The sequence below is a fragment of the Mustelus asterias genome, chromosome 5 (genome assembly GCF_964213995.1).
Source record: "Mustelus asterias chromosome 5, sMusAst1.hap1.1, whole genome shotgun sequence".
In the NCBI taxonomy this organism is placed as follows: Eukaryota; Metazoa; Chordata; class Chondrichthyes; order Carcharhiniformes; family Triakidae; genus Mustelus; species Mustelus asterias.
Window position 1 is genome coordinate 92,087,274 of NC_135805.1, and position 576,716 is coordinate 92,663,989.

Below are 576,716 nucleotides of genomic sequence, written 5' to 3' on the forward strand. Positions count from 1 at the left end.
TAGCCATGTATCTTTCTCACAATCATTACTAACACACTGAAAAGCTTTTTAATTGTCCCAAACTTTCCAATATCTGAGTGAATGAAGAATTACCAACATACTGTGCCTAGTTCTCTCAAAGCGGGTGTGACTTGGCTTTGTCTGACAATCCTCCACTATAAAGAAGGACTCTGAGGACAGGTACACTGCTTTCAGAAGAGGCCTGGTTCAGAAGTCCACATTTCCATCCGAGTCTGATGGTGATTGCCACTCCTCCGATGATTCAGCCCAATATGTTAACTATTCAAGGGCAATTTCTGAATGATGCATAAGCCATACACATTTATATTGCTACTTTAAAGTAACTAACTGCATCTTGAAATATTCCCTTCTTTGGCTGCCAGTTGCAGAACATCATAGCAGGTTAAATGCATAGAAATTAATCATACATATGCACTTACAGTGCAGGCCAGAGAGCTGTATCTTCTCAGATAGCACCGTTGGGTGACCTGAATTACATTGCCGGTTCCAACATTGCTTTCCAGTCGGAGAAATCACAATTTAGTAACTGAAATATTATTAAAGCCAGTGGGAATGTTAGGTTTCAGCTAATATTAAAGCATTAAATAACATTGTGAAATAATATAACTTTGTGATGCTCTCAGCATCATTACTGGCACCAATGGATTTCACAGTGGGAATCCTCCAATCTGATGTGCCTGGGAGGACCTACAATTAATGGCACATAGGTCAAAGTTCAGGAGAGATGCTATGTGCTCCCCTGCTTGAAGCAAGGCATGATGTGGAGATGCCGGCGTTGGACTGGGGTAAGCACAGTAAGAAGTCTCACAACACCAGGTTAAAGTCCAACAGGTTTATTTGGTAGCAAATACCATTTGCTACCAAATAAACCTGTTGGACTTTAACCTGGTGTTGTGAGACTTCTTACTGAAGCAAGGCAGCCATGCCTACAGATACCACTAAACAATTCAGCAGCCTCTTGATGCACCTGGCTGACTCCCTACACCCATATAAAGTCTACATTTGATGCTATGCTCATGAGCTGATCTAGGAAAATTAGGTTGGCATGGCCAAATCAACATCCCATCAACATTTGTTATCAGTAACGCTTTTGTAGTCCAGTGGTCTTCAAACATTTTTGATTGCAGGGTCCTTTTCAAGTGGATTGGTGATCACGGCTTTCCCATTTAAATTATAACACTGTTTAATACTCATAATGTGGTAGTGCTGCATATAAAGAGTGTTTTAATTGTTTTTCTAAGAAATTAAGTATTTACTTACAATGAGCTGAGACTTAAATATTTAAAATACTCTCTTTCTTGAACTCACCAGGCATCCACCACCAGCTCTGGTAACTGCAGCTCTATCTGGTGAATTTTGTGTAACTCTCAGTGCTTCTCCCTGTACGGTCCTCTCCGAGGTGCGACAGCCACCCCTCTCTCTACTGCACATGTGGTGGCCACTTCCATGTCCCGTCTCACACCAAGTTCACCTCCAGCTGCTGCTTGTTCGCTTACTCGGGGACCCCCTGGAAAGTCTCTGTGGATATCTCGGGATCACCATTTTGAGAACCACTGTTGTAGTCAATCTATTTGTGAGCATTTCTAGCAGTTTTCAATTCAGTGAGTGGGGTGCTAGAAATTCATAGAGTAACTAGATGCTTTAAAACATTTCAGGTTGATTTTGCCAAAAAAATTGAATAATTTCCAAGCTTCAGTTAACACTTTAATGGGTTTCTTTTGAAAAATTGTGAACCCATGTATCCTGTTCAATCCTTTCTTTTGCACTAAAACCTGGGCCTTTATTTTTTCAAGTCCGACTGAAAAATGTTCCTTCTGTAACTGCACTTAGTTTGACCTTTTCAAATTAAATATATGGTGATCTATCTTTCACTGTACCTCTCATCCCTGAAGTTAAAAATTGTCATTAATTCACCAATAATGTCAGGAAAGTTTTCAGAAAAGGACAATAGGAACAGTTAAAAACACAAACATACCACAACAGTAGAAATTATATATTCTTTTAAAGATGTGCAAGTTGTGAATAATATTTTTTTGGGGGGATTGTGTTCCCTGTTAAAAAACAGTTTATTGGTTCGTTTTAGGCCTAGGTTACAACGTAAAGCAACATTATATACTATTTTATGAGGTTACAAGGGCACACAGGGACCACCCTGCTTGGGAGCTATACTCCTGACATGAAGCACTGCTAAAGCTTAGGCTGAGAAATGTCAACTGCCACCTTACATATTTATGTTGACTCATAAACAGGAAGCTGGTCCCGTCCGTGACATTGCTGCTTTTTATATCTAAATCCCCATTTGAAAAATAAAGAGCCGAGGAGGACATTCGCAGCAGCTGCATTATACTTCCAGTGCCAAAGCAAACAGCATCAAATTAGCAAGGCATGCTGAACAAATTAAGCACCAAATGCAAATACAGTGACTGATAGAAAATGTCAGGGCAGCCAAAATGTCATTGACGCTTTAGTCCATTCTTTTTTTTAAAAAGTGGGTGTTTATGTTGAACTCAGTGTGCCGACAATAGCATTTGTACATTTTCTGTTAGCTGTGAGAAAAATGATCTTCTGCAGCATAACTTTTATAAAGTGGCTTTCGGTCATACGGCATAAAGACAGCTCTGACACTGTATAAAGTCAGATCTTCACTGAGAGTTTCTGTTTCACTTTGAGTGGTTCAACGATAAAAAACAAAAACAAATTTCAAAACTTCTTTTCCTTCTTTGTTATGGCATTTTTACAGATTTCAGACAGTGACAGGGTGCCGCAAACTGTGAAGAAAGTTGAGCTTCAGTGGTAAAGAGCAGTGCCATGGGTGTAACTTGTGTATTATCTTACTCCATGTCAACGTCTTGACAATGTGCAATTGTAAAGTTTATGTGATGAGGAAACACCCAGTTTTTTTTTCTCCCAGAGTGCTTTGTAGCCAAAGGGATTAGTGTCTTGAAAATAAGACAGTATTGCTATTGTGTTGTATTCTGTGAAGTTGTTTAATCTGAAAGGAAGTTAAAGTCAGGATTGTAATCTTCTGGGTACTGAAAGCCAAGTAGAGAAAAGGTTGACACTTTGTGGATATTGTTAACTTGCTTTGCATTCAAGCACTATTTAGAAGCACTAACGAAAAATTTAGTCAGCAAACAGCCGTAGGCAGCTAATCTGTCAGATAATGCTTATTTATAAACTGGCAGTCTTCCTAAATCTTAAAGCTTTCTGCGGAGTCAATGCCATATTTGAGGTGCAATGTCCCACATATTTTTCCCTCTTAATTAAACTAATGTGTCCATTAGAAATCATGTTCTGCAAGTGAATGCCTGGACAGGCAATTTTATTTTGATATTTGAAAGTGAAATTCCTTAAAGTTTTCTTTTAAAAATTGCACCAACTTCAGCTCTGCTCCACACAGTCTGAAATTAAGATAACACAACACTGAGGCTGGCACAGTTCTTACAGAAAAGTTAAAAACTTTTCCTGTGTTTGGTACGTAATCTCATTTAATGCTTTAATGTTTCAGTTCTGAAATAATTCTACATAAATTTCCCTTAAAGATGCATTGGAATATTAACATATCTAACTGGATAATTAACTTTTTTTAACAGAATCTGAGATGCCAGACATTGTTAAAGATCTCATGATTATAAATTCAGATCCACAAACTGTGGTGGTGATGTTGGGAAAAGCATTAGACAGGAAATCAAAAATGCTTATTTTTTTTATTCATTCGTGGGACATGGATGTCGCTGGCTGGCCAGCATTCATTGCCCATCCCTAGTTGCCCCTGAGAAGGTGGTGGTGAGCTGCCTTCTTGAATCGCTGCAGTCCGTGTTCTGTGGGTTGACCCACAATGCCGTTAGGGAGGGAATTCCAGGACCCAGCGACTGTGAAGGAATGGCGATATATTTCCAAATCAGGATGGTGAGTGGCTTGGAGGGGAACTTGCAGGTGGTGCTGTTCCCATTTATCTGCTGCCCTTGTCCTTCTGGATGGAAGTGGTCGTGGGTTTGGAAGGTGCTGTCAAACGATCTTTGGTGAATTGCTGCAGTACATCTTGTAGATAGTACACACTATTGCTCCTGAGCGTCAGTGGTGGAGGGATTGAATGTTTGTAGATGTGCCACTAAAGTGGGCTGCTTTGTCCTGGATGGCGTCAAGCTTATTGAGTGTTGTTGGAGTTGCACCCATCCAGGCAAGAGGGGAGTATTCCACCACATTCCTGACTTGTGCCTTGTAGTTGGTGGATAGGCTCTGGGGCATCAGGAGGTGAGTTACTCACCGCAGTATTCCTAGCTTCTGACCTGCTCTTGTAGCCACTGTGTTTACGTGGTGAGTCCTGTTGAGTTTCTGGTCAATGGTAACCCCAAGGATGTTGACAGTGGCGGATTCAGTGATGGTTACATCATTGAATGTTAAGGGACGGGGGTTAGAGTGTTTTTATTGGTGATGGTCTTTGCTTGGCATTTGTGTGGCGCGAATGTTATTTGCTACTTGTCAGCCCAAGCCTGGATATTGTCCAGATCTTGTTGCATTCGAACATGGACTGCTTCAGTATCTGAGGAGTCACGAATGGTGTTGAACATTGTGCAATCATTGGCAAATATCCCCACTTCTGACCTTATGATGGAGGGAAGGTCATTGATGAGGCAGCTGAAGATTTTTGGGGCTAGGACACTATCCTGAGGGACTCCTGCAGAGATGTCCTGGAGCTGAGATGACTGACCCTCCACAACCACAACCATCTTCCTATGTACCAGGTATGACTCCAACCAGTGGAGAGTTTGCCTCCTGATACCCATTGATTCCAGTTTCGCTAGGGCTCCTTGATGCCACACTCGGTCGAATGCAGCCCTGATGTCAAGGGCTGTCGCTCTCACCTCACCTCTGGTATTCAGCTCTTTTGTCCATGTTTGAACCAAGGCTGTAATGAGGTCAGGAGCTGAGTGACTGGCGAAATCCAAACTGGGCGTCTCTGAGCAGATTATTACTGAACAGGTGCTGCTTGATAGCACTGTTGAAGACCCCTTCCATCACTTTACTGTTGATCGAGAGTAGACTGATTGGACAGTAATTGGCCGGGTTGGATTTGTCCTGCCTTTTGTGTACAGGGCATACCTGGGCAATTTTCCACATTGTTGGGTAGATGCCAGTGTTGTAACTGTACTGGAAGAGCTTGGCTGGGGGAGCGGCGAGTTCTGGAGCACAAGTCTTCAGTACTATTGCCAGAATGTTATCAGGGCCCATTGCCTTTGCAGTATCCAGAGCCTCCAACTGTTTCTTGATATCACATGGAGTGACTCGAATTGGCTGGAGACTGGCATCTGAGATGCTGGGGACTACTGGAGGAGGCCAAGATGGATCATCCACTCGGCATTTCTGGCTGAAGATTGCTGCGAATACTTCAGCTTTATCTTTTGCACTGATGTGCTGGACTCCTCCATCATTGAGGATGGGGATATTTGTGGAGCCTCCTCCTCCAGTGAGTTGTTTAATTGTCCACCACCATTCTCGACTGGAGAGCTTAGATCTGATCCATTGGTTGTGGGATCGCTTAGCGCTGTCTATCACTTGCTTTTGCAATTTGGCATGCAAGTAGTGCTGTTTAGTAGCTTCACGAGATTGACACCTTATTTTTATGTATGCCTGGTGCTGCTCCTGGCATGCCCTCCTGCACCCTCCATTGAACCAGGGTTGATCCCCTGGCTTGATGGCAATGGTTGAGTGGGGGATATGCTGGGCTATGAAGTTGCAGATTGTGCTGGAGTACAGTTCCACTGCTGTTGATGGCCCACAGCGCCTCATGGATGCCCAGCCTTGAGTTGCTCGATCGGTTCAAAGTCTGTCCCATTTAGCACAGTGATAGTGCCACACAACACGATGGAGGTTATTCTCAGTGTGAAGGCGGGACTTCGTCTCCACAAGGACTGTGTGGTGGTCACTCTTACCGATAGTGTCATGGACAGATGCATCTGCAGCTGGCAGATTGGTAAGGATGAGGTCAAGTATGTTATTTCCTCTTGTTGGTTCCTTCACCACCTGCTGCAGACCCAGTCTAGCAGTTATATCATAGAATCATAGAAACCTACAGTACAGAAAGAGGCCATTCGGCCCATCGAGTCTGCACCGACCACAAACCCACCCAGGCCCTACTCCCATATCCCTACATATTTTTTACCCACTAATCCCTCTAACCTACTCACCTCAGGACACTAAGGGCAATTTTTTTTTTAGCATGGCCAATCAACTTAACCCGCACATCTTTGGACTGTGGGAGGAAACCGGAGCACCCGGAGGAAACCCACGCAGACACGAGGAGAATGTGCAAACTCCACACAGACAGTGACCCAAGCCAGGAATCGAATCCAGGTCCCTGGAGCTGTGAAGCAGCAGTGCTAACCACTGTAAAGCTTTCTATATCCTTTAAGACCTGACCAGCTCAATCAGTAGTGCTGCTGTTGAGCCACTCTTGGTGGTGGACATTGAAATCCTCCACCCAGAGTATATTTTTCACCCTTGCCACCCTGAGTGCTTCCTCCAAATGTTGTTCAACATAGAGGAACATTGATTCATCAGCCAAAGGAAGACAGTGCGTGGTAACCAGTAAGAGGTTTCCTTGCCCATGTTTAACCTGAAACCATGAGACTTCATGGGGTCCAGAGTCGATGTTAAGGATGCCCAGGGCAACTCCCTCCTGACTGTATGCCACTGTGCCGCCACCTCTGCTGGGTCTGTCCTGCCGGTGGGACAGGGCATATCCAGGGATGGTAATGCTGGTCTCTGGGGTGTTATCTGTAAGGTATGATTCTGTGAGAATGACTATGTCAGGCTGTTGCTTGACTAGTCTGTGAGACAGCTCTCCCAATTTTGGCACTAACCCCCAGGAAGGACTTTGCAGGGTCGACAGGGCTCTTTGTTTTGCTGTTGTCTTTTCCGGTACCTAGGTCGATGCCAGGTGGTCCGGTTTCATTTCTTTGTTGAGACTTTTAGTGATTGTTACAACTGAGTGGCTTGCTAGGCCATTTCAGAGGGCAGTTAAGAGTTAACCACATTGCTGTGGGTCTGGAGTCACATGTAGGCCAGACCAGGTAAGGACAGCAGATTTCCTTCCCCGAAGGCCATCGCTTCCCTTATGATAAAGGAACATCTGTAATGATGAGTGTGGTGACTTGAATCTGCACATAGTTTGGGAAATCAAATTAGTAACAATGCCATAGAGGAAGAATTCCCGGAGTGTATATGGAATGATTTTCTGGGCCAATACATTGAGGAACCAACTGGCATACAGGCCATCCTGTGCAATGAGGAAGAAATAATTGACAATCTAGTTGTGCAAGGCTCCTTGGGGATGAGCAACATAATGTGCTAGAATGCTTGATCAAGATGGAAAGTAACATAATTGATTCTGAGACCAGTGTTCTGAATCTAAAAAAGGACACTGCAATAGTATGAGTTAGTTATGATGAATTGGGGAATGTTTCTTCAAGGGATGACGATGGATAGGCAATGGCACACATTCAATGAGCACATGGGTGAACTGCAACATTGTTTATTCCTGTCTGGAACTAAAATGAAATGGGAAAGATGGCTGAACCATGACTTACTAGGGAAATTAGAAATTGTATTAAATCCAAGGAAGAGACATAGAAATTGGCCAGAAAAAAGAACAGACTGGAGAACTGGGAGCAGTTTAGAATTCAGCAAAGGAGGACAAAGGGATTGATTAAGAAGGGAAAATAAAGTATGAGAGTAAACTTGCGGGGAACATAAAAACTGACTGTAAAGCTTTATATCAGTATGTGCAGTGAAAAAGATTGATGAAGACAAATGAAGGTCCCTCACAATCAGAAACAGAGTATGTGGAATGGGGAACAAATAAATGGCTGATCAACTAAATGCATACATTGATTCTGTCTTCACAAAGGAGGACACAAATAAAGTACCAAAGATGTTGGGGTACACATGGTTTAGTGAGAGGAAGGAACTAAAGGAAATCAGTATTAGGAGGGAAATGATGTTGGGGAAATTGATGGAATTGAAGACTGATAAATCTCCAGGGGCTGATAATCTACATCCCAAAGCATTAAGAAAGTGGCCCTAGAAATAATGGATGCATTGGTGGTCATCTTCCAAGATTCTATAGACTCTGGAACAGTTCAAACAGATTGGAGGGTAGCTAAAGTAATCCCAGTATTCAAAAAGGGAGGTAGAGAGACACCAATGGCTTGCTGGGCCACTTCAGAGGGCAGTTAAGAGTCAATCATATTGCTGTGAGTCTACAGTCAGACCAGGTAAGGATGGCAGATTTCCTTCCCTAAAAAACAGCAGGAAAACCAGGTGAGTTTTTACAGCAATCCACAATGATTTCATGGTCATCATTCAAGATTTTTATTGAATTCAAATTTCACCATCTTTCGTGATGGGATTACAGAGCATTACACTGGGTCTCTGAATTGCTAGCCCAGTGACATTACCATTGCTCACTCTCTCTCTCAATCATTTACACCCATGGGCAACGACACCCGCCTCCCCCCGCCCCCCCCAACCCCCGGCATATGGCTCAGCAGGCAAATTCTCTCTCTCTCTCTCTCTCTGTCTCTTCTCCCAAACCAATACCACTTTTTCCCTGAGGTCATTTGCTTCTGCCAGTATTGCTTCTCCTCCAATCACAGACTGCTTCTCTCCCACATTTGCTGGTGATAGGCTCACTCGTGAACCTATCAGCAGCAAATGTGGGGAGGAACATCTTGTGGTTGGAGGAGCAGTTCCTTACAGAATCATCCACTGCGCTTGGCAGCATTTTGCAAACTACTTGTGGGGCCACATTGGGGATTTGGCCGTGTATTGGACAAACATGAGTTAAAGGAACATGTTGCTGAAGTTATGCTTGGCAATCAAACCACTAAAACATTTTTTTTTCAGTTTACGAAATAAAGTTAGGTAATGATGTCAAAAATGCTTTGCACTGCAGTATGGATTACAGTATTGATTTTTCTTGCCTGATTTATAGCTGGAGAACTCTCAATTCTAGTATCTTTAAAATTGTTTGGAATGAAGGATTATCAGAGAACAGGGCTCTCTGATCCTAGCAAAATTGAGGTCCATATTTAAGTTACAAATATCTCTGTTAACACAAATAAAAATGTGTCACTAAACCACTCAAGTCACACATGCACTGTGAAAAACATTATGTTTCACATCCTCCAATGAGTGATAACAATAAGCACCTGCGGCATATTTCGGGCGTTGCACTTATGAATGTATAACCAGTCCTGAAGTTTAACTGAAGCAGCAGCTATGGACATATTGGAGGACCACATGTTTCACTGTAACAGACACCAGAATCCTACTGCCCTGCCCATTACAGAATCGGAGCGGGCAAGGGGTGGACAATGGAAATGTACATTGACCTTGGGCAGGATTTTCCGGCCTCGGGTCAAGTGAGGCCATAAAACCCCACCAATAGGAATTCCTGTCAGTTTAGAGTGAACAGCATTATTCTTTTTTCTCCCATGCTACCACATCTTCTCTGGGAGGCTCTTACATAAGACATAGGAGCGGAAGTAAGGCCATTCGGCCCATCGAGTCCACTCCACCATTCAATCATGGTTGATTTCAACTCCATTTACCCGCTCTCTCCCCATAGCCCTTAATTCCTCGAGAAATCAAGAATTTATCAATTTACATATAGACTCATAGAATTCCTACGGTGCAGAAGGAGGCCATGCAGCCCATCAAGTCTACACCGACTTTCCGAAAGAGCATCCCACCCAGGCCCTTCGCTCCACCCTATCCCTGTGCATTGACCATGGCTAATCCACCTACCCACACATCTTTAGACACAAAGTGGCAATTTAGCATGGCCAATTCATCAATTAATATAAGGCTATAGTTCTGTGGACATGGGGCTCCCTCTGTTATCTAACCTAGCTGGTCATTCCCCATGTTCGAGCCTGGATGGTTACTGTTAGAAGTTATTCATCCATTACAGCTAAGCTGATTTTGATGCCCATCCACATACGAGTGTCTAATAATGCTTATATGGCACGAATCAATTCCAGCCTCCCAGACTGCCTGGATCCACTACAGTTTGCCTACCGATGCAACAGGTCCACAGCAGATGCCATCTCCTTGGTCCTGCATTCAACCCTGGAACACCTAGATGACAAAGACACCTATGCCAGATTCCTATTCGTTGACTGCCGCTTAGCCTTCAACACCATTATTCCTATGGATTCTTATCTCCAAGCTCCATGGCCTGGGCCTCGGCACCTCCCTCTGCAACTGGATCCTGAACTTCTTAACTCACAGACCGCAATCAATAAGGATAGGCAACAGCACCTCCTCCACGATCATCCTCAATACTGATGCCGCACAAGACTGTGTTCTCAGCCCCCTACTATACTCCTTATACACCTACGACTGTGCGGCCAAATTCCCCTCCAATTCGATTTTCAAGTTTGCTGACAACACCACCGTAGTGGGTCAGATCTCAAACAATGATGAGACAGAGCACAGGACTGAGGTAGAGAATCTGGTGAACTGGTGCAGCAACAACAATCTCTACCTCAGTGTCAACAAAACGAAGGAGATTGTCATCGACTTCAGGAGGCATAGAGGAGGACATGCCCCTGTCTACATCGTAAGAAGTCTCACAACACCAGGTTAAAGTCCAACAGGTTTATTTGGTAGCAAATACCATAAGCTTTCGGAGCACTGCTCCTTCGTCAGATGGAGTGGAAATGTGCTCACAAACAGACAAAATCCACATACACTGTTTGAGAGCACATTTCCACTCCATCTGACGAAGGAGCAGTGCTCCGAAAGCTTATGGTATTTGCTACCAAATAAACCTGTTGGACTTTAACCTGGTGTTGTGAGACTTCTTACCGTGTTCACCCCAGTCCAACGCCGGCATCTCCACATCATGACTCCCTGTCTACATCAACAGGGACAAAGTGGAAAGGGTCGAGAGCTTCAAGTTTTTAGGTATCCAGATCACCAACAACCTGTCCTGGTCCCCACATGCCGACACTATAGTTAAAAAAGCCCACCAACGCCTCTACTTTCTCAGAAGACTAAGGAAATTTGGCATGTTAGCTACGACTCTCACCAACTTTTACTGATGCACCATAGAAAGCATTCTTTCTGGTTGTATCACAGTTTGGTATGGCTCCTGCTCTGCCCAAGACCGCAAGAAACTACAAAAGGTCATGAACGTAGCCCAATCTATCATGCAAACCAGCCTCCCATCCATTGACTCTGTCTACAATTCCCGCTGCCTCAGCAAAGCAGCCAGCATAATTAAGGACCTCATGCACCCCGGACATTCCCTCTTCCGCCTTCTTCCGTTAGGAAAAAGATACAAAAGTCTGGAGTCACATACCAGCTGACTCAAGAACAGCTTCTTCCCTGCTGCTGTCAGACTTTTGAATGGACTTACCTTGCATTAAGTTGATCTTTCTCTACACCCTAGCTATGACTGTAACACTACATTCTGCACTCTCTTGTTTTCCTTCCCCATGAACGGTATGTTTTGTCTGTATAGCGCGCAGGAAACAATACTTTTCATGTATGCTAATACATGTGACAATAATAAATCAATTAAACTCAAAATTATAATGTCATTAAACTAAGTAGCTGTGGGAACACTAATTAATTTCCATCCTTAACCCAGGTCACTGAATTCAATTGTAGAACAATTGCCATCATCTCAGTTATGAACTGCTAACTGAGCACAAATTGAGCTATCAGAGAACTGTATTTCACTCACTGTTCCAATAGAAGAAGCTTGTGAAACTCTTCACATCAAAGTATTATCCAGTGAATTCACAAAGAACTTTGCAGCAAATCTACTGCAGTTTTTATACTTTAATGTGGTTTTATCGGAAATCTGGGTGATGTAAGATTGTCAGTTCAGGTCAAGTGATGATATTCTCTAAAGAAGGAAAGGATGAACATGGAATGAAGGAGTTACCTGAGAAGTATTTCTGCTTCACTGCCATGTCCTCATCAGAAACAGAGAGGAAACCCCTTTATATATGGAAATGAGGGGTGGAATTTAATACCCTCCCCTGGAGTGAGTTTGGTGTTGAGGTGGCATGTAAATGGGTGGGGATCCTGCCACCTTCCAGATTCTATCTTGATTAATTCCGGGGGTGAAGGCTCATGGATGACCTCACTGCCCCAACACCAATTGAGGTCCCTTAGTGGGCAATTAAATGCCCAATTGGCACTTAATTTGGCTGGCTTTCCAAAAAGGGGCAAACGCCAGGGCTCCCACTGTCTCTCCAGTCAGCCAGTGAGAACTCCATCACCTCTGTTAAGTACCACCCGAGGTTTCTGCTTCACCTTTGGTGAAATTACAGTGAAGAGGACAAACAGCTGGAGACAAATTCACAGCTGATATCAATTGAACTGCATCTTTGCAATCATCTGATTACATTTTTTTCATTGTTTCATAACTTTGGGGAATGAATAGAACAGTGAAATAAAGTTGTGTTCTTTCACCCTGGAGCAACTATTCTGTCCATTCCAGCTCATGAGGCTTTCCAATAGAATAACTCTCAAATACAGCTAACTTAATTGCTATCCATCGAAACCTACAGAAATTCCCTAGTTTATAAGAATCTCTGACACTTAACTGCAAATTTATAATCAGCAACTGCTTACTCTTGGGTCACTGAACAGCCCTGGCTGGATTCTGATGGGAGGTTAATGGTGAAAGTGCTAATATAATCTGAATGATGTAAACAGTTTGCTGGGTAAAATATATGCATTATTAACTCCAAAACATATGTTGGATGGTAAATACCCAGAAGATTCCTGGATGAGGAGTTTGATAAAGTGCTAAAAGATCCAATGGGTGTCTTTGCTGAATGTTTTGTCAGGCTATCAATCTTAATATTTCTACATGCTGGAGGTTGTTGTGATGCCTTCATGAAGTAAAATTCAGCTCTTGCTAATCTCTTCACGGAGAAAATTTACAGATATTTACTTGTGTTTTCTCTCAGTGTTAACCATAGGTGTGAAATATCGATCGATAGAGATTAAAAACAGGATATGTATGGCTTAAAATCATTAAACCCTGAACAATTAACAGCTTCCCAGCACTGACATGGGTGACCACCTCTCTCACCGCCCCACCTCCCCCTTGATTTCTGTGTCTGTGCACTGTTGGAGAACAGAGACCACTCCATCTGACGAAGGAGCAGCAAGCTCCGAAAGTTTATGGTATTTGCTACCAAATAAACCTGTTGGACTTTAACCTGGTGTTGTGAGACTTCTTACTGTGCCCACCCCAGTCCAACGCCGGCATCTCCACATCTTATTAACACAACAGAAATCCCATGTTGAGTTTATACATTCTATTTTCTACATTCATGTAGACACGTAGCCATATGTTTAAAGTCCAACTTCTCCTGGCAATAACAGGATCCCTTTCCCTGTTTCATTAAAGTGAGTCTTCCAATTCCCGTTTCACTCAACCCTTTATCAAATAGATGCCCCATTGTAAGGTTCTGACAATGATTCCATCGTCTCTCACTTTTCATGATCCTGTGTTTCCCCGGACATGAGTTCCATCTTCGTTCACACTTGGGTTGTTAACCCAAGGTCTGATTGACTCTGAGAGCTTGTGAGACTGCAGTAAGGCTCGCTGCATTTCTCCTTTGTGTTCGGGTGTTAAAACTCACACCTGACTTTGAATAAATCCCCATGGCAATCAGATCATGAATTTATCACCTGACAGATTACAGCACAGCTTTACACCATCCCCCCACCCCCTCCATTCCATGGAATTTTGTTTTACCTTTAAGTTTAAAACACAACCATCTTTCAAAGTTGCAGTCCTAGCATACTTAATTGGTTTTGGAACAGTTTGAGATGCCTGGAGGAATGGATATTTCTATAATGTTGTGTGATTTCAAGAAAAAATTAGATATAGCTCTTGGGGCTAAAGGGATCAAAGGATTTGGGAGGGAAGGCAAGATCAGCCATGATCAAAATGAATGGCAGAGCAGGTTTGAAGGGCTAAATGATCTACTCCTGCCTCTATTGTCTATGTTTCTAAGGAGGGAGATATATAAATGCAAGATAGATTTTCCTTCTTTCCATTTTCTTTCCTGTTTTCTTTCTTTCAGACTTGAACGGGGACAGATCCTTGGCTGCCATCAAAATTGATGAAACTTGACTTTCACACCCATCCCCTGGCCTCAGTCATCAATCTGATTACCCTCCTTAGTTCTAACTTGCTGTATGGAAAACTAACAGAGATAGTTGCCATCGTGTTGGCTGCAGCTAGCTGAGTTCTGCTGGCAGAATCACTTTAATTTACACAGCACCACCTGGCATACTGTGGTGGACCTCAGTTGTGCCTTTGTCCTATATGGACCACCGTTGTGTGTCCTTGTCATACCTGGACACATCCCCTTCCAGTTTGGTTCCTCCCCTCGGCACCTAGTATAAAGGTGGCTGTCTCCTCCCCCTTGTTCAGTCCAGGTCGGTTATTTGTTGGGATCTGCTCCTGATTCTGTTGTGAATAAAAGCCTACACTTGTATTGGCACACCGGTAGTCTTTCGCCTTATTGATAGCGCATCAATTTTATTCACAACAGTTGACCAGCATGGAGCAGTTTCTAAAACCCGACAAGTTAGCATTAGACCCTCAAGAGGTTGGAGCCTCTGATAAATTCGATCATTGGCTGGACTGCTTCGAAGCATTCGTCGACACCGCTACGGCCATCGACACCGACGACGCTAAACTCCACGTTCTCCGCGCCCGGGTAAGCGAAGCTGTCTATGGAATCTTCCGGGACGCTGCTATATACGCGGACGCTATCGAACTCCTAAAAGGGCAGTTCCGAAAGAGCCCTAACGTAGTTTACGCCAGACATCTCCTAACTACCCGCAAGCAGCAGCCAGGAGAATTGTGCGCCCAATTTCTGCGCGCCCTGCGGGTCCTAGCTCGAGCTTGTGACTGTAAGGCTGTTACAGCAGCTCAGAACACGGAGGACCTGATCCGCGACGCCTACGTTGCGGGCATTGAGTCTACATACATCCGGCAGCGCCTGCTGGAACAAGTTGACCTAGATCTCCAAAGAACAGCCACGATGGCTGAAACGTTAGAAGCGGCCTCTCACAATCTCGGGTCTTACCTTGCATCCCGCTCCACCGACGGCTCCACCGCAACGGCTGTTCCGGCGGGGCCCAAATGTTACTTTTGCGGCCTACCCAAGCACCCACGGTGTCGCTGCCCGGCGAAGGACGCGATTTGCTCCGGATCAGGTAAGCTAGGCCCCTTCGCTAAAGTCTGCCGGGCAAAGCCGCTTCCGAAGCCTCATGGCGCCACGTGTGTTCCGCGGGCGCAGCCATCTTTAATGCAGGCGGCGGCTGCACGCAAATCTCCATCTTTAATGCGGTCACCGGAAGTGCGGGAATCGCCATCTTTGATGCGGTCACTGGAAGCGCGGGAATCGCCATCTTTGATGCAGTCACCGGAAGCGTGGGAATCGCCATCTTTGAGACTGGCATCAAGACGCGCTGAGCAGGAAGCTTTATCCGTGACGTCATCAGACGGCGACGAAGACGGATTCTTCTTTGATTCGACAGTGACATCGATTTGCCTGGACCAGTCGCAGCCTCATCAACTCTCCAAGTCAATAATGGAGATCAAGGTAAATGGTCATGCAGAAAACTGCCTGTTCGACTGTGGGAGCACAGAAAGTTTTATACACCCTCGCACAGTGCGTCAATATGCCCTTCCCGTGCGACCCTGGAGCCAGACCATCTCCATGGCCTCAAATTCCCACTCAGTGGAGGTCCTCAGGTGCTGCTTGGTGACGCTGACGGTACAGGGCACAGTCTACGAGCGTTTTCGGCTCCTCGTGCTGCCGCGACTCTGCGCAGCTGTACTGCTGGGGTTAGATTTCCTCAGCCATCATAGGAGCGTCACCCTGCAGTATGATGGCCCTTATCCCCCGCTCTCCATCTGCAAGGCGCCGTCACGGCAGCGCCCCTCGCGCACCACCTGCAGTCTCTCGACCCTCAAGATCACCCCCCCCGTTATTTGATAACCTCACCCCGGATTGTAGGCCTATCGCCACCAAGAGTAGGCACTATAGTGCGGATGACTGGGCCTTCATTCGGTCCGAGGTACAACGGTTGCTCTGGGAAGGGATTATCCAGGCCAGCACCAGCCCCTGGAGGGCGCAAGTGGTCGTAGTTAAATCGGGAGAGAAACACCGCATGGTGATTGACTACAGCCAGACCATAAATAGGTATACCCAACTAGATGCGTATCCTCTTCCCCGTATCGCGGACATAGTCAACCGCATCGCGCACTATAGGGTTTTCTCAACGATCGATTTGAAATCGGCTTACCACCAGCTCCCTATCCGCTCGGAGGATCGCCCATATACTGCCTTTGAGGCGGATGGCCGCCTCTACCAGTTCCTCCGAGTCCCCTTTGGTGTCACCAATGGGGTCTCAGTCTTCCAGCGGGCCATGGATCAAATGGTAGACCAGCACGGGCTACGGGCCACTTTCCCATATCTGGATAACGTCACCATCTGCGGCCATGACCTGCAGGATCATGATGCCAACCTACAAAAATTCCTTCGTACGGCCACTCTCCTGAACCTCACATATAATGAGGCGAAGTGTGTTTTCCGGACACGCCGCCTCGCCTCCTTGGGTACGTGATAGAAAATGGTGTCCTTGGCCCCGACCCAGCCCGTATGCATCCCCTTATGCAGCTTCCCCTTCCTACTACCCTCAAAGCACTGAGGGGATGCCTGGGCTTCTTCTCCTATTATGCCCAGTGCGTTCCCCGTTACGCGGATAAAGCCCATCCGCTCCTAAAATTGACCTCTTTTCCCCTGGCGGAGGAGGCCCGTCGGGCCTTCGACGACATCAAAGCGGACATCGCGAAGGCCGCGATGCACGCTGTGGACGAATCCATCCCATTCCAAGTGGAAAGTGATGCGTCTGACTTTGCCCTAGCCGCCACCCTTAACCAGAGGGGCCGTCCGGTGGCCTTCTTTTCCCGGACCTTACAAGGCCCTGAGATTTGACACTCCTCGGTCGAGAAGGAGGCCCAGGCCATCGTGGAAGCCGTCCAGCACTGGCGCCATTATCTTGCAGGCCAACGATTCACCTTAATTACGGACCAGCGGTCAGTTGCCTTCCTGTTTAACACCAGGCAAAAGGGCAAGATTAAGAATGACAAGATCTTGCGGTGGAGGATTGAGCTCTCCACCTACAGATATGACATCATGTACCGGCCCGGGAAGCTCAATGAGCCCCCAGATGCCCTGTCCCGTGGATCATGTGCCAGCGCGCAACTAGACCAGCTACAGTCCCTCCATAATGACCTCTGTCATCCGGGTGTCACCAGATTTTTCCATTTTGTCAAGTCCCGTAACCTGCCCTTCTCCCTCGAGGAGGTCCGGACGATTACCAGGCAATGCAGGGTCTGCGCTGAGTGCAAACCGCAGTTCTACCGGCCAGGTAGGGCGCACCTTGTAAAGGCCACTCGCGCGTTTGAGCGCCTTAGCATTGATTTTAAAGGCCCCCTCCCCTCCTCTAACCGCAATGTTTATTTCCTGAATATCATTGATGAATACTCATGTTTCCCTTTTGCCTTCCCCTGCTCGGACATGACTACGGCTACAGTGATTCAGACCCTGAACAAGCTCTTCACCCTGTTCGGCTTCCCAGCCTATATTCATAGCGACCGTGGGTCCTCTTTCATGAGTGATGAGCTGAGGCAGTACCTGCTCGCCAAAGGCGTTGCCTCCAGCCGCACCACTAGCTATAACCCCAGGGGCAATGGTCAAGTAGAGCGGGAGAACGCAACCGTCTGGAAGGCCGTTTTATTAGCGTTACGGTCTAGGGGCCTTCCAGTCAGCCGTTGGCAAGACGTCCTTCCGGACGCATTACATTCTATTAGGTCACTCTTGTGCACAGCGACCAATACGACCCCTCACGAGCGGATGTTCTCTTTTCCCAGGAAGTCCTCCTCGGATACTTCGCTCCCGGATTGGCTGATGTCCCTGGGGCCCGTCCTGCTTCGGAAGCATGTCTGGACCCATAAGGCAGATCCCTTGGTCGAGGAGGTCCAATTGCTCCACGCTAATCCTTAATACGCTGACGTAGCATACCCTGATGGGCGGGAGGACACGGTTTCTGTCCGTGACTTGGCACCCGCGGGTGCCCCTGAGGTCACCACGTCCTTCCGCCCCACGGTCCCTGGTGTTGTCCACTCGGAGTTTGCTACGCCTCTTCCTCCCTCAGTCCCTGTCCCCAATGTAGTCCGCCCAGAGCCTGTTGCGGCCCCCCACCCCCTAGCTCCAGTTCCCACTGTTCCCCATACGCCACCAGGGCCATTGCTCACTCCTCTCGCCCCTATGTTCAGCTCGCTTGAGTCGCCGGAGCCGTCGCCACGCAGTTCCCGACGACTGGACGGGACGACGAATCGGTCCGCTTCACACCAACTGGCGCCTTCTCTCGACGCTCACTGTACGGAGCCTGGGCCGACATCGCTCCCTGCTCGGACGACTCTGCGACCTGCGCTACGACGATCGCGACGGCGGATCAAGCCACCGGTTCGTCTGGACTTGTAATATTGTTTCCACTTCCCCCCGTGTTGTTTTTTTTAAAGGAAGGGATGAATGTGGTGGACCTCAGTTGTGCCTTTGTCCTATATGGACCACCGTTGTGTGTGCTTGTCATACCTGGACACATCCCCTTCCAGTTTGGTTCCTCCCCTCGGCACCTCGTATAAAGGTGGCTGTCTCCTCCCCCTTGTTCAGTCCAGGTCGGTTATTTGTTGGGATCTGCTCCTGATTCTGTTGTGAATAAAAGCCTACACTTGTATTGGCACACCGGTAGTCTTTCGCCTTATTGATAGCGCATCACATACAATGATTGATTAGCTTCAAGAAAAAGCCAGCATTAAGTTAATCAGATCTTCACAGCTCTTGTTTGCGCCATATTGTTCATCGAACTAGTCTTTTCTGGGAATGGCACGAAGTCTCACAATACCAGGTTGAAGTCTAACAGGTTTATTTGGAATCACAAGCTTTCGGAGCACTGCTCCTTCCTCAGGTCACTCCATTCCTGGGAATGGAAGAGGCTTTGCATACATGAAGCCCTAAACAAATTGAAGGATCTGAATCATCGTCCTGTGAAGGCGAGGGTACTAGTTCGTTGGCACAGAACATCCTTGATACAGCCTGACCTCTCTAGGCAATGCACTGGTCCTTGCATTAGTCTTCCTCATTTTCTTCAGAGAAGCTAACGGCATTCCCATCTGAGAAACTCATGGTGGCACTGTTGGAACTGTAGGGGGAAGAAAACCATAGCAATACAAGACAAAGATTGACAGATTTTTTATTAAGTATGGGTATCAAGGGAAATAGGTCAGAGGCAGGTAAATGGATTTGAGTTACAGATCAGTCGTAATCTAAGTAAATGGCAGAACAGACTCGAGGGACTGAATGGACTACATCTGTTCCTATGTTACAAAATCTCTTGAAAATCTGAGCAGTGGTAGAAAAATAAATCAATTTAAGGCCTGAAAATTGATCATTGAATTTTCTTCAATGTTTACATCTGTATATAGATACATTCCCCTGCAAGCCTGGACAATAGTTATATCTGGATATGAAAATCTTTCAGCATGATACACACTGGCATGTCAGGATATTGGGTACATGTTGAAATTATGTCATCAACCTTCACTTAAATATTAGAGTCAAGTTCTCACCTGTTTCAGTTGGAGTTTCTTACCCGTTCATATTCATTATTAAAAACGCATGTGATGCACAAAATTTCTGATCTCCACACAACTTTCTAATTGAGTTCATCCAACTTCTGTATGCTTGGAAAATGCAGAAAAGAAATTGTGAACACTGCACTTGTAGGAAATAGTTCCTTCATATGGGAAAATATATACGCTAAACTGAAAAAAATCCTGTTTGAAATAAGTTTTAGAGTCAAAGAGCGGAATTTTCTGAGACCTGTGGGTACTGGCCTGGGAGCCAGGAAGACTGGCAAATTGACGGGAGAAGCGCAGGAGGGGAGGTCAACATCATTCTGCTGCCATGCCAGCAGTTGGAAAGATGGCAGTTTAATCAGCTGCCAGAAGGCCACTGAACCACTTAAGCAGCAAACTAAGGGCTATTTGCATCCTGGGACATTTTGCCTGAGTTAGGAGCGCCCATTGCCATTTGGGGAGACCACCCATTGAAAACTGGCAGTCACCCGGTGGCAGGATATCCTCCTTTACAGGTTCTTCCGGACCCACAAATGGGCTCTTCTAACAGCAAAGGCCACACTCATGGCAGCAATGATATCCCTAATTGCTGGTGTCTGGCAGCCTCACCCCAGCTTCTGCCAATTCACTCCAATGTTTTTTATGGTTGCCCAGCCATTGAGATCCCATTGGTGGGCCAACAGCTCCAGGAAGCTGTTAATTGCTGCCCCGGGACCTGCCTGCCAGCATTGAAATGGGGTCACCTCCTGCTTTCTCCCTGTTGGAGGGACTTGCCAGCAATCAGCAAATCTTACAATACAGAAGGAAACCATTTGGTCCCTCGCACTTATGTCAGTTCTTCAAAATAGATATCCAATCAGGCACATGCTCCTATTATTTCCCAAAGCTCTACCCATTGGTTTCCTTTTCAAATTTATATCTGAACTCCTTTAGAAAGTTACAAATGAATCTGCTTCTACCACCCTCTCTGGCAGTGCATTCTCCCCCACAGAACCATTTTGGTTTCTGGATAGAACTGCTTTTACAGTGGGTTAAATTAGATTAAAACAACATATGCTATCATTTACGTTAACAGGCAAATTTTGCTCATGAAAGTGCCATTCCAAAAATATCTAATAATAGCCAAAGCAATTTTTCTAACTATGAGTTCACATACATGAAAAAATGCACTCTTTGAGCAAGTTACTGTTCCCATGGAATGTTCAGCTAAACTATGCCAAAAGAAATACTTCAGGGTCTTCCAAAAATAATTCCTTTCCAGCCTCTTAATCAATAATCTGTTCTAACAAATGACTAATTTAATAAACTAATCATGGAGTACTTGCGGTTCACTTGAGTCAAAGTGCATGCGGATGTAACTATTCACTAATTTCTACTTTTTGAGCAATAAGGATGTACACTTGTCGATTTGGCTATCAAAATGGATGTGAAATGTTCATCACAATTATGTAACTCGCCAGAAGAAAGATATTGAAATTCTGTCATCTGTTGGAACCAATGCATGCAATGAAGGGTGTGTATTCCAGCTTGGAACCTTCTACAAAAAAGCTCATCTAATGGAACACATCCGAAATAGTTGGAAAACCGTGCACCGTATATGCATTGATGAAATTGATGTTTAGCTCATTTAAGTGGCAGCAGTCATTGCCACATCTGATTCTGGAAACTAGAGGAGGGAGGTACATACTCCAAATTGTTACTCATTTACAAGATGTGGGGATTATTGGTTTGGCGAGCATTTATTGTCATTCCCTAACTGACCGTCAGAAGGTGGTGGCGAGCTACCTTTTTGAACCATTGTTTGATATGGTATAGGTACACCCACAATGCTGTTTGGAATTGTGTGGTAGGGAAGTTGTTGGAGAGGATTCTTAGAGATAGGATTTATGCGCATTTAGAAAGGAATAAACTCATTAATGATAGTCAATATAGTTTTGTGAGAGGGAGGTCATGCTTCACTAACCTGTGACTAGAATGGTTGACGAGGGAAGGGCCGTGGATGTCGTTTATATGGACTTTAGTAAAGCGTTTGACAAAGTCCCTCATGGTAGGTTGGTGCAAAAGGTTGGATCTCATGGGATAAAGGGGGAGGTGGCTAGATGGGTGGAGAACTGGCTTGGTCACAGAAGACAGAGGATGGTAGTGGAAGGGTCTTTTTCCGGCTGGATGCCTGTGACTAGTGGTGTTCCGCAGGGCTCTGTATTGGGACCTCTGCTTTTAGTGATTTATAGAAACGATCTGGAAGAAGGTGTAACTGGGGTGATCAGTAAGTTTGCGGACGACACGAAAATGGCTGCACTTGCAGTAAGTGAGGAACATTGTCAGAGGCTACAGAAGGATATAGATAGGCTGGAAATTTGGGCAAAGAAATGGCAGATGGAGTTCAATCCAGATGAATGCGAAGTGATGCATTTTGGAAGAACTAATGTAGGGGGGAGCTATATGATAAATGGCAGAACCATAAAGTGTGTAGATACGCAGAGGGACATGGGTGTGCAAGTCCACAGATCCTTGAAGGTGACGTCACAGGTGGAGAAGGTAGTGAATAAGGCATATGGCATGCTTGCCTTTATAGGATGGGGCATAGAGTATAAAAGTTGGGGTCTGATGTTGCAGATGTATAGAACGTTGGTTCGGCCGCATTTGGAATACTGTGCCCAGTTCTGGTCGCCACACTACCAGAAGGACGTGGAGGCTTTAGAGAGAGTGCAGAGGAGGTTTACCAGGATGTTGCCTGGTATGGAAGGGCTTAGTTATGAGGAGAGATTGGGTAAACTGGGGTTGTTCTCACTGGAAAGACGGAGGATGAGGGGGTGACCTAATAGAGGTGTATAAAATTATGAAAGGCTTGAAAAGGGTGAACGGTGGGAAGCTTTTTCCCAGAGGGTGGTGGGGGCCTGGAATGCGCTGCCGGGCAAGGTGGTGGAGGCGGACACACTGGGAATGTTTAAGACTTATCTAGATTGCCACATGAACGGAGTGGGAATGGAGGGATACAAAAGAATGGTCTAGTTTGGACCAGGGAGCGACGCGGGCTTGGAGGGCCGAAGGGCCTGTTCCTGTGCTGTATTGTTCTTTGTTCTTTGTTCTTTGATTGTGTAGCAGGATTTTGGTCCAGTGACACTAGACCAGTAACAGTCAAGATGGTGTGTGATTGGAGGGGAATTTGAAGGTGGTGGTGTTCACATGCACTGGTTGCCCTTGTCCTTCTAGGTGGTAGAAGTTCCAGGTTTGGATGGTGCTGTTAAGGGAGCCTTGGTGAGCTGCAGTCGTGCATCTTGTAAATGGTACACACTGCAGCCACTGTGGTTCAGAAATGAAGGGAGTGAATGTTTCAGGTTGTGGATGAGACACCAATCATGTGGGCTGCTTTATTTTTGACGATATAGAGTTTTTTGAGGATTTTTGCAGCTACATTGATCCAGGCAAGTGGAAAGCATTCCATCACACTCCTAACTTGTCCCATGTAGATGATAGATAGGCTTTGGGAGGGGGTTACTTACAGCAGAATTCCTGGCCTTTTACCTGCTTTTGTAGCCACAGTAAGTTTCTGGTCAATGATATTGATATTGTTTAGGTGACATTGAATATCAAGTGGAGGTGGTTGGACTTCCACTTGTTGGAGAAGATGATTACCTGGCACATGCAGAGCAAATGTTACTTACCACATGTTAAATCAGGCTTGAATGTTGTCCAGGTCTTGCTGCATGCAAGCACAGACTGCTGCACTTACTGAAGAGTTGCAAATGGTATGAAACACTGTGTAATCATCAGCAAACATCCCCACTTCTGATCTTATGAAACAGCTGAAATAGCTTGGGCATGGGACACTACCCTGAGGAACTCCAGCAGTGATACCCTGGGACTGAAATGATTGACCTACAACAACCGTGACCATCTTGCTTTGTGCTGGGCATATCTCTAGACTGTGTAGAATTTTCTCCCTGATTTTCATTGATTTCAGTTACATCAGGGCTCCTTGACACCTTGAGCTCAAAGGTAGTCACTCTCATTTCATCTCTTCTGACAATGTTTGGATCAAAGCTGTAATGAAGTCTAGTGTTGAGTAGCCCTGGAGAACCCCAACTGGACATCAGTGAGCAAGTATTGTTGAATTAAGTGTCAAGTGACTGCACTGAAAATGACACCTTGCATCACTTTGTGATAACAAAGAACAAAGAACAATACAGCACAGGAACAGGCCCTTCGGCCCTCCAAGCCCGCGCCGCTCCCTGGTCCAAACTAGACCATTCTTTTGTATCCCTCCATTCCCACTCCATTCATGTGGCAATCTAGATAAGTCTTAAACGTTCCCAGTGTGTCCGCCTCCACCACTTTGCCCGGCAGCGCATTCCAGGCCCCCACCACCCTCTGTGTAAAATACGTCCTTCTGATATCCGTGTTAAACCTCCCCCCCGCCTCACCTTGAACCTATGACTCCTCGTGAATGTCACCACCGACCTGGGAAAAAGCTTCCCACCGTTCACCCTTTTCAAGCCTTTCATAATTTTATACACCTCTATTAGGTCACCCCTCATCCTCCGTCTTTCCAGTGAGAACAACCCCAGTTTACCCAATCTCTCCTCATAACTAAGCCCTTCCATACCAGGCAACATCCTGGTTAACCTCCTCTGCACTCTCTCTAAAGCCTCCATGTCCTTCTGGTAGTGTGGCGACCAGAACTGGGCGCAGTATTCCAAATGCGGCCGAACCAACATTCTATACAACTGCAACATCAGACCCCAACTTTTATACTCTATGCTCCATCCTATAAAGGCAAGCATGCCATATGCCTTATTCACTACCTTCTCCACCTGTGACGTCACCTTCAAGGATCTGTGGACTTGCACACCCATGTCCCTCTGCGTATCTACACCCTTTATGGTTCTGCCATTTATCATATAGCTCCCCCCTACATTAGTTCTTCCAAAATGCATCACTTCGCATTTATCTGGATTGAACTCCATCTGCCATTTCTTTGCCCAAATTTCCAGCCTATCTATATCCTTCTGTAGCCTCTGACAATGTTCCTCACTATCTGCAAGTGCAGCCATTTTCGTGTCGTCCGCAAACTTACTGATCACCCCAGTTACACCTTCTTCCAGATCGTTTATATAAATCACAAATAGCAGAGGTCCCAATACAGAGCCCTGCGGAACACCACTAGTCACAGGCATCCAGCTGGAAAAAGACCCTTCCACTACCACCCTCTGTCTTCTGTGACCAAGCCAGTTCTCCACCCATCTAGCCACCTCCCCCTTTATCCCATGAGATCCAACCTTTTGCACCAACCTACCATGAGGGACTTTGTGAAACGCTTTACTAAAGTCCACATAGACGACATCCACGGCCCTTCCCTCATCAACCATTCTAGTTACTTCTTCAAAAAATTCCACCAGGTTAGTGAAGCATGACCTCCCTCTCACAAAACCATGCTGACTATCGTTAATGAGTTTATTCCTTTCTAAATGCGCATACATCCTATCTCTAAGAATCCTCTCCAACAACTTCCCTACCACGGACGTCAAGCTCACCGACCTATAATTTCCCGGGTTATCCTTCCTACCCTTCTTAAATAACGGGACCACATTAGCTATCCTCCAATCCTCTGGGACCTCACCTGTGTCCAGTGACGAGACAAAGATTTGCATCAGAGGCCCAGCGATTTCATCTCTCGTCTCCCTGAGCAGCCTTGGATAGATTCCATCAGGCCCTGGGGATTTGTCAGTCTTTATATTCCCTAAAAAACCTAACACTTCCTCCCTTGCAATGGAGATTTTCGCTAACGGGTCAACACTCCCCTCCGAGACACTCCCAGTCAACACATCCCTCTCCTTTGTGAATACCGACGCAAAGTATTCATTTAGGATCTCCCCTACTTCTTTGGTCTCCAAGCATAATTCCCCACTTTTGTCCCTGAGAGTTCCGATTTTTTCCCTGACAACCCTTTTCTTCCTAACGTATGAATAAAATGCCTTGGGATTCTCCTTAATCCTGTCTGCCAAGGACATTTCGATGAGCGGCAGGCTTATGAGATGGTAATTCACTGGCATGGATTTATCAGGTAAATGCTAGTGTTATACTTTTATCAAACAGCTTGGCTACAAATAATTCATGAGCACAAGTCTTCAGTACGACATCTGGGATGTTGAGAGAATCCACAGCCTTTGCTGGATCCAGTGTCCTCTGTATTTCTTCATATCCTGCAAGATGAATCAAAATGGCTGAAGACTGGCATCTATGATAGTGGTACCTCACGATGAGGCAGAGGTGGATCATCTACTCAACATTTCTGTTTCGAGATGGTTGTGACTTCTTCATTGCATTCACAAGCTGGTTCTATTATCATTGAGGATGGGAATTTCCACACAACTTCCTCCTCCCATTTGTTATTTTAACTGTCCACCAACAAATATGAGGCAGGACTTCAGAGCTTTGATCTGATTCATTGCCCGTAAAACTGCTTCGTTTTGTTCTCAGCCTACAGTTTTTACTGTTTAGCATGTATGTAATCCTATATTGTACGATTATGTTATGTGACAGTGACAAAGGTATACTTTCCCTCCTTGCCCTTCTCCACTTGTCAGCAGCTTTTGACGTGGCTGATCCCATTATCCTCCAAGCATATTGCCCTTGGTCCCATCATATGGAGACAGTATTGGTTTTCATATGTACACTGCTGACACCCTTCTCTTCCTCACCACCACCTCTCTGAAACCCTTAACTGTTGCTAAATTGCCAACTACTCATCCCACGTACTGGCTGAACAGAAATTCCCTTCAATTAAAGATAGAAGCCATCGGTTTCAGTCCCCTGCTCTAAATTCAGCTCCCTAGCAAACAACTCCCACTGTCTCACTGGCAGTCTGTTTGTAACTTTGGTGTCACATGTGATCCTGAGATGAGCTTAAATCTCATATTTGTGCCATCACTAAAACTGCCTTTTTCCACCTCCATAATGTTGCCAGACATCACCCCTGTCTCAGCTCACCTACTGCTGAAATCCTTATCCCATGTCTTTAATTGTTACATCTAGACTTGACTATTTCAACATCCTCCTGGCTAGTCTCCCATGTTCTGCCCCATGGGCCCCAGTCACACTCCCATAAACTTGATATTATCCAAAACTGTGCTGCCCATGTCAGTTCCATTTCCCTATCACCCTTGTGCTCACTGAGCTAGATTGGCTCCTGGTCAAACAACATCATGATTTTAATATTTTCCCCCTGGTTTTCAAATCCCTCCTTGCTGGCATTTCCTTATCTCTGTAATCCCCAAACCCAGCACTCTCAGATCTCCTGCACGCCTTTAATTCTGGCCTCTTGTGCATTCTCAATTATAATTGTTCCACCATAGGTATCTATGTCTTCAGTTGCCTAGGCCCCAAACTCTGAAATTTCCCCCCTGCACTTCCCTGCCTCTCTACCTCACTATCCTCCTTTAGACACTCTCTAAAATCTACCTCTTTGACCAAGCTTTTAGTCCTTGGTATTGTACTTAGTTTTATTATTCTCTTCTGAAACACCTTGGCATATTTCATTCTGTTAAAGGTGCTAAGTTGATATTGTTGCAGTAGGAGGTTGGCACCTCATTTTTAGGCATACCTGTTGCTACTCCTGGTATACTGTCCAAACTTTTCTTTGAACCAGGGTTGGCCAAACCCCCACAACTGCAGCCAAGTGCGTTACATGACCTTGCTCTGGCCTCTGATGCTCCAACCGAGTTGAGAAATAGAGACCACCAGTGCCCACTCTTCTGAAAGTACTTCATTAGAGTTGACTCAGGGGTTTAGCAGGGTCAATTCTATCAAATTCAAAACAATCAGCATCGCAAACTATGAATTAAAAGTTACATTTTGTCTGTAAATGATTAGTTTGAAACTAATCCACATTGTCTTTGCTGGTAGTTCAATGCTTAATTCATGTGAGTATTTTAGAAGCTGTGTTCCTTTATATATATAAGATAACCCATGTTGAAACATATTGCATATAGAATAGTATAGAGCCTTGAGTTTATTACACTGCAGATAATGCATCTTGGAGCATGGTTAATATGCATTAACAGATTCAAAAAAAAGTTGCAAGCCAGCAATACCTTGATGTGATCAGGCAATGTCATCAGCCACAGAGTTACAGCTCAAGTACATGCATTAGACCCAGTTGCACAGGACATATTCTCTCCTACTACTTGCATTAATTACTGGTGATTTTGAATTTTGCAGTGTCTTGTTAAATTGTGACAAGTATCAGAGTTCTGTAATCAAAACATATGTGAGTCATAATTTGTTTTGTTGCCATGGTTATCAACATAGGAGTGGATCTCCTGGCCATGTAGGAATCACATCAACAACACCCTGCACAACTCACACATGGAGAGGGTTTTCCATGTGTTGGTCAGTGCTCTCTTACATATACTTCAATCTTCTATCATGAATATGATATTATTAAACTTCCATGAAATGCCTGGTTCATAGCGTTCACTCATTCCAACCATATGATGGCTAAATTTGCTGACATATTTTCAACTAATCTTTTGGCAGCGAAGCATTCTCTTCTTGAGCAACACCAAAAGGACTAACCAGACAGAGCACCATATAAGGGCAAAGCTACATATCTGTACATTGAAACCATGTGGGAGAGCAGCCAAAGTTAACTTTCTCTTTTCATAATTCTGTCTCCTGCTAGGTCAGCGAAGGTAAGACACTCTCTTATGACCACATTTCTTTTAAGGATAAATAAAAATCAGTAGCTGTCACCAAAAAAGAACTCAAAATTGCTCAAGAGGCCAGAGCCAGAATTTTCCAATTCTGTGATCCCCAGCCTGCACTTTTCTAGCCGTTCATTATTAAGGGGGCTGCCAAATCGTAAGCTGAGGAATGCAGAAGTGGAAAATCCTGGTCTATATGCCAGAACTCACTGTGGTAAGCAGGTATGAGACCTTTTTTGGTCATTCATTCCTGGAATGTGGGCATTGCTGGAAAGGCCAGCATTTGTTGCCCATCCTTTCATTCCCCAGAGGCAATGATGCTGAGCTGCAGCCCATGTGGTGTAGGTACACCCACCGTGCTGTTTGAGAGGGGCTTCCAGGGATTGGACCCAGCAACGGTGAAGGAACGACGATATTTATCCAATCAGGATGGTGCGAGTTGAAGGGGAAATTACAAGTGGCTAATCTTTAGCCTCCTGTTATGCATTGTCAGTGACTTTTTTTCAAAGGAATAATTTGAGGAAATTTCCTTCTCTGCCCCACCCCCCCCACCACATTGAATTATTTTTGCTTTGTTACAACACAAATGCCTTTGTTCAGCAGAGTAATTTGGAAAGGGTCAGTGCATCCTACATAATAGAAGCAAGAAATGCCCGAAGAATTACAGAAAGACACGTGCATTTCAAAGACTCGATGAAAAAATGCACTTGCTTCCATAAAATATGTCAATGTGACAAATTTGTTCATTGCTGCAATAAACCAGATCAGCAGAGGTCACAAAGACTATGCAAAGCGCACATGCATGTTAAAGGCACTTGTGGCTGCAGACATGAGGTAAATTCACATAATATGAATGAAACTCCTAATCAGATAATTACAGAAAATTTGTGTTACTATTTTATAACTGAACATTGCCATTCTTTCAGTGTTAGCAGACCAATTTGCCAAGTGCAGATAAATCTTTTGAATCAGATTTCTGTCATGAGGAAGATGATTGTTCTGACTGTCTGGTATGTCTACAAAAAATGTGCAGGAACCATTGAATATTGCTCCCGATTAGAGAGTGATGAACAAGAGCAAGAAGCTTTATTGAGGATATGCCATGGTAGATTTTCAACTAGCAGTCTGGACAAAAAGCTGACATTGCGGATTGGCTGTTTATTCAGGAAATGAAAATCAGCCAATGTCTATCAAGTTGGTTTTCTCGCATTTTACCACACAGCCTCAGATACAAAACGGAAACTTGAGGGAGAAATTACACGAAGGGGATTGGGAGGTGATGGGAGGGGAGAGAAGAGGATGTTTCCCCTGATTGTGAATCATTGCTTTGGCAGAAGAGTCATGGAAACCCTGGAAAAATGTTGTACATGATAAAACATTTACAATAGTAACTTTATATGGACAGCTAGCTGACCTATGCCAAGAGTTCTGGCTCTATGAGTGTGCAAGCATTTGTTACACATGGTAAGAAAAAGTTTGCCTCATAACTTGCTCTGTGAATACTTTCAAAATCATCCCAATGATAGTCGGGGCCCTCTGTTTTGGGGAAGTTTACCCAAGCATGCTGCAACTCTTTTTATCATTATCTGAAGAATTTGTGAGATGTTCCTCTCTGCGCACCGAACATGGATAAAGAATGGACCACTTTTAATTTCTACGAGTTATGCTGCAACTTGGAAGTGTGGGACTTTGAATGTACCGAATGAACTGTGTACACAGATATACAGATCACTGAAAGTGGCAACGCAGGTAGAGAAGGTAGTCAAGAAGTCATACAGCATGCTTGCCTTCATCGGCCGGGGCATTGAGTTTAAAAATGGTCAAGTCATGTTGCAACTTTATAGAACCTTAGTTAGGCCACACTTGGAATATCGTGTTCAATTCTGGTGCCACACTACCAGAAGGATGTGGAGGCTTTGGAGAGTGTATAGAAAAGATTTACCAGGATGTTGCCTGGTATGGAAGGCATTAGCTATGAGGAGAGGTTGGAGAAACTTGGTTTGTTCTCACTGGAACGACGGAGGTTGAGGGGCGACCTGATAGAAGTCTACAAGATTATGAGAGGCATAGACAGAATGAGGAACAGGAACCAAGGGAGAGGTTGAGGAGAGGTTGTTCTCATTTGGAATGTACTGCTAGATGGTGCAAGCAGATTCAATAATAACCTTACAAAAGGAAATAGAGTGCTAATACTGGGATAGTTCCTTCAGAGACCCAGAACAGGAAAGATGGGCTGAATGGTTTCCTTCATTTAATGGCTTTATACCTACATTATGTTAGGTAATTGTCATGATATTGTAAGGTGTGCGTGTGTTTGGCAGATATCAGGTGCAATCTTCTCAGAGGCTTTTTCCCAGGGTGGAAGAGTCAATTACTAGGGGGCATAAGTTTAAAGTGCGAGGGGAAAGATTTAAAGGAGATGTATGAAGCAGATTTTGTACACAGAGGGTGGTGTGTGCCTGGAACTCGCTGCCAGGGGAGGTAGTAGAAGTGGGTACAATAGTGACTTTTAAGGGGCGTCTTGACAAATATATGAATCGGATGGGAATGGAGGGATATGGTCCCCGGAAGGATAGGGGGTTTTAGTTGAGCTGGGCAGCATGGTCGGTGCAGGCTTGGAGGGCCGAAGGGCCTGTTCCTGTGCTGTAATTTTCTGTAGTATCATCTATGCATCTAATTGACACTCTCTCCTTAACTCAATGTGTTGGTATAGCAGATATGGATATACATTTATATGAGGGTAAATGTGGTGTAATTCACTCAATAGATGTGGGCTGAAGATGTTTCACCTGAGAAGATTTAAAACGTTATTAATGAATATTAATATTGACATAAACATGCACTATTATGACCTTGGAGATTCTAACATGAGATTTGTTCATTCAGCTTCTCAATACAAATCCTTAAACACAAGGGAATAAGGAAGTTTCTTCCATGTGAACAGCAAGGAATACAACAGTGCAGATTATGGTGAATTGAGGCTGCATCTTATGAAAGGACTGTTCAGAAATACATGGCTGATGACAGGAATATAATCGTAAAATCTAGAATCATTGGCGATAATGTTTTGGGACTGCAGCTAGCATAGATTCATTGCAAGTATTCTGCACTGGCTAATGGCAATTGCACATGGACACCATTTAAACACTGGTGCTAAAATCCCCCAAGAACCAACCTTTCAGCATCTTGCACATCCACAACTGAGGAACAGGAACCAAGGGAGAGGTTGAGGAGAGGTTGTTCTCATTTGGAATGTACTGCTAGATGGTGCAAGCAGATTCAATAATAACCTTACAAAAGGAAATAGAGTGCTAATACTGGGATAGTTCCTTCAGAGACCCAGAACAGGAAAGATGGGCTGAATGGTTTCCTTCATTTAATGGCTTTATACCTACATTATGTTAGGTAATTGTCATGATATTGTAAGGTGTGTGTGTGTGTGGCAGATATCAGGTGCAATCTTCTCAGAGGCAGCCAATCAAGACGTCATCTCCAGGAATGCTGTCCAAGCAGGGATAGTGGGTGGCCGGAGGATGCATGAGGAGAGCCTGAAGTGAAGGATAGTCAGCAGATCTACTGTGGGTTTTTCGTGCCACTGAGGTGAAAGGAGAGGAACAGGGTGGCACAAGATAGAGGTGCCATACTGCTAATGGAACTGCAGGCAATTCGCCTCACCCTGCACTATGTGGACATGTTCCTGTCCTACCCGCTCTAATTGCTTCTCTTGTATCTGGTGCATCACTTTCCAAAACACGAATTGCTTCCTCCTATTTGCTAATAATCAAGAGTTTAGGAAAGAATAGTTTCATCAACACACTGTGATGGGCAAAAACCTGTAATGCCACTGCTGTACTAGCAAAGACCTTAAACAAAATAATAGGTAGGCAAGATCACATGCTTGTAATTTTTCTTGTACGCATTGTGTACATGCAGAGCCTGATTCCCAACCTCCTTGATGGCCAGTGGGAATACTGATGCCCCGCTGGATCTCAATACCCCACTAATCCTAACTGCAACATTGATACAATCTAAGCCTGATTGCCAGACATGGTTTCACTTTGTCTTTTGCAAACCACAATCATTTTGAAGAAATCACCGGCTGTCAATCAGGCTTAGATTCTGTCAACATTGTGGTCAGGATCTATGGGGTACTTGAGATCCATTTACGCATGAAGGGAATTGAACATAAACACAGGTGGCTGGACAGTGATAGAAATCCATTGTGCTATCAATGAAATCTTTCTCAAAGCATTGCACGTTGATTTTTTTTTACAGATCAAAGGATTCCATTGGAATGGAAAGGGTTTCAATGATGTCAGTTTGGTGGGAAGCCTCAGAAACTTCAAATCAAATCTGTGTGCATACACTGGGGCTGAATGTACAGCTTTGCAGACTAGAACCTCCACCGCCCAATGAAATTGACATCTCCTCTCTGTCAGAGGACTGCTCTCATCTGCAGCTTCTGACAGGGAAAAAGGAAAATCACGATGGTTAGCACTGCTGTTTCACACTGGTGGGACCCTAGTTCAATTCCAGCCTTGGGTGTCTGTGTGAAGTTTGCATGTTCTCCCATTTCCTCCAGGTGCTCCATTTTTCTCCCACAGTCCATAGATGTGTAGGTTAAGTGGAGTGGCTGTGCTAAATTGCCCCTTAGTGTCCAAAGATATGCAGGTTAGGTGGATTAGCCATGGAAAATGCATGGAGTTATGGAGAGAGGTTGGAGAGGAAGGTCTGGGTGGGACACTCTTTTGGAGAGTCAGTGCAGACTCGATGAACTGCCTCTTTTTGCAGTGTAGGGATTCTATAATTCTGTTACAGAATAGACTGCTGCGATGATTGCCAGGTGACTGGGTGGCATGGAGGTTGAAGTGACCAGGCAACTTCAGAATTTTCACCACTGACAGGTAGGAATATAGATGTTAATTACGGGGCTGCCCAAAATCACCATGATGTGGAGATGCCGGCGTTGGACTGGGGTAAACACAGTAAGAAGTTTAACAACACCAGGTTAAAGTCCAACAGATTTATTTGGTAGCAAAAGCCACCTTTTGCTTTTGCTACCAAATAAACCTGTTGGACTTTAACCTGGTGCTGTTAAACTTCTTACTAAAATCACCATGCCAGGGTGATCTTCAGGCCTGCCAGGGAGAGTGGTGAAGTCAACCCTTTGCCTCTAGTCCAAACCTACCCAACCCCCAGGACCCATGATGGACCTTTCCTCTGCAGCCTGGCAGCAGTACAGGGGTAAATGGCCACTGGAATGGCCCCTCAGGGCCCAAGACACTAGGCCACGGTGTCAATGTCAGGGTGCCAGGGGGGCAGTGCACCATTGACATTGCCAGGGCACATGGCCTGAAGGGGGGCTGAGTAGGGGGTCTGAGGCAGATCGGGACCTCAGTGGGTATTCTGAGGGGGAAGGGGGCTTGAGTGGAATGTCTTGGGGAGGGTCATCGGGTTGGGTAACCCTCATGCCTTTGAGGTGTTGAGTGGGGCTGACCCATTATCGATGGGTGGGGTGGGAGGATGCCCCTCTTTTATGAGGGATTGGTGGTGCTCCCCTGGTCAGAGGGGGAAGAGGGTGGTGGGAGGGAACGATTCCAATTTACTTTTTTGGGGGTGGGGGGTCCAGCTGTTTCCGAGTGCTGAGATCGGGCTGCCCTGTAAAAAGCCTGGCCCGGTCTCGGAACTGCAGGGCTGGCCGCCGGGTTGCTGGAAATGAGGTTATTAGCATCTTTCAGGTGGGTGAATCTCCCATTTCTCTGCCAGTGTGGATACTTTGCCTCAAAACGGGAGAATTCGGCCTGCAATCTTTTACACTCAGGTGCAGTAATTAGAAGATCTGCTCGAGCAGATAGCAAGCAATATGTTTCCCAAGTACGTCATAGGCCTCTGATTTGCATACCTACAGACACTACCACCTGGTGGGTGTCTCATCCATCCAGTGAGGGGCCCGAAGCAGCTCCAGGATCATCAGCACAAAGAGGCCAGTACGTTACACTCTGATCGTATCGCTGCTTCCGCTCCATTTACACCAGGGCGCCCCACACTAAAATCTACCCTTAAGTGCTTGCAGCATGTCCCTTTCTAAGCTTCAGCACAGATGACAGCAAAGATTGGTATCTTTTTTTTTCAGTTATGTTTGTATCTAATTCCTCTGGGAACTCTGAGGAAATGAAATGAGGCCTTTAATATCCTGAAGTACTGTAATATACGATGGTTCAGGTTACAGTTACAGAACTTGACCATCACATTATGAACCACAGTGTTGAACAAGAGGTTGGAAGGGTGACTAAAGTGACTGATCAGTTGAGATGTGCTTATATTACTTTTTTCTTATTTCATCTTACATCCACCGAGCAACGTTAACAATGTGCTGCAGCTGTAATAATGCTTAAATGCACACCATTGTTCCGAAAACAAATTGCTCTTTGTAGGTAGATACCGTTGAACTACCAGTTTCACATGAATAATTTGGGGCATATTTGTTTTTCTTCTGTGAGCTGATGATTCTGAAATTGGGTACATGATATCACAGATGAAAGAGGTTTGGAGGAAATGTCTTGGTACATTCATACAGGGAAGCACATCAAAGAATACAGTGATATCTCTGAGCTTGATTACACCAATATAGCTAAGCAACTCAGTGACATTTTAATTGATGTTGGCGCAAGGATAAGGGAGCAACGGAAGACAGAAAAGGACAATGTGGACATCAACACCAAGAAGAGTTTTCTTCAGGCAATTATCTTTGGAAATAAATCTGGAATAATTTGAGGTTGGAAATGAGTCCAAGGCTGCAATCCAATCACATGATTAAAAAGTGAAAAGGAAGCTCAAATGGGTATGAATGGATATTATCTGCAGTCCTTGAATAGATCTCTGTAGAGGAATCACTATTCTCTATTATTGTTGATAATATTCATGAAGATTTTTTATTTTTTCAACTAATTTATATATCTTCCTATTATTACACATGATGCCGATATTGTTTTTACATTTGAAGGTTAGAAGTTCTGCAGTGTGACTTTACGATATAAATAATTAGCATGTTTGTGTGAAGTTATTTTAGCAATGATTTTGATGAAGAGTCAACTCACTGGGCTAGAATTAACTTCCAAGGATTGCCAATCACAGTCGGAATGCCTCTCCGCTCCTTCAAATTTACCCTAGTCGGGAGCTGCATATGTCTCGCTCAGACTACTGACCTGGGCCTGGTGAGATATGTGTATGCAACAGCTCCAGACACTCTCCAGTGCAGCACAGCAGCTCCGGATTCTCTCCAGGGCAGTGCAGAGCTCTGGTGTAGGGCAGTAGCATTGGGAGAAGTGAAGCCCTGTCCCCTTTTTAGGTAGTCATTATGTGGAAATGCTGGCGTTGGACTGGGGTAAACACAGTAAGAAGTCTCGCAACACCAGGTTAAAGTCCAACAGGTTTATTTAAATAAACCTGTCGGACTTTAACCTGGTGTTGTGAGACTTCTTACTGTGCTTACCCTTTTTACAACACCAGATGCCATAAAGCCTGTAGGTTTAAAAGTTCCAGGCAGATTCAGAAGTGGGTAAGTGGGTGAGGGGTTAGGGTGTTCAGGGGAAAGGGTCGGCTGGTGGTCAGGGAGAGGAAAACTCCGCACATTCTCCCTGTGTCTGCATGGGTTTCCTTCAGGTGCTCCAGTTTCCTCCCACAATCCGAAAGACGTGCTGGTTAGGTGCATTGGCCATGCTAAATTCTCCCTCATTGTACCCAAACAGGCGCCGGAGTGTAGTGATTAAGGGATTTTCACAGTAACTTCATTGCAGTGTTAATGTAAGCCTACTTGTGACACTAATAAATAAACTTTAAACTTTAAGTTTAATATAGATGACCATAGGCATTCTGAAATCTTCACTTAGATGCCTGGAGACATCAGATGAAGTCCTACAGTAGAGCACAGCAAGGGTGTTCAGAATTTTAGAAGCTCACTCTGTCTTCTTAATGTGTGTAGAGAGGGTTGCTACTTACTAATGCTGGGGAGGATGATGATGAAGTCAAGGGTGATGGCCTTTCATTTTCACATCAGGATAAGGAGAGAAGGTGGAGCAAGAGATCCATCGGCATGTGGAAAGGAGGCAGCAGCTTGTTGCTGATAAGTTGTGAAGTCAAATAAAGATTCTTCCTTCATGGCCCTTCCCCTATATCCCTAAATGATTCTTTAACACCTGCATTCCCAACAGCATCTCTACCAAGGGTCTGCCTTGGCTCTCACATCTCATTCAGAAATGCATTCTCGAGATTTGAGCAAATAATCCAGGCCAACTCTTCAGTCTTGTACTAAGGGAGTGGACATTAGTGAAGATGATTCTTTTCAGATAAGACATTAGATGGAAGCCCCCATCTACCCTCTCAGCCAGCCGTAACAGATCCCATAGCATTATATCAAAGAATAGTAGGACACCATGGTATCCTGGTCAATATTTATCTCAATCAACACCACCAGTAATGGATTATCTGGCCATTTATCTCATTTGTGGCACTTCTTTGTGTGAAAATGTGCAGTCGTATTTCATGCATTGCAACAGTGATTACGCTAAAGATCTTCATTGACAATAATTGGGCCAATCCAGATGTAACAGCCCGATTAAAATGCAAGTTATGTTTTCTTTACCTTACCTCAATGTTAAACATCTCACCATTTCACATTCCCAACATAGTCCACAAAGAAACATACATCCAGAAAATTAAACAATGTGAAGTTTGAGTTACTTAATTCTTACTTTCCAGCACAATATTTTCCAAATGATTGCAATCATTTTGAACACTAACTATACTTATTTCTAACCACTGTGCCTACTCATTGTGCCAGACAACTTACTCATTCTGGTTCCAATTAAGTCTTGGAAGCCTGTCAAAGTATAGTGCTAAGGTTGATCCTTAAGGCATCAATTGAGGAAGTGGTAGCAAGCACACTAGAAATCAATAATGTCTTTAGTTCTCTGTCTTAATGCCTGGTCATTGCGAATACCTCTTGGACTGCCATACTCTCCAGTGTGTTCTGCATATTGATGGATTTCCAGCATCATACCACAGACGCTCACACTTACCTGTCATCTCAGCCATGTTAGTGGAAATCATTTCAGTGGATCGGAGGCTGGTTTGCGTGATGCCTGCATATGAGAGCAACACTTTTGAAGCATTGGTTTCTTGGAGGCTGAACCCTGATATCCTGACCCTGGCATTCTTCATCTAAGAACAGGCATTTGCCAAGATTCTGAAGAGAGATGTCGAATTGCTTCATGCTGTGAAAATCTGTCTAACCTCCTAATCTTTTGATTTGATTTGATTTATTATTGTCACATGTATTAGTATACAATGAAAAGTATTGTCTCTTGCACACTATACAGACAAAGCATACTGTTCATAGAGCAGGAAAGGAGAGAGTGCAGAATGTAATGTTATCGTCTTAGCTAGGCTGTAGAGAATTATCAACTTAATACGAGTAGGTCCATTCAAAAGTCTGATGGCAGCAGGGAAGAAGCTGTTCTTGAGTCTGTTGGAACTTGAGCTCAGACTTTTGTATCTTTTTCCTGACGGAAGAAGGTGGAAGAGAGTATGTCCGGGGCACATGGGTCCTTGATCATGCTGGCTGCTTTCGACTCATAGAATCCTACAGTGCAGAAGGAGACCAGTCGGCCCATTGAGTCTGCACCGACCACCATCCCACCCAGCCCCTATGCCCATAACTCCTAGCTAGTCCGCATGACACTAAGGGGCAATTTAGCATGGCCAATCCACCTAACCCACACATCTTTGGACTGTGGGGGGAAACGTGCACCCGGAGGAAACCCACGCAGACACGGGGAGGATGTGCAAACTCCACACAGACAATGACTCAAGCTGGGAATCAAACCCAGGTCCCTGGTCCTGTGAGGTGGTAGTGCTAACCACTGTGCCACCATGCCAAAATGTAGACAGAGTCAGTGGATTGGAGGCTGGTTTGCGTGATGGACTGAGCTCTGTTTATGGCCCTTTGTTGTTTCTTGCGGTCTTGGATAGAGTAGGAGCCACACCAAGCTGTGATACATCCAGAAAGAATGCTTTCTATGGTGCATCTGTAAAAGTTGGTGAGAGTCGTAGCGGACATGTCAAATTTCCTTAGTCTTCTGAGAAAGTAGAGGCATTGGTGGGCTTTCTTAACCATAGCATCGGCATGGAGGGACCAGGATAGATTGTCGGTGATCTGGACACCTAAAAATTTGAAGCTCTCGACCATTTCCACTTCATCCCCTTTGATGTAGACAGGGTAGAAGACTGTGTACCAAAGAAGCAAATCCGTGTTTCCCAACCGGAAACCATGGATGAACAGGGATAGCCACTGCTTGCTGAAGTCCAGGCCTGAGGCGTTCAAGTCAGGCGACTCTGACCTATACAGGAAATCCAGATATGATTTACAGAGATCCATCAGAGATGCCAAATGACAATACCAGGCCAAGCTAGAATCCTAGGTTAGCCACATGGACTTGCACCGCCTATGGCAAGGTCTGCAAGACATAACAGGCTACAAGATGAAGGCATGTAGAATCACTGGCACCAATGCACCCCTCCCCGATGAGCTCAACTCATTCTATGCCCATTTTGAGCAATAGGTCAGCAGGAGCATGCCCTCCACCCTGGAAGCCTCGGACAAACCTGTATCCGAGATCACCATCGCAGATGTCAGAACAGCCTTCTCGAAAGTCAACCCACGGAAAGCAACTGGCCCGCATGGGGTACCCAGACGAGTATTCAGATCCTGCGCAGACCAGCTAGCGGGGATATTCGCAGACATCTTTAATCTCTCTTTACACCAATCTGACGTCCCTATCTGCTTCAAGAAGATGACCATCATCCCGGTACCAAAGAAAAGCCAGGCAGTATGCCTTAATGCTATCATCTGGTGGCTCTGACATCTATCATTATGAAATGCTTCAAAAGGTTAGTCATGGCATGAATCAATTCTGGCCTCCCAGATTGCCTGGATCCACTACAGTTCACCTACTGCCGCAACAGGTCCACAGCAGATGCCATCTCCCTGGCCCTGCACTGAACCCAGAAACACCTAGATAATAAAGACACCTATATTAGACTCCTATTTGTTGACTACAGTTCAGCCTTCAACACCATTATTCCCTCTGATTGTAGGGCACAGAAGCAGGAATGAGCCATGTCTCTGTGAAATAGAGTAGACAGCAGTCTCTCAGTTCCCTTTGAAAAGTGAGTCTGGCTTTAAGTTCATCTAGCTTGTTTTCCAAAGATTGGACATTTGCCAGGAGTAAGCTGGGGACTGTGTTGTTTCACTCTCACCTGCAGGCCTACATGTTTCCCGCACTTTCTGGAGTGACTGAGTAATCTGCTCTATATGAAGGTTTCTCTTGGGTGCTGATAGCGCTCCAAAGAGCAATGGTGGAGTTGGTGAGAATAGGTCAGGTAGAGTTCAGCTTTAATTAGTCAACTGCTTCTTGGACTGGTTGTCCTCTTCCTTCAAACCAGAATATCAACAGTGCAAAACACTTCTTTCATTATGTAAACTTTTGTTTAACACATTATAATCCCACAAGTGTAATATTTGCAGATCTTGGCTCCCGTTAAATAATTCACTTGGTGATTAGAGGAAAGGAATGTGAGTTTGCACTTTGGTATGGATTTTACAAGATGTGGTTTTAGAAGTTGCTTGTGAATAGTATAGGTAATCACCTAGTTAATGACACAAAGAGGGCATGATCAGTAATGTGGTAAAAGTCTCTCAATCTTCCAAGATGTACATGGAAATGGTGGCTTTGCTTACCATGGACAACATTGTAGAGTTACCAAACCTCTTTCTGCACTGTATGGAAGTCTGTAAGGTGTCAGATGTCACACTGACTGATTCTGCGACCTCTCTTCAAAATGCTTGTACCACTTTCTTAAGGAATTCCTAGTTCTCAGTCTCCAGGGGTTTGTTGAGTAAATGATTCCCTGACACATCAGAAAATCAGCAGACTCTTACTGCCGCTAAACCCTTCAGTTTCTCAAGTTTTGTGATCTAGTTCCAGAATTCACAAAAGAATGAGGCATTTCAATCAGTATTTTATCTCTGTAACCCCACACCATGTAAGTAATGCAAGTCACTCCAGGAAAAGCAAGAGTGAGCCAGTATAGAGTAAAGGTTTAATGACTATGTTAATTAGACAATGATGTCAATAATGATGTAAGGATGACATCAGGGTCAGGTGACCAAGAGAACAAGGTAGAACGATCTGTGTCCAGAGATCAACATATTTACCATAAGATCTTGGATGTAAATAGTTCTGAATAAATAGTTTCAAGCAAAAACTATATACAGTTATTTCTAAGTCACTCATAGAGTAAGTGAAAGTGCATTAAAACATAATGGGAGTGCTGGAGGCTGCAGTTTAAAAAACTAAGACTACAGATTGGTAACCCCTGGATGAAGATTTTGGAACAGCACAACTTGGCAACAAACAAGAACAAAAATAAAACATATCTTGGTAGGGGACAGTGAACCATGCACAATCCAGTGACAGCAATAGTGGCATCGAACAGCCACTATCCCCTATAACACATCGAGGCTCCACAGCAAGGAAAGAAAATAGGAGATCCAGAGGCAACTGTCGAAAGAATCCAGACAGTTTTGGGCTTTGAATAAAAGGCTCAGAATACTATGTCTGTACCTTTTTACATGCCTTAACTGATGATGTCCTGGCAAGACAAGGAATCAAGGAGACTGTAGCATCCTACAAGGAAGTTTGGAGGGCCTGCAAGAATTACTTGAGCCTTAAAAAGAATCTGGTAGATGCAAACAAGGAAGCCAAAGGCTCATTGATTCATTTATTAATGACTTGTATCAAATGACCAATAATTAGAATGATGGGGGCTTTAAAGCTTGAAATGAGCCAAATTGCGACTGCGCTGTGGTTGGCATGCTCGTTGGCATGCTGCGGATATTTTATGATCCAAGTAGGATTTAACATCAGAGAGGACTGAACATTTTGCAAGGCAGACATAAGGTAAAGTCATAGAGCACACTCAGCAATGGTCATCATACTTTGTAAAAACACCAAGCAGGGTCCTCCAAAGAAACAGGTCGCTGTTACCCTTTAGAAGATGTAAGGAAACTATCATTAAAATATTACCATGATGGGACTGACAAGGCGGACTCTACTACCAACCCCCCAAATTTGATTCTTGGTGGGTAGGGTAAAAGGTTAATGGTTATGTCAATTAAACAATGCTGTTAATGATAATATAAGCATGGCATCGGGCTCAGATGACCAACAGGCTCCATGAGAGCAAGAGACATTCGGGATTTTATGGCCTTGCTTGGGCGAGATCGTAAAATCCCGCCTGAGGCCATCGGAGAATTCCGTTCTGGGAACCTGAACTCTGGTAGAGTTTAGGTCACTGTATCCAGGGATTACTGCATTAAACACAAGGTCTTGGGTATAAATATTTCATTATTTTCATTTCAGGAAAAAAACTACATACTGATTATCACCAAGTCACTCGTAGCGCAAGTAAAACCATATGAAAACAACCAGTCCCATCATTATAGTTGGTAAATTCCTAAATGTTATCCCCCTTTAGAAAACAGAAACAATTATGTCTGAAAGTGATTCTAGGCTTATACATAATTCTATAAATGTTCCAAAACACTAAACAGAAACTAATTAACTTGATTATTTTTCCTTCCAACAAAAGACACAAAGTGATAAGCCACTGTAAAGTGTGAACAACCTTCACCCTTTTGGTCACAACAGGGGGTAAGAAGATTTTGGATAACTGTAATAGAATTACCACTTTATTTCTATGGAAAGTGACTCAGCATTCTCGTACAGGTCGCATGATAATGTGGCTACTTTGCCTTGCCTGCATTGCTGCAGATCACAGAAGCTTCAACCCAGGGATAGGTAGAGAAATGTATCTAAAAACAGCAATTGAACTGCTGTAAAGTAATTGGGCAGTTAAAATTGCCACACCTGCAGAACAGAAATAAGGAATCTTCCCTCCTCTGTAAACATGATTCCACCTACTGAACTCACCTGTTTGAGCAACCTCTGGCAATTCAGCAGTGTAAGTCATCGCAGCTGCAGTCAACCCTTCAACTTCAAAAGCTTCACTTCAGGCAGCGCAACATCTCAACTTCAAAAATATCAGGCTTGCACCAAGTATGGACTAAACTGATCCAATTTTTATAAAAACTGCTTTATCCTAATCTTAACACAAAACCGTGTATGTTAGTAACTACTTTTTCTTATGGAACTTCCAGAGCAATCGGTTGAAATTAACTAAGTTCCATTTCTTTCTTAAGGGAAAAAGTTTTGCTGCGGAGTTATTTGAAATTGATTTCTTACTCAATGAATACACACACACATGCACGCATGTGTGCAAGCATGACTTTGGGAAACATCCATGGCCTAGGTAAGGAATGCTGCATTTTGCATCCGCTAACAAAAACATGACAAAGCATTTCAACAGCTGTAAAATTATGCCGACATTATAGAACCCCTACAGTGCAGAAGGAGGCCATTCGGCCCATCGAGTCTGCACCGACCACAATCCCAGCCAGGCCTATCCCCATAACCCCACATATTTACTCTGCTAACCCCCTGACACTAGGGTCAATTTAGCATGGCCAACCCACCTAACCCCCACATCTTTGGACTGTGGGAGGAAACCAGAGCATTATGTCTGAATATTATTGTCTGCTATTTTAAAGCATTTTATTTTCATGAAGCAAAGTTTTGAGGAATAGAGCAGAGTCTGAAGATGAACTTTGATGTAAAAGATTGCAACATAAAATAGAAAAAAAACAAGAATTCTTTACTAGCAATGAATGCAGTTCCTCCAATTCCCGATGTAGCCACCTTTTAACAAAATAACTCCCAATTTAGTACAAGCAGTATTACAGGTGATTGATCAATTTCTCAGTCAATTCTGTCCCATGTTGTAGTACCAAAAGGCGGTCAGCACACCAGCATAGAACAGAAAACGATTTCACTAAGCTGGTGCTACATATCCAGCTCATGCATTACTCTCATAATGTGTGAAAAGCCATCTCCTCCTTTAAGCACTAATTATGCTTTTCTTAAACTAAGCAGCCTATTGCCATCCCTCCCATTTGGCACTGAAATCATGTCAACTGGTTTCTGTAGGTTATATTGGGCTGTTGTGATTTAAAATATGCAGACTATTACCAAGCCAAAAATCGACATGTATAGCAAAAGCAGACCAGTGTATGCAGTCAATGCCATTAAACTGCTACAGCAAAAAGGAGCATAATTTCCTTTATACAATTTTTCACTGAATATTTTTTAAAGCTTATGCTCTCTTCTTGCTGAATAATTGAAGAAGGGTGATACTTGTGTAAGTTATCTATCCCTTACTGGAGTAGAGGAAGTCCCCATTTAGGTTCCTGGAGTAAAGGAAGTCCCCATTTAGATTAGCATCATTTCCGCTATAAGTCGCAGATATACCGGTGCCGGTATACACACTCAGTGTCAGGACTTCCACGTGAGTGTCATTTTGGGCTGGGGGCTATGTACCGTCACATGACCCAAATGGCACCATTTTGGAGTGAGTGTAAGAAGGGTCACTCAATCACACCTGAAGCTGACTTTTTCTTAAAGCGCTACAGTACAGTTTTGTATGAAGAATGTCTGTTGTTTCAATCTCTAGAGTGACTGATAACTTTTAAAAATGGATTCGATCTTCCAGTTTTTAACTGACCAGATTTCATTTTCAAAATGTTTACTATAACAAATGACAGAATATCGATTGACGAAACAATATTTTCTTTTCATAGGCAACTTATACCTTAAACTGCAAAGAACATTTTCCTCTATACTTATCACACATTATTCTCCATGAAATTACAGTCCACAGTTACTCCCAGTTTCTCATGAGTTCTCAATTCCCTGTTTTGCTTTGTAGTATCTTCAAGTGACAGGCTCCAGGCACTTTCCTCAATTTTCAGGGAATGTCTGAAATCCGCCCCCGCTAGTAAAGCCTATTCTGATTATCCTTCTTTCCCTGCCCAGGCTGGGATGAATCTCACAGAAATCTTAGGTGGCTGGAGGATGTGTCTCTTCAAATAGGCACTATCTTCTCCTGCATCTAACTGTGATAGTTCACAAAGTCAAACAGCCTTTTCTCTCTCGTGACCAGTTTTTAAAGTTTTTATTTATCAGTCACAAGTGGAGATGGGAGAGGTTCCGGAGGTTTGGAGGATTGCAGATGTGGTCCCTATATTCAAGAAAGGGAACAGGGACAGCCCGGGAAATTACCGACCGGTGAGTCTAACCTCAGTGGTTGGTAAGTTGATGGAGAGGATCCTGAGAGACAGGATTTATGATCATCTAGAGAAGTTTAGTATGATCAAAAGTAGTCAGCACGGCTTTGTCAAGGGCAGGTCGTGCCTTACGAGCCTGGTTGAGTTCTTTGAAAATGTGACCAAACACATTGACGAAGGAAGAGCGGTGGATGTGGTCTATATGGACTTCAGCAAGGTGTTCGATAAGGTCCCCCATGCAAGACTTCTTGAGAAAGTGAGAGGGCATGGGATCCAAGGGGCTGTTGCCTTGTGGATCCAGAACTGGCTTGCCTGCAGAAGGCAGAGAGTGGCTGTGGAGGGGTCTTTCTCTGCATGGAGGTCAGTGACCAGTGGAGTGCCCCAGGGATCTGTTCTGGGACCCTTGCTGTTTGTCATTTTCATAAATGACCTGGATGAGGAAGTGGAGGGATGGGTTGGTAAGTTTGCTGACGACACCAAGGTAGGTGGTGTTGTGGATAGTTTGGAGGGATGTCAGAAGTTGCAGCGAGACATAGATAGAATGCAAGACTGGGCGGAGAAGTGGCAGATGGACTTCAACCCGGATAAGTGTGTAGTGATCCATTTTGGCAGATCCAATGGGATGAAGCAGCAGTATAATATGAAGGGTACCATTCTTAGCAGTGTAGAGGATCAGAAGGACCTTGGGGTCCGGGTCCATAGGACTCTTAAATCGGCCTCGCAGGTGGAGGATGCGGTCAAGAAGGCGTACGGCGTACTAGCCTTCATTAATCGAGGGATTGAGTTTAGGAGTCGGGAGATAATGCTGCAGCTTTATAGGACCCTGGTTAGACCCCACTTGGAGTACTGCGCGCAGTTCTGGTCACCTCATTACAGGAAAGATGTTGAAGCCATTGAAAGGGTGCAGAGGAGATTTACAAGGATGTTGCCTGGATTGGGGGGCATGCCTTATGAGGATAGGTTGAGGGAGCTTGGTCTCTTCTCCCTGGAGAGACGAAGGACGAGAGGTGACCTGATAGAGGTTTACAAGATGTTGAGAGGTCTGGATAGGGTAGACTCTCAGAGGCTATTTCCAAGGGCTGAAATGGTTGCTACGAGAGGACACAGGTTTAAGGTGCTGGTGGGTAGGTACAGAGGAGATGTCAGGGGTAAGTTTTTCACTCAGAGGGTGGTGGGTGAGTGGAATCGGCTGACGTCGGTGGTGGTGGAGGCAAACTCGTTGGGGTCTTTTAAGAGACTTCTGGATGAGTACATGGGATTTAATGGGATTGAGGGCTATAGATAGGCCTAGAGGTAGGGATATGATCAGCGCAACTTGTGGGCCGAAGGGCCTGTTTGTGCTGTGGCTTTCTATGTTCTATGTTCTAAGTGGGCTTACATTAACACTGCAATGAAATTACTGTGAAAATCCCCTAGTCACCATACTCTAGCACCTGTTCAGATACACTGAGGGAGAATTTAGCACGGCCAATTCACCTAACCTGAGCATCTTTGGACTGTGAGAAGAAACTGGAGTACTCGGAGGAAACCTATGCAGACACAGGGAGAACGTGCAAACTCTATGCAGACAGTGACCCAAGCCGGGAATCAAACCCGAGTCCCTGGCACTGTGAGGCAGCAGTGCTAACCACTGTGCCACCATGTCACCCTGGGTCAGTGACTATACAGAACTGCTTTCTGTCTGTGACGTTCACTGATTTGTTGGGAAGCCTGTAATCTGCTCCCTTCTCCATGGCAATGTATAACACATTAACCCAGCATCCGGGTATAAATGCTATCCATCTCCTTTTCATCTTAGAAGTAATTGGATAGTTTACAGCACAACTGTTTACAACCAGATACCTATAAGACCTTTTTGGGATTTTGGGAGATTAAGGCCCAGATTTCCACTCGCACTTCAAAAAGATTGATTTCCACTAGCAGTGTGGCTAGCTTGAGGTGGGAAATTTCCGAACTCACCAGGCCTATTTTGATAGAAAGGCCCACTCCAGTGTGTGTTATGTAATGGCACTCCAGGAGTTGTCAAAACAATTCAGGCTTCATTAGAAACAAAAGGTATTTATTGATAAAGAGAAACTATGTACAGGGATTTGAAGCCCAAGGCTTCTCCAGTCCTTACTACATGGCTTCCAGATATATTCTGTCCAAGAGAGGACTTGAGTCTCTCGGGTGCTCACTCACTCAAGTCAGGTGATCCTGTTCTGCTGTGCTGCCTTAAAGATGATGTGGAAATGCCAGCGTTGGACGGGGGTGGGCACAGTAAGAAGTCTCACAACACCAGGTTAAAGTCCAACAGGTTTATTTGGTAGCACAAGCCACTTCATCAGGTGAGTGGGAGTTGTGTTCACAAACAGGACATATATAGACATAAACTCAATTTACAAGATAATGGTTGGAATGCGAGTCTTTACAGGTAGTCAAGTCTTAAAGCTACAGACAATGTGAGTGGAGAGGGGGTTAAACACAGGTTAAAGAGATGTGTATTGTCTCTAGCCAGGACAGTTAGTGAGATTTTGCAAGCCCAGGCAAGTCATGGGGGTTACAGACAATGTGACATGAAGCCAAGATCCCGGTTGAGGCTGTCCTCATGTGTGCGGAACTTGGCTATCAGTCTCTGCTCAGTGATTCTGCGTTGTCGTGTGTCGTGAAGGCCGACTTGGAGAACACTTACCCGAAGATCAGAGGCTGAATGCCTGTGACGGCTGAAGTGTTCCCCAACAGGAAGAGAACAGTCTTGCCTGGTGATTGTCGAGCGGTGTTTATTTATCCGTTGTCGTAGCGTCTGCACGGTTTCCCCAATGTACCATGCCTTGGGACATCCTTTCCTGCAGTGTATCAGGTAGACAACGTTGGCCGAGTTGCAAGAGTATGTACCTGGTACCTGCTGGATGGTGTTCTCATGTGAGATGATGGCATCCGTGTCGATGATCCGGCACGTCTTGCAGAGGTTGCTGTGGCAGGGTTGTGTGGTGTCGTGCTACCAAATAAACCTGTTGGACTTTAACCTGGTGTTGTGAGACTTCTTACTGCCTTAAAGAGACTGACACCACAATCACTACATTCCTCCCCCTTTATTTTTTTTATACAACCTTCAAAATTGATTTACTCAAACCCACATTCTAAATAAACATTATACACACAAGTTAGACATTTGAAAATTGCTGTAGTGATTGCTCAGTGATTTGATCTTGAGGTTTGCATTTAACGTAACATTTCTATTAGAAGGCTTCAACTATGCGTAGTTCCAAATATGGTCTTGCATGGGAATCTTCCATACAGTCTTGCTGCTTTCCAAGTCCTGTCCCAGACTCTGCACCGACCATAGACTACATATTTATTTATTCATTAATTAGTGTCAAAAGTAGGCTTACATTAACACCGCATTGAAGTTACTGTGAAAATCTTTTAGTCACCACATTCCGGCACCTGTTCGGGCACACTGAAGGAGAATTTAGCATGGCCAATTCACCTAACCAGCACGTCTTTCGGACTGTGGGAGAAAACCAGAGCACCCAGAGGAAACCCACGCAGACACGGGGAGAATGTACAGACTCCACACTGATAGTAACCCAAAGGCTGGAATCGAACCTGGATCCCTGGCACTGTGAGACAGCAGTGCTAACCACTGTGCCACCTCCAACTCTCCGTTAATCCCTCTGGGGTGATCACTCACTCTCGGTTCCCACTGGTCCCTCAAGCCAGATGACCCACTTCTGCTGTGCTGTCTTGAAGAGACAGACACCACAATCACTACAGTGTGGGATAGAGTCAGGTCTGTTGACCTCAGAAACAGTGTAGACAGATCTGGTTGTAGCAGAGCGCCAGTTTTCCTGGGACTTGGTCTCAGTTGAATTGTGCCATTTTGTGCCCTCTAACCTTCACCCCTTACACATCCCATCCGCCTCCATTTACAATATTTACCAGGTATATTATATAAAAGCATATCTGAATTCCTAGACTCATAAAAGGATTATTTTAATTGGATTCTGTTTTGGCAACTGGAACAAAATGTTGAGTTTGCTTGATTGACACCTTTAAGTGGTTATGACACGTGCTTCTTTCTTTCAATGTTTCCTCTTTTGTCAATGTTTCAGTTCTATTTGTACAAGATTCGGAGGTATGAAATGATTGAAGCCTCTGTTATTAATACCTTAACAGCTTGCCTGGCTGACACTTTAATAGCATTGTACGAACAACAATTTTTTTTTCAAAAGATTTGTAAATGGATTTCTTCTGCAGTCTTTTCAAACTGAAATTTTGCTTTCTGTTTTCTTTAAACTTTTCTGTGTGCCTTGGTGCTCAGTGTCATCTCTTCATCATTTCCAGGGTTTCAGAAATCTATTTTTCTCCACTTCTGAGACCATGATTCATGTAATGAAGAAAGCAGCATTCGGTCAGTGTTTCTCAGTGAGCGACTTAATTGAACTGACTGTTAAGATGTCTGCTTGCAGAGACTGCCTCATGGGCAGCTGGCAACTGACTATGGAAAGCCATACGTGGCATATGGACTGATTGCATTTCAAAACCCAAACTAGAGGCACTTGCTGCAGATAAATTGCTCTCCTTGGCTCAGAGCTTGGGAAAACATACTGGATGCACTACTTACTCTTCAGGTGTCTGACCCTGCATTCTCCTGATTAATTTTGGAGCCCCAAATGTGACCCTTGTTCAACTTTGCTGCAGGTCAGAGAGGCCATTTTAAAGTCAGTGGGAGAGGCATTTGCTGCAGACTACAGTGCTGTCTTTGGCCCAGAGCCTTCTTTTGGTAAAAGTTACACGATCTTTCTGGAGGAAAGAGGAAGCCAGCATGTCCTGACTCAGCAGTCTTCTGATTAATTCTGCAGTCCAGAACATGACCCTTGTTCAACTTTGCATTGGTTAGGAGGCAGAGAAACCATTTTAAAGCTATTTGGGATTGTTTTAAGTTTGTGATTTAGTGCTTCAATCCTATGGACTCACTCTTAAACATGAGTCAACAATGCCCAGCAAGTGATTGTAGTGAGTCTGCTGCTGCGAAAAAAAACCGATCACTTATCAATGAAATTGGAGGTTTTTAAACATTCTGAGAATAAGCGGTCGATATTGGCATAGTGCCTGACCTATCCCTACACTGGTGAGAACAATCTGTGTTAATGCTGACAAACTAAACAAAGTGTGCAAAGTGTTACACTTTTAAGTAATAGCAGGGTAAGTCAGACTAGAAGCAGCATCATGAAGAATATGGAAAGACTCTTGGCAGTCTGGATCAAAAGCCATAACCAACGCAAAGTTCTTCTGAATGTAATGATCATCCAAGCAAAGGCTAAATGTCTGTTTCATGGCAGAATGAGCAGGGTGAGAGTTCACATTTTGAAAATTTCAATGTCAATCATGGATGTTTCAACCATTTCAAGAAATGTTCCTATCTCCACATTAAGGTGACTAGTGAAGCCACTAGTGCCAATGCAGAAGTGCAATGAATCACCTCCCTGTTTGAAGATAATCATTAAAAAAGATGGCTTTCACCTAAAGAAGGCTTTATTGTTAGTAAGACAGGGCTTTATTGGGAGCGTATGCCATGGAGAGCATACCTCTCTAAAGAGGAAAAGATGGCACCACGACTTAAAGCTGCCAAAGATTGCCTGACTGTTCTGCTTGGTGGGAACCTTGCAGAAGTTTCAGGTTTAGGCCCCTAGTTGTGCACCACCCTGAGACACCAAGGGCTTTGAGGGTTATTTCAAGAAATATATGCACATCATTTGGTGTTCAAATATGGAAGCCTGGATGATGGTGGCAGTCTTTCAAGAATGGTTCTCTCTACTCCATCCCTGTTTGGAGGGAATATTGTACCTGAGAAACTATCACCTTGCTCCTCTTGGATAATTGTCCAGACCACCCTAATAACCTTGATGACTTATCCAAAAATGTGTATGTGATTTTCCTGCCGCCTAACATGGCTATGGAACAGGGTGCAATAGCACCATTCAAGCCTTACTACCTGTTATAATATAAGTTCTATAGATGTCTCAATAATGAGATCTTGAGGCTTGTACATTTAAACATCAACCTATATTGTTAATCTTTAACTATGCACAGTCCCCAGCTATTGTCATGCATGGAGATTTTTCCATGTAGACTGCTTCCAGAGTGTTTCTCTGAGTCTATTACCATGTGACTCATATTGTGGGAAGCGCTATTCTCCATTTCCACAGTAACCCTTGCTCCGCCAAATGCCTTTACATTACAATGACATGCAGGCACATGCATGTTTCCTATAATATTGCCCATGTTGTACCTCCTTCTAGCTCATCAAGGCAACAGATGGTGAGAATGCACCAAGAATCATGGAATTTTGGTGTGTCTATAACATCCTCAAGAGTATAGACAATATGGCTGATTTGTGGGATGAAGTCATGCTGCCATTTCTGAATGGTGTGTGGTTGGAAACATGGCCAAGTGTGTCAGCCATTGGAAGATGATGTGTGCAGTTCGATAGGTCTTATTAATATAATTGTAGTTTTAGGTAGTTTGACAGTCGGTACTTATTAAGTCCTAAAAGCCATAAGCATCGAAAACAAAGGTCCAAGCTCGGAGCTGTCACCATGCTTGCTTCTACAAACAGCTCTGTCCAATACCAGACTGACAATGAGGAGCAGATCATGTCTTCTCTTACATCAGTGTATGCGTGGTATTGTACGCAGTCTCACTTTAACACTTTACGTGATAGACCCTTATACTACACCTCGCCCAAGTCTTTACCCAGCATATTTACAAGTTACAAAAACATAAAATGTTAACATTTCATTATCCCTGTTCTCTCTCCACAGAACCTGTCAGACCTGCTGAGATTTTTCAACATTTTCTGTTTTTGTTTCAGATTTCAGCATCCACAATAATTTACTTTTATCTTTGTATTTGCAAGTTACTCCAGTTTACCCCATGTATTTACATCCTCACTGCTACCCCATTTACCTCACTAAAGTTTCTTAGTGCATAGCGTCAAGTAGTCTGGAGGCCTGATAAACCTTCCATATCTTGTCCTTGCTATTATCGGAGGAGTGGTAAACTTTGTTGATTTGGAGGTTATTCTGGCATCTGGGTATCTTTCATTCTCTTTTTCCATTCTTTGGCATTGAATCACTCTTTGCTGATTCCCCAATTGTAGTGATAGATGGTGATTGGTTTATCCCACTATTTGCCGGCCATCTCCATAGTGTTTTTCTCTCTTGTGCGGCTTGCAGTGATGCACACTGGGTTGGAAGATGGCTCTTTCCATTGTGAGAGTGTAATTGGGGGTAAGATCACCTTTGCATTTGGCTTGTGCTGTGCTGTCGTTAATGGATTACAGCTACTCAGTTTCAGCATCATGCTACTGGGATTGCAGTGTCTGTTCCATGGCCTCAGGGTTTATTTTTCGAACTGGTGCTGGGGCAGGGAGTTGAGGCTCTTCTCATTGTTGACTATCTTGACTATCATCTACTCAAGGTACCACGGTAACCATCTGAGTGGTTGGCTGGACTGACCAATGAGAGGTTTCTGGCACTCATATTGAAAGTGGACAAACCTGCTCTTCTAAGAGAAAAAACAATTCAGAGTTGAAGTCCCAACCAAGAGAATCTTTCCTGTTGGAGCTTTGGGAACCACATTTCATAGAATCATAGAATCCCTATAGTGCAGAAGGAGGCCATTCAGCCCATTGAGTCTGCACTGGCTCTTCGACAGAGCATCCCACCCATGCCCTATACACATAACCCCAGGTATTTACTCCGCTAATCCCTCTAACCCACACATCCTGGGAAACAAAAGGGCAATTTAGCATGGCCAAGCCACCTAACCTGTACATCTTTGGATCTGTATGTAATTTATGTATAACTTACAATGGTGCTTATCTTGCCATCTTCTGCTGTTTTGAGGAGATTCAGGGCTACACAGGCACAGAGAAAAAGACTGGTGATGCATGACATACATCAGCTCAAAGATTAGTTTACCACCTTACCTTAATGGTTCCAGAATTATACCTATGACCGAAAGTCAGATTTCTTTGGGCCCAAAACATGGGTGTCTGTTGTTTGTAGCCAGAGGTCCCTCAGCCACAATTCTTTGTCTGTTGGACCAGAACACTGGCTCCCATGTCCAGTTTAACATTTGTGAGACGGTCATTAACCAAGATGTCTGCATTCCATAATGAAAATCCAGGATCTTTGACCTCGCCCAAGAAACATGTTTGTGCATCTTCTTGGTGAGCTGTCTCAATCTCGTAAATCCTCTTGGGATCCCCTGTGCACTTTGTGATTTGGCTTTGCACAGTCCCCCAAAGTGTCTTATATAGTTACATTGAAAGCATCAAGCTGAAATTGCTGGACATTGATCATGTCTGTGGAGCACGCTTTGTTCCACAGCATTGGCATAGTCACTCTATTGGCCAGTTAGACTATTGCTTCCCTTGCCTCTGCTTCTGTGCTGTTTCACTAACTGGACATTGGGGCTTACTTTGTACCCTTTTCTCCCATTTTCTCCCCTTAATATGGATCTGTGCTGCAAATGAATTTCAGGTTGCCTGACAATCTGGATGGCTGTCTCAAGGGTTAGATCTTCCTTGGCGTGAAGCATTGTTCAAGACTGCAATGTCCACCAGTCCTACAACTATTCTATCACTGATTAGCTCATATTTCAGGTCATTGTAATCACAGTCTTCAACTATTCTCTACAATTCATTAATGAAGGAGTGGATAAGTTCTCCTGACTGCTGGGGACATTTATTAAATTTCAAGGATTTTGTTCCTTTTGAGGTTAAAATGAGCATTGAATAATTTAAAATGTCATAAAAGTTTGCAGAAGATTCACTGATTCCTTGTCCAGCTATTACATTGTTGGCTATCAGGCCTACCGAATAAAGTAGTGTGATAACTTGTTTAGCTTCTGTCTTTTTATCCAGAGCTGAAGCAATCATGTATCTAAGGAACAAGAACAGAAGCTGCTGGAAAAACTCAGCAGGTCTGGCAGCAATTGTAAGGAGAGAAACAGAGTTAATGGCTCGAGTCCTTTGGCTCTTCGTCAGGACTCTAAGGAATCTGTTTCTCCAGAATTCCCAATTTTGTGATTGATCTGGGTCTTGGATAAATCCTAATTGATCTGGAAGAGTGGATTTCTCATCCAATGTTAAAAGTTCTTTATTCAGCTTTCAGAAGTTTCTGAAAATCCAGGATGCCCCTGCTGCGCACTGCTTCACAAAATATTTTCCCATGCTTGCCAGTTTTGGCAGGCTCCTGCAGTAATGGCATTCACAATCTCAACATTTAATTTTTTTCAACTGGCTGCCTGGATCGATTGGTTAGACTCTTGCCCGTTTTAAGTGAAGTTAGGTGGTTAAATAGTTTGCTCTACCAATCATGTCCTAAAAGGATCGAATTTCATACTTTTGCTACTGTCAATTTAGAATGGAAATGATTGTTCAGTTTATTTTAGTTTATTTATTCGTTTCACAAGTAGGCTTACATTAACACTGCAATGAAGTTACTATGAAAATCCCCTAGTTGTCACACTCTGGCACCTGTTCGGGTACACTGAGGGAGAATTTAGCATGGCCATTGCACCTAACCAGCACATATTTGGACTATGGGAGGAAACCGGAGCACCCAGAGAAACCCATGCAGACATAGGGAGAACATGCACAATGACCCAAGCCGGGAATCGAACCTGGGTCCTTGGCGTTGTGAGGCAACAGTGCTGACCACTGTGCCACCGTGTTACCTTTATAGTGCAATGTTCTTGCATCTCAGAAGCTTGAGCTAGATTCTTTCAATGCTGCCTACTCAGTCGCAATTCATTGTTAATTATTTCTTTTCATTTGGAGAGGTTTGCCGCCATGTGTTCATGTGCTGACTCAGGAATCAGGATTCTCAAACTCTGACTTAAACGGCAATTTCTGACCACTGCAGTTTTTAATTTTTTTTTCGAAGAACAAAGAATAAAGAACAAAGAAAATTACAGCAGAGGAAAGAACTTCGGCCCTCTAAGCCTGCACCAACCATGCTGCCCGACTGAACTAAAACCCCCTACCCTTCTGGGGATCATATCCCTCTACTCCCATCCTATTCTTGTATTTGTTAAGACGCCTCTTAAAAGTCACTATCGTATCTGCTTCCACTACCTCTCCCGGCAATGAGTTCCAGGCACCCACCACCCTCTGTGTAAAAAGCTTGCCTCGTAATCTCCCTTAAACCTTGCCCCTCACATCTTAAACCTATGCCTCCTAGTGATTGACGCTTCCACCCTGGGAAAAAGCTTCTGACTATTCACTCTGTCCGTGCCCCCCATAATCTTGTAGACATTTATCAGGTCGCCCCTCAACCTCCGTCGTTCCAGTGAGAACAAACCAAGTTTCTCCAACCTCTCTTCATAGCTAATGTCCTCCATACCAGGCAACATCTTGGTAAATCTTTTCTGTACCCTCTCCAAAGCCTCCACATCCTTCTGGTAGTGTGGCGACCAGAATTGAACACTATATTCCAAGTGCAGCCTAACCAAGATTCTATAAAGGGCAACATGACTTGCCAATTTTTAAACTCAATGCCCTAGCCTTCTTGACTACCTTCTCCACATGCGTTACCACTTTCAGTGACCTGTGTACCTGTACACCCAGATCCCTCTGCCTATCAATACTCTTCAGGGTTCTGTCATTTACTGTATATTTCCCATCTGTATTAGACCTTCCAAAATGCATTACCTCACATTTGTCCAGATTAAACTCCATCTGCCATCTCTCCGCCTAAGTCTCCAACCGATCTATATCCTGCTGTATTCTCTGATGGTCCTCATTGCTATCCGCAATTCCAACTTTTGTGTCGTCCGCAAACTTACTAATTAAACCAGTTACATTTTCCTCCAAATCATTTATATATATTACAAACAGCAAAGGTCCCAGCACTGATCCCTGAGGAACGCCACTTGTCACAGCCCTCTATTCAGAAATGCACCCTTCCACTGCTACCCTCTGTCTTCTTTGACCGAGCCAATTCTGTATCCATTTTGCCATCTCACCTCTGATCCCGTGCGACTTCACCTTCTGCACCAGTCTGCCATGAGGGACCTTGTCAAAAGCCTTGCGGAAGCCCACGTAGACAACATCCACTGCCCTACCCTCATCAATCATCTTCATCACTTCCTCAGAAAACCCAATCAAGTTAGTGAGACACGACCTCCCCTTCACAGAACCATGTTGCCTCTCGCTAATACGTCCACTTATTTCCAAGTGGGAGTAAATCCTAAATTGGCCTTTCACCAAACACCTGGCAACTAAGGTCCACTTCCAAGCAACTCCCACAGCAACACGTCTTCCCCTGTTGATTAAGGTCAATGGCAAGATCCTGGAAAAAATGGATCATTCTCCATGTGAGCCTCCTCTTGATGAAAACAGATGTAGACAATGAAAGTCATCATCACTCCAACGTGCCAAGTCAGCCTTCAGCTGACTGTGGACAAGTACCCGGATCTCAAACCTGAGACTAAGGTCATGGTTCACTAGGCAGCAGTGATCCCTGCACTCCTACCTATGTTTCTGAGACTTGGACAACCTGCAGCAGGCACCTTGAAGTATCACCAATGATGGCTTTGCAAGATCTTCCAAATCTTGTGGCAAGAAAGGCAGTCCACCAGCGGCATCCTCTACCAAGCCAAACTGGTCAAAGTTCAAGCACTAATCACTCAAAACCACTTCCACTGAAATAATAGAATCCCTACAGTGCAGAAGCAGGCCATTCGGCCCATCGAGCCTGCACCGACAACAATCCCACTCAAACCCTATCCCTATAACCCTACATATTTACCCTGTTAATCCCCCTGACACTAAAGCACAATTTAGCATGGTCAATCAACCTAACTCACACATCTTTGGAGTGTGGGAGGAAACCAGAGCACCTGAAGGAAACTCATACAGGCATAAGGACAATATGCCACATTCTCAGACCGACAGTCACCCAAGGCCAGATTTGAACCTGGGTCCCTGACTCTGTGAGGCAGCAGTGCTAACCATTGTGCCACCATGCCGCCAAATGCTTTAGAGATGTTTTTAAAGCCTCCCTGAATAGGTCAAACATCCTCACCAACTCATGATAACTGACTGAAATGGAGGAGGTTCATTTGTGAAGGCAAATCAAGAGATTTTGTCGGGAACAGGGAAAAGTGAAATCAGTGCTTTGGAGAGAGTCCACAAACCGCTAAAGAACACATCTACCTGATCTTCCAAGCAACACTTGCCCCACATGTAGCAGAGTTTGCAGACTGCACATCAAACTGATCAGCTATTTCAAGACCCATCAAACTGGAGTGGCAACAAGTCATCCTCAATCCCTAGGAGCTGCCAAAAAAAGATCGACTGACAAATGCTATCTCATTTAAATTTGTACAGTATTTCTTTTATGTTTAGTGATTTTTAAAAATTTCACAAGTTATTTCAGCGAGCAATGCACAGCACAGTACATGTATTACAGTTTTTTGACTTGTACATTGGTTTTTCTGGGCAAGAAATTCCAAAAGGACTTAATTCCAGTTTTTAACATTGATTTCTGTGGGAACCTTGATCCACTTAAACGTCTTTCACTTAAAGACGTGATTTTAAGGAGCACAACTGGGACTTTAAGTGAGGAATTAGTTGTATTGTAAGTACAATGAATACTCAGAGAAAAGCATCATTAGATGGTAAGGTCACCTGGATATAAGGGATCTGCAAGTACACATGTTCGCACAGATGTTAGATAAACTCTTCGAATTGCAAAAGACATTTTGTAGATGGAACCTGGCTAAGGAGAATGCATTTCAAGGTTCCATTTCTGAATGCGTTATCTTTTATTCAAATACTGCATCTTTTTGCTTTTGCCGACAAGGTGTGGAAACTGAGGCATGTCACTTTGGCAGCGACAAAGCTGTGTTCTTCTACACTACAGGTATCATTCTTCACATAGATCCCTGCGGCGACCTGACCGCATTCCAATGTCTCAGGGAGCCAAATGAATGGAAGCTATTTTCATTTCTTTCATTGCTTTAAACAGCAAAGACAAAGTACTGGTAATTACGCATCAGACTTTTTTTGGGGGCTGCTGAGTAATTGCTAGTATCAAGTTAGTTCCAAATTTTTAAAGCCAGCTGCTAGCACATTTTAAGAGATAATATTCACTTACAGATTCTAATGTCTGTTGCATAGCATAATGTTTCCAAACCCAAACAGTCTGCTCAGGGAAGTCCAAAAACATCACTTCACCATGTATATTTGCCATTAAAGCATATTTGTAATAATTAACCTGTTAAAGACTACCATGACTATTCCTTTAGGTAAACTAGATTGCAAAAGGTACACTGTGAAGGGCTTTCTCAGTTGAATATTTTATGCCAAGATTTTCCAGCCGCGCTTGCTCCAAGATCGGAAATTCCCGCCTTAGGTCAACAGACCTTTGCATGGTCCTGTCCCGCCCACTTCAATCCCCGTGATGGGCGGGATGGGAAAATTTCATCCATATCTTTCCTGCAATAGAGATACAAATAAGATATGGTTTAAAATTATTAACATAATCTCATTCTTTCAAAATGCAAATAATTTTGATTAGCCATTGTGGGTAGCGGCTCTCATTTATATAAGTAAATTCATGGTCAAGAGGGAGAAATTGCAGGCATTGGTTTAATATAAAGCTACCAGAAAAAGTAAATAGCCTTTGTGACAAAGGATTGGTTTCAAATGAAATTGGAATAATATGGAAGTAACCAAAGGTTGCATGATCCTCCTGTATATACAACAGGATAAAAGGCAAATAACTTGTACTCTGTTTTGAGACAAAGCATAATGAGGCTGTTAGACAAAATGCCCTAGGGTTTGACATGTTCTACATTTCAGCTTTTTACCAAAACAGCTTGTACTTACGTAATGTACATTGACCCGCTAATAGATCACACTCTTGTGTTTTTGTTAAGTTTTGTGACTGGATAAGATACTGTTTTACAGCTCACTGGGTAATTCAGTTGTCTTGGGGAATTGTGAAAGAAGTGTGAGAATATGTTTCAAGCAGCCCACATTTTTAATAAAAATGTTGGTAGTTTACCAAAAGGTTTAATCATTTAGCTAACTGCAGCCATCTGTAAGGAGCACAGTGATTACTTAATAATTCAAATCACAGAAGCATCAAATCAGGGAACATGAGGAACAACTCGATTGTACATAGCCTAAGGAAGTCTAGCTGAAGGTTCAGAAACCTGATTGCAACTGAATAATTAATCATTGCTATTAACCACTAAACTACATCAACTGGGAGATTTCTGGAATCCAATCTGGAGAACTATGCAGCCTAAAGAAACAAATCTTTACTGTTACTCCAGTGGCTACCACTGAATTGCAGGTAACTATCACAAGCTAAATATGCCCATAGATTGATTTAAAGATGTGCACAAAAGAATCATCATCAAAAAATAGCTTTAAAATGAAATGGATCTAAAGACTGATCTTTACAACTATGTAACTATTATTTTGTGTATTCCTCATATGCCTCTTTTTTTTAAATTGAACTTACCTTTTACTTTTCTTCAATTTTCACTGTAAAGACGATATCTTTTGCCATAATAATTGCTTAACTGGTAGGTCTTGTGCAGGTGCACAGTGGGACCTTGCGCACAAATCTTTTTTTCTGTTTTTAGCTCTGTGAGAGTTTGCTTGTTTTTTTCTTTCAAGTACTATGTAGACAAGGTTTGCTGATGTATATAACTTGTGTATGACACTCTGCTAGTGGTCGTTCCCATGCTCCAAACCAACCCTACAACCAAATTTGACAGCAAGACTGGTCTGATATGGGCCATTTTAAATTAATCCAAATGTGGCATACTTCAAGTTGTTCTATTCCTGAGTTAGAAAAAATATAACTCCTCTTAACAATTTTTTGACGTAGTTGGAGTTATAATAAGAAAGGGATCAGAATTGTTTTGCGTCATATGTGCAACAAATGTACAAAATTGTTTACATGAAATTCCTCTTGTTATTTAGCAAGGCCATGAACCCATTTGACATCTCTTTAATTTTATTAAATGAAATCTCTTCTGTTGGCACAACTTTCATAGTACAGGAATCAAGGATGCAAGGACCAAAGAAGGATGTGAGCCCCACCAGCACCCACCTCTGGGAAAGCTTAATTCCTGCACCTTATTTGTATGTTTCGTCTCTAACCCCTGTCCAAACCTGACAGGAATTATCTGAGTGCTACAGATGACAACAATAATTTACATCAAGAAATCCCTACAATGCAGAAGGAGGCCATTCGAGCCTGCACTGACAACAATCTCACCCAAGCTGTATCCCCATAACCCCACGTATATACCCTGCTAGACACTAAGGGGCAATTTAGCATAGCCAATCAACCTGGAGTATGTGAGGAAATCAGAGCACTCGGAAGATACCAACGCTAATGCGGGGAGAACATGCAAACTCCACACAGACAGTGACCCAAGGCCGAAATTGAACCTGGGTCCCTGGAGCTGTGAGGCAGCAGTGTTAACCATTGTGCCACTGTGCTGCCCATATCCTTTAACATAATAAAATATCACCAGGTGCTTCATAGGAGCATTGTAAATCAACATTTGACACTGTGGGCCCTATTTTACCATTTTGGTTCTAAGTGCTGGGCGGACTTGAAGCTGGGAGTGTTTCAGATCTGACTTTCAGACCTGTTCTCCGGCGCGCCCATACGCACTCTGCCTGAAAAAATACCAAATAAACCTGTTGGACTTTAACCTGGTGTTGTGAGACTTCTTACTGAAAAAATATCAGCAGTTCTGAATCACGTTGCACAAGCCTGTGGACTTAACGCGCCCAAAATCTTGCAGCTGCGATCGGCGCCTCCAACTGCGCATGTGCAGAAAAAAAGGATAGAATGCGCCTCCCTTGCCACATTGCCCCTGGGCCAGATAATGTTTCCCCACCCCCCAACAGACATTGCCTCACCCCCCAACATTACTGACCCCCTTAACCCCCCACCTTCTCCGCCCTCCAGACCGATCACAGGCCCCCCCCTCCCCCCCCACTGATCACAGGCAGAGTGGCAGCAGATCCCCCCTCCTCCCTCCACTGAGCACAGGCAGAGTGGCAGCGGACTCCCGCCCCCCACTTCCCCCTCACTGATCTCAGGAGCCCAACCAGTACAGCATTAGAATTGCTAAATCTAGAGATTAACTAAAGTACAAATGAGGTTTCAGCATTAGACGAGGAATGGATTTAAGCAATGTTACAGAGGTAGTAATGGAGCAAATATAGAGAATCAAAATACTTGATGGGAGGGTGGTAGTGAGATGCCAAACTGACTTAAACTCATGGAAACAGGCCATGTCTAGGTAAGAATGAATTGAGGACATCGGCAAGGCCACAATCAGTAAAGACCGAGGCAGTGGAGTGTCAATGTAGGGCCATGAATAGAACACCTGACTTTCCTGATTTGCCAGAAACCTTTAAAACGTTTTAAAGAGCACTGACCTGCACTTTGATTCTTGCTGCCTTCAGCATTTGTTGGAGGGCCAGAGACTGTAGTTACGCATGCAAATAAAATGCAATGTGTGCCCCAGTTACATCACTGACACAGTGACTCAAATTACAACCCTCCCACAACACACACTAGTCCTCTGGGTGTCACAGATTAGGTAGGATGATCACAGGCCATGCGGGTACTGTGGCCAGGAGATCAGAGGAGGGGAACTGAAGACTAGCATGGTGGTCGGTGATCATGGGACCAGAAGTGGTGGTGATTTTGGAAAATACTATTGCTTTATAATTCTGATGCTCAGAGTTGGTTTTCATGGAGGCAGCTAGAACTAGAGTTGGCTGTCTCGTGTATAACCAAAGTTACAGCAAGAATCAGAAGCCGGCATTAAGTCCCTTATTTGTTTATGCAAACAATCTAATACCTGCTTCAGACGTGGGTGAACAATGTTTCTCGTTTGTCCTTCATAAAGTTGGTACCCTGCACTCTGCCTTTAGAAAGTGTGCACAAACATTTCAGACCAAACGTTTGATCCTTATGTGGCCACATAGTTCCTTCAAAATGGATACTATGAGATCCAATTTAGCTGCCAGCTAGCCTTTATATTTCTGACAGTAGTTACTATTCCATTGCCACCTTAGATCCTCTCCTCTGTCTCCAATTGTCAGTGACTTCTTATATAAGCAGTGTTGCTGTTGTTATGATCCCAGACCTGGCTACCAAATTTTGTTAAGATTCTGAATATGGTTCCCAAATTTGTTATGATCTGGTTAGGAGGCAGTAACTTTCTTCAGTTAAAGTGGATGAAATTTACCCTGGGTATTTACTGAGAGAAAAAAGTCACAAAAGTCAGCAAAATAAACAATCTACACTATTTATCTTACACTCTAACATTCAGAGTCAACATTGTTGTCACATGCCTTGAAGAGATATCAGCATGGCATCACTCGAAGGGAAATGTGTCCTGTTAATATTTCTCAACATCGTTCTACACCCTCTGTTCTGAGGCAGGGTTGATTATATCAAACTTGGAGCGTTCTGTGCCTTGCATATTATAATCTCCTGTCAACCGACTATCAATCCCCAGATGCAAAATTACTGTGGCCCCACACCTAAAACACAAAGGAAAAAAAATTCAAAACCATATTTCATCACACTGGTCTCTGTCCACTCTCTGAAGTGGAGATGCTGGCGTTGGACTCGGGTAAGCACAGTAAGAAGTCTCACAACACGTTGGCCGAGTTCTCACTCACAGTGAGAACACCATCCACCAGGTACACGGTATCTACTCTTGCAATTCGGCCAACATCGTCTACCTGATACGCTGCAGGAAAGGATGTCCCGAGGCATGGTACATTGGGGAGACCATGCAGACATTACGACAATGGATGAATGAACACCGCTCGACAATCACCAGGCAGGAGTGTTCTCTTCCTGTTGGGGAACACTTCAGCGGTCACGGGCATTCAGCCTCTGATCTTCGGGTAAGCATTCTCCAAGGCGGCCTTCACGACACACGACAACGCAGAGTCGCTGAGCAGAAACTGATAGCCAAGTTCCACACACATGAGGATGGCCTCAACCGGGATCTTGGGTTCATGTCACACTATCTGTAACCCCCACAACTTGCCTGGGCTTGCAAAATCTCACTAACTGTCCTGTCTTGAGACAATTCACGCCTATTTAACCTGTGTTTAACCCTCTCTCCACTCACTTTGTCTGTAGCTTTAAGACTTGATTACCTGTAAAGACTCGCATTCCAACCATTATCTTGTAAATTGAGTTTGTGTCTATGTATGCCCTGTTTGTGAACACAACTCCCACTCACCTGATGAAGGGGCAGTGCTCCGAAAGCTTGTGGCTTGTGCTACCAAATAAACCTGTTGGACTTTAACCTGGTGTTGTGAGACTTCTTACTGCACTATCTGAAGTGCATAGTAAGACTGACCAATTCAAATTAGACTAAATTTGACAATTTTCTGATTTAATCTGCATTAGTAATGTTCTGATTGTTTTACTCCCATACTCAGTACTATTGAAGGTGATGGAGTGAAGGCTATTTTAATCAGTGCAGTGGTCACCTCTGACCCAATGAAGTTGTCATGGTCTGCTCTGCTCCAAAATATTGAAAATGGACTGAACTCTGAGAGTACAGTTGTTTGTAAGCACATGGCTGTACTTGGAATATAATATGAGTGAAGGATTGTTTTCAGGTTACAAAAGAATCTGAAAAAGATTACATTTAACGCAGATATTATTTTATCAGTTCAAGCTTAATAATGAAATCTGCACCTTTGTTGGGAATGGTCACATACTCAAAATAAAAAGTTGAATTGATTCGAAGCTCTTGAGGCTAATAGTTATTTTGGGAAATATTGTTGTGATGATTGAGAGAAAGGCTACAGTGAATACAGTAAAAATCTTATCATATTCAGCATTTAGTATACAAGTGGCTGCTCATCACATTAGCCAAACCCTCCTACATCTAGAGCAGCAAAATCTGGACTTAAGTCTGTTTTGTCCGTCAGAATTCTGAGCACATCCTTGCACACACACGAACTGTAATTTCCCCCCATCCACCTCCCCGCCCCCCCGCAACTACCCAATTAACCCAACCGTCCACAACACCAAAACTGACCTGACTGGTCAGCCATTCAACTGTTCCCTCCCTCCCTCCCTCACTTACTCACTCACCCACATACTTACTCACCCACACACTCACCCACCTACCCACGCATTCACTCACATCCAAGCACTCATTCAACCAGATTTTTTACCCACTTACTCACCCACTCACTCACGCAATCTCTCACCCATGAATTCACCCACTCATTAATCGCTCTTTCATTAAAAGACTTGAAACCTTTAAAATCTCCCCTGAATATGGTAGTTCATGCGACATAAAGAGGGTGTATCCTCTCATACCATCCAACCCTCCTCTGCTTGACATACACTGGGACAGCTGCACTGACCCATTTCAGCTTCAGCCAGGATCAGGGGTCCCAACTGAAAATGGGCAACTGTGGCAGGGCACAGAAATCTTTGCAGGCAGTAGTAACACTCTGACTGAATGATCTATGCAGGCAGTAGTAACACTCTGACTGAATGATCTTTGCAGGGAGTGGTAATACTCTGATTGAACGATCTATGCCATTGATTGAAAATGTAGACACAATGCATAACAATAGGAATTGATACATTCATCAGCTGTGGGAAAAAAGTATTTACTTGGCTCCCTTAATACTTCAGGAAGTTCTGACACAGACATGATGGACCAAATGACCACTTCTTATGTTGCATGATTCTCTGATCCGTCCCTAAATATTTTCATAGAATTATAGAATTCCTACAGTGCAGAAGGAGACCATTTGGCCCATAATGTCTGCATTGACTCTCTGAAAGAGCATCTTACCAAGCCTACCCTCCCATTCTGCCCTGTCCTATCTGTGTAACCCCACACATTTACCATGGCTAATCCACCAAACCAATCCATCTTTGGACACTAAGGGCGTGATCTTACGGCCTTTTCCCGCCCAAGTTTCAGTGAAGTGAGGTGGTACGATCGAGTGAGAGGCGAAAAACGAGAAACGCGCTCAGTTTCTCACTGCCCTGATCATATCAGCCCTGTTTTGCCGGCAAAATCGACTTTGCAGCCTTTCTGGGCGCAAAGCCAATTTAAATATTTATAACATAATTTAAATGTCATTAGAGAGTGCTGGACACTATTGTTTCTTCTGAAATGTATTGATCAGTGCACCCTTTTGACCTTACTGCTCCCCACCATGTTCATAACCGTTGCACCTTTATGTGTCCCATACCCTTTGCTTCTCCTGTGACGCCTGATTGAAAATCACAAACTACTGCTCAAAAGACTGTTAATAAGCTGTGGAGTGAGCTCAGTAATTGGAGGTGTGTGAGTTACTGGCCTCCATATTCTGCCCTCCCTTTGAAAATCTTGTCACGTTTCGGAGGCATGGGGATCTGGCAACATCATCTGACAGTGAATGCCCACATTCATGCTCACCCTCAGAAGCAATAGAAAATCCAGCCTGCTGTCTCTCAGCTTCTCGCACCTTAGCTTCCTTTGGGTTTCCCTCTATCATCTTCAATTCTCACTCAATCTATTTCTCTTTTTGAATTGGAGGTGGTCAGTTGTATGGCAAAATGCCTCACAAAACTATTCTCCTTCTCACCATCTTGTTGCTCCCAACACTATTCTACCTTATCCTCTTTGAATTCTTACCTTCCTTTTGCTTCACTGTCAATCATTTCAACTTTAATTTTCATCCACTCGTTCCACTCATTCCCTTTGAGGTGGGTCCTTCAGAGTCAGAGGCCAACTTCCTCTCAACAAGTGCAAGTTTTATTTTTATTGATTTATTCTATTCTTCCCCTCTCTTCCTAAATCTTTCTCTCAAAAAGGCTCTGCTTACTTTCAGAAATCACTCCTTTTAATAACTAAAAATGCAAAAGAAACTGCCTGTAAGCATTGTCCTTTATTTGTGACTTATTGGTTCTCTCTATATCCATCCCATGGAGGCTGAAGATTGGATTCTGTAATAGACAGTTGTGTATGATTTGCAATGTGCTTTTCTGATTGTTGGCTGAAATAGAGATAAAACACGGCTGAGGGTTAATCAACTTCTAAGTTCATTTTTTGGAGAAATTTGAAGTAAAGGGTAAATGAAGAAAATATTGGCTCACAACTTCTGGTATCCGGATAATTGGAGGCTGAATGTATGACCCAAGATGCATATCAATGCTCTACGGAAGTCGTGGTGTGCGGACCTCCATGGGAATTATCCAGGCAGATTGAACTTCTGACAGACGATTCCTCTGCTCTCCGGGACCCTCCGAAAAAGTTTCCAACTCTGAATGAAAGTTACGTACCTGGATAGTTAACTGGGAAATGTTAAACAGGAATATGCTAGTCAATTCCTGGGTAACTATACAACTGATATCCCAGTTACTCACTCACTCTGACTCCCTCCAGGCGATGGCCTAGTGGTATTATCATTAGACGATTAATCCAGAAACTCAGCTAATATTCTGGGGACCCGGGTTCGAATTCCACCACAGCAGATGGTGGAATTTGAATTCAATCAAAAAATAATCCGGAATTAAGAATCTACTGATGACCATGAAGCCATTGTTGATTGTCAGAAAAACCCATCTGGTTCACGAATGTCCTTTAGGGAAGGAAATCTGTCATCCTTACCCGGTCTAGCCTACATGTGACTCCAGAGCCACAGCAATGTGGTTGACTCAACTGCCCTCAAGCAGCTAGGGATGGCCAATAAATGCTGGCCAGCTAATGATGCCCATGTCCCACGAATGAATAACTTTTAAAACAGAAGATACAAATGTAGCATAAAAATGCAATTTTCTCACACATGCTAAAATGGTCAATATAAACGTTACCTCAGTAAAGGTTTGGAGATCTTCCTGTTTTTCAGCTAGGAGTTCAAGAAATGTATATCATTGCCCTGGAAAAATAGTTACAGTGCACATGTTCAGACAAATGATCCATATTCAGTTAATGTAACAGAACATCCGATGAAAGGTCATTATTATGAAATGATAACTCTGTTTATCTCTCCACAGATGCTGTCAGACCTGCTGAGTATTTCTAGCATTTTCCGATGTTATTCTTTAAGTCCAGGGTTCATTCTGGTAAATTTGCATTTTAATCCTTCCAAGGTGGTGTTCCAGTGCCTAACACTGAATGCCAGATGGGGTCTGAGTTAAACACTGTACAAATGAAGCATCACTTCTTCACGTTTGAATTCTAAATGAACTTGAGTTCAGACTGACTTCTGTCAAGCCACGAGACCCCTTTAAATGCTTACTTAATTTTGATAGGCATGGCCGAATGGATTGCTCTCGGAGGCACCATTGCTGTTGCTGCAAAAATGGTAGCTACAAAAAGGTAGGTTTTTTTTTTGCAGAGAGCCTATTCTTAAATAATCAGGACAAATTTGAATCAATTATCTGGACCAACTACCTTGCATCAATAACCAGGATTATAATGCATTAATAATTATGATTCTATCCCATTAATAATAAGAATCCTATTGCATCAATAATGAGTATCCTATTACATCAATGCTCAGAGTCCGACCACATTAATAATCAGAATCATTTAACAGTCTGCTGCCAATTGCATCAACAGTCAAGATCTTATTGCATAAATCATCTGTGTCCTGGTACATTAATAATCAGGATCCTATTACATTAATAATCAGGACCTAATTACATTAATTACACGGTTCCTATTGCATTAATAATAAGCTGCCTATTGCTTAATAATCAGGAAATTATTGCAATAATCAGGATCCTATAAAATTAATAATCAGGATGCTGTGAAATTAGTAATCAGAGTCCAAATGCATGAATAATCTCTATCTTTTTCATTAATCAATGGCCCATTGCATCAATAATGTGCATTCCATTACATTAATCAGAGTCCTTTGTCATTAATAATGAACAACTCAACAAGTTGTTCTGGCGAAGCCCTGACAAAGGGTCGAAACATCGGCTCTATTCTCTCTCCACAGATGCTGTCAGACCTGCTGAGTTTCTCCAGGATTTTCTGTCTTTGTTTCAGATTCCAGCATCTGCAGTATTTTGACTTTAACGCGTCAAGTGAAGCCTCCCTGCTACCCTCTGAACAAATATACCTTCCCCCCTCCATCCCCTGCTCTTGCCCAACAGCTCTCATATTTTCCAAATTTCCACTAATGTGTCACACAAATGTCTGAGGCATTAAAATGGGGTCACACTGACAAAAAAGTTTGGAAAGCACTAGGTTTGTGTTTTCAGATTTGATCCATGATGAGGAAAAGGAGGGTGCAACTACATGTATGGTAAATATAGGAATCCAGAAGGTAACATTAGAGGGTCTTTAGCCCTTGAAATTTTCCAATAGAATCAAACATTCGTGCAGTGTATGTAGATGAGAATAGGGAGGATGAGAAAACTGACCACAACACCATGGTGCAGGGACCCATTCAATTGTGACCAGTAAAAAGGAAAGTATTTCTACTAGGGGGGAGTATAGCTAAAAGGTAGATACTGTTCTCTGCAGTTGAGAACATGAGTCCAGAAGGCTGGATTGCATGAGTGGTGCTGGGATTAAGGGTGTCTCCCCAGGGCTGAAGATGAACTTGGAGTGGGAGGGGAATGATCTAGTTGTTATGGTCCACATGGATGTCAATGTAGGTAGGTCTAAGAAAGAGGTACTGCTGAGGGAGTATGAGCAATTATGAGCTAAAGCAAAAAACAGAACCATAAAGGTAATAATCTCTGGATTACTACCTGAGGCATGTGCAAAGTGGCATAGAGTAAATAAGATCAGAGAGTTAAATGCATGGTTTAAGATTAGTGTGGGAGAAATGGGGTTTAATTCATGGGGCACTGGCAGCAGTACTGGGAAGAAGGAAACTGTACCATCGGGGAGGCTTTCACCAGACCCACACTGGGACCATTGTTCTGGCAAATCAAATAACTGGGGCTGTAGAGAGGGCTTTAAACTAAATAGTGGGGGGAAGAGGGAGTTAATGTGAGGAGTTAATTGGGAAGTTAAAGAAAAATGAAAATAACATGAAACAGAGAGTCAGAATAAATGGGTCATTTGCAGGTTAGCAAACTATTTGTAGCGGAGATTTTTTATTCTTCAATGGGATGTGGGTCACTGGTTAGGCCAGCATTTATTGCCCATCCAATTTGCCATTGAGAAGGTGATGGTGAGCTGCCGTCTTGAAACACTGCAGTCCATGTGGTGTAGGTACACCCATAGTGCTATTAGGAAGGGTGTTCCAGGATTTTGACCCAGCGACAGTAAAGGAAGAATGATATAATTGCAAGACAGGATGTTGTGTGATTTGGAGGAGATATTCCAGTTCATAATGTTCACATGCACCTCTTGCTCTTGTCCTTCTAGATGGTAGTAGTCATGAGATTAGAAGGTGCTGTCAAAGAAGCCTTGGTGAGTTGCTGCAGCGCATTTTGTAGATAGTACACACTGCTGCCACTGTGCGTAAGTGGTAGAAGGAATGAATTTCTAAGGTAGCGTGTGCCAATCAAGCGGGCTGCTTTGATCTGGATGGTGTGAAGCTTCTTGAGTGTTATTGGAGCTGCACTCATCCAGACAAATGGAGAGTACTCCATCACACTCCTGACTTGTGCCTTATAGAGGTACAGGCTTTAGGGAGTCAGGAAGTGAATTAATCCCCACAGCATTCCCAGAATTTTGATCTGTTCTTGCAGCCACAGCATTTAACTGGCTAGTCCAGTTCAGTTTCTAATGAATGGTAATGCCCAGGTTGGTGATAGTGTCACAGGGATCAGTGTTGGGGCCTCAGCGATTTATGATATATATTAACGACTTGAACGAAGGGACTGAGTGTATTGTTGCCAAATTTTCTGACCACACAAGATAGATAAGAAAACAATTTGCAAGAAGGATACAAATATTCTGCAAAGAGATAGCAGTAGGTTAAGTTCACGGGCAAATGTTTGGCAGATGGAGTATAATGTGGGAAAATGTGATGTTGTCTACTTTGGCAGGCAGAATAGAAAAGCAGCATATTATTTAAATAGAGAGAGACTGCAGTATGCTGCAGTGCAAAAGTATTAGGGGCGGCCCGGTGACACAGTGGTTAGCACTGCTGCCTCACAGCGCCAGGGACCCGGGTTCAATTCCTGGCTTGGGTCATTGTCTGTGCGGAGTCTGCATCTGCACGTTCTCCCTGTGTCTACGTGGGTTTCCTCCCACACTCCAAAGATGTGCGGGTTAGGTGGATTGGCCATGCTCAATTGACCCTAGTGTCAGGTGGTTAGTAGGATAAATAAGTAGGGTTATAGGGATTGTGGGCGGTGCAGACTCGATGGGCTGAATGGCTTCCTTCTGCACTGTAGGGATTCTATGATTAGGTGTCTTTGTACTTGAAATATGTGACAGAATTCATGGTTCCAAACTTTTGGAACTTTCATAGAATAGAATCCCTTCATTGCAGAAGGAGGCCATTCAGTCCATCAAGTCTGCACCAACCAAAATCCTACTCAGGCCCTATTCCCGCAACCCCACTTACTTACCCTGCTAATCCTCTGACTCTAACGGACAATTTAGCATGGCCAATCAATCTAACCCACAGATCTTTTGACTGTGGGAGGAAACCGGAGCACCCAGAGGAAACCCACGTAGACATGGGGAGAATGTACAAACTCCCCACAGACAGTGACCTGAGGCTGGAATTGAACCTGGGTCCCTAGCGCTGTGAGGCAGCAGTGCTAACCACTATGCCACAATTCCTCCCATTTTAAGAGAGTCCCTAAATGAGAAAGGAAAATGAACCTTCCAGTGTCTAGGGAAAATTAGACTGAAACTGAAATTCGAAACCAAAACTTCTGGGAATCTGAAACTGGTTGAAACCAAAAAAGGCCACAGAGACTTCCAAGTTCGGATGATGATCCCAGAGATTCAGTATAGGCAGGTTGCAGGAGATGGAGGCTGGATCCAGGAGCTGGGGAATACACAGTTGCTGCATCTGTTTCTGTTACTTGAAGATAACATGAGTGGATCGACCGCATCAAGCCCATCGTAAGCAGAGTTAAGGGTGTCCTGTGGTTGTGTGGCATTTTAGTGATTTCAGGGAAACCCGCGGTGAGGGTGCATCATTGGAGGGGACCATAAGATCCCATTGGCATGAACAGGCAAATAATTCCTGCCAGTGCCCATGGAAATTGACTTGGTTGTATGCAGCTGTCAGCTGGGGATCAAGCTAAAGAAGAGGAGTTGGAATTCTTTGTGGCAAAGACAGAGTTTGAAATTAAATGGATGACATCTGTAGTGAGTGGACTGCCGCATAAGTTCATTAAATATCTCTTATCTCCGCCATATAATGTGCAATTTATACTTTATAATAAACAACAATTTTCCTGTTAATTGATGTTTAATTTAAGTTGATTTTGGGTCTGATTGTCACACTAAAGGTTTTAAAAGTGTCCACTGGTTTTCTCATTGGGGGAGTTTGGAAATTCGGTTCTTTTGGTTTGTTTATCTTCACGGGGATCGTAACAATCCCACAAGGTTAGCATGTAGGTACAGCAAGTAATTAGGGGAAGCACATGGAATGTTGACCTTTACTACAAGGGGAATAAAGTATAAAGTAGGGAAATCCTGCTGCAGATGTACAGGATATTGGCAAGATTGCACCTAGAGTACTGTCTACTGTTTTAGTCTTCTTAAGGCGGAATATCCATTTAAACAGTTCAAAGAGGGTTCACTCGGCTGATTCCAGGGATAAAGGGGTTTGTCTTTATGGTAAAACGTTGAGACTTATACTCATTGGCATTTAGAAGAATGAGAAGTAATCTTATTGTAACATACAAGATTCTGAAAGGGCTTGACAGGGTAGATACTGAGAGAACATAATCCTTTGTGGGGGTATCTAGAACCAGAGGGCACAGTTTTAAAAGAAATATTCTCCCATTTAAGATAGAGATGAGGAGAAATTTCTTCTCTCAAATGGTTGTTAGTCTTTGGAATTCTTTTCCCCAGAGAAAGGAGGCTGGGTCATTGAATATATTCAAGGCTAAGTTAGACAGAAATTTGATCAACAACATAATAATGGTTATAGGGAATCAGCAGGAACATTGACTTAAAGCCACAATCAGATCAGCCATGTTTTTATTGTATGGCACAGCAGGCTTGAAGGGCAGAATGGCCTAATTCTGCTTTTATTTCTACTGCTTAGCAGGATTAATAATGTACTTCTGTGATCCCCTTTAAGAGGTTGTTGCAATGCTTTACTGTTCCGGTCCAAATCCTCAGAGGCAGCATGTTGCATGATTAGGACAATTCTTCATACATAATTAAGGTCAAATACACAAGTTCAGGTGAGTATGACAATTGAGGAAACTCATCCTTTTTACCCAGTGTTCCACTTTTGAGGTTTGCGCTTTTATCTTAACTTTCCTGGCATTCAGGAGTTTTGTAGATTCTATAGCATACCCTTACTACTACAGATTATTGGGGCATGTTCAAATTTCCACATAACATGTTTCTTTTTAAAATTGCAACCGCTTTATCAGCATGTTAGGTCTAGAAAATGTTTTTTTATTCATCCTATTGGGAAAAGGGTTGATTTATGAGAATGGTTTGAACTGTAACATGTCACTTTTTTGGAATGAATTTTAGCTAGCTCTCCAACAGAATCATTCATTCTTCATCTTTGTCTCTTTCTAAACTACTTCTCAGTCATAGAACAGCTGGTCCATATCTCCCTTTCTCTCCAAACCCTCCAGAGTCCCTGGCTTCTTCAATGCCTCTCTTCCTATTAGTTCTTCGTAACATTCTGGGTAATATTGTTTTGTTCCCAACATTCATAGAAAAAGTGTATTTCTCCCCCATTGAATTTGTCAGTCTGGTAGACTGTACTATCTCTCGGCACTTTCTCAATTCTCTTATTCATGCAGTTAGTTCCTGAAGGAACGCCTGAAATAACACAATATTCCCACATATACATGTGTAACCAAGAATTTGGGGATTGAGTGGACACAAACATAAATCAAAAAAAGTCTAGAAAAGCATTTTCATCAAATATATTTCATTGAATATACTTGCTGGGAGAGACAACATAACTTAGATTGCTTTTCTGGTGCCACACCTTCTCAAATACATTTAGATTATCAGAAATGTATAAGTGGTCAAAGGTATTTACATATAAGAGTTGGTTTTAACCCAGCTGATTCATCAGAATTTTGATTTTGATTTGATTTGATTTATTATTGTCACATTATTAGTATACAGTGAAAAGTATTGTTTCTTGCATGCTGTACAATCAAAGCATACCATTCATAGAGAAGGAAAAGAGAGAGTGCAGAATGTAATGTCACAGTCATAGCTAGGGTGTAGAGAAAGATTAACTTGGTGCGAGGTAGGTCCATTCAAAAGTCTGTTGGCAGCAGGGAAGAAGCTGTTCTTGAGTTAGTTGATACATGATCTCACACTTTTGTATCTTTTTCCCGATGGAAGTAGGTGAAAGAGATTTTGTCCGGGATGCGTGGGGTCCTTAATTATGCTGGCTGCTTTTCCGAGGCAGCGGGAAGTATAGACAGAGTCAGTGAACCTGGTGATCGGGTAGTTAAGATAACTGGGGCAACTTACTCATACCAATCTTTCTACCTTCCCTTTTATCAACTGCCAGTTGTATCAGAGAATCTGTCATTTTAACTATGATGCCCTTCTTACCTTAGGTATCAAAGATTAAAATCTGTACTGGAGTTTTAAATCATATTTGGCGTATGTGAAAGAAACGTAAAACAACAGTGTTGTCATAGGGATTTTTATATTAAGAAGTTTTCATTAGACCTCAGATTCTGCTGGATCAATCAGACCTGCTGGCAAGTTGGCTCAAAAAGCATGTCAGTTTGTTGGAAACATAGCTCAACAGATCCTGTCGGATTAAAAATTGTTGGCTCACTCTCATGTTGGGAAACACAAATTATTCGCTGAAGGCAACATAAAAGTTTGTTCTCCATTGAAAGCCTCTTTTCTAGGTTGAACTGTTGCTATGCCGAACAAACCAGTCTTGAACAAGAACAAAAATCAAAAATGTAGCGTCAGAGATTCTGATATTCTGGCTTGCTGTGTATTTCCAGCATTTTCTCGTTTTGTTTCTAATTTCTACAGCGTTTCTTCTTCTGTTTTATAAGTAATTAACACAAATATTCACAAAGAGTTCTGTGACTCCACTTGCACTATTCTCCTCCTTGCTCTCAAGTGTGCTTTTGAACTTGAAAGGTAAAATCTTACCAGAAAAATGGCAGAGTGTCGGTCCTGTTGTGAATAATGAAGTGTTTCCCGTCCACAGAGCTGTTCTGTTCAGGTCGAATCGTATGCCTCACTAGCGATAATGTCTTTGCCCATGAGTATCATGCCGCTCCAACGGGGTGTTCCCTCTGATTCACCTGCAACAACTTAAGTACTGCAAGCATGGGGGAGCTCCACTGGTTGAGCAGCTGAATATGGAGCTCCATACCTCAGTTTCCCAGCACTTGTTCCACAATGACTGTGGGAGATGGCAGGCAAGAAGGCAGCACCGTGTTTTCAGCAGGGGGCCTTTACAAGGATGCTGGATGGAATGGAGCAGAGGTGGGACACCTTCTACCAGTAGACACCTTCCAGCAGGGTCACCACCCTCGCCTGGGCCTCTAGTCAGTGCAAGCTCACTCCAGAAGAGGACGAGGCATCAGGGTCAGAAGAAGATGAATAATCTTCTTCGCTCAGTCTCCCACTGGACCCCCATACACACTCCTTGCACCCCCAACCCTTTCTCTCACACAGTCACCTTAGACTTTACCAACATCAGGCACCAGGTTCCTCCCTCCCTCCCAGGAGAGTGATGTGCAGGACATGCACTCCATGGCAGGAGATGTCCACACCATGGTGCAAGGCTTCGATTACATGGTGCAGGCACTGGTGGGAATCCATGAGTGTCAATGCCAGTGTACAACTGGGCTTCTGGATCTCACTCCAGCTTGCCCACCATCCCGGGGACTCTAAGGGAAGAGGATCGGCAGGAGTAGACCCAGGGGACCCGAGGTGTCTCTCGCCCACCTGACACACCCCTCCCTGTGCTGGCCTTGCTCTGCTGCAGTGTTGGCTCCATTTCCTTGGATCAAAGATGATGGAACTCTTCCAATTGGCCTTGCACTCCGAGCAGGGCTGCTATCGTCCCTTCCTGATACTTACGACTCTGCCTTTGCAGCTCCAGCCCCTGACACTGAGGAGAAAGGTAGTCAAACATCCATGCTGGCCAAAAGCAGGCCTGGACCCTCCAGGTCCCAGCCCCCCAGGGGATGCCTGCCAAGGTCATCTCAGGCAAAAGGCCGTGGAAGTCATCAGGCTGCCTCAACCTCAGCTGTGGATCCTGAGGATAGACCTGGACATAGTGGGAGGGTCGAGAACATTAAGAAACTGTCGGCACTTAATGGACACAGGTGAATATCGGCATTAGTGTAGATAGGTCACCATTTTGTTTTGAATGTTTGGCAATAAATTTCACTTTGTTAACCCACAGAGCCTCCACCGTAGCTATTCATGCCGCTAAACTTGGGGGAATCACTGCGCTCACCCGCCACCTCACCTCTGTGGAGTGTGAGAATGCTGGATGCTAATGAAAGCTCGTGGCTTTTGCTACCAAATAAACTTGTTGGACTTTAACCTGGTGTTGTTAGACTTCTTAGAGTGTGAGAAGGGCAGTGCTATGTCCCTCTAACCATCTTGCCAGCTTCCACTAAGGAAGGGCACTCCCTTAGCTGCGATATGCTGCCTGCACACCAGCCTTTACAACTTTGTAGAACAAGGGGCGCCCTGACATGAAGGGCACAGGAGGTCTGCTAATGACGCCCTCCTGACCCCTTTCCCCAAAATGGCGATTTCAGGAACCCCCACCCCAGGCCCTGAGTTGACCTTATCTGTATTCCCCGAGTCCTCTCCAGTGCCCCCTGAGCAGTGCACACTGTGGAGGGTGCTGACTACCTGAGCACTCACCTCCAAAATTCCCCTTGGAGGTGAAAGTGTCAGGTTCACGCTTATGTAGACCTATTGCCAATGGCGCCGACGTGATGTAACGGCGGTGCCCATTGAGTATCCGGTGACGGGGGCATCCTGGAGAGAGAGAGAGAGAACTAATGACATGCTAATGTATTAAAATGAGTTTTTTGCAGTCCCGCATGTTTCACATCACTCCAGTGGTGGGAGGCTGGGAAGATCGCAACTCAGAAACTCGCTGGCACGAATCACGCTCTCTCTCTTTGAGCACGCACCACCATTCCTGCAGACAGAAAGTACGGGCTCAAAATCACCCCGAAGCCTCTCTTCTGAAGTGACATGGTTATGATTATGTCTGCAGCAGCCTCGCAAAATGGGTAATAGTAAATTAGCAGTATGTTTTTCTCTCTATCCGATTCACTAGTGCCCAGTGTGCACAATTGTCTAGGGCTGTGGGGATAGAGTAGGGGAATTGGGACTGATTGGATTGCTCTATTGAGAACCAACACAGATTGAATGGCCTCCTTCTGTGCCATAACAACTCGACAAACTGAGTTTTCAATTGATGGTAGGGGTGGAAATGGGACGAGTGCAATTTGAATATGTGTCCTTGGATTCTAGCTCTGGATCTTATTGCCTCCAAAATTAGGTGCAATTTTCCAAAGGAAAGCAGGAAAGATGGGACGCGATTTTCCAGCCCACTTGCTCCAAAACCAGAAAATCCTGCTTGAGGTCAACGGATCTTTGCATGATCCGTGTCCCGCCACTGTGATTCCTGTGGTGGGCAGCACAGGAAAATTCCGCCCATGGTATCTGGAACCCATTAAACCTCCAATTAAGGACCTGTCAACTTAGTTGGGGAACCAATTCACAGAATCACAGAATACTACAGTGCAGAAGAAGCTATTCGGCCCATCGAATCTGCACTGACGCAAGAAAGGCCTTGACCTGCCCACCTAATCCTCTTGCCAGCACTTGACCCATAACCTTGAATGTTATGGCGAGCCAAGTACTCATCCAGGTACTTTTTAAAGGATGTGAGGCATCCTGCCTCAACCACCCACCCAGGCAGTGCATTACAGACCATCACCACCCTCTGGGTAAAGAAGGTTTTCCTCAAATCCTCCCTAAACCTCCCACCCCTCACTTTTAACTTGTATCCCCTCATAACTGACCCTCAACTAAGGGGAGCATCTGCTCCCTATTCATCCTGTCCATGCCCCTCATAATCTTTAACACCTCAATCAGGTGGCTCCTCAGTCTTCTCTGTTCCAGAGAAAACAACCCAAGCCTACCCAACCTCTCTTTATAACTTAAATGTTCCATCCAAGGCAACATCCTGGTGAATTTCCTCTGCACCCATTCTGGTGCAATCACATCCTTCTTATAATGTGGCGACCAAAACTGCACACAGTACTCTAGCTGTGGCCTCACCAAAGGTCTATTTTGGGATTTTCAATCAGCAGACAGAGGGATACAGAGGCGAAGCTGGCATGCACACAGCAGAGAGTTGGCAAGGCTAATGGAGCCATTTGTCAACTAAGATGGACAGTCATATTCAGCTGCTCAACCAGTGGCATAATGTTGCCATCATGAAGAGTGATGCTGGAGCTCAGTGACTGGAAATGGGGACAAGCTACTCTGATATTGGGCAGAGCAATGAGATGGATTTCGAGCAGCTGTATCCTTCTGACCAGGAGACTAGAAGGAAACAACAAGTGGCTGCAAGGAGAAGCTAACGCTACCCACGACAGTGCCAAAGAAGGTTGCATCTATCCAAGCAATTGGTCTGAGAGATTTGTGCTTGAGCACACAGTGACCAGATGCCTCATGGCCCTCATGGCAGTCCCTTACCGTCACCCTGATGTTCCAAGGATCAGCTATGGACCAGGATAGCACTTTACAGTCGGTCACTGATCAGACTAGAATGACTGTATTGCATGCTTCATTCCAGAGATCAGGGATTTAAATCCATTTTGAGTTAGATTGGCCAATGCAACAGTGCCAAAAGCAGTTTAATCTATCCAAGTGGATAGTCTGAGAGATTTGTGCGACATGCACAGTGACCTGATACCTCGTGGTTATGGAACTTTGCTGCCAGTGTTGGATTCCCTCAGAACCAGAGTACCTTTGATTGCAACCACATAGCTACCCTAACACTGACTGACCAGTGGAAAAGCTTCCACTGAATGAATGTGCAGCTAGTTTGTGACCACAGGAAGTGCATCTTTCAAGTCTGTACTCAGTTCCTGAATGGTTCTCATGATGCCTTTGTCTCTTGATGCAGCACCACTTAGTTCATTGAAGCATTTTCTGCATATCTTCCTCGTGATTCCCCAGCTGGTGGCCTCCATTGCCACTTCTATCCATGCCTTTTTGATCTTTCTTGGCACATTCCTTCTTCTGGATATTGGGATCAGAATATCTCTTCTGTCAGAACCACTTCTGTTAAAGCCGCCGTTAACCGTGGAGCCATCAGGAGATGCCTGTCCATAGAGTACTGTCCCTCTGCTCCTCCATTGCTTCAGTGAACGGTAAACCCAGTCACAGCTGCCATTTGTCTTTTCCAATGTGGCTAATTGAACATCAACCTCAACCCCAACTCAATTATGTTCTTTATATTTCAAGATTGTGCCACATCATTGATGTTAATGCAACGTGAGGTTGGAACCCTACAATGATTTTAACTTCTCATCCCGCTGGGAAGACTGGGTAACATTGACCCCATTGTTTCTTTGAATCGTCCTGTGTGAAGCACAGGCTGTGTTTTCTGGTTCTTACATTCTGGTCAAGACGAAGCTGCTTTTCATGGTTTGTTTTATGTATTCCCTAAAATACCAAAAGTGGAACCACACAATGTCTTCTTTTCTCATGACAGAGTTCCCAATTTATATAATCATTCATTATAATTCACTCACTCAGTTGCCCTTTTCATAAACATTCAATAGCTGCAATACCTTTATTTAACTGCAGCAACCCTCCACAGTACAGTCACCATTTCAGTTCAATATTGACATTTTTAGTGCCTTTGAGACAGGGAATACTGGAAGGCAGTTCAATTGTATTAAAGGAGTAAACTTTCCAGGACAAATTAGGAGCAGGAACCCTCGATTTGGATTTTCACCCCCCCACTTGGGCAATGTTCAAACCAATGGTAGGATTTCCACTATTGTGCCAGGTAAGATCAGCTAACTCAAAACAGACCAGTCTCTCTGCTTCATTAGTGTAATGTGAAGTGGACTTATCCAATGAGCTATTTGAGGGGCATGTATAAGCTTTCAATAACACCACCGAAAAATGTATGTCAAACTTGTACTCTGTATATGTCTGATATTGATATTGTTCATTATAACAAGGAGATTTTACTGAAAATAAGGATGAATTTCCTGTTCGTTCACTGCAACAAGGATAGAAGAGCTGTAAAAAAAATCCCCAGACAAATGCCATGAATGGTGTTTAAGCCATTCTGTACAAAGTTTCCATGGGTCTTCAGCTGAAGTTACAGTGGATGAGCAGGAAAACCAAAACAGAAAATCATTCCGATATCTGGTAGCTACAATGTTGTGTATATTGCAGACCTTGATAACTCCTGTGCTGAACCAACTCAGCTTCTCCAGTTTGTGAAAGTATTTCTTTAGGCATTGCACAATACTGTTGTCTGCTTGATGAATGGAACAGTGTCACATCCACATTCTACCTCTGTCACAACTCAATAGAGTTGCAGAAAGGTTTCCATGTCCCCCAAAAAGTTAAGGATCAAGTGTAAATCTATTACCATAAACTAAAAGCTAGCATATTTTTATTCCTGGTCAAAGTTGTAAGATACTATCTGGAATTTAGTCTATTAATTAGACATTCTGAAAGAAATTAAGTGAATGTAAATAATTTCTAAAATACTGTTTAATTTACTGAAAATGTGCAGTAATTGTGTTGACTCTTATCTAAACTGTGCGATCTACTTACTTGCTGGTTTGGGAGGTAAATGAACTATTTGGCTGCTTGTCCTGGCAGCACTTTAAGTGGAAGAGAGCAGTAAGAGAACATCAGGAAGACAAAAAAGTGTTTACTTAAATCAGAGCCAAACTGTGAAGAGATTTTTTTTTGTAGATCATAACTTGTCAGTGACAACTATAGACTGCTACTAGTTCATTCTTTATGCTTTTCAAGTAGCATTTGGTTCAGAATTTAACATCCTCTCTTGAAAAAAGGTCATTAACAGAAGACACACAATGCAATATTTTATGAAAATAAAAATGTGCTTCTTACCTTGCAGATGATGTGTCATTCTTAAACTGAACCTTTCTTTTTAACATGTCAGTTTTATTAATACATGTAGCTCGGAATTTATAAAAAGGTTGTGCTAGTTGCAGAACAGATTATTTTTAAGAGAGTTTGGGATGGATTCTCTGACCTCGTTCACAGCCGGGATTCTCCCGTCCTGCTGCAGTGAATGGAGATTTGGCTGAGTGCCAAATTCTCTGTCCTTGCTGGCAGCAGCGGATGGATGTGAACCGCTGGAGAATTCCAGCCTTCGAACGATGTGAATTTGCAGTTTGGATGTATCTTACATCTCAAAACAACAATAGCACCTTCAATACAGAAACAAAGTCATAAAGTGCTTCACAGGAATATCATTAAAGAAATAGAACTGAATCAAAGCAAAGGTAGGGTTGTTAATGTCCTTTAGGAAATGAAATCTGCTATCCTTATCTGGTCTGACTTACATGTGACTCCAGATCCACAGCAATATCAAAAGCAAAATACTGTGGATGCTGGAATCTGAAACAAAAACAGAAAATGCCAGAAAATCTCAGCAGGTCTGACAGCATCTGTGGGGAGAGAATAGAGCCAAAGTTTCGAGTCTAGATGACCATTCGTTAGAGCTGAGAGCAAAGAGAATCAATTGACCACTTAATGGACACTTCTTAGCACCTTCTCAGCCTTCTGTATCCTCATTTACATTGCCTTTGTCCCATTCCAACCTCCCACGCCACAAAACCAACCCTCATAGTATAAATCTCTGCTGATTCTCCTTGCTCTCAGCTCTGACAAAGGGTCACCCAGACTCGAAACATTGGCTCTACTCTCTCCCCCACAGATGCTGTCAGACCTGCTGAGACTTTCCAGCATTTTTGTTCCACAGCAATGTTGTTGATTCTTAACTTCCTTCTGAGATGGCCAGCCACTCGGTTCAAGGGCAATTAGGGATGGGCAACAAATGCTGGCCTTGCCAGCGACACCCACATCCCATAAAATAATTTTTTAAAAACCCTCCAAAATTGTCCTGGAATCAACAGGAATTCAATAGTAATTGCCACGGCTCTGTTGCCCAGGAACAAGGTTATTGGGGTAAGTAAAAACATTCTTCTCACGCTTCATGCATTTTATAATATTGCAGAAGGGAAAACAGCTGTTTCAATCACAGTTTGTGCGATTAGGTAATGAAAAATTTTTTTGCTTTCCAATTGGTGCAGGTAATGCGGATGAATGCGTTGGACAGCCAACAGCGGCAGTGTTAGGGTGGGTCATTCAACCTGCATTAGCAATCCTTGTCACACAGGATAACATTAGGATCGATGACAAAAAGCTTGGCCAAAGAAGTATGAGGAGCATCTTAAAGGAGTAGAGGAAGGTGACGAGGTGGAGAGCTGTCCGAAGGAATTTCAGATTGTAGGCTTAAATGGCTGAAAACACAACCAGCAATGGTGTGGCAAAGGGATGGAGGTATGTAAATGAGGCCAGAATTGAAATGTTGTAGGACTGGAATAAGTTACAGATGATTCAGGGGGAAGTGCTGTAGGCTGGATACGGTTATAGAAATGGGAATGAGTGAGGCCTTGAAGGGATGTAAACACATGGATGAGAATTTTAAATAGATGGTGTGAATAGTATGAATAGGCGGTGTAAATAGGTAATAATAGGGCGGCACGGTGGCATAGTGGTTAACACTGCTGCCTCACAGCGCCAGGGACCTGGGTTCAATCCCAGCCTCGGGTCGCTGTCTGTGTGGAGTTTGCACATTCTCCCCATGTCTGCATGGGTTTCCTCCAGGTGTTCCGGTTTCCTCCCACAGTCCAAAGATGTACGGGTTAGGTTGATTGGCTACGCTAAATTACCCCTTAGTGTCAGGGGGATTAGTAGAGTAAATAGAGGAAATAGGGCATGGGTGGGATTGTGATCGGTGCACACTCAATGGGCGAATGGCCTCCTTCTGCACTGTAGGGATTCAATGAATGTAAATGAAGCAATATGGTCTTGACCAACTCCCTTTGATATTTAGTGGCATTAATGTTCCTATCATCAGTATCATAGGCCTCAACTTCGACCAAAAATGCAACTGATCTGCTACATAAATGGCATAGCTACCTGGGGAGATCAGAGGCTGAGTATTCTGCAGTGACGCATGAGAATGGTAGAACACTCTCAACTTTCCTGGATAAACGTATTTCCAATAACACGCAAGCAGATTGACAAGATCTAGAAAACAGGAGTCCATGAGCCTAAATATATCCTTCCACCACTGCCAGCACAATGTGGCTGCAGTGTGTACCGTCCAACAGTTCCTCCCAAATCTGTGACATTCTCCATTTAGAGGGACAAGGCATTAGATACATAGGAACATCACCACCTCAAGGTTACCCTCCAAATCACACATCATCCAGACTTGGAAGTATATTAATGTCCCTTCCTTTTGTTGCAGAATCAAAATCTTGGAGCTCCCCCACTAACACTATTGCACCTCCACAACAGTGGTTCAAAAATATGGGTTCCGCACCACCAGGGTTACATATTAAGTGATCCAGAGCAGTTCCTTTTAGGACTGTTGGTTAGACTGCTCAATGGCTGGTCCAACTCAATGGAGTATGCATGATGCACCCCCTGCTCATTTCTATGTTTAAACTGTTGTGGTCTTTTGTTTATTCCTTAAAGGCACATGTATATCAAATCTGCCATTTTTCCAAACTAAAGATTATATCCTTAACAGATCAAAATCTATTGACATGGCAGCAAAAGAAAATAACTTTGGGCGTGATTTTACTGCCTGTTCTCGTCACGCTCCCGCTGCAGCAAAGTTGGATAATTTGGCAGCAAGCCAAATCTCTGTTCCCTGCAGCAGGATGGGAAAATCCCGCCGGCGTGAACGGTCGGAAAATTCCGGCTTTTGTGTCTTAATATATCATTATACAAAGCAGTATGATTACAAGTTTCTTAAACATACTGACAATTAATTTGTATGTTCAGATTTAGCTATGGCTATCTTGGTTGGAGATTATGGTATGTTTTCACAATCCTGGTTGTTGGTCATGGTACTGTGTTTGGATTGCAACTTAGACCGTGTTCCAATAGAATTACTTGTGTTTTGGGATGGGGTATTGTTCTGATTTGACATCCGCTCTGCTGCACTGGTGGTGTTTTCACTTGATAAAATCTTGGTTCTCGCCACATGCATGATGATTCCCATTAGATACCATGTGTCATCAGTTAGGTGTTGAACTCAAACTTTATATTTGACTTTTAGGGTAGGCAATTCATTGGCCATATGCCAGTTGTGGTCATCTTTCATTCTCCTGTTTTTCAATTAATGCATCTCATACTCCTGGGGGCATTGCCAAGTGAAGACTGGGAAGGGATGTCTGCATTTGTCTGCCAAATAGTAATTCTACAGTGGTTCTGCTGTAGGAATGTTGGGAATGGGTATGCACGTTTGGCTCAAACTGTGTTGCATAGCCTGTTGGCTGCTGATGTGCAACAGAGTTAGGTGGTTTTCTCCTGGCGCTCCTTGTGGTCTGTACTCCTCATCATTGTTCTGAAGATAATATGAATGGTGACCAAGGATAGATCCCTACACTCTGATAGGTGTATAATCACTGGGGTTGTGGTGTCCTCTATATGAAATATCTGGCGTGGGCATGGTGAGTTGTCACAACACTTGAGTGTGATGGATCCCAGAGATGGAACCTTCAAATCAATGTACGTGGTGAATTTGACATTAGCTGGTTGAACCATCTCTTTCCACAGATGTTTACACCTGCACCAGTTTCTAATATTACATGTAATCTATGCTGTCTCTGCATTTATGTGCATATAATCAGGATGGTGGTAAAACCTTCTATTGGTACCAGTGTGTCAATACATTCTTTGATATTCACCATGTAGAATGCCTGTTCACTTCATGTATCAAATTTCTTGTCATCCTCATCATCTGAACTTATAACTTTGCTCGACATTTTGTGGATCTTACCTTGACATTGTTTGCACACGCTTGATTAGTTAAAATGTTGTACCTGTGTGGCCTCTGATTGTGGCGTCTCATGATGATAAACTTGGTTGGCCTTTGCTTTCTGCATTAGCACTTGCAGTGTCCTCTAGTGCCACATGCCTTGCATACAGTACTAAAAGCTGGGCAATTTCTGGGTGCATGTGTAAGGCCGCACTGCCTGCATTGCTTATCTGCATTGTCTATTCTGCTAATGTTGGATGAACTACACAAAGCCTGTAGACTCTACCTACCTAGTAGCATGGCTTTGTACTTGTGTCTGTTTGGTAATACTGCTTGCTTCTATGGGGGCAGATGCTATCACAAGCTTGATTGTTTGTCACCAGCTCTGTCACTGTAAAGTCACAGGCCAGAATTCTTCAGCTGTTCACACCTACCACCACTGCCAGCGAGAACGGAGAATTCTGTATTCAGCCAAATCTCTACTCACTATAGCGGGACCGGAGAATCCCAGCTGGGGGGGAAGATTGGATAATCTGGCCCACAATCACACCCCTTGTTTCTGCATTTATTTATGAATTGATCGATGGCCTCTATGAGTTGTATACAACAATACATGAATTCCAGACGATGTATTCTGAACTTGAGCTTCACTTGCAATTGACATTTAATTATTGATCATGGGCAGAATTCTCTGGCCATTCATGCCAGCGGGATTCTCCCATCCAGCTGCAGTGAACAGAGATTTGGCTGAGTGCCAAATTCGCCATCCTCTCTGGAAGCAGTGGCGCAGACTGAACAGCCAGAAAATTCTGGGCCATATTTTACCTGGACTTTTGTTATCGTCTGACAAACCTGAAATGTTCAGTTTTGTGGAATCCTTCAATGCCATTCCCCTGCCTTTTCCTCATACTCCTGCACATTGGTTTGATTCAAATAATTACCTAATGCCCTTTTGAATGCCTCAATTGAACCTGCCTCTACCACACTTCCAGGCAGTGCATTCCAGACCCGAACCACTTGTTGTGTGAAAAAGCTTTTCCTCACACACATTTGCTTTTTTTGCAAATCACTTTAAATCTGTGCCCTCTCATTCTTGAACCTTTTACAAGTGGGAACAGTTTCTTCCTATCTACTTCGTTCAGTCTCCTCATGATTTTGAATATAGAACATAGAACATAGAAAGCCACAGCACAAACAGGCCCTTCGGCCCACAAGTTGCGCTGATCATATCCCCACCTCTAGGCCTATCTATAGCCCTCAATCCCATTAAATCCCATGTACTCATCCAGAAGTCTCTTAAAAGACCCCAACGAGTTTGCCTCCACCACCACCGACGTCAGCCGATTCCACTCACCCACCACCCTCTGAGTGAAAAGCTTACCCCTGACATCTCCTCTGTACCTACCCCCCAGCACCTCAAACCTGTGTCCTCTCGTAGCAACCATTTCAGCCCTTGGAAATAGCCTCTGAGAGTCTACCCTATCCAGACCTCTCAACATCTTGTAAACCTCTATCAGGTCACCTCTCATCCTTCGTCTCTCCAGGGAGAAGAGACCAAGCTCCCTCAACCTATCCTCATAAGGCATGCCCCCCAATCCAGGCAACATCCTTGTAAATCTCCTCTGTACCCTTTCAATGGCTTCAACATCTTTCCTGTAATGAGGTGACCAGAACTGCGCGCAGTACTCCAAGTGGGGTCTAACCAGGGTCCTATAAAGCTGCAGCATTATCTCCCGACTCCTAAACTCAATCCCTCGATTAATGAAGGCTAGTACGCCGTACGCCTTCTTGACCGCATCCTCCACCTGCGAGGCCGATTTAAGAGTCCTATGGACCCGGACCCCAAGGTCCTTCTGATCCTCTACACTGCTAAGAATGGTACCCTTCATATTATACTGCTGCTTCATCCCATTGGATCTGCCAAAATGGATCACTACACACTTATCCGGGTTGAAGTCCATCTGCCACTTCTCCGCCCAGTCTTGCATTCTATCTATGTCTCGCTGCAACTTCTGACATCCCTCCAAACTATCCACAACACCACCTACCTTGGTGTCGTCAGCAAACTTACCAACCCATCCCTCCACTTCCTCATCCAGGTCATTTATGAAAATGACAAACAGCAAGGGTCCCAGAACAGATCCCTGGGGCACTCCACTGGTCACTGACCTCCATGCAGAGAAAGACCCCTCCACAGCCACTCTCTGCCTTCTGCAGGCAAGCCAGTTCTGGATCCACAAGGCAACAGCCCCTTGGATCCCATGCCCTCTCACTTTCTCAAGAAGTCTTGCATGGGGGACCTTATCGAACGCCTTGCTGAAGTCCATATAGACCACATCCACCGCTCTTCCTTCGTCAATGTGTTTGGTCACATTTTCAAAGAACTCAACCAGGCTCGTAAGGCACGACCTGCCCTTGACAAAGCCGTGCTGACTACTTTTGATCATACTAAACTTCTCTAGATGATCATAAATCCTGTCTCTCAGGATCCTCTCCATCAACTTACCAACCACTGAGGTTAGACTCACCGGTCGGTAATTTCCCGGGCTGTCCCTGTTCCCTTTCTTGAATATAGGGACCACATCTGCAATCCTCCAATCCTCTGGAACCTCTCCCGTCTCCATCGACGATGCAAAGATCATCGCCAAAGGCTCCGCAATCTCCTCCCTCGCCTCCCACAGTAACCTGGGGTACATCCCATCCGGTCCCGGCGACTTACCAACCTTGATGCCATTCAATAGTTCCAACACATCCTCTTTCTTTATGTCCACATGCTCGATCCTTTCTGTCCACCGCAAACCAGCAGTACAACCACCCAGATCCCTTTCCACCGTGAATACCGAGGTAAAGTATTCATTAAGCACCTCCGCCATTTCTAACGGTTCCGCACAAACTTTTCCCCCTTCACCTTTTAAGGGTCCTATGCCTTCACATCTCATCCTTTTACTCTTGACATATTTGTAGAAAGCCTTGGGATTCTCCTTAATCTTACCCGCCAAGGTCTTCTCATGACCCCTTCTCGCTCTCCTAATTTCCTTCTTAAGCTCCTTCCTACATCCCGTATACTCCTCTAAATCCTTAACACCTCCTAACTCTCTGAACCTTCTGTACGCCTCTCTTTTCTTATTCACCAGGTTCATCACAACCTTCGTGCACCACGGTTCCCGTACCCTACCAACACCCCCCTGTCTCATCGGAACGTTGTCATGCAGAGCTCCAGACAAACATTCCTTGAAAATCCTCCACTTTCCTTCGGTACTTTTCCCCAAGAATGCCTCCTTCCAATTTACCCGTCTAATTTCCTCCCTGATGACACTGTATTTCCCTTTACTCCAGAGAAACACTTTCCTAGCCTGCCTGATCCTATCTCTTTCCAATGCTATCGTGAAGGAGATAGAATTATGATCGCTATCCCCAAGATGCTCACCCACCGAGAGATCCTCCACCTGTCCAGGTTCATTAGCCAGCACCAGATCAAGTACAGCCTCTCCTCTAGTAGGCTTATCCACATACTGTGTCAGGAATCTCTCCTGGACACACCTAACAAACTCCTCTCCATCCAAACCCCTAGCCCTAGGGATATTCCAATCTATGTTTGGGAAATTAAAATCTCCCATCACGATAACTCTGTTATTCCTACATCTCTCCAGGATCTGTTTCCCCATCTGCTCCTCAACATCTCTGTTACTATTGGGCGGCCTATAGAAAACACCCAGCAAAGTTACCGACCCCTTCCTGTTCCTAACCTCCACCCACAGAGACTCCGTAGTCAATCCCTCCACGGCGTCCACCTTCTCTACAGCCGTGACACTATCCCTGATCAACAGTGCCACTCCCCCCCCTCTCTTGCCTCCCTCCCTGTCCTTCCTGAAACATCTAAAACCCGGCACCTGAAGCACCCAGTCCTGTCCCTGAGACATCCAAGTCTCCGTAATGGCCACCACATCACAATTCGAAGCAGCAATCCACGCTCTAAGCTCATCCACTTTATTCACTACACTCCTGGCATTAAAATAGACACATCTCAGACCTTCAGCCTGAGCACTTCCCTTCTCCATCACTCGTCTAACCTCCCTCTTACCCTGTCTACATTCCTTATCTATTTGCGAGCTAACCTCCTCGCTCTCAGTCCCCTCATTTCGATTCCCTCCCCCCAACCTTTCTAGTTTAATCTGCATCCAATGTCCTCTTAGCCTTTTTCTCTCCAAGGAGGATAGTCCCAACCTCTTCATCGATCCTCATAACTGATGTTTCTCACCTTGGAACCATCTTTGTAAACCTCTTCTACACTCTCTCCAATGCGTTCGCAGCTTTTCTATCATGTAGCTAATATTCCAGCTGAGGTCTAACTAGTGTCTTGCATTCATTCAGCATAAGTTCCTGGCTCTTGTACTCTGTGCCATTATTAATAAAGCTGAGAATAATATAAGCTTTATTAACTGCTCTCTCCACCTGTCCTGCCACCTTCAATAATCTATGAACATATACTTCCTGCTCTTGCACCCCCTTAAAAATGTTACCCTTTATTTCTCTGCCACCTATCTGCCCACTCCACCAGCTTGTCTATGTCATTTCAAAGTTCTACACTGTCCTCCTGACAGTTTACAATACTTCTAAATGTTGTATCATTGACAAATATTCAAGGATAGTCAACATTTGGGAAGGGCAGACAAAAAGTAAAAGAAGGTGCTGTTGTGCTGATTATGAGGGTTGGGATCAATAAATTAAGTCTCAGATCAGAAGACCAAAATGTGGAACATGTTTGGATGGTGCTAAGAAACAGAAAGGGACAGGAAGCATTGATAGGATTGCTTTATAGGTCACCAAACAGGAGTTGTAGTGTGGGACATGGTATTAAACAGGAGATTAGAGAAGCAAGGATAATAGAGTAATCATGGGTGACTTCAGACTGCACATAGACTGCATAAACCTAATAAGCACTAATGCTATGGAGGACAAGTTTATGGAGTGTGTTAGGAATGTTTTTACTAGAGCAGTATGTCGAGGAACTGATTAGAAAACAGGCTGCTTTAGATCTATCATTATGTAACGAGAAAGGGCTAATTAATAATCGTGCTATAAAAAACCTTTAACGTTGAGTGACCATAATATGGCGAATTGTCCATGTTGTTTGAAAAGTTCAATCTGATTCGATCAGAGATTCAATCTCAATCGTGCGACATGGGTGTCACCGGCTGGCCAGCATTTATTGCCCATCCCTAGTTGTCCTTGTTCAGAGGGCAGTTGAGAGTCAACCACATTGCTGTGTGTGGTGAACCATCGTTGGTTCCCACTGGATAGTACTGAGCCAGGGGCTGGCCAGTACTACAAGGATGTACATATGTTACTGTTGGGTTGTGCTATTGTTGCTGTTGGGGTTAGGGTGGGGTTGTCACACCTTTGTATTGTAGTGTTGTGGCACATCCCAGTCGGGCTCCGCCTCCTGGGAGAGGTATAAGAGTCCCTGCTCTGGCCGGGACCCCTTCAGTCTGGGATAGTGTATATAATTACTGGCTGCTTCATTACAGTAAATAAAAGCCTTTCATTTACCGAGCTTCAGGCCTCGTGTTTGAGTAGCGCATCACTGTGGCTCTGGAGTCACATGTGGCCAAACCAGGTAAGGACGGCAGATTTCTTTCCCTAAAGGATATTGGCGAATCAGATGGGTTTTTCCGTCAATCGACAATGGTTTCATGGGCATCGGTGGATTAATGGGACTGAAGGTTGATAAGTCCCAGGAACTGGTTTTCTGCACCCAGAGTTTTGAAAGAGGTAGCTATGGAGACAGTGAATGCATTGGTGATTATCTTCCAAAATTCTATAGATTCTGGAACAGTTCCTGCAGATCGGAAGATAGCAAATGTTACCAGAGATAAAAGCAAATTACTGCGGATGCTGGAATCTGAAACAAAAATGGAAAATGCTAGAAAATCTCAGCAGGTCTGACAGCATCTGTGGAGAGAGAATCAGGCCAATGGTTCAAGTCTGAGCAAATGTTACTTTTTTGTTTATGAAAGGAGAGAAAGAGAAAGCAGGGAACTACAGACCTATTAGTCTTACATCAGTAGTAGGGAAAATGCTGGAATTCATTGTAAAGGATGTAATAAGTGGGAACTTGGATAATAATGATCTGATTGGGCATAGTCAACATGGAGTTATGAATGGAAAATCATGTTTGACAAACGATTGGAGTTTTTTGAGGATGTTACAAACAGAACTGATAGGGGGAGGGCTCTGCGGGTGTTGGCGGATGTCATATATTTGGATTTTCAGAAAACTTTTCATAAAGTTCCCCACAGGAGGCTGGTTAGCAAAATTAAAACACCTAGGACAGAAGGTAATAAACTGGCCTGAATTATTGATTGACGAACAATCAGAGAACAGAGTAGGAATAAACAGGTAATTCTCATTTGCTTGTCAAAAAACAGTTCAGCGAATATGATGCCACAAATGGGATAGGGAGTTTCTAGCTTTATAATTTATTCTCGTATGCTGTCAAAGTCTTCATATTAAGACATACCTTCTTCATTAAAAATATGCCCTCAGCAAAATCAAGAAACAAACCCATCTGCAAACCCAATTCTAAGTTGAATACCCCTACTTCTCAAAACGTAAGCAATGTTAAATTCCTTTAACTCAAAATAATTATCCTGACTGGTTAAAAGGAATACATGTTGCCAACAAACCTAACAAGGCAGGTTTCATATCAACTCCAAGCAAAGGAAACTCAAACTTACATACCCAGATCAATCTCCTGACATTGTGGCCTTAAAGTTCTGTGATTAACATTCACACTTTAAGAATTGTGATACCAGTTAGTGATTTTCTTTCTTATCTTCATTGTTCACGTATCTACATATTCAGTCTGTAGAAATATATATTTCTGAAGTGACCTTTTTACATCCCATTACATCTCTTTTTAGCTTTTTAAAAATTGTTACTAAGTTTTCAAACCTTTTATCTGCTTCTCCGAGAAAGCAGTTGGCAGATTTGATTTATTTTCCTTTGATATGCAGTCCAATGAGTGGCTTCTCCGATTTGACCAGGCCAATTCTGACATAGAATCACATCTGAAATGCTATTCTATCTTACATTTTCATAAACTAATTGATCTGTTGTGTATTTCATGTATTTTCATATTACTTACAGAAGTTCAAAGCTTAATTTTTGTTAAAGAATTGAAAAGAGTTAACCCTCTATCCACCAGCGTACAGAGGGGGTGAGCTGATTGAGTGTCCATACCATTATCAGGTCAAATGGCCAACACCATTACTGCGACATCAGAAAACCTCAAATATGGTGAACAATTGAACAGGGGAGTGAGGAGCTCAACTTCAACATGCAAATGTTATTTTGGAATGAGTGAGGGAGGGCAGCCTCCTTATAAATCTTTCTCTACTGGTGCTGTTGGAGAAGAGAGTACATAGTTTCAGAGAGATGCCTTGGACTTGTATTGGTGTGTCTTTGTCTCACATACTGACTCCGATGGAGGAGGTAGAGCTGGAGATCGCAAGGGTACCATCGCCTCAAGTGATGGGCAATCCTGAAATGGGTTTCCTGAAGAACCCATTTTCCATCAAATTAAATGGCAGTGGGATTCATCAGATATGTATCTTTGGTAGAAGGTGAGTGACAAAGTTATCTGTAACTGCTGGGAGCCACTCAAGTGAAACATTGTTGTATCAAGGGGGCCGTTGCAGCTATGCCAGCCTGCTGATCACCATGAAGCTTTGAACAGCCCCAACAAGCTTCCTGCAATGCATGGGCAGAGGGCTCCTCTGGCACATCTCCTGTGCCCTTGTCTTTCTCTTTTTCTTCCTCCTCCCAGTCCTGCTGCGAGGAAGAATGGCGCTCCAGATCCTTATCTAGCTCCAGACCTCTTTGCATTGTCATATTGTGCAGTAAACAAGGTTAACTCTCACAGGATCCAGGGAGAGGTAACCATTTAGCTTGATGACAGAAGACAGAGGGTGGTTGTAGAGGGTTGTTTTTCAAATTGGAGGCCTGAGATCAGCAGTGTGCCTCAGAGATCGGCGCTGGGTCTACTGTTATTTGTCATTTATATTAATGATTTGGATGAGAATTTAGGAGGCATGGTTAGTAAGTTTACAGATGACACCAAGAGTGGTGGCATAGTGACAGTGAAGAAGGTTATCTCGGATTGCAACAGGATCTTGATCAATTGGGCCAGTGGGCTGATGAATGGCAGATGGAGTTTAATTTAGATAAATGCAAGGTAATGCATTTTGCTAGATCAAACCAGGGCAGGACTTACTCAGGTAATGGTAGGGTGTTGGGGAATGTTATAGAACAAAGAGATCTCAGAGTACCAGTTCATAGCTCCTTAAAAGTGGAGTCACAGGTGGACAAGGTGGTGAAGAAAGCATTCAACATGCTTGGCTTCATTGGTCAGAACATTGAGTATCGGAGTTGGGACATCTTGATGAAGTGGCACAAGACATTGGTAAGGCCACACTTGGAATACTGTGTACAGTTCTGGTCACCCTATTATAGAAAGGATATTATTAAACTAGAAAGAGTGCAGAAAAGATTTACTAGGATGCTACCGGGACTTGATGGTTTGAGTTGTCAGGAGAGGCTGGATAGACTGGGACCTTTTTCCTTGGAGTGTAGGAGGCTTAGGGGTGATCTTATAGAGGTCTATAAAATAATGAGGGGCATAGATAAGGTAGATAGTCAACATCTTTTCCCAAAGGTAAGGGAGTCTAAAATTGGAGGGCATAGGTTTAAGGTGAGAGGGGAGAGTTGCAAAAGGGTCCAGGGGGGCAAATTTTTCACACAGAGGATGGTGAGTGTCTGGAATGAGCTGACAGATGTAATAGTAGAGGCAGGTACAATTTTGTTTTTTTAAAAAGCATTTAGACAGTTACATAGGTAAGAGGGATGTGGGCCAAACATGGGCAATTGAGAATAGCTTAGTGGTAAAAACTGGGCGGCATGGACAATTTGGGCCGAAGGGCCTGTTTCCATGCTGTAAACCTTTATGACTCTATGAAACCACAATATGAGACACCATACTGGCTCATGCTGGAGAGCGCCACCCAACTGGTCAAGGCAACAGAAGCACATCAAGGTACCAATGGTTTGCAGGTTGATGGATCTGATCGTAGCACATCTTTGAATCTGTAGCTGTGCAGTGGACGGTCCAGTAAGAAGTCTCAACACCAGGTTAAAGTCCAACAGGTTTATTTGGTAACTTTAACCTGGTGTTGTGAGACTTCTTACTGTGCTTATCCCAGTCCCACGCCGGCATCTCCACATAGTGGACTGTCACCAGGATCCATGTCTCTGGAGATAAAGGCAACATGACTGCTGCCCACAAACTGAGAATACAACAACTCACTGTTTACAAATACAAGTCTCTCAGTCCTCGCAAAGGCAGATCTGTGCCATTGGGCATAATTCTCTGCTTCTTAAATACATCGATCAGTGCATGCACTAGCCTCATGGATCCCTGCTGTGTATATGACAACTGCATCCTTACTGTTAAAGACATCAATGAGCTCCACAATGAGCTCATGAATCTTAATTGGAGGTGTGCAGGTTGGTGGCTCACCCCTCCCCACTTCTCTTTAAAAATTGCATTGAATTCCTGAGCTGTTGAAATCCAGTAACACGACCCAAGATCACAATTTCTGTACATTCCACACCCGACCTTACAGCAGTCAAGGACAGACAGAAAGCAAAACTAAGAGGAATGAAGTAACTGTGGTCTCACTAAAGCCCTCTTCAATTGTAGCAGCACTTGCTTATTTTTGTACTCCAATTGCCTTGCAATGAAGGCCAACATGCCACTTGCCATCCTTATTGCTTGCTGTACCTGCATGCTGCGTGCAGGATTTTCCCCCGCATTGCACGATGTGCAGACGTGAAATCTGATGTTTTTCTCAGCAGCGGCAATGGTGGGTTTTTGAGCCATAACATCCTCTTCCCCCTTCATTAATTATGCACATATACAAAACATACTGGAAGTTGTGGCAGGCTGTTAAACCTCAAAGTGAGATGGTCATTGCCCAGCATTTGTGTGGCATGAATGTTACTTACCTGAGTAAGCTCAATTCTGCATGTTGTCCAGGTCTTTCAGTATGCTGGCTTCATTGTCTGAAGACTTGCAAATAGAACTGGAACTGGATGCAAGTATAACCCAAATTTAGATAATGTTCCAACATGTGTCAATAATCTATTGGAAATCACTAGTTGGCAAAACAGGGTTTGGCTAACACTGTTCCCTTCATATTTCGTAGTTTGCAAATAGTCCAGACTAATGGGAATACAAATCTTGTCTCCTTGAATTGTAATTGGGTACAAGTGAAATTAGTTTTGGATGTTTGAACTCAGTTTCCAACAAGCCACAGCTAAGACTGATAACAGCTGCAATATCTCACCATCAGAGTCAGGTGAAATTCAATCAAGCGTTAGATCCGCAGGAAGATAAATGTTGATTTATAATCACTGACTTCTGTCCACCCAAAATAAAATTTCAGAGGCCATGCATTAATTTATATCCTAGGTTACGGTACAAAGATGTAAAATCACCAGGTAGCAGCAGTGAATGTGTAATTATGTGAATTACATGTAATTATATAATAGATTATTCAAACGAATATAAAAAAGCTGGTTGCACGGCCAAGCATGCCTTGCATATCAACAGATATATACTGTATACTAACTCTTGCCCGATCCCTATATTTGTATCTCCTGAGATGTGCTCATCATTGGGAAGAATGTCAGTGTTAAAGACTGGATTACTGTTCTACTGTTCGCACCAAGTGACAATTCCTCTCACGTCAGGGTTGTGTTAAAACTACTGAGGAGTTCTCATTCCCTTCTGTCCCAACAAATATTCATAAACTCAACCCCAGCAAAACTCCCTCACAGACCTCTCCATCCACCCCCCGTATTCCTCGATCCAGTCATGCTTCTGCTACATGTCGGTTGTTTGCCCCTGAATATTTTGAAGTGGTTGTGCCTATGGCCCACATGGACCTCATCCGCGGCTGGGATTCCCCGGTCCTGCTGCTGTGAATGGAGATTTGGCCAAATGACAAATTCTCCGTTCTTGCTGGTAGTGGTGGTGGGGTGTACGACACTGGAGGATTCTGGCCACGGATTTCACCCATCCCCATCTTGAGGCCAATTACACTTCTCAACCCTCCATGCACCCTACCCTAGTCATGTGTATGAGTGCCAAGCTCCCCCAATACAGACCTAGCCCTGTAGGCCCTTCTCCTGCGATTAGCACCCCTTCCCCAGTGGACCCATAGCCCTGCAGCCCATTAAAAGCCATCCTTGCTCACCGCTGATGTGGTAGGTAGATACTTGCCTGTGATGCGGCAAAAGCGATGCGGTGCCACCTGTGAAATCTGGTGATATTTCCTGCAAGTGCAGGAAACGTCAAAGCAGCTAAGTGCTTTTCAGTTCCTCTTTTGTGTAAACTGGCCAGAGGGTTTAAAGTATTTCAAAGGCTCTTAGCTTTCTATGAGGACTGAGAGACTTGAAATAAATAGTGTTAAAATAATAGGGCTGAATGAACAGTGTGGAGAAGGGAATTTGCCCCCCCAACCACCACCACCACCTCGTGAAAATTAGTGACTTCTGTCAGTTAGGGGACTTGAAAGGGATCTTCTCAGACCCACAGCTACCATTCTGTTGAATGGAGTGTTGCAGTGAATTGGAAGCCTTCCAGCTGTCTAGGGGGCGCGGAGATTAAAGTGACCAGGGAACTTCAATGCTTTTAGAGGAGGGAGACAATCATGAGTATTTTACCCCAGGATGGATGTCTGAATTCACCATCCTAAAACTGAACAACACCTTCCCAGGGCTAAAAGAGGCAGTCCAGCCACAGGACCCCCATCTGGAAGGAATGGCGAGGTCAGTCCCTTGCTCACCCAACCTCCAGGGTCCTTGGGGGGCCCTCCCTCTGCAGCCTGTCAGCGGCAGAGGGGCACTTGAACACTGGACCTACCCCCTTGATGCTGCTGAGATGGGCTGGTTAAAAGGCCCACCTTGGTTCTCTGGGATATCATCCCAGTTGCTTTGTTAAATATTAGGAACTCTAGCCTTCATCCCACACTTACCCTGACTCCTACCCATTCCCTTTCCCCCATCCATGACAATTCTTGCCAACCCATGCCCCTATACACCCCTACACTCTAGAGACCCTCTTTGGTATCAAGTTAACATTGTAAAAGGTGAAATTCATAACACAGAGTTGAGCTTCAGGAACAGTTTTCTCTGAGGTGGAGATGTTGGCGTTGGACTGGGGTAGGCACAATAAGAAGTCTCACAACACCAGGTTAAAGTCCACCAGGTAATCACTCACCTGCCGAAGGAGCACCCCCCCCCCCCCCCCCCCCCCGAAAGCTCGTGATTCCAAATAAACCTGTTGGACTTTAACCTGGTGTTGTGAAACTTCTTACACAGCTTTCTCTCTGACCAGTGCCATCCCTACACCACTGACCATAAAATGCAGGCCATTATTTTGCCCAGCCATCATAGGTTCCCAATATTTCCACAAGTAAACACAATTGAACACAGCTGCTCAGTTACTATCTTTTGAAACATTGCATTGAACATAAATGTCAAAACCATTTGAAATGCGAATACCCACGTATAAATCGAATAGCAATTTTCATCTTGTAATCTCTTGAAAGTGACCCCTAAAGTTTTGACACTTAATATTTGTCATTTATTGTGTAAATGTAAAATGATAATATAATTATAGGTTTTAAGGTGTAAAATTTCCCTGATGCCATTTGACTTAGTGTTGGCAGCAATAAACAAAATACATCCAGAATCAGCTAGAAAAATCTCAAGAATCACTTTCCAATGTGAACGTGATGTCTAGAAAAAAAATTCTGAGGAAAACATTTGCAGCAAAGTATATTTAAAAATCTAAAAATAATGCCATGGATAATTTCCTTTGCTCCACCCTCATTCTTGGCATCATTTGAAAGCATTGTGAATGGATTGCACCTGATGCATTGTCAAACATCTTTATTTCTTGGCCCAATTTCACATCCATAGTAACCTAATTTGTTCATTATTAAATAATTGCATATCTGAGACTGTAAAGGAACATAATTTGATTTGACTACTTTTTAGGATTAGAAACCTAAAAGAGACAGCGATGGTTGTCAGTCACAATTTCTGGATCCATCAGTGTGATTTTTTTTGCCAAATGGAGAATTTCTCAGGGAGCAGTGGATAAATCAGTTGAAGCAAAGGTCTCTCCAGCTCAACAGATCAGAGAGTTTCTGCTCTCAGAGAGTTTCATTTTATTTTGTGAGCCATATGGGCTGCAATTAGAAACTATATAAGAGTACAGGACTTTATGAGTTAAGTTGATTATGTGGTCAATAAATTTCTTTTCACATTTCGTAGAAAAGAAAATTCACAAGATGAATGTACAAAAGTGCTTAACTGGGAAACATTACAAGCTGTGTTGTCATCCAATGCAATAAATTCACGCTCTATAGTCATGCCAGAGTACTTAATTGGTATTAAAAACATAAAGGGTGAAAATCCTCTAGGAGGATTAATCGTAGCATATTCCCACCCAAGACCTTTGCCAATGACTCTTCCAAAGCTGAATTGGTTGCTGAGACAGATATCGGTGGTGGGGGGAGGGGGGATTCTAAGTGTCAAATTTGCATAAAAACTGGAGTAAATCCCACTGGTGTTTTCAGCGGGATTTTCAAACTGAATCTCCCACTCTTGAGGGATAAGAAAATCGCTCCTCAGATGTCCACCTAATTGCTGATGATACATGCTATTATAGATGGGGTCCATTTGTGTGATTTGGCTGCTTGATGCACTGTTTTTTTGCACCATCATATTCCTACCTTTGATGTGCCCTAAAAGATCATGAGCATGGGAAGTTCCAGTTTTGGTAGTTCTTACCCATCCTACATAGCAGACCTTTGTAAGAAAGTATCCATCCCTTACAAGGTTCTCTGGAATCCCTATCATGGGTCTGTGATGGGGTGTATCCAGGTTCCAGTCCAGTCTCTGACTCTTCATGGGTTGTTGTTAGGATCTCTGTTCTTCCTGGAATATATTACTGATGTAGAATTTGATTCGCAGGGCATAATTTGAAAATTTGTGGATGACAGAAAACGTTAAAGTATTGTGAACTGTAAACAGGATAGTGCTGAATTCCAAAAGGACGTAAATAGATTATGGGATGGGTTACAAGCAGAATGTGAAATTTAATGCAGAGAAGTATGAAGTGATTCATTTTGGTCGGAAGAATAAAAGGTACAAAATTAATAAAATAAAAGGTACAATTCCAAATGGGGTGCAGGAGCAGTGGGACTTGATTGTATATGTACACAAAACATTGAAGATTGCAGAGCAAGTTGAAATTGCAATTAGTAAAGCATGAGTTTAATTAACAGGACTCAGTGTACACAAATAAGGAATTTATGACAAACCTGCTGATGTTGAACTGATAGTAAGTGGCTCAGTGTAAACACATGTTCTACAAAATGGCCATTATTCTATTTTAAAATACAACCTTTCATTAAGAACATAAGAACATAAGAAATAGGAGCAGGAGTAGGCCATCTAGCTCCTCGAGCCTGCCCCGCCATTCAATAAGATCATGGCTGATCTGAAGTGGATCAGTTCCACTTACCCGCCTGATCCCTATAACCCCTAATTCCCTTACTGATCAGAAATCCATCTATCCGTGACTTAAACATATTCAACGAGGTAGCCTCCACCACTTCAGTGGGCAGAGAATTCCAGAGATTCACCACCCTCTGAGAGAAGAAGTTCCTCCTCAACTCTGTCCTAAACTGACCCCCCCTTTATTTTGAGGCTGTGCCCTCTAGTTCTGGTTTCCTTTCTAAGTGGAAAGAATCTCTCCACTTCTACCCTATCCAGCCCCTTCATTATCTTATAGGTCTCTATAAGATCACCCCTCAGCCTTCTAAACTCCAACGAGTACAAACCTAATCTGCTCAATCTCTCCTCATAATCTACACTCCTCATCTCCGGTATCAACCTGGTGAACCTTCTCTGCACTCCCTCTAAGGCCAATATATCCTTTCGCAAGTAAGGGGACCAAAACTGCACACAGTATTCCAGCTGTGGCCTCACCAATGCCTTGTACATATGCAGCAAGACTTCGCTGCTTTTATATTCTATCCCCCTCGCGATAAATGCCAACATCCCATTTGCCTTCTTGGTCACCTGTTGTACTTGCAGACTCAGTTTTTGCGACTCATGCACAAGGACCCCCAGGTCCCTTTGCACAGTAGCATGTTGTAATTTTTTTCCATTTAAATAATAATCCAATTTGCTATTATTTCTTCCAAAGTGAATAACCTCGCATTTGCCAACGTTATACTCCATCTGCTAGATCCTTGCCCCACTCACTCAGCCTGTCCAAATCTCTCTGCAGACCTTCCGCTTCCTCCACGCAATTCACTTTCCCACAGTCAATGACATCAATCCCCTCCTGTCTGATATAAACCCCACAGTCACTGACACTATAAGAACATAAGAACATAAGAAATAGGAGCAGGAGTAGGCCATCTAGCCCCTTGAGCCTGCCCCGCCATTCAATAAGATCATGGCTGATCTGAAGTGGATCAGTTCCACTTACCCGCCTGATCCCTATAACCCCTAATTCCCTTACCGATCAGGAATCCATCTATCCGTGATTTAAACATATTCAACGAGGTAGCCTCCACCACTTCAGTGGGCAGAGAATTCCAGAGATTCACCACCCTCTGAGAGAAGAAGTTCCTCCAAAACTCTGTCCTAAACCGACCCCCCTTTATTTTGAGGCTGTGCCCTCTAGTTCTAGCTTCCTTTCTAAGTGGAAAGAATCTCTCCACCTCTACCCTATCCAGCCCCTTCATTAACTTATAGGTCTCTATAAGATCCCCCCTCAGCCTTCTAAATTCCAACGAGTATAAACCCAATCTGCTCAGTCTCTCCTCATAATCAACACCCCTCATCTCTGAGAAAAATTGAGAAAAATATTTCTCAAAATTTTGAAGTTAAGGTTCAACTAAAGTTTAACAGAAATAGTCCAGTGAAAGAAAAACACTTTTTAAAAAAGTATTGTTTGATTGCCTAAATGCTCAAAGCCATGAATGTGGGGTAATTTTAACAGCCTCCGCACTCATGGCAATGTTGTAACATTCTGCTTCTGTAGTTGTGGAACAGAGCTACAAGTTTTAAAAATAACCCTGGGGTATAATTTGGTCTTTGAAGATAAGTTCTTTTAAAAAGCTGTCATTATAAATCTATTTAGAAATCGTGAAATTTGGAACAGCATGGCAGAGGTATCTCTATGTCTTTGTTTAGTAACAACTGAGACATTGCTTTTCACCTGACGGCACTGAACAAAAACATAGCACTCATCAAAATTACAAACCTACTTTAATAAGTACACCTGACATGGCCATTTCAGCATTTTGTACCGGTTATCAACTGTAATAAGTCCTCGGAGGCAGAAGTTTCTTCACCAAAATCCCTTTCTTTACAAGTCTGACAACAGCATACAGAGTGCGTTCAGTTAGTAGTCTGCACTAGGAGTCCCAGAGGAACTGACACTGCTGGTTAAGTACAAAGCAAGAGGCTCCCTGATTGGCCCATCAATTTGGCCGTTAATCAGGGATTCCTTTTGATACCAATCAAGTAAACGAACTCAAATTAACTTAGGGACAAAGTAAAAGGGGCAGCTCACCAAAAGGAAGGGGGGAACAGCTCGAACCAAAAACAAAGTCGAAAGGAAACTTAAAACATTAAATCATAATGTGATTTTCGGGGTTTATAATACACCCCAGCCCCTGCGGTGCCCAGCGGGCACGGAAGGCGTCAACTGCGCCCGTGGACTCCGCATGCTCTCCCTCCAGGGACATCTGGCTGCGAATATAGTCGCGGTAGAGGGGCAGCCCTTAATCAGGGATTTCTTTCAACACCAACCAAGTAAACAAACTCAAATTAATTTAGGGACAAATTAAAAGGGGCAGCTCCCCAAAAGAAAGGGGGAACAGCCCGAACCAAAAACAAAGTCGAAAGGAAACTTAAAACATCAAACCAAAAGGTGATTATCAGGGTCGATAATACACCACAGCCCCTGCGGTGCCCAGCGGGCGCGGAAGGCGTCAACTGCGCCCGTGGACACCGCATGCTCTCTCTCCAGGGACATCTGGCTGCGAATATAGTCGCGGTAGAGGGGCAGCCCTTAATCAGGGAGTTCATATTCTAACAGGCCCATCTCAATTGCCTGATTAAAGTTGTTAGAACAACAATTTTCAATAACATTGAATGATGAACAGAATTTCCATTTTCCAGTTAAGATTACAACATATAGAACATAGAACATAGAACAGTACAGCACAGAACAGGCCCTTCAGCCCACAGTGTTGTGCCGAGCTTTATCTGAAACCAAGATCAAGCTATCCCACTCCCTATCATCCTGGTGTGCTCCATGTGCCTATCCAATAACCGCTTAAATATTCCTAAAGTGTCTGACTCCACTATCACTGCAGGCAGTCCATTCCACACCCCAACCACTCTCTGTGTAAAGAACCTACCTCTGATATCCTTCCTGTATCTCCCACCATGAATCCTATAGTTATGCCCCCTTGTAATAGCTCCATCCACCCGAGGAAATAGTCTTTGAACGTTCACTCTATCTATCCCCTTCATCATTTTATAAACCTCTATTAAGTCTCCCCTCAGCCTCCTCCGCTCCAGAGAGAACAGCCCTAGCTCCCTCAACCTTTCCTCATAAGACCTACCCTCCAAACCAGGCAGCATCCTGGTAAATCTCCTCTGCACTCTTTCCAGGGCTTCCACATCCTTCTTATAGTGAGGTGACCAGAACTGCACACAATATTCCAAATGTGGTCTCACCAAGGTCCAGTACAGTTGCAGCATAACCCCACGGCTCTTAAACTCCAACCTCCTGTTAATAAAAGCTAACACACTATAGGCCTTCTTCACAGCTCTATCCACTTGAGTGGCAACCTTTAGAGATCTGTGGATATGGACCCCAAGATCTCTCTGTTCCTCCACAGTCTTCAGAACCCTACCTTTAACCCTGTGATCCACATTTAAATTAGTCCTACCAAAATGAATCACCTCACATTTATCAGGGTTAAACTCCATTTGCCATTTTTCAGCCCAGCTTTGCATCCTATCTATGTCTCTTTGCAGCTACCACTCCATCTGACGAAGGAGCTGTGCTCCGAAAGCTTATGGTATTTGCTACCAAATAAACCTGTTGCACTTTAACCTGGTGTTGTGAGACTTCTTACTGTCTTTGCGGCTACAACAGCCCTCCACCTCATCCACTACTCCACCAATCTTGGTGTCATCAGCAAATTTACTGATCCACCCTTCAGCCCCCTCCTCTAAGTCATTAATAAAAATCACAAAGAGCAGAGGACCAAGCACTGATCCCTGTGGCACTCCGCTAACAACCTGCCTCCAGTCCGAAAATTTTCCATCCACCACCACCCTCTGTCTTCGATCAGATAGCCAGTTACCTATCCAATCTGCCAACTTTCCCTCTATCCCACACCTCCTTACTTTCATCATAAGCCAACCATGGGGGACCTTATCAAGCGCCTTACTAAAATCCATGTATATGACATATGGAAAAGAATATGAGCTAAAGAGAATTTGTTATTTCCCCCATTATTATTACACTTCCAATGTAATTTAAAATGTAGAAAAACATTTAAAAATTCTATTCTGATTGATATTTATTTGAGATTACATAATACCAACATATTGGCCAAGCCAAATTAAACATAGAAAATGTAAAAAACTTAGGAACAGAAAACTTACATCACAGGAGATCATTTAGTTCATCATGTCTGTATCAGCCAATGATTGGAAACCTAATTGGACCAACCATATAAATACTGTGATTACAAGAGCAGGTCAGGGCCTGAGAATTCTGTGGTGAGTTATTTATTTCCTGAATATCCAAAGCCTGTCCATCATCGACAAGAAGTCAGGAGTGTGATGGAGTACTCTCCACTTTTTTAAAGTTTATTTATTAGTCACAAGTAAGGCTTACATTAACACTGCAATGTAGTTACTGTGAAATTCCCCTAGTCGCCACAGTCCGGAGCCTGTTCGGGTCGATGTACCTAACCAGCACATCTTTCAGAATGTGGGAGGAAACTGGAGCAAACCCACACAGACACGGGGAGAACGTGCAAACTCCACACAGACAGTGACCCAAGCTGGGAATCAAACTCAGGTCCCTGGCACTGTGAAGCAGCTGTGCTAACCACTGTGCTATCGTGCCTGAATGAGCATGGCTCCAACAACAGTCAGGTACTTTGACACCATCCAGGAAAAAGCAGCCTGCTTGATCGGCACTCCACTCAACTCCTTAAATATTCATTCGCTCCATCACCAGTGTGCAGTGGCAACAGTGTGTACCATCTGCAGCATTCACTACAATTATTTGCCATAGCTGCAACCCCACGACCCTCATGACCTAGAAGGTCAAAGGTAGGAGATGTCAATGGAAATTCCCCTCCAAGCCACACACTGTCCTGACTTAGAAATATATTGCCATTCTTTCACTGTTGCTGGGTTAAAATCGTGGGACTCCCTTCCTAACACTGTGGGTGTATGTACACTACATGAACTGTAGCAGTTCCTGAAAGCAGCTCACCAACACCTTCTCATGGGGATGGCTAGTGATGCTCACATCCCACGAAAATAATTTTTAAAAAGAGCATACCAGCGAAACATAGAAAATAGAACATTTACTAATATAACCATCACTATTTATTTGCTATGTTATTGAACTCTATCCCTGTGTGCACGTCCTCCCACCACCTTAACTTTATTGATGGCACATGGTTTGTTTTAAATGCACAAGATTCAGATTTGCATCTGGCTTCTGAAGACTTAAGTGCTTTATTTGGAATAACAAATACCTATAAAAATAAACAAAAGGAAATGTGTGGACACAATGGGGAAATGTATGGACACAAATTTGAATATTTATCTATCCCTTTGTCCTGTTATAGGTATGTTCATGGACGTGCAGTGAATAGTCCAACTGTTGTTGGACCACAGCCAAGCTACAACTAATGTTATATATTTGTTCTTGTTGGCCACACACTAAAAAGCAGAACATTGAGTTTCGGAATGTAGGGTGTTAAACGAGATACCACGGTGTGTATACGTGCATAATTATATTCAGCTTTCCAAGCTTATAAGCTTTATTACAACATTTCCTTTCCAAGCACAAAATACCCTAATGATGGTTGTTTGTAGCCAAAGCATTTTTAAAATAAAGTTTTATCATCTGAGCTTCGAGCTAGCAAAAACTCATTATATTTGCCAGCCCAAAGTCATTACAGGTTGTTTATAAAGGGAGGCTTGCCATCAGGACCACTTTTAACAAGTTAAATGGTTGCAAAAAATTATAATTAACTGCAATGTACATTTGTTTTGCTCCACTTCATTAACGGTTTTGAATATTTTTGGCTAAAAAAGAACTGAGAAACTGTAATTGAACCATGGTATGTAGGTGTTAGATGGAAAGGCATAATTAAGGCTATAGATTTAGAAAAGTTACTGAGCCCCACTGTGAGAAAACTGCATTATGATTGTATCATTATGAATGTTAACTCTGCTCTCTGTCAAGTTCAGAAATTCCGCCAATCCCCTATACTAAGCTGATAGTATGAGTGGTATGAATTTATTGTCAACATAAAAGCAAAATACTGGGGAACCTGGAAATCTGAACTAGGAACAGAAAATGTTGGAAAGGCTCAGCAGGTCTGGCAGCATCTGTGGAGCGAGAAACAGAATCAACTTTTCAAGTCCACACGACTGTTTTCAGGGCTATCACTGACTGGAATTTGTCAAGCATCGTGGCTGCATCAATAGGGTACCTTTGTGTTGGGCTTGATTCTGCCAACATCAAACCCTGTTGTCCTTAAAACTATCAAAAGAGTTTTTAGTTCTAATTTTAATCCCTAATTTTGTTATGCCTGAGATCTTACAGTTTTATTTTAACCTTTCCTGCATATTGTCAGGACCAATTCTACCTAGGCATCTAAGAATCTCCAATTACTTCAAAAATATTGGGCTAAAAATTGGCCTGTTGGTGGGTGCTGGGAATGTGATGTGCAATTGCCCATTGCCTGATGAAGTGATTGTAATAAGCTCACGGAGGCAGAAGTCCCTTCACCAGAATCCCTTTATTTACATTTCCAACAGCAGTACACAGAGTGTTGTCAATCAGCAGTATACTCTTGGGAGTGGCAGAGGAACTCACAAAGTAAAGTCTCCCTGATTGGCACATCAATTGGCCCTTTAATCAAAGAGTTTGTATTCCAATAGGCCAACTTCAATGGCCTGATTAAAGTCATTACTGTGATACAGGCATCATGTGAACTTCATACTGCCTGTTCATCTCCATCGTCGTGGTGTGCAGCTCAGCGTTAAGCTTTCTGGGGGTTGCATTTTTAGCAGGGGGGCCATGTTTGTGTGAGGCCCACATCAAATAAAACTAGCCTGCACTTCTTAAAGCCAGTCTGCACCTCTGAAAAGGGTGTTGTGTTCTGGTTACAGAAGCTGCTGAAATTGTGGCACTGCTTCTATGAAGGGAGAAAGAGGAGTAATGAAGCAGCAGGCCAGAGCAAAGGTTTCCAGGTTTTCCTGATGCAGCACAGAAGGCCTTAGTTGTGGAGGTGAAAGGAGGCGCAAGCTGATGGAGGGATTTTCCACTCCCCCATCTTTACTGGATGGGAATGGCAGAACGGACGAAGAATCGAGCGGGAGTCCCAAGACAGCTTTTATGCCAGCAGATTGTCTCCTCCCTCCCCCACCCCTGACAATGACTCTTAAAGTTGGGATCTCCACTTACATCTGATTACAAATGCAGATCAGATAGTCTCCACATGTTGGACTGTCAATTCACATCAGCGTGCCATCTCGCCAATGTGAATCATGACAGGTCCCCCATGATGTGCACCTGGCGAACAGAACCTGCCAGAGGCACACAAGTAAGTACAGCCCCAGGGTGGAGAGGGGAATGCCCAGGCAGTGTGCTGGCACAGCCTGGCACTGCCCCCTGGCACTGTGCCAGAGTTGTACCAGGGGGAAGTGTCAGGGATTCCATGTCTGTAGGGGGAGGGGAATCCATGTCCATGTGTGGTGGAGGGATTTCCATGGTTGGGGGGGTGCAATTCGTTTTTCCTACTTTTATCTTTTTGACATTGGGGTGCCCCTTCCGATCAAAATCTAAGTTGCTGGCGGGACAGGCTCTGATTGATTCACAGCACCCACCCTTCATTTGTTTTCTAGAATGTCTAACAATATGGCGGGAAAAGCACAGCCGGCAGGCTACTCTTCGCTGTTTCTGCCTAGGCTGACACTCTGTAAAAAAACGATGAAAATTCCAGCCCATCTTTCTGCAGGGACTCAGACATACACTTAGAAAGAAAATGGGAGCCACAGGAGACTGACCACAAAGACCTTGTCTACAGTGCTCACAAGAGTGGTCAAAGTCAGCGAATACATTTTCAAATGTCTTCCTCCTTCTACCCAGCCACTGCCAAGCTCACACATTGCTCAATGCCCATGATTTCATCATCTTTCAGTTGGCTGCTACTTTGCTGTGCTTGTCACTCTCCGTGCTCACCTGCTTCCATCTTGAACCTCCTGCTTTGGCCTGCTGTCTATTTCAGGCCTGAAAATTGGTCTAGTTCAATTTCAGACCACACTGTTTCAATATAACAGGAACGACTCTGCTCTTCCTGCTTCCACATGGAAATACATTATTTAAAAATCCTGTTTGTTGCCATCTGCTAGGCATGCTGTGTAAATTTATGTAGGCAAGGTGCTCCCTCCAGTTCGGTCTGCTCAATTTCTGGAAGACCTCCTTAAAAAATCATTAGGCGACTCATTAATACATGTCGAAAACCTGTTTAAAGTGACTGCCTGATACACTGGAATTGGTCTCGTTGGACATACTTCCTGTATCCATGGGAGACAGAGCATAGTCTCATAGAATTAATATTTTGTGGTACCAGAACCCTGGCCCCACAAAGGAAAGTGAACAAATCTGCCTCGAATGTCCCTTTCTGCTTCCAATCCTTTTTCTCACTTGACTTTACCTGGTTGGAAAACCACAGTAACTTCCCCACTCAGTTCATAATTGAAAACACAGTTATGTGCTACATGATATATTAAACTACCCTGTATATTTAGAGAAGGAGTCCACTAATATCACTGGGTGCCCTTAGAAGAGCAGGTTAAAATTGAAGTTTGCAAGAGCTAAGTTGAGACATCAGGGATAATTAAGTCACCCAGTAAATTTTGACTGCCTACATGTCTGGTTTTCACTGGAGATATCGGGTCAGAATTGATCCTGAAGGTATTAAGCCAACTGTGAGACTTGCCTAAGGAGATATACTAGTCTATCACTATAACTTAATGGCACAGATTTGTTTAAAAATAAGTATTATTGAATAATTGACAAGCACTTACTGACCAGAGTCATAAATGAATAAAGGCCACTTGGGCAAGTTATTTGAAGCTATGATTATTTACTGAATGGTACTTCAGCATAAGTTAAAGCTTAAAATTTAGGGCATAAAAACTGTAGGAAAAGAATGAGACTAAGGGTCATTTTCAATCTTGGCCAAGGGACTCACCTGTGAAGAACAAATACTGTACATTTATGTGCAAGAATGTTTTGCTGTGTGCTGTTAGTGGGCAAGGCTTACTTGCTGCGAATACAAAGTTCAAAATTACATTGTTAAGAGAAAAGGCCAATTACTTTTTTCCCATTTTTTTGAATACTTTCAGTTAAAATGATCCTTTGTTTTACCATAATAATCCTAATATCCAATGTTATGACAAATGAAAGGTTAATTTTACCTGGATGAATTCAAAATATAGGATAATATGGTAAATCAAAGGATAATTTTAGCTGAAACAATTTTTAAAAATAGGAAAAACAATTATTCTTTTCTATGAAGAAATAAAAACCACTTCTCAGTCAGCAAGATGATGCACAGTTGAGAACAGTGGATGCTGCTGCCTATTTTACAAGGCCAATTTATCCTGTGGCCGAGATCTCATAACCCTTCCTTATCTATAACGGTAAGTTTACGAATGTGCAGCCCAACTGAAAAGGATAGGGTATTTTAGGGAGTGTACTTGTGATTTTTCAATGTGCACTCTTGCTAGGCAAGACTCCCAACTGGAAATATACATTCAAAACATCATTTCTTTAGTACAAGTTTGGTACATATTTCTTCACTATGCTTTCTTGCTCAATCTGTAATGAAAATAAAATATTTTAAATTAATTGTATGTTCAGATACAACATATTCCCATGCGAGTAATCAAGGCAGTGGGTTCTTCAGTGCTTCCTGTGCACACATAAATCAGTGACCCATACACTGCCAGTCTTAAACTCTCCGTCTATGTGCAAAATGTGAAGGGACACAATGAATGCCTTGTACTAAAATTAACACAGACTTCTTCAACGTTCATAAAAAATTCCATTGTAATGAAAGTCAGAAAAAGAAACTCTTTGAAATTAAAAGCTGAAAATGAAATAAAGTCAAAATTAGTATAGATAGCCATTTATAAATCATAATGCTGGATCCAGATGCACAAATCAAATTTGTGACCAGCAGTCCAATGTAGCCACAGGGAGTTTCCAAATCAATCTGAAGTCAGGGTTAAACCTATTGAGATTGAATGTACAAACTCTCTCTTTGAAGTAAATTGAATTTAAGAAGTAACGTAGGAAGAGTTTGAAGAGATAAGATCATTTTACGTTTAATTTAAAGACAGAAGCAGTTATTTTTAATGCAATAAATAATGCCCCACATATTTTCTAAACAGTGACTAAAATCAACTCTCATATTGCCATGTTATTTTAATAGACTTCACAAAGTTCAATAATACATCCCATCCTCAGCTTCCCTTGCTGGAGGTATATGAGGCTGTCTTCAATAATTTTGAAAGCTCACAGTATTTTCATTTCGAAAGGTTATTATCCCAGATCATCATAAGAGTTGCCATGAATCTTGCAGGGTTTGTCTTTTATTTATTGATGGTTTGCATTTTCCTACAGAGGTAGATCATTGAAAACTCATCAGTCATCCATGAACTGTATGGAAACAATTAAATGACTGAAGTATTTTATTTAAAGCACATGTACATAGCAAAATATACAGAATAATAGCAAGAGAAATTATAAGCGTACCTTGTATACTATTAAATGCATACCATTTATGACTTTTCTTTTCATCTCTCTTTCTCTTTGATTTTATTTCTTATGCTGTATATACTTATCTCAGATTTGCCTTTGACTTTATCTGTCTTTGCCAAACAACCTTTTTTCTGTTGTTGTTTGTTGTCTGTTGTTTACTACCTCAATTTATTTTGCTTGCTTTCCAATCACAACATGTTGTGGCCTCAGGATGCTCTGTGATATGTTGTAAATGCAGTGATTATTATTTGAAAATGGCCATTAATGTTTTCAGGTAGCAGCTCGCCGAATGGCTTAGTGGCTAAGTATAGTACAGTGGAACTGAACCATACAAGTAAGAGTCGACAAAAAGGGGCTGAGCTGTCTGTTCTGAGTCAGGTTAGTGGAATAAACACTATAGCTTCACCATCCCTTAAGTGAAGGTGCAGTGGGTGGGAGGAGGAAGGTGGTGAAGGGAACGGGGATTAAATTACATGGAAATATGCATGTGAAGATGTCAGGAATTTTCAGAAACAGGCTCCATTGTAATTTTATTCACTCTTATTTTCACATCTCTTCTCCTCCGAATACAGCCCAACAATAGCAAATTTTCCCAAGCATTAGTAAACATCCACTTTCCCAATCCTCTCCAATCAGAGACCAAACTGTACTGTATCTCCTAGTATTTAAATCCACGCACTCAGCACCCGTTACTACCTTCAAAATTAACACACAAAACATTCTGCTTTTTGCAGGCAAATAAGTGTCACCTTTTCTATGGCTTTTTTCACACTTGATTTGATTTATTAGTGAGGTGGAGATGCCGGCATTGGACTGGGGTGGGCACAGTAAGAAGTCTCACAACACCAGGTTAAAGTCCAAAACTTTAACTATTGGACCACCGACCACCGCACCCCCCCCCCAAGCTGGGAGTGGTTCTCACCAGCGGGGTTCACAACTGTTCCCCACTAATGGGGAACAGGCATCCACACCCCGCTGGTGGAGGCCATTGAGGCCCCCCCGGAGGTCAGAGGAGGCATATCCCATGGGCAGTGCCAGCCCAATAGTGCAAGGCTGTCACCCTGGCACTGCCCAAAATACACACTGGCAGTGCCCACTGGGCACCTTTGCACTGCCCACTGGGCATCAGGCAATGCCAAGGGGTGGGGCCTCTTAGGGAGTGGCAATCAGGGGGTGGGGGGGACCTGCTGCCACTCTGCACTTGAATAGGTGGGAGAAGGAGGGAGGAAGGCAATCGGGGCTGGTCATTGCGCGGGAGGGAGCCTGGTCATCGGGTGAAGGGTTGCGTTGGGGCTGGCCATAGGCGGGCGAGATCAGAGCTGGCCCGGGGGAGGGGTCCAGTCGGCAAGTGATCGGGAGGGTAGGGAAGCCAGGAAGGCCAGTGATCAGGAGGGTTCCCGCTCTGATGGGTTGGCGCATGCGCAGTGGCTCACTCTGCACTGTGCTGCTGGTCCCTCAGGCAGGATGAGGTTCCGCCCCCTGCTTTTCAGAGTGAATCACGCTGAGGCACTCTGCAGTGCTCAGAGTGTCGGAGATTCGTTCTGATAAGTATGTCCAAAAAACAGGTGGGAATTTCTCCCATTTTCCTGCCCGTTGGGACCTAGCTTTGTTTCGGGAGAATGCCGGCCCATATGTGCAGTAAGTGTCTGCAAATCGAGGAACTCGACTTCAACATTAATGAGCTGTAGTCCAAGCTGTGGACACTGTAACATAACAGGGAGGAGAAAAGATACCGAGACACTTCGTTCCAGGAGGCAGTCAGACTCCTTAGGCTACATACTTCAGATTTGGTCCATTGTCAGGAACAGGAGGGTGTGACTACAAATGTAATGGGTACGGGGATCCAGTAAGTTGCACTGCAGGAGCCGTAGCCCCTGCACTTGTCCAACAGGTTCAATGCTCTTGCAACTTATGTGGATGAGAATTATTTTTCACAGAGAGCAGTGGAAGCTGTGGCATTGAATAAATTGAAGATTCAACAGATTATTTTATCTACAAGTGATTCAGGCATTATGAAATTTGGCAGGAAAGTGGAGTTAAGGTTACAATAAGATCAGCCTGGATCCTATTGATGGCGTAGCAGGCTTGAGGGGCCAAATGGCCTATTCTTGTGCCTGTTTCTTATGATCGAATGAGCTTATTGGCATGCTGGGGCCTGTCAGGTATTAGGCATGATGTGGAGATGCCGGCGTTGGACTGGGGTAAACACAGTAAGAAGTTTAACAACACCAGGTTAAAGTCCAACAGGTTTATTTGGTAGCAAAAGCCACACAAGCTTTCAGAGCTCCAAGCCCCTTCTTCAGGTGAGTGGGAATTCTGTTCACAAACAGGGCATATAAAGACAGAGACTCAATTTACATGAATAATGGTTGGAATGCGAATACTTACAGCTAATCAAGTCTTTAAGAAACAAAACAATGTGACTGGAGAGAGCATCAAGACAGGCTAAAAAGATGCGTATTGTCTCCAGACAAGACAGCCAGTGAAACTCGGCAGGTCCAGGCAACTGTGGGGGTTACAGATAGTGTGACATGAACCCAATATCCCGGTTGAGGCCGTCCTCGTGTGTGCGGAACTTAGCTATCAGTTTCTGCTCAGCGACTCTGCGCCGTCGTGTGTCGTGAAGGCCGCCTTGGAGAACGCTTACCTGAATATCAGAGGCTTGGAGCTCCGTAAGCTTGTGTGGCTTTTGCTACCAAATAAACCTGTTGGACTTTAACCTGGTGTTGTTAAAGGTATTAGGCAGGCAGAGGACAGCCACCAAGGTTGTCCCAGGTATTGAAAAAGTTAAAGTTTATTTATTAGTCACAAGTAAGGTTTACATTCACACTGCAATCAAGTTACTGTGAAAATCCCCAGTCGCCACACTCCGGAGTCTGTTCGGGAGCAGGAAGGTCAGCAACCTGCCCCACCACAACCAGCAGTAAAAGGGGAGAACCATATGGGTCCATATGTAAAAGAATTAAGGAAACATAGATGTACTTCACCCTCATCAGTATTCAGAAAAGTAATGAATCTCTATCTGAATGTGATGATTGATGTAATAAATGTCTCATACGGTTCTTGAAAGTTTCCATCCATATTTGGTGACTTTCTAGCAGTGCAGGAGAGGCATGTATGGATCCAAGGGTTACCTGATGTTGATTATGCGAGATGTGTTCATCTTTTTCACAATGCAGAAGAACCAAGTGAGTCCCATGCTGGGAGGGATAACCCCTCTAGTGGCTCCACCACGAATCAATGTCCGCCCTACCTTTTTCTGGGAAGGAAAGTGAAAAGTCTCAATGCAAGCTTATCGAGTGCCTCATTGTCACCTTTTAGAAGCTGCTGAGGCTCCAAACCTTGAAGTTACCCGTACACCAATCAAAAAATTCAGAGGGGCCCATAAAATTAGGCTCAATTATTTTTTTAAACAGGGTGGGCAATTCTCACAGCTGGAAGACTCAAGCAGAGGTTGTGAAATGGGCTCCCTGCTGGGTGCCACAGCCTCTGCGAGTCTCCAGCCGCAGGATTTCTGGCACCGTCCATGCCAGAAATTGGTGTGGACCTGTATAAATTATTTAAATGTTCATTTCCCTATCATTAGTGGGCCCGAGAGTGAGGTCTCTGGGCCTGCTACAGTCTCTCCCCACGCCAGGGGTGGTTCACTGCAGAGGGATTTACAATAGCTCCCCACTTGCGGGGAGCTGGTGGCCTAATCCCGTTGGAGTGAAGGAGAGCCATGGAGGCCCCTCCTGGAGGTCAGGGGTAAGGAGGGTGCCTCCTGGGCATTGCCAGCTTGGCAGTGCCAGCCTGGCCCTTGGCACTGCCTAAAGGGCAAAATGACACTGCCCACCGGGCATCAGGCAGTACCAAGGGGGAAAGGCCTAATGGGGTGGTGGGGACGGGGCATCTGGGGGTGGGGAAGATTGGTGGAGGTGAGGGGTCTTGCTGCCACCCTGCATTCGGCAGTGACAGAGGGAGGAATGCCAGCAATTAGGGCTGGTCATCGGGATGAGGGTCGGCCTACTGGGGGGTGGGTGGGGGGGAGGGGGGGGGGGGGAGTTAGGGCTACTGTTGGGGGGGGGGTCGGGGGGAGATCAGGACTGGCAGGGGTGTGGGGGGGTCAAGGCTGGCCAATCACGTCTGGGGGGACCAGCAATCAGAGTGTGGGTCGCACAGCTAGTGATGCGGGGTTGGCCAGTGATCAGGATAGTCAGTGATCAGGAGGCCAGCAGTGCAGGGCTACTGCGCATGGGCCAATCTCAGCGCTGACAGATTGGCGCATGCACAGTGGCCTGTTAGGGGCTATGCTGCCTGCCTCTCCAGCGGGAATAGGCCCCATTCCCTGATTTTTAATGACATTCACGCTAGTGCAGTCCACAGCGCCCAGAGTGTGGGAGATTCATTTTGAAAGTCCCGCTGAAAAACCAGCAGGATTTACTCCAGACTTTATGCAAATTCAACACTTAGAATTTTTCTGGGAGAATCCCAGCCCTGAACTGCCTGTTAGTTATTTGTTTTCAAAACACGAGTGTAGGTCCTGCGAGGCTTGAGATACACCGTAGCATCCCAACATGATGACTTTGGGTCTGACCTGATGCCATCTCACACTGAAGGCCTCCATTCTTCACCACTATTGCCATCCATATTTTCAGCAAAAATTCCATTGGTTAATTTGAAAGGAGAGTTTGGGGCCTTGTTGGTGGGAAGAGAAGAGGTGAAAGGACAGTGATTGCAACTCCTGTGCTTGCAGTGGAGGTGGTGATTAAAGAATGCACCAGGAGGTTCTGAGGGAACAGTCCATTTGAAATTCTGAAAGAGGAGGGGAAGGTGCATTTGGTCGTGTTGTCATGATGGAGGTTGTTGGGGGTGGACGGTGAGGACAAGTGGCACCCTTTTGGAGGAGAAGTGATTTGATTTGATTGATCATTGTCACATGTTTTAGGATACAGTGAAAAGTATTGTTTATTGCATGCTATACAGACAAAGCATACCATTCATAGAGAAGGAAAGGAGAGAGTGCAGAATGTAGTGTTACAGTCATAGCTAGGGTGGAGGGAAAGATCAACTTAATGCAAGGTAAGTCCATTCAAAAGTCTGATGGCAGCAGGGAAGAAGCTGTTCTTGAGTCGGTTGGTATGTGACCTCAGACATTTGTATCTTTTTCCCAACATAAGAAGTTTGAAGAGAGTATGTCCAGGGTGCATGGGGTCCTTAATTATGTTGGCTGCCTTTCTGAGGCAGCGAGAAGTGTAGACAGAGTCAATGGGGAGGCTGGTTTGCATGATGGATTGAGCTACATTCATAACCCTTTGTAGTTTCTTGCAGTCTTGGTCGGAGCTTGAGCCATACCAAGTTGTAATACATCTGGAAAGGATACTTTCTATGGTGCATCTGTAAAAATTGGTGAGAGTTATAGTGGACACGTTGAATTTCCTTAGCCTGCTGAGAAAGTAGAGGCGTTGGTGGACTTTCTTAAGAATAGTGTCAGCTTGGAGGGACCAGAACAGGTTTTGATGATCTGGGCACTTAGAAACTTGAAGCTCTCCGACCATTTCCACTTAATTCCAACAGAAATGGGACAGGGGCATTTCCTCCACTATGCTTCCTGAAGTCGATGACAATCTCTTTCATTTATCTGACATTGAGGGAGAGATTATTGTCGTGACAGCAGAAATGCCAAAATGGTACATACATAATGGAGGACCCTATCAACCATGGTGAAAATGAATCCTCAGTTGAGGGAAAAAGAAGACATATCGGAAGCTCTGGTATTGAAGGTGACATCATCTGAACTGATGCAATGGAGACAGAGTCACTGGAAGAATGGAATGCAGTCCTTACAGGAAGTGGGATGAGAGGATGTGTCGTTAAAGTAGCTGTAGGAGTCAGTGGGTTTACAGTACATCTTGGTTGACAGCCTATTAGCAGAAATGGCATTAAAGAAATTGAGGAAGAGAAGGGAAAAGTGAGAGGTGGCTGAAAGTGAGGGGTGAAGCAAAGTTATTGAAATGTACCAGTCTCTTTTAAGAAGTGCCTTACACAAAAAGCGAGAGATTGACAGAGAGATTTGATTTATTATTGTCACATGTAATAACATACACTGAAACGTATTGTTTCTTCCGCGCTATACAGACAAAACATACTGTTCATAGAGAAGGAAATGAGAGAGTGCGGAATGTAGTGTTACAGTCATAGCAAGGGCATAGAGAAAGTTCAACTTAATGCAAGGTAAGTCCATTCAAAAGTCTGACAGCAGCAGGGGAGAAGCGGTTCTTGATTCGATTGGTACGTGACCTCAGGCTTTTGTATCTTTTTCCCGAAGGAAGAAGGTGGAAGAGAGAATGTCCGGGGTGCGTGGAGTCCTTAATTATGCTGGCTGCTTTGCCGAGGCAGCAGGAAGTGTAGACAGAGTCAATGGAGAGGAGGCTGATTTGCGTGATGGATTGGGCTACATTCACGACCTTTTGTAGTTTCTTTCGGTCTTGGGCAGAGCAGGAACCATACCAAGCTGTGATACAACCAGAAAGAATGCTTTCTATGGTGCATCTGTAAAAGTTGCTGAGAGTCATAGCTGACATGCCAAATTTCCTTAGTCTCCTGAGAAAGTAGGGGCATTGGTAGGCTTTCTTAACTATAGTGTTGGCATGGGGGGACCGGACAGGTTGTTGGTGATCTGGACGCCTAAAAACTTGAAGCTCTTGACCCTTTCTACTTCGTCCCCATTGATGTAGACAGGGGCATGTTCTCTTTTGCGATGGGATGGGATGTTTAGGAAGAATATTCCAGAGTTGTTGGGCTGGAGGACATTATAGAGATAGGGAAAAAGCAAGGCCATGGGGGGTTTGAAAACAAGGATCAACATTTTAAAATTGAGCCTGGCCTTTAGTCAATGTAGGGGAGAGAGCACAGGGTAAACCAGGCTGGGAGCGAATTAAGAGATGGGCATCAGAGTTTTAATGGGCTCAAGCATGTGGATAGTGGGAAGCCAGCCAAGAGGTCATACAGCACCATACCAGCTCCTGGCTTTGAAAAAGCTTGTCTTTTCTTCCTAAAATCACAGCTCAGCAATTTTTTTTCTTTTTAAAATTATTTATCCAATTCTCTTTTGAAAGTTACTATAGAATCTGTTTCTATCCCTGTTTAAAGCACTGTATGAAGTTTAACAACACCATGTTAAAGTCCAACAGGTTTATTTGGTAGCAAATTCCACTAGCTTTCAGAGCGCTGCCCCTTCGTCAGGTGGAGTGGAGAAATGCTCACAAACAGGGCATACAGAGACACAAACTCAATTTACAGAATAATGATTGGAATGCAGTCTTTACAGATAATCAAGTCTTAAAGATACAAACAATGTGAGTGGAGAGAGTATTAAGCACAGGTTAAAGAGATGTGCATTTAACCTGTGCTTAATTCTCTCTCCACTCACATTGTTTGGCCTCTTGAAGTATGATGGGCCTCTTGGAGTATGAGCTCCCTGATTGAGGTAATGATTGCCTGCTCATTCAGGGACCTTCACCTGTGTATGTAATGAGGAGTGTCACGTCGACTGACACTCAGGGTTCTAATTTAGTACCTGAAACATATTTTGAAATAAATAAAGGAAATCTGGTGAAGGGACGTGGGCCTCTGAGGAGTTATTTCAATAACAAGTTATAGAAAATGTTTAATCATTCATATATTAATAGAAATACCATCAACCTCAAATGGTGAAAACAAAAGAATATTTACACTTTGGGCGCAGAGGGAGAGCACGGCTCTCACGGTCAATGCTGTGTACAATCAACACACATCTCACTTCACTTGCTCTTGGTTTACGTGCATATCGCTTCTGTTCTGCAGGCAGGAAAAACATACTACCTGGACAGAAATCAGCAGAATGGGGCAACACTGCACTTCGGCAATGGTCAACAAAATGTCTCATGGGCTGCACTCAGAACCCAGATGGGCCGCATGTGGCCCCCAGGCTGCAGGTTGCCCATCACTGCTTTAGATTGTCAATATTTTTGGTGGTCTAATTAGCTTGTGGTACAGCTTAGGAAGATCAGGAAACTTGAGAGATAGCCATAAATTCTGCCTGGCCAGTCTCACCACCACAACATGCCATTAAAAACACTTGTTATCCCCTTAAACACATTCTTTAATACACTATAATGTCGGACAGGATAACCTTTGTTGTGAAGTGAAATTTGATTTCCATCCCACAAGGTGAAAATTGTGGTAAATTATGAAGCGTGTAATAGCAAGTGAGTTAAATATTCCACTCCAAGTAAAATTACAAAGTTGCCATTACACAATATGGGTGGTTTTATTTATTTCATTGTTACTTTGAAAGGAAACATACATTTTAAATAACTAAAACACAGTGGGGATTAGTCTCTTCTTGGTAGACATATGTTTCAGAGTATTTCTTGGTACGTGAAGTCCTGAGAATATTAATATGTTGGCTGCTGGATCTGTCCAAGGAAATGCATTTAGAAACTGATAAATTACAGCACAGAAGGAGGCCATTCAGCTCCTTATGTCTGTGTCGGCTGAAAGAAAATGTCCAACATATTCCCACTTTCCAATTCTCAGTCTGCTTTGTAAGTTATGGCGCTTTAAGCACACGTCCAAGAATGTTTTAGTAAAACGTTGGTTTCTGCTTCTATCTCCCTTTCAGGTAGTGAGCTTCAGACCCCGCTATCCACTGAGTAAAAAGTTTCTTCTCACCTCACCTCCAATCCTTCTGCCAATTACAATGAGTATACGTTTTATAGTTATTGATCTTTCTGCGAAGGAAAATTGATCCCACGCACCCCAGACATTCTCTCTTCCACCTTGTTCTGTCAGGAAAAAGATACAAAAGTCTGAGGTCACGTACCAACCGACTCAAGAACAGCTTTTTCCCTGCTGCCATCAGACTTTTGAATGGACCTACCTTGTATTAAGTTGATCTTTCTCTACACCCTAGCTATTACTGTAACACTATATTCTGCACGCTCTCATTTCCTTCTCTATGAACGGTATGCTCTGTCTGTATAGCGTGCAAGAAACAATACTTTTTACTGTATGCTATTACATGTGACAATAATAAATCAAATCAAATTAATATCCCCTCAATCTAAACACACTATCCCCTCACTCTCTGCACCCTTTAATATCCCACCCAGTCTAATCCCACTCTCCCACTCGCTCCCCACACTCTATAATATCCCCCCCGGTCCAATTGCACTCTCCCACTCACTCATCACACCCTTTAATATCCCCACAGTCTAAACCCACTCTCCCCCTCACTCCGCACATGCTTTAACAGCCCACCCAGTCTAATCCCACTCTCCCCCTCACTCCCCACACCCTTTAATATCCCACTTAGTCCAATCCCACCCTCCCCCTCACATCCTTCTCCCTTTAATATTCAACCCAGTCTAATCCCACTCCCCCCTCACTCCCCACAGCCTTTAATATTCCATCCAATCTAATCCCACTCTCTCGCTCACTCCCCACACCCTTTAATATCCCACCCAGTCTAATCCCACTTTCTCCCTCACTCTCTGAACCCTTTAATATCCCACCTAGTCTAATCCCACTCCCTTCCTCAGTCTCCGAACCCTTTAATATCTGACGCAGTCTAATCCCTCTCTCCCCCTCACTCTCCACACCCTTTAATATCCCACCCAGTCTAATCCCACCCTCCGCGTACCCCTTTGGATCCCACTCTCACCCTCATTCCTCGCACCCTTTAATATCCCACTGAGTCTAATCTCACTCTCTCCCCCACTCCCCACATCCTTTAATGTCTCAAGAACAGCTTCTTCCCTGCTGCCATCAGACTTTTGAATGGACCTACCTCGCATTAAGTTGACCCTTCTCTACACCCTAGCCATGAGTGTAACACTACATTCTCCATTTTCTCCTTTCCTTCTCTATGAACAGTATGCTTTGTCTATATAGCGCGCAAGAAACAATACTTTTCACTGTATACTAATACATGTGACAATAATAAATCAAATCAAATTCTTTCCTACATACTCTATCCAGGCCCCTCATAATTTTATGCACCTCAATTAAATTATTCCTCATGGTTAAAGCTTTCCATTCCTGGTAATATCTTCATCAATCTCCCTTTATACCCTCTCTAGTGTGATCATATATTCCTATATGTGGTGACCAGAATTGTACGCAATACTCTCGTACTCGGTCTGTGGCCTAATCGATGCTTTACACAGTTAGACCAAACCTCTTTGCTCTTATATTCTATGCCTCAGCTAATCATAGAGAGAATCCAGGATGTCTCTTTCCCCACCTTATCTACATGTGCTGCTACCTTCAGGGATCTCTGGCCCTATACTTCAAGCTTCCACTGTTCCTCGACACTTCTCAGTTTTGTACCATTCTTTATATACCTGCTTGCTTTATATTCCCTCCCATACGCATTTCCTCACAGTTCATTAGATTGAACTCTATTTATCACTTTTCTGCCCACTTGTCCAGTCCATTAATTGTACCTTTTTATAGTTCTTAGCTTTCTCCCTCACACAGCCAATTTTTGCATCATCTACAAATTTCTTAATCTTGTCCCATGCGTTTAAGTTAAGTCATTGATATATATCACAAACAGCAAGGGACCTAGTACTGAGCCCTGCCCCATCATAAAATACCTTCCAGTCACCGTGGGGCAGCACGGTGGCACTGGCACGGCACAGTGGCACAGCGGTTAGCACTGCTGCCTCACAGCGCCAGGGACCCAGGTTCAATTCCAACCTCGGGTGACTGTCTGTGTGGAGTTTGCACATTCGCCCCATGTCTGCGTGGGTTTTCTTCGGGCGCTCTGGTTTCCTCCAATAGTCCAAAGATGTGCGAATTAGGTGGATTGGTCATGCTAAATTGCCCCTTAGTGTAAGGGGAACTAGCAGGTAAATACGTGGGTGTTACGGGGATAGGGCCTGGGTGGGATTGTTGTCGAGGGCAGCACGGTGGCACAGTGGTTAGCACTGTTGCCTCACAGCGCCAGGGAGACGGGTTCGATTCCCGACTTTGGTCAGTCTGTGTGGAGTTTGCACATTCTTCCCGTGTCTGTGTGGGTTTCGTCCGGGTGCTCCGGTTTCCTCCCACAGTCCAAAGATATGCACGTTAGGTGGATTGGCCATGCTAAATTGCCCCTTAGTGTCAGGGGGACTAGCTAGGGTAAATGCATGGGGTTATGAGAATAGGGCCTGGGTGGAATTGTGGTCGGTGCAGACTCGATGGGCCGAATGGCCTCCTTCTGCACTGTAGGATTCTATGAAAAGCACTCACTGACTATTACTACCCTTAGCTTTCTGCCACTGAATTAATTTTGGATAAACTTGTTACTTTCTTTTAGAAATGTGTGATTTTACTTTTCCTACCATGTGGGACCTAGTTAAAACAAAAACATTGCTAAATCCATGTAGACCACAGCAAAAGCATTACCCTCATGGACCCTCCTTGTTACTTCCTCAAAAAAATTCCTATAGTCAAGTACGACTTTCCTTTACAAATCCAAGCTGCATTTGTTTAAACAGTCTGTAAACAGGCTATTATAAAGCACCTTCAACATAAAGCCACACTTGGAATACTGTGTACAGTTCTGGTCACCCTATTCTAGAAAGGATATTATTAAACTAGAAAGAGTGCAGAATGCAGTACTAAGATGCTACCAGGAGTTGATGGTTTGAGTTATAAGGAGAGGCTGGATAGACTGGGACTTTTTTCTCTGGAGCGTAGAAGGCTGAGGGGTGATCTTATAGAGGTCTATAAAATAGTGAGGGGCATAGATCAGCTAGATAGTCAATATCTTTTCCCAAAGGTAGGGGAGTCTAAAACTAGAGGGCATAGGTTTAAGGTGAGAGATACAGAAGTGTCCAGAGGGGCAATTTTTTCACACAGAGGGTGGTGAGTGTCTGGAACAAGCTGCCAGAGGTAATAGTAGAGGTCGGTACAATTTTGTCTTTTGAAAAGCATTTAGACAGTTACATGGGTAAGATGGGCATAGAGGGGTATGGGCCAAATGCGGGCAATTGAGACTAGCTTAGGGGTATAGAAAATAAAGGACGGCATGGACATGTTGGGCCGAAGGGCCTGTTTCCATGCTGTAAACCTCTATGACTCTATAATAAAACATCCCAAGGTGCTTTACAGAGGCATGATAAAGCACAATATGTCACCAAGCCACCAATTAACTGGGACTGATAACTACCAATATTAGGAAAAGGATAGTGATTTCTGCATTTTTCAGTAAATCAGGTCAATGTTAATGTGCAGGTCCATGTTTCATTGGCTTTGTGATGTGTTAAGCATATTAAAATCACATTGTACCACCTAAGTTGGGTAATATCAAGTTGGTTGGAAATTTTGTCCTAATTGTAAGTAACATTTTTCAGCTGGCCAAGGTTTTTCTCTGCTCAGTATCATGTTATTGAAAGTTTCATTCATGAGGATCTGCATGCTAAACTGTACAGTCACCAGATGTCTTTAGAAACATTACAGGCTGCATAAAAGGCATTTTTGAGATAGATAGTGGGTGTTTCAATTTTCTTCAGAATAAATCTGGTTGAGCTGTAATATTTCTTAGCGTGCGAAATGAATCTTCCTTTTGACTTTTTTTTGAATATCTGAATCATATATATTAAAACCATGGCAAATCTAACTATCCCATAAGATTATGACAAAGGAGTGATGGTAAGTGATAATTTGAGATTAATGAACAGCACTGTCATAGAGTAAATTGCTGAAACTTATTGCTGTCAACCAAATATTATGGTATTAACTACTAGCCTGCTAGCAGGTACAGAGCAATGGCAATGTTTGTAAACCTTCTACAGAAGGAGAGTCACGCAGACTCGAAACATTAACTCTATTTTCTCTCCACAGATGCTGCCAGACCTGCTGGATTTTTCCAGCATGTTCTATTTTTGTTTCAGCTTCCAGTATCCGCAGTAGTTTGCTTTTATTCTCCCCAGATGCTAGGCATTATTTTTACCCCATACTACTGAAATTAACAGCCCATCAAAACCTGAATTTTGATAATCAAATTTAAGTACATTATTTGTTTGCCCTGCTGCCTTCCATTTCTCCACCCTCGCACTGTTTTCTGTCTCCCTTTCATTTAATTAATGAATTGAAAGAAATAATTTATGTGAAATGTTATAATAATAAAGTTTACTTGATTTACCATCTAAAGGCAAAAACTGCTACAATTTATACATTGCTTTAATGCTTCAACTTTTCCATTCCACAATTACAATTTAAATTATCTTGTATGTATCAATCTAGAAATACAATCCAACAGCGGATATTTGGGTTAATTTTCCATAGGTCTGCCCTGGTTAATTGATCTAAGATCCTTGGCCTCAATCTACTTTCCAATACTTCTTCTCAAGGACAACTCATTGTAGAGAAGAAGCATTGGTCTAGAAATTCGAATGGGTACAAAGACCGATAATTGTTCTTGAACAGAAAGATCGACTGGTCGCCTGAAGCCATTAACCTAGAGGAAAGTTCTCAAATATTGAGTTGCTGCATTATCTGAAACTTCCCTCAAGCCTTTAAAAGTATGGCAAGTGGGAGTGTACATCTCCCACCTGCCACACTGACGGTGAAGTGTCCAAAAGCAACGGGCATGATGTCATTGAATCCTAGGCCATCAGCTCTACAAAAAAGAACTGTTAAAACCCAGCACTAAAGTTCGAGCAGACAGGTGAGCCTGTCTTACGGTGCATGATCATATCCTCAGCAATAACTCTTGCCTGCAGGAGATTGTGATTTTATCTCTGGTTTTGTCCTCTTCACATTTGCAAATCCTTCAAAAGTTTCTTTTTGAAGAAGTTCCCAAAAAGTAGTGTGTGAATGAAATGCAACCAGACTGAATCTTGTCAATACCAATAAGGATAAAAAGGAAAACTATCTTCTTTTTGGGGCAGCACGGTGGCATAGTGGTTAGCACTGCTGCCTAACCGTGCCAGGGACCCAGGTTCAATTGGGTGACTGTGTGAGTTTGCACGATCTCTCTGTGGCTGCGTGGGTTTCCTCCAGGTGCTCTAGTTTCCTTCTACACTCCAAAGATGTGCAGGTTAGGAGGATTGGCCATGCTAAATTGCTCCTTAGTGTCTAAAGATGTGCAGGCTAGGGGGATTAGTGGGATAAATGTATGGTGTTATGGGCATAGGGTAAAATGCCCAGTCAGAGAGTTAGTGCAAACTCGATGGGCCAAATGGCTTCCTTCTGCACTGTAAGGATGCTATGTTCAATGAAGAAGATTGAAACTATAAAAGCATGGAATTTAAGTTAAGTAAAAGAAATAGAAACAGTATGGAATAGAAATGATTCTAGACTTGTTTTGGGGTACAGACTCAGTGCTGTGTTATTTGGGATACTTGACTCTTTGCAGCCATCCTGGGAAGGGTGTTGAGGCAGGCTACAGGAGGGGAGCAGAGTGGAGGTGGCTGGTTGGCTAACACTACTCTGGCTGAATTGGAAGGGCATTTTTGTTATTTCTGCTCCACTGGAACAGTTATTCTTAAATATATTTCTTTTCAAAACCTGCCTTTGGTTGTCTGTTGCTGGGACTGCTGAAAATACCCGAGCAAGGCAAGCCTTAATCAAAATGCTTCACCCACTCATTTGGGAAGCATTTCTGACAGGGGTCCCCATCAAGGATCGTGGCAACTAACTACATATTTAAGAGGCTTAATGTTTGTTTTAGGCATCTGTTTGGGGATTGGATGCAGGCCATCACACTGCTAAATTGAAATGCTTATTGCCCAAATTATACTCAAAACATTGGGCAAAGTTCAGCACAACTTTGACCCAACTTTTTTTAAGGAGGCCAACTAAATGGAAGAATGAATGAATTGCAGAATTATTGCAAAATGGTTGTGACAGAATTAAAATATTGATCTTAGTTGTCAAGATTATTCGCATGTTTATATTTCACTCTGCTTAGGTCAGTGTGAAAATTAGCATTGCCCAGTTAGGCAAATCAAGTTAATCAAACATAGCTGAATTTCTTTAAATTAGACACCTTATTGGCAATAAGTAAATTCTGAGATAATATTGGATGGGAATAAGTAACACTGACATTTTTTTAAACGGCTTGGTTTGTGGTGCTGCATAATTACAAATACAACCTGAAATATTATAATAGCTAATAAAGCAAACTGGATCCAAAAAAATGATTGTACCATTATTATTCTCACCGTTACTACTACAACAGTAACAATGACAACAATCGCAATAACCTCACTTTCTCCAGATACACATCTACAGCTGCAGGTTTTCCCTCAGATGGTGCGGTGCAGTTTCAATCACCACACCATAGGATCAAAATAGAATTGCTTAGGCCCCGCTAATTCATCTGAATGGCATAATGTTCCTCTAATGAAAGCATGTTCCTTTTTTCAACACTTGTCATTAACATTATTGATGCTTTAGCCATTGTTCCACTTAGCCGACATGTTATTTGGCGAATATTATGTTCTGATTCTACTGCGGAAATTACAGAATGTTAAAAGTTATGCACAAGGCCTAACCTTGAAGTGCACAGGGAATTCTGGAAAGGCAAGCGGAAGTGGACTATAATTTGTTTTGAATTAGTCAGTTAATATCCTAAAAATGCCTATTAATTACAATACTATACTTGAAGGAAAAATAAGTTGGATCTGACGTAAGTTGTGCCATTGCTCATGGAAAAAAGATCATCATGAAGCAATCAATCAATTCACCTTTGATTAAAGACAGACTGACTGCGGGATTTGTACAAATGCCATTATCATCATAAATTGCTTATTAGAAGCTGTGCGGATGGCATGTTAATTCTGTGTGTGCTTCTTTAAATATATGCTTCTTTGAAAATGTTCACCCCCCTTGATAATGAAGATTTACAATCTTGGCTTTAACGAGATGACATGAAATGCAATTTCTAAAATTCCACAAATGTGTTGTAATGAATTTTTTCTTTCTAAGCAGTTTTGATTGAATTTGTTTGATTATTGAAGTAGACATTCACAAAAAAGTGTATTTAACACAACTGCGTCGGTTACACCAAAGTGTTTGATCAACATAAAACACTACACAATCCAAATGAGAAATATACAAAATAAAGATGTTCCTAAAAGTGTTATAATAAGTGTTTTTTTCCCAAAGGCAGGCCCTTGGTGATTATTCACTGAACCACAGCAAATTGCTGTGATATTTTATTATGGGTGAAGAGGAAGGCACCGAGCCTACCTCAGCTGGAATAGGCATCAAAGCCTGTGCTGCTCTTAATCTGATCCAAACACTCCCTGCCTCCCTGAAGGTTCATCAAGTCTGCCTCCTCATTCTCACCCTGTGCCCACCCAGGCTCTTCATCAGATCCATCTGTGGAGTCTTCCTCTGAGGCATGCGGAGTTGTCTCTGAGTCCTCAACCTCAAGTGGGTCCTCCCATTGCCAGTGCCAGATTGTGCAGAGTGCAGCACACCATGACAATAAGCGACACTCATTCTGGAGGGCATCTCCAGAATGGTTCAGGCAGCAGAACCTCATCTTCAGTAGCCCTACTGTCCTCTCAACCACCGCCCATGTGGAGACATTACATGATTGTATCTCTCTTCCCTCTCTGTCCTAGCATGCCGGAGTGGCATCATGAGCCATCTTTTCAGTGGATACCCTTTATTAACCTGCAACTAACCATCAAGTCTGAAATCGCAAAACTGAATCAACTGCTAACTCTCACCTGACCTCTTACCAACTCATACAGCCAATGCTCCAACCCCCTTTGATCCTATCCTTGGATAAGACAGTAAAAAAAAGAATGGTCGCTGTCTGTGATGTCCATGCACCAATCTAAAAATGGCATGGGCAATGTAAAATTCCACTCTTAGCTTTTTAATTACCTTATCTGGCTGATTAATTGTCGGTGGGCGTGCTGCCAACTCCCACTCATGCCCACCATCCAAAATATCACACAAATGCACAATGACTTCAGAATGCACACTTGACATCTTCTCGTGTGAGTTCACATTCTTCCAGGTCTGCTGAGTGCCCGAAAATAACAGGTAAAAATCTGCCCTTTGTTTTCACTGCCAGAATGGTAATCTGTGAAGCAAAATGGCCATCATTTTAGAACCTGCATGATTTTCATTCCACGACTGCACTACCTACTCTGCCAATCGTCAAAACAGTGATCAGGAGCTACAAAATGTTACCCCCTGCCCACTGACCACTTGGTCTTTGAGTGGCCTCTTTTCTCTTAAGGACCACAGAATAATATTTCTTCAAATAGCTGGCTGGGAAGTAAGGCCATCCTCAGAATTCACAATCCAAATCCAGTTTATTACAGCTCAATCCAGACAAAACTATCAACTCTGAGCCAAGCTATTGGGAGTGAGTGACCAACACAAGTCAAGACTTCAATGAAGACATCAAAATAAATACGAGACAATCCAATCAATTTTCGTATTATTGTAAAATGCATACTTTTTGAATTGTCTGCACACATTCATGTCACTTCACTTCCAGTTGTCATACTTTTGTCACATATTTTATGTATTTTTTCTCCCCTATTCCTTTATCCTTAGGTAAGACAAGAACAGAAAAGCATAATTTTTGATCCTCCTTACTCCATGTCATGGTAACTAAGAAACATACCTGCCAGTCTCTTGAAAGACCGTTGGTTCGGCCACTGTAGTATCTGAAAAAGTAATCAGCAAAGTAGAAATAAAAACTAAAATGTTGTAAAAGCTCTGGTTAATTTTAATCAATTTCATGAAACTGTCTGGAACTCGGTGCAAGTGCAACATTTCAACTTTGAGATGAGGTCCCTGATTCTTTTGACCAGTCACTGGCCGGAATGGATTTAGCAGAGGTTCAGACACATATGTAAATTGTATGTGGACCTTCTAACTATATATCTTTGTTACTCCTTTTAACATTTCTATAATTGTACAAGGATATTGAGTATTGGCCACAATGTGTGTAAAGTTCAACTTGAGTAACACACCCCTTACTGCCGCACCAGCATAATATTATGGTGCCCGACTTCACTCATGCAATGTTTCTGTAAGGGGGTTTTTGCATTTTATTTCCTCAAATATCAGTTGGCTTGTGTTACAAGCTCATCAAATTCACTTTATTTAAATCCAATAGCATTGGCTGAGAGGAATTTATTTTATCCCATCAACCTAGGTACAGTGATGCCATTGCGATACTCTAAATGATTACCACACACTCTCCTTTTCCTCTATTCCCTGTGTTAAAAAAAAATTCAAAGCTATTCCATCGATTTGATATTTCCCATTCTCCATTTCAGAAGCGATCATATTAAGTACTGGCAAAAGAAAAATGTGAATATTAAGGCAATAGGCTTACTTTCAAAGGGCACAAGTCCTGTGGCAAGGTGACAATTATTTTTAGTCAGTAGTAAGTCAATATTTAAAGAAATAATGTAAGCCAAAATCTCAGCTCTGGTGAGTTGCGCACACAGGTCATGAAAATTCGATTACTACTTTAAGATGTGCAAATTTGTGCATTACTTTAACTTATTAAATAATATGCCATAGTTGCTGAAGAATACGTCGTTGTCACACCTTCTGTTAGCCCAACCTTTCATTATAAGATAAGAAATGAGTTCAATGGAATTGTTTAGAAAAACTATTGATGCATCTGGAAAAGAGACAAAAAATCTTTAAGGAGGCTACAGAGAATCATTTAAATGTCAATTGTAGTCAAAAAGTAAGGCCAAGGCCTTCCTTCCTGTTAATGCCATGATAGCAGTAGTAGTCAGAAAGAAGAAAAATACCCTCATCTACTGTTAATTGGGCATTAATGCCCAAAAGATGGACGGATGACGGGGGAAACCATTATGCCTTTCCATTTTTCTGATTAATCAGGAGAACCACCTTGACCTGTATGCTCTCAGCCAGTTGGAAATGAGGCATTGCTGGCTCTGGTGCTGGAGAATGAGATGGATCAAATGTCTGTGGGAAACACTTTTAGATTAGTAATCCAGGGACAATCTAAAATAGAACATCTAATTTGGAAGCGCGTTCATTTCAAAAGAATGAGAAAGGATCGAGCTGGGGTAAGTGGAACCAAAGACTGAAAGGAAACAGTGTAATGGAACTATGATAAGCACTTCACAGAAAAGTGGTGGACAGGCTTTGGTAGGTGATGTGAATCACACCAGCACAGAGATGTTATGAACCATGGGTGTGCTCATGGTTTGGAAGCAGGAACTATTTGAAAGGTAAATACACAGTGAGTTGCCTACTTCACTTGTCATATCAAATGTTGTGGCATAACTTATGAATGTTTTTACTACAAAGATTAATCTCAGAACTTTCTTTTGAAAAAAAGTGATCCTTAATTAACTGGATTGTTAGGTTGTTACTCCTGACAACGAGGAAGTTGCGAAGGGAAAGAAAGCAAGTGAACAGTGGAAAAGTTTTCAAATGCAATGGAGTACATTAACCTCAGGATAATATGCTCTTTTACATTGGACACTATTGATCTGACACAAGATCTGACTATGTGAAATTTCTCTATTGCTTTAATATTTTCCTTGAAGTTCAGTTCAACCTTCTGTTTGGCATTTCAATGCATTTGGCTAAATCAAATATTCCAGAATATTTGCTGAGCAGCATTCATTGTCACAGTTGTTCATTGGAATGTCAATATGAATGTTTGGCTGTCTTCCAAATTACTATTTGATTCTGCTCAGAGGCTTTGTTGATACAGCTATCAAAGGAAATATGAGCATGTCTATTTTGACAGATTTATGAGCTTTTAAAAGGATAATGGTTTTTATGGGACTTTCAAATAAATTTCATTCATTTTGACAGATTTATAAGCTTTTTAAAGACTTTCAAATGTTATTATAGGGCTGGTGAGTTCTGTTTATCATGAATATTATGTGAGTCAATTGTAAGGGTATGGGATTGTGGGGAGGCGAGAGGGTGAAAGAGATTTTTTTAATTCTTTATTTGTGATGTGGGCATCACTGGCAAGGCCAGAATTCATTGTCCATCTCTAATTGCCCTTGGCTAGAGTAGCTTGCTGAGCAATTCCAGAGGGCTTTGACGAAGGATCATCTAGACTCAAAACATTGGTTTTACTCTCTCTCCACAGATGCTATCAGACCTGCTGGATTTTCCAGCATTTTTCTGTTTTTGTTTTAGATTCCAGCCTCCGCAGTATTTTGCATTTATTCCAGAGGATAGTTTGGACTCAAACACATTGCTGTGGATCTGGAGTCACATGTATGCCAGACCAGGCAAGGATGGCCGATTTTCTTCGCTAAAGGACAATAGTGAATCAGATGGGTTTTTGCAACAATCAATGATAGTTTCACAGTTACCACTTCTGAGATTAGCTTTCAATTCTATATTTTTATTAATTAATCAAATTTAAATAAAACGAGCTGTTGTGGTGATCTGAAAGGATAGTTTAAAAATGAGGACAATGAGACAGGTTAGCAGCTGTTCAACTGACATGCAGGAAAGTGAATCAATTATGCCCATTCATGCAACAATGCACATTTTAGAAAGAATGAGAGGGTCCTTGGGAGGGTTTTAAAAGGGATTTACTGGAACAATTCCAGGAATGAGGGATTTTACCGACAAGGACAGTGTGGGAAATCTGGCATTGGTCTCTTTGAAACAAAAGAGTTTGAGGAGTGATTTGATAGAGATGTACAAGATAATCACAGGTTTGGATAAGGTCGACAAAGAAAAACTGTTTGATTATCTGTTTGTGCAAGGACACAAGGACACAAATTTAAACTTTTGGAAAAATAATGCAGGGGAATGTCAAGGAGAACTTTCTTATACAATGAGTGATAATGACCTGGAACATGATCAATGATTTCGATCGGAAATTGATGGAAATAAACCTGCGGGCTATGGGGACAGAGAGGTGGCATATTATAATTGTGGCAGAAAGAGGCACTAAAAGAGTGAATGTAAAAAGGATAAAGAGGAATTAAGGAGCTCGACAGGGACCAACAGAACCCTATTTAACAAAAGTTGATTGAGGAACTGACTCCGCGAGTCCAGGAACTGGAAACATCATAGAGAAAGGCCCATGCCATTCCGGGCAGGGTTGAGACCCAGCCTGAGTATTTGTGTGTTCAGACATGAGCCAATATGAAACCAACATCACCATGTGAAAACTCAGGGCTTGGTACAGGTACATCCTGTGAAAGCAGATTGTAAAACGGGAAGTGTGAAGGTGATGGGCCTAGTGTTGCATTTCCCAGGAATTTCACATGGAGCAACACTGATTCCCATCCACAGGGTGGAAAATATTGGAGTTCTGAAAGGAGATAATCATGTACAATGGCATGTGACCCCACCTTATGTGGTGAATTTGGATGATTATGTGATGGGAGCTCATTTGGAGGGGTGTAATACTCCCAAAGACAAGGTAGTGTGCCCCCTCCTATAGGTTGGAAAAGCATGGTCAGTTGACACAAAAACAGAAAATTCTGGAAAATCTCAGCAAGTCTGACAGTATCTGTGGGGAGAGAATAGAGCCAACGTTTTGAGTCAGGATGACTCTTCATCAGAGCTGGTCAGTTGACATGTAGGTTCAACTTTACTGAAGTAAATTGCACCACGGAACCTGTAAAAACAGTCTGGAAACCCTCTCAAGCAGTCTACAGTGGAGAAGGAGAATACTGTATCACTGAAAATAAGAGAAGATACAAACATGGGCAAGATTTGAGGTACCCAATATCCCAATCTACCTTTGTGTTATTCCTGAGAAGCCCATATATATTGGAAATAGGGAAACCGAATATTTAGAGCAATAATCGTATTGTGGTTAGAGCACAACAAAATTTAAAGGGAAAGTTGAGGGCATATGTGGAGAATTTTGGATACAAGTATCTCCATTGCCCAATCGCCTCACGGGCTTACAGGAAGCAACTGATAAATCACAAAAGCATCTTATCAATTACAACAAGGTTTTCAACATAGCTTTAAAAAGGGTTATGAGTATTCTAGAGATGGTTGGGTGAGATATTAAGAATGATATTGAAATACAGCTGATAAGGATAATATCGCATGTTTTGGTAGTTGTACAACCTATGGTGGTAACATATTTAGGGAATTTACTCCCTCCTCGCCAGTGAGATCTTCCAGTGCCACCGAAGGTGACCCCCACAGTGGGTTCCCCTGTGTCGTGTTGGGTGAGCCACGCAACATGTCGTAGACATTAGCTGGACTGGAAGTTCCTGTTGGCAGCCAATGGCGAGCCATTTGTGCCGGCAGAAAACACTCCGCGAGGGGACTGGAAAATCCTACCCATTGTATTTGAATCATGTCAGAGATGTAGAAGAAGGAAAATGAAATGAATGATAAAAATGTTCAGAAGAGAATGGGAAGAGGCTTCTGAATCGGTGTAATATGTTTTTAAAGCAAATGAATGTTCTCAGTAGAAATTATACAGTTAATGTCAGGGATGCTGTAAGGCGGCTTATGTACTTTTAACAAGTGATATCTATCTTTACTCTGCCACAGTACACTAAGGGTTAAAATAAATTCTGCTTAAGTGTTAGTGCTGCGTTGCATTGATTGTAAATTGGAAACTGATTGTGTTGTAGGCTAGGGTGCAAAAGGGCAGTGGTGCAAAGATGAAACATCAAACTAAGGAGATACAAGACTGAATAGACTTTTGGGACTGAGTGGGTGTGAATAAAGTTTATTTATTAAAGTTTATTTATTAGTCACAAGTAAGGCTTACATTAACACTGCAATGAAGTTAGTGAAATTTCCCTTGTCGCCACGTTCTGGCGCCTGTTTGGGTCAATGCACCTAACCAGCACATCTTTCAGATTGTGGGAGGAGACCAGAGCACCCGGAGGAAACCCACGCAGACATGGGGAGAACAAAGAACAAGAACAGTACAGCACAGGAAACAGGCCCTTCGGCCCTCCAAGCCTGTGCCGCTCCTTGGTCCAACTAGACCAATCGTTTGTATCCCTCCATTCCCAGGCTGCTCATGTGACTATCCAGGTAAGTCTTAAACGATGTCAGCGTGCCTGCCTCCACCACCCTACTTGGCAGCGCATTCCAGGCCCCCACCACCCTCTGTGTAAAAAACGTCCCTCTGATGTCTGAGTTATACTTCGCCCCTCTCAGCTTGAGCCCGTGACCCCTCGTGATCGTCACCTCCGACCTGGGAAAAAGCTTCCCACTGTTCACCCTATCTATACCCTTCATAATCTTGTATACCACTATTAGATCTCCCCTCATTCTCCGTCTTTCCAAGGAGAACAACCCCAGTCTACCCAATCTCTCCTCATAGCTAAGACCCTCCATACCAGGCAACATCCTGGTAAACCTTCTCTGCACTCTCTCCAATGCCTCCACGTCCTTCTGGTAGTGCGGCGACCAGAACTGGACACAGTCTCCAAATGTGGCCTAACCAGCGTTCTATACAGCTGCATCATCAGACTCCAGCTTTTATACTCTATACCCCGTCCTATAAAGGCAAGCATACCATATGCCTTCTTCACCACCTTCTCCACCTGTGTTGCCACCTTCAAGGATTTGTGGACTTGCACACCGAGGTCCCTCTGTGTTTCTATACTCCTGATGACTCTGCCATTTATTGTATAACTCCTCCCTACATTATTTCTTCCAAAATGCATCACTTCGCATTTATCCGGATTAAACTCCATCTGCCACCTCTCCGTCCAATTTTCCAGCCTATCTATATCCTGCTGTATTGCCCGACAATGCTCTTCACTATCCGCAATTCCAGCCATCTTCGTGTCATCCGCAAACTTGCTGATAACACCAGTTACACCTTCTTCCAAATCATTTATATATATCACAAATAGAACGTGCAAACTCCACACAGACAGTGACCCATGCTGGGAATCGAACGCAGATCCCTGGCGCTATGAGGCAGCAGTGCTAGTAACAGGTACAGGGAAATTGTCACATACCTGGTCAAAGAATGCTGAAGACAAAGGAAGGTGTGGTCATTAAGGAGCAGGAGGCAGACATGTAGGCACTGCCAAGTTGAGACTGGCAAACATCAATCAGCTTTAAATGGAGAGCCCACAGAGACATCGGTACTGCAGTCAGGAAGGGTGACCTGTTCAGTCACCGGGGTCAGAGAAACTGTCAGCGGACTGACCGACCGAGAAAAGCTACAGCACACAAGGATACTAAGCAATTGCTAAACAATTGGTGATTGTAACATTGTAAATTGTTACAGTTGGAAGAAGTTGTTAGGAAAAGGGAATGTCACATATGTTGGAAAGCAAATGCCTACCATTATTATTCTGTCATTATTAAAAGTAAGGGGCCTGACTCTGATAAATTGGAAATCCTAATTGAGAATCCTGCTTCAGCAAAATACTGGAGCTTCGTCAGGTTTATTTCTTGCTATTCTCCATGTGGCTGTTGGACTGATAGATTGATACATTGTTACTCAGCACATGACTTCAGTGCGACAGAGAATATGACACCCGGGATATGTATTCACATCACAATTAGTTCCTAGCTCTTTTTGAATAATATAACAATATACACATTCCTGGGCAGATTTGCTTGGTAAGTTCCAGGCCCCAGATTTCTCATGATCAAGGATGCAAACAGACTCTTTTAGCTTCAGTTAGTACAAAGGTCTGGCAGCAGCATCAATTTCCACCTCCTGCACTAGGCTTTGTGTTTTGCAGTAATTGTGTTAATGGCACCAGCAGTACAAGAATAACTGTATATGCCTGTGCTATGTATTTGAAAGAGTGGCATGGTTGCTTTAAGAGCCAGTCACATTATTTTTTTTATTCATTCACGGGACATGGGCGTCACTGGCTGGCCAGCATTTATTGCCCATCCCTAGTTGCCCTTGAGAAGGTGGTGGTGAGCTGCCTTCTTTTGATGGTGATGTCATTAGGGTGTAGGACAGACTATTATTTTACTTTTAGTATGTACTCTGTACGAGAACATCTTTCAATAAACCTTGTTGTTGTTAGTTTGAATTAGATGTGCAAACCACATATTTTGTTTTTGTTCAAAACCCACAATCCTTAAAATAGTTAGAAAATAACAGCCTGTCACCAAGAAATTCACTAGTTCCTTGGTATGAGAAGCAAAACTCATTCTGCCAACTTTACGCTAGCCTGGCAAAGTAGACAACCATGACCATGTTGCTTTAGATAATCACTTATGGATTTTGCTTGCTGTTTGTTTAGTTATTTAGGGGGTTGTATTAATTTAGGACTCCCTAAATTAATCTTGTAGTCACTAAACATTCACCCTCATGATTAGTCCAAACAGTACAGTCTTGGAATGCAGGTAATGATGATCCCAGTGCCTGGGAATATCCAGTTGCCTGGCCATAGCTATTGGTAGTTGGTCATGTGGGCTGGGGAGCAATGGGTGTTGATTGTGGTGAATGTTCATACACAATATGCACGAGCATCATTTCAGAGGCCAATACTCTCCAACAGGCATAAAAAGGCCCTGAGGCCACAATCATAGCTGATTCCATAGAACTATAGGATCACTACAGTGCAGAAGGAGGCCATTAGGCCCATCAAGTCTGCACCCAATCCTTCAAAATAGCATTTTACCCTAGCCCAATACCCACCCGATCCCCATAACCCCACGCATTTGCTTTGGCTAATCCACTTAACCTACACATCTTTGTGACACGAAGGGACAATTTAAAATGGCCAATCCAGCTAACCTGGCCATCTTTGGACTGTGGGAGGAAACCGAACCATCCGGAGGAAACCCATGCAGATACGGGGAGAGCTTGTAAACTCCACACACTCACTCAAAACTGGAATTGAACCTGGGTCCCTGGCGCTGTGAGGCAGCAGTGCTAACCACTGTGCCACCCAATTCCTTGACAGAGGTTGGTCTTGACTGAAAGCAGACCTTTGGAAACAAGTATTGATTCATCCATCTCTATCATTATTACTACAGTGAGGAAACCATCAGGAAGGTGGAGTCTGGTATGATCACTGTCTGCTTTGTAGCTTGTAGGTAGTAGAGAAGAATGAGAACAATGTGATGGAGGTGTTTGGCTCACCAAAGAAAAGCAAGTCTGCACCTCACCGACCACAATCCCACTCTGGCCCTATCCCCATAACCCCATGTATTTACCCTAGCTAGTCCCCCTGAAACTAAGGGGCAATTTAGCATGGCCAATCCACATCCTTGAACTGTGGGAGGAAACTGGAGCACCCGGAGGAAATCCATGCAGACACGGGAAGAATGTGCAAACACAGAGAGTGACTCAAGCTGGGTATCAAACCCGGGTCCCTGTTGCTATGAGGTAGCAGTGCTAACCACTGTGCCACCATGCCCTCCCAAAGGTGCCTCCGAAAGAAAGGAGAGACAATTAATGCTTGACTGAAACAGGAAACTTCATTCACAGTATCGCTGCCTGATGGATGTTTTAGTGTCAAATCCTCATTTGGGTGTGCACCACTGATCCCATTGTCAGTGCAGGCATGATCTAACTTCTCTCCGACCAGACCCATGGCTCTGTTCTTGAAGTCTGTGAGAACCTTGATCTCAATAATTCCACTCTGGTCTAGAATCTTTCCTTATTGCAAGCTAACTTGTTCTGCATGAAGACAGATGGGGAGAGTGTAAGCAAGAGGCATGTGAGGGCAGATGATAAGGATGCCTGGTATGTGTGTTTGGTGAGTGAAAGTCTGGACAGGATTAGGATGCAAACTCCAGAGGATGAGGCTAGCTGGAGATTTGATGGTGAGTGAGAGTGAGTGATGTTTGTTGTCCCTTAAGATGGCAGCAAGTGTGAATGAGTGATGGGCTTGTGAGTGTAAGTTGAGAATGATGACTTTCCCTGGTGGAATTGAAGAGATCATTCATCTTCTTCCTGCACTGGATGGCTAAGCAGGACATTTGCACTGACCACCACTGCGACCACCACCCAAGCCACATTGGTCACCTTGGTACAAGTTCTGTGGCCAGAGCAGGGGAAGAGAACATCATGCTGGGCCTCGACTACATCCATCAAGCACATTAGTGAGATGTTACTGAATTTGAGCAGAGTATGCTTTCTGCCTTTGGGAGCCATATTGTCACTGAAGCTGTCCTCGTCAGCAGAGACTACAGACACTGTTCGGGAGTGATGTTTAAAGATAGCACTCAGAGTTAGGGAGTGCTGAGTTCATGGTGGAATCAGCGATCAGATCCACTTGCCAAAGCAACAGCACATTCCCTGTGGGTAAAAAATTGATGCAATCTGATAGTGTGAGAAAACCTGCCATTACAGCTGGCGGGTGGCCCACCATTTTTTTTTTAAGAGCCACTAACGTGTGGTTCATGGAAAATCCTGGCCAAGGTTTCTGAGCTAAAATATTTGGCACTCCCCGCTACTGCTTCCCTTTAATTGTACCCTTGCCTTTGAATGCTACTTTAACATTACCTTCATCACCGTTGTACTGTCTACACATGTCCACATTTGCACCTGATGCACCGCTAATGAGCTGACATTGAAAAAGACAGGTGGAAATAGTACAGCTCCTTTTAAGTTCATCTAAAATGTCACCAGTAGTTAAACTGCATCCATATTGGAAAATATAGGTTAATAATTCTGGGGGCAGTTTAGTAATACACCCGAACACAGTAACCCACTCCAAGGTTCCTGGAGTCACCTATATGCTATGCCACAATGGAAGACTCACTGAATATCATAGTGCACATTTACATTGAAGTTTTTACATTGAACACTATGAATTGAATAATATAATGTATTAAGCAACTAAAATTAAAGTCCATTGAAGTCATTATGCAAAACTTCAGCAAAATAACGGGAAATGCCCCAGTGCAGACCCCTGTACATTGTAATTATGGAGTTTAACAAGCTGTTGCCATGATCTTTTACAACTCCATTGCCATAGACCCTCGTTAGAATTCAGTTTGGGAAATGAGCCAAAACATGCATTGTAATGAGGATTCAGTTATAAGTAAGGTTCATGGACTTCAGCGTACCAGCTGCATTAAATCTGCCATTTTTTTATTGCGAGGAGAAGAGATTTTCGTTTCCTGCTTGATTTAAGTTGTTTTTGATTAAAAAGGGAGCAATTTATTTAAAAATCGATGACGGTCGACCAGGTAGAGAACCTTTAAACAAATGATATGCACCCCACCCAAACATCTGCTGGACTGTTTGTGTCCCCCTTATGCAAAGTGCAATGTTTGATTTAATTTTGATTTGATTTATTATTGTCACATGTATTAACATACAGTGAAAAGTATTGTTTCTTGTGTGCTATACAAAGCATACCATTCATAGAGAAGGAAAGGAGAGAGTGCAGAATGTAGTGTTATAGCTAACGTGTAGAGAAAGGTCAATTTAATGTGAGGTAAGTCCATTCAAAGTCAAAATGTTGCTCTTATTTGTACTATAAAAACAGCTGTCTAAAGCGTTCAGTTCAAAATCTGATTACGATTGATATGCCAATATGTCAACTTTACTTATTTACTTTTTATAAATGGGATAATTGCAGTAGAATATCTTGAAGGAGATTTTCATTGGTTCCGGTATCAAGTTGAAACTGCCTGGAAACATAGGATGAGCAGAGACTTTTCAGACTGATGTTTTTAATTTGCGATCAATAGGCTTCACTCAACAGATTAGACAGAACTTAATCAGTAGAGCATCAATATGTCATTGAGTCAATATGTTCTTAATTTAAGGATGGGTTTATAAGTTTCTAGAATCTTTATATAGTTTCCAAGATCAATCCTGTTGTGCATATCACTTAACATTTTTGAGACTATTAAGGTTGGCTGTAGTTTCGCGAACCACAATTCTTTCTTATTGTAATATAACACAGAGAGGCCAGAGTTTTACATTGCTCGGGAGGGCAGGCATGTGCCTGACGCAGAAGTGCGTGAAATCGCATGAAAGAATGTTGGGTGCACATTCCGATGTCTTCACATATTTGTACGATATTTTGGTCAGCAGAAACACGCAAGAGTCAGAAACGTGCCCACCGCCAATCAAGCAAGTAATTGAGCCATTTGAGGGGCCAATTGAATGCAATTTTACGGTTGGCAGGCGGGACGATCGGCCAGGTGGCCTTTACATTTTAGCTGTAACCTCGATCCAGGGCAGAATTAGATGTCAGGGCTGAAATAAAATTTTAAATGGTGTCTGGACACTGAGGTTTGTGCTTGAATGTGCTGCCCAGACACTTTTTACAGCGCTTCTCCATTGCAATTTCTTTTTACAAGACTGTAGCTCCCCGAGACAGCTCCACAGCAGCGTCCCCCAGAGGGAGCGTATTGGAAACACCAGCCCGCACCCTCCCTTCTCCCAGCACCCACCCTCATTCCAGCCTCCCCAGTAATGCTGAGGCTTTCCCGCTGTGTGTTTCATGTTGGCGAACCAGCGTGAAATCGTGTTCTGGGGCCAAGTGAGCCCACAAGCATATTTCAGGCCTGTTTCCAGTCTCGCCGAGCGTGTATGCCCATTGGGCGATCATTTCCATGTCAGAACAGGATCAGCCTGTTCTGCCAAGTCACTGCAGCCCGTGCACTGATCAGTACTGTCCAGTTATGCATCAAGGATGGCCACTGGTGGGAGATGGTGAAGATATCACTGCTCACATTGAAGGAGTCATGAAATGAGAAAATGTTGAAGAGATAACTTTTGATTACATTTTGGGACTCCTAATATCTGTAATCCCTCATCCCTGGAATCATTCTAGTGAATCTCTTCTATACCCTCTGCACCCTTTATTGTCCTAAAGCCTCGAGAATCTTCCTTCAGTCTGGTCAGAATTGAACATGAGACTCTAGTTAGTGCCAAACAGTTTCTTTTTTAAAAAATGATTATCTATTCTTTCATGGGATGTGGGCAAGGCCAGCATTTGTTGCCCATCCCTAATAGCCAGTGCCTTGCTAGGCCATTTCCAAGGGCGTTTAAGAGTCAGCCACATTGCTGTGAATCTGGAGTCACATGCAGGCCAGACTGAGTAGGGAGGGCAGATTTCCTTCCCCGAAGGACAGATGTGAACCAGATGTGTTTTTACGACAATTAAGATAGTTTAATTGTTCAGCATTACTAGCTTTCAATTCTAGATTTTATTCATTGAATTTAAATTCCATCAGCTGTCACAGTGAGAATTGAACCCATGTCCCCAGAGTACTAGACTAGGCCTTTGGATTCCTAGACCAGTGACATTAGCACAATGCCGCCATCTCCTCTATTTGTAATGTTTCATAGTGTTTTAAACACCTCTACTTATTCCGCAAATAATCTAAATTGTAAATATTCTTGATTCTTTTGAAGAAGTTGAAAATCTTCCCTTCCTCAGGGCTGTTATCTCCCGTAGTTATCAACACAAGAGTTTTTGTTTGCTCCGGCAATGTTTGTTGATTTTCTCATCGGCTGCCTTTTAATGATTGGAAGATCTTTGTTTGCATTTTTCCCCATGGTTTAGATCATCCTACAGAAACTGCCATTGCTACATGTGTTTGATCTTCTGGAAATCAGCCTGGCCTCACCTTCATTCCAGAGGCCGAAAGTTGATCTACCATTTGAGCCTTTCCAAGCTTCTTTGAAGAGGTTGTAGTTGGAGCCTTTAGCAAATAGAAAAGATGACAGATAAGGCATTGTTGTACGGTAATTCATTTTCCCCGTGTTTATAAAATGGAAACCACAGAGTCAAAAGAATCAAGAATTTATATCATGGTCAAAAAACATTGGATGGTGCAACCGTAATTCAAGAACAACGAGCTTTGCTTTTTTTACCATCTAATTCCAGGTCAAACATAAGGAATTATGACTTTCAACTCTTGCTCAGTGTGCTGCCTCTGTTTGAGTTAAGCTGATTTACTTGCATCCACATGATGGATGAGTGGTATAATATGTACTGAGCATGTCTAGTTTCCTGGCAACACAAAGGTACCCTCACAGGACAAACAGAGTTTCTGCTTTATTTCAAAGATTTTAGCTCCAAATGAAATATATTTTGCAATCGGAAAGCTGAACAAAATCTATTCCCCTTTGCTGGCACACACCTCATTTTGAGTACAAAGATTTAGAGCTTCGAATGCATATCATATCAAAGATGTCAAGTTGCTTAAATTTCAGTAGATTTTTGCATTAATTGTACAGTCCATGTAATAATTTATCATTATGCTATCATGTCAAATGTTGTAATTTTTGAACAGTGTTAAAATTAGGTGAATGGAATAAAGTTCCTCAAAACTCCATCTCAAATAGAAATATATTCACAGCTACATAATAGTTTTAGTTATATCTCCCTGTAATATCTAAGATTTTTTCGTGCAAAATTGAAATTCAAATATAATGTAGCATTGATGTTTGGCATCTCCCCATGAAGTGCTGCTTTATACGAGAGTGATAAACCTTAAAAATGTTTAATACCTAATGAAGTGTTGCTGAACTTTATTATGAGTGGCTTTCTTTAAATTTAACTTTGCTCAGAGAAAGTAATTGCATGTAACAATTACTGCAAGGAGGTTGGTGGATGAATGCAAATCCAACTGTACATGGATTGCCTAGTCACATGAAATAAGACCCACATACACCAGATCCAATGTATATTATTTCACTCAGTCCCTACTACATTTGAAATGGGGAGTCCAAACCAGCAGAACAAGAAGGAAGTAAACAGATGCTAGTCCATCTCCTATGCGCCCAGGGATTGATAGTGACTGTTAGTATTTAAGTGAAGCAGGATAGAAGGCAGTGGATAACTGTACAAGCTGCACTGATGCAATCCAATCCACAATTTCATAGCATACCTTTTGACCTCATTGAGCCACAGCAGGAACCGGCAACTCATGGGCCCAGACCAGATTTTTTAATCCATAGTGCACTACCTGGAGTTATAGTACCATCTTGAATAGCTTCTGCTTAGATTAGATATGATTGAGTTTATCTTAACCTGATTATCCATCCCAGGCAAGTTCTTGTATGTGTGCAAACCAAAATGCACTCACAATTAATCATGCCTTATGAAGATGGATACCATATTCCTCTAATTCTAACATCTTGTGCATCATGAATTTTAATTACTCCACTATTGGTGGCTGTGTCTCCAGTTGCCTAGTTCCTTCAAGCTCTACAACAGCCTCCTCACAACTCTCCATCTCTATATCCTGTTTTTCTCCTTAACTTAAGACATTGCTTATGGCTTCTTCTGCGCTGTAGGGATTCTATGATTCTATGAAAACCACACTCTACTCAGACATATAATGTGATGCTATTTTAATAGTTATTTTCCCATAAGTGTTTGTTTTATATGTATCATGCATTTATAAACACAAAAGACAGAATTTTCTCATTCCACCTGCCACGGTAATTATAGTGGTCAGGACAGGTCAGATCCATTGACTTCAGGATTTTCCAGTTTTAGGGAGAGTGCAGCCAGAAAATCCCGGGAAAAGTATGAGACAGATATTGACTCTTTCTGTGGTAAGTGTATGCAAGGTAAGTTTGGGCTCTTTGTTACAGTAGCCCTAATTCAATTCTTTGTCGTCCAGCATGTTCAATCAGTTCACAGTGGGCAGCAACCAAAACTCTGTGTAATTAAGGATTGGGTCTCAACAGAAGTAGAATACCAGTTCTCTCTGTTTGTTTATCTTCAGTTGTGGATTTCAGACAAGTAGTAGACACATAGAGCTGAAGGAAGTGTCAAATGTAGCTGAAGAGACTTTTTATAAACTCTTCTTTGTTGTTAAAGATAGTTTCTTGGAAAATGGAATAATAATATGGAAAGATATTTCAAATGTTGTCATAAAGTTACACAAAAGTAAAACCAAATTGCATTTGATTGATAAAACCAGACTGTTTTTAAGCATAATGAAACATTGATGTGGTGGCATTTGGGAGCAGTGTGCTGTTAACTGAGGGAAAGTGAACCAGCCCTTAAGCCCAAATTAAATGGATTGCTTCTGTCAATTATCACCAATTTCTTCAAATGTTTGAGAATGGCAGTTGGCAAGAATGCATTCATTCTTTCTAGTCATAATGCCCAGAGTGAACCGCAATGTTAACTTGTAGGATAGAATACAGATTTCAGGCTGCATGTTTGAAAGCAGGATACTGTGAAAAATGTACAATAAAATGATCTCATTTCATGAAGAACTTATCTTGCTTTTCAATTCATAAGTGATTGCTATGCCCAGAGAGTCTTGTACAGCAATCAATCATATGGTCAAGCGAGTCAGTCAGAACAGGATGTTTTCCCTACAGCATAATCAGAATACAGGGGGAAACACACCAAAAGCAGTGATTGACATTTAACCCTAATAATTAATACAGTCCACAGAAAAGAGTGAGCTACAGACCCATCTTGTGGAATTGTTTATTTGTTTATATATTTTACCGCATGTCTATTGTCTGCAAAAATTCTACTTTTAATGTAGCATAATTAAACAGAGATCTTTTTGAAGAAAGGAACAATATGGAAAGCAGTGTACATTCGAACGCATCACTTATCCTATAAGTTGTGCCATCAATATCGTGAAGGAGTCATAATATTGTGTTTGGACATGCCAGGTGTGAAACTACAGGGCAAAAGATCGGTAAACAAAGTATGAAAGAGGAAAGTTAAATAACTTGTATGAAGTATTTCTAAGTGAGAAGGCATCATTGAATAAATCAATAAACCATCAAGATTTTGTAAGTCTGAAACAGTACATTTAACCATAAAAACTGGAAGTGTTGTGATGAATATCTATGAAATCTGAAAGCAATAAGTTTTTTAAAAGGTTAAAGATCTATTACTTGGGGGAATCCCCAGTGAATGATTGCAATCACACTGACTTGACTGAGTGAAGTGTCGACCACAATTCCACTAGTCCCAATTATCTATTGATACATGTGGAAAAGGTCTTGTTTGAATCATCTTGAACTATGAACATGTTAGGATATTATCATGGCAATAATGAACCAGTATATTTGAAAGGCTTTGTATATATATTCAGGTAATAATACAGTTCACAATAGTACTTATCTAGACTTTGCTGGAAGGCTGGCAACATGTGAATGATGAACGCCATTATTAACGTGCAAATTAGCCAGCAACATGTGGTGATAAAGAGACACTTCATCAATTCTGAATTGCCACAAGGTGCTGACCAATTTGTATGGCTTTGCCATTAGCTTTGCAAAAATAACATCTTGAACTTAATCTCTTATTGACTTTCATAAAATTCCTGCATTTGTGCATTAATTGCACATTAAACTCACCACAGAAAATTAAGTCTAGTAATTAACAAAGGTCCTTTTAATGCTAAGATAGTTGTTAATGTTTGCCAAACAAAATCTATTGCCTGAAAAATGAATGATCATAAGCATGGCACCATTCTTCGAGCATGCGAATATTTTAAAATGTCAAATTTCAAATGTTTACATTTTTCTTGCAAAATCTCCATTCCTCAATCTCTTAATTCAATCTTTCTTTGCATTTTTTTTCTGTCCCTAAATTGACATTGAATTCACCCCCAATTTAATCCACCCTCCTTCTTAGTCCTTCCTCTGTTTATATTACAATCCTTTAATCCCATTGATTATGCAGGTACATTGTTAGTCATATTGTTCACCAATGTCACAACTGCTGTATCAGCAGCTATGTTCCATTATCTGCTTGCACTTCCAGCATCTTAAGGCAAAAAACGTTAAAACATGAAAGTAGTTGAACAGCACATGTCAATTAATACCCTGCTCCAGCACAACCTGGGCCATTACATAAGAACACAAGAAAGAGGAGTAGACCATATGGCCCATCAAGCCTTCTCTGCCAAACAATGTAATCGTAACATATTCACACCCACACCGCATATCCCTTAATTCCCAGAAAGACAAAAATATCCATCTATTCCAAATTTAAATATATTCAATGATGGAGTATCCACAACCCCTTGGTGCAGAGAATTCCAAACATTCACAACCCTTTGAGTGAAGTAATTCCTTCTCACCTCAGTCTTAAATGATTCATCTCTTATCCTGAGGTCATGCATTTCAGATTCGCTAACCAACAGGAGCAATTTCTCAGCCTCCATCTATGAAGCCCCTTCAGAATTTTGTAGGTTTCAATGAAATTGCCTCTCTTTCTCAGAGAAAATCAGCCTAATTTATTCAGTCTCTGATCTTAGGACAACCCCCTAAGCTGTGCCACCTCTAATGCAAGTATATCTTTCCTTACATGTGGAGACCAAAATTGCAAACAGTGTTCCAGATGTGATCTCTTCAAAAGCATTATACAATTCTAGTAAAATGTAATTTATTCCTGTCCTCCAAACCTCTTGCAATAAAAGCCAACATACCATTTACCTTCCTATTGTCTTGCTAACTTTCTGCATTCCTTGTATGAGTACACCCAAATCTCTTTGAAAATTAACACTTAGAAGTTACGCATTTTTAAAAGAATATTCTGCTTTTCTATTCTTATGACCAAAGTGAGTAACTTCACACTTCCCTGCATTATACTCTATCTACCATCTTTTTAGTATATCAGATGAGATGAAGGAGCAGTGATCTGAAAGCTCGTGGTTCCAAATAAACCTGTTAGACTTTAACGTGGTGTTGTGAGACTTCTTAATGCACCCACCCCAGTCCAATGCCAGTATCTCCACATCATGGCTACCATCTTTTTGTCCACTCACTTAAGGCTGATTTTGTATCATCAGCAAACTGAGATATTTTCTCTTCTCATCTATGACATTAATATGCATTGCAAATAGCTGAGGCCCCAGCACTGATCCTGTGACACTCCATTATTCACTGCCTGCCAACTTAAAAAAGCCCAGTTATGCCCACTCTATGATTTCTATCCTTTAACCAATTCTCCATCCATGCTAAAATATTACCTTATCTCCATGAGCCCTATTCTATTAATTTTTGTGTGATACCAAATCAAATGTCTTTTGGAAATCTAGGTATTCTACATCTACTGGTTTCTCCTTTATCTACCCGACTAGTTACATGCTCAAAAAATGCTCATAAATTTGTCAAACAGGGATTCCCTTCAGTAACACAGTCTAATGTAACTCACAATTATAGATGAAATAATAAAGTATGGTTTCGTAAAATAATTCAGTGATCACCAGAATCAGTGGAGTCAGAGGTGGTGTCCGGTCTCACAGGCCCCACTACCATTGCAAGGGGAATTTGGCGCTCAGCCAAATCTCCATTCATAACAGCGGGACTGGATAACCCCAGCCGCATGCAAGGTCAGAGAATTCCAGCCCTTATTTCAAAAGATGGAACATTATTTCCATAGAGAAGATATTGCAGATGCTGCAAATCTCATATACAAAAAGAAAATTCAGGAAATACTCGGTAGGTCCAGCATCTGTGGAAAGGCAGAGTTACGATTTCAAGTTAATGACCTTTCATCAGAATTGATCCATCAGAATATTTTGGTCGTGCTTTTTTTTTCTCTCTCTCAATATTTTAGCCTTTCATTTGTAAAGATTACTCCAGTTTCGTATTACCACAATAACTCATTTGTAAGAATTTGCATTTTTTTGCAGCCAGAACTTTTATTTAATAAACCACTCTGCCAGGACATTCAGTGCAACACTTTAAAAATTCTGCTTCCCATATCATCTTGTTGGAATATTTCCCATTTCTTCCATGCAAAAAGATGTCACTTGCATGGCTTAAGTGGAATGTCTCTTACCACTGATTCAATCTTCATTATGATTGTCTCAGAAAATTGGGTCGAAGCAGCTGATCACATTTTTCCAGAACCTGCCAAAATATTTTTCTCCTGATATCTGAAAAATATTCCCTCTGCTGTCTGCATTGATAATAAGGTTGAATGGCACAATAATAATGTCATAAATAAAGAAATAGTATGCAATCTATACTCTGTTTAAGATCAATGTAGAGGTCGAGTTTTATGAATTCCTCTCATAACTGGATTTTGGAAAGTATACTCTAGTTTCATATTACCACAGTAACTCGCAACACTAGGCATAGACTTTGTGGAAGTTAATATTATTGATCTAACCACAGCATGGAACAATTTTCAGAATCCTGCTTGTTAGGGTGATACCAATTAATTGATCCCATCTTGCGTACATTTCATCTTACATGCATAGGATTTAGCCTCATGGTCAGCAGATGAAAGCAGTTTTCTAATTCTATTGGATTCTCTCTTCCTTTTTTAATGTAATATTTCTACTACCATCGATCACTATCACTATGGGGTGGCACGATGGCACAGTGGTTAGCACTACTGCCTCACAGCGCCAGGGATCCGGTTCAATTCCCAGCTTGGGTCACTGTCTGTGTGGAGTTTGCACGTTCTCCCGGTGTCTGCGTGAGTTTCCTCCGGGTGCTCCAGTTTCCTCCCACATTCTGAAAGATGTGCTGGTTAGGTGCATTGACGCGAACAGAGGCCGGAGTGTGCCGACTAGGGGAATTTTACAGTAACTTCATTGCAGTGTTAATGTAAGCCTTGTGACTAATAAATAAACTTTAAATTTTTACTTTTATCATTGCATGTGAGCAATTGTTAGAGTTGCCATCCCCAAATGTACAATCAATCAATCTCCAAAAAGAACAATGGAAAACCAATAAACTAAAAGACAAAGGGTGGGATTTTCCGGCCGTGTTCGCCCCAAAGCTGGAAAATCCCACCGAGATCAATGAACCTTTGCATAGTCCATGTTCCGCCCACTACAATTCCTGTGGTGGTTGGGATGGGAAAATTCCACTCAAAGAATCCTTGCAATAGAATATCAGTAAAAGACACACAAAGTTTTATCTTAAAGATGGAACTTCCAGAATGCAACATGGGACAAACTGAGTTCCTCGAAATGGACGTGCAAGTTATTTACATGAGTGTCCAACAAGTTGATGCAATGCACCCAGTGTGTTTTCCACTATTGAGTGCTGGTTTGCTATTCATTTTCAGCCCACACTGCTGGCTAGCAGCAATGCAAAACAGAGAGCCAAATGAGTCTTTGTACATACCCTCTCCTTTAGCAAGTTCTCAGCCGTTCCTCTTCATGGTGACACATGGAAACTGGGACCGAGGGTAGAGCTTCTGAGTGGTACCAGGAGGATGGCCCCCCCAGATCTGCAGTGTGCAGGCTGACTGGCATGAGAATCTGCTCTGGCATTCATGAACCAAACTCCCAGCTGTGGGCAAATAGCACCACTGCCTTATGGATACCTCAGGAGAGTTGACGGTTAAGGGAGTAAACATTGACAAAAAATGGAGTGAATCCCAAAGGATTTTAAATAGGTCTGAATATGCCATCCCACATATTGTGGCAATCCCCACAATCAAGCCAGTGCCAGACATAGTGTTTTATGTTCCTTTGGACACAATCAGTGATGATGAGAGGGAGACCCTGACATTTGGGCAGCATAGACCCTCCATAAATTTTGCCCAGACTTGTATCCTGGAGAGGAGTGCCCAGTTTCACTGCATGGGGCAGCAGTTAAGAGTGATAACCCAACTTGACTGGCATAGAGAATGGGTGCCACAAGCTGTCTCCAACAGTGGGAAGGACTTACATATCGACTGGTCAGCAACCACCCACCTCAAGATGGACAGCAAGGCGCTGACTCACCTCGGTCCATCTGCCTCAATAGCTTCTTGGAGCTGGAATTCATTGCACCAGGCAAACAAACAAAAAGAAAGATAATGCCAATTCTTCAATTGGTAAGCTGGAATGTCAGGACCATACGTACAGGACTGACAGATGACTTGCAGCACGTTGATAAAATGTGCCAGGCCCCTGTGATCGACATGGATTTTGAGAGACTGGACATTGAGAAGCAAAGGCAATGAGACTAGGCGCATTGGGAGTGGATCGCAGACAGAAAAACATTACACATTTATCTGGCAGGGGAAGAGTTCAAGCTTCACTGTAAGGAACTCACTACTCTCAACGATAGAACCCACCACAAATGGTTCAGAACATGTTTTCTCCATCTGCCTCTCAACTCAAATAGGACCAGCTAACCTCATGGGTATCTGTGCTCCAAAACTATTCTCCACGACAAAGGCAAAAGACCAGTTCCACAGGGAGCTTGATTCTGCTATCAGCAGAATGCCTCTGTCCAAACCTCCTTACCTAATGGGGTATTTTAATGCCAGAGTGGGAACAGACCATGGGGCATGACCCTCCTACCTCGGTCATCATGGTTTGGGAAAGGTAAATGAGCATGGACTATTGAACTTTTCTGCTACCTTGAGTTTTGTTTAACTAACATCTTCTTTCAGAACAAACCATACCATAAGGTGTCCTGGAGACATCAAGATCAGGGCATTGGCACCAACTGGATCTGATCATCAGGAGACATGACTCTCTGAACAGTATTCTCAACACACACAGCTACCACAACACTGGCTGTGATACAGATCACCCCTTGCTGTGCATTCAAGTGAGGATGCAACCCTTGAAGCTTTTTCATTCAAAGCAAAAACGCCATCCTCATGTCACTATCACCCAGACTACCTACCCAGAAATAAAACAAATGTTTAGTGATTTAATTGAACAGGCAATCTCTGGCACACGGAGTGCAGAAGCGAAATGGAACATATTTACCGTGACCATCTACAATACCGCACCCTCAACATAGAAGCAAGAGAGGAAATTGCTGACTGGGTCAAGGCTAACTTCAGAGTACTGGAACCTTGCACTGAAGCCAAGCAGTCCACTCTCACTAGTTACAAGAAGACCCTGAATGCACTAAGAGCCACTTAAAATAACTTCCAACAGACTGCTTGGCGGTGCGCCAACACTTACAACTTTTCCAGAATATTCAGATATCCATTAACACAGGGAATGCTGGAGCATATACGAAGGGATCAATAAGGCAACAGGCCTATCAGCAAAGAAAATGGCTGTTGAAAACAAAGGCAGGCGAGGTCATCACTGACTATAAAAAACATTGGAGAGAGAGTGGAACATTAACTTAAGTTGTACTGTAGGAAGAAAACTCTAGACACCATAGAAAGCTTACCTATCATGGCAAAACTGGAAAACCCACAGTGGAGGTGCTATACTGCCTTAATTCATCAAGCACAAGAAATCATCACTCCTGCAATGTTTGCACAAACTTCTCAATCTCTGCTGGAGAGAGGGGGCAGTGCCAAAGGATATGCAGAATGTAAATATTGTGACCCTGTAGAAGAACAAAGGTGACCACAGTCATGGCAACAACTATTGAGGTATCTTCCTGCTGGGCATCATGGGAAAAGTATTTACCCATGAGCCATTATCAGAGTGAAGATCCTGGCTGAATACACCTACTCCAAATAGAAGCAAATTACTGTGGATGCTGCAATTTGGTATAGAAGCATTGGGTTTCATTGGAACGTTGCAACAGCCAAGGTCGGACATGTGGACATGAGAGTAGTGTGGTTGAAATAGCAAGTGACATGAAGGTGACCTGCAAAGCAGTCACCCAGTCTGCTTTGGTGTCTCCGATGTAGGGTAGACCCTATTGGGAGCAATGAATGCAATGGACCAGATTAAAGGAGGTGCATGTGAAGCACTGCTTCACCTAAAAAGATTGTTTAGGAGTTTGAGAAGCTTTGAGTTGAACAACTTCAGTGCATGAAAATTCTCTTCCACAATCACCCCATTTCTATTTATTTTACTTTTCTTAATTTCATTTTATTTATCTTATTTGTTTTTAAATTTTCATTTTTTCCATCATTTCATTTTTCCACCTTTTAAAAAATCTTCCTTTCTATCTTTTTCCCTCCACTGCTGTCTCTCCTCCCCCCACTCCACTAGGGCCACCTGTTACATGTCTCCTCAGATTGTCCTTTGACACTCTGCTTACCTTTGTTCTGCCATTTACAAATTCTGATCTATTAATGGCCGCTTAGCCATGATCACCACCATTTACATTCCCTTTGTCTTTTCATCTGTCAATCCCCCACCGCTACAGTATAAATCTCATCCTATTTTCTATTGTCTTCAGCTCTGAGGAAGGGTCATCCAGACTTGAAGCTTCTCTCTCCACACATGTTATCAGAGCTGCTGAGATTTTCCAGCATTTTCTGTATTCCTATTCCAAATACCAGCGTGATTTTAGAACTGGAATATCTACAATTGGCATGATTTTCTCAGTTTAGCAGATAAAAGAGAAAAGCTGTGAATGAAGCAGATCACCATCTATTGCCTTCATCAATATTTAACCAAGGCATTAGACCATGTCAGCAGTGATGTTCTAGTTAAGCTGCTGGAGCAAAGTAGCTGCCCATTGCAGCTGCTCAGTCTGATTTTCTCTTCCCATGATAACACGATGGGTGATGTCAGCAATGATGGGACAACATCAGAACCTTTTGAGACCCGCAGAGGGGTCAAACAAATGTGTGTTCTATCACCAACACTCTTTGGCATATTCTTCTTTTTGCTGCTGCCACCATCTCCTTTCAGGTCATCTACAGAGTAGGTCTATTTACATACCAGAACTGATTGGCAGTTTGCCTAAGATAAAGGTGTACAAAGTCCCCAACAGAAAATTGCTCGATGCTGATGATGCTGCGCAAATATTCATACTGAGAAACAGTAACAAATAGGCAGACTCTTTCATCTTTGTAAAACATCGGTTCGACCCTCAGAATCAAGAAGATAAATGTCATGATGCAGGATGTTGCCATACTGCCACCTATCAGCACTGACAATGTGAGGCTGGAATGTTGTTACTAACTTTGCATATCTAGGCTTCAAAATCACCAGTAATGTGTCACTGGATGCTGAAATTGACAAACACATCGCAAATGTTGCTGCTATTATATTGAAGCTGAGAATAAAAGTGTAGAAAAAAAGCAATCTGACTGAATGTATTGAACAGTTAGTCCACCAAGCATTTGTCCTGAGCACTTGTTTTCCAATGGTCAGATCTGGACAACGTATAGTAGGCAAGGAAAATGCTGAATAGTTCTGCCTTTAATGTATCAGACGTAACTTCAATATCTCACTGACTCAGAGGTCCTGGAGTATGCTCATCCCATTAGCATACACGGACTGCTAAGCTTGCAATGAGTACACTGGCTTGGCCATGGGTGGATGATGGCCATATACCCAAAAACTTTGTGTACACTGAATTAACCACTGGATCACAACCTCCTGAGTATCTGTTCCCCATTACAAGGCCATGTGCAAGCTAGATACGAATATGATGGACACTGAGACATGATCACTGATGGCCATGACCTCTGGAGGCTGACTCTTTGGAGGAGCACTGGAAGAAGCCAGCAAGCAGGAGAAGCTCAACTGGCTGAGAGGAGGGTCCAGGTAAAATAGAGACCAGCAAATCATACACTTACACAGTGCATTGTCTTCCTCTGCAGCAAGTAGGCAAAGGCTACCATGTCAGAGTGGGGCTCCTGAGCTACAGCAGCCGATGCTTAACAGAGTTGACCAGCACAGTACTAACCATCATCTTATGAGTAAGTAGGCTGTGGGTGGGATTGTGATCGGTGCAGACTCGATGGGCTGAATGGCCTCCTTCTGCACTGTAGGATGAATTCTATGAACAAGTGTGGTTTACAGACATGATGCACAAGACAAAATATGCCATCAAATCCTCCACTCGTTCCTGGATGGTCAGAGCTGACGTCACCAAAACACCAGTCAACTGCACCCTATCTATTCTCAGTGTCACTCTGAGCAGTGGTACCAGGTATTTACTGGTAAATACATAAATGGAAAACATACCATTATGCTCAATGTGAGTCCTAGAGAGCTAACGAGCCTGGTAAAATTAATCGTAGGAAGAGCAAGGTTAACATGTGTAACATTTGGTTTCATCAAAACCTACTTATCCTTTTTTCAGGGGCTATTGACTGGGAGGAAGAACATTTCTGACTGGTATTCCTTTCAAATGGGAGTTCTCACAATGTACTAGTAGAATCTATGACTATTCATTTACTATCATTCAATGCAGTATAGAGCTTCCTCAAAATTTTGACTGTCAATATTAGTGAACAAAATGAGTTTGTGTGATACTTCCCATCATCATAATACAGCCAATTGAACTGACATTTTGCATCAAATAGTGAAATGTGAAGTTTCCATTCTGACCCCTCTATAACATTGTTTATTTACTAATTGTAATGCTCCATTCAGCCAATGAACAATAAGATACCATTTTATTCAGATGCCTTTGATGTTTATTAAAAAGTGGCAACTAATGACAAACTCTTCAGTGCTAACCTGTTTATTTTAAATGGAGCAGCCCCCCTGCTAAAAGACCAGATCAAAAAAAGGTTATGTGAACACATGAGGCATTAAGCTATTATTGACGATGGTAATTTGTAGGCTTTTATCTCTGTATTTAGAGGTTTACTTAGCTTTTAACATATTAATTTGATGACAATGATTGACTTCTCCTTAATTATCAGTAAATGGGGTATGATTTCTGAGAATAGGCATGTATATGCTGGAGTTTTTATTGAACAAAGGTTTTCTCCAGCATTCAGCTTTCATTCATGTCAAGACAATCACTGGCATGATAAAAAGCCTCGACGTACACATGTTTTCTCATTCATTATTGCCTAAGTAAATGATACGAATGAGCCATTTCCATCCTAATCATATCGTTGCGCAGCTTTGAGAATGTAACAAGACTTGACACTTTAACTGAAAGCAGACAGTTCATGTCAAAAAATTCTGAACTTCCTAAACTCTGTCTGGCCTTTGCATTTGTCAGCAAGTCAGCTTATCATGTGTATTAAAATGATGCAGAAAGCTAAAGGAAAAGTTGCCATGGCTTGAGTCCCTTGGTGATGTTACATTAAATCTTTCTTTTGGCTAAACATTCTCAAAAACTAAGCAAAAACAGGTAATTGAAGAGTTAAGTTGATTTCAAATTGTTTTTGTTTTTAATGTAATTGCCTCTAAAGTTACTATATCAATGAATGCACAATGTGAAAGAAGGGGACAGATGAATAAGAAAAAATAAGTTGACTGAGACATGTTTCAGGTTTGCTACAAATGGAATGAAAGGCTGAATGAGAAGTGTTATTTTTGAGAAACAGTCATTCAGTGCTACCAGCAGGAATGATGACTTGAAGATCTAAACGGGACAGACAGAAATTATGCCGTTGATTTTTGTCCCAATTAATAATACTCGTAGCCTCGAATTGATGTACTGTTGACCTTGACTCCGTGTTCCCCTGCCTCCCCAACTTTCAGGCTGTATTTCTGGTTTGGTTCCAGAGAGAAGTCATCAGATTTCCACCACCCCCTGATTAGCATCTCACCCGTCTGCTGATTCAGTGTTGGCAGCTCATCAAGATTAATCAGATAGAACTGATCATGAAAATGATCACAATTTTCCCCATTTTCATAGTTATTGAGGGAGGTGGGGGGAGGAGGGGGGGAGGGGGGTGGATTGTTGCATGGGGGAGATGGGGCTGCTCTTCCAGTCACCTCCGATTCATAAAATCAGCACATGAAAATCCCCTTCTCTTTGTGCTTCTGCAAAGCAAACGAAGAACCAACACTTAATTGGAACCTTAACAGAAATGAGGTAGGATCTTTTTCAAAAAAATGTTTAATAAAATAGGCTAATATTATTGGGTCAATTTTCAGTGTAATTGTCTGGATGATAAGATGGTGGAACAATTGTCAAACAAGGGGTGTGAAGTATAAAAATAGGGAAGTCCTGTTACAACTATACAGGGCATTGGTGATGCCACTGCTGGGGTACTGTGCATTGTTTCAGCCTCCTTATTGAAGGAGGGATACTTGCATTGGAAGCAGTTCCGGGAATGTTCACTCAGTTGATTCTTGGGATTAAGGGGGTGTCTAATGAAGGAAGGTTGAGCAGGTTGGGCCTATACTCATTAGAGTTTAGAAGAATGTAGGGTGACCTTACTGAAACATAAGATTCTGAAGGAGATTGAGGGGGTGGATGCTGGGAAGATTTCTCCCATCATGCGGATTTTAGAACAAGATGGCAAAGTTTCAAAATCAGGGGTCTCCCATTTAAGACAGAGCAAAGAAGGAATTTCTTCTCTCAGAGTTGAGCCTCGTGCTGGCAAGTGGGATTAGGTGGGCAGGTCAGGGCATTTCATGCGTCGGTGAAGATTCGATGGGCTGAAGGGCCTCTTCTGCACTGCACTATTCTGTGATTATACTGTGAGAGTATCATTAATCTTTGGAATGTCTACCCCCAGTGAGCAGTGGAAGATGGGTCATTCAATATATTCAAGGCTGTGTTAAATGTTTGATCTCTGAGGGAGTCAAGGGTTACTGGCGAGAGGAGGGGAGGGAGTGTAGTGAGGCAGGAAAGGAAAGTTAAGGCCTCAGTCATATCAACCGTGATCTTTGGAATAATGCGGCAGGCTTGAGGGGCCAAATGGCCTACTCCTGCTGCTAATTCTGATGTTCACGGCCAGGAAGCCTACCTTCATTTCATTTATTCCACAGTAGGGAATTAAGCATCTTCTTTAAAGGGCACACAATCTGTTCCACGAGCTTATTGATCTAGTGGCAATGTTGAAAACCCCTCAGTTTAATTGATGTGGAGCTGTCTCAAATGGCTCCTTAAAATTGGGTTGCCTTTCTCATGGTAAAAATATATACCCATAATACTAGCAATAAATTCAAAACTGGTTGCGTGCAGGTGGTAACCAAAGTGCCGTGCCAAAGACCTGAGAAAGTTGCTGCTAAATTCTAATCTTTACCAGCATTTATACCTGGTGTGCTGCTGATGGGAGATTGCTGTCCTTGGCTGAGTAATCAAATGAAGCACAGAACACATTTCATGGATGGGAAGAAAATCAGAAAGAACCATCATACTCCTGTTGGTCCAAATAGGAATACACCCAATTGTGGGAAGATCCAGATACATCATTGCCTGATTACAGGATGTATAAATAGAGAGGTGCATTGGATTGTTAGAAAAAGAGGCTGGGAAGTCAGGTTGCTGAGACATGACTTTCCTTTGTAAGGCCTCAGTCCAAATCCAGTCCAGACTAATGTAATGAACGTCTCCTCTGTTTTCTGGCTACAAGAGACCTCTGTGAAGTGAGTTTGGACCGTCTCAACTTAAATCTGAATGGTATGGACTTGCAGCAAAAATTGACCCTAATTTGGCACTAATTGGAAATCTCACACAGTGAAATCATTAGATAGCTAGCATTAGAAGTGGAAATAAAATCACACAGTGCAGCGGGAGCTGCTCATTTGTAAGGCACATTGTTGAGCAGAGGAAAAGGTGTTTTACTTGGCAGCTGGCTGTGCCTAAACCCCACCTGGAGAGCTCCATGATGGGAATGGAGAAAAAATGTGCTCTACTTCCAAGCATTCTTCATCTTGATGACTACAACATTAATTTTTAAAAAGCTGTATTCAAAATAAAAAGAAAAATATAAAAATGACACAAAGGAAGATTTTATCATAAGAGAACTAATGATCTAATTGAAACCTGTCACTCATAAAACAGATGGAACATCTGAAAGAACAGCCACCGATTGTAATTAAATATAAAAATATATCAGAAGGTACTCCACCAACTGATAGAGTTAATAAAGCATGAAAGCAGTGGAGGAATATTAAAACCAGTATGATATATCCAACCAATCCAAATGATCACCCGAGGTATCTTTTGGCAAAATACAGCATGATTTCAAGGAATGGTTGCATGACAATAACAATTTTCAATACAGAGTATATTTGTGTCTAAGTTCCAATATTTCAATTCTCTTTTAATCAATGAAGAGGTTTTAATTGTAATTTTCTTTACAATCGAATTTTAAGTCAGAATGGTCCTTATGATTGTTAACCCACTTTTGATGTGTTAATCATCTATTACTGGTGAAATATTTTGTTTCGCCCCCATCACCATTCCCACCCTAGGCCTCGAGGGGTGGGATCTTGAGCCCACTCTCTCCATTTGCAGGATCAGCAGGGGCTCAGGATCTGGCAAAACCCAGAAATCGCAAATCTCACTGACGAGATTGCGAAATCTAATTTTCACCAAACTTTGTCGGCGACGTAATCAGGTTCACGCCCATCATGGGGAGAGGGACATGACCTGGCAGTGCCAGTCTGGCAGTGCCAATCTATGCTGAGGGTGGACCCAAGTGGGAGTCTTAAGGGGAGGAGAAATCATTTATTTGTGGGGGTGGGGGGCAGATATAGAAGTTGGTGATCCTGGCGATGGCTGTTTGTGTGAGGGGTTGGGGAGAAGGGGTCCGAATCCAGCGATGTTCGGGGGAAGGCAGGGGGGTGGAATGGGGTGGGTGCTGACATTGACTGTGTGGGGAGCGGGGTGCCAGCATTAACTGTCTGGAGGAGGGGTGGGTGCCGACATTGACTGTGTGGGGAGCGGGGTGCCAGCATTAACTGTCTGGAGGAGGGGTGGGTGCCGACATTGACTGTTTGGATGGGGGAAGGAGTCTGTTGCTGGTGATGTTCAGGGGTAAAGGGGGGGGGGTTGTGCTGGCATTGACTGTTTCCTGCCCTTCAACATGATGGCATGAAAGATGCCCACCTGTTTGCCTTTGATAGTGTCAGAGATCTGGAGAGAAAACCCGCCTGGTTTTGAGTCAGTCCCGACATTTTCGCCCCCTAGATATTTATATGGCTGTACTTCTCTGGCCGTTCATGTTCTATTGCCACTGCCAGCGATAACGCAGAATTTGGCACTAGTCAAATCTCCATTGACAGCAGCGGGACCGCAGAATCCCAGCTGTGGGTGAGGTTGAAGAATTACAGTCATAATATTTAATATTCTGTGTCCTGGTAGCTGTGATAATTTAGATTTTATTCTGTGTCCTGGTAGCTGTGATAATTTAGATTTACATTTAAAATTAAATGCATATCTAGAGGGCAATGAAATTACTAAAAATATCTATTGAATTATTTTAAAATTGTGTACCTTGCACAGTTGAAAACTAATAGAATAAAAATAGCCCGTTATCACTATTGTTGTGATATGTGCAGAAGGTATGTCATTTTTGTGCTACTCAGAGGCTCCAAGCATTTTTGCCATCTATCCTCAATAAAAAATTATAAAATGCAATAAGCCCAGAAGATTCTGATCCAGTAAATGAATTGATTGTGAACCACTTCCTCGCCACCACCGAAAGAACTATCATGAATTTCACTTTCCAACAGACATCCCTATTGCTCTGATTCAGTTTTCTGCCCTGACACCTTTAATATTGCTTCCGCATCTGTGTGAAACCTTTTCCTATTCTTCCGACTTTTACTTCCAACTTCCTATGAACATCCTGGTGTGTGCTACTCACATTTTAAAGTTTTAAGTTATGTTATGAATGCAACCTATTTTAATCATTTTATAATGTCTGTTTATGTTTCTTACCATTAAGAGTTTTTTGTTCTGATCTTTGAAATAAAAGGGTTGTGTTTGTCATTTATTTCACTCATTTCTTTCCGTTCTGCACTGTTACATTATTCCCTTTTCATTTAATCTTAAATGTAAGATCGCCTCAACCTGGTAATGCAGCCTGCTATGTGTCACTTGTATAATTCCTAAAATCATCTGCCACATGTGTCTCTGTTTTATTCTATGACTTTTGCCTTAATGAGTATTCTAATGTAGCAGGTGGTTTAAATTGGACCAGTTCTGTAATATAAGTTACTTGTCATACCCATAAATTTCCTTTTGCACAATTTTCAAAGAGGGTGGTTATTTGTCATACTCATAAATTCCCACATGCACATTTTCCAAAATGGTCATTCCTAGTAATACAGCGATATAATTGCACTGACAAGATTTACGTTGTGAAATTCTAGCACTCAACAATACATATGAGACCCATTGATTTACCGCTATAACTATTTATAATGGGAAATAGCAATGCAAAACATATATTATAAATTTGTGATAAATTGCAAATCAAAAGCAGCTTTGTTTCTTACAGAAAGTTAGATTTTAATTCTCTACATATCGTGAATGTAAGTAGTGATACCAGGAAACTGAACATGATTGAATTTGTCTCCTGTAAGGTGCTGAAATTGTTGGTTTTAGATGTGATGTGGGAAACATTTTCCATAAAAATAAATCTAAGTTAGAAAATCCAGATTGGCAGAAAATAGACCAATATGCCATTTTCTGTCAAATGCCTAAAACTCCAAAAATTCAATTTGATTAGAAAATGTATCAATAGCTGGAAAATAACAAGTTGATTTACTAACATCGTAATTCTGATAACAAGTTTTTCTTGATTTTTTTTGTCCTCCAACATTCAAGGTAATTGCTTTCTCTCTGCTGCCTACTCAGGACAGCAAACTTGAAAAAGAAATGATGGGTAGATTTTAAGCTTGAAAACTTCCAGTGAGGTTCAAACGAGCTAGTGTGGCCACATATGTTAACAAATGAAGACTAAGGGTGCAACTTCCAAAATAAAAGATGGTAGCTGTTAGTTAGACAGAAAGGTACAGAGGTCAACCAACATTTTCATACCAATGTATCAAGGCCAAAGTTAATAAAGCAACAGAAAAGGTGCACAGAAGCTTTCTGTTCAAGTGAGCTCAGAGACAGATTTTCTTGCCATACATACTTGCTGGTAAAAGATGAATATGTTCTGATCAGTCGGGATGGCATTTGCAGTGATCTAATACCAGAAACTCTCATTCAGATTTTGTTGTCAAAGATTATCTTGTCCAACAACATCAATAGGCTGCTTTCTTAAAGCTCAACTTGATAAACAGCAAGTAAAAGGTATTTGTTTTTTTGATCATTGTACACTTCCCTTAACTTTGAGAATAATCCTAGTGTTTGTATCAAACTCTAGTGTTTGTGAAGCAGTACCTTGTGGCATGAGGGATGGGCGCACAGAATTTTTAAAAAATTATACAGATTATATCATTATGTATTGTTGAATGATTTGTTTTATTAATTTGTGTTATAAGGAACTTGCTGCATGGTGGTCTCATAATCCCTGACAAAAACAAATTTTATTGAACAATGGCAACAGCAAATGAAAACCAAACAAAACCCAGAACTAAATTAATAGTTTCTGGGACATGAGAAAAATAGTCTTCAGCTTTCCCAAGTAGCTTGATGGATGAATGTCCTGTGTAGTATGATACTAAACGATACAATTTAGAAGGTGCCAGCTTTGATTTTTGGCATTTTCTGGTGGTTGATTTGAGGGTGGTAATTGAAAGATGATCATTGCTTTCAACTGACCTTGAACTAGCAATAGGTGCCTGCTTTTGGTCACTTTCAGAGGTCCCTGCTTACAGACATGGACAGGAGGACAGGATCCTCACTGATACTTAAACATTTGAATCACCTGAAATCAATACCACTCGGAGGTGTAGTGAAAGCTAATATGAAACTTTCCCAGAAAGGTCACTTGCTTTAGGATAGAAATAAAGAAAAATGGCATAACTGGTAAAGCTATAAAAAGCTATCACTGCAGCAAGATTTTTAAATGAACCTACAACACAAGACTAAAGATGGCACATATTGTAAGCCTTTCGAAAGATATGTTGCAACATGGATAAAAAGACAACAGCAAACATTAGAAATCAGAAATAATAAACAGAATCCAAATAATGTACAGAAAGTTGATCAGAATTGGAAAGAAAATAGGTCAAGTGGTTTAGATATAAGCCTTCATTGAGGGATTGGCTTGTGTCTGCTTCTCTCAGAATCTAACGTAGTGGCTAAATATTAAATAGAGCATGGAAATCCACATAAATATGTTAGCGCTGAAGGTTCACAAACTCAAATCAATCCAATGAAGTTTTAAATTTCTTCCTTATTCAACAATAGTTACAAATCTAGAGGTGGAAAATAACACCAAACTAGCTATATTTATGATCTAAAACTTGTTACTCAGGTAGTTACATCATGGGAATTATTTTGTTTTATTTTCAAGTAAATATGTTCAATTTTCAGAACTATGCTAAGAAAGGAATAGCTTACACTCAGAATTGGATTTACAGACCTGTAGATTAGAGCATCCTGGAATTATTTATGGGGTAATGAGGTGACTTTCACTTGTTTTATGAGTCTCTTTGTAGTAAGTATTATATTGTCCAGGAGTGGTATTGAAAGTTTCAACAGCTTCTGGTATTCTGTGCCGCATCACCTTACAGTTGGCTGAAATTGTTTCTGTATCGCATTTCCTTTGGCATGAAGCTATAAGCCTCATTTCATATTACGGTTTACAATGCACAGTGCGTGAAACCCACTACATAACAACTTTAATGTCAAAATGAAAAATGATAAAGCAAAAATTAATAACAACCATATGTTTCCGTCCTCAGTTGTCATTTTTTTTTTCACCAGGTAACAACTTACGTGAAATTAATTTCTTAATCTATCTTGTGAAATTTATGACAGGAGTACGTTGCAAAATGTTTACAATGTAAAAATATTTCGGGGGATAAAAGATTCAGCCTGCAGAGAGAAAAGAATTACAAATAAGGTAAACGAGAGTTTTTGTTTAGCTGAATTGTGTTATATTATTCAAAGAATGCCACAAGGGAAATATTGCTATCAATTGATGATGATACTGCAAAATGATACTTATATGTAGATCACTACTTGCTCACTTTATTAATCAAAATTTTGATGAAGCATACGCACTATGATATAAATTGCCCTAACTTTCTTCCAAAGATGGGATGCACTTCAATGAGTTGATTGAGCTTTTCACATGTGATTATTATATTGTTTTATACTGAACAGAGATATTAAAACATTTGCTTAACCATTTAATACAGTTTCAGTAGGAATTTTAGCAATTTAAAATACAATTTGAATTGCCAACCTTTCCATAAATGTGTCCAGTTATTTATTTCTGCAAACTTAATGAAAGAAATTGGCTCAACAATGTATGCATATTTATTCTGGCTTAAGCAAATTTAACCGGACAACATTTAAATTTATTTGTTAGATAACATTTACTATAAAGTGCGATGTGTGAATTTAACAGCTTTAGTTCCATGTAACAGCAGCTGGTTAAGTTAAACTAATATTTTTTTCTGAAATTGGCCTTAGGGTTTGGAGTACCTTATGAAATAAAACAGACTAAAGCTTTTATACAACATCAACATTCCTACAGCAGGATGTTATTTTAATATTATAAATTCATGTTCATTTAAAATGCAGAGCGTTGTAATTACTCATATTCCACCCATTTGTAAAACAGAAGAAGAGGAGTTGTTTGGAAGGAATCAATATTTCATCCATAACAGCAACACACTTTTACCTCCGTTATAACTTTAATCTGACCTTGTCACATTCCTAACATGCAGCTAGTTCTTTTAACACTGGCTAACCATTATTAAATGCAGATATGATAAAATTTGATCGTCAGTGTAGGTTTGCTGACCAGACGGTGATACTCCATGTACTATATTTAATTTAAGGCAGTTTGTTAAACAATTCTATACCGATCTCTGGAAAAGTAATACATTGGAATTTTTAAGCTATTGTTTACAGTTAATCACCATGTTCAATATTTTCCACTGTTTATTGCTGTTAGAAGTACTTTGAACCGAATATATTATATTACTCTGAGTAAAAGTAAGTTATTTAAAGCAATTTTCTCTTAATAGCAACTTACTTGACAAGCGGCAAAATTTTGGGGATTTGATAACTATTTTGATAGCTGTTCATTCTCTTTTTTTTAGCAGTAGATGTATAGCTGGAAGCTTCTGAACTGACTGTACTTGCAGACCCTGTACATTGACACAGCCAGGAGATCGGTGGAAGTGGGCTTCAAGCGTTTAGCTCACTTGACTGGTTCAGATAACTTTATAAACTGCAAAACTCAAGTGTTTTACCGCCCTCTTCTAATCACTCCCAGTTAAACATGTATTTAGCTTCATGAGGGCACCCCTTGACTATTTACTTACTCTATTCCATCTGATAAATATACATGACAGTTCAGAAGCAAATGAAAGGGTTTACTATAGTGTTATCTTGATGATTCAGTGTAAGGGGGATTCCACAGGGTTATAGATATACTGGATCAGATGAAGTGATATAAAAACAGTTCCGTTTATTTTCCTCACCAAGTATGAAACACATCTAGATATAAAGGAAAGTGAAACTAGTTTGAGATTAAGCCAATCTGTGCACAATTTTGGTGTCACATTTTACCTCGGCATCTAGTCTCATGTTCAGTAAGACTGCCTTTTCCAACCCTCCAGAACATTATCCGACTTCACCCCAGATTCCGTTCATCTGCTGCTGAAACCCTCATTCATCCCTTCGTTTTTCAATTCTTTCACAGATGTGGATGTCGATGTCTGGACGTGTTGTCCATGTCACAACCTGCACAAAACCTTGGTACCCTTTCACCTACGTTCCCCCACCCCCTGTATTTGCTGACCTATATTGGCTCCCAGTCAGGCAATGTTTTGATTTTAAAATTCTCATCCTTGCTTTCAAATCTCTCATGACCTCAGGCCTAAGTCCTCTCTACCAATCTTTTCCAGCTACACAACCCTCTGAGATATTTGTGATCCTTTAATTCTGGTATGAGTATGTCCGATTTAAATCACTGCACCATTTGTGGCAGTGCCTATGGGCCCTAGATCTAAAATACATCTAGAATACCCTCCCTACAACTCTCCACCTCTCTATCTCACTTTCCTCCTTTATGATATTCCCATACCTACCTTTTTGACCAATGTTTTGGTCATCTGACCTAATGTCTCCTTATGTGACTCAGTGTTATATTTTATTTCATAATGCTCCTGTGAATAACACTGGACATTTTATTATATTAAAGATGCTGTGAAAATATAAGTTCTTGGGATGTGACCATCACTGGCAAGACCAGTATTTATTGTCCATCTCTAATTGCATTGAGAAGATGGTTTATGTACATCCACGTTCCATTCGGTGCAGGTAGGGAGGGAGGGAATTCCTGCAATTTGACCCAGCAACAGTGAGGGAATAGCAATATAGCTCTAAGCCAGGATGGTGTGTGGCTTGGAAGGGAACTTTATAGGTGGAGATGTTCCCATGCATCCACTGCCCCTGTCCTTCGATGTGGTGAAGGTTGTAGTTTGGAAGGTGGTGTTGAAGGAGCCTTGGCAACTTATGCGGTGCACCTAGTGGATTTCTTAATTACCTAAAAATATTGACCATCAGTTGTGGCAGCTAACCTGCAATAGATATTGGCTGGAAATCTCCGACCTCGCCCACGGCTGGGATTCTCCCGTCCCACTGCAATGAATGGAGATTTGGCTGAGCGCCAAATTTTTTGTTCCCATTGGCAGTGGTGGAGGGGTGAATGAGACTGGGGAATCTTGGCCATCATTATCAAATTGAATAACATTTGCAGGAGAAAGTTAAATGTTATCATAAACCATAATTCTAAGGTCAAATACATGCAGATGAAAGTGTAACATGTTCATATGGTGGTCAATTCTTTATTTTAAATTATTTAAACTATTTAAATTAAAAGTGATTAATTTTGAAATTTAAAATAGAGGACCAAGAAATTATAACAGAACATATTAATAATTGAAAGGTTAATATTTGTTTTTTGTAACTTCAGGACAATATCCATTTTGTCTGTACCGTAGAAACACAGGGATGTAAAAATACAGTTCAGCATCTAGGTGGATTTTAACCTTTGGAAATAATTCATCTGCATCTCTGCTTGCAGCTTATTTTGGAATAATCATGGAAATCTTGCCATCAAGCCTGAAAAATAATTCAAGAATGATTCTAGGGAAGAGAGAAAAAAAAGAGAAGGGCCTTTCTGTTATTGAGGAATTAAAAATAAAAAAAAATGTCAATGTTAACTCCACGGTGTACACACGTTAAAAAAAAACTAAAATTATCTGCCAAGGAACCTATAAAACATATTCAGGCTTAGAAACCACTGGGAACATGACTTTTCCCCAAATCAACTCACTATCTCAAATTTTAATACAGAGGAATAAGGGTACCTTGCATCAGCAGCAAAGAAACATGGCATCTCACTCCTGTAGTACACAATTTCTAAAAACATTTTTGACTCCATCCTCAAAGTTACAAAGCCAATGCTCAGAGTGGACCAGGCAAACCCAAATCCATTCCTTTCTTGCTCCAAAAACCAAATTCAAATTCCAATTGAATCCAATTCATGGTCCTCATAAAAGGGACAAATGAGATCCAAGCTGACAAGATGAGGCATTGCATCCCATCTTGGGCTTGGTGAGATTAATTCAAATGTTAATTTGCCAACTGCTCTGTTCTGCGACTGACCACATCCCCCACACAGTTTAGGAGGATTTACTGTAATAAATCTTTTGTTTCTTCTCACAACCTTCCAAAAAATACTGTGATAGATTTGAGTGCCACCGTAGCTGACGTGTCAATACAGCCTGAGCTCACATTATTGAATTTTACTTCAAGCTTTTTCTGGCTTTCCAACAAAAACTTGGCAGCATTTATTATATGTTCTTTCTTTTTATTATGTAAGAAATGTAATACGTATTTTCAACTTTTTTATTGAAATATCAAGATTGTTCTTGATTGCTTTTGTATTCAGACTCTTCTGAAAGCCAAATATTTGCAATTATTTCAATTTAAGATATTTTAGGGTACATTTGAATTTGGGTTGCCTGGCACTAATGAGGGTAAACAGCCCAGACATTGGTTTATCACCCTATTCATGTCACTCCTCTGGCAGCAACCCACCTTAAAAGTGCCTTCTGCTGGATGGGCCAAAGTTACTGCCTATGTCGGGCAGTAAGTCCTTTTAATATGCAAATCAGAATCCTATGACATTGAACCCCTTTTGTGATTTTGACAGAGAACTGGGAGATGTCTGTCCTCTGAACTCCACAGGAATCCATGTTGATTTAAACTCTGCTATTCCCTTCCCATCCTGTTATCAACATCCCACCGCCACCAACACACCCCCCCTCCCCTCACCCAGTCTGTGCAATGGCAGGGCACTTGTCATGCACTTCAGGGAAAAATCTTGAGCCCATGCTGACTGTCCGTTCAAATGCCGGCAGTTCTCAAGATCCGAAAGTTGCAGATCTCGCCGGCGAGATCACGATCTTACATACTCCCTGCCCATGCCAGCGATGTCATCAGGTTCACACCCGAGACAAGAGCCTGTTGTGGGGGTCTCCCTGGGGCCGTAAAGATGAGTAGAGCCCCCAGGAGAGAGGGAAATGGCCAGGCAGTGACCTAGCAATGTCCCTAGCACTGCTGAATGACACAGATTGGCACCTCCAGTTTCACATCAGGTCCATACCAACCTGGCAGTGCCAACCTGTGCCATGGGGTGGGCCCCAGTGGATGCCTCATGGAGGATGGGGGAGGGGAGGCAGGGTGATACATGAATTCATTTGTATGTGTTGGTGGCCGGGAGCAGACGGAGGAACAGGGGAAGGATCAGGGTTGGGGTTGTGGGGGGGGGGGGGGGGGGGGGGGGGTGGTGGGTGGGTGGCTGATGATTGGGAGGGGGGGGTGGTGGGTGGAAGGGGCCGACGATTGGGGTTGGGTGCAGATAGGAGCTGACTCTGATCGGGGGTGGGGAAGGGAGCCCCTGAGACCTGCATGGTGGACTGGGTGGGGAAGGGGTGCGGTTGGGAGGGAGTTTATTGTTGTTCTGATTGAGGCGCCCTTTAAAGATGGCACTCCGATCTCAGTGCAGCTGAGTTTTGCCAGAGTGTTGAGGTCCTGCCCCTCTCCTCCACCACCCCCCCCACTCCGCGTGCCAGCATGAAACATGCCCCCTTGATCTTTTTGGCAGCGTGTGATAAGATCTGGAGAGAAAGCAGAGAAACATGTTGGTGTTCTCACCGGAAACAACACTCTGCTATTTTCTGGTGAGATTCCCCCCATAGTTTCTGGAATGCATTGGCACATGGACTATCCTTTTCTCTAAATGACTATTCACGTAGTGTTAAACAACATGTAGAAAATCCCTTTCTGTGTGTCATGTAACTTGTAGAAATGAGTGGATTGCAATCTGAAGATCAGCGTTTTACTGCCTCTCGCAAACAACTGTTCAATATGATCATTAATGATGAACAAAGAGATGTCGATTGCTGTTAAATGCTGACATCCTTCACTAACTGTGTTATAGTGGACGACAATGAATCTCTTTAGTTTAGAAATCCGAGGAGATTCATACTTTGAAGAAAGGAATATGAGATTTATAGATAATCATTAATTTAAGAGCACAGGAGTTTGAATGTGAAGTTTAGCACTAAAAGCTGTGGGGAATGGCAACTTGTAGTATTTAATGAAGCCAATCCAGTTCATCACCAAAATAGCCACATTGTTAGAAGCAGCAAATATTACCACAAACAGGACAGTTTCAGCTTTCCTGCTCAGAAAGCTGTTGATTTAAAATTGCATTTCCAGACAGTCAAACAATGGTCAAGCAAATGTAATATCTATTCCCCTGCTTCTGATTTATTGCACATAGGTTTCTCCACTCCATCTCATATAAAAACCTCTGACACTTAACAAATAAATTGTCATCCACAGATTTCTGGCTGAAGTTTGACACTTACATATTATGGATGTGTGCCTGCTGGCACTAGACTGAGACAGCCAACAGTTAATTCCATTTTTGACCTTTAATAATTGTTAGACATATTTGGACTATATTAAAAACAATTGGGGTGAACTGAACTTTCAACAATTTTTTTTATAATGTTCTTTATTGCCTAAATGGCTTCACTTGAGACTTAGAAAAATAAGTCAAACAATCCCCTGTATGTTATTGGCAAGGTGTTACCAGAAAATAATTGGGAACTCTTAACTACTCTGCTTTACAAGACCAATGTTCCATTTATATTGTTTAATCGTTTCAGTTTTACAATCTGATATAGGCCCCTGCGATGCTGAATTGGACCCATGTATACAAGCCAGTATTTCTGGGACCAGAGGTTATCTCTTTAGCTTGTTTGAAGCACATAACGTGTAAATAAAATGCAATATTTCTAATTCCTGCCATGAAGTAAAAAAAGTGAAATACTGGGTGGAGTTTAGTGTCTCCTAGGAGCTGGAGAGCCTGTCACATTCCCAATTCCACCCCCCACCCCCACCCTCCCCCAAATAAGTCTGGGACGGGAAGGATCAAGAATAGCTTTCCTGACTGAAGGCCAACTGAAGTTCCTACATGGGTGCTCCCGGTGAATCATAGAATCCTACAGTACAGAAGGAGGCCATTCGGCCCATCGAGTCCATACCGACCCACAGTCCCAGTGCATATTGTGTATACACAGTATACTGGGAGATCAGGGCACCCACACAATATCACCCCTGGAGCTCAGCAGGCAGCCTCACAGATGAGCTGAGACTCCATTCCCCCACCCACTGGTGAGATTAGCATTACGGCCTCTGTATTGCACAAAGTGCCATAAATTACCAATACTTTCTTCGCTGAAAGAAACAATGAGAAAACCATTGCCAGGGTGCCTGGTGGCCACTGCCAGGGTGTCCAGTGGGCACTGCCAGGGTGTCCAGTGGGCACTGCCAGGGTGTCCAGTGGGCACTGCCAGGGTGTCCAGTGGGCACTGTCCAAAGGGCACCACCCAGCCATGGCCCCGACCTTTTAACACATAGAATTTATTTTGAGAAAGTTCTGCTCACTATCTGAGTATCTACTCTGGACAACTGGCCTGTTGATGTGAAAGCTCTTTCGTGTATGTATGATCACTCACATTATCACTATCCAGCCAATCTGGTATTGAGTATTAAGTATTCTGGTCCTCAGGAAGTTAAACACAATAAGCTGCCTCATTTCCTTCTATCAGCTGTTCAGAGTCCAAGGTTTTATAATCAATTCAAAATTAACTGTGTGGAATGAATCTTAATGGTTTGGTTGAAATATTTGACAATAGTTTTTTTACTTTCATGACCGATTACCTTACCAGGGCCTTTTCATTATCCATTGCCCCTCTCTTGTCTGCATAATTAGATTCTATCATATGTGGTCTAAAATGATGCTTCGGTGTTCTTTGAATCCTTGCCAAGACCTCAGCCATGATGAAAGTCCACCTCTTTGCATGTGAAAAATTCAAATATACAGAAAACATTGTAGCACCTTTTAGAGCAGGACTAATCAGGCAGCACAGAAGGCAATTTGGGAGTTGACCCATAAACTAATTGATAGGGACTAAACCCGCAACTCCCACCACAACAGGTCCACAGCAGACACAGTCTCCCTGGCCTTACATTCAACCCTGGAACACCTAGATAACAAAGACACCTATGTCAGACTCCTATTTATCAACTACAGCTCAGCCTTCAACACCATTATTCCTATGAACCTCATCTCCAAACTCCATGGCCTGGGGCTCGACTCCTCCCTCTGTGACTGGATCCTGAACTTCCTAACCCACAGACCGCAATCAGTAAGGGTAGGCAACAACGCCTCTTCTACGATCATCCTCAACACCAGTGGCCCACAAGGCTGTGTCCTCAGCCCATTACTATACTTCTTATACACCTATGTCTGTGTGGCCAAATTCTCCTCCAACTTGCTTTTCAAGTTTGCTGATGACACTACGTAGTGGAGGTCGGATCTCAAACAATGATGAGATGGAGTACAGGAAAGAGATAAATAGGCGAATTTTACCCTTACACCCTCCACGGGATTCAGAGCGGGCGAGGGGCAGACCATGAAAGGTCCATTGACCTCTGGCGGGATTTTCCAATTTCAGGGTGAGTGTGGCCGGAAAATCCCGCCCAGAGAAACTGGTGAACTGGTGTGACGACAATAAACTCTCTCTCAATGTCAACGAAACGAAGGAGATAATCATCAACTTCAGGAAGCATAATGGAGGACATGCTCCTGCCTACACCAACAGGGATGAAGTAGAAATGGTCAAAAGCTTCAAATCTTTAGGTGTCCAGATCTTCAACAACCTCTATGCCGAAATTATAGTTGAGAAAGCCCACCAACTCCTCTACATTCTCAGAAGACTAAGGGAATTTGGCATGTCTGCTACAACTCTCACTAACTTTTACAGATGCACCATAGAAAACATTCTTTCTGGTTGCAGCACAGCTTGGTATGGTTCCTGCTCTGTCCAAGACCATAAGAAACTACAAACGGTCATGAACGAAGCCCAGTCCATTACTCAAACCAGCCTCCCACCCATTGTCACTGTCTACACTTCCTGCTGCCTCCCAAAAGCAGCCAGCATAATCAAGGACCCCAAGCATCCCGGACATACTCTCTTCCACCTTCCTCCATTGGGAAAAAGATACAAAAGTCTGAGGACACATACCAACTGTCTCAAGAACAGCTTCTTCCCTGCTTGACTTTTGAATGGACCTACCTCGCATGAAGTTGATCTTTCGCTACACCCTAGCCATGACTGTAAGACTACATTCTGCACTCTTTCCTTTTCTTCTGTATGAACTGTATGCTTTGTCTGTATAGCATGCAAGAAACAATACTTTTTAGTGTATACTAATACATGTTACAATAATAAATCAACTCAAATCAAATCAAACCCTCCAGCAATGTGGGTTGGAATTTCTGTATGAACACCCCATTCAACTCACAGCACATGGAATTCTCTGGCCTTTGGGCATGGCGCAATAATGGTGAGAATCATTATTAGTCTCCACCACTGGAGCCCTGGTGCAGTGGTTACGCTGGGAGGCTCGGATGGCCAAGCAGTGCCCATCTCTAAGACAGGAATGCAATTGGCCATTTGGCTCCTTGCTTCTGCCCTGCCATTCAATAAGATCATAGTTGCTCTGATTGTAGCCTCAACTCCACTTTCCTATATGGCTCCATAACCCCCAACTCCCTGTTAGATCAAAAATCTGTCTAACACAGTTCTGAATATATTCAATGTCCCAACCTCCATTGGAAAGATAATTCCAAAAGCTTACGACCTTCAGAAAGGAGAAATTTCTCCTCAACTCAGTCTTAAATGGGAAACTCCATGGCCAAAGTTTTCCAACCATTCACGTGCCGTTGTTGCTGCAAGTGAGGTTGGAGAATTTGACACTCAAAATTCTGGCCCTTATTTTTAAACTGCATTCCCCACAAAGAAAACATCCTCCCAGTATCTATCCTATCAAGCTTCCTCCGAATGTTAGTAGTTTGATAGTCACCATTACAAAGATTAACTTTTAATTACAGATCTATGAATTGGTTAAATTTAAGTTCCACCAACTGTTATGGTCGGATTTGAACCCTTATGTCCAGAGCATTAGCTATGCCCCTGGATCCTGAGCTCACTATATTATCAATACATCCTTGTTAACAGTACACGATAGAACATGACAGTGTCCTGCAATACTTTTTATAGATTTCACACTTTTCATGAGTCTCTTCTATCAGCTGTTTATACCTTTCATCAACTACAAAACTTTGACAAGTAGGATGAGAAATTTGTCCATGTCACTTTAAGACAAAATGCTTTTTGACCCTCTGATTCTTATCACTGAATACTATTAATACTTGTTTCACACTCTGACAATGAAACAATAGTGTTCAGACTGGGTGAACTACGATTCACTAACTTTCCAAAAATAATTCCCTTATCATGCTCCATGTGCTTTTTATAGGTTTACTCAACAGCGCAAGTATCTCATGAGAGATGGCATCAGTATTTAGAAAATGGCTTACTTCAGCTATTTTAAACAGAATTACAGTTCTCTTTAGTAATCTCAATGAGCTGTCATTACCGAACCTAAGGCAAGTCGTACTTTAGAATTCCTTTAACCTCACTACTTAGTGAATTAAGATAACATTTCAAACAATCTGTTCCACAAACTGTCAAAATCGAAGCACTCTCCAGCACTGGAAAGTGCTGTGAAAACCATACTATCACGTAGTGTATTTTTCTTTTAAAATTTGGAAGGACTTTGCATTATTTGGACACTTGGATTTTTTTTAAGAAGGTCATAAGTTCACCTTGGACTGTCAACAAGCATACCTTTTCATGTCACTTGTTTTAATTGTTGGGAAAAAGACTGGTTTAAAGGCATAGACTTGGTGGTTACTGGAAATCACCTGACAGAGGAGCTGTAAGTTTGGAACCTATTGTTTTTGAAGTCAGTTTTGGGCAATTAGCCAAGGCTGCCCTAATTCACCCTCTCCCTACCTTGCCTGGAATTCTGTGAGTGGTTATCAACTTGCAGCCGGAGAATTCTTATCTGAGTATAACTTGACTACACTTAGAGACCTGCAGAGCTGAGACAAGAATTTATCCAGCTCTAAATTCTCCTCCATGCTGAAAATCGCAAAAGCAGCACAGTGGCACAGCGATTAGCGCTGCTGCCTCACAGCACCAGGGACCTGGGTTTGATTCCCGGCTCGGGTCACTGTCTGTGTGGAGTTTGCACATTCGCCCCGTGTCTGCGTGGGTTTCCTCTGGGTGCTCCGGTTTCCTCCCACAATCTAAAAAATGTGCTGGTTAGGTGGATTGACCATGCTAAATTCTCCTTCAGTGTACCCAAATAGGGGATTTGCACAGTAACTTAATTGCCATGTTAATGTAAGCCTACTTGTGACTAATAAATAAACTTTTTTTTAAGATTGATTGTTGAGAATGTCTGGACAGCAACTTCACACAAGGGAGATCCAGATCGACAGCGTCAAAGCCATTAGACTTTATCCTTTATTTTATAAAGCGTATCCTCCAAACCCATTTCTGTACAATCCATTGTTTGTGTGTGTGTGTTACATTTAAAACAGATTGATAGTTATACTTCCAGAGTAAAGTTGTATGTTAACCAATTATTTCAACTTGTTTAAGAAAGTAGTTTTGTTTTATAATAAATTGATCATTCTGAGTTTATAGAACAAAACCTAGTTGCTTTTATTCTTGGGTCTAACATCAGTGAAGGTAAATAATTGGTCATTTTGGTGAATGAACTAAACTTTTAAGCTAGTGGAGCTAGATAAACTGCTCAGTTCTCCCATCCCAGTCCAAACAAAAGTTAAATATATCCAAGATTAGCACATTCATCACAGGACTAAATCTCCTTGTGATCAGTATAATTTGTTTAGATTTATCATAATGTTCATCCTCTTCTTCAGAATTATCCTCATCGTTTTGAGGTCCCTGCCTCACTGTTTTGGGTTAATCACATTGAGGTACTTTGAGTTACTGCTAAAGCACTTATTAACTGTTCTTTGGACATTCCTGGGACTCATTCACCTATTATTGCTGTTCCAAAATTGTCATAGCCAGATTTTCTAAAAGTGTTTTCATTCTTATTTTGCCTGCCTTTAACTGTATTTCTGCCCACTGTATTGCCACCTCATCCAGTATCTAGACCCGTCTGAAATCTGGCAATCCTCGAATCTTCTGTTCTTTTGTCACCATGGAATGTTCCATTTGTTCTGTGAAGACAAGAGGAAATGAATGTTTGCCCAAGATTCTTTTCAAAGCAGCAGACTCCTGATCCAACAGGGACTCCTTCTCCGAGAACGGAATAGCAGTTCAAGCTGATAGTCTGTCCATATGAGACACCTTAGCACAATCCAGCCATGTAAACATGTGTACTGATCCAAGCATCCCCAAAATGAATTTTGTCAGACAATATTCTTCCACGGAATGACCATCTGTTTTCCAAAACCTGTCAAAGTCTGACTATGCCTCACAGGCACTTAACAGATTATCTTTCTTGTAGGTTTCATCCAAGAACTCTAATAAAAGGTCCAAACGTTCACCACTATCCAACTGACAGGCATCCAAGTCACAAAATGCTTCACTTCTGACAATAAGCAATAAAGCCAAGCCATACCTTGTTTCCTGCTCAGTAGAGATGTAACCCCATGTCCATATATTCACTTCGTCCTTCTTCTGGCCGTATAGTTCATACTCTGAGAATATTAGCGAGTAATCATGCCATGATAATTTATACATGCTTTCCACCATTTTTCACAATGGCTCCTGGACTTGTACCTTTCGGTCTCAATTTGTTTTGTTTCCTTGGCTTTCAACCATCACATTTGGGCACCAATGCTCTGCTGCCATGACATAATCCAGGAAGCCAGATTGTGAAGGGCCAATGTTGGCTCACTTTTATACTTACTTACAAAGTTACAAATTACAAGCATACACCTTCTAATCCAGCAACTACATTTTCCGTCTTTGTCCATTTACATGGATTCAAGTGAATCACTGGTTAATGCTCACCATCTGCATGTAATTCAACACAATTAATATATATTGCCTTCTTGAACTGCTACAGACTCTGTGGTGTAGCTACATCCAGTGTGCCATTAGGGAGGGAGTTCCAGAACTTTGGTACAGTGACAGTGAAGGAATGATGATATATTTCCAAGGCAGGGTGACGATCGGGTGTTTCCAGCCCGTAAATTCAAAAATAGTTTTTCACCACACATAATGCCATATTTGTTCCATTTTGCATGCATTAAGTAGGTATATCCCAGCAGAAAGCATTAAAGTATTGACCCTATGTTTTCTTTCCTTTGTACTCAGCTTATATTTACATCAACAGAAATATCAATGTGCATTCATATAGCATGTTTGAGATATTTCAAGGGGCTTCAAAAAGAAGTGGAATCAAACAGTGAACTCCAAGCCAAAGAGATTGGTGCTTGAAGGGGTAACCTAAAGCTTGACTGAAGAATTTGGTTTTAAACAGAATGCATAAAGGAGAAAGAATCACACAAGAGGCCAGAGTCAGAGGAATGCAGATTTTGGGATCAGGCCATGAAAGGATTTATTTGCACGCTGAGAATTTTAAATGCACAGTTTTGGGGGCTGAGAGCCAACGTACAATGTGATTTGATTTGATTTATTATTGTCACATGTATTAGTATACAGTGAAAAGTATTGTTTCTTGCGCGCTATACAGACAAAACATACCGTACATAGGGAAGGAAACGAGAGAGTGCATTACAGTTATAGCTAGGGTGTAGAGAAAGATCAACTTAATGTGAGGTAGGTCCATTCAAAAATCTGATGGCAGCAGGGAAGAAGCTGTTTTCGCGTCAGTTGGTACATGACCTCAGACTTTTGTATCTTTTTCCCAATGGAAGAAGGTGGAAGAGAGAATGTCCGGGGTGCGTGAGGTCCTTGATTACGCTGGCTGCTTTGCCGAGGCAGCGGGAAGTGTAGAAAGAGTCAATGGATGGGAGGCTGGTTTGAGTGATGGACTGAGCTTCGTTCATGATGCTTTGTACGTTCAGCAAGGACAGTGATTAATAAACAGACTCAGAAATAGCTGAATTAGTTAGTGATTACAAAGAGGAGAGGAGGGAGGCCAGTGAGGAGAGCATTGGAGTAATGGAATCTGCAGATAACGAAAGCATGGATGAAAGTTTCAGCATGCTATGAGCTGAAGCAGAGTCTAGTATTGCCTTGAGTCAGGTGATGTTATGGAGGTGGACATAGGAATTCTTGTGATGGAGGGGATATGGGGTTAGAAGCATATCTGGAGATTGAATATGATGGCAAGTGTGCAACTAATCTGGTTCAATGGTCGGCGGGGTGGTTGGAATTTGTGGGAAAGGTACATGGTTCATGATGGGGTCTAATGTCTATAGCAATGGTCTTTTCATTGATTAGATGGAGGAAACTATGGTGCGAATTTTCCCGTTTCGCCCACCACGGGAATCATAGCGGATGAGGGGTGGACCATGGAAAGGTCCGTTGACATCAGGTGGGATTTTGACCTATCTGATCAGAGCTACAGATCTCCAGCAATGACTATACTCGCTTTCCCATACTGTTACCTCTGGACTCCACAAAGAATCTATCCTTGGCACCTCCTCATCCTTTGTACGTGCTACTTTGTGATGACAACAAGTAGCTTCCACATTGACAGCAGCTGGAAAATCCCACCCAATATTTCATCCAAGAATGTTTGTCAGATATAAAGCTGATTTTTGATGCTGGTACAGTGAGTGGAATGATAAAGATAGATGCTATCAATGTGCAAGCTACTTGTCATCAAAAAGTAGCATGTAGCAAAGGATGAGGAGGAGCCAAGGATAGATCCTTTGTGGGATCCAGAGGTAATAGTATGAGAAAATGAATATGGTTACTGCTGAAAATCTGTGGTTCTGGTCAGATAGGTCAAAATTATTCAATTCTAGTTTCTTGTGCCCCACAATTTTCATCAAGCTACCATTAATGGCGTTGTTTTTAGCTGCCCATAAACTCTGGAATCCCATTCAAAGATTTTCAGCCTGTCTCTCCTTCTTAGACATACTCTGTAAAACCTCCATTTCTGGCTGAATTTTGATCATACATCCTAACTTCTCCTTATGTGACTCAGTATTCAATTCTGTCTGATAATTATTCTGTGAAATGCAGCGGGATGTTTTACAATGTTAAAAGTGCTACATAAATGCAAATTATTGTTTTTGATAAGCAATTTACTGCTATGTGGTGGCATCAACCTTTCAGATCAAAGTCTTCTGATCCACTTCTGATGAATTGTTCCATGTTTGGGCTGCACGGTGGCACAGTGGTTAGCACTGCTGTCTCACAGCACCAGGGACCCGGGTTCGATTCCCAGCTTGGGTCACTGCCTCTGTGGAGTCTGCACATTCTCCCCCTGTGTCTGCGTGGGTTTCCTCCAGCTGTTCCGGTTTCTTCCCACTGTCCAAAAGGTGTGCTGGTTAGGTGGATTCGCCATGCTAAATCCTCCCTCAGTGTACCTGAATAGGTGCCGCAGTGTGGCGACTAGGGGATTTTCACAGTAACTTAATTGCAGTGTTAATGTAAGCCTACTTGTGACACTAATTAATAAACTTTAAAACTCTATATTTAAAATGAAACTATTTCCTACAGAGTTGAGCGCTAAATGAGTTGTAATTTTAATTAGCATACTGGCTGTCATTTTATCCTTCTTGAGCACGTTCCAAAATCTTGGTTAGAATGAATAATCCTTTTTTTCTAGTTTACTTGATCTACTTTCTTTTAATCTGAATTTATTTCTGCATTGAGGGCTTTAAGCAAACCTGGGAGGAGAAATGATGATTTGACTTTCTCGGGTAACAAATTATAGATGTATGGTACACAATAATTACAGTGTATGATATTAGAGAGAAACAAAATGATCCAATTCATTTGTGAAGGTTCTCTGCCACATTATTAACTTAATCAATTCTATTGTTGAGTCATATTTTACTCAGTATTGAATTATGAAAGGAATGTCTAAACTCTTTAGTGAATTCAACAACAACAAATTGAATAAAAGCAAATTACTGCGGATGCTGGAGTGTGACAAAGGGTCATCTGGACTCGAAACGTCAGCTCTTTTCTCTCCTTACAGATGCTGCCAGACCTGCTGAGATTTTCCAGCATTCTCTCTCTCTCAACAAGTTGCATACCATATTTACATATAAAAGTAAAGGCTACTTTTTTAGTCAAAAAGACTTTTACACGAGTAATATTTTCAAGGGGTTCAAATCCACCCTCTCCCACCATCTTGCTATCGCACAGTTGCCAGGTTGGAGACCGTAACCACCAACCCCACCTCCAAAAGTCATGAGACAAGAATTATTTTCATTATTGAATTTTTATTTAAACTGACGTGCAACAATTGTCTTCAGTCGCAGTACAAGAGGTTTTCTCTTCAGTAACCTGGTACACCATCCAGGGCTGGCTTTGAAATCGGCAATATTTAATTTCTTGGCCAGTTTCAGGGCAAAGATTCAGATAGAGATCCACAAGAAACTGAGAGTCCACTCTGGTGATTTTAATTGAAGCTTTTTGAAACTTCATTTACCAACCACGACCACATGCTAGGCTTTCCTCCGATTGACAATTTATTTCTAGGCATCTGTCTAAGCTGTGTAGAAAGTTTCCTTCAATTTCTACCATTCTCCGATAACTTGGAATTCTCTAGCTTTCGTGCAATTACTTGTCTGTTTTACATTCGCAAAAAAGGCATGTATCAGGTTTCTAGAAGAACTAAAGCAGGGGCAGAGTCAGGAAATATTATGAGAAAGAAAATAGGCCATTTTACTGATGGCAAAGAAATGTGTTCAAAAGTAATTTCTGAACTCAAAAATGACACCAAGATTAACACAATCCTCTGTTTGTCAAACAAGATAGTTATAAAAATATATGAAGCAAGGTTTTTGTGATATTTGTCCTAATTCTTCAATTTGTTCATCTTTAAGTGTAATAATAGGCAGGTTCTTCTGAGCATCAATGGGATATTTCTCAGCCACAGAGAATTGACAGGGACAGGGGGGATCAATGACCAGGGAGTGGAGCTTGTGACAGGGACCAAAGGCAATGGCTTCAGCCTTTCCCATAGTTAGTGGGAGGAAATTTCCGCTCAATTAGTTCAGGATGTTGAACAAGCAGTTTGACAACTTAGAGACACTGCAATGGTCGAGTGGTGGTGCAGCTGGTCCATCTGGGCGATGTCAACTGATGTGCTTTTGTACAATGTCACCATCAATTGTTGATTAGATAGATAAAAATGAAACCAGTCGACTGCAGTCTCAACCAGCTGGACAATGGTGGAGAGATTTTCGAGGAGGATGATGTGGTCGACTATATCAGAAGCTGCAAAAAGGTCAAAAAACTGTTAACCCTTGTCAGAGTCACACAAAATGCCATTTGTGATGTGGATAATGATTTCATGATAGATCTATTAAATGGTTTGATGAATCATTGCAATTTTTTTTGTGGAACTCAAATAGGACAATTGAAACTGAGCCGGATTTACAAAGAAATCTTGTGCTTTTTTTTCAGCTCATGATATTTCTAAATTAATTAGGTGCTGCATGCTGGCAAAAAAACCCAGAAATACTTGCTGATGGGAAAGATTTTAACTTCACACTTGAGGATTAATGCGATTCAGTCCGGTACTTCAAGCAATTCATCCAGAATTTCGTATTCCACATCAAAACTTGACTAGCGAGAAATGCAATCCTTCTAAGAAGGAGGAAAAAGCTTTGAAGAATATAGATTGATGGCGGTATGTGTAATTACTAATGATTTGCTTTAGATACTTGTAGATTAAAGAAATGGCGAGTATGATGAATGAACTGAAATTAACTACCCAACATCCTGACTCTGATATTAGGTGGTAAGGGCATTGGAAATATCTAGAAAGTGAAATGCAACCTGGTACAACAACAAAATATAAAACATAATGCTACCTAAAGAGTTAAAAGCAAAACTAGAAGAAGCAGGCAACCCAAACAAAAAGGATGGCAGCTTGATTGAAGATACAAATGACAAACTCTAGGGAGCTGAACATTTTAATAGAGACAGATTTTCAAGAGATATGAGAACCACTAAAAACAAGCTGCAACACTTATGGGAGAGTTTTCCAGTTGTAAAGAAAGGTCAATGACTGGAAACGTTCACTCTCTCCGCAGATGTTTTGAAATCCATGGGCCACAGTTTCATCCCCAATGCCAAACTATCAATGTCTCTTTGTAACTCGGTTTGCTGTGTGCATATTGGCTGCCATGTTCCTCGCATTGCAGCAGTGACCACCTTCCAAAAAATGCTTCACTTGCCTTACTGAATTTTGAGATGTTCTGAGGTCATGAATGGCGCTGCAAAAATGGATGTCTATCTTTTTATGCTCCGGTCTACTTACTATACCACCAATTATTTGTGTCATTGACAAACTTGGATATGTTATGTTAATTAAATAATTAATAAATATATTGAATATTTGAGGCCCCAGCACAGATCTTTGTGAAACGCCATCCCCTCGTTAGTCACTTCCTTTGAATTTCAGTATGTTTCTATTATAACTATTCTCTGCCTTCCACTGCTTAACCTATCACTATTTTGCCTTCAATTCCATGAACTTTAACCTGTGGTAACAGTTTCTTACATGTAATCTTATAGAATGTCTTCTAGAAATCCATATAAAGTACATCCATTGATATTCCCTTATCCACCATTTTAGTTACTTCCTCAAAAACTCAATTTGGTTCATCAAGCATGACCTGCCCCTTATATATTATACATGTTGGCCCTCAGTAATCAATTCAAATCTCTCTAAGTGCTGACCTTAATTATAGATTCCAATAATGTGTCCCCAACAGAGGTTTGACTAACAAATCTCTACGTTTCAAAACTGAAAGGACAATTCTGAGTTGAGAGAATGTTGGAAGATTATGACCGAAGCATCTGCAATTTTCTCACAGATGACTGCCCTTTTCTTCAAATATAATTGTAATACAGACCCAGATTTTGTGATAGTAATGACAGCAAAACTGCCATTCTCACCATTCTAACTTCGCACATTCACAGTTTAAAATGGAAATCCAGAAGTTGCTTTTGGTGATTTTCACTTCTCTATAGGTTGCACTGTTGAAGTTCCCACAGACTGCAATCAAATAGAAATCACTCTACTGTTGACAACTTGCACTTTTGCACTGATAGTCTCACCATAAAATGATGTGTAACTGGGTCTTAAATGGGCACAGTGAGTTCACAATAACTGCCAAATAATCATTCTGCCCCTAAAAAAAACTAACTTTATATTTGTGGAAAGTCAAATTTCAATGGAGATACATGAAAGATGCCAAAAGACAGTACCGGACCAAGCTAGAGTCCCAGGCTGCCCACACAGACTCACACTGACTATGGCTGCAAGACATAACAGGCTATAAGATGAAGACATGTAGAATTGCTGGCACCAACGCACCCCTCCCCGATGAGCTCAATCCATTCTATGCCCGTTTTGAGCAAGAGGTCAGCAAGGGCATGACTTCCACCCCAGAAACCTCGGCTGAACCCGTATCCGAGGTCACCATCGCAGACGTCAGATCAGCCTTCTCGAAAGTCAATCCACGGAAAGCGACTGGCCTGGATGGAGTTACCCGGACAAGCATTCAGATGCTGCACAAACCAACTGGCGGGGATATTCGCAAACATCTTCAACATCTCTTTACACCAAACCGAGGTCCCTATCTGCTTCAAGATGTCGACCATCATCCCTGTACCAAAGAAAAGCCAGGTAGCATGCTTTAATGACTATTGTCTGATGACTCTGATATACATCATTATGAAGTGCTTCAAAAGGTTAGTCATGACATGAATCAATTCCGGACTCCCAGATTGCCTGGATCCACTACAGTTCACCTATCACCGCAACAGGTCCACAGCAAATGCCATCTCCCTGGCCCTACACACAACCGTGGAATCATAGAAAGAATCATAGAAACCCTACAGTGCAGAAACAGGCCATTCGGCCCATCGAGTCTGCACCGACCACAATCCCACCCAGGCCCTACCCCTACCCGCTAATCCCTCTAACCTACACATCTCAGGACACTAAGGGGCAATTTTAGCATGGCCAATCAACCTAACCCGCACATCTTTGGACTGTGGGAGGAAACCGGAGCACCCGGAGGAAACCCACGTAGACACGAGGAGAATGTGCAAACTCCACACAGACAGTGACCCAAGCCGGGAATCGAACCCAAGTCCCTGGAGCTGTGAAGCAGCAGTGCTAACCCCTGTGCTACCATGCCGCACAATATTTGGATAACATAGACATCTATGTCAGACTTCTATTTATTGACCACAGCTCAGTCCTCAACACCATTATTCCTACAAAACTCATCTCCAAACTCCATGGTCAGGGCTCAGCTCCTCCCTCTGCGGCTGGATCCTAGGCTTCCTAACATACAGACTGAAATCAGTAAGGATAGGCAACAACACCTCCTCCACGAACATCCTCAACACCGGTGTCCCACAAGGCTGTGTCCTCAGCCCCTTACTATACTCCTTATACACCTATGACTGTGTGGCCAAATTCCCCTCCAATTCGATTTTCAAGTTTGCTGATGACATCACCGTAGTGGGTCCGATCTCAAACAATGATGAGACAGAGTACAGGAAAGAGATAGAGAATCTGGTGAACTGGTGCAATGACAATAATCTCTCCCTCAATGTCAGTAAAACAAAGGAGATAGTCACTGACTTCAGGAAGCATAGTGGAGGACATGCCCCACCTATATCAATGCGGATGAAGTGGAAATAGTCGAGAGCTTCAAGCTTCCAGGTGTCCAGATCACCAACAAACTGTCCTGGTCCCTCCACGCCGACTCTACAGTTAAGAAAGCCCATCAATGCCTCTACTTTCCCAGGAAGCTAAGGAAATTCGGCATGTTCACCAACTTTTACAAATGCATCTTAGAAAGCATCCTTTCTGGTTGTATCACAGCTTGGTATGGCTCCTGCTCTGACCAAGACTGCAAAAAAATACAACGGGCCATGAACGACACCCAGTCCATCATGCAAACCAACCTCCCATCCATTGACATTGTCTACACTTCCTGCTGCCTCAGAAAAGCAGCCAGCATAATCAAGGACCCACACTCTCTTCCACCTTCTTCCATCAGGAAAAAGATACAGAAGTTTGAGGTTACGTGCCAACCGACTCAAGATCAGCTTCTTCCCTGCTGCCATCAGACTTCTGAATGCACCTATCTTATATTAAGCTGATCTTTCTCTACACCCTCGCTATGACTGTAATGCCACATTCTGCACCTTCTCCTTTCCTTCTCTATGCATGGTATGCTTTGTCTGTATAGCACGCAAGAAACAATGCTTTTCACTGTATATTGATACATGTGACAATAATAATAAATCAAATCAAATCAAAAGATTAGTAGGGTAAGTACAGGGATAAAACATTCAATTGGAGGGGCGATGCAGACTAGATGAGCTGAGTAGCCTCCAACTGCACTGTAGGGATTCTATGATTCTAAGTGCAGCTACTTAATTTATCAAAAGTAGCTGAAGAATAAGAGCAGCTGGTAAAGTAATATACAATATGTCTCAAAATAATTAACACTGTCCTGCCAAGAGTTCTCTTGAAATTGCAAAGATTATTGCATCAATTTTAAGGGGAAGATTTGTTTTCAGAAACACAATTCCTTGTTTTAAAGACAATACCATTCAAGAAAGGATGTTCAACCAACTTGACCGGCATCGTGTAACTTTTTCATGGATTTACTTTTCCTATTTTGAAGTTACATTTGTACTTGGAAATGCATCATAATATCACCATGATACTTTTCACTGTATACTGATACATGTGACAAAAAGAAATCAAATCAGATTAAATCAAAATTTCTCCATTCAGAAAATCCACATTTATATTTCAGTTTTCACCTTAATCCCATGCGTATGTCCCAATCATGTATTTCTCCCTCTGTAAAATTTATTTGAAAGTGAGGATTGTCAATGCTTTTAATTTGTTTTTTTTGTCCCGGCTGAGAACATTTCAATGTGATTGGCTGCTGACTGGCGCCATCATAATTGCTAGATCCTGGAGGCTCTCTTAGCTTGACAGCAAAGACAAACTGAGATTGGCAGAGAGGAAGTTCATGCCACAGTGATCGTTAGATCACTGTGGGCAATGTTTCTCAAGGTCATTGGCGAGTGCTGGCACTTTGCCTCGACTACAAAGCCTGTGCCTTTTTTGCTAATTTTGATATCCCTCAAAGAATGAGTTCAAAAGGATCATGTGGGCCTTCATTAATCTAAATTAACATGTGATCTTGTGGATGTAATTTTCAGTCTAAACATTGTTTCACAAAGAGAATGCTTCTCATGCGGTTATCGATAGATCTTTTCAAATTCACGGCAAAAGTGACTTGTATTCAGATCCAAGAAGACCTTATTTTGAGTACACTGGCGGACCTTGATGGTGTCAGACTATAGAATCAGATGAGTAATTTTGAGGTTTTTAGTAGCTTGTGAATATATTGCTCTGAAGTAGCTTGGGTTGTGTGGTAACTTGACCACAAAAAGATAATCGAACACGTTGTGATATTCAATCTTCATTACTTATAAAAATATCTTAATACAGAACAGCATGGCTCAGAACTGGAGGCAGCTGGTTGCACAGGTCCCTCATGGTAAGACTAAACCCATGAAAGCCTGTGCTACTGATGACGCCACTCATGCATGCTCATACCTGCTAAAGACATCAGTATATACATTCAACTAGGAAGATGCTTACTATAACACTCGATAGACAAGTTGATTATTGGACATGGCACATGTTTTCACTTTCTAACAATTAATAGATCAGATGTAAGGATATAAAGGCAGAATTACAGTTTTCTTTTAGTGAAAAGATTATCAGAAGTTCTAGCTATTGAAAGATTTTTTGCATATGAATATGGATGGAATCTGCTGAGTTGAAAAGGAAAGGTTTTAACCTGATTTTAACCAAACTCACCCCAGTATAAATTGGATGGGTTTGCAACACGCACTTATTTTAAATTAATTGGCGATAGCATAGCTATGACTTGCTGTAGAATATAAAGAGGCTGCTCTTCCACCATCTCAACCAAGTCTGTTTTAACATTTTGGGGGAGATTTTCTGGCCGCACTCACTCCAAAACCGGAAAATCTCGTTCAAGGTCAACGGATGTTTGCATGGTCCGTCCCCTTCCTGCTACAATTCCAGTGGCGGGCAGGACAGGAAAATTCCCCCCTCTTGATTGTGTTACTGCCTTTTACTGTGTTGAACCACTCACTGAAGCTAAGGGAAGGCAACACTGTATAGATCTTTGTTGCCGTATAAATCAGTCAAAAGGAGCAATTTCTTTTTAATAAGCAAATTGACTTTGCTGTTAGTTCTGTATTACTGCAATTAGCTTCATTGACAAAAATAGTCTTTTGAAATTCCCTCAGTGATGTCTCATGTAAAGGGTATAGCTGCACCCTTGAATTCATTCTTCCTGGGAATGAATATCAGAAAATATATATACATTGTACTATATAATATATTTCCCTCATTTACTTGTAGTTTTAATATGACCGCCCATAAGTGGGTGGATATATCCTGCGTTGGTTTTCAATTTTGGAAGAAAAGCTAGAAATAACATCAGGAGGACAAGAGAACCGACGAATGGCTTCCTGCCTGCTTCTCCTCCAGCTATCCACCCAGAGTATGTTGGTCTTCTGCTGCAACTGGACAAGAAGTTCAGTGGCACCCCTGCATCAAGGCAAGGTAAGGATTAGTTTGTGTCTCCTTTTGTGGAAAGGGGTAAATGGAGCTCAAGGCCTTGGAACTCCAGTGGATTCAGACGGTCAACTGCACAGCTGCAGCTTTTTTTCTCTCACTGTTAAGATTTTTTTGTGCAATTTTTGTAAGTTAAACTTCCATGACTGAAATTTTGGAGATCTGGAGGACTATTTTGACAGTGTTAAGAAATCACTGGAGAATTATAGCAGAACTGATTAACAAAGTAAAAAAAAATCCAATTCCTGAGCAACATTACTGGTGTAAGATCAGTCAAGGTGGCAGGATAACTGCACAATAAAGATTTTGCACCGGCCCCAGCCTCAGCAATGACATTAAACAGATGCAGCATAAGGAAATCTGTTTCCCATTACACTGGGATGTGCAATGATTTATTTGCTTTTTCTTGCAAAAGGCTTTAGTTCCTAAAAGTTGTACCTACTTAGTTGCCTTGTTAACTCCCCCACAGGGAATTTTATTAAGGGTCTTTGTACTTTCTGGGTCAAGAAGGTAAGCTTCTCTACAAGTTGAAATTCTTGTTAATTTTAATTTATAACATTTGCCTCTGTAGAATGTGTTTTTTGCCTTTATTTTATCTTAATGCAGAGCAGTTCCAACCTCTCCAATAACTAGGGCTTATCTTGTCCTGATACGGGGGATGCTACTGGTGAAGCACATCTGCCTCAGTGTTCAAGAATGGAAAGTATGAATGGCCTTTGGAAATCTACCAAATCAGAAAAAGAGGGAAAGGATTCACTTAATTTGTTTCACTGAACAATACCGATGAGAAATAACAATGCAAGACAATTCAAATCATATAATTACACATACCCTTTTGATCTGCAACAGTAATTAAGTAACATTTCAAAGATATAAATGACGCTCGTAATGACATGATCATATTTACGTTTAATAAACTGTGATTCGGTTAAAAAAAAGTTTCATAGCAAGCAATGTTCCAATACTGCAGTACTGTAATAATTCAAATCACCAATCACAGTTCATCAACCCTTGTGTAGGAAATGAGCAGATATTCAGTGATGCACAACAGGCAACTTTTGATACTGACCTACTTTGATGTTCTCTTACCAAGATAATGACACTTAATACACCTTGAGAGGAAATTCATTACATAATATGCTTTGAGAATGTTTCGATAGGAAAGGCATTACTAAATATTATTCTTATTTTATTGGCAAAGGCAAGATACAGCCACACTGGCATGCATTTGGTCCCAGGTCACAGATCTATTCTCTCAGTTGGAAAATGGTAACGTACACAGGGAATTTTGAAAAGAATGAAATAACACCATAGAAAAAGCAAAAGTAATGCAAGTAATGACTGTGTGAATAGTGTGTGCAAAATCTTTCATAAATAAAGCTCGGGGCATGAATTGCCAAACTTCTGCTGTAACCTCTTCAAGCACATTTCCAAAGTGTTGTTATAATTTCTGGATACTGGAAGAGGGAGGCCAGCGAGAAATCTTTTGAGAGATCGAGTTTGGAGGTGATAACAAAAAATATTCAAGTCTCTGCCACATTGGCCACTCTTATATTTTCTCACCGCTGCTCAGTTGGATAGAATTGGTTTTGATTATAATGATGTGGGATGAAACTGAACTTTGAGTTCTGAAAATGAGATTTAACCTGAATCAGGAGGGGTAGAATATAAAGTTAAATGCCATCCTTACCTCGTTTGGCCTAGCTGTGACTCCAGACCCACAGTACTGTTGTTGACATTTAACTGCTCTCTGAAATGGCCTAGCAAGCCACTCAGTTGTTCCAAACCACTAGAGTCAAAAAGGAATCAGACCAGACAGAATACCCAGCATTGACTGGGATACCAGAAATGACAATGGCACACTCAACCCTGTTGTCTCTGCAAAAGCTTTCTTATTAACATCTAGGGACTGGTGCCAAAATTTGAAGAGTTGATCCACAGACTGGTCAGGCAACAGCCTTGCAAAGTCGTACTCAATGAATCATACCTTACACAATGTTGCTGACATCACCATCATGATCCCTAGGTATGTCCTGTCTTAGTGGGAGGGCAGATCCACCAGCAGTGACAGAACTGTGATATACAGTCGTGAGGGAGTTGCCCTGGGAATCCTCATCATTAACACTGTCATGGCATTAGGTCATATATGTGCAAGGAAACCTTCTGCTGATTTACACCATTTGCCCCTCCGTGCACTGCCTCCCACTTCCCTTTCCTTTAATCTCTTGGCTGATGAATCAGTTTGAACACCAAGTAGGAGAAACGCTGAGGGTGCTAAGGATGCAGAAGTACTCTGAGTCGGGATTTCCATATCTGTCATCTAGAGTGACTCAGTAGCATCAAGCTGGCTGAGTCCTGAAGCACAAGGCAGCTAGACTGGGTCTGCAGCAGGAGGAACATTGTCAGAGGCTACAGAAGGATATAGATAGGCTGGAAATTTGGGCAAAGAAATGGCAGATGGAGTTCAATCCAGATAAATGCGAAGTGATGCATTTTGGTAGAACTAACGTAGGGGGGAGCTATACGATAAATGGCAGAATCATAAAGGGTGTAGATACGCAGAGGGACATGAATGTGCAAGTCCACAGATCCTTGAAGGTGACGTCACAGGTGGAGAGGGTAGTGAATAAGGCATATGGCATGCTTGCCTTTATAGGACGGGGCATAGAGTATAAAAGTTGGGGTCTGATGTTGCAGTTGTATAGAACGTTGGTTCGGCCGCATTTGGAATACTGCGTCCAGTTCTGGTTGCCACACTACCAGAAGGATGTGGAGGCTTTAGAGAGAGTGCAGAGGAGGTTTACCAGGATGTTGCCTGGTATGGAGGGGCTTAGTTATGAGGAGAGATTGGGTAAACTGGGGTTGTTCTCCCTGGAAAGATGGAGGATGAGTGGTGACCTAATAGAGGTGTATAAAATTATGAAAGGCATAGATAGGGTGAACGGTGGGAAGCTTTTTCCCAGGTCGGTGGTTACGTTCACGAGGGGTCATAGGTTCAAGGTGAGGGGGGGGGAGGTTTAACACGGATATCAGAAGGACGTATTTTACAAAGAGGGTGGTGGGGGCCTGGAATGCGCTGCCGGGCAAGGTGGTGGAGGCGGACACACTGGGAACATTTAAGACTTATCTAGATAGCCATATGAATGGAGTGGGAATGGAGAGATACAAAAGAATGGTCTAGTTTGGACCAGGGAACGGCGCGGGCTTGGAGGGCCGAAGGGCCTGTTCCTGTGCTGTATTGTTCTTTGTTCTTTGTTAGGGAACCAACAAGAAGGAAAGCCTACTTGGCCTCATCTCAGATTTTACCTGTTGCAGATTAATCTGCCCATGACAGTATTGGTAGGAGCAGCCACTGCAGTCCTTGTGGAAGTGATCAATCCCATCTTCACACTGAGGATACCCTCTATCGCTTTGAATCAATTGAGCGACTCAAAACTCAACATCCATGAGGCAGTGTGTGCCATCAGCAGCAGCAGAATTGTATTCAATCCTGGTTTAATGAAGAATGATGGAAATCATGACAGAAGCAGGCATACCTAAAAATGAGGTGCCAACTTGGTGAAGCTACAATACAGGGCGCATACCAAACTTGCATACCAAACAATGGAGGCAGGATGCAAAAGATAAAGCTCAGCAATCCCACAATGAACAGATAAGATCAAAGCTCTGCAAGCCCTGCCACATCCAGTGGTGATAGACAATTAAACAACAGTGTGAAGGAAGATGAGGCCTCACAAGAATCCCAAGCCTCAATGGTGGGGTAGTGAGTACCTCAGTGCAAAAGACAAGGCTGAAGCATTTGCAACATCTTCAGTCAAAGATGTTGAGTGAATAATTTATCTCGGGCTCTGCCTGACGACCCCATCTTTACAGATGCTCATCTTCAGCCAATTTGATTCACCCTATGTGGTATCAAGAACTGGCTGAAGACACCATATATTCTGAAGGCTATGGGCTCTGTCAACATTCCGTCAATAATACCCTAGGCTTGGGCTCCAGAATTTGCTATACCCCTAGTTCCAGTACAGCTAAAGCACTGACATCCACCTGACAATATGGAAAATTTACCAGGTGTGTCCCATTCACAAAAAGCAGAAGATAAACCTAAATTAAAAAAAAAAGTTTATTTCCTTTTCCTTGAGTGTTTGTACAGTTTTGATGCTGGTGAAATAAATGGACCTTGTTTTTTTAATCTATGTGTTCAGGTCCCATGTTACAAAAGGATTGAGTGGGGATGTAGGAGAAAAGCAGGTGGAGCCATGCACACATTTGGACATGACAGCATTCTTCAGACATTACACTATATAGAGATTGGCACGAATCCTAAATGTGCTTCTAGTTGCGTAGACACACAACAGTGGCATGTTCATCACTGGGCCTGTCCTGACCCCTCAAATGTTGATGAGATGGTGGGATCATTTACATCAGTATGTGTCAGCGACAGGCTTTGATTTGACGCAGTACATTTGCTTTGCACTTGACATGCACCCAGCAAGTAGGGCAGGCTGCAGCAAGGCATAATGCTGGCACTGCAGGGATTTTTCCCTCTCCTTTTTGGTGCTTATCCAGAATGGTGGTTTACAAAGCACATTTTGTTCCAAGGAGAAGAAAAAATAATTGAACTAATATTACTTTGTACCACAAGTAACCGTGCTGTTTCCATGAAATATTTTCCAAATTCATGCAGCTGACATGACATCACATTTTGATTGCAAGGACTGTGTTTCTCCCTGAAAATTAATCTGAACAGAATGTTCTGAATGTTCACATTCTAGATGCAAATCGCACAACAATCAATATAGAGAATGTGCAGAGTGCAAACATCCTACATGCATGTTACAATCATCCTGTTTTAACTGCAACAAGTGTCGTTAGGGCTGTGAGGCTTTGAACCAGGTTGAGGTCCAGGCCTTCCTTACTTGCAGCCAGTGGGCTGCAGGCACCAAACTAAATCCCACCCCCCCCAAAGCAGATGCCTTTTGGGGATAGGGGGGATGGGAGGGTTTGGTTGTCCTCGACACAGAGCAGGCCAACAGTTGGAGCTTGCTGTTGGGACTGGAGTGAGGCACAAATGACCCGGGGATGGCAACCCTAGGATAGAGTGGTGACCTGAGATAGACTGGCCTGAGCCACAGATTTGTTTTGGGCTTTCATGGGGAGCAGGAATGTTTCTCCTGGTCCATTAAAAAAACAAAACAAAACAAAAAACTTGACTCCCTTTAAAGACTGTTGGTTATCCCCACTCAACACCAGTACAATGTATGAAGGGCGTGAGGTGCATCAACCCTGCTCTTCTTCAGGTTTTGTCATGAGATCCTATACATTCACTTGCACTGGTAGGATGGGCCTTACTTTCATGTATTATGCTACAGATACGACCTCCAACAATGTAGCTCTCCCCCATTGCTGCACTGAAGTGTCCAGATTATGTGCGAGATTCCCTGGCCTTCCAGCCACGTGTTTCCCACTGGTGGGAGGTGACGCATTGTTTGCCAGTGGCAGGATTCTCTGGTTCCGCCTCTATCAATGGGAATTCCCATTGACGTCACCCCATGCCAGCGGGAAACTCGCGGCAGGAGTGCGCTGCCCGCAGGACTGGAGAATCCCGCAGGTGTGAACGGCTGGAAAATTCTGGCCTACGTGTTCAAATTCTGAAGTCTGGTTTGAACACAAGCTTCTGACTCAAAGGTAAAAGTGTTAGCAACTTAGTCAAGTTGACAAGTAATGTCCAGCAAACACACATGGGAATGAGAAGTAAAATTGAGCATGTTTTGACATCTTCTAATTCATGGCACAAATGACATGAACATGGCTACAATGTATAATATCCATCATTGAGCTCGGGACAAAATTAATCTGTATTCCACTTGGGTTTCATATATGTCAATGTACTGTCTGCTCCTATAATAAAAGCAAATTACTGCAGATGCTGGAATCTGAAACCAAAAGGGAAAACGCTGGAAAATCTCAGCAGGTCTGGCAGCATCTGTAAGGAGAGAAAAGAGCTGACGTTTCGAGTACAGATGACCCTTTGTCAAAGTTACAGAGAGCTTTGACAAAGGGTCACCTGGACTCGAAACGTCAGCTCTTTTCTCTCCTTACAGATGCTGCTAAACCTGCTGAGATTTTCCAGTGTTTTCCCTTTTGGTTACTTTCTGCTCCTGTGAGTTTGTGTACTGTTCTTATTCAGTGTCACAATCAGATGGTCCTTTTCTTAGCATCAAACCAAATGCATGTGTTATTTTAGATTTGTAACACCACATGATTTCAAAATTTTATGAATGTGGAAGTAAACTTGTGTCCCTTGTTCAGAGACTCCTGATTGAGGGACCTGGAATCGGCAATGGGGGCCCACTGAGAGCCAACTCCCGCCCTTGCTACTAATCCCCCCTCACTTCCATCCCTCATGACCCCCACCTTGCAACCCCCCATCACTCACCTGTGGTCTGGGGTCCAGCGATAATACTAGGCCTTGGGTGGCTGTCATACCAGTAGCAGCCACCACCTCCCCATGGCACTGCAGTTCAGTGGAGCAGTTAGTATCTGACTGGTTGGCAGCTCTTGGCAGGTGGGACTTTGATCACATGATAGGCTCACCACTGTCCAATCGACCGCTTAGTGTCACTTAATTTGGTGAGCCTTCCCTGAAAGAGGTAATGCAGGGCTCTGGTCATATTTCCAGCCAGTGAATGAGACTCCTTTTGTATCTATTAAAAAACAACCAATATTTTGGCGATGTAACACTTGGTAACAAACTAAGGTGTTTATGATAGGCAGCCCTATGATACCTTGATCAATAATCTTAGCTAATCAAGGGCATGGTGTGTTGGAAGATTGTTCAACTTCATGAAAAAGGATAATCATTGCTGACTGAGATACTGTCCCCGACCAATGTCTGCAAATGAGTACTTTCTAGCTAATAGCGCTGTAGAGCATGAAAGAATCCTGGTTAATTTTTCCCCTCCCTGTCATATGAATATTGAGGGTGTATTTAGTGTCTCCATTGTTGTCTTGGCTGTGATAAACTAATTGAGTTGCTAAAGAATCAAACTAACAGCCTGTCAATGGTGCAGTGCCACAGATTTGGCTTTTGGACCTCGTCCGATACTTCCCATGTATTCTTAACAATTCCCTGCTGCAAAATATTTTTTTAAAAGGAAAAAAGATATATTTCCTGTTCTTTCTTTCTGATATTATGATTCTGCTAATGTGAAGGGTACTCATGCATTCATAACTCGGCAAAGTGCACCAACCATTACATGAGGATAAAAGAGCAGCTTCAGTGTGACCAGTTTTGGCAGTTGTGTTTCAAAAAGAAAGCAAGAGTTTTTAATGCTGCAAAAACACTGTGGTAAATACACAAGATGGAGCTCGGATTGCATTTCAAATCAAACTCATAACCCTACCTAAGGTCTGTGTAATCTTAACTGTAAAGCAGATAATTAATCAGATAACTACAGGAATAAAAGTCAAAAAACAATTCGGGGAGTAATGGATTACTTAAGTGGATTCAAGTCAGTAATATCTTACAAGTGGTTCAAATGACATTGCATATAAGAGCAAAACATAAAGGGATTTGTAACTATCATACAAAACCAGATTACAGACTTGAAATCACTCTACAGTGCACATTATAGAATTGGTGGCTATTTTAAAGTCCAGAGGATAATTTTCCATCTATTTTCTCTTGATCCAGTGAGTATGATATTGGCACTGAAGGATTGCCAAGTAAAATGTAAAGATCTGCTTTCTTGAGTAATGATCGTCAATTCAAAGTTAATAAATAATAGCTACAGCACCTATTCCATTTTGGATAGCTATAATTACATAGCTATAGATGTATCATACTGGAATGTGCAAGTAACACAGTTCAAAGTTATCACTATAATGACTTAGAATCAGAATGCCATAAAATTCCAAAGGATGGAAAATGGTCATGCACTCCATCATGTATATGTTCAAACCTAATCCCTGCTCTCTCCCAAACACCTGTATCTTTACTTCAATTATTTATCTAATTCTCCTTAAAAGATCCAATAGTCTGTAACTCAACCTCTCCCTTTGGCAAAGTATTTAATGCTCTAATAATGCTTCACGTAAATAAATTTAACCTCTTAAAATCTAACCTCATTTTGCATTTCCTGAATGATCATTTTAATTGGTAACTAACTGATGCTGGCTACCTAGGCAGCAGAAATAGTGGCCGCGATTCTCCCAAAAGTGCTGAATTGGCGGGAAAATTGTTCTAAATCCCAACTGTTTTCTCAGTTCAGCTTCTCACTTGAATCTCCCCGCTCTGTGCACTGCAGAGGTCCCAGTCGTGAATCTCATTAAAAAACCCAGGGGCGGGGCCTACTCGCGTCAGAGTCTGACAAATCCGGAGCTCTGCGCATGTGCAGTGGTTCCAATCTGTCAGTCTCCCCGTTTGCTGGCCAGCTCGATCACTGGCCAGCCCGGGACCTCAGCAGTGCTGTCCCTCCAGCCCCTCCTCCCCCCTCCCCCCCCCCCCCCCCCAACGGCCTGTTCACGGCCCCCACAGCAATTCCTGGGCCAACCCTGACTCCCCCGTCCTGGAGTGTCCCGATATACAGCAACCCGCCCCCGGCAGTGGCGATCCCCCCTCATCCCGGCAGACCCCCCACCCTGCTGATCCCCCCTGGGGTCAGACCTCCGCCCCCAAGAGGCAGGCCCCCCCAGCAGACCACCCCCGCCCCCAGCCAGTGGCAGATTAACCATTAGGCTGTGTAGGCTTAAGCCTCGGGACCCAGAAGGGAGGGGGGCCCGAGAGCAAAAAAAAATCACTAACTGCTCAGGTGAGCGTTCATTTTCGGCACTGAAGAGGATCAAAATCTATTTGTGCTCAACAATGAGCGATGAAAAACTTAGTCATCAGGCACTCATGCACATTGAATCAGACGTGCTTCGATCTGTTGATTTACATGCTGTTATCGACACTTTTGTAAACCAAAAAACACGGAAGCTTTTTAAAGTACAAATGTAAAGAAAATGAAAAATAAATGAATAAAAGGGTTGTAATTGAGTCATATAACTTTATGATATTATACATGTTGTACTTTATACATAGTACAACGATATAAGTTATCTAACGTCACTTAATGTCACTTTATTCTATTCAACGAAGAGTGGGGCAGGGGGCAGGGGGCAGGGGGCAAGGTCAGGGGGCCTTACTAAAGCTCAGCCTAGGGGTCTGGGTGGTACTTAATCCGCCACTGCCCCCCGCCCGCCCCAATCACTGCCCTCCCTCCATCCCAGACCGATCCTGTCTGCAGAGTGGCAGCAGGACCCTCAACCCCCACTGATCACCCCATCGGCCCCACCCACAATAGGGCCTGCCCCCTTGGCACTGCCAGATGCCCGTTGGACAGTGCCAAGGTGCCCCCTGGTCATGGGCACTTTGCCCCTTGGGCAGTGTCAGGGGGCAGGCTAGCACTGCCAGGGTGCCCATGCCCACGGGGCACTACCCCCGACTCCCTGGCAGGCCCCGATTGACCCCCGCACTCTTCATTCTGGCGGGGTCTCCTGCTTGTTCCCCAAATGTAGAGAGCTAATGTAAACCCCACCGGAATGAAGTTACTCCTGGCGGGGTGGGAGATTCAATCGGGACCCGAAAGTTCCTGATAATTAGATTTAATATACATTTAAAACATATTAAAAAAAGATTCAAATTACTTACCTGCCTTCCCGCTGGTTTCCAGCGTGGTCTGACCGGTGACTGTTCACCGGCTCTGGGAGATGCACATGCATTCCCGCCGCATGCGCAAATCCCGGAACAAGGCCGGCAACGCGCATCTCCCACCGCAACCCGCCAGAAAAGTTGTGGGTCACGATGGGAGAATCGGGGCCAGTATTTCACTATCAAAATCTTTCAATTTTTAAAAAACTGATTAAATCTCTGTATATCAGCGGATGACGAATCTCTACTTTGGCGAAAATAGTCCATTCAATTCACGTCACTCCATGTAACAATATTACTGAATTAAAGAAAAAGCTGGAAAGACTCAACCGGTGTGGCAGCATTTGTAGAGAGCAAAACAGAGTTTGTGTTTCAAGTCCGTATGACACTTCAAAGCTGAAGAAGGGCAGAAATGTAATTGATTATATAGTTGAAGAAGGTGGAGCAGCATAGAAGGTCAGAGATAGGTGGGAGCTCAGGAGAGATGGACAAAGATGTCATGAACACCAGACAAAGGGAGTGTTAATGGTAATGTTAAAGACTAAAGAATGTACAAATAATGGCATTAAAATGTTTCTCTCTCCACAGACGCTGCCAGACCTGCTGAGTCTTTCCAGCATGTTCTGCTTTTATTTTATATTTCCAGCATCTGCTGTATTTTGCTTTCATAATAGTTACTGAATTCTACCCTTATCCTGGTGAATCTACATTATCATTCACTAAGGTTTTAATATTACTTATATAATGTAATGTACAAAACTGCATGCAGATCTCTGGCCAATGTTTTGTACAGGTACAACATTACTTATTTACTCTTGTTCTCTGTGCCCTATTTATAATACAGTAAGAAGTTTAACAACACCAGGTTAAAGTCCAACAGGTTTATTTGGTAGCAAAAGCCACACAAGCTTTCGGAGCTCCAAGCCCCTTCTTCAGGTGAGTAGAAGGGGCTTGGAGCTCCGAAAGCTTGTGTGGCTTTTGCTACCAAATAAACCTGTTGGACTTTAACCTGGTGTTGTTAAACTTCTTACTGTGTTTACCCCAGTCCAACGCCGGCATCTCCACATCATCCCTATTTATAAAACATAGAATGATGTTGGCCTTTTTTAAGGATTTACCTATCTGCACTCATTTTTATAGAATTATGTATTTAAATCCCAGTGTCCTTGCTCAAACAAACATAGGTCAGAGGAACAAGAATAGACCATTCAGACTGTTGAGCCTATTCTGCCATTCTATTAGATCCCGTCTGATTGGAACTCAACTCCACTTACTTATATTTTCTTCATATGCTTTGATAACCTTACTTAACAAAAATCTTTATCTTTTCAGACACTCCTTCAGAAAACTCTGCAAGATTTATTAATTGTGAGCAGCGTATAATGAATCTGTGTTGACCCTCTTTGGTTAACACACACATTTTAAAATGCAAGTTAACTCCATCCCTTCCTCAGCTCATTCGCTGCTGAAACCTACATCCATTTCTTTGCTGGGTTGTGGGGGAATTAAAGAAATGGTTACCTGACACACAAAATGGTTACCTGGCACACAAAATGGTTGCCTGGAACACAAAATGGTTGCCTGGGGTACACAAAATGGTTACCTGGGAAGGGACAATAAACAGGCACTGGCTTTTAGCACAGACAGTTACTTAAAGTTAAAACATGCAGAAACCGAAATGCTGCAGGAAGCTAGTCAGAGCTTGAGGCACTTTAAGATAAGGGCAGACCCAGAACAATAAGTCTGATAATAAGATCAGCCACAGATGGGAACATAAATACATAAATGCAACAACATCAGCCACTGAATGTATAGATCGAAACCAGTCATTGATGGAGGAAATATATCCATTCTATGAACAATGCTATGTTTACTGCCCATGTCTGCACCTGTCTGCTTGTAACGATGTGTTAACTACCGATGTCCGTAATCTGCCTACTCAACCTGTAATGATGTGTTAAACGGCTAATGTCCGTACTACCTATTGTCTAAAAGGTATAAAAATGATCAACTGCCATTGTATAATTGAGAAGGTAGCTGCCAAGTACTGCGGAGTACCAGCGCTTTCTCCCGAAGCTTCGTGTCCGAAATAAAACTGTATTGTTGAAACCTCCAAGTCTGACTCCGGTAGTAAATTTCCCACAACAGTTGCCTCAGGACTTGACCATTTCCATGCATTTCGCACCAAGTGTGTTGTTTGAATTCTTGCTATATTGAAAATTCTGCTCTTTACGCCCCTACAGAATGACATGAATCTCTTTGAGACTTTCTGAGTACCTAGACAGACACAATCAATCCTTATTAGGAGGCCGAGTATTAAGTTCCAGAGCTAAAGATTCCAGAAAGTTAACTTTTTTCCTTGGTAGTAGAGTTTCCAAACCACCGCACTTGCATCAGTCGAGCGTATCTTCAAGAATTTCAGAGTTTTCCCAACTGACCGGTCTGTTACACGATTCATTCTTTGGGAACAAGTTGCTGCTTCTGTTATTCTACAGTCCCATGGCATAATTTATATCAGATATTGAGCAGCCCAGACTACTGTTTATAAAAGGGATGAATCATCTTCACTTGTGAACAAATATAACACAGAATGGAATCTGTGTGACCTGATTCTGTTATTTTGTAAGATGACTTCCCTCATGAATGCTTCACAAAAAATGTGAACAGGCTCATGCGTATTTATATTTATATTCCAAGTTTATTGTCTAATGATCAAGAGAGTGACATCAACTTAAAGAAAATGTTACGAGTTGTCAAAACTACAGGTGTTTCTATTTAATTCTCCTGGTTCCCTCATTTTCCCTCCTGCAAGTGTTGACTCATGGCACAACTCTGGAGGAATCAGTTAAGCTTTTATACCTCCATCAATCTTCATTCTTGAAACTAGAAAAGTGGGGCGCATTTCTCCTTGACAATTCTGCTTGAAAGCAGATGGGATTCTGGTGCAGAATTATGAGAAATTTGGTGGTGAGGCCTGCAAAACCATCCCGACTGGGAGTTCTTCTCCCCTGCTCTTCACCAGGGCTGCCTCTGGCTGAACATTTCCAATCTGCTGCATGCAAAGAAGGTGGGCCCTGCGAACTTGGACAATTTATTTTCTGTCCATCACATTTATCATATGAAAAGTGATATTTTGGGTCACAGGAAATGTCATGGAAATCATAGAAACCCTACAGTGCAGAAGGAGGTCATTCAGCCCATCGATTCTGCACCGATAAAAATCCCACCCAGGTGCTATCCCCGTAACTCCACACATATTTACCCCGTTAATCCCTCTAACCTACACATCCTGGGACACTAAGGAGCAATTTAGCATGGCCAATCAACCTAACCCGCACATCTTTGCACTGTGGGAGGAAACCAGAGCACCCGGAGGAAACCCACACAGACACGGGGAGAATGTGCAAACTCCACACAGACTGTGACTCAAGCCAGGAATCGAACCCAGGTCCCTGGAGCTGTGAGGCATCAGTGTTAACCACTGTGCCGCCCAATGTCAGAAACAGTCTTGAATTCTCTCATTGCAGGAAGAGAATCTTGTGGCAGTTTCCGAGTTCCCCAAGTCCAGTCCAGCTGCTGAAAGACTCGGTCTTGGCTGAATCTTTCAGGGAGAGCCTTGATTCTGACCTGCAGGGCTCTCTGAACTTTAACGGGTGTGATCACCTCTTTTGGTGCTGCAACAGTTTTCATGCTGTCGCACTATTGGGATACTCTGCCTGGGACTGACTGGCTCCATCTTGACAGAATGAATTTGGCTTGAACCTATACATGTACCCCGTCCCAGTGAAATAAATGGATTGTGTTTTGGCAGGGAGAAGACCAGGCAGAAGAAGCACATAGAAACATAGAAAACCTACAGCACAAAACAGGCCCTTCGGCCCCACAAGTTGTGCCGAACATATCCCTACCTTTTAGGCCTACCTATAACCCTCCATCCTATTAAGTCCCATGTACTCATCCAGGAGTCTCGTAAAAGACCCTATTGAGTTTGCCTCCACCACCACTGACGGCAGCCGATTCCACTCGCCCACCACCCTCTGTGTGAAAAACTTCCCCCTAACATTTCCCCCACACCTACCCCCCAGCACCTTAAACCTGTGTCCTCTCGTAGCAGCCATTTCCACCCTGGGAAAAAGCCTCCGAGAGTCCACCCGATCTATGCCTCTCAACATCTTATATACCTCTATTAGGTCTCCTCTCATCCTACGTCTCTCCAAGGAGAAAAGACCAAGCTCCCTCAGCCTATCCTCATAAGGCATGCCACCCAATCCAGGCAACATCCTTGTAAATCTCCTCTGCACCCTTTCAATCTTTTCCACATCCTTCCTGTAATGAGGCGACCAGAACGGAGCACAGTACTCCAAGTGGGGTCTGACGAGGGTCTTATATAGCTGCATCATTATCCCTGGACTTCTAAACTCAATCCCTCGATTGATAAAGGCCAGCACACCATACGCCTTCTTAACCACCTCCTCCACCTGCGGGGCCGATTTTAGAGTCCTATGGACCCGGACCCCAAGGTCCTTCTGATCCTCTACAGTACTAAGAGTCTTTCCCTTTATATTGTACTCCTTCATCCCATTTGACCTGCCAAAATGGACCACTACGCATTTATCTGGGTTGAAGTCCATCTGCCACTTGTCCGCCCAGTCTTGCATCCTATCTATGTCCCTCTGTAACTTCTGACATCCCTCCAGACTATCCACAACCCCACCAACCTTCGTGTCGTCGGCAAACTTACCAACCCATCCCTCCACTTCCTCATCCAGGTCATTTATGAAAATGACAAACAGCAAGGGTCCCAGAACAGATCCCTGGGGCACACCACTGGTGACCAACCTCCATTTAGGAAAAGACCCATCTATACCCACTCTCTGCCTCCTTTGGGCAAGCCAGTTTTGGATCCACAGGGCAACAGCCCCTTGGATCCCATGCCCTCTCACTTTTTCGAGAAGCCTTGCAAGGGGGACCTTATCGAACGCCTTGCTAAAATCCATATCTACCACATCTACCGCTTTCCCTTCGTCAATGTGTTTAGTCACATTTTCGAAGAACTCCACCAGGCTCGTAAGGCACGATCTGCCTTTGACAAAGCCATGCTGAGTATTCTTGAGCATACTAAACCTCTCTAAATGCTCATAAATCTTATCCCTCAGGATCTTCTCCATCAGCTTACCGACCACTGAGGTTAGACTCACCGGTCGGTAATTTCCTGGGCTATCCCTATTCCCCTTCTTGAAAATAGGAACCACATCCGCAATCCTCCCAATCACCACTGTGAGTCTGTTAAGCTATGAAGACCATTGCAACAAGCCCAATCCTGTCCACCCTCAATGTCCACATACATGCACCTTGCAGCACATGACATTAGCTAGCAACAAGGTCCGGGAATCCTGGGCAATTTTTCCTTCCCTACTCTAAGTATGTCATTGTAGTGTCCCTCCATCACTTTAGCTGAGATCAATGTGCTTATCGTAGACTGGGGCATTTCCAGTCCTAATGAATCAGCTTCACACTGTTACATTTGCTAATGGAACGAGTGGATGTGCCATTTTGGATTTTCATTGTTTTTCATTCTGTTAACATTTTTACGGTTCATGTTCAAAATTGATGTGTCTCCAGTTCTGAAGACCTGTTATTCAAATGTTGCCACGTCTAAACACTTTTGCGTGATTGTCAGAGTCTTTTGAACTGGTTTAATTAGGACAGATGTAAATCGAGTCTCCACTCCAGATCTTTCTGTTTCACAGAATATGGCAGATTGTTGAAGTTCGCTTTCAAAAACTTTTACGATGTTGACACTTAGTGGAGGAGAGACGTGTTCCATTCCTTGGAACTAACACCATTCACCCTCCTGAGCACAAAATATCTCCACTATGGCAAATCTTTTTAGTTTAGATCAGAGATTCCAAGACTGTTGGAAACATCTTCTCATTAATTTTCCCACTAGATACTTTGAGGAAATATTTGTGTCATAATTTTAACCACATGGGACACTCCTAGAAGTGGTTGCAAAATTCCTTCATAATTATTTTGTGGTCATTTTTCGTGCTTTTTTTAACATCCCAATTATGAATTATTTTTAGTATAATTATTGAGAGCATTTTTTTTTACATTTTCATCTTTAAATAATTATCAGTGATCAATCCACATAAGTGCCAAAGGAAAACTGCTGGATTGGGAAAGATGGAAAACAAAATTGCAGAAAAGAGAGACATTTTGCCAAAGCTTTTTGTTTGCCCTCTTCAGGACAAATGCCAAATTTCAAACAGTTGCAACAATTTATGCGAAAAAAAGGTGCTGATTGGTTGGCATGTCAATTCTCATTGGTTGAAGCATTTTTATAGAAAAAACCAATGGGAAATGATAAGCTCCCTAAACACTTGGGCAATTCAAAAAAGACACAAGACTTGAACAAATTTCTTTTGCTTGCAGAATACCAGAACCAGCATATGAAAATATGTATTTTCTAACAAGCATAAATGAGCCACATTACAAGCTCAATTGATTACCTTAAATTGGTTCTTTGGTGTAACTATTAGCACACTGCACTAAGATTTTTTCAGCAAGTGCTGCTCATTCATGGAATCACATCTAGCAGAAGATTTTTTGTTTTGAGTTTTGCAAGCCGGTTGAATATGGTCGGTACCTTTCCCATTACAAATAACCAAAGGAACATGCAATACAATTTGATCAGCGAAACACTGGGGCATATGCCCTGCACTGGCACTGAAATTCATTCATGATGTTGCTCATGGCAACATCATGGGGCGGCATGGTAGCACAGTGGTTAGCACGACTGCTTCACAGCGCCAGGGACCCGGGTTCAATTCCCGGCTTGGGTCACTGTCTGTGTGGAGTTTGCACATTCTCCCCATATCTGCGTGGGTTTCCTCCGGGTGCATCGGTTTCTTCCCACATTCTGAAAGATGTTCTGGTTAGGTGAATTGACCTGAACAGGTGCCGGACTGTGGCGACTTGGGGAATTTCACAGTAACTTCATTGCAGTGTTAATGTAAACCTTACTTGTGACTAATAAATAAAAAACTTTTTAAAAAAACAATGTTTTTTCTGTCCCTTTGATCAGGATAGCTGTGAGGATATCTTTGAGGCACTCTATTCAAAAAAGTGAACACTGATATTAATTAACAAATGATTTTTATTATAGCATGGCATTAAATTATACTTTCTAATACATTGTAGAATCTCATTAGTGATTAGAATTAGTTCCAATAATTTAGTATTTAGAATAATCCTAATGTATCACTTCAAAATAAAGCTCTCAGTGTTTATCCGGTAGGAAGAATCTTCCATTGGCAAGCAATAATAAACAAAAACCAACTTCTCAAAGTAAAGGTTTAATGAAGATCCTTCATTGCACAATGGCTTGGGCCAGGCCCTAGGCCACACAAGCCCCCAGCATTCCCATCTGTTTCCAATTTCTACCTGGTCAGCTGACAACCACAGCATGTTGCCATTGGTTACATTGTAACATTCAGCAGAATCAAACGTCGGAAGAATGACGACTTGAAAAACCACCTAAGCACAGCATTAGTGTTCAAAGTCCAATTGCTCAGGACTTTAACAGCATTGATGGCCAATCACAGTCTCATCATTGTTTCAGTAATGTCGTGTGTACTAATTCACTATTTTGATATGAGCTGTGACTACACAGTACAGGGTTTGCAGAGAAATTTTGAGAAATTGCAGGCCTGCAGCACTTCATTCCCTGTTTATAGACTTTAATGGAGGGAAAATTATCAACATTGTGCCCACAGTTTCAGAAGGTGTGCCTGCTGATAGTGCAACATGAGATATCACCCTTTGTGGTAGCCTGGGTTGTTTAGGAGCGGAGTATAAAATCATAAGAGTATAAGACTTTGGATTAGTTTCAATATGCAGCTTGAAGTTTAATGGAATGCTCCATCATGGACTCCATGACACAAATAGTGGATTTTCACAGTAACTTCATTGCAGTGTTAATGTAAGCCTACTTGTGACACTAATAAACTTGAACTTGAAACTTAAAATACTTGCGTGAGGAAGGTTTATACAATTGTTGTCCCATCTTCACAAAGAAGCAAAACACTCACCCAACTTCATAGGCTGCACTATTATTCCATGATTCATCAACTTTGGGGGTAACTGTAATTGGAAGTATTCCTGGAGGTTACAGGACATGACTTGGCCCATGCTCTTGCCATTAGTTGGCTAAATTGTCAATCCTTGTGACATTCTGCCTTCTTACACCAATTGGCAGCAAGAAGACTCATCACCCAATTGGATAATGCTTGATTGTCAGACAAACAGCCTTTTTTTCCCCCGTTGCCAACATGTTTATATCTGATAAAGGGAAATGTTCAAAGAAAATGACAAAAAACAATGGGCAGGATTTTCTGGCCCCATCTTCTGCTCTTGCCGAAGTCAGCGGAGATTTGAGTGGCTTGCCACATATGCCACAGGGGAACCTATCATAATGGGGTCGGAAAATCTTGGGAAATACTTTTTAATGATTCTCTGATTTTTCTTCAGGATTGCACACACACTGTCCACGGGATTGACCTTCAATTCCTGGAGACTCCAGGCCAATCCTGGTGGGTTGGAAACCCCATTGAGGGTAATTTTAATAAGCAGGAGGAGGTAGGCGTAGTTGCGGACGCAGGGTGAAATTCCTGAAAAGTGGTATCAGATCAGAAACCCGACGTCATCCACCAACTTCCAGGATTCAGCTGAGCGGGCCCTGAGGTGAATGGGGCAGTCATGAAACTATTTCAAATATTCACAGGTCCAAATCGGTAGGCACAATTTTATGGCCGCAAAGCAATGGATTCAGGGACGGAAAATGCGTCAAGCCATTCAAAAGTTCATTGATGTCAAGACTGAAAAATCTCGGCAACAGGAGGGGCTGTAAAATTCGAAGCAGCATGCCTTTTCATCCTAGCTAAACTGCGAGGCACGAGTTCTCTGATCTTTCTGTTTCGATGTGGAGATGCCGGCATTGGACTGGGGTAAGCACAGTAAGAAGTCTCACAACACCAGGTTAAAGTCCAACAGGTTTATTTGGTAGCAAATACCATAAGCTTTCGGAGCACAGCTCCTTCATCAGATGGAGTGGATATCTGTTCTCCAACAGTGCACAGACACAGAAATCAAGAATACTAATTAGAATGCAAATCTCTACAACCAGCCAGGTCTTAAAGGTACAGACAATGTAGGTGGAGGGAGCATTCAACACAGGTTAAAGAGATGTGTATTGTCTCCAGACAGAACAGCTAGTGAGATTCTGCAAGATCAGGGGGAAAGCTGTGGGGGTTACTGATAATGTGACATAAATCCAACATCCCGGTTTAGGCCGTCCTCATGTGTGCGGAACTTGGCTATCAGTTTCTGCTCAGCGACTCTGCGCTGTCGTGTGTCGTGAAGGCCGCCTTGGAGAACGCTTACCTGAAGATCCAAAGCTGAATGCCCGTGACTGCTGAAGTGCTCCCCCACAGGAAGAGAACAGGATCGCAACAGACACCTCCAGACGCTGAAAGATGCCCTCATAAGAACAGGCGCTCGACTCATCGATCAACAGTTCCGATGCGCCACAGCGAAAAACCGCACCAACCTCCTCAGAAGACAAACACAGGACACAGTGGACAGAGTACCCTTCGTCGTCCAGAACTTCCCCGGAGCGGAGAAGCTACGGCATCTCCTCTGGTGCCTTCAACATGTCATTGATGAAGACGAACATCTCACCAAGGCCATCCCCACACCCCTACTTCTTGCCTTCAAACAACCACGCAACCTCAAACAGACCATTGTCCGCAGCAAACTACCCAGCCTTCAGGAGAACAGTGACCACGACACCACACAACCCTGCCACAGCAACCTCTGCAAGACGTGCCGGATCATCGACACGGATGCCATCATCTCACGTGAGAACACCATCTACCAGGTACACGGTACCTACTCTTGCAACTCGGCCAACGTTGTCTACCTGATACGCTGCAGGAAAGGATGTCCCGAGGCATGGTACATTGGGGAAACCATGCAGACGCTACGACAACGGATGAATGAACACCGCTCGACAATCACCAGGCAAGACTGTTCTCTTCCTGTGGGGGAGCACTTCAGCAGTCACGGGCATTCAGCCTTGGATCTTCAGGTAAGCATTCTCCAAGGCGGCCTTCATGACACACGACAGCGCAGAGTCGCTGAGCAGAAACTGATAGCCAAGTTCCGCACACATGAGGACGGCCTCAACCGGGATATTGGATTTATGTCACATTATCAGTAACTCCCACAGCTTTCCCCCTGATCTTGCAGAATCTCACTAGCTGTTCTGTCTGGAGACAATACACATCTCTTTAACTTGTGTTGAATGCTCCCTCCACCCACATTGTCTGTACCTTTAAGACCTGGCTGGTTGTAGAGATTTGCATTCTAATTAGTATTCTGTAACTTGATTTCTGTGTCTGTGCACTGTTTGAGAGCACATTTCCACTCCATCTGACGAAGGAGCAGTGCTCCGAAAGCTTATGGTATTTGCTACCAAATAAACCTGTTGGACTTTAACCTGGTGTTGTGAAACTTTTTTCTGTTTCTTGCCAGAGTGTAGGAGGCAAGAGGGAGTGATTGCTTACAGAAACTGAAGTGCCGGGAAAGCTTTAAATACAGAAACTGGCAAGCTTGTGGTTAGCCACAGTGAATGGCTTGTGCTGACAGGATTACTTCTGTCAGCTTGCAATCACTACGTTTCGAGTCAATTGCAACTTGTCAGTTATTTTCATGGGCGGCACAGTGGCACAGTGGTTAGCACTGCTGCCTTACAGTGCCAGAGACCTGGGTTCAATTCCGGCCTTGGGTCACTGTCTGTGCAGTGTTTGCACGTTCTCCCCGTGCCTGTGTATGTTTCCTCTGGGTGCTCTGGTTTCCTCCCATGGTCTGAAGATGTGCAGGTAAGGTTGATTGGCCATGCTCAATTGCCCCTTAATGTCAGGGTGTTTAGCAGGATAAATATGTGGGGTTACGGGGATAGGACCTGTGTGGGATTGTTGTCAGGACAGGCTTGATGGGCAGAATGGCCTCTTTCTGCACTGTAGCGATTCCATGATTCTATGTGCCTTGCATTGTACTCACCTCCATCTCAACTGCCTTGCTGTCAGCTTTCACTTCAGCACGGGAACAATTGACTGCAGTGGTACCTGAGGAGGAGCAGCCATACCAGCAGCACCCGGAGCACCAACGTCGACAGCAGCAGTTGTCTTCTCTGCAGCCACATGCTGCTACACAGGACAGAGCTGCAGCTTAAAGCAGATGATATCACCAGTGCAGGATAGGCCGGAGGTGATCTTCCTGAAAATGTCAGTGCACCAGTGCCTCAGGAGACTCGGGCTTTCTTGACATGTGTTTGCTGGTATCTGCAACCTCCTGGAACCAGGCCTCCTCCCAGGTAGTCCAGGTGGGCACACATTGCCAGTGCCTGTTATGGTCACCACAGCTCCACATTATTTTGCCACCAGCTCCTTCCAGGGATCTGTTGGTGACATCTCCCAGATTTCACAATCTACTGCCCACAAGCACATCAGCCAGATCACAAATACAATGCTGTCACCAGGTCTCTGGACCACCTCATTTCTCCAAACGCAATGTTTAGTACTTATGTCAACTTGCTGAACCCCAGGCCGTTCTCCTCCATTGCGATCAATGTGGCAATGGCTGCAGATCCCAGTTCTCTGCCTCACCCTGGAGTGCATGATGAATGAAGAAGTGTAATGAATGTTGGAGATTGAATAAAACATATTTGAGGATGGAGATTCTGAGGAATGGTGCGAGAGGGCAATGGGATGAGAGTTACTGTGAGTGTTGCTGTTGGATGGAGATTTGACGAGTTGCTTGGAGAGAGAGGAAGGTGTGTAACTGCAAGTTGTGTTAGAGGAATGTATTTGTGGTGAACCATCGTTGGTTCCCACTGTGGGATTGTTCTAATGTTGTTGTTGGGTTGTTCTAATGTTGTTGGGTTGTTCTAATGTTGTTGTTGGGCTAGGGTGGGATTGATACACCTGTGGTTGTTACTGTTGTGGCACATCCCAGTCGGGCTCCGCCTCCTGGGAGAGGTATAAGACCCCCTGCTCGGGCGGGACCTCTTCAGTCTGGGATAGTGTGTTAAAGTTCTGTTAGTTCCATTGTTAGTTAATAAAAGCCTTCTTTTACCGAAGCTTCGTGCCTCGTGTCCAATTGATGCGCATCAGTATTGTAGGAGAACATTGAGGAAGTGATGGCTGCCATCTGAGAGTGACCTGAATGAGCAGTGAACCCAGACACTGACACTACACGTTTGCTGCTCACTGCCTTTGCTATCATCTGGAATGACTGCTTCCTAAAGATTGATAGCCTCTCCGTCCATCCTCCGGGAAGAGGACTTTTCTCCTTATTCTCACTGCCTGCACCGTGACCTTCAGGAATGAAGTGCGAGAAGTGGGATGCAGCCTTCCCACTTCTTCCTCCTATCATCAACTGTTTGATTCCTTCCACAACGAGATTTCCTGCAGCCATTCAGACATCTGCTGAGTACCTTTAAACAGAGAATCTTGATTGACAGCTCAATCAAGACCACATCCGAACTCTCTGATTGGCTAGGGAACCCAGAAATGGGATCTGACAGCAATGGCTGAGTTAAACAAAGCGTGTTCCTTCAGCATTCAGGTTACCGACACACTTCAGCTTGTGTGTCTTCGCTGGAGCTAAAAGTTCACAATTCTGCCCCTGGTGCCAAAATTCCTGGAAATACATTCCACTCATACAAAAAAAACTTCCATAATCTACACCCTTCTGATTCCGAGGAAATTTTAAATAGAATGCAGGGATTTTAATAATCAATTTTGCGAAATGAAATGAAGGCAGAAACAGAATGTTTTGCTTAATATCACATGAATCACATGATATTGTGAATAGGATCTGATTGAACTGAGTTTAAATTACTTTTAAGCCCTTGAAGCCCTGTTTCCATAAAAAATGCAGTGCACCCCATTAAAGAGAGAATGGATGGCAAATCTGAGTGAGAAAAAGGTTAAATTATGTCCACTGCATAGTTAGATGTTTTATAGTTGAGTTTACAGCCTCAGAGTTAAAATGGTGTAACACTAGAAAGTACTCTCAAATGAGTGGTGACATTCTTAGGCGTCATTTTATGAGACCATGTTTTTGCTAACAGACATTTCACGCACTGGTCGAGCAGATCAGGAATTTGGCCACAGGCTATCTCATGTGCAATGCGGTATGGGAACTTTTGGGCAAGCATTGCAAGTGACCAAGAAATCATAGTTACTGCCTGCCTACAGTTTTAGCACGCAGAGCCAGAGGGCAAGGCCTGCCACTAGCAGCACTGATTGGTAAAATTACCCTTTATAAGTCAACTTTGAAGGAAAACTGAGCAGTAACAGGCACAGTATTAGGTTTGCAGTTTCAGCAGAAATCACATAACAGAGAAATATACTTTCAGAGTGTTGGCAAAATGTGCCTCCCAGATCCAAATGTTCAGAGATCAGTTCAAGAAAATCAAGAAAGGGGTTAATAATGGAGATAAAATGTTCACCTCAGAAATTTCACTGTCAGAAAAACTGAGCTTTTAAATGGCTTCACAGCAAACACCAAAAATTCCAACAAATCCTCAACTCAGTACTCAATTATTCTTAGTCAAAACTGTGGGCAGAAAATTCCTTTGTACCTAATATTGCTTCCGCTTTCTGTAATTATAAACTTAATTTATCCTTGATGAAAAAACAATGAGTTTGATTAGCTATTAGCAAAACAGAAGGCTGATTATTGATGTAAGGCTGGAGGAAGTTTTGATTTTCAGTCTTAAAGGGAAGTGACTAAGAGGAGACCAGACCGAACTGCGTGAGACAGTAAACATATCGAAAAGGGAAAACCCCATCACTCGTTCAAGTTAAACTGTTCCAGTTGGACAAGAGAACACAGGTGCAAACTGACTAAAGGCAAATATAGGATTAATGTCAGGAAATTCTTCACACAAAGTGATTAATGTGTAGAATAGACTTTTGGACAGGTTCATGGAAGCAGCAATCCTGGCAGCATTTAAGAAGCAGTTAGATGGGGTGACTGTCGTTGGATCAGCTGAATAACCTTTCTCATCTAGTCTATCTCGTACTCAGAGGAAAAGATCTGAAGGTGACACCTCTATCTTAATCATTTGTTAAGATATAAGCAATTTCAATTAACAGAAGTTTAGTGGTAAGTAGAATGAAGTATTTTGTCAAAGGAGAACACTTCAAGAAATGTGACTGTCTGAATTTCTGATGTGCCTCACCGGTAAAGCCAGCTCATCCCTAATTGTCCTTGAGTGGGTGTTGGTGAGCTATCTTCTTGAATCACTGTAGTCCATATGGTTTAGGTACAGCCACTGTTTTATTGGGAAGGAAGTTTGAGTGTTTGACTCCAGCAACTGTAAAGGAATAGCAATGAAGTTCCAGATCAGGACGGTACGTGGCTTGGAGGGGTTGCAGGTTCTAGTGTCCCCATGCACCTACTGCCCCAAAATTTCTAGCTGGTAGAAATACAGGTTTGAAAGAAGTTGTCAAAGGAGCTTTGGTGAATTGCTGCAGTGCATCTTGTATATAGTACACACTGCAGCCACTGTGCGTCAGTGGTTCCAAAATGTTTAAGTTGGTGGATGTGGTTTCGATTTTTTTTTGTCCAGGATGGTGTCAAGCTTCCTGAGTGTTGTTTGAATTGCATTTTCCAGGCAAGAGGAGACTATTCCTTCACACTCCTGACTTGTAGATGGTGGACAGGTTTTGAAGTCAAGAGGTGAGTTACTCGCCACAGAATTCCCAGCCTCTGACCTGCTCATAGCCACAATATTTAATGGCTGGGCCAGTTCTGTTTCTAACCAGTGGTATCCTGCATAATGTTGATAATGGGGGCCTCAGCCATGGTAATTCCATTGAATATCAAAGGGTGATGGTTAGACTATCTTGTTGAAAAAGGTTGTTGCCTGACAGTTGCGTGGCATGAACGTTATTTGTCACTTGTCAACCCAAGCCTGAAAATCATCTGGATCTTGCTGCATTTGGATATTTTGCATTTCAGTATCTGAGCAGTTGTGAATGATGTGGAACATTGTGCATTCATCGACGAATATCCCCACTCTGACCTGATGATGGAAGGAAGGTCTTTGATGAAACAGCTGAAGATGGCTGGTTACCAAGCCTAGGAACTCTTTCAGCAATGTCCTAGTACTGAAAATATTGGCCCTCAACAACCATCTTATTTTGCACTAAGTGTGGCTCAAACCAGTGGAGAGATTTCCCCTTGATTCCCATTGACTTCAGTTTTGCTACACTCAGTCAAATGATGCCTTGATGTCAAAAGGGAGTCAATTTCACCCCCCTTCATTAGTTCAGCTCTTTTCTTCATATTTGGAACAACGCTAGAATGTGGTCAGGACCTGATGCAATAAATTGCAATTGATGTTACAGATGGAAAGAAAAAATAACTTGCACTTACGTAAGGTCCTTCATAATCTCATGGCCTCCAAAAGCACTCCACAAGCAACAATGTTTTATATGTAGTTATCCTTACTATGTATAAAGGCTTTAAGAAACCATTCAAGTAATCTTCCCACATTAGATCTGACCTTATCGCACTGAAAAATTATTTTTAAAACAATAAAAGATAAATCCCTTTGCATGCAGAGGAAGGACAGCAGATACAAATAATTTATTCAAAAAGACGTTTGGGAGCAATATAACATTGTCAGAAGATGACATGATCTTAGCAGAATAATTGAGAGTGGACCAACAAAGTCAACAGGGAAATAAATCTTTTTGCAAAGGCCTCAATGAAATACTTCCAGAATTCAGTTACCCTGCCTTTTTATTTCTTGCCACAACCTCCAGTTTGTCACTCTGAAGCTCCTGTTTACTGCTCCTCTCCTGAGGTCACAAGCCTCTGGTTTTTCAACCAAGATATATTAGTTGCAAGCAACATGAGAGAATGAGCAGGAAGCTGAGTCAAATCACTGGAGCCACACCAGATTCATTCTTCTGTTGGTGCTGCTGATGTTAAGGATTTTGCCGCCTTTTACTGCAACAGGTAGAATCCTTGGCTTCAGCAGTAGATTTGCATTGGGGAGTTTATTTGGAAGTTACAAATGCAAATTAGTTTCTCACCATCAAATATTCCCATATGTTTGGAAGAATGCATTTTAGTCCAAGAGCAGAATTTACCCATTTTTCGTTTAAGTGTCAACTCAGGCAGGGAAAATGGAGGGTAGCCCATTGACTGGATATCCCTGTCATATATTTACACTCTACAAAAAAAAATCTAAGGAGTAGGTCTCAGGATGTCACACTGGTGATGTTAAAAATGGAAACCTACTCCTGGTACCTCCCCCATGGGACACCTATTTCCATGCCTGGTACTGCATGGGCATGACTCATTTCCCCCCAGGGCTGTACTCACCCGTGCATCTCTGGTGGTTCTGATCGCAAGCTGCACATCGTGGGGGACCTGTCATGAGGATATGCCATCGTGAATGGACAATTTAATGTGGGGGACTATCAGGCGTAAACCTTCATATGCATAGTTAAACACATACAAATGGGGATCCTGACTTTAAAAGTCAGGCAGGGAAATCCCACCAGCATAAAAGCTGATTTCGGACTCACGCTTGATTCTCCACCCCCTCTGATGTTTACAACACCAGAAAACAGGAGCAGAAAGTCCCCCCACTAAATGTGCTGATATGCAGAACACCCATTCAAACTAGCCACAGAAGGAAGGAAAACAGTGTCCAATTAAAGCCAGCTCTGCAGCAGATGGAGAATTTCCAACTATTAAGTCACAGCACCAATGGAGGAAGTAGTATTGTTTCCACCTACTGTTCTCACTTACCTAATTGTTGGTTAATGCCACGATGGCGGCACAGTGGTTAGCATTGCTGCCTCACAGTGGCAGGGACCCGGGTTCAATTCCCGGCTTGGGTCACTGTCTGTGCGGAGTCTGCACGTTCTCCCCATGTCCACGTGGGTTTCTTCCGGGTGCTGCAGTTTCCTCCCACAGTCTGAAAAGATGTGCTGTTTGGGTGCATTGGCCATGCTAAATTCTCCCTCAGTGTACCCAAACACCAGAGTATGGCGACTCAGGGATTTTCACAGTAACTTCACTGCAGTGTTAATGTAAAGCTATTGTGACAATAAGTAAACTTAAAACTTAAGAAAAATAGGCTTCTTTTTCTATGTCAACAACCTGGAGAGTCATACAAGTAAACTTACTTCCTCCAAATTTGTACCTAAAAACAAGACGCACACAATAGAATGCAAATTGTTTCATGAGTAGGATGAGCATGCAGCAACTGGCCTGGCTACTGTCTCCTCTTCTTCCAATGACATGGTGGCACAGTGGTTAGCACTGCTGCCTCACAGCGCCAGGGATCTGGGTTCAATTCCCGGTTTGGGTCACTGTCAGTGCGGTGTCTGCATGATTTGTGTCTGTGTGGGTTTCCTCCAGGTGCTCCAGTTTCCTCCCACAGTCCGAAAGATGTGCTGGTTAGGTGAATTGGCCATGCTAAATTCTCCCTCAGTGTACCTGATCAGGTGCCAGGGTGTGGTGACTCACGGATTTTCACAGTAACTTCATTGCAGTGTTAATGTAAGCCTACTACTGATACTTAAACATATTCTTACAATCACAAACAGTACAGAACAGATGCCCTGTTACTCTGCTTGCTGCTAGATGCTCGAAGTTAAAATGACGACTATTCATTTGGTGAGGTTCAAAATGATGTTATCTTGGGTAGCATTTTAACTGCTGTGTTTCCAGTGTGGAATCAATGGTTTCAGTTAGAATCCCACTGTCCGCTGAAGAATGCAATACCCTTTGTCCTCTTTGTGTGTGCTGCCAAGCGGTTCTAAGGAGTGGGAAGAAACTGTGGGAATATAGTTTTACCTTTTCTGGTCTCCAATGCTCAGGTAAATGTGAGGACTAGGGTTTCTTGGTGCCTCACGAAGAAGAGGGATCTCTGTACAGGTCTAAACTCTCCTTGTGAAGCCTGAAGGAAAGTGTTTCTGCTAATGGGGACTTAAGTAATTTTGCCATTGTTTTTCATGATTGATCTTACCTCATATCAGACTGCGCTCAGATAAGAACAAATAGATTGTACGAAGGCAATTATCTACCACAGTGGATAAGAACTGTCACTGAGGAAATGACTACTTATTTTCTCACATTAGAGACCAAACAACTGATAGCACAGGAAGATAACTTCTTTGATTCTGATCCCAGAAACACAACCACTCTTACGTTTCTCAGATATTGAGAAAAATAAAAAGTGCTTTGATCTTTCTTTAAAAAACTTGGTCAAATCAACGTCAGGGACAAAAACAATCTGATGAAGTCCAATCTACAGGCAATCAAAGTCTCATGATATACTTGATCAATTTATGAAATACAGATCAGATGAATCACTGTCTGTTTTGCCACTTTAAGTAAGAGAATCTGCAATGATTAATGCCATGATAACTCTCTAATCATGGATTTTTTGCAAATGAAGCCACCGATAACATTGTTCAGACTTGGAAATTAGCATTAATGTAAGAAATATTTCTCAAGGAAATTTGAAAGAAATAGTTATTGAGTAAAGGTTACGATCAGTGAAGAATAGATGAAACAATGGGAGAAACCTTGAGCCTGCGTTCGCCGTCTGTGAAATGGTTGGCGGGGGCTCAAGATCCTGAAGTTACGGTTCTTGCCTTCCCTGTCCCTCACCAGTGATGTCATCAGGTTCACTCCTATAATGACCTTCATGTCTTCATCAGATGGTCCTCATGAATCCTCTCAGTGCTCATTTTTACCATAACCAGTGCAGACTCTCACAATTTGGTGGATCCAGCAAGACAGATAATTGGGTTTTCACCTGGTGATTCACACTGTAGAAGTGAGGAAGAGCAGAAAGTTGTGGCAGGGATAGCTTTGGGGATTGTGTGTAAGTGCACAGTAATCACCAAGCTCTGTTTATATCTGTACTCCGGAGATCTACAAATCATAATTACTGAGTGGTAATAGAAGGCCCATGATGTACTAAATGACCTTCCAAACACTGCCCACAACAGCAAAGAGAATGAAGGTGTCCACAGGCATGACTGAGTTGATGTCGCAGGACATTGTGAAGAAGTCTTCATCTATGGATAAAATGGCTAACATCAATTGTGGTACTTTGAATCTATGCAGGCCTTGACTATGCTGACCTTATGCCAACATATCTGATGTTTTATGTAGGATGACTGATACCTTAGACTTAGCCTTACAGCATCTCACTGATATACACCAAGCTGCTTTCCAGTGGCTAATCCATGAAAGGTATGATGCATAAGGAGAAATAAAAGTGAGGAATCCACTCCATGCACTCCCACTCCTCACCCTTTGCCCTCCTTCACTTAATCTGCACCTAACATGCTGCCTCTCACCCAATAGCCAAGCTGCAGGTGGTAGAGTCATTGACAGTGCTAGCATGTGATCCAAACCCCGAGGCCATCAGTCAAGAGCATCTCAGGAGACAGAGCAGAGATCTAAACTTTGCTGAAGTGACAGGGGTTGCACCATGTTAGAGCAGTAGGAAAAGGAAGAATGAAGCTGTGTGGTTGCACACGAGTTGTACATGAGTGTATGAGAAAAATATTGGCTCAAATTTTACAACTGCTTCCCCCAGCAGGCTCTTCCAGTCCCACTGACAGTGATTCCCTGCCCGGGCTCCTTAACGGGGGAGAGTGCGAACATTGGGAAAACCTGTTGACAGCGGCGGGACAAGAAGATCCCACCATCGGCCAATGGTGGGCTGTCTCCACTGATGAAAAACATGCGCGGGGCGCAGTTGATCACACCCGTTATTTTATGAAATTTCTGTTTTTAGTCGAATCACATGAATTTTGTTACTTTCCACTACTTTCCCCTGTTGCAAATTCTTGGTCACCTATTCAGTTGCTAGTTTATAAATGAAGAGATATGAATTGACAGGGAACGATGCGGTAATGAGCACTGAGTTCTTGCTTGGTAATAGGACTTCTTTTTGTCAGTGAGATTGGCAGGTGGTTAGAAACCTTCAGATTTTTCATGAGACTACTTCCGTATAGAATGCAGGAACAGCTGTTTAAAACATTATGTCAAACTTCGTGCATTCAAATCTAGGGTGTGGTATTTTCTGTAGCTATAACCGTGGGAACAGAGCACAATTAATTACTGGACTAAGCAAAATGCTTCATCTTCTTCAAAAAAAATTATCACCACTGTAAAAAAAAAGAAACAGACCTATTTCACATCAGAGAACACAGATAAAGATGAAAAACTTCTCCCATTATAACAACGTCAAATCTCCAAAAGGAACAACAAAAATTTTGCAGGGAAAGTTTCTTAAAAAAGCCCACATATCTAGGGCTGGATTTCTGTGTGGGGCTGGATTTTTGTGTGAGAGATGGGCATTGGGAAAATTCCCGACTCCACATACATTTCTCTGTTAAGGAGGCCCCTATTCACCACATTTCATAGAAACATAGAAGGTAGGAGCAGAAGGGGGCCATTTGGCCCTTCAAACCTGCTCCACCATTCATTACGATCATGGCTGATCAACTCAATAGCCTAATCCTGTTTTTTCCCCATAACCTTTGATCGCATTCGCCTCAAGTGCTATATCCAGCCACCTTTTGAATACATCCAATGTTTTGGCATCAACTACTTCCTGTGGTAATGAATTCCACAGGCTCACCACTCTTTGGGTGAAGAAATGTCTCCTCACCTCCGTCCTTAATGGTCTACCTTGAATCCTCAGACTGTGACCCTTGGTTCTGGACTCCCCCCCCCCCATTGGGAACATTCTCCCTGCATCTACCCTATCTAGACCTGTTAGAATTTTATAAGTCTCTATGAGATCCCCCCTCATTCGTCTGAACTTCCTTTCTGGGGAGGCAGGCATAGGATAGAGTGGGGCCTGCTGCTTGAAGAGGATGGCCTGAAGCAGCAATAGAGGCAGGCAGATCGAGAGTCCAGCAGGATGGAACATCCACCTCCATTTACTGGGATGTCAGCCCAGTTGTAATGATGAATATCAGATCCTTAAGCCCTCACCTCATTGCTTCTCCATGCCCCATGCTTCTTCCACGTCTGCACATACCCCCATGCTCCCTCCACTCCCCTCTCCATACCCTCTCATTTCTTCCATGCCACTTCAATGCTTCTCATGCATTCTCCATACCCACTTCCCAATATCCATTATGTACACAATCAATGAGACATGAGATAAAAGCATATGACTATGGATGCTGGAATCTGAAACCAAAAGAGAAAATGCTGGAAAATCTCAGCAGGTCTGGCAGCATCTGTAAGGAGAGAAAAGATGATCCTTTGTCAAAGCTCGAGCTTTAACCTTTTAATCACTTAATCTTTCATAAACAAATACACAGTAAAAAAACTCTTCAAAGAAACAGCATCAGTTATAGAAATGTCAGTCAAACAAAGCTTTCCCTCCCTTATGAGATGTATAAACATTGCTGATTGGGATCTAAGTATATTCTTGGAGCCAGCCAAGCATTTATAATGAGGCCACCTGTTGAACCTGTCTTTGTTGATATAGCTGTCAAATGGCCTCATTATGAATGCTTGGTTAAGCTTTGAGATGGCTATTGTACTTAGCTTCAGGTCCCTCCATAGCCCCACTGCAGTTCATCTGAGTGATTGTTGGCAGCCATCCAAGATCCCCTTTTCTGACTCTCTGCCCTCAATCACCCTGATTAAAACTTCACCTCCATGATTTCACAAGCACAAAAAAAACATATCTTTGACTATGCTTTCAAGTTGTCGCCATGTTTCTTGTTGACCTGTCTTGGTGTCTGCTTTACTGAACATCCACAGCCCTCTGGGTAGAGAATTTCAAAGATTCACCAGCTTCTGAGTGAATAAATTCCTCTTCATCTCGGTCTTGCAAGCTGTGCCTGGCATAAATACCTACCTTTTATTTTGAGACTAGCCCCTAGTTCTGGACCTCCCAACCAGAGGAAACATCTTGCATCCACCCTGCCGAGACCTGTAAGAATTTTGGACACTTCAATTACCTCTCATTCTCATTCATCACCTCTCATTCTTCCAAACTTTAGAGAACACAGGCCCTTTCTCCTCAATCTCTATTCACCGGACAATTCTGTTGCAGGCAATTCATATCATCCTCACTGTGTCATTCCCCCAAGTTTGGTATCATCAGAAAATTATAAAATTTTATTGGAGTGCACTTGTCTCCTTACTTAAGGGATATGTTTACAATAGAAGCAGGTCAGAAAAGGTTCAGTATACTGATTTCTGGAATAAAGGTGTTGGCTTTTGTGGAAAGGTTGAGCCTATACTCATTGAAGTTGAGATGAATGAGAAGTGATGCTATTGAAACACGTAAGGCTCTCGGAGGGCTTGACAGGCTGATACTGAGAGGATGTTTCCTTTGTGGGAATCTAGAACAAGGCAACACAGTTTACAAATAAGCAATCTCTCATTTAAGATATAGATAAGAAGGAATTTCTTCTCTCAGAGGCTTTGGAATTCCACAGAGGGCAGTTGAGGCTAGGTCACTAAATTTATTTAAGGTTGAATTAGACAAATGTTTGACCTACAAAGGAACCGAGGATTATGGGGGCAGGCAGCAAAGTGGAGTTAAGGCCACAAACAGATCAGCCATGCCTTTTGGCCTGACAAGATCATGCTGAATGGGCCGAATGGCCTAATAATATTCCTATATTTCATGATCTTGCAACATGAATACACTGTCAAAATACTCTCGCAATTTCATCTAAGCAGCATGTCACGAGCTTATTTCTATTTTGTTTTCAATCTATTTCATCACATCTTTTGGTTTATGTCTGCCAACTTGCATTATTCTTTGCACAAAACATTGAGTTAATGATGGCTCTCTTTAAGTAGATAATAGGAAATGCATCTTAGCAGTAATGTAATTTACTGTCTGAATCCCCTCCCAACAAGAAGTGGCTGCCAGTCATTTTGCATCCCTCCCTGATGGCTCTTTATAGTAGCAGCTATTTACTGCTATTAAAAACCCATCTCTAAAATTGGTAGCAGGAGGTCAGAGGCTCCCAAATGCTGTTTACGGTTTCTGCATCCATGTAAACAGCGTTGGCATAAAATCTGAAGATAGAATTGGCACAAAAACATAACCACTGCAAAAGTCCTCCTGTTCCTATTTATTCATGTTGTGAAGTGGTTTCATCATGCCTTACTAGTATAGAACATCCTTCGTAATTGGGAAACTTAATGGAATCAAAGAAAAAGCTTCAACAAAGAGCTATGAGGGATATTTTCCACTTTTGGAAATTTAATTAATTTTATCAGTGTTTCATTAATTTAACCACACGGGATTAAAAATGCAAATAACTTTAATTTTCCACTGGCTGAGTTTTTTCTCTGGGAATTTGTGAACGTAACTAGTGAGGGAGGAGTTGCCTCCAATATTCTTTACTTCTTTCTTCTCAAGTATCTTATACAAAAGAGTAAGTATGGATATTAATCCAGCTCTGGATTAGCTCTATGAAGCAAAGCAGCAAATTTGTTGTCCAGAATTTAGGGTCTAGACAGTTGGAAGCATGGCCACCAATAGTGGGGCAATGGGAGTAGGGTATGTGCAAGGGGACAGATTTGGAGTTCCTGCAGGGCTGTGGGGCTGTGAGAAACTTCAGAGATTAGGATGAAATGAAGCCATTGGAGGGATTTAACAATGGGAAACCTTGATGTCTCCAATTTTCCATGACAGCATGAAATTTACGATTAAACAGCGATTTGGACTCTTCAATGTTTACGATGAACTTTGAAAAATGCACCTGAGCCAAGTGCTGTTGGTTGGTTCAGTATTATGTAGCTTCAAATTTCTAAAGCTTGTGGATGGTAGTCCAGTGATCTGGTGGAAGTTGGAGGAGAGTGCCATCATGGTTGTGTGAGTCGCCTGTAATAGCATTAACAATTCCAGGCAGCTCTCTCCACCGAATGGCAAAAGTGAACCATTTAACAACTGCCACAAAGTTAATGCTGAACAAGTAGTCTTCCAAAGTTAACACATCTTCATTGCTGAAATGACTCCAGCTGAATGGGGCAGTCTGATTGGCACTTACAAAAAAAGCAAACCACTTTGGATGTCAGAAATTTGAAAACATCTATTTCTAATTGTCACCTAATCATTTTAATTTTCTCCAATGGAAAACTGTTGCATGTCTGAATGCTCCTAAACTAACGATAGCAAGTTTTGGAAGGTGAATCACAGAAATGCTACAGCTCAGAGGAAGGTTATTTGTCCCATTTTGTCTGCACTCGCTCTCCAAATGAGCCATTCTTCTATCTTCTCCCCATAACTCTGCACTTTCCTACTTTTCAAACAACAATTGATTAATGCTGCCTCCACTAGACTCTTAGGCAGTGCATTCCAGACCTTAACCAATTGCTGCTTGAGTAAGTTTTTCCTCGTATCACTTTTGCAAATTACTTTAAATCTGTGCTCTTTTGTTTTCGATCCTTTCACAACTGGTAACAGCTTCTCCCTATCTCCCTGTCCAGACCCCCCATGATTCTGAATACCTCGATCAAATCTTCTCTTAGCCTCTTCTCCAAGGGAAACAGTCCCAACTTTTTCCAATCTATCTTCATAATTGTGTCAATCACTGGTCTCTTTTTTGGGGGAGTAGAGGTTTGGAAAACATGAAATAACACAGAAAAGGAAAATTAATCTCTATTTTACATTACCTCACAGTTTGATGCCTATCTCTGACATCAAACAAGAGTGGAAATCATTCCCTCTGGACACATGCATTGGATCAGAGACATCACAGACATAGTCCCATTTTTCACTCCTTGAAACATAATGAAACACTAACATGATGCATCATCATGATTCCCCTTGATCTAAATAAGAAAATAAAACTGCAACTGATAGAACTGTTGGAACAATTACATAGCTTTAGTACACAATTCCCTCTTTCTGATGAATGAATGCACTTTAAAACTAGAACAGTCTCCTTCAATTGTATTATCTGGAAACAGAAGCATAATCTGACTGATTTCAAGATGTATGAAATGCTACTATTAGATTTAATCAGAGGTGGCTAATCATTATGGTAGAAGATCAAATGGTTCTGTTGAAACTGTTGCTACACTTTATTTGAAGTAGGGCAGAACAAGTGATAAAAAAACATTATCTAAAGCAAAGATGCTTGAATTTTGTTGATCATTACAAACAAATTACCCTTACCAAAAGTGGAGCCTTGAGCTTTTAATTAAATAGCTGCCCTAATGGTGAGCTAATATTGAAAACATCTAAGCAGCTAATGTCAGACCATTAACAAATGGTGTAATAAAGTGGTTTGTTTGTTTGGAAAGGGTGTGTTTTTACTCCCAAGTCTTCTGGAGAAGCTTTAGGAATGTGTGATGGTAGCCACTCCATGCTTTATCTCCTGATAAGGCACTTCAGCATCATCTGAGTGACAAAGAGTTTAAACAAATACTTGCAACTGTCCCATTTGTTATTTGACATGAGGCAGTTGAACTGAAATGCAGTGAAATATAAAACTTGTTAGAGAATAAAAAGCAACGCACAAGAAGTGATTCAAACTTAGTGTCCCAGCTCCTTTCAGACATTTCACTGGTTCAAATTGCTGCTGCCTATTAAAAAGATCTCCTGTAAAGGACCGCTCAAGTAACGTATCACATAGGTAAACTATTAACTGAGCTTAATTTTCAAATACAACAAAGAGCCTTTTGGTTTAGGACTCTTTACGATTTTGATTAATTTTAACTGCACAATGCAGGTACAGGATACCACTCACCTTTTTTTAATCTTCACATTTGTGGCACTATTTTAGCAATAATGCATCAAACATTCATGCAGTGCAAAATTTCTTGGATCTCAGCTGTTAGCGCTTGGATTAATTTGCTTTTTAAAATTATGTACAAGTTTTGTGTTATCAATCTACCACTTTGCCTATACCTCTCAAAATATAGATGTCTTTATGGTACTCTGTGCTACACACCCATATATCAAATTTAGCAGGTAGTCTAACCATCTGCATCAGCTGATTTTTCTGTCTGTCCAGCAGGCCATCGCCAAGATGCCTGGATCCCATGCAGAGTATTTTTGGGGGGACGGAAGGAAAGAAGAATCTGAGTGAGTTTTGCCCTGGTTCTGAGAGGTGCAGGGCCTAAATATACCAACAACCCTGGCTTTGCAGAGATAGGGCGCAGTGTTTAAAGGGTCCCCTGATCTGAGAGTGAAATCAAAGACACTCCTCCCTCTCCCATGGCTATCACAAACACCCCATCCCTGATTGAAGGCATGCTTTGCCAACCCTTACCCAACAATGATCGCCAGCATCATGGCATTGGGGCCTTCCCAATGGGCCCCCCTCAAGCCCCACTACTCTCAGTCTCAAGGCCTCCCCCCACCCCCAGGCAATGCCTCTGGCACCCTGGTTGTGCTCACCTGGCAATGCCCACTTGGCACTGCCAAGGTGCCAGGTGGCACATTCAGGTTGGCACTACCAAGTGGGCACTGCCTAGTCACCCAGGGGCTTAAATGACCTCTGAGCCCCCCCCCCCCCCCCCCCACTCCGACTAGGCTATCATGCCTGGTCTCCATTTATGGAGACCAATAGTGATTCTTGCCAGGTTCCCGCTGCGCCCAAGGGTTGGAGAATGTCTTATTTAAATATGCTGATCTGATTTCCACCTTTACTGGGCGGGAACCAGATTACGTTCAGGCATGGTGAGCTGGGAGGATTCCAACCGGGTTTCGCACCGACACTGAATGTGCTAAGCCCCTCGCCCGCATTCACCGACCCTGCCCTGCTCTGACGCGATCTGTGCCGGGCAAGGTGCAGCCGGAAAATCGCGGTGCTGATTATTATCGTCACCTAATAGACTCAAGATTTCTAACAGTGCAACTCGCTGATTTTTTTCAATGAGTGTTGGGTTATGATTTAATCATGAAAATTTGAGGGAATTGATGTAGGGGTTTATCTGAATGCTAATCCTTATTATTTAATACGCTCTGCTGCAATAAATAAGAATCTGGTACTTCATCTTTTCCCACTACTAATTCTGCCTTATCCCATTATATGAGTGAGCAATGCAAATCACAAGATAGATCTGCCAATGTAATGTGCTGCATTTTTAGATATTTTTCAATCAGGCAATAAAAGCATGCAGAGAATTGAAACATTTCAAGCAGTGATATCCATATTTTTCTTTATTGAGTAAATTAAATGTACATTTTTAAATTTAATTATGGGTCCGAACATCAGTTATAGGTCAGATTCAAAATTGACCCTGTAAAAAGTCTTACCTGATGAAAGAGCAGTGCTCCGAAAGCTCGTGATTTCAAATAAACCTGCTGGACTTTAACCTGGTGTTGTGAAACTTCTTACTCTGCCCACCCCAGTCCAACACCAGCATCTCCACATCAAAATTAACACTGGTTTAGAACCAGATGGATTAATGAAAAGCAGTAGAAAGAATCTGTAAAAACAAAGTTAAGTCCGACGAACTTAATTCAAGTTTTTTGAGGAAATAACAGAATATATAAATAAAAGAAATACAATGACTATGGTGTGTATGTAGCCTTTCAAAACGTTCCTGATAAAATGTTGCATAGGAGGTTTTTGATAAAATTAAAGCAGACTATATCAAAACGAATCGCAGCATGGACAGGAAGTTAGCTAAAGGACAGTAAACAGAGAGTAATGGCTAATGACGCTTGTCAGACAGTATGAATATAATGGATCCTCAGGGGTAAATGTTGCTTTTCTCCATGTAGAAATTATTCTAGACTTCGGTACGTGGATGCAATACCAAAATTGATAGAAACCATAAATGAGCCAATGTTCAGTTTTTAAAAAGTGGACAGTTGGTCGGGGCAGTGCCACTAATGCCCAACTAATGTAACTACTGTTAGGCTTGGGACTTTTTGAGTTGAAGGCCTCAGTAATATATAGGTAGCAAAGTTCATGTAGAAATCCAGCATTCTGAGGTAGCTTGCTAAATAGGCTAGAAATCAAACAACTCCTGTGCTTTTTTTTCCCCATTCTTTGTCTGCAAACTAAAAATTATACATTTCCTTAGGCCATCACTGAATGACCTCCAAAAGTCCCTTTAGCTCAACTGCTCAGCCCCTAAATGGAACATTGGTGATACATGTGGCTACCACTTGTAACTCAAAATTACGATCAGAGTCTGATGTACATCTTAGAACTCTGATTTGCATACCTAATTGGGCCTCTCGGCTTTAACAGACGGGCACTATGGTAACATTCTCAGGACCCCACCCTGGATGACAGTAGCCAGAGCACCATCATAGACAGGAGAGTAAATGACCATTTTCAGGCCTGTACCATCCCATTTAAGCCAAGCAGAGGCAGTTAAAATTGACCTTGAAATTAATGATGCAAAAGACTTCCGCAAATTGTGGAATTGTAGTGAAGCTCTGACTAGAACCTGGTTGAAATTTACCAACTGAGCCATTAAGGAAAAAGTATCAAATTTGATCATTAAATCTGATTTGTTATCTGTTGTTATCAAATTCAACTTTGTCATAAAGATTAATCAGAAATTATGACAAAATGAGCCATTAAAGAAACAATAAAACCTGATTCATTTCATTCTGATTGATCACTGATGGCAAGCAGTTTTAGTTGTTCCTCTTGTATTACCTGAATCCCCATAGCCAGAGAGGGCAAGGATTACTCTGTCTCTGCCCATCTAATAACATTGATGAAAGTATAAGAGCATAATATGGCTTTCCTATTGCCTCCACTGGGGTCTGAGAATTAAGTTTACCATTATTATATTTTGAAGCATTAAGTGTGGTTTCATTATAACGTCATTCTTAATGGAATAAAACGTCCCAAAACTATTTGGCACAGCCCATAGTTTTAAAACAGTAATAGAACACTTTCATGAAGTTCACTGGAAAATTGCTGGATCATTAGGGTTTCCTTATGGTAAATATTTTTTTGTTAAATCCTTTGTGGATTTTATAGTTGAAGCAAGGAACAGTTTAAAGCCAGTAATTTGACAGGTCCCACTTGGTATGGGGCTGTCAATCCAGCCTCTGTAGAAGCCACTATTATACTATATTTGGCAAAAATACTCATTGATGTTGATTACATCCATCTGAAATGTAACATATCAAAACCACTTTGGAATTGGCAAGCTAGCGCTATAGCTTTGAGGAAGAGCTGGAATTACCTGTGTTGACCTAAGAAGGGAATAGACCTGTACACAGTTAGCTGTTGTATCGAAACTGCATGTTATCCCCAATTAAAAATTATAGGCATTCAAAGATTATGCTGCACAAGTAATTGCTGCATAATGTTCATAACTGTCAAAGGATTTTGGCTACCCAGTTATGACCTGCTCATATTTCTTGAAGGAAATATGTTGGTCCTGGTAATGGTTGCCAATCTCAGTTGGGACGTCAGGGGAAATAATAACTAAGAAATGAATAAAATAGGGAAAAATGGGTTTCGGTACAGTAATCTGACAATCATTGACCATCTGCCTGAGATTACTGCAGTATTAAAAGCCTCTGAGAAATTTTACTTCCATATTTTCCTTTCTTGCTTTCTTTTCACTTTATTTTTTATATTCCTCTATTGTCAGTTTACTCCTATCTAAAGAGTTCATTAACTTTGTCTTAGTGAATTGTGCTCCATATCCTTCAATAAGCCCTATAGTAGGTAATTCAGCATGGGCAGAAAACTGGCAATTGCAGATTGGCTGCCCGTTATACAGCACGTTGGCTGCTTGAAGCCAATGAGGAGGGAGAATGGATGAAGTCCATATTGATGGATGATCATCTAATCTCCCCTATGCCACCCACTGAAAATGAAAATGACTGTCATAGTATTGTCCTGGCCTTGTTAAAGAGCATAACTCGCAACTACCCAAGTCTTAATTAAATATTTTTCTTTGCACAGAATGTATTGCTACAATCTCCATCGAGACCGACAATTTCTCAAAAAAGGAATTCAAATTTCCACTTAAGAGCTAAAGGGATGATAAAAGAGTTTTCATTTTAAGACATTTTCTGTAACAAAAAAAAACAAAAGCACTGTTGACTAGATACTAACATTGTTGGTAACATGTACTTTAAACCACATGAATGGACTACATCCCTTCAAAGAAAACATTCTTCACAAGTATAAATTGTACTTTTTTTTAAAGTAGGCATTCAATTCTCCCAGAATTATTCTGAAGTGATTTTTAGCTCACAAGGGTTTACTTCTGTTCTTTTCCTTTCTCAGTCTGATAAATTCTAACCCCAGAACTGACCTTCATGGTAAGAATATTCCTGGAGATTGTCCCTCCAGCACAAGCAATGGGAATCTTCCAGTGTCATTGTAAATCTTCAGGTCTTTTCAATCCGAGCACAAGATTGCACCTGCATTTTGATGCGGTGAACCACAGAGACATTTGGCTTCTAGTTGCTCTCTCTCTCTCTCTCTCTCCCCTCCCAATGCCTGTCCCTGATATACAGAAATATTTTCATACTGAATTCCTCTGTGCCCTTCCCATGTCAAAACCCATTGCCATGGCAATGTGAATCACACAGACCTTGTATCCAAGCTGATTAGTTGTTTTTGAGAGCTTTACTCTCTTTCATTTTGGAACTAAATGGACAGTTTGAAGCACAATTGTTTTCAACCTGACATTCTCAATGCTTTTCTGGGACTTGAGAGACTCACAGACTATCCACAAGCACAAAGGCTGCCGTCATTGTCTCCATGTGTAAATAACCTGTACCTTCTTACTAGTAAAATAATCTCGGCCTCCTTTACTCTCTAAAGATTAAACTCCCCAGGCTTGCTCTCAGGCAGATCATATGACTCTCTTCATTTGACCTTGTATTAAAAACACAGTCCCAAAACATAACAATCTTATAAGCCTCATAATTGTAATAGTAAATATAGTATAATAACTCCAGGAGTCGGCTTTAAAGGAACCTTGCTTTATTGCACAAAATAAAGCAAAGCAAAGCAAAAACCACAAGCCTGTGGTGAACATAACAGGTCCCAACCGGGACAACGGAATAATGGACCCATTCAGGGGCCTGCTTTATACATGACTCAGTATGCGAGCTCCACTTGGTTAGGTAATCATTAGTCCCCAGAGAGATCATATTCAACGAGTCCTACAGGAAGGTCAATCAGTGATTCTCCATACAAGTCAAGGGGATTATCACATATAGGATGAAACGTAGGAGTGACAGTCTGAAGTTGAATTAAATTAACTTCAGAGAGCAAGGTGAAATTTTTCAAAAGCTTTTAGCTCAGGCGATTGAGTGGATTGAGCATAATGGAGCAGTATATAGACGAAATGTGAAGGAAATAGACCTGATGGGTTGCCTTACATGGAGTAGAATCCATAGAATTCCTACAGTGCAGAAGGAGGCCATTTGGCCCATCGAGCCTGCACCAATGACAATCCCATCCAGGTCCTATCCCCATAACACCACATATTTACCCTACTAGTCCCCCTAATACTAAGGGCCAATTTAGCATGGCCAATGCACCTAACCAGCACATCTTTGGACTGTGGCGAGAAACCGGAACACCCAGAGGAAACCCACACAAACACAGGGAGAACGTGCAAACTCCACACAGATAATCACTCGAGGCTGGAATTGAACCCGGGTCCCTGGCACTGTGAGGCAGCTGTGCTAGGCACTGTGCCACCATGCCGCCCTACTCATACTTATACACAAAGCTTCATATTAAAAACTACTCCCTTTTGCCCTTCTCAAAACATATTGGAGGTAAAAATAACCTTCAGTGAGTTCATTAACAATGCACATTTGGATTACAAATTCTACCCTCGGGAACCACAGAGCACAATTTTGCCTGTACTTTCTATCCACTTATAAATGATAATTTCAATAAATTTGGCATGCACCCACACAAAATAGTGAACTTACAGAACATTTATATATAATGTATAGATATTTATGTAAATCCTTCCTATAGTTAGTTCAGTTCCCTTTCACTTGAACCTTAACCTTTTGAACTTTAAGATGAGAGGTCACACGACACCAGGTTACATTCCAACAGGTTTATTTGAAATCGCAAGCTTTCGGAGCGCTGCTCCTTCATCAGGTGAAGTCACTTCCCCGTGACTACAAAAGCTTGTGATTTCAATATAACCTGGTGTTGTGTGACCTCTCATCTTGTCCACCCCAAACCAACATCAGTATCTCCACATCATTTGAACTTTAAGGTGCACAATGTGTATGTATAGATATTGAAAGATTTGTCCTACTTTGGATTCTACCTGGCAAATTTGATTTCTCAAGATGGTGAATTTACAAGCTACTCCTGAAAATAGACAAGCGATACTCCAGATTACCTGTCCAACCTTTCACCTTGCATCACACATCCTCAGTCAATTGTTTCCTTCACATGGCCATTCCAAGTCTGTTCGATCAGAATCTTGATTTTCTGAACATCTCCGACTGTATTTATCTCTACTATTCTCAAACCTGCTCTTAATCAGCGATAGTTATCTAGTTTTGTTTTTAGAAGCAAGATACTGTGGGTGCTAGAAATTTATTCTGTCCACCTCCCCCTGCCCCACAACTATATAATTCATCATATTTCTGTCCCTGTAGAAAGGTCATATGGACTTGAAATGTTAACTGTGTTTCTCTCTCCACAGAGGCTGCCAGACCTGCTGAGTTTATCCAGCATTTTCTATTTATAGTTCATCTTTAACATGCGTAAACTGCAAATAAGCCCAGGAAGATTACAGTGCTCTGTGCCATGTGACTTTGTGATAAGCATTCATAATAGAGTAACAGGTCTACTCTGATATCAGGGGTGACTTCCTTATAGCATTAAATGAAAGTGCCAAATTGTCCAAAGAAAAATAAGCACAATGAAAAGAACTGAACAGTTTGGGGCCCAAAATATATATTCCTTCTTACACACTTCCTCAATGTGTCCAGTAGGGCTGCAGAGTAAAGCGTGATAATTCGGACAGTACCCAGGAATTCAACCTTGGCTGCCACTTCCGTAGGATTATGTTGAGATTGGAGCCTCCCTTCATATAAGGATGAATGTCACAGTGAATAGCCTGGAAAGGGATATCCCATTGGGAGTTTCCTTTCTGTCAGCCCAGAGGATCATTAACGTATTGATAGATTGAGAGAAGCCAGTTATACTAGATTGTCAAATGATAGATAGAAAAGCCTCCTCAGTACAAACTGGAAGTTGCCATCTTACCAGTCCACATATCCTCTGTCACCAGGATATACACAAGTGGTATGGTCAGCTTTGGTAAATTTAAATGAGATGGCCTCCTGCCCAATCCTGCATCTTTTGCCAAGGTTTTGCTAGCCGATGAATCCTAGCATTTATGTCAGGATCAGCAGTCTGAGGAGTTCCAGCCATTTAATTCAGCTTTTCTCGATCTCCACCCCCCTCCCCCTTCCCATTCTCTCTTACTAGTTAAAATCAGTTTTGACTGCATCATAATCATTTCAAAGTTCCAGATTGGATTATGGTTTTTGTGGTAGCTTTATTATAGTTGGGAAATTTCTCAGGTCTGCTCCCATTCCACCCATGTTGCTTTGACAGGAATTGTTTACATATGTAAATAGGGTTTTGATAAAACTGCTGGAAAAGCAACACTGGTGAAGTGAGAGCAGCTGTGAGGAATTTCCTAGCCTATACCAATTAATTTAGCCACATGCTTCATAAGTGGCTTATGTGGTTCTCTTAAATTTCTGATAAATGGTCATGCTAACGCAGACAATTGCTAGAAGAATCACAGAATTGTTACAGTTTAGAGGAGGCCATTTGGCCCATCGTATCTGCACCAGCTCTCCAAAGGAGCGTTATGACTTAGCGTCATTCCCCCACCCTTTCCCCATATCCCCACACATTGTTTATGTTCAAGTAATCATTTTAATGCCTTCTTGAAGGGCTCAATTAAACCATCTTCCACCACACCTCAAGCCAGTGCATTCCAGAGCTTTCCTACTCCTTCCACTTTCATATTTGGTGAGTTCTTACCTTTTTGGTAAAAGTACCTTTAAAGATGGATGGATGGATCACTTTGCCTGTTGTGATCTAGTAATCACGTAGGTAACAACCCTAACGTCTGTTTAAAGTAGACACCCTGGATAGTCACAGAACCCAGCAACCAATATGCCATCAATAGAAGATGTATTATTACCAGGCTGCTGTCTGGAAAAAAAGCACAGCACAATCCAACTTTGAGGCCATTTATTTCCCCTGTCATTTAGTTAAAATTAGGTAGCTCTTTTTCACACAAAGCATAGTGAAAATCTGGTACTTTCTTCTTCAAAAGGCTGTGGATACTGCATCAACTGAAATTTTCAACATTGAGTCTGGTGAATTTTTGTTAAGTCAACACATGGAGGGATAAGAAGCAAAGGTGGATAAATGGAAGCTGCAGATCTTCCTGCATGCCTGGGGTGAGGCTTTCCCGATGGGGCACTCTGTAGCCCATGAAGGGTCACCCCCGCTGAAACCAGTTGCCTGCTTGACTAGCCCCAGTGAGCCCAACCATACTCAGCTTAATTCTGGAGCCATTTTGCTGCCCCTACCTGGGTGCAGTCCCAGCAGTGGCCACCCCTCCCAGTGGGGGTGCTGGAACTGAAGAATTGCCAGCCCTCCAATTGGCTAGCAGCACTTATAGGTACCACCTTTGCCCTTAAAGGGATGAAAGCACTGACACTAGACAGCTGACTGTCTCATGGGCATGGAATTGCTGCGGGTATGGCCAAGGCATGGCTACCCCTGGTTTATTAGCCCATCGTTGCGGCCACGGTTGCCAGCATTAAATTCAACCATAAGAGTGGAAACCACCACATTTCATATTATAGAGCTGTGAATTAACCTACTAGCTGCACAATCAGATGACCTTTCATTTATAATGTAAATAACTGCAGGAGATTTTAATGAATATTAACTGAGGATATGGGTATAAGGATTATTCCAATCAGGCTTGAATACAATGGATGAACACAACAGTACTGTTACTGTCATTTCCAGCTATTAGCCTCCAAAATCATCAACAACTCAAAGTCAGTAAAGCGCACTCGCACCTAGACCACTATAATTATTGTACCTTGTGCACTGTACTATCAATTGTAATGTATGTCAATAGGTGGTGTGATTAATTAACAAAATTAAAATGACAAGTAATTTCACCTTTTAATTGTGTTATTATAATATTGCCTATGATTTTGTGTACATGATAGGTCACATTAAACGCTGACTGGGGTATTTTCTAACACAAATCTTCTGAGAAAGCAGAGGTAATGGGGATTAGCACTTCATTTTAGATATAAGTTAGCTAGATATAGAAGCCTAATAAAAATGCTTTGGCAGACAAGAGGTTCATAATTTATTGCAGGTAGCGATAAGCAAATTGTGAGTCTTGATTTGAATTATGTGGCGTTGATTGCTGCTAGTAAATGTTTCCTTGATAGAACTGAACCTACATGAAGAAAAGTCTGAGGATAACTTGTTTTAAAGGAAACCTCGATTTGACCCTGGAGACCCAAGAGTGATAAAGGTGATCAATCTGATAGTAGTTATTTTAAAAGCAATGAGTTTACACAAAGGTCCCCACTGTTCCCTCACACACACAAATATATATATAACACTGATCTCATGGTAACCTCTCAGTAGAACTGTTCTGAGCACTTTGATCTCAGGGCTTCTTGTATGACTGAGAAATGTGGTCTGCAGCCTGAGTAAACCATACATAAGTAGTCGAACACACAAAGTGGCTGTTAAGCTCGATCCTGTTTGTGAAGCATAGTGTACACTAAGGTGAAACGAGCACACATGAACCTTGACCAAACAGTGTCTCTACCTAAGTATTAAAGGAGGATTAAGCATTGCCGTTGCTGGGTTGTAGCCTTTGAAATCAATGGATGATTTGTGACTATGGTGAAAAACAAAGATTAATACAAAGGCTTCCGAACAATTTTATTTTTGACCATTTCTGATCTCAGACAAGTTTGTCATTAGTCCAATTGCAAATTTAGCAGCAAGATGTTTTTCCCCTGATGATGTATTGTTATAGATGGAGCAAATAGAGGAAGTCAATAATAATCATTTTCTTTTTTTCGCTGAAGTCCCAAGTAGTGGCTATGTTTAAATCTTATGAGTAGCTTTTTTTTGTTTTAAATAATGGTGAAAGGTTCTCAACAAATGTCATCTTTTAAATATGCAGAAAGCCATGGTATGTACACAATTTGCCACCATGAACACTATAATATGGGAGAATTTCCTTGGCATTATTTTTTTGCCCATCTTCTGCTGGAGCTTCTGCAGATGACTGGTGGTGATGCTGGAGAAACACATAAATGGCTCTTAATCAGCAAATTACACCATTTCTTTGGCGATCTCCCTTTGAAATTGCTAGGAAAGCTCCAGTGAAAATTCCAGGCAAATATTTTAAAAATCTATACCACTTATTCCAGCGATTGTCACATTCAAAGGGGAGATCAATGGGGACGAAGTAGAAATGGTCGAGAGTTACAAGTTTTTAGGTGTCCAGCTCACCAACAACCTGTCCTGGTCCCCCCATGCCGACACTATAGTTAAGAAACCCACCAACGCCTCTACTTTCTCAGAAGACTAAGGAAATTTGGCATGTCAGCTAAGACTCTCACCAGCTTTTACAGATGCACCATAGAAAGCATTCCTTCTGGTTGTAACACAGCTTGGTATGGCTCCTGCTCTGCCCAAGACCGCAAGAAACTACAAAGGGTCATGAACGAAGCCCAGTCCATCACTCAAACCAGCCTCCCGTCCATTGACTCTGTCTACACTTCCCGCTGCCTTGGCAAAGCAGCCAACATAATTAAGGACCCCACACATCCCGGATATACTGTCTTCCACCTTCTTCCATCGGGAAAAAGATACAAAAGTCTGAGGTCACGTACCAACCGACTCAAGAACCGCTTCTTCCCTACTACCATCAGAAATTTGAATGGACCTACGTTGCATTAAGTTGATCTTTCTCCACACCCTAGCTATGACTGTAACACTGCATTCTGCATTCACTGCTTTCCTTCTCTTGAGCGGTACATTTTGTCTGTATAGTGCACAAGAAACAATACTTTTCACTGTATACTAATACTTGTGACAATAATAAATCAAATTATGTATGATGTCACTGATTTCACAAACTGCATTACTGATGCTGTATATCACTATTGTTAAGAAAGTCAGACTTACCTGTGAAGACAGGCATTCCAATTCCTGATGATCCTCAGAACTCATTGGTATGCATATGCTTGGAGCAGGCTGCACATGTGCAGTTCGGTATCTTCATGTTCTTTGGGCCCAGGACAGGCCCTACATACCTGCACATGAAAACAAAAGGAAAAACAGCACGAAAAATCTGGGTTAGGTGACGGTGCGGAACACCACAGTAAGTGTCCCGGAGGAGAGACCAGGGAGGGGGTCAAGGAGAGGTCCCAAACAAGAGACAGGACAGGAGCAGGTCGCAGTTGAGTTAAGAAAAGGAGAAACTGTCTCCAGTTAAAGAAAGAGCTGTGGGGAGTGATGCACTATCAATCAAGCAAAGACTAGTTTGTATGCGAGAACAAATAGGCTTTTATTAGCAAAAGACTTGGAGCACACCCATGCAAGAGTGTACTGGCAGGCAGGAAGGCGGTTTGAAGTGTGTATACTTCAACGCCAGGAGCATCCGGAATAAGGTGGATGAGCTTGCAGCATGGGTTGGTACCTGGGATTTCGATGTTGTGGCCATCTCGGAGACATGGATAGAGCAGGGACAGGAATGGTTGTTGCAGGTTCCTGGGTTTAGATGTTTCAGTAAGTGCAGGGAAGGTGGTAAAAGAGGGGGAGGTGTGGCATTGTTAGTCAAGGACAGTATTACGGTGGCAGAAAGGACATTTGATGAGCACTCGTCTACTGAGGTAGTTTGGGCTGAGGTTAGAAACAGGAAAGGAGAGGTCACCCTGTTGGGAGTTTTTTATAGACCTCCGAAAAGTTCCAGAGATGTAGAGGAAAAGATTGCAAAGATGATTCTGGATAGGAGCGAAAGTAACAGGGTAGTTGTACTGGGGGACTTTAACTTTACAAATATTGACTGGAAAAGCTATAGTTCGAGTACTTTAGAGGGGTCGGTTTTTGTCCAATGTGTGCAGGAAGGCTTCCTGACGCAGTATGTAGATAGACCAATAAGAGGCGAGGCCACATTGGATTTGGTACTGGGTAATGAACCAGGCCAGGTGTTAGATTTGGAGGTAAGTGAGCACTTTGGTGACAGTGACCACAGTTCGATTATGTTTACCTTAGCAATGGAAAAGGATTGGTATATACCAAAGGGCAAGAGTTGTAGCTGGGGGAAAGGAAATTATGATGCGATGAGGCGAGATTTAGCTGGCATAGGTTGGGGAAGGAAACTGCAGGGGATGGGCACAATTGTAATGTGGAACTTGTTCAAGGAACAGCTACTACACGTCCTTGATAGATATGTACCTGTCAGGCAGGGAGGAAGCAGACGTGTGATGGAACCGTGGTTTACTAAGGAGGTTGAATCTCTTGTGAAGAGGAAGAAGGAGACTTATGTTAAGATGAGACGTGAAGGCTCAGTTAGGGCACTTGAGAGTTACAAGTTAGCCAGGAAGGACCTAAAGAAAGAGTTAAGAAGAGCCAGGAGGGGACATGAGAAGTCTTTGGCAGGTAGGATCAAGGAAAACCCTAAAGCTTTCTATCGGTATGTCAGGAGTAAAAGAATGACTAGGGTAAGATTAGGGCCAGTCAAGGACAGTAGTGGGAAGTTGTGCGTGGAGTCTGAAGAGATAGGAGAGGCACTAAATGAATATTTTTCGTCGGTACTCACACTGGAGAGGGACAGTGTTGTCGAGGGGAGTACTGAGATGAAGGCTGTTGGACTGGATGGGATTGATGTTCATAAGGAGGAGGTGTTAGCAATTCTGGAAAGGGTAAAAATAGATAAGTCCCCTGGGCCGGATGGGACTTATCCTAGGATTCTCTGGGAGGCTAGAGAGCAGATTGCAGAGCCTTTGGCTTTGATCTTTGTGTCGTCATTGTCTACAGGAACAGTGCCAGAAGACTGGAGGATAGCAAATGTTGTCCCCTTGTTCAAGAAGGGGAGTAGGGACAACCCTGGTAATTATAGACCGGTGAGCCTTACTTCTGTTGTGGGCAAAGTATTGGTAAGGATTATAAGAGATAGGATTTATAATCACCTAAAAGGAATAATTTGATTAGGGATAGTCAGCACGGTTTTGTGAAGGGTAGGTCGTGCCTCACAAACGCTATTGAGTTCTTTGAGAAGGTGACCAAAGAGGTGGATGAGGGTAAAGCGGTTGATGTGGTGTATATGGATTTCAGCAAAGCGTTTGATAAGGTTCCCCATGATAAGCTTTTGCAGAAAATACGGACACATGGGATTGAGGGTGATTTAGTGGTTTGGATCAGGAATTGGCTAGCTGTAAGAAAACAGAGGGTGGTGGTTGATGGGAAATATTCATCCTGGAGTTCAGTTACTAGTGGTGTACCGCAAGGATCTGTTTTGGGGCCACTGCTGTTTGTCATTTTTATTAATGACCTGGATGAGGGCATGGAAGGATGGATTAGTAAATTTGCGGATGATACTAAAGTCGGTGGAGTTGTAGACAGTGCAGAGGGAAGTGGCAGGTTACAGAGGGACATAGATAAGCTGCAGAGCTGGGCTGAGAGGTGGCAAATGGAGTTTAATGCGGAAACGTGTGAGGTGATTCACTTTGGAAGGAGTAACAGGATTACAGAGTACTGGGCTAATGGTAAGATACTTGGTAGTATGGATGAACAGAGGGATCTGGGTGTCCATGTGCATAGATCCCTAAAAGTTGGCACCCAGGTTGATAGGGTTGTTAAGAAGGCGTACAGTGTGTTAGCTTTTATTAGTAGAGGGATTGAGTTTCGGAGCCAGGAGGTCATGCTGTAACTGTACAAAACTCTGGTGCGGCCGTATTTGGAGTATTGCGTACAGTTCTGGTCGCCGTACTATAGGAAAGATGTGGAAGTGTTAGAACATAGAACATAGAACATTACAGCGCAGAACAGGCCCTTCGGCCCACGATGTTGCACCGACCAGTTAAAAAAAAAAACTGTGACCCTCCAACCTAAACCAATTTCTTTTCGTCCATGAACCTATCTACGGATCTCTTAAACGCCCCCAAACTAGGCGCATTTACTACTGATGCTGGCAGGGCATTCCAATCCCTCACCACCCTCTGGGTAAAGAACCTACCCCTGACATCGGTTCTATAACTACCCCCCCTCAATTTAAAGCCATGCCCCCTCGTGCTGGATTTCTCCATCAGAGGAAAAAGGCTATCACTATCCACCCTATCTAAACCTCTAATCATCTTATATGTTTCAATAAGATCCCCTCTTAGCCGCCGCCTTTCCAGCGAAAACAATCCCAAATCCCTCAGCCTCTCCTCATAGGATCTCCCCTCCATACCAGGCAACATCCTGGTAAACCTCCTCTGCACCCTCTCCAAAGCCTCCACATCCTTCCTGTAATGTGGGGACCAGAACTGCACACAGTACTCCAAGTGCGGCCGCACCAGAGTTGTGTACAGTTGCAACATAACGCTACGACTCCTAAATTCAATCCCCCTACCAATAAACGCCAAGACACCATATGCCTTCTTAACAACCTTATCTACTTGATTCCCAACTTTCAGGGATCTATGCACACATACACCTAGATCCCTCTGCTCCTCCACACTATTCAAAGTCCTCCCGTTAGCCCTATACTCAACACATCTGTTATTCCTACCAAAGTGAATTACCTCACACTTCTCCGCATTAAACTCCATCCGCCACCTCTCGGCCCAACTTTGCAACCTATCTAAGTCTTCCTGCAAACTACGACACCCTTCCTCACTGTCTACCACACCACCGACTTTGGTGTCATCAGCAAATTTGCTAATCCACCCAACTATACCCTCATCCAGATCATTAATAAATATTACAAACAGCAGTGGCCCCAAAACAGATCCCTGAGGTACACCACTTGTAACCGCACTCCATGATGAATATTTACTATCAACCACCACCCTCTGTTTCCTATCCGCTAGCCAATTCCTGATCCAATTTCCTAGATCACCCCCAATCCCATACATCTGCATTTTCTGCAGAAGCCTACCATGGTGAACCTTATCAAACGCCTTACTAAAATCCATATATACCACGTCCACTGCCTTGCCCCCATCCACCTCCTTGGTCACTTTCTCAAAAAACTCAATAAGGTTAGTAAGGCACGACCTACCTGCCACAAAACCATGCTGACTATCACCTATCAATTCATTACTCTCCAAATAACTATAAATCCTATCCCTTATAATTTTTTCCAACATCTTGCCGACAACAGAAGTGAGACTCACCGGTCTATAATTCCCGGGGAAGTCTCTGTTCCCCTTCTTAAACAATGGGACAACATTCGCTAACCTCCAATCTTCTGGTACTATACCAGAGGCCAACGACGACCTGAAGATCAGAGCCAGAGGCTCTGCAATCACTTCTCTTGCCTCCCAGAGAATCCTTGGATAAATCCCATCCGGACCAGGGGATTTATCTATTTTCAGACCCTCCAGAATATCCTGCACATCCTCCTTATCAACTGTAATACTGTCTATTCTACTCCCTTGCAACCCAGTGTCCTCCTCAGCTATATTCATGTTGGAAAGGGTGCAGAGGAGATTTACCAGGATGTTGCCTGGTATGGTGGGAAAATCGTATGAGGAAAGGCTGAGGGGCTTGAGGTTGTTTTCGTTAGAGAGAAGAAGGTTAAGAGGTGACTTAATAGAGGCATACAAGATGATCAGAGGATTAGATAGGTGGATAGTGAGAGTCTTTTTCCTCGGATGGTGATGGCTAGCACAAGGGGACATAGCTTTAAATTGAGGGGTGAGAGATATAGGACAGATGTTAGAGGTAGGTTCTTTACTCAGAGAGTAGTAAGGGCGTGGAATGCCCTGCCTGCAGCAGTAGTGGACTCGTCAACATTAAGAGCATTCAAATGGTTATTGGATAAACATGTGGGTGATATTGGAATAGTGTAGATTAGATGGGCTTTAGATTGGTTCCATTGGTCGGCGCAACATCGAGGGCCGAAGGGCCTGTACTGCGCTGTAATGTTCTATGTTCTATGCCGATGAACTGGTCCAGAGACTGAGGCAGGGGGTGGGGAGCAGTCACCTTTATACCTGGAACAGGGGGGAGGAGTCCCAGGCCGGGCCGGCAGGGGCATGTCCAGGCATGTCACACACACACACACACACACACACACACAGGCAATAAGCTAACAGTGGCTTACCACATTCACCCCCTGCTTTTAAAAAAAGAGTCCGGCAGGGGTGAGGTGGGTAAATTACAAATTTACAAATTTAGTCTCTCTGGGGGCTTGATCTACCGCTGCGACCGCCGTAGTGCCGGTTGTGGTGTCAGTTCCGGTGGCCGCGGTGTTGGTTCAGGCGCCAGGCCATAGTCGTTCGAGTCGTCTGTAGTCCCTTCCGATTGTCGGGTGTGTGGTGGCGGCTCCTGGGGATCAGGCTTGCTGTATACGGGGGTTGAGGGTGTGGGGTTGTGGGTCGTCGTGGTCCCTGGGGCACCTGGGGGTTTGTGCGCTGGCACCTGCGGGTGCCAGGTCTCGAATAGAGACCGTGTCCTCCCGCCCATCGAGGTACACCACATAGGCGTATTGGGGGTTGGCATGGAGGAGTTGGACCCTTTCGACCAGGGGGTCCGACTTATGGGTCCTCACGTGCTTCCGGAACAGGACAGGGCCTGGGGACGTCAGCCACGATGGTAGTGAGGTCCCCGAGGAGGACTTTCTGGGGAAAACAAACATTCTTTCATGAGGGGTAGCATTGGTAGCTGTGCAAAGGAGTGATCTAATCGAGTGAGGTGCATCAGGGAGGAGCTCTTGCCAGTGAGTGACTGGAAGACCTTTAGACCTCAGAGCTAGTAAAACGGCCTTCCAGACTGTCACATTCTCCCTCTCTACCTGTCCGTTCCCCCTGGGTTGTAGCTGGTGGTCCTACTCGAGGCTATGCCTTTGGAGAGCAGGTACTGTCGCAGCTCATCACTCATAAAGGAGGATCCCCGGTCGCTATGGATATAGCTAGGGAAACCGAACAGGGTGAAGAGGCTGTGCAGGGCCCTGACGACCGTGGCCGAGGTCATATCCGGGCAGGTAATAGCGAAGGGGAAACGTGAATATTCGTCAATGACATTGAGGAAGTATATGTTGCGGTCAGAAGAGGGGAGGGGGGCTTTGAAGTCGACACTTAGGCATTCGAAAGGGCGGGTGGCCGATAGAAGTGCGGCTTGCACTCCGTGCAGACCTGGCAGTGTCTGGTTATAGACCTGACTTCCTCAATGGAGTAGGGCAAGTTACGGGCTTTAATGAAGAGAAAAAACCTGGTGACCCCCGGGTGGCAGAGGTCATTGTGAAGAGTCTGCAATTGGTCTATTTGTGCGCTGGCACATATTCCCCGGGACAGGGCGTCTGGGGGCTCATTGAGCTTCCTGGGCCGGTATAAGATGTCGTAACTGTCGGTGGAAAGCTCGATTCTCCACCTCAATATTTTATCATTTTTGATCTTGCCCCGCTGCGTGTTATTAAACATGAATGCAACTGACTGTTGGTCCGTGAGTAGGGTGAATCGTTTACAAGCTAAGTAGTGGCGCCAGTGCCGTACAGCTTCCACTATGGCTTGGGCCTCCTTTTTGACAGAGGAATGTCGAATTTCAGGGCTTTGGAGGGTTCGTGAGAAGAAGGCCACGGGTCTGCCCGCCTGGTTAAGAGTGGTGGCTAGGGCGAAGTCAGACGCATCGCTCTCCACCTGGAACAAGATGCATTCATCTACAGCGTGCATCGTGGCCTTCGCGATGTCTGCTTTGATGCGGTCGAAGGCCAGGTGGGCCTCTGCCGTCAGGAGAAAAGAGGTGGATTTGATGAGCGGAGGGGCTTTATCCGCATAATTGGGGACCCACTGGGCATAATACAAGAAGAAGCCCAGGCATCTCCTCAGTGCTTTGAGGCTAGTGGGGAGGGGGAGTTCCAGGAGGGGACGCATGCGGTCGGGATCGGGACCGATGACCCTGCTTTCCACAACACAACCAAGGATGACGAGGCGGCGTGTGCAGAATACGCACTTCTCCTTATTATAGGTCAGATTTAGGAGTGTGGCGGTCTTCCGGGCGGATAGGGAGCTGGTGGTATGCAGATTTTAAGTCGATGGTGGAGAACACCCGATATTGCGCAATCTGATTAACCATGTCAGATATGCGGGGAAGGGGGTACGCGTCCAGCTGCGTGTAGCGGTTAATGGTCTGACTGTAGTCAATGACCATGCAATGTTTCTCCCCAGTCGTAACAACTACTACTTGGGCTCTCCAGGGGCTGGTACTGGCCTCGATGATCCCCTCCCCTAGGAACCGTTGTACTTCGGACCTGATAAAAACTCTGTCTCCAGCACTGTACCGTCTGCTCTTGGTGGCGATGGGCTTGCAGTCGGGGGTGAGATTTTCAAACAGTGAGGGAGGGGCGACATTAAGGGTCGAGAGGCTGCAGGTGGTGCGTGGTGGGCGATCTAAGAACTGCCGATTGCAAACTGAGAGCAGGGGAAAAGGCCCATTATACTCCACGGTGACGCTCTGAAGGTGACTCAGGAAATCTAGCCCCAGGAGTACGGCAGCACAGAGCTGTGGCAGCACGAGGAGCCTGAAATTTTTGTACACTGTGCCCCGTACATTCAGGGTCACCACGCAGTACCCGAGGACATCCACCGAGTGGGACTTTGAAGCCACGGAGATCGTTTGCTTCACTGGCAGTACTGAAAGGGCATAGCGACTCACTGTGTTAGGGTGAATAAAACTCTCTGTACTCCCACAGTCAAATAAACAGTTGTAGTGTGACCGTTTACCTCGATGTCCATCATGGACCTGGCGAGTTGGTGAAGCCTGGATTGGTCCAGCGTAATTGGCGCCACCATTGGATTTTGCAACGCAGCTGACGGTGTCCAAGATGGCGGCCCGCACGGCTCACACGCGGCTGATGGCGTCCAAGATGGCGGCCCGCACGGCTCACACGCAGCTACCGGTGCCCAAGATGATGGCCCCTGCGGGTCGCACGCGGTGTTACTGGGCTTGGAGGTCGATTTTGCCCTGCATACCTTCACGTAATGGCCCTTCTTTCCACACCCGGAGCAGATCGCATCCTTCGCTGGGCAGCATTGTCGGGGGTGCTTCCTCAGGCCGCAGAAGTAGCACTTCGGGCCTCCGGAGACTGCGGCAGCGGTCGGGTCATTGGTGGGACGTGGCGTGGTGCAGGCCTGCGGCCCTCCTGAGTACAGAGGTGGCGGCGACTGCGGCGTCCACGATGCACCCCCGTGGTCGGGGATGTAAGCCTCGAGATTACGGAAGGCCACCTCTAACGAGTCGACAAGCGCCACAGTCTTTTGTAGGTCTAGCCCACCCTGTTCCTGCAGTCGTTGTCAGATATAGTTTGACCTGATACCCGTGACATAGGCATCACTGATTAAGTCCTCAGTGTTTTGGGCGGCTGTTACGGCCTTGCAGTTGCAGGCCCTGCCAAGTGCTCGCAATGCACGCAGGAATTGATCGCTCGATTCTCCTGGCTGTTGTCTGCGAGTAGCCAGAAGATGCCTGGCGTAGATTTCATTAGACTGTTTGTTGTACTGGCCTTTTAAAAGTTCGATTGTGTCCTTGTAAGTTTCAGCGTCTCTAATCATCGAGAATACTTGATCGCTTACCCGGGTGTGGAGCATGTGTAGCTTGTCGGTTTCGGTCCGGACGACGGAGGCGGAGGCAGTGAGGAAAGTTTCAAAATATCGCAGCCAGTGATCGAAACTGTTAGAGGCTCCTATAGCTTGAGGATCCAATTCAAGTCTATCGGGTTTTAGTATCTGCTCCATCCCAAAACTTTTGCGAATAGAATTGATGCACTATCAATCAAGCAAAGACTAGTTTGTATGCTAGAACAAATAGGCTTTTATTAGCAAAAGACTTGGAGCACATCCATGCCGATGAACTGGTCCAGAGACTGAGGCAGGGGGTGGGGAGCAGTCACCTTTATACCTGGACCAGGGGGGAGGAGTCCCAGGCCGGGCTGGCAGGGGCATGTCCAGGCATGTCACACACACACACAGGCAATAAGCTAACTTTGGTTTACCACAGGGAGTAGATTTTAAGTAAACTGAGCTCAGAAGAAGCCCTGGTGATTGCAGAGGATTCAGAAGAAGCACTGAAGATCCAAGAAGGCAACTGAAGGTTGGTGACTCTGTGTCGTGGGCCATAAAGGTAAAAGTACCCCTTTGGAGCAGTGATGTTCTGCTGGGCACATCCAAAATTCTGAAATCGAGCTTTAAATCAATGTTTGAGAGACATCTGGCTACAATCCCCCTTGGAGGAGGGGGTAAAGTCACAGTGCTGTTCCAGTGGGCAGGAACGTGAAGGAGTCACCTTTGGGGGAAAAGTATTTGGATAACCAGCAGAAAACTGGACATCTGGTGGCATTCCCTGATGTGGAGATGTGATGCTGGGGTAAGCACAGTAAGAAGTCTCACAACACCAGGTTAAAGTCCAACGGGTTTATTTGGTAGCACAAGCCACGTGCTACCAAATAAACCTGTTGGACTTTAACCTGGTGTTGTGAGACCTCTTACTGGGCATTCCCTGAGGCAGTGGGAGCTCTAGGACTGTGAATGGAGGAGTCCATAACTATCATGACTCCACATTGTCCCAGGGGCTCAATGACTGAGAGAGTCTGATCAATCTCATGGAGAGACTCATGCAGCAGCACTCAGAGTGGATGCAAGAGTGGTAGTTCAGCAAGGGTACAAGCCTCCCTCAGTAACCTGGATCAGTCCACTCAGAGTATGAATACTGACATCCATGGATTATATGAGGAGCTGTGTAACCTTAGCAGGACAGTCAAATTGTTGGCACAGTGGTTGCTGGAATGGATGACTGCTGCTACCCTAGCAGCCAGCCCTATCAACCCCACCTGAAGGTCAACACAGGGCTGTGCAAGTCACTGAGGAAGGTGAAAGTATCAAAAGATCTTCAGAACCCTTATCTTACTCCACCTCCCCAACCCCCTCATCTGCTGCACATATGACAATGACCACAGCTGCCCATGCAGCAATGCAGAGGCCCAGTCAGAGGAGGTCTGCACAATGAGGCAGGTCACCACACTACTCATTGCCATTTAGACAAAGAAGTGACTTTCCTCCCTCCTCCGAGGAGGATTGTGCACAAATTGACCCCTCATTTACTGCCATAGGTATTCATATGAGGAGGGCAGGTTGTAAATTACTTACTACCATCGTGTTTTCAATATGTTGAGGGCCATGATCATGGCAGTGAGGGTTTCAGTTGATGCATATTATCTCCCTTGTGGGAGATGGGCAGTCCCTTGAGTAATTGGGCACAAATTTTAGGTGGGAATATTTCAGCAGGAACTTTCTGATGTCAATTGTGATATTGGTGGTTTTTAGAATCTATTTGGCATTAGGACACATCTGGTGATGATCTTGGGTCAGCCTAGCTACATGGCCATGCCTCCCAGCTGCTCTGCCACTTACAGCTTCCTCATCCTCACCCTCATCTTGGAACCTCCGGAATAGACAGACTTCCTCCAACTCCTCATCTTCCTCCTCGTCAGAGGTTGGAGCTCTGCCCATAGGATCACTGTCATCGATTTGTATATCCCTCCACTATGCATTGTTGTGCAACATTACACACCATTACGACCTTGATACCTTTGCTGGGACATATAGCAGAGCGCCATCTTAGCAATTGAGGGACTTTTGTTTTATTCATTATGTGGCATGGACGTTTCTGGCTGGTCATCATTTATTGTCCATCCCTAGTTGCCTGAGGGCAGTTGAAAATTGTATCCACATCTTGAATTGAGGCCTAATGGCAACATGGATGCAATCAATAACACCCTGTACATGAGAGAAACCTGCTGAATGGGCAAAGGTCATGACTCTGCATCTGAAACACTAAATCTATCAGGAAATTAAAGTGCTGTCTCACGTGAGGAAACAGGGCATCGGTAACAGCCTTAATGCAGCAATGTGCTGCTGACTGGGATAGACCAGACTGATCTCCTGATGATCCTGAGGCATAGAAATTGAGAGTCACACAGCCACCGGCAGGACATGGGGGTTGATAGGTTGTGGCTTGAGTTGCTGCTGGACCATGTGACATATGTCTGTCACCACCTCACGACTTAGCCACGAAGTCACCTTCAACATTGGTTCTCCATCATACTGAGGTTGGACGTCCAAGGTCTGTACACCCTTCCCACACCTGGTGGTCCTGCCTCTCCTCCTCCTCCTCCTTCCTGGTGTATGTGCAGCAGCCTCTCCTTCCTGAACTTCTGCCTTCCCTCTGGCCTCCAGCTGCTCACAGTGACTGGTACCTATGGTCCCTATGTGCGAGGGTGCTATGCCCATTGCTCTGTTCCTTCACACAAAGCGCTATGCATCCTTCTACATCACAAATTTCCTCCTGCCACCTGAATGCATGAGTAGCAGGGGCAAAAATAATTGCCCTGTAAGACTCAGAGCCCTATCTTGAATTAAAAGGAAGACATTTATAATTTGTTTCGTGCCACTTCTGGGACTGTGAATGAAATTTTAAAGCAAATTCCACAGGGGTGCTCTACCACTTCGTAGCCCCTCCCCCACCCTGACTACTCAAAGAAATAGCCCATGTTCAGACCTGCTCTTACCAGGTCTACTTTGCACACTTTGGGCTCCACATTCCAAGGCTACCAAAGTCCAAATAGAGTGGAAGTAGCTGATGACTTAAATAGCCAGCCACCTCTGTAAAACAGGCATGCAATGCATCCCACCCCAATCTCCCAAAAATGGGAAATGTCATATTCAAGGCAAGACATGGAATTTTCAGAAAGTTCTACTTTTGTTGTCACAATGAAGAGGTGCCCCATCGTGGTGAAAATCTAGGCCCATGTCTCTGATTTTCACAAAAAAAATCAATTTTTCAACCAAGTTTGAGGCTTTCAGTAATCATCAAATCAGTTGTAAATGTGGATTGGGACCTAAAGGAATGAGTTCAGTTAGAGGATGGGAAAGACCATTGCCAGCAGTAATCAGATCAATAACAAGCCAAAACTGAGCTCTGCTACCGCCAATCAATCAGACGCTATTTGACCTCAAATAGGTCAAATTTGGTTGCAAATGAATTGATTCCGATTTTTTTTAATGAATCATTCATGCGACATGTGCGTCGTTGGCTGGCCAGCATTTATTACCCATCCCTAGCTGCCCTTGAGAAGGTGGTGGTGAGCTGCCTTCTTGAATCGCTGCATTCCATGTTCTGTGGGTTGACCCACAATGCCGTTAGGGAGGGAATTCCAGAATTTTGACCCAGCGGCCGTGAAGGAACGGCGACATACTTCCCAGTCAGGATGGTGAGTGCTTTGGAGGGGAACTTGCAGGTGGTGGTGTTCCCATGTATCTGCTGCCCTTGTCCTTCTCGATGAAAGTGGTCGTGGGTTTGGAAGGTGCTGTCTAAGGATCTTTGGTGAATTGCTGCAGTGCATCTTGTAGATAGAACACACTGCTGCAACTGAGCATCAATGATGGAGGGAGTGGATGTTTGTGGATGTGGTACCAATCAAGCGGGCTGCTTTGTCCTGGATGGTGTCAAGCTTCTTGAGTATTGTTGGAGCTGCACCCATCCAGGCAAATGGGGTGTATCCATCACACTCTTGATTTGTGCCTTGTAGATGATGGACAGGTTTTGGGGAGTCAGGAGGTGAGTTACTCGCCACAGTATTCCTAGCTTCTGACCTGCTCTTGTGGCCAGTGTTTACGTGGTGAGTCCAGTTGAGTTTCTGGTCAATGGTAATCATAAGGATGTTGACAGTGAGGGATTCAGTGATAGGAACACCATTGAATGTTAAGGGGTGGTGGTTGGAGTGTCTCTAATTGGTGATGGTCATTGTCTGGCATTTGTGTGGCGCGAATGTTACTTGCTACTTGTCAACCCTAGCCTGGATATTGTGCAAATGACATGTTATGAGATGGCATAAGTTTTTCTGAGAATTATAGCTACAGATATGTCTGTTTAATATTTTTCCTTAAAAGTGTAAGTTTTTCGGGCAACACCATAGCATATAAGGACTGTAAAACACACATTGGCCATTTAAATGGTATAAGTGGCCATGTTTGGCTGCAGAAACTGGCTGTTTTCTCCCAGCAGGCTCAGCCCTGCCTATGTGCAGAAAGGGTGCTTCCAGTCGAATTCACAAACGGTCAGGGTCCAGACAGGCTGCTGATTAGATTAACTGAATCACAAAGGGAGCAGATGACGTCACCAGACCAGACCCGCATCGAGATTGGAAGATCAATACCAGCCACAATGTACCCGGATAAGATACAATAGATAGGATAATGGGGCTATCCAACATTAAGGAGAAACCCATCTCCATGATGGGAAAGCAATCTGTAAGCCCCGGTAAAGTGATTAGGAACATCGATGGGCCATTCATACTGGACAAGGCAGTCTCAGCCATTTGTGATTTCAATAGACTGTGCTATCACTGAGGCTGATAGCGATCTAGGACTTTTGTTCTTGCAGTTGCTGGTGGGGGCGGAGCTCACGGGACTTTTGAAATCTGAACTTTAAAAAGTGTGGCTTCGCAGCCATTTTTCTCTCTTTTCTCTTCGGACCCGCATGGCAACTCTCTCACCCTCCTGAACCACGTTGCAGACAGAAGTTTTCCAGCACACAGACAGCCCAGAAGGTCAAGGTCGGCTCAACTGAGTATTTCCTAGGAATTCGTGTAGTTCCCGAGGATAATATAGCAGTGGGGGCTTTTGTGGGAATGGTGGGTGCATGAACCTTTTCATAGTATAAGATATTGCTAACACTGTTTAAAGTTAGAATTTACATTGTGCCCGTTAAATTTTGTCCCCATAGTCATAGTTATAGAGTATAAGATACCTATACGTTGTTTTCTGGTGTTGATGAGGTTTAATTTTGGTGTTTAATAAAAGATATATGATTTGAACTCGATTGGAGCCCATCTTGCTCTTTCATTTTCTCATCAGCTATCTCTGGTCAGGTCACATTTTAATATCCCTTACCATAATTCCGGAGTCGAGAACCGAGGGTACTCTGGGCAATTCGAACCCGCCCACTCAGGAAAGGCTGCCAGGTAGTGGATAGGCAGCAGTTTCCTTTTCTCTCTCTTGGGAGCGCTACTCTAGTGAAGTAGGCGCAAGGTGGCCGTTGTTCCATCAGCGAGAGAGGGAATCACTCGGGCATTGGTGGGGTTTGGGTAACGGAGAACCAAACCTAAAATAAGCCCACGAGTGGAGTTAAAAAGAGGGAACCCACTACAAAAGAGCCCTGTACAACAAATAGGAATCAAATTTGTCTCAGTGGCAGCACTTTTAGTCTGAGTTGGAAGATCTTGGATGCAAACCCAACACCAGAGAATCGAGTACATAATCCAGAAAATTGAATGTTGGTGTAAAATAAAATTTCAAGAGGGTTAAATTTGCACCAGTAACATGTATAACATGTCTTCAAGGCTTTCTGAGCAATTCTCCTATGTAGCACCATCAGCAAAGAGAACACAGGGAATATTTCAAAATCATCTTAATACAAGAAGGAAGTTATGTGTGTCGCTAGATTTAAATGAAACATATAGAGCAAAACAAAGCCTAATTGCTTAACAGGTCACGTCCAAGCAAAATTAGGCTCAAGAAAAAATATCTTTACAGGCTTAAAGAAAACAGATGTTGAGGGGGGAGAAGGTCAGATATCGATTTCAGCTAAAAGCAATAAAATTTGCTACCAGACCAGGCCAAAGGACATAGGGAAGAAGATAGTGGATAACTTTACCTGGAGTTAGAGGGCCATTGAAGGACAGATTTAGGTGGCCTTCAAGATATGATAAGATGTTTAATTGTCATCAGCTTCTCCTGCAGAAGATGTTGAGATACCAACAATGCATCTTAGGGTTAATACTGGAAATGAAAGTGTTTAAGTGTATGCAGATATAGTCCTGATTAGAAGAAGGAATGTTAAAACAGTTCATGCTGCTGGCCATAATAGCATCCGCCTGACGGTGCTCAAAAAATTAGAAGTTGGGCCCTCCGTGTTTAGGAATGTACTCAGGAACTGGAGGTTAGCCTTTATGGTGTTGCTATTTTATAAGGGTAACTATTCAGAATTTGGAAATAGCGGGCCTATGGTTTGAGTTTGTTTATAAGCATGATGCTAGAAGCAATGATTAGAAATACATTTTATGAGCATTCTGACAGTGAAGATGTTGTTGGAGACACGTGATGTGGCTCTTGGAAAAGAAGATCATGTACCACCAAACTTCTTAAATGTTTTGAGGAAGTAATTGGTTTGGTGGATATATGTTGTCCAATTGAAATTTTCTACAAAACATAATATTCCACCTGCTCCCACTCTGACCTCTTTGTTCTTGACTCCTATACTGTTCTAATGAATCTCAACAAAAGCCTGTGGAACAGCACCTTGAGCGGGAACATGGACTGTTTCCTGCTGTGAAAGCCAGTGGGAAAACACACCATAGCTTCGGGCCCAACCTCATTGATTATGCAACTGAGTGTTTTGTGTCATATTCTGTTATGGGGCAGACCTAATGGCACATAGTCTGCCATTGTGTCTGGGTGCCACATTGAAAAGGTGCCCAACATCACTGATTGACTCCTGAAGAAAGAAAGTGGACGTGCGGCAGCATTCTGAGACTGGAAGATGGACCTCCGCCAGGACACCGAACCTGCAAAGTCCACCTGCAGATGTTTCCCCCACCCACAGCTGTGGTATTCTGGGATGTGGAGGTGATGGTGATCTTCATTCTGAATGCTGGGGGTAGCCCCAGGCATTGTTCAGGTGAGTCCCGACATCTGTATGCCACATTGTTCCAGACATGTTTTGCACCAGCATGTTTTCCCACTGGTGTCACAGAAACCTTTAGCATGGGTGGTCGGGACTTCATCTGCATGCCATCAGCAGGATGCAAATCAGTTTCACACTGGCCTCCAGTGGGTTTCCCGATCTGCCATGGTGGGCACCGGCAAAAGGTCTTTCACCAAGTTAACGCTGGCGCAAAAAGTAATTGTTGGCCCTCCTGCTGAATTCTCCCCTCCCCCACCTGCCATTGAACCCATCAGTGGGGGAGGGGGAGAATTCTGCCCCTCATCTTTTGCTTAAATATTTCACAAACTTCCAGGCTTAACATTTCCTCCAATGGATCAGATCTTAAACATTGCTACTATTTTTTCAGACAACAGAGTCAAATAATAGATTCTACAGTTACCATTTACATCTTTTCTAGTCCCATCTCTTGTTTTACACTTGCACCATTTTCCTATTTGGCATTTAGCTCACCTTCCACTCTATTATAGACTTTCCATTGTGTGCTTTCCTCTCCTTTTGCCGCCTTGATTGTGTACCTAAAACCTGTTACATCTCCAACTTTTTCCAGTATTGGCGGAAGGTCATCAACCTAAAATGTGAACTGTTTCTCTCCCTATTTCTTTTTCCAGCAGTTTCTGTTTTTATTTGCCATTGTACATTTCGATTTTCAAAGAACCTTGGTAAGTCTGGACACAATATTTACATAGTAGGATAGAATCTTCTGCAATGTTCCCATTATAATTTAGTTCTGTGCGACCATTCTTTTCAGTCCTTTTCAATTTATTTACATGATGCATTGTTCTCATGCAGTAAGGCATGTGTGGTGTCATACAGGCTATTGTGTGACTGTACATCCATGCAGTTCAGCGGGAACATTGGGCCTGTGGGATTAGTCAGCATTAGATAAGGAAATGGTTGCAGTCATATTATTAAAGGCAGTGATTGTGAATGGGGACCAAAGCAGGAAATATCAGGTTTTTTTCAGTATGACCATTCATTACCTCCACCACTGTAAATGGGCAGAGATCTTTTTACGCCTGTTTAACCTATTTGTCTGTAAACAATGGGCAGAATTTTCCCAAAATTGCAGAGTGCGGGAGCAGGTGGGAAAAGCTGTGTAACTCACTGGTTTCGCAACTGCCTTTTCTAGCCGGATCAAACATCTTGCAATTTCAAAATGCTGGCGAGAATTACACAACTAACTAGGGGCCTAAACTCACCAGCAAACCTTGGATTCAGAGAGCAGGGCACTAGTTTTAAAGGGTGCCCCGATTTCTAAGTAAAGTTAAAGGCATCCTCCACCTCCACGGACATTGCCATTCCTCTCCCATAACCCCCCCTTCATGGACACTGGGACTCCCCTTGGTCATGGGGAATACCCCCAACCCTTACACTTAGAGGGGCAAGCCACCCCCCACTGAAAAGCAGGGAAACAGGGCCCCACCCCCCCACATAAGGTACCCCCCAATGGCACTACACAGAGGGCCAGCCCCTAGCAGTGCCAATCTGACAGGTTGGTACTATGAGGGTGACAGGGGTAACGTTGGGTTGGCACTGCCAGAGTGCCAGGGGCAATGCCATGTCCCTCACTACCCAGGGACTATATTCACCTCCAAGCCCCTGGCGTAGTCATCACAACTGGTTTTCATTTTTGAAAACTAGTAGTGATTCCCGCAGGCGTGATGTCACGCCAACTGGGGCGGAGCATTCAATGCTCCAAGAAGCAATGGTATTTAACTGTTTAATGATATTTTAATTAAGTCATTTTCATGGCAATTACGTTCATGCTGGTGGGGAAATGCGGAAGATTTCAAACTTAGATCTCGCCGCCGCAAATCCTGTTAGGGTCCTCTCACGAGAGTTAGCAACCATAACAGGATTATCGCCTGCAGAAAATGGTCCCTGAGAATCATACACAATATATTTTTTTTAACTAATGAATGGATTTCAATGAAAATTGGTACCCAGACAGGGTATGGTCCAAGAAAGAACTGAACAGTTTTTTGTGAAGATGCAGATTTGGATCTAGATTTTAGAAATTTTTACACTGGGAGAAGGAACAAATTCACTCTTTCTTTCAAAAGAAATTTGTGGGTCGCTTTATTGAGAATATTATAGATTGTCTCAACTGTCAAGTGATTTAATTTGACACAGCTGACAAAAATATGAGCAGAGTTTTCAGCGCATATGGATATGGATTGGCCTGAACCCTCAAAGGTGAGATGGAAGCTATGAATAAAATGATTTATTTTTCAACTTTGTTGTTATGGAGCATAATCCAGACATGGAAAAGACTCGAAGAAGAACAGTATTATTGTGATTATGTTGAGTTAACACAGCATGGTGGAAGTGTACATTCTCCTGAGTGCCCTCTTCACTTGTTGGAATTTAATTCAAAGAATTGTTTTCAGTTATATTGATTCACCCATATTTCACTGAATTAACCTAAAATTAAAGTACTTTAAAAATTCAAAATAGTTTTGTTAAGTCAATATCCCCCCCAATCAATACAATCTCTGTTTGTCTTTGGCCTATTATGAGGTATGGCACAGAGGCAGCTCTGATACAGAGCCAGTTTGGTCTTCGCAGTTAGCAATACACAGTAAGTTGCGATTATTGTAAATGCATGCTGTAAAGTGTTCAGTTCACGAATAAGCATAATGAATGTGCTGGACTAGATTTCAAATGGAAAAAGATGTGGGGTGAGATTCTCCGGCCTCCCAGCCGTATGTTTCCCACCGGCGGGAGGTGGCACATTTAAAACTAATGAATGGATTTCAATGAAAATTGGTACCCAGACAGGCTATGATCCGAGGAAGAACTGAACAGTTTTTTGTGAAGATGCAGATTTGGATCTAGATCCTAGAAATTTTTACATTGGGAGGGGGGCAAATTTGCTCTTTTTTTCAAAAGAAATTTGTGGGTCGCTTTATTGAGAATATTATAGACTGTCTCAACTGAGATTCTTTGGTCCCGCTGCTATCAATGAAAATTGCCAATGATGTTGCCCCATGCTGGTGGGAAACCTGTGGGCAGGGGTGCACTGCCGGTGGGACCAGAAAATCCTACCGGCAAATCAGAGTGGATAAATCCCCAGGACCGGACAGGGTATTCCCACGGACCTTGAGGGAAGCTAGTGTTGAACTTGCTGGGGCCCTGGCAGACATATTTAAAATGTCAGTATTCACGGGGGAGGTGCCGGATGATTGGAGGGTGGCTCATGTTGTTCCATTGTTTAAAAAAGATTCCAAAAGAAATCCGGGAAATTATAGGCCAGTAAGTTTGACGTCGGTGGTGGGCAAGTTATTGGAAGGTGTGATAAGGGATAGGATCTACAAATATTTGGATAGACAGGGACTTATTAGGGAGAGTCAACATGGCTTTGTGCGTGGTAGGCCATGTTTGACCAATCTATTAGAGTTTTTCGAGGAGGTTACCAGGAAAGTGGATGAAGGGAAGGTGGTAGATGTTGTCTACCTGGATTTCAGCAAGGCCTCTGACAAGGTCCCTCATGGGAGGTTAGTTAGGAAGGTTCAGTCGCTGGGTATACATGGGGAGGTAGTAAATTGGATTAGACACTGGCTCAATGGAAGAAGCCAGAGAGTGGTTGTGGAGGATTGCTTCTCTGAGTGGAGGCCTGTGACTAGTGGTGTGCCGCAGAGATCGGTGTTGGGTCCATTGTTGTTCATCATCTATATCAATGATCTGGATGATAATGTGGTAAATTGGATCAGCAAGTTTGCTGATGTTACAAAGATTGGAGGTGTAGTGGACAGTGAGGAAAGTTTTCAAAGCTTGCAGAGGGATTTGGACCAACTAGAAAAATGGGCTGAAAAATGGCAAATGGAATTTAAGGCAGACAAGTGTGAGATATTGCACTTTGGAAGGACAAAGTAGAACGTACAGGGTAAATGGTAGGACTCTGAAGAGTGCAGTTGAACAGAGGGATCTGGGAATACAGGTACAGAATTCCCTAAAAGTGACATCACAGGTGGATAGGGTCGTAAAGAGTGCCTTTGGTACATTAGCCTTTATAAATCGGAGTATCGAGTATAAAAGTTGGAGTGTTATGGTAAGGTTATATAAGGCATTGGTGAGGCCAAATTTGGAGTATTGTGTACAGTTTTGGTCACCTAGTTACAGGAAGGATGTAAATAAGGTTGAAAGAGTGCAGAGAAGGTTCAAAAGGATGTTGCCGGGACTTGAGAAGCTGAGTTACAGAGAGAGATTGAATAGGTTGGGACTTTATTCCCTGGAGCGTAGAAGATTGAGGGGAGATTTGATAGAGGTGTATAAGATTTTGATGGGTATAGATAGAGTGAATGCAAGCAGGCTTTTTCCGCTGAGGCTAGGGGAGAAAAAAACCAGAGGGCATGGGTTAAGGGTGAAAGGAGAAAAGTTTATAGGGATTATTAGGGGGGGCTTCTTCACGCAGAGAGTGGTGGGAGTGTGGAATGAGTTGCCGGATAAAGTGGTAAATGCGGGGTCACTTTTAACATTTAAGAAAAACTTGGACGGGTTCATGGATGAGAGGGGTGTGGAGGGATATGGTGCAAGTGCAGGTCAGTGGGACTAGGCAAAAAATGGTTCGGCACAGACAAGAAGGGCCAAAAGGCCTGTTTCTGAGCTGTAATTTTCTATGGTTCTATGGTTCTATGAACGGCTGGAGAATTCCGGTCCTGAAGTTGTATCAATGTCTCCACTGTAATGTCAAGTTCAAGTATCTGCATTCTTTTAAGACAAAATTATTTTTGGCTTGGAAAGAAAATTACAAAGTCACGAAGTGCAGGAAAACCTAGCAAAAATGCCATTAAAAAATGTTTTTAATCTAAAGAAGCGGGGCATATCCTCAAACTCTGAAGAAAATAAATTTCATGTCTTCAGCATTCACTCTTCAGTAAATTTGGTATCCATCACTACATACGAATCTTGCATAGTTTACACTTTTTTGATGGAAGGTTGTGTTTTCCTGTAGCTCAAGTTATGACAAACATGCTGCAATTTGGTCTAATGCCTCTGCCTTCATTTTTCAAATTCATTTTCAGGCAATGGGTATCGATGACAAGGTTAGCATTTCTTGCCCATTTCTAGTTACCCTGGGGAAGGTGGGCCTACCTCTTTCATTGCCTCCAATATTATTCTGAGTCACAGTCCTTTTGCTAGCCATGAACTGGTGTCCAGCAGAGCTCTATATTTCCATTATTTTAATGTTGTCTTAACAAAAACATAGAGAAATTCCACCAGCTGCGCAGGGAACTGAGAAATTGGTTCTCCTGTGATCTTTTACTGAATAATAGAAACAATTCCAAGCTTTGGCATTCCCAGTCTCCTACAATTTCCTGAGATGCACTTCCTGCAATCACTGCTCTCCTTCCCCTCTCCCACAAACGTTGGACCGGAGAATCACCCAAGTGTGTTTAATCAAAATGCAATGGAAGCCTATAATACACATAAAAGTCGAGATTTCAATCTGCAAGAGTGGGTTCTCATCAGGAGCACATGAGAGGAATCAAATGGTAAAACTGACTTCCATATGGAGTTAAATGTACTGCCAATGTGAGACTGTGTGACTGAGGTTAAAGAGATGTAGTTTTAATCTTATTCTTAATTCTGCAATCCTTAAAATGCCAAAGAAAAAATGAAAATATTCAGAATAAACACGAAGAGGGAATTAATTTTTCAACAGTCCCAATGACTTGGAAAGGACCAAATAAACTGATGTTGTGTTAAAGAAAGGAAGATTTTAGAAAAGAGCAAATAGTGTGGACGAGATGTTCCAGCCCTTCCCGCCGATGAGATCTTCCGGTCCCACGAAAGGCAGCCCCCCCGCAGCACGTTTCCCAGTAGTGCCGTAGACATGCCAAAATGTCGTAGACATTGGCTGGGCAGAAAAATCCCTTAGTGGCCAATGGAGAACCACCTTTGCCATCGGAATACAGGCCGTGCAGGATGGGGGGTTGGAAATTCCACCCACCATGTCTAATATAAATGAAATGTGTCATAATTAGTTATATTTCTCATAGGAGGTTAGTCTGTCTCCTGCACCATCACAAATGTGATGAGGCTTGGGCAGTTAGACTGGTTTAATCAGCTTCAGCATAAAACGGACAAGGTACCAAGTTACCTGCAGTAATTTTCTACAGTTCGGTAAAGCTTTACCAGTGGAATTTGGTCTGATTTGGTTGGATTGTTGCAGTTAGTTGAGGCGCAGCCACGACAACTCTTGCGTTCTTGGCAGCAACCTGGAGACCTGGCTTCAGTCAGCAACCCTTGTTCCAGCCATAACTTTACAGAGGACTGGCAGCCTGGCCAGGTCCTTTCTCTCTTGCAGAGTGTGGATTCTGGCACAGAGTAGCCCATCCCTCATCAAGTCCAGAGATTTAGTTAACTTTGGAGTGTACTATATCCAGCAATAAAGGATATATTTTCTCTGTAGTTTAACAAGGCAGGGCTATAATATTCCATCAGTCGGTTGATGCAGCTGTCAGAACTTGTAGTTGTTGATGATTGAAATTAGGGCCAAGTTTTGTTCACGATTCCCTGGATTGAAATATTTAGCTAATAGGCAAGCCTTGTGCAAGGATCACATAATTAAAGTATTTTGTTTAAAGGCAGCAGTTTGAAAACAAATGTATTTTCTAGTTATATGATTTGATTTGGCCGGAATTTTCTGGCCATTCACGTTGGCAGGATCTTCAGGTCCCGCCAGTGGAGCGTTCCCACCATGGGATTCCCTGTGACAAGGGGTGAATTCAACAAGAACCCCGTTGACAACGGTGGGACCAAAAGATTCTGTCGCCGGACAATGTTGGGCCAACTCCATAGAAATCATAGAAACCCTACAGTGCAGAAGGAGGCCATTCGGCCCATCGAGTCTGCACCGACCACAATCCCACCCAGGCCCTACCCCCACATATTTACCCGCTAATCCCTCTAACCTACACATCCCAGGACTCTAAGGGACAATTTTTAACCTAGCCAATCAACCTAACCCGCACATCTTTGGACTGTGGGAGGAAACCGGAGCATCCGGAGGAAACCCACGCAGACACGAGGAGAATGTGCAAACTCCACACAGACAGTGACCCGAGCCGGGAATCGAACCCGGGACCCTGGAGCTGTGAAGCAGCAGTGCTAACCACTGTGCTACCGTGCCGCCTACTGCCACTGCCATGAAACTGCCACTGCCATGAAATGCACGGCAGGTTGCGTGGAAAATCCCACCCCTGAAATGCAGAGCAATTAAGGTGGGATTTTCCAGCCCTTCCTGCAGGCAGGATCTTCCCGGGGCAGTAAATCCCACCTTAAAGCTATGCAACAGGACTTGGTAACAGAGAATAAAATTTAAGGAGGAGAGTGTTACTGAAGACAAAACAAAAAGGACTGAGAATTGAAATTACTCTCAGTGGTATTTATAATACCTTTGTAAACATATTGGTATTAAAACAATCTGTGTGCTATCTTGTTGTGCTTATTCACTCATTTGTAAAGTCTAAAGTTTATTTATTAGTGTCCCAAGTAGGTTTACATTAACACTGCAATGAAGTTACTGTGAAAATCCCCTAATCGCCACACTCCGGCGCCAGGAGGGAGAATTTAGCCTGGCCAATGCACCTAACCAGAACATCCTGTGGACTGTGGGAAGAAACCGGAGCACCCGGAGGAAACCCACACAGATACAGGAAGAACGTGCAAACTCCGCGCAGTGACCCAAGCCGGGAATTGAACCCGAGTCCCTGGTGCTGTGAGGCAGCAGTGCTAACCACTATGCCACTGTGCCGCCCTGTGCCGAATGGATTCAGGAGGGAACTCCAGTAGCATATAGAGATGCAACATACAAATCCAGCTGAAAATATGTTTCCATAAAGTAAAACTTATGGTTATCATGTACACTTCTCAAAACCATGGACTTCTCATTTGATAGCCAATGAAATACTTTTGAAGTGTAGTCACTGGCCGCAACCTTTCAGCTGTTTACTCAGGTGGGATCTTCTGGTCTTGCCGACGGTGCACCCCCACCGTGAGTGCCCGGCGGCATGGGGTGGAGTCAATGGGAAATCCCAGTGACAATGGTGGAACTAAAAGATCCCACCGCTGTTCAACGACAGGATGCCTCCTGCCACGAGAAAGACATGGAGGGAGGCCAGAGAATCCCCCCACTGTTGTAAAAAAAAACATGGCAACCTTTTTGCACACAGTAAACTCCCACAAACGGAAATATAATAGATAATCTTCTTTTGAGATGTTGAGGGATATATGTCAGTCAGGACATCAGAAGTAACTTCCCTTTTCTTCTCCAATGCCATGGGATCTGTTGATTCCAGCCGAGCAGGCAGATGGGACCTCAGTTTAAAAGACAGCACCTTGGAGAGTGCAGCACTCCCTCAGTGCTGCATTGGCGTACCAACTTGGGGCGGCACGGTAGCACAGTGGTTAGCACTGCTGCTTCACAGCTCCAGGGGCCTGGGTTCGATTCCCAGCTTGGGTCACTGTCTGTGTGGAGTTTGCACATTCTCCTCGTGTCTGCGTGGGTTTCCTCCGGTTTCCTCCCACAGTCCAAAGATGTGCGGGTTAGGTTGATTGGCCATACTAAAAATTGCCCTTAGTGTCCTGAGATGCGTAGGTTAGAGGGATTAGTGGGTAAATATGTAGGGATTTGGGAGTAGGGTCTGGGTGGGATTGTGGTCGGTGCAGACTCGATGGGCCTCTTTCTGTACTGTAGGGTTTCTATGATTTCAACCTTGATTTTTGTGCTCAAGCTCTGAAGTGAGACTTATTTTTAAGCTAAAAATAGTTTAAGATCAATGTGAGGAATTTCTTGTCAGGCCCACAACCTAATGTCTGAATATCATGATGCATTTCTAAATACAAATGTAATCTTCAAAATAGAAAAAGTGAATCCATGAAAAACTTACACAATGCCAGTCGAGTTATTGAACATTCTTTCTTGAATGGTAATGTCCTTAAAACAAGGAATTGTATTTCTGAAAACAAATCGTCCCCTTAAAATTGACTGCAATAATCTTTGCAATTTCAGGAGAACTCTGGGAGGACAGCGTTAATTATTTTACGGGCGGCATCGTAGCACAGTGGTTAGCACTGCTGCTTCACAGCTCCAGGGACCTGGGTTCGATTCCCGGCTTGGGTCACTGTCTGTGTGGAGTTTGCACATTCTCCTCGTGTCTGCGTGGGTTTCCTCCGGGTGCTCCGGTTTCCTCCCACAGTCCAAAGATGTGCGGGTTAGGTTGATTGGCCATGCTTAAAAAAAAAATTCCCTTAGTGTCCTGAGATGTGTAGGTTAGAGGGATTAGTGGGTAAATATGTAGGGATATGGGGGTAGGGCCTGGGTGGGATTGTGGTCGGTGCAGACTCGATGGGTCGAATGGCCTCTTTCTGCACTGTAGGGTTTCTATGATTTTACTTTACTAACTGTTCTTATTCTTCAGCTGTTTTTGATAAATTAAGTGGCTGCACTTAGAATCATAGAATCCCCACAGTGCAGAAGGAGGGCATTCGGTCCATCTAGTCTGCATCGCCCTTCCAACTGAGTGTCTTATCCCCATACTTACCCCACTAATCTTTTGATTTGATTTGATCTATTATTATTGTCACATGCATTAGTATACAGTTGAAAGTATTGTTTCTTGCGTGCTATACAGACAAAGCATACCATACATAGAGAAGGAAAGGAGAAGGGGCAGAATGTAGTGTTACAGTCATAGCTAGGGTGTAGAGAAAGATCAGCTTAATATAAGGTAGGTCCGTTCAGAAGTCTAATGGCAGCATGGAAGAAGCTTTTCTTGAGTCAGTTGGTACGTGAACTCAAGCTTTTGTACCTTTCTCCCGATGGAAGAAGGTGGAAGAGAGAATGTTCGGAGTGCATCGGGTCCTTGATTATGCTGGCTGCTTTTCCAAAGCAGTGGGAAGTATAGACAAAGTCAATGGATGGGAGGCTGGTTTGCATGATGGACTGGGCTTCGTTCACAACCCATTGTAGTTTCTTGCAGTCTTGCTCAGAGCAGGAGCTATACCAAGCTGTGATACGTCCAGAAAGGATGCTTTCTAAGGTGCATCTGTAAAAGTTGGTGAGAGTCATAGCAGACATGCCGAATTTCCTTAGCTTCCTGAGAAAGTAAAGGCGTTGGTGGGCTTCCTTAACTATAGCGTCGGCGTGGAGAGACCAGTTTAGGTTGTTGATGTTCTGGACACCTAGATATTTGAAGATTATTGTCGTCACATCAATTCACCAGATTCTCTGTCTCTTTTCTGTCCTCCATCTCATCATTGTTTGAGGTCTGACTCACTACGGTGGTGTCATCAGCAAACTTGAAAATCAAGTTGGAGGGGAATTTAGCCACACAGTAATAGGTATATAAGGAGTATAGTAAGGGGCTGAGGACACAGCTTTGTGGGCCACTGGTGTTGAGGATGATCGTGGAGGAGGTGTTGTTGCCTATCCTGACTGATCGCAGTCTGTGGGTTAGGAAGTCTAGGATCCAGTCGCAGAGGGAGGAGTCGAACCCTAGGCTAGGCCACAGAGTTTGGAGATGAGTTTTGTAGGAATAATGGTGTTGAAGGCTGAGTTGTAGTCGATGAATTGGAATCTGACATAGGTGAGTTTGTTATCGGGGTGTTCCAGGGTTGAGTGCAGGGCCAGGGAGGTGGCATCTGCAGTGGACCTGTTGCGGTGATAGGTGAACTGTAGTGGATCTAGGCAATCTGGGAAGCCAAAATTGATCCGTGTCATGACTAACCTTTTGAAGCACTTCATAACGATGGACATCAGAGTCACCAGGCGATCGTCCCCTTAACTTACATATCTTGGGACACTAAGAGGTAATTTAGCATGGCCAATCCCAATCCACATAACCTGCACACCTTTAGACTTTGGGAGGAATCCAGAGCACCCGGAAGAAATCCTTTTAGACATGGGGAAAATGTACAAATTCCACACATTCACACAAGGTTGGAATTGAACCTGGATCCCTGGCTAACCACTGTGTCACCGTGCTGCCCATGTTAATCTTTGTTTCAGAGTTCCAGACAGTTTGTCGTCCTGGTTGCAGTGCATTATTCCAATGGCAATATCAACATTGAAAGAAATAATTTTAAAACGCTTTATTGATCTCATGCTCAAAGAGAAAAAGATACTGGCTGTATATTATTTATTATGAAATCTAGACCTCTTTAGATAGTTTTAACCTTTTCCTGCTTCCTGATTTATTTATGTGTTTCAGAGCTTTGCTAAAGAAAATAATTTCCAGTGTTATTAAAAAGAAGAAAAAGAAGGAAACACAAACACATGACTCCTTCTTCAACTCACTTGAGGCAAGCTACGCTAAGGAAAATAATTATGTGCCTGAACTGTTGACAAGGTGTAATATAATAAAATTTTGATGATAACTCTCACGTTGCAGATTTGGGATAGTTCAGTGCACAGGTCCAAATTTAAGTATGTCCCAAGCTGCCTCTGCTTATACCATATTTCACTTTGTAGAATTGTCTGGACTCAGATTGAAATTCTTGACCCCCTGCAGCACATCAACAAGTTAACCTTTTAATGAGTATTTGAACAAATAATAGCGCACAACTTATGGTGAAATGTTTGTGCTGTTTCTACCATATGTTCTCAACGCTGGAGTTTAAACTTCTCCCACCCTATGCAGTACATGCATTAGAAAAGGTCGACATTTTAGATGCAGCTAAGTAATTCTCTGATATACACAGACGTATGAACGTTAATATTATAATGTGGGAAAATATTTTAAGTCTATCACTTTGTGGTGAACCATAGATGGTTATCACTATGGGTACTTGTACATATGTTACTCTGCTTGCTGTTGGGGTTCGGGTTGGGGTGTTCTACCTGTTGGTATTGTTCTGTGGTACACTCCGGTTGGCTCCGCCTTCCAATAGGGGTATAAAGGTCACTGCACTTCCTAGTGACCCTTTGGTCTAGGATTGTATTGTTAAGCAGTATGCTCTATTCTTGTTGCTAATAAAAGCCTTTATTTCCCGAGTACGATCGAGCATCTCGAGTGAATTAATCGTGCATCACACTTTTGTTTTTGTGAACCAGTAGATCCGTCATGTTTATGGTGAGTTTAATGACAATAGGACTCTTATGACATGTAATATACAATGCATTATTAGAGACATTGGTTTACAGTGAGAGAATGAATCACATTCAGCATTCATTACAAGGATTGTTGGAATTTTTAATGAGTGGTTCAGGGATTGAATTCCACCAAAATCATTTTGTGAAAACAATAACATAATGGGCCTTGAGTATTCTTGTCTTCTATTTTTTTACCCTTTCCTTTTTTAAAGCTGGGGATACGTCTGATGGTGCGCCATTGGGTCTTGCTGGAGAATTCCGGCCTTTGGGCGGGATTTTCTGATCTCATTCCTGCCCCGCTGCAAGTGAGAATGGAAAATTTGGTGTTCTGGACAAAAATCCATTCACTTTCACCTTCACCAGAGAATCCCAGCCACAAATGAGGACAGAGGTTTTCGAGATTCAACTCTGTTTCTTCATTATTGCCCATACTTAGTTGCTGAGGGCAGTTGAGAGTCAGCCACATTCTGTGGCTCTGGAGTCACATATAGGTAAGGACAGCAGATTTCCTTCTCTGAAGGACTAATGTCCCTAAAGGACAGTGGTGAACCAGATGATTTTTTCCAACAATTGACAATGATCATCAGTGGATTCTTAATTCCAGATAGTTTTTATTGAATTCAAATTCCACTATCAGCCATGGCAGCATTCAAAAATGGGTCCCCAGAACATTAGCGGTAATAACGCTACGCCGTCACCTCCCCATAGATATGATATGTAGCTGGATGATTCTCACCAGGCCCCTTAACCTTCATGAGCAGGGCACTTGGATTCAAGAACTGAGCACTATCACCTATAAGTTCTATAAGAGAAACTTTATAAAGAATATAACGAAAGATCAGAAGGCGACTCAAAGAAGTGAATGACTTTCTTCTGTGCAAAAAATTTGTGCAATTTTATGACCTCCCCAGCAATAAGATATTGATGTTGCTTCTGTTGTGTTATGGTGCCACCACGGAGCAGTATGTTGTATTATATGTTCATTTGAGGTCTGTACTATGAGATGTTGTGCTTTGTATGTTCAAGCATGAACAATTTATTCTTAAAGTTTAACTATATACAGATCCCAGTTACTGCTGTCATGTATTCTGCTGCTCTATGCAGGCTGGCTCTTTCTAGATTGTTCTCTCTGAGTATATTACCATCTGACTTTATACATCATACTGCGGGCAGTGCTGTTCTCCACTCCCATGTTAACTCTTGATGTGCTAAGTGTGGTAAACCACTGTTAGCTTATTACCTGTATATGTGACATGCTTGGACACATCCCTGCTGGCCCTACCCAAGACTCCTCCCCTCCCTGGTCCAGGTATAAAGGCGACTGCTCCCCACCCCCCTGCCTCAGTCTGGACCAGCTCATCGGCATGGGTGTGCTCCAAGTCTTTTGCTAATAAAAGCCTATTTGTTCTTGCATACAAACTAGTCTTTGCTCGATTGATGGTGCATCACTAAGCATCTTTACATTACATTAGCATGCAGGAACACGCAACATCATGCAACAGCTCCATGGTTGTAAGTGTAGCTCCTTGAGTTTTCTTATAGGCTTGTCTTTGGAAAAGACAATGGCTGAAAATATTGCAGATGTGATGCTCTTCCCACTACAGGGTAATACCTCAAATCTCCCTGACTTACTTCTGTTTCTATTCCTCCTCCTCCTCCACATGCTCAGCCCTCTGATACACTCCTACTGTTCTGCAGATTAAAACACTCTATATCAATCACTCAATATATTGTCTCCCAATGCTTTCACGCTGGACCTCTGGTGACTCTCACTGCTGGTTTAATCATCACTCTCCTAGCAGCCATAATCAACACGATGTGGTGTAAAAGACAAACATGTGTAAATTTGCTGGTGTGCTTGAACAAGCTTCCAAAAAATGTTTAGCATTGGGTTTGCGAATAAATTTCTCCCCAGAGAAAACTTAGGAGCATGTACAAAATAACTGCATTTGTCTCACTCACATCATTACAACAAGTTAAGTTACACTGCTGGGGCTAATTTTAATCGGAGTTGTACAATGGAGAGTTGGCAGGAACAGTGCACCCAGCATCTACCTGTTCCTGTCGCGAGGTGCATGTCATTTCGAGGTCTGGGCCTTACTTAGATGCAGCTGGTGAACTGTACTTCAAAATTGCTTTTGGGCTGTTATATCCATTATGAGAGCCACATTTCCACACTACAAATGGCTTCTTGCCTGAAACAAATAAAGACTTTAATTGGCATTCTCTGGTCTTAACTAAGTTACCAACCAGTGTAAATAGGCAGTATTTTAAATTCATTGCTGGCAAGGCCAACATTTACTATTCATCCCTAACTAGCTGAAAAGGCGGTCATGAGCATTTTGTGGACTGCTTCACAATGAATATCTATGGACATACATATTATGGGAGCAGGATCATGGCTTATTTGATTGTAGCCTCTACTCCACCCCCACCCCCACCCAACCTGATCAGTCAAGAATCTACCTAACTCAGCCTTAAAAATATTCAATCACCCTGTCTCCACTGTTCTTTGCGTAAGAAAATTCCACATTCTAACAACTCTCTGAGAGGAAACAATTTTTCCTTATCTCTACTTTAGATAAACCCCTTATTTTAAACTGTCCCTTAGTTCTTGTCTTTCCCATAATGGGAAACATTCTTTCAGCAACCACCCTGTCAAGCCCTCCTAGGATCTTACATGTTGCAATAAGAAAACCTCTCAATCTTTGAAACTCCAGTGGATACTGGCCCAACCTGTCCAACCTTTCCTCATATGATAGCCCCTTCATCCCATGGATCATTCGAGTAAACCTTCTCTACAATGCTTCTAATGCAATTATATCCTTTCTTAAGTAAGTACTCCAAAACTGTAGCCAGATGTCTTACCAATGTGCAACTACAGCAAAATTTCCCTACTTTTATATTCCATTCCTCTTGCAATAATTGACAACATTCCATCTGCCTTCCTAATCCCTGCTGTACCTGCATACTGACATTTTCAGATACAACCAAATAGATTGCTATTAGTTAGTTCTGATGGCAATTAACAGTAAACCATGCTGCTGTGGGGCTGCAGTCACTTAAAGGCTAGACTGGGTAAGGGCAGCCAGTCTTCATCTGGTAAGGACGTTAGTGAATGAGACACATTTTCGTAACAGTCCAACAGCTTCATAGTCATATTTCTTTGCACTATAATCAGGCCAATCCCCATTTATGCCAGCCTGTGGGGACTTTTAAAATCGAGCCCACTTATCGCTAATACACAGAGAAATTTCAACCTAAAGGATATTATCAAATAATAAGGAAAGAAAATGGTCGGGTGAACAAATCTTCGGTATAAATGTTGAAAAAGTGAAAAGCAACTTCCTCATGCAGATAATCAGCAATTGTTTGCAAAGTTTTAGAATTCTTAGGTTCATCTTTGCTCATTGCTTTGCTTTTAATGAACTAAGACTCAGATGATTACCTTTTCATTCATTACTGTCTAAATCAAATGTTATACCTGTTCTAAATGTGATAACAGTTGATCCACGTGGTACAATTTTATATCAGGTAACACATTCTGTACTTAATCAAAATTATTATGTAAAACAGCACCAATTTAGTTCCATTTGCTACTTTGAACTTTACTCAATCACAGCGTAATCACAGGATTTACAGGCCAGTAAAAGCCATTGGAAATTATCTACGAAGTATTACTGACAAAACACACTCAACAGGAACGATTTGGAAGATATTACACTGTAACAGCATATCCATGATGAATTTTAAATAGTATAGGCCAGTGAATGAATCCTGGACTTCATTTGAAGGCACCATGAAACAGCAGCCATCTACTTATACACAACAGTAGAAAATTATGGGATGTCTGGCTTTCATCAGACAGATACAAATGCCAGAAGCAGAAGCATAAATACTTTGTTTGTAAAAATGTCTTCAACTTGTGAATATCATTGTAATTGTTATAGTGTATCTAGTTCCAGCATGAGAGGGCCTTATCCGCACTAAGAGCCATGTCATTTTAGTTGAACTAAAGGTTTTTTCAAAAGGGGGTCAGATGTGTCGGCCATCAAGCACAGGCTCCACGATCTGGGAAACTTTTGATCTGACATAAATTTTAAGAGGTCACAGTGGTTGATTGCAGCAACAATTGATGACAAGCGCCATGTTATGCAATTTCTAAAAACCCATTTGCATCTGTGAAACACAGCTCAGCTTAAATTGTTTGCCTGCAAGCAGCAAAGGGGCTGTACATTTGCCAATTATTATGTTTAATGAATTGCAAAAACATGTCGGTGGTTAAATCTTCAAAGTGGTTCAATCATCCAAAGGCACAACACGATTTCTTCATAGGCAGCTGATCCATTGATAAATATTCATGACTACTGTTGTAGGGATTATTAATCAAATAGCAATTGTACCCACAATTATAACTGTAAAAATGACAAATGGATATAATTGCACTTACTTCCGACATAAATGCTGAGTACTAAATAATCTCAGGTGAATGCAATATGAATGTAATTTTACAACATCTTACCCGGTGCAACTAGATCAGAAATTATAGTTTTTTAAAAATCTCTGGTTATAAAGGTTATTCAATTGTTTGATTATCTGGCCATCTGCTGTAAATTTTTTTAAACCTAGAGTAGGTCAGTCGATCCAAGTAAAATGGAAACTTTAGCAAGCTTACACGACAACACACAAAACACGCAAAGGGCAACTTGTATTGCATAATGAATTTCTTGTAATTTATAATAAATTAACTTCCTTTGTCTAGTTTGTATTTGTATATTAGCACAAGCCACAGATGCATAGCTCTGAATGACTGAGAAGCTACACTATGTGGCATGGGACCAAGTGATGCAGATCATTAAGTGACGCAGTCCTTTGGTCCCTAGCTTTTGTTCAGCTGTGCATTGCAGAGTGCCTGAGTGTGAATCTCGTTAAAAATCAGTGAATGGGACCTATTCCTGGTGGAGAAGCCGGCAGCATAGCGCTGAGCGGGCCACTGCACATGCGCCAATCTGTCAGTGTGGAGATCGGCACATGCGCAGTAGCCCATCCTGCCGGCCTCCTGGTTGCTGACCAGCCCCGAGAGCCTGCATCACTGGCCGTGTGAACCCCCTCCGATCAGTGGTATCCTGAACATGTCCGGGTCAGCCCCAACAACCAACCCGGTCCACCTTGATCTCTTCCCCAGCCCTGATCTCCCTGGGAATTACCACTATGCCCCCTGGGCATTGCCCAGGGGGCATAGTGGTAATTCCCAGGGAGATCAGCCCCCCCTTTCCCCCAACCTCCTGGGAGTCCATGGCCTCCTTTCACTCCAGCGGGGTCAGACTGCCAGCTCCCCATTAGTGGGGAGCCGTTGTAAACCCCGCTGGAGCAAAATACTCCTGACAGGGGTGGGGGGCGGGGAGAGACGCTAGCAGGCCCGGAGATTTCAATCTCGGGCCGCCTAATGAGATTAAAATCACCATTTGAACAATTTATTCAACTCTGCATCGATTTCAGGTGCGGAGCTGACGACGCCAGAAATCCGGCGGCCGGAGACGCACTCAGTGGGAAGCACACTACAAGGCCTCCATTTGACTTTCCTGGCCCACTGTGCTGCTGGGAGAGTCAACCCTCCTGTATGTTTTCAAGAAGGAATAAGATGTAGCCCTTGGGGCAAAGGGGATCAAAGGATATGGTGGGAAAGCCAGCATCAGGCTATTGAGTTGGATGATCAGCCATGATCATAATGACTGGCAGAGCAGGTTCGAAGGGCTAAATGGCCTCCTCCTGCTCCTATTTTCTATGTTTCTATGTTTTTGCAATAGCTCTGCTTCACCAGGTTAATGCCCCAAAAGCAAAGTTGAAAATGATTCCCACTGTTTTCAGGAGATGACCTGAGAATAGAATCCACAAGTGCATGCGGACAAGTTTATGTTCAACCCCATTCAGACTTGCAGTCCTGCAGCTTTATTTTTCTACTTTTTTTCTGCTTCTTACACTTGGGTATCTTGCAGTTAATTATCAATTGCCTGATTTCACTGGTTTGACAGCAAAAAACTGATTCTCCTCAATGCAATTCCACAAATGAAAAGAAACTCAGTCCATGACAGAGAACAAGAAGGTTAAGCCCAAACAGAGGAAAGATTGGGAAAATCTTTTAACTGGCTAGATGTACATGTTCAACCTTAGAAACTCAGGTTAGAAATACAGAGATGACAGAATCTCTCACAAACTAGGAGGATTGCAGCATTGGCTAGTATATTTGTCTGCAGGTGAAAAGAAAGCTGTAAAGCCAATGGCGTGTTGCAAGTGCTAAGGAATTTGGTTGTTTCAATTAGATATCTCTGTGGGGAAACTCAAGCTCCATTGTGTTTTGGCTTGTAATGAGTAATGAACTGTTTTGTATCATTTGTGACACATACCATGTCTTTGTTGAAGAAAGCTGTAAAAATAATAAACAACATGAAATCCTCGGAGTAGGATGTCAATTCGCGGAATGTTGATTATAAAAAAAGTTACTGATACCACTAATTAAATTATCATTGCCACAATTACGTAATTGCTGCACCAGGACTATTCTGTTCCGTAAAGCAATACGTACAGCTTTAGATTAATGACATGCAGTCAGATTGTTTGATGGCAGCTTTTATTGAGATGGACAAATTGAACGGAATCTTTGCACCATAGAGACAGGTTTCCCCCACATCATCCATATTTCACAGATGTCGGTCTTTAGCCAATTTGATTCACTTCTGTGATATCAAGAAATGGATGAAGGCACTGGATACAGTAAAAGCGAAGGAGCCTGACAAATATCCCAGTTGTAGCACTGAAGTGTTCGTGCTCCAGAACTAATTGTGCTTCTAGCCAAGCAGTTCCAGTACAGCCAAAACACTGACATTGACTCAACATTGTCGAGAACTGGCCATCTTTCCTGTCCACAAATAGCAGGCAAATCCAATCCAGCCAAACCTCACCGGTAAACTCTCAATTATCAGCAAAGTTATGGAAGGCATCACAAACAATGCTATCAAACTGCACTTACTCAGCAATAAGCTTCTCACCGATGCTCAGTTTGGCTTCTGCCATGGCCACTCAGCTCCGGATGTCAATTAAAATCAATGGGAATCAGGAGGAAAACTGGTGGAGTCATGCATAAAAAAAGATGGTTGCCGTTATGACGCTGAGGGTAACGTTCCCACCTGAGTCAGAATACTTCTTTGACTTGACCACAAAATGTAGACTGACACACGAGTGTAGAAGTGAGGGAGAGTTGCCCCACTCTGCTCTCTCAGGTGAATGTAAAGGATCCCTTAGAACAAGGAGTTCTCATTGTCCTGGCCAATATTTATCCTTTAATCAGCATCACTAAAAATAAATAATTGGCATTGTCACACTGCCATCACTGGAACCTTGCTGTGTGCAGATTGGCTCCCACATTTCCTGTACTTCAATAGTGACTACATGTTAAATGTATTTCATTGGCTATAAAGTACTCTGGAACATTCTGAGGTTGTGAAAAATTGTACGTAAATGCTTTATTTCTTTTTATCTTCCTTCTGCTGCTCTGGATATTCCCAAACGCCCCACGTCCCATTAGTACCACCGGCACCTTGAGTGCCAATAAGTGGACAGGAGTCCAGGTTGCTCAATCTTCACCTGGGCAGCTGGTCATGGAAATGGAAATGAGATCTGCCAGTAAAATTGAGTGGGCCTCCTGCTCCCAGGAGATTAAAATTCACCTCAGGGTAGATTTTATAAACTTGTTTTTCCAGCACAATTCGAACTCAGAGGTTGGAGGGACTCACAAGATTTTGTATTCACTCATTTAAAGGTTATTCATTTCAATGGATGGAAAGCACGCCAATACGAACCAATGTCATTATATACCACTGACATGTGAAAAACATAATTTAAAAAGCTGATTCATAAAATCTCAACTCATATCTGGTACAGAGTAAAAGTTTAATATTAATATTTTCCCAGTATTGAATTGATTTGATTTTTACATTTAGGAAAAAAGTAATTTATATTGAGTAGGATTAATGTTTTCATGTAATTATCATGATATTTCTTAGATGCTAATGCCTGGAAATTTAATTTTGTCTGGAAGTGCACTGTTTTTTTATTTATATTTCCTGTTGTGTACTATTTTCACGTGGTAGTTGTTATATTTGTAACCTTTGTTACAGGATAAAAGAATAGAAAGCACATAGGTTTTGGATGTAATAACAGAACAGGTTTACCAGATAGCTGTTCGTTCCACAGTGGCTGGATCTAGACTGAATGAGGCCCGCAAAATGTCACAGACTGACCACTTGACCAAACCCTGAAAGGGACCATGCAACACACAATAATGCTAACATATAACAGTAGTGTGTGACCATAAGCTGTGTTAATGCAGCACTAAAATAATTGTATGCAACCACGCTGACCTGTGAGCAATCAAAGGAAATTAAAATATTTGGTAAATTGTTTTGCAAGTCGGTTATTCAAATAACAATTATCTTCAAATGTTTTGGTAGCACAAGTAGAGATACAATCTAAGCATTATAAAATATAAATAGAAAGTGTTGGGTATTAGTAAATAACTAGTTCCCTTCATTGCACTTAGAGAATAAACTGTACTCTGCTTGCGCTGAGATCTGATTGAAGTTAATGTGTGTTACACATGAGAATGCCTTCATTGCCCACTATCACAACCTTTCCTTATGTGTCTCAATCAGATGACATATAATAGCAAAAGTTAATTCAAAGCAAAAAAATCACCACTGTAGTGACAGAAATGTTCTGATATGAGTAGGAAATTATTGTCCACCCATCATCTCCCTTCTGAGCCTCATGTTAATAATCAGTCACTACTTTTTAACCTTCCAAATGATCTCTATTTAAGAGGTGTTTTTGTACTCATCCTGGGTCACTGAGACTTGACTGACTCATCTTGTCAGTTCCCTGACCTTGCTGTCTTTAGAGCAGTTAAGTATTTTCTCTAATCTCTTCCCGTTGTTATACTCTTTAATTGAAAGTGATCCCCTCTGAACTTTTCTGACATTGGTTAAATCAGTGATTGAAGGGTTTTGGATCAGCTTCAGTTCCAATTCTTGACTGACTTTCCTCACACTATAAGCCATAAGGGCATCAGGACAGGGGCTAATGGGCCAGAGGTTCAGTCCTCACTGGGTAAGGACGCACCAGCAGGATGTGATAAGGGTCAATGCTCTCAGTGTGGGGGAGAAATGGATTACCAACTTTCAGCCTTTCTCACATGAATAGCAATGAAAGAACTGTTCTTTTTTAATTGGTTCACTTTGGCTTTTATTTTATCATTCTCCCTCCATAACAAATGTAACGCTCAGTCATCAACATGCTAATCAGAAACACAAACGTGTTCTCAAGCAGCTACCAGATCAGCTGCTAAGAATCTCGATAATGATTGCCTTTGAATAAAAATCATACATTAAGCCTTATTAACCTTTATATCTTTGCACTTCCATCAATGTGCTTAATTAATGATGACTTTTCTTTGCTATTTCCCAGAAATTGCATCACCCTTGTTAAATACATTAAATCTCACTTACATACAAAATGACTTTCCGCAAATTACAAAGATGTGTTGGTTTATTCTTAATTACTTTTATAACAGATTTTTTGGGAGACATTTTTTGTGGCACAATGGTTAGCACTGCTTCTTCACAGCACCAGGAACTTGGGTTTGATTCCCAGCTTGGGTCACTGTCTGTGCGGAGTTTGCACATTCTCCCCGTGTCTGCGTGGGTTTCCTCCGGGTGCTCCAGTTTTCTCCTACAGTACAAAGATGTGTGGGTTAGGTTGATTGGCCATGCTAAATTGACCCTAGTGTCAGAGGATTAGCAGGGTAAATATGTTGGGTTACGGGAATAGGGCCTGGTTGGGATTGTGGTCAGTGCAGGCTCGATGGGCCGAATGGCCTCCTTCTGTACTATAGGGATTCTATGATTCTGATACATACAAAGGATGGGAAATATTTTATAAAATTGGACCCTTATAGATTATTCATCAATCCAAGAGCCAAGATTAATGTTAGTTACATCAAATTTGATGTAACAACGAAGAGCTTCACAGGACCTATTACAATTAAAAGTTACAGTAATTAGATTAATTCTTACACAAGTCTGTTCTATGAAAAACAATGCATAATTCCTAGACCATTAAAGAATTGGTTATGTTATTTTAATAGCAAAAAGAGCTTGAGACAGTTTTCCACTCTCTATATCTTTCAGCAGCGATGTATTGATGAATTGATGGTGTGCAGAGAACTACGCATGTTTATTTGATTGTTGTAATAATTATGTAAAAAATGCAACATAGGATATATAAATTGAAGATTTACCTTGTACTTGCCTTTCTCAATTTTTGTAGCCATGACATATGTTTAGGGAAACTTGTGCCCAAAGGAGACCCAATGGTGTTGCTGCACTTCAATAAAAAGGTAATTTTGGCTGCACAACTACTAATCCCAATTTTATCCTTCCCTTAATAATTAATTTCAGACTGGCTCATAATTGCTGAAAGCATTTTTTATTTAGCATATATATGACATTAATGACCATATATGGAGCTGAGTCGCACATAGATTTGATTAAAATGTAGAAACTTGAGAATGGTTATAGCACAAAAGGAGGCCATTTGGCCTGTTGTGTCTGTACTGGCCCTCTGAAGGAGCAATTCACCCAATGCCACTCTCTCTCATCTTTTCTACGTAGCTCTGAAAATCTATCCTTTACAGATAATGATCAAATTCCCTTTTGGAAGCGTCAGTTGACCCTACCTCCACCTCACTCTCAGGCAGAACAATCCAGGTTCTAACCACTCACTGGGTGAAAATGTTTCTTCATGTTGCCATTGCTTCTTTCGTCAATTCCCTTAAATGAGAGCCTTCTGGTTCTCGATCCCCTCACCAATGGGAACAGTTTTTCCCTATCGACTCTGTCCAGACCCTCATGGTTTTGAATACCTTTATCAAGCCTCCTATTAATTTTTTCTCCTCCAAGGAGAACAATCCCATCTTCCCCAATTTTAATTGAAGTTCGTCAGCCCTGGAACCATTCTTGTGAATCTTTTCTGTACTTCCTAATATCTAATATCTTTACATCCTTCCTGAAATGTGTTGTCCAGAACTGGATGCAATACTTGAGCTGAGGCTGAACCAGTGTTTTATACAGGTTCAATATAATGTCCTTGCTTTTGTACTCTATGCCCCTATTGATAAAGCCCAAGATGCCACGTGCCTTATTAACCCCACTCTCAACCTGTCCTGGGGGCAGCAATGTTAATTTGGAACTCTTTCCACTTGTCAGTTCTAATTCAAAATTTCCACAGGCCCTGAAGGAGCAGCGATGGGAGGAAGCCAGGCATTCTGAGGAAGCAGCATCATATAATTCCTTCACACCCTCCATCTCCTCGGATATGCAAACCTTAGTGAAACTTCCAATTCAGGTGTCTGTGCTGTCACATAGTGAGCCAAACGTCACAAGTGAGCATGAGCAATGCTGAAAACAAAACAACAGTGGAACATTCCATCGAAGGCAGTAGAACCCTCTAATCTCTGCTCTGCCTAGGATTTGGGGACAGCCACAAAGAGTGCCATTCTGTAGCGGCAGAAGAAAATGTGTCCCATACTTCCTGATTTCCCAGGGTCAGATTTTGGGGAAGGGAGATACTCAAAGATTATCACAGCACCCTTTTTAGAATTGTACCCTTCATTTTATATTTGTCCCTCTGAGTTCTTCTTACCAAAATGAATCACTTCACACTTTTCTGCATTCAGTTCCACCTTCCTATTCCACCAAACCAACCTGCCTTTATCCTTTTGAAGTTTTACACTATCCTCCTCAAGGTTCACAATACGCTTCATATCATTCACAATTTTTGAAATTATACCCTGTGAAAGAAGATCTAGGTTATTGATATATAATAGGAAGAACAGGGGTCCTACCACTGATCCTGGGAATTCCATTATAAATTTTCCTCTAGTCTATAAACTAACTTTTTTGTTTCCTGGCACTCAAACAATTTGCATCCATATTTATTCCATGGCCTCTACCTTTGCTCACAAGTCTATTGTTCAGCACTTTCTCAAATGCCTTTTGGAAATCCATCTACACCATATCAACAATATTACCCTCATCGGCCCTTTCTGTTTCCTTATCAAACAACTCAAGCAGTTTTGTTCAACGTGATTTGCGCTTAACAAATCCAGACTGGCTTTCCTTAATTAACCCACATTTGCCAAAGTAGCTATTAATTTTGCTCCAAATATTAAATAGATTCAAGACAGTTGGTCAGGAATGAAACAGGACATAAACCTTTTCCTTGTAAGTTAGTTTATTCACAGGATATAGCATTACAGATCTCCACGTTATAACTAATAACCCAGTGTTCTGGCTGACTCCCTTTATATGTTGTTCTCAAAACAAAGTCCGTCATCTTTGTATCTTTAAAAACAAAATCAACCAACCATTAGCACTGAATTATCATTTTGAGAAGCTTCTCCAGCACCGAGGTTAAACCAACTGGCCTATAAATGCAGGGCTCATCTTTACACCTTTTTTTGAACATGAATGTAAAATTTCCAGCCCTCTGGCACCACCCCTGAGTCTAAGGAAGATTGGAAAATTATGGTCAGTCCCTCTGCAATTTCCATGATCACTTTTTTGGTATACCTGGATGCATCTCATCCACTCCTGATGTGTTTTAACTTTAAATACAGACAGCCTATCCAATACCTCCACTTTATCAATGTTAAGCCCTTCAATTGTCCAAACTACTGCCTCTTTCACCATGATTCTTCTTCCTTCGTAAAGACAGATGCAAAGTATTGATTTAATGCCCCATGCTTCCATGCATAAATCCCATTTTTGTCCCAATTTGGCCCCACTCCTCCTTTTACCACCCTTTTAATATCAATATATCTACAGAAGACTTTTGAATTCCCTTTTAAATTAGCTGCCAGACTCTTCTCATACTCTCTTTATTTATTATTAGTGTCACAAGTAGGTTTACATTCACACTGCAATGGAGTTACTGTGAAAACCCCCCAGTCGCCATACTCTGGCACCTGTTCGGGTACACTAAGGGAGAATTTAGCACGGTCAAAGTACCTAACCAGCACGTCTTTCGGACTGTGGGAGGAAACCGGAGCAGCCGGAGGAAACTGACGCAGACATGGGGTTATCATCCAGACTCCGTCCAGTTACCCAAGCCAGGAATTGAACCCAGGTCCCTGGCATTGTGAGACCCACCCGCTCCCCCCCACCTCCACCTCCAATTTAGTTTTTCAAATCCCTTTCTGAACCTTCTATATTCACAGTTATCAGCTGATCACACTCTTTCTGCACAACTTTATCTCTTCTGTCATCACATGACCACTGGATTTGTTTACCCTACCAATCCCCCTCATGGGAATATACCTGAACTGTGCCCGAACTATATTTTCTTTAAATGCAGCCCATTGTCCAGGTACAGTTTTGCCTGCTAATCTTTGGGCCAGATTTTCACAGATTCCTGGACACTCGATGGACCTTTAAAAATAGCAGGTGAGTCCCAGATTCAAAACTCCTGCCGCCATTTCTGACAGATCCCATTTTCACCAGTCGGGAATAGTGAGATTGCCGTGACTCACACATAAGGCAAACCCGAACTCAATAGGCTGCTTGAACTCCATGCTGAGTCCAGAAAGGTATAAAGTGCCTATGTTGAGCTTCACTGGACAACACAGCAGGCCAAGTACAGAGATGTCAGCATGAGAGCAGGGTGGAGAATTAAAATGACAGGCCACTAGAAGCTTGAGGTCACACTTATGGACTAAATGGGGGTCTTCTGCAAAGTGGTCAACCGATCTGCATTTGGTCTCCTCAGTGTGGAGTAGGCCACATCGTGAGCAGTGCATAAGGTAGACTAAATTCCACAAAGAATGCGTGAACTGGGATCGTGGATGATGAGAAGAGGTAAAAGGCCAGATGTTCTACGTCCTGTGAGATAAAGGCAAAATAGTGCGGATGCTGGGATCAGAAACAAAACCAGAAAATGCTAGAAAATCTCAGCAGGCCTGACAGCACCTGTGGAGAGAGAATATCCTGACTCGAAACGTTGGCTCTATTCTCTCTCCATTGAGATTTTCCAGCATTTTCTGTTTTTGTTATAACTTCTGTGTTTGCACGGAAAGTTGCCTGGAGAAGAGGACAAGGTGTTGGGGGTGCTTGAGAACCGGATCAGGGTATCACAGAGGGAATGGTTCCTTTGAAATGCTGAAAGGGGAAATAAAAATGTGTTTGGTAGTTGCATCACACTGGAATTGGCAGAAATGTTGGCCTGGAAACATACACCTTTAAAAGATTTCTTGTAAACAAAATCCAGGAACTCTTGTTCTTCTCCCCCCTTTACACTGCTTCCATCCCAGTTTATTTTCAGATAATTACAGTACCCCATTATAGCTATTCTACAATTAGAACAAAGAGAACAAAGAAAATACAGCACAGGAACAGGCCCTTCGGCCCTCCAAGCCTGCACCGACCATGCTACCCGACTGAACCAAAACCCCTTACCCATCCGGGGACCAAATCCCTTTATTCCCATCCTATTCATGTGTTTTTCAAGACGCCCCTCAAAAGTCACTATCGTACCTGCTTCCACTACCTCCCCCGGCAGCGAGTTCCAGGCACTTACCACCCTCTGTGTAAAACATTCTTGCATTCCTCTGTAAGTTCCTTGCAAATTTGTTCCTCTGCATCTTCCCCACCAGTTGGTAGCTGAAGAAAGCTAAAATATTCAGTGAAAAGGCAAAGTAAGTCTGCAAGGAAGTGGGAGGAAAATCAGGGAGTCAGTCGGCCCACTCAGCCATATCATAATTAGTGCTGGGTTAAGTGAGTCTAATGGTAACAAGCAACTAAGTGTAATAGAAGTCAGAATAAAAAGCCAACTAAACTAAAACGAGTAATTCAAGCAGTTTTATTTTGCTGCCACACTCACACATACTTAACAAACATTTACATGCAAAATACTGACTTGAGGAGGTAGTAGGCAAGGGAATTAAACAAGGCAATTGCCCATAACAGGAAGCATGAGCAGGAAAAGAAACACTGTCTGTCAATGGACGATTAGATGCAGCTCCACATGCTTTTATATTGAGTTTAAACTCTTTAAGAACAATTTGTAATTCTCATTTTGGAAAAACTAGAAGTGATTGCAGAAAACTATTGCATCTTGAGATAGATTTCCATTCCAGACAAATATTAAAATTAAAGTATATTGATTCAAATCAGTACTTAACTGGGGAACTCAACATTTCAACTTTAACAAACATCTAACAAAGATTTAATATTGACTTGGTGAGCTTGCTTGACAACCATGGTGACATGGTAACAGTTGGAAAATAACACCAGTCTTTGAAGCTTCAAAAGAACTCGAAGGCTGGGAAAAAATTCCTCAGATCTGCTCCGATTCTGTTGGAAAAAACTTTAAGGTTCCAATTACACTTCTAATGAAGTAAAATTGCTAGGGGTGAAGCACCCTATGAGGACTTCCCCAGGTGAAGATGAGACAGATATCCAAACAAAATCATATACAGTCTAAAATATAGGATCTGTTTGTATCTAAGTTTTAAAGTGTCCCTGTGCTCTGAAGTAAGTACACACCTCATGCTGTGGCTGCTTTTTGCAATTGAAAGTTTTCCTTGCATTCTTTACGCCGCAGAGTATTTTTTAAATGCTTAACTAGTTGCAAGTGGCTGCCTTTGGAGTTCATAAGCTCTGCCAGGCAGCAGCATAGGCCTCTCGACAGCAAAGAATATAAATTGAAAATAGCTTGATTACAGATTGATGAAAGGAATTTATTGCCTGAATTTAAGCTGATGTTTACTGAAAACACAAATTTATGGCAGGATTTATGGGACAATCCCTGCAGGGCCATCCGTGGCCTCTAGCCCTGTTGGTTGGTTTTGTGTATAAAGGATCTAAAAGCTTTATGCCCTGTGTAATGATTTAATTACTGTTAACATAGTCAGAAATAAAAGCTCAGCAGGGAAATGGCAATGCCAAATATGGAATGTTGAGGCAAGAGGATAGATTAATGATCTGTGAATTTTTGATAGTTCCTTGGTGACATTTGTAAGAAATGCATCAAAGGACAGAAAGCAGCAATTAATCTGTAAATTCTATTGAGGCTTGAGAGTAGAGATTGTATCAAACTGTCCCAAATAAAATCAAAGAAAATAGATAAAAAGTAACTTCTTTTTAAAATTATTCTCAGCTTAATTACACTAATTGCGCAATGGTTTAACTTTCATTTCAGTTTTGATATTGTTGTACTACATTTAGGTAAATCTAATGAAATAACAGGAATTAAACCCAATTTCTGTTCAGATTGAACATGGTCTTGTGTACAGACTAATACAGCAATAATATAGCAATCTGATATGAAATTCATTTAAATGTTTTAATATCTCTGCTAAAATAGTTAACCATAAAATATTGGATGAACGCAAGCATTTATCTATTAACAAAGGCTTTGACAAAGGGTCACTGGACTCGAAAAACGTCAGCTCTTTTCTCTCCTTACAGATGCTGCCAGACCTGCTGAGATTTTCCAGCATTTTCTCTTTTGGTCGGTGTAACCATTTTGTTTCTCAAAGTTGGTGATAAATTTTAGAAAGCTTTAATTCCCTCCAAAACATAGTTGCCGGAATCCTCTGCTATCGCACACCCTGTTACCATTGCCAGCGAGAACGGAAAATTTGGCGCTTAGCCAAATCTCCATTCACAGCAGCAGGACCAGAGGATCCCAGCCGCAGGCGAGGTCGGAGAATTCCAGCCTGTGTTTCATAGAATGGGCTAGGAACTAAATCTCGGCACTAGATGGCTGGAAATGTGTACTAGGCTGTAACTCAATCAAACAACTGCGATAAACAGTAAGAATTAAAACTTAAGTAATCTGTGAATGTCACCAGAGAATTGAATTATTGCCTGAACTTGCTGCCAGAACTCTCTTCAATCTATAAAGATGAATTTTAACAGATTTGCATCACTGCAAACTACATGAACTCCATGCTTTCATGATGCAAACCATTTTTCCAGCTTAAGTTTTGTTATATTTTACAACCCTGTCTTGATATATTGCATGAGAGATTCCCTTGGCAATTTTTCTAATTGGCCATGATAATTTAACTGAAAATTGTTGGACACCCTGGTTAAGTGGATAAACATGATTCAAGCCAATCTTCTGCTAAAGTTACAATGGTTGATCAGGATGAGATGCCAAACTCTTAAAGTTAAAGTTCATTTATTAGTCACAAGTAAGGCTTACATTAACACTGCAATGAAGTTACTGTGAAATTCCACTAGTCGCCACGCTCCGGTGCCTGTTCAGGTCAATGCACCTAACCAGCACGTCTTTCAAACTGTGGGAGGAAACCGGAGCACCTGGAAGAAACACACGCAGACATGGGGAGAATGTGCAAACTCCACACAGACAGTGACCCAAGCCAGGAATTGAACCCGGGTCCCAGGCACTTTTAGGCAGCAGTGCTCTCCACTGTGCCACAGTGCCTCCCCATTCACCCTAGGGCCATAGAAGTTCCTGATTTTGTTACTTCACTGTTGACATTAAACAAAGCCTTTCTCTAACGTTGTTTTTCATGTTCAGCAATAATAGAAATGGCACTATTTTTAAAAAATATATTTTGGCAACCAACGTTAACGTAAAAACCTCATATGTCAGAAAAACCCTGGATCAGGTACAGTTAAAGCTCCCTCTGCTGTGCCCTGATAATGTACCATGACTCCAATATAAGACTGCACGACATTGATGGAATTTGTCCATTTGTTTCAGCAATGTTCCTAAGAAAGGCTGCAAAATTGCAGTTTGATGCTGAATGTTGTCTGCTTAGAATCCCTTCACTTTACCTCAACTTATGATTTTTGTGTTTCAAAAGAAACAAAAAATATTGGAGGCTGAATGTGCCAGGCAGCACATGTGAAGAGAAACAGAGTTACTGCACCACCCACCCCCTGCCCCACAATGGAGGATTCTCATGTGCTGGAGGTGACTTACCATTGGTTGTCGGTGGGATCTTCCAGTCCCGCCAAAGTCAATGGCAATTTGCATGATGGGGAATCCGCAGCGGGGGTCCACTTTGGCAAGACAATATTTCAGGTCAATAATCTATCACCAAAACTGGATAAATCTAGAGATGTAATAGGTTTTAACTAGGTTTAGAGACAGGGAAATGGGGGAAGGAAAGAACAATGGAATGCCTGTGATGAAGGTAAGTGAGATTAAATTAAAAAAGGAATGATGGTGCAAGGCAAATAGTGTGATGGGACAAGAAAGTAATAAATAGGAAAAGTCTCGAGGATATGTAAATGGCAATAGCAGAATTAGTACCAGCAGGTATTGTCTGAAACAATAAGGGTAAAGATTATGAACTGAAATCGGTGAACTCAGTATTGACTCTGGAAGGTTGTAAAGTTACTAAGTGAAAGATAAGGTACTGTTCCTCAAGCCTACGTTGGAAGTGTAGGAAGCTGAAAACAGATCTGTCATTCTCTGGATGGTTGTGTCCCAACAGTACCTCCCAAGGTGCACTGCAGAACCCCTCAGAAGTCCCAATGTACTGACTACAAAGGAATTGCCCAGGATGTATGAACTTTAGATGCACAATTCACCTGTGTCTGCATGGAACCCTCTGAAACTCTGAGTTAAATTCAGAGGGCACGATCTTATGAAAAAAATTCTATGTGTCATACAAGTGAGAACCCCACCGACTAAGAACCCCGGCCCAACTGACCACCCAACTTCCTCAGACCCTCGTTTACTTCCCCAACCTCTCTACACTCTGACAACCCCCTGACTGCCAACCCAACCCCACAGCCCCAACCCCACTACCCCAACTCCCCCTTAGCCTTCTGATGTACCTAACCTTTCACCCACTCTCTTACCTGCTCTACCCCTTTACCCACTTACCTTATCCACTTACCTCCTTCTCTCTGTCAAAGTGGCTTGCGGACATTTAAACTTACCAGCTGGTGCCTTAAAAAGGAGATATGGTTTCCTGTACCAAGAAGAGCGAAGTCCTGAACAGGTACAATCCACATTTCTGAGGAGACCTGGTATGGAAGTCCAGGTGAGAAATGTGGAACTCTGGTCCAAGGTAAATAAATAGAAGAGGGGAGGCAATCCAACAGTGATTGTCACTCCTCACAAGATTCAGCTCAGATTTCAGAGTGAGAGTGTGGAGGAGAATTAAAATTCCCAGTGACTGGAACTTTTGGTTCTGATCAAAAGTGTCACATATGAACATACAAATTAAAAGCAGGAGTAAGCCAATCGACCGCTCAAGCCTGCTCTGCTATTCGGTAAGATCATGGCTGATCTGATTGTAACTTCAACCCCGCATTCCTGCCTACCCTGATAACCTTTCACCTCCCCATTAATCTAGAATCTATCTGGCTTTGCCTTAAAAGTATTTAAAGACATTGCTTTCACTGCCTTTTGAGGAAGAGTTCTGGAGATTCATGTCCCACTGAGAGAAATGATTTCTCCTTATTAAAAGTGTTCTGCATAGTTTGCAGTTTTCCGCTGTAAGTAGCTTTATGAGAGTAAGTGACTCAATATTATTGGAATTTTATTCAAATTTATTAAGTGATACACCTGCCACATCTTTGAATGAAACTTAAGAAAATACCGATTATATTTGCTTCCCCACAGATGCATTAACAAATGCAAAACTACTTTTCTACATTCCATTTATTTGCCAAATATCTAACAGTCCTTTGAGTATGGTAACTAGACGATGACAATGATAAAAGTGGAATTAAGATGGGTTAGGGTTTGAAAATATGAATGTTAAAAATATTTTTTTCTCAGTGGAAAAATAGCAAATATATCTCCTAAAATTCCTGGTTGATTTTGATATTTCTGGTGCGAAAGCCACTCTACTGATCGGCAAGGCGGAATAGAAAACATTCTTCTTGGTTTTGTGCGCAAAACTATGCAGCCATGGGGGTGGGAAAGTTGGTACGCAGTGCCACCCTGCCCCTCAATCCCTTCCACAACCCACCCTGACAGTTACTGCAATCTGCAGTCATTTCCCTCCATAGGCTGCATTGGTAATTGTCCAGTTTTCTGGATCACCCTTGGATATGCTGATGAACTGACTTTTTCCTTTAAGATGGGGGGGCATGGACAGTATCAGTCAACATGAGTCCCAGCTGTAGTGGGCAACACTGCCATAAATAGTCTGGTGAAAATTCAGGGTCGTACTATCCACTGTATATTTACCATATCAGTTCGAATTTGAGCAACCTGCGTTCATCAGCACTAACTTAGTTGTACTGATAGATAATGATCAAGGTCGCTGACAAGTCGTGTTGATTTTTCTTCTATGGGATTCTTTGATTGTTGTTTTGTGAATCTTGTTCCTCAATTCCTTCCACCTTTCTGCAAAAGATATTAGTCAATGGCTTTAATAATGCTAACATCTGCCAGGACTATCCTTTGGAAAAAAAAATCAATGAAGCTAAAACAACTTCTGGTACATCGCTGTAATCCGTGTATTTCATTGCGTTCGTTTCAAAGCCAGTGGCGCTTCTCTGCAATCAGATAACCATTTGCACACCACTTCAGCTTCATTGTGTTACTGCTCTGTAACACTCTGAATCAAATTTATTGCTTGTGAGTTGTTGGGTCAGCCCACTGGCGAAATATAAATCACATCCCATGGCTCTTCATAACTCATTTCTCTTTTATTCTGCTTCCATATTAGAAGACATCTATACTAAAATATTTTGAGGAGACTGAAATACAGGTAGATTCAAAGGTTAAGACCTTTGTATGGAACCAATTTTATTGCTTTGGTTTTCTTCCAGGAATTAATCTCCATGGATTTGGAGATTTTGCTGGAACATGCATTTTCCCTAAATAGTACGGGGGAGAGGCAATTGGGTTTAGTTTTTATTTCACTTTGGCTATATTCCTTGACTCAGCATCACTTAATTTTGTCATGGTAGTTATTGAATGATTAATTATTCCCCAGTGTTATTATAATATTTATGGCTTCTAATAAAGTAGATTTCATGCAAGCAAAATTGTGATTGTTTAATTTAATGTCAAATAATCAAAACCCAAATGCTTAGGAAAGAATAATAGAGATTTGCCTGAAGTATTTGTGAGTTCAAGACTTATATTTATTAAAGGGTGTATGGTATGTTTGTCTTAAAGTCGCTGTGTTGAAGTTTTTATTCAGGTGTCGTTTTTTAAAAATGAAGATTTTGAACGCGATTATTAACACACAAACTTGTTGCTCTAGATCACAAGACTTAGTGTCTACCTGTCTGCCATTGCTGAGAAGAAAAAAATCAGACTTGCAGTTATCTGGACATTTGTTGCCTTAGTTCACAATCATGAAAATAATTGATATTCCTTTAAATCCTGTTGCACATGTACCTTTAAATCAATGAGTAGGGTTTCATTTTTACAATCCACTTGTTCTTTGAATTATAAAACACAGAATAGGCACACAGAACTAAGGCTGTTCATGAACCAAAGCCATGAACATGCAAATCTGTTACACTTTGTCATTTGGCTTAAAGTCTCCACACCCTGTTAAAAAGTGGATAACATAAAAACTAACCAATCGCATTGACATCAAAGGATCTCGAAGACACACCTGCTTTAAGTAAAAATGAGCAAATTGAATGTGGTAGAATACATTCAAATACTTAGGCTCAATATGATATGGTTTAATGATGCTTATAAAAGCAGCATTAAACTATATCATATTGTTCCCTTCTAAGCTACTCACCATCCTGATTTGGAAATATATCGCCATTCCTCCACAGTCGCTGGGTCAAAATCTTGAAATTCCCTCCCTAATGGAATTGTAGGTCAACCCACAGAACATGGACTGCAGCGATTCAAGAAGGCAGCTCACCACCACTTTCTCAAGAGCAACTAGGAATGGACAATAAATGCTGGCCAGCCAGCGACACCCATGTCCCATGAATGAATAAAAAAAAGCATCTTAAGAATTAGTAAAATTATAATTAATTCAAAATCTAAGCCTGTTGACATGAATCTACAGTTGAAGTAATTGCTTAATAGCTAATACATTATCACTTTTACAGTTTTCTGTTAAAGAAGGTTTTTATGTGTCTACACCCTAGCTATGACTGTAACACTACATTCTGCACCCTCTCTTTTTCTTCTCTATGAATGGTATGCTTTGTCTGTATAGCACGTAAGAGACAATACTTTTCACTGTATACTAATACATGTGACAATAAATCAAATCAAATGTATATATCTCAAACCAAATTTATTTGGTTGAAATAATTTAAATTAGAATCTTTCAATAATAAGTAAACATTTTCAAGCAAATTTGCTGTCCAATGCTTTAGACTGGCTCCTTTTTCCTCTGAGTTAAATTTAATTTGTGCATTTTCATAGGTTTTTCATTCTAACAGAATTGCTGCATAGAATTCAAACAGATTAGTAGATTGCTAATGAATGTTACCTTACAGTTGTGAAAACATGAAAATCAGTTGATATTAATGCAGGTTTCTGCAAATAAATGGCTTTAAAAATCTGCCATCAGCTAAGTATGGAATGACATTCTGGTTGTGATAAGGTCAACAAAAGGCACTTTTGATCAGAAATGTGGCAGAGTTAACTTGTCAGAGTTTTATCTGTGTGAAGTTGATTATATAAACCATGTTCAGTGGATGAGAATCTCCCAGGTCAGCTGTAAGATGATCACTCCCCAGCTCCTCATTCTAAATGTTTTTAATTGTCTTCAGCCTAGTAAACTGAAACCTGAAGAAACCCAGGTCTGTGATCTCTGAGACCTCCAAAACAAACCTAATTCTCACTGATTTGCTTTAGGAAGTAACTGCTTATTTACCCCATAGTTAACACCCTGTTGCTGACTTAAGTAAGATAAAGTGAAAAAGGTCAGAAATTGGATCAAAAAAGACCAGACTGCCTTGCATGGTCACTCCCTAGGCCTATTTTCTTTTGCAACAAATGGACTTTGGCATGTCTATATAGTCAACAACACCAGTATAATATTTAACTTGGAATGACCCTTTTTTCCTCTCTTTCTTTGGTGCCATTTTTATTTACTTTATTAAAGAATCTATAATAAGAGACCTGAGCCACAAATACAATTTATTTTAAAATGATATCTGCATGATATTTTTTCCACAATTCATCCATTTCTTTCAGTGTAATTTCCATATATGTTTCACCCGAGGGGAGAATGGGTCAATTCAGATATCAGAGCAAACAGATGAAGATAGCCTGGAGATCTCCTCGTATTTTCTTTCACGTTCATTTCGGTTCTTGATGCCACACTGACACTCTTAAGTTGAGCATCCAGATGAACTGCTTATGAAACGCCAATACTTAACACTATACATCTGCCTTTTCTTATAATCTTCCTGTCCCTTGTCCCCTGAAGATGCTAATGCAACAAGAAAAGATTTTTTTTAAAGTCAAAAACAAAAAAAAAGAGGCAGCTTTGAGCAAGTCAAAATGCCAGGATCTGGAAACTGCTCGTCGTAGCGATATTGTGGTATGGGCCTCGCAAGCCACTCAGTTCAAGAGCAATTAGGGATGGGCAGCCAGCCAGCGACACCCAAATCCCACGAAATAATTTTTTTAACTGTATGGTAAGTCATGGAGAGGGGGGAGGTGGTGGGTGAAGATTGTTTCATGAATTGGGAACAAGGGAAGCCCAGGACGATGGCACAGTGGTTCGCACTGCTGCCTCACAGTGCCAGGGACCCGGGTTCGATTTCCAACTTGGGCGACTGTCTGGGTGGAGTTTGCACATTCTCCCCATGTCTGCGTGGGTTTCCTCCAGATGCTCCAGTTTCCTCTCACAGTCTGAAAGACGTGCTGGTTATGTGCATTGACCATGCTAAATTCTCACTCAGTGTACCCAAAAAGGCGTCGGAGTGTGGCGACTAGGGGATTTTCACAGTAACTTCATTGTAGTGTTAATGGAAGCCGACTTGCGACACTAATAAATCAACTAAAAAATTAACAATAATTTCCATTCTAAATTGGCAGTAGCAAAGTTTAAAATGAGTCCTTTTAGGATATGACTGATGCAGCAGACTAATTTGCCACCTAAGGTGAGGAAATAAAAGTAATGGAAATGTACAGTACACAGATGTGAACTTCCCAGTAACAGTAATTATGAACATGAAGGAAATGATATTCAACACCTAGGAGCCTGACTGAGGAACTGGATAGACTATCCAAGGTGAAACATAGAACATTACAGCACAGTACAGGCCCTTCGGCCCTCGATGTTGCGCCCACCAGTGGAACCAATCTAAAGCCCCTCTAATCTACACTATTCCAATATCATCCATATGTTTATCCAATAACCATTTGAATGCTCTTAATGTTGATGAGTCCACTACTGCTGCATGGGCAGGGCATTCCACGCCCTTACTACTCTCTGAGTAAAGAACCTACCTCTAACATCTGTCCTATATCTCTCACCCCTCAATTTAAAGCTATGTCCCCTCATGCTAGCCAACACCATCCGAGGAAAAAGGCTCTCACTATCCACCCTATCTAATCCTCTGATCACCTTGTATGCCTCTATTAAGTCACCTCTTAACCTTCTTCTCTCTAACGAAAACAACCTCAAGCCCCTCAGCCTTTCCTCATACGATTTTCCCACCATACCAGGCAACATCCTGGTAAATCTCCTCTGCACCCTTTTCAACACTTCCACATCTTTCCTATAATACGGCGACCAGAACTGTACGCAATACTCCAAATGCGGCCGCACCAGAGTTTTGTACAGTTGCAGCATGACCTCCTGGCTCCGAAACTCAATCCCTCTACCAATAAAAGTTAACACACTGTACGCCTTCTTAACAACCCTATCAACCTGGGTGCCAACTTTCAGGGATCTATGCACATGGACACCCAGATCCCTCTGTTCATCCACACTACCAAGTATCTTACCATTAGCCCAGTATTCTGTATTCCTGTTACTCCTTCCAAAGTGAATCACCTCACACTTTTCCGCATTAAACTCCATTTGCCACCTCTCAGCCGAGCTCTGCAGCTTATCTATGTCCCTCTGTAACCTGCCACTTCCCTCCGCACTGTCCACAACTCCACCGACTTTAGTGTCATCCGCAAATTTACTAATCCATCCTTCCACGCCCTCATCCAGGTCATTAATAACAAACAGCAGTGGCCCCAAAACAGATCCTTGCGGTACACCACTGGTAACTGAACTCCAGGATGAATATTTCCCATCAACCACCAGAAGAAACTGCGAAAATAGTTCAAAATTGTAAAGCACTGCATACGATGTAGAAAGAATAGGGTTGATGATCCAAAGGTTCTTCTGATGCTTCATAATTTTCTTTTTTTACATTCTTACCATATCACTATTGGTCACAGTTTAGAATTTTCCCCCAAAATGGAGGTAATGCACAATTAATTCCGAACAAAAGAATTCATGCAGTGTTGATGAACCTCTTCTAATCAGCGCTGGATAGTTATCTGGTTAAGTACTGTACTGAAAATTATAACGAAATAGGTAGAAAGAGGTAGTTAAAGTTCACATGAAATACAATGATTCCCCTGTTCATGGAGAAACAGATGAGTCATTTGCAGATTAATACTGGTATGAATTGAACAGAATGAATCATAATTGTTGTTTGGTTACTTTCAGAAATGAGTGATTCATTTCATTTGAATTTTTTGAATGTTTTACCCTGTAATGGATGATTTCCAAGGGAAGCTGAAAGGCTTGACTTGAACATATGGTTGACTAGAACCTATGACTAAAACAGTGGCACAGTGGTTAGCATTGCTACCTAACAACCCCCAGGGCCCAGGTTCAATTCCAGTTATGGGTGACTGCGTGGAGCCTGCACGTTCTCTGTGTGATTGCGTGGGTTTCCTCTGGGTTCTCCAGTTTTCTCCTACAGTCCAATGATGTGCAGATTGGGTGGAATGGTCATGGTAAAATTGCCCCAAGATGTGCAGGTACGGGGATTAGTGGGGTAAATATGTGGAGTTATGGGGATAGGGGAGTGGGGTGGGCCTGGTTAAAGATGCTCTGTTGGAGAGTCGGTGAAGACTCAATGGGCCGAATAGCCGCCTTCTGCACTTTAGGGATTCTATGATTCAATGATCACACAAAGCTCTGTGCTAAGACAACTGAATTACAACATTTAGGTCCTGGCCTTTGAAGAGGTTATTTGATGGGCTAAATGGTTTCTTCACGCTTTGTGGCTTGATAATGGAGATTGCTGAGATGGATTTTTACAGCTGGAGTTTTTACAGAGGTTATGGTGGGCAGTTGGGAACTGGCTGTTCTCCCATTTCTCCTGCCATGACTTTGGCAGAATGCCTGGTCAAAGGTTAAAATGGCTGCTCATTCCTCCAGGGATTCCACTGATCTTCTGCTGAAGCGCTGTGGCAAATTGTGAGAACCCTGCGGGAACTCTTCATCTCAGCATTCTGCGTGAACTGGGGCAAATGAAAAACATTGACTAAATCTTAAGTCAATGAGAATGGAATGTGTAATAAGATGGTCTCTATATTAAGGTTATTTTCATGGTGAGAATGAACATTGTGGAAATGAACATCACGGACTCAAGTGTGGGGGTTGGGGCACCCAATTTACAGTCCATACAATCTCTGGTCTAATGACTCATTAACAGTCTAAAATAAAAATAGAACATGATATATATCTCAACAGTATGATTTGAAAGAGAAAGACAGATGAACATTTCAGGTGCCGAATCAAACATTTGAACCTTCTTAAATGAGGAGTGCAGAGAACAGTATACCAAGGTCAAGGGTTTAAATGTAGCCACCACATCACAACGAAGCAACTACTGGATTTAATAGTTTATTCTAAGTTATGTTATTTTAAAATGCTGCATCTGATTGTACTGTTCTTTGGCAGGTGTGCCAGTATATAAGAGGAAACCAAGGGTTCCAGCCATGGCTGTTTCCCACCAGCCAACCGTGTAGGTGAGCAAAGAGACGTGGTAGTGCCAATTGAGATGGAACAGAGGACCCATGGTAGGATATTATGACATTGCCAAACATCTGAGTGATGAAGTATTGAAAGTATGCAGTAAGTTCAGAGAAAGCAGGTCTTTTCTGTTGATGAAAACATGTACTTTCTCTTGTTCCAAATGTGCACAGTTTATATCCCCTAAGGATCCTGGGAAACCAGACAGTCCCAAGAATTCCAGTTATGAGCACTGTCTGTGCCTGTATGCAGATGTGTGCAGGGTAATGGCTGGGAAAGGAAAGTCGAGTACATTGTATAATCAGGTGCAGTTACCAAAACTGTGAAACCAGTATGAAAATAGGTTTATGCACATGTACACTGTAATATGTCTCATTAGACTGACAACATGCCAGAAATGCTGTTAATGAATTGTAATGGTCATTATTAGGTAAGTGTTTTTTTTATAGCGATTACATATTCTTTGCAAGATGGATTACTATAAAATCATAGCATTTAATTTTCTTTTCTGTACTATTTTTAGTGCACTGGTGAATATGTTTTACCTCAAAATATTCTTCTTCTTGAAGTGTTCTGCTGAAAGCAGGCCTGATCCACAGTGTCACAATATCTACTGTGGGTAAGACAGGGAGGCAGGTCCAGAATCTAGCCCAGCTGGAGCAAGGATCAAATCCCGTTCTGTGAGCACCAATCTAATCCACACCGGCAGTCCAGCCAGCAGAGCCTCATGGCGCCCAAGAAGCCCAAGTTGCTGTGGCAAAATGTACACTTACATGCATGACGTAGCCTGCAGCTCTGGGTAGTGATGGTGGAGGCTCCAAATTCTTTCCATCACATGACCAACTAGGAATCTCTCCTGCTCTTATGCCCGCCACCAGCATACGTTCTGAGGATTTATAGGTCATCACTAAACCTGTTTCACTGCATCATGAACAGACCTTCCTTGGCCATGGAGTCCTGGCCAGAATTTAACATTCCACCTACCCCCCCCCCCCCCCCCCCCCCCCCCCACCACCCGCAACATCCCCATGCATGCAATTGCCCTGCCCGCTGCTACCTGGTAGTGATTTTACACTAGCACGGGCAGGGCCTCAGACAAGAAGCATGCCCTTGCCCCAGTCAGGGTCCTTAAGTGGCCACTTAATGACCATTTCCACTTCAGCCACAATTTCGAGGTAGGCGGGTAGATGAATGCTTGGGGTGGGAGAATGTAAATAAAAATACTTGGATCTCAGGTGGGAAGGTCCTCTTAAGGTCCAATGACCTCCAGACCACCCTCCCCCACTGCTAGCCAATCTCCCAAGATGCTGATCATCCCTCTTGCGACCCTCCCAGGCAGTTCCTTCACTTCCTGCCCTAGAAACCTTGCCACTTACCCGGGCAACTTGTTCCTGGGACCGAGTGCCAGGCAACTCACAGCAGTGTCTCCTCCAACCACTGCAGTGCTGTGCCTGGAGGGCCTGGAGAGCTGTCAGCCAATCCCTGATTGGCTGGCAACTTTCCAAGATGGGACTTCCTCCCTAGTGAGGAGCCCACCTTATGACAATCAGTGTTCATTAGAGCGTAAAATGGCAGTGGGGCTGCTGGAATCAGCTGGGCAGATTGATCACTTATGTGGATTTAAAATCTTTGAAGTGCTTCATGGCAGAAAATTATTTTTCTCTGTCACGTGCGAATAAGTGAGAGCTCTCAGATTGTTTGAGGTTTTTTTATTTATCTCCACATAACTCATGAGTCTGTGAATAATGGATACTTGGTGAGTGGCTACATAGACGACATGGGATTTGAGGTGGCATGGAGTTGGCATGGCAGTATGAGGTGGAATGTAGGCAGCATGGAGTATGAGATGGTATGGAGGTATGAGGGTCCATGGGGTGTGTGAGGGGTATGAGGCAGCATGGTGGTGATGGGGAGGTGAGGGGTGAGGCAGTCTATCAAGTATTTCATAAAACTGGGCTGAAGTCTCAGAGAGGTGTCCTTCTAAACAGCCCAGCTTAGCAAGAACCCACCTTTGTAGATCTGATTTGATCATGACCCCCCACACGCATCCCTCAACCACCATCACTCTTCTGTGCATGTGGAGACCTCAGTGGTTAGCACTACTGCCTCACAATGCCAGGGACCCGGTTCAATTCCCGACTTGGGTCACTGTCTGTACGGAGTCTGCATGTTCACCCCGTATCTCCATGGGTTTCCTCCGGGTGCTCCGGTTTCCTCCCACAGTCTGAAAAATGTGCTGGTTAGGTGCATTGGCCGTGCTAAATGTACCCGAACAGGCGCCAGAGTGTGGCGACTAAGGGATTTTCACAGTAACTTCATTGCAGTAAGCCTACTTGTGACTAATAAATCAACATTACTTTTTACTTTACATTTCCATGGAGTTGGGTCTGCTGAGTCAGGAGAATTCCCATTTCCATGGCGAAAATCCATCCCATACCTTTAATGCTATTGCAATTTGTCTATGTTAGTTGTGACAAACAATACATGATTGCCAGAGAAATCATTCAGTAATTGAATTCTGTTGACACACTGGGAGAAAGTCTTTGAGCATGTTGGAATATCACTCCTATAAAACATGTGAGTGAACTCTGTCTAACTTTAAGACTTCATCGATACCTTAAACTAATTGCTCCCCATTTATTACTTTTTACTTGGCTTTTAATCCCTGGAGAGTCTTTCAATTGATCATGGTAAGTAGTATCAGAGAAATGATAGGACAGACACTGCTCTTTACACTTGATACCATCATCATGCACCCTTGGGGCAAACACGGCAGATGTCTGAAGTGGACTCAAAATTCCATCAACCTTGCTTCAATCATGAACCTTAGGCTCGTCGGACCATCCCTACTGGATGCATTCCCGTTTCCATCTTGGAACAACTATTTTTGGGGTCTGTAAACCCAGGTGACAATCTGTGCTGTTGAACTACTCAACAACCTCGAGGCTGGCTGCACCTGGAGCCAGTTTATTGGTTCCTCAGGGAGGAAAGGGAAATTATCCTGTTCACAGCACATAACATTGTTTTAGAGCAACCCAAAAAACAATGGAAACACACATTCCAATCTCGGCAGCCCTGTACTTTAACACTGATAACCGTGCACTGCTGAAAATTGCAAATAAAAACATGCTGACAACGCAAGATTAATTAAATAGAGCTTAATCAGGGCGAGACGTTATGGTGGATGAAGAGGGAAATCAATCCAGAATCCAATCCTATTAATTTGAAATGCAGTTCCCAGAGGTGTAAAGAGAATATGCAATAGAATCATAGAGGTTTACAGCATGGAAACAGGCCCTTCGGCCCAACTTGTCCATGCCGCCCTTTCTTTTTTAAAACCCCTAAGCTAATCCCAATTGCCCGCATTTGGCCCATATCCCTCTATACCCATTGTACCCATGTAACTGTCTAAATGCTTTTTAAAAGATAAAATTGTACCTGTCTCTACTACTACCTCTGGCAGCTTGTTCCAGACAGTCACCACCCTCTGTGTGAAAAAATTGCCCCTCTGGACACTTTTGTATCTCTCCCCAAAAACCTTAAACCTATGCCCTCTAGTTTTAGACTCCCCTACCTTTGGGAAAAGATATTGACTATCTAGCTGATCTGTGCCCCTCATTATTTTATAGACCTCTATAAGGTCACCCCTCAGCCTCCTACGCTCCAGAGAAAAAAGTCCCAGTCTATTCAGCCTCTCCTTATAACTCAATCCATCAAGTCCCGGTAGCATCCTAGTAAATCTTTTCTGCACTCTTTCTAGTTTAATAATATCCTTTCTATAATAGGGTGACCAGAATTGCACACAGTATTCCAAGTGTGGCCTTCCCAATATCTTGAACAATTTCAACAAGACATTCCAACTCCTGTATTCAATGTTCTGACCGATGATACCAAGCATGCCGAATGCCTTCTTTACCACTCTGTCCACCTGTGACTCCACTTTCAAGGAGCTATGAACATGCACCCCTAGATCTCTTTGTTCTGTAACTCTCCCCAATGCCCTACCATTAACTGAGTAAGTCCTGCCCTGGTTTAATCTACCAATATGCATCACCTCGCATTTTCTAAGTTAAACTCCATCTGCCATTCATCAGCCCACTGGCCCAATTGATCAAGATCCCGTTGCAATTGGAGATACCTTTCTTCACTGTCCACTATGCCACCAATCTTAGTGTCAACTGCAAACTTACTAACCATGCCTCCTATATTCTCATCCAAATCATTAATATAAATGACAAATAACAGTGGACCCAGCACTGATCCGTCAGGCACACTGCTGGTCACTGGCCTCCAGTTTGAAAAACAACCCTCTACAACCACCCTCTGGCTTCTGTCCCGAGGCATGGTACATTGGGGAGACCATGCAAACGCTACAACACCGGATGAATGAACACCGCTCGACAATCACCAGGCAAGAGTGTTCTCTTACTGTTGGGGAACACTTCAAGGGTCACGGGCATTCGGCCTCTGAACTTCGGGTAAGCGTTCTCCAAGGCGGCCTTCATGACACATGAGAACGCAGTGTCGCTGAGCAGAGACTGATAGCCAAGTTCCGCAACATGAGGATGGTCTCAACTGGGATCTTGGGTTCATGTCACACTATCTGTAATATCCACAACTTGCCTGGGCTTGCAAAATCTTGTCCTGGCTGGAGACAATACACATCTCTTTAACCTGTGCTTAACCTTCTCTCCACTCATATTGTCTGTTCCTTTAAGACTTGATTACCTGTAAAGACTCACATTCCAACCATTATCTTGTAAATTGAGTTTGTGGCTTTATATGCCCTGTTTGTGAACAGAACTCCCATTTATCTGATGAAGGGGCAGCACTCCGAAAGCTAGTGGTTTGTGCTACCAAATAAACCTGTTGGACTTTAACCTGGTGTTGTGAGACTTCTTATTATGTCATGGAGCCAATTTTGTATCCATTTAGATACCTCACTCTGGATCCCGTGAGATTTAACCTTATGCAACAACCTACCATGCGATACCTTGTCAAAGGCCTTGCTAAAGTCCATGTGGACAACATCAACTGCACTACCCTCATCTACCTTCTTGGTTACCCCTTCAAAAAACTCAATCAAATTTGTGAGTCATGATTTTCCACTCACAAAGCCATGCTGACTGTCCCTAATCAGTCCTTGCGTCTCTAAATGCCTGTAGATCCTGTCTCTCAAACTACCTTCCAACAATTTACCCACCACAGATGTGAGGCTCACTGGCCTGTAGTTCCCAGGCTTTTCCCTGCAGCCCTTTTTAAACAAAAGCACAACATTTGCCACTCTCCAATCTTCAGGAACCTTACCCGTGACTATCGATGATTCAAATATCTCGGCTAGGGGACCCGCAATTTCCTCCCTCGCCTCCCACAATGTCCTGGGATATACTTCATCAGGTCCTGGGGATTTATCTACCTTGATGCACTTTAAGACTTCCAGCATCACTTCCTCTGTAATACGTACACTCCTCAAGACATCACTATTTATTTCCCCAAGTTCCCCAACATCCATGCTTTTCTCAATAGTAAATACTGATGAGAAATATTCATTTAGGATCTCACCCATCTCTTGTGGATCCACACATAGATGACCTTGTTGATCCTTAAGAGACCCTACTCTCTCCCTTGTTACTCTTTTGCCCTTTATGTATTTGTAGAAGATCTTTGGATTCTCCTTTGCCTTATCTGCCAAAACAATCTCGTGTCCCCTTTTTGCCCTCCTGATTTCTCTCTTAACCACCATGGAGAAAATATTCTCCTTCACTTCTTGGACAGTAAACCTACAGCCAGCTCAATGCCTTTTTTTGGAACCCACATGATTTCAATTCCCCATTCTTGTCCCCAATGTGTCACCAACTTCCCTGATTGATCATACAGGATGATGTACATTTGATTTTATTAATATATGTTTGGATGTTGGCAGATTGTTCACATCTTGGGGTAAAGGGAACCAAAAGGATATGGGGGGGATGGGGGAGAGGCAGGATCAGCCTATTGAGTTAATTATCAGCCATAATCATAATGAATGGTGGAGCAGGCTCAAATGACTATGTCCAATGTGACATAAACAAAAGTTGAACATCAACGATCGTCTGCAATCAGCTTCACCGCTGGAAAAACATCACAAAATGTCAGTTCAAACAACTTGATTCTGATAAAATAAGGGCCGGAATTGCATTGCAAGCGAGGACAGAGAATTTAGCGCTCATCTAAATCTCCGTTCACTGTAGCAGGACCAGAGAATCCCAGAGGATCTTGTATGTTTCAATAAGATCAACTCTCAATCTTCTAAATCCCAATCAATATAGACCTAACCTGTTTAATCTTTTCTTATAAAGTAACATCATATCCTGCCTTCTTTATCACTTGCTGTACCTGCATACTTTTCCTGATCCATGTACCAGCACACCCAAATCCCTCTGTACTGGTGAGTTCTGCAATCTCTCTCCATTTAAATAATATGCTGCTTTTCTATTCTTTCTGCCAAAGTGAACAAGTTCACGTTTTCCATCTATCAAATTTTTTCCCACTCACAAAAGCTATCTGTGCTCCTTTGGAGACTCCTTTTGTCCTCTTCACCAACTTACTTCCCTACCTTGTAGCAAATTTATCAACTATGCATTCAGTCCCTTCATTCAAGTCATTGATATAAACTGTAAAAAGTCGAAACCCCAGCACTGTTCCTTATAGAACTCTTCTTGTCATGTCTGGCCAATTCAAAAAAGATCCATTTATTACTTAATCTTTCTTTCCTGTTAGGTAATCAAGCCTCTATCCATGCTAATATGTTACCCTCCTTTACCATAAACTCTTGGTTTGCCTTTGATGTGGCACCTTGGCAAATGCCTTCTGGATAGCTTTCTATCATACTCTAATTTTTCCCTCCCTATTAATTTTTAGTCATTCTTTGCTGTTCTTTATATTGATTGTAATTTTCTAACCTGCCACTTATTTTTGTGGAATTATAGACTTTGTATTACAACTTGATACTATTTTAACTTCCATTAGACTTTCTTTCTCACTGGAATGTATTTTTTCCAAGTTTTCTGAAAAATCTCCTTAAATGTTTACCATTGCATCTCTACTGACCTATCCCTGAACCTAATTTCCCAATTCACTTCAGCCAACCCTATCTGCACATGTTCATAATTGCCCCTATTTAAATTTAAAACACCAGTCTTCGATCCATTTCCCTCTTCCCTCGAACTGAATGTGAAATTCATCATGTTATGATCGCTGCTACCCAGGAACATCTTCTATATGATGCCATTAATTAATCCTGCATCACTGTACATTGATGTGGAGATGCCGGCGTTGAACTGGGGTGAACACAGTAAGAGTTTTAACACCATCTACCAGGTACATGGTACCTACTCTTGCAACTCGGCCAACGTTGTCTACCTGATACGCTGCAGGAAAGGATGTCCCGAGGCATGGTACATTGGGGAAACCATGCAGACGCTATGACAACGGATGAATGAACACCGCTCGACAATCACCAGGCAAGACTGTTCTTTTCCTGTGCAGTCACGGGCATTCAGCCTCGGATCTTCAGGTAAGCGTTCTCCAAGGTGGCCTTCACGACACACGACAGCGCAGAGTCGCTGAGCAGAAACTGATAGCCAAGTTCCGCACACATGAGGACGGCCTAAACCGTGATGTTGGATTTATGTCACATTATCAGTAACCCCCACAGCTTGCCTCCTGGACTTGCAGGCTGTCCTGTCTGGAGACAATACACATCTCTTTAACCTGTGCTTAATGCTCCCTCCACCCACATTGTCTGTATCTTTAAGACCTGGTTGGCTGTAGGGATGCGCATTCTAATCAGTATTATGTAACTTGATTTTGTGTCTCTGTGCACTGTTTGAGAGCACATTTCCACTCCATCTGACGAAGGAGCAGCGCTCCGAAAGCTTATGGTATTTGCTACCAAATAAACCTGTTGGACTTTAACCTGGTGTTCTTAAAACTCTTACTGTGTTCACTGTACATTGACAGATCTAGTATACCACTATGAATGATAAGTTTCTTCCAAATTTCCGATTGGGTTTGTTGGTAACCATCTTATGTGGATGGCCACTAGTTATAGTCTGTGGGATCTTGTGGCGCAGTGATAGTGTCACTACCTCAAGCTCTTAGTTCAGATTCCACTTCAGGACTTCATGGCCATGGAAGGTGTGTTCTCAACATGGTGAAACAGGTCAACTATTAGCTGGTAAATCCTTCCAATTCACCTGGTGATGGGTGTAAGAGTGAGAGAATTTCCTGGTCAGCCATTTTGCAGAGGGCAATGGTAAACCACTGTAGTACTTTGCCAAGCATAATCATGGAGCAATTTTATGGAAGTCCATGGTTGACAATGCCCTCTTTGGTCAATGTACCTGTAGGAGAGGTTATACTCTCCTCCACAAGAGGATACATTCTCTCTCTATCCGTTCTATCAAAACCTTTCATAATTCTAAAAGTCACTATTTTATTGCCCCGCAGCCTTTATTTTAGACCTGGCCTGTCAATCTTCTTGTGATATGATTTGCACACATTTCTGACATAATCTTTGTAAATATTCTCTGCACCATCCCCAGTGCCTCTTTATCTTTCCTATAATATGACAACCAGAACTGAACACAGTATTACAAGGTTTGATAAGGGTTTAACATAACTTCCCTACTTCTCAATTCTGTCCCTCCAGAACTAGTGCTTGTCTTTTTTTATTTATGGTCTTGCTAACCTGTTGTGCAACTTTTAGTGTTAAAGCAAAATACTGCCATGGCTGGAAATCTGAAATAAAAACAGAAAATACTGGAAAAACTCAGCAGATGAGGCAATATCTGTGACAAGCAACAGTATTGATTTGATTTGATTTATTGTCACGTGTATTAGGATACAGTGAAAAGTATTTCTTCGTGCGCGCTATACAACAAAACATATCATTCATAGGGTACGTAGGGGAAAAGGAAAGGCGAGGGTGCACAATATAGGTGTTACAGTCATAGCTAGGGTGTCGAGAAAGATTAACTTAATATAAGATAGGTCCATTCAAAAGTATGATGGAAGCAGGGAAGGAGCTGTTCTTAAGTCAGCTAGTATATGAACTCATACTTCTGTATCTTTTTCCTGATGGAAGAGTGTATGTCCGGGGTGCATGGGGTCCTTGATTATGTTGGCTGCGTTTCCGAGGCAGCGGGAAGTGTAGATGGAGTCAATGGATGGGAGGCTGGTTTGTGTGATGAAGTGGGTTTTGTTCACAACCCTTTGTAGTTTCTTGCGATCTTGGTCAGAGCAAGAGCCATACTAAGCTGTGATATATCCAGAAAGGTTGCCTTCTATTGTGCATCTGTAAAAGTTGGTGAGAGTCGTAGCGGACATGCCAAATTTCCTTAGCCTCCTGAGAAAGTAGATGTGTTGGTGGGCTTTCTTAACGATAGCGTCAGTGTAGAGGGACTAGAATAGGTAGTTGGTGAACTGGACACCCAGAACTTTGAAGCTCTCAATCATTTTCACTTCATCCCTATTGATGTAGACATGGGCATGTGCTCCACTAAGCTTCCTGAAGTCATGCCGCCATCTCCTTCGTTTTGTTGACATTGAGGAAGAGATTGTCATCGCACCAGTTCACCAGATGGTGGGTAATCAATTGGAAACTGTTTTTCTCCACAGACGGAGCATCAGTGATAGGTGTATTTGTATTAATGGATCTGTTCCACTATCCAACCCAGACTTGCATCTTCCAATAAATAAGTAGCCTCCCTATTGTTCCTGCCAAAATTTACTACCTATGGTGAATTTCTTTTGGCAATTATTTGCTCATTCTGCAAGTTTATTAAAGCCCTGCTGGAATTGCAGTCCTCCTCAATCTTGACTAATCTATCTAATTTGGTGTCTTCTTGGTGTATGAAGACAGTTTAGTCATCAGTGGTAATGGTGGCAAAATTAAAATCAGAACTTTTAGAGTGACCACCTCTTACTCCTTTGCTGCTTTCAGTGTATGGATGAGAACGCAGATAGTTACAGGGTGACATTCACAGTATTAAACACATTTGGCTGAAGCCATCTTGAAATCTGTGATTTAGTGATATTATAATGAACAACCATTTTTAAAAACAGACTTCTTGTCCTGTAGTATGCTGCTGACATTACTCATTAAATGGGGCTGTATGATATTGCATTCCTAATTTATTTCATGGTTTGCGGAATAAGGTTAAATGCCCCATTAAATACAACTGCCATGATTGTGATGTACAAGACGTCATGCCAATAATAGCACACATACATTAGATAAAACATTATAGGTATTCTTGGATTTGGTTCAGGCCAATTTTCCAATTTTGATAAAATTAAAGCTGGCCAAAGCACATTGGATTTTTAACATTCTTGCTGTCAAACATGTCAAGGGAATTGGGGGTACTTTCAGGAAGAATGTAGAAAGTTGTCTAAACAATATTATGACATTGCTCTGGACAAACATGAGAAAGGACTGTGAGTGGTATGCCAGTGACTGCGGAGTTGCAGCGAGACAATAGCATCTCTTTCGGGTCTCAAAAACAGATTGACAATGCCACTTACAGCATCAGAAACTGACTGGGATCCTTTGAGGAGGCCACTATCTTGATTTAGTTCAACCGAGATTCGGAGATATTCGATAACATTCACTTGGGAAGCTTTAAAGAAAATGGAAGGTTCACTGCCACAATGAAACTGTTTTTGCCAATAGGAAGCAGAAAGTGATGATAAATGGAAAAAACTGCTGGGAGTGGAGACTGGTGAAATGCTGCTGAGGTCGATGCAATGTCCCCTGCTGTTTATATGATCAAAGAATCAGAAAATTCTGCAGCTCAGATAGAGGCTAGTCATAATTTCACATATACGGAAACCATATTGCATAATGATTCCTGACTTTACTAGAGACTATGCTTCATTAATACTTGATTGGCTATGAAGCACGGTGGGACATCCTGATGTCGTGAAAGATACTATATTAATGCAAGTTCTGCCTCTTTTTGTCAGGTCAACTAAGATTGAAGATGCATTATCTTCTATTAAGATGTACTTATTTTACGTACTAAGCATATATGCCTATTATCTCTTCTTCACTCTTTCAATGTTTTACATGCATATCCATTATGTAAAGAATGCACTCTGAACTCTGACCTTGGAGTGTTCCTTCACTCATTACCTCATGTACACTTATCCAAAATTAACTCTCCGATCTAATTTACCTGTATGATGTGTACAGGACACCGCAATAGCCTGAATGTTGACATTGAGTTTACACACAGTGTGTGTTTTGTTGGATGTCATCATGACATCCCACTTACTGTATATTCAGTCCAAGAGCAGAAAAGATCAAGAATAGTAACATGAACCTGTTAATCACAAATGAGGAAGAGCTGTGTCAATTCTGAAGTGAGTTTGTAGATGGTGTCAGACAGAAAATAGAAGGTTGTTGTCAGCTTTGAATAAATAGAAACTTTGTGTTATATATGCTTATAGTTCGTTGTACATTGATCAGCGATGGGTAACAAATGATGATTATGGCAGCGATGCCCATATCCATGAGGGAATAAATATTTCAATTGGAGTGCAAGCAATGCTGGGGGCATTAATGAAAAATGAGAAAAAGGAAACAAGATTGTTGGAAATCCACCCATAGTTATTTTCAATATGGTGGTATTTTTACAATTAAAACATTTTCCATATCCATTGGAACGCTCAATGTGAACTCAAACATTTAAAAAAAATAAAAGTAACTGTTTTCTCTTAGGGGCGGAATGCGAAATATTTAAGGTCCTCTCAGTCAATCTATCTTCCCACAAAAAGTGACTAAGTATTAACTAGTTTATTTGTTTATACTAGATATAAATAAAATCATTACTTATGACCAGGATTCATGTAAATCTCCAATGATCTCAGTACTAAATAACTAGTCACAATCTCAGCCAAAAACATTCAATCGTTAACAATGTACCAGGAAATATCAGCAATTGACTCCACAGGCTGTTAAGTAGCACCTGAGTGTGCGTGATTTTACAGTTATTTTTTAAAAAGTGTTTCAAATACTTACTGTGCTCAATGAAAGCTCTTTTTGTTTAATGTATTTGTATGAATGCAATTGCAACGATGCTGCTGAATCCTGGTTAGCCTGCTGAATAGGCATAAAATAATTCTGCATTTCCATCCTCGGCTAACTTGGTGTGAGAGAGATTACCCTCCTACACCTGGCAATACAGGCATTATTGTCTCGCCTTTACAACTCTGCAAAATATATATTTTTATTTATTAGTTCACAAGATGTGAAGGATCGCTGGCTAGGCCAGCATTTATTGCCCACCCCTAGTTGCCCTTAAGAAGGTGGTGGTCAGCGGCTGCATTCCACGTGGTGTAGGTACACCCATATTGCAGTTTGGAAGAGAGTTCCAGGATTTTGACACTATGCTAGTGAAGGAACAGTGATATAATTCCAAGTCAGGATAGTATGAAGCTTGGAAGGGATCTAGCAGGTGATGGTGTTCCCTGCATCTGCTGTCCTTGTCCTTCCAGGTGGTAGAAGTCATAGGTTTGGAAGATGTTGTCAAAGGAGCATTTGTGAGTTGCTGCAGTGTCTCTTGTAGATGGTAAACACTGCCACCACTGTGCATCAGAGGTGGAAGAAGTGAATGTTTAAAGTGGTGGATGGGGTGCCAATCAAAAAAAAACAAAGAAAGGTACAGCACAAGAACAGGCCCTTCAGTCCTCCAAGCCTATGCTGATCATGATGCGGTAACTAAACCAAAAAAAACCTTCTGCTCTTACTCAGTCCGTATCCCTCTAATTCCTCCCTATTCACGTACGCATCCAGATGCCTCTTAAATGTTCTAATGTGTCTGCTTCCACCACCTCCCCTGGCAACATGTTCCAGGCACCTACCACTCTCTGCATGAAAAACTTCCCCCATACATCTCCCTTAAACTTTCCCCCTCTCACCTTGAACCTGTGCCCCTTGTAATTGACACTTCTATCCTAGGAAAAAGCCTCTGACTGCCCACTCTGTCTATGCCTTTCATAATTTTGTAGACCTCCATCTTCTAGCCTCCATCTTCTTTTCAGTGAAAAAACATCCTCGTTTATTCAACCTCTCCTCATAGTCAATACCCTGGCGACCAGACAACATCCTGGTGAACCTTCTTTGCACTCTCTCCAAAGCTTCCACATCATATTGGTAGTGTGATGACCAGAACTGCACGGCTGCTTTCCTCTTGAAGGTATCGAGCTTCTTGAATGTTCATGGAGCTGCATTCAGAATATTCCATCACACTTCTGACTTATGCCTTGCAAATTGTAGACAGACTTTGGGGAGTCAGGAGGTGAGGTATATCACAGAATTCCCAGCCTCAGACAGGCTCTTGTATATATGTAGCTGGATCAGTTCACTTTCTGGTCAATGATAACCCCCAAAATGCAGATAGTGAGAGTTCCACCAATTGTAATGCCATTGAATGTCAAGGGGAGATGGTTAGATTCTCTCTTGTTGAAGTTGACCATTGCTTGGTACTTGGTGGTGCGAATGTTACTTGCCACTTATCAGACCAAACCTAAATATTGTCCAGATCTTGCTGAGCATGGACACAGGCTGCTTCATTATTTGAGGAGTCATGAGTGATGCTGCACATTGTGCAATCATTAGCAAACTTTCCCACTCCTGATATTATGATAGGACAATGTTTCTGATGAAGCAGCTGAAGATGGTTGGGTGGGCCTCAGACCTACCCTGAGGAAATCCTGCAGCATTGTCCTGGGACTGAGATAATTGACCTCTGATAACCACAGCCATCTTCCTTTGTACTAGGTATGAATCCAACCAATGGAAAGTTTTTCCCCCTGGTTCCCATTGACTTCAGTTTTGTTATGCTACATTCAGTCAAATGCTGCTTTGATGTTAAAGGCCAGTCATCTTACCTCACTTCTTGAGTTCAGCTCTTTTGTCTGTATTTGGACCACGGCTAAGATACAAGTGGCCTTGGTGGTGCCCAAATGATTATCGGTGAGTAGGCTATTTCTGAGTAACTGCTGCTTCATAGCATTATATTCATACTTCTGGCTGAAGATTGTTGCGAATGCTTTAGCCTTATCTTTTGTACTGATGATGTGGAGCTGCCGGCATTGGACTGGGGTAGGCACAGTAAGTAGTCTCACAACACCAGGTTAAAGTCCAACAGGTTTATTTGGCAGCACAAGCTTTCGGAGTGCTGCTCCTTCATCAGGTGAGTGATCATCAGGAGACTCACCTGATGAAGGGGCAGCGCTCTGAAAGCTCGTGCTACCAAATAAACCTGTTGGACTTTAACCTGGTTTTGTACTGGGCTCCCCATCATTGAGGATGGGGATATTTGTGGAGCCTTTATTTCCGCTTAGTTGTTTCATTGTCCAGCACCACTCATGGCCAGTTGTCGAAGGACTGCAGATTTTAAGTGTGACCCATTAGTTGTGGGATTATCTATCTCTGTCTGTCATATGCTGCTTCTATTGTTTGGCAAGAAAGTTGTCCTGTTTTGTAGTTTCACCAGATTGGTCCCTCATTTTTAGGTATGACTGGTGTTGCTTCTGGCATGTCCTTTTGCACTCTTCATTGAACCAGGGTTGATTTGGTGGCATGGTGATAATGGTCAAGTGGGGGATATGCTGGACCATGAGGTTACAGATTATCATTGAATACAATTCTGCAGCTGCTGATTTCCCACAGCATCTCATGGATGCCTGGTGTACAGTTGCTAAATCTGTTCATAATCTATCCCATGCAGAATGGTGGTAGTGCCGCACAACACAATGGTGGGTATCCTCAATGTGAAGACAGCATTTTGTCTCCACAAGGACTATGCAGTGGTCACTCCTACCAAAGGTTTCATGGACAGATGCACCTGCAACAAATATATTGGTGAGGGTAATGTCAAGTAGGATTTCCCTCTTGTTCATTCCCTAAGCACATGCTGTGAACTCAATTTAGCAGCAATGTACTTTAGGACTCAGCCAGATTAGTCAGCAGTGGTGCTACCAAGCCACCCTTGATGGATATTGAAGTCCTCCATCAAGCGTATGTTCTGCACCCTTGCCATCCTCAGTGTTCCTATTAATTGGTGTTGAACATGGCGGAGTACTGATTCATCAGCTGACGGCCAGCGCTAGGTGGTAATCAGCAAGAAATTTCCTTGCCCATTTTGACTTGATGCCATGTAAGACTTTATGGGTGTCCAGAGTCAATGTTGAGGACTTCAAGGGCAACCTCTACTGAATGAATACCATTGTGCGATTGCCACCTCTGGTGGATCTGTCCTGCCTATGGGACAGGACCTACACAGGGATGGTCTCTGGTGAATTATCTGTAAGGCATGATTCAGTGAGTATGATTATGTCAGCTATTTTTACAACTGAAGTACATTTGAACTGTAGTGGTTGCAGTTTAGGAAATGGAGCAACCAGTTTGCACATGGCTTCCGCAAACAGCAATGTAATCATAACCAGAAACCAAAAGAGAAAATGCTGGAAAATCTCAGCAGGTTTGACAACATCTGTAAGGAGAGAAAAGAGATGACATTGTGAGTCCAGAAGACCCTTTGTCAAATGCAGGGAAATGGGGACTAGTTCAGTTTAGGAAACCTGGTCAGCATGGATGAGTTGGGCTGTGAATTTCCATGATTCTATCTGGAAAATTAATTCAGGAAACTAGTTCTGTGCAGTACTGAGGAAGACTGATGTTAAACTGAGGCCCCTGTGTGCTCTCACAGGTGGATATAAAAGATCCCATGACACTATTTTGAAGAGCTACCAAGAGTTATCCCTGGTATCTTGGCCAATATTAAACCCTCAACTAACATTCAGTAAATAAACACATCTGGTTATTACTAAAAGCAAATTACTGTGGGTCCTTTCCCATCCATGTACCTGTCCAAATATTTTTAAAATGTTGTAATTGTACCCACCTCTACCACCTCCTCTAGCAACTCATTCCATAAATGCTCCATCCTCTGTGTGAAAAAGTTGCCCCTCAGGTCCCTTTAAATCTTTCCCCTCTCACATTAAACCTATGTCCTCTAGTCCCCACCCTGGGGAAAAGATGTTGGCTATTCACCTTATCTATGCCCCTCATGATTTTTTAAACCTCTATAAGGCCATCCCTCATTCTCCTATGCTCCAGGGAAAATAGTCCCAGCCTATCCAATCTCTCCTTTTAATTCAAACCTTCCAGTCCCGGTAACATCCTTGTAAATCTTTTTTGCATCCTTTCCAGTTTAATAACATCCTTACTATAACAGGGCAACCAAAATTGTACACAGCACTCCAAATGTGGCCTTACCAATGTCTTGTACAATTGTAACATAACGCCTCAACTCCTGTACTCAATGCTCTGACCGATGAAGGCAAGTGTGCCGAATGCCTCATTCACCACCTTGTCTACCTGTGACACCATTTTCAAGGAACTACGTGCCCGCACCCCTTGGTCTCTCTGTTTGACAATACGCCCTCGGACCCTACCATTAACTGTGTAAGTCCTGCCCTGGTTTGTCTAACTAAAATGCAACACCTCGCATTTATCTGAATTAAACTCCATCTGCCATTCCTCAGCTCACTCTCCCGGATGATCAAGATCCCGTTGTAGTCTTAGATAACCTTCTTCACAGTTCACTACACCACCAATTTTCATGTTATCCGCAGACTTATGAACCATGCCTCTTTTATTCTCATCCAAATCATTTATATAAATGACAAATAACAGTGGACCCAGCAAGGATCCCTGCGGCAAACCACTTGTCACAAGCCTCCAGTCTGAAAAACAACCCTTTGTCATCACCCTCTGTTCTCCTCCTGGCAAGCCAATTCTGTATCCAATTGGCTACATCTCTCTGGATCTCATGTGATCTAATCTTACTGACTAGCCTACCTTGCAGTACCTTGTTGAAAGCCTTGCTAAAGGCCTGGAACAGTAATTTACTTGTACTACTGTGGCTGTGGCTTTCTATGTTCTATGAGACTTCTGGATGAGTACATGGGATTTAATGGGATTGAGGGCTATAGATAGGCCTAGAGGTAGGGATATGATCGGCGCAACTTGTGGGCCGAAGGGCCTGTTTGTGCTGTGGCTTTCTATGTTCTATGTTCTGGGGCGGCACGGTAGCACAGTAGTTAGGCCCTTAGTGTTCAGAGATGTGTAGGTTATGGGGATTAGTGGGTAAATATGTAGAGATATGGGGGTGGGGCCTGGGTGGGATTGTGGTCGATGCAGACTCGATGGGCCCAATGGCCTCTTTCTGCACTGTAGGATTCTATGATTTCTAGTTTACTATACAATTTTCGCTGAACATCCTGTTGTCTCCTCTACATTGGGAAGACCAAACGTAGACTGGGTGACCACTTTGAGGAACACCTCCAATGAGTTTCCAAGCGTGACCCTGAGCTTTCAATTGCCAGTCATTTCAATTCTCCACCTTGCTTGCACTCTGATCTTTCTGTCCTTCACCTGCTCTCGTATTCCAATGCGATTCAATGCAAACTCGAGAAATAATGCCTCATCTTCCAGCAGGCATTGTGCAGTCTCCTGGATTCAGCATTGAGTTCTACAATTTTAGATCATAACCTCAACCTTCATTTTGTTCTCTATTTGCTTGTTTGGTTTTTTTTCTCTCAATTCTTTCTGAATTGCTTTTTGTTAAGAGAGCTGCATTCCTGCCATTCATACCTCCTCTAGACACATTGGTTCAGATCTCCTATTCCCCTATCTATGAGGAACCTCGGACGATAGAATTTTTTGAGGAGGTAACTAAGTGTGTTGATGAAGGTAGGGCAGTTGATGTCATATACATGGATTTTAGTAAGGCGTTTGATAAGGTCCCCCATGGTCGGCTTATGATGAAAGTGAGGAGGTGTGGGATAGAGGGAAAGTTGGCCGATTGGATAGGTAACTGGCTGTCTGACCGAAGACAGAGGGTGGTGGTCGATGGAAAATTTTCGGATTGGAGGCAGGTTGCTAGCGGTGTGCCGCAGGGATCAGTGCTTGGTCCTCTGCTCTTTGTGATTTTTATTAATGACTTAGAGGAGGGGGCTGAAGGGTGGATCAGTAAATTTGCTGATGACACCAAGATTGGTGGAGTAGTGGATGAGGTGGAGGGGTGTTGTAGGCTGCAAAGAGACATAGATAGGATGCAAAGCTGGGCTGAAAAATGGCAAATGGAGTTTAACCCTGATAAATGTGAGGTGATTCATTTTGGTAGGACAAATTTAAATGTGGATTACAGGGTCAAAGGTAGGGTTCTGAAGACTGTGGAGGAACAGAGAGATCTTGGGGTCCATATCCACAGATCTCTAAAGGTTGCCAGTCAAGTGGATAGAGCTGTGAAGAAGGCCTATAGTGTGTTAGCTTTTATTAACAGGGGGTTGGAGTTTAAGAGCCGTGGGGTTATGCTGCAACTGTACAGGACCTTGGTGAGACCACATTTGGAATATTGTGTGCAGTTCTGGTCACCTCACTATAGGAAGGATGTGGAAGCGCTGGAAAGAGTGCAGAGGAGATTTACCAGGATGCTGCCTGGTTTGGAGGGTAGGTCATATGAGGAAAGGTTGAGGGAGCTAGGGCTGTTCTCTCTGGAGCGGAGGAGGCTGAGGGGAGACTTAATAGAGGTGTATAAAATGATGAAGGGGATAGATAGAGTGAACGTTCAAAGACTATTTCCTCGGGTGGATGGAGCTATTACAAGGGGGCATAACTATAGGGTTCGTGGTGGGAGATACAGGACGGATATCAGAGGTAGGTTCTTTACGCAGAGAGTGGTGGGGTGTGGAATGGACTGCCTGCAGTGATAGTGGAGTCAGACACTTTAGAAACATTTAAGCGGTTATTGGATAGGCACATGGAGCACACCAGGATGATAGGGAGTGGGATAGCTTGATCTTGGTTTCAGATAAAGCTCGGCACAACATCGTGGGCCGAAGGGCCTGTTCTGTGCTGTACTGTTCTATGTTCTATGTTCTATGATGCACTGGGGGAACCCTCAGAAGTCCCCAGGCAAGGATTGCAAGGGAATTCCTGGGAAGTTTCAGCTTTAGCTGGGCAATTGCCCTGCACCTCGAAACCTCCAAAACTCCGATTTAACTTGCGGGATTTGGATGCTTCTGACCCTCTAAGCAGAACTGTTACCAGGAAAAGTTAGAAGGATTAAAACCAGTTCTAACTTCTGGGTAACTAATGACAACACTCCAAATCCCCCACTGCCCTCCCTCCCTGTCCCGACTACCTCCACACTCTGCGACTACCACTCCATTCCCTGATGCAGAGTGACAACAGTACATACCATCTACAAGATGCGTTGCAGCAACTCACAAAAGCTCCTTTGACAACACCTTCCAAACCCATAACCTCTATTGCCTAGAAGGACAAGAGCAGCAGATACATGGGAACACTACCATGTGCAAGTTTCTTTTCAAGTTATGCACCATCCTGACTATGAGATACATTGAGATACATTCACTGTCACTGGGTCAAAATCCTGGAACTCACTCCCTAACAGCACTGTGGCTGCTGCTGCACTACATGGACTGCAGTGGTTCAAGAAGGCAGCTCACCACCACCTTCTCAATGACAATTAAGGATGGGCAATAAATACTAGCCTATGAATGAATATCAAACAAAAGTATAGTCGACAGAATGCACAAGCTTCTGTCTCACATAGAAAGGGCATTAGGACTTAAAGACTAATGTGCAAAGAGCTGACTGGTCACACTCTGCATTCTCCAAATCATTTCTCATAATTTGCTATGCAAACTCCCCTGACCAAGCACAGTGTTGCTCCCTTTCCAGGGTTTCCATGTGAATATGGAGATGGAGAGGTGAGGGCTTGACTGTAACTGGGAGAGCAAGTGCAAATCAGGTGACCACTTTGCCCGTCTGTACTGCTCACTAATTCTTATGTACATTTATTGCCTTAATAAATGTTGTTAATGATCAGCAGAATTCTCCCTTCTGCTATTGTAAAAGATGTATAATTTGGACATTCTCTGCTCGTTTTCTCTCCAAACACCATCCCTATCCCCATCCCCACCCCTCCCCAAACCCCGCCTTCACCACCAACACCACCGCCATCGACTTGTTTTCAACATTTTCTGGTTTTGTTTTCAGATTTCCAATATTTGCATTTTCTTTCGTTCCATTTGTATTCTGAGGTGAGCTGTTCGTCAGTGTGTCTGATGTGATAGATTATGTACTGCATTAAATGAAACATTTACTGGTTGTGTTAATGAATATGCAAAGCAAAGTTGGTTCACTTTGGTGCCAACAGTTAATTTTTATAACCAGGAGTGAAAAACAACACTATTTCTTCAGTCAAGGACGTTCTTTCCATGATGTGTGGCATATGTTAATTTGGAGAAGACCAAGGCCCAAATAAAATTCTTGAACCATTTCCAGTAAGCAGATAACCTTTCATGCAGTGACTAAAACTGAGCAATGGCTAATGAAAGGGTGCCCTCTATTGGCAAAAGTAATAAGTAACACAAAATCAGGATGGGGCCATCAGCCAATCAATCACATCACCTTTTTTCAGTTGTAAGCCAGCACTTTTTCATAAGCATCAGTCTTTGATCGTTCCCCGACCACCCTAAACAAACTGCTTAAAATACTGTCAGATGGTGACTGAAGGCAACTGTAGATTAATGATAGTTTCAAAGATAATGTAATGCTTTTCTCAATTGCTCAGTGTACAGTGGTTATGAAACTGATCAGGAGAAGCCCAAATTTGATCCCCAGTCTCCCTTGATGTGAGAAAGTGTGTGCACTGTCAGTATGGCAGTGAACAAGAGCTTGTCTAGTCAGCGTCCAATGACCTCTTGTTGGAAAGTGCATATATAGATAACTGATCAGGTCAGAAATGTTATCTTCTTCCTGGTCAAATAACCTGCCAACACATATTAGCTGGTGGTTTGGAGTCTTGCTAATAGTGAGCATAGTTCATGGGTTTACAGGCTTTGTGCAAATAAGCTGTGCATCTGATTTTGTAGTGAAACAATACTTACTGTAGAGTAGCAAGCCCTGGAGCTGAGTGCAAGCTTCACTACTACACAATTGATGTTAATTGGTCCCATGCTGAATTTCGCACTGTCTGGCCAGCTAGAACAGCTCTCCAAATTAGAAAAGATAAATTAATAAATTCTTTGGCTTGTCTGACTGTAGAGGTAGACATTTTAATAGAAAGTACCACAATACTTTTGACCATTATTTGCATTGTCTTATTTTTTTTTAGCATGGAAAACGTATAAGCTGAAATTCTTGGTAAGGGGTCAGTAAAATGGGTGGGTCATCCTCAGTTGAGTATCAATTTGGAGCTAAATCCATCAGGTTTCTGGCCTATGAAAACTGGAGTTCAAGTTTTTCTGGGGGAAGTGGGACGGGGCAGGGTATGGGTGAAGTGATCTCCCACTTCCTGTGTATCTAGACAATATTTCAGGGACAGTCTGAGGGGGTTGCTACACAACCTCAAGAATTCTGGCCAGTAGGCTATCTGAGAGGCCTTAGTGGGGCCTCACACCTGCTGAGAATAAATGTGTGATCATTACTGGTGTTTAGGAAGACTCCACAATTCAAACGGAAATGAAAACCAATATTGTTCCCTTGTGGATATTGTACATGTTTGAGATTTTAACTTCAGCCTGTTAGACATAGAAACATAGAAGCAGGAGAAGGCCATTCAGCCCATCGCGTATGCTCCACCATTCATTATGATCATGATTGATCATCCAACTCAATAGCCTGATCCTGCCTTCCGATCAAATCCTTTGATCCCCTTCTCCCCAAAAAAAATATCAATAGAAACATAGAAAATCGGAGCAAGAATAAAGGGACTTTTTGATTGATTGGCAGGATGCTTCTATTTACCATCTGCCTTCAGAGTAGGCACTTTGATAGCCCCTCTACATGTATGGGCCACTCATCCTGCTTATAATCCATGTGATTTATGGTGCCATCAACATTTTATAAAGTCAACAGCTGGGTGTCCCGCTCTGCTGCATTGTCAGTAATGGAACAGAAACTCCTGAATTTAGGGCCTTTATAACTCTGTGCTGAATATTTTCATTTACTGAAAATCCTGCTGCTGGGCCCACTTGGCATATTGCCAGTGTGGCCAATTCAAAAACAGCCAGCTGGGACTGCTGTCCAATTAGGGATGACACCCCTCCCCCAAGTGCTACCTGCCCAATCAGAGGTGTTGGCCACATGGATTTGCATTTGTCCTTTTGTAGGAAGAAAGTGTTTGCTCCAATGAGGCCATGCTGAGCTCACTTTGTCAACCAGGAGATGGCATTTGTATTGGTTTTTCCCACCCCATTTTTTCTAATGGTTCTGCTCCAGACGTCAAAGTCATGGCCAACTCTGACATTAAAGTTCTCCAGAAGGATGATTTTTTTTCTCCTTTTGGGCTGACAGTGAGGACTAAGCCAAGGTCAGAATCAAACTTTTCCTTTACACCTTCATCAGAGCCAAAGGTCAGGGCATAAGAGCTGATGACAATGGCCTATTGGTTATGGCTAAACTGAAGTGAAGTGTCATAGGACTTTCATTTATACATTGGCAAGTACTGGCAGTGCAACTAAGGTACTATTCCAGATGGAAAAAAAACAATTCCATTGACATTTTCAGCCTTTTCTTTCCATTCAAACATGTATCTCCCTGCTATTTCCTTCAGCTGCCCCTCCTCAGGAAGGCAGGTCACATTGAGGGCCATGATGTCAATTTGGAGTCTTGATAACTCATGTGATATGGTTGAAGTTCTTTTCTCCAGACGGCCACTCATGGGGAAGCTGGGGCTAGGCAGGCAGACTCCACCCGTTGGGGATGTGAGGGTTGTGGTGCACCAGCAGTGATGTCACTGTGGGGCAGCCATTGTGGCCAGGGACCTTTCAATGAGCCAACGGCGTGCTCATGAAGGAGGCCCCAATTCCCACATTCTTGAACATCTCCAATCCATGAAACACATTAGCCCATCTCATACCCATAGATGCTTTGAGTAAGTTAACAGTGCTATGCTTGCACAGGTTACCTTCATCATTTACACAGTGGAAAGCAGCAATCAGTTGGCAGAGTTACTAAGGGTCCAAGTTAAAACAGATGAGGCCAGAGCAGCTCTACTGGCCACATCAACAGAGCTGTTATTTCACAGGACAAACTCATCCGTTTTCAAAGGTATCTGCAGGTGGTTCTGGAAGAGGTGGCATAGCTCATCAACAGCTTCCTTTGTGAAGTGAAATGAGTGAAGATTGTCTGGGGCAGTACATGCATACAGTATATGACACCTGTCTTTCTAATGGCAGTTTAACTAATCTTCAGCTAGTAACTTCCACATGAATATCATAACATAAATGAAAGTCTATTATCTCGGGACCTTCTTTCTACAGGAGACCACTATGTGTAAGTTGTCTGATGGATGAAGTAAACTGAATGGCTGAGAAAAAAATCAAGGCTATTCATTAGTCTTGCTGATAACTCTCTTCAGAAATCCCTGAATAGAATGACCAGTCATATATGTGGTAAAACAATATACACTATGAATTAATAGTTTGAAAATGCTAACCCGCAGCAAGTGTGTACTGAGAGAATTCTGTATGTTACACCTAAGGTATAATAATATATCTTCAACCACAATGTTCATGCAATGAAATGTATCTGACCTTTATCACCCTTAAGCAGTCTACTACAGCTATGTGTGTGAAGCTGTCACATCTGGCTATACAGATGTTGAAGGTACAATACTGCACATACTTGTAAGGCGTTTTGTCAAAATATATCATGAGGCTTTTTCTCACCCATCAACTGTGAGATACATATCCCTGGTCAACCAGCAGAAAAAATGCCTAGGGATTATGTGAGGCTTGCCGCTTCCTGTTCAGGTTCCATTTCAGTTCATTGCTCTCGACTTATCATTTGTGCTTAAGCCTGTAGCGGGATCTTTCTCTTTACTCCACTTACAGGCCGATATTTGGGGGTCTGCCGATAGCTGCGAGTGTCTCTCTCTTACAGGCCTTGAAATTTCAAAGGCCGGGGAATGCTGCAACTGGGGCAACTCCGCAGGAGAGAGCGCTGAACCAGGCTCACCGTTTATACCTGACCGGTAACCTGATACTTATATCACACGGCCATCCCAGAACCGCCACCAAGGGCCTGAGTGATTCTCTCCCTTGTCGGTGGGACAACGGCCACCCTGCACCCACTCCACTCGAGTAGGTCTCCGAGAGAGAGACCAGAGAGACTCTGTCCTTTTTATCTCCTGACCAGCAGTCTCCCTTGAGTGAGCGGGTTCAAATCACTCAGATCATCCTCGGTTCTAGACTCCGGATTTATGGTAAGGGATATTGAAACTGTGACCTCGCCAGAGTGCGCTAATGAGAGAACAAGAGGCAAGACAGACTCCAAACGAGTTTCAAAACTTACAGTGATTTATTTAACAATAAAATCAACCTCTCCAATGCCCCGCCACACATGAATAAAACTTATACTTTATACTATCACTATGGGAGAAATGCTAATGGGTACAACGTAAAATCTTACTTTACACAGTTCAAAACAAGATTACTGAACTTTAAAATTACAATACATCACCCCTCCACTTGCCTCAACCTCTATCCTATCCTCGGGAGCTTCACAAGGTTGGCTGGGATACTCACAATTCTAAAAGAGGCTCCTTTGTGGTGGGCTCGAATGTCTTAGTGCAGGGTCGAAACTGGGCTGCTGTTGGTCTTCACCTCTGCACATCAGCTTGCGATTCTGGAAGAGAACTCGGTCCTGCTTGTCTGCCTCTCTCTTAATCTTAATTTCAGCCCAATTTCACAACCAACTTCCCTGCCCCCGTAGGTGATTTTCAAGGACAATGGGCTTCCGATCACCGGCAGTCTCGGTTTTAATTGAGTCAAGTCCAAACACTAAAGGCTGGAACTGCCTTGACCCCCGTGGGTCATTATTTCAATGTCTTCTTAATGCTCCTCCGGAGCTTCCTGAACAGTATCCCGTTTGTGGGATGGGTCTTCTTGTCTTCTGTGGATGTGCCGATTTCTGTGGCCATTGACTCCCTGCTGGTCTGTTTACTGTTCGTCTGTTGGCCTCCATCTCCCTTTGTCCTTCTGATGATTAGATCACTGGTGGGTCTGCCTTTCTGGCCACTTGCATATTCAGGGGGCTCACACCTTTTTCTTAGCACAGTCCACGGACAGGTTATGTTTGTCCTGCCGAGCCTTCTGGGAGGTTTTTATCAGCCAGCAGCCAGAGTTGACCACTTTTAAACTGTCAGGTTTCTCCTGAGTCCTTTTAAAATATGGAGGATTGCCCTGAAACTTACAGCCAGTGGTTCTTTCTCAACCTCAGCATCTAATTCTAGGCCACAAAGTCAAGCTATTATGTGACATGCTCTTGTTTAATGAAAACTATGTTCAATGTTGCCAAGTGGGGGGCGATCAATGGAAGGAGGGTAAATGAGTGGAGGTGGAGGTCACATAATGAAATCTTCCAATATACATCCAACTAGAGTTGGCAAGCTTAACCTGAATCTGAAAACAAGTTCAACATTTTATTATCTGTTTATGTGGCTGTATGGGAGGGAGTGAGGGAGATTACAATAAGAACAATGAAAGGGGATTAATATGTGTCATTTTTCTGTGCCTGGTTTCTTTGTTTGAAAGATTGTTCCTGGTGCAAATATTCTGTAAAAGCACAATTCAAAAAGAATGCTGAGACATGCAATGAAGTTACTTCAGAATCAAGTAAGTGAGTGAGGTACTGCTCCTTCTTCACCTTATTATCTCCATATCCCCCAGCACCCCTGCTCCTATCACTCCCCTCCCATCCTCTTCACCGCCCTCTGCCTAAGTCCTCTGGAACATACAAGTGGATCTACCTTTTAAAAGATTACCCGCCAGTTTCCATATCCTGCAATTGATAACACTCATTTTATATCGAGATGGCATCGGTAAATATTTCATTCAAATGAGGTCAACGCGAAACTCCGGCAGGCCCAACTCTATATTTAATGCAGTGCTCTGGCACAGCTCGCTGTGTGGAAATTCTGCCCTGCTTCCAACCTCCCAATCCCCCACCATCTCCCCAACAACTGGAAGTTTCGACAATAAGTGGCCCTTGCGCCTGCTGCTATATATGGGAAAGGCTGAAACTGGGACAACGTGCATGATGAATGTTGTTATTAATAGTTTATTCACTATTACAAACATTCTCCTGCAGTATGACTCAGTTAACAATGTGTCAATTACTCCAGACATTTGAGAGGTGATGCAGTTAAAAATACAATCTCTTGATTGTCTCAGGCCTGCTTTCTGCAATTGACTAAAACTAAACTGGCATTTATATCATAGTTAAAGTAAGACTCAGTATATCAAATTCACACAGATGGATTGGGAGAAATAGCCTTGCTGTGCTGGATTTGGAGTGTTTGGTTCTAAACCGCATACACCCACATAAACAGATAATAAAATGTTGAACTTGTTTTCAGATTCAGGTTAAGCTTGCCAACTCTAGTTGGATGTATATTGGGAGGTTTCATCAGGTGACCTCCTACCTCCACCCATTTACCCTCCTTCCATTGACCTCCCCACATATCCACCCACACTCCACATCACCTGCCCACAATAGTTGGAATGTTCCTTTATATCCAATTGGATGATTTTTGACTAGTTGGTTTTTTAAAAAAAATTTCTACATTTCCAATATTTTTGTGACAAATTAAAGAATTGAAGGATATTATTTCTTTTTTCTTTATGCCTCTGCAAAGCCTCCTGTGGGCTGCTCTCAATGGGGGATTATTCTTTAATTCCCAAACATCCCTGGGCCATCCTGGAGGATTGATGATTCCAATGTCACCACTTTTAAAGATGGCAGCAGTGATTGAAATGTGTAAATGCGACAATAACTAGAAAAAAAAATTCAGCTCTGAAATCCCATCAGGAGAGGTCTTCCACTCCTGTTTTTGGCAGGAGGGATTGGCAGTGGGACGGAAAATCCTTTGATAATCCGAAAACAGGAGTAAACTGGCAAGATTTCCCACGGCGATTATCCCCATCCCCGCCAGTGACGTAATGGTCAATGTTGGGAACATGTGACAATAAATTTACATCTAATTATCAGGCCTCTATGCCCCCTCCCCACCCTGTTACATAATCCATTCACATCAGCATGAATTATGACAGATCTCCCATGGCATGCAACTGGCAAGCAGAACCTGCCAGAGGAGTTCAGGTGAGTGCATCACTCAGAGGGGGGGCGGAAGTCATGCCTGGGCACACTTTCTTGGCATTGCCCCCGGCACTGCACAGGCACTGCCCTCTAGAACTGTCTGGTCACTTCCCCCGGCACAACCCCTGGCCGTGGGGCAGTGTCTGGGAACTGTTCTGCGTGGGGAGAAGGTGTTCTATGGGGGTGGGGGAACCAGGGCAGGGGGCTGGAAGGTGGGGTGTCAGGTGGTGGAGTTTGGGGAGATGGTGGGTTTTAATTTTAATTTTTTCTATCGTGTCGTGTGCAAACAGTGTGGGCTGCCATCATTATGTCGTGAGACCCAAACCTTCACTTTTCTTCAGCTATCAGCCAAACGATATGACGGCAAAATCCGCCATTGGGCCCAATATCTTCCACACTATTTTTCCCACACGGTGTGCCACTCAGCTGAAAAATGGGAAGAGAATCCATCCATCGTCACCTTTGCAATTGGTCAAACACAGGTATATTGCCTTCTCATGACATTCCTCAGCTGATTTGTTCTGTACTGATCTCAATAGTTATACAGGAATTGTGCCTGCTAATGCATCCCAATGCTGATTCTATTAAGGTTGGCAGAATCAAAGGGAAGCATTGTATTGGCACGTGGCCAACAGATATTCATATATCACCATTGATGCTCAAGGTTTCTCATGCAAACTTCTCAGATCCATCAGCTGGGAGGAAGTGATCAACAGATCCTTCCCAACCTCAATAAAGACTTCACCTACTTGTAATCCATCTAGGGTAGTTTTTTTACCTGGCCTGGACCAACTCCCATCTCTCTCCCACCACCCGCCCCCCCCTGCCCTCCCCCCCTAGCTTCCTCTCTCCAACCCCCATCCCATCCACACTCCTCCCTCCATCGTCAACAATGCCATGATGTGAGTCTATTGAGCCTTAATCAGGGCTGGTGAGCTCCTCAGACTCAATGTCAATCTCCAGAAACGTACCTGTGCCTTAGGGTTGGCAAAGCATAAACCTCAACTATAGGAAATCCCTTCCCTCTTTCCAGCTTCCTGTCACATGCTTTTCATTATAATACACAGATGGAGGCTTCACTCCTTACATGGTTCTATCAAGGGAATTTCTAAATCGGTTCTGGATCTTCCATATCAGGGTTCTGGTCTTTTTGCAAAAGACCATCGGAGTTATAATATCACATTAGTGAATCAGCCAAAGAGATTTATCCCCCCAATTCTTTATCTGGAATAATGTGTTGTTCACCTCTGTACCTTACAACGGCGATAATAATTCCTTCAATAGTTAGGTGAACATAAGTATATATAATATGCCAGATGGCTTCTGGCAAATGTATTATTTATGCACTTGAACTGCCAAGACACCTTTGATCATCAACAACAATGCAACTTCTTTTGATTTATATTTTATATCCCTCTGTTAATGGAATCCATACCAGATCTACCTTTTATAACTAAAGCTGAGCTTTGCACTGATGACATTAAAGATTTACAACAGCCCATACATATAAGCAGCACCTTGAAAATGGAAAAGAACTTTTCTAAAGCTATATCCAACTTAATCCCCTTAACTGGCCAGTACATTGTACCACTGGTTCTAGTTAACACATATTGAGGTGGACATTTATCTCGACCCATTTCCTGACCTGAACTTGGCGCTGCACAGACAGTGTGTACTCCAGGTAAGAGGTCTGAGCCCTGTCTTCTCTTCATAGGCAGCACACGCATTTGAAGAAGAAAAATGCTGAGCAGTTTGCCTGAAGGTAAGATACAGGGAGAAAGACTGGAGTGGGCAGCAGCACTAGTGAATGGGGGAGGGGGCACTGGGGTGGATAAGGATGCAATCACGTTGTCCATGGACTCGGGGGAAGCATTCCTGCTCCTCTTGGCTCCTGGGAACGTTTTCATTAAAAGATTGCACTGAAAAAGACGTACTTTTAGATGGCAGCCGAAGCAGAGTAGGCCCAGGCCACAACACCCTTTGTGAAATGACCAAGAACATGCTGATTTACACATGGACTTAATGTCTGTTTTGCACAGCCTTCAGGGACCCCTGAAAAGTGGCACAAACCAGTTTCGAGTTGAATATTTTGCTGGTAGAATTTGGGTATGGAGCATTTTTCATCAAAAATGGACCTCAGACCATCCTGTCTAAAACAGAAAAAAGATACTTACTGCCATGTTAATTACATTACACTGATCCACTGAAACTTTAATACCAAATGCTGGAGTTATTGGCAATAATTTTACTCAGTTCCATGAATTTCAACAGATTTCTTCCCGAGAGTAAGAACAGGAATTTATTTATGTGATTTGACGTTGATGTTACCCAATTTTACATTTTAATTTACCTGTCAGGTTGCATCAGTACCTGTTTCAGTTCAAGGCTGATAGGGGAATATGCTTAACACTACAATTATAACTGAAACTGTCTCCCACCAGCTAAAAGAATACACTGATGAGGATATAATGTGCAAAATCTCAAAATTTGCAGAGAATAGAAAAATTGGAGGCAAGAAAATAACATGGGATCAGATTGAGGCAGGTGTTTGCTTCATCTTAAAATTCATGAGGTTCAAGACAGGTAACTTCTACCATATTTAATGTGTTATCATTTTTTGGTAATGCTGTTTTTGGAGATTTAGTTAAAGCACAATGCTATATTAGTATGGGTGATCAGAACCAAGGAGCCACATCAATGTATTCAACCTTTTGGGCAACACGGTGGCACAGTGGTTAGCACTGCTGCCTCACAGTGCCGGGGCCCCGGTTTGATTCCCAACTTAGGCCACTGTCTGTGTGGAGTTTGCACATTCTCTGCGTGGGTTTCCTCCGGGTGCTCCGGTTTCCTCCCACAGTCTGAAAGGCGTGCTGTTTAGGTACATTGACCTGAACAGGTGCCAGAGTGTGGCACTCGGGGAATTTCACAGTATTTTCATTGCAGTGTTCATGTCAGTTTTATTTGTGACTAATAAATAAACTTTAACTTTAACTTTTTGAATATTAAGGCTTTGGAGATCTCCAAAGGCTGGAGTTGTTCATAATGGTTTTATTCAGGTTTATAAAGATTAACAAATAGTAAAGGACAGAATTTATTTCTCCACCAGGGATGCAACGTCTACTCTGCTTTGGCTATCAACTAAAAGTACATTTTTTTCAGTGCAGTCTTTTAATGAAAACCTTCTCATGGAGCCAAGAGGAGCAAGAGTGCATTCCCGAATCCATAGAAAACATGATTGCATCCTCATCCACCCCAGCGCCCCTTCCCCCATCGATTAGTCTTGCTGCCCAATCCAATCTTTCTTCCTGTGACAGGAGGCCAGGGACCAGTGGCGTACCACAGGAATCTGTGCTGGGCCCCCCTATTGTTCATCATTTATATAAATGACATAGATGAATATTTTGGGGGGTAGGATCAGTAAGTTTGCCAATGACACAAAGATTGGCCGGGTGGTTAACAGTGAGGTTGAGTGTCTTGGGTTGCAGGAAGATATTGATGAGATGGTCAAATGGGCAGCTAAGTGGCAAATGGAATTTAGCCCTGAAAAGTGTGAGGTGATACACTTTGGAAGGAGTAATTTGACAAGGAAGTATACTATGAAAGGTCTGACACCGGGAAGTTTTGAAGAACAAAGGGACTTTGGCGTGTTTGTGCAAAGATCTGTGAAGGCAGAAAGACAGGTTAATAGGGTGGTGAAAAAGACATATGGCACACTCGCCTTTATCAATCGGGGTATAGATTACAAAAGCAGAGAGGTCATGATGGAGTTGTATCGAACTTCGGTGAGGCCACAGCTAGAGCACTGTGTGCAGTTCTAGTCCCCTCATTATAAGAAGGATGTGATTGCACTGGAAGGGGTACAGAGGAGATTCACCAGAATGTTGCCTGGGATGGAACATTTAAGTTACAAAGAGCCGTTGAATCGGCTTGGGTTGTCTTCTCTGGAGCAGAGAAGACTGCGGGGCGACCTGATTGAGGTGTTCAAGTTTATGAGGGGCATGGACAGGGTGGATAGGGAGCAGATATTCCCCTTAATTGAAGGGTCAGTTACGAGGGGACACAAGTTAAAAGTGAGGGGTGGGAGGTTTTGGGGGGATTTGAGGAAAAGCTTTTTTTACCCAGAAAGTGGTGATGATCTGGAATGCACTGCCTGGGAGGGTGGTGGAGGCGGGATGCCTCACATCCTTTAAGAAGTACCTGGATGAGTACTTGGCACGCCATAACATTCAAGGCTGTGGGCCAAGTGCTGGCAAGTGGGATTAGGTGGGCAGGTCAGGGCCTTTCAGGCATTGGTGCAGACTCGATGGGCCGAACGGCCTCTTCTGCACTGGAGGATTCTGTGATTCTGTGAATGCATATATTGTAACATTTTGAGCAAATTGTAATAGAAGGTGCATTTCCGACTTATTATTTTCTTACAATTTAATGTGCAGACTGGAGAGTTGCAGTTTTTTCATCACTGTTTTAAATTTTCTCAGTATCCATTTCAGTTCAAGGGAGTTTATACATCATAACTGAATACTGATTATAGTGAGCCTGGGGAGGATCATCTCTGTAAAAGGAAAAGTACTGAATACACCTTTTGATGATCTGAAGGATCCTCTGTTTCAAAGGTAGCCCCAATGTAGAGAAGATCATGAAGGAACCTAACAGGCATCTTGCCAGCTCTTGCCAAAAAATGAAGTGTCATGAAGGCGAGAAAACCAGAGTGATCCATGCCAGTCAGTCTGGTGTGGACGGGACCACAATTGTCTCGCCCTTCGTCATCTTTTGGGAGAGTAGTGAGTTGTGTGCCGTTTCTGGGAGGGACGGAACCTAAACACGCCAGTCAGCCCAGGCTGCAAAGCAATCGGGCGCTGCTTTGAAAGGGTGCCCCGAACTCTCAGTGCACTGGAAGACCCCTGCCCTGCCCCCACTGACATCGGGACCACCCCCTTCATCGGCGGCATGTTCTCTCCCTGACATGGATCGCTGGCATCAGGGCATTGGGACCCTCGCCTTGGGTCCCTTTCAAGACCCACCCCTTCACGATCCCCCCCTTCATTCCCCATCCCTTGACAACCCCCATTTGTGCCCATCCCTTAATGACCCCTCCTTCATGGACTCCATCACAGCCCCCCCAGGTGGCCATTGTACCAGATGAGCATTGCCAGTGTGCCAGGTGGGCACTGTCAAATGGGCACTGCCCAGCACTGTCCCCGACCACCTGAGGGCTTCAATGACCTCTGAGCCTTCCGGTGTGGCCACCACGCCTGGTCTCCGCTAGTGGAGACCAGTAGCGATTCTCATCGGGTTATTGCCACACCCCGAGGATCAGAAGATCCCAAGAGCTGGAAGAATCTGGCGTCAAACGGGCAAAGCATATTTAAATGCTACTTTAAATATGTTAATAGGCTGTGGTCATTGCTCATATCAGGGATCTGGGACAATTGAAAACCATTTGGCGCTGGACACAAAAGCCATTTTAAGGCCCACGCACAGTTTTCCCAGATTAGCGCAATCTGCAGGAAGTGCGGTGAGGCTGGTAAATCGCAGCCTGCATCTTCAGTTTCACATGGAAATGAAGGCATCCACCTGAGCATTTTCATCTGAATCAATGTGTCTCTGGATAGTGTCTGCTTCCACTGCTGAAGATGCTTTATGCTGTGGCAAGATCTGTTGCTTAAAGGGTTCAGCCTGTAGCTTCTCTGAGTTTATAAATTTCTGTATGGAATAGAGAAGGAAACGTAGTGAATACATGCTCATACTTTCCCATATTGTGGCCGGAGGCAGCAAGGTAAATTCTTGTACACAGGGGGTTGTGAGCCAACATAATGCATTACTTGGGATTGAAGTGATTGAAGCAGAGACCATGTCAACTTTTAAAAATAGGTGAAATATGTGCTTGAAGAAAAGGTGTTGAAAGGGATATTGTATCAGGCTGAATTTCTGGGATTAGGACTACTGCTTCTGTGGAGAATAAAAATCAATGTACTTGGGCCATAAAGATAACATTTCTCATTCCTCTATCTTCTACAAATCCACGTTGAAGAGCTGAAATTTCTGGCTTCAACTTGCTCCTGGCTTTATTTAATACTCGAAAAATCATCTCAGTAACATGACTCATCAGACTGATAGTGCGATGGAATTAGCATTCAATTGTTCTGGGCTCTTTAGGGAATGCAATAACCATTGGTTTACGTAAATCTTCTGGGATTTCTCCCATGTCATAAACTTCATTGACGATGAGAGTCAGTTTGTCTATCCAAACGTTTAATTTGTCCGGTGACTATTTCATTTGAGCTTTTGGTTTTATTGTTTTTCATCTTATTTACGGCTGTTTTTACCTGTCTTTCATGATGTTTTGACAATCCATGTTTTTCTCAGTTGTTGACTTTTCTTTTTCTCAGTTGTGCTCAGGTAAATTGGACTGTATGTATTCAGCCCATCTTGCCATGGCTTTCTATGATAAATTCCCCATCTTTGCCTTTGAAGACACGCATGTGATCAGAAAACCATTGAGATGAAAAAAGATAATCACATATTTTATTGATTACAGTAAGGCATTTTGCTAAGGTGAAACCTAAAGAACTGATGAGAGTGTCAGAGTCTCTTGCCCTTAATGACAAGGATCTTAGAGTGACAAGAAACCTTTATTGAGAACAAACAGCAGTTGTAAAAGTTGAAAACAATCTAAATGATTTTGTGAAGATTAAAAAAGGGGTCAGACAGGGTATGTTTTCTCCCCAGGTTTAATCAGTTTGTGCAGTGAAAATATTCTGGGACAAATTGAAAACCTTCCTGGATTTTTAGTTGGTAGTTACAGCTTTAACAATATAAGATATGCCAATGGCACTGTTCCTATTGTCAACTCTGGAGAGAAACTGCCAAAGGTTTTGGAAAGAGTGGTATGTGAAAGTGAGGAGACAGGGCTGAGAATAAACTGTAGGAAAACAAAATGTCGAATCGTGACCAAATGAAAAATCACATCAGAATGTGTGTTCACAGTCAAGGCTCGAAAGGTCATACAGCTCAGCAAAAGTTGTTACTCGGGAAGTAAATCAACATCAGATGGAAAGTGCCACCAAGAAATAAAATGTAGGGTTGGAATGGCCAAAGATGCATTTCAAAAAATGAAAAGATTGTGCTCAACTCAAAATTAGCCAAGAAAACAAAGCGGAGAATTCTGAAATTCTGCATCACGCCAAGTTTGACATATAGGCCGGAATTTTACCGCCCTGCCCGCCTCGGGAATCGGAGTGGGCGAGGGGCGGAGCATGGGAAGGTCAGTTGACCTTGGGCAGGATTTTACAGTTTTGGGATGAGCGAGACCGTAAAATCCCACCCATAGAGTGAGTATTGGATGACCAGTGAAGTAATGCAAATAATTGAGGCTGCAGAGTTGTGGTTTTTTTAAGGTGAAGAATGAAGATACCCTGCACAAGTCACAGTAGATGCCAGTAAAATCTGAGACCACAAGAACTCTGCTGACCAAGATCAGGAAGAGACAGTGGGAATTTCTTGGGCACAGAATAAAAAGATTGATGGTGAAAGAGATCGAGGTAAACAAAAAATGATCTTTCTAAATAGATTTGCAATCTGGATGAATATGCCACTAACAAAAGTGATCCACCCCTCCAGAGCAAGCTTAACATGGCCACCAATGCCGTCGGAGAGCATGGTACCTGAAGTGGAGAGACATAGGGCCCGATTTTACCATTTTGATTCGAAGTGCTGGACTGACTTGAATCTGGGAGTGTTTCATGTCCGACTTTCAGACCCATTTTCCAGCGGCCTATACGCACTCTGCCTGAAAAAAATATCAGTGATTCTGAATCGTGCTGCAGAAGCCTGTGAGCGGAGCTTATCGTGCCCGAAATCCTGCAGCTCCGATCGGCACCTCCAACCGCACATGCGCACCAAAATAAATGATAGAATGCTGCTCCCCTACCGCATCTCACCCAGCCCGGATAATACCTCCCCCTTTCCCCCTCACCCATCTCAGGCAGAGTGGCAGCGCCCCCCCCCCTTCCCCCTCACCCAAATCAGGCAAAGAGATCCACCCTCCCCCTCCCCCTCCACAGATATCAGGCAGGGTGATCCTCCTCGCCCCCACCCCGACCCTCCCGCACAAGGCCCCCATCTCCTCCAGACTTCGATGACCGTGTGACACCTCCCTCTCTCTCCCCTGTCCCCAATCATTGAGATCCACCACCCCCCTCTCCCATCAGCACACCTACAAGTGCTCACTTGCCTTCCCCTCAATGCTAACAAGCAAGCTGCATGGAAGTTGCTGGAATGCTCGGCCAAACTGCCTGCAGCTGATCTGCCCTAACGAGGGGCAGCTCCATTAAAAACACAAGAATGAACAGGCAGACATTCCTGCACAAAATGTGCGCACGACCAGCCCCCCGATTCTCTGAGGGTGACCTGGGGAAGCTGCTGGATGCAGCAGAGGTGAGGCGGGACACTCTCTTCCCCCCAGGAGGTCACAGACTAAGGGGGGGCTGATGGAAATGCGGTCTGGGAGGAAGTCACCGCCTCGGTCAGTGCCACAGCAGTGGTCCCCTGAACCGGGAAGCAGTGCCGGAAAAATGTTAATGACCTCATCCGTGCAGCAAGGGTGAGTGCTGAACCCCATTTTGCATCTTCCCCCAGATCTCCCCCAGATCCTCCCATCCCCAGCACCCTGCATGCTTCCAGCTCCTGACCCCCAAGCACCTCCTTCCTTTCCCCCCAATGAGCCCCACTATGTTTGCCCTCTAAGGGCCACCACCCTCTGCAGGTGTCACACCACCATTTCTTTCATGGCTCCTTCTATTTCCACAGGAGACTGCCAGAACCCCTGAAAAAGGGTGAAGGCAGGGAGTAGTGAGCCAGACCTCCGGATCCTCACCCCCTTTGAGGAGTGGGTGCTGGAGCTCTCCAGAGAAGGGGTGATGAGGGCTGTCAGCGACAGCATGGTCGGGCTCCTGTCAAGACGTGAGCACCTGTCATTCCTCCACTCACTTTGAGACAACTTCTCGGGAGCACGAGTTTCAGGTGCGAGGAGCAAGGTTTAAAGGAGACATATGAGGCATGTTTATTTGCACAGAGAGGGTAGTGGGAGCCTGGATCTCGCTGCTGGGGGAGGTCGTGGATGCAGTGACGTTTGAGGCAGCTGTGAATGGGATGGGAATAGAGGTATATGGTCCCGGATGGGTAGGGGGTTACAAATCAGATGGACAGCCTGGTCACTACAGGCTTGGAGGGCTGAAGGGCCTGTTCCTGTGATGTAGTTTTCTTGGTTCTTTGCTCTATGTTCAATAGAGACTTGTGAATCTTGTGTTTGGCATCCCGGATTCCTCTCCCTCCCTTGCACTTAACCTTGTGCCCTGTGTTGCAGGGACAGATCCGGACGCCCTGGGTCTTTCTGGACTCTAGGTCCATACTGCAGCTCCCGCCCATCCTGGTCCAGACAGCTCGGATGAGCCCTTGGAGGATATGGGTGAAGGGACCTCTGAGGGTGGCACCGTTTTGGCGTCAACTGCCACCTCACAATTCACCATCCCAGATACTGACACGTCAGTGGGTCCAGTTAGTGGTGTGGCTTCTGGGTCATTCTCTGGTGAGCGACACATCTGATAATGTACATCGGGTGGAGGAGGAAACGGCCAAGGCCTCTGGCATGCGGGGGCCTGCCGGAGGCGAGGACTCAGCTGGCCCCAGGCTACATGCTGGGCCTCTGAGATCACTTCTCCCTCAGCTGCTGGAGATGCAGCAACAGAGCCAGGGAATGTAGGAGGGACTGACGGCCACACTGGACCGACTGCAAGGCTGTTGGGAGAAGTCCCAAAACATTCAGGTGGACCAGCTATTGCCTGTCTTGTGTGCTTCCCAGGCCAACACTGCAAATGTGGCATTTGCAGTGGAAAGCCTGGGGCAGGGGATCCTCACCATGAGTGGCAGGCTCCAAGTGATGGCCGAGTCACAGCAGGCCACAGCAGAGTCCTAGAGGGCTGCAGCCGAGTCATAGCAGGCCACAGCTGAGGGATTGAACAGGCATTTGGGGATTCTGTGGCCCATGGCTGAGAGGCTTGAGAGCTTGCAGGAGACCCAGCAGGACAGCGCTGAGACACAGCGGGCTATGGCAGCAGCCATTGAGAATGTGGCCCAGTCTCAGAGGGCATTTGCTGCGGCCATCAATGGTGGCCCCCAACTCAAGTGGCCATCGCAGAGGGCTTGACCACCATGGGTCGGACGCAGGTAGTCCTCCAGGATTGGCAGTGCCAGGTGACGCCGGAGCTTCTGGAGCTCACTGCAGAAGCACCGCCATCCCATGGAGTGACCCAGGGGCCCACAGGAACCCTTAGGGAGGAGAAGGGCTCGAGCCCATGCTGGGGCCTTCCAGCCAGGAGACTGTGGCTGTGGCTATGCCTTCTGACTCCCCTCTTCCTGACAACGGGGCATCTCAGGGAAAGTGGGATGAAGAGGGTGTCATGGAAACATCCCAGACACCTGGAAACAGGGCAGGGCCCTCAAGGTCCAGGGCCTCCAGAGGACGCCCACCACGTGCATCACAGTCCACGGGGCATGTTAGACAGCTGGCCCCCTCCACCTCTGATGTACATTCTGGGGAGTCACTGAGACGTAGTGGTAGGCCACGTAAGGTTAGGAAGTTGTAGTTGCACTGAGATGGCACGGGTGAAGGGCTGCACTAGTTAGAAAGATATTTAAGCACCTTAACGGTTTCTGTTCACACATTTTTATGCTAGAACATCTTATTTAAACACCTTTATTGCAATTAAATGTTTTTTCACCACCCACCTGTGACTATTTTGTTTCAGATTTGTCTCGATCATGAATCCTCTTCCATTGATGATCGCCGGAGGGATGCTTCATGTTGATGTCAGTTGGAGAGGCCCCTCAATACTGTGTCACTGAGAAAAGGAAGGCATTGGTTCCCCAGACCCCATGAGTGATTTCCTCCCGTCCCCCACCCCACCCGCCCCAGGACCTTTTATGGGAATTTCAGATCCCTTACCCAGGTGCCAGCGTGCATGCAGAACTCAGGTAGGAGTCAGAATAGTTTGCACCAGGGCGTCATCATAATGGTGCTTAGCAAGTTGTCATCACCTGCCTGCCTGCCACAGAAACTCGCTAACACAGAGTACCCAGGCCCACCACTCTGGTGTGACAATGTTGCAGGATATAGAAGGAATTTGGGGGGGGGGTGGTGGAATGGAACTCACAGACACAAGCCCCTAGTGACTGAACCGCCTGATAATCAGGGCCTCCCTAGCCACCCTCTATGGCTCATTTGGGCTCGAAGGAGCAGTGCTCCGAAAGCTTATGGTATTTGCTACCAAATAAACCTGTTGGACTTTAACCTGGTGTTGTGAGACTTCTTACTGTGTTTACCCCAGTCCAACGCCGGCATCTCCACATCATTTGGGCTGCCAGCCCTCCAGAGCCTGGTTGGTGCTCCTCGGCATGCTCTTTCTCATCTTCCTCCTCCTCCTCGTTCTGCTGGTCATCCTCCCCAGCGACACCCGGCTGGTCAACCTCCATGTCTTCCCCCTCCTCCAAGAGGTCACCTCTCTGTAGAGCCAGATTGTGCAAGGCACAGCACATGACCACTTTGCGGGAATAGATCACTGGGCTGTACTGGAGGGCCCTGCCAGATCAGTCCAGGCACTGGAATTGCATCTTGAGGAGCCCAATGCACCTCTCCACTATCGCACGGGTGGCTACATGGGCCTCATTATAGACACAGGCCTCCGCACAGCGTCATCAGCCATGTCTGAAGCGGGTAACCCATATCCCCCAGGAGCCACTCCCTCAGCCTGGACTCCTCCTTGAATGCCTCCGGGATGTCTGAGCTCCTGACAATGAAGCTGTCATGTACACTGCCTGGGTGTCTGGCGCAGACGTGCATGATGGTCATATTACATTCGCACACTTGCTAAACATTCAGAGAGTGGAACCCCTTCCTATTTACAAATCTCCGCGGATCCTGTTGGGGGACCTTGAGAGCGATGTGTGTGCAGTCGATTGCCCCCTGCATGTTAGGCATCCCCGCAATGGTGTGAACCCTGCAGCCCAGTACAGGTTGAAGTTGATGAACTGGCCAGCCCAGGCGTACAGGGCTTCAGTGACCTGCCTCACACAAGTGTGCACAGCAGATTGGGAGATGCCACAGACATCTCCGCTCGGGGTCTGGAAAAAACCAGTCGCATAGAAGTTTAGAGCAACCGTCAATTTGACAGCCATCGAGAGTGGGTGCCCCCTCCCCGCTTCTAGGTGCCAGGTCCTGTAACAGGTTGCACAGGTGTTGCGCTTTTTCCTTTCGGAGTCGGAGACGTCGGCAGGACACAGTGTCCGACATCTGCTCGAAGGACATTCATGCACAGAACTGCCGGGGTCTCTACTCCCTCCTCCTCCAATGCCCCCCCACCCCACCCTCTGGGTGAATGGCGGCCACCTCCTGCCTCTGGTGGTCGCCTCCCTCATTCGGACCATCGAGTCTGCTCCGCCATTCAAGCGTGGCTGATAGTTTTCTCATCCCCATTCTCCTGCCTTTTCCCCATAACTCCTGATCCCCTTATTAAAAAGATCTCCTGCAAGGGGTAAGGCCCGGGCCTCCTGTGTCCGCAATTCTTCCTCCTGCTCCTCCTCCTCAGCTCCGGCAGCAACGAAAAGAACAGCAAGATCTATAGGTTGCATTGAGAAAGCCATGTTGTCACTCTGAAGGGTGGGGGAAAGGGTGGGGGGGGGGGGGGCGGTGGGGGGGAATGGAGGGGAGATGGAGAGGAACACATGTAAAGATTATGGAATGCCGCTTGCCCCTAGCACATCCACAATTACAGCCTCCCATCCCCCAATTCCCCCGGCCACATGCTCCCCACAATCACAGCTCTTTGCAAAGTTGAGAGGCTGCAGCAGTGCAATTTGTAAGGGCTTTTTGCGCATCCTTCAGCTGGAAGTGAGCTGAGTGCACTGGGACCCAGCAGCACCGCAAGACCCGAGGTCAGTGCTGAGACCCGGGTCCGTGCTGCAAGACAAACATCGGAGACCCTGCAGAGCGACACCCTCCCCCCCCCGCCACACACTCGCAGAGCCGCCACCGACCCGAGACAGAAAATGGCCGCAACAAAAGGATACCCATGAGTAGCAGAGAGCTGTCGGACACTATGCACTTACCTCCTCGCCAACCCTCACTGATGGAGTGCCTGAATCGGACTTTTACTGAGCATGTCTGATTCGTGCTGCTTCCCATTTGGCAAATGCAGTGGTAAATGAGGAAGTGCTGGTGAGGTTGGGCGTACAGCCCATTAATTCAATTTAAGCGCATTCAAATGCATTTAAACTGACGTCATGCCCGTTTCGGGCGCAGTCCCAATCGTGGCCATTTTCAGCCATTGGTAAAGGGGGAACTGGCACAGAGGCGGTCGCAGATCGCGCTACTCACCTCACACCTGACTTTACCAAGTTTTCGGGCTCAAAAACGGGCGTACCGCGATGGTAAAATTGGGTCTATAGTCTGTCCCAATGAGTATGTTTTGTAATTTTAATGCAATTTTCCATACTAAAAGTTTATTTATTAGTGTCACCAGTAGGCTTACATTAACACTGCAATGAAATCACTGTGAAAATCCCTGAGTCGCAACACTCTGGTGCCTGTTCGGGTACACTGAGGGAGAATTTAGCATGGCCAATGCACCTAACCAGCACGTCTTTCGGACTGTGGGAGGAAACTGGAGCACCCGGAGGAAACCCATGCAGGTATGGGGAAAATGTGCAGACTCCTTACAGACACTGACCCAAGCCAGGAATCGAACTCGAGTCCCTGGTACTGTGAGGCACCAGTGCTAACCACTGTGCTACCATACCGCCCCACTTTCGTAGATTTCATAGTCTATCACTGTTACAACACAATTGTGCAGATAAGGCATTCTGACCTGGAATTTTATGAAACATTTTTTGGGGAACAATGATGCAAGAGCAGAATTGCAGTATTACTTTTCCAAGGAAATTCATGCCAAACTGATATATGCCTGTTCAACACTGAAATGTTCTTGTATCCATAGCACCAGCCCCATACAACAGACCAGCTCATGTGAGTTTCCCAGATTTCTGTAGCAATTAAATTTAAATGCAGTGGGACTTGAAATCACACTTTACATCATAAGACATATCATAGAAATCATAGAAACCCTACAGTGCAGAAGGAGGCCATTCGGCCCATCGAGTCTGCACCAACCACAATCCCACCCAGGCCCTACCCCCACATATGTTACAGAAACAGGCCATTCAGCCCAACCAGTCAATGCCACTACTTATGGCCCATTCAATCTTTCCTCAACCAAATCTACCATTGTAACCAACTGTTCTTTACTTCCTCAAGTGCTTGTCTGGCTTCTGTTTAAATATATCAATACTATGTGTTTCACTTACTCCCTGTGGTAGCGAGTTCCACATTCTCACCACTCTTTGGGTAAAAAGTTTATTTTGAATTCTCATTTGGATTTCTGGTATCATCTTTGTAAATCTCCTCTGTACCCTTTCCAGTGCACCTATATCCTATATCTATGGCAACCGGCACTCTAAGAGGGTGATTTTGTGCCCCCGTTAGCCATCAGCAGGAACAGCAACACGGGCGCAAACTCCCGCTAGAGTTGGGAAACATGATACTCACCGGCAAGATCGCGTTTCCTGATTTTCCACACCCCTCACCGATAACATAACGAGGTACCCACCCAGGAACTTAATATATTTCTTCTCACTGAATATTCATTGAGTGCTGGTGTGACATCACGCTGGCACGATTTACAACTGCTGTATTAAAGACAGGAACCTGGCGATCTCATCTCTGAAGGGGACATCAGAGGTGAACACTCAGGTCGCCATTGCCCTCCAGGTTGCCAACTGAAGAGCGGACACCGGAGAGTGCACAGGGGACCCAGATAAGTGCAACTCAGGGCTGGGAGGGGGTATCCAGTCTCAGCATCTTGGGTGGGGGTGCTCGCAGGCCGTAGCTGCCCTTCATGTTCACCTTTATGTTTAAAGGTGTCTGGTGGCTGGTGTGCAGGCATCGCTTCCTGTGTCCTCCCTGCTGGGCTTGTGGCGATAACATCGCTGAAGGATTGCCCTTCCAAAGTGGGTGAAGCAACAGGGTCAACACAAGGGACGACTGTCAGGGGTCCCATGAGATGCCAAGCTGCATGGGTAGAGTGGAGAACTCTGACAAGGGGTGGTCACCAGCTTCATGAGGGCAGAAGACCCTCACACAGTAGGGTGGACGGGCGCAGTCAGAATGAACCCCCAGCCTCAGGCTGCACTTTGCAGCCTGGTGACATGGGCTGTCTCAAAGTTCAAGGCTACTGGCTATGCAAGCTTGGCTGTCAGAGCTTAGTGTCTGGGTGGCTGGCTGTTGAAGTCAGAAACCTCATTTAATCTGTAGCCCATGAGATCTGGGGGAATGAGGGCACCATCTAAGGATGAAGCTGATTGTAAAGTGCAGCCTTCACATACATCAGGTGTGCTTTGCCTGCCACAAGGGGAACCAGTTGCCTAATCAGCTTCCTGACTCTTCCTGGATGAGTTAATTGTGATAATTTAGTCAGCATTGTAATGCATGAGTGTGCCACTGATTGGCACCCAATAGTTACCCCTTTGGAAACTTAGCCCCTAAGCATTGAACCCCAAAGCAAATGTTCACCTCTCCATAACAGAAAGGTGACACAGATATTGCTCCCAATGCAAGGCGTTATGGTGAATGCACTCATCAGTCACTTAAGAACATATGAACTAGGAGCAGGAGTAGGCCATCTGGCCCCTCGAGCCTGCTCCACCATTCAATAAGATCATAGCTGATCTTTTCATGGACTCAACTTTATTTACGTGCCCGCTCACCATCGCCCTTAATTCCTTTACTGTTCAAAAATCTATCTTTTCCTTATAAACGTTCACCGAGGTAGCCTCAACTGTTTCACTGGGCAGGGAATTTCACAGTTTCGCAACCCTTTGAGTGAAGAAGTTCCTCCTCAACTCAGTTCTAAGTCCTCAGTCACCCTGTTCAGGACATGGTAGGTGGCAGTGTCTCATTCCTCTGAGCTCTCCAAATATTCCCATCTCACCTATGGAAATAAGGTGGTGGAACTGGAAAATCTCAGCCTAAATAACTACTCTTTACCCCCACTCTCCGCTTTATGACTTGAATCCAGCTAGTAATTCGGCCACTTCTCCCCTAGACTCCACATTCTCTGACTTCATTCATTAGTCGATATTGGATCAGCTTCTCAAAGGCCTTTTGAAAATCCAGATAAACTATTTATTCTCTCTATTACCTCCTCAGAAACTCAATGGGTGGATTTTTACGGCCTCACTCGTCCCAGAACTGTAAAATCCAGCCCGAGGTCAACAGACCTTCCCATGGTCGGCCCTTCACCCGCTCCAATTCCCGTGGCGGGGACGGGGGGGGGGCACAATAATATTCTGGCCATTAAGATTAATCAAATAAGATTACCCATTTAGTAATCTATTCTGACTATTCATTATTATTTTTCTCATTTCTAGATTCTCTTTTATTCTCTCCTTTAGTCAGGATTTAATTTCATTACATTTTCTCGGCTGACATTAAGCTGACTAGTCTATAGTTCCCTGAACATATTCTATTCCTCTTCTTAAATATAAGAATTACAAAAGCTATCATCCAGTCTGCTGGCACTACACCCTTCCTCTAATGAATTATTAAATATAATTGGTAATGTCTCTGCTATTTCATCTCTGGATTTGTTTAAAATATCTGGATGCAATTTCTACCCTACATTTTTTAAAATATGTAGGTATGATTCAATTGGACTAGGGATTTTACTCTCTTTGACTTTGTTTAGTTTACCTCTAGCCTACCACAGGTATCAGCATAGCTGGAGAAGAGAACTGAAGTTTACACCTATTTAGGAAAGAGATACCTTTATGACTGTTGACAAAACCTGATTCACAAATATCATTTTTATTTCCTTCTATATCAATGATTTTCACTGTTCAATAGAAACTGCAATGTCTGCCCTAGATATTCAAACACATTCGGGTTCCCTCCAGTGTACCATCAGCATAATTCGAGGAGTCAAATTGTGTCAGTGAATTGCATGATTCAGAGTATTCTTCATAAAAATGCACCAGTGTAATTGTAATGTTGAAACAGACCGTACAACCCAAAAGGTGCATGCTCGTGTTTATCTCCATACAAGAATTCTTCCACCCTACTTCATCAAACCACATCAGCCTATCCTTCCATTTCTTTCTCCTTCAGGTCCTTATCTAGCTTTCCCTTTAATGCATTAAATGTATCTATGCTATTTGCTTCACCTATTCCATGTGCTAGCAAGTTCCACGCTCTAACCACTCACTGGAGAAACAGGTTTCTCCTGAATTTCCAAATGCATTATTGAATGTCTTGCATTTATGGCCATTAGTGTAGGTCTCATCCACAAGTGGGAACAACTTTTCCACATCTACTCCATCAAATCATCTTATAATCTTACAGCCCTCCATCATGTCACTTGGAGAAAAGAGCCCCAACTTTTGCAATCCACCTGTGATCACGAACTTTAATGGGCGGCACGGTGGCACAGTGGTTAGCACTGCTGCTTCACAGCTCCAGGGACCTGGGTTTGATTCCCAGCTTGGGTCACTGTCTGTGTGGAGTTTGCACATTCTCCTCGTGTCTGCGTGGGTTTCCTCCGGGTGCTCCGGTTTCCTCCCACAGTCCAAAGATGTGCGGGTTAGGTTGATTGGCCATGCTAAAATTGCCCCTTAGTGTCCTGAGATGCATAGGTTAGAGGGATTAGTGGGTAAATATGTAGGGATATGGGGGTAGGGCCTGGGTGAGATTGTGGTCGGTGCAGACTTGATGGGCCAAATGGCCTCTTTCTGTACTGTCGGGTTTCTATGATTTCTATGATTAATTCTATCATTTATGTTCAGTGTGATCCTTATGATCACCAAGAAATCCAAAGAAAATACAGAGGTAACTTCTTCACTCAGAGAGTGGTAAGAATGTGGAACTAGATGCCACATGGAGTGGTTGAAGTGAATAAAGAAGCATTTAAGGGAAATTAGACAAATACATGAAAGGGAGGGAAATAGACAGTTACGATGATAGATTCAAATTAGAAAAGGTGAGAGGAGGCTCAAGTGGCATATATTTGTTGGGCCTGTGGCCCATTTCTGTGCCATATATCTTATGTAATCCTATGTCTTGTATATAATTGAAGCACAACTTGTCTTCATGAGTCCTGTAGTGGTGCATTCTCAAGCTGAGTGACCTCCTCTGGTGTGTATTCATCCTCCTCCTGAAACACTTCCTGTGAGATGTTTGAATTGCCTGTGAGAGACGAAAGACATGAATTAGAACTGTCAAGGTGAGAAGGTGTAAAGTCAATCTGAGAATTGGTTTATCTCCAGTGCCTTCTCCTGCACAGCCGTTGGTATCCAGGTGGCCTTAAACTTTATTTTTGATTTGATTTGATTTATTATTGTCACATGTAGTCGTATCAGTGAAAAGTATTGTTTCTTGTGCGCTATACAGACAAAACATACCGTTCATAAGACCATAAGACCATAAGACATAGGAGCGGAAGTAAAGCCATTCGGCCCATCGAGTCCACTCCACCATTCAATCATGGTTGATTTCAACTCCATTTACCCGCTCTCTCCCCATAGCCCTTAATTCCTCGAGAATTCATAGAGTAGGAAAGGAGAGAGTGCAGAATGTAGTGTTACAGTCATAGCTAGGGTGTAGAGAAAGATCAACTTAATATGAGGTAGGTCCATTCAAAAGTCTGATGGCAGCAGGGAAGAAGCTGTTTTTGAGTTGGGTTGGTATGTGTCCTCAGACTTTTGTATCTTTTTCCCAATGAAAAAAGGTGGAAGAGAGTATGTCGGAGGTGCGTGGGGTCCTTAATTATGCTGGCTGCTTTTCTGAGGCAGCGGGAAGTGTAGACAGTGTCAATGGGTGGGAGGCTAGTTTGAGTGTTGGACTGGGCTTTGTTCACAACCTTTGTAGTTTCTTGTGGTCATGGACAGAGCAGGAACTGTACCAACGTGTGATACAACCAGAAAGAATTCCATGGTGCATCTGTATAAGTTGATGAGAGTCTTAGCGGACCTGCCAAATTTCCTTAGTTTTTCGAGAAAGTAGAGGCGTTGGTGGGCTTTCTTAACTATAGTGTCGGCATGGGGGATCCAGGACAGATTGTTGGTGATCTGGGCATCTAAAAACCATTTCTACTTCATCCCCATTGATGTAGACAGGGGCATGTCCTCCACTGCACTTTCTGTAGTCAATAACTATCTCCTTTGCTTAAACTTTAAACTCATGCGGGTGACTATATCCACTCACACTAACTGGCTGGGAAGTCAGGTACTGATGCAGTGACTGAGCTAAAAAGTCACTGACAAACACACTGATGAACAATCCAAGTTTACCATGCACTGCCTGGCTTTCTTGCTACCTACATGTCGCCAAGTTAAAATTCTCCCCCCCACCACACAATGTTTCCAAGGCATGAATGTAATTTAGTGGATATATGGTGTAATGAATAAATTCCATAAGATATAGTACACAAAAGCCTTGCATTGCTGGACCACCCAGGGGCGAACAAATTTAAGGAATTTAGCCTGTGACCAATTCCTCTCCTTGCAGGCGATAACTGACAGTGGGAATATTTGTTTCAGCTGCTGTAAATTAAAGGAAATATTATAACACGACCCAATATCCTCTTCGACTGCATGATGATGGGAGCATGAGGAGGAAAAATGCATAACACATCAGAAAGGGATGACACTTGCTCACATACTCACACTTTCTTTGTAAAGCAGAGTAATACAAGCCATCTCCACAAGCAGCTCATCAAATGAGTTAATACCCAAGTTAAAAAGACAGACACAAAAAAATCCTAAACTAAACCATAGCACTCACTAAAATAACAGGAAATACTATAAATACATCACTAGCTGTCACTGAGTTTCAAGGTCTTTTTAGATTAAACAAAGAACTTGCTGCTCCCAGTCTCCGCACCTACAATCTGTCCTCACTCAGTTCCACAAAGGCATCTTTGTTAATATCTTCTTGTTATTACTACCAAAATGGGGCTTTGTTAAAATTAAAAAGAATGTACAAATCACATATTCAATGCCCTCCCTTGATTTTGTGTGTGTAATATCAAAAAAGGACCAACTGCAATTTAGTTTTGACCCCAACTTGAGGATAATTTCCGAGTCCCAACCCCACACGGCATTGGTTTGATACACGTGCTATGATTTTCAAATGAAAGACCGATTAATGATGAGAGGGCCGCTTGCTTTCCAATTGCAGACAACAGAGGAAGGATGACTCGAGATGGAGACAACCTCTCAGCACTTTATACAAACTCCTGCAAAAGAAATGGCTAAAGCTGCCAGACCAGCAAACCCCTTCACAAGAGAGCATGCACAGTGTGGCAGCTATGATCATATAGATATGACTGCTCTGAGGGTGGGGGCATTCACATTAATCCTGGAAGGCTTGTCTCCCACTCAGTCCTTCAACAGGAGGTCAATGCCAGGCATTTGCCCCACTCTAGATGCTGCGGGGGCTGAAGACTGACTCAAAATTTCCAGTAGTCGCTGCTCATTGAAATTTTGATTTATTTCTTGGATGTGGGCATTGCTGCTAAGCCCAACATTTGTTGCCCATCCCTCATTGCCCTCGAACAGGTGGTGATGAATCACCTTCTTGAACTGTTGCAGTCCATCTAGTGCAGATACACCTGCAGCCATTTTAGTTTAGCATCTTTAAAAGTTGGTGAGAGTCGTAGCGGACATGCCAAATTTCCTTAGCCTTCTGAGAAAGTAGAGGCGTTGGTGGGCTTTCTTAACTATAGTGTTGGCATGGAGAGACCAGGACAAGTTGTTGGTGATCTGGGCACCTAGAAACTTGAAGCTCTCGACCATTTCCACTTCGTCCTCGTTGATGTCGACAGGGGCATGTCCTCTACTATGCTTCCTGAAGTCGATGACTATCTCCTTTGTTTTGTTGACATTGAGGGAAAGATTATTATCATTGCACCAGATTCTCTATCTCTTTGTTGTACTCCTCCTCATCATTGTTTGAGATTCGACCCACTACGGTGTTGTCATCGGCAAACTTGAAAATCGAGTTGGGAGGGGAATTTGGCCGCACAGTCATAGGTGTATAAGGAATATAGTAAGGGGCTGTATGTATCTATATGTATGATGTATTCTATATTTGAGTCTGTTATATATTTATTCCAACTCTCAGATCTTGTTCAAGGAATAAAGAGCTGTGGAGAAATGGCACAAAAAGGGATTTGAGGCTGGCATATATCAGCCATGATCATATTGAATGGTGAACCAGGCTTGAAGGGCCTGATAGCCTACTCCTGCTTCTATTTTTGTGTTGCTGTGATTTCAAATTCCTTATTTTTTTAGTGATGAAGCATTTGTTTGAAAAAGGCAATTTATATAAATAAATTGGACTGTCAAGTTAGATTTTTAAAAATATGCAAAAATAACAAATTATGCTAGAAATACTGTTAAATCTGTTGAACAAATGTAATTTGTAATTGACAAGTTATGGAAATGATTTGCATTTGCATAAACGCATTTCTCAGAAATGTTTCAAGTTCTTCACATACAATGAATGTTAAAGTGCAAATAAGCATTTTGTGAAAAACTGATATCCAATTTGCAATAGAAAGATCCTACAAACAATCAGAGGAATGACCAGAGCACTGTTGGCCACAATGTGAGGAGAACTGGTTTTCTTTAAATAATTCCATGGGACCTTTAACATTCACCTAAACTACTAGAATAGACAGTCAGGGCCTTTGGTTAATGTTTCATCGGAACTTAGGAACAAGAGTAGGCCATTCAGCCTGTTGAGCCTGCTCCATCATTCAATTAAATCATGGTTGATCATCCACCTCAGTGCCACTTTCCTACGCTGTCTCCATATCCCTTGACGCATTAGTCACCAGAAATCTATCGATTTCTCTCTTGAACACGTTCAATGGTGGCACTTTGATAGCCCTTTTGGGTAGAGAATTCCAAAGATTCAATACCCTCTGAGTGAAGAAATTCTTCCTCATCTCAGCCTTAAATCTCACCCTTATTCTGAGACTGTGTCCCCTGGTTCTAGACTCACCACAGTAAGAGTTTTAACAACACCAGGTTAAAGTCCAATAGGTTTATTTGATAGCAAATGCCATTAGCTTTCGGAGCGCTGCTCCTTTGTCAGATGGAGTGGAAATCCATTTCCACTCCATCTGACGAAGGAGCAGCGCTCCGAAAGCTAATGGCATTTGCTACCAAATAAACCTGTTGGACTTTAACCTGGTGTTGTTAAAACTCATACTGTGTTTACCCCAGTCCAACGCCGGCATCTCCACATCTAGACTCACCAGCCAGGGGAACCATCCTATCTACATCCACTCCGTCATGCACTGTAAAAATTCTGCAAGTTTCAATGAGACCACCTCTCATCCTTCAAAACTCTAGAGTGTTCATCTGAAGGGCTGAACCTCCAACAATGCAGCATCTCCTTTGTTTCACAATGAAGTTGACATTATCTGTATTCAAGTCTTGAAGTAAAAAAATTGTAGTTTGTGTTTTCCCAATGTGATTACTTAGCTAGTTCATGAGTTAAAATGACTGTATCTACAGGTAAATGTTATGATTTAATATACTGATTTTCACATGATTGGTATGTATATCAGGAATTTGGCCCGCAAATTGAACAGTTGAAACCCTGATTTTGCTCCTTACAAACAAAACTTAGTGCTAAGAATGCTAAATTACAACTTTTTAAAAAATTCATTCGTGGGACATGGGTGTCGCTGGCTGGCCAGCATTTATTGCCCATCCCTAGTTGCTCTTGAGAACATGGTGGTGAGCTGCCTTCTTGAATCGTTGCCGTCCATGTTCTGTGGATTGACCCACAATGCCGTTAGGGAGGGAATTCCAGGATTTCGACCCAGCAACTGCAAAGGAACGGCAATATATTTTCAAGTCAGGATGGTGAATGGCTTGGAGGGGGCTTGCAGGTGGTGCTGTTCCCATTTATCTGCTGCCCTTGCCCTTGCCCTTTTAGATGGAAGTGGTCATGGGTTTGGAAGGTGCTGTCTAAGGATCTTTGGTGAATTGCTGCAGTGCATCTTGAAGATAGTACACACTGCTGCTACCGAGCATCAATGATGGAGGGATTGAATGTTTGTACATGTGATGCCAATCAAGCGGGCTGCTTTATCCTGGATGGTGTCAAGCTTCTTGAGTGTTGTTGGAGCTGAACTCATCCAGGCAAGTGGGGAGTATTCCATCACACTCCTAACTTGTGCCTTGTAGACGGTGGATAGGCTTTGGGGAGTCAGGAGATGAGTTACTCGCCGCAGTATTCCTAGCCTCTGACCTGCTCTTGTAGCCACTGTGTTTATGCGGTGAGTCCAGTTGAGTTTCTGGTCAATGGTAACCCCAAGGATGTTGACAGTGGGGATTCAGTGATGGTAACACCATTGAATGTCAAGGGGTGGTAGTTAGAGTGTTTCTTATTGGTGATGGTCATTGCCTGGCATTTGTGTGGCGCGAATGTTACAAAGCTTTGTCAGCTTTAACAAACAGTCATCTGGACTCGAAACATCTTTTCTCTCCTTACAGATGCTGCCAGACCTGCTGAGATTTTCCAGCATTTTCTCTTTTGGTTTCAGATTCCAGCATCCGCAGTAATTTGCTTTTATTAATTACATTGATTTAGTGTGTTTAATGTCGGCAAACAATGCAAGGCACACCACAGAATAATAATGGAACAAGAATTGACACCAAGCTGAAATTCTCCAGCCACTCCTTTGGCAAGATCTTCCGGTTCCACCAGAGTCAATTAACATTTGAATGGCTCGCTGCAGTCACCACATGGGATCCTACCACGACAGGGCTGGAAAACTCCAGCCCAAGATAAAGGAGATATTAGGAGTTATTGAGTAAAATGTTACTCAAGAAGATGAATTTTAAGGGGCATCTTGAAGTCATTAAAGATGGACTGAGAGGTGGTGAGGTTTCCAAGCAGAGTTGAGGACCTGGATGGCTAAAGCCAATGGCAGAATGAAAGCAGCGGATGATATATAAGAGGCTAGATTTGGAGGAATACAGAGGTCTCAGAGGATTGTACGGCCAGAGGAATTTACAGCCATAGAAAGGGGCCTAGTCATGAAGGAACTTGATGAGGATTTGGATTTTAAAATTAAAGCATGCATGGATTGGAAGCCAAGGTAGTCAGCGAGCACAGAGGTGATGGGTGAACGGGTCTTGTTGACGGCTCAGATAGAAGCAGCAAAGCTTTGGGTAAGCTCAAGTTTATGCAGGGTGGAGGATGGGAACCCAACCAATGGAGCACTGGAAAAGTTGAGTCTGGTTGTGGTATTTTGCAAAGCTGAGGCATATATTATTTTTTAACATGGGTGTGATGACGGCAGTTCTGAAAGCTACTATAGAATAAATGGGAACAATACACGAGGTGAGGGATCAATTTGCATAGCTGGCTAGCATGGAGGCCAGGAAAGGTAATTGGATAGTCAACAGCAGGAAGAGAGGGGAGGGGGCTCATGAACAAGGAGAGCTCAAAGAGCAAATGAGGGAAGATAGGAGATAAACTAGAGAAAGATTTGGGTTTAAAGGTTGAGCAGAATGAGTATTGACAAGGGGAGTCAGGGAAATACAGGCCCTCTTAATTAGCTGCCTCCTCGAAAATCTCTTTCAGAGTCCCATTATAGCCATCTCTAGTTTTCCAACCCAGAATTCAGCCTGGCTTTGAGATTCAGACCCTGGAACTAAAGTCTGCTATATATATATATATATATATAGTAGAAATGTATTTAATGATATGTGCAAAAAAAAGGTTTGACAGAAATAGCTTTGGTATTTGTGAAAAAAATTCAATTTTCTAAGTTATGTCATATTGAATTTATATCTACATCAAATGTTATTGCTACACCTTGTAGAGAATGAACTTCACGCTCTCATTCAGAAATGTCTGAGTCAAGAAATGTAGCAAGCATATCCTGTACCATGCTTCACATGTGGTGTTATCTAGGCACTTTACCTTAATGTTTAGCAGCTTGGTCATTCATGTAGAACATAGAACATAGAACACTACAGCGCAGTACAGGCCCTTCGGCCCTCGATGTTGCGCCCACCAGTGGAACCAATCTAAAGCCCGTCTAATCTACACTATTCCAATATCATCCATATGTTTATCCAATAACCATTTGAATTCTCTTAAAGTTGACGAGTCCACTACTGCAGCAGGCAGGGCATTCCACGCCCTTACTACTCTCTGAGTAAAGAACCTACCTCTAACATCTGTCCTATATCTCTCACCCCTCAATTTAAAGCTATGTCCCCTCGTGCTAGCCATCACCATCCGAGGAAAAAGGCTCTCACTATCCACCCTATCTAATCCTCTGATCATCTTGTATGCCTCTATTAAGTCACCTCTTAACCTTCTTCTCTCTAACGAAAACAACCTCAAGCCCCTCAGCCTTTCCTCATACGATTTTCCCACCATACCAGGCAACATCCTGGTAAATCTCCTCTGCACCCTTTCCAACACTTCCACATCTTTCCTATAATACAGCGACCAGAACTGTACGCAATACTCCAAATGCGGCCGCACCAGAGTTTTGTACAGTTGCAGCATGACCTCCTGGCTCCGAAACTCAATCCCTCTACCAATAAAAGCTAACACACCGTACGCCTTCTTAACAACCCTATCAACCTGGGTGCCAACTTTCAGGGATCTATGCACATGGACACCCAGATCCCTCTGTTCAGCCACACTACCAAGTATCTTACCATTAGCCCAGTACTCTGTATTCCTGTTACTCCTTCCAAAGTGAATCACCTCACACTTTTCCGCATTAAACTCCATTTGCCACTTCTCAGCCCAGCTCTGCAGCTTATCTAGGTCCCTCTGTAACCTGCCACTTCCCTCCGCACTGTCTACAACTCCACCGACTTTAGTGTCATCCGCAAGTTTACTAATCCATCCTTCCACTCCCTCATCCAGGTCATTAATAAAAATGACAAACAGCAGTGGCCCCAAAACAGATCCTTGCGGTACACCACTAGTAACTAAACTCCAGGATGAATATTTCCCATCAACCACCACCCTCTGTTTTCTTACAGCTAGCCAATTCCTGATCCAAACCACTAAATCACCCTCAATCCCATGTGTCCGTATTTTTTGCAAAAGCTTACCATGGGAAAACTTATCAAACACTTTGCTGAAATCCATATACACCACATCAACTGCTTTACCCTCATCCACCTCTTTGGTCACCTTCTCAAAAACCTCAATAAGGTTTGTGAGGCACGACCTATCCTTCACAAAACCGTGCTGACTATCCCTAATCAAATTATTCCTTTCGAGGTGATTATAAATCCTATCTCTTATAATCCTTTCGAATACTTTGCCCACAACAGAAGTAAGGCTCACCGGTCTATAATTACCAGGTTTGTCCCTACTCCCCTTCTTGAACAAGGGGACAACATTTGCCATCCTCCAGTCTTCTGACACTGTTCCTGTAGACAATGACGACACAAAGATCAGAGCCAAAGGCTCTGCAATCTCCTCTCTAGCCTCCCAGAGAATCCTAGGATAAATCCCATCCGGCCCAGGGGACTTATCTATTTTTACCCTTTCCAGAATTGCTAACACCTCCTCCTTATGAACATCAATCCCATCCAGTCCAACAGCCTGCATCTCAGTACTCCCCTCGCCAACACTGTCCCTCTCCAGTGTGAATACCGACGAAAAATATTCATTTAGTGCCTCTCCTACCTCTTCAGACTACACGCAGAACTTCCCACTACTGTACTTGACTGGCCCTAATCTTACCCTAGTCATTCTTTTATTCCTGACATACCTATAGAAAGCTTTAGGGTTTTCCTTGATCCTACCTGCCAAAGACTTCTCATGTCTCCTCCTGGATCTTCTTAACTCTTTCTTTAGGTCCTCCCTGGCTAACTTGTAACTCTCAAGTGCCCTGACTGAGCCTTCACGTCTCATCTTAACTGGCTGGGCATTGATTATCAATGAGATGTCACAAGGTTGAATCCTATGGCCTGTAATTTAAGTATTATTGCCTTTGTTGAATGAGTTTAAACCGTTCTCAGCTGAGATGCAGCAACACAATGTACCTTTGTGGAAGTGCAGGGAAGAGGAAATGCAAGAGCCCGGGATATCTCACTTGAACGAACTGTCCTCCAAATAGTGTAACTACATTTGATTCTGGGGTCAGGTAGGGTCCAGATTTTGGATTCAGCATGCAACTACACAATAACTGCAATGCCAGAGTGAAGCCAAACCACATTTCACCAAAGTCAGAGTCGCACTCTAAGTGCACTCCCAAACATAATTGACAACAGGTGACTGCTGTGTACTACATGAAGAAGAATGTGACCCTTGGATCATTGCTTGTGCATTAGCCACATCACTGAGGGTGCATATGGCAAGGATGAAGCCAGAAATGTTCAATCTGTTCAAAGTGAATTGCTTTGATTCTAGCTGATGGAATCAAAAGACATTAATTTCTACATGAGAATGTATAAAATTGCAATACATTGACAGGACACCTATTTGAACAGGATGTGTTGTTAAAGAAACATGTACAGCCATGACTTGAACGTGCAATTTGGATTTTTCAGCAGCCTTGAATTCCACTCCTGTAATGTAATGAAGAAATCTAATACTGTTATAACGATGGTGTCAATACTAAAATTCACAGCTTTTGGTTCTGTCAAGCTAATTGGTTCAACTGTGAAATGTAACTTAATAAAGTCTTTGACTTTCCAACTTTTCTGTTATTTGAAGTGCCATTCTTACAAATTGTGTTTATTAGTTTTAATAATTCTTGCATAAAATATAATTGACATGCAGTAAACACAGCAGACAGCTGAATAGTGTAGAGGAAGAGCTTTTGCCTCTCAACCAGCGACCAGGTCATTCTTCAAACCTGGGGAGGGGGTGGTGGGGGAGAACAGCATTACTTTTGACCTAACCCACGCTGCAGTGAGCCGACAGGATCAGGCCAGTCCCATCTTACACCTGCCTGTTTGTACTTCCCATTGACTTCAATGTCAACATTGACTGCAGTTTTCCACTTTGTGGGTTCAGCAAAAATTAACCCCACTCTCGTCTAAATCGGAATCGTGTAGAACTGAGTTGGGATTGGCCTGACATTATGCTCATTGAAGCAATGCTTAAAGTTTCAACTTAGAAGAAAATAAAAATGATAGCTTACTTGCCTCAACCTGCTTACAACTCACAACTAAAAGACACTGACAGCAGCCAGTGAGACTGGGAGTGCCTCTTGTTGGCCCAAGCTAATATTCATATACCCACGTAAATATTTCTAGCATTGAGAGATATGAATTGCAAACCTTTCAATCATTGAATCGGATAGTAAATTATGTTACAATTGTAGTTTATGGTATTATGTTCTAGGATTGTATCTTTGATATATAAGGTTATTATATTTTGGGACAAATAATAGTGGTCATGTAACCTGTGCTGAAGTCTGCCTGACAAGGAGCCAGGATGGTTTAATTGTTAGAAATCAGAGGGAGACTGAGATTGTTTTATTAAGTGGGAGGTGCAAGGTATTTATGCATAGTGACAATCACAGCAGTTTCTGAATCTACAGTTAGTAGACCCTGAATCTCCCAAAGTCCCAGGTAGCTGTTATATCTATTATGTTGCAAGCAATTATGGAAACTATCCCTTTCCTTGATGAGAGGAGTTGGGATCAAAGAAGCTCATTAGCATTTCTACTTCGATACAAAGCTAATGGGTGCAACTTTATGACTCCTCCTGCTGGCGGGATTGTTCCCAAACTCAGTGGATTTTTGAACAGTTTGTTGCATTTTATGGCCTTACCCCACCATGACAGGACCTTAAAATTCTGCCCAAAATGCTTCCCATTGACATGGGAGAGGAAGCCATTTTGAGATCCAGTTACAGGCTTCCCTATAAAGCCAGGAACAGACAGCAGTTGTAGTTAATTTTGTTTTGTAAATAACAGAGAGTTATCCTCGACCATATGTTTCAAACTAACACATTCCAATGTCCAGGACTACATGCTGAGTGATGGGCTGAAGCTTGAGATAGCTGCTACAGAGGCAAAATGGGGAAAGGTCACTGTCTAATTCTTTGCAGGGTCCCTTTCAGAATCCTTTGGGTTGTATGCCTGACATGGAATGTACATTGTAAATATTCAAGAGAAGTGAAATCATGTTGAGGCACCTCAGAGAGGAACATGCTGAATAGAGAAAAGTTGAATTCTATTGCACTTTCTATAATTTTCAATTTGAAGTGTTTTTGCATTCAAGCTGCTTGCCTGACATGGAATGTATGTTGTAAAAGCAGGAGTATTGCAATTGTATTGAGGCATCAAAGTGTGAAACATACTATATGGAGAGGAGCAGAATTTTATTGCACTTTCTGTCATTTTCAAGTTGGAAGATTTTGTGATGTGCTTTACAAATTTTATAAGTTTTTTCCCCCCAAAAATATAAGGAGGCAGATAACAAGGAATTGAAACCACCCAAGTTTGCAAATTAAGTAGAGAAAATGCTGACTCCAGCACTCATCATGCAGAATGTGTGTGGGAGCTGATATTCAGATTGAAGAGTGAGTTTGGAAGGTGTCTGAGGAGGTTGGAAGATTTGCCTGGAGCGAGAGGAAGAAATTTCCTCACAATAAGGGAGAGTTCTGGGATTAGAAGATAGCCGGCTGGCAAAGTAAAAAGGAAGCAGTGCATTGGAAACTGAAGGTAACGGTGAATGGTTTTCTTTAAGAACTGTAATACTGTGGAGAGTGTGTTGTTTGATGAGTATTAATTAATAATCTTTTATTTCTATAGCTTAAAAGTATAGGTTGCCCACAAAGAAAATAGCGCTTAGACAATAGTATGTTTTAGCCATTTGATATAGCAATTGTTTTAAATGGTAAAATCTTGATATATCATTCTTTCAGCTAATAACAGGGAGTTCAAATCTTTTTTAAAAGTTATCTGTTTCTGCAGAGATCGTAACAAGGAACAGGCTGAACAGTCCATCAAATCTGGGCTGATTTTTTTCTCATCTATTCTAGTCTACTTCAATATTACTCCGTTTCAAGAAACAATTACATTTGTTTATAAAATAATTGCTTCAAAAACAATTTAACGCAGACAATTCTGTATTTTAATCATTAACTGTGTAAAGAAATACATCTATCAGTGTTTACCTTATCATCACCTCAAAGACTCTATTTTGGCAATCATTTGTTACTAAACTCTTATCTGTTGCTGAACTCCTCGTCTATGCATTTAAGCTGCAATTCACCCAAAACAATTCTAAATGTGATCTTTGGAATAACATAGATATTGGTTTTAGGTGTAACTATTCCTATGATTATACAACTAGTGAGAGAAACAGAATACAGGCTCTTATATTTACAAGGAAGCCGTGAGGAAATGGAGGCATGTGTTTGCTAGTCGGAGGAACCTAGAAATGCCAGGAATATGCAGATCCTGACGGATTTTATGGCATGCCCTCTGTTATTTGTTTACTCCATTTTCCACTCCATTTTCTACCTGCCTGCCGGCCAGATTTGAGGCTGGCTAGCTGTCGAGCAAGGAATCCAGCAATAAGGCAGCAGCCAGGACCACTGGAGATGATTCCTGGTAGTCCACATGCTTGAGTCAGAGACCAGGAGGGAAGGGGGGGCCTGGGAGAGATCATAGGTTTGGGCAACGAAGGGTTGGTGGATGTTGGCCCAAAACAAAAAAGGTTTGCATGAGAGGTCTGGGAGAACTGCCTGATGCACAAGTCATGCTTTAAAAATGTCGGTAATTGCTTGATTCTGCTGCTCCTTTAAATGCCTGGTTTCCCAAGATATTAGAAGATTATTTGCATTCTCCAGGACCTACCACAATTAAAACAGAAATAGACATGCTCAAGGCTATTTGAGGTCCAGTTGAATTGTCAATTTAACCTCTTCATCCTGACTCTCTCCTATTCATCATGGGGGTCTCAACATTCCCCCATGCTTGAGGTCAATGACTTTTCAGCAGCAGCAAATGGCACCATTCATTCTTTAGGGAGTAGGTTAGACAAGTTAACGTACCGGTGTCGGACAGCAAGGTTACATTTTAGCTCTGCTGCTTCAAGGGCCAGTTTACTGAAGAAGGCTGATGATACAGACAGGAAACACTAGATGTACCATGCAGCCTGTCAACAGCCGACTTACAATGATTCAGATCATGAAGGAATCCAGCTCCACTTATATCGGAGCTTTGTGTAGAGCAAGGATACCATTCTTTGTTGGTGTTCAGCTCCATGAGCAACACGATCCTGTCCCCAAGGTGAAGTCTCTGTTGACAACTCACTCTACTGCCATGCCAGCTTAGCTCTGGCTACTAGTGTTGACAAGGACATAGCTCCAGAGTGTCATAACATCTTCCCCTCACTGTAACTCTGTAAGGGGTACTGAGGCACTGGTTGGTGCTACCTTGGCGCTATGAGAGAAGCACCTGATGTCAACCAGCAGAATGTCACCATGCTTTCCCATCACCCGTCCTACTGGTGCCTTTGTTATATGGTGCCAGCTGAGCCATGCTGTCATGATCCATGCCAGGATACTACAGCCTGCAGCCAGCCGTCAAGGCAAAATGCTGCTCAAGATTCCCCAACACACCAGAACGCAGTTTAAAATTATGAGGAGCAATTTTAGTGCACATTGTCATTCCTTCACTGTTGCTGGGTCAAATTCCTGGAACTCCCTCCTTAACAACATTTTGGCTGTACATGTACCATATGGCCAAAGATCACCACCACCTTCTAAAGGGCAATTAGGGATGGACAATAATTGTGGCCTAGCCAGCAATGCCCAAATCCAATGATCAACTGATGGATGGTGCCACAGAAAATAGAATGCTCTGATCAACTATGAAATAGATTAAGCTGGTTAATGAATACAAACAGAAAATGTTGGCTAAGCGCAGCAGGTCTGGCAGATCTGTGGAGAGAAACAGAGTTAATAAATGTTTCGAATCCAGATGACCCTATGAAGGTCAGTTCTGAAGATTAAGGCTAGCCTGGGCATATATATCAGTGCAATTGCATGTAAACGGTCTGAGAGATGACTTACTGCTGAGTGCTGTCTCGGTTTATCCAGCTTTTTCATTGTTTTCTCCTTTTATTTGACCTTGCCAGCACTTAGTTTCTCGTTTTTGAAACAAGAACAACAATTTACATTCATAAAGCACCTTTAATATGATAAAATGCTCCAAAGTTCTTCACGGGAGTATTTAAAGCAAAATTTAACACTGAGTCATATCTGGAGACTTTAAATCAGCTGATCAAAATCTTGGTCAAAGAGGTAGGTTTTAAGGAACATCTTTCAAAAGGGAAGAGAATAGAGAAGTGGAGATACTTTGGGAGGGAATTCCTGAGCTTAGGGCCTTGGCAGCTGAAGCATGACCACCAATTGTGAAATAATTACAATTGGAGATGTTCAGGAGGCAAGAATGATAACAAATCAGATTTCACAGAGGGTGATGAAGCTGGAAGAGATTACAGAGATATGGAGAGGCAAAGCCATGGAGGGCATTGAAAACAAGGTTAGGTATTTTAAAATTGAGACTTACATAACTCAGAGCCAATGTATAATCCTGGAACGGTCATCAGACCTGGTCTCCGTTTCTGGGAGACCAGTAGTGATTGTTCCTGGCTTCACGTTGCACCAGCAGGTGGGAGAATTACAGGAGCTGGGTGAATTCAGCTTTCAGCAAATTCTGAATATTTAAACTAAAATTTAAGTATGCTCATCAGGTTCATGCCAGTTTGGTACTCCATGTTGGCACAGTTAGGATGCAGGGGGTAGTGCCAGATTGTAGTGCTGTTCTGAGATTGGGTTGTCCTTGCAGTGGCAGTTATCTGTCAATCAATTGAAGCCTGAAAGGTGCTACAATAGGTGTGAGCACTTAGGAATTGTAAACAGGTCACCTCAGCTGTATATAAAGCAGTGGTTTTAGCAAGCACACGACCAGTGAGCCTGTGCACGCCTGTGGGAGATAGACTGCAGCCGGAGTGGGTTTCAGCCAGAGTGAGGGCATCGGGAATTTGGAGCTGAGTGGGAATTCGGTGCCGAGGGGAAAGTGGTGCTCATCTTCGGGAGAGGCGGACCTGCGAGGGAGACTCAAGGGCAAGTGAGGTAGAAGGAAACCGAACCGTGCTGTCACAGCCAGCAGGTAAGTGATTGGTTGGTGACTGGTAAATAGTTTTTTCTTTTCTTTTTACTCTTGGCATTGTAGTTGTTGTTGTTGTACACTACTATAGTGTTCTGTGTAATTTCTGTGGTTTATAGTTTGTAAAGGTTATATTCAGTAGCAACTGGAGCAGGAAAGAAGGGCCCTAAAAAATTGGATATAATCTGAAACAAAACATCTTTCAAAAGTTTAATTTAAAGGGGTAGGACATAACAGGAGAGCTCCAAGCCGTGGTTTGCTCCTCTTGCTCCATGTGGCAGGCTGGGGACAGCTCCATTCCCCTGGGTCAGCATGTGTGCAGGAAGTGTCTCCAGCTACAGCTCCTGGAAGCTCGAGTTTCAGAGCTGGAGCGGCAGCTGGAGACACTGTGGAGCATCCGTGAGTCAGAGAGTATCGTGGATAGCACGTATAGAGAGGAGGTCACATCGCAGGCTCAGATTCCGCAGGCAGGAAGGGAATGGGTGACCACCAGACAAAGCAAGAGAGATAGGCAGGTAATGCAGGAATCTCCTGTGGCCATTCCCCTGCAAAACAGATATACCGCTGTTGAGGGGAATGACCTCTCTGGGGAAAGCAGCAGCAGCCAAACTTGTTGCACCACGGTTGGTTCTGCTGCAGAGGGGAGGGGTAAAAAGTGTGCCAGTGCAATAGTTATAGGGGATTCAATTGTAAGGGGAATAGACAGGTGTTTTTGTGGCTGCAAACGAGACTCCAGGATGGTATTGTGGTGGACCTCAGTTGTGCCTTTGTCCTATATGGACCACCGTTGTGTGTGTTTGTCATACCTGGACACATCCCCTTCCAGTTTGGTTCCTCCCCTTGGCACCTAGTATAAAGGTGGCTGTTTCCTCCCCCTTGTTCAGTCCAGGTCGGTTACTTATTGGGATCTGCTCCTGATTCTGTTGTGAATAAAAGCCTACACTTGTATTGGCATACCGGTAGTCTTTCGCCTTATTGATAGCGCATCAGGTATATTGCTTCACTGGTGCAAGGTCAAGGATGTCTCGGAGCGGCTGCAGGACATTCTGAAGTGATCATAGTACACATTGGTACAAATGACATAGGTAAAAAAAAGGGATGAGGTCCTAAAAGCAGAATACAGGGAGCTAGGAAGAAAGTTAAGAAATCGGACCTCGAAGGTAGTGATCTCAGGATTACTACCAGTGCCACATGCTAGTCAGAGTAGAAATGACAGGATATATCGGATAAATACATGGCTGAAGAGATGGTGTCAACGGGAGGGTTTTGGATTCCTGGGAAATTGAGACTGGTTCTGGGAGAGGTGGGACCTGTACAAATTGGATGGGTTACATCTGGGCAAGACTGGGACTGTCCTAGCATGTTTGCTAGAGCAGTTGGGGAGGGTTTAAATTAATATGCCAAAGGGATGGGAACCTATGTAAAGAGTCAGAGAAGGAGGGAGCAAGGACAAAAACAAAAGGGAGAAAAGGGAATAAGAAAAAGTGATAGGCAGAGAAACCAATAACAAAGATCAAACAGGGCTATCGAGAAAAATATTGGGAGCGAGGCAAACAATGTTAAAAAGACAAGCTTAAAGGCTCTGTGCCTTAATGCGTGGAGCATTTGCAATAAAGTGGATGAACTAGTAACACAGATAGATATAAACGAGTACGATATAATTGGGATTATGGAGACATGGCTGCAGGGTGACCAGGGATGGGAATTGAATGTCCCAGGGTATTCAATATTTAGAAAGGAGAGGCATAAAGGAAAAGGTGGTGGAGTGACACTGCTGGTTAAAGAGGAAATTAACACAATAGTGAGAAAGGATATTAGCTCTGACAACGTGGAGTCTGTATGGGTAGAGTTGAGAAATAGCAAGGGGCAAAAAACATTAGTGGGTGTCATATATAGACCCCCAAACTGCAGTGGTGATGTTGGGAATGACATTAAACATGAAATTAGAGATGCATATGATTAGGAAATATCGGTGATCATAGGTGATTTTAATCTGCACATAGATTGGGCAAATCAAATTAGCCACAATGCCGTAGAGGAGGAATTCCTGGAGTGTATATGGGATGGTTTTCTTGACCAATATGTGGAGGAACCAACTAGAGAGCAGCCCATCTTAGACTAGGTGCTGTGTAATGAGAAGGGAATCATTGCCAATCTAGCTGTACGAGACCCCTTGGGGATAAGCGACCATAACATGATAGAATTTTTTTATCGAGATGGAGAGTGAAGTAGTTGATTCGGAGACTAGGGTGCTGAATCTTAATGAAGGAAACTATGAGGATACAAGGTGTGAGTTGGCCCTGATAGATTGGGGAGAGTTACTTAAAGGGATGACAGTGGATAGGCAATGACAAACATTCAAGGAATGCATGGGGGAACTGCAGCAACTGTTTATTCCTGTCTGGCACAAAAGTAAAAGGGGTAAGAGGGCCAATCCATGGCTTACAAAGAAATTTAGAGAGAGTACTTGATCCAAGGAAGAAGCATACAGATTGGCAAAGAAAAATAGTAGGTCTGAGGATTGGGAGCAGTTTAGAATTCAGCAAAGAAAGACCAAGGGATTGATTAAGAAGGAGAAAATACAGTACAAAAGTAAGCTTGCAGGGAACATAAAGACTGACACTAAGAGTTTCTATTGATACGTAAAGGGAAAGAGGTTGGTGAAGACAAATGTAGGTCTCCTACAGACAGAAACGGGGGAATGTATAATAGAGGATAAAGAAATGGCCGAGCAACTGAATACATACTTTTGTTCTGTCTTCACAAAAGAGGACACAAATCAGATGCCAGAAAAGCTGGAGAATGCAAGATTTGGTGAGAGGGAAGAACTGAGGGAGATCAATATTAGTAGAGAAATAGTGCTGGGAAAGTTGATGGGATTGAAAGCAGATAAATCCCCAGCGCTTGATAATCTACATCCCAGAGTATTTAAGGAAGTGGCTCTAGAAATAGTGGATGCATTGGTGGTCATCTTCCAGGATTCTATAGACTCTGGAACAGTCCCTTTAGATTGGAGGGTAGCAAATGTCACTCCAATATTCAAAAAGGAAGGTAGAGAGAAAACAGGGAATTATAGACCAGTAAGCTTAACATCGGTAGTGGGGAAAATTCTTGAATCCAATATCAAGGACTTTATAGCAGAGCATTTAGAAAGCAGTGGCAGGATCAGACAGAGTCAGCATGGATTTATGAAGGGGAAATCATGCTTGACAAATCTGTTGGAATTCTTTGAAAATGTAACTAGTAGAGTTGACAAGGGGGAACCAGTCGATGTGGTATAGTTGGACTTTCAGAAAGCGTTTGACAAAGTCCCGCACAAGAGATTACTGTGCAAGATTAAAGCACATGGGATTGGAGGAAGTGTATTGAGATGGATAGAAAACTGGTTGGCAGAGAGGAAACAAAGAATAGGAATTAATGGGTGCTTTCCAAATTGGCAGGCAGTAATTAATGGGGTGCCACAGGAATCGGTGCTGGGACCTCAGCTATTCACAATATATATTAATGACTTGGATGAGGGAACAAAATGTAATATCTCAAAGTTTGCAGATGATATCAAGTTGGGTGAGAGGGTGAACTGTGACGAGAATGCAGAGATCCTTCAGAATGATCAGGACAGGTTGGGTGAGTGGGCTTATCAATGGCAGATGCAGTATAATTTGGATAGGTGTGAGGTTATTCACTTTGGAAGCAAAAATAAGAAGGCAGATTGCTACTGAATGGCTATAAATTGGGAGAGGGGAGTGTGCAATGGACCCTGGGTATCCTTGTGCACCAGTCATTGAAGGGAAGCATGCAGGTGCAGCAAGCGGTAAGGAAGGCAAATGGCATGTTGGCCTTCAGTTTCGAGTATAGGAGCAGGGATGTGTGGTTGCAATTATACAAGGCCTTGGTGAGGCCACACCTAGAGTATTATGTGCAGTTTTGGTCTTCTTTACTGAGGGAGGATGTTCTTGCTCTCAAGGGAATGCAGCGAAGGTTTATCAGGCTGATACCAGGGATGGCGGGACTGATGTATGAGGAGAGATTGACTAAAATAGGATTGTTTTCACTGGCGTTTAGATGAATGAGGGGGGATCTCATAGAGACTCATAAAATTCTAACAGGTCTAGACAGGATAGATGCAGGGAGGATGTTCCCGATGGTGGGGAAGTCCAGAACCAAGGGTCACAGCCTGGGGATTCAGGATAGACTATTTAGGACAGAGGTGAGGAGACATTTCTTCATCCAAAGAGTGGTGAGCCTGTGGAATTCATTACCACAGGAAGTAATTGATGCCAAAACATTGAGTGTATTCTAGAGGTGGCTGGATATAGCACTTGGGCGAATGGGATCAAAGGTTATAGGGAAAAAGCAAGATTAGGCTATTGAGTTGGATGATCAGCCATGATCGTAATGAATGGAGGAGCAGGCTCGAAGGCCAAATGGCCTCTTCCTGCTCCTATCTTCTATGTTTCTATGTTTGCCGGAGTCCTTGGGTTCCACACATCTCATGCCCACCACAAATCACTCCAACCTCCAAAAAATGTCTAAGTGTGGGTGGATTGTGATCGGGATCGCGGTGAGACACCTGAGACCTGGAGAATGCAAGTAACTTTCTAGTATCTTGGGAAACCAGGCACTTAAAGGACCAGCAGGATCAAGTAATTACCTACATTTTTAAAGCATGGCTTGTGCATCAGGCAGTTCTCCCAGACCTCTCATGCAAACTTTTTTTGTTTTGGGCCAACATCCACCAACCCCTCCTTGCCCAAACGTATGATCTCTCCCAGGCCCCCCTTCCCTCCTGGTCTCTGACTCAAGCCTCAGCCCACATGCTTACCAGGAATAATCTCCAGTGGTCCTGGCTGCTACCTTATTGCTGGATTCCTTGCTCGACAGCTAGCCAGGCTCAAATCTGGCCGGCAGGCAGGTAGAAAATGGAGTGGAAAATGGAGTAAACAAATGACAGAGGACAAGCTGTAAAATCCATCAGGATCTGTGTATTCCCAGCATTTCTAGAATTCTCCAACTTGCAAACACATGCCTCCATTTCCTCACTGCTTCCTTGTAAATATAAGAGCCTCTGTTTCTCTCACAAGTTGCATATCACAGGAATAGTTACACCTAAAACCAATATCTATGTTATTCCAATGATCAATTTGCTCTTCTGTCATTTGGACAGCACACTATAAGTGCAGGATAAGCTCCATGGTAAAATAGAGGCAGTCAGAAAGTGGAAATAATATTTATTTAGGCTTCTTGATGTATAATAAGCAGTCTTATGTCAATCAACTAGCAAATCCATGAAATGAATTTCTTACAGGTATTTGCCACGGGCAACCTTTGTGCTGAAAGGTAAATACGACAATGGCAGCAGCCGAAAGGAAATGTGAGCCAACAAAGAATATTGCAATAAATTATCAGCGTGGTACTTTAACCATTTATTCACATTTAATACGAATAGTGTCTTTGAACAATGGAGGCCTATATAAAACACAGTACTTTTTGCTGTTTATTGCTTTTTCTGTCCAGCTGCAGACGTGCCTTCACTGTATAGAGAGTGCCAAGCTGCTGTCTCTGATACAAAACACCTGTTGTTTAATATATGACTCACTCAGTGTTACAGTGAGAGGATTTATATTCATCACCACCTGAATCTGCTAACTTTGGAGAACCGCCCTGGAGAACCCTGCCTTCGATTTGATGCTCCTTTGGCTGTCATTTCTTCACTTAATCTTTCTTTCTGAGGGCAGATGTTTTGAACAGGATGGAAATTCAAATTCTCAGCACCGTCACATTATAGCAAAACTTGATCTGTTGGTTGAACAGTATTTATGTGGCGGCACATTTAACGTGTGAGTGTTATTGCTGTAACAATCACACTTCTTTCCCAACCATGTGGTGAAATCATATGTTTGAGAGTAAAATAACACTCCACAAGCTTAGCATTGGTGTGAAGCAAAAACCACTTCACATCAATGGTACATTTCAAATGCAAATGGAGCGTACAGGCACAAAGTAATTCCAATGTAAAGTTGAATGAGGTTTTCTCCTCCAGGTGTCTCACTGCATTTTGTTCCAGCATCAGGCCCAGTGCTTGTGCAAAACTAGACTGTTTTGTACTGAAGTTACGGTTTAGCTTCAAAACAACGCAGCAAAGATTTTACAACACTTCATGCCCATTTTTTAAATACACATTAATAAAATAAATAAATAGAGAAAATTTGGAGATTTACCAGCATTAATATTATCCCAAAAGTTGCAGTTGTTTGTGGATTTCACCAACAAAGGGTCATAGTAATCCTGAAAATATAAACCAAAATGCTGCATAGGTTAGGGGAATCAATGGGGTAAATATGTGGGTTACAGAGATAGAGCCTGGGTAGAATGCTCTGCCGGAGAGCCAGTGCCTCCTTCTGCACTGTAGGGAGCCTATGAAAATTATAGGGGCTTGGTAATGGAAAAATAAATAAACAGGTTTTAAACCATGGCAGAACAGTTCACAAGTAACACTGCAAATCTATTATAAACATCTTCATAGTCAGTGGGACCACCAGCTGGTGAGAGTTTTTTTAGCTGGTTCGAACGGTCACCGGTTGGTTGTATCAATACCATGTTTCCAATGGAAGGCAGGCACCTGAATCTTATTGCGGTGATATGGCCTGGTTGAATTTATGTTGTTTTTTTCGCAAGCTTCCTCTCAGCTAATCCCTTCTGCTTGAAACTTAAGTCAATATCAATTAAAAACACCGTAATGCTGGGCAGCAGATTGATGTCCTTTCTGGCAGAGACAGATCAACCAGCACCTGAATGTTAACACACAAAAGCCAATATAAGAGGCCTGTTGTTTTGAGAATTGAGTACAAAGTCAGTGTAAGAATTCAAATTCTTAATCAGCGCTGATATTGGAGGGCATAAAAAACAGGAAGGTTTCAAAGTATCATTATGTCCATAATAGAAATTAATAGATGGTGAGGGATTAGGGTGTTCAATGCATAGGAATATAGTTATGGGCAATTTAGCCCATTGAGCCAGTTCCAACATTCAATTAGATGTAGAGATATGGGGCAGGGCCTGGGTGGGATTGTGGTCGGTGCAGACTCGATGGGCCGAATGGCCTCTTTCTGTACTGTAGGGTTTCTATGATTTCTATGATTTCTAGATCATGACTACCTGGGCGAATGAGCAGCCCTCTTCAGGAACGCACTGCTCACCTCCGTATAATGAGGAAGGGGCTAGAAAAGGTGCCCTAAACATTGCCTGCTTCACTACACCCTGGCCAGTTTACCGCGGCTGGCGGGGATCCCATCTTGCAGTCGAACAAACAAAATAAAACACAAGGTGACACCGCTCACCATTGGCACTTGGATCGTGCGCACGCTTTTGGACAACCCTACAGCAGATAGACCAGAGAGAAGAACAGCCTTAGTTGCTTGAGAGCTTGCAAGATACAACATTGACATTGCAGCCCTGAGTGAAACTCATCTTGCCAACGTAGGTCAGCTGACTGAAACTGGAGGTGGATATACTTTTTTCTGGAGCGGTTGCGGCAGTGATGTGCGTCGTGATGCTGGAGTTGGATTCGCCGTCAGGAGTCACCTTGTTCGGAAACTTGCTAGTCTCCCCAAGGGTGTGAACGACTGGCTTATGACATTACAGCTTCTGCTACAGAACAGAAGTCAAGCCACCCTGATCAGCGCTTATGCCCCCACAATGAACAACCCGGATGAGATGAAAGACAAGTTCTCTGAAGAACTAGACGCCCTACTATCAGCAGTGAGCAGTACCGACAAGCTGATCTTGCTTGGCGACTTCAATGCAAGAGTAGGGTGTGACTCTGCATTCTGGCCGGGAGTCATTGGGAGGCATGGAGTAGGCAAGTGTAACAGTAATGGCCTACTCTTAATGAAGACCTGTGCAGCACACGCCCTCCTCATCACCAACACAACCTTCTGTCTGCCTACCCATGACAAGACCTCCTGGACGCACCCCCGCTCTAAGGACTGGCATCTTATCGACTATCTCAGGAGAAAAGACAGGCAGGATGTCAGAGTGACCAAGGCCATGTGTGGTGCTGACTGTTGGACAGATCACAGGCTCATTGTCTCCAAAATGAGGCTCCGCATCAGACCCAAGAGGCGACCACAAGGAAGCAAGGTTATGAAAAGAATCAATGTGGCCAAGCTAAAGAACCCCAGCATAGCTTCAGCACTGGTTGAAGACTTAGAAACCAAGCTTGATGACCTACACCTCGCAGGCAGCGTTGAGGATGACTGGGAACGCCTCAGGGATGCTGTCCATTCATCTGCACTGAAGATGCTTGGGCTCTCTACCTGCAAGCAGCATGGCTGGTTCGATGAGAACGATGTGGAGATACAGGCTCTACTTGTTGAAAAGCACCGTCTTCATCGTGCCTGTCAGAACGACCCATCATCAGCTGCCAAGAAAAATGCCTTTACCAGTGCTCGCAGGACAGTCCAGAATAACTGCGTAAAATGCAGAATGCCTGGCTGAGCGCCAAGGCAGATGAAATACAGGGATATGGTGACATAAACAACTTGAAACAGTTCGATGAAGCCCTCAACACTCTCTACAGGCCTCAATCTCTCGGGAGTTCCCCCCTCCTGAGTACAGATGGTACAACTCTCATTACAGAGAGGGCTCAGATCCTGCAGAGATGGGCTGAACACTTTGAAGCCATCCTCAACCGACCGTCATCTATTAACGATGAGGCAATAGACAGGATTCCCCAGGTCGATATCAACAGCGCCATGGATGACCCACCGGTAGTAGCCAAAATCACACAAGCTGTTTGCCAGCTATCTAGTGGCAAAGCCATGCTGAATGATGCCTTCCAGAAGTGTTGCTGGAATCAGCCTTAAGTACAGAGTGGATGGGAAGCTCTTCAACTTGAGGAGACTTCAAGCTATTACCAAAGTGAAGGAGACTGTTCTGAGAGACTTCCTCTTTGCCGATGACTGCGCCCTGTATACTGGCTCAGAGCCAGAGATGCAAGTCGGTATGGACAAACTTTCCACGGCTTGTGACAATTTTGGACTCACCATCAACATTAAAAAGACCGAAGTCATGCGCCAGCCTGCTCCTCATGCACCGTACACAGAACCCATAATCACAATCAAAGGGCAGAAACTCCAGGCAGTGGATCAGTTCACTTATCTTGGCAGTACCCTCTCCCGAGCAGTGACTATTGATACAGAAGTTAACTGCAGAATAGCAAAGGCAAGTTCTGCTTTCGGTAGACTGCGTTCCACTGTATGGGAACGTCGAGGAATCAGCCCAGCAACAAAACTGAAGGTCTACAGCGCCGTGGTACTCACTAACCTCCTGTATGCCTGTGAAACGTGGACTGTATCGAAGGCATGCAAGACAGCTCAATCATTTCCACATGACTTGTCTTCACAGAATATTACGCATCTGATGACAAGACAAAGTACCAGACACTGAAGTTCTCTCTAGAGCAAGTTTACCACCAGTCCACACACTGCTGATGAGAGCACAGACCCGGTGGGCAGGTCATGTCATCCGTATGCCGGACGAGCGCATACCCAAGCAGCTCCTTTTTGGGGAACTCTCTGCGGAAGACGCTCGCATGGAGGGCAGAAGAAATGTTACAAAGACACACTCAAGGCCTCCCTGGAGTCGCTTGACATAGACACGACCACCTGGGAAACGTGGCACAAAACCGCCCTACCTGGCGCTGCCTCATCCACAAGGACTGTCAAGCTTATGAAGCAAGGTGCAATGCTGAAGCACAACTTAAGCGCGAGCTGTGCAAGTCCAGAGCCACCAGCGCAACAACTACAGCGTCTACACAGGTTTGCCCAACATTCCGTGCCCGAATTGGCCTGATCAGTCATCTTCAGACACACCGCATCCGGCCTCATAATGACTAATGGTGTCGAGGTCCTCATCAACGACGATGGACGAACAAGATCATGACTGATTGCCTATCTCAACACCACTTTCCTGTACTATCCCCATTTCCCTTGATGTCATTAGTATCCCAGAAATCTATTGGTTACTATCTTTAACATGCTTTATCATTGAGCTTCTACAGCCCTCTGAGTAGAGAATTCCAAAACTTCCCAACCTGTGAGTGAATAAATCCCTCCTCATCTCAGTCTTAAATTGCCTGCCACTTATTCTGAGACTGCGGTACCCTGGTCCTCGATTCATTGGTGTTACCCCAGTCCAACGCCGGCATCTCCACAGCTCGATTCATCAGCCCGGGGAAACATCTACATCTATCCTGTCACAACCTGGAAAAATGTTGTAAGTTTCAATGAGTTCACTTCTCACTGTTTGTAACTGTAGAGAGTACAAGCTTAGTTCCTTCAATCTCTCCTTAGGAAAGAAGTACGCTTTCCCAGGGATTTGTTTGGTGAACGTTTGTTGCACTCCCAATGACAAGTATATTATTGTTTAGATAGGGAGATCAAAGTTGTACACTGTAACGGGATCCCTCTTTTTAACTCCACTGGGCTTATTTTAGGTTTGGTTCTCCGTCACCTAAACCCCACCAATGCCCGAGTGATTCTCTCTCTCGCCGATGGAACAATGGCCACCTTGCATCTACTTCACTAGAGTAGCGCTCCCAAGACAGAGAAAAGGAAACTGCTGCCTATCCACTACCTGGCAGCCTTTCCTGAGTGGGCGGCTTCAAAGCGCCCAGGGTACCCTCAGTTCTAGACTCCGGAATTATGGTAAGGAATATTTAATATGGTGACTTAGTCAGAGATCATTGGTGAGAAATTGAAAAGATCAAAACGGACTCCAATGGAAGTCAGAGATATATATATATATATATTTATTAAAACATCAAGGTCAATCACCAAACACCAGGAAAACAACACACAATGCCTTATGCTCTATAAGACTACAGCTATGGAAGGAATACTAAAACGGACACACCGGAATGCTTATTTTACACAAGTTTACCAGTGTCTTAAACTATGAAAGATGCATGCAAAAGGTCCCCCTTTCCCCAAAGCCTCATCCACTATGATGATCTCGGGAACTTCGCGAATTACCGGAGGGTACTCACAATCCTAGTTTAAATTGCTCAGTGGGCTTCGGGCTGCGTGCTGGAGACGAACGAGAGGCAGCAACAGGAGGAGAGAGTGGAGAGTGCTGTCATGCTGGTCCGAAGAGAAAAGAAAGAGACCAAAGCTTGCTTGTCCCTTTTTAAAACCTGAAGCAGTGATTCTCTCACACAAAAACAGTTTCTGATCATTGATAGTTTCGATTGACTGGGACAAAAGGCCGGAACAGTCGGGACCGCCCTTAATTGACATTGTAATGTCTCTTAAATGTTCTCTGAGTCATCCTGATTGGAATCCCATCAGCGAGATGAGTCATTGATGTTGTCTGTGGACGGAATGATCTGTTTTCATTGTCTCGCTGCTGGGCTATTTACCCCTCGAATGCTGGTCATGGTTTCTCCTTTGTTTCCTGTTGATTAGATTATCCCTGTCTCGACCTTCTCGTTATCCCAGCCTCTTGCATATTCATGTGGCCTGACAACCAGTCGGCCATTTTCCTTACCTCTGGGTTTTTTAATCATGGAGGATTCGCCCTAAAACTTACAGATGCCCCTACGATACATCCAGACTTGCTCGGACTGTATCGCTTCAAAGTTGGTAGGCAACTCCTCCAGGCTCAAGAGCTATAAGCACCCCTGCCGGCTCCGTGAAGCTATGTACCCCGAAGAGTCCCCTTAATCTGAGCTACACCCCTTTTATATGCAGCAACACAGAGAAAGGTGACATAGGTAGATACATTACAACAATCCCTTGCAATATGCGGGATGGAAAAACATTAAATGCAACAAGTACAGCAATAAACCAGCGGCCCCCAAACGTAGGGGTTATCGCATATATATACAGAAACTTCACAGCATTGGGATACAGTAGCGGATTTTCTTTTAACAACGCCAGGTATAATAGCTCTCTCGCGAGGGCACCGTACTGGTAGATGCACTTCAGTCAAATTTAACACAACAGAGGCAACAGCGTAATGTACCCCCTGGTACAATACCTTCTTGGTGGGGACGAGCACTAGGCCATTCTCGGGCTCCTTGGTGGTTGTCGGACAGTTGTGGGGGTCGATCGGTTGGGCCGTGGGCAGGGGTCTCTTTACCTGGACCAGCAGTTCGGTAGCTTTCACAGTCATCCCAGCCCTGGGAGTTACGCATCCCTTCCCACTGCGGTCCCAATTTATCCCGCCCCCGGAGTCTTGCCACCACCTCACGAAGGTGATCGATGCCCCTTGTGGACATACCCTGGCAGACCCCCATAGGCACAAATATATCCCCTGGTCATAAGCCCACCACTTCTCCCAACATACAGTAATCCCTCCTGGTGACCCCGTGATGGTCCGGTAGGTATCATTGTCCAGTCGTTCCCAGTCCAAGGATCGATCCCTCATGCCCGGGCTCAGCTTCCTGAGCCACCACCACCTCCCCAAAGGAACATCCCCCTTACAGGTTAAACACACCCGCCTGCCCTCAGTCACCCTAACCCGGTCAGTCGCCACCTGTATCTCTTTGCAGAGTACAGAGGCCTCTCCGTATGTGAAGCTCTGGTGGCTGGGGTACCTGGTCGAGTTCGACCCCAGCCACCCAGGCCACCTCCCCATGTGGGAGTAGCGTGCCTGCTCCGAGGCCACCAGGTCTCCCTGACCGGTAGTTAAGAGGGGTGCCCTGCCGCCAGAGCACCCATATACCAACGACTCCTCCATTTCCCCTCTGCGGGTCTCGCACATCTCCAGGCACATTGTTATACTCAGTATCCATATGGCAGGATGACCCATCTGTAAAACAAAACAGAAGACCTCCTTGCCTCCACATTGCCGTCCACCCTTCCTGGAACCACTTCAAACGGAAGGACGCCATTTTATTCCTCGCTTGCAGTTTGATGCGCGACAATCAAGCACGAGGTACAAGGCTTCAGTGATTGAAGGCTTTTATTGACAAACAATGGAACTATCTAAACACGAGTACACCATTCCAGACTGGAGGGGTCCCACCTGAGCAGAGGGTCTTATACCTCTCCCAGGAGGCGGGGCCCGACTGGGATGTGCCATAACAGCATCCACCACAGGTATATTAATCCCACAGTGTAAACACCCTAGCCCAACAACAACATTATAACAACCCCACAGTGTCAACACCCTAACACAACAGCAACATTAGAATAACCCCACAGTGTCAACACCCTAACCCAACAGCAACATTATAACAACCCCACAGTGTCAACACCCTAACCCAACAGCAACATTATAACAACCCCACAGTGTCAACACCCTAACCCAACAGCAACATTGGAATAACCCCACAGTGGTAACCAACGATGGTTCACCACATTCACCCCTCCTTTGAAAACAAAGGCCGGCGGGGTGCGAAAACAGACTACATATATACAAAAAAATCTACAAGTCCAGACGGTCTGGAGGACCGCACCGTCGCTGTGACCTCCTCAACACCGGTTGTGACACCGGAGCAGGTGCTTGCGGTGGCGTTCTCTCCAAAACAGCGTCCGGCTGTCCCCTCGAGGACTCACGGGCCGGTTGACCCTGTTGAAGCGGTAGTGCAGGGGATCCCGGTACCTTCTGTGGTGGCGCCGATCTCCGAGTCTCAGGCAAGCTGTACATGGGAGTTTAACTGTTATGCACTGGTCCCGGTGCTGACCGCGCCACGTCCGGGGAAGAAATAAGTGATAGGGGATTCGTGACAGGGGGTATGGGAGCGACAGGAGTTGCTACGTCCCCTGCGGGCGCCAGGTCTCGAATCGAGACTGTGTCCTCTCGCCCGTCAGGATATGCCACATAGGCATACTGAGGGTTGGCGTGGAGGAGTTGGACCGGTTCGACCAAGGGGTCGGACTTGCGGGCCCTTACATGTCGCCGCAGAAGGACGGGTCCTGGGTACGTCAACCAGGCTGGTAAAGATATCCCCGAGGACGACCTCCGAGGGAATGAGAACATCCTCTCGTGGGGAGTAGCATTGGTTGCCGTACACAGGAGGGAGCGAATGGAATGAAGCGCATTTGGAAGGAACTCCTGCCAATGGGAGACTGGAAGGCCTTTGGACTTCAGCGCCAATAGGACAGCCTTCCAGACTGTAGCATTCTCTCTCTCCACCTGTCCGTTGCCCCTAGGGTTGTAACTCGTGGTTCTACTAGAGGCAATCCCGTATGAGAGCAGGAATTGCCTCAAGTCGTTACTCATGAACGACGAGCCCCTGTCGCTATGTATGTAGCTGGGGTACCCAAACAGGGTAAAAAGATCACGGAATGCCTTGATCACCGTGGCAGTCGACGTGTCCGCACAGGGGACAACAAACGGGAACCAGGAGTACTCATCTATGATATTGAGAAAGTACACGTTCCGGTCCGTTGAGGGAAGGGGGCCCCTAAAATCCACACTCAGCCTCTCGAAGGGGCGAGTGGCCTTGACCAATTGTGCCCGGTCAGGTCGGTAAAAGTGCGGTTTGCATTCCGCGCAAATCCGACAGCTTCTTGTTACTGACCTGACATCCTCCACCGAGTAGGGCAGGTTGCGGGCTTTGATGAAGTGGTAGAGCCGAGTGACCCCAGGATGGCACAGGTCATTATGGAGGGCGTTCAAGCGGTCCTCCAGCATGGTAGCGCATGTTCCGCGCGAGAGGGCATCCGAGTGCTCATTGAGTTTCCCTGGACGATACATAATATCGTAATTATAGGTGGAGAGCTCAATTCTCCACCGCAAGATCTTGTCATTCTTGATCTTGCCCCTCTGCGTATTACTGAACATAAACGCCACGGATCGCTGATCCGTGATCAGGGTGAACCGCTTCCCCGCCAGGTAATGGCGCCAGTGTCTGATGGCCTCCACAATAGCCTGGGCCTCCTTCTCCACCGCTGAATGCCGAATTTCGGGACCTTGAAGGGTGTGGGAAAAAAACGCGACGGGCCTGCCTGCCTGGTTTAGTGTGGCGGCCAGGGCGAAATCCGATGCATCACTTTCCACCTGAAAAGGGATGGATTCGTCCACCGCGTGCATCGTGGCTTTCGCAATGTCGCTTTTCAAAGCCTTGAAGGCCAATTGGGCCTCCGGCGTGAGTGGGAAAGTCGTGGACTTGATAAGCGGACGGGCTTTGTCCGCGTAGTTGGGGACCCACTGCGCATAATAAGAGAAGAAGCCGAGGCATCTCCTCAGTGCTTTTGCGCTAGCGGGCAAGGGAAGTTCAGTAAGGGGGCGCATACGGTCTGGATCAGGGCCAATTACCCCGTTTTCCACCACGTATCCCAGGATAGCTAACCTGCGCGTACGGAATACACACTTCTCCCTGTTGTAGGTCAGGTTCAGGCGAGACGCAGTGCGCAAAAAGTTCTGGAGGTTTGTGTCGTGGTCCTGCTGGTCATGGCCGCAGATGGTGACATTATCCAGGTACGGGAAGGTAGCCCGCAGCCCGTTCTGGTCCACCATTCGGTCCATAGCACGCTGGAAGACCGAGACCCCATTGGTGACACCAAATGGAACCCTAAGGAACTGATACAGACGACCATCCGCCTCAAAAGCCGTGTATTGTCGGTCCTCTGGGCGGATGGGGAGTTGGTGGTAGGCGGACCTAAGGTCTATGGTGGAGAACACCCGGTACTGCGCAATCTGATTGACCATATCAGATATGCGCGGGAGAGGATACGCATCCAGCTGCGTATAACGATTAATGGTCTGACTGTAGTCGATGACCATCCGGGGTTTGTTCCGGCTCTTAACCACCACGACCTGTGCTCTCCACGGACTAACGCTGGACTGTATGATCCCTTCTTTGAGGAGCCGCTGAACCTCAGATCTGATGAAGATCCGGTCTTCAGCGCTGTAACGCCTACTTTTAGTAGCGATGGGCTTGCAGCCTGGTACCAGATTCTTAAATAAAGAGGGTGTGGTGATCTTTAGTGTGGAAAGATTGCATGCGGGGCGCTTTGGACGATTTGGAGGCTGCGGCTGATTCCCTACTGTCAGTGAAGGGAGTGGCCCACCGTACTGTAGGATCACACTCTTCATGTGGACCATAAAGTTTAGTCCGAGGAGAATTGGCGCGCAAAGATGCGGCAACACAAGGAGCCTGTATCGCTCGTACATTGTGCCCTGCACCTCCAGAGTTACCACACAACGTCCTTGGATCGGTACAGACCGGGACCGTGATGCCATAGAAATTGTCTGTTTGGCAGGTAGAACCCGGAGTCCACACCTCTTTGCAGTGTCAGGGTGAATAAAACTCTCAGTGCTCCCGCTGTCAAACAGACAATACACAGTACGACCATTTACCTTAATGTTCATCATTGAACAATCAAGCCTGTGATGCTTAGCCTGGTCCAGAGTGATCGATGCCACCGTTGGCCCTTGGACGTTGCTGCAGGCAGCCGAGGTTGATACTGAGGACCCCTGCTGGTCGCTCCTGGTCGTCGTCGACGAAGATGGCCGCCCCCATGAATCGCACATGGGTGAGGGCGCCAAGCGTAGCGACTCCTGGTGGTCATCCTCCTCCTCCGCCAGCCACAATGGCGTCGTCCTGGGCTCGCACGTGGTCGGACTTCGTGGGTACTGCGACGCCGATGGAGAAGATCTCCATTCTGGAGGGTCGCAGGCTGCACTGCCGTTCTTGGGCTTTGATCTGCAGACTTTCGCGTAGTGCCCCTTTTTACCGCACTGGTTGCAGATCACCGTTTTAGCTGGACACTGTTGCCGTGGATGCTTGGCTCCTCCGCAAAAATAGCACCGCGGGCCGCCTGGAGCTGCCGCCGTCGTCAGGTCGATATGGGAGCGCGAGCCCGTGGGGCGAGGAGGGATTTGTGACTGCTCCTGCCACGTTGTCTCCACGTGGTCCTCTGGGTACAGGGCCAAGCTTTTCGACGCCGCCTCCAGCATTTCAGCCATCTCCATCGCTTGGGTCAGGTTGAGATTCCCTTTCTCCAATAGCTTGAGCCGGATGTACGAAGACCCTACCCCTGCCACAAACGCATCTCGGGCGAGGTCGTACATGTACTGCTCAGCCGACACAGCTTTGCAGTCGCAGCCCCTGGCAAGCTGCAAGAGCTCATTGGCGTAGTCCTCCATGGTTTCGCCCGACTGCCGACGTCGTGTAGCGAGGAGGTAACGAGCGTGGATCTCGTTGGGTGGTCTCGTGTATCGCTTTTTCAAGAGCTCGAGGGCCCTCGGGTAAGTGGTGGCCGCACGAATCGCGAGGTAGACAGTGTCGCTTACCCTCGCATGGAGGACCTGGAGTCTGTCGTTATCCGTAGTAACTGCTGCAGAGGCTGCCAGGTAGTCCTCAAAACACTTCAGCCAGTGGTCGAAGGTGTTAGAGGCGCCGACCGCACGTGGGTCAAGCGTCAGACGCTCTGGTTTCAGCATTTGCTCCATACTCTCAGTTCTGTCGAGAGTTTCGTGTTTGTCAATAAAATTGATGCGCGACAATCAAGCACGAGGTACAAGGCTTCAGTGATTGAAGGCTTTTATTGACAAACAATGGAACTATCTAAACACGAGTACACCATTCCAGACTGGAGGGGTCCCGCCTGAGCAGAGGGTCTTATACCTCTCCCCAGGAGGCGGGGCCCGACCGGGATGTGCCATAACAGCATCCACCACAGGTGTATTAATCCCACAGTGTCAACACCCTAACCCAACAGCAACATTAGAATAACCCCACAGTGTCAACACCCTAACCCAACAGCAACATTAGAATAACCCCACAGTGGTAACCAACGATGGTTCACCACACAGTTACCGCTTTTGAAATTGCCGCCGTGCAATTTCACAAGCTGCCGGCTGCGGTACTGTATTTCGCAACCCGGCTCCCCAGGGTCCTAGTGCCCTGCGTCCATTCTTAAACTGTGGAAGTTCCCGACCTCCACACTACTGTTCCCAATTCGGAAAACATCACATACACAGAATAATCTACACGGAAAACGACTAAAACAACCAAAACGTAAATCCTATATCTAATTACACCGCCACCTGTCTCCGGGTGGCCAACTTAAAACTGATCCTCACCCTGCTGAGGCCAGTCGTCTGCCTGGCCCGACCGTCCGGTCCGGGCCTCCGTGGGCCGAGGGTCCTGATTGCCCCTGGCCTCCCCTTCCCTAAAGGGTTTCCGGAATCCCTCTCCGTTCCCTGCGGAGACTGGGCTACCCGTGGCCGCACTTGGTAGTGCCCCACGCCTTCTACTTTCCACCCGGGCCCTTTTGCTGCGGGGTTGGGCCCTGAGTGCCATGTGTGAGGGAGACCATCTTACCGGGGGTCTGGAGACCCTGCTGCTCCGATGACCCCTCCCTGACTCCCATACCAGAGGTGATACCTCCATCTCCTCTGCCTCCCTAACTTCGGCCTCACTGAGGCAGTTGACCTGATGCTCGGGTAGTTTAAAATTACCCGGGCTGGGTGCTTGTATCACCATTAACCTCACTGCGGCCGCTACCTCCGGTGCTGCCCAGCTGGGACAGCACATTGTCACCTGTTGGGTAACGGTGGGGTCAGGTATTTCCCCTACTGTTTCCACCTCTACGGGGGCTTCCTCACTTGCTACCCCCTTCCTCACTCCCTCCTTGCTCTTCCCGGCCCTGGTGGGGTCGAAGAGCTTGCATTGGTTTACATGAAACCATTTCACCTTGCGGGGGAGCTGAACAGCGTATACCATGGGGCTGGCCTTGTCCACTATACTGTACGGCCCCGCGTACAGTGGCTCGAAGGTCCCCACCCGCGCAAAATTGCGGACCATCACCTGCTCTCCTATGGCCCACTCGTGAGTTGTGCTGGGCTCCAGCAGCAGCCTGTTTCTGCGGTGCTGGGCCCCCATGTTACTGGCTGCCTGCCAGTGAACCTGCTTCAGCTGTTCCAACAGCTGTTTTGCAAACTTATCCCTATTGACCTCCCTGAGCTGTCCCTCTGTCAGGGCAGATACCATGACATGAATCGGAGTCCTCATGACTCGCCCGGTCATGAGTTCATGTGGGGAATATCCTGTACTCCTGGACTGACTAGCCCGGATCCCCATGAGTACTAGGGGCAGAACTTCCACCCACCGGTTAGGAGAGTTGCCGGTCTCCTTCCGCAACCTCTCTTTAATGGTGCGGTTCAACCTCTCTACAGGATCCGAGGACTGGGGGTTATAGGCCACATGCCATTTTGCCCTGATGCCCAGGACCTTAAGGGTCGCCTGCATGACCTGCCCCGTGAAATGACTCCCCTGCTCCGACTCCACAAACTGCGGGAGTCCCCACCTGGAGAACACCTCCCTGACTAGGATCTTGGCCGTGCCTACAGCGGTGGCTGTTTGGCACGGGAAGGCTTCCACCCACTTTGAAAACACATCCACTAATACAAGGCAGTACTTGTATCCCCCTGCGGCGGTGGGAAGGGGTCCAATACAGTCGATCTGTACTGACTGCCAGGGCCCCTCCACCCTACGGACGTGCCCCAGCGAAACCTTCCTCTTTTGGGGATCGGGGATATTCGTGGCACACACTAAACAGTTCGCACAAAAGGCGCGAACGTCCTCCCGGAGGCCAGGCCACCATCCTACCTTCTCCTTGTCAGGAGATACTGGATAGGTGCAGGAAATATAGGGTTGTTGTAGTGGGAGACTTCAATTTCCCTGGTATAGACTGGAAATCGCTGAGGGCAGGGACTCTGGATGGGGAGGAATTTGTAAAATGTGTACAGGAGGGTTCGTTGGAACAATATGTGGACAGCCCGACTAGAGAGGGGGCTATACTGGACCTGGTACTGGGGAATGAGCCCGGTCAGGTCTTCAAAGTTTTGGTTGGGGAACATGTGGCAAATAGTGACCACAATTCTGTTAGCTTTAGGATAGTGATGGAAAAGGATGAGTGGTGTCCCAAGGGTAAGGTGTTGGATTGGGGGAAGGCTAACTTTATTGGGATCAGGCAGAAATTGGCAGCTCTTGATTGGGAGAGGCTGTTTGAGGGTAAATCCACATCTGGTATGTGGCAGTCTTTTAAGGAACGGTTGTTAGGGCTACAGGACAAGCATGTGCCTGTAAAAAAGAAGGATAGGAAGGGTAGGATTAGAGAACCGTGGATAACCAGGGAAATTGAGGGACTGGTCAAAAGGAAAAGAGAGGCGTATGTTAGGTCCAAGCAGCTAAAAACGGAGGGAGTTCTGGAGGAGTACAATGAAAGTAGGAAAATACTCAAACGGGGAATTAGAAGAGCAAAAAGGGGTCACGAAATGTTCTTGGCAGACAGGATTAAGGAGAATCCCAAGGCATTTTATTCATACGTTAGGAACAAAAGGGTTGTTAGGGAAAAAATCGGACCTCTCAGGGACAAAAGTGGGGACTTATGCTTGGAGCCCAAAGAGGTAGGGGAGATCCTAAATGAATACTTTGCTTCGGTATTCACAAAGGAGAGGGATGTGTTGACTGGGAGTGTCTCGGAGGGGAGTGTTGAACCGTTGGAGAAAATCTCCATTACAAAGGAGGAAGTGTTAGGTTTGTTAGAGAATATAAAGACTGACAAATCCCCAGGGCCTGATGGAATCTATCCAAGGCTGCTCAGGGAGACGAGAGGTGAAATCGTTGGGCCTCTGACGCAAATCTTTGTCTCATCACTGGACACAGGTGAGGTCCCAGAGGATTGGAGGATAGCCAATGTGGTCCCGTTATTTAAGAAGGGTAGGAAGGATAACCCGGGTCATTATAGGCCGGTGAGCTTGACGTCCGTGGTGGGGAAGTTGTTGGAGAAGATTCTTAAAGATAGGATGTATGCGCATTTAGAAAGGAATAAACTCATTAACGATAGTCAACATGGTTTTGTGAGAGGGAGGTCATGCCTCACTAACCTGGTGGTGTTTTTTGAAGAAGTGACCAAAATGGTTGACGAAGGAAGGGCCGTGGATGTTGTCTATATGGACTTTAGTAAAGCGTTTGACAAAGTCCCTCATGGTAGGCTAGTGAAAAAGGTTGGATCCCATGGGATAAAGGGGGAGGTGGCTAGATGGGTGGAGAACTGGCTTGGTCATAGAAGACAGAGGGTGGTAGTGGAAGGGTCTTTTTCCGGCTGGAGGCCTGTGACTAGTGGTGTACCGCAGGGCTCTGTATTGGGACCTCTGCTGTTTGTGATTTATATAAATGATCTGGAAGAAGGAGTAACTGGGGTGATCAGTAAGTTTGCGGACGACACAAAACTGGCAGGACTTGCAGATAGTGAGGAACATTGTCAGAGGCTACAGAAGGATATAGATAGGCTGGAAATTTGGGCAAGGAAATGGCAGATGGAGTTCAATCCTGATAAATGCGAAGTGATGCATTTTGGTGGGAATAATGTAAGGAGGAGCTACACGATAAATGGAAGAACCATAAAGGGTGTAGAGACGCAGAGGGACCTGGGTGTGCAAGTCCACAGATCTTTGAAGGTGACGTCACAGGTGGAGAAGGTGGTGAAGAAGGCATATGGCATGCTTGCCTTTATAGGACGGGGCATAGAGTATAAAAGTTGGGGTCTGATGTTGCAGATGTATAGAACGTTGGTTCGGCCGCATTTGGAATACTGCGTCCAGTTCTGGTCGCCACACTACCAGAAGGACGTGGAGGCTTTGGAGAGAGTACAGAGGAGGTTTACCAGGATGTTGCCTGGTATGGAGGGGCTTGGTTATGAGGAGAGATTGGGGAAACTGGGGTTGTTCTCCTTGGAAAGACGGAGGATGAGGGGAGACTTAATAGAGGTGTATAAAATTATGAAAGGCATAGATAGGGTGAACGGTGGGAAGCTTTTCCCCGGGTCGGTGGTGACGTTCACGAGGGGTCATAGGTTCAAGGTGAAGGGGGGGAGGTTTAACACAGATATCAGAAGGACATATCTCACACAGAGGGTCGTGGGGGCCTGGAATGTGTTGCCGGGCAAGGTGGTGGAGGCGGACACACTGGGAACGTTTAAGACTTATCTAGACAGCTATATGAATGGAGTGGGAATGGAGGGATACAAAAGAGTGGTCTAGTTTGGACCAGGGAGCAGCGCGGGCTAATTGTTCCTGGTTTCTCGTTTCAAGGCTTCATTCTATGATCATCTTGCTGGTGCCAGTACAGAGCGAGACTGCGGATAGTTGGGAACCTGTCTCGGGGGCAGGGAATTCATATGGTGTTTGTGGAAGTGGAAATGACTAGGGTTGGGAAGCATTTTCCGATCAGGGCCATTGTGATCTCCTGGACTCGTTTCGATCGCCTCAGGGGGTCGGAGAGGAATTTCCCAGATTTTTTTTCCCCATATTGGCCCTGGGGTTTTTCACTCTGGGTTTTCGCCTCTCCCTGGAGATGACATGGTCTGGAATGGGGGGGTGGGGGTGAGTTAATAGGTTGTAATGAACAAAGCATCGTAGCTGTGAGGGACAGCTCGGTGGATAGGATATTGGTATGTAGATAGGCTGGAAAATTGGGCGGGGATCCTGGATTCAGGATTCAATCCTGGACCGGGGAGCGGCGCGGGCTTGGAGGGCCGAAGGGCCTGTTCCTGTGCTGTATTGTTCTTTGTTTGTTCTCTACCCGCTGCCAGGTGGTCTCGGGACCGGGGTGTCCTGCTCCCGGGCTCTCATGAGCTACCTCTATGAATTCCCTCCTATGCTGGGAAGGCACTATCCACTGGTCCCCTCTAAAGAGCATTCCTTCCTTTAAGGTCATGTCCTTCTCTCCATAAGGACCCTCTACCCTTTCCTGCCTACCCAGGGCTGCTATGGCGGTCTTCAACTCGGGGTCCTGTGCCTGAACAGTGGCTAGGTCTGGGGCCAAGGTCACTCTTGGATCCCCTCTCCGGGGCTGTCCCCTGACTGCTGCCACCTGTCCTTCCCCGTAAGGATCCCACTCTACCCCGTACCTAGCCCCCTCTCTGGCCAGACTGTCTGCCCTCTGGTTCCCCTCACCCCGTGGCTCTGTCTTGGAGTGGGCTTTAACCTTATGGATGTACCTATCCCCGCCCTCTCCTACAGCAGCCACGATCCTCTCTAACAGGGGTTTTGTAGCGAGGGGCTTCCCATCCGAGGAGATATACCCTCGGCGGGACCAGATGGCCAGATACTCCATGCACGAGTTGCACGTAAACATGCTGTCTGAGCAGATGGTGTATGGAATGGGGAAACGCTCCGGATGTGTGACCACATACATCACTGCGGCCAGCTCTGCCTGCTGAGCGCTCAGTGTGTGGGGGAGCTTGAGGGCCAGGGCTATCTCTGCTCCGGGGTCCCAGATCCCACAACCCGTGAATCTGATGCGCCCCGATACGGAACTGGATCCGTCTACGTATATCTCCCTACCCGTGGGATGCAGCCCTGCCCGAAAACCAAAACCTACCTCCCATACCCCCTCTACGGAACAATGGTGTGGCTCCCCTGGGTACACCAGGTTGGCTGCGAGCTGTGGCTCACTCAGCCCCTTCGCCCATAGCGCCATTTGGGACTACAAGAGAGTCCACCGGGTGATCCTGGCACTACTGACCATGCCATCTTTAATCTGACCGTTTAACAACATTTGGGTTGGGGTGTGATGGGTCAGGAGGGTGATGGGTGCCATTCTAATAAAAACCTGCACCCGCTTTACCGCCCAGTATGTGGCTAGCAGGTGCCGTTCACAGTTGGAGTATGCCCACTCCACTTCTGTGAGAACTTGGGAGGAATACACCACTGGCCTCAACTTGCCATGCCATTCTTGGAGGAGTACAGCACTCAGGCTATCACTGCCTGCTGCTACCTCCAGGAAAAATTCCTCCCGGGGGTCAATGGCTCCCAGAGCTGGGGCCTTTTGCAAGTCCTCCTTGAGTCGGATGAATGCCGACTCGCACTTGCTGTCCCACTCCCATTCCACCCCCTTGTGCAGCAGCCTGAGCAGAGGCGCTGCAGTCGCGGCGTAATCTTCAATGAAGTGACGGCAATAGCCTGTGACTCCCAAAAAGGATCGTACCCCCCTAACGTCTACCGGGACTGGGAGTTCCTGCACTGCCTGTCTCCTGGCCGCATCTATCCCTCTCTCCCCAGCCCTAAGGGTTAAACCCAGAAACTTGACCTCCCTCAACCCGATTTGGGCTTTCTTGGGGTTAACTTTTAACCCTCCCTTATGGAGTAACCCCAACAACCCGTCTACCAGGGGGCCATGTTCCTCGCTACTGTCCGTGAACAGTAGTATATCATCCACATACTGGACCAGTCTGTGGGGCTCACTAAACTCTTTCAGGCATTCGGCCATGCACTGGTGAAAAATGCTGGGGCTGTTGTGGAAACCCTGTGGGAGACAGCTCCATGTATACTGCTGCCCCTTAAACGTGAAGGCGAACTTATACTGGTCCTCCCGCCTGACTGGGATGGACCAAAACCCATTTGAAATATCCAGCACTGTAAAAACAGAGGCTGACGCTGGAATTTCTCCTGACAGATCTGCCACGGCTGCTACCGTTGGGGCGCATGCCGGAATATTCTTATTAAGGACTCTGTAGTCCACTGTGGCCCTCCAGGAATTATCTGGCTTCCTCACCGGCCAGAGTGGTGAGTTCACATGTGTGGCAATTGGCCTCAAAATGCCTTGCCTTACCAGTGAATTTAGGGCCACCTCTAAATCTGCGTCCGCTTCCCGGGGGAAACTATACTGTTTCTGGGGTCGGGACATGGGGTCTCCATCTATCCTGACCTCTGTCCCAGTGACCCTCCCGCAATCGTGCTTGTGGGTCGCAAAGGCGGCCAAATTCTTCTGGACATACCCCCTATATTCCTCCGAGGTATTCCCTACCATGGCTTCCAAATCATACCCCTCCTTGGGTTTCACTACACACAAAGCCCCCCTTTCTTGTGCCCTCTCTATGACCATGACCTCCTTCTCAGCCCCTTCCCCTGCTATGCCCCACAAACAGTGGTTCGTCAGGTCCACCAAGACCTGATGAGCCACTATAAAATCGGCGCCTAGGATCCCCTTTCCCTCCTGCTCCCATCTCATCAGGACGCATTTCTACCGCGCCTGGAGTGTCCCCAACCTGATGGACAGGGGAACAGAGAAAAAAACAGTCTTCTCATTTCCCGTGAAGCCGACAAGACTGTAGGGCACCCCGCTGGATAGAGGGGATGTTTGGGGATTGTCCGTGTGGACAATGGTACTGGAAGCACCTGTGTCCAGTAGGTAACTCCCGACCACATCCTGGACCTCCATCCTGACCCAGGGTCTCCCGTATGGGCCATACTCTAATGGACATAGGAAGGTGGGCTGCCCCGCTGGCAGTCATAAGGGAGCTCGTGGTGTGGGTGCGGGCTGGCCCTGGCCTGTTGCCATCGCTACCTGCCCGGACCCTATTGCCTTGGTCTGCAGATAAGCCAGCAGATCCTTTACATCGATCGTCTCCGGGGTAAGTGCTCCTACCACCGGGGTTGGTGTCTTTTTCATGGGAGCCCTTTCCTCCCTGCTCGGGTTCCTACACTCCCTCCTGAAGTGCCCGGGCTTCCCACACCCGTAGCACACCGGCCTCCGGTCTGAGGCCCGCTGCCTTCCTGCTTCCACTCCCTCCTAGGGAGGGGTGCCGGTGCGACCTCATGCACCTTGTCCTTATGGGGCTTTTCCTCACTTCTCTCCCCGTTGCAATACGCAAGGGTGAGCTTCCTTATTACCTCCGCCTCGTTAAGGTTGGGGTCCAGCGGGTCGAACCAATGCTCGGCCTTTGCCCTAACTCGCGGAAGGCAGTTAGCCACGAGAGTCTTCAGCCAGTGGGCTGTCCTCTCGTCCAGATGTTGCCTGTCTAAGGGAGTCCCACATGCTCCCTCATATACTGTCCACAGCCTGTCTGCAAACATATCCGGGGACTCAGCGACTTGCTGCTTTGTCTCCCACACCCTCGTGAAGGGACTACCCTGATTTAACCCCATGGCCTCCAGAACTGCTGTCTGTGCCACTACCCATGTGGCAGGTCTTCCCCCTTCCCTGGAGGTCACTGCCTTACATAGATATGAGTCTAGGGTCATCAGTAATAGTTTTACCCGTTCCACCTCATCACAGTCGTTTATGTCAGCTGCCTGCTGCACCTCCATAAAATGTAACGACGGGTCTCCCGCCCTAGTCAGTCTTGGGATGTGGGTTACCATCCCCCTGAGCACATGTGCCCCATGGGGAATTATTATATCACTCTCTATCGGTCCCCTTGCATCCCCTCCCACCGGGGGACCATACTTTCTTTGTCTAACCGGGCACATCTGCCCCATCTGGGGCTGTTGCCCCCCTGCCTCATCGGCATCCGGCTCTCCCTCCATGCTCGATAGCCCCACCACTCCGGGGTGTGCTACCCATGTCGGAGACACCACAACCTGGGGATACTCCACTGACCCCCCTTGGACCCGTCCCTCCCTGGACGTCCTGAACCCTACCTGCTGACCCGGACACATTACCAGCATCTCAGGCAGCGGTCTGTCCCCTTTCCCAAAGGAATGGTGCGCTATACCCGGCGGACAGGCCGCCACCTGGGGGTACCCCATTGACCCCCCTTGGACCTGCCCCTCTCTGGACAGCCCGAACCCCACCTGCCGACCCGGACACGTTTCCGGCGCCTCAGGAGGCGGTCTATTCCCCTTAGCGCCCGGGGAATCATCCGCTGCGAGGAGCTCTCTGCCCCTAGGGGACCCTCCTGGACCTCCCAGGTGCACCCGTCCCCTGACCTTGGACAGAGCCTCCTCCAGCTCTTCTATCCGTGCCTGGCACTGCCCATGCTCGCCATCACCTAACTCGTCGCAAGCCACCCTGTACGCTGCCTGGATGTCCCTGAACCTCCCTTCCAGCTCCTTGTACCTCTGCGCACCTTGAGCCAGGAGTTCCTGGGCCTCCCGTTCCCTCTCCTTTGCCTCAACTACCTGGCATTGGAGGAATTCCTTTTCGTATCGGTGTGACTCGCTAGCTTGTAGGATGCACTGCCTCGCATCAGTTAATTCATTAAATAACTGTTCCTCTGCTCTCGCGCTGTCCCCCGCGCTGGCCCTAACTTTGCTCAACTCTCCCTCCAGAACAGCAATTCTCCTTTCCATTTTGGCTACCTGCTGGGACAGGCAGGCTAGCCAAACTGCCTTTTCCAACCCTTTAGTGTATTCTTTGCTCTCTGTCCATGCAGCCGCAGCCATTACGGGCTGCTCTGCATTGATTAGTGCTAATACCCACGTTTTGGTGAGGTTGACCTTTTTCCACAGATATGAAGAGATTCTCTCCTCCATTTTGCTTCTTTCCCTCACCCTCTCTGATAAGTCACATATTCCAGACCACCGGAGTCCTGTCGCGGTCGCCATTGTAACGGGATCCCTCTTTTTAACTCCACTGGGCTTATTTTAGGTTTGGTTCTCCGTCACCCAAACCCCACCAATGCCCGAGTGATTCTCTCTCTCGCCGATGGGACAACGGCCACCTTGCGTCTACTTCACTAGAGTAGCGCTCCCAAGAGAGAGGAAAGGAAACTGCTGCCTATCCACTACCTGGCAGCCTTTCCTGAGTGGGCGGTTTCGAAGCGCCCAGGGTACCCTCAGTTCTAGACTCCGGAATTATGGTAAGGAATATTTATATTGTGACTTAGTCAGAGATCATTGGTGAGAAATTGAAAAGATCAAAACGGACTCCAATGGAAGTCAGATATATATATAGATTAAAACATCAAAGTCAATCACTAAACACCAGGAAAACAACACACAATGCCTTATGCTCTATAAGACTATAGCTATGGAAGGAATACTAAAACGGACACACCGGAATGCTTACTTTACACAAGTTTACCAGTGTCTTAAACTATGAAAGATGCATGCAAAAGGCTCCCTTTCCCCAAAGCCTCATCCACTATGATGATCTCGGGAACTTCGCGAATTACCGGAGGGTACTCACAATCCTAGTTTAACTTGCTCAGTGGGCTTCGGGCTGCGTGCTGGAGACGAACGAGAGGCAGCAACAGGAGAAGAGAGTGGAGAGTGCTGTCATGCTGGTCCGAAGAGAAAAGAAAGAGACCAAAGCTTGCTTGTCCCTTTTTAAAACCTGAAGCAGTGATTCTCTCACACAAAAACAGTTTCTGATCATTGATAGTTTCGATTGACTGGGACAAAAGGCCGGAACAGTCGGGACCGCCCTTAATTGACATTGTAATGTCTCTTAAATGTTCTCTGAGTCATCCTGATTGGAATCCCATCAGCGAGATGAGTCATTGATGTTGTCTGTGGATGGAATGATCTGTTTTCATTGTCTCGCTGCTGGGCTATTTACTACTTGTCTGCTGGTCATGGTTTCTCCTTTGTTTCCTGTTGATTAGATTATCCCTGTCTTGACCTTCTCGTTATCCCAGCCTCTTGCATATTCATGTGGCCTGACAACCAGTCGGCCATTTTCCTTATCTCTGGGTTTTTTAATCATGGAGGATTTGCCCTAAAACTTACAACACAATTCTCCAACTTCTCACCATTTAAGAAATGCTTAGCCTTTCTGTTTTAGCACCAAAGTGGACAACTTAACACTTATTCACAATAAATCCCACCTGCCATGTTCTTGCCCATTCATTTAGCCTGTCCTATTCCCCTCCAAGCCTCCTTGCAGCTTCCTCACAACTCACATTTCCACCTAGTTTTGTGTCATCAGCAAATTTGGAAATGTTATATTTGGTCCTCACATCCAAAGCATGTGCACAGATCATGAATATCTGTGGCCCAGCATCGATGCTCATGGTACCCCACTAGTGACAGCTTGCCGTCCTGAAAATGACTAATATATTCTGATTGTTTATTTACTGTCTGTTAACTAATTCTCAATAAATACCAGTATATTACCCCCAATCACATGATCGCTTTTTTTTTACTAACCTTCTGTGTTCGACCTTATCAAAAAATTTTCTGAAAATCCAAATGTATCATGTCCTCCTTTACCAATGTTACAAGTAACATCCTCAAAAAACTCCAACTGATTTGCCAAACATGATTTCCCTTTCATAAATCCATTTTGACTCTGTCCAGTCATATCATTATTTTCTAAGTGCTCAGTTATCACACCGTTTATAATGGATTCTAACATTTTCCCCATTACTGATGTTATGATGTGGAGATGATTTTTCCCTTGGCGCAATGTTGGAACCACCCAAAGGGATACTCCGACTCATAATCCGATACAAATGTGCATGATATAGTAGGAAGCTACTGGTTTTGGTAAATTAAAGCAGGATCAGACAATCTTTATCATGAACAATTAAAAGGTCTTTATTTTAAAACTGGTGACAACCTTATTAAAACAATTAACAAACTGAATAAACTTCCCAATAGAATGCTGTCTGAATAAAACAAGACTAATGAATGAAACAAAGGCTTCTAAATTCCAGTCATTCTCAAAATGATATATATACAACCAGGCACTTGTTAGAAGTCTGAAGGTCTTTGCTGTTCAAGTCTGACACATCTTCTGAGTTGATCTATTTTCCAATTGTAGATGGTAAGTTTTATGAAGACATACATTAAACTGCAGGATTCTATGTGAGAGGCTCATTTCTCCCTCCTTCTGACGAGAGGGGTAGCAAGATTACTCTAACCATTATTTCCCCTTGTCCGGGTTTAAATACCTAGAATTACCTCACACTATTCCTGCAATTTGAGTGGCTTGAGGCTGTCAACAACATTCAATTGGTTCTGTGCCTTTGAGTGCTTGCTTTAAACTCATTGGTCCAATTCAAAAGTCTGTTTTGCTATGCTAGAACTCTGGCTGCTAGGCTTTTGACGCAATGGGCCCGATTTTACCATTTTGATTCTAAGTGCTGGGCAAACTTGAAACTGGGAGTGTTTCAGATCCGACTTTTAGACCCGTTCTCAGGCACCCCCATATGCAATCTGCCTGAAAAAATATCAGCGATTCCGAATCACACTGCAGAAGCCTAAGGGTGGGGCTTAACATGCCCGAAATCCTGCAGCTCCGATCGGCGCCTCCAACTGCACATGCGCAGGAAAAAAATGATAGAATGCAGCTCCCCTGCCATGTCCCTCATAGGCTGGATAATGCCTCCCCCTGACCCACACAGACATTGCCCCACCCCCAAAACATTACTGAGCCCCTTTATGCCCCCACCCCCTTCGCCACCAAGACCGATTGGGGGCCCCTCCCCCTTCATTCCCACCGATCTCAGGCAGCGTGACAGCTGATCCCCCTTCCCCCTCACTGTTCTCAGGCAGAGTGGCAGCAGAACCCCCCTTCCCCCTCATTGATCATAGACAGAGTGGCAACGGACCCCCCTTCCCCTTCACTGATCTCAGGCAGAGTGGCAGCGGACCCCCCTTCCCCCTCACTGATCAGAGCCGTCGGATCCACCTTCTCCCCCCTCTCCACCCACCCCCACACCACCACCCCCCCCCCCCCCCCCCCCCCCCCACTCCGCCGATCTCAAACAGAGAACTGTCAGACACTCGGCACCTACCTCCTCATTATCCTCACTAACCGGAGTGCCAAATCGGACTTCTGTGGAGCACGTCTGTTTCGCGCTGATTCTGGATGGGCGAACACAGTGGTAAAGGGGGAAGTGCCGAGATTATTGGGCATGCAACCCATTAAGTCAATTCAAATGCGTGCAAATGCATTTAAATGGCCGTCGCGCCCGTTTCGGGCGTGGTCCCGATCGTGGCCATTTTTGGCTCTTGGTAAAGGGGGAATCAGGCGGAGGTGGGCGCAGATCACGCTACTCGCCTCACGCCTGACTTTACCAAGTTTTCACGCCTGAAAACAGGCGCAACTTGTTGGTAAAGCCGGGGCCAATGTTGCAAGATTGGCTTCTGCAGCCTGCTTTCTTCAATTTAAAAATCCAAGCACAAAAACACATGCTTTTTAAAGAGACAATGCTATATGATCTCTTCTTTTGGTTTCAGCATTTCTTTTCAATGTTTACATTTGTCAAACACCACATTCTTAATCTTATATATATAACTTCATAACACTGACATCAAACTAACAGGTCTGTAGTCCTCTGTTTTCTCTCTTTCTTCCTTCTTAAATGATGGAGTTACATTTGCTATTTTCCAGCCGGCAGAAACCTGACCAGAATCGGTAGAATTTGGAAGATAACCATCAAAGCATTCACTATCTCTGTAACCATCTCTTTCAACACTCTGGGATGTAGCTCATCCGGACCAGGGGATTGATCAACCTTCAATCCAATTAATTTTTCAAGTACTAGCTCAGAATTAATAATAATTGCTTTGAGTTCCTTATTTTCGCGGCCTGCATGTGTTCCCTAGTATTTTTGAGAGATTTTCTGTATCTTCCTCCATGAAGACAGATGCAACGGGTTAGACTTTTAAGGATGGCAAGCGATTGGCACTCGTGTCCTGAGAGTTGCCACCTAATGCCTCCTCTGACTCTCGATCTCCCACTGCCATTTAGCGCTCGTTTGAGCGTTAATTGGTAGTGGGTGGGACTCTGTCCATCCTTGGAATGTAGTCCTACCCATGAGAGCTGTTGGCCAATCTGTTCGGCTGACAACTATTCAGCCTGGCGAGGCACAGCGCTGCAGTAGCCAGAGGCGGTAATGCAGCACTTTGAGTGGGACTAAATCCCAGGACCTTTGAAATGGTGAGCCCTGGGGGGTGCCAGGGGTGGAAGGATGGGAGGTGCCCAGGGTTGGCGGGGAGGGGGAGCTTGAGCAACCGTGGCATCGGGGGGGTGGGGGGGGGGGCAGTGTAGGCAGGGGAGGAGGGTGTCCTGGAGCTCCAACATCCCTGGGGGGGAGGGGACTTTCAGATGTCAGGCGCACCCCCTCCATCCCGCCCAAGACGGGGAAGAAACGCAAATGTCACTTTTCCAATCTCCCTACATCTTTCAGCCTAAAAATTGAGCCCGGGTTGGATAAAGCCCGTAAGTGGCCACTTAGGAGCCTTAATAAATGAATGGATAGGTTTCCTGCCCAAGATCCTGCCTTCCCAAGTGTGAAATTGTGTCTGTGTTTGGCAGGGGGAATACTATCCATTCAATTTTATGTTCCCCAACCTGCTTCAGAACCCACATTGTGGGGAGCCTAAATTTCTGTCCAAAGTGATTGTTTAGTTCCTCCACCATTTCCCTATTCTCCATTATAAATTATCCTGTCTCGGCCTGCAACAGACGCACATCTGTCCCAGCTAATCTTTTCCTTTTCACATCCATCAAGAAGATTTTATATTTCTCGCTAGCCTGCATTCATTTTCTCGTTTCACTTTCTTTATCAGTTACTTGGTCCTCATTTGCTGGGCTCCAAATTGCTCCCAATCCTCAGGCTTACCACATTTTCTGGCAACATTATAAGCTTCTTCCATTGATCTAATGCAACCTTTAACTTCTTGATAGACTCCCTGATGCACGTCAATCGAGCACAAGACACAAGGCTTCGGTAACTGAAGGCTTTTATTGCCTAACAATGGAACTATTAGAACATAAGTACACCACTCCAGACTGACGAGGTCCCGCCCGAGCAGGGGGTCTTATACCTCTCCCAGGAGGCGGGGCCCGACTGGGATGTGCCACAACAGCAACAACCACAGATGTATTAATCCCACAGTGTAAACACCCTAGCCCAACAACAACATTAGAACAATCCCACAGTGTGAACACCCTAGCCCAACAACAACATTAGAACAACCCCACAGTGGGAACCAACGATGGTTCACCACATTCACCCCTCCTTTGAGAACAAAGGCCGGCGGGGTGCGAAAACAGACTATATAAAAAAAAGTCAACAATCTACAAGTCCAGACGGTCTGGAGGACCGCACCGTCGTTGTGACCTCCTCAATACCGGCGGTGACACCGGAGCAGGTGCTTGCGGTGGCGTTCTCTCCAAAACAGCGTCCGGCTGTCCTCTCGCGGACTCACGGGCCGGTTGACCCTGATGAAGCGGTAGTGCAGGGGATCCCGGTACATTCTGCGATGGCGCCGATCTCCGAGTCTCAGGCAAGCTGTACAGTGGGGTATAACTGTTATGCACTGGTCCCGGTGCTGACCGCGCCACGTCCAGGGGAGAAATAAGAGATAGGGGATTCGTCACTGGGGGTATGGGAGCGACAGGAGTTGCTATGTCCCCTGCGGACGCCAGGTCTCAGATCGAGACTGTGTCCTCTCGCCCGTCAGGATATGCCACATAGGCATACTGAGGGTTGGCGTGGAGGAGGTGGACCGGTTCGACCAAGGGGTCGGACATGTCGCCGCAGAAGGACGGGTCCTGGGTACGTCAACCAGGCTGGTAAAGATATCCCCGAGGACGACTTCCGAGGGAATGAGAACATCCTCTCGTGGGGAGTAGCATTGGTTGCCGTACACAGGAGGGAGCGAATGGAGTGAAGCGCATTTGGGAGGACCTCCTGCCAATGGGAGACTGGAAGGCCTTTGGACTTCAGCGCCAATAGGACAGCCTTCCAGACTGTAGCATTCTATCTTTCCACCTGTCCATTGCCCCTAGGGTTGTAACTCGTGGTCCTACTAGAGGCAATCCCGTATGAGAGCAGGAATTGCCTCAAGTCACTACTCATGAACGACGAGCCCCTGTCGCTATGTATATAGCTGGGGTACCCGAACAGGGTAAAAAGATCACGGAATGCCTTGATCACCGTGGCAGTCGACGTGTCCGTACAGGGGACAACAAACGGGAACCGGGAGTACTCGTCTATGATGTTAAGAAAGTACACGTTCCAATCTGTTGAGGGAAGGGGGCCCTTAAAATCCACACTCAGCCTCTCGAAGGGGCGAGTGGCCTTGACCAAATGTGCCCGGTCAGGTTGGTAAAAGTGCGGTTTGCATTCCGCGCAAATCCGACAGCTCCTTGTCACTGACCTGACGTCCTCCACCGAGTAAGGCAGGTTGCGGGCTTTGATGAAGTGGTAGAGCCGAGTGACCCCAGGATGGCACAGGTCATTATGGAGGGCGTTCAAGCGGTCCTCCTGCATAGTAGTGCATGTTCCGCGCGAGAGGGCATCCGAGGGCTCATTGAGTTTCCCTGGACGATACATGATATCGTAATTATAGGTGGAGAGTTCAATTCTCCACCGCAAGATCTTGTCGTTCTTGATCTTGCCCCTCTGCGTGTTATTGAACATAAACGCCACGGACCGCTGGTCCGTGATCAGGGTGAACCGCTTCCCCGCCAGGTAATGGCGCCAGTGTCTGACGGCCTCCACAATGGCCTGGGCCTCCTTTTCCACCGCTGAATGCCGAATTTCGGGACCTTGGAGGGTGCGGGAAAAAAACGCGATGGGCCTGCCTGCCTGGTTTAGTGTGGCGGCCAGGGCGAAATCAGATGCATCACTTTCCACCTGAAAAGGGATGGATTCGTCCACCGCGTGCATCGTGGCTTTCGCAATGTCGTGTTTCAATGCCTTGAAGGCCAATTGGGCCTCTGGCGTGAGTGGAAAAGTCGTGGACTTAATAAGCGGACGGGCTTTGTCCGCGTAGTTGGGGACCCACTGCGCATAATAGGAGAAGAAGCCTAGGCATCTCCTCAGTGCTTTTGCGCTAGCGGGCAAAGGAAGTTCAGCAAGGGGGCGCATACGGTCGGGATCAGGGCCAATGACCCCGTTTTCCACTACGTATCCCAGGATGGCTAACCGGCGCGTACGGAATACACACTTCTCCCTGTTGTAGGTCAGATTCAGGCGAGATGCAGTGCGCAAAAAGTTCTGGAGATTTGTGTCATGGTCCTGCTGATCACGGCCGCAGATGGTGACATTATCCAGGTACGGGAAGGTAGCCCGCAGCCCGTTCTGGTCCACCATTCGGTCCATAGCACGCTGGAAGACCGAGACCCCATTAGTGACACCAAATGGAACCCTAAGAAACTGATACAGATGACCATCCGCCTCAAAAGCCGTGTAATGTCGGTCCTCTGGGCGGATGGGGAGTTGATGGTAGGTGGACTTAAGGTCTATGGTGGAGAACATCCGGTACTGCGCAATCTGATTGACCATATCAGATATGCGCGGGAGAGGATACGCATCCAGCTGTGTATATCGATTAATGGTCTGACTGTAATCAATGACCATCCGGGGTTTGTTCCCGCTCTTAACCACCACGACCTGTGCTCTCCACGGACCAACGCTGGGCTGTATGATCCCTTCTTTGAGGAGCCGCTGAACCTCAGATCTGATGAAGATCCGATCTTCAGCGCTGTAACGCCTACTTTTAGTAGCGATGGGCTTGCAGCCTGGTACCAGATTCTTAAATAAAGAGGGTGTGGTGATCTTTAATGTGGAAAGATTGCATGCGGGGCGCTTTGGACAATTTGGAGGCTGCAGCTGGTCCCCTACTGTCAGCGAAGGGAGTGGCCCACCGTACTGTAGGATCACACTCTTCATGTGGGCCATAAAGTTTAGTCCGAGGAGAATTGGTGCGCAAAGATGCGGCAACACAAGGAGCCTGTATCGCTCGTAAATTGTGCCCTGCACTTTCAGAGTTACCACACAACGTCCTTGAACCGGTACAGATCGGGACCGTGATGCCATAGAAATTGTCTGTTTGGCAGGTAGAACCTGGAGTCCACACCTCTTTACAGTGTCAGGGTGAATAAAACTCTCAGTGCTCCCGCTGTCAAACAGACAATAAACTGTACGACCATTTACCTTAATGTTCATCATTGAACAGTCAAGCCTGTGGTGCTTAGCCTGGTTCAGGGTGATCGACGCCACCATTGGCCCTTGGATGTCACTGCAGGCAGCTGAGGTCGATGCTGAGGACCCCTGCTGGTCGCTCCTGGTCGTCGTCGACCAAAATGGCCGCCCCCATGAATCGCACATGGTTGAGGGCGCCAAGTGTAGCGACTCCTGGTGGTCATCCTCCTCCGACTCCGCCGACCACAATGGCGTCGTCCTGGACTCGCACGTGGACGAACCCCGTGGGTACTTCGACGTCGATGGTGATAATCCCCGTTTTGGAGGGTCACAGGCTGCACTGCCGTTCTTGGTCTTCGATCTGCAGACCTTCGCGTAGTGCCCCTTTTTACCGCATTGATTACAGACCACCGCTTTAGCAGGACACTTTTGTCGTGGATGCTTGGCTCCTCCGCAGAAGTAGCACCGCGGGCCGCCTGGGGCTGCCGCCGTCGTCGGGTCGATATGGGAGCACGCCATAATACTGCACTTCGAGCCCGTAGGGCGAGGAGGGATTTGTGACTGCTCCTGCCACGTTGTCTCCAAATGGTCCTCCGGATACAGGACCAAGCTCTTCGAAGCCGCCTCAAGCATTTCAGCCGTCTCCATAGCTTGGGTCAGGTTGAGATTCCCCTTTTCCAGCAGCTTGAGACGGATGTACGAAGACCCTACCCCTGCCACAAACGCATCTCGGGCGAGGTCGTACATGTACTGCTCAGCCGACACAGCTTTGCAGTCGCAGCCCCTGGCAAGCTGCAAGAGCTCATTGGCGTAATCCTCCATGGTTTCGCCCGACTGCCGACGTCGTGTAGCGAGGAGGTAACGAGCGTGGATCTCGTTGGGAGGTCTCGTGTAGCGCTTTTTTAAAAGCTCGAGGGCCCTCGGGTAAGTGGTGGCCGCACGGATCGCGAGGTAGATTACCCTCACATGGAGGACCCGGAGTCTGTCGTCATCTGTGATGACCGCTGCAGAGGCTGCCAGGTAGTCCTCGAAACACTTCAGCCAGTGGTCGAAGGTGTTAGAGGCGCCGACCGCACGTGGATCCAGCGTCAGACGCTCTGGCTTTAGTATTTGTTCCATACTCTCCTTTCCGTCGAGAGCTTAGTGTTAGGCAATAAAATGGATGCACGTCAATCGAGCACAAGACACAAGGCTTCGGTAACTGAAGGCTTTTATTGCCTAACAATGGAACTATTAGAACATAAGTACACCACCCCAGACTGACGAGGTCCCGCCCGAGCAGGGGGTCTTATACCTCTCCCAGGAGGCGGGGCCCGACTGGGATGTGCCACAACAGCAACAACCACAGGTGTATTAATCCCACAGTGTAAACACCCTAGCCCAACAACAACATTAGAACAATCCCACAGTGTGAACACCCTAGCCCAACAACAACATTAGAACAACCCCACAGTGGGAACCAACGATGGTTCACCACATTTAAATAAAATCCAGCTCATTTTGGGGTGCAGAGGGAGAGGCCAGGATGTGAGACCAATGGGTTCTTTATTTCTTTCAGTTATTCTTCATATTCAATGTATAAGCTGCACATTATTCATCTTGTGCATGTGTGCAGTATCTCAGCAATGGGGATCATGCATTTGAAGGAAGGTATAGGTTTGTATCTATTGTAGATTGATCTATGGGAAAGAGAATGAAATGAAAGCGACCTGTTGGCCAGAATTCTCCAGCTATTCGCTAGTGGCGGATTCTCTGGTTCTACCAACAGCGCACCCCCTCCGCAGGTTTCCCGGTGGTGTGAGATGGCTATGATGGGAAAACTGATTGACAACAGCGGGACCAGAAGATCCCGATGCTAGTGAACAGTGCGCTGCCTCTTGCTGCCAGGAAACCACTGATGGCAGGCCGGAGAATCCTGGTCATTATTCAAAGAGAAGGAAACCAGGAAATGCAAATACATGTTGACCTCGTAAAAGTTTGTTAACCAAGAGAATTGCAGAGGATTCTGCAAAGGGTCATTCACCCACCTAGCACCGCATTCACAGGCATCTCCAGCACTTCTTAAGCTGCTGCCTTTGAAGGGTTTTCTCATGCTTAAAATATGCTTTAAAACTAGAGTGATCATTCCTTGAAAGTGGCATGGAAATGTCACTGAGCTATTTTCAAATAGAAAATGATGCATGCATGTGTGCGTGTGTGTGTATATGTGAAGGGTCTATGTGTGTCTGTTTGGTGCATATGTGTATTTGGTGAGAGTGTGTGTGTGCTTGAGGGAGAAGACAGTGTTTCATGGATATGTGTGTTTTGGGGAGAGTCTTATGTGTCTGTGTTTTGTCGGTCTGTAGGCCTGGTGAGGATGTATGTGTGTGTATTTGATGGGTGTGGGTATACACATGTTTGGTGGATGTGTACATATGAGTGTAAGTGCATGTTGGGTGAGTGTGTTGGTGAGTTTGCATGTTTTTGGTGGCTCTGTGTGGTGTGCATTTGGGGGGCATTGACGTATTGATTGTATTTGTGGTAGGGAAAAGTACAAGACTAGAAAAATAGTTACCAATGCCTGTCTTGTGAACTGGTTAAATTGCGCCATTCATTTCGTGACTTTTCCAACAATAAATGTGGAAGATTTTTCAGTATTACATTAATTAAATAAGGTATCTGGTTTCTGCTGTGAAACATTTATGAACTGCCCAAAACATTTTTATGTTTTATTTCCCCACATCCTTGCTATCAAATCCCTCTGCACCATTAGGACCCAGACTGTAATTATTCCCTTATGATCATCATATTGCCTGTCCAGTTATGTTAAATGTAATCAACCCAGTTCTTCCAAACTATGCCAATTGCATGTCAACTCCCAAATATTAAACTTGTTCTGAAAAGTTTAGCTCTTTCTATCAGGGAATTTGAATTCATGGGGCATTAAAAAAAAACAAAATATCATATGAGATCCCCCAAGCTGCATCAAATATTTGCAAGTCTTCAGTTTGATTCTCTTCATAGCTAGCAATTTGTTGCTAATGGATGAATATGTCACTGGCAAATGTTATTTACTACATGTGAAATTGATCCCAGCCAGACTGATGATGCAAATGGCAAAATGAAGCCTCAGTTCTGGAAATCTCAGATAATGGAATGTGACAGACGAAAAAAACATTTTCTTGTGTTTGTGTTACATGCATTATATACAGAATGAACTAAGAGTTCGACATTGTTCAATGATAACATGTTTTGGTGATATTGTAGAGTATAATTGCTGTACATCTTCAGGTCCCATTTCCCCTGCCGGTGGAAATCCTTTACTGGACAGAACACATAAGTAGAAAACTCTGAATTTTAAGCACAGGCAATCAAATCTAAAGTTAATGACTCCTTTAGTGAATCAGGGTTTGTGGAGAATGCATTGGGCAATGGGAAATCTGTAATCTTACTGTTGTGTATTTGGAGACATGACAATCCAAAGCACTTTGGTAAAAATGAACAGAACTTTATTTATGGTGTGTGTTCACTCTCATGTCTGTTGGTTCTCTCTGAGCCCTGTTCTACATCTCAGTACGTCGACTACGTGAGCACAAATGGGGTCAAACTTCTGAGAATACTTCCTTGCGCATTACTATTATGTTACATTACTACAGCAGGGCTCTACAGTGACCCAAAAGGAACAAATATATAACAGTTTCTCCCTCTGTATTTCAACAAATTGAGGTTCGTAGTCACTCACCAGCTGTTCTGGAAACCCAAAGTAGCTAAACACTTCCCCCAGCTTCTCAATGGTCTCCTCAGATGAAATAAGTGCCATCACAGCTACCTCTATGAGTGTCAACAGTGGATAAAAACATGTGTCCTTTGAAAGGTCCTCCAAAATCCACGTGCACATGCTGCCAAGTCTCTTCAGACTCCTCTCATTAATGCAGCAGTGCTAAGGGTGGCAGGTTTCTTACCTTTGCACAGGAAGAACAGATTCTGGATTTTTCTTCGATCTGATCATCAAGTCCAGGCCACCAGAAATAATTTCTTGCTATTTCCTTCATGCGTATAACTCCGCAGTGGCCTTCACGTAGCTTCTCTAACAACAGTTTCCTCAACAGGGGCAAATAATCACTCTGAGCCCCCATAGAAGACACCCTGATTGAACCGACAGCTCCATTCTCCTGGAATAGTAGGGTTTCAGGCTAGGTGTTAGTCCTTAAGTCTTTCCTTGTAAAACCATGACATCCCTCCTCAGAGCACAGGCTCATTTTGAGTGTGTTTTCTCATTTGCAAAGAAGTGGCTGGTTGTTGTCTACTTGTTTAAAGGAGAAAGCATTCCCCTTCAGACAGTCTGAAGAACTGAAAGGCAGTGGCAATCTTGAAAGTCCATCTGCATAACAATGTAAACTAGACTGATGGTGTTTAATAGTGTAAGTGCTTGCAGACAGGAGCAATGCCCATCTTTGCATCTTGCAGTGAGTGACGGAATTCCCCTGTGTGGTCCAAAAATGGTAGTGAGTGGATGATAGTCCATCAGCAATGTAAACTCTGTCCCACACAGGAACTGATGGAATTTCTTGACTGCAAAGATGATCTCCAGTGCTTTTCGTTCAATATGGGCATGGTTACTCCCAGCTTTACTTGAGCTTCAAGAAGCAAAAGCAATGGGTCTTCACCCAACGGCATGATGTGGAAGACCATCGCTGCTCCTACACCATAAGGAGATGCATCACAAGCTAACCGAAAGAATAAAGTAGGATCAAACTGCATAAGAGCTTCAGACTTGTGTAACACTTCTGTGGCCTCAATGAAGGCATTATTGCTTTGGTCTGACCACTTCCACATCTTGTTGTGGCTCTAGAGGATGTATAATGGTTTCAGAATTGTTGCCAAATTTTGAGCAAATCTTCCATAATAATTCAGCAATCCCAGGAAGGAACATAACTGGCTTATATTCTGAAGTGCAGGCACCTTTGTAATGGTCTTAACTTTAGAAGGAGATTTCTGAAAGCCAGTGGCATCAATCACATGTCCCATGTACTCACTAGAGGATTGGAAGAACTCATACCTGTCCTTATGGACTCTCAGACCATAATCTTCCAATCTCTGAAGAGTGGCATCCAAGTATCGAAGGTGTTCCTCTTCATCTCTTACAATGGCTAGGATTTTGTACTGATAGAACTAGATTCCAGTCAGTCCATTCAGGACCTGATGCATTGCCCTTTGAAACAATGCAGGAGCAGATATGATACCAAATGCAATCTTTGGTAGATCAAACTTTTGTGTGTCACAATTGTCAGAAGTTCTATGACTTCTTGTCCACCTTCATTTGCATGTATCTGGCTCAGGTCAATTTCGCTGAAATTTTGGCCTCCGGCCAATCCCACAAACAGATTCTCAATGTGAGTTTAAGGGTATTGTTCAATACGTAACACTGGATTTCTGGTAACCTTGAAGGCGGAGTTTGCATGTTTTTTCCGTGTCTGCATGGGTTTGCTCCAGGTGCTCTGGTTTCCTCCCACAGTCCAAAGGACGTGCTGGTTAGGTGCTTTAGCCATGCTAAATTCTCCCTCAGTGTACCCGAACAGGCGCCGGAGTGTGGCTCAATGATGAGGAACTCAAATGTGTTTGAGTTCCTCATCGTGGATAGTCTCTGGCACCAGTGAGACTGCTGCTGTCAACTTCCATCCCTTACTGGTTGTCCTTCCAGCAGTGGAGTGACCCAGTATCTGTGTAGTACCAGAAATGGCTAGCCCATGTAAAGTAGTGATAACCTCCTCCTCTGGCCATGTGTCTTTATGCTCTCCTCGACCCTATTGTACAGTGTGGACATTTCTTCTTTTCATCGTCTTGGCTTTTTCTTTCTCATATTTTTGTTTATACTTTGCTTTTTGTTCCTGCAAGCTTGCTCTGTGCATCCTTTTTTCCACAGCTTCAATATGCTATGTCTTTACACCAGCATTCAGCAGCAGAATGCCCTGGCTTTGCACACTGGGTCAATTTAATGGACATTTTGTGCACCAGGGTAGATAAATTCAATTTCTGGGCTTTAATTGCAGCCAGCTCCATAGAAACAGCAATTTCAATGGTTTTCTGCAGAGTGAGATTACTCTCAGTTAACAGACATGTTTGTGTTGCTTTGCTGTGTAGACCACAACAAGTCTGTCTCAAATGGTGTCATTAAAAATATCTCTTAATTCACAATATTCTGCAAATCTTTTAAGCACTGCAACAAATTGTGCAATTGACTCCCCCTCCTCTTGGTTTCTTTTATGAAATCTAAATTGTTCTGCACTCACCAGGGATTTAGGTGTAAAATGTGCTTGCAAAATTTCCAGTCTGCTTTTAGTGCCTGGTTTATCAGGTTGCACAAGAATTCCGAGGAGATTAAATTCTTTTCCCCCATCACACTCAGGAAAGTGGGTACCATAATGTCTTCATCTATTTTGTTCGCCAGCACAAAATAGTTAAAATGCTCATTATAAGAGCTCCGCTACTCCACATTTTTATCAGAAGGTCCAACAATGCCACAAATTCTTTTTTACTCATGCAGGTTTCCTGTAAGCATATTTTGTAACCACATTTCCAGCAGCTACCTCAGTTATCTTATTTACACAAGGTAATAATTTGAGCTGGAATCTGTTTTTAGAGTATCTTTTATTCAAGACCACACCTGCCCATTAGTTCTCCACGTAGACAGCAATGTGGCACACCATGTGAAAGATTCACCTTTTCTTCCTAAAATTCTTCTTTTGAGTGGTTGAGCAAGTGCACGTCTGTTATCCTCATCGCCAGTTTTGTGTATTTGGAGATGTGACACTCGGGAGCACTTTGCAAAAAATAAACAGAACTTTATTTGTGGTTTATGTTCACTCTCATATCTGCTGCTTCTCTCTGTTTTCTGTCTTACATCTCAATACGTCGACTGCAGACAAACACAAATGGGGTCTGAGCAATAACCTGCTCAGTGACGCCCAGTTTGGGTTTCGCCAGGGTCACTCGGCTCCTGACCTCATTACAGCCTTGGTTCAAAGATGGACCAAAAAGCTGAATTCCAGAGGTGAGGTGAGAGTGATAGTCCTTGACATCAAGGCCGCATTTGACCAAGTGTGGCATTAAGAAGCCCTCGCAAAACTGGAATCAATGGGTATCAGGGGTAAACTCTCTGCTGGTTGGAGTCATACCTAGTACATAGGAAGATGGTTGTGGTTATGGAGGGTCAGTCATCTCAGCTCCAGGCCATCTCTGTAGGAGTTCTTCAGGATAGTGTCCTAGGTCCAACAATCTTCAGCTGCTTCATCAATGAGTTTCCCTCCGTCATAAGGTCAGAAGTGGGGATGTTCGCCAATGATTGCACAATGTTCAGCACCATTCGCAACTCCTCAGATACTGAATCAGTCCATGTTCAAATGCAACAAAATCTGGACAATATCCAGGTTTGGGCAAGTAACATTCATGCCATACAAGTGCCAGGCAATGACCATCACCAATAAGAGATACTCTGTCTACCGCCCCTTGACATTCAATGGTGTTACCATCACTGAATACCCCACTGTCAACATCCTTGGGGTTACTATTGACCAGAAACTCAACTGGACTCACCACATAAACACAGTGGCTACAAGAGCTGGTCAGAGGCTCGGAATACTGCGGCGAAAACTTACCTCCTGACTCCCCAAAGCCTGTCCACCATCTATAAGGCACAAGTCAGGAGTGTGATGGAATACTCCCCACTTGCCAGGATGGGTGCAGCTCCAACAACACTCAAGAAGCTTGATGCCATCCAGGACAAAGCAGCCCGCTTGATTGACACCACATCTACAAACATTCAATCCCTCCATCACTGACGCTCAGTAGCAGCATTGTGAACCATCTACAAGATGCACTGCAGCAATTCACCAAAAATCCTTGGACAGCACCTTCCAAACCCACGACCACTTCCATCTAGAAGAACAAGGGCATCAGATAAATGGGAACACCACCACCTGCAAGTTCCCCTCCAAGCCACTCACCATCCTGACTTGGAAATATATCGCCGTTCCTTCGCAGTCGCTGGGTCAAAATCTTGGAATTCCCTCTCTAACGGCATTGTGGGTCAACCCACAGAACATGGACGGCAACGATTCAAGAAGGCAGCTCACCATCACCTTCTCAAGGGCAACTAGGGATGGGCAATAAATGCTGGCCAGCCAGCAATGCCCATGTCCCACAAATGATTAAAAAGAAACTTGGTGAGAATACTTCCTTGCATACATTATTACAGCAGGGCTCTACAGTGAGCCAAATGACAAATACATAACACTTGCCAATAGGGACAGGTTTTGCTGTGCTCCCAGTAATTACCGTCATCAAATCTAAGAGACACTAACTTATCTCCAGCTAAATGTTATTGCTACGTTGACGATCAACCAACATGCACAAGTAAGTGATATTCTAACTATTATAGAAATATCCTAGTTGCAGTCTGTAGTATGCTCATCAAGCCACTGCCCAGACATCACGGTGACATGATTTATCCTTTTTGAGTTTGTGTTGTGAAGGACTTTGAAACTGATGATGTGCTGGGATGATAGCTCAATGGGCCAGCTGGAGGTTTCTCATTGTTTCTGTTGTATATTTGTAGATGAAAGGAAAGGCAGGGGTATAGTTGTGTATTATTATTTTTAGTTTCATGTGTTGCTGCTGCATTCCACATTACGTGACAGAAAAGGGATTATACCAGTGCTGTAGAACAACTAGGCTGTGAGAAGCAGCCAGATTCATGTTTGTTGTTCATGATTGGCTCCCTGTGTTGCATGACTCTGCAACCTCATCTGGCCCTACATTCCATCTCACGCTCTTCAATCCTTTAGTTCTGGCCTCCTGTGATCCCCTATCCCACCGCTGTTGGTAGAGTCTTCAACTTTTATGATGCTACTCTCTGGAACGCCCTTCCCCTGAAAGAAAAAACTCGCTCTTGCAAACCCACATTTCCTGCAAAGTTTTCAATTGTCTTTCTACTGCAGCTCAGTATTTTTTCCTCCTGTGCAAACTATCTTGGGAACATTTTATTATATCCAAGGAATTACAGAAGAATGCTTTTGTGTATCATTTTATCAATAACTTAACCGGGACTGCAGTTTTAACCTGGTTTAACTATTTCTTTTTTTTGTTTTTGAGATGGCTTACTTATTTTTTATTCATTCATGGGATGTGAACATCATTGACATTTATTGCCCATTCCTAATTGTCCTTGAGAAGGTGGAGATGAGCCACCTTCTTGAATTGCTGCAATCCACATGGTATAGTTACAACCACAGTGCTGACAGGGAGAGAGTCCCAAGATTTTGTCGCAGTGACAGGAGTAACAGCAATATAGTTCCAAGTCAGGATGGTATTCCACATAGTCACCAGTGGGCCACTTAGGATCAGCAGAATTAATCATTAGACCTAAGCCACACTAAGCTAACACATTAGAGAATAAAAGCAGAAGTTTCCTAAGGGATTCAGTTTCTATATGGTGTAATGGGGCTAAGATCTCACAATATATTTTAATGAAATAAATATACATCATCGTGGCTAATTCCCAAAATTTCAAAATTGGACAATGTCCTTTTAGAATGACTGAAGCTTTGTCTGCTGTGACACACAACAAAACAGCTGTCAGGCAGCATCATAGAGTCTTGTGCCTCATTATCTCTGAAAAGACGCTAATGAACCTGTGAACTGCAGAGACCAAATTCAAAAGGAATTATACAAAGGCCATCTCCATTTCATAAGCCAAGGCTGGCTAATCAGAACTGCTAGAACAAAGGAGTCCGCAGCCTTCCTTCCAAATTCTTAATTATTGGATCATTAACAGTCCCAGGAACCTAGACCAAAGTGATATACAAAGACAAAGCAGAGAGGTGGGAGTCATGTGACATGACCCTCTCGCCGGGGGAATCTTATATTATTCCTTTGTGGAGCTGTAATTTTCCACCAACCAACTAGCAGCTTAGAAAAGGGGCTCTGTCCAGGGTCAGATACCTGTCCCCATCTACACTGTTTCTACTGGAACATTTGAATGTCCCTACCATCGTCCACACGACTAATTCATCTTTGCATGCCTATCTCATCGTGGAAGTGATTTATCCATCATCTGTTCTGCCTGACAAACTATGTGAAGGAATTCACCATTGGACTCTGAACACACATGAAACAATAAGTTTTTGCTCCGTGGTCCTTGCCTTTTACCTCTTTATTTCTCAATCGTTTGTTTATTGTATAAATGCTCGCCTCCTCTCCTGTTTTGAGTGTGTGCGCGACTAAACAAACCCTCTGAATTTACCGAATCTGGAGTTTCCTGTGGAATTATTAATAGAAATTGGATCACACCAAAACTGAGAGGTTGGGAAATACGTCACAGCTGATAATGGGTGGAATCAAAATCAACACACCTTTCTGTTTACGGACAGGTGGTGAGAGGAGAAATCAGGGCTGTTTAAATTAAACCTCCCCCGTCCATAACAATGGAAAATAGCCGTGAGCATAAGAATGCATTGGGAACAATCTCAAAGTGTATCACTCAGATAAACCGTTCACTGGGGCTTAACACAATTGCTCTTGTTTTTAATTCATAGCTGCCTTTTCACCAAAATTTGCAACAACAAGAATATCAAACACGTAACTTTTAATATCAGATGTCCTGTTACACCTGTGGGGTCACAGTGTAAAAATTCTTCAACATGGACAACCTCCTCACTTGTGCAATTGACCTCTTAGCAGAGGGCAGCAATTTTTTATCAAGAGAATCATGGAATGGAGAGCTTTTTATGTACAATACAAATAAATGGATGGTCAGGGGATGAATTACAGATGTGTATCAAGTCCTGCATAGGCTCAGTCAAAAACCACTCAGCATCTCATAAACATCTGTAACTCACCACTGACCATCTGTTATTCTTTATACATTAAAAATAGCCTATTTGATGATAAACCTCTTCAGAACTGAAATGCCTCCAGGGTTTGGCAAGACACTCAGGACAGTGATCTTTCTGTTTTAGTAGTATTCAATAAACTGATAATTACCTGGATACAATATGCACACAAAAAAATGTAACTTAAAAATGAAATGATGAATGTTAAAAAGCTGTTTGAAGATGTTAAAGTTGTCTGTGTAATTAATACCAGCACATGTTCTATAGGGACAGATACAAGTAACCCGTCCTTTGCCATGAATTATGAAACACCAGATGGTGAACATGCAGTGCTCTTCTTAAAATTGCAATTATCGTTTCCAAGTAATGTGGCTTTCTGCTCTTTGTGTTTTAAAGGTGCTCAGACATACTGGCCTCAGGGCCAAAGCATCCTGAGTGACTTCTGATACTTTGGCCAAGTAGCCATTTTTGATGTATGAGTCTACACTGAGAGTGTTGCCAAGCTAATCAGTCATCTGTCCATCACAAACGAGCCCGATTCTGCCTTCAATCAACATTCGCAGACTTGCACTTTCCAGTAGAATCACTGGACAGTGATTGAGAGGGAGGAGTTTCTCCAAGGACACCAAGCCAAAATGACCCTTAGCCAAGGTCAGCTACTTTAATACCGATCACCAATTTAACTAGGACCTCATTGTTTTTCATGGCTCAATTAATACGCATTCTTAAAAGCCACAGAAAATGTTTAAATTACGCTCTTAAGTGATGACTTTGTGCAAAACTGTAAAATGTGGGCGAATGTGTTGGCAGTCCATTTTGCATCTCTCCCAATTTTTTTATTTCTTCTGACTTCCAGAACAGCAGAAGGAATAGTGCCTTAGTCAGTTGAACATCTGATACTGTCTTCTGTGAATTCTAATCTATCTTTCTTGAAACATCCACGCTGATGGTTGCATTCCAAATCCCTTCTACTGGTTGATTCAACAAACAATCAGAGCATTGAACAATTATGCTGTTGGTGAATCGGAACCCCTATGTTCCAGCATCTGAAGACTGACTGCAGTGAAACCTGACAGAGTTATTATTGCTGTTGTTCAATTGCAGCAAAGGCACAACAGTAACGTCTGTGAGCCACAAGGAGTTCAGTTTTTGCAGATTAAATCTGCTCACCACGGAAGGAATTTAAGGAAGCTCATGACATATTTTTCCCTTGCCCACAAGACCAATCACGAAGTATGAACTCTGCAAATCTACAAAATTAAGAATACAGTAAAAAAAAGAGATAACTATTCTCTCTGTCTTTTTATTTTTGTATTTATCCTTGGATGTGAACATCAGAGGCTAGGGCAGCATTTGTTGACCATCCCTCATTGCTCTTGACAAGGTCAGTTGCCTTCTTGAACCACGACAGTCCATCTGGTATAGGTACACCCACAGTGCTGTTAGGAAGGGAGTTCCAAGATTTTGACCCCGTGACAGTGAGGGAACGGCAATATAGTTCCAAGCCAGGATGATGTGTGGCTTTTAGTGGAACTTGCAGGAGATGGTGTTTCCATGCATCTGCTGCTCTTGTCCATCAAGGTGATAGAGGTCGAGGGCTGCTGTCAAAGGAGAGTTGCTCCAAAGTATCTTGGAAATTGTACACATTGCTGCCACTGTGCTCCTGTGGAGGATGGAGTGAATGTTAAGGTTGGCAGGATGGAGTGCCAATCAAGCAGGCTGCTTTGTCCTGGATGGTGTTTTTGGAGCTGCACTCATCTAAGCCACTGGAGAACATTTCATCACACTCTTGACTTGTGTTATAGAACCCAGAAGAAGTAAATTGTATTGCATTTGTAGGTGTTAGGCATAAAACAAAGCTTTAAGATTAGGTTTAATTTGTATTTCTGTATTTGTGTGTTAAGAAAGGGGGAACTTGAGTTGTGGTTTCACTTTAAAATATGCCTGCATTCTAACAAGATTTTATGACTCATTAAGGCAAACTAAACAAACACAAAATAGAAAAACTGTGTTGTTGCCTAGCAACAGTGATTGGAAAGAGACTCATGGATTTACAAGATGATGCAGAAGGAAACAGAATTCCACAGAAAGTGCCCGAACAGGAAAATCATGGAGAGGGACAGATAACAAGTCCCAAACTAACCAAAACCAGTGAGTGGAACAAGAGAAAGGTCCCAAGGAGACCTTTAAGTTGGGAGGTTAGTCCTCTTGTTGCTGTGGAGAAAGGCAGAGCTGTGACTGGTGACAGGATTTTTGGGGTAAGAATTAGTTTTAAGTACTTTTCCGCGGGTGTTATTTATTTAATTTAGTTTTAAATTTTGGCGCGCAACCGGCAGTGGCCGCGGGGTTTACTGGGAAGGGTCAAAAGTTCTGTATAAGTCAGTTAGTTGGGAGGTTAGTCCTCTTGTTGCTGTGGAGAAAGGCAGAGCTGTGACTGGTGACAGGATTTTTGGGGTAAGAATTAGTTTTAAGTACTTTTCCGCGGGTGTTATTTATTTATTTAATTTAGTTTTAAATTTTGGCGCGCAACCGGCAGTGGCCGCGGGGTTTACTGGGAAGGGTCTCTTGAGTTTTTTTTTAGTGCACAGGAGGTTTAAAAGGCAGGTCCCACTATCTAGCGGGCAGCGGAGTGAGACGGAGCTGAGTGAGAACTGAGGGGCTTTGGCTCATCGGGCTTAGGCAGAAAGGGCGAGCAGGGGTGAGTTTCTTATTTTAAAAAATTTTTATTTATAAGTTACTTTTCTCCGGGTACCTTGGTAGAAATAATTTGGAACAGAGAGGAATATTCTTCATTCACTTTTTTCCCTGTGTTTAAAAGGGCAATTATGACTGTCAGGCCAGTATGTTGTTCCCAATGTAGGATGTGGGAGGTCCTGGAGGCTCCTAGCCTCCCGGACGACCATATCTGTGCTGGGTGTGTTGAGCTGCGGTTCCTAAGGGACCATGTTAGGGAACTGGAATTGCAGCTCGAGGACCTTCGCCGGGTTAGGGATAGTGAGGAGGTCATTGACAGGAGCTATCGGCAGGTGGTCACACCGGGACCACGGGAGGAGGGTAACTGGGTAACAGTGAGGAAGGAGAAAGCTCGGGTGATGGTGAGCACCCCGGTGGATGTGCCCCTTAATAATAAGTACTCCTGTCTGAGTACTACTGGGGTGGACAGCCCACCTGGGGGAAGCAGCGGTGGCAGTGTCTCTGGAGCTGAGCCTGGCCCAGTAGTGCAAAGGGGTAAGGAAAGGAGGGTAGTGCTAATTGGGGACTCTACGGTGAGAGGGTCAGATAGGCGTTTTTGCGGACACAGACGGGACTCTCGGATGGTGGTTTGCCTCCCTGGTGCAGGGGTCCGGGATGTCTCTGGTCGAGTCCCAGAAATCCTGAAGGGGGAGGGAGAGGAGCCCAAGGTCGTGATGCATATAGGTACTGCTGACATCGGTAGGAAGAGGGAAGGGGTCATGAAAAGAGAATATAGGGAGTTGGGTAGACAGCTGAGAAAGAGGAATGCAAAGGTAGTAATCTCGGGATTGCTGCCTGTGCCGCGGGAGAGTGAGAACAGGAATCGGTGGAGAATTAATGCATGGCTGAGGGACTGGAGCAAGGGACAAGGATTTGGGTACTTGGATCATTGGGACCTCTTTAGGGGCAGGTGTGACCTGTTTAAAAAAGACGGGTGGCACTTGAATCCCAGGGGGACCAATATCCTGGCGGGAAGGTTGGCTAAGGCTACTGGTGAGACTTTAAACTAGAAAGGTTGGGGGGAGGGAATCGAAATGAGGGGACTGAGAGCGAGGAGGTTAGCTCGCAAATAGATAAGGAATGTAGACAGGGTAAGAGGGAGGTTAGACGAGTGAGGGAGAAGGGAAGTGCTCAGGCTGAAGGTCTGAGATGTGTCTATTTTAATGCCAGGAGTGTAGTGAATAAAGTGGATGAGCTTGGAGCGTGGATTGCTGCTTCGAATTGTGATGTGGTGGCCATTACGGAGACTTGGATGTCTCAGGGACAGGACTGGGTGCTTCAGGTGCCGGGTTTTAGATGTTTCAGGAAGGACAGGGAGGGAGGCAAGAGAGGGGGGGGAGTGGCACTGTTGATCAGGGATAGTGTCACGGCTGTAGAGAAGGTGGACGCCGTGGAGGGACTGACTACGGAATCTCTGTGGGTGGAGATTAGGAACAGGAAGGGGTCGGTAACTTTGCTGGGTGTTTTCTATAGGCCGCCCAATAGTAACAGAGATGTTGAGGAGCAGATGGGGAAACAGATCCTGGAGAGATGTAGGAATAACAGAGTTGTCGTGATGGGAGATTTTAATTTCCCAAACATAGATTGGAATATCCCTAGGGCTAGGGGTTTGGATGGAGAGGAGTTTGTTAGGTGTGTCCAGGAGAGTTTCCTGACACAGTATGTGGATAAGCCTACTAGAGGAGAGGCTGTTCTTGATCTGGTGCTGGCTAATGAACCTGGACAGGTGGAGGATCTCTCGGTGGGTGAGCATCTTGGGGATAGCGATCATAATTCTATCTCCTTCACGATAGCATTGGAAAGAGATAGGGTCAGGCAGGCTAGGAAAGTGTTTCTCTGGAGTAAAGGGAAATGCAGTGTCATCAGGGAGGAAATTAGACGGGTAAATTGGAAGGAGGCATTCTTGGGGAAAAGTGCCGAAGGAAAGTGGAGGATTTTCAAGGAATGTTTGTCTGGAGCTCTGCATGACAACGTTCCGATGAGACAGGGGGGTGTTGGTAGGGTACGGGAACCGTGGTGCACGAAGGTTGTGATGAACCTGGTAAATAAGAAAAGAGAGGCGTACAGAAGGTTCAGAGAGCTAGGAGGTGTTAAGGATTTAGAGGAGTATACGCGATGTAGGAAGGAGCTTAAGAAGGAAATTAGGAGAGCGAGAAGGGGTCATGAGAAGACCTTGGCGGGTAAGATTAAGGAGAATCCCAAGGCTTTCTACAAATATGTCAAGAGTAAAAGGATGAGATGTGAAGGCATAGGACCCTTAAAAGGTGAAGGGGGAAAAGTTTGTGCGGAACCGTTAGAAATGGCGGAGGTGCTTAATGAATACTTTACCTCGGTATTCACGGTGGAAAGGGATCTGGGTGGTTGTACTGCTGGATTGCGGAGGACAGAAAGGATCGAGCATGTGGACATAAAGAAAGAGGATGTGTTGGAACTATTGAATGGCATCAAGGTTGGTAAGTCGCCGGGACCGGATGGGATGTACCCCAGGTTACTGTGGGAGGCGAGGGAGGAGATTGCGGAGCCTTTGGCGATGATCTTTGCATCGTCGATGGAGACGGGAGAGGTTCCGGAGGATTGGAGGATTGCGGATGTGGTCCCTATATTCAAGAAAGGGAACAGGGACAGCCCGGGAAATTACCGACCGGTGAGTCTAACCTCAGTGGTTGGTAAGTTGATGGAGAGGATCCTGAGAGACAGGATTTATGATCATCTAGAGAAGTTTAGTATGATCAAAAGTAGTCAGCACGGCTTTGTCAGGGGCAGGTCGTGCCTTACGAGCCTGGTTGAGTTCTTTGAAAATGTGACCAAGCACATTGACGAAGGAAGAGCGGTGGATGTGGTCTATATGGACTTCAGCAAAGCGTTCGATAAGGTCCCCCATGCAAGACTTCTTGAGAAAGTGAGAGGGCATGGGATCCAAGGGGCTGTTGCCTTGTGGATCCAGAACTGGCTTGCCTGCAGAAGGCAGAGAGTGGCTGTGGAGGGGTCTTTCTCTGCATGGAGGTCAGTGACCAGTGGAGTGCCCCAGGGATCTGTTCTGGGACCCTTGCTGTTTGTCATTTTCATAAATGACCTGGATGAGGAAGTGGAGGGATGGGTTGGTAAGTTTGCTGACGACACCAAGGTAGGTGGTGTTGTGGATAGTTTGGAGGGATGTCAGAAGTTGCAGCGAGACATAGATAGAATGCAGGACTGGGCGGAGAAGTGGCAGATGGACTTCAACCCGGATAAGTGTGTGGTGATCCATTTTGGCAGATCCAATGGGATGGAGCAGCAGTATAAAATGAAGGGTACCATTCTTAGCAGTGTAGAGGATCAGAGGGACCTTGGGGTCCGGGTCCATAGGACTCTTAAATCGGCCTCGCAGGTGGAGGATGCGGTCAAGAAGGCGTATGGCGTACTAGCCTTCATTAATCGAGGGATTGAGTTTAGGAGTCGGGAGATAATGCTGCAGCTTTATAGGACCCTGGTTAGACCCCACTTGGAGTACTGCGCGCAGTTCTGGTCACCTCATTACAGGAAAGATGTTGAAGCCATTGAAAGGGTGCAGAGGAGATTTACAAGGATGTTGCCTGGATTGGGGGGCATGCCTTATGAGGATAGGTTGAGGGAGCTTGGTCTCTTCTCCCTGGAGAGACGAAGGATGAGAGGTGACCTGATAGAGGTTTACAAGATGTTGAGGGGTCTGGATAGGGTGGACTCTCAGAGGCTATTTCCAAGGGCTGAAATGGTTGCTACGAGAGGACACAGGTTTAAGGTGCTGGGGGGTAGGTACAGGGGGGATGTCAGGGGTAAGTTTTTCACTCAGAGGGTGGTGGGTGAGTGGAATCGGCTGACGTCGGTGGTGGTGGAGGCAAACTCGTTGGGGTCTTTTAAGAGACTTCTGGATGAGTACATGGGATTTAATGGGATTGAGGGCTATAGATAGGCCTAGAGGTGGGGATGTGATCGGCGCAACTTGTGGGCCGAAGGGCCTGTTTGTGCTGTGGCTTTCTATGTTCTATGTTCTATGTTAAGTCAAAGGAAAAGAACAGGAATGTTGAAAAGTTCATATTAAATGAAGTCAAGAGTGAGGAGCAGAGTTAAAGACAGAGCTGCAGGAGACAGATGTAAAGCAAAATTGGCTTGTGAAAAGCCAGAAGAACAATGGAGATTGCCAAAGCTCAGTGACCCTTTACTACAGGCCTCTGAAGCAGTGGTGTTCTGTTGGCACAGCTGAGTATCTGAGAGAAGATGGAAGGCAAAACTTGAATGCATGTGGCAATCCAGGGATAAGGTTGAAACTCTGCAGGTAGATCCTTTGTGAATGCATCCAAGAGAATGTGGGGGATTGGGGGGGTGGGGGGCAGGGAGATTCTCCCATCCAACTGTGCTGATTTTTTAACGCAGCAGGCCAGGCGATTCAAGTGGGGCCAGATTTGCGCAATCTGCGCTGGGTGTCCGGGCCTGAACACGTCTCCTGGAAATCGGCGCAGAGCTGCATAATATATGCGGCCACTAATTTACATATCATTTGCATGCCATTAGCAGGCCCAGGACCAGACTTGCGAGCATTTCCTCCTGCCCCACAGGAGTGGTTCACTTCAGCGGGTTTACAGTGGCTCCCCACTTGCCGGGAACTAGCGGCCCGACCCCTTTGGAGTGAAGAGGGGGCAATCGAGGCCCCCATAGGGTGCTGGGGTGCCCCCTTGGCATTGGCATTTTGGCAGTGCCAGCCTGGCACCCACCAGGCATGGAGCAGTGCTAAGGAGGCTGGGCCTAATGGAGGCAGGCCCTCATGAGGGTGGAGCGTCTGAGGACGATCGGTGGGGGTTCCTGCTGCCACTCTGTATTTGGGTTGAGTGACAGAGGGAGGGAGGCCAGCAATTGGGGCTGACCTTTGGGGTGGTGGGGGGGGGGGGGGGGGGGTGGTCAGCCTGCTGGGAGGGTCTGGACTGCAGGGGGGGGGGTTTGGGGGGGCAGGGCTGCCAGGGTGGAGCGGTTGTCGGGGCTGCCGGGGGCAGGGGGGGATCAGGGCTGCAGGGGTGGGTGGGGAACATTGAGGTGGGCTGGTGGTGGGGCAATGGGGGGGGTCCAAGCTGGCCTGACTATGTTTGGGGTGCATGCGATTGGGGCATGAGGGGGGAGGTCGCACGGCTGGTGATGTGGGGGTCGCGGGGCTGGCCAGCAATCAGGAGGCCGGCAGTCAGGGGTCACTTCATGTGCGCTGATCTCGGCGCTGACAGATCGGCGCATGCACAATGACCCGCTCAGCACTGTGCTGCCGGCCTCTCCAGTGGGGATACGCCCCGCCCACTGATTTTCAACGGGAATCACGCGAGGGCACGCTGCAGCGCACAGAGTGAGGGAGATTCATTTTGAAACTCCCGCTGAAAATAACAGCAGGATTTGTTCCAGTTTTTACGCGAATTTGAGCTTAGAATCTTTTTGGGAGAATCTCCCCCATCATCTTTTGAATCAGGGTTCCAGTCTGGGATCTTCCAGTCAAGTTATAACATCAACTGGGATCGTAACAGTATCCTCGCTGTGAAAATGGGACTTCATCTCATTCATTCCCATGTTTGTGCTTTTTACTTTAATCTTTTCCTATCTGTTAACCTTTCTAAATTTTGTTTTATCCTTTTTTTATGTCTCTCAATCTGTCTTTTCATTCTTTTTACATTTCATCTTTTAATGTATTTACATTTCCTTTTTTTTCCTATTTAGTTCTGTTACATCTGTTACAGCTGATTATTCATTTTTTTTGTGCTTAAGAACACAGCAACAACCATTCAGCCCCTCTAACTGCTGCAGAACATTAGCTGATTCAGCAAAATCAAGGCTATGAAATAAAAAGCCAAATCCAGCTGCTTCTGAACTGCTAAGTTCAATCAACCAGAAATCATTGATAGATTTTAATTTCTTTACCTCACATTATTGCTTATACTATACTTGTATTCACGTATTTCTATTTGTTTATTTGTTCCATTTTCTTCCAAGTTTATTTCTTGTCTGTTTTCTCATTCCCATCATCGAGTTCTTCACCGTTTTGTTTTTGCCTCCTTTGCCTTTTTCTCAGTTATCTGTTTATAGTCCCCTTTATTTCAATTCTCTTCCCTCACCTGGTGGTGCAATAAGGCAGACTTTTGTCTGTTTCCATCGCTAGTTATTCCTGGAACTGTCTGTCGCCAGGGGCTTATAGATTGAGGGGCACCACTTTCCACATCAAATGTGGCTGACCAGGAGTCTTTCCTGCTCTTACCATCAGCCATTGGTGTGTTTGGAAGGATTGACGGTTGACACTTAACCTGCTGAGCGTGTTATGAGTACACCTTTCTTGGTTGTCAAGTCCTGAAGTGGGACTCGAACCCAGACCTTCTGACTCAAAGGTAGGGACACGACCCATTGCGCCACAAGACCTCCTAGTCCCCTATATAGCACACTAAAAACCAAAGGTGTGGCTTCAATTAATCCCTGCTGCAAAGAATGACAATAAACAAAATGCTTGTGACTGTAAGAGCATCTCAGCTTTATCCAGAGATTCTTATGAACTAAAACATCATAGAAATAACCCAGCAGAGCAGAGATCTTATTGCTGATTCTTCTGTTCAGTTTCATTGTTTAAAGAACCTGCAGTGTATCATTGCCACTGCTGATCCAGCCTTGAGGGAATTGGAGTAGGCAAAATTACTTTCAAGAAGTTGTTCCACGATGGATTTGCTTTGCAATTGGCATGAGTATAACTACATTGGCATAGAGCCCATCTTTAACATAGTTTTTATCGTTTAGCACCACAGGAGGCTACCTTTCTATATCCTGCTGATTGAAAAAAGCTGACTATTCTGCCAACTCTGTTTGATCAGTAGAAAACACCCAGCAGGAGGCCAGGAAATTGTGCTCCATGCATAAATTTATACATGCATGTACAGATTTCCAACCTCCATTCTGCATGCCCTGTATAATTGTATGTTCCCTGCTTGCACTGCTGCATAAATAGTTCTGATGTTGCATTGGCATTTCACATGTATGCAAATCGGAACATAGAAATGGAACTTTGCTAATGACCGAAACAAAACATTTAATTGGAGCTGTGTGCTGTTCAATAACTCTTACTGACCTAAAAGACAGTAGCATTTTGTTGAGAATTAAATTGAATGGAATTTGAACCTGATGGTTCACCTGGAGCTGGTACATGTAGAGTTGGATCAATATTCTGCATCAGGAATGTTGGTCACTCGCCAATTCCATTCACTCCAGGTGACATCCAGAAACGGATGAATCCTCTGGACACAGCAAAGGATTTGGGCCTCAACATCATACAGGCTGTCATGCTGAACTGGATCACACCAAGCTCTTCCAGTACAAATATAACACAAATAAATATTCGACAATGTAGCAAATTTTCCAGGCATGCTCTGTCCATAAAAGCAGGACAAATTCAACCTAGCCAATTACTGATGACACAGTGGTTAGCACTGCTGCCTCACAGCGCCAGGGACCTGGGTTCAATTCCCAACTTGGGTCACTGTCGGTGTGGAGTCTGTACATCCTCCCTTCTCTATGTGGGTTTCCTCTGGGTGTTCCGGTTTCCTTCCACAGTCCGAAAGACAGGCTAGTTAGGTATATTGGCCATGCTAAATTCTCCCTCAGTGTACCCGAATAGGCGCCGGAGAGTGGCAACTAGAGGATTTTCACAGTAACTTCATTGCAGTGTTAGTGTAAGCCTACTTGTGACACTAATAAACTTAACTTTTACCATCTTATTAGCTTATCTGCAATCACCAGTAAAGGGTTGCAAGGAACCATCGCATCCATGACTAACATTAACCTGCTAACTCAGTTTGGGTTCCATAACAATTTAGTTCCAGATCTCATTACAACCTGGACATGGAGAAAACTGCTGAATTTCAGAGGTGTGTGATCAATGCAGCAAAACATGGCACCAATCAGTCATTTTAAAACTGAAAGTCATAGGAATATTTCTACAGTGGCTGGAGTCAAAAACTGGCACAAAGCAGAATAATTGTGTTTGTGTTGGAAGCAATCATCTCAACTCCTGGACATCACCAGGTTAGCGTCCTAGACCTAAGCAAGTTCAGCTATTTCATCAATCCTCCATCATAAGATCAGAAGTGGAGCTGCTTGCTAATGTTTACAGTATTCAGCTCCAAATGTACTTCCTCAGATACCCAGGCAGCATAGCCCGAACAGCATCCACGCTTGGGCTCATCATTGATAAGTAACATTTGCTTCTCCCAAGTCCCAACTAATGACAACTTCCAACAAGAGAGAGTCTAACCATCTTCCCTTGGCATTCAGTCACATTGCAGTTACAAAATCCCCTACCATCAACAAGCTGAGGGTCACCATTGATAGACCAGTCATGAAGACACCATGGTTACGAGAGCAGTTGATAACACTGGGTATTCTGCATTGAGTGGCTTACATCATGATTCCTGAAGTCTCTCCATCACCTACAACATACAAGTCTAGGCTGTGATGGAATATTCTGCACTTTCCTGGATTGATACTGTTCCAATAACATTTAAGAAGCTTAACGCCATCTGGAACAAAGCAGTCTGTATGATAAACATCTCATGCATAAGTTTAAACTTGCACTCCCTCCACCGCCAACTTCCCATGATTGCCATGAATATTATGTACAGGATGTAATTCAGCAACTCTGTGTCAACATCACTCAAACATACATCCTCCACCACCTAGAAAGACAAGGACAGCAGGTGCATGGGTTCACCATCACTTAAACTTCCCTCCAAATCACTCTCCATCCCAGCTTGGACACATATTTATCTCTGGGTCAAAATCCTGGAATTCCTTAACTGTATTGTGGAAGTATCTTCACCACATAAACTGCTGCAATCAGGAAGAAGGCCGGCCACTGCCTCTAAAAGAGCAACAAAATATGAGTCTTGACAGTGATCCAGGATTTTAATTAGTCTTGCTTGTTTAATATTGAATATCGGGGGCAAGTTTCACAGGGCTTTGTGTACTTGAATGCCTATCCAAAGTCAACTCTCTTCCTCAGGTGACTGAGTGAATCCAAGTTTGCATGGCCTCTGCACAACCCTCTTTTTCCCACTGTAAGTCACTCTTTACTGAAGGGTATTGCCTTTCGGACAATGTGGGACTGCTGTGTGCCATGAAAGTCCACGATGAATGTGGAAATGAAGTAACTTTGCCCTGATTCTTCAAACTCCAACAGGGTAGGGACCAGAGGTCCAAGCTGGATAGCTTAACATCCTCTCACCTCCTTGGACTTCTTGTCTCATATTTAGACAATGGAGTAAGATTGGAAACCGACCTTCGGGTAACCTGAATGGAAGGAATCCAAGTTTCACTGATACAATTTTGAACATGTTATCATGTCAAAATACTGGCAAGATCATGAATGATAAAATAACAGCAGCTGATGCTAGAGGAACAGTAATTTCACATGAATAAGAAAGACAAAAGAAAAATCTCAGTCATAGTTACTTTTACCATGATAGTTAGCTGATTAGAATTCTAAACACGAGTGTTTGGTGTTGTCTTTTTTATGTTTTAACCATGAACAAAAATAAACGGACCGTACATAAGTGTACAGTGTTTGATTGGGCAATTAAGAATGTGTGCACATTACAGAATGAGGTGAACGTGAAGAAGAACTAAAAAGATAACTGTGTATTGAGGACATGCAGATATAAAAAGTTGCTTGTGGATAACCCAACTAACTATAAATTCCTAGGCATGTGACTCATAGAACACTCATGAGAGCTTTCTCCTGGGTCTAACTCTCTGAATAGTTTATACCTACATAAAAGAAGCACAAGATTCCACTCGAATTGTTCCTCCAAGTTGCACTCACCAACTTTTATCGTTCTAATGAGGGAGCATGACAATTTCAGATAAGGTGTTAAGGCTCCATCTTCCCCTTCAGGTGGATATACATATCTTGTGGCAGTATTTCAAAGAAGAGCAGGGTACTTCCCCCCCCCCCCCAGTGTCCTGGTCAATATTTATCTCTCAACCAACATTACTAGGATTGGTAGTTATCACAACTCTCTTTGTGGTACCTTGCTAATTGCAAGTTGCTGACAGTGTTTACTACATTCAATATTGACTACACGTCAAATGTACTTCATTGGCTGTGAAGAGCTTTGGGATGTCCTGTGATCATGCAAGATAGTAAAAAGTTTAACAACACCAGGTTAAAGTCCAACAGGTTTATTTGGTAGCAAAAGCCACACAAGCTTTCAAGGCTCTAAGCCCCTTCTTCAGGTGAGCAGGACTTAGAGCCTCGAAAGCTTGTGTGGCTTTTGCTACCAAATAAACCTGTTGGACTTTAACCTGGTGTTGTTAAACTTCTTACTGTGTTTACCCCAGTCCAACGCCGGCATCTCCACATCATCATGCAAGATGCCATTGAAAGGCAAGTCTGTCTTTCTTCTTTAGTCTAACAAGCAGTGCCGGATTTAGACTTGGTGAGGCCCTAAGCTATATAAAGCTTGGAGGCCCCTTGTTAAAAAGACTTTGCTGATCACCTTGGGCTTGTGGATCCTTATCTGTTTCTGGAGTAAAGTAACTGTTAACTTTTGGTAATTTTTTGAGTTGCTCTTCAAGCTGGTGCTTTCTTTTTCTTTTCTGGTATCCGCTCTTAAATGTTCTCTTCATTGTAAGCCTTCTGAAATTTTGTGAGGCCCCTGCGGATTGTGAGGCCCTAAGCTGTAGCTTGTTTAGCTTATGCCTAAATCCGGCACTGCTAACAAGGATCTTACTGCCCCCCATGTTCAGGCATTGATTGTATTTGGTAGCTTCTACAGTCAATTGCTACATGTCCCCACTCACCAATTAACACAGTGGGATGGTAGAAAAGCTTTTAAGTGCTAATGTGCAAGATAGTGAGAGAAAATACTTTATCTGGCTCAAATTTGCTATTTTGCTTCAAGTTAGCCAAAATATCAAGCTTTCCATATTATTTCCAGATACAACTTATAAATGAGATGACATCCAAATGTTTGAAACTACTGTCCAGTAATGTTTTGTTTGCAACAAGGTCTAAGTTGCATAATAGGCTAAAATATTAAAGAATTGATAGAATTATATCCTTCAGTTTTGTGCCAATGTAAGTCTGGATGCTGGACTTGCCTTAAAAAGTTAAAGCCAAAAATTAACTTTTTGACAACCTCCCCCCGCCCCCCCAACCCCCACCCCCACAGGTGGCAAATTTTGGAGCCAGGAGCTGGATTATCTTTATCATTATTACATGTCTACATTTCATATAGTGTGTACCTAAGTGACTGCTATGTCTGGTTTGAGACATGTGGGTTTATTTTAGCAGCAATGTTTTCACGTTGTCTTTTTTATTAAATTGGAAATGAACATGCTCTGAAAGGCAAGAAACTCCGCACGTACTTCTTGTTATTTCTGCTTTGTCCTGGGTCTATTACGTTAAAAGTGTTCAGTGGGGTGTCTCTGTGTGTGTGCTTTTTTTTCATTGTACGTAGCATAGCATAATGGGAAAGATTGGATTTTTAAACAAAATAATCAACTGCAGTGTCGACTATGAAGGTTCATCCCAACCAGCAATGACCTTGTAGCATCCTTAAACCCGACAGGTGATGTTCCTAAGTGAGTCACTCAGGAAAACATGACCCCTGGTCTTCTTAGAATAAAACTAGCCTCCAAGTGCTTCATTTATGCCACTGATCTGCAGTTGCACAAACACGACTAAAATGTGGTGCTCTTAACAAAACTGATAGTGAAAAGTATACCTACTCTTTTCACAACAAGAACCTACATTTATAGAGTGCTTTGAACATTATGAAATGTCCCATGGCACTTCACAAGAATATTATCAAACAAAATTTGACAAAATCTTGGTCAAGTATGTAGGTTTTAAGGCGCATTTATATTATGTTACACTAAATGGACAACATGACTGGTATGAATTGGCAACACATTGTGGATTCTTCCAGATACTCGAAGATCTCAGTTTCCCCCTTGTTTATTATTAATAAATATGCCACATATGGATATGATAGCATGCATATTCAATGCCTCAATCTTTCCCTTCAGTTGTGGAAAAACTGCACCTGTATGTGTAATGAAAATGGTCAAAATGCTAAAATAAATTCAGTTGGAACATTAGTATGCAGCACATTGGAATATGAGAAACATAGACTTAATTTCTTCTGCAAGTGTGTGTGTAAACACATATCGTGGAGGTTGTGAAGTTTTAGCAATCCACCAACTGATTCCATATGTTACAGCAAGAGGGTGATTTTTGTTGAATAATTGTTGGTAATGGAGTTCCAATTCAATGCTAAGAAAGGCCATCGGGAGTGTTCCAATCAGGTGAGCAGGGGGAGATGGCTCTCTTTACCCACTCCCCATTTGACTGAAATAGGGTGTTTTTTAATGAGGGTTTGCTTGTCAATTTAGTGAGTGTTTAACTGTTTTTGTTCTGTGATTGCAAAAGACACACACAGGCAAATGTTTTTGTTAGGAAAAAAGAGTTGTATTTATTGTACTGAGAACTCAATCTAAATAAAAATAATAAAAAATATTCAAAATCTCACACACCCATGCATTTGAGAGTTCACACACACAAGCACTTTGCAAAGTAGAGACTAGCTTAAGTAGATTCTAAAAACACAAAAATGTCAGCGGCATGCAAATCTTGTAGATTGATGACTTGGGCAATTTCAGACTTGGTTGATCCTTCTGAATTCTGCATCAAGTCGATTTAAAGATGTTGACAGACGACTCATATTTTCTTCTGGAGACGGCAGCTGCTGGGTTGATTGTTAAATGACCTCCTGTGGTGTGTGGGTAGTCAAGCCACAGGTAGGGCTCGAGCTTGCAGGCTGGTTAGAGAGACAGGGAGATGGTACCCACTCAAGGTCCTGTTTCTGCTGCACCTTTCTTCTATTGTGCGTCTTTTGCTCTGTGGCCTGGAGATAAACAGTTTCTTAAGACACAAAAGGGGGTTAGTTGGCTCATCACATAGTCCCCTCTCACTAACTGACCAGTTTGCCAAACATGGTCATAGCAAGTTGATTCCAGGTCAGTGGTTTATAGATTCTGGCTGGAAGAATTTCCTTCTCAGCCAGGATTCATTGTTCAGCTGCATCATGTCTAATAGCTTATTCCACAACCAGTTGAATACCCAGGTGATTGTTCTGATGTTTTGTGATTGTTCAGGAGATAGGGTCATTCAACTTCCTGGAAGGTGATTTTCTGTGATGGATTCTTCTGGACAGCATGGTTCAATTAAAATGGTTTTATAATTTGAAGGGTACAGCTATGTTAATTTTTAGTCATCTTAGAAGCTACTGTTTTAAGTCACTGAAATGTTGTTGTTCGGTCTTGTAAAACTGAACCTGTGGTTTCAGCCCAAAATAATGTTATAAAGCATAACTTTATAACAGGGCAGTTCATTTAACAGATGATTGCTGCTTAAAATGCCTGCCAGAGCTCATTAAAGAGGCTTCATCTGATTTTGATGTTGAATACTTCAACTAATGCCCTCTCAGAGCAGTAAACAACTATGGAGTAAACCTAATGCTGATGGCGATTCCAAGCACGACTTAAAAGGATACTCATCATTTCACATTCATTGCTGCTGAATTTATCAAGGCCTCTGAAACACATTGGGAGACTTTCTGGAATATTTTGTCAAGGTTTCATCAAAACTCAAGCAACATTTATTCCGGGAATTCTCTAAAGAGTTTCACCTAAAATGGTTAAGGACAATGGTACTCCACTTCATTGGATATCTTATAGGAGTCACCTGGAAATGGGGAGTGCTTGGTCATTGGCATTGACCACAGTGCCATCTTGGTCTGGAGGAGGAATGGCAAAGAAACATGAGGCCAGGCAGAGCATCACCAGCTGCTGGAGGAGAGAGGGACAGGAGGGCGAGGAGGGGAAGATGGAATCCTTTGCTGATTTAGATTAAGGACGTCTTTCCTCCTCTGATATCCCCCATCAGCACCTCTACCGCCACATCCGAGAACATCCTCTCCCTCAATCCCTGGGGCATCCTGCAAAATACCATGTGCCAAAACAGAGCACTCAGCACCTTCAGTGGAGGTGGGTGAATGGACTCCTCATATACTGCTCCACAAACAATCCATCTCATTAGCAATTGACTTACATACCTGCAGATTTCTGGCTTATCATCTAGAAGCAAGTCCAAATTATAGTAATCAGCTATTAGAACCAAAATTGTTTGGTTCAAACATGTATGTCTTATTAACACAGCATACATTTAGCACGTGTTTTCAACCATTGGTCAAAATAAACCCCCTCCCAGTGTTTAATTTAACTGTAACACTAAGTTGCAGAACAAGATAAAACAAGTAGGGTAGACCACAGATTTATGAATACACATCCATTGCATCTCTCCATTTACATTTGAGCAACCTGATTTTGTCTAGGTTCAAGGGAGTCAATTTTAATTGCCTTTACCTGAATTCATGGGCTGCTAACAGCCTGGGAATAGAATTGGGTAGTCTTATCGCCCTGTTAACATTGGCAATGTGGCCAGCTTAATTTTGAAGCAGTCCTATTGCCTTGTGTCCTAGGCTCTGTGAAATAAATTGGACACCGACTGCCATTTTAGGTCAGAAAGGTCAGTGTCACTGTGGGAAATTGAACCATAAAGGCCCACCAAAGAAAAGTATTGAGTTATTATTTTTGATCCACTGAGACATGCTTCTGCACCTCCAGTGCCAAGAAATAATCTGAATCACTATTATTCCGAGACTTCCACCCTCCTTAATTGCAGCTACCCTGCCCCTCTCCTCTCAGTTACCTTGAGGCTTCCTTGATATAGATCTGAGGCATCAATCCAGTGAGGTTCACCACCTGACCAACTACCAGATTGAAATTAGACAGTTAGCCACTGTCTGCATTTATCTGATTTACCAATCTTCCTGTTAAATATGTAACTCATGGAACACTGAAAACTAATTGTCAAAATATTCCTCTGTTTGGTTTTGCAAAAATCAATCATCATCATAGAGTCATTATAATAGTACTCCAAAGGAGGAAGCCATTCAGCCCCTCATGCCTATGCTGTTCCTTTGAAAGAGCAACCCAGTTCATCTCAGTCCCTGATTATTTTCCCATATTCTGCCAAAATTCTCCCTTCAAGTATTTATCCAGATCTGTTGTGGAAGTTATTATTAGAACTGCTTCCCACGACCCTTTCAGACAATGCATTCCAGTTAATGATAACTCACTGTGTTAAAAATGTTTTCCTGGTATTGCCTCTGATTCTTTTCCCAATTTGACCTTCTTTTGACAACCGGCCATGTACCAGTAGAAAAGGTTTCTCCTTATTTACTCCATCAAAATCATTCATAATTCAGGACACCTCGATAAAATCTCCATTTTACCTTCTCTGTTTTATGGTGAATTACCCGATTTTCTCCAGATGAATACTCTCTACAAATGAAGACTGTATAATCCCTGTTAATATTCAAGTAAATCTCTTTCACATCCTCTCCAAGGTCTTGATATCACTCCTAAAGTATAATCCATGTTTTCTATCATTTAAAACTTTTGAAATGTTGTCCTGCTTGCATAAGTTTAACTCATTTATATCAAAAAGAGCAGTGGTCTTGGTGCTAACTGCTGGGCCACACCACTGGATGCCTCTTTCCAGTCTGAAAAACCACTCCTCAGCGCTATTCTCACCTTTCCATTGATTGATCAATTATGTATCCATGCAGTTACTGTCCTTCAATCCCATGGCTTCGATTTTGCTAACAAGTTTATTACCGTTTTTACCTCTGTGCTCTTTGTAATGAAAATTAGGTGGGACTGTAAAATGTATGCGATTCACTTCATCAGATTATCACAAGCAGTGTAATGAAAATGTGTCCCAAGATCTCTACCCTGCTCATGCATAGTATCATGTCGGAGCAGTTTGCATGTGTTGTTTATGGGATGTTGGGTCCTATGGACTTCACTAGAACAATGATTGTGCATTTGAGTGCCTAACTTAATTACAAGGAAAACTAATCAAATCCAGAATCAGGTAAAATCAAATAATCAGAGACATGGATTCCTGTGAGTAAATCCAGTGCCAAGGTCTTCCTGTGGGAGACCAAGAAATCAAATAAGGGCTGATTTTCCTCTCTGCATGTTGTTCTGGGCAGTTGACAGTTGTGACATGCAATTGGCCAAGTATTTGCCTTTTTACAAACACCTATGTTTGGAATAATTTCCAGTGACTAGTTTACTCATATCCAGTTGTGGTATATTAGTTGAATTGGAGGACTCTATTACTGTTAATGGGGTCTCGTTCCCATGGTCTGGTAGTTCACCATGACAGATCTCATTTCTGAGACTCCTGGTTTCCTGATTCCTTATAGAGGGTTGGGTTTCTCTTTCCTGGTATGCGGCCTTGCAGTGCATTTTGATCCTGAATGTTCAAATTAGATTAATGGAGATCATTTTGCTTATGATTAAACGCTTTCCCCTTGGTCCTGACATGTTGACATCTTTGGCAATTTGCTCTTTCAGCAATAAACTGAATGTTACCACAATAAATGTCTCTGGATCTTTTTTCTTCGGCTTCACTTTGTTAGTTATTTTTGTTCCTCCTAATCCACCGTGCATGACTGCATAACCTCCTAAATATTTTTTGTCATGCTCGGTCAATAGGCTACAGGGCTAGAATTTCACCTTCGCCATGTAGGTGGTAATTTAGTGGGGCAGATTCTTTCTAGAACCCCACTGATTTTAATTCTGTTGATCGTAACACAATGAAGTTAGACAAGGTTATAAAGTCTGCAAGATCTGCTTCCAACAAGCATCGGACAGTGAAAACAAAAATCTATCCTCAGATCTCCAGATTTTCCTCTGTGTCATGCCAAGGTGGTTTATTTGAGTTGATTATTGTAGGTTGGGTCTCGTGGATTTCTTTGTGACATTGATATTGTGCATTTGAGTGGCTAGTTTATTTGCAAGGAAAACTAATCAAAAAGCTAGTGGCAGCTAAAATTAAAAATGAAAGGAGAAGATGGATTCATATAGATTAATCATTGCCAAGCCCTTCCTATTGGAGAACATGCAATCACATGAGGGTTGATCGTCCTCTCTGTTTTCCTGATGGGTGATTGACAGTTGTAACATCCTGGAGCTGCAGAGTGCCTATGGAGGGAAAAGTTCAATTAATTTTCCTGCCCTTTGTCCCATAAATTGGTTGCCTGCATTCGCAGCTAATCCTTTGACAGGGTATTGTACTGGAGAATCGGAGAGTCAGTGCAGACTTGATGGGGTAAATGGCCTCCTTCTGCACTGGCAGGGAATCTATGATGATGATTCTATGAGGAGAAAATGTGAAGGTAAAAAAAAATAACTAATCCTAACCACTGTTGGATAGTAGCAGTCAGAAAGTTCCCCTGCAGTCAAAGATATTGGCTGGGAGTAGGATAGGGAGTGGATGAAGAGAAGAACTAATAATTTACATGAATCTATTCACTCTGGAGTTCTCCTGGGCTCCCTGGACTTTCTCCCATCTTTGGTGCGTGTGAGAGGGCAGTGGTGGAGAGGAGGGCGCTATGCACAAGTCTTGCTACCAGGTTTCTATGTGCACATCTCCATTTTGATGCTTCATACGTGCACACAAAGGAAAACAAAATTTGAAGCCAAAATAATATTTAGGTTTCACTCCCCATGGCAATCAGATTACATGTCTCCAAGCTGAAGTGCTTATCCAGAATCCTTTATTTTATTTTGAGTTAAAGGTACATTTCAAAACATAACCATTTTATATAGTTCAATGTTCATGACACAAGTCTCATGATAAAATGCAGATTACAAATAAAATGTGTACTCATTTAATTGTGAATATGTGGAACAGACACCCAACAAAAGTAACAAATGGTGCGTTGATTATTGCTCAGCCCTCCACACTCCTCTTGCTTCTGATCAGTCTCCTGTGTCTCTCACTTGCTAATTGTCACATTGCAGTCATTTATTCCCTTTGCTCAAGCTCCTGTCCCAGTTGTGGCAGTGTGTGGAGTAGTCAGCATGAGTACAAATCAAATTCCCTCCTCTCTCGGTGTTGCTGATATGGAGTTCTATGAGCCATATATATTTTTCAGATTTTTGGTTTGAAAGTAATGAGTTTTCCCATAATTGCCCTAACATCTGTTTAGCATCACAATTTCAAATAATAGCAATACATACTGATTGGGATAATGAAATATTTTCTAGGACAGGATCATTTTGCTGCTATCAATGTGGGTAGCATTGGATTGATAACTTTCAATGGCAGATAATTGGTCAGGGTTAATACACCTACAATGAGGTATGCTGGGATTTTCTAGTCCCGCCTGCTACCAGGATCTCCAGTCCTGCTAATAGATATTAATAGATAATAGTTAAAGTTAATAGATACTTGGCTGGCCCACTATTAAAGTTTTAAGTTTATTTATGAGTGTCACAAGTAGGCTTATATTAACACTGCAATGAAGTTACTGTGAAAATCCCCTAGTCGCCACACTCCGGTGCTTGTTAGGGAGAATTTAGCATGGCTAATGCACTTAACCAGCACATCTTTCAGACTGTGGGGGGAAACCAGAGTGCTCAGAGGAAACCCACGCAGACACAGGGAAAATGTGCAAACTCCTCACAGACAGTGACCCAAGCCGGAATCGAACCAGGTCCCTGGTGCTATGAGGCAGCGATGCTAACCACTGCGCCACCGTGGCACCATCCCCCTTGGAGGAAGGGGATGTCCTACCACAACATGACCAGAAAATCCATAAATGTCCTTTGATTCCCTTTGGTTATTACGAAACATTAATGCATCATTTACTCTTCGGAGATTAAATGGAATCCATAGTAAAGATCGCTAGAGAGGCTGCACTTAGTCTAACAAAGGGATGGGCTTTATCGGCCAACTCGTTTTTTCTCATTCCATGCATCCATTTTATGGCTAACATCTGGATAGCAAAGACTATACCATCTTCCCTCCCCTCCAGTTATTTTTTCTTTAAAAACACACAAAGGAGATGTTTTCAGACTGTGACAGAATAAATATGTTTGCTTTGGAATATTCCCAAATTTTCTGCCTGTATGGTGATAACTTTTTACAAGATTGTAACCAGAATGGATATAGTATGATTACCACATCACTCCAACTGATCTTAGTAGGAGTATGGGAGAGATGCCACATAATTCTTATTGGATTATTAAAAATAAAACAACATCAGGCAGGGATGGACTGAAGCCATAACATTCCTGCTCCTTCAGTTTAGAATCTATAGCCTAAAAATAACTGCAATAGCAACATACAAACAATTCACGCATTCAGTTTGCCCCACGTGCTATTTCGAAAGTGATCTTCCACATATTTTCTCTCTGTAAAAATAGAGAACAAAGAAACATTGTATGAACATACTAAGCATAAAAAAGCTAATACAACAAACGATAATTTTGTGCTTGTGTATTGAAAAGAATCTTTGAGGAATCACCTCCACCCCTCTGGTGGAGAAAAACATGTGTGATGCGCGACAATTAAGCACGTGGAACCAAGGCTTCGATATTGAAGGCTTTTATTGTGTAACAATGGAACTACTAACACGAATACACCAGTTCAGACTGAAGGGGTCCTGCCGGAGCAGGGGGTCTTATACCTCGCCACCGGAGGCGGGACCCCACTGGAATGTGCCATGATAACTCTTATAACAGGTAAACACCCTAACCCAACAACATTGTACAACCCCCACAGTAACAACACCCTAGCCCAACAGTAACATAATAACAACCCCCAGTGGTGAACCAACGATGGTTCACCACATTCACCCCTCCTTTAAGAACAAAAGGTGGCGGGGTGCAAGAAAAAAAACAGGTTAGATAAACAGAATTCACAAGTCCAGACGGTCTGGAGGACCGCACCGACGCTGTGATCTCCTCAACACCGGTTGCAAAACCGGAGCAGGTGCTTGTGGTGGCGTTCTTTCCAAAACAACGCCTGGCTGTCCCCTCAAGGACTCCCGGGTCGGCTGGCCCTGGTGAGGCGATGGTGCAGGGGATCCTGGAACCTTTGGTGGTGGTGGTGGTGGTGATGATGGTGGCGCCGATCTCCGAGTCTCAGGCAAGCTGTACATGGGAGTAAAAGTGTTATGCACTGGTCCCGGTGCTGACCGCGCCACGTCTGGGGAAGCAATGAGGAGTAGTGGATTCGTGACTGGGGGAATAGGAGCGACAGGAGTTGCTACGTCCCCTGCGGGCGCCAGGTCTCTAATGGAGACAGTGTCCTCTCGCCCGTCAGGATATGCCACATAGGCATACTGAGGGTTGGCGTGGAGGAGTTGGACCGGTTCGACCAAGGGGTCGGACTTGCGAGCCCTCACATGTCGCCGCAGAAGGACGGGTCCTGGGTACGTCAACCAGGCTGGCAATGAGGTTCCCGAGGACGACTTCCGAGGGAATGAGAACATCCTCTCGTGGGGAGTAGCATTGGTTGCCGTACACAGGAGGGAGCGGATAGAATGGAGCGCATTTGGAAGGACCTCCTGCCAACGGGAGACTGGAAGGCCCCTGGATTTCAGTGCCAGTAGGACAGCCTTCCAGACTGTAGCATTCTCCCTTTCCACCTGTCCGTTACCCCAAGGGTTGTAGCTCGTGGTTCTACTAGAGGCAATCCTGAATGAGAGCAGGAATTGCCTCAAGTCGTTGCTCATGAACGACGAGCCCCTGTCACTATGAATGTAGCAGGGGTACCCGAACAGGGTAAAAAGCTCACTGAATGCCTTGATGACGGTGGCAGTCGACGTGTCCGCACAGGGGACAACAAACGGAAACCGGGAATACTCGTCTATTATGTTGAGGAAATAGACATTCCGGTCCGTTGAGGGAAGGGGGCCCTTAAAATCCACACTCAGCCTCTCAAAAGGGCGAGTGGCCTTGACCAATTGTGCCCGGTCTGGTCGATAAAAGTGTGGTTTGTATTCTGCGCAAATCCGACAGCTTCTCGTCACTGACCTGACATCCTCCACCGAGTAGGGCAGGTTGCGGGCTTTGACGAAGTGGTAGAGTCTGGTGACTCCAGGATGACACAGATCATTGTGGAGAGCCTTCAAGCGGTCCTCCTGCATGATGGCGCATGTTCCGCGCGAGAGGGCATCCGAGGGCTCATTGAGCTTCCCTGGACGATACATAATATCGTAATTGTAGGTGGAGAGCTCAATTCTCCACCGCAAGATCTTATCGTTCTTGATCTTGCCCCTCTGCGTGTTGCTGAACATAAACGCCACAGATCGTTGATCCGTGATCAGGGTGAACCGCTTCCCTGCCAGGTAATGGCGCCAGTGTCTGACTGCCTCCACAATGGCCTGAGCCTCCTTCTCCACCACTGAGTGCCGAATTTCGGGGCCTTGAAGGGTGCGGGAAAAGAACGCGACGGGCCTGCCTGCCTGGTTTAGTGTGGCGGCTAGGGCGAAATCAGATGCATCACTCTCCACCTGGAAAGGAATGGATTCATCCACCGCGTGCATCGTGGCTTTCGAGATGTCGCTTTTCAAAGCCTTGAAGGCCAATTGGGCCTCCGGCGTAAGTGGGAAGGTCGTGGACTTAATGAGCAGACGAGCTTTGTCCGCGTAGTTGGGGACCCACTGTGCATAATACAAAAAGAACCCGAGGCATCTCCTCAGCGCTTTCGTGCTAGCGGGCAAGGGAAGTTCAGTAAGGGGGCGCATACGGTCTGGATCAGGGCCAATGACCCCGTTTTCCACCACGTATCCGAGGATGGCTAACCTACACGTACGGAATACGCACTTCTCCCTGTTATAGGTCAGATTCAGGCGAGATGCAGTGCGCAGAAAGTGTTGGAGATTCGTGTCGTGGTCCTGCTGGTCATGGCCGCAGATGGTGACGTTATCCAGGTACGGGAAGGTAGCCCGCAACCCGTTCTGGTCCACCATTCGGTCCATAGCACGCTGGAAGACCGAGACCCCATTGGTGACACCAAATGGAACCCTGAGGAATTGGTATAGACGACCATCCGCCTCAAAAGCCGTATATTGTCGGTCCTCTGGGCGGATGGGGAGTTGATGGTAGGCGGACTTAAGGTCTATGGTAGAAAACACTCGGTACTGCGCAATCTGATTGACCATATCAGAAATGCGCGGGAGAGGATACGCATCCAGCTGCGTATAACGATTAATGGTCTGACTATAGTCGATGACCATCCGAGGTTTGTTCCCGCTTTTGACTACCACGACCTGCGCTCTCCACGGACTAGCACTGACCTGTATGATCCCTTCCTTGAGGAGCCGCTGAACCTCAGATCTAATAAAGATCCGGTCCTCAGCGCTGTAACGCCTACTTTTAGTAGCGATGGGCTTGCAGCCAGGTACCAGATTTTTAAAAAGGGATGGCGTAGTGATTTTCAGGGTGGATAGATTGCATGCGGGGCGCTTTGGGCAATTTGGAGGCTGCGGCTGATTCCCTACTGCCAGTGAAGGGAGTGGCCCACCGTACTGTAGGATCACACTCTTCATGTGGACCATAAAGTTTAGTCCGAGGAGAATTGGCGCGCAAAGGTGAGGTAACACAAGGAGCCTGTATTGCTCGTAAATTGTGCCCTGTACCTCAAGAGTTACCATACATCGTCCTTGGATCGGTACAGACCGGGACCGTGATGCCATGGAAATTGTCTGCTTGGCAGGGAGAACCCGGAGTCCACACCTTTTAGCAGTTTCAGGGTGTATGAAACTTTCGGTGCTCCCACTGTCAAACAGACAATTCACAGTTCGACCACTAACCTTTATATCCATCATGGAATTTTCAAGTCTGTAGTGCCTGGTCTGGTCCAGGGAGATCGACGCCACCGTTGGCCCCTGGGCGTCACTGCATGCTGCCGATGTGGATGCTGAGGACCCCTGCTGGTCGCTCCTAGTCATCGTGGACCATGATGGCCGCCCCCATGAATCGCACGTGGGCGAGGGCGCCAAGCGCAGCGACTCCTGGTGGTCTTCCTCCTCCTCCGTCAGCCACGATGGCGCCGTCCTGGGATCGCACGTGGTCGGACCTCGTGGGTACTGCGACGCCGAAGGAGATTGTCTCCGTTCTGGAGGGTTACAAGCTGCACTGCCGTTTTTAGGCTTGGACCTGCAGGCTTTGCCGTAGTGGCCTTTTTTACCGCACTGGCTGCAGATTGCCGTTCTTGCCGGACACTGTTGCCGTGGATGCTTGGCCCCACCACAAAAATAGCATCGCTGGCCACCTGGAGCTGCCGCCGTCGTCGGATCGATCTGGGAGCGCGGGTTAGCGGGGCGAGGACGGAGCTGAGCTTGCTCCAGCCACGTTGACTGCACGTGGTCCTCGGGGTACAGCGCCAAGCTCTTCGACACCGCTTCCAGCATCACGGCCATCTCCATTGCTTGGGTCAAGTCGAGGTTCCCCTTTTCCAGCAATTTAAGCCTGATGTACAAGGACCCTACCCCTGCTACGAACGCGTCTCGGGCGAGGTCGTACATATATTGTTCGGCTGATACGTCTTTACAATCGCAACCCCTGGCAAGCTGCAGGAGCTCATTGGCATAGTCCTCCATGGTTTCGCCCGACTGCCGACGTCGTGTAGCGAGGAGGTAACGAGCATGTATCTCGTTGGGTGGCTTCGTGTATCTTTTTTTTAGGAGCTCGACGGCACCCGGGTAAGTGGGAGCTGCACGAATGGCGAGATAAATCGTGTCGCTTACCCTTGCGTGGAGGACCTGGAGTTTATCACTGTCTGTAGTGATAGCTACCGAGGCTGCCAGGTAGTCCTCGAAACACTTCCACCAATGGTCGAATGTGTTAGCGGCACCGACCGCACGTGGGTCCAGTGTCAGATGATCCGGTTTTAGGATCTGTTCCATACTCTCTGTTTTTTTTTGTACAGCTGTGAGTTTTCTGTTACACAATAAAATTGATGCGCGACAATTAAGCACGTGGAACCAAGGCTTCGATATTGAAGGCTTTTATTGTGTAACAATGGAACTACTAACACGAATACACCAGTTCAGACTGAAGGGGTCCTGCCGGAGCAGGGGGTCTTATACCTCGCCACCGGAGGCGGGACCCCACTGGAATGTGCCATGATAACTCTTATAACAGGTAAACACCCTAACCCAACAACATTGTACAACCCCCACAGTAACAACACCCTAGCCCAACAGTAACATAATAACAACCCCCAGTGGTGAACCAACGATGGTTCACCACAATGTGGCACGAGGAAGTCTGTATCTCTTCATTCTTTAGACAGTAGGTAACTATGGCTATGGCTCTAAAGGAAGAGTTTGGCCACTTGATGATCCAAGTGACCCTCTGCTTAATTCTTCACTTGAAACCTATTTGGCCAACTAATTACACCGGGAAAATAACTAATTGGATCTTGTTGTTAAGCATGCATTTATTAACAAAATATATATTCTTCTTGCTTTTAAGCTGCAAATGTGACTGACAGCGAGCTCCTCATAAAAAAAGGTTGACTATCAGTTAAATGATTTCTCACTGAGCAGTTATTCATGACAATTTATATACAGCTTCGACAAGGACAAAAGAATGAACTTTGATATTGAAGTACTTCTTTTGGCAAGAGCAACTGTAAACTCCCTGCTGCTTGCACTGCAATCATACAGTCTTGTAAACGTTAAGAGGACAGGAAATGTAGAGCAGGATCTTCCCAGGTTGCTGTGGAGAAGCATATTTTCAGCTGATTTTACTTTTTAAAAGAAGTGCTTGTCATCAAACTTAATCCTCTACCTCAGCATTAAAACAGAATGCGTGTGGAATTATTTCAAAGAATTATCAGTTGAACTTTACAAATGTTTTTTATCGAGGGATATGGGCCAAACTATAGAGGGATATGGGCCAATCTATACTGAGATATGGGCCAAATGCAGGCAAATGGGGTTAGCTTAGATGGGCATTTTGGTCGGCATGGACCAGTTTGGGGCGAAGGGCCTGTCTCCGTGCTGTTGATTCTATGATTCTATGACTATTCATGCAAGCAATGGGAATGGTGCTAACTGTACAACTATTGGAAGCCTAAGTTTTCAATTGTTAAAATGGGAAGCACTCATTAAATGGTTTACAGAATTACAGAAAAAGATCATCAGGACAGAAGTATGAAACAGATTTTAAAATGGAATACTGAGCAATTGAAAACCATTTATGAGCATGTACCTCAGTGATTTTCACTACTTTAAAAAAAATTAATAACTTGAGTACAGATATCAAATGTAAAATCTCTCCATCTGTAAATTATACCAAAATATGATGCAGAGAAAATACTGAGGAAGAATACAATGAGAGTTCAAAGAATTTACAGCATGGAAATTCTATTGCATGACATTAGTTCTCCAATACGTAGGAATATAGGAATGTTCAGGATCATAAAAGAACACTGAAGGCAATCTGTCTTAAATATGCCCACCCAAATTTTAACTCACAATAAATCCTTCTCACCCATCACTCATTCCTCATTGAACTGTACTGGCTGGCAAGCACTGAACTTAAAATCCTTGGCTTCAATTTCAAATCCTTCTATAACTTTATCTCAATCTCCCTCAGCCTTTTGCTGCTTTCAAACCTCCGACGCGAGTCTTACTTACATTCCTTTGCTCCAAAATTGGAGGTAATGCTTGCTGCCAAATTGGTCCTACCAACTGGAACTCCTTCACGAAACCTTCCACCATCTGCACTTCTCTCTCCATTGTTGAAAGTCTGCTTAAAGCCCAACTGTTCAACCAAGCTTTTCATCAACTCCCTTAACTCGCCACCTTCACCTCAGCATCTGTTTCTATTTTTTTCTGTGTAAAGTCCTGAAGCATTATTCTACATTAAGGACATATTATAAATTAATTTGTTGTTGTTGAAAGAGGGCTATTTTACGCAAGACCAGTAATTTAAGGTAATTGAATGAGCCAAATTCCCATTGGTTCCTCAAGACAGATGACCCAACTTTTAATATAGGATTCTCTAAAATAATGTTTTAGGTTTCACTCCGTGATTCCACCCTTTTTTTCGTGAAAGCTACAAATCACTAATTTTTATTGTGAATAAATTGATGAAATTCACCATTCATGCTTGGCTGCATTGAACAGAGAATAGAAGGTAGATTTACATTAATGGACAGATAAACTAGTGGTAAGTCAGTGAAGGATATAATGATGCAGTTTGATGCATGTGCCAGAGAATTGCTCAAGTACGGTGAGCAATTCTTATCCTTACTGTATCCTTACTGCTCTTGAGAGGGCCAATGAAGAACATTTCAGGATTCAGGGGTCAAGAAAATATAATTAAGTTTGGTTCATTTTCTAAAACAGGAAGAAACTTTAGGCGGAATCTTTTATTTGTGTTGTGCGTCCCGAAGGCAGGGTCAGAAGTGTGTGGGACTTCCACTCAGAGGTGCGATGGCTGGCCATGCGCAATCCCCTGGCAGTTAACCATTCCGATGCTCAGATTCAAGGGCTTTATTGTGCAAGGAGGAAGTCGACGATCCTGCCGTCACCTCATGGGCTGGGAGATCGGGGCACCATATTCAAAAGGTATCCAGACAGGCATTTACTCCCTGCAGTTCAGTTACATCAGTCAGGCTGTGTGATAGGTTGAAAGTTCAACTGCTGCTTCAAATTGCTGATCTGATCCTTGCGGAAAGTGTGGCAATCCAGGCATCATGAAGAGGTTTCAGACTTTGTTAGGAACAAAAGATAATTATTGATGAAGAGAAACCTTCTACAAGGTTTGCAGCCCTGGGCTGCCTTGGAGCAGCTGCAGTGCAGAAAGAGGCCATTTGGCCCATCGAGTCTGCACCGATCACAATCCCACCTAGGCCCTATCCCCGTATCTTTTACCCGCTAATCCTTCTAACCTACGCATCCCGGGACACTAAGGGGCAATTTAGCATGGCCAATTAACCTAACCCGCACATCTTTGGACTGTGGGAGGAAACCGGAGCACCCGGAGGAAACCCACGCAGACACGAGGAGAATGTGCAAACTCCACACAGACAGTGACCCAAGCCGGGAATCGAACCCAGGTCCCTGGAGTTGTGAAGCATCAGTGCTAACCACTGTGCTACCGTGCCGCCCCCCCGTGCCATACATGTTAACTACTTGGCTTCCAAATGTATTCGGCTCAGAGAGGACTCCACCCTGCGGGTTGATGGAGTCCTCTTATGTGCATCTCTCTCCTGTGTACAGCTCTCCTGTGCATCTCTCCTGTGTTCCTCTTTCCTGTGCACCGTTCTCTTATGCAACGTTCTCCTCTGCACCTCTCTCCTGTGCACACTTGGTTCCCATTGGTTCCTCAAGACAGATGATCCTCTTCTGCTGCATTGTCTTAAAGAGATAGACACCACAATCACTACACCAAGGTTTTAAATTAAAAAATCAGGAAACTATAGGAGTGAGAAGAGGATTCAAGGGAAGCCTTCAATGATTATAACCTGTACCTAGTCATTCAGTAATAGGCTAAATGGAGGATAATCTCAAGGCAGAGAATGGAGAGCAGATAATCTGGCCACTCTAAGGACTGAGGAATAGGGCAAAAATATATGAGAAGGACAATACAAAATATATTCATTGCCCCTGTTCATATGTTCTCTTTGTATCAGACTGATACAGGCAACCTTGTGGTTTTTTTAATATGAATTTATTTTGATTTACATACTGTTTAAAAGTTGCCAAATGAGCTTCAATCAATTTTACGTGGCATGGATTAGGACAATTTCATTGAAATTTAATTTGAATAATTTGCTATCAAATCATGCTGTAAATTTCCTCAGGTTATAATGAAAACTTTATTTTTCTTGTATTTGTGAAAGTGAGTCCTTCAAACTTCTGTGAGCTGCACATTGAATGTGAGACTTGGATTAAGATAAGTTTATCTTCTTTTCTTTACAGAATAGAGCATCCATCATATGTGATGGGTATGCAAATGTTGACCTTGTTGTAAATTATTGTGTCATGTTTTTGGATGTTCCTAACCAGTTGTGTGATTGGTTATTATCCCATCAAATTTAGAACATCACCTGCAGCAATACATGATCTCCAAGCTTTTATGTTTTCTTTATTTTTTTCAATTAATTTTTGGACCTTCAAAAATAATAGAGGGAATTTTAGCTCTGAAGAATGGAAGGCTTCGGAGTTGGCGCGCTTCCAAAATTTTGATTTTTAAAGCAGGAGAATAACCCAGTTTAACAGATGTGGTTTTGGATAGCAGCAAAGTCAATGAAGCTAGGGATTTCATTATTGCAGATAGGTGGGTAGATTTTGCTCTAATTAATATCCTTAGGAAATATTAATGGCAGCTTTGTAAATCACTGTGAAATTCACTGCAAATTTCATTTGAGCCACATGAGTTTTGCAGGACTCAGAAAACTACCCAACATAAGTGAGTTTGAACAGCAACTCAGGTCGGTATTTAAACTTGCTTTGTCCTATCTGTGTACCTCTCTCCTGTGCACCTCTCTCCTGTGCACTGCTCTCCTGTATACCTCCCTCTTGTGCCCCTCTCTCCTGTGCCCCTCTCTCCTGTGTATCTCTCTCCTGTATATCTCTCTCCTGTATACCTCCCTCCTGCGTACCTCTCTCCTGCGTACCTCTCTCCTGTGTACCTCTCTCCTGTGTACCTCTCTCCTGTGTACCTCTCTCCTGTGCACTTCTCTCCTGTGTATCTCTCTCCTGTGTATCTTTCTCCTGTGTACCTCTCTCCTGTGTACCTCCCTCCTGTGTACCTCCCTCCTGTGTACCTCTCTCCTGTGTATCTCTCTCCTGTACATCTCTCCTGTGCATCTCTCTCCTGTGCATCTCTCTCCTGTGCACCACTCTCCTGTGTACCTCTCTCCTGTGTACCTCCCTCCTCTGCAGCTCTCTCCTCTGCAGCTCTCTCCTCTGCATCTGTTGCCTGTGTACAGCTCTCCTGTGCATCTCTCTCCTGTGCATCTCTCTCCTGTGCATCTCTCCTGTGTTCCTCTTTCCTGTGCATCGTTCTCTTATGCAACGTTCTCCTCTGCACCTCTCTCCTGTGTACCGCTCTCCACACACGCTGACTACACCACAGCTTGCAAGCCTGAAAAATTTGTATCTACGGAGCACCCTCTGCCAGACATTTGCCAGACGGAACTGAGACAGCAGGCTGCAATAAGTGGCTCAGAGGGGACAAGGGATAACCCCATCAATGTTGGATTTTAAAACCTGTGAGGAATCCCAAAGCCATCAGGTGTGTCATCAAGCAAGCCATTGGATTGCTGATGAATGAGCTTTCAGTGCTTCGATAGATCTCGTGCCACTCTTCAGTACTCACCAGTGGAGGTGTCCAGAATGCTGATGGTGTGCTGTGCCCTGCACTGGTAGAACCACACTGCTTCTGCCCTCCCAGTGCTGCCCCACTCCAATTGTGCAAACTGTTTTTCACTATGCTTCCAACCAAAGCACATCAGCCCAATGGACCCCATTGTTTATTGACATTCACCATGAAATAAATTAAAGGGTACGTTGACATTAGGGATTAGGGATAATGGGAACGTATCATAGAATCGTAGAATCCCTACGATGCAGACGGCTCATCGAGTCTGCACTGACTCTCTCTGAAAGATTACATTACCCAGACCCAGTACTGAAAATTATGTTACTCAGTCCATTTTATGTGGTATTATAAAAAAGGGAACTTAGCAATATCAAATACCCGTCTGCATCCCCTTGGTGAATTACGATAACTTTCCATGTGACTTTCACAGAGGCAGATTGCTCAGCTAGTTATTCTTACCGCTGAGAGACTTTTGACTGCACCGTTTAGGTTTTAGATTCACTGAGAGTCCCACCAAAGTCTGTGGCAGTTGCACCTGTGGGGGGAGTGGGGTGGCGGAGGGGGGAGGGGGGGGGAGGGTGGCAGACCCTCCCATCAGGACGCATGGCAGCATCTCAGATACTAGCTCGGGTGGCAAGAGTTGAAAATTGGGAGTGCTTTCCCACTTTCATGTCTTTTGCCAGCATCCCTCACCTGGGGGGTCAGCTTTACATCATTCCCACCACTCTGCTAAAGACCAGATGATTCAAAACCAGTGAAACGTTGTAATGCCATGAATAAAGTATCTGTCATGCTGCTTAAGTTAACAGACACGTTTGCATCCAAATTCTGTCTGGCTGTGCTCATGGACTGTATGGATTCATCTGAGGGCCCTGCTTAAAGCTCCATAGAAGTGACCTCTCCCTCAGTGGCATTATCCCAATTGCCTATTCCACCATTCCACTGGTAATCAAGTCTTTCTCTCAGTTGTTGTGGAGAGTATGGGTGTCTATCAGTACCTGTTTAATTTGCTATTAATAAAGGGTAATCCAGGCTTGAAACATTAGCTTTGTTCTCTCTCCACAGATGCTATTAGGCCTGCTGTGATTTTCCAGCATTTTCTGTTTTTGTTACTATTGCACTAACTGCCTATGTGTGAGTATTTGCACTGGTGTGTGACGATATGCCCTAAAAGTGCACCATCGGAAGGAATCATCTTCATGGATATCCTGCAACACTGCTGTAAGAGTGAAAGACCTGGAAGACAAAATAATGGGATGTGATTTAGTTGTGTCAAAGTGACAATTTTAACAACCACTCTATTCATTGTCCTCATCATCGTTTAGTCAAAGCTGAAACAAAGTCAACAGCTGAAATCCTACCATCGTCCACGCCAGCGGGATTTTCCCATTCCGATGCAGTGAACAGAGATTTGACTGGCCACCAAATTCTCCGAATTCTTTGCAGCGGGAGCATGGTGTGAATGGCAGGTAAGATCATGCCCAGCATATGTGTATCAGAGTTATTTGGAATTTTCCAAACATCTGCAAGTTCCCAATCTCTCTCATCTCTAACTGAGAGGGACAGAGATGTGCCACTTATCTCATAGCTTTTCTTCTGCATTTGTGCTCTCGACGACAAGTGGGGTGGTTTAGCTCGACTTATCCCTCTTCCTTGCATTTTGCATTTTCCATTCTCTTCACTTACAAAGGGTGAGAAAACAAACCTATGGGTGAATGAGAATCAGGTATTTATGCAATGGGTACAGTGCATTCAGTGAGGGGAACTCTGAGACAAATACAATGGCTGATACAGTACGCCAAAGAGAAGGCTAGCTGCTGCTGAGGTTGAGGGTGACAGAACTGATGTGTTGGAAAACAATTATAAAGATACAGTGAAGGGCAGAGGTTTAAAACATAGGATTTAGTTGAATTAACAAGATATCAGCTTTCCGAGCTTTGATCATTAAAGCACTTCCAAGATTGAACCCCTGCCCTGCTCACGTCTTCAGTCACCTCCCAGTTTTGCATCTTGGTGAGAGCTGTAGGTTTCTTCCTCCCAATGCTGGGGAAAAGTATGTATTTTCCTGCTTCTGACAGCACCCAGTAACAGTTGCAGTAATGCATTATTCCATCTGGGTACCATCATTGCTTTATGTCCGCCATCCATCCTGCACACCTTCAATTTCACTCTGTGGACTGTCCCTTTAAATACAGCCGAGATTGTATCTTGTGACTGTGCACACTCACTGCACAGCCTAGAAGTCGGCAACCCAGGGTCAAAGTTAATTGGTAAATTGTGTTGGATCACAAATTCCACCCCACTTAATTTCGCAAATGCAATTTCATTCCCACCATCTCCTCATCTAGACTTGGAAGCCATTTCAGATTAATGTTGTGGCCAATGGGAGGCACAGTGGTTAGCACTGCTGCCTCACAGTGCCAGGGACCCGGGTACAATTCCGGCCTTGGGTGACTGTGTGGAGTTTGAACGTTCTCCCTGTGTTTGCGTGGGTTTCCTCCGGTTGCTCCGGTTTCCTCCCATCGTCCAAAGATATGTGGGTTAAGTGGATTGGCCATGCTAAATTTACCCTAGTCTCAGGGGGATTAGCAGGGTAAATGTGCGGGGTTACGGGAATAGGGCCTGGTGCGATTGTGGTCGGTACAGCCTCGATGGCTTGAATGGCCTCCATCTGTACTGTAGGGATTCTATGATTCTATTCTATGATTCAATATGTTGGGGAAATTATGTAATTCACTGCATATGAACAGAATGACTTCAAAAGGTATTGCCATAAAGACAAGGTTCAGACCCACACTAAAAATTAAACTGAAAATCCCTGTAGATTGATGAAAAATTGTAAAACTGTCGGTGGCTTTTATGTTCACCCACCTTCAACTATTCATTCAGATACTTCACAAATACCCCTTGCTTGCCACACTACCATTACCTACCATGACAATTCATTTTTTTAGTGATGCGCTATCAATAAGGCGAAAGACTACCGATATGCCAATATAAGTGTAGGCTTTTATTCACAACAGAATCAGGAGCAGATCCCAACAATTAACTGACCTGGACTGAACAAGGGGGAGGAGACAGCCACCTTTATACTAGGTGCTGAGGGGAGGAACCAAACTGGAAGGGGATGTGTCCAGGTATGACAAACACACACAACGGTGGTCCATATAGGACAAAGGCACAACTGAGGTCCACCACATTCACCCCTTCCTTTTAAAAAAAACAACACGGGGGTGAAGCGGAAACAATATCACAAGTCCAGATGAACCGGTGGCTTGATCCGTCGTCGCGATCGTCGTAGTGCAGGTCGCAGAGTCGTCCAAGCAGGGAGCGATGTCGGCCCAGGCTCCGTACAGTGAGCGTCGAGAGAAGGCGCCAGGTGGTGTGAAGCGGACCGATCCGTCGTCCCGTCCAGTCGTCGGGTACTGCGTGGCGACGGCTCCAGCGACTCAAGCGAGCTGTACATAGGGGTGAGAGGAATGAGCAGTGGCCCTGGTGGCGTATGGGGAACAGTGGGAACCGGAGCTGGGGGGTGGGGGCTGCAACAGGCTCTGGGCACACTACATTGGGGACAGGGACTGAGGGAGGAAGAGGCGTAGCAGTCTCCGAATGGACGACACCAGGGACCGTGGGGCGGAAGGACGTGGTGACCTCCAGGGCACCTGCGGGTGCCAAGTCACGGACAGAAACCGTGTCCTCCCGCCCATCAGGGTACGCTACATAAGCATATTGGGGATTAGCATGGAGCAGTTGGACCTCCTCGACCAAGGGATCTGCCTTATGGGTCCGGACATGCTTCCGAAGCAGGACGGGTCCCGGGGACATCAGCCAATCCGGGAGCGAAGTACCCGAGGAGGACTTCCTGGGAAACGCAAACATCCGCTCGTGAGGGGTCGTATTGGTCGCTGTGCACAAGAGTGACCTAATGGAATGTAATGCGTCCGGAAGGACGTCTTGCCAACGGCTGACTGGAAGGCCCCTAGACCGTAACGCTAATAGAACGGCCTTCCAGACGGTTGCGTTCTCCCGCTCTACTTGACCATTGCCCCTGGGGTTATAGCTAGTGGTGCGGCTGGAGGCAACGCCTTTGGCGAGCAGGTACTGCCTCAGCTCGTCACTCATGAAAGAGGACCCACGGTCGCTATGAATATAGGCTGGGAAGCCGAACAGGGTGAAGAGCTTGTTCAGGGTCCGAATCACTGTAGCCGTGGTCATGTCCGAGCAGGGGAAGGCAAAAGGGAAACGTGAGTATTCGTCAATGATATTCAGGAAATAAACATTGCGGTTAGAGGAGGGGAGGGGGCCTTTAAAATCAACGCTAAGGCGCTCGAACGTGCGAGTGGCCTTTACAAGGTGCGCCCTACCTGGCCGGTAGAACTGCGGTTTGCACTCAGCGCAGACCCTGCATTGCCTGGTAATCGTCCGGACTTCCTCAAGGGAGAAGGGCAGGTTACGGGACTTGACAAAATGGAAAAATCTGGTGACACCCGGGTGACAGAGGTCGTTATGGAGGGACTGTAGCTGGTCTAGTTGGGCACTGGCACATGATCCACGGGACAGGGCGTCTGGGGGCTCATTGAGCTTCCCGGGCCGGTACATGATGTCATATCTGTAGGTGGAGAGCTCAATCCTCCACCGCAAGATCTTGTCATTCTTAATCTTGCCCTTTTGCCTGGTGTCAAACAGGAAGGCAACTGACCGCTGGTCCGTAATTAAGGTGAATCGTTGGCCCGCGAGATAATGGCGCCAGTACCGGACGGCTTCCACGATGGCCTGGGCCTCCTTCTCGGCCGAGGAGTGTCGAATCTCAGGGCCTTGTAAGGTCCGGGAAAAGAAGGCCACCGGACGGCCCGTCTGATTAAGGGTGGCAGCTAGGGCAAAGTCAGACGCATCACTTTCCACTTGGAATGGGATGGATTCGTCCACAGCGTGCATCGCGGCCTTCACGATGTCCGCTTTGATGTCATCGAAGGCCCGACAGGCCTCCTCCGCCAGGGGAAAAGAGGTCGATTTTAGGAGCGGACGGGCTTTATCTGCGTAACGGGGAACCCACTGGGCATAATAGGAGAAGAAGCCCAGGCATCTCCTCAGTGCTTTGAGGGTAGTAGGGAGGGGAAGCTGCATAAGGGGACGCATACGGGCTGGGTCGGGGCCAAGGACACCATTTTCTATCACGTACCCAAGGATGGCGAGGCGGCGTGTCCGGAAAACACACTTCGCCTCATTGTATGTGAGGTTCAGGAGAGTGGCCGTACGAAGGAATTTTTCTAGGTTGGCATCATGGTCCTGCAGGTCATGGCCGCAGATGGTGACGTTATCCAGATACGGGAAAGTGGCCCGTAGTCCGTACTGGTCCACCATTTGATCCATGGCCCGTTGGAAGACTGAGACCCCATTGGTGACACCAAAGGGGACTCGGAGGAACTGGTAGAGGCGGCCATCCGCCTCAAAGGCAGTGTATGGGCGATCCTCCGAGCGGATAGGGAGCTGGTGGTAAGCCGATTTCAAATCGATCGTTGAAAAAACCCTATAGTGCGCGATGCGGTTGACTATGTCCGCGATACGGGGAAGAGGATATGCATCTAGTTGGGTATACCTGTTTATGGTCTGGCTGTAGTCAATCACCATGCGGTGTTTCTCCCCCGATTTAACTACGACCACCTGCGCCCTCCAGGGGCTGGTGCTGGCCTGGATAATCCCTTCCTGGAGCAAACGTTGTACCTCGGACCGAATGAAGGCCCAGTCATCCGCACTATAGCGCCTACTCTTGGTGGCTATAGGCCTACAATCCGGGGTGAGGTTATCAAATAACGGGGGGGGGGTGATCTTGAGGGTCGAGAGACTGCAGGTGGTGCGCGAGGGGCGCTGCCGTGACGGCGCCTTGCAGACGGAGAGCGGGGGATAAGGGCCATCGTACTGCAGGATGACGCTTCTATGATGGCTGAGGAAATCTAACCCCAGCAGTACAGCTGCGCAGAGTCGCGGCAGCACGAGGAGCCGAAAACGCTCGTAGACTGTGCCCTGTACCGTCAGCGTCACCAAGCAGCACCCGAGGACCTCCACTGAGTGAGAATTCGAGGCCATGGAGATGGTCTGGCTCCAGGGTCGCACGGGAAGGGCATATTGACGCACTGTGCGAGGGTGTATAAAACTTTCTGTGCTCCCACAGTCAAACAGGCAGTTTTCTGCATAACCATTTACCTTGATCTCCATTATGGACTTGGAGAGTTGATGTGGCTGCGACTGGTCCAGGCAAATCGATGCCACTGTTGAATTAAAGAAGAATCCATCTTCGTCGCCGTCTGATGACGTCACGGATGAAGCTTCCTGCTCAGCTTGCCTTGATGCCAGTCTCAAAGATGGCGACTCCCGCACTTCCGGTGACCGCATCAAAGATGGCGATTCCCGCACTTCCGGTGACCGCATCGAAGATGGCGATTCGCGCGCAGCCGCCGCCTGCATCAAAGATGACCGCGCCCTCGGAGCACACATGGCTCCACGAGTCTTCAGAAGCGGCTTTGCTCAGCAGACTTTAACAAAGTGGCCTAGCTTACCGCATCCGGAGCAAATCGCGTCCTTTGCCGGGCAGTGACGCCGAGGGTGCTTAGGGAGGCCACAAAAGTAACATTTGGGCCCTGCTGGAGCAGCCGTCGCAGTGGAGCCGTCGGTGGAACGGGATCCAAGGTAAGACCCGAGATTATGGGAGGCTGCTTCTAACGTTTCAGCCATCGTGGCCGTTTTCCGGAGGTCTAGGTCATCTTGTTCCAGCAGACGCTGCTGGATGTATGTAGACTCAATGCCCGCAACGTAGGCGTCGCGGATCAGATCCTCCGTGTTCTGAGCTGCTGAAACAGCCTTACAGTCGCATGCTCGGGCGAGGACTCGCAGGGCGCGCAGAAATTGGGCGCACGATTCTCCTGGCTGCTGTTTGCGGGTAGTTAGGAGGTGTCTGGCGTAAACCACGTTAGGGCTCTTTCGGAACTGCCCTTTTAGGAGTTCGATAGCGTCCGCGTAAGTAGCAGCGTCCTGGAAGATTCCATAGACAGTTTCGCTTACCCGGGCGCGGAGCACGTGGAGTTTAGCAGCGTCGGTGTCGATGGCCGTAGCGGTGTCGACGAATGCTTCGAAGCAGTCCAACCAATGATCAAATTTATCAGAGGCTCCAACCTCTTGAGGGTCTAATGCTAACTTGTCGGGTTTTAGAAACTGCTCCATACTAGTAACTGTTGTGAATAAAATTGATGCGCTATCAATAAGGCGAAAGACTACCGATATGCCAATATAAGTGTAGGCTTTTATTCACAACAGAATCAGGAGCAGATCCCAACAATTAACCGACCTGGACTGAACAAGGGGGAGGAGACAGCCACCTTTATACTAGGTGCTGAGGGGAGGAACCAAACTGGAAGGGGATGTGTCCAGGTATGACAAGCACACACAACGGTGGTCCATATAGGACAAAGGCACAACTGAGGTCCACCACATTTAGCCAGGGCTTTTCAAATCATCATCTGAACAGGAGGTTTTTACAATTATAATGCAACATGTTTCTCGTATATTCAGGCAAACGTAACCAAGCCTGAGTCTGCATTATGTCAGTCAGGGATCATGGAGATCAGTGCTGATTGTTGCCAATGTAAAATACATCACTTTGTTAATAATTTACAAAACATTAGGCAAAAAGATTTTGCTAAGATGGAAAAAATATCAGTGGAGACCAGGCTCCGTCTACCTCGCAGCATATAAACTACACCTGTTTACTATTATTAGTTTCAGTTGACTTCTCCCAGTTATACATTGTAATTAATCATGATTCAGTCCATCAAACATAATATTCATCCCCTTATACCTTTCATTGCTTATTCCTATTCAGCAATTTTAACATTCATGCAAAATTTATATTGTTTTTGTTTCTATCTTCCTGCCATTTATACGTATTATTCAAAGAAGGGTATAATAGTTCCATAACATGGGTCCATTACATTCTCAATAATTCGAGGGTGGTGGGGCACAATAGCACTGTGTAAAGCCCATATTTTAGGTGCCAAGCTGCCTCCTAAGACACAAAATTGGGGTCCAGCATGCATGCATACAGTTCCACTGGGAAGTATGCCAGACACCATCTTGATAAATGAAGTTGCACATGCATACACATCTCTTTAACCTGTGTTGAATGCTCCCTCCACCCACATTGTCGGTACCTTTAAGACCTGGCTGGCTGTAGAGATTTGCATGCTAATTAGTATTCCGTAACTTGATTTCTGTGTCTGTGCACTGTTGGAGAACAGATATCCACCCCATCTGACGAAGGGGCAGCGCTCCGAAAGCTTATGGTATTTGCTACCAAATAAACCTGTTGGACTTTAACCTGGTGTTGTGAGACTTCTTACTGTACCTAAATACTGCCAGCTGGGTGCAAAGCAAACCCTTGGTGAGCCCACATGTAGCATATCGTGTACAGTTTTGGTCACCCTACTGAATAAAGGATATACTTACTAAAGAGGGATTGCAGCAAATGTTCACCTGACTGATTCGAGAGATGACAGGATTGTCCTATGAGGAGAGGTTGAGGAGATTGGGCTTGTATTCTCTGGAGTTTGAAAGAATAAGAGGTGATCTCATTCAAACATACAAAATTCTTTCAGGGCTCAAGAGGATAGATGCAGGAAGGATGTTTCCCCTGGTTGGGGGGGTTTAGCAACAGGAGACAGTCTCAGAATTAGGCGTAAGCCATTTAGGGCTGAGATGAGAGGAGTTTCTTTACTAGAGGGTGATAAAGAGGCTCAGTCATTGAGTATGTTCAAGCCTGAGATTGACAAATGTTTAGATATTAAAGGCATTGAGGGATATGCAGCAAAATGGCATTAAGATGGAAGATCAGCCATGATCTCTTTGAATAGCAGAGCAGGTTCAAATGGCCAACACCTGTTCCTATTTCCTATATTCCTATGTTGCTACCATATTAAAGAACAAGGGCAACAGGCAGATGGGAACACCATCTAGTTACGTACCATCCTGATTTGGAACTGTATCGCCAACCCTTTATCAGCAGCTGGTAAAAATCCTCAAACTCCTTCACCAACAGCATTGTGAGTGTTCCTCCACCACATGGACAGAGGCCGTTATAGAAATCGGTTCACCACTGACTTCTCATGGGCAATTAAGGATGGGCAAGGTGGCAATAATGCCCAGCGCACAACACGGTGGGGGGACCTCAATTGCCTCCTTCACTCCAGCGGGGTAAGGCCGCCAGCTCTCTACAAGTGGGGAGCTATAGTAAACTCTGCTGGAATTAAATACTTCTGGCGGGGGGGGAGGGCGGGGGGGGGAGCGGGGGTGGGGGGGGGAGGAAAGAGGCTAGTGGGCCTGGAAACTTTAATGCTGGAACAGGATGTAGGCTTAAACCTGGAGTACAAAATGGCAGTTCTGGCATCAAATCAACATGATAATCTGCCTTTTTATTTATTAATTAATAAGATATGGAAATCACTGGCAGAGTGAGCATTTATTGCCCACCTTGATAGTGCCAGCCTGGGCCTCCCCCTTCACAGCCCAAGGGGCAAAGTGCCAATGCCCAGGAAGCATCTTGGCACTGCCCACCAGGCATGGGGCAGTGCCTAAGGTGGGTCCTAATGAGGGGCAGGGCCTGAGGGGGCAGGGCCTCCGGAGGGGCGATCTGTTGGGGTGGGGATTCCGCAATGAGTGACAGAGGGAGGGAGGCCAGCAAGTGGGGTTGGCCATCGAGGTGGGGGTGAGGGTGTGGGGGCAGCCTGGGGGGGGCTGGGGGTGCAGGGGTGGGGTTGGGGCTGCAGGGGGGGTCGGACTGCCAGAATGGGGAGGGGGTGGGGGGATGGAGGCGATCCAGAGATTGGGGCTGGAGGGGTGCCGGGGGGGCGGGGGGGGGGGGGGGGGGGGGTCGAGACTTGCCTGGGTATGTTCGGGGACCAGCAATCGGGCAGTGGGGAGATCGGGGCTGCATGGAGGGTCGGGACTGTAGGGGGGTCACATGGCCAGTGAAGCGGGTGTCACGAGGCTGGCCAGCAATCGGAAGATTAGCAGACAGGGGCCACTGCACATGCACCAATCCCCGCTATGACAGATCAGCACGTGCGCAGTGGCCCACTCAGTGCTATGCTGCCGGCCTCTCCAGAGAGAATAGGCCCCGTCCACTGTTTCTGCAGTGCTCAGAGTGTGGGAGATTCATTTTGAAAATCCCGCTGAAAAACCAGCGCGACTTCCTCCAGTTTTTATGCGAATTCGACACTTAGAATTTTTTTGGGAGAATCCCACCCGTTATCTTTCGTCACTGTTATTTAAGGAATTACTTACTGGTTCATAGCTGGCTTTTTTCTTCCAACTGTTTATGCAAATATGTTTATGCAGCTTTCCAATATTTGCGTGAAGTTTGAATGTTCTATGAAAAGTAGTCTGGATGCTGCTGAAGGACATTTTAATCTATTTAAACGTTGGTGATGAAATAATTTGCTGTAAGACATAAATGGCCTCGTAAGATTCACTTTAGAAATTGAACATAACTGGGAGAATGGAGAGAGGTCAGGTAGAGAGGATAAAATACTAGAAGAGGGAGGAAGTGTGGGTGAGGGCAGCCAGCAGAGGCCATATCCATTGAGGATTTATGGGGAGTAATTCTCATCTTTCAGTTTTAACCAGGATCAATGCACAAGTTGCCTTCATCTCACGGAAGAGGTTGTAACTGAAATCTGCCAACTGTAGGAACCACAACAGCAAAAGCAGCGCAGGGTAATGACCTCATTATCTGTGGCTGTCAAGGTGATTAAACTCTTAACATTCATGCATGTGATTCCTTCCAGGCTGCTGCTGAAGGTATAAGCGACATCTCTGAGTTTACATTGTCCTCCTGCATAAGGAAGTCACTGAGGCTCTCAATGCAAAGAAATGGATTCAGTTCATCCCCTCCAGGCAAGAACAAGCAGACAGAATAAACACAAGGGTTTGAATGGATTGCAGGCTTTTCCGTGATGCAGGATACCATTGACTGCATGTACATTGTCATGCCTCATGTGAACTGAGCCATTTTTATGATTTGAAAAAGATTCCACTTCTTCAGTGAAGAGTTGATGTATGAAGACAGGCAGCTCACCTTGCGAGTAAATTCCTGTTATCCTTGCAGTAATAATGAATCCTTCATTCTGAGGCAGTACTCTGTAACAGCTGCATTTGAACAAACTTGGCAAGGCACAGTTTGGCTACAAGGGCTATCCACTCATGACATGGTTTTTGACTTCTGTCTGGAACCCACATACACATACACCGCAGGCTTACAATAAGAACTATGCTGCCATATGGACTGTTATCAAGCACACCATTGGCATTCTCAAGCAATAATTCCATTGCCAGAACTACAACTAATCACCGTTGTGCATTCCTTTAGTGTCTGTTTTCCATTTGCCTTTGCCTGTGCTCCTATGTGGTGTTACCTCAGTGGCTGCAGCATGACTGGTGGACGGCTGCTAACCTTCAATGGAGGAGACTGCAGAAACCTTGGAGGATGACTGCAAATGGCTCTGAGCCTGAAAGGTCTGGTTTCAGATTGCACCACACCTGATTGGGCAGAACTCTGCTCCAAGTCTGAGGGTGAGGTAAGCATATGAGTTGTAAAGTTGGGTAATGATTGCTGGAGATTTTTGGCAGTTAGGTGATGTGAATGTGGTGCATTGGGCAGTGAATGAGTCTAGTGATACAGATGTAAGATTCTACCATTTGAAGATGAACCTTGACAACATGTGAAATTGTTAAACTTATTCCTGTGGTGCACCCATGTTCTTGGAGTATCACTCCAGCTAGCATTGACATCTGCCATTATTTCTTTGCGCTGTCTTCATAGCATGTATTTGGAGGCTTCCAGCACCATGTGGATATATAGGATGTCTCTGCTTGACAGCTGTTCCAGCAAAATCTCCAGTGCATTCTCTGAAAACTTTGGTGAATGCTCTTTCACTTGATCAGCCATTGCTCAGAGTATCAAAGTCCAGATTGACAGCTGACAGAACTCCCAGTGCCTCCTACAACCACCGTCCACTTTCCCTTTCAGAAATGCAGGCTGCCTTTAAGTAGGACAGACTGGTTTTGGGGCTCCTTGTTGATGCATGCATTCAACAAGCAGCGAGCAGGCAGCAACCATTTAACATGTTGCCTGCAGTGTGAGGGATGAGCCGGGGTTAACTGTGTACTGAAAACCCCATTACCTGTTTTCAGTGGTTAGCCACGTTCTCCCTGACATCCCTTTCTGCTCGGATAACTGGCTCTTTACTTTTTGACTTCACGAACGTTATCCAATATTAAGATTCTAGTATTCTGCATTAGGAGGTATCAAATAGAATCACAGAATCCCTTCAGTGCAGAAGGAGGCCATTTGGCCCATCGAGCCTGCACCGACATCAATCCCACCCAGGCCCTATTCCCGTAACCCTAAATATTTACCCTGCTAATCTCCCTGAAACTAAGGGGCAATTTAGCATGGCCAATCAACCTAACCCACACATCTTTGGGACTCAGCAAACACTGGAATAAATCTCAACATTGAGCAATAGTGTAAAATGGGTGATAGTGAGTCAGAAGCTCATTTTACATTTCTCCCAATTTATATTTCTTCTGATTTCTGCCTTTCTTACACTACTGTACAATGTCAAATCTTATCACATGGATTGTATTTCCATACGGATAGCTGTGAACAATTTTGCAACCTAATTGTATGGATGTTTTTTCTTGTTAGCAGTCAAAACAAGGCTGCACGCTCAGAGTGAGATTTATCAACATGGATTCATTCTTCCCTTTTTTGTTCTCAACAGTCCATTTTGTACTCTTATTTTCAGACATATGTAACTCAAATCCTATGGCTATGTGTCTATATAAACATCTTATGGATAAGCAGTTCAGTGGGTATGTGCAAATTGCCTCAATCATTGTCGCAATGTGACAATGTATCTGCTGCTCTTTTATCATTGCAACATTATTTCATACAAAATTTAAACATTTCTTTTTATTTTAAATATGATAGAAATGACAGGGGCCGCCAAAATAAATACCAGACTTTCTTTTGTATTACTTAAACTGTGGTGTGTTTTGAGCCAATTCTTTATTTCATATGTAAGTTATTTGAAATTATGACAGATACAATCATACAAACAGACAGGGGGCAACTCATTCATGACTCATTTCAGGCTGCACTAAAAATAGAGCATTACATATGGCAACATGTGTTATTTGTTTTCAAGAACATGCTAGAATCCTTTGTTTAAAACTTTTTACTTTTTGACTTTGCTTTCTTGAGGTTACTTTCATCTCAGTAAAGAATCATTTCTGTAAGTAAATAATATGTTTTATTTTTAGTTATTTAGTCTTGCAGAGTAATTAAAATTGTAGCATAGTTCTGAAACAGATAATCACTGTCACATTACTTCATTTAGAGCAGAATGATAGAGAATATTAGCTCTATGGTACCAATATTATAACTATTTACACAGAACGTCACAAGTAAGGCATTAAGGCTACTTTGGACTTTGGTACAACTACTACAATAAGTTTAACATGGCAGTAAATGTTTTATGCAGCGACCTAGAAACATCACAATAGATGTTTCTTTCCAATAAGAAGAAACATAAGAATCAAAACCCAAAGAATAAGACACAACAAGACTGGTGAATGAGTAGAAAAATATTTTTCAAATGATACCAAACTTAACTGATCAAACCCAAAAGACTGCATGTGATTGGAAAGACTGAAGGAAAATGATCTTGATTTGATTTATTATTGTCACATGTATTGGTATACAATACATGTGACAATAATAATTGTGAAATTATTGTTTCAAATAAACAATAATTGAAAAGCATTGTTTCTTACTCGCTATACAGGCAAAACATACCGTTCATAGACTACTTAGGGGAGAAGGAAAAGAGGATGCAGAATGTAGTGTTACAGCCATAGCTAGGGTGAAGAGAAAGATCAGCTTAATGTAAGGAAGGTCCATTCAAACATCTGATAGCAGCAGGGAAGAAATTGTTCTTGAGTTGATTGGTACGTGAAGCACGTCCACTTTGAAGCAGTGGATATCACAGCACAGGTGTAGCAAGGGTGCACGCATGTGTAGGATGGTGCATTTACACCCTAAACAGAAGAGAAGATGTCCAGAGGAACACAAATGCTAGCAGCAGTGATAAAATATCATTCAAAGAAATATCACAGGGAAACAAAAAATAGAGGCTAAACATGAGAGAAGAATCAGCTCACAAATAACAATAATTTATTTGTAACTTTGTAGTACAGTGGCACAGTGGTTAGCACTGCTGCCTTACAGCGCCAGGGGCCCAAGTTCGATTCCCAGCTTGGGTCACTGTCTGTGTGGAGTCTGTGCGTTCTCCCCGTGTCTACATGGATTTCCTCCAGGTGGTCCGGTTTCCTCCCACAGTCCAAAAATATGTGCTGATTAGCTGCATTGGCCATGCTAAATACTCCCTCGGTGTACCCGAACAGGGGCCGGAGTGTGGTGACGAGGGGATTTCCACAGTAACTTCAATGCAGTGTTAATGTAAGCCTACTTGTGACTAATAAATAAACTTTTAGTACAGTCTCCCAGATGTGGAAGCAGTATTCCAATCTTGCGCAGGCATAGGTTTTATAGAGAGTTCAAAGTTATTCAGGAGAAATTGTATTGCAAGCAGGAACAGAATCTCCTTGAGGCAGGTTTAACTATTTCCAGTTGAAGGAGATGTTAATACTGATTCGCTGTTGGGCACTCCAGGAGGGAGCAGTGCTCACAGGGAGCATTTGGTGGGAAATTAAGGCCCCACACAGCATGATTTTCCATCCACTTAACTTATTGAAGAGAGAGAATCAGCCACTTGCTGGCCTACAATTTCCTATTCAGGATCTGTTAAAGATCTGCTGAATCTGAGGTGAGTGGCTGACGGCAAAATCAGGCCTTCTGAAAGCATAAACGCTGAGAGGTGAAGGAGGATTAAGGGTGAAACCAACAAAAAAAAACTAAGGAGTGGTAGCAGTTATGCGAGGAAACTGTCTTTGATGACTTGAACAAAATAACAATTTCATATTTTCCATCAAAAAGCATGGAACACATTGGGATGTGCTGATTTAACCTCTGCACTGAGAGAGGAATGTAAACCACTGACGGAAAAAAAGTCTGCAGGAAATTGATATATGTAGTGTGGAACCGTCAACAAAAGCAAGAACGGTTAAATGAAAGTTGTGGAGGTCGTTGATATAAAGAAGAAATAAAATGAGAGAGACAAGAATGTTCTGGGAACCCTGTTAATGGAAAAAGATTCATACCACACACTGAGCAATTTGAGGAAAAACTAGACAAGCGTTAAATTAGATATATTCAGAAATCACAATAAGGCATTTGTTTTTGAAGGTAGTGTCAGACTCCATCAATGAAAAATAATTCACCAAAGTATTCAAATAGATTTTAAAATTGTTAAACATTGGCCACAGCAATGACAGCTTGCATTTATATGCTATTCATCATGTGCAGAAAGAAGACAGACAAGCATATGATGGATATTGAGCATGGGGAAAGTTAAAGGGAATATAAGGGTCAGGATGGAAAACCCAAAGCAAGGTAGAACTTTCTAGGCATTTCAGAGCATTAAGGTAGGTACTGAAGGTAGGTCTTAAATTTCTGCAGCAAATTGCACAGATTTTGCATCAGAAATAATGTTTTTTTTTTGTCCAGTGTTGTTACTGTTATTATTGAGTCAAACATGAGGAATTTGCAGCACAGCAAGTTTGCCAAATATAGCAAATGAAATGAGTGACTGGCCGTTTTGCTTTTTTGAGTTAGCAAGGACACTGATAAAGCCATTTGGGGTATACATTGAACATCAGTTTTGCCCAGTTTTCGGACACTAAATTGGGTCTACATATAATTTGACAGTGAAATGCCTTCATATCAGGAATGCATAGAGGGATGCATAGAGAATACAGCCACCAGGACAGACAGGAAACTGGAGGTAACCTTCCAGCCATCTTGACACTGACAGTTTCAGATGAGGCAGTGCTGGACATCAGTGGTGTCTCAGCATGCTTGGTCATCAGAGATGGGAAGATTGGGTTCAGATCATTCAAGACTCACTCATCTTGACTTGATGGGAAATTAATCATTTGCATAATGATCATTTAAAACAATCTAACTTTGACAGTTCTATTTCCTGTCTTTAATCTTGCATTCCCCAAGAAGTATACGGTGGGAGAGGATGACTCCCTTCGAGGATGCACAATCAGAGGACTCTCGGAGACCAGGTTCCAGCTCAGATTCTCACAATTCCATGAGACTGGTAAGGAAGGTAGATGGATTTTCATCTGGTAACTCAAAAGCAGATGGTGAGCATAGGGACACATCACAGTGTGCAGCATGCTCCAAACTCTGATCAGCTGGATGCAGAGCTAAACCTCAGGCACCATCAACGACTCACAATTATGTGAAAAGGAGGCAACATAAACTGCACAGCTCCATAATAAACCTATTGGACGACACATGGATAGTGAAGTTCAAGCTCTCCAGAGAGACTTTAGTGAAAGTATGCATATAATGATCATCGATGACTCCAGCTTTTTGTCTGTGGATGTGACAGGAGCAATTCATTTTCTCACCACTTGAGACATTCCATTCCATTTGCCAGCTGCAGATAGTTCCAGCATTGGGATTGCACCCCCTGTCTTCAAAGGGGTGGCTGATGTATTTGCAGAGAAGTGTGGATCATAGTTAGGGAGACAGCAACAGACTTGTGCCAGGACTGACATGTTGTGAGTTTTTGATTATACATGGAAAAATTAAGGTTTCCAATGAGATACATCAATAGCTTCTGAATGTAGGCCAGCTGTAATTCCCTGAAAAGGATCCGCAAGTGCCTAGGATCTACAGGTGTATCCTTCCTTAGTTGTTTAAATAGGATAATAAATGACAAAGTTGGCATTAGTTTGAAACAATGGCTCATGGCACCATTTATTAATGCCAGCAAAATACAGACTACAGCATGGTGCATAGAGCAACGCCATCTTTATTGCAACAAATGTTCAATGTGTAAAACAGTGATTTGAGTGTCTTCGTCAATCGATGAAAGATCTTTATTCCTCTGAATTGTCACCATTATTTTTTTCCAGTTAATTAAAAGAACTTTGTTACATGGCGGAAACCATTCCCCTAGATGTTATTCAGCTGATAGATTGTAAAAATGTGTACACTTACATGGATGAATTGTACAGACATCTTGTACAGATCCACAACAGCTCTTTGGCTGTCACTGATGGTCAATGGTTCTAATGTACATCAGTGAAACCTAATAAATTAGTTCAGTATGAAACTGCGTGCATTGTGTATTACAGAAAATAATCGCACATCTTTCTCATATTAAAACTACATTCTATGGACCCACTCATTAATATTCCTATCAATTGCAACAAACAGCAACCATGTTGCTAAATCCACAAAATCAATTCATAACTGGGACACATGGGCCAGAATTCTACCACCTCGCCAGCCATGGAATCGGAGCAGGTGAGATTTGTAGAATGGAAATGTCTGTTGGCGTTGAGGTCGTAAAATCCTGCTTATAGACAAATAAGATTTGAAATTATTAGTGGGCAGTAATAACAGACAAAGCCTTAACAACTCTATGTGACATTGACTAAAATAAGCAAAATTTTGCAGACGCTGGAATCTGAAACATTAATAGAGGATGCTGGAAAAATTCAGCAGGTCTGGCAGGATCTGTAGCAAGAGAAACAAGAGTTAAAGTTTCAAATCCATTTGATTCTCCATCAGGAGTAAAAGAGAAGGAAAATGTGTTGGTTTTTATACTGTACCTGGGAGACTTTGCCACAAAGAAGTAGCAAACTTAAGAACCAGAGACAAATGGCCTAGTATATGTGTCTGTGTGTGCGTGTGCGTGTTGGTGGGGGTGGGTGGAGGAGGGAGGATTTTTGCATTGAGACAAAAAAGTAAATGCTTCTTAGAAAGATGTTCTTGAAACAAATGGCATAGCTTTGCATGTGTTTCCTCAATTTGTGCATTCAGATCACAACCTTGTTGTGAATGAGCAAGTGGAATCTCAGGGGTCTTCTGCCTGATTCTCTTGAACTGCCTGGTGGTCACCCATTTCGTTTCTGCTTTCATGTGCAAACCCTGCAATGTAAACATGCTATCCAGATAGCTGTCCAGATAGCCTTGCAGATGCACCATAGTGACTTCAGATGCTGCATGAGCTTAGAAACTCAGAGCTCAAGTTTATGAAACTGGTGATGCTTTCTACACATGAGGTTATCTGGGTCACTAGTAGTATCTACATCTTCCCACATGTTGCAGGTCACACATTCCCTGTGACAAGGTTGCCCTGCCATGTCTTAACTTTGCTTCACTCACTTTAGCTTTAGTATTGCTGAAAAATTAGACATTTTATTTTCAAAGCTTTTTCTCTTGTGCTCATCAGGACATTCTGCAAGAATATAAATCTAAGGGAGACAACAAATTTATAGCATATGATAAGTGAGTGCTGACTGGTTGGCAAGTGGTTTCTGATTGGTAGAGGCATGGCGATGGAGAATGCACAAGTTGATGATTTCAGATAATTAACTGCCAAGCACCGTTTGAAATTTAAACCAGGCAACGTGGCAATTCTTTTTAGCAATTGGCAAGTTTTGTACTACCAAATGACTATACATTAACTTTATTTTACTTTGGTTTCCTTCCATTGATTTTACTTGGCCTTAACAATAAACCTAATAACTATTGTTAAACCTTACTAGTACTGATACATCCAACTAATTAGAAGTTGCAATAGACCTTCCTTCCCATGTGCACCAATTTCCCACATGGACCTAATTCGCTACTCACTCAGTCTCCATCTCACTCAAGCATAGTTTCCTGACTATGGACTCCTTACTGGGAGAATATAGTGAAGAACAGGGAATGGGTGCACCTGCAAAGCAAATGTGTGTGAGGAATGATGTGATGGTGTAGATTTGATAAGGCAGAGTGGGGTGGGGGTCAATGGGAGCAACAGGATGTCGGTGAGTGTACAAATGTATTTAACTTTACTGACCTGCTTTAGCAATTAAAGAGCTTCTTGCTTGCCATGATGTTCCTGCTTCTATACCTGGTGGGCACAGCGGGGACTGGAGCATTTTATAGACCTCTTTAACAACATTTTGTTCTGACATTCTAAGTTTTTTTGTGATTTGTTTCTGTTTAATTCAGTATCGCTCTAAGGGGCTGTTCTTTTGCTTAGTTCTGTAGTTTGCTTAACTTAGTTTAATTTGGTCCATGCAAAAGATCCTGCTGCTGATCCGCTCCAAGCAGCTTCAATCACATTCAGCCATGCCTTATCTGTTGCTTCAGCAGGTTTCTTCATTTCATTCCCGGGGAGTAGAATCTATTTCAACACCTCACTACACTTAGCAGTCTATCAAGCAACGCATCATTAAATTGAGTGCCTGAATTAATTATGTATATTCTTCTTCTCTGTCCTCAGAGTCTTAATCATTACAAATTCCATCTTTGGCTTGGCCTTATAAATAGTCGAGTTTAGAATATCTCGTGTCTCTAAGCCATGTCTGCTGCTGTGCATTCAATGCCAAAATTAAAAGTAGTAGGCGACACGGTGGCACAGCAGACGGTACGGTGGCACAGTGGTCACAGGGCCAGGGACACGGGTTCTCTGCCTGTGCAAACTCTCTACATTCTCCCTGTGTCTGCATGGGTTTCCTCCGGGTGCTCCAGTTTCCTCCCACAGTCCAAAAGATGTGCTGCTTAGGTGCTTTGGCCATGCTAAATTCTCCCTCCATGTACCTGAACAGGTGCCGGAATACGGTGACTCGGGAATTTTCACAGTAACTTCATTGCAGTGTTAATGTAAGCCTACTAGTGACACTAATAAATAAACTACTAAAGAACATTGAAGTGGCTGCATTGAAATGTCACAGACCAACACGCAGAAGGCTTTTTCAGCTTCCCTACCCAATATCGCATCTTTATCAGCACCCCCAACCTCACTCATCTCTCAGAGTTACTATCACAGCTATGTCACACAGTTATCTAACCAACTTTTATCCAGTTTAGAACTTTACAATGAATTCAATGGATTTTCTTTTTGAACTAGCAATTTGTGTGGGTCGTTTGTTAAAATCCAGATTTACATTGCCATTATCTATGGCTGAAACAACCTTGAAATAGCTTGCTAAATAAGAAAAAAAATTCCTCCCATCACTAAAATCATTGTGGACTTTTGTTTGTTAAATTTGATCTATTTAAAAGCATTTATAATGGATCCCCTATTACAATTTTTTATACCACAATTTAATTCTGAAATTGATGTTAACCTTGTTGGCTTCTGTCCCTTTGGCAGCCTTAGATTTCAGTTTTCTAACTTTTTCCTATTTTTTTTTAGGATGTGAGCATTGCTGGCAAGGCCAGTATTTGTTGCTCATCCCTAATTGTCCTTGAGACATTGGTGGCGAGCCACTTTTTTGAACTGCTGCAGTTGATCTGTTGTAGGTACACCCACAGTGCCGTTAGGAAAGGAATTCTAGGATTTTGACCCAGTGTCAGTAAAGGAACAGCGATTCCAAATCAGGATGTGTTTGGCTTGGAGAGAAACTTTCAAGTGATTGTATTCCCATGCATTTGCCACCCTTGTCTTTCCAGATTGTAGAGCCCGTGGCTTTGGAAGGTGTTGTCAAAGGGGCATTGGTGAGTTGCTACAGTGCATCTTGTAAATGATACACACTGCCACCATTATGCATCAGTGGTGGAGGAAGATAGTGTTTAAGCTGGTGGGTGGGGTGCCAATCAAGCAAATTGCTTTGTCCTGGGTTGTGTTGTTGGAGTCACATTCATCCAGCCACTAATGCTTTACCTGCTTCTAATTCTCCACCATTGTTCCATTAACTGAAGTAGAAAAGTTTAGTGAACATGAGCTTGCTCTTAGCAGACTTCCTGGTAATCGCTGTTACTCCAAATCCATTTAAATTCATTTGCTTGGCTTGAATTTCAAGGACGAAAAAGCAGAATTGTGCAAAACATTCAATTTTGGCACATCTACACAAGAACCCAATGTGTGTGGCATCACTTTAGCGTTTGCAATGGCATTCCTGCTCATGTATGGTCATTTTCACCATCCCATTAGGTTTTGTAGTCGGGCCAAACATTGGGTCTGACTCTAATTTTAATAAATCATATCGATTTTGGCGGCCTGCTGAAATATCTAACGGTCATACCTAGACCAGGGATTATAATATACCTGAAAATATGTTTCCTTCATCTTGATGTTTAACTTTCGTAAATAAGAGGTCCCTTGAAACAAAGGAGCGTAAATTCAAAACATGCTGGCTACTTAAGGTAAAGCTGTTGGCAAACAACGATATTGAACAGCAATGTATAGTCCAGGTGCAAGTGATTATAAATCTATAAAGTTACTTATGCATTTTATTATTATTCTCTTGCACAGCATGTACTTTGTATTCTCAGCTGGGTTGGCTGAATTCCCAACCTTCATTCCACACCTGCTATAAAAAGCACATCTACTGAAGTAATTCTGAGTTTGTATTTAAATTATTTTTGGAACAAAATTATCTCACAGTGGGTCTGCGCTACAAAGAGAACTTTTGCTGCTTGTACTTCTGGTTTAAAAGTGATGGCCCTGCAGGTACCTGATTTATACATGGGGTGTTTTAACAAGGCAAGCTCTGTGGAAACATGAAAAATAGACTGGCTGGAGCACTTAAACTGTTGCAGTGTACGAAATAGAAAGGGAACTGGGTGAAAGTTTGCTCTGAAATGGGACTGAAAACGTATAAAATGAACTTTGTGATCATGCCTCTTAGTTTTCTGTAGATTTTTATGCTCTGGACTATTTTTCGTCAAATGGGCACTCTTGGATTTGCGAATATGTCTTCACTTCAATGAAAATACAACAGAAATAAGAAATTGGAGAAGTAGGCCATTCAACCCTCGAGTCTGCTCTGCCATTCAATATGATCATAGCTGATCTTCTGCCTCAGTATCTTATCCACCCATTCCCCATATCTCTAAGTTCCCTGAGATTGTAAAAATCTAGCAATTTCAGTCCTAAATGTACTCAACAGTAAAGCATTCACAACTTTCTGGAGTAGAGAATTCACATCCCTCTAAGTGAAGAAGTTTATCCTCATCTTAGTTCCCAATTGTCAGCTCCTTATCCTGAAAATGTGGCCCTAGATTCTAGATTCCCAGCCAAGGGGAAATACCTCTCAGTCTATACCCTGTCAAACCCCTGCATGTTTCAATGAGATAATCCTTCATTCTTCTAAACTCTAGAGCATATAAATCCAATATACTCAACCCCGCATCATAGAACATAACCTTTTATCTTAGGGACCAATCTAGTGAACCCTTGCTGAAGCATATCCTTCTTTAGATATGGAGACCAAAGCTATGGACTCAGTTGTAGTGTCCTAGCCAAAATTGTAGCAATATTTTCTTATTCTTGTACTCCAATCTCCTTGCAATAGAGGCCAGCATGCCATTTTCCCTGCTTGCTGTAACTGCATTCCAACTTCCCGTGTTCCTTGTATGAGTACACCCAAATCCCTCTGAATATCAATATTTAAAAGTTTCATGGCTTTTTAAAAGTATTCTAGGTTTTTTTCTTGCTACCAAAGTGAATAACCTCACGCTTCCTCACTTTATACTCCATCTGCCACCACATTGCCCATTCACATAACCTGTCTATATCTTTTTGCTACTTTGTGTCCTCCTCACAGTCTGTATTCCCACTTAACTTTGTCTTATCAGCAAACTTAGCTACATTGCTCTCAGCCTCTTTATCTACGTCCTTAATATAGATTGTAAATAACTGAGCCCCAATCCTTGTGGCACTTCACTAGTTACAATCTGCCATCTTCATAATGCCCTGTTTATCTCTGCTTTCTGCTTTATGTTTGATGACCAGGTCTCCATTTTGTGATATCAACCCCATTTCCATGTTGCATTCTAATCTTTTGCATGACATCTTACTGAATGCCTTTTGGTGATCTAAGTTTACTGCATCTATTGGTTCCCCTTTATCTACCCTACTGGTTATATCCTCAAAAAATTCTAAATAATTTGTCAGACATGATTTCCCTTCCATAAAACCATGTTGGTTTTGCCTGTTCATACTATGATTTGCTAAGTGCATTATTAAGACTTCCTTAATTATAGATTCCAGCCTTTTTCTGATGACTGATGTCAGATGAACTAGTCTGCAGTTCCCTGTATTCTCTCTCATTTTACATTTGTTAACTTCCAATCTGTTGGGAAAATCATAACTAGTGCATCCATTATCCCTGCAGCTAGCTCTTTCAGAACACTAGGATGTAGGCCATTAGGTTCTGCGGATTTGTCCATTTTTTTGTCTCTTCAGAGTTGACAGATGGACAGTTGAAATGATTTTCTCACTTCAGCAGTTAAAGGAGAAGAGTTGCAAACAATGCAGCACCGACCACTTGACTTTGCCTTCGTAGACCTCACCAAGGCTTTCAATCTTGTCAGGAAAACCGTTGTGGAAAATAGGCTGCCCGGCTGGTCTCCTGAATTTTGTTTCTTCGTTCCATATCAACGTGCGCAGTTTCATCAGTTAGGATGGAGCATTATCATAGTCTTTCAAGATCAGCAGAGGGGTAAAGCAGGGCTGTGTCCTGGCACCAACTCTCTTCGACATAGCTCCATGCTGCTATTGTGCACTTTCAGTGCCTACCTCCATGCCAGATCTGACAGAAAGCTGTTCAACTTGGTAAGACTGCACACCAGAATCAAAGTGGTAACACCCTAGTCTGTGAGTTGTTGTTTGTTATTGATGTTGGATTGGCATCCTTTACTGAGGTTCACTTGGAACAACTTGTAGATCGGTTCTCCCAGGCCTGCAAGTTTCTGAACTGACAGTCAGCATCAGCAAGACCAACATTATGGGCAGGACATGGAGGCTCCACCTTCCATCAACATCAACAACCTCATTGTGGAGATTGTCCACAGCTTCACATAATTTGGATAAATCACTAGCAACTTGGCCCTTGATGCCAAAATCAGCACTATCATTGCCAAGGCAACAGCTGTCATCTTAAAGTCGAGCGTGTACCAATAGAAAACAAATCAAAAACATAAAGCTCCATGTGTACAAGGCTTGAGTTCCCAATGCCCTCCTTTACAAGCATGGACAACAAATGCAAGCTTTGAAAAGAGGTTCAACAGCATCCATGTTCTCTGCCTCACATGAATATTGGACATCTCTTTGCCAGACAAAATGTTAAAAGATGGAAGTATACCAGAATGCAGGGATCCCCAGTATGTTTGCCCTCTGGAGTTAGCAGCAATTCTGTTGTCTGGATCATGTGAATCAAATGGATGATGGCTGCCTTTCAAGGACATGCTCTCTGGTGAGATTGTTGTCGGAACAAGACCAACATGTCACCCACATCTGTGATACAAGGATATCTGCAAGTGCAACATCAAGTTGACTGGGATAGGAGTTGATGCATGAGGAGCCCTCGCTGTTGATCGGAGTGCCTGGAGACAAGCAATCAGGAAGGGCCTGGAGAAAGCAAAGGACACATGAAATGAGCAGATGGTGGAAGAGAGAGCCAGAAGGAAAAAAAACATCAGTGACCTTGGGCCAATGTTGTTAATGTGTGCCAGCTGTGGGAGGGATTGCCACCTCCAAATTGCTTCTATAGCCACAACCGACAATGTTCAACATAAAACTGACATATACCCTGGACGCAGTCCACTGTCTCACCAAACAAACGCTACCAATAGATTCCCTTAAGTTTCTCCAATATTTTTTCTCTGCTGATATTAATTACCTTAGATTCCTCACACTTATTAACCCTATGATTACCTTCTATTTCTGGCATTAATTTATGTCTTCTTCTGTGAAACCAAACATAGGCCTGAATTTTACCGCCCCACCCACCATGGGAATTGGAGCGGGCGAGGGGCGGAACATAGAAAGGTCTGTTGACCTTGGGTGGGATTTTATGGTTCCGGGATGAGCAAGGCCATAAAATCCCGCCAAAAGATTTTTTGTTTGGATGTCTCTCGCATTTCCATTCAAGTGAATTCTGTCTGAAGGCAGGTCCTTGGCTCATTGTCTGTGGATGCTTCACCTTGAGTCATTTATTAGGCAGTTTCTATCAGCGGTGGTTTGCCATTGCCTTTCACTCTCAGGGGCAGTGTGATGAGGCAGGTCCAAGAGCTACCTCAGCTAGAATGGGAAATGAATCCATGCTGTCAGTGTTATTCTGAATCACATGCTAGCTGTCCAGGCAACTGAGCGAACCAGCCTTATTTCCTCATTCCCCATAATTATTACTCCGCTGCATGTAAGGGACTAATGTTTACTTTAGCTACTCTCCCTTTAATATACATGTAAAAGCTCTTACAATCTGTTTTTTATAGTGTTGGCCAGTTTAATACGTATTCGTCCATTTCTTAATCAACTTGTTTGGTTTACTGGTTTCTAAATCATTCTGAATCCTCATGTTTACTACTATTCTCTGCAGCATTACAAATTCTTTTAATCTAATGCTATCCTTAACTTCGCTAGATCATAGATGTATCTTTCTTGCTGAATTTCATTTCTTAATGGAATGTATTTTTGTTGAACACTGTGAATTGTTTATTTAAATGTTTCCCACAGTTTATTTACTGAAACCCCTTTTAGCTTATTCACTCAATCAACTTTAGCCAGGCTGCCCTCATACCTATGTAATTGGCTTTCTTTAAGATTAAGATTCTCATTTGGGACTTAAGAAGGTCACTTACAAAGATAACAATTGTGTTGTGACCATATCTTTCCAGAAGATCTTTCTCAATGTGATTGATAATTAACATAATGCTACATGGTATCCTCCGCTTCATGAAGGCTCAAGGAGATTGGGAGGTCGCTCTGAGCACTTTGCATTGTGACACTGAATCAGACAATGCAGAAAGGTCCCAAGCCTGGATTCTGCTAAGCTTGTTGATCTCATTTGGTGTAACAATGGGACATTACAATTAACCTCAGTGTTTCCACTCTAAAGGGGGAGAAACAGTAATCATAGTTCTCAACACTGATTGTCAGCCAGTGCTGAAAATTATGTAGATATCACCATTGGCTTCCTCCAATGTCCCTATACCAAATAGCTAACTGATTACTATTCACTGTTGAGGCTCACACACACAAAAATGGCCACTGTCAATGAATTCATCAAGTTCAAAACAAATAGGAGCGAATGCCTGACTTTCTCAGCTGAACATACAGAGAATCACTTATTCTGGAAGTTTTCCATCAGTTCCCATTGTGTGAATTTGAATTTGGAACTTGTCTGGCACCACCTGAACAAAGGGTTAAATTTATCCTGTGTATTTAGGCACAGTTATTCTGGGTGAAATCCCCCTGGAATGCAGTTGGTATGATGTGGAGATGCCACATGTGGGATATTGGGTTCATGTCACACTACCTGTAACCCCCACAGTTGCCTGGACCTGCAGAGTTTCACTGGCTGTCTTGTCTGGAGACAGTACACATCTTTTTAGCCTGTCTTGATGCTCTCTCCACTCACGTTGTTTTGTTTCTTAAAGACTTGATTAGCTGTAAGTATTCGCATTCCAACCATTATTCATGTAAATTGAGTCTGTGTCTTTATATGCCCTGTTTGTGAACAGAATTCCCACTCACCTGAAGAAGGGGCTTGGAGCTCCGAAAGCTTGTGTGGCTTTTGCTACCAAATAAACCTGTTGGACTTTAACCTGGTGTTGTTAAACTTCTTAATGCAGTTGGTAGGCAGGGGAGGGTGTAAAATTAGGGGGCATGCCATGGGTGCTGTTCCCTGAGCCTAACCACCCACCCACACCCCCACTACATTATACCTGAGACTGGCACCAAGGGTGAGGTCCAGCAACTTTCACAGCTCAGGCTGTGGATGGTACCTCCTTTGTGAGTTCCTGTGCCCAAGATTTTCTCACCCCCATGTTTCACGTTCCAACTTGCCTTGTCTAACTCAGCCTTCTAAACCCCTCACCCCTCATTGACGCCTGGCCCCAGTGAGACCATCCTCCCTCACCCACCGCCACCCTTACCCTTCAACTTGCCTTCGCATCCGGTTCCATCATTGATTACAGTCAGGTACGGGACATGTCAAAAATACCTTTTCTGATCTTAGATCATAACTTGTCTATGTTGGTACTGCCAAATCGGCAATAATTGCTTGTTATGCTTCTGCACAATTTACAGTGCAAAATAGTTCCAAATTTACAGCCATCATGAATAGGCACTCAGGTTTTCAAAGCAAGTCACTGTAGCAACACCATTAAATTGCATTGGAAATAGAAAGCAAAATGTGTTTGTAATGCATCGCATCTGAAAAGACAAAAAGGTAAACACAAAAGAACTAAGGACTTGCATTTATACAGAGCTCTTCACTATCTCAGGATGCTCTAAAACATCTAGCTAATGAAGCCACTGTTGCAATGTAGGGAATCGCTTCAGCCAATTTGCATACAGCAATGTCCATTATGAGTACAGTGCCTTCATTGGAACTCACTGTACTACATTTTCTGTTTATAGATGCATGCAGACCGACTGTATGTTTTTATACCTCATTTCCTATGTATGATGAGGTAACATTTTTCTCCCATATCGCCTCTTGAGGCATGTTGTATAATTTGAAAAAAATACTGATCGGTGCTGTGATTGGATGCATATGTACTTTCAGTCGATAATATGTCCTCGATAAAGGACAGTGAGGAGTTCTCCTGCAAATAATTACTTGAACATAGGCTTTTATTTTCAGTAAGTAAAACCAGGATGGCTAGCGTTACAGGAATGAGCTAATGCAGAGTCTTCTGAGTATATCGGATTTCCCACACTTTTGCATGGGCCAATCAAAACAAAAGGCAGGAGAGGCACGCATTTTACACAGCCATGTTAACCAGCATCTGCAGGTTGGGGCTCATTAATTGAGTGGTTGTTCAGTTGTGCTTAGCTTGTAGCACATCTGACCTTCATGAAAATGCGCTAAGTGAAGTTCTGTGTTCCTGTCAAGTTGGATTCCAAAAAAAAAGGCCCAGGAGAAACAATTAACTCTCATTTAATGTGAAATCAGTAAGCTAAGAGTAAATTTAACCACTGCTGCCATATCCAGGGAATGTGGAGCCTATGTCTCGGCACCAAACAGAAATTATTAATTTTCAGGCATTACTAATCCTCAGTAAGATTAAAATCAGAGATATAAGAGAAGGATATAGTCTGGTCATTCATGGCCAGCATGTTATGTATATAACCTCTTTGCCTATTATTTCTAAAAGAATAAATAGTCTTATTGCAAGATGGATATGAAAGAGTGCAGTGCGCTGCAAATGACATAGCTGATAGCTGTCAGCTTACAATGTTAGGTAAGAAACAAGTCAACTCAAATAGCCGTCAGCTGAAAATGATGCTGGAAATAGTTTATTCAGGTGACATCTATGGTTTAAACTTTCTTCCAATTTTCTGCAAGTGAGCACCAATTACAATGTAAGCTCAATACACAACGTAAACTAAGGCATCGAATGTACACAGTTTCAGTCCTCTGAAGAATTTATGAATTAGATCATCTATATGGTGCAGACATCAAACTCAGCCTGAGACATTGGCTTGGTATGTAGAAAATAATTAGCTGAGCCTTTTTTGGATGAAAGTACCACCAGCACTGATCTATGCCCAGATTTCTGTCAACAGTTTAGCTAAAAATATTGTGCAGAACATTAGAAACGTCAAAAACTACCTTATCAGGATCGATGTAGCTATTTCTATTTTCTCCTTCCTCAGTCTTTGAACCATTAGAAAATCTTACTAATAGAAACATAGAAAATTGGAACAGGAGTAGGCTATTTGGCCCTTTGAACCTGCTCCACCATTCATTATGATCATGGCTGATCATCCAACTCGAAAGCCTGATCCTGCCTTCCACACCATATCCTTTGGTCTCTTTTGCCCCAAGAGCTATATCTAACTCCTTCTTGAAAACATACAGTGGGCAATTCTCCCATCTAATAAATTATCGCAGCGGGCTGGGAGATTTCAGTGGGGCCTGATTAGTGTGATCCATACTGGGTGTTCGGCCTCAAGCGTCCCTCCCAGCGCCAGATTTCTGGCGCCGCCAGCTCCATGCCAGAAATAGGTGTGGAGCTGCATTAGGTATGCAGGGGGCATTTTAATGTTATTTAAATGTGATTAGCGGGCCCGGGACTAAAATCTCCGGGCCTGCTAGCATCTCCTCCCCTGCCAGACTGTTTCACTCCAGTCGGGTTTAGAGTAGCTCCCCACTTTCGGGGAGCTAGCAGCCTGATCCTACTGGAGTGAAAGGGGGGGGGGGGGGCAATAGGGGCCTCCCAGAGGGTCGGGTGGGGGGATTGAGGTACCCTTGGGCATTCGCACCCGAACAGTGCCAGCCTGTTCCCCCTGGCACTACCCAAGGGGCAAAGTGCCGATGCCCAGGGAGCCTGATGAGGTGATCGGTGGGGGTGAGGGGGGTCCCACTACCACTCTGCATAGGGATTGATGGGGGAAGGAGGGAGGGCAGCCATCAGGGTGGGTTGAGGGGTAGAGGGGGCTCAGTTGGGGGGGTCAGCATTGCAGGTGAGGGGTTGGGACTGTGGGGGAGGGAGTTACTGTCATGGAGGGGGGTAGAATCGGTGGGCGTGGTGGGGAGCTGGAGATCTATGGAAAAAACATCCTTCCTCAGATAAGCAGACCAAAATTGCACACAATTTTCAAGGTGTGGTCTCACCAAGCTTTGTATAATTGCAGCAAGACATCCCTGCTCCTACACTTGAACCCTCTCACTATGAAGGCCAACATACCATCTGCCTTCTTTACCAGCTGCTGCACTTGTATGCTTACCTTCAGAGACTGGACACGCAGTCCTCATTGCACAATCCCCTCTATGAATCTATAGCCATTCAGATAATAATCTGCCTTTCTATTTGTGCTACCAAAGTGAATAACCTCACATTTATCCACATTATACTGCATCTGATATGCATTTGCCCACTCACTCAACCTGTCCAAATCTCGCTGAAGAATCTTTTCATCCTCCTCACAGTCACTGTCCAACCCAGCTTTGTGTCGTCTGCAAATTTGGAGATATTGCATTTAGTTCCCTCTTCTAAATCATTAATAGACATTGTGGATAGCTGGAGTCCTAGCACTGATCCCTGCGGTACACCACTAGTCACTGCCTGCCATTCAGAAAAAGAACCATTTATTCCGACTCTTTGTTGCCTGTCTCTTGGTCAACCAGTTTTCTATCTATCTCAATACACAACCCCCAACCTCATGTGCTTTAATTTTACACAACTTTGTGGGACTTTGCCAAAAGCCTTCTGAAAGTCGAAATAAACCACGTCCACATCCATCATTCATCAACTCTACTGGTTACATCCTCGAAGACTTCCAGTAGATTTGTAAAGTATGATTTCCCTTTCGTAAATCCATGCTGACTCAGTCCAATTCTACCATTGTTTTCCTAGTGCGCTGCGATAAAATCTTTGATAATGGATTCTAGAATTTTCCCCACTGTCAGGCTGACTGGTCCATAATTCCCTGTTTTCTCTCTACCTCCCTTCTTAAATAGTGGGGTTACATTAGCTACCCTCCAATGTGTAGGAACAGTTCCAGAGTCTATAGAATCTTGTAAGGTGACCACCAATGCATCCACTATTTCTAGGGTGACTTCCTTAAGTACTCTGGGATGCAGATTATCAGGCCCTGGGAGTTTATTGGCCTTCAATTCCATCAAATTACCCAACACCATTTTTCTATTAATACTGACTTCCTTCAGTCCATCCCTCTCATTAACCCTGTGTTCCCCAACATTTCTGGTATGTTATTTGTGCCCTCCATTGTGAAGACAGAACCAATGTATATATTTAGTTGGTCAGCCATAATGAAGCTGAAGTATGCTCTATTATCAATGAAGTGTGACATTGAGGGCTTCTTCGCGGCTTTAGCATTTTGGAGCTCGCAAGGGCAAGGGATAGTCATGAAGGCCGACTATCTGTGTGAACTTTGTGATCCTCAGGTGGTCCACATGCTTGGAAAAATAAGGATGAATGCATGCCCACATCCCTAACTGAGAGGATATCAGTGTGATCAGGGAGAAAGTGATGCCAAGGACTAAGTGATCTCAAAATGGAGTAAGACCTGCAGTACTTCCTTGGCTGCCTTGGCCCAAATGTGACCTCTCAGTATCACCATAGAGGTGATACAGCATGCATTATCCCAATGGTGGAGACGAGTCTCCTTGAGGATTTTGCAAGACTAAAGGCATACAGCTACAAGTCCACTAAGGATTGTAGAGCAGCTCCTGCCCGACGTGGTTGCCGTGGTGACTGGGATGTTGCAGAGACATTAGGAGAAATGTCTTCTGACATCCAATGCCACAATGCCCTTTTCCCAGTAATGCCTCATCTCAGCAAGGACACAGTTTAATTATCCTTCAACAGAACAGGACAATGGTTAGCCAATTATATAAACTCACTGTCAGAAGCACAGGATTACAATGAGAGGAATAACAATGCTGGTGTTCATGTGGATCCATGATGGAGGACACTTATCCAAAAAGTTATTCACCACAACTTGTCACCCTCATCAAGGAATCTAGTGGCTATGAGGGCTTTACTTACACGCTTGTCTCACCTGTCCCATGCTATGACCTCTTCCCCTGCAGCTTTGGCTTCATCCACCTTATCATCCTCATCACTTTCAATGTCCTTCTCATCAGAGATACATGCAGTTCCTCCATGTCTGCATCTTGCAAGTCTTCCCCTTTGCAGAGTCAGATTGTGCAGTCTGCAGCAAGCCACGATAATCCTTGACACCTTTCTGGGAAGTGTACTGGAGTGCTCCACCAGATCTGTCAAGGCATCAGAGTGACATCTTCAAGATGCCAATGCTCTGCTCCCCCAAAGTTTGGATAGCAGTATGAGCATCATTGTACCATCTCTTAGCTGCAAATGCATCATTAGCCATGACCTTTATGGGTATCCTTTGTCACTGAAGAGGCAACCCTGGATTCTGTGTGGTTCCTTGAAGATGTTAGGGATTTGCAACCTATCAAGATATATGAGTCATGGCAGCTTCCTGGGTATGTCACCTGCATGATTTGTTTTTTCTGGTCACCAACCAACTGCACATTGAGTGAATGGAAGCTTTTCCTGTTGATGTGTTGGAGTATCTGATGCCTTGGAGCTTTTATAGCCAAATGAGTGCAGCCAATGGCACCCTGTGGGATTCCAAAAATCACAGTAAAGCCCAATACTCTGGCATCCTGGCCTTCTTGATCTCCGGTGAAACCAAAGTAATTGGGGACCTTTGCATAAAAGGATCCGTTACCTTCTTGAGAAAACTTAAGCAATCCTGCAGAGATCCCCGGTAGACAACTGGTGAGAGCCACCCATGTAGAAGAGTGGCAGTGACTTTTAGCATCATTAGCAATGGATGACCTTCCAATTCCCATGGTGTCAAATCCTAGAGAATGTGACAGATGTGAGTCACCAGATTCCTAGACATGAGGAGGGATTCTCACTGTTCTCACTCATTTGCAGAAAAAACATACATGTTCTATACACCCTTGGCCTTCAAATCCTCCAATAGATAGCACTTTTGTGAGCCTCAAGCTCTATGTCTGGATGTGGCTCCTCCTTTTGAGGAGACTGGCACTGCCATCGTAGTCTTCTTCACCATCTCTCCTGCCTGTATGTTCCTATGCAGGTAGCAATAAATCCAGCCTGCACCTTCCCAAAATTCTCCTCCCTGCAGTATCAATAAGAAAAAGACATGATTCAGCAAGAACCTCTGAAGATCATTTTTCTGTTGATGACTAGCGAGTGGCTGTGTGCCAAGGACTTGGTTCCAGTGTCAGCACTTAATCACCGCTGAAATGCTGGCCAGCACAAGGAACGTTTCAAGGTACTCCTCCCCTGCATCCCCCCACCCACCATCCCCCCCACCGCCCACCAGCAGCCCCACCCCACCCCCCTCCCTACCCTGCCCACCCCATCTTTTACATGACATTGCTTTGGCCAAACACTGGGATCCTCATTCACTGCTGCATTGTCATAGAGAGGCTCCTAACTTGTCTCTGCTGTACAACTCTCTTCATTTGGGAATGCACAGTTTAGTTAGAGGCCCTTCCAATCTCTGCCAAATGGCCCTCTGGTCCCTCACCAGCAGAGATTGCCCCCAGTTTAATTTTGTTCTATGACATTGCATCAGGTTGCAAGATGCTGGTGCTGAGGTCTCACTAACTGACCAGTTTGGGCCCTCCATTGTGTTTCTGTGGAAACGCCTCACATCATCCTGGAGGAGCACATGTTCAGCTTTTCCTCCCTCTTCCTTCAATGCCTTATGTCATTTTGATGGTGGTGGATAACCATGTGTAACCCCCGATTGGTTTGAGGTAGGTATGCCAATGCCTCATGTGGACCTTACCTCTCCCCATCTTGAGACCTATTGAACAGTGAGATACTGAGACCCCTCCATTTTCCCTCCCTCCCAGAGACTGTCAAATAGCCCTACACCAGCCTTTCCTCACCTACAGCCTGAAGAGGCCTATCCTGATTGTGTGTGTGCCATCTATGGCCTAGTATTAAGCCAGAAACCTGCCTCACTGTGGCAACTGTTTTAACAATTATGCACAATAAGCTGGGCACAACTGATAGTGGATTGACATGCCCTCCCTTTCTTGGACTGAGGCAAGGACAGTATTTGCAAGGACAGTAATGCAGACAGAAGTGTTTCTTCACTCAGTGCTCCTCTCATTCTGGCTCCAACTCCCTTACGTCCCTCTCTAAGATATTTTTCCCCATTCTGGCCCAGAGGACGCTTCCAACCCATACTTCCCTCATCATGTGTCTGAGTGAAACCTTCACCACTCTTCCATGCTCCCCCCCTCACCCCATCCCTGTGCAGACCTTGCCCTATGGCCCTTTCCCTTGACCCTGTCCACTTCCCCCTATTACCAGTCAAGCCTTTGCCAGGCGGCCTTTAACAAGTTATCCAGCCTTACCGCTGGTCTGGTAGGCAGGGCCTTGCCTGTGAACCGCACCCCCCCCCCCCCACCCCCGAAAATGATGTGGTGCTGTTTGCAAAGCTTGGTACAAGGCCTAATGTGCCACTGTGCAACGCAAGGTATGCGAACAAACCTCAACGCCCCGAGCGAATTGCAGGTTTCCAGGTATACATCGCTTATATACGGTTGTGAAACATGTCAGTCTAACTGGACACAGACTTGCCCTTTTGATCCAGTGTGAGGGGGTAATTTCAGCAAGCAGCTAATATAATGAGTATGCATGACATTCAAATGTATTAAAATATAATTCCCAAGATGGTGCGGCAGGAAATGTGGGCCGTCATTAAGGTCAGGAGCAGACGCTCACACTCGTTTTCCCACCAAGGTAAAACTGATTTTCTTTTATCACTCGCAGTATTTTCCACTCCCGCCTGCCATGATGCATGGGCAGGAGACCCATTGCTGCACTCACATTACTGCACTGCGCTGCCAGTCTGAATAAAATTTCTGGAGAAAGATTTGACCGATGACTTTTTTATTCAGAAACAAGAATGTTATCACTGAGCCAAGGGTGGTGCCTCACGCAGGTGTTGAAAATAATCAGCATATGCTGTATCCTGTTGTCAAACTCTTCAGCTCACTTTGAAAAGAGAAACGTGTTTATGAAGGAGTCGGAGAAAAACTGGCTACCCATTGCACTAAGTTCAAGACACTTCAATACATGGTGTGAGGAAATATTTTCTGAAAGATTGTCAGGTCGATTTTCCCCCTGTCTATCTCTAATGGGAAGCCAAGTAATATGGTGCCTTGCTTGATGGTGGATTTTGTTCCTTAATGCGTAGTGTGGGAAATAATGACAAGTGGCTTTAACAGATCTTCTTATCCTTATTAAACTGAATACAACAGGTCAAGAACAACAGAATTGGGAATAAGGCAGGAAAGCAAGGAATGTTTACTTCTGTATATCTTGTACTTGCTAGAAGTGCTTGTTTAAATAAATAATTTCCTTTAACTTTATCTTGTGAACTTGAGAGTTAATGCCCTGTAACGTAGATTTTGCCATTTGAAAAAAAATCCCAGTGTAACTCTGGTGTCATGAATGTGCCTGGAGGTTCAAAGCCACCATCATTTCAAAAGATATTCCACAGGATGGGAATCCCAGTAATGAGATTAGCAGTTGTAGACAGACCCAAAAGAAATACATTGTCCTGCTAATAAGAAATACTTTTGGGAGGCAATTGTACCATCCAGAGAAGACATAGATATGTTAATCTTTTAGAACTGACAGAAGCTGAGGGGAGCCAAATATGCAGCGAGCATCTTCAAAGGGAAACAATGATATAATTGGCAAAAATAAAAGCAAATTACTGTGTGGTGAACCACTGTAGTTGTCTGTTTATGTGATAGTTTATGTGATATGCCTGGACACGCCCCTGCTGCCTCAATCCGGGGCTCCGCCCTCCTCAGGGTATAAAGGTGGCTGCTCTCCGCCCCTTTTGCCTCAGTTTGGATTAGCTATCGGTTCGGGTGTGCTCCAGTTCTTTGTTAATAAAAGCCTGTTGTTTCGCCTGGGTCTTGCACTTGGCTCCTCACACCATTCCTGTAAACAAAGCTATGCACTACCATACAAACCGATGTTTCAGGGTGGGACACACTTGCAGATAACATCAGCTGGGTTCGTGACACTGGGTAGAATTATGTGCGTGATGTACACACTCAGCAGGCGGAACCAGAAGCGGCCGCCTTTCCCAGTCTCACCTGCGATCAATTAAACATTGCAATATGGTGCACCATCAATCAATCAAAGACTAGTTTGTATGCAAGAACAAATAGGCTTTTATTAGCAAAAGACTTGGAGCACACCCATGCCGATGAACTGGTCCAGACTGAGGCAGGGGGGTGGAGAGCAGTCACCTTTATACCTGGACCGGGGTGGAGGGGGGGGGGGGGGGAGGAGTCCCGGGCAGGGCCAGCAGGGACGTGTCCAGGCATGTCACACACACAGGCAATAAGCTAACAGTGGTTTACCACACAATATTAACCTGATTGGCCACTTAAGTGGCAGCCAGTGTGGACCACAGTTGCATTGGGCCAGCAGAGGCGGGTGCACGGTGGGTACTGTGTCAAATAGCGACCCAGCGTGAAGTTTAAAGGTGGTTTCCAGAGGCTTCAGAAGCATATATGGATGCAGAATGTCCAGCATTGGAAGACACAGCATTCAGGAGGGAACCTCCAGCAGCCAGCAAGACCCTTGTTTTTTGGACAACTGTTTGTGAGCCCTGATGGAGGCTGGCACAGCCAGGAGGGCTATCCTCTTGCCCAGGGAGGAAGGAGAAGACCAGCTCAACTCACCAAAAAGGTCTGGACATAGGTGATTGCTGAGTTTAGTGGGCATGACCTGGTCTGGATCCAGTGTCACAAAAGGTTCAATGACCTTTTGCACTCAGCAAGGGGTAAGTTCTGAATGGCCATCGAGGAAACATGTCCATCTGTAGTTATGATCAAACATGTGGGTCTCGCAATCTCAGGGCACAATATTTGGACATGCGTCTCAAGGTTGGAGAGAGGATCTGGGTCCATCAACGGCGGCACGGTAGCACAGTGGTTAGCACTGCTGCTTCACAGCTCCAGGGACCTGGGTTCGATTCCCGGCTTGGGTAACTGTCTGTGTGGAGTTTGCACATTCTCCTCGTGTCTGCGTGGGTTTCCTCCGGGTGCTCCGGTTTCCTCCCACAGTCCAAAGATGTGCGGGTTAGGTTGATTGGCCATGCTAAAATTGCCCCTTAGTGTCCTGGGATGTGTAGATTAGAGGGATTAGCGGGTTAAATATGTAGGAATATGGGGGTAGGGCCTGGGTGGGATTGTGGTCGGTGCAGACTCGATGGGCCGAATGGCCTCTTTCTGTACTGTAGGGTTTCTATGATTTCTATGATTTCCAAAGGGTCAGGTGTCTCAAGGGTTGGGGGGAATGTTCTCTAGCCTCTAGGGGTCTCTGCCATTGATGGTGGTGAGTTGGGAACTCAAGGGGGCTGTGCACATACTTGCAGGAAATGCAGCCACAGCAACCAGGAGAGAGCTGCCATAGGTGTTTGGATTTAACCTGGCAATCCTCACTAGCCATGAGCTGGAAGTCTTGGGGTTTGAGTGGAGCTTGGAGTGAGGGCATCAGGTTGCAGAGAGATTGACATCTACTGGGAAGGTAAGAGATCAGTGGGCTGTCTGGTGACAGGACGCGGGTGAAAATGATCTGTGGTCAGCGTCTCATCCCTCAGAATGACGACAATGCTGTGTATTGGCTGAAAACATACAATTGGGAACCCAACTGCACATTCTTCAGCGTTCTGCTGCATTATGTCTTCTCTTCTCCTGAAATATAAAAATAAAATTTATTATTAGTGCTCCCTCTCCTTAAAGATCCATTCCAACTTGCATCACCCCCAGCCCTGCAGCTGCCCGCCCTGCAGCTGCCCGCCCTGCAGCCCCTCCCCACCTGCCCACAGCCATGTAGGCTTGCCCCACTGGCACACCTCACCCTCCAATAGACTGAGGCCAAGTATCCTGACATTCTAGCCTTGGCAGTGCAGGCTTCAGTGCCAGTTGATACACACACCCCTACACTCCACAGCATCCAAGGAACAGACATCTGACTGCACTTCTCCACACAGTTTAATGCATCTCTGCAGAGGATCATTGAATGCTTTGCATCACTGAAACTATATGCGATGCACCACATCATGCCCACTGACTGGGGTGAAGGCCTCTGCCCAGGCCTTCTTGGCCAAATGAGGCGGCCTTTTCTTGCCATCCCTGGGCATGAGTCTGTCCCACCTGGCACTGACCTCCTCCACCAGAACTCCCAAGCACTCATCCAAGAAACAGAGGACACAGTGCCCAATGAACTTGCCCTCTTGCCTTCCATGCCCATCAGGTATCATGACCGCTCCGAAATCTACATTCTACGATGTCAGAGAACTCCCTCTGCCTCCCCCTCAGCCTCTGGTAGCCCACTGGGTGCTGCCTATGGGGTGTTCCAAACCCTTGCCGTCTCCTCATTGGACCTGACGCCCGCCTCATTCTCAGCATCACCCACAATGTCAACCCAACGGCAGATGTGTTACACATTGGGCACCCAGTTGATATCACATGGAGAACGTGATCTGGGCTGGGAGAGTTTTACATCTGCTTCCGGCCCCACTGACATTGCATGCTCTCCAAGAGTAAAGTTCAGGCCATGGAGTGGCAAAACTGATGGTCTAAGTCATTTACTGCACAATTTTCATGTGTTTCATGCTGGTGATTGAGCCATCAATCTACCAAGGTATCGGGGATGGTGAAGATACTTGGATAATAAGTAATTGATATTCACCTACCAGAGTAATCTGAATGATGGAAGTTTAAAAACCTAAAGCAAGAATGGAAATTGGTCCCCAAGACAAGACAGTGCTGTTCTACTTAAGATAAAAAATCTCATGAAACATAATGCACCAAGGCAATTTCTAGGCTAGTATTTCTGTAATAATATAGTTCTCCAAATTGTAAATTATTTCATAGAATCATAGAAACCCTACAGTACAGAAAGAGGCCATTCGGCCCATCGAGTCTGAACCGACCACAATCCCCCAGGCCCTACCCCCACATATTTACCCACTAATGCCTTAACCTATGCATCTCAGGACACTAAGGGGCAATTTTAGCATGGCCAATCAACCTAACCCGCACATCTTTGGAGTGTGGGAGGAAACCAGAGCACCCGGAGGAAACCCACGCAGACACGAGGAGAATGTGCAAACTCCACACAGACAGTGACCCAAGCCAGGAATCGAACCCAGGTCCCTGGAGCTGTGAAGCAGCAGTGCTAACCACTGTGCTACCGTGCCGCCCAATTTCATTTTGTTTGCCTCCTCCTTTGCTTAAATTTTGCTTTCCAACCAGGTTTCTTTACTCGCTTATGAATCAGCAACATAGCAATGTCTTTTTTATGCTATGTTTCTTCAGTGACCCACCCATCACCTCCTGTCTTTGGTATTCCAGGTTCGAAAGATTTTATTTTAAAACAAATATTTGAGAGTTCCTTTCTTGAGATTTGTTCAGGTGCAATTGGACTGTTGTTTGTGAGTTGCCTCAAACCGGCAAAGATAATATTTGATTCTTGCCAGCGTTGATTTTGGTAAGGGAGAGCTTTTCCCATCATTTTAGAAAAGGCACTCACTCTAACCTGGAAAGGGCTGCGGGGAAAATCCTGCCGAGCCTTACTCAGTTCACAGCTGCTGCTCATCCAGTATCAGATGACTCCCCAGCATGAACCTATATAGAAATTTGTGCGACTATTTATTTTTGTGTGAACTTAATAACATTTCACAGCTATATAAAATCTTTGAAAATATGGCATTAATTAAGAAATTCAGTTTATTAATAGATTAACTATTTTATACATCCAACTGATTGGACAAAAGAGTTTCTTGAATTTGAGAAACAAGCTTTGAAAATCCACAATAATATTAACAAGCTCTTAAAAAAACCCCATTGCATCAAGACTAGAGGATAGATCTGTCTAATAACCTCTATTTTTTTATTTTAATTTTTTCACCACTTTTATAATGCTGTCACAGACAGTACCCATTTGAGATCAGTATTTTCTATCAGCAAGTGTGAAGCAGGCTATGTTGAATTATACTATGGCTCAGTATCATGTTGTAGAAAGCATCCTATTGCTGATCAAATGTTCAGTACTGAGAATAATATGGCCATCATTTTGTCACTGCTATTAAAATATATGCTCCAATATGTTTCAGAGACTTGGACAACCAACAGAAGACACCTCAACGCATTGGAGCCGTACCACCAGTAGAGCCTTCATAAGATTCCCAAATCTAGTGGAAATAAAGGTGGCCAGGCCATCACCAAGAAGCTAATCACTCAAACCGAGTTTTGCTGTGTGAGACATGTCATTTCTATGCCTCACATCAGACCCCTGAAGTAATTGCTCTATTTGAAGCCTGGTCGTGGCTGAGGACTCTAAGGAGGATGGTGGAGATTCTTTAGAGATGTCCTCAAAGCCTCCCTGAAGAGATCACACATGCCCACTGACTCCTTGGCAACCATGGCTTGTGACCAACCAGCCTCGTTCAGGACGGCACTGAGCACATCGAGAAACTGTGTCGGGAACATGGAGAAGCAAAGTGCAGGCACCAGAGGAAAAGCACAAATTTTCAAACATAGAAACATAGAAATTAGAAGCAGGAGGAGGCCATTCAGCCCTTCGAGCCTGCTCTGCCTTAGATTTTGATCATGGCTGATCATCAAATTCAATATCCTGATCCCCCTTTCCCCCCATATCCTTTGATCCCTTTAATGCCAAGAGCTAGATCTAATTTCTTCTTGAAATCACACAACGTTTTGGCCTCAGCTACATTCGGTGGTAGTGAATTCCACACATTTACCACCTTCTGGGTGAAGAAATTTCTCCTCACCTCAGTCCTGAAAAGTTTACCCCTTATCCTCAAACTATGACACCTCATTCTGGACTCCCCCGCCATCGGGATCATTCTTTCCGAATCTACACTGTCAAACCCTGTTAGAATTTTATAAGTTTATACGAGATTCCCTCTCACTCTTCTAAACTCCAAGCAGCCCATCTATCCATACCTTCACTACCATCTACCCCACATGTTGCAGAGTCCGCAGATCACACATAAGATTTATTAACCATTTCAAAGTCCATTGAACCAGAGTGGAAGCAAACCATCTTCGACCCTGAGTGACTTTCTAAGAGAAGGCTATTAAAATGACTAAAAGTAACAGTCACTAGCCATTCCTGCCATCCAGTTGGGAACTTTTTAAAATATACAGCCGGTATAAAACTGAGGAAACATGAAATGATGTTATTGCATTGCTAGTTACCATTTCTCAAACTATGATGGGCCATAAGTTTGCTGAGTTCACTTCCAAACCATGTCATGTCAATGTAAAATTGAAATACAATTGGCCAATATTGCTGGAATAAGGAACCTGGAGCTAACTAACTTTTCAGCAGCACTTCATGTTTCAATCAATTCTGTTTGTTCCAAATTTTCAACATTAAATTTCAACATTTTAATATGCCATGGCTTCCTTTATAGCTATTGTGAACATAGTATTGCTTCACCACATTGCAGGTTAATTAACCACAGTCCACAAAGTACCATAGGCCTCTTTCTCCATTAGAAAGGGATAACTGGTTTTATAAGCTTTCTGAAATAAATGCTCTTTGCATGTGTTCTTTGATACATTTCTAATTAATAGGCAAACAGTTTTTTAAACTATGTTCTTTCCCATAACAAATTTTATTAGCTGCCAACAAATATTATACTCTATCAGCATTAAACACATCAATCATAATTTTACATAAACTTTACAGTGCAATCAGTCACATCAGCATTTCAGTCCAGTAATTTATTTTGAATTGAATACAACATTATCAATATAAAGCCTCACTCGAGCGAGACTGGAAATTCCCACCCGAGGTCAACAAACATTTCTGTTGTCCGCCCCTCGCCTGCTCTGATTCCGTGGCGGGCGGGAGGGTAGAATTTTGGCGCATAACTTTCCATAAAATGGTAACTTACAACAGAAATATTTTAACTGGCTATAATAAACAATTGGAAACACTATGACCTGCAAATATGTCCTCCAGAGAGAGGTCATCATGCCGCCCCCTCACTTTGAGGGGGGGAGGGTGGGAAGGTGGGGTGGCAGGCGGATGGGTAGATCGGAGTCTTGGAACTCCCTTCCCAACAGCACTGGGGATAGATCTGCATCAGTTCAACAAGAGGGATCACCACTAAATTCTCAATGACAATTAAGGATGGGCAAAAAATGTGGGCCCATTGCCCCTTGCCCGCATTGCCCATGTCCCATGAAAGAATGAAAAAAGAAGACATAGCAAAATAGATTAAATAATTAAGGGATCACGTGCCTGAAGTGATGTTGGCTCTGTTTACACACTTCAATATGGTTTTATGATCATTCATAATCAACAGGCTCCCATTATATACTGTCATTCCTGCCATCTTTATCCTAACAATGCTGGAGATTTAAATTTAAATGGCGGATTTGTCCAAAACAATTGATTAAAGTGTGGGAATTTCAGAAATGTTAAAATTGCTTTTTAAAATGATCTTAAACTGACATTGTTGGACAAATTATTTCAGTCCAACACAGGAGCATATCTCTGCCTGTATGCTCTGGCAGTGGAGTGCCATGCACCTGCAAGGCAGCCTCGCCAACCTGACATTCACCTTCTCTTTCTATAAGAACATAAGAACTCGGAGCAGGAGTGGACCATCTGGCCCCTGGAGCCTGCTCCGCTATTCAATAAGATCATGGCTGATCTTTTCATGGACACAGCTCCACTTGCCCGCCCGCTCACCATAACCCTTAATTCCTTTACTGTTCAAAACTCTATCTAGCTTTGCCTTAAAAACATTCAATGAGGTAGCTTCAACTGCTTCACTGGGCAGGGAATTCCAGATTCACAACCGTTTGGGTGAAGAAGTTTCTCCTCAACTCAGTCCTAAATCTGTTCCCCCTTATTTTGAGGCTCTGCCCCCTAGTTCTGGTTTCACCTGCCAGTGGAAACAACCTTCCTGCTTCTATCTTATCTATTCCCTTCATAATCTTATATGTTTCTATTGGATCTCCCATCATTCTTCTAAATTCCAATGAGTATAGTCCCAGTCGACTCAGTCTCTCCTCATAAGCCAACCCTCTCAACTCCGGAATCAACCTAGTGAATCTCCTTTGCACACCCTCCAGTGCCAGTATATCTTTTCTCAAGCAAGGAGACCAAAACTGTACACAGTATTCCAGGTGTGGCCTCACCAGCACCTTATACAGCTGCAACTTAACCTCCCTATTTTTAAACTCCATCCCTCTAGCAATGAAGAAAAAAATTCCATTTGCCTTCTTAATTACCTGCTGCACCTGAAAACCAACTTTTTGTGATTCATGCACAAGGACACCCAGGTCCCTCTGCACAACATCATGCTGCAATTTTTTAGCCATTTAAGTAATAGTCCATTTTGCTGTTATTCCTATTAAAATGGGCGGCATGGTGGCACAGTGGTTAGCACTGCTGTCTCACAGTGTCAGGGACCTGGGTTCAATTCCCAGCTTGTGTCACTGTCTGTGTGGAGTCTGTGTACTCCTCGTGTCTGCATGGGTTTCCTCCGGGTGCTCAGGTTTTCTCTCACAGTCTGAAAGATGTGCTGGTTAGGTGCATTGGTCATGCTAAATTCTCCCTCAGTGTACACAAACAGATGCCGGAGTTTGGCGACTAGGAGGTTTTCACAGTAACTTCGTTACAGTGTTAATGGAAGCCTACTTGTGACACTAATAATTAAACTTTAAAACTTTAATAACTTTAAAACTTTAAACTTTAAATGGATGACGTCACATTTGCCAACATTGTACTCCATCTGCCGGACCCTTGTCCACTCACTTAAACTATCTATATCCCTTTGCAGACTTTCAGTGTCCTCTGCACACTTTGCTCCACCACTCATTTTAGCGTCATCTGCGAACTTTGACACATTATACTTGGTCCCCAACTCCAAAGCATCTATGTAAATTGTAAACAATTGCGGTCCCAACACTGATCCCTGAGGCACACCACTAGTCACCGATCGCCAACCAGAAAAACACCCATTTATCCCCACGCTTTGCTTTCTGTTAGTTAACCAATCCTCTATCCATGCTAATACATTACCCATAACACCATGCACCTTTATCTTATGCAACAGCCTTTTGTGCGGCAATTTGTCGAAAGCCTTCTGGAAATCCAGGTTAACCACATCCACCGGTTTCCCGTTGTCCACTGCACTCATAATGTCTCAAAGATTTCCACTAAATTAATTAAACATGACCTGTCTTTCATGAACCTATGCTGTGTCTTCCCAATGGCACAATTTCTATCCAGATGTCTCATTATTTCTTCCCTGTTCATAGATTCTAACATTTTCCCACTACAGAAGTTAAGCCGATCGGCTGTAGTTACCCACCTTTTGTCTACCTCCTTTTTTAAACAGTGGCATGACATTTGCTATTTTCCAATCTGCTGGAGGTGCCCCAGAATCCAGCAAAATTCGATAAATTACCATGCGTACATTTGCTATTTCCCCCACCATCTCTTTTAGTATCCTGGGATGCAATCCATCAGGGCCAGGAGACTTGTCTGCCTTTAGCCCCATTAGCTTACCTAACACTGCTTCTTTAGTGATAATAATCATTTCTAGGTCCTCACCTGCCATAGCCTTCTTGTCATCAATTTTTGGCATATTAATTGTCTCTTCCACTGTGAAGACCGACACAAAAATACTGTTCAATGCACCGGCCATTTCTTCATTTCCCATTATTAAATCCCCCTTCTCATCCTTTAAAGGACCAATGTTTACCTTGGCCATTCTTTTTCTTTTTATATATTTGTAGCAACATTTGCTATCTGTTTTTATATTCTGAGCTCGTTTACTCTCATAATCTATCTTACTTTTCTTTATAACTTTCTTCGTGGCTTTCTGTTGATCTTTAAAGATTTCACAATCCTCTAGTTTCCCACTAATATTTGCCACTTTGTATGCATTTTCTTTCAATTTTAAACCTTCCTTTATTTCCTTAGCTATCCATGGCTGATTATCCCTATAGGAGCAGCGCTCCGAAAGCTTATGGTATTTGCTACCAAATAAACCTGTTGGACTTTAACCTGGTGTTGTGAGACTTCTTACTGTGTTCACCCCAGTCCAACACCGGCATCTCCACATTATCCCTATTTCTACAATCCTTCCTTAAGAAACAAAGATAAATTGGATTGCCTGTGGAGAAACTGATTCTGAATTGTGTGAAGGAAATTTGGGCAGGCAAATTGCAACTCCGTAGTAAAATGAAGAAAGGAACATGGCAAGAGTGAAGAAAAAGACACGGCTCACTCTTAATACTCTTGACATTGAGTCAGATGATCTCAGGTTCAAGTCTGACTCCTAGAGATTTGAGTGCATAATCTAGAGTAGATATTTCATTGTAGTAATGAAAGAACTGCCTTGTTTAAAGTGATGTTCTTTCATTGAGATATTAAACATAGGTGGTCATAATAGACCCATTATTGAAACAAAGTATGAGAGTTAATCCTTCAACAAAGATCACCAAAATAGCTTTTCTGACCATTTATCTCCTCACTGTTTCTGTGACCTTGCTCTGCGCAAGTTGGTTGTTGTGCTTCCTTACATTGCAATAGTAAATGTAGTGCAAAAACCATAGAGGAGTGCTTTCGGATGTAAGCTAAGGAGAGGTGTTTCTTTCTTGAAAGGGTCATCTATTTATTTTTGATTGACATAGCTATTCCAAATATGGTGATACTCAAGTGTCTAACTACATTTGGGATAAACAACTTAACGTGTGCTGGGGATTTCCTTACTGACAACCGCAGCCAAAGTTTAACCAAAACCACGTTTCTGCTACAAAAGCATTGTTTCCACCAATCTCCTACCAAAGTTGCAGCAACCAATTCTCAGACTAGTCAGCAGCAACCAGATTAGTGACCAATGTATATATAACTAGACATGGGGAGAAATAACAGGTTAGGGTACAACCATGACTTCAATTATTTTGCTACTGATGATAATTCACTAAAACCTTCAATAACTAACATATAACATGAGGCAAATGAGTAACTAGAAAACAGAGCAGGATAACTTTTAAAAAGTAGCTTTGTTTGTGGCATCCAGTTCTATTTTAGCATTTTCTAAGTAAGTACCTCAAAAATTGAACATAGCCAAAGATTTCCCAGTTAAAGAAAACAGAAAAACAAAAAGGAGAAATAATATTTAATTATATCTATTAAGTAAGTGTACCCATGTAGCCAATAATTAAACAGCCAACTTCAGCAATCTGAATTACACTTCACGACTAACTCACATCAAGATTCAAAATTCAAATCTTCTGGAGTCAAACCTAGTTTACTGTGTGTAAATTAAAAATTGCACCTGTCATTGTTTACAGTTTTTAAATAAGGTTGGAAATAATTTATCCTATGTCAAGGGATATGGAAATAGACACCATTGTTTGACTCATTTCTACCTCTCTGACTTACTTTTATTTATAATACTTAGCTGTAAATCCATATATTGTTTTGAAATTCTGTTAATAAAGCAGATCTTTGTGATTCCCAATGTAAGCAATATTTTATCATCAGAGGAAAAGTATACTGAATGAAGAAGGGGACTGAGAAAATACTCTCTGCAAATATATATCCTCATGGTTTACATGCACTGTACCATTGGCCTGGCTTTGTACTGAATAGCATTCTCTCTCTCTATATATATATATATATGTGTGTCTTTGTAACACAATATTTGTGAAATTTCACCTCTGCAACTTCCATTCTTGGGTGGCCATTCTTCGTGGAACACTAGTTATGTATCCGCAAGGAACTCAGATTTCTCCCATCCTTACCAAGTTAAACCAAAGACTAAAATATGTACATATTATTCTTCTGCTGGTTCTTCCACAGGATTACATGGGTAAAAAATAAGATGCTTAGAAATCATGAATGTGAATGAGTTTTTAATACAGTGAAAAATCAGCAGTAAAAGTAGCAGAATTGAAAGGCTGCAGGATGTCTACTGCAGCTTGTTTCATCTGCAGACTCCTAATGAGAAACATCAATGGGAGTATTCTTGGATAAACACACTGCAGCAGATATCAATATTTTTAATCCAAACAATGAGCTTGGTCAAAATGTTTGACAGAAAGGTTGTGCCCAAACAGTTAGTGATTTTTGGTTGCCAGGTGCCAGAGCCAATTTATCTGACACTCATAAAAGATCAAACACTCCACAAGTCTGCAACTTCATCTGGGATCTAAGAAGGCACACTTACAGTCCACTATCTTTCAAACAGGCTTTTCTTAAAGAAAGTGCAGTGTTTATTATAACTAGGCAGAAGAAGAGGTCAGGTCACATTTAATGGAACAGCAGGTGGTGTTTCCCTGTTTAAGGTTTACTAAAAGGCCATTTTATTTTTAAATCAGCAAACTTGTAAAGGAACAGATGGTTTAACTTTTGTCTTTATGGTGCCTTTTATCAAAGAATGATTTTCCCTCCCTCGATATGTTTATGAAATGTGTATACATTTTGACCTTAAATTCAAGGCACTTCCAAAGGAGAGCATCCATTTTGCAATGTGCATCTCAGTCATTCCCCAAATCAGAGCCCTTCAACAAAGACAAATAATCAAAACATCTTAACAAATGCTTAGGCCAAATTTTTAAAGCATCTGCATTAAAGATTTATTGCATAACGAGCATCTATTATCCCCAACAGAACTGATTGTGTAGAACAATGAAACACATTAGAATTATACTTGGCTTGTTTGCCAATGAGCAGCAGAACGTTCAACTCAGATCTAAGAAATAACTCACTCCTCATGATGACAATGTAAGTGCTCTTACATCAAACGGCTCAAAAATCTGTTTATTCTGGATAGAGGTAATTTTTCATTTGTCCTTAGGATGTGGGTGACAGCCCTATTTAACAAGAGAATGTGATGGAGGGCCTCTCCAATCCTTGACCTGAGGGAACTCCCATAATGGACGGAGGTAAGAAATTCTAGGATTTTCACCCACCAATCATTAAGAACCAATGACCTGTGTCCAAGTCAAGATGCTATGTTACTTGGAGCTGTCTTTTGTTTTGGTCATAAGGCCACTTGCCTGGAAACTTCTGTTGATGAGTTGCTTCAGTGCATTTTGTGGATGGCAGCCACAATGTACTGGTGAAACAAGAAGTGTATACTGAGTGGCAGTGGTGGATTGCTCTATGATCAATGGTGTCAAGCTTCCTGAGTGTTGCTGCTGTCATCCCCATCCAATTGAGATGTGAGGATTCCATCACACATGTAACTTGTTGAGGGTAAAGAAGCTGTTTTTTGATTGAGATACACATTGCCCAATTGTGTCAAAAGTATTCCTTGTCATATATTACACCAAAGCCTTGATGTTGTCAAGATCTAGCTGCATTATTAGCCTTAGTTATGATAAAGGGAATATATTTGGATAAAGGATTCCTGGGCTGGTGAGCTCCTGCAGTAATATCCTGAAGCTGAGATGATTATACTCTAACAGATAAAACAAGCTTCCCTTCTTGGATACGCCGGATAAACACAAAATTTCTCAGTCATAGCCCTCATTGTGCGGGATTGTAACTTTTCTCAGTTGCTGTTCTTGGTCCTCACAGAGGAGTCATTATCCATGAACAAGAGATACACGATGGCACCCATTAGCCATCCTTGAAAAGCTCAAAGTCCTCAGGAATCATGCCACCAAAGACAATTTCCAGCAAGTTTGATATAAAAACCATTCAAAAGCTCTGTTGGAGGGAATGAATAAACTGAGACTTCTGAGAGCATATGGAACTTCAACAAAAATGACTTTATTCAACATGCATGAGGGAGAGCAGTACTCAGAGCTGTAATTCCAGCTTGTTCCCGAGATACTCTGCTAATCATAGGTTCTTACACATTCTTATATCTTTTCGCATTATAAAGTGCTGCATTTTGATTAGGACAGCAGTCCGGGTGATCATCAAAGCTAGAGCTCTGTGCCTCAATGACAGCATGATAGATGGGAAAGGCCATATTCGCAAACTTATCAACTCATCAAGGTGTTTACCCTCTGCTCTGAAGGGCAGTGGTCTGCATCATGCACTCTCCTTGCTGCCTGAACACTGTTTACCTCTCCTGGTGGGGCTGACAACCTTCCAGAGCTTCAGGCCTTCTGAATGGGCTTGCAGCCTCTGGAACCTGCCTGCTGTCCTTCATTGGATGGGGTTCCAGGAGGCCGTCTCCACAAAGATCAGACAGGTGGCTGAGACTTACAGATCATTGAGGTTGAGATTCGCATTTGTCTATGTTGAACATAGAACATAGAACATAGAACATTACAGCGCAGAACAGGCCCTTCGGCCCACGATGTTGCACCGACCAGTTAAAAAAAAAACTGTGACCCTCCAACCTAAACCAATTTCTTTTCGTCCATGAACCTATCTACGGATCTCTTAAACGCCCCCAAACTAGGCGCATTTACAACTGATGCTGGCAGGGCATTCCAATCCCTCACCACCCTCTGGGTAAAGAACCTACCCCTGACATCGGTTCTATAACTACCCCCCCTCAATTTAAAGCCATGCCCCCTCGTGCTGGATTTCTCCATCAGAGGAAAAAGGCTATCACTATCCACCCTATCTAAACCTCTAATCATCTTATATGTTTCAATAAGATCCCCTCTTAGCCGCCGCCTTTCCAGCGAAAACAATCCCAAATCCCTCAGCCTCTCCTCATAGGATCTCCCCTCCATACCAGGCAACATCCTGGTAAACCTCCTCTGCACCCTCTCCAAAGCCTCCACATCCTTCCTGTAATGTGGGGACCAGAACTGCACACAGTACTCCAAGTGCGGCCGCACCAGAGCTGTGTACAGTTGCAACATAACGCTACGACTCCTAAATTCAATCCCCCTACCAATAAACGCCAAGACACCATATGCCTTCTTAACAACCTTATCTACTTGATTCCCAACTTTCAGGGATCTATGCACACATACACCTAGATCCCTCTGCTCCTCCACACTATTCAAAGTCCTCCCGTTAGCCCTATACTCAACACATCTGTTATTCCTACCAAAGTGAATTACCTCACACTTCTCCGCATTAAACTCCATCCGCCACCTCTCGGCCCAACTTTGCAACCTGTCTAAGTCTTCCTGCAAACTACGACACCCTTCCTCACTGTCTACCACACCACCGACTTTGGTGTCATCAGCAAATTTGCTAATCCACCCAACTATACCCTCATCCAGATCATTAATAAATATTACAAACAGCAGTGGCCCCAAAACAGATCCCTGAGGTACACCACTTGTAACCGCACTCCATGATGAATATTTACTATCAACCACCACCCTCTGTTTCCTATCCGCTAGCCAATTCCTGATCCAATTTCCTAGATCACCCCCAATCCCATACATCTGCATTTTCTGCAGAAGCCTACCATGGTGAACCTTATCAAACGCCTTACTAAAATCCATATATACCACGTCCACTGCCTTGCCCCCATCCACCTCCTTGGTCACTTTCTCAAAAAACTCAATAAGGTTAGTAAGGCACGACCTACCTGCCACAAAACCATGCTGACTATCACCTATCAATTCATTACTCTCCAAATAACTATAAATCCTATCCCTTATAATTTTTTCCAACATCTTGCCGACAACAGAAGTGAGACTCACCGGTCTATAATTCCCGGGGAAGTCTCTGTTCCCCTTCTTAAACAATGGGACAACATTCGCTAACCTCCAATCTTCTGGTACTATACCAGAGGCCAACGACGACCTGAAGATCAGAGCCAGAGGCTCTGCAATCACTTCTCTTGCCTCCCAGAGAATCCTTGGATAAATCCCATCCGGACCAGGGGATTTATCTATTTTCAGACCCTCCAGAATATCCTGCACATCCTCCTTATCAACTGTAATACTGTCTATTCTACTCCCCTGCAACCCAGTGTCCTCCTCAGCTATATTCATGTCCCCTTGCGTGAACACCGAAGAGAAATATTGGTTCAATGCTTCACCAATCTCCTCCGGTTCCACACATAACTTCCCTCTGCCATCTATAACTGGCCCTAAACTTGCCCTAACCAACCTTCTGTTCTTGACATACCTATAGAACGCCTTAGGATTCTCTTTAACCCTATCCGCCAAAGTCTTCTCATGTCCCCTTTTAGCCCTTCTAAGCTCGCTCTTCAACTCCCTCTTAGCCAATCTAAAGCTTTCTAGTGCACTACCCGAGTGCTCACGTCTCATCCGAACATAAGCCTCCTTTTTCTTTTTAACCAACAAAGAAACTTTTTTGGTGCACCACGGTTCCCTAGCCCTACCAATTCCTCCTTGCCTGACAGGGACATACCTATCACAGACTCGCAGTAGCTGCTCCTTGAAAAAACTCCACATGTCGGACGTTCCCAGTCCCTGTAAACTCCTAGTCCAACCTATGTTTCCTAATTCTCTCCTAATAGCCTCATAATTACCCTTCCCCCAGCTAAAACCACTGGCCCGAGGTTCATGCCTATCCCTTTCCATCACTAAGGTGAACGTAACCGAATTGTGGTCACTATCACCAAAATGCACACCAACTTCCAAGTCTAGCACCTGGTCTGGCTCATTTCCCAGCACCAGATCCAATATAGCCTCACCTCTAGTTGGCCTGTCTACATACTGAGTCAAAAAACCTTCCTGCACGCTTTGAACAAAAACTGACCCCTCTAACGAGCTAGAGCTATAACAATTCCAGTCAATATTAGTCAAGTTAAAATCCCCCATAACAATTGCCCTATTACTTTCACTCCTAAGCAGGATTGACTCCGCAATCCTTTCCTCAACCTCTCTAGAACTTTTAGGAGGTCTATAAAAGACTCCCAACAGGGTGACCTCTCCTCTCCTATTTCTAATCTCCGCCCATACTACCTCAACAGATAAGTCCTCATCAAACCTCCTCTCTGACACTGTGATACAATCTCTGACCAATAATGCTACCCCTCCCCCTCTTCTACCTCCTTCCCTACTTCGACTAAAACATTTGAACCCCGGGACCTGCAGCATCCATTCCTGCCCCTGCTCTATCCATGTCTCTGAAATAGCCACAACATCGAAGTCCCAGGTACTGATCCACGCTGCAAGTTCACCCACTTTATTGCGAATACTCCTGGCATTGAAGTATACACATTTCAAACCCTGCTCCACCCCACCTCTGCAATGCCGTGCATTGCAGTCCCCATCCATGCATCCCTCACTTTCAGCCCCACTACTCAGGATCCCTCCCCCCCCCCGAATCAGTTTAAACCTCCCTGCATGGCCTTAGCAAATTTACCCCCCAGGATATTGGTCCCCTTCTGATTAAGGTGTAGACCATCCTTCTCATAGAGGTCACACCTTCCCCAGTACGAGCCCCAATTGCTTAAGTACCTGAACCCCTCCCTCCTGCACCATCCCCTCAGCCATGAATTCAAACCTTCCCTCTCCCTATTCCTCTCTAAACTATCCCGTGGTACAGGCAAGAGTCCAGAGATAACCACTCTGTCAGTCTTGGCCTTTAGTTTCCACCCCAACTCCATAAATCCCTGCCTAATATCCCCTTCCCCTATCCTCCCTATGTCGTGTGTCCCCACATGTACAATAACTTGTGGTTTATCTCCCTCCCCCCTAAGAGTCCTGAATACCCTGTCAGACACATCCCGGACCCCAGCCCCTGGTAGGCAACACACCAACCCTGAGTCCCTACCTTTAGTTCCGACCCTCCTATCTGTCCCCTTAATTGTGGAGTCCCCAATCACAAGGCCCAGTCTTTTACAGCCCCTAACCACCTGAGCTTTCTCACTCGGCTCACCCCCAGAGATCTGCTCTCTATGCTCAGTTGATTCCTCCCCAACTGTAGCCTCCAGCACCGAAAACCTATTATGGAGGGGAACCGCCCCAGGGGATTGTCTTCCCGATTGCTTCTTACCCCTCCTCCTGGCATTGACCCAAGCCTCATTTCTAGGAGTTACTATTTCTCTATAACTCCTATCAACTTCCACCTCCGCCTCCCGAATTATGCGGAGTTCCTCTAACTCCCCCTCCATCTCCTTTACACGCTCCTCCAGAAGCTGCAATCTAATGCACTTCTTACAACTAAAATCTCCTGAAACACTACTGGATTTCCTCACCACATACATCCCACAGGAGATGCAGCATACTGCCTGAACTGCCATCCCTGAAGCCATTACCAGCAAGAAAAAAAGAAAACAAAAAACTTCCCCACACTTATAATTAGGTTAGAGGAGGATGGAAGGGTGGGATCCTCTACCAGTGTAGAGGATCGGGTATCTCCTCTGCACCAATTTATAGGGCTAGGGGCCCGAGAGAAAAAAAAAAACTACAGCTACCGGCAGGCTTCGCGATGCGGCCTTCCGGTTTCCGTTAATTACAAAAAACCTCCCGAAAATTAGACAAAAAAAAACCCAGAATTTACTCACAGTCCGCGCTCTCTCTCTCACCGCTCACAGTCTCCACCCCGCAGGTCCGCTCCCAGAGGAACACTGAGGCCGATACCCCGAGGCGAGTACTTATAAGGTAAGTGAGAGAAAAAAAAAAAACTACAGCTACCGGCAGGCTTCGCGATGCGGCCTTCCGGTTTCCGTTAATTACAAAAAACCTCCCGAAAATTAGACAAAAAAAACCCCAGAATTTACTCACAGTCCGCGCTCTCTCTCTCACCGCTCACAGTCTCCACCCCGCAGGTCCGCTCCCAGAGGAACACATTGACATTTGTGAATTTGTAGGAACTGTTCATAAGTGTTAGTCACTGAGACCTTCATTCAATATTATCTGTAAATTCTTTGGGTAACATCTTACAGAGCATATTTCTCAATCCTTTCTCTCCACTCTGTACTGCTCCTGCTATTCCATTGAAATAGGTAATGCTTATTGTGAATCCTGTGACATTAATTTAGTTACTATGGTTGAGGGGAGGGGAATTTCCTGGTGGTTTGGCTCACAGGCTGTCAGAGGTAAGGTCAGCTCTCTTTAAGTTAATGAAAAAAGATTTTCAAAATCGCCCTTGTAAGCCAAGCGACTGCTCTCAAAGTGTATCCTTGTTCTGGACTCCAAAGTTTCAACTGATGCAAGCACTATGCATGCCTCTTACAATTGATTCCAAATTACACTTAGTAAATTGAAGGCAGGTCATGAGTTTGAGCTGCTCCGAGTCAGTCTTCCTCATCACTATTTATTAACATGAGTTCCAGGCAGTGTTGTCATGTATATTGTGGGAAGGCCTCAGCCCCACAAGGCAACACAGTGATTCTTCTTTAGTTCTCTGCCCAAAGGTAGGACATCCCCGCAGCTCTGCAACTTCTACCATGGGTAGGGCAGGAAGGCAGGTCCCAGATCCATCCCAGTCAGAATGAGCATCGAACTCTGTGCTCTTGGCACCAGCCTGATCCACACCATCCAGCCAACTAAACCCCCCCTCCCACTTCACTCCCCTCCCCCACAAGTAGTCTGAGTTGCTGTGGAAACATGCACTTTTAGATGCATGTTGTGGTATGGAGAAGTGATAGAGACTCCAGTTTTCATTCCATCACATGCCTAACCAGGAAGCTCGCCTGCTCTTACAGTCTGCCATGGGCATGTGTTGGAAGGATTTACAAGTTGATATTCAACCAGTTTGACCATGTTATAGATGCATCTTCCTTGGTCATCAAGCCCTGGTGTGGAACTTGAAGTGGTCATGATGTGGAGATGCCGGTGTTGGACTGGGGTGAACACAGTAAGAGTTTTAACAACATCCTGGACCACAATGTCTTCACCTTCAACAACCAGTTCTTCATCCAGACACACGGAAAAGCCATGGGGACCAAATTCACACCTCAATATGCCAACATCTTCATGCACAGGTTCGAACAAGACTTCTTCACCGCACAGGACCTTCAACCGATGCTATACACTAGATACATCGATGACATTTTCTTCCTTTGGAGTCATGGTGAGCAATCACTGAAACAACTATATGATGACATCAACAAGTTCCATCCCACCATCAGACTCACCATGGACTACTCTCCGGAATCGGTTGCATTCTTGGACACATGCATCTCCATTAAGGACGGTCACCTCAGCACCTCACTGTACTGCAAGCCCACGGATAACCTCATGATGCTCCACTTCTCCAGCTTCCACCCTAAACACGTAAAAGAAGTCATCCCCTACGGACAAGCCCTCCGTATACACAGGATCTGCTCGGATGAGGAAGATCGCAACAGACACCTCCAGACCCTGAAAGATGCCCTCATAAGAACAGGATATGGCGCTCGACTCATCGATCAACAGTTCCGACGCGCCACAGCGAAAAACCGCACCGAATTCCTCAGAAGACAAACACGGGACACGGTGGACAGAGTACCCTTCGTCGTCCAGTACTTCCCCGGAGCGGAGAAGCTACGGCATCTCCACCAGAGCCTTCAACATGTCATTGATGAAGACGAACATCTCGCCAAGGCCATCCCCACACCCCCACTTCTTGCCTTCAAACAACCGCGCAACCTCAAACAGACCATTGTCCGCAGCAAACTACCCAGCCTTCAGGGGAACAGTGACCACGACACCACACAAGCCTGCCACAACAACATCTGCAAGACGTGCCGGATCATCGACACAGATGCCATCATCTCACATGAGAACACCATCTACCAGGTACACGGTACCTACTCTTGCAACTCGGCCAACGTTGTCTACCTGATACGCTGCAGGAAAGGATGTCCCGAGGCATGGTACATTGGGGAAACCATGCAGACGCTATGACAATGGATGAATGAACACCGCTCGACAATCACCAGGCAAGACTGTTCTCTTCCTGTGGGGGAGCACTTCAGCAGTCACGGGCATTCAGCCTCTGATCTTCAGGTAACTGTTCTCCAAGGCGGCCTTCACGACACATGACAGCGCAGAGTCGCTGAGCAGAAACTGATAGCCAAGTTCCGCACACATGAGGACGGCCTAAACCGGGATGTTGGATTTATGTCACATTATCAGTAACCCCCACAGATTGCCTCCTGGACTTGCGGGCTATCCTGTCTGGAGACAATACACATCTCTTTAACCTGTGCTTAATGCTCCCTCCACCCACATTGTCTGTATCTTTAAGCTCTGGTTGGTTGTAGGGATTCGCATTCTAATCAGTATTCTGTAACTTGATTTTGTGTCTCTGTGCCCTGTTTGAGAGCACATTTCCACTCCATCTGACGAAGGAGCAGCGCTCCGAAAGCTAATGGTATTTGCTACCAGATAAACCTGTTGGACTTTAACCTGGTGTTGTTAAAACTCTTACTGTGGAACTTGAAACCAGGGCTTCTGACTCAGAGGCAGGGACGCTAACCACTGTGCCACAAAACTTCCAGCTCAGTCATCAGAGTGCGGAAATCCAGAGTAAGTGGGCTTTGCCCCAATTATCATGTTTCAATAAATTAAAGCATTTGTTCAATGTCAGAGTGGCAGCGAACATGGAGTTTAAATTAGGATTAATCTGAAAGCAACAGAACTGAAATTTTAAATCAACCATCAAACTATGTGCAATTATTAAATACTTAGAAACATTTAATTTGCAAAGCTACAGACTGTAACAAATTAAAATGAGAAATTCCAGAGTTTGCAAGGCGAAAATGGGGTGGGCTATGAGAGAAAGAAAGTCGTAACTGCTCAATTGTGTATTTAGCAAATACATGAACTGCCTCTTTTTATAAGCAGTTGATTTTTATAACAGACTTTGACAAGCTGACTGGAGAGGTTAAGTAAAGCACTGCCAGAATGACAGAGGTTAACAGACAATCAGCAGTCGAGAGGCTCAAATCACTCAAAGAATTGAGTTAGACACTGAGGTAGATGACCTCAATTACTAGCCTCATATTAATTGTTTAAGGATAGTTTATATCAACACCTATATCAACAGCCCTTGTTCAACAATTCAGTTAAATTCTGTATTGAGGTTCTGTATACATGGCATAGGGTCCCAAGTTATGGCTCTAAACATACCACAGTCAGTAGAATGACCAGAAAGGCTGCTCCACCCCAGTAACCACCAGATTCAGATTCTCAAAACACTTTCCAAAAGTATTCTATGTTTTGCATAGAGACATGGCCGTTACTGTATGGTAAGCAAAAGTCAGATTGAAACAAGGTATTTCCTTATTGTAACCATCTTTAAGGCCATTTCTTCACAGCCAAAGTTCAAAGGGATAAGTGATCTTTTATAAAATGATATATGATCAACCATGACGACCATAAAACCTCATTTTAATGGCAATGGAAAGGTGTGAGTTGTTCTGGCCTGACTTTCAGACTTAGTTTGCCTACAACCCAGAACATTACCTTGCCGCAACTGTTCAATGACAGTCACTTAATTTAACTTAAGTAAACCAAGGACAGAAGTAGCATGCATAGAGACCTTGGCCTGAATCATAATTGCCCAGGGAACACTAAATACAATTCATGTAAAGAGCTGCAGCTAGTCATTAAAAGGAATTTATTTTATTATTTTCATGGAATGGAAGCATCACTGACAAGGACAGTATTTACTGCCCATTCCTAATTTCCCTTGAGAAGGTGGTAGTTAGTGAGCTGTCCTCTTGAACCGCTGCAGTTCTATGGTGTAGGTAAACCCACATTGCTACTAGGACGGAAGTTCTAGGTTTTTTTCACATGGCAACAGCAAAAGAAGATGATATACTTCTAAGTCCGGTTTTCCCACCCGAGTTAACACTGCCAAAATATCAGAAAATTCTGTCCCTTATCCAAAACACATATTCAAACATATTACTTATGAGCAGGAGTTGGCTTAAGTGTACCTATTGCACCTAGCTTAGTATACCTTGCTCAGTGTACAAGTATACTGCTTGTGTTTGTTTTGTTCACGTTTATATGGTAAAGATTCTTTTGATGTTTCAATTTAACCTTGGAGTCCTGTCACATCTTTCCTTATTCTTGGTCGTTCCACATATTACATTCTTTAAATGATTATGGTCTAACCTAAAAAGTATCCAGTACTTGTCCAGTACTTTCATAACTGGGATCATATTGATGTAACAATAATATAAAAGCAAAATACTGCAGAATCTGAAACAAAAACAGAAAATGCTGTAAAATCTCAGCAGGTCTGACAGCATCTGTGGAAGTCATGATGTGGAGATGCTGGTGTTGGACTGGGGTAAATGCAGTAAGAAGTCTCACAACACCAGGTTAAAGTCCAACAGGTTTATTTGGTAGCAAAAGCCACTAGCTTTCGGAGCGCTGCTCCTTCATCAGGTAAGTGGGAATTCTGTTCACAAACAGGGCATATAAAGACACAAACTCAATTTACAAAATAACCCAGAGTTGTAGACACACCCTGCCCAACCAGCTCAAGTGCAAGGATATGGACAATGAGATCTCAGCAGTCTCATTAAGACAGGTCCCAGATACTCTCAAATATGTGCCCACATTCCGCAAGCGCACACTGATTCACAATGCCATGTCTAGTTTGAGGAAAGAAATATAACTGATGCTTAAAGTGGAACCACTTTGTAAATGTACGTAGGTTGCAGAAAAAAACTTTGTCAGTTCAACATATGGAGGAGTCTGTTCCTGAGAGTGAGGTACAGCATGTGTATACTATCGTGAATGGTAAATGATAATGCACGAATCATTCGGAACAAAATTAATGAGTTAGCAATGCAAATAGAGACAATGGGGTTTGAATTGGTGGCGATTATTGAGACATGGTTACAAGGTGACTAGGTCTGGTAGTTGAATATCAAGGGTATTCAGTATTTTGGAAGGATAGATAGGAAAAGAAGGCGGAGATCCTAAATCAATATTTTGCTTCAGTTTTCACGGTGGAGGACATTAGTATCTAGTGAAGGAAGGGATCAGTACTATAGTGAGAAATGATATAAGCACTGGAGATCAAGATGTTGCAGTGGTTCAGGTCAGAAACTCCAAAGTGTTATATGGAGCCTACCTGAATCATGAGTTTTGCATCTTGAATTTGGCTAGGATAAGCATGATGTGTTTCACTTCAGGTATAATTCAAATGACTCACTAGGGAGCTTCTATCAAGCAAAGTTTATTTAAGGATATAGTTAACATATATAGTAAGAAAATTAGCAAGAACTTTTATCAATTACAAACAAGAAACAAAATAACCACCATAATATATAACCCTTAACAACTATCTAATGTGTTCCAATCAAACCAATCCCGGAGACAAAAGACACTTTTCACAAGTTTAACACAGCAAAGGTTAATGCTTATGTGACACTGGAATTGAGACCTTTGGATGAAGTCTGCAGTTCTCTGGATAGACTCAGAACAGCTTGAAGTCCGAATAGCTTCCCAAAACACCAGGAACTCTCGGCAGGCCACCAACAGCAGATTCCCCCCTTCAAAAAGCCAAGACCTTGCTTTCAGATTCCAGCAGAATTTTCAAAACCAGGGAGAGAGAAAGAGACTTCTTTTCAGCTTGCTGGCCCTTCTAAAACTCAACTCTAACTGCAGCCAAACAGAAAAATGAAAGAGCTCTTGTCAACCAGTTTTTTTTCCTAAAAATGCAGAGCCATAAAAGATCCCACAGTAAAAATAAGCAAACCCTCATTTTAAGCAGCAATAAAAGGACATCTCCAAACAAGCCAGTGCCATAATGACATCAGCTAAAGCTGTGAGCTGAGAAAACACTGAAGCTGTGAGAGCTGCAGAGAAAATGATTTAAAAAACAACTTTATTAAAGTACACTAATGTCACAATACGGAATCAGTCTGGATACAAATAAGAAATAGCAAAGGAAAGGAAAGAAGTCCCTGGTGGAAGTAATCTATAGTTCCCAAACAGTAGTTCCACAGTGGGGCACAGTATAAACCAGGAAATAATGGAGACTTGTAAGAAGGTACAGCAATAATCATGGGTGATTTTAGTATGCACATAGACTGGATTCATCAAATTGGCAAGGGTAGCCTCAAGGGAGAGTTCATTGAATATATTAGATATTGTTTCTTGGAGCAATATGCTGTGGAACCAACCAAGGAGCAGGCTATTCTGGATTTGGTACTGTGTATTATGGAGGAATTAATTAATAACCTCATAGTTAAGGATCATCTGGAGAAAAGTGATCATAGTATGTTAGAACTCAAAATTCAGTTTGAGGGTGAGAAACTGGAGTTCCACGCTCACATTTGGGAGTGGAACATAGGGATGAGAACAGACTTGGTCCTAGTGGATTGGGCAAGAAGGCTATAAGGTAGAACAGTTGATGAGCAGCAGCTGTTGTTTAAAGAGATACTCAATTCCTCCCAACTAAAATATATTCCAAAGAGGAAAAAAGATTGTAAGAGTGGAAAAAATATCCATAGCTAAGCAAGGAAGGTAAAGACAACATAAAGACAAAACTAAGGCATACCATGTTGCAAAGACCAGTGGCAGGCTCAAAGATTGGGAAACTTTTAAAGATCAACAAAGGGTTACTACAAAAGTAATAAAAAGGGCAAAGGTAAATTATGAAAGAAAACTAGCATGTATTTTTAAAAAGTAAAAGCTTTTATAAGTGTATAAAAGGGAAGAGAGTAGCTAACGTGAATGTTGTTTGCTTGGAGAATTGGACTGGAGAGTTGATAGTGTGGAACACAGAAATGGTGGAGACTCTAAATCAACATTTTGCCTCAGTTTTCACAGTGAAGGACATTATTACCATCCCAATAGTAACAGGTAGTGCAGAAGAAATAGAAGAGAGGAACTTAGACCAATCATCATCAGTCGGGAAATAGTACTCAAAAAACTATTGGGATTGAAGGCAGACAAGTCCCCTAGGGTATTAAAGGAAGTAGTAGTGGAGATAGTGGTTATAATATTCTTTGGATGTGGAAAAGATTCCAGTGGATCAGAAAAATTCTAATGTAACACCCTTATTCAAAAATGGAGGAAGGCAGAGTAGGAAATTATAGATCAGTTAGTTTACCATCAGCTGTTGGGGAATTATTAGAATCCATCATTAAGGAAGTAATAACAGGACATTTGGAAAGTCAAAACACAATCCATCAGAGTCAGCATGGTTCTATGAAGGGTAAATTGTGTTTAACTAATTTGCTAGACTTCTTCCAAGATGTAAGAAGCCAAGTGGATAATAGGAATCCTGTAGATGTAGTATATCTGGACTTCAGGAAGGTATTTGATAAAGTGCCACACAGAAGGTTAATACACAAGGTAAGATCACATGGGATTCAGGGTAATTTATTAACTTGGATAGAAGACTGGCCAACTGACAGAAGTCATGATGTGGAGATGCCGGCGTTGGACTGGGGTGAACACAGTAAGAGTTTTAACAACACCAGGCTAAAGTCCGACAGGTTTATTTGGTCGCAAATACCATTAGCTTTTGGAGCGCTGCCCCTTCGTCAAATGGAGTGGAAATGCTCCATCTGACGAAGGGGCAGCGCTCCGAAAGCTAATGGTATTTGCTACCAAATAAACCTGTTGGACTTTAGCCTGGTGTTGTTAAAACTCCAACTGACAGAAGGCAGCGAGTCGGGAAAAATGGTTGTTGGCAAGATGCAACTAACGGGGTGCCACAGGGTTTGTTCCTCGGGTTCCAACCATTTGCAATCTATAATAATGACTTGGATACAGGAATAGAAGGTACTGTAGCCAAGTTTGCAGATTGCATTAAAGTAAATGGGATGGTAAGTTGCAATGAGGAAATAAGAAATTTAGAGATGCATATTGATAGGTTAGGAGAGTGGACCAAAATGTGGCAGATGGGGATTAACTTGGATAAGTGTGAGGTTATCCATTTTGGTCAGTAAAATGGAAAGGCAACTTATTATCCAAATAGAGAGAGACTTCAGGCCCGATTTTACCAACAATTTGCGCCCGTTTTCAGGCGCGAAATCGTGGTAAAGTCGGGTGTGAGGCCTTTATCACGATCTGCACCCGCGTCCGCACAGATCGCCACTGTACCAAGACCTGCAAATGGCGGGGATCCGTTCCGCACCCAAATCGGGCGCAACGACGATTAACATGCATTTGCATGCATGTAAATTGAATTAATGAACTGCCCACCCAACTCTATCAGCATTTCCCCCTTTACCACCGTGTTTACCAATCCGGAACCGCACTTTTAGGGACCTGCTGAATAAAAGTCTGAGTCGGGCGTTCCAGTCTCTGAAGAGCGCGTTCAGTGTTTCCAACGGCTCTCTGACTCAGATCAGTGGTGGGGGGGAGGAGGGAGGCGGGTCAGATCATTCTCCGGTTGGAGGGGGGAGGAGGGGAGTGAGGTCAGATCGTTGTCTGGTGGTGGGGGGGGAGGGTTGATCGTTGTCTGGTGGTGGGGAGGAGGGCTGATCATTGTCTGGTGGTGGGGAGGAGGGCTGATCATTGTCTGGTGGTGGGGAGGAGGGCTGATCATTGTCTGGTGGTGGGGGGGGAGGAGGCGGGTCAGATGTTCTTCTGTAGGAGAGGGGGAGTGAGGCCAGACCATTGTCTGAAGGGTGGCGGGGGGTGGGGGAGGGGTGGTGAGGAGTGAGGCAAATTCGTTGTCGGGGGGAGAGTGAGGCCAGATCATTGTCTTCGGGGGTGGAGGAGGGAGGCGGGTAAGATGTATCTCGGGGGGGTCAGATGGATCTCTGGTGGGGGGGGGCAGATGGATCTGCTCGGGGAGACGAGAGATGAAATTGCTGGGCCTCTGACGGAAATCTTTGTCGCTTCTTTGGACACGGGTGAGGTCCCTGAGGATTGGAGGATAGCGAATGTGGTCCCGTTGTTTAAGAAGGGTAGCAGGGATAACCCAGGAAATTATAGGCCGGTGAGCTTGACGTCCGTGGTAGGGAAGTTGTTGGAGAGGATTCTTAGAGACAGGATGTATGTGCATTTAGAACGGAACAATCTCATTAGTGACAGACAGCATGGTTTTGTAAGAGGGAGGTCGTGCCTTACAAATTTGATGGAGTTTTTTGAGGAAGTGACAAAAACGGTTGATGAAGGAAGGGCCGTGGATGTCGTCTATATGGATTTCAGTAAGGCATTTGACAAAGTCCCACATGGCAGGTTGGTTAAGAAGGTTAAGGCTCATGGGATACAAGGGGAAGTGGCTAGATGGGTGGAGAACTGGCTTGGCCATAGGAGACAGAGGGTAGTGGTCGAAGGGTCTTTTTCCGGCTGGAGGTCTGTGACCAGTGGTGTTCCGCAGGGCTCTGTACTGGGACCTCTGCTATTTGTGATATATATAAATGATTTGGAAGAAGGTGTAACTGGTGTAATCAGCAAGTTTGCGGATGACGCAAAGATGGCTGGGCTTGCGGATAGCGAAGAGCATTGTCGGGCAATACAGCAGGATATAGATAGGCTGGAAAATTGGGCGGAGAGGTGGCAGATGGAGTTTAATCCGGATAAATGCGAAGTGATGCACTTTGGAAGAAATAATGTAGGGAGGAGTTATACAATAAATGGCAGAGTCATCAGGAGTATAGAAACACAGAGGGACCTAGGTGTGCAAGTCCACAAATCCTTGAAGGTGGCAACACAGGTGGAGAAGGTGGTGAAGAAGGCATATGGTATGCTTGCCTTTATAGGACGGGGTATAGAGTATAAAAGCTGGAGTCTGATGATGCAGCTGTATAGAACGCTGGTTAGGCCACATTTGCAGTACTGCGTCCAGTTCTGGTCGCCGCACTACCAGAAGGACGTGGAGGCATTAGAGAGAGTGCAGAGAAGGTTTACCAGGATGTTGCCTGGTATGGAGGGTCTTAGCTATGAGGAGAGATTGGGTAAACTGGGGTTGTTCTCCCTGGAAAGACGGAGAATGAGGGGAGATCTAATAGAGGTGTACAAGATTATGAAGGGTATAGATAGGGTGAACAGTGGGAAGCTTTTTCCCAGGTCAGAGGTGACGATCACGAGGGGTCACGGGCTCAAGGTGAGAGGGGCAAAGTATAACTCAGATATCAGAGGGACGTTTTTTACACAGAGGGTGGTGGGGGCCTGGAATGCGCTGCCAAGTAGGGTGGTGGAGCCAGGCACGCTGACATCGTTTAAGACTTACCTGGATAGTCACATGAGCAGCCTGGGAATGGAGGGATACAAACGGTTGGCCTAGTTGGACCATGGAGCGGCACAGGCTTGGAGGGCCGAAGGGCCTGTTCCCTGTACTGTACTGTTCTTTGTTCTTTGTTCTGGTGGGGGGGCAGATGGAGCTCTGGTGGGGGGGCAGATGGATCTCTGGTGGGGGGGGCAGATGGATCTCTGGTGGGGGGGCAGGGGGGTCCGCTGCCACTCTGTGGGCGATCGGTGGGGGGCAAGGGGGGCAGGGGAGGCGATTGGTCTGGATAGTGGGGGGGCGGATAAGGGGGGCAGTGATATGTGTGCATGTCCCTTATCCACTCCCCCACTACCCACACATATCACTGCCCCCCTTATCCAATCCCACTACCCAGACCGATCGCCACCCTTGCCCCCCTCCCCCCCCACTGATTGCCCGCAGAGTGGCAGCAGACCCCCCTGCTGCCCCCACCAGAGATCCATCTGCCCCCCTCCTCGAGATACACCCTCGCTCCTGCTTTTCGCTCCCAGGCCGCTTTCTCTGCTTTCTGTGGCTCGGGAGCGATCTGACACGGGCGCGCTTTTTCCAATTTTTTTCTAACTGCGCATGCGCAGTTCAGAGCTCCGATCTTTCCGGCCATGCTAAGCCCCACCCACAGCACGAATGGGACTGGAGATGGCTGAGAGCGTATGGGGGCGCCTGAAAGCAGATTTCTAAGTCAGATCTGTACTACGTCCAGATTCGGCACTTTAGAACGCAAATGGCAAAATCGGGTCTTTTGGTGCAGAAGAATCTGGATGTCCTTGTGCACAAGTTGCAGAAAACTGGTGTGCAAGTATAGCAGATAATAAGGCAAGCAAATGGAATTTTGGTATTTATCGCTAAAGGAATGGAGTATAAAAGTCAGGAAGTGTTGCTGCAACTATACAAGGTATTGGTGAGACCACCCTGTAGTACTGTGTAGTTTTAGTCCCCTTATTTGGGAATGGATGTAATGACATTGGAGGCAGTTCGGAGGAGGTTCACTAGATTGATTCCAGAGATGAGGAGCGGAATTTTACACGAGTTTTTCTAAGTGTGAAAGCTAGTGTGAAAACGGGAAAGTTCCTGATCTGTTTTTCGGGCGAGTTTTCACGCAGAATCTTATGCACTCAGTCTTTGAATATAAAGACCAGACCATTTCCAGCCACGAGAGGCAGTGGGCGGGGCTTAATTCACCAGACAGCCAGCAGCTCAAATCAGAGCCACAAACAGAGCATGCACAGAAAAAGCTAAAAAAAAACAGCTCTCCTGACAGAACACCCCCAGGCCAGATACAGCCCCTCCTGCCTCCCCATGCCACGGACATCGGAAACCGCACCGCCCAACATTACTGACTCCTATACACCCCCGCAAACCTACCCACCACCCCCCAGATCCTCTTGCACATCATCCCCTCATCATCCCCCTGGCCCTGTTGGTTGACTGTCATGACCCTCTCTTTCCCCCGCCCCCAATCATCACAGAGGCACAAATCCCCCCCCCCCCCCGCTCCCACCCCCGACCCCCCCCCCGCACCCCATCAGCACACCTGCAAGTGCTGACTTGGCTTCCGCTCTATGGTAACAAAGCAAACTGCATTAAACTCGCTGGAATGCTCAAAGAGGCACGTGACTCACCCAAACTGTCTGCAGCTGATCTGCCCTAACAAGGGAGAACTCCATAAAAGCCCCAGCGATGGACAGACAGGCGGGCAGCGCAGGAAGAAAGGGCCCCCAGGAAGACAGCCCCCTGATTTCCTGATGCTGATCAGGTCAGGTTGCTGGAGGCGGTGGAGGCAAGGCGGGACATCCTCTTCCCCCCCAGCAGGACACTGGCCCAGGGGAAGGGATGACAATGCAGCCTGGGAGGCGGGATAGCACGTGTGAGTGCCAGGGCACTGGCCAGGAGAACCGGGAAGCAGTGCCGCAAAAACTGAATGGCTGAGGGGCTGCTACATACAGGCTCATCAATAAAATGGCTTCATCTTACAGCAGAAATGGCCCCAACTTGCTGTTGCCATTTGCAGGTGGCCCCCGACTCAGAGGGTCATCACAGAGGGCTCAGCCACCATGGCAAGAATGCAGGACTGGCAGTGCCAGGTGACACTGGAGCTTCTGGAGCTCACTGCAGAAGCACCGCTGTCCCATGGAGTGACCCAGGGGCCCACAGGAACCCCAAGGTTGAGGAAGGGCTCAAGCCCATGCCGGGGCCTTCCAGCCAGGTGACTGCGGCTGCGGCTAACCCTAATTCTGAGACTCCCCCTTTCCTGACACTGGGGCATCTTAGGGGCAGTGGGATGAAGAGGGTGTCATGGAAACATCCCTGACATTTGGAAGCAGGCCAGAGCCTTCAAGGCCCAGGGCCTCCAGAGGACACCCGCCACGCGCATCACAGGCCATGGGCGCGGTCGGCAGCTGGCCCCCTCCACCTCTGATGAACATCCGGGGAAACACTGAGATGCAGTGGTAGGCCACGTGAAGTTAAGTTGTAGCGGCACTAAGCTGGCACAGGTGAAGGGCAACACTAGTTGGATAGAATATTTAGGCACTTTAAAGTCTCATGTTCCCATGTTTTTTATATTCTCACTTATTTTGAAAGCACTTAGATTGGCAACAATAAATGTTATTTCACCCCACACCTGTGACTAATTTGTCTCTGATTAGCCTCGAACAGGAATGTACTTATCCCGGCGGTCGCCGGAGGGGCCTGCACTTTGATGCCAGTGAGGGAGGCTGGCGAGAAAGAAACTTTTCTCCTTTGCACCCATCATTATATAATGCTACGTATGGGCTCACCAATAAAATGGCTTCATTTTACAGCAGAAATTAATGATTGGAAATCAGGTGCACCTCAAACAAGCTGATGCAGATATAGGGGGCAATTCTCCAAGGCCGCTAGCCCCTGGCGGGAATTGTAATGTCTCGTTGAATCAGGCAGTAGGTAAAACATGGGACTCTCACCAGCTATCAAACTCATTGAGACTACCCTGCCCATTGGACTGGCTCTGATTAGGTTCCTGTGGTGGACCTCAGTTGTGCCTTTGTCCTATATGGACCACCGTTGTGTGTGCTTGTCATACCTGGACACATCCCCTTCCAGTTTGGTTCCTCCCTTCGGCACCTAGTATAAAGGTGGCTGTCTCCTCCCCCTTGTTCAGTCCAGGTTAGTTATATGTTGGGATCTGCTCCTGATTCTGTTGTGAATAAAAGCCTACACTTATATTGGCATATCGGTGGTCTTTTGCCTTATTGATAGTGCATCAATTTTATTCACAACAGTTACTAGTATGGAGCAGTTTCTAAAACCCGGCAAGTTAGCATTAGACCCTCAAGAGGTTGGAACCTCTGATAAATTTGATCATTGGTTGGACTGCTTCGAAGCATTCGTCGACACCGCTACGGCCATCGACACCGACGCCGCTCAACTCCACGTGCTCCGCGCCCGGGTAAGCGAAGCTGTCTAAGGATCTTCCGGGATGCTGCTACTTACGCGGACGCTATCGAACTCCGAAAAGGGCAGTTCCGAAAGAGCCCTAACGTGGTTTACGCCAGACATCTCCTAACTACCCGCAAGCGGCAGCCAGGAGAATCGTGTGCCAAATTTCTGCGCACCCTGCGGGTCCTCGCTCGAGCTTGTGACTGTAAGGCTGTTACAGCAGCTCAGAACATGGAGGACCTGATCCGCGACGCCTACGTTGCAGGCATTGAGTCTACATACATCCAGCAGCGTCTGCTGGATCAAGATGACCTAGATCTCCGGAAAACGGCCACGATGGCTGAAACGCTAGAAGCGGCCTCCCATAATCTGAGGTCTTACCTTGCATCCCATTCCACCGACGGCTCCACTGCGACGGCTGTTCTGGCGGGGCCCAAATGTTACTTTTGCGGCCGACCCAAGCACCCTCGGCGTCGCTGCCCAGCAAAGGACGCGATTTGCTCCGGATGTGGTAAGCTCGGCCACTTAGTTAAAGTCTGCCAAGCAAAGCCGCTTCCGAAGCCTCGTGGAGCCATGTGTGCTCCGAGGGCACAGCCATCTTTAATGCAGGCGGCGGCTGCGCGCGAATCGCCATCTTTGATGCGGTCACCGGAAGTGCGGGAATCGTCATCGTTGATGCGGTCACCGGAAGTGCGGGGGTCGCCATCTTTGAGACTGGCATCAAGGCGAGCTGAGCAGGAAGCTTCATCTGTGACGTCATCAGACGGCGACGAAGATGGATTCTTCTTTAATTCAACAGTGGCATCGATTTGCTTGGACCAGTCGCAGCCTCATCAACTCTCCAAGTCCATAATGGAGATCAAGGTAAATGGTCATGCAGAAAACTGCCTGTTCGACTGTGGGAGCACAGAAAGTTTTATACACCCTCGCACAGTGTGTCAATATGCCCTTCCCGTGCGACCCTGGAGCCAGACCATCTCCATGGCCTCGAATTCCCACTCAGTGGAGGTCCTCGGGTGCTGCTTGGTGACGCTGACGGTACAGTCTACGAGCGTTTTCGGCTCCTCGTGCTGCCGCGACTCTGCGCAGCTGTACTGCTGGGGTTAGATTTCCTCATCCATCATAGGAGCGTCACCCTGCAGTATGATGGCCCTTATCCCCCGCTCTCCGTCTGCAGCACCCCTCGCGCACCACCTGCAGTCTCTCGACCCTCAAGATCACCCCCCCCCCCCTTATTTGATAACCTCACCCCGGATTGTCGGCCTATAGCCACCAAGAGTAGGCGCTATAGTGTGGATGACCGGGCCTTCATTCGGTCCGAGGTACAACTGTTGCTCCGGGAAGGGATTATCCAGGCCAGCACCAGCCCCTGGAGGGCGCAAGTGGTCGTAGTTAAATCAGGGGAGAAACACCGCATGGTGATTGACTCCAGCCAGACCATAAATAGGTATACCCAACTAGATGCGTATCCTCTTCCCCGTATCGCGGACATAGTCAACCGCATCGCGCACTATAGGGTTTTCTCGACGATCGATTTGAAATTGGCTTACCACCAGCTCCCTATCCGCTCGGAGGATCGCCCATACACTGCCTTTGAGGCGGATGGCCGCCTCTACCAGTTCCTCCGAGTCCCCTTTGGTGTCACCAATGGGGTCTCAGTTTTCCAGCGGGCCATGGATCAAATGGTAGACCAACACGGGCTACGGGCCACTTTCCCGTATCTGGATAACGTCACCATCTGCGGCCATGACCTGCAGGATCATGATGCCAACCTAGAAAAATTCCTTCGTACGGCCACTCTCCTGAACCTCACATATAATGAGGCGAAGTGTGTTTTCCGGACACGCCGTCTCGCCATCCTTGGGTACGTGATAGAAAATGGTGTCCTTGGCCCCGACCCAGCCTGTATGCGTCCCCTTATGCAGCTTCCCCTCCCTACTACCCTCAAAGCACTGAGGAGATGCCTGGGCTTCTTCTCCTATTATGCCCAGTGGGTTCCCCGTTACGCAGATAAAGCCCGTCCGCTCCTAAAATCGACCTCTTTTCTCCTGGCGGAGGAGGCCCGTTGGGCCTTCGACGACATCAAAGCGGACATCGCGAAGGCCACGATGCACGCTGTGGACGAATCCATCCCATTCCAAGTGGAAAGTGATGCGTCTGACTTTGCCCTAGCTGCCACCCTTAACCAGAGGGGCCATTCGGTGGCCTTCTTTTCCCGGACCTTACAAGGCCCTGGGATTCGACACTCCTCGGTCGAGAAGGAGGCCCAGGCCATCGTGGAAGCCGTCCGGTACTGGCGCCATTATCTCGCGGGCCAACGATTCACCTTAATTACGGACCAGCGGTCAGTTGCCTTCCTGTTTAACACCAGGCAAAAGGGCAAGATTAAGAATGACAAGATCTTGCGGTGGAGGATTGAGCTCTCCACCTACAGATATGACATCATGTACCGGCCTGGGAAGCTCAATGAGTCCCCAGATGCTCTGTCCCGTGGATCATGCGCCAGCGCCCAACTAGACCAGCTACAGTCCCTCCATAACGACCTCTGTCACCCGGGTGTCACCAGATTTTTCCATTTTGTTAAGTCCCGTAACCTGCCCTTCTCCCTTGAGGAAGTCCAGACGATTACCAGGCAATGCAGGGTCTGCGCTGAGTGCAAACCGCAGTTCTACCGGCCAGGTAGGGCGCACCTTATAAAGGCCACTCGCGCGTTCGAGCGCCTTCGCATTGATTTTAAAGGCCCCCTCCCCTCCTCTAACCGCAATGTTTATTTCCTGAATATCATTGACGAATACTCACGTTTCCCTTTTGCCTTCCCCTGCTCGGACATGACCACGGCTACAGTGATTCGGACCCTGAACAAGCTCTTCACCCTGTTCGGCTTCCCAGCCTATGTCCATAGCGATCGTGGGTCCTCTTTCATGAGTGACGAGCTGAGGCAGTACCTGCTCGCCAAAGGCGTTGCCTCCAGCTGCACCACTAGCTATAACCCCAGGGGCAATGGTCCGGTAGAGCGGGAGAACGCAACCGTCTGGAAGGCCATTCTATTAGCGTTACGGTCTAGGGGCCTTCCAGTCAGCCGTTGGCAAGACGTCCTTCCGGACGCATTACATTCCATTAGGTCACTCTTGTGCACAGCGACCAATACGACCCCTCACGAGCGGATGTTTTCGTTTCCCAGGAAGTCCTCCTCGGGTACTTCGCTTCCGGATTGGCTGATGTCCCCGGGGCCCGTCCTGCTTCGGAAGCATGTCCGGACCCATAAGCAGATCCCTTGGTCAAGGAGGTCCAATTGCTCCAAGCTAATCCTCAATATGCTTACGTAGCATACCCTGATGGGCGGGAGGACACGGTTTCTGTCCGTGACTTGGCACCCGCGGGTGCCCCGGAGGTCACCACGTCCTTCCGCCCCACGGTCCCAGGTGTCGTCCACTCGGAGACTGCTACGCCTCTTCCTCCCTCAGTCCCTGTCCCCAATGTAGTGCGCCCTGAGCCTGTTGTGGCCCCCCACCCCCCAGCTCCGGTTTCCACTGTTCCCCATACGCCACCAGGGCCACTGCTCACTCCTCTCGCCCCTGTGTACAGCTCGCTTGAGTCGCCGGAGCCGTCGCCACGCAGTCCCCGACGACTGGACGGGACAACGGATCGGTCCGCTTCACACCACCTGGCGCCTTCTCTCGACGCTCACTGTACGGAGCCTGGGCCGACATCGCTCCCTGCTCGGACGACTCTGCGACCTGCACTACGACGATCGCGACGGCGGATCAAGCCACCGGTTCGTCTGGACTTGTAATATTGTTTCCGCTTCCCCCCGTGTTGTTTTTTAAAGGAAGGGGTGAATGTGGTGGACCTCAGTTGTGCCTTTGTCCTATATGGACCACCGTTGTGTGTGCTTGTCATGCCTGGACACATCCCCTTCCAGTTTGGTTCCTCCCCTCGGCACCTAGTATAAAGGTGGCTGTCTCCTCCCCCTTGTTCAGTCCAGGTCGGTTATTTGTTGGGATCTGCTCCTGATTCTGTTGTGAATAAAAGCCTACACTTATATTGGCACACCGGTAGTCTTTCGCCTTATTGATAGTGCATCAGTTCCCAACCCTATTTCAAAGTGTCTCTCTTGTGGAAAGTTGGGTGAGGCTGGTAGGGGGTGGGGAGGAGGGTGTCGGATCTCCCTCATGCCTGCATGGTGTGGGGAGGGTGTGACCCATTATTTTACTGGTTGGTGCAAGATGCCCCTCTCTGCTGAGGTGCTAGAGATGCTGACCTTGTCAGCGGGGGGGTGGGGGGGGGGGGGGGGGGGGGTGGGGGGGTGGTGGCGGGGGGGGGGGGGGGGGGGCGGTCGCCATGTCTATGGGACGAGGCCTGTATCCGAACATTGAGATCGGGGCGCCCTTTTTAAATGGCGCCCGATCCCTGTGAAGCCGGGCTGGTTGGTGTGTTTTACATCTTGTATATCTTTACATATCAAAGGTGGCTGAATTCCACCTGACTGGCACTGCCAATGCCAGCGGGGAACACTCTAGCTTTCCCATTGATGAGTGCACTGAAAAAAAAATGGGAGAATCACACCCATAGTTCCAACTGTTTGACCACCACCTGCTTCCTGCAAGACTGTACACTGTTGGGAATGTCTTGGAAATTTTATCCCTCGAAGAAATGAAAGGACAACTAGTCAATATGTGGCCACACCTTGTTGCACCCATTCCTTCCCTTCTAATAATAAAACAGCACCAGCAGTTTGAGTAATAATGGCAGTCACATTTTTTTGAAATGGGCCGGTTACCATGAAAAAAGTCGGTATAAAATCTCCCACATATTTTAGCAAGTATGATCATGCAAGGTTTTTCATACCCTGACAAGCTGACAGACTGAAAATTATACTCTGAAATGCATTCCAATTCTATAACATTTTTCTGTGAATGTGCCGTAAATGTTTTGGTGATAATTTTGCAATCTATAGGCTAAAATATTGGTGTTGAAGTCTGCAACCATATAACCTTGCAGTTGTGTGCGAGGCAAAACTGAAAATAAACACATACGCTCGGGAATTTTCCCAAGCTATGCCAGTCAGAATTGAAATGATTGGCTAGTTTTGCTTCACCAGCAACCATCATCACCAAGGTATCACCACCATTTAATCCCCTGCTATATTGTCTGATCACTGTCAAAGTTTTCATCACTTCAACTTCAAGCTAAGGACACGCACTCATGTGGAATTCATCATGCTTTAAGCTACTTAAAAATGTGGCAGCTTGTGTTTACTCACGTTAAAGTGAAAGAAGCAGTTGAGGACTCAACCATAGAATCCACCAGAACACTGAGATACTATTGCCTAAGATACAATTGGAGATTGGCATGATACCTGATCAAAGAAAAGCAAGAAAGAGCCATCAACGGACACCATGATCATTTGGCAGAGAGTATATTCCACTGCTTCCAACACAATGAGGGTAAAGCTATACAGAGCAGTAACAGTACTGACCAAAAATTGCGGCAGATTTGAGTCAGATACATGTTTTACACACCAACCAAGTTTATTCTTACTGATCAGTTATGAAACGCTTAATGATGTTGGTCTAATAAAGGAGATAACTTGTTTTTTTTTGGAAGCATTTACTTTATTATCCCTATTTTAAAATTACAACAAGTTGTGCCACAGAAAAATACAGCAGAGAATGCAGGATAGAGGGTGCAATGGTAGGTGGCTCCAACTGAGGAGAGAATACCAGCAGTAAGACAATAACCTGAATGTCCGACCTCCTTCTGTGCTGCTGTTTCTTAGTATGCTAGGAAGAAAGGTGCATGAAAAGTTGATGTCAAAATAACAGATAATTTTTCAACTGGGCAAAGGCCGCGATTGCTGGCAGTGCGGGTAAGAAAAGAACGAAAGCAGCACACAGATGAATTTTGGTGGTGAACTGCCTCAAGAGGAAATGGCTGCAATGCAGTGTGGAGTGAATTCAAACCTCCAAAATGTGGAGATGTCGGCATTGGACTGGGGTGGGCACAATAAGAAGCCTCACAACACCAGGTTAAAGTCCAACAGGTTTATTTGGAATCACGAGCTTTCATCAGGTGAGTGATGAAGAAGCAGCGCTCCGAAAGCTCGTGATTCCAAATAAACCTGTTGGACTTTACCCTGGTGATGTGAGACTTCTTACTGTGCAAATCTCCAAAAGCATTGATGGCAGATGAGGCCCCTTGTCAGTAAATGTATTGTCACATCAACTGTCCCATGAACCTTTACAAAATATGCAAGATTTTTCAAAAATCAAGGTAAAGCTGAGAGGTGGAATATCATTTCTTAAAGTTAAAGTTTTATTTATTAGTCACAAGTAAGGCTTACATTAACACTGCAATGAAGTTACTGTGAAATTCCCCTAGTCGCCACAGTCCGGCGCCTGTTCGGGTCAATGCATCTAACCAGCACGTCTTTCAGAATGTGGGAGGAAACCAGAACACCCGGAGGAAACCCATGCAGACACAGGGAGAACGTGTAAACTCCACACAGACAGTGACCCAAGCCAGGAATTGAACCCAGATCCCTGACGCTGTGAGGCAGCAGTGCTAACCACTGTGCTACCGTGCTGTGCCGTCTTTGTAACTTTTACAGCTGTGATGATTATTTAACTATTTAATAAATCATAAAGTATCAGCATTTATTTGGTTCATAGATAATGCAGGGCATTCTTAATGTTATTTATTCTATTGGTAGCATATATAACTGGTATGGCAGAAGTATTTAATGAATCTTATTAAAAGTTTAATTGAGATTGCAGGCAATTTAGATTTTTTTTAAAGATTCAATGAAGCCCTATAAACTCTTTTGTTAAAGTGTAATTTCCTCAGAAACTTTCTTTCTCTTCCAAGGTTAAGGTACATATAAAATACACAACATATGTTGTAAATATATACTTCATACTCCCATAGTACAGGAGGTAATATAATCAGCTTCTGATCTCTGAATGCACACAGAGACCTGCAGGCAAGGGTGTTTAGTGGTAAACAACATCATTATTTTGCCAGACACCCTTTCAGAGGCCTCAGTGCTTGCTATTACAATTATTTTAAATTTGTAATTGTGTGCTACAAAAGTTTGAAGTTAAGTTTATTTATTAGAGTCACATGTAAACTTACATTAACGCTGTGAAAATCCCTGAGTTGTTACACTCCGGTGCCTGTTCAGGTACACTGAGGGAGAATTTAGCATGGCCAATCCACCTAACCAGCACATCATTTGGACTGTGGGAGGAAACCAGAGCACCTGGAGGAAACCCAGACAGACACGGGAGAAGGTGCAGACTCCACACAGACAGTGACCCAACCCAGGTCCCTGGTGCTGTGAGGTAGCAGTGCTAACCACTGTGCCACCTTGCCACCAATCAGCTGGCTGTACGGCTGGTTCATGATGCAGAGCAATGCCAACAAGGCGAGTTCAATTCTTGTACAGGTTGAGGTTATTCATGAAGGGCCCTGACTTCTCAACCTTGCCCCTCACCTGAAGTGTGGTGATCCTCAGGTTAAATCACCGCCAGTCAGCTCTTCCCCTCACAAGGGAGAGCTGCCTATGATTGTTTGGGAAATGACCAATGACAAGCTGCAAAGGACCAGTAAAATCAAGCAACCCTGAACAACCAGTTCACAAGATCTATATTTCAAAGCCAAAAAAAGCAAATCCCACACAAAATCCAATTTCACCTGCCATTGCCTTCTACATAAATGAAGATCAGCATCTGCAAAGATTGAGGATGTGATTTTGTTGGGGCCATGCTAACAGTGGGGAGGTGTTGTAAACCCAGCTGGAATGAACTCTTGGCAGGGGAGGGGGAAGAATGGCTTGTGGGCCCAGAGAGTTCAGTCCCAGGCCCGCTAACAGGATTCAAATGCAGATTTAAATATGGAAATTAGTCCGAACAGCGCAGCGGGCAGGAAGAATTGCCCCCTCTATGTCAAAATAATAGTTACATTTACATATACAATCGTCTGTTGTCCCTTTTTGTATCTTCATTTTGGTTTTTACTTCAGGACTTTGACAAGAATGATCCCTGGAATGAAGAGCTTGTCGTATGAGGAACGGTTGAGGACACTGGGCCTGTACTCGTTGGAGTTTAGAAGGATGAGGGGGGATCTTATTGAAACTTGCAGAATACTGCGAGGCCTGGATGGAGTGGATGTGGAGAGGATGTTTCCACTAGTAGGGAAAACTAGAACTAGAGGGCATAACCTCAGGCTAAAGGGGCGATCCTTTAAAACAGATGGGGAGGAATTTCTTCAGCCAGAGAGTGCTGAATCTGTGGAACTCTTTGCTGCAGAAGGGGCCAGGTCATTGAGTGTCTTTAAGACAGAGATAGATAGGTTCTTGATTAATAAGGGGATCAGGGGTTATGGGGAAAAGACAGGACAATGAGGATGAGAAATATATCAGCCATGATTGAATGGTGGAGCAGACTCGATGGGCCGAGTTGCCTAATTCTGCTCCTTTGTCTTATGGTCTTATGGTCTAAGAGAGCTGATGACACACAGGCAGGACTTTCCAGATGGTGGGTATTCGACCTTGCCACCTGAAGAGTAGATGGGTAACACATCCCCACTGATACCGACTGCCTCGCAGCCATTTCAGGCTTGGCGCAGCACTATTTTGCTCAAAGCAAAGTAAAGTAAAATGTATTTATTAGTGTCACAAGTAGGCTTACATTCACACTACAATGAAGTTACTGTGAAAATCCCCTAGTTGCCACACTCCAGCGCCTGTTCAAGGGTAAAACTTCCACCCACACTGGAGGGGGAAGTCTCTCCTATAGAGAGCTGTCAGCAAATCCAATTAGCAGCAGCCTTGTAGGCCCTGCAGTACTAGGAACCAGTGAGAGGGTGGAGGAGCCAAGATTGAGAGGCCAGGAGAGTGGTAAGAGGGGGATATGGCCTTGTAGGCAGAGTGCCTCCAATGGGCACAGATGACCCCAAAGGTGGAACCCCCTCCCCCCTTGCCTGACAACCATTAAAGCTGCTGGGCTGCCCAGCTGGCATGGACATGCCCCTGCCATTGATACAATAGCGGCTGAGGTAGAATGGCACTTAAATGGCTATCAATAGGCCCAAGGATGGGCCAGCCACCACTGCCCTCCTCCACATAAAATGTAAGATATGTTGGGGGAAGGTGGGTGGGTGGATAGGCAGCTGTATTTTACAAGCCCCTCCGCCTTCAAACCCATTGATGGGGGATTTTCACTGGAAAGATGGAGGCTGAAGGGAGACCTGAGAGAGGTCTACAAAATTATGAGGAGCATTGACAGGGTGAATAGACCAAGGTTTTTCCCTAGGTTGGAAGTGTCAATTACAAGGAGGCACAGGTTCAAGGCAAGAGGGGAAAAGTTTAAGGGAGATGTGCGGGGGAAGTTTTTAATGCAGAGAGTGGTGGGTGCCTGGAATGCGCTGCCTGAGGAGGTGGTGGAAGCTGGCACATTAGCAACATTTAAGAGGCATCTGAATGGGTACATGAATAGGGAGGGAATAGAGGGATATGGACCGAGTAAGGGCAGAAAGTTTTTTTTAGTTTAGTTAGGGCATCATGTTTGGCACTGACTTGAAGGGCCGAAGGGACTGTTTCTGTGCTGTAGTTTTCTTTGTTTTTTGTAAAATTCCATCCATGGAGTTTGAAGCAGTGACTGAATTAAACCTATCTCGCGAAGGCATCTAACTTTTCTTTAATTAGTGAGTTATAATGCTATATTGGGAAATTAATGGCCTTGCCCAATATCTATTGAGTACCAAAGAATGTGCAGTTCCCTCTCCAACTATGAAAGACAATTGTGGTGAGTGTCCCTTTAAGGATCAATCGGCAGAGTAAGGATCACCTGACCTAGGAAACCAATTGGGAAACAGGGTGGGGATTACCCTGGGAAATCTGACTTCTGTACTCAGAGGCAATTTGGGAGTTGATTATACCACAACCACACAACACTAAGCAGCTGAGACGTGTTCCCAAAACTTCAAGTTACTGCGAAACTTGAAGTTGGAGACTTTTTTGGGGGAACTGTCTGGAATTTGTATGACAGGGACGATGATGGTGAACTCAAATTTGAACATCCTATGCAACTGATCACTCATTTTTCAAAGAGCCATTCCACCATCCATCCCACAGTGCCTTACGTTTCATAGAACTGCCCGTTATTCCAGCAAGGATCTCCAACTGGTCCCCAACCTTACAATCCATATGCAAACAAATGCTCCTTTGAAAGGTTCCTATTAAACCTTCTCTGCTTCCCCAGCAGCAAGATTCAGTAAATAAATGGAAGATATTAGCAAAATTACCTGTTGTGAACTTCAGTCCTATTATCTTATAACTGGAAAAATACTTGGCAGCTCAAGAGTTTTGGCTAATCTCTCCCATCTGGATCCAATTTATTGGCATTCTAGTAACAAAAACAGTTAGTTTCAGGCCTGTTATAACATTTTTCGCCCAAACATAACACTGTTAATTATTTTTTCAGAGAACATTGCTTAAGCAAAAATGCTCTGTGGTGCTGTGATTTTTTTATTGTACTTATGACATTGTAAACATCATTATAATATTAATTGAAAACAAATTTTGCTGTGTGTCATGAAGTTGGAGAGTGGATGCTTTCCACTATGAAAAGTGAGAGATGAACCGTATTCCTGGTCCACCAAGATAACGTACCACTCTGATGTCGGGCACCATTGCTCATTTGATACAACGTGAAGAAAAACATTACCCCCTCTACCACAATCACAGATCCTTGGCAACTCAGGTTTTACCGACTGCTGCTATTAATGAGCCTGAAGCAAGGAAATATAAATGAATGAACCCAGCAGCAACACTGTTATATATTCCATAAATATTTAACCACCAAATTTTTGCAGCCCAACAGCACTAAGGAATCAAGGAGTCAGTTTTCACTTGCAAAAACAGGACGATTAAAGTCTAAAACTGGGGTTGGTAACATAAAACCATGTTAACTCTGACAATCTACCCACGCAACCTCCATAGTTGTCCGTGGCCAAAAAGAGTAATTGCGTAAAAGGAGGAGTAAGCCTTTTTCCCATTCAAATCAAGGTTCTAATGGGGTAGTTAGCACCCCAATTGCAACATTAATGTACACATGGTTGGAGTTTGCAATGGGGCATACTTAGCCATCTGTACCACCGCTCTAACCAGGGAAGAGGCCCATGTGGGCACGACTCCTCGGAGAATGGAGGGCAAACACAGCCATGTTCGGTTGGATGCAGATGCAAGGTCTCGGGAGTCACAGCAAATTATCCTCTACTTAGACCAGCAGCAACAGATGTTAGCATATATCACAGTTCCCCAGGAATGAGAATAGAGGAGTCCATATGGCTCATATACACCATTTGGATCACATCTTTGAACACATGAGCCCCTCCATTGAGAGAGTGGTCAACCTCATGCAATCTTCTGCAGCCTGGATCGGCTGCTGCCACAGCGATATGTGGAGTGTATGATATTTGTGCCCCATGTGATTTTCTTCTACTGTAGCACCAGCCAAGGGCTGAAGCGTCACTGAGGGGGAGCATCCTCCTCATCCTCCTTGGTCTCCTAAGTGAGGGAGCATCTATGCAAAGGACCTAGTGATGGAGGCTGCCTCTATAAAACCAATCCAGCGGACCCCTGGAGTTCTTCCTTTGGCACCTCCACAATAAGAACTGTTACATGCATCTCAGCCACCTGGATATGAGAGCAAGCTAATTCAATCTCATCTGAGGAACAAGTGGAGCATCACATAAAAGTGGCCAAGAGTGGAGTCCACTGCATTAGGAAGAACACAGAATGGTTCACTCGGGTTCAACTGTAAATATGCACATTTGTACTCTTTGAACACACTGTAAATATTGACACTGGATGCCAAAAATGCAAGCTTCTGTTCTTTAACAGCTGAACTCAAAAAGAGGGAAGAGTTGCTGAAGAGAACCAAATACAGCTGAGTCTTTGAAGGAGGCATTGCGATTGCTGGACTGATCTGCATCAGGCATTGGTAGTAAGATTGGATCTATTCCAGGCTGCATCTTCAATGGAAGTGTTTTCACAGACAGCTCAAAGTCAGCTCCAGACCATGCTGTCCTCCTGAGTTAGAAGTATTCAGTTGAAACGTGCCTGAATCGGATGATCACTGATGTTGACAACATCTTGACAAGACCCTTAAGTCCTGCACCAGGACCGGATACCTCGTTGGGCGACCGAGGAATCTCCGTTGTTCTTCCTCTTCCTCCTTTTCCACATCCTGCCCCTCCTCTTTCTCTGATGAGCTTTGTCATTCTACGAACGTGTTATGGAGGGCAGTGTCTCAATGGTCAAGGAAAAGAAGGTTTGATGACGTTATGGAATTGTGTCTCAGCAAGAGTTCGTGCCTCCAAAAGAGAAAAAGAAAGAGCTGACAAAAGAATTCCTCCAGTGCTCCAGTGTGACATTTCCCATTCCTACACCAGATGGAGGTTTACAGCAAAACAGAACATTTTTAGTAGTCTCTGAAAAATAATTACGAGTGTTATGTTCCAGAGAAAAATGCCCTAAAACTGCAAACATTTTTCATGCTTTCTCAGAGATTGCTCATTTAAGAACCCATTCATACTCAACTGATAGTTTTGTTATGAATGCCATTATACACAATTGTTATGGTGTTACTGCCAAAATGAAGCCAATGTACGCATTTAGAAGAATCAAAAAGATGTAGGGTGGAATTCTCTCCCAAAAAATAACAATGGGAATAATGGAGTGATCCATGTCAGTCTTTCAGGTGTGCACAACACCGCAATTCTCCCACACCCAGTCACTTTTTTGGAGAGTCGGTATTTACGCACCGGTACTGGGGAGGCGGGGCCTAAAGACGCCAGTGAGCCTGGCTTCAAAGCACTCTTGCGCTGTTTCACAAGAGCAACCCGATCTCACAGTGCACAGGGACACCCCTCCCTGACAGGGGTTGCTGGCATTGGGGTCCTCCCAACAGATCCCCTTGCCGGAGCCTGACATGACTCCCTTCATGATCCACTTCTGCACGACACCCACCTCCCCCGCCCCCCCGCACAACCGCCCCTGCATAGCCCCCCGTCATAGTTCCCCCATCATAGCTCTCTTGCATAGCCCTCCCATCATAACCCCCACTCAGGCCCTCTTTGGCACTGCTCCAGCACAGTGGCAGTGCCCGATGGGCATCACCCAGCTGTGCCACCGACCATCCGTTAGTGGAGACCAGTAATGATTCTAGTCATTCTCTTGCCATGCCTGAAGGCCGAAGAATTCTATGCACTGGGATTTTAATAGGCTATGCATATTTAAATGCTACTTTAAATATGCTAATTGGCATGATCCGGTTCACACCATTAGGAAGGGCGCCCTTTAAAAAGGCTTCCAATAACCTAAGTTGCTGGTGGGGTGGGCTCAATCAGAGTCCGTCCCTCCAGAATGATGTTGTAGGACCCACCCCTTCAGTTTTTGTTTCAGAGTCTCTGTAAATCAGGCAGGAAAAGCCAGCAGCGCAGCCAATATCTTTTTCTGTCCAAACTGACACTCTGAAAATAAATCAGAAAATGATGGCCATGATTTCCAGTCGTTTTTCCACCATTGAGTGTTATCTATCTGGAGTTGCTGACTTTACCCTCACACTCCTGTTTGAACATGGATGCAAGATTTCCAATTCTTCAGTTTTCAGGCACTACCCCCCCATGTCGAAGGAGGATGAGAAAATTCTGGCCAGTACCTCAGCAATTTCTATCCATACTTCCAATAGCATCTTCAATTGTACCCAACTGGTCCTAGAGACTTATGCGGCGGAATCTTAGTGCCCACCACGGGAATCGGAGCGGGCAAGGGATGGACAATGGAAAGCTAGGGTGGGATTTTATGGTTTAAGGACGAGCGAGGCTGTAAAATCCCACCCATCATCTTTAACTACAGCCAGCCTTTCTGACACCTCTTTCTCAATATTTAGCCCATCCAGTATTTCAACTGCCTCTGGGATAATACAGCCTGCTGCACACAATTACATTAAGGTGTTCACAGATGGTTGGGAAACTACATCTCCTTCACGCAAAATGTTCAGTGTCAAATGGATCCAATCTATTGATAGCTTATACTCATGCATTATAAGGGGATCCTGCCAACCACCCATCATATAGACCATTGCTTGAAATGCACAATGGCATGGTCTAGGGTAGTGTGTCCTTATGGAATCTTTGACATCTTTGATGAGCAGCAAACCACAATTAGCTGCTGCATTTTGTAGCAAGACTAGTAGCACACTGGACCAAGATTGCTCATACCAATGCCATACCCACACTGGCTGACTTCATGAGGCCATTGAGCCTTTTGTGGCACTGGGACCAAGTCTTTATCATTGCACCCACACTGTTGGCCTCTTTGGCACCTTACCGCATGCAGCATAAGTCTGGCTGGGCTTCCTCCTCTTGTCAGCAGTTTGCATGAGCTTATGATAGTCTGTGTTGATCATAAACTGCAAGTAGGAGGACACCAATGGAGGTCTCACTGAATCTGGGAGCTGGTTTGGCCTTTCTTAGAATGTCTCTCCCTCACTCTGATGGTGCAGATATCTATGGGCGCGGTTCTCTGCCTCCTCTTAGCATTTTTTCTCTGAGACAGGAGGCAGTGTGCCATTCACTGACAACAGGATCCTCTGGTCCTGCTGCTGGCAATGGGAATTCCCATTGAAGCTACCCCATGCTACTGGCAAACCTGGGGTGGGGGTATGCCACCAGTGGGATCAGAGAATCCCACCAGCTTGAACGGCCAGTATGTGTAACAAATAGTCAACTCTTCAATGTCATAAAGATGGGAGAGTTGCTAATTTTTAAAATTTCTGCATCGATGAGGATTGACATGGTTGGCAGGGATTAGCTAAAATTTAAATGCACTTACCTGGCCAGACTGGAAAATGCACAAATCTTCTCTGTGTTTAATAAATGCACAAGATTGCTCATCTGCTGGGTCACCTGACACTGTCCTGTGCCGCTTGTCACCCTGTTCCGGGTCTCAGCCTGCAGCCTCCACAGTTGGATATTCACCCTCCAACACTCAAAGGGCATGGTGAAGGTCTGTGACCCACTCTTGCTGCTAATTGATGGCAATTAATGTATTATCAGGTGTAGAACCCACTGTCAGAACACGACCATATTATTCCAGCCCATTCTTACTACCCTTTTACTATTCGTGTGCCTGCCACAGACTTTTGCATTCATTATTACATTAACTGCCTTATTATAATGTCTCTTTGCCTTGCTTATTTCCTTTTTAACTTCCTCTTTGAACTTCCTAGTTTGGGCACGGTTCTCACTTACATTATTGACCTGATATCTGCCGCGTGTTCCTTTATCTGCTTTACCTTACTATCTGTCTCGTTCACCATCTAAGGAGCTCTGACTTTGATTGTCAGACATCTTGAGAATTTATTTTGACTGTACTCGAACATTTCCTCTTCAGAGGCAGCCCATTGTTCCATTGCAGTTTTGCCTGGCAATCTTTGGGATAGACCAATTCTCACCCCATTCAGATTGGCTGTTATTCAGTATGAGTTTCTTTTACTCTAGATTGCTGCTTGTCCTTTTCCATTATAGTACCTTATAGTACTGCAAACGCTTCCCCTGAGTGTTGTCCTACAGACACTTGATCCACATGACCCATATCCCCCCCCCCCCCCCAACACACCCCACCCCCGCCAAACAATATCCAGCAATGCCTTCTTTCTTATTGGACAGGAAAAATACTGATCAAGAAAATTCTGAAACTCTTCCTCCTCTCTGACTTTTACTATAACTATCCCAAATTATATTAGAACAATTTAAGCCCCACTTCTGCCACAAATTTGCTCCTCCATGTCTTGTCCACTTTTTGATTTGATTTGTTATTGTCACATGTATTGGGATACAGTGAAAAGTATTGTTTCTTGTGCACTGTACAGACAAAACATATCGTACATAGAGTACGTAAGGGAGAAGGAAAGGAGAGGCTGCAGAATATAATGGTGCAGTTACAGATAGGGTGTAGAGAAAGATCAGCTTCATATACGGCACATCCATTCAAAATTCTAATGGCAGCAGGGAAGAAGCTGTTCTTGAGTCGGCTGGTACATCTTTTCCCAATGGAAGAAAGTATATCCACCGTACGTGGGGTCCTTGATTATGCTGGCTGCTTTTCCGAGGCAGCAGAAAGTGTAGATGGGGTCAATGGATGGGAGGCTGGGCAACTTTCACAACTCTTTGTAGTTTCTTGCGGTCTTGGGCAGAGCAGGAGCCATACCAAACTGTGATACATTCGGAAAGTATGCTTTCTATGGTGCATCTGTAAAGATTGGTGAGAATTGTAGCAGACATGCTGAATTTCCTTAGCCTCCTGAGAAAGTAGAGGCATTGGTGGGCTTTTTTAACTATAGCGTCGGCATGGAAGGACCAAGGCAGATTGTTGGTGATCTGGAAACCTAGAAACCTGAAGCTCTTGACCATTTCCACTTCATCCCATTGATGTTGAGAAGGACATGTCCTCCACTGCGCTTCCTGAAGTTGATGGCTATCTCCTTCGTTTTACTGGCGTTGAGGGAGAGATTATCTCCGTTGCATCATTTCACCAGATCCTCTATCTCTTCCCTTGTAGTTGGCCTTTAGATACTGTCAGTTGTGTAATGGTAACTGTTGTTTCTCATTTTGATTGTTGACATATGCCTATATTATACAGGTCTAAGTGTTGGAACATGAGTAAAGTTTAAATAACAATACCTCAGGAAAGTTGCTTGAGAGGAATGCTGAGAGCATCCAGGATGCAAAGAATCAAGATTGGGATAATAACATGGCTTGGTCAAGAAACAACACTTATACAAAAGGCAACCATGATGGTTTGGGCATGTCTCAAGACCAGAAAAATGCTGGAGTACATTTCATGGTTCTGCATATAGATGTACATGGAACAAGAAGCTAAGAAACACACAGGAAGCACTGAATAGACAGTGTAAAAACTGACTTATCACAAAGCAGGGCTACAAATGGCTGAAGACTCCAGGCAAGTTCCAAACAGTGAAACAAATTCAATCGGAATGTTGTCATTGTTGAGTTGACAGTTGGGAATTTGGTAGTATCAACTCTATGGGTTAGAAATTGGTTGGCACTGGTATGTTAGCACAAACTGGGTGGAGGAAATTTCATGTCTGTACTAAAATGTGTAGACTCGAAACTAGGATTGCCAACACTCACTGTTTGGAGGCATTACTGGAGGTTTGACCATATGATGTCAAGACCACTTGACATTTGAGCACATGATGTCTGACCATTTGACATCTTCATTAACTGGATCTAGGCTGACACTCCCAGTGCAGTACTGATGGAATGATATACTGCTGAAGGGGCCTTCTTTCAGGTGTGATGTTAAACCAAGATCCTATCAAGCCTCTCAAGCCATTGTAAACGATCCAACAACATTATTTTGGAGAAGAGCAGAGGCATTATTCGCAATGTTCTGGTCAATATTTATCCCTCTGTCAATACCACTGGAACATGCTTTATGGCCATCATTGTGTTGCTGCTTGAGGGACCCCACTGTCCGCAAATTGACTCTCCATTTCCAACTTTACAACAGTGACTACACTATGAAACAAAAATTATTTCAAAGGTTGCAAAGTGTTTACGGTTATGTTATGGTTGTTATATAAATGCAAGTTCTTTCTTATAAGGATTCAGTCCCCCTTAGTTGAGTATTTTTATTTATGGTTTCACGTCAGCAGCTTTTAGTGCAAGAAGTTCAAAGAAGCAGGAATCCAACTGTCATCACGTGGGAAAAAGAAACCTGGGCAACGAAGAGGAAAAATGAAAGTGGGGCAGTTATTAGGAGGAAGGGAAACTAAATGTGGGAGAAAGGTTTGTTGAGGGCAAGCCAGAGGTTTCTTTTTGTCATTGCCAATATTGTGGGTGCAGTACTTTTGGCATGTAATGAGCACATCCCCCATTTTTGATGCTTGGATAACTTTTTGGGGTCTGAAAAATGGGCATGGCACCATCAACACTTGAGCACCATATTCCGATCAATGCTCGTTCTGCTACATTCAGCTTCAGTGTCAATGCACAATCTGGCCGTCTTTAAGAATTAAAACTTATTTTAATTTACTGTAGCAATGAATAAAAAGCAGCTTCCTTTGTGCATTGTTGCATTCAATCCAAGTTGCCCGAGTTGGAAGTCGAAGGACAGTTTAATCAATTGCACACCAATAAGAACTGGGATAGCCTGAGGAACAGCAATTGACTTGGTTTCTGCAGCCAGTAAAATAGAATACCTTCCCCTTCATACATTGAGGGAATATGACAGTGACATGGTGCTAGGGTTTCAATGAAATCTGATGCTTTCAGCAGCCAGTACCAGCAGCTGATATAAATAAGTAGATTGTCAGAGGCAGCACTAGGGCTATTATTTTGCTTGATGTTTAACTGGCAATGGTGAGCCGGGCTGCAACATATGGAAATGAAATAAAATAACCTGGGGTGCAATTCTTCCTGAAGCTGCTGGTGGTGACCTGCCTCAAAATTGAATTTTCCCAGCCTGAGTGATGGAATCTTTGAACGGTATGTTAGTCACTGACTTGAAGATTTGACATACAGAACAACAGACATTTTCTTTGGCCACTAATATAGAGAATACTGAGGAACAATCTATGATAATGGCACCCATATGATAAGCCAAATTCTTTTCCTGCTGTTAATTTGAAAATGATGTTAATTTTTACATTACATATAAATCTATGACCATGACTGCATTGGCTTGGGGACAAGTCTTTCAGCAGTTGTGGAGGGAAAAGCAGACCTTCTTCTGGTCTTATCTCCACTGTTGGCAGTACCATTACATAACTGGATAATTAAAATTAGTTGCACTGCCAAGTTTTATCCTGTTCCAAAACCTATCTGAAACCTGCCAGCCCTTGCAAATAGGAAAAATTAAAAAGTCTCATGATAATGAAGATCTGCCATGAGTTAACATCCAAGAGGGAATTCTCACTGCTATCAAGTGAGATATCTGAAGACATTTGAACTTCCTCAATTTCTCACCCGATTAAGGGCAAGCTTACAGATCAGGAAGCCTCCAGGTTCAGTCATCAGTCTATACTAAGTAACACTTAGATGGGGTACTGCAGTTGGCATCAATATTTTCAGACAATGGACGAGGAAATCATCAAGATCCCTGCTGGATAGGGTTTCAGGGTGGGTGAAAGATTGGTCTCTATTGTGATGTCCTAGCAATCAACACGCATAATGAATAGTTATTTGAGCGAGAAACCAGAAGTTGCCTGGCAGCCGCGGAACTTTACCTCAGCAAGGAATTAACTGGGGGGTTTAAAACACCCAGGTCAGTGAAGCAGCTGTTTGGCCTGCCAATTAGCTCTGATGTGAGAACTGAGCCATTTTGAGGCCCAGGATCATTAACGTGCTGCCAACAAGCCGCATGCAGCAGCTTGCTGGTTCCCTGAGTAGGCCAGCAGGTCTCGCCAGCAAGGTGTGGGACTCGGAGACCCTGGGGTCAGGGCAGGGAGAGTTCATAGTTCCACTTGCCAAAATAACCAGTTTTCCGGGCTGTTCACCAGTGCACACTCCATCTTTTTGCACCTGGAAATTGCATTTTACGAGCCTGCAGCTGATTTGCAAATTTAAGCAGCTTGCTGCTTTGCTTAACTGGACAGATTGCTCCTGCATTTACACAATCCCTGAAAACTGTATTACATGATCGGACATCAGGCGAGGCTGAGTCCGGTGCCCCCCAACTCCCTCTTGTTTGCTGCTCATGTTTCAGGAGATAAATGGGCAACCAGGAGCAAAAAAATCACCCCGACATCTTCAGGAAAGGAGAAAAAATTGACAGAAAAGGGGAATAAAAGAAGCTGATGAAGTGTCACATCGACTTTAGAATTACCTTACCTTGTCATACTGGAAATAAAAGTATGACTATTCTCCAACTTCTATATAATCTACTAACTTCCAAAATATTACAATATATAGCAATTATGTTACTGTATCAATAATCCACAGGCCTGGACTAACAATCCTGAGACATGAGTTTAAATCTCATAATAGCTGGGGAATTTAAATTCAAAAGGGATTGTCATGGTCATCAGTAATGATGACCATGAAATTACTGGATTGCTGTAAAAACCCATCTGCTGCAGTGTAAAATCTTATCTGGCCTGTAATATCTAACCTTGAAGAGGGGGAGATGGGGCAGTGATAATATTATAATCGAGATAATCTAGTAATAGCAACAATGTAGTAATAACAATGTAAGTGCATGAGACATTGGAAAAACACTTGAAGGAGGTGTTGTATAAAGGTCTGGCATACACAGGGTTAATGTGGAACTGAGCACAGTACTGCCCACATGGTTTGGTAAGAAGGCACATGACCCAGTCCAAGGGTCAGTGTGGTGTTGAGCAGAGATGTGTGAAGACCCAGACATAGAGATGGCTCCTTTCCTGTACTCTTTAATGAATAAATGTATATTGTTGAAAGTAGTTGATAACCTGTTAACCTACTGAAAACTATGAAGACTGCTTAAAGGGACACCATTCTGTAACCAAATCCCTCCAACGGTTGACTCCTAACTGCTATCTGAAATAACCTAGGAAGTCAATCATTACCACTTCCTCAGAGGACAATTAGAGATGAGCAATGAATGTTGAGTAGGCCAGCAACACCCACATCCCATAAATACATTTTTGAAAATTTGCCCTTGTACTTGTTGGATTCCAGAGATTATGGCCTCATACATCATAACGTACGTCATACTGGAGGCAAGCTTGATGGTGATTCCATTATAAAAAGGATGAATTATTGTCTCTTTGGGTTGACTTAAACTAACTTCAAGGTAATCAAAAATTCTAGCCTACTTGTAATTTACTATCATCGTTAGAAACAAGAATAAACAGAATTTCAGCCACACTGCTGCTGAGGCTGCCTGTAAGCACAACTAAATAAAAACTGACATGCAGCAGGAACAGTCATTGCAATAAAACAGGCTGATTAGTTGTTTGTCAAAGAAAGATCAAAATAGCCTTGAAAGTGGAGAAGAGGCTTTGGGGAGTCAGGAACTGAACCATTAACTGCAGAGTATCCAGCTTCTGACCTGTGGTAATAATAGCATTTATATGGTTGGTCCAGAGGAGTTTCTGGTCAATTGCGACCCCCTAAGGTGACGATGCTGCTGTTCCACAGCTAGCGTTTTGGCTTCAGCCTTTCTTTGCAACATGCTCTTTCGTGTTTACATTCTTCTGACATATCTACGGAGTAATTTTTATTAATGAGCACATTGATGTAACTGATTAGATTTTAATTTCTGTAGATAACAAGTGCAAACTTAATTTGTTTAGATTTCTTTTGTTTGACGTTACAGTTCCTGGAAATTAGTCTAACCTTTCTAGAATGTTAATAGCTAAACGTATTAATGTAACTATGCATGCAAGAACAGCAGGATTTTATAGCCAGAGAACAACAACATTTGGAAATATGTGTTAATGGATAAAGGCAAGCCAAAAATTCCCTTTTTTATGATATTTTGCAGAGCAGCCCCCATCTCTGTGGTAATTAATTAAATTTCTGAAAGAGTTTTGATCCTAATTATACAGTGAAACAGTCAGTTAATTAAACCAATGTTATTTCAAATATATTGCTATGCAAATTTTATTTTATTTAAAATTGCAAAGGTTAATGAATAAAAACTCAGTCTGATACAGTTTATTGACATAATAAAGTCATAGCCAATAAAATTTACTATGTGCTTGAATAACTCTTTCATCAGTCTTTAACAGTTCAGCAGTATTTGAACCATAACAATTTATAGCTCTAAATGAGGACATTTGGCCCATTGTATCTGTGCTGGCTCTTTGCTAATACCACTTTGCAGTATTTTCCACATTGTTTTGTATCTTTCTCTACTTCAAATATTTATACAAATTCCCCTTGGAAGAAACAATGGTCAGTGCTTTAATCACTTCTTGTGGTAACACATCACATACTTTAACAATCGTCTGCGCATTTTTGTCTAATCTCTTCTTTCACTTTCTTAGTGATAATTTTAAATTGATGACTTCTTGTCACCAAGGGATATAGTCTTTCCCTATTCACCATATAACAGCTTTTAACAGTTTTAGAAACTCAAATTAAATTAGAGTGGAAATAATGCCAATTTCTCAGAATTCCCCTCATAACTATTGATACTCATCTTTAATGTAACCCTCGTGAACCTAAGCTAGATGTTCTCTGTAGTTTTGGTTTCTTTTCTATAGTGTGACCTAATTGGCATTTCCTTATTTCTTTATTCCTGATTTCTATTTATAAAATCTACAATTCATTGTTTTTCATGGCCATATTTGGCTATACTCACATTTTCAGAGAGTTATGTATTTGAAACCCTCGATGGTTTACCTATATTCTTCAGTGCCTTTATATTAAGTATATGCTCCCGTTCCTTGCTTTTTTCCCTTCAATAATCTATGACATCACATTTATCTACATTAAATTGCTTTTGCCATCTGCCTGGCAAGTCCATTAACCCCTCTATATTCCCTGAAATCTTTTACAGCCCTCCTCACTGGCCTTTTTATGATATAATGCTAACTGATCAGTTATGAATAACATTTAATAAGGAGACAACAATGGATAATTAGGTTGAATCTAAGAATGTAATTATCATAAATTTGCAGATTATATCATAAACCAGACATAAAATATCCAAATCATTTAAGGAGAGGGAAGTTAGCTAGACTACATACATTTTGAAAATTGTTAATACTGATATGGTTACATCATACAATGGTGCTGGATAGAAGTGGCAAAGCAATGTGGCTTTTAATAGGTATACTAACCATATCAGCCCCATTCAATAAAGCCAGAAACACTCCTGCATCTGTTTTCCAGTATGTAGCCATTCAAAGCTCCCTTGCGTTATCTGAAGTTCCTTCTGTGGCCAACATTACCTGGTGTCTGTGTTTGACTTGCCCTTTCCATTGAATAGCTTCTGTACTGTCTTTTAATAGATATATCCTCCCAAAACTCAGAGATGTCAGGCAAAAGGGTTTGTGGTTTATCGAAAGGGGACATTGTTCCCATTATTAGATGGCTTTCTTAATTTTTCTCCACTTGAAACTTGTGTTAGAATATACAAACCAGTGTAAATACCAGCCAAATGAATTTTAATATTCACACTACTGTTTTCCAAGTGGCAGTGAGTTGCTATCAAATTACTGCCAGGCAGAGAACCAGCTACCCAAACCAATATATTCAAAAAATGGTCATTGAGAAAGTTTATGTAGTAGTTGGCCCCTTTAAGGGGTGAACATCGGGAAGGTCATGTGACCTGATTACATAATGGGGAACGAATGTGGGGGGATCCTTTGCAGCCAGAATGGATCCTAAAGCTGGGAGTGCTAACATTGTGAAAGTACTCTGTATATTTATCTGCTTGTAAATAAACCGTTACAGTTCGTTATACTAACTGGTGGTCGCCAATCCTTGCAATTACTACAGTTTAGTTTTCCATTTTCTCATTTCTGTCAGTGTAAATATCTTAAGGGTGCAATTAGTTTACGGCTAATCTTAAAGCCCTTACTTAAAAAAAATCCTCCCAAGTGCCAATTCAAAAATATATTTTCAGTGCTAATCAGTCACAGAGACTTTAATAAGAACTGAGAAAAATAATACGAAAGTAATATTTTTGATACATGATCCAGGACAGTTTTGGGGCTTGAGCAGAGGAGGAAATAAATCCCAGTTTCCACACCTGAATATATTATGTAAATGAAATACAGTTGAATACATTTAAAAAATCATTCAGCAATGTGTCTCTCACATAGTGCTGCAAACTCAAAATGAATACCTTACATCATTCTCTGAAATCTCAGTACACAAGCCTCAAAATAATGCTTTGCAAATGCTCTCTGGCAAAAACGTTGCACATCGCTTCTTTGATAATTCTATCAATTGGCACATATGACAGAAAAAAACGTAAATAATACTATCATTAGAAGGAGTAAATACCACTTTGAACTACGAAGGAATACACATTACTGTTCCTGAACTGGACTGGCACATTTACAAAGCAAACAGTCAGCTTAAATAAATATATTCAATTTCATGCCTTGCAAAAACAGCCAAACAAAGCCAAAGGATATCAATTACATCTAATTCAGTGAAAATTAACTTGTCACATTGCAAAAAAAATGGTGTCCTGCCTAACATTATTGTTTTTAGTTTAATGTTTAGTTTGGTCCTTGTACTTCAATTCCTGATAATATATTCCAAGACTGTGTCATGTTCTGGAGATCATCTTATCGTGGAGCTATCAGACAGGCTCCGTTTTGCTGACAATGTGTTTTATCTCTTAAACTTTTCAAAAAAAAAGTATTATTTTTTGTCAGCAAAGGTGTCTTTCTGTGATAGAAGCTGTACAAAGTGAGATGAAGAAATTAAATGATTAAATATTTTAAACAATAACATCACTGCTTCGCAGTAATCTAAACCCACTCCGGTTTATACCTCCATTTTCATTAATCTAAGTTCTATCTGATTGATTACCTAAGGGTTCAGAAAGCTTGCTTCTTTTGAATGTTTGGTCTTGCTCCTAACTTCTGTCTAACTGTGTTAATGCCTTTCTTTTTCCCACAGCTGAAAACATATATTAACATGTTCTTGTCTGAAATAGGGTTATTTTTTTCTTGTTCATTCTGGCAGGAGGAAGAAACACACCTGTTCTGGACGCAATAAGACAATGATGAGACAAGAAGAAATGTCTGCTTATTTACTTATTCTGTGCTTAATCAAGCCTTGCACAGATATGAGTAAAAATTTGTGATCAGTCCTGTCCACTGGGGCTTTGGCACAGTACAACTATAGAATGTTTACATTGCTATACAAAGTATAGCAACAGGCCCAACAAATCTATGTTGGTGCTTATGCTCTAAGTGACCCTCCTCCCACACCTCTTCATCTAATCCTATCATCATATGCTTCTATTCCTTTCTCTCAAAGGTGCTTATACAGCATTTCCTTAAATGCGTTCATGCTATTCACTTCAATGGCAATGAATTTCACTTTCAGCCTCTGATTTATAAGTGGCTATTTTATATTTACAGCCCTTAGTATGGTCTCACCCACAAGTAGAAACATATTCTCTTGGCGGGATTTTACGGTCTCGCTCGAGCGAGACCAGAAATTCTTACTCAAGGTCAACGCAGATTTCCATTGTCATTCACCCACTCCGATTCCATGGTGGGGTGAGGTGGTAGAGTGCCGGCCGCTATGTCCATTGTTGGGCTTCCATGATATGAGAAAAACCCCAATGCCTTATATTCATAACTTTATCCTTACTGATATATTTTTAAAAGCAAATTCCCTGCTGAACTTAAAAGATGTCTGCAACAAGTCACCCAGCCACAGGGTCGTTCCTTTGTCTGGAAGTGACCCCCAGGAGTTTCAACAACAAAATAATTATTTTCTCGGTTTATGGAATCTCACAACTCACTGTGCGAAAAATGAAAAAGGAAACAGAAGATTCAAATCACACCTCTGACTGTTCCGATCCATTTCAAAGGGAATTACGGGGATAGCATTTACAAGCTCACCTTGCTAGTTGAGTCAGTAGGTCTGCCTTAACAATGGCTTTCCAAACACCGGACCCTCAACATAGATAGTTCCACTTTCAATAACAAATGACTGGGTCATTACCAATCCTGAAATCAAAGCCAACTCCACACTCTGGATGAACAGCAGTTTGAAGTCATTGTGGAGAATAACTCAAGGAACCACTCTGAAATCCATAATATGCTTTTGAGAATTGAGAAATAGTCAGATTGCTGTTTCAACTGGAGAGCCACCAAGAAGCAGGATCCTCCAGGTAGAACAATGGCCTGCCCATCAAGTCTGGCTCTGCTACAAGTCACCTGACCACAGGGTTGGCCCATTGTCTGGGAGCGACCCCCAGGAACTTCAACAAGAAAATAATTATTTACTCACCTACAGAATTGACTTAGTCAATGCGTACCTATACCATCTTATGGTATCAGCATCAACTAAAAATGAATCCTACAACTCTGGTCTTCGCCCAGCTAAACTTGAATGTGAAAAAAATTGTCATTTCCACATTGAACTCTGGTTTGGACTCTGGAACTCACCATAGAACTATAGAAAAGTTTTGGTTCAGAAAGATGCCATTCAGCCCATCACGTCAAGAAATTTCATTTCGATTCTTTCTTGTCCTTTTCTCTATCCCCCACCTCAAGTTACTGACTGTGTGCGTATATGGAGTGGGACATTGCCAACACTCTTTCCTCGAGTTTTGAGTGTGAAGAATAAACTAACCTTCTGGGTGAGTGCTGACTCAAGTTTGCTGTGGATTGATTATTAGTGAATTGGATCAGAAAAGCTGAGAGATTGGGAAAACACGCCAGCACCTATTTTTAAAAACTAATTTTAAACACCTTCTGCTTAAAGACAGGAAATCAGTGCAGTTAGACTGTCTCTTTCCTATCTGTAGCGTTACCCTGACCCTTTCATAATCTTAAAGACCTCTATTAGATTAAAGTTTAAGTTTAATTATTAGTGTCACAAGTAGGCTTACATTAATACTGCAATGAAGTTACTGTAAAAATGCCCTAGCCATCACACTCCGACACCTGTTCGGGTACACTGAGGGAGAATTTAGCATGGCCAAATCACCTAACCAGCACATCTTTCAGACTGTGGGAGGAAACCGGAGCAACCGAGGAAATCCATGCAGACCGAAGAAGTGTATGCGGACTCTGCACAGACAGTGACCCAAGCTGGGAATCGAACCCGAGTCCTTGGCACTGTGAAGCAGCAGTGCTAACCACTGTTTTCTCTTTTCTAGAGAGAATATATGAAAGAACACAAACTGCAATATGTTAAATGGTAGGAACTCAGATGACATTTGTGAAAAGAGCAAGTTTTCTGTAAACCACTCAGATCTGCAAATTTCATAAGGCTGCAACTCCTGCTTCTCAGTGGCACTGTTTAATACCATTGTTTCTGATCACAACAGGTCCAAGGAAAAAGATAAAACATTTCTGTATATATCTTATAGCTTACAATTTTGCACCCATTTTCTGATAGTAATGGGAGCCAGCTTCTCCTATCAGTCCATTAAATAGAAACACTTAAAGGAATAGCTACCTCGAGCACAAAAAGGAGAGAGGGCAAGAGGAGTGTACACAGTGAATACTCCTAAGTATTTCTATATAAAGCTGATAACGTAAATATAATGCTTCAGTCATACAATATCAATCAACAATTGAACAGAAAATGTATGTTTATAATGATACAATCTAGAAAGATTGCTAAAATCCTTGAATATTTGGTTAGTCTGTTAAACAAGTCATCAGTCTGTATATAACATTTCTGTATATATCTTCTTACAATTTTGCACCCATTTTCTGATAGTAATCTGTTTAACCACAGATACGTTAACATTCACTGCTAAATATTAAAAGTATAAGGCATGTTGCTATTCATATTCTCTTGGAGTTAGAAGAATACATTTGAAAGATTATAGCAGTGGAATAATATCAAAGATACTGTACTAACTAATTATTTGGGCTTAGGTTCATTTTCGTCCTTCGATGAAGTCTTTTTGGTATGTGTCTGATGTTTTTGTGTGGGGGTTAGAAAGAGAAAAATGATTTTAAATTGTTCACTAAAGTTGGAACAGCAGTTTGTAAAAAATGGCAAAAGAAGGCAAACTATTAAATCCCAGCCTGTAACATTTCTATTTAATGTTAGTGACATATCAATTCTGGCCTTGCTAACAAACCTGGAAGTTACATAATTACCAGAAATGATAGATATTTTGCTTGGCAAATCTACCACAAAAGTTCAATTTGTTTTCTTAAGAGTTTGGCACCAGCAGGATGAGGAATTGTTTAATAAATGAGATCTGGGGGTGGGGTAGATCTGCATGAAAGGAACTATTTTAGCAACTACACCTAAATACAAATTAGATTATTTAGATAAAAAACATAACTTTAAGTGTCATAGATTTTAAACTGATATAATTATGTATATTATTTTAACATCACAATCTGCAAATCTGCAAACAATCTGCAAACCTTCTATTTTCCATGTGGGATCATTTGTTCTTTTTGGACTGATGATTTGTTTAAAAGACTAACCAAATATTCAAGGATTTTAGCAATCTTTCTAGATTGTATCATTATAAACATACATTTTCTGTTCAATTGTTGATTGATATTTTATGACTTAAGCATCATATCTACCTCATCAGCTTTATATAGAAGTAAATAGGAGTATTCATTGTGTACACTCTTCTTACTCTCTCTTTTTGTGTTTAAGGTAGCTATTCCTTTAAGTGTTTCTAATTAATGGACTGACAGGAGGAGAAGCTGGCCCCCATTTTATGAATGCAAAGTTAACATGTTCCAATGTTTGAGTGCCTAGTCCTCCTGGAAGTGCCCAGATGTTACACTGATAGGCAGTGAAAGCTGAGAGCACGGAGAAGCTGCCTAACTCTGGCATGGTAATCAAAGGCCCATCTATAAAATAAAAGCAAAATACGGCAGACTCTGGAGATAAGAAATATAAACATTAAGTGCTGGGAAAGCTCAGAAGGTCTGGCAGCCTCTGTGGAGGGGGAAGGAAAGTTACTGTTTCAAGTTCAGTGTGACACTTTTTCGGAACCAGCTGCCAAATTTGGCAGTGGTCTATTTGCTGCCCATGCGCCACTCAGTTTTTCCAGATTCAATAAGCAATCTTTAAAGGGACTGCTAGAAGTCACCAAAGAAAATTTTTCTTTTACTTTAGCTTGTTTTCACTCAGCACGTTCACACTCGCACCTCACGTGACTTATCCGTGAGCCAATGTCTAAGCCAGTCAATATTGGGAAGGCCCCAACCAGCAAACTGCACTGGGGTACCTGAATGGCACCACAGTTACTCACTATTATTTAGATAATATGTAACTTCAAGCGAGCCCGAAGCTTCTGTTTTGTGGCGTTTTCCACTGGGTACTAGTATTTCAGCAGAAAACCTATATTGCACTCACAATGGTTTTAATTAATTTAGGTGACTGACATTCTGAACGTTTGAAGACTGCATTTTTGGAATATAGTGCAGACTGGTTAATTGTATTATTCTCGTAATTGGGAATGATTGGTGAGTGCACAAATCTCTGTCATCTGGTATCTTAGGAACCATTCAGATTGGACGTTATTGAGCTATCATTGCATTAACATGTGTACTGTTGTACCCTGAGCACAAGCAATATTCAGAGTGTGAGCATACTTACCTAAAGATTTTAATCCATTCTAATGAGCACTGATTAACAACATTGTTATTCTTCAGGTATTTCAAACCAGCACAGATTTAGACTTGATGCATTCACACTAAGACTCAATTATACTGTCATTTCTGCCTCATTTGTAAAATTTGTGTATGTCATCTTACATGCACGCACAGACCACTGCTCACTGACATCTTAGTGTCAATCACTTACAAGATTAAATTTTCCTATGATGTGTTCTTGTACATTTTCTCACTTCATGTGAGTTAGTAACAAGAAATCAAAGACACAACACAGAATTTTCTTTCCATTAAAGTTACTTAATGGAAAAACTTAAACCCTGGGTACATGTTCTCTTGGTATGTACACATGGGACCCGATTTTACCAATCGGAGCCTAAGGGCGAGGTCTGGGCGGAATACGGATCCGAGCCCGGAATCCTCTTTGCAGCGCGCCCATACGCGTTTTGCCGGCTCTGGCCCGATGCGCGCTGTCGGCGGTGCTTAGCACTGGTGGACGGATCTGAGTTGTGAACTGCGCATGCGCAGTTCGAAAAAAATCCGAAGCAGCGCGCCCGGGCACGAAATACAAAACAGCAGAGAGAGCAGAGAGGGGGGACGGATGGACTTGGGAGAATCTTGCAAACTGCAAATAATGTAGCATCCTCTTTGTGCTGCCTAATTATCTATGAGAAAGGTAATTAAACTACAGTGTCCTAGTGAGCAAGTAATGTCCTATATAATACATTTGTGATCTGTAACTGGATTGTTGATGCTCAAATGTTCAGAGTCCTGTGGTGAACTTGGCAGAATTGTCCCCGTGGTGGAGCTTGGTTGGAAATAAGATTCAAGGAGATTACTACATCTAGGAAACCAACCATAGTGAAAAGAAGCTTGTATTGGCAACTCTTGTCTCACATTCCATGGCAGATGTGCCCCTACTTATGAATGTGATTTGCGTGGGCAATGTTGGGTGCAGCTAATCTGCCTCTGGAGCAGCCTTGGATCTTTTGTCATCTTGTTTTCATCTGAACATTGCACAGAATTAGAGGAATCCCCTTTGGAAGATAATGTCAAAGTTATAATCGCAGTGACTAAAAACCTGACAGTCAAAAATCTGGGATAATATTCCAGAACATGGATGGGTGGATATACATTTTGAAATATTATCCCTCCCCCCCACACACTCGCAGAGACACCATGGATCCGGGACAGCGGAATGGCCGCGACTCAAGACACACATAAGTACCGGGGAGCCTCCGAATGTGACGCGCTGTGGTGAACCATCGTTGGTTACCACTGGGGGTTGTTATTATGTTACTGTTGGGCTAGGGTGTTGTCACTGTGGGGGTTGTACAATGTTGTTGGGTTAGGGTGTTTACCTGTTATAAGTGTTATCATGGCACATCCCGGTGGGGCCCCGCCTCCGGTGGCGAGGTATAAGACCCTCTGCTCCGGCAGGACCCCTTCAGTCTGAACTGGTGTATTCGTGTTAGTAGTTCCATTGTTAGACAATAAAAGCCTTCAATACTGAAGCCTTGTTCCACGTGCTTGATTGTCGCGCATCAATTTTATTGTCTAACAGAAAACTCTCAGCTGTACAAAAAAGAGTATGGAACAGATCTTGAAACCAGACCGTCTGGCGCTGGACCCACGTGCGGTCGGTGCCGCTAACACCTTCGACCACTGGTGGGAGTGTTTCGAAGACGACCTGGCTGCCTCTGTAGCTATTACTACAGACAGTGACAAACTCCAAGTCCTCCACGCAAGGGTAAGCGACACGATTTATCTCGCGATTCGTGCGGCTCCCACTTACCCGAGGGCCGTCGAGCTCCTGAAGAAACGATACACGAAACCACCCAACGAGATACACGCTCGTTACCTCCTCGCTACACGACGTCGGCAGTCGGGCGAAACCATGGAGGACTACGCCAATGAGCTCCTGCAGCTTGCCAGGGGTTGCGATTGTAAAGACGTATCAGCCGAACAATACATGTACGACCTCGCCCGAGACGCGTTCGTAGCAGGGGTAGGGTCCTCGTACATCCGGCTTAAATTGCTGGAAAAGGGGAACCTCGACTTGACCCAAGCGATGGAGATGGCTGAGATGCTGGAAGCGGCGTCGAAAAGCTTGGCGCTGTACCCCGAGGACCACGTGCAGTCAACGTGGCAGGAGCAAGCTCAGTTCCCTCCTCGCCCCGCAAACCCGCGCTCCCAGATCGATCCGACGATGGCGGCAGCTCCAGGTGGCCAGCGATGCTATTTTTGCGGTGGGGCCAAGCATCCACGGCAACAGTGTCCGGCAAGAACGGCTATCTGCAGCCAGTGTGGTAAAAAAGGCCACTACGGTAAAGTCTGCAGGTCAAAGTCTAAAAACGGCAGTGCAGCTTGTAACCCTCCAGAACGGAGACAATCTTCTTCGGCGTCGCAGTACCCACGAGGTCCGACCACGTGCGAACCCAGGACGGCGCCATCGTGGCTGACGGAGGAGGAGGAAGACCACCAGGAGTCGCTGCGCTTGGCGCCCTCGCCCACGTGCGATTCATGAGGGCGGCCATCATGGTCCACGACGACTAGGAGCGACCAGCAGGGGTCCTCAGCATCAACATCGGCGGCATGCAGTGACGCCCAGGGGCCAACGGTGGCGTCGATCTCCCTGGACCAGACTAAGCACCACAGGCTTGAGAATTCAATGATGGATATAAAGGTAAATGGTCGAACTGTGAATTGTCTGTTTGACAGTGGGAGCACCGAAAGTTTCATACACCCTGAAACTGCTAAAAGGTGTGGACTCCGGGTTCTCCCTGCCAAGCAGACAATTTCCATGGCATCACGGTCCCGGTCTGTACCGATCCAAGGACGATGTATGGTAACTCTAGAGGTACAGGGCACAATTTACGAGCAATACAGGCTCCTTGTGTTACCTCACCTTTGCGCGCCAATTCTCCTCGGACTAAATTTTATGGTCCACATGAAGAGTGTGATCCTACAGTACGGTGGGCCACTCCCTTCACTGGCAGGAGGGAATCAGCTGCAGCCTCCAAATTGCCCAAAGCGCCCCGCATGCAATCTTTCCACTCTGAAAATCACTACACCATCCCTATTTAAGAATCTGGTACCAGGCTGCAAGCCCATCGCTACTAAAAGTAGGCGTTACAGCGCTGAGGACCGGATCTTTATTAGATCTGAGGTTCAGCGGCTCCTCAAGGAAGGGATCATACAGGCCAGTGCTAGTCTGTAGAGAGCGCAGGTCGTGGTAGTCAAAAGCGGGAACAAACCTCGGATGGTCATCGACTACAGTCAGACCATTAATCGTTATACGCAGCTGGATGCGTATCCTCTCCCGCGCATTTCTGATATGGTCAATCAGATTGCGCAGTACCGAGTGTTCTCTACCATAGACCTTAAGTCCGCCTACCATCAGCTCCCCATCCGCCCAGAGGACCGACAATATACGGCTTTTGAGGCGGATGGTCGTCTATACCAATTCCTCAGGGTTCCATTTGGTGTCACCAAAGGGGTCTCGGTCTTCCAGCGTGCTATGGACCGAATGGTGGACCAGAACGGGTTGCGGGCTACCTTCCCGTACCTGGATAACGTCACCATCTGCGGCCATGACCAGCAGGACCATGACACGAATCTCCAACACTTTCTGCGCACCGCATCTCGCCTGAACCTGACCTATAACAGGGAGAAGTGCGTATTCCGTACGCGCAGGTTAGCCATCCTCGGATACGTGGTGGAAAACGGGGTCATTGGCCCTGATCCAGACCGTATGCGCCCCCTTACTGAACTTCCCTTGCCCGCTAGCACGAAAGCACTGAGGAGATGCCTCGGGTTCTTTTCGTACTATGCGCAGTGGGTCCCCAACTACGCGGACAAAGCTCGTCCGCTCATCAAGTCCACGACCTTCCCACTTACGCCGGAGGCCCAATTGGCCTTCAAGGCTTTGAAAAGCGACATTTCGAAAGCCATGATGCACACGGTGGATGAATCCATCCCTTTCCAGGTGGAGAGTGATGCATCTGATTTCGCCCTAGCCGCCACACTAAACCAGGCAGGCAGGCCCGTCGCGTTCTTTTCCCACACCCTTCAAGGCCCCGAAATTCGGCACTCAGCGGTGGAGAAGGAGGCTCAGGCCATTGTGGAGGCAGTCAGACACTGGCGCCATTACCTGGCGGGTAAGCAGTTCACTCTGATCACGGATCAACGATCCGTGGCGTTTATGTTCAGCAACACGCAGAGGGGCAAGATCAAGAACGATAAGATCTTGCGGTGGAGAATTGAGCTCTCCACCTATAATTACGATATTATGTATCGTCCAGGGAAGCTCAATGAGCCCTCGGATGCCCTCTCGCACGGAACATGCGCCATCATGCAGGAGGACCGCTTGAAGGCCCTCCACAATGACCTGTGTCATCCTGGAGTCACCCGACTCTACCATTTCGTCAAAGCCCGCAACCTGCCCTACTCGGTGGAGGATGTCAGGTCAGTGACGAGAAGCTGTCGGATTTGCGCAGAATGCAAACCACACTTTTATCGACCAGACCGGGCACAATTGGTCAAGGCCACTCGCCCTTTTGAGAGGCTGAGTGTGGATTTTAAGGGCCCCCTTCCCTCAACGGACCAGAACGTCTATTTCCTCAACATAATAGACGAGTACTCCCGGTTCCCGTTTGTTGTCCCCTGTGCGGACACGTCGACTGCCACCGTCATCAAGGCATTCAGTGAGCTTTTTACCCTGTTCGGGTACCCCTGCTACATTCATAGCGACAGGGGCTCGTCGTTCATGAGCATCAACTTGAGGCAATTCCTGCTCTCATTCGGGATTGCCTCTAGTAGAACCACGAGCTACAACCCTTGGGGTAACGGACAGGTGGAAAGGGAGAATGCTACAGTCTGGAAGGCTGTCCTACTGGCACTGAAATCCAGGGGCCTTCCAGTCTCCCGTTGGCAGGAGGTCCTTCCAAATGCGCTCCATTCTATCCGCTCCCTCCTGTGTACGGCAACCAATGCTACTCCCCACGAGAGGATGTTCTCATTCCCTCGGAAGTCGTCCTCGGGGATCTCATTACCAGCCTGGTTGACGTACTCAGGACCCGTCCTTCTGCGGCGACATGTGAGGGCTCACAGGTCCGACCCCTTGGTCGAACCGGTCCAACTCCTCCACGCCAACCCTCAGTATGCCTATGTGGCATATCCTGACGGGCGAGAGGACACTGTCTCCATTAGAGACCTGGCGCCCGCAGGGGACGTAGCAACTCCTGTCGCTCCCATTCCCCCTGTCACGAATCCACTACTACTCATTGCTTCCCCAGACGTGGCGCGGTCAGCACCGGGACCAGTGCATAACAGTTCTACTCCCATGTACAGCTTGCCTGAGACTCGGAGATCGGCGCCACCACCGAAGGTTCCAGGATCCCCTGCACCATCGCCTCACCAGGGCCAACCGGCCCGGGAGTCCTTGAGGGGACAGCCGGACGTTGTTTTGGAGAGAACGCCACCGCAAGCACCTGCTCCGGTTTCGCAACCGGTGTTGAGGAGATCACAGCATCGGTGCGGTCCTCCAGACCGTCTGGACTTGTGAATTCTGTACATATGACCTGTTTTTTGCACCCCGCCGCCTTTTGTTTTTAAAGGAGGGGTGAATGTGGTGAACCATCGTTGGTTACCACTGGGGGTTGTTATTATGTTACTGTTGGGCTAGGGTGTTGTCACTGGGCGGCACGGTAGCACAGTGGTTAGCACTGCTGCTTCACAGCTTCAGGGTTCCGGGTTCGATTCCTGGCTCGGGTCACTGTCTGTGTGGAGTTTGCACATTCTCCTCGTGTCTGCGTGGGTTTCCTCCGGGTGCTCCGGTTTCCTCCCACAGTCCAAAGATGTGCGGGTTAGGTTGATTGGCCAGGTTAAAAAAAAAAAATTGTCCCTGAGATGCGTAGTTGGTGGGATTAGCGGGTAAATATGTGGGGGTAGGGCCTGGGTGGGATTGTGGTCGGTGCAGACTCGATGGGCCAAATGGCCTCCTTCTGCACTGTAGGGTTTCTATGATTTTCTATGATTCACTGTGGGGGTTGTACAATGTTGTTGGGTTAGGGTGTTTACCTGTTATAAGTGTTATCATGGCACATCCCGGTGGGGCCCCGCCTCCGGTGGCGAGGTATAAGACCCTCTGTTCCGGCAGGACCCCTTCAGTCTGAACTGGTGTATTCGTGTTAGTAGTTCCATTGTTAGACAATAAAAGCCTTCAATACTGAAGCCTTGTTCCACGTGCTTGATTGTCGCGCATCACGCGCCTACCTCCTCACCAACCCTCACTGAGGAAGCGCCGGCTTAAAAAAGGTCGTTAAAAACGTGGACGTGGATTGGGCCGCACGGTGGTAAAATGGGGATTTGGTGGTAGAGTTGGGCACGCGCTTCATTAAGTCGAATTAAATGCATGCAAATGGGTGTTGATAAAGCCGCGCTCTGCTAGGAATCGGGTGTGCACTCCGTTAAAGGCCCGACGCCCAACTTTACTGCGATTTTGCGCCCGAAAACGGGCGCAAAGTTTTGGTAAAATCAGGCCCATGGTAGGTGAAACTACATGCCTGGAGCATGCAATTGGGAAACATAACCAAAGGGCTAGCAAAATCCAAAGGACATATTTGCCAACACTGAAAGGTGAAAAATGAAGCAAATTTTAAATTAATTTGAAGTTTTCATTCCTTTTTGTACTTTAAGAATGTCTTCCCCTTACCCAACTGCCACTCACAACTCTCTGGTATTTTACCATCACATTGCACCCGAAAATGGGCGCAAAAACTTGGTAAAGTCGGGCGTGAGGCGGGTAGCGCGATCCGCGCCCGCCTCTGTGCCGGTTCCCCCTTTACCAAGGCTCGAAAATGGACGTGATCAGGACTGTGCCCAAAACAGGCACAACGACAATTTAAATGTATTTGCATGCATTTAAATTGACTTAATGGGCTGCACGCCCAACTTTACTGGCACTTCCCCCTTTACCACCGCGTTCGCCCATCCAGAATCAGCGTGAAACAGATCATGCTCCATAAAAGTCCCATTCAGGCGCTCCAGTTAGTGAGGAGCTTTTTGCTGAGCGTCTGACGGCTCTCTGCTTGAGATCGTTGGGGGGGGGTGGTCTGCTGCCACTCTGCCTGAGATCAGTGGGGGAAGGAGGGGAGGAGCCCGCAATCGGTCTGGGTGGCGGGGGGTGGAGGGATAAGAGGGTCAGTAGTGTTGTGGGGATGGGGCAATGTCTGTGGGGGCCGGGGGAGGCATCATCCAGCCCAGAAGGGATGTGGCAAGGGAGCCGCATTCTATCTTTTTTTTCTGCGCAGTTGGAGACACCGATTGGAGCTGCGGTGTTTCGGGTGCGTTTCAGGCTTGTACAACGTGATTCAGAATTGCTGATATTTTTTCAGGCAGAGTGCGTATGGGGGCGCCTGAGGACGGGTCTAAAAGTCGGATCTGAAACACTCCCAGTTTCAAGTCCGCCCAGTACTTAGAATCAAAATGGTAAAATAGGGAACTCTGAGTTCTTTTCTCTAAAACCTCTTTAAATAATTGCTAAAATTTGTGAGAGAGATCAATAAAAACTAGTCTCTGACTTTTCCTCTCTTGTCGCAAAAAGTGTGATCATACTTTATGGTCCGGCATTTTATGGCCATGCTCGGGCGAGCCGTATAAAATCCCACCTGAGGCCAACGGAGAATTCGGTTCTGCGAGCGGTGCCTGTCCCCATTCCCGGGTGGGCATAGCGATAAAATTCTAGCCTATGATCTCCTTTTGACAAAGCAGCCAATGTAGAGAAACCTAATATAGGAGAACATAAACATAATTATTTACTTACGTTCAAAAGTGAATGGCTCTACCTCACATGGAAGAGGTAGAAGTTCATCAGCAATTGTCTGCGTTGCCTGTTGCATGCAGGCTCTAGCCAGTGGCCTGGTATCACAAAAAACATCTTCATAAGCACAAAAAAGAAAACATTTGTCATATCAAGTCAAGATATTTCTCAGGCCATACGTAATCTGTCCTTACACACTTTCTCCTTTCCAATTTAATCATCTGAAGAAATTAGTTGTCCTAAATACTCCAAAACTAATCAAGTAGAGTGCCAGAATATTAATCTATTGTCATTTCTAAACTGTTCAGCATTGCTAATTATTTTCCATTTGTAATCTCTCCCTTTAGTTAACTCCACCTCTACCTAAAGGAGAAGCAACCAGGACAAAGCAGTCCAAACCCAACCCATTCACTCCCTCTCCCATTGACAGTGTGTACCATCTACAAAATACACTGCAACAACTTGCCAAGGCTCCTCAGACAACCCCTTCCAAACCCTTTACCATCTAGAAGGGCAAGGGCAGCAGGTACATTGGAACACCACAACATGTAAGTTCCTCTCCAAATCTCAGACCAACTTGCCTTGGAAATATATTTCTGTTCCTTCACAGTTGCTGGGTTGATGTCTTGGCACTCCCTTCCTAACAGCACCAGACAGACTACAGTGGTAGAAGAAGTGTCTCATTCTCACCAAGGACAGTTCGGGATGGGCAATAGATTCTGGCCTCGGTAGAACAATTTAAGAAAGCAATATTGGAGAGTGGGTGGACCAGTGATACATTATATTCAGCACTGAAAAGATTAACATTTGGCAGGTGATAACTTAGGCTTTGTTCTTGGATTTGAACAGTAAATAGCGTCAAATGACTAATTTTCTAAATCCGCAGTCCTGGCACAGTGACATCTTCCTCTAAAAATGTATACCAGGAGATCACAGGGGCCCACCCATAACTTAGTAAGTGCTTCTGGTAGGTGAGGCTCCACACTGGTGATTGGACATTTGGAAAATTGAACCTTAGATACTGTTCCTGTTAACTTAAGACTGAACAAGACTGAAAATATATTGATGCCCCTCCATTCCCACTCTATTTCACTGAAGGCTTCTTTATTTTAGATTGACTCAAAGGAAAGTGATGTTTGTGCCATGATTCATTGTTATCTTTCTCCTGCAAATTTAAGTAAGGAAGCACCAATTATAAAAGCTCCTGGATAGTGCAAAAATAAAATTTTGGTTGGATTTTCATCATCGAGGCAGAAATCAGGAGTCGTGAATTTCCTCAATGCCATAATCCTCCCTCTGTCCATGCAGTGCTGGCTGGGAGAATTTTCATTCGGGGAGGCAGGGACGTACTGGAGTCTGAGGCCTGGGGCAGAGACGGAGGTGAGCCAATGCTGAGGCAGCCACGTTAAAAGGCCTACCTCTGTTCGCAAAGGCATTTACCCAAGTCTGCAGGTCAGTAAAAAGCCCCTTCACCCTCATCCCATTAAACTCCCTTTCCATTAATATCAGCCCCTTCAGCCAATCTAACCCTTTATCCCCTTACTTCCTCTGCCCTCGCCCCTACCTCTCTCACCCCTTTATGAACATTTTCAAAAACGCACTGGATACTTCTGAAATATCGAGGTATATACTCTATTCTGGATTCAGCCTGATCCCTCTAGGCCGCACTAGTGACTGGTGGTATACTAAACATTTGGTAAGTGTTAATAGAGTACAAAGAATTAACGTAAGCATTAAGCTATCTCCCCCTACCAAAATCAGAATTACTCAGCAAATAAGCTTATTTTCAGAAAAGAAGTCATGAAAGGAGAGATCCTATGGTCCCAATCTGGGACAGTGTGGAGTTGGGCTGGAGAAAAAATAGCAGCTGGAGGGTCAATGCAGAAGCCCCATCCCATTTCCATCTCTGACTATTTTCATCAGTACCCCTCACCACCAATGTCCACTCATTCCACTTACCTACCCTCACCACACTTTACCCGTTATACCCTCCCACCCTCATCCCCAACACACCTTATACCTTACCCACCCCCTCCTCACTAACCCAGTATCCACTATAATCAGAACTCACAAGCCCTATAACACCATTTGGAAGTCTTTGAAAGGCTCTTAAATCTGCCAAAATAAACAAAAATTACTTGTATAGGTATGTGAAAAAAATTATCCTTTTCAGAAGTGTATAAACCCATCAATCTAATAAAACTGTGTAAACAAAACCTGCAGAGCAGAATCCATGGAACAATAGAATCCATACAGTTCAAAGGGAAGTCATTTGGCCCATCGAGTCTGCATTGACTCCCTGAAAGAGCATCTTACACAGGCTCACGCACCCCTTCTGCTTTAGATCCCCATAACCCTGCACAATTACCATGGTCAATCCATCTAACCCTCACATCTTTGCACTGTGGGAGAAAACTGGAGGAAACGCACGCAGACATGGGGAGAACATGCAAACTCTACACAATAGTCAACCAAGGCTGGAATAGAACCTCCTGGTGCTATGAGGCAGCAGTGCTAACCACTGTGCCACCATGTCGCCTCATTACAAAATTTAAAGACAGCTAGAAGCTTAGACAACCATCAAGATTATTCTAATGCATTTGAAGATCTTTACACTTTTACAGTGCTGTTCTTTTACTTGAAGCTTGTCAGTTGTCAGAAGTTGAAGAACTTGAAGTTGTCAGAAGTGACAATCCGAAAATTATATTATTTAATGGTCACTTACCTTATTCAATCACAGCACTACCATAATTCACTTTAATAAAGTTAGGTATAACTCAGGCTACAGCATTTCATGATAAACTATCAATGGGGAAACATGATTTTTACTCATCTTTGAGATTCTTCCCACCTCCATCCATAGTTCGTATCTCCATTCACCAGATATGATTTGGAAACACTTCTGAAATGCAGGCACCTCACCTGAAATGCCCGTTTCCACAACATTGCCAGTAACTTCGAGACAGCAATGTGCAGAGCTCCCCGCCCAACCCCTTTCTTGTACTGCTGGAAATAGCCAGAGATGGAAATGGGTGGGATTTCCACAGCAGCACTCCAGCTGCCATTTTTTTCTCCAGCCCAACCCCAAACCATCCCAAATCGGGACAATGGAATCTCTCCCTGCACGTCTTCTTTTCTGAAAACAAGCTTCTTTGCTGAGTAATTCTGATTCTGGGGAGATAGCTTAATTCTTACGCTAACTCTTTGTACTCTAATAATGCTTATCAAATGTTTACTTTGCCTGCCAATGCCACCAGTCATTCTAGTGCTAGCTGGTGGGATCAGGATAAATCCGGAATGGAGTACATACCTCAATATTTCACAAGTATCCAATGGGTTCTTGAAAATGTTCATAAATCTTTCAGTTGTAGTTTTAACTCTTAAATCTTTTGCTTTGAGCTACATGATTGAAAAGGGAAAGCAAGTTTGGAATGTGTTTGTTTATTTTTTCACATCTCTCATTTAGGGGAATTAATACTGTTCAATCAACAACAACATATATCTATATAGCGGGTCATTTCAAGGCTCCACAACCAACCTGTATATTGAAGTGAACAGCACACTCATGTATGTAAAGTCATCAATGAACCTTCTGTCAGGGCAGACCAGCTTATCTCATTCAGGACAGACACTGTGGGCGGGATTTTACGGCCTCGCTTGACCCGGGACTGGCCTGCCCGAGGTCAATGGACCTTCCCATTGTCTGCCCCTCGCCCGCTCCGATTCCCATGGTGGGCGGGGCGGTAGAATTCCGTCGTGCATGTCACAGATGGGACAGATTTGCCTCAGTTGCAGGCATTTCCCAGGTGTAGGGCATGGTCGACTGCACACGGATGGTGCTAAGGGTTCTGACCCAGAATGCGGGCCAGTATATTAACCAAAAGAAGTTCCACTCTTTAAATGTCCAACTTCACTGTGACCAGCTTCCTGCATAAGTACACCTGTTACCCTGGCAGTTGACATGACTCTCACTTAAAGGAAATCTGGGCTGCTAAAAATGTTTCAACCAACACTCCCAGGGGCATTGGTGGACACTCAGGGATAAGTGATATCTTCTGAGGAGGTGAATGATCACACACCTACGCCAGCCTCAAACAGAAGCCCAGAGAAGGTACGATAGTCAACTTCACACATGGAAAAGGTAATTGGGCTGCTCAAGAAGAGGCTTAAATGCCTCGACTGCTCAGAGTTGGGGACTCTACAGTATGCACCTTACAGCGTTTCCAAAATGACTGCAGCATAACCTGGCGCAGGTTATGTTTAGTACTGGACACGCAGGAGGATGAGGAACGGAGCCTCTTCTCAGATGAGGGGCACCAGGAGGAAGAGGAATTTCAGGAGGAGAAGGGAGAGGAGGAAGGCCCAGGAAGATGAGGCAGACAACCTCACAGTCGATGGGATGAGGAGTCCATGCTGCATACCATTGTGACCAGTGACCTGCTGATACAAGAACTCTTCACAGGATGGGAACTTTCCAAGAGTGCAAAGGCTGATCTGGAAGTCAGAGGTAGTCATTAGTAACACCAAGAAAAGGCTTTGGAAAAATCACATGTGTAACCACATAAATAAGGGCCAATTGGATGTTGTGCTGAGGTGGCAGATGAGAATATAAAGACATTTGATGCATTTATTTCTACATTTTCACAAATGCGGGGGGGGGGGGGGGGGGGGAAGGTGGGGGGGGGATTTGCACCCATGTTCATGTGCACCCCTCCCCCAACCTGAGGCATAGCCAAAGCCAAGACCACTACAGACTTGTCTGCTTGGAGTACATGAGATAACTGTGCCTCAGGGGACTAGCCAGATTGGCACTGACCTGCCAATGAAGGTCCAAATACTCAGTGGTAAAGGGAGTCTCCTGAGCATCACCTCAGTGTCCCATGGCACACAGATCAGCATGTGTGGCTGCCATGGCTTTGCTTATCATGAACTTCATGGGAGGTAAAATTAGCAAAGGGAATATGCTGCCCTTGGTATTGCATGAGAAGGAAAGGTTTGCCTGGTACAAGCTTAACTGGTGTCATGAGCATTGCTGTACAAAAGTGACAGGGTGTCAGCTGTGCCTCAGTTTGTAGCACTCTCCTCTCCGAATCACAAGGTTCTGGGTTCAATTCCCATTCCAAGGCCTGAAACAAAATATCAAGGTTGAAACTCCAGTGCAATACTGAGAGAACACTGCAGTATCGGAGGTGCCGCCTTTCAGCTGAAACATCAAACCAAGGTCCCATCTGCCTGCTTAGATAGATGTAAAAAAATCCCGTGGCATTATTTCAAAAAAGAGCAGGGGAGTTACCCTCAGTGTCCTGGCCAATATCTATCCTTCAATCAACATTTGTGATCCTTATCACTGTTACCACATTCATAAATGTTGACAGATTTGATGTTAGCAGAAGGGAAAGGTGGCGAGTCGTGTTGCAGGTTGCAGTTGCAGTGGGGGGCCTCCAAGGGGTTCCAGCAGTATGCACCCTCTGAGGAAAATGTATTGAAGTGGCTGTTCTATGTTTGAGAGGGTCTTTGTTAGGGTGAGGGGTGCAACATGCTTGTGATGCCTGGAGCTGTGTGAGTTTTTAAAAAAGTCATTCATTGGTGAGCTGCAGAAGGCTGGTACTGCCGGGTACATAGTCTAGATTGGCCTCAGTGGATTAGAACAGTGCACATAGCAATGGCTGTCAGCCTCTTCAGGGTAGGCAGCCAAAGGGCAAGCTCGCGCAGGGCAACAATGTTTCGACCAACACCTAACTCAACATTATTTACAGTGGAAAGGTCACAGTTCACCTCCAGTGGCCTCTCAGGATTATCTGAAGGCGGATCTTTGGCATTGACTGCCCTTTTGTTGGACAGAGGTCAGGACGAACGTGCCTCAACTAACTGGCCTGACCCTGAGCCCACACCCAATCATGACTCGCGAACTCCACCTGGAACACCTGGCCTCCAAGATACAAAAATACAACACAGAGTGAGTTCAGAGGTAGCCTCATGTTTGGAAGGTTGTAAAGGAGCCTAACTCACATTTTCCCATCCCTACATGAAAATGCAGCTCATGGTGTGAGTAGTCACTTGCACTATTTCTCTGGGATTTCAGCTGATCTTCTGCTGAGGTTACGGCTGAAGTTCATGAGATTCCCCATGGAAATTCTACCTAAATTTAAAAAAGATGAAGTCCCTTAAATGTCAAAATTTCCAATCAGATAGATTAAGAAACAGGATCCAATCCGGACTCAAAATTATTTCACAGCATATTGAATGTCAATAGAAAAATCCTGCACTCTTCCAATAAAAAAGGCTTCATCTCTGTGCTAAGTGGAATATAACTATCAGGTCTAAAAGCAACACTGCTGCTGGTGATATTTCCAGCCACGGGTAACAGTTGCCTGTACACAGTTGCATCACAGAGGTAATAGATCATATTGTGTTTTGCCACAACTTTTATCCTGTTCATCATGAAGAAGTTACATCAACCTGGATAGGGAATCAATTTTTATCAATTCCTGCTTTCTCAAGTGTACAAGAAATCACTAAACATTCATAAGTGGCAGAAACTCTGCTGTTGTCTCAATTGTCACAAGCCTGTATTGGGTGTCAGGATGATGGGGAATCAAATGCCTAATGTGTCATAAAAAGACACTGCCCTACATTTCTGTTCAAACACCATTGGGGGAAAAGGGAGTTCGTATCTGAGATTTGTATGCATTGTGTGCAAGGCTTGTTGAGCCTTACAATTCCTACCATAATCGCTTGGTAGTCCAAAACTGGAATATTGCTGAAAAAAGGCATACTTCAAATCTTTTCATCTTGCAATCATCAGGACAAATGCAAGAATGCTAAATTTCAAAAGGAGCAATAATTTATACTTCATGAGAAGAGAGTGCTGATTGTTTGGCAAGTGGACTCTAATTTGCCTCTATCAATCAGAGTCCACTTGCCAATCAATCAGCGCCCTCTTCACATGAAGTATAAATTGTTGTCTGCTTTGAGACTTGGTAGTCTTGCATTTGTCCTGATATGAGAGACAAGGACCTCACATTACGGGGGAGGGGCGGTGATCGCACCAGAATTTGGCAAAGTGTTGGTTCCAGTGAGCAAAGCACCAGTTTACAATACTCTGTCAAAAAAATGTAGGTGGCCATACTTCACACCATCATGTAGAGGGCCGAGGTCTAACCATGCCAGCAAAGCTCAGGGTGCCATATTTAAAGGAAGCCCTGATCAGAGGAAAAAGTAACCTCTCATCCCAAGAACAATTCTTGTAAACCACTTCCGTGCTCTCTCCAATACAATCAAATCCTTCCTATAGTGTGGAGCCCAGAACTGTACACAATATCCGAGCTGAGGTTTGAACTCCAGCCGAGGGTGAGAAGCTTCAGCACATTGGGTGGGATTTTCCAACCTCTTTCCCCCATCATGGCATGTCTTTTGGAATATCCTGCTGTAAGTGGAACTGCAAATGGGGTGGTAAGATTTTTAAATCAATAGACATTAAGGCACTGATAGAACTAGCAACATTCAATTAAATTACTTTTAAAATAAGGTTATGAGCTAACAAGAAGCAATTTACACATATGAGATGCAGTAATTGATTCAAATGAGTGATTATGATTATAAGATGCATATGCTGATATTTTGAATGTATTATTATTGATTTTAAGTAATATTGTTCACTTTGGCCAAAAGCAATTTACTGCGAGCCATCAGGGTCATTAAGGAAAAGCCATACTTTGAGAGAATATTTGGACCTTGGAAATATCCAAATTTTATCAGTTAATGTTTAGAACATTTAATCATATTTCATGAATAGGGTTTATTCACCATCCGGACAAGATGGACTGGTGCCCAGACGTGGGGGTCGATTTTACCAAATCGGCTCTAAGTGCCGGGTGCGGTCGTAAATCAGACCCGCGCCCGGCAGCCACGCTCCAGCGCCCCCATATGCCTTTTTTCGGCGTGGGTCCAGTGGGCGGGGCCTAGCGCATTTGCATCTGTCGGGGCACCGAACTGCGCATGCGCGCCCGAGCCAGCGCGCCCGAGCGCGAAAGTCAAAGGCAGCGCTGACAGCCCCCCCCCCATACCCCACCCCCTCAGGGAAGAGACGTCACATCCCCTCCTACCCCCCCCCCCCCTCAGGGAAGAGATGTCACATTCCCCCCCCCTCAGTGAAGAGACGTCATCTTACCCATCAGGAACCCCGGAGCAAGGCCAGGATCCAGGATCGCAAGATGCTTTCGACGGACACCAGTGATCAAGGTAGGTCGGGAGCCCGGGGGGTCCGATCCCGGGGGGGGTGCTGCTGGCGGGGCCTGCGTCCCAGGGTGGTCCGATCGGGTGGGGGGGGGGGGTTGTGCTGCCGAGGTGGTTCGCGGGGGCGGTCCACGAAGGGTTGTCGGGGGCAATTCGGCGGTTCAGTTGCTGAGTTGAAGCCCTATCGGACTTGAATTCAGCAACACGGTAAATGTGCGGATGCCAATCGGATCGGAGCCTCATAAAGTGGGAATCCTTGGGTAAGTTGGGCGCAGGCTTCATTATGCCTATTTAAATGCATGCAAATGCATTTAAATCGGCCCGCTGGCCGATTCGGGTGTGTGCCGGATCGGCGCCTGGATCGGCCATTGGTAAAGGTGCGATTGGCCTTGGGTCGGGTCTGGACCACGCTTTCGGCCCGACGCCCAATTTTGGTAAAATCGGGCCCGTGGTGTCACGAGTTAGTCTGGTTAGACAGTGACCTTTAAGGGAACCCGTGAGAAAGTTTATTTGAACTCTGAGCAGAGCGTCTTAGACTAATAGGCAACGGGGAATGGAGTCACCTCGGGTAGCCCACCAACAGTCTTTTCTTTTTCTGTAGTGTGCAAACTCTAGCACTGGGGAATCTGTAACATGTAGAATGGTTGACGAGGGAAGGGCCGTGGATGTCGTCTATATGGACTTTAGTAAAGCGTTTGACAAAGTCCCTCATGGTAGGTTGGTGCAAAAGGTTGGATCTCATGGGATAAAGAGGGAGGTGGCTAGATGGGTGCCGAACTGGCTTGGTCACAGAAGACAGAGGGTGGTAGTGGAAGGGTCTTTTTCCGGCTGGATGCCTGTGACTAGTGGTGTTCCGCAGGGCTCTGTATTGGGACCTCTGCTGTTTGTGATTTATATAAACGATCTGGAAGAAGGTGTAACTGGGGTGATCATTAAGTTTGCGGACAACACGAAAATGGCTGGACTTGCAGATAGTGAGGAACATTGTCAGAGGCTACAGAAGGATAGAGATAGGCTGGAAATTTGGGCAAAGAAATGGCAGATGGAGTTCAATCCAGATAAATGCGAAGTGATGCATTTTGGTAGAACTAACGTAGTGGGGAGCTATACGATAAATGGCAGAACCATAAAGGGTGTAGATACGCAGAGGGACCTGGGTGTGCAAGTCCACAGATCCTTGAAGGTGACGTCACAGGTGGAGAAGGTAGTGAATAAGGCATATGGCATGCTTGCCTTTATAGGATGGGGCATAGAGTATAAAAGTTGGGGTCTGATGTTGCAGTTGTATAGAACGTTGGTTCGGCCACATTTGGAATACTACGCCCAGTTCTGGTCGCCACACTACCGGAAGGACATGGAGGCTTTAGAGAGAGTGCAGAGGAGGTTTACCAGGACTTTTGTTGCCTTTCATTGTTCTAAACTCCCATTCAGGGGACACTTGCTGTGATGTTGCATCAGCCTCCTCTGATTATCAAACGCACCGGTGTCTGGAAGGGCTTAGTTATGAGGAGAGATTGGGTAAACTGGGGTTGTTCTCCCTGGAAAGACGGAGGATGAGGGATGACCTAATAGAGGTGTATAAAATTATGAACGGCATAGATAGGGTGAACGGTGGGATGCTTTTTCCCAGGTCGGTGGTGATGTTCACGAGGGGTCATAGGTTCAAGGTGAGGGAGGGGAGGTTTAACATGGATATCAGAAGGATGTATTTTACACAGAGGATGGTGGGGGCCTGGAATACACTGCCGGGTAAGGTGGTGGAGGCGGACACACTGGGAACGTTTAAGACTTATCTAGATAGCCACATGAACGGAGTGGGAATGGAGGGATACAAAAGAATGGTCTAGTTTGGACCAGGGAGCAGCACGGGCTTGGAGGGCTGAAGGGCCTGTTCCTGTGCTGTATTGTTCTTTGTTCTTTGTTCTTATGGGGGATTGCTAATGGTGGGACAGGAAGATCCTGCCAATGGATAGAACTGATACTCAAATTCTTGTTATTTTCTATCAATGGCACAATGTCAGCACTTTGCACCTTAACACTAGCACAGCACCTAACGCACAGAGCTTCCAGAGGTCTCCGTGACCTTGTTAGGGGATCTTTTATTTGGATAGTATTACATTTGTAGCATTTTTAAAATTCTGGTTAAAATAGTGAAATTTTCCTTGCACTTTTGTTGCCTTTCATTGTTCTAAACTCCCATTCAGGGGACACTTGCTGTGATGTTGCATCAGCCTCCTCTGATTATCAAACGCACCGGTGTCTAATGAAGAAACGATGTATATAGAGCACAGCAGTATTATCTGAACTTCAGAGGAGTTGTGTTTTTGCTGCCTATTCTTCACAGGACTGCAGTTGCAGGAGCTTGTCGTCTCCTGCATTCAGAACACCAAACCTGTTCCAGTACTGGGCTTCGACATCTCAGCTCTTCAGAAATTCAACGCCATGGCCTCTTTTCTGGCTGCTTTGAGTAAGTTAATTCACTCAGTGCGCAATGTACCACTGTATACATCAAGTTTTCCACAGCTAACAACTTCATAACCTTTCCTGGAATGGTAACATCAACAAAAAGGGGCTCTGCCCTTTTCTAGAAGAGAAAGTTTCCCTAAAATGTAATGCCTCATTTGATCAAATAAACAAGAAAATGCTGCAAATACTCAGCAGCATCAGTGGCGAGAGAAACAGCGAACATTTCAGGTCTGTGACTTTTCATTAATTCTGATGTTGTAACTGGGTGGATCCTGAGTGACCACAGGTGGCATAGTGGTAGGCAATGCTGCCTCCCAGTGCCAGGGACCCAAGTTCAATTCCAGCCTTTGGTCACTGTCTGTGTGGAGTTTGCATGTTCTCCCAATGTCTGTGTGGGTTTCCTCCAGGTTCTCCAGTTTCCTCCCATAGTCCAAAGATGTGCATGTTAGGTGGATTGGCTAATGTCAGGGGGATTCACAGGTTAAATACATGGGGTTATGGGGATAAGGCCAGGGTGGGATTGTTGTCAGTGCAAGCTCGATGGACCAAATAGCCTCCTTCTGCACTTTATGAATTCTATGATTCTATGACACCATTGGCAAAATCCATTCCAGACAGAGATCCTGCTATTCCAATGCACCAGTCACATTGGCTGGTAAGCAGCTATCGTAAATGTGAGGTAAGTGCCTTGTGGGCCCTGTACAAATTGTGTCAAGTTTCCAACCTGCCTATGCTTGCTCCCCATAGTGTGGCACAATGACTGCCTTGAACATATTGTGGGTCTCCACGTACAATTTTCTGGGTGCCATCACATTATCAGTCCCCCACACCTTCTTGCCATTATGGTGAGAATCTGTGTGTAAATGAAACTGAAAGAGTTTTTATGCATGCTGATCTTAAAAGTAAATTTGCGGAACTCAGATGGCATCTTGGAGATTCAACATTGCATTTGTATTCCCTTTGCCTCATTCAATGAGTGATCTACTTGAATTATGTATCAGTACATCAAGTATACAGAGGAGGCCTTGTGGCAGAGTGGGTAGCGTCCCTTCCTCTGAACCATAAGCTCAGGATTTGACTCCCACCCCAAGGCTTAATGGTCAAGGAAGGTGTATTCATAATGTTGCCAAATAGGTAGAGTATCAACCTGCAAATCCTTCCAATACATGCCAATGGCAGGTGGGAAAAGAAAGAGAGATTCCTGGTCAGCTATATGATGGAAGAAAAGATTGGAGCTTCTACCGTCACTATTCATTGATCCATTACAACTAATATGTAAAAAATGCATGTCACCAAGGCAACTTGGACTCCCTGAGTAAACTGTAATACCACCACAATGATTAACTAACTGTTCTCTGTTGTCCACGAATGTTACTTAAAGGTTCAAAAAACATGTTCTATAGCATTACAGTGTGTCCACTTACCAATTTGCTGTGTCTCATACCAATCATCGCAAGTTCTATGGCTGTCCTGTTTTAGGACATATCAATTGATGTCCAGGTGATCTTGAGTAGAAGTGGTAACAGCAAAAAGTGAGGGACACAACAGGCTGAGCTCCTTATGGCCAGTTCAATATTGCATAGGTAGATGGCCTGAGAGATGGCCCGGTGGAGAGAATTATCAACCTGCTTTATTGAACAGAAAATAATGTAAGTATCTTGTTTACTTCAGGAAAACTAAATGAAAAAAATCAAGGTAATGAATTAGTCCATTGTAGTGTAAATTACATATGACCCATTGAAAGAAGTGGAATTAACATGTAAATTAGATAAAGGGAAAACTGCATTTCTGGATATCTGAAATGTGCTGTATGTGCCAGTTGGTTTCCAGGGATCTTTAAATTGAAAATATCAAAAATGATTGGGTGAAAAGCAAAAGAAAAGTAATATGCAATACCCAGAACTAATGAAAAGTCAATACTATAAATATTATCCTGTCTTTTTTTCTTCTTAAATTCTAACAGACCACATTTTCCAGTTGATTGGTCTTTTGTTCTTCTGTATTTTTCTTTAAAAACTGGAAAAGAGAAATAAATAAAATGGAACAAGTACAATTGAAATTCAAAATAAATTTACTCTGGTTTAAAAATGAATCTCTGGAGGATTCTGCAATTCAACTAATCCAGCTAAAAGTCAACAGAAAATACATGTATTCAAATATCTTGATGCTGGAGTAATGAAGAAAAATATACAATAATACATGACAATTTCACACTGCACCTACTTGAATCCTGAAAAAACCCATAAGATGCTTTTTAGCTTTGTATATGAATCGATAGCTTTTTAAATTAATTTAGCAATTGGAAAATAATTTGCTCACGTTTTAGAATTTAGTTTTCAGGATCAGCACCAAGTCAATTGTGTTAACTCAATGCTCTGTTCTAACTTTTCAAACAATAATGCAGAGATAAATTGAATTTCTCATTACATGTCACTTGAAAAATCCAATTGAAACAACCAAAAGTCTTTTGAAAAACTAATATCCTTTTTCTGTAAAAGTGGACCTAAAATAATTTCATTCTTTTGAAATTTTGCAGATTAAGTTTAGTGGATCAATTTTTAGGTTTTTAAAAGTGTGTTTCTAAATAAGACAAGGTTCTCACCAGATTTTATAAATCAAACTAACAGACCAGATTATGCAGCACTTTTCAGACAGACCATTATTTCCAATAATGGTATTACTGAAGTCTGTATCCGAGTTAGGACAGTATCCTCCAATAAAAATGAACATGAAATTAATTGAATAAAAGTTGCATAGGTCCTCCAGAAATGTGACAAAACATGCTGAGGCAGTGAAATTGATGCAAAAGTTGCTGTTTCACCACAAACTTTAGTCATAGTATTTGCATTAGTTAAAGCATTAAACCTCTTCTGTTTTATTTTTGTGATTTGCACCAGTTTAAAGCATACTCTCAATATGTTGTGTGTTTGTGTGTGTGTGTGAGAGAGAGAGAGAGAGATTTGCGCATTTAAAGCATGACATCTCCATACGTTGTGTGAGCAGTTGTGGAGCAACTGGTGAGTTGCACCAGTTAAAGCATTAAATCTCTGTATGGTGTGTGTTTGTGTGTGTGTGTGTCATAAAGTTACTTTGCTGGTGATTAAGGTGCTAATTGTTCCTTGACATAAATAAATAATTTTGTTTTTGAAAATGTATTTAAGTTTCCTCTTATTTGCATGGCATTTTGCGATATAAATATTCATCATTAGTTATAGCTTTGTAATAGAAGAGCATAGTTCACCAAATAATTTTATTGAGTTGTATTTCTGTGAAATTATAATAATCTTATAAAAGCATTTTATAAAAGCACATTAGGTTAATGTCTGTTTTCTTTTAGAAGGGTTTAGGGAACCTTTACAGCTTAAGTTGCCAAATGTTCATTTTCACAATTTAGACCCAAGCTATCTTATATCCATTCGAGTGTAATTTAATCTTCCTTTAGCATATTTCAGATACTAAAGAAACATTAATTGTATGAGGTTATTCCCTAAAGGATTTGGAAATAGAATTCCAACATATTTGTAAAAGAGTTTTTACAACATCTTCGTACCAATGTAGTGAAATCATATTTATTCCGAGGAAATTGCAATGAAAACAAAGAGCTTTTCAGTGGAAAAGGAGCAAAAGGACAAACAGCAGCATGATACCAAACACTGGTACAAAAATTGGTTTATTTGCATTTTCCCATTTTAAATGTAATAAATATTTCAAGTCAATAGGTGCAGGTGAATTAGAATTACAACAAACAGAACAAGTAAACATGGAACAAATCATTTACTCCAACATACGACAACACCAGAACTATAACCACAGAAAGTTCCATTTTTTGTTTCTATATTTGGTTTCAAGGCTAAATCTCCATTTTACTGTGTAGGCAATATTTTGGAAGGCTAAATAAGGCATGCCAGGAGTACATATAACAAGATGGGCAGCATGAGGGTACAGTGGTTAGCACCACTGCCTCAAGGCACCAGGGACCCAGGTTCGATTCCCAGTTTGGGTCACTGTCTGTGTGGAGTTGGCACGCTCTCCCCGTATCTGCGTGCGTTTCTTCCAGGTGCTTCAGTTTCCTCCCACAGTCCAAAAGATGTGTAAGTTAGGTGGATTGGCCATGCTAAATTGGCCCTTAGTGTTAGGGAGTTAGCAGGGTAAATGTGTGGTGTTATGGGGACAGGGCCTGGATAGGATTGTGGTCGGTGCAGACTCAGTGGGCCGAATGGTCTCCTTCTGCACTGTAGGGATTCTATGATTATATGAAGACTACACTCACAGCCTATGATGTTCTATTCATTAAAATTAACAGATGAAAATTTGCAGGCTACAGTGAACAACTTTGTTCCTGGTGTTTGTCAGGAACAGCACAGCAGAAATGTTAACCCATTACTGAAACAATCAAATGATATAGAGCTGTCCCCATTTAATGAGATTCTACCGACAGTCCAGATCCTCCTTTGAACATAGAAAGCAGATAGGCAGCTCACCTGTCTGATTCATAATCTGACATATTTTCTGAGTTGTGGAGTTTGGAGTGGTCAAAGAATGCAGAACTGCAAGAAAGTGAAACCCCAATTTAAATACCAGGATTATTCAAATGAGATTTCACACTGAATTTCATGGCATGGATAAATCTCTGCCCCAAGCACACACATTGTCAGTGTCGAATTATCTTAGAATAGCTCCAGTGGCTTGGTCTTATTTAGTCTCATGTTTAAAGCAAGTTTGCTGTTTTTTGAGCTGTGAGTGAACTGGAAGGTTTTTTTGGGGAGTGAGCACTTATTAATTCACAATTAACATATTGCATAGATTTTTGTCCTGGACATTTCTGTTTTTTGGCTAAAGCCTTCAATTTTCCAGATAATACTTTCCTGCAGTCTTAAAAACTGCATAAGTACTAGAGTACAACCCACCCTGCTGGGCAGATTGGAGTCTATTTAGGTTAAGCTTGATACATTTGATGTCGAATACAATTTCATGAGGGGACAAAATCAAGTGTGGTTCAACAACACTTTGCCAGTCTATTCATTATAATCACTACTCAAGGACCTACTTTTATAGAACACAACTTTGAGGTAAGGCATTTAGGACTGAGATCCTTCAGTCAGAGAGTGGTAATTCTTTGGAATTCTCTCCCTCGGAGGGCTATGGAGGCTCAGTCATTGCATATGCTCAAAGCAGAGGTCGATAGATTTTAGATACCAATGATATTAAAGGATACTGGGATAGTCCAGGAAGACGGCGCCGAGGTAGAAGATCAACCATGATCTAGTTAAATGGTGGAGAAAGTTTGAGGGGTCAAATGGCCTGTTCTTGCTACTATGTTCCTTTTGTTCTTATGTTCCTAAATTTATCATGTTTGATTTAAAGAGTTGCAGTATTCAAGCAATGGGGGAGCTCACAGACATCCTTGGGATAGTTATTCCTTTAGTTATAAAGGCCACAATGGCATTATATTTCTATGCAACAGGATGCTTCTAGGCCACAGAAAATATCTGAATCCAGTGATTGATGTCATGTTTGCCGGAAAAACACATTTATCACCTTTTTTGTGAAAAAGTGGCACCAGCTGGAAGAATGTAGAGGTTTTACTGACTGGCAAGCTTCCAAAGAGGAATAGATGGAAGCCATATGGACATCATGTATTATCTCCCTGATGCTTGTCTGCACTCCAAATTTAATGATGTGGCAGATGCCTTCTGGGGTGACTTGGAAGGATGCAATAGCTTCAAAGCTTCATGCTGCGCTAACCTTCATTTTCATGGGAAGCTCCATGCCTAACCCACATCCTCAACTCCTCATAAGATGCAGCATCAAAACAAAGAGTAACAGAATATAATAAAGGAAAGTATTGAAAGGGCAAACAAGCAAAAATGCAAAAAATGTTACTACCCCAGCAAATATAATCAGTGCATGAAGTAAAATCCAGCCAAAAGCTCAAAAAACAAAGAAAACTTGAAATAAAAACTTAAATTCATCCTCTAAAAGCTTAATAAGCAAGAATTGCTAATCCAATTATTTCTCTGTGTAACTTTTAAGGTTAATGTTGGTGCTGTGGGTGGTTCAGAAATTACCGAAAATCAAGTATAGATGTATTAATAGCTCTAAGTTACAAAAGAGAAATAAGCCTGGACAAACCAACAGTGTAGATTTCCAAAAAGAGGCCCCAGAAGTTGAAATATGTGGAGTGCACTCCTGGTTCCTGCACCCGATATTTTCATGGTGGCAAATGGTCAAATCTAACAGCAATTGGTTATTAAATGTCTTGATATTCTCAGATACCATGTCTGTGAGAGAAAGGTGTTGGTTCCTTATGTGCTTTGAGATTTTTCTACAGATGACCATGAAGGTACTATTCCATAGTGTTCGGCAGATTTGTACGTTCCTCGCCCAGGCTCAGCTTGGTCTACCCTTTGCGGTTTCTATTTTACACCCCCACTTGCTTCTTTCATCTGGATGTTCTACACTGTAAATGATGAGGAGCATTAATAAAAAGATTTACAATGCACCCTGAGACAATGCTTTCAAGGAGGTGAACAACTGTAAAAAATGTACTGATGACCTTCGCCTTCCAGGGCATATATAAACATCCCTAGAATTAAGAAAGTGTATTCATCCATGAAGGGTAATAATAATAAACATTTGCTAGGTGGTGACACCATGGACTGGATTTTCATTGGGGTGAGGTGGGACCAGAGACCAGAAGGTTGCCATTGGAGAGCAGCATGCCTATTTTATGGTATCTTCCCATCTCTGGACCATTTTGGAAGAGGCTACTTTGGGGGTGGAGGAAAAGGGTGGGTAACCATTGAAGCCAATTAAAAGGCCTATTGAGGATACTTTCCCGCCACTGACTGAAATATGTCAGTCAGCATGTAGCCCCTCCCGCCATTCACCTTTGCTGAGATTGAAACACAGCCAAAATGAATGGAGGCAATGAATAGTTCAGCCCTCCCTGCAGTCACGATAACCATAGGTTGCCTGAGGATCTTGCCCTGTCCAATGATGATTTGGCAGCTGCAGCCATGTTTTGATATTTAGCAGATTCTTCAGAGGTCTCCTCCATGTTGAGTTGTGAGGCTGGAACCTGGAAATTCTCTTGACATTGGGACCCCGACCCAAAAATAAAAATTATGCCTCATATTTCCAAATGCACCATCACAATAAACCATTTCCTCACAAGTCTGTAGCCAAAATCCACCAGGGCTATCGATCGATATTGGTGTGCCCAATGTCCTTTTCCTTTCTTCTTGTCACTGGGATTTCTTTGGGTTTCTTCCTACCACTGGCCATAACTTAGTGGAAAGTCAGTGGAAACCTGGATAGATTACATAAATGGTATTTCCACCTTTTGCTCCAGTGAAGTTAAGGCAGCCAGTCAGGACATTCTCAATATGTGTTTCATACTGCAACAACCCGTAAGCAGAATACATTTATGAGGGCGATAAGAACCGCCTCAACTCTCCAAAATTGCTGCACCCAGACTACTTCCCCCATGTACCAGGACGTTACAGAATAACTTACATTATGTTACTATATGCAAGGTACTCATGAATTCTCAGGGATGATTAGTTAAAAATGCTAACGAGCAAGTTTTTGTGCTGTTTCCTCAAGGATTATAAATAAGCTATTCATTAGCCTGTTTCAACAGTCAAAATGCACCCCACACCCATTAAAAGGCAGACTATTTTCTCCCTTTTCCTGGCTGTGAACAACAAGAGATTAAACATCAAAACGGGATGCCAGGTTTTTGAGCTGGAAACACTGCATGTTTGTTAAAGAGAAAGCTGAAGCAAGGAGGTTAGAAATGTGAGAAGATAGTTAGCAGGCCTCTTGCTTAAGTCTAGTAAGATGATCTACTATTAAAAACTGATGTTGATTTTTTTTTACATTATTAAATACAGATAAATTGCAGCATTTGAGCTGAGTCTAGTTATAATGACTGCTCTCTATGTCCAACATACCATAAAATAAAGCACTCAACAGTTCATATCTGGCCATGTCTGATCAAATGTTTTCTGGTCAGAGAAGCAGATCCTGATAAAAGTCTACAAGATTATGCGAGGCATGGACAGAGTGGATAGTCAGAAGCTTTTTCCCAGGGTAGAACAGTCAATTACTAGAGGGCATAAGTTTAAGGTGCGAGGGGCAAGGTTTAAAGGAGATGTACGAGGCAGATTCTTTTACATAGAGAGTAGTGGGTGCCTGGAACTCGTTGCCGGGGGAGGTAGTGGAAGCGGATACGGTAGTGACTTTCAAGGGACGTCATGACAAGTACATAAATAGAATGGGAATAGAAGGATAGGGTGTTTTAGTTAAGTCAGGCAGCATGGTCGGTGCAGGCTTGGAGGGCCGAAGGGCCTGTTCTTGTGCTGTAATTTTCTTTGTTCTTTGTTCAGGTGGACACATATGAAAGGTCATAAGGAGGTATATTGAAAAAACTTTCATAAGACACTCAAGATGACTTTAAAAAGTGGTTGATGCCATTAAACTCAAAATAGCAGAACTAAATTGCTGATAATTTAATGTAAACACTTACGTTTTCCAAAAAAATGGTCTAAATCTTGGAGATCTTCATCTACAGCTGTAGTGCTGAGATTCGTCATGGTGTGCTGACTGCCATAAAGAATCCTACTCTTAAGGTGCAACAACACCTATAAATGAATGAAAAAGGGGTTCACAGATACAACAAAGGGTAACTTTCCTTCACTGATTACAGAAAAGAGTTTTGCTTCTCGCCACATCACCTTCGTAGACAGTCCTGATGAGATGGAGAAACCATCACGCTGACACCATTAATCTATGTTGTCCATACCCAACTTCTCAATTGTCAGCAGCACACTGAAAACTGTTTAAAACAAATTTGTGAACAGTTCTATTTGACTAACTGGTCCGTTTATGGTAGCATAACTCATACACCCTGCACACTTCTGTACCTTAGAGCTAAATTTCCAAAGAAAAACCTCACAATTGTGGGTCCTCAGGCAAAACATTTGGCTTACTGCAAATGTGTGGGTGCAATGCTTGCAAACTTCCCATTGGGAGGCCCTGCTATTGTTTGGTGGGATGGGGGAGGTGGTGGGGGGGAGTGAGAGGAGGTCTCTTAAATTCAGTCCTTAAATAATCTGTCTTTTCACTCAAAGTCTTTGCCTTTCTCCCCTGTGCTTTTGATTGAATTTGTTATGATAAGGTTTACATACTCAAGTGAAGGAGTAAAGTTCTGTGTATATTTGTAAGATTCTATCTTTTCCTCTGGTTATTCTCTTGGGCCGTACTTGATTTTCTTCCACTTTTCAAGCATGACCAATCAACAAGGTTTTAATTTATCAGACTGAGATTTTATTCATCATCCCCTGGTAATTATTTATATATGTTCATGGCAGATTTCTGGATGAAATCCTTCGTCTTAATTAAGGGAATAGTCTTCAGTTTTTCCATGCTATCAAAAATACCCCTACCCACAGAAAAAAGCAACTTCTGTCACTTTGTTTTAAAATCTAAACGCCATTGTACATTGAAAGTTAGATATACTGGGCCCCATTTCCCTTATTCTGTTTGCTGGAATATAACCAAGGTGTACTGAAAAAACTGGAATCACTCGAGCAGTTCTTTTTTTTCCTTTAGTTTGGACAGTAGCAAATTTACAATTGTGGTATCAACACTTAGTGCCTTTCCTGTCTATTTTTGGAATTTCTCACTGTTTTGAGACTGGAGGGGGGGAGTTTTCCCGTTCCACCCACCACGGGAAACATAACGGACGGTGGAGCGGAGGGCAGACCATGTAAAGGTGCTCGGGCGGGATTTTCCGGTTTTGAGTCAGGCGCAGCTGGAAAATCCTGCCCTGTGTGTGCATTTTTTAATGTTCACCATGCTTCCGCTTTGAGATTCCACGGGAAGTACACTCTGCTATTGTTGCTTAGTAAACTCCAGAGCATGCACCGTGTATTGGATTGGCACCACACATACTGAGGGTTGTACTTATAGAGTCATAGAGTCATAGAGGTTTACAGGAAACAGGCCCTTCGGCCCTCCTTGTCCATGCCACTCTTTTCTTTTAAAACCCCTAAGCTAATCCCAATTGCCCGCATTTGGCCCATATCCCTATATACCCATCGTGCCCACGTAACTATTTAAATGGTTTTTAAAAGACAAAATTGTACCCACCTCTACTACCTCGGGCAGCTTGTTCCAGACACTCACCACCCTCTGCTGTGTGAAAAAAATGCCCCTCTGGACACTTTTGTATCTCTCCCCTCTCACCTTAAACCTATGTCCTCTAGTTTTAGACTCCCCTACTTTTGGGAAAAGATGTTGACTATCTAGCTGATCTGTGCCCCTCATTATTTTATAGACCTCTATAAGATCACCCCTCAGCCTCCTACGCTCCAGAGAAAAAAGTCCCAGTCTATCCAGCCTCTCCTTATAACTCAATCCATCAAGTTCCGGTAGCATCCTAGTAAATCTTTTCTGCACTCTTTCTAGTTTAATAATATCCTTTCTATAATAGGGTGACCAGAATTGCACACAGTATTCCAAGTGTGGTCTTATCAATGTCTTGTACAACTTCAACAAGAGATTCCTACTCCTGTATTCAATGTTCTGACCGATGAAACCAAGCATGCCGAATGCCTTCTTCACCACTCTGTCCACCTGTGACTCCACTTTCAAGGAGCTATGAACATGTACCACTAGATCTCTTTATTCTGTAACTCTCCCCAATGCCGTACCATTAACTGAGTAAGTCCTGCCCTGGTTCAATCTACCAAAATGCATCACTTCGCATTTGTCTAAATTAAACTCCATCTGCCATTCGTCAGCCCACTGGCCCAATTGATCAAGATCCCGTTGCAATTGGAGATAACTTTGTTCGCTGTCCACTATGCCACCAATCTTAGTGTCATCTGCAAACTTACTAACCATGCCTCCTATATTCTCATCCAAATCATTAATATAAATGACAAATAACAGTGGACCCAGCACTGATCCCTGAGGCACACCACTGGTCACAGGCCTCCAGGTTGAAAAACAATTCTCTACAACCACCCTCTGGCTTCTGTCAAGAAGCCAATTTTGTATCCATTTAGATACCTCACCCTGGATTTAACCTTATGCAACAGCCTACCATGCAGTACCTTGTCAAAGGCCTTGCTAAAGTCCATGTAGACAACATCAACTGCACTGCCCTCATCTACCTTCTTGGTTACCCCTTCAAAAAACTCAATCAAATTTGAGAGACATGATTTTCCACTCACAAAGCCATGCCGACTGTCCCTAATCAGTACTTGCGTCTCTAAATGCCTGAACGACTTCTAGTCGTTCTTGGCATGCCGCAAGTGATAATGGGAGAATAACCCCAGCACTAATGTTAAAGAGCAAGGCAAACAAGAGCTAGGGATGCTGGGGCCCTGCTAATGGAATGGCTTGGAAGGAGACCATTCCTGAAAGAAACCATTCCCACAGGGTAAAATAAAGTGAAACAAGATAGCTGCATTGTTACCTACTTTATAAAATCAATTTTTAAGAAGGCAAACATGTTATTCTTAGGGGTATATGGCAGAGCAGGTGATGAAATGTCACGTTAGTTATCTCTCAAAGAAACTTATTTTTCTGGTGGACTGAGATTGGGTATAAAATTGAAATTTGAAATATAGGAGACACGATTTGTGAAACACAAATATAGACAATGATCAATTGAAACGGGAAGTAACTTACTTTAACCAAAGAGATAAAAATTGTGGTTTAGAGAATGAGATATTCATGGTAAGTGTGACAGTCAGGATATTTCCAATAGATTTAAAACCTTTCATCACTTGGATATTAGGAGTCACCGTATCTAAATATTCAAAAGTAAAAATTTAAAACCACAAATGATGGAAAACAAAATGGCTGGAATTTTACCGCCCCGCTCGCCATGGGAATCAGAATGGGCGAGGGACGGACAATGGAAAGGTCCGTTGACCTCGGGCAGGATTTTACGGTTTTGGGATGAGCAAGGACGTAAAATCCTGCCCATTGTTTATATTTTGCATATGACCCTTAATGAGAAGTGATGAGCTACGAACAACACATTTACACCATTGGCAAAGTCGCCTGACTTTACCCGACCCCAGTTCATTTGCTCTTGAAACCCTCCTCTGTGCATTTGTTATCTACAGAGTCAATGATTCCAATGCTCACCTAGTCAGCCTCCCATCTTCTACCCTATGGATACTTGGATTCATCCAAAACTCTGTTGTCCGTATGCTAGCATACACCAAATCTACTTCACCCTTCACTCCAGTACTCACTGACCTATATTACTCTATTTTGTCAAATGTTGTTTAATAACACTCCTGTGAAGTGCCTTGGCATGTTTCACCATGGTAAATGCAAGTTGCTGTTGGCCGTGGTATTGTGCGGAATGCCTATTCAAAACACACAAGTGGAAGACAAAGGGGTAGATTTTCCTTTGCCATTTCAACCCATTTTGGACATAACCACAGGCTGTTTAACTTCTCGATCTCATCTGACACAACTCTGAAGATTTCGTTTGTTACATCAACATTAGGCATACAATATTTTTGTGCAAATATAGGTAAATGTGTTATACAAACACACAGGTTCTCATTCACATGTATTTACAGAGGATGGTTCTTCAAACTGAACTGTGGGGGAGAATCTCTGGCCTCCCTGCAGAGTGTTTCCTGGTGGCGGGAGGTGGCCCGCCATTGGCTGGCAGCAGGACCTTCTGGTCCTGCTGCTGTCACTGAGATTTTCCATTAAGTTCACTTTACTCCGTTGGGAAACCTGTAGCGGGAGTGCGCCGTCAGCGGCATCAGTGCCCGTGATCCTGCTGGTGTGAACAGCTGGAAGATTTTGCCCAAAGTGTGTTCTCTGCACTTCCAGTGCAGTTACAACAGCAGAACTGAAATTCCCAGCCCGGGAAGCTAATAAAGAAGACCACCGACATTCTGAAGACATGCTTCAGATACCTTGGTAGATGTTAGCTGAGTTCTCTATTATCAACTAACTTGCTACATAAATTCCCAGAAGGGAGGATGAAAGTGCAGCAGGCCAGCAAGGAGCGAAGAGTCAAGATCCCACTTCAGGAAGGGGTTTCACAAGAGAACCCATTTTACTCTGTTGAACATTTTCATGATGTGGATGCTAACCTGGTGTTGTGAGACTTCTTACTGAACATTTTCAAGCAGAGCTCATAAGAGCAAGCTTTTCAGAACCATTACCAGCATCCACGAATGGAACTGTTCTGTCACCATGCTCCCTTTTTTCACAAACGCTGACTCAGACACTTGTAGACATGTGACTCTTATCCACAGCAACCAGCAGTCTCATTTTGGAAATATTTTCATTCTCCAAAGCAATCTCCATCTTGCTGGATCAGGGCTGGGGGTATTTGAATTTAAGTATGTCACATCACTAGCACTCTCAGCATGGGCCAATACCCTATCAGGCATTCACCCAGGAAGTGGGTGTGCAAAAATTAGCTACTTGCTTGTTGACCTCTCCAGCTACTTTTGAATAATTGCAGACAGAAGACGTTGAGGTCTAAAGATCACTGCAAGAGAATGAAACACTGAGAACTGCAGCTCATCTTGTTCTGATGCCTACTCCACTCAGACCCTCTGATCTGAGAAGCTCCAAGGAACAAGGATTGCTGTTCGCTTCTTTAAGAACACATTGATGCACTCAACATTCAATGAAACATATGAAAGGTAGTCTATTGAAGTGAATGGAAATGGAAATTGAATGTGTTCTGTAAAGAGCAGGCAATCCACTCCAAATGGTGAAAGTGAACAAAATCCTCCCAGCCTCTTGTTTCTCTTCAGTCTGGCCCTAAGGAGGCAATGGAGTGTCCAGCTTGGGGTTTCCAGTAAGGGCCCCCACAAAGATAACCCTTGCCTCTTGGGTGCTGACTTTACTCAGCCAAGGACAGATATTTTCGAACCACTGAATCAGCAACTGCTGGCTGTTCATCTTTATCTGCCTCAGGCCACTCATGCTACATGAGCCTCTTTTAGTCTCACAGGGAACTCCACAGGCTGCAATATTTGCTCAGGAGGTATGTGCAACATACTTATTCCTTTTTAATGTATTTTTCTGTTTAGCTAACCGTAAGAAATTACTGCAGTCTAGATGAACAGGGAAAAGTGCTGCCTACATTCTCAACAGTCTATTGGAAACCGATCTGCAACAATTTGTTTGTGGTTCTATCCCTTTCTTTTAAGCTTCACTTTTGGCCTTGTCTTGTATTCAGTAAACTTCGAAGAAGCATATTTTTATAACAGGTCAGGACTCCTCCGGATTGCCTCCTGTTGCTGTTTGCCCTCCTACACAGTGACCGAGGCCAGCTGCATATTCTGGGTAGGCTCCCTTGCAGAGCTTTGGGTCAAGAACTCCTCCATCTCAATGGGGTGGCACACAATATGTGAACTATCATTCTTGAAAATATTTTATTTAGCGGAATACATTAAAGCATGGTGCCATTTCAACTCCCACAGATTTTGTTTTACTAGGTTCAATCTCTTTGAATCTTGGACAGTTCAATGGAAAAGTCAGGCAGAGAAAAATCCTTCCTTCAATGTGCTCTGACCCTTTTTCTGTGCTGCTTCCAAGCTTTGTCTCATGAAATAGTATCAGGGAGTTTTCAACATTGTCTGGTTTTTATAACCAGCGTCTATAACATCCAATATAACCACAAATGAAGCTTAAAATAACAGTGAATATCATACAAAAATCAACAAGCTGTGAATCTGACTTACATCCACCTACTGTTGAGTATCTGCTCAGAGAAGGAAAAGATTGTGGTGGCTAAGGTTATGGTAGGTTAGGTTAACCAAACATCTGAATTCTAAGGTGCAGATGAAGCCCACACCTTTATCTTTTTTCTTTTCTTTTTGTCTGTTCAGCTGTAAAGTGTGCAGCCAGTCTTATATCTAACAGTGTTTCATTCATAACCCTTTAAGAATAATGAAAGTATTTTAATGAGTTCTAGTTGCACATTACTAGCAAAGTGATTTGAGTTAATGGATTAGGTATTTTTTTACACAATCCCTTTATTATAGTCAATGTTAACCCTGGTCGCTCAGCAGAAAGGCAGGTGGGCAGATAGTTAGAATCAATGCTTCTGCCAGAAGGCAACAAGGTCCTAAAAACATCAAAGCCTAATTGAAATTTATATGGAGGCTTGTATAGGGCATGGCTTAGTGACTTCCCAATCCAAGCTAATCTAGCAGCAAGTCCGGTTCAGTTTCTGGTCAATGGAACCTTAATTGTTTGGGGGTCAAGAACTCCTCCATCTCAATGGGGTGGCACACAATGTGTGAACTATCATTCTTGAAAATATTTTATTTAGCGGAATACATTAAAGCATGGTGCCATTTCAACTCCCACAGATTTTGTTTTACTAGGTTCAATCTCTTTGAATCTTGGACAGTTCAATGGAAAAGTCAGGCAGATTTTGGGATTCAGCGATGGTTATGTCATTGAATGTCAAAGGGCGATGGTTAGATTCTTTCTTATTGGAGATGATTATTGCTTGGCACTTGTATGGCATAAATGCTACTTGTCATTTGTCAGTCCATACTTGGATATTGTCCAGGATTCCCTGCATTTGGACAAAGACTGCTTCAGTATCTGAAGAGTTATGAATGGTGCTGAATGTTTTGTAATCACCAGTGAACATCCCCTCTTCTGACCTTATGATGGATGGAAGGCCGTTGATGAAGCAGCTGAAGATGGTTAGGAAAAGGACACTACCCTGAGATACTCCTGCAGTGATGTCCTGGAGCAGAGATGATTGACTTCCAACCACCACAACCATTTTCCTTTGCATCAGGTAGGACTCCAATGAAGGGTTTTCACCAATTTCCATTGACTCCAGTTTTGATCAGGATCCTTGATGCCAATACTCAATCAAATGCTGCCTTGATGTCAAGGATAGTCACTCTGCCCATAGTTCAGCTCTTTTGTCCATGTTTGAACCAAGCCTGCAATGAGGTCAGACGCTGAGTGACCCTGCCAAAACCCAAACTGAGCGTAAGTGAGCAGGTTATTGCTGAGCAAGTGCTGCTTGATAGCACTGTTGGTGACACCTTCTTTCACGTTACTGATGATCGAGAGTAGACTGATGGGACAATAATTGGTTGGGTTGGATTTGTCCTGCTTTTGGTAGATAGGACATATCTGGGCAATTTTAAACATTGCTGGGTCGATGCCAATGTTGTAGCTGCACTGGACCAGCATGACTTGGGGCACGGTAAATTCTGGAGTATGTCTTCAGTACTGTTGCTGAAATTTTGCCGGGACTCAAAGTTTTCACAATAACCAGTCAACCATTTCTTCTTATCATGTGGAGTGAATCAAATTGGCTGAAGACTGGCAACTGTGATGCTGGGGACCTCCAGAGGATGTAGAGATGGATCATTCACTCATTACATCTGGCTGAAGATTGTTGCAAATGCTTCAGCCTTATCTCTTCTTGATCTGGTCCCAGCCGCCATGGTTGAAGGTCCATGGAGTTGTGGAGATTCCACAAGTATTTGGGCCTAAGTATTTATCATTGATTTAGCAAAAAAAAACATGGATACAACTAACTTTTGTACAATTTCATAATTATTTACCTGCAGGCTGCCAGCTAGGAGTTAAAATCTGGGCTATTGATTTTGACTGGAATGCAATTTCTTGGATACTGTATTTATCTGGCAAGTAGTAAACTAACTAGTCACTTGTGGGCCTAAACGAGCTTAAGCAGGTTGTACACCTTAAAGGGTATCACAGAAGATCCTGATCCTGTCCATCTATCTTTCACCAACACTCACTGGATAACACGTGAGCTAACCTTTGCCCTCTCTGCAGCCTAGGGAGATGGGACTAATTGCTATATTCTGAATCTGCCGTTGCTGCAATTGTAAACTTAGCACTCACTGCAGGTCAAACCAAAGGACTATATGGTCCAAGAAAGTATGCCTTACACTTTCCCCTTTGGGGGTTGATTACAGATGTCAAAACCAGTAAGTGGAATGTATGTAATTTTACAGGAATGCTGCCTCTGCAGCAAACAGAAAAAAACCAATAACTAAGCACAGAGAAACTCAGACCCTATTCCTCATAATTTTCCTCATACTATCATGGTGGACTGCAGGATAACCATTTGAGTTAAACTATATATACTCCTAACATGTCTAACATTTTGATCCAGATTTTCGCACCTGGGTTAGGTGTGCAGAGGCAGAAGAATCCCCACTTCTGCGAACTCAACCTTTAAAAATGACCACCCACAGGTCAGATTTTTGTTCTGGGGATGGGGGATGGTGCGAGGTTTGGTGAAGAGTGGTAGATGGTTGCAGGCTGGATTGGAATTCAAGCCTGTCACCCCTGGAATGAGTGAAAAAGCTGCTGGGTGCGGAGATGGGCTGAGTACAGGACCTACCTCTTTGCTCAGGCACTGTTTTGAAATAAGTAAACAAAACATAGCCCTCCAGCCTTCACCCCTCAGCACCCATACACTTCCCATGCTCTATCTATGCCAAACTATATCACCTCATGTCACCCCACCCCACGTATCACTACTTATACCCACTATGACTCTCCATGGCTCTCTAAATCCCTGACTCCTCATGCCCCCTATGCCAAGTTTTGCCCTTCCATGGCCCCTATGACCCCCACATCCCCATGACTCTTTATAGCCCCAAGGCCAAATTAGTTCAGCTCATGCCAATTTATGTTCCCCGCATTATGTTTTGTTATTACCCTCTCCTTGCCAACTCATCCGGTATTCTTTGACAGTTCCTTAACATCTTGAAAGTTATTTGAAACTTCATCAACTGCTAGGCAGTTCTTTGACCATTCTTCGAAGTCAGGATCCAGACAGCTCTGATGTCTTCAAGCTTTATATCTATGCATAACTGTTCTCATGTGCTTAATCTTAATAAATTAACCTGCAATGAATTTACCCAATCCCTTATGAACAATTAGTGCGTTGTGTGTTGTAAAGTAAATAAGCCCAAGATATTATATAATTGCAATAAGATGAGTGGGCCCAATCAGAAGATTGGCAACTCTTCAGTCACTGAAAGAAGTGGCTACTGCTGTGGTAGCAATATGAGGCAACTTCCATTTTGAGGTCCCCTCACCTTCTCTTATAGTTTTTGCTAGGGCCATGCAGTCTGGCCCTGGTGATCAGAGGAGAAACCTTACCAGCTGTGTAAGGATGAGGGGACAAGTTTGATCACTGGCTGCCCCCACCTTGGGCCATTGAGCCTCCGGCTTCAATTATTTCCCCTGGGAAGCCTCTGAGAGTTCCCCTCAGTGTATCGGGCTCACTGATATTTTACCACCCACCTGCCTCCTTGCCTCCTGACCTGGATTCAGTAAATTCCCAGCCTATGGCTTTACATGATGTAGTCAAGGATAGTATGTCGATTAGGAAGAATAATAGATCCATGAGGAATCCTGGAAGTAACAGGAACATGTAACAGAGGTAAACCTACAATATACTATTACTTCTCTACGCACCCCTTTGATAATTCATTTAATCTTGATGTGTCTTTTATATTGTTGAGGAAGGCATATGATTTGACTAATGCATTGAAATGCATAAAGGGGAGTTTTCCATTTGTTCCTGAGCTTCCTATAAATTACATAGACATTGACAGATGAAGACACACTCCAGATCATTTTAAACTTAGGTTTACTGATGAAATTGCCCAGGAATTGCCTTAAGAAAAGTATGTGGAGTAAAAAATTAAAAATGCAACAGAGGCTATTAAATTATTGAATAGAGAAATTTGAAATAGAGAAGCTAAAAGTAACACACAGAGGAATTGATCCCTTACGTTGATTTTAAGGTAAAACTGTACAAAGATCTTGAAAATCATTCCAGAAACTGAAGCATCTAATTCAAGTCGCAGATGTCTGGTATAATTAAATTACATTTTTGTATTCCATGAAATTGCCTGGTACTGTAAAAGTAGCTTGTAAAGCATTGTCCATAAATTCTTACAAAGTGCCATTCCAGTAACAGTCTCTAAAATCTCCAAATGATACAGTGAAACTTCACTGTGAAATAATTCATAGTTAGACTTAGTAAATCAGGGGGACAACTCAACAGCAAAAGTCATATTCCAGGCTTATACCTCTTCTTTCAACATTTCTGAGCTTTCTAGAACATAGAAAATGAGCACAATAATCTGCAACTTGGTAAAATGCACAATTACTTACTTCCAATGATGGAAAGGATCATTGAAAAGATTGATGAATTAGAGTTAAAACTGTTACAGAAAGGGAAACAGAAGGAAAGAAAGGCTGGATTGAGAGGAAAGTGAGTGAAGAAGGTAAAAGACAAAGTAAGAAAAAAAATAAAATTGACATCTTTAGACTTTAAACAATTTACTACATGCAGAAATGAGAAAATCATCTTACTTGAGATTGCTGTTTTTTTGGAACAGACAGTACAATTGGCATCGGATTAACAATTATGAAGTCATTACAGAGGAACTTAAACTGATAAATCCAATCCCAACCTTCTGCGCTGAGTTGAGTGAGTAATTAATGTACAAGTTCTTCACAATAATAGATGGTTCGTGAATGAATTTGTGCAAAACAACATAAATCGAACAGCATTTCTAGGAGTTCACAACTCACATTGTGTATCGCTTAATCCTCTGAACATGCTGGGTGCTTTGAATATCAAATATCTATGTGCACTTTCCAATGAGATCTGACCCATTATGCTATAGGTGGAAGAGATGAGTTTCTTTGCTAGGTTACTTACCATGCCCATCTTGTTCAAATGTACTCCTTCAAAGCTTCGGAAACTGACCTATATTTTAGTCTTTCTTTCACACATGCCTGTCAGATTTACAGTGTGAGGGTGCTGCAAAAACTACATATTTTCTGCCACTTAAAGCTACAGAAAAATATAAACCAGCATTATCATTAGCCACTGCCATTTAAGCCTAACCAAATATTTGCGCATGCCAGTAAATTGGTGGTAAAATTGCCTTCGGGCAGAATATCAATCCCAATTTGGTGTATTTGGCATTGAACTGCAGAAAAAAATAAACTTGCAATTAATAATTATGTCAAAAATAATGCTGTTGCTAAAGTTATGCTGGTTTTGGATTTGGACAATACCACAGACAGGACAATTTATCATTTAAAGGTTCATTATTGTTACACAGAATATTGGTAATAGAATACATTTTAGTTATCAGGATGATGAAACAATACCCTGCCTAATGCATTGTCAGAATTACTTACATAATATTTGGATAATGAAAATGTATAAACTTCAACATTGAAATGCATGCTAAAAGAGAAAAGCAAACATGTTGGAATGAGACCACTCATATAGAAACCCATTCTCTCGGTCGAATTGCCCTTCTCTCTACTTCCTTCTTGCCCTCTAGAATGACAAAAAAATGTAATATATTTATCCTTTTCTTCTTCTAACAGATTTACTCATTTCATTATTTATATTCCTGTAACTTTTATTTGTCTTTCTCGCTCCCACTTTTAACCCTACCACTTCTATCTGCTAATGTTTGCAAACATTATCCACATATATATGCCTGGATTTTCACTGAATTGGGACAACTTGAGAGCTCTTTAAAAATGACAAGTGGGGCCCGCTTCCCGGATGCTCACCCCTATTCCCATTTCCAGTAATTTTCACCAGCATAGAGTAAAGGTGGATTTGGCCCAACTGAATGGCATTCTCACTCTTGCGAGCTCCATTGTGAATTTAGTGGAGTCAGGTCACTTCAGTACATAGAAGGGATTCACAGGGCGGAATTTTACCAATACGTCTGCCCAAGGTTCGTACGATCCTGCATGAGGCCCACAGAGAATGCCGTTCTCCCTGCCTCGCCCGCCCCCGGAATCGGGATGAGCGTGCTGGTAAAATTCCAGCCACAGTCTCTCTGAAGAGGTTTTCATTTTGTCTCATCATGTTGGACTGAAGCTGGGGACCCTAGTCCCAAGTGGGAACCAGAAAAAATAAAGTAACCTGCTCTTATTATCAGGGTCTGAAATACAAGAAAAAATCTGTTCTTTCAGTTTCAATAATTAGATTGGTCCATGAGCTCATCACTTGTTGTTGGAGATTGAAAAACCATAATGATTTTGAAGCAGTACTTTCAATGTCACTACAGATCAGAGAGATCCCCTTAGAGTCCTGAAAAGATTTACCATGCCCTGAGTAACCTTGTTATTAGAAATGGACTGTCTGTGCAGCCAGAAAGACTTGAAGGTGAACTTAAATCCTTGCCTGCAGTGTAGGAAAAGGAGGGGGAAAAAGAAGAGAACCTGGCTGATGCACAGATAAACAGACTAGTACTTATAATGGATTTTAGATAAAAGCAGCTCTGCAAATTAACAAGAAAAGTCCTACCTACCTCTTTGAAATTCAGTTGCTCCACACCAATGTGCTATGTCTAATACACCTGTCTAATGCCAACCAAAAATTCCTTCTCCACAACAAATCATTAGCAAACATTCTGAGGAAGGGGTAACTTGTTTATTTTTCTGGTCTGCATCTACGTCCTTGCTTCAATATTTATTTGCTTGGTGCCATCCTTTGGTAAAAGTATGTCTGAAATGGTGTAATATCCATTTCCTCCTCGCCTGCTTTTTCTAAATCGTACTTCAACAAGATGATAACCACTGAATAGTCAGCTCAGCATTGGTACAAATGTGAGAACAAGTTCTTTGAAGAGATAACAAATAGGTTAGACCAAGGAGAGCCAATGGATGTTATCTATCTTGACTTCCAAAAGGCCTTTGACAAGGTGCCTCACGGGAGACTGCTGAGTAAAATAAGGGCCCATGGTATTCGAGGCAAGGTACTAACATGGATTGACGATTGGCTGTCAGACAGAAGGCAGAGAGTTGGGATAAAAGGTTCTTTCTCAGAATTGCAACCGGTGACAAGTGGTGTCCCGCAGGGTTCAGTGTTGGGGCCACAGCTGTTCTCTTTATATATTAACGATCTAGATGACGGGACTGGGGGCATTCTGGCCAAGTTTGCCGATTATACAAAGATAGGTGGAGGGGCAGGTACTATTGAGGAGGTGGGGAGGCTGCAGAAAGATTTAGACAGTTTAGGAGAGTGGTCCAAGAAGTGGCTGATGAAATTCAACGTGGGCAAGTGCGAGGTCTTGCACTTTGGAAAAAAGAATAGAGGCATGGACTATTTTCTAAATGGTGACAAAATTCATAATGCTAAAGTGCAAAGGGACTTGGGAGTCCTAGTCCAGGATTCTCTAAAGGTAAACTTGCAGGTTGAGTCCGTAATTAAGAAAGCAAATGTAATGTTGTCATTTATCTCAAGAGGCTTGGAATACAAAAGCAGGGATGTACTTCTGAGGCTTTATAAAGCACTGGTTAGGCCCCATTTGGAGTACTGTGAGCAATTTTGGGCCCCACACCTCAGGAAGGACATACTGGCACTGGAGCGGGTCCAGCGGAGATTCACACGGATGATCCCAGGAATGGTAGGCCTGACATACGATGAACGTCTGAGGATCGTGGGATTATATTCATTGGAGTTTAGGAGGTTGAGGGGAGATCTAATAGAAACTTACAAGATAATGAACGGCTTAGATAGGATGGACGTAGGGAAGTTGTTTCCATTAGCAGGGGAGACTAGGACGCGGGGGCACAGCCTTAGAATAAAAGGGAGTCACTTTAGAACAGAGATGAGGAGAAATTTCTTCAGCCAGAGAGTGGTGGGTCTGTGGAATTCATTGCCACAGAAGGCTGTGGAGGCCGAGACGTTGAGCGTCTTCAAGACAGAAATTGATAAATTCTTGATTTCTCGAGGAATTAAGGGCTATGGGGAGAGAGCGGGTAAATGGAGTTGAAATCAACCATGATTGAATGGTGGAGTGGACTCGATGGGCCGAATGGCCTTACTTCCGCTCCTATGTCTTATGGTCTTATGGTCTTAACATCAGCAGCACACATGCCACTTTCGCCTTATAATTTCAGTCAAACTCAATAAGATGGTAGCTGGAATGCTGGCATAAACAGACTACCTCTTACTCTCCATCCAGTTGGTTGGAGGCACTTAAAATTGGGCTAAATAATTCTGTAGCTGGTGTAACCTATTTCTAATTTCTTACTTGAATAGTAATTCCTACTGAGAAACCTTTGGCCTTGAAATTACACTGTGCAAATATTAGCATATGAATACTTAACACATTGTATGAAATTTAAATGGAGATGTTGATCTTGTTTAAGATAAGTATGTCAAACAGTACCTCTGTTAAAATAATGGTGAAAGAAATGCTATCCAAAACCATCTGCAGACTGATATTAGTGCACCATAATTACAAAGTCTTCATCAGATATAGTTTTAGCTGTGAAATGGCTAATCTACAGACCCCAATGGACTTGTAATATTCTAACAATTTTCAGCTCTTTAGATGTAATATTTGGTTTGGACTGTACTTCCTACTGTGAGGGATTTGATGCCGTACTCTAACCATCTTACAGGCCAGTCATTTTGATGTTGCTTAAACCACAGAGTTATTTTGATTGTATTTTTTTTCTGATTCTGAAACTCTGAATGATGGATTATAACGCTGAAAGCAGTTTCTGTATTTAGTACAATGATCAGATTTCTTAGCTGATACTTACTTCATCGCAAACTAAACCCAGCTAAATATCTCCAAAGGTTTTCAGTCCATCAAAACTGTATAACTAAATTCTTAAATGTTAACAAAGGCCCAGCAGCAATTTCGAAGGAAGTTATGTTTCGAGGATTGAACAACAAATTGAATGCCGTGGACCTTGACAATTTGCCTGAGCAAATAAAATGATCATCTGTATGGGGAATCCAATTCCAAAGCGTTCCCAGACTTTGGTAACATTAAGAGGTTTTCACACTGGCATAATATTCCCACTTAGCCCCCACTAGGACTGCCTATCAGAAATCTGGATGTGTGTTGCATTTGTTTTCCCAATCATGGTTGGAACGCATGTAAATTTCCAATTGAAATGGAAGGGCAAAAAATCAGGAGCTGCAGACCTGACCTGAGCTCCCTGAACATGCCACTCCTCGGGAATATCTAATAGGAAAATCAGCTGCAGGTGGTCATTTTCACTTTCAGCCAGAGAGATATGCTGGTGGTTGCAACTTGACCAACCATTGCATGCCCAGTCCTGTATTCCTGGCTATCGATTTCAATAAACTGTAAATCAGGCAGCTTGATCTAAAGCTATCAAGTTACCACCCCTGCTCCCTCCACCTGCTGGTTCCCCCTCCCCACAAACCCCCACCACCATCACCCCCACTGACACTGCAAGTGAATATAACCACCTAATAGATTCATAGAGATATACAACATGGAAACAGGCCCTTTGGCCCAACTCGTCCATGCCGACCAGGTTTCCTCAACTGAAATAGTCCCATTTGCCTGCATTTGACCCATATCTTTCTAAACCTTTCCTATCGATTTACCTGTCCAAATGTATTTTAAATGTTTTAATTGTACCCGCCTCTACCATCTCCTCTGGCAGCTCATTCCATATACGCACCATCCTCTGTGTGAAAATGTTGCCCTTCAGGTCCCTCTTAAATCTTTCCCACTCACCTTAAACCTATGCCCTCTAGTTTTGGATTCCCCTACACTGGGAAAAAGACTTTGGCTATTCACTTTATCTATGCCCCCTCATGATTTTATAAACCTCGATAAGGTCACCCCTCGTCCTCCTACGCTCCAGGGAGAAAAGTCCCAGCCTATCCAACCTCTTCTTATAATTCAAACCTTCCAGTCCCAGTCACATCTTTATAAATATCTTTTGCACCCTGTCAAGTTTAATGACACCCTTCCTATGGCAGGGTACCAGAATTGTATGCAGTACTCCAAATGTGACCTTACAATGTCTTGTATAGTTGTAACATAAGGTCCCAACTCTTGTACTCAGTGCTGTGACAGATGAAGGCAAGTGTGCCAATCACCTTCTTCACCACCCTGTCTACCTGTGATGCCACTTTCAAGGAACTATGTACCTGCACCTCTAGGTCTCTCTGTTCGACAACACTCCTCAGGGCCCTACCGTTAACTGTGCAAGTCCTGCCCGGGTTTCTTTTCCCAAAATGTAATACCTTGAATTTATCTGAATTGAACTCCATCTGCCATTCCTCAACCGACTGGCCCAGATGATCAAAATCATGTTGCAGTCTTAGATAACCTTCTTCACTGTCCACTACATTCCAATTTTCGTGATATTTGCAAACTTACTAACCATGCCTCCTATATTCTCATCCAAATCGTTTATATAAATGATAAACAACAGTGGACCCAGCACTGATCCTTAAGGCACACCACTGGTCACAGGGCTCCAGTCTGAAAAACAGCCCTCTAGCATCATTCTCTGTCTTCTACCGGCAAGAAGTTTAACAACACCAGGTTAAAGTCCAACAGGTTTATTTGGTAGCAAAAGCCACACAAGCTTTCGGAGCTCCAAGCCCCTTCTTCAGGTGCTCTCCAGTTGGAGCCGGCAGTTTGCGGTGTCGATAGTAGTCATGATGTGGAGATGCCGGCGTTGGACTGGGGTAAACACAGTAAGAAGTTTAACAACACCAGGTTAAAGTCCAACAGGTTTATTAGGTAGCAAAAGCCACACAAGCTTTCGGAGCTCCAAGCTCCTTCTTCAGGTGCTCTCCACTTGGAGCCGGCAGTTTGCAGTGTCGATAGTAGTCATGATGTGTCTACCGGCAAGCCAATTTTATATCCAATTGGCTAGATTTGCCTGTATCCCATGTGATCTAACCTTATAGATCAGTCTATCATGTGGTACATTGTCAAAGGCCTTGCTAAAGTCCGTGTAGACAACGTCTACCGCACTGCCCTCATCTATTTTCTTGGTCACCCCTTCAAAAAAACTCTACCAAATTTGTAAGACACAATTTCCCATGCACAAAGCCTTGCCGACTATCCCTAATCAGTCCTTGCCATTCCAAATGCATGCAGGTCCTGCCTCTCAGAATCCCCTCCAACAACTTACCCACCACTGATGTTAGGCTCACCAGTCTGTAGTTCCCAGGCTTTTCCCTGCCGCCTTTCTTAAAGAGCGGCACAACATTTGCCTTCACCCAATCTTCCAGCACCTCACTCGATATAAATACCTCCACTAGGAGCCCCGCAATTTCTTTCCTAGCTTCCCACAATGCCTTGGGATAATGCGTGCTTGTCAAGTGAAGTTCCCTGCTTGCAATGTAAAATCTGATGGCTAATGTGTCAAAAATGAAGCTAGCAATGGAAACCCAATTTTACAATATCTTGAAAGATAAAAATGAAAATACAAATCCAGTCACAACAAAATTTTAAATGAGATCATTGCAACACAAAGCAAATTATATTTGGAATCACAAGCATCAAAAAAATGCATAGCTATGTAATGACAATGTTATTTTTCTTTTCCTTATGACATTTCGATAGAGTAGAAGAACAGTCCACTGCCAAGAATCAAGAGAATACAAACTATTATTTTCAGCAGTTATTCATGGCTTTGTGAGGGCATTATTGTAACCTAACTGTTAAATCTCTTAGTACTGAGACTTTTCCTTTAGAACTATCCACAGCCAGGCGTCAGGGAACACAGATCTTTATTCAGTCTACTTGCTCCACCCTCCAAAGGTTGACTGCCTACTCAGGACAGTTTCCAGCCAGTTCATCCCAGGTCACATGACCTATTCCGTTAAAGGGGCTATGCCCCAACATACATAACTAACCCACTCCAGAGGGGATGGGATGGATTCATGGCAGATGTGTAGGTTAAGTGTAGACCATGGTAAGCGCGCGGAGTTACGGGTTAGGGTGAGGTGGTGGGCCTGGGTAGGATGCTCTTTCAGAGAGTAAGTGCAGGCTCAATGGGCCGAATGGCCTCCTTCTGCTCTGTAACGATTCTATGGTTCTATGCCTGCCTTCAACCCTATCTGATTTTATATTCCATTGAATTCAATGAGCTTTTCAACAGAATGTATAGATTTTAATACCAAGCAATTATACAGAAGGAACACAAAGAAGCAGTGTAGTTTTATTAACACATAGTATTTATAAATAATTCTACCTTTAAAAACAATTCAAACATACCAAAAACAATGATTTAATATTAATGTGTTCGTAACGTCCATGGCCCAGTTCTAATTTCCTGCAGGCTGCTTGAAATACTATTGTACAGTGATAATGGTAATAACAGTAATACTTACTAGGATCTGTGCAAATTCTAAAACAGTCAATGTTACAATGTTTCATTCTTACTACCATTTCTTAGTTTCAGTACTTGGATTCAGAATCCAGCAATCCTAACAGGACGTAATGTATGAAATCTGTAAAATCAGTTTGAGGTAAAGAAAGATATTTAGTGCCACCTAGAGTGTGATAACAGAAAGCAATACAAAATTCCCCTTTTTGGAAACATGCAAAGCTTTGGCCTTGAATTTTCATTCTGTAGAATTACTCATTAGCTTGGACGAAATTTTCCCTTCTGTTTTAATGGACGTGCTTAATCCCTTCTTTTGAAAAGATAATATCGCCACTAAAACAGAGGAATTTTCGATGAACGCAATGAGCCTTTGTAACCTCTTGATGTAACTTGCTTCATTTTATTACTTTGGAAACAATAGCAGAAAAAGATAGATGTCTGTTATTCTCTGTACTTATGACTCACTAACAAAATCAGCTTTATTAAAGTGACACATATGAAAGCTATGCATTCCTCCCAATTATGAAGCCATTGATTGCAAAGAGAAACATTTTAGCTCCTTATATAGTAAGCCGAAAGAAGCAATGAAACTTTAATTTACCGGGTTACTGAATATTTTAACCAGTGAAAAAAATTAATGAAAAGGCAAAAGATATTCTTTGTAACTAATCTGAAATAGATTCAAAAAAGATGAAGGGGGCAAATATTTGATGGGGTTCTCTCAATCTTCTGTAACTTGGGTGGAAGATTCAAGGTAACTCTGAAAAATATGCCAGTTTCAGTGTGCTGTTCACAGCTCTTTAGTCAAAGATACAGTCGGTGAATAGGAGAAGTTCTGCAGAAACCCATCCCTAAGCTGGTGGTGGCGAACATAATATGAGGAAGAACTCTTTTATGCAGAGGGTAGTGGGTGTCTGGAATTCACTGCCCCAATTGCTGGTGGATTCAGAGACTCTAAACTCTTTAACAAGTACTTGGTTCTGCACCTTAAGTGCTGTAAGTTACATGCCTATGGGCGGGTGCAGGAAGATCGGATTAGAAAGGGTACCTGGGTGTTCTTTGGCTAGCAAAGACAAAATGGGCTGAATGGCCTCCTTCTGTGCTGTAACATTTCTATGGTTCTATGATTCTAATTGCTACCAGCACTTGTGGGAAATAAATGGGCATGCAGGGAGGCCTAGCAAACAAGAAAGATCAACGATTTTAAACGTTCAATAATGTCCACTTTGGGGGACTTATGAAAGGTCACTGCTACTTACACAACCTTACCCCAGATTAGTTAATATATTCAGAAAAGGAAAATAATTGTTTCTATATAAAGTGCGTGATCCTACTGTGTTCAGTTTTCAGTTTGTTTTTGAGATCCAGGTCAGTCCACTACAGTACAGGGGCTGGCTGGCTTTAGATGCCAGTCTCCAAGTTTGCTTTTTCTTTTCGCTTTTGTCGTGTTATTTTCTTAAGTTCTGTTCAATAAAAGAAATTTATTTTAAAACCCTGTACCAGTGCTCTCTCCTTGTCTGCTCAAAGGAATGAATGGACCCAACAGTACACAAACACAACAGCCAGTTTGTGCATTTCATGCTGCCATCAACCTCAGTGACATAAATGACCTATTAATTTGGTTGAGGGATGCTGGGCAGGATAGCAGGAGACCTCTCCTGCTTTTCTTCAATGAGGGTCATGCAATAGTTTGCAGCTGAACAGGCAGATAGAGTCCTGATTAAACATCTTACCCTAATCACAGCACCTCAGTGTAGCACTGCTCAGCAATGCACTGAAGTGTCAGCCCAGATTATGTACTCAAATTGTGAGGTGGAACTTGAACTCAAAACCTTCTGACTCAGGAGGTAAAAATGCTAACACTGAGCCAAGATAACACATTAAAGAAATAACAAAATCGGATACTTGTAACAGAAATGGGAAAGATGGGCAGTTTATCGCACCCAGCTCCATGACTGAACTAATCCTCAGAGTGGGGAGCAGTGTCACAGAGCGTGTGTGGCGGGAGATCACAGGTCCGATTCTCCCATCGCTAAAATGTTTCTCCCAAAAAATTAGCGCGTCAGATTGAGAGATTCGCGTGTCGGCCATTTCGCGGGATTCGTGCATGAGCTCCCATCGCCAGAGAGCAGGCGCATTTGAGACCACGCTGGAAACCAGTGGCAAGACGAAGTAAGTCATTTTAATCTATTTTTAATGTAATTTAAACGTGGTTATCGGGCCCCGAACTGAGTTCTCCAGGCCCGATAGCATCTCTCACCCTGGGGTTTAGAGTAGTTCCCCACATTCGGGGAACTAGCGGATGACCTCGCTGGAGTGAAGGGGGGCAATCGGGGCCCCCCAGGGGGTCAGGCAGTGGGGGGGGTTGGTGCCCCCTGGGCACCCTGGCAGTGCCAGCCTATGCCCCCTGGCACTGCTCAAGGAGCAAAGTGCCCATGCCCAGCGGATACATTAGCACTGCCCATCAGGCATTGGGCAGTGCCAAGGGGGTGGGTTTAATGTGGGCAGGCCTAGGGGTGATCTGTGGGGGTGGGGGTGGGGGCTCCCGCTGCCACACTGCATGGGGACTGGTCAGGGCTGGAGGGAGGCCAGTGATCGGGGTGGTCTACCGGGGGGGGGGGTCTGCCTCCCATGGGCAGGGATCTGCCGGGTTGGGGGGGGGATCTGGCAGGGTGGGGGCATCGTCACAGCTGGGGCGGGTACTGGAGATTGGGGCGCATCAGGACAGGGGTGTTGGGGCTGGTCTGGGAATGGTTGTGGGGACCGCGATCAAGCCTTGGGGGGGGTTGAAGGGGCAGCACTGCTGGGGTCTGGCCAGCAAACGGGGAAACTGCCATATTGGAGCCATTGCGAATGCACGGTGTTCCAGAACTGTCAAACTCCAGCATGAATAGGCCCCGCCCCCCGAGCTTTTCATGATAATCATGATTGTGATCTCTGCATTGCACAGAGTGTGGGAGATTCGAGTCTGAACTCCCACTAAGAAAACAATCATGATTTACATTATTTTCCCTGTGAATTCAGCACTTAGAATTGTTTTGGGAGAATCGGGCCCTATACATTTCATGCCCACAAATTCCAAGAAGGGGCCCCTCTGAATGATACATTTCACTGTAAGTGTCAGATCACTTAATCATCATCTTTTGACCTATTTTTAAAGATTTTTTCTCTCTTATTTGGTCAAGTATTTTAGCCTCGATCTTGTGCCATGTACTGTGAGGCTACCATTTGTCCCATCAGTTCACAGAGGTCACAGTGAGAATCCTGGAATTGAAGTTGGTCTTCAGCAGCACGACAGAATCGGCAACAGAGAATTTTATGCCATGTCAAGGATGGAGTTATAAAACAGACTGGTGTGTACTTTACCATCTTTGCATTCACAGAATCACAGAATCCTTATGGTGCAGAAGGAGGTCATTCAGCCCATCAAATCTGTTCTGGCTCACTGAAAGTGCTTTCTATCTAGTCCCACTCTGCTGCCTTATCCCCATAACCTTGCACATTCTTTCTTTTCAGGTAGCAATCCAATTCTCTTGAATACCTTGAGCGAACCTGCTTCCCCAACCCTCTCAGTGCTTCAGAGCACTTGGGCACCATTTCACAAGATCACCCCAATTTCACAGTGCCCTGGGAGACATCCTCCCTCCCCCCAAGGAAATCAGGGCGCCACCTCCACCCCCCCCCCCCCTCCCCCCCACCGGTGGCATATTCCCACAACCTCCACCCTGACATCAGGGCCCTCCTGATGGATCCCACATCATGATTCATCACATGCCCTATCATGACCTCTATCAGACACCTCTGTCCCTGCATAGCATCCCCATCCTGGACCCTACTCAGGCCCCATCCCTTGATACTGCCCCTGGCACACCGGTGTGTCCAACTGGCACCACTGGGGTGTCCAGTAGTCACTGTTTGTGTGCTGGGTGGGCACTTCCAGGTGGGCACCAGTAGCAATTTGCGCCAGTGTGACCACCCACCGGAGAGGTGGGAGCATTCCAGGGGGGGACACCGTCATGTGCCAAACTCGCTAATGAGGTTGAAATCCATTGTTGCTGCCTAATCGAAGCATGAACCACTGGTGATGGCACCATCTTACCACCACTACCCGGTACAAATATTATTCAGTCATGTAGCTAGCTGTCAAGATGCAATAGGTGGATGAATGATGAACAGTGCCATGCTCATTATCATATCCACTTGCCCTCTTGCCACCCATGTGTCAGGGTACACCCACACTTGACCCTTGGTCAGGCCCCTCAAAGCTGCACATTTTCATGGACAACATGTAACTAAGCGGGAATATATCAATAGGGCTGTCAGTGATTGCAGAGCACAGCATGTTACTTTGGAGTCACAGCCACAACATTCATGGCACCAAGTCTTTGCGCAGAGTGATTTTCTCCACCAAACCTTCCCAGTAATCATTGATAATATGGTGAAAATGGTTAGTGTATGTGAGCACACAAGAGCCAATGAGAGCATTGTAATCCACATGGTTTATGATCCTTTTCGACTTTTATTCATAGAATTTCTCACAGAGGAGATGCAGGAGAAGGAATGGGTCAATTTGCCCCAGGCTTTTCTGACTATAAGTTAAAGTTTATTTCATAGTCACAAGTAAGGCTTGCATTATCACTGCAATGACGTTACTGTGAAATTCCCCTAGTCGCCACAGTCCGGCACCGGTATGGGTCAATGCATCTAACCAGCACGTCTTTCAGAATGTGGGAGGAAACTGGAGGAAATGCACACAGACACGGGGTGAACGTGCAAACTCCACACAGACAGTGACCCAAGCTGGGAATTGAACCCAGGTCCCTGGTGCTGTGAAGCAGCAATGCTAACCACTGTGGAAGAGGTCCAGAAGAGGAGAATAGTTCTATACCCTGCTGGCTGGTGTAATGTCCCTGCAACAACCAATCCTGGATTCAACTAACAGCTGCAGTGAGTATAGCAGGAGACAATCAGCACTCATAGATTATGTAATGTCCTAACTATATTAGCGACTGTGGGTTTTAAACAAAAATAAAAAAGTAGTTTGTGCATGTAGTTTCAAAATAACAACAAGAGGTTTATTGAAAGAGCTGTTGCCTGTGCAGAGTAGAAAATGAAACTAAACCAGGAGCCTGTGAAACACCCCAATGACATCACCATCAAATCATGCCACCGGCTCTTAAAGCAATCATGCAACCACTTAAATATATAACAGATTCAGTGCAGGTAAATGTCCAATAACCTGCTGCAACCCGGCAAGATAATAGCCTGACTCACCCACACAGAACTCCAAGGGATGGATCATGTCTGTATTGCTGAAGCTAAGGTGCAGGAAATGGCACCTCTGCTTCAGCATTCAGACTTATATACGGAGCTCATGTCAGTGCGCACGGAACACATGTGAATGAGCCACTGTGATACACAAAGTGAAGAGCAATAACCCTCCATGCACCATGTATCAGGCTATCACAAATAACTCCTCTTATATCTCACAATGTTCCCAACTCCATTTGCTCACTATCCCAGGCCAGACATTGTCCCGGGGCAACCACATGGGTTCTGACCATAAGGGTTTGACCAATTTCATGGACAGACACATGCAATAGTACTCAGAGTGGATGCAAGAGCAGTACCTTGGCCAGGAAACCATGCAAGCCTCTCTCAGTAGCCTGGACAAGTCCACTCACAGTAAGAGTGTTGTCATCCATGGAATATATGAGGAGCTGCATAACGTTAACAGGACGGTTGCAGTGATGGCTCAGCATTTGCAGAAATGGATAACTGCTGCGCACCAACAGCCAATCCCATCAACCCCCACTGAATGCCAACTCAGGGCAGATTACTGAGGAAAATAGAAGTACCGAGGGCTCCTCATCACCCTCATCTTCTTCTACCTAACCAGCCTCTTCTGACAAAACTCTCATCAGCTGCACATGTGAGTGACCATGGCTGTCCTTGTAGCAATGCAGAGGCCACAGACTGATGGAAGTCCCCAAGGCTGCCTGTGCGACAAGTCAGGTCATAAGCTCCTCACCGTCATTTTAGGCAGAGAAGTAAGCAGTCTGCCTCCACCTCCTCTGAGGCAACACAGGGGGCACTTGGTAGGAGAATGCAAGGCCAAAGGGTGCCACCTAACTTAGAGCACTGATAAGTTCAGGGTGGTTACACTTTTCACATTGTGTATACCACATTTGAGCACTTCTTACATATATATATAGGATCAAGGTTTTTGGCCGAGTTGTGATGTTTTGGAGGATATCTTTGTTCTCTGCTGTGGTCACATAAGATTCCAGTGTTCAAAAGTTCAATCACTGAAAGACTCTTTGTATCTTTCATTGTCCATCCAAACTTGACTTTAAGGGTGTCTCAATGGCCAAACTCCACGAGGAGATGTTGGGCGGCAGGTTCATCTCAAGCATGAATTCTGGGTGCAAGGCATTCATCCACATGCAGTGTTATAAATTGAACCAGGTGTAGGTATCGCAGCATGAAAGGCCATGTATTATGCAGATGTTATTTGTTGTTTGCTGTGCCCACTACTTTGGCTGCACTTGCATTCTCGGTGTCAGAGGACATTCTTTGTGCAGTAAGCAGAGGGAGAGGATTCAGGAATGTTGCATGTGGAACTCACATCAGAAATGGGACCATTGGCTGGAATGAGTGATGCACAATTTCTTTCAAAGCGCTCATAGATTCTATAATGTCCTAACTATGTTAGCGGCTGTGGGTTTTAAACAAAAGGAAGTAGTTTGCATATGTGGTTTCAAAATAACAACAAGAGGTTTCTTGAAAGAGCTGTTGCCTGTACAGAGTAGAAAATGAAACTAAACCAGGAGCCTGTGAAACACCCCAGTGACACCACCATCAAATCATGCCACCGGCTCTTAAAGCAATCATGCAACCACTTAAATATATAACAGATTCAGTGCAGGTAAAGGTTCAATAACATGCTGCAACCTGGCAAGGTAATAGCCTGGCTCACCCGCACAGAACTCCAAGGGACAGGTCATGTCTATATTGCTGAAGCTAAGATGTGGGAAATAGCACACCCTTCCACTTCAGCATTGAGACTTATAAACGGAGCTCATGTCAGTGTGCACGGAACACATGTGAATGAGCCACTGTGATACACACATACAATGAAGAGCAATAGCCTTCCATGAACCATATATCAGGCTGACATATGTAACTTATCTTATGTCTCACAATGTTCCCAACTCCACTCGCTCACCTTCCCAGGCCAGACATTGTCCCGGAGCAATTACATGGGCTCTGACCATAAGGGTTTGACCAATTTCATGGAGAGACACATGCAGTAGTACTCAGAGTGGATGCAAGAGCAGTACCTTGGCCAGGAAAGCATGAAAGCCTCTCTCAGTCACCTGGAAAGTCCACTCACAGTAGGAGTGTTGCCATCCATGGAATATATGAGGAGCTGCGTAACGTTAACAGGACGGTTGCAGTGATGGCACAGCATTTGCAGAAATGGATAACTGCTGTGCACCAACAGCCAATCCCATCAACCCCCACTGAATGCCAACTCAGGGCAGATTACTGAGGAAAATAGAAGTACCGAGGGCTCCTCATCACCCTCATCTTCTTCTACCTAATCAGCCTCTTCTGACAAAGCTCTCGTCAGCTGCACATGGCTGTCCTTGTAGCAATGCAAAGGCCACAGTCTGATGGAAGTTCCCAAGGGTGTGTGTACAACAAGACAGGCCACCAAGCCTCTCATTGTCATTTTAGGCAGACAAGTAAGCAGTCTGCCTCCACCTCCTCTGAGGCAACACAGGGGGCACTTGGTAGGAGAATGCAAGGACAAAGTGTGCCATCTAGCTTGGGGCACCGATAGGTTCACCATGGTTATACTGTTCACATTGTGTATCGCACATCAGAGCACTTCTTGAATATATTTTCTTACACTTGTAATAACTCAGTGTGTGTTTGTACACTAGACAACTCAAAAAGAATGGTAACATTATGAAGGTGGTTCTGACCATTATTTTAGAGATGCGGCACGCTGAGGTCATCTCAACATATCATCAAGATGATCAAGGTTTTTGGCCGAGTTGTGATGTTTTGGAGGATATCTTTGTTCTCTGCTGTGATCACATAAGGTTCTAGTGTTAAAATTCTCGGCCAAAAACCTTGATCATCTTGATGACATGTTGAGATGACCTCAGCATGCTGCATCTCTTAATAATGGTCAGAACCACCTTCATAATGTTACCATTCTGATGTGGAGCCCACATCAGAAATGGGACTATTGGCTGGAATGGATGATGCACAATTTCTTTCAAAGAGCTGTTGTTGCACAGTTATGGGCTCCTCATGCACGAGGTGCCTTATCTGCAACTTTGCTGCAATGTACAATCCTATCAGCGTGTAGAGAGTTTGAATGCCATCAGTCTCAGTATTGTGGACATGGTTTGATTATGGACAATAAGATTGAATGGTTCTATCATTTACGGTCTCTAGTATTCATTTGAGGAAGCTAGATTGTGAATAATTTATAACCATGTTTGTTTGCAATATGAGGCCCATGATTATGATGCTGAGGTTTTCAGCCATAGGAACGTCATATGAGTCGAACTCATTGATGTTTATTCTCTCTCATGTGGTAATTGTAGAGTCGATGTGTAAGGTTCTTTAGGTGGAAATATGTGAACAGGTTCTGGCTGATGACAATTGTGATATCGAAGGACCTTACGTTAATCTATTCTATACAAGGACCTGTCAACGCTGATCCCCTCCTGCACAGGGACAGCCCTGGCTACATCATCGTGCCTCCCAGCTGCTTTGCCATTGGCAGCCTCCTCATCTTCCTCCATTTTGGAATCTCCTGAATGGATAGAGGCTTTCTCCTCATCCTCCTCATCTTCCTCCTCCTCATCTTCCTCCTCGTCAAGAGGTTATGGCTCTGCTCGTGGAGTCATCGATTTCTATGCCCCTCCACTATGCAACATTTTGCAGCATGGCACACCATTACTATTCTTGATACCCTTGCTGGGGCACATGGCAGAGCTCTACCTTAGCGATTGATGTAACTTTAAAGTGCCAATGGCCTGCTCAATGGTACCCCTGGTGACTATGTAGCTGCTGTTGTAGCTGCACTCTGTCTGTTTATGGCTCCTAAAGGGGATGATTATCCAAATTCTTCAGGGGAGATCTCCGGCTGCTCACAGTGACTGGTATCTATAGCCTCTATGTGTGACGGTGCCCTGTCCATCTTCTGTGTTCCTTCACACAAAGCGCTATGCACCCTTCTCCATCGCAAAATTCCTCCTGCCATATGGATGCAACAAGGAGTCCCACCTTAAAGGGTGGAGTCAGTACTTTAGTGGAGCCACTATTTTT